The 518,279-nt window shown below is 39.8% G+C and overlaps 27 protein-coding genes and 2 long non-coding RNA genes across 53 annotated transcripts; 15 read left to right on the top strand and 14 right to left on the bottom strand.

Moving 5' to 3' along the window:
* The first annotated feature begins 2,516 nt into the window (after positions 1-2,516).
* On the top strand, positions 2,517-6,736 carry atp5pf (ATP synthase peripheral stalk subunit F6). The gene is made up of 4 exons (XM_017701900.2): positions 2,517-2,655; positions 2,925-3,101; positions 5,351-5,475; positions 6,623-6,736. Exons 2-4 carry the CDS (start codon positions 2,932-2,934, stop codon positions 6,649-6,651), a joined length of 324 nt encoding a protein of 107 aa, XP_017557389.1. The 5' UTR covers positions 2,517-2,655; positions 2,925-2,931; the 3' UTR covers positions 6,652-6,736.
* Positions 6,737-6,991: 255 nt separating this feature from the next.
* jam2a (junctional adhesion molecule 2a) lies at positions 6,992-33,018 on the bottom strand. Of its 2 annotated transcripts, XM_017701898.1 has the most exons (11): positions 32,776-33,018; positions 22,792-22,857; positions 22,168-22,278; positions 21,843-21,992; positions 21,287-21,471; positions 16,312-16,414; positions 14,256-14,363; positions 14,096-14,108; positions 12,434-12,505; positions 11,106-11,139; positions 6,992-9,128 (listed from the first exon to the last, which is right to left on the bottom strand). In XM_017701898.1, the coding sequence occupies exons 1-11, from the start codon at positions 32,810-32,812 to the stop codon at positions 9,090-9,092; spliced, it is 918 nt and encodes a 305-aa protein (XP_017557387.1). In that variant the 5' UTR covers positions 32,813-33,018; the 3' UTR covers positions 6,992-9,089. The 2 variants fall into 2 exon arrangements, with proteins under 2 accessions (XP_017557387.1, XP_017557388.1); XM_017701899.1 differs by lacking the exon at positions 12,434-12,505.
* Positions 33,019-40,040: 7,022 nt separating this feature from the next.
* On the bottom strand, positions 40,041-48,068 carry mrpl39 (mitochondrial ribosomal protein L39). Its single transcript, XM_017701897.2, has 10 exons — positions 47,886-48,068; positions 46,751-46,957; positions 44,780-44,919; positions 44,501-44,600; positions 43,874-43,941; positions 43,444-43,556; positions 42,780-42,845; positions 42,462-42,615; positions 40,318-40,365; positions 40,041-40,201 (listed from the first exon to the last, which is right to left on the bottom strand). Exons 1-10 carry the CDS (start codon positions 47,920-47,922, stop codon positions 40,124-40,126), a joined length of 1,011 nt encoding a protein of 336 aa, XP_017557386.1. The 5' UTR covers positions 47,923-48,068; the 3' UTR covers positions 40,041-40,123.
* A 26,433-nt stretch (positions 48,069-74,501) lies between these two features.
* Positions 74,502-78,372, top strand: LOC108429845 (C3a anaphylatoxin chemotactic receptor). Its single transcript, XM_017701891.2, has 2 exons — positions 74,502-74,608; positions 76,054-78,372. The coding sequence occupies exon 2, from the start codon at positions 76,061-76,063 to the stop codon at positions 77,135-77,137; it is 1,077 nt and encodes a 358-aa protein (XP_017557380.1). The 5' UTR covers positions 74,502-74,608; positions 76,054-76,060; the 3' UTR covers positions 77,138-78,372.
* LOC108429846 (centromere protein Q) lies at positions 78,368-97,904 on the bottom strand. 4 transcript variants are annotated; one of them, XM_017701896.2, is made up of 10 exons: positions 97,849-97,904; positions 91,168-91,252; positions 90,907-91,011; positions 90,368-90,419; positions 89,992-90,112; positions 89,822-89,890; positions 89,539-89,668; positions 89,121-89,240; positions 80,222-80,299; positions 78,368-78,640 (listed from the first exon to the last, which is right to left on the bottom strand). In XM_017701896.2, the coding sequence occupies exons 3-10, from the start codon at positions 90,994-90,996 to the stop codon at positions 78,518-78,520; spliced, it is 783 nt and encodes a 260-aa protein (XP_017557385.1). In that variant the 5' UTR covers positions 90,997-91,011; positions 91,168-91,252; positions 97,849-97,904; the 3' UTR covers positions 78,368-78,517. The 4 variants fall into 4 exon arrangements, with proteins under 4 accessions (XP_017557385.1, XP_017557381.1, XP_017557382.1 ...); XM_017701892.2 differs by having other exon boundaries at positions 89,992-90,115; positions 97,849-97,903; XM_017701893.2 differs by having other exon boundaries at positions 89,992-90,115; positions 91,200-91,252; positions 97,849-97,889.
* A 15,014-nt stretch (positions 97,905-112,918) lies between these two features.
* Positions 112,919-121,236, bottom strand: mrpl16 (mitochondrial ribosomal protein L16). The gene is made up of 6 exons (XM_017701887.2): positions 121,181-121,236; positions 120,043-120,359; positions 119,813-119,884; positions 119,081-119,229; positions 114,041-114,334; positions 112,919-113,529 (listed from the first exon to the last, which is right to left on the bottom strand). Exons 2-6 carry the CDS (start codon positions 120,101-120,103, stop codon positions 113,338-113,340), a joined length of 768 nt encoding a protein of 255 aa, XP_017557376.1. The 5' UTR covers positions 120,104-120,359; positions 121,181-121,236; the 3' UTR covers positions 112,919-113,337.
* Positions 121,237-121,311: 75 nt separating this feature from the next.
* si:ch73-41e3.7 (uncharacterized protein LOC572312 homolog) lies at positions 121,312-124,069 on the top strand. Of its 3 annotated transcripts, none has more exons than XM_017701885.2 (2): positions 121,312-121,392; positions 122,960-124,069. In XM_017701885.2, exon 2 carries the CDS (start codon positions 122,967-122,969, stop codon positions 123,939-123,941), a length of 975 nt encoding a protein of 324 aa, XP_017557374.1. In that variant the 5' UTR covers positions 121,312-121,392; positions 122,960-122,966; the 3' UTR covers positions 123,942-124,069. The 3 variants fall into 3 exon arrangements, with proteins under 3 accessions (XP_017557374.1, XP_017557372.1, XP_017557373.1); XM_017701883.2 differs by lacking the exon at positions 121,312-121,392 and adding an exon at positions 121,405-121,562; XM_017701884.1 differs by lacking the exon at positions 121,312-121,392 and adding an exon at positions 121,615-121,694.
* Positions 124,070-124,377: 308 nt separating this feature from the next.
* txnl4b (thioredoxin-like 4B) lies at positions 124,378-126,309 on the bottom strand. The gene is made up of 3 exons (XM_017701890.2): positions 126,097-126,309; positions 125,033-125,184; positions 124,378-124,843 (listed from the first exon to the last, which is right to left on the bottom strand). Exons 1-3 carry the CDS (start codon positions 126,226-126,228, stop codon positions 124,678-124,680), a joined length of 450 nt encoding a protein of 149 aa, XP_017557379.1. The 5' UTR covers positions 126,229-126,309; the 3' UTR covers positions 124,378-124,677.
* A 486-nt stretch (positions 126,310-126,795) lies between these two features.
* On the top strand, positions 126,796-128,609 carry trmt10c (tRNA methyltransferase 10C, mitochondrial RNase P subunit). Its single transcript, XM_017701800.2, has one exon. The coding sequence runs from the start codon at positions 127,031-127,033 to the stop codon at positions 128,519-128,521; it is 1,491 nt and encodes a 496-aa protein (XP_017557289.1). The 5' UTR covers positions 126,796-127,030; the 3' UTR covers positions 128,522-128,609.
* A 990-nt stretch (positions 128,610-129,599) lies between these two features.
* blzf1 (basic leucine zipper nuclear factor 1) lies at positions 129,600-136,092 on the bottom strand. Its single transcript, XM_017701882.2, has 7 exons — positions 135,958-136,092; positions 134,184-134,285; positions 133,589-134,025; positions 132,033-132,232; positions 131,523-131,651; positions 131,158-131,386; positions 129,600-130,836 (listed from the first exon to the last, which is right to left on the bottom strand). The coding sequence occupies exons 2-7, from the start codon at positions 134,206-134,208 to the stop codon at positions 130,651-130,653; spliced, it is 1,206 nt and encodes a 401-aa protein (XP_017557371.1). The 5' UTR covers positions 134,209-134,285; positions 135,958-136,092; the 3' UTR covers positions 129,600-130,650.
* On the top strand, positions 136,048-149,878 carry ercc5 (excision repair cross-complementation group 5). Its single transcript, XM_017701880.2, has 15 exons — positions 136,048-136,539; positions 137,246-137,421; positions 138,231-138,346; positions 138,440-138,541; positions 138,629-138,689; positions 138,812-138,955; positions 139,886-140,087; positions 140,960-141,943; positions 142,119-142,387; positions 144,795-144,914; positions 146,336-146,549; positions 146,712-146,856; positions 147,209-147,409; positions 147,563-147,647; positions 148,674-149,878. Exons 1-15 carry the CDS (start codon positions 136,452-136,454, stop codon positions 149,163-149,165), a joined length of 3,399 nt encoding a protein of 1,132 aa, XP_017557369.1. The 5' UTR covers positions 136,048-136,451; the 3' UTR covers positions 149,166-149,878.
* A 1,219-nt stretch (positions 149,879-151,097) lies between these two features.
* mettl21e (methyltransferase like 21e) lies at positions 151,098-156,261 on the top strand. Its single transcript, XM_017701879.1, has 4 exons — positions 151,098-151,425; positions 152,454-152,611; positions 154,865-154,982; positions 155,092-156,261. The coding sequence occupies exons 1-4, from the start codon at positions 151,389-151,391 to the stop codon at positions 155,508-155,510; spliced, it is 732 nt and encodes a 243-aa protein (XP_017557368.1). The 5' UTR covers positions 151,098-151,388; the 3' UTR covers positions 155,511-156,261.
* A 4,728-nt stretch (positions 156,262-160,989) lies between these two features.
* On the top strand, positions 160,990-171,349 carry LOC108429838. Of its 2 annotated transcripts, XM_017701876.2 has the most exons (15): positions 160,990-161,063; positions 161,562-161,661; positions 161,773-161,900; positions 164,318-164,435; positions 164,516-165,265; positions 165,398-165,549; positions 165,700-165,823; positions 165,913-166,767; positions 166,852-167,003; positions 167,101-167,224; positions 167,303-167,914; positions 168,000-168,172; positions 168,317-168,440; positions 168,543-168,895; positions 168,981-169,303. In XM_017701876.2, the coding sequence occupies exons 2-15, from the start codon at positions 161,577-161,579 to the stop codon at positions 169,044-169,046; spliced, it is 3,816 nt and encodes a 1,271-aa protein (XP_017557365.1). In that variant the 5' UTR covers positions 160,990-161,063; positions 161,562-161,576; the 3' UTR covers positions 169,047-169,303. The 2 variants fall into 2 exon arrangements, with proteins under 2 accessions (XP_017557365.1, XP_017557367.1); XM_017701878.2 differs by lacking the exons at positions 168,000-168,172; positions 168,317-168,440; positions 168,543-168,895; positions 168,981-169,303 and adding exons at positions 169,443-169,585; positions 169,738-169,855; positions 170,615-171,349.
* Positions 171,350-172,598: 1,249 nt separating this feature from the next.
* tpp2 (tripeptidyl peptidase 2) lies at positions 172,599-200,227 on the bottom strand. Of its 2 annotated transcripts, XM_017701874.2 has the most exons (29): positions 199,996-200,227; positions 198,334-198,462; positions 198,011-198,106; positions 196,471-196,575; positions 194,634-194,758; positions 193,235-193,398; positions 192,549-192,703; positions 192,368-192,444; positions 190,889-191,016; positions 190,097-190,345; positions 189,263-189,378; positions 188,246-188,417; positions 186,788-186,945; positions 186,236-186,312; positions 186,051-186,157; positions 185,774-185,928; positions 185,415-185,531; positions 184,360-184,460; positions 183,930-184,026; positions 183,053-183,190; positions 182,414-182,658; positions 181,292-181,370; positions 180,402-180,440; positions 179,270-179,421; positions 179,061-179,157; positions 178,852-178,982; positions 177,506-177,713; positions 176,928-177,047; positions 172,599-175,164 (listed from the first exon to the last, which is right to left on the bottom strand). In XM_017701874.2, exons 1-29 carry the CDS (start codon positions 200,158-200,160, stop codon positions 175,075-175,077), a joined length of 3,792 nt encoding a protein of 1,263 aa, XP_017557363.1. In that variant the 5' UTR covers positions 200,161-200,227; the 3' UTR covers positions 172,599-175,074. The 2 variants fall into 2 exon arrangements, with proteins under 2 accessions (XP_017557363.1, XP_017557364.1); XM_017701875.2 differs by lacking the exon at positions 180,402-180,440.
* A 6,863-nt stretch (positions 200,228-207,090) lies between these two features.
* Positions 207,091-279,921, top strand: rasa3 (RAS p21 protein activator 3). Of its 4 annotated transcripts, none has more exons than XM_017701865.2 (25): positions 207,091-207,318; positions 231,158-231,275; positions 233,864-233,967; positions 242,830-242,924; positions 245,667-245,743; positions 256,353-256,433; positions 256,745-256,817; positions 261,581-261,654; positions 261,904-262,008; positions 263,071-263,227; positions 263,615-263,763; positions 264,776-264,890; positions 266,221-266,295; positions 266,566-266,689; positions 268,656-268,762; positions 268,948-269,025; positions 269,194-269,271; positions 269,521-269,594; positions 270,636-270,683; positions 272,066-272,184; positions 273,727-273,809; positions 274,819-275,027; positions 275,999-276,102; positions 276,188-276,371; positions 277,493-279,921. In XM_017701865.2, the coding sequence occupies exons 1-25, from the start codon at positions 207,264-207,266 to the stop codon at positions 277,566-277,568; spliced, it is 2,562 nt and encodes an 853-aa protein (XP_017557354.1). In that variant the 5' UTR covers positions 207,091-207,263; the 3' UTR covers positions 277,569-279,921. The 4 variants fall into 4 exon arrangements, with proteins under 4 accessions (XP_017557354.1, XP_017557355.1, XP_017557356.1 ...); XM_017701866.2 differs by having other exon boundaries at positions 272,066-272,172; XM_017701867.2 differs by lacking the exon at positions 270,636-270,683.
* Positions 279,922-280,632: 711 nt separating this feature from the next.
* pros1 (protein S) lies at positions 280,633-307,966 on the top strand. Of its 4 annotated transcripts, none has more exons than XM_017701872.2 (14): positions 280,633-281,052; positions 282,571-282,728; positions 283,817-283,841; positions 286,817-286,900; positions 287,130-287,252; positions 287,404-287,529; positions 290,829-290,957; positions 296,064-296,304; positions 299,844-300,030; positions 300,503-300,667; positions 300,905-301,094; positions 303,549-303,685; positions 304,251-304,479; positions 306,993-307,966. In XM_017701872.2, the coding sequence occupies exons 1-14, from the start codon at positions 280,983-280,985 to the stop codon at positions 307,181-307,183; spliced, it is 2,055 nt and encodes a 684-aa protein (XP_017557361.1). In that variant the 5' UTR covers positions 280,633-280,982; the 3' UTR covers positions 307,184-307,966. The 4 variants fall into 4 exon arrangements, with proteins under 4 accessions (XP_017557361.1, XP_017557362.1, XP_017557358.1 ...); XM_017701873.2 differs by having other exon boundaries at positions 280,639-281,052; positions 300,905-301,073; XM_017701869.1 differs by lacking the exon at positions 280,633-281,052 and adding an exon at positions 281,059-282,464.
* On the bottom strand, positions 304,026-315,646 carry LOC119264772. The gene is made up of 3 exons (XR_005131212.1): positions 315,356-315,646; positions 306,934-307,082; positions 304,026-304,556 (listed from the first exon to the last, which is right to left on the bottom strand). It is a non-coding gene; the product is annotated as an uncharacterized LOC119264772 (long non-coding RNA).
* Positions 311,041-330,683, top strand: gas6 (growth arrest-specific 6). Its single transcript, XM_017701864.2, has 15 exons — positions 311,041-311,343; positions 311,865-312,025; positions 315,234-315,258; positions 315,403-315,459; positions 316,390-316,512; positions 318,982-319,101; positions 320,917-321,042; positions 322,345-322,466; positions 323,425-323,543; positions 324,393-324,582; positions 324,866-325,030; positions 328,278-328,446; positions 328,595-328,737; positions 329,098-329,305; positions 329,472-330,683. Exons 1-15 carry the CDS (start codon positions 311,268-311,270, stop codon positions 329,621-329,623), a joined length of 1,956 nt encoding a protein of 651 aa, XP_017557353.1. The 5' UTR covers positions 311,041-311,267; the 3' UTR covers positions 329,624-330,683.
* Positions 330,684-331,089: 406 nt separating this feature from the next.
* LOC108429782 (transmembrane protein 255B) lies at positions 331,090-353,946 on the bottom strand. The gene is made up of 9 exons (XM_017701794.2): positions 353,743-353,946; positions 349,317-349,459; positions 348,884-348,946; positions 340,211-340,300; positions 334,704-334,784; positions 333,227-333,312; positions 332,940-333,099; positions 332,269-332,418; positions 331,090-332,168 (listed from the first exon to the last, which is right to left on the bottom strand). Exons 1-9 carry the CDS (start codon positions 353,801-353,803, stop codon positions 331,944-331,946), a joined length of 1,059 nt encoding a protein of 352 aa, XP_017557283.1. The 5' UTR covers positions 353,804-353,946; the 3' UTR covers positions 331,090-331,943.
* A 5,177-nt stretch (positions 353,947-359,123) lies between these two features.
* cenpe (centromere protein E) lies at positions 359,124-385,644 on the bottom strand. 2 transcript variants are annotated; one of them, XM_037543150.1, is made up of 60 exons: positions 385,533-385,644; positions 384,956-385,068; positions 384,734-384,823; positions 384,522-384,640; positions 384,281-384,400; positions 384,112-384,193; positions 383,918-383,985; positions 383,734-383,808; positions 383,547-383,598; positions 383,076-383,163; positions 382,504-382,633; positions 382,296-382,415; positions 382,029-382,181; positions 381,778-381,925; positions 381,591-381,681; positions 380,656-380,941; positions 380,270-380,317; positions 379,936-380,145; positions 378,011-378,085; positions 377,804-377,872; positions 377,209-377,340; positions 376,947-377,124; positions 376,690-376,835; positions 375,651-375,944; positions 375,322-375,540; positions 374,833-374,988; positions 374,459-374,668; positions 374,016-374,126; positions 373,863-373,946; positions 373,071-373,364; positions 372,687-372,905; positions 372,524-372,610; positions 372,307-372,390; positions 371,789-371,947; positions 371,369-371,587; positions 371,068-371,286; positions 370,201-370,380; positions 369,876-370,097; positions 369,395-369,607; positions 369,083-369,295; positions 368,754-368,975; positions 368,490-368,639; positions 368,183-368,275; positions 367,319-367,402; positions 367,090-367,206; positions 366,759-366,980; positions 366,477-366,632; positions 365,925-366,005; positions 365,760-365,825; positions 365,327-365,515; positions 364,922-365,137; positions 364,465-364,671; positions 364,154-364,357; positions 363,787-363,933; positions 362,254-362,366; positions 362,002-362,099; positions 361,797-361,908; positions 361,114-361,379; positions 360,954-361,010; positions 359,124-359,342 (listed from the first exon to the last, which is right to left on the bottom strand). In XM_037543150.1, the coding sequence occupies exons 1-60, from the start codon at positions 385,586-385,588 to the stop codon at positions 359,236-359,238; spliced, it is 8,739 nt and encodes a 2,912-aa protein (XP_037399047.1). In that variant the 5' UTR covers positions 385,589-385,644; the 3' UTR covers positions 359,124-359,235. The 2 variants fall into 2 exon arrangements, with proteins under 2 accessions (XP_037399047.1, XP_037399048.1); XM_037543151.1 differs by lacking the exon at positions 360,954-361,010.
* A 1,898-nt stretch (positions 385,645-387,542) lies between these two features.
* Positions 387,543-397,343, bottom strand: grk1a (G protein-coupled receptor kinase 1 a). Its single transcript, XM_017701859.2, has 7 exons — positions 396,076-397,343; positions 394,245-394,372; positions 393,770-393,927; positions 393,413-393,496; positions 392,498-392,622; positions 390,376-390,577; positions 387,543-388,667 (listed from the first exon to the last, which is right to left on the bottom strand). Exons 1-7 carry the CDS (start codon positions 396,775-396,777, stop codon positions 388,378-388,380), a joined length of 1,689 nt encoding a protein of 562 aa, XP_017557348.1. The 5' UTR covers positions 396,778-397,343; the 3' UTR covers positions 387,543-388,377.
* A 379-nt stretch (positions 397,344-397,722) lies between these two features.
* On the top strand, positions 397,723-400,603 carry LOC108429832 (ATPase H+/K+ transporting subunit beta). The gene is made up of 7 exons (XM_017701862.2): positions 397,723-398,051; positions 398,707-398,835; positions 398,921-399,034; positions 399,130-399,335; positions 399,413-399,475; positions 400,176-400,268; positions 400,348-400,603. The coding sequence occupies exons 1-7, from the start codon at positions 397,940-397,942 to the stop codon at positions 400,504-400,506; spliced, it is 876 nt and encodes a 291-aa protein (XP_017557351.1). The 5' UTR covers positions 397,723-397,939; the 3' UTR covers positions 400,507-400,603.
* A 418-nt stretch (positions 400,604-401,021) lies between these two features.
* Positions 401,022-416,918, bottom strand: tfdp1b (transcription factor Dp-1, b). Of its 2 annotated transcripts, none has more exons than XM_017701860.1 (12): positions 416,757-416,918; positions 412,356-412,438; positions 410,735-410,798; positions 409,523-409,632; positions 407,558-407,682; positions 406,189-406,345; positions 405,252-405,398; positions 405,078-405,146; positions 404,303-404,454; positions 403,860-404,026; positions 402,040-402,094; positions 401,022-401,663 (listed from the first exon to the last, which is right to left on the bottom strand). In XM_017701860.1, the coding sequence occupies exons 2-12, from the start codon at positions 412,365-412,367 to the stop codon at positions 401,519-401,521; spliced, it is 1,203 nt and encodes a 400-aa protein (XP_017557349.1). In that variant the 5' UTR covers positions 412,368-412,438; positions 416,757-416,918; the 3' UTR covers positions 401,022-401,518. The 2 variants fall into 2 exon arrangements, with proteins under 2 accessions (XP_017557349.1, XP_017557350.1); XM_017701861.2 differs by having other exon boundaries at positions 401,522-401,663; positions 403,867-404,026.
* Positions 416,919-418,444: 1,526 nt separating this feature from the next.
* Positions 418,445-448,695, bottom strand: tmco3 (transmembrane and coiled-coil domains 3). The gene is made up of 13 exons (XM_017701849.2): positions 448,558-448,695; positions 446,010-446,451; positions 440,167-440,346; positions 437,176-437,370; positions 435,777-435,905; positions 433,697-433,789; positions 430,875-431,061; positions 429,887-430,004; positions 425,115-425,310; positions 423,950-424,100; positions 423,249-423,328; positions 422,649-422,798; positions 418,445-419,411 (listed from the first exon to the last, which is right to left on the bottom strand). Exons 2-13 carry the CDS (start codon positions 446,433-446,435, stop codon positions 419,298-419,300), a joined length of 2,019 nt encoding a protein of 672 aa, XP_017557338.1. The 5' UTR covers positions 446,436-446,451; positions 448,558-448,695; the 3' UTR covers positions 418,445-419,297.
* On the top strand, positions 448,607-456,074 carry dcun1d2b (DCN1, defective in cullin neddylation 1, domain containing 2b). Of its 7 annotated transcripts, none has more exons than XM_017701855.2 (7): positions 448,607-448,745; positions 451,476-451,692; positions 451,974-452,142; positions 452,385-452,515; positions 452,983-453,065; positions 454,074-454,170; positions 454,350-456,074. In XM_017701855.2, the coding sequence occupies exons 2-7, from the start codon at positions 451,518-451,520 to the stop codon at positions 454,427-454,429; spliced, it is 735 nt and encodes a 244-aa protein (XP_017557344.1). In that variant the 5' UTR covers positions 448,607-448,745; positions 451,476-451,517; the 3' UTR covers positions 454,430-456,074. The 7 variants fall into 7 exon arrangements, with proteins under 7 accessions (XP_017557344.1, XP_017557341.1, XP_017557339.1 ...); XM_017701852.2 differs by lacking the exon at positions 448,607-448,745 and adding an exon at positions 449,370-449,473; XM_017701850.2 differs by lacking the exon at positions 448,607-448,745 and adding an exon at positions 450,145-450,243.
* Positions 456,075-461,127: 5,053 nt separating this feature from the next.
* Positions 461,128-470,865, top strand: adprhl1 (ADP-ribosylhydrolase like 1). Of its 3 annotated transcripts, XM_017701848.2 has the most exons (9): positions 461,128-461,296; positions 461,414-461,634; positions 464,218-464,382; positions 464,502-464,627; positions 464,708-464,848; positions 465,283-465,410; positions 465,539-465,671; positions 466,431-466,596; positions 467,727-470,865. In XM_017701848.2, exons 2-9 carry the CDS (start codon positions 461,421-461,423, stop codon positions 470,206-470,208), a joined length of 3,555 nt encoding a protein of 1,184 aa, XP_017557337.1. In that variant the 5' UTR covers positions 461,128-461,296; positions 461,414-461,420; the 3' UTR covers positions 470,209-470,865. The 3 variants fall into 3 exon arrangements, with proteins under 3 accessions (XP_017557337.1, XP_017557336.1, XP_037399102.1); XM_017701847.2 differs by having other exon boundaries at positions 461,128-461,634; XM_037543205.1 differs by lacking the exon at positions 467,727-470,865 and having other exon boundaries at positions 461,142-461,634; positions 466,431-467,031.
* A 9,536-nt stretch (positions 470,866-480,401) lies between these two features.
* Positions 480,402-496,813, top strand: grtp1a (growth hormone regulated TBC protein 1a). Its single transcript, XM_017701846.2, has 8 exons — positions 480,402-481,186; positions 485,372-485,523; positions 487,237-487,395; positions 488,193-488,317; positions 488,780-488,876; positions 493,901-494,073; positions 495,228-495,413; positions 495,688-496,813. Exons 1-8 carry the CDS (start codon positions 481,083-481,085, stop codon positions 495,778-495,780), a joined length of 1,089 nt encoding a protein of 362 aa, XP_017557335.1. The 5' UTR covers positions 480,402-481,082; the 3' UTR covers positions 495,781-496,813.
* Positions 496,814-497,303: 490 nt separating this feature from the next.
* Positions 497,304-515,497, bottom strand: lamp1a (lysosomal associated membrane protein 1a). Its single transcript, XM_017701845.2, has 9 exons — positions 515,211-515,497; positions 509,891-510,006; positions 508,404-508,620; positions 507,171-507,335; positions 504,997-505,193; positions 503,288-503,410; positions 503,141-503,207; positions 502,731-502,898; positions 497,304-501,506 (listed from the first exon to the last, which is right to left on the bottom strand). The coding sequence occupies exons 1-9, from the start codon at positions 515,257-515,259 to the stop codon at positions 501,367-501,369; spliced, it is 1,242 nt and encodes a 413-aa protein (XP_017557334.1). The 5' UTR covers positions 515,260-515,497; the 3' UTR covers positions 497,304-501,366.
* On the top strand, positions 514,682-515,656 carry LOC108429824. The gene is made up of 2 exons (XR_001858039.2): positions 514,682-514,876; positions 515,476-515,656. It is a non-coding gene; the product is annotated as an uncharacterized LOC108429824 (long non-coding RNA).
* Positions 515,657-518,279: the final 2,623 nt, after the last annotated feature.

Consider the following 518,279-nt stretch of genomic DNA (forward strand, 5'->3'; position numbering starts at 1 on the left):
AGCCTATCAAAATATCCCTCCTAGAGGTTTTATTTACGGGTATAAATACTGTAATTATGCACTAAAATAGAACGTTTCGATAAGATAGCACAGCCCGTCTGAGCACCGGCTCAGCCCGCCTTAGTTTTGTGTAGCTTAATGACATCACATTGATGCGCAGTAGCTTTAGCTCGCATGCAGCAATATTAGTATTATAGCTCGGGAGAAAAATATATACAGGACAAAATGTATCGGGTTCTGAACGTTTTTATTGAGCACAGGGTGTGATGGAGGCAACTTCTCGAAAACCATATTCATTCTGGCCATAGAGGAATGGGGCTTAGACCCGGATTTCCTAATATGGGCATTACAGAATGACGCACGACTACAGTGGTCTATGACGTCAGTGAGCGCGAACAGCCAATGAGCTGCTCCGCTCGCCCATCAATTATCGCGATCTAGCAGTAAAGCCCGCCTCCTGCTGCCCAAAACCCGTTTGCTGTAGAAAATATGAAATACATGGGTGACTTTTCTTTGTTTGTTTAGTGAAATACATCCTTCTTTCTAAAATGAAAGAAACGTTCTGGCCCAGTGATTAGAAACTATTTTAACTGCTCGTTTTTAGCCGTTGAGCTCCATTCACTCCCATTCATTGAGGACTCACTCGCGGGCGCCCTCTGCTGTTCAGCAGTCCTGTGTGTGATATAACGGGAGGAATAGGGAGTGGCCAGACTCCTCATCTTCTTCTTCTTCTTCTTCTTCTTTCGGCTGCTCCCTTTAGGGGTCGCCACAGCGGATCATCTGCCTCCATCTTGCCCTATCCACTGCCTCCTCTACTTTTACACCAACCATCTCCATGTCCACCTTCACTACATCCATAAACCTTCTCTGAGGTCTACCTCTTGTCCTTCTGCCCGGCAGCTCCATCTCCAACATTCTTTGACCAATATATCCACTATTCCTCCTCAACACATGTCCAAACCATCTCAACCTGGCCTCGCTGGCTTTATCTCCAAACTGCTCCACCTTCACTGTCCCTCTGATCTGCTCATTTCTAATCTTGTCCATCCTTGTCACTCCCAACGAAAATCTCAGCATCTTCATCTCCGCCATCTCCAGCTCAGCCTCCTGTCTTTTTGACAGAGCCACAGTCTCCAAACCGTACATCATAGCAGGACGAACTACTGTCTTGTAAACCTTCCCTTTCACTCTTGCTGCTATCCTTCTGTCACACATGAGCCCTGACACCCGTCTCCACCCACTCCATCCTGCCTGCACCCTCTTCTTCACCTCTTTTCTACACTGTCCATTGCTCTGGATGGTTGACCCAAGATATTTGAAGTCATCCACCTTTACGACCTCTACTCCTTGCATCTTCACCTTTCCACCTGCCTCCCACTCATTCACACACACACGTATTCCATCTTGTCTCTACTGACCTTCATTCCTCTCCTCTCCAGTGCAAACCTCCACCTCTCCAGATTCTCTTCCACCTGCTCTCTACTCTCACCACAGATTACAATGTCATCTGCAAACATCATGGTCCATGGAGCCTCCTGCCTGACCTCATCTGTCAACCTTTCCATCACCATTGCAAACAAGAAGGGGCTCAAAGCTGATCCCTGATGTAACCGTACCTTCACCTTGAAACCATTTGTCACTCCAACTGCACACCTCACCACTGTCTCACTATCCTCATACATGTCCTGCACCACCCTGACATACTTTTCAGCTACACCTGACTTCCTCATACAGTACCACAGTTCCTCTCTTGGCACCCTATCATATGCCTTCTCTAGATCCACAAAGACACAATGCAGCTCCTTCTGACCTTCTCTGTACTTCTCTACCAACACTCCTCATACACCGGCCAATTGGCATAAAGCCGCTTAAGAAAAGATGCCATGATTGGTGCACTAACAGGAACAGCCCCTCGGCAGCTCTGATTGGCTGAAGTTTTGACACAAACATTCATTTTACAGCGAGCAGTTTGTGAAAGTTGAGCGCGCGCCGTGGAGCTGAGAGCGGTAGTTTTGAAGGTGAAAAGCACGATTCCGCAGGTTTTCCAGTTTTGAGTGAAATCCAGAGTGTTTGAATGAAACCAGCATGTTTTGTTGAGCAAACCCGAAGGCGTTTACCTCCATACTTTTCAGTGACTTGTGTCTACCGCTTTGTGGCTAAGCTGTTGTTGCTCCCAGGTGCTTCCATTACACAATAGTAGCACTGACAGTTGACAGGGGCAGATCTAGCAGGACAGTAATGTCACAGACTGACTTGTGGCAGAGGCGGCCTCCTATGACAGTGCCACGTTTAAGGTCACTGAGCTCACCAGTGCGACCCATTCTACTGCCTGTGTTTGGATATTGAAACTGTAAGGCTTGTGCTTTATGTGTCCTCCTGTTAGCAGTGGGTGTGGCCGTCTGTAAGATGAACGCCATATTTAGGTGTGTCCTCTGTAGAGGATGTTTTATTTTATTTTCACTCAGAAAATCAGCAAAACGTCATTTTTCTGTCAGGGGCTGCTCAGGCTTACGCATGCGCCTGTTGTCCTGTATCTGCGGTTGTCGGCCAGTAGGGGGCGCTGTGGCGCAGCGGTCAGGACTCTCGCAGAAGAAGAGCACTGAGCGGCAGCCATTGCCCGTGTGTGCTGATTGAGGACGGAGCTCAGTGTCGAAGGTGACTGAAGACTTTCTCCTTTTCGGCTTTCGGTTCCACTCGGAGCGAGTCGCGTTTGCTGTTGTGTTGCCGGTTTAGGTCTGAGCGCTCGCGCCGAGGCTCGAGAGCGGCGGCAGGCCGCGGCGAGCGGGTCCCGCGCAGCGCTGCTCTCGGCGTCCGCGGCTCAGCGGCTCAGCGTCTGAGGCGGAGCAGAAACCCGTGTGGAGTCGAGCTCAGCCTCTCGGCTTTGTTTTGTTCAGTAACCGAAGCGTTTGTGTTTCTCCTCGCAGTGACGGAATGGCGCTCCGGCGGCTCTTCCAGCTGTCCTCCCTGCTGGGCTCGGCGGTGAGGGTGACTTTGAGGAGGAACGTGGGCCTCTCCGCGGTGCTCCTCAACCGGGCCAAGGAGCTCGACCCCGTCCAGAAACTCTTCGTGGACAAAATCCGCGAATACAACGTCAAGAGCAAGTCAGTCTAAAAAAATACCGCGTTTTATTGCATTAGGTGCGTTTTCTGACCTCGAGTTGGTGCTTCTTTTTCCCATTTTCCCGTTCCACCTTAAATGGTGCAGCAGTGACATGTATTTGCTGCGCCCCTTAAGGTGGAACGGGAAAGTTGGAGCAAGAAGCTGGCGAGTAGGAAACCAACTGCGTTAGCTGTGTGGGGGAAACACATTGGATGATTTTTATTTATAAGACACTCTCCGGTCATTGGCCAGAATACATCACTTCATCGATGAATACAAATAACAGTAATTATCAACATAATTATCAATTATGCTTTTAGTCCCAGCATCAGTGAGCTGGAATTCACTGCAGGACACACTAAAACTCTTAATATCAAACCACCTTCAGACAGCCTGCACCTGTTTTACTTGGTCATATTTATTCGTAACTTTTATTTTTGTGTTAGTTCTCCTTAGTTCTTTATCTCTTTTTACTTATTTATTTCCTCTCGTTTTATTTTTAATAGTTTTTTATCATTACTTTTTTTTTTATTTGTGATGTTGTATTATTATCTTACTAATCTCTTATCTACTTTTGATCTTAATTTCTTATCATTTAAATCTCAAGTTCTATTTTTTTATCTACTTTTATCTTTTATTCACTGTTATTTTAAATTTTCTTTTAATTTAAAATGATTAAATGTAGTTATTATTTTCTTTTTCATGTCAATCCCTGTTTTTGTAAATGCTCGGCTACATTGAAAATGAGGGTTGCCCTCAATGTACTTCCGAGTCAAAATAAAGGTTGATTGATTGATTGAATAAACACATTCACACCCGCTTCAGCAGCTGAACGAGGTGTAAAAGCACACATTCACTGCAGGGTTTGATCTGGGGCCTCTCATTTTTGTTAATGAGATTATTCTAGGCTTAAAGCAGGAATGACAAAGCTATGAGTTGGTGCCGCTCAGGGCTTCTAGTGTAAACCCTACATGTGGCTTATTGCACTAGGTTACCACAACTCAGATGTTTAGCCACACGAGAGAGAGAGTGCTGAAGCCAGCCGCAGCTGATTATTTCAAACTCTGTGTTGCCTTTAAGAACCAAAGCCTTAAGCAGTAGCCTACAGATGTTTAGTCTGTGTAGTTAGTCAAGTGACCAGAAAAAGCTTAAAATCTGAGAGCGTTTCATTCAGTAAAGCCTAAAGCCTTGTTGATAGGAAACGCTGATGTTTTCATGTCCCTTCGCAGCCGCACTCAGTGACTAGGCGTTTTTTTTCCTTGATGTGCTTTATTCATTTTTGGGCAGGTGTATCAACCTGGGTTCCTTCCAGGCCACAGCGCTACAGAGGTTAGCATTTTACCTCTTCTAACACTGCTCTGGCATACAGGGCTTGTGCCCGTTGGAAGCCCATGCAGGTTGTACCAACACCTTATGGCTTTCATGAGATTGTCATGTTTCAGTCTTGCGTGTAAAGTCATTGTTAGAATTTACATGCCATTTAAACCCTGGCGCTGTGGCATTTTGCAGCTGTTCCTGCCTGTTTTCCAAATGGTTTTGTGCTGTGTGTGACTGACAATCTTGAAAAATATCAGTTCAGTCTTTAGAGATATTGTCAGAAACAAAAGAACCTACAAAACAGGAAATCACTTGTGTAGCACCCTGGAAATGCAGCCTTTCTCAGCTGCACCCCTGGATTTCTGATGTGGCTTTTGAGTTCAACTTGGTTGCAACCCAGTTCGACACCACAGTTCTAGGGGTTGCAGTTTTTAGGAAATGTGTATCCGTGCACTCCTACCAAAATGAGGGCTTTCCAGCTGAAGTGTCCCCTACCTGTTCTTGTATTGGACAGGGTTGATGTTGGGTCTAGGTTGACGGCAAATCTTTCTTTTGCTCAGTATTCTCTGGAGACCCACCTGCACTGCACCTTTTTATGGTTAATAATCTGACATACCTGACTCATTCATACCTTTGCAGTTCAGGTGGGTGTAGAGTTGGGTGATAGAGCAGAAATGTATTGCATCATGATACTTAAAGACGTTTTCACAATACACACTATTCAGCTTTTTGAGGTTTGATGTTGACAGACAAAGAAAAAGGACCTGAGGTGCTTCATTTAAACAGTACTAACAAAAACTAAGTATAAATTAGGGCAAATTATTTTTTTCAACATATTACCTACTGCACTAAATTATTTAAATATAAGTATGTTCTATTTGGAAAATGTTTTCCTTCCTCATCTTTCTTATAACCCATCTCTCTGTCTCTACAGGAGTGCTGGTGGAGTAGTAGATGCTGGACCCAACTATCAGAAGAACATGACGGAAGAGATCGCCAAACTGCAGAGGTTATATGGAGGTGGTGACATGGCAAAGTTCCCAGACTTCAAATTCCCAGGTCAGTGTTTCCAGTCAAATTCTCTCTACAGTTGCCAAAGAATTTAATATTTTTATATGTAAATTAGCAAACCTTGGCCTGGCGGTGCCTAAAGACATCAGTCAGTGCAGCGCAGCTGTTCCCACCGTGTAATGTAATTGATTGAACTCATTATTACGCACATTCTGATGAGTACTAGGATCAGTAACCTTCATTTACAGAACCTATAACCTGATTTCTCAAATGCTGAAACTGACAAGTTCCCTGAATCGCATGGGAATTACGTTAATGCTTTAAGAGGCCGAAGGGTCTTTTAATTATTTTAATCTTGGTCTGAGATTATCCTGTGTATTAACATTTTTGCTGCTTGTTGTGCCGTGGAAAACCAGCCTCATGGTTCTCCATAATATCCGGTCAACTCTAGCCATTCATTTTTGAATAAATTTTTTTTTTTTTTCCCCTCAATTTTCCAGGCCAAATCCCTTGATGGTGCTTGATTATGAAAGAATGCAGTTGCCCTAAACACACAGCAATTTAATTTCTTCATAAGACCAAACACGAGTGATTGCTTGCAAGATACACAATGGATTTACTCATAGGTAGCTAGTTAGCTAACTTCGCATGCAAATGTTTGGAGACACCAAAGCGTCTCACCAGGTGATCTAGCACTGCGTTCCAAACTTCATACTTTTATTCTTACGCTACTATACTAATGAGTGCACTTCTAATGGTGCTGCACCATTTTTTTACGTACTGTTGTGGCAGTTTGAGACGGCAAACTAGTAACGTAGAGTGAAATCTCAGCCGTTAAGATTTTAGCTTTCATTTATCACGACAAAGCAAATGAAATGAAGGTGATGTGTACAATATTTTGTTTAAAAATGAGATTTCACCATGTGTCCCCCAAAAGTGTCTTATGGGTTTTGCTGGATGTGTTATGGCTTCATCTCATTACAAACTAAAGTGCTGCTTAAAATTGCCATCCGAGAACAGTGGCAGTGCGCTTGTGACCGTGGAATATTATCCATTGTTTTAGCTTTTTAAAACTATTGTTTTTAAAACGATTTAACTTTAAACTCTGTGCTTAAACTTTCCTGCATGCTTAATTTTATTTTTGACTGCTTGTTTTTATGTCCGTCCTCTAAAGCTCACCTTTTCCCCTTAACAGAACCCAAACTGGATGAAGTGGCTAAGTGAGCAATCCTCCACTCAAAACTGCATTTATGTCTTGTCACCTTCTGAATGATGAAATATTTAATAAATGACCTTGGTTTAAAAAATGTTTTTGGGTCCATAATTGTGGCTGCTCAGGTCTGTGATTGATCTATACAGTTAAACTCAGTGTAGTCTCAAGTTTAAAAAAAAAAAAAAAAAGCAAACTCCATTAAAATATGCATTAGACCAGATATCTTGGCTCAGAATGGACTTTTTCTGTAAAGTAATTGGCTCATGAAGTCTGCTGTAAAGACTAAAGCACCTCAGACGTGCAATTATTTCACACTTTAATGTAAAAAAAAAAAAAAAAACCACACGAACACACAGTAAATCATTCATTCACTGTTTCACATCCATGCACTCCATTTGGAACACATACTGTACAGCTAAGAAGAAAGGCACAGGTTCAAATAATGTCTTTGTACAAATATCTAATAATACTAAATCATTTCACTCTTGGGTGGTACACTTCAATGCTAGATTAGGTTAGTGAGCTGACTAGCCTCAGTCTTGCATGGAGTTATTACTCTTTGAGCTGTCTGTCAGTTTTGAGGACACAGATTGCCTTCTTTTGATGTTTTCAGAGTAGCGTCTTTTCTCATGTTTATCAAAGGATGTTCTTTGGTATGAAGAGCCGGTTTTGTCTAAATGATTTGATGGCTTTATTCTCCAAACTTTTGTTTAAAAGCACATATTGAAACGCTTTTGGCCCAGATGAGGTTTAAACAGCTGAAAGGTGTCCATGCTGACAGACAAGGGGAAAAAGCGTCAGCTTTGGCCTTACGTTTACATTTACAGCATTTAGCAGATGCTCTTATCCAGAGCGACTTACAAGAAGTGCTTTGTCAATCCTTTGCCTTGCTCACAAATTTGTATTTTTGCCAATTGTTGCAAGTTTTGACATTTTTTCGAAGAACACCACCAAGACCTAAACCGCTTTCAACTGAAAGCAACATTGTTAACAAAAATATGCAAAAGTGTTCTCAGACTTGCAGGCAGCATACATGCTGATCCAGTTAACGTGCTAACCAGTGAATGTAGCATCCTAGTGTAGTTCCCTTATAAGGCACAACTGAATACAGGTAGCTTGTGAACCGGCATCTGGTTCTCCAAAAGCATAGTATTAAGATCATCTTGACCGTTAGCCACAGGCTTCTAACTCTGCTAGAAGATCCAGCGCGTGTTGCGTTTTGGATGATGGTATGCTGGGTGACCAGGTAAACAAGCTTGGAATTAATGCTGGTCTGTGCAGGGGTTCTTCCTCAGCAGAGAAGTCCTATGTACTATTTTAAATGGGTAATTCCACCAGTTTGTTTACAATTTCATAATATTTTCATCATTAAGGTTTTATATAAAATGGTTAACTGTAGAGAAACTTCCTGATTTCTTTACAGTGGTGTTGATGGGAACCAGGAGTAATTCGCTAATCTAGCCATTTTATTTGTTATACAAAACAGTGACACAACCTGTATGTGGCTTTCTGAATGTTTACATGTAATGTTGACTGGTGAAATAGTGAGAAATAAAGTTTTATTTGGGAAATAGTTTGCCCTATAACACCCTGCATGCTTCTGTCTGCCATGAATGCATTTTAAAAATCAGTTTCAGGCCGAAAGCTTTTCACAGAACTATTGTAAAATGTCACCAGGCTGCGTATTTATAACCCTTTCATTTAATGGAGGCATTCATCTCTTGAGACGTCCGGTTTCCATTACCACCACTGTGAACAATTCTGACGCCATAAGTTTCTCTACAATAGAGCTTTTGATATCAGTCCACTCTAAATATCTCTAACAGCTCAATCACGCAGAAATGTAAGTGTAAAAACAATTGGTGGAATTTTCCTTCAGGATGAACTTCATGCTATCAGGGTTTTGGGTCCACCTCAGTTTTGCCCCAGAAAAAATGAATGAACGAATGTAATTTAAAGTCTCTGTACTGTAACACAGATGATCAGCTGTCTAAAGTTTGCTCCACTGCAAAACTTCAAGCAAATTTCAGGCAACAAACCTGTCTTGGCTGACTGATTACATTTGGGTTAAGGGGACAATTGTGTAAATTTGATTCAGTGAACCATCAGCTTTGTGTGGACACAAAGTACCACCAGAGGGCGAAGGTGGACAACGGAAACGTCCACTGCAACGTGCATAGCCATTGGACACCACAAGGGGGCAGTAGTAAAATACATTTTCAACGATTGAGCTCCACATAGCATTGCCACACAAGCAGTCCTTTTTTCTGAAAGTCTGTCTGAAAGGGTGCTCACAGCAGCAGTGAGACGAGATGAAAAAGGCTGTTCCATTTTGCTCTCTATCCACAACGGCAGTGTGAGCTGGCGTCATTTATGGCACAGACCCTTTGGTTCCAGTGTTTCTGTTAATGCTGAACATGTGTTTGTGTTGACTGAGGCTGATGGTTCCTCACAGCATAAAGGACTGAGTGTGCTTGAAGTCCTGAGTCTGGAAAAGCAAGCAAAGTTTGGGATTTAAGTTACTGTCAATGCGAGCTACACATGATGAACTGATATATTCAGAGGGGACATGGATGGTATGTGTCAATATGCATGTCAGTATGAGCTGTCAGAAATAGCCAGTGCGTCAAAGTGTGTGAATTATTCCTGTAAACAATTAATGTGGGTCAATTATGTAACACGCTTTTTACCACTTAAAGAAAGGTTAAGATTTCGTCATTACATGTTTGTGCCAGATAGGAAGCTGCATTAAAAGGTCACATAGCCCTTCACAGTTAATGTGTATTTAATATTATGACGCTAGAGCAATGGCATCATGTGGTATGATAGCCTATCGTTATTAATTATTCCGTTATGTCGTTCCTACACGGTACAAAGTTTGTAAAGAACTGACTGGTGAAAACAGACTCAACAATGTGTGAGAGAAGCAGAAATGAGTCATTCATGATAAAATAAGTAGTACTACTAATATTGCTCCAACTGCGGTTACTACTGCTATTATTGTTAATACTGCTAATAATACTCCTGTTAATACTGCTATTATTAATACTACTACTGCTATTAGCTACTACTACTGATACAATTGCTATTACAGTTAACAGTACTACTACTGTTAACACTGCTATTACTGTGAATAGTATTACTGTCACTACTACTGCTTTTAGTTACTACTACTGTTACTACTACTACTACAACTGTTACTGTTACTGCCTTTTAGTTACTACTACTGTTACTACTGCTTTTAGTTACTACAACTGTTACTACTACTACTGTTACTACTGCTTTTTGTTACTACAACTGTTACTACTGCTACTGTTACTGCTTTTAGTTACTACTACTGTTACTACTGCTTTTAGTTACTACAACTGTTACTACTGCTACTGTTACTACTGCTTTTAGTTACTACAACTGTTACTACTGCTTTTAGTTACTACAACTGTTACTACTGCTACTGTTACTACAACTGTTACTACTGCTACTGTTACTACTGCTTTTAGTTACTACTACTGTTACTACTGCTACTGTTACTACTGCTTTTAGTTACTACAACTGTTACTGCTACTGTTACTGCTGATTTTAGTTACTACTACTGTTACTACTGCTTTTAGTTACTATAACTGTTACTACTGCTACTGTTACTACTACTTTTAGTTACTACTACTTTTAGTTACTACTACTGTTACTACTGCTACTCTTACTGCTTTTAGTTACTACAACTGTTACTGCTACTACTGTTACTACTGTTGCTGCTGTTGTTACTACTGCTACAGTTACTTCTATTACTCTACTATTGGAGTTACTACTATAGTAGTACTATGCATGGAAACGTAGGTAAACCTCCTGGTAAATTAGTAGTGGTGGGCATTGCTACAGGCCTCATGATATCAGCACACTTGAGCTACAGTACCATTTGCATAAAAAAGAATGATATAATGATACTTGGGTCTTTTATGTTTTTAAACTATTTTTAAACCCCAAATATTATGATATTATTGTGTACTGATTTTTCTCCCACCCCGGCAAGTTACTATAGGAAGACAGACTGCTGTTGCAAAGTCTTTACCATTCCATTACATCATTAGCACACTGGTTATACTGGTTATTCCAAAAGATCAAATAAGGTAAAGTATTACCTATTTTTCCTTAAGCACTATAAGTGAATAACTGAACAGGCTGAAGCACATAAGTGCAGTTTTGTTTATAAATAAATGGAAATGTAAGGTTTTAATAATATAATGTTAATATGTTAAGGCCTTTACATTTATTAATATAGTTTGATCAAGGCTACAGTCAGATCAGTTAAATTAGATATAAATGTGGCTCAATAATAAAAAATGGCATTATATTCATACTCTCCACCATTAAAATGTATTTCTAGTACATGTGTATTTTAGCTGCTTTTGAATATTTTTGATCATGTGGCAAAAGAAACAAGCAAACAAAAAAAACAGTAATTTAGACTCACGTCTTGTGGAGGAGAGCCATAGCCAGCATGGGGGCTGAGGAAGTAAAACACATCAGGGTTTTATAACAAAAAAAGATGCAAAATAAATCAGCAAACAGCTGACTTTACTAAATAACACGACTTTTCTACACATTTTCTTCAGAACATTTCCATTTGCTGCAAAACAACTGCTGACCTTTTCCAACAGACCTACACATGTTAATTACTCCACTCACTCACACAAACACACACACACACTTTGATCTCTACCCAGACATCAACCCTGTGACCATGTTAGGCATCAGATGATGCCATTTGCCTGAGTCTCCCAGCTGTCCTTCTCTTTTCCAGCCTGTCTCACATTCTGTCTTCCACCGCTGCTTACGCAGAGCACATTAACGCATGGCTTGTCTTTAGTAGTACAGACTGTTTTATTTACGTTTACTGTCCTGTCATTGAGGTTTGGACACATCATTCACGATCAATATCAACCCTTTGCAATTACATTGCAGCAAAATGCATTTTTACATCATCGTTAATTTACTACGGAGCAGGAGAGGAGAGCGAGAAAAGTCGAGAAGTTCAGAATGTGCGAATGAGAGTCCAATTTTGCTGGCCAGCAGCCAATCAGCTTGTTGGAATGTGGTGTGGTCACTGCATCATTTTGTAAGGATATCTGGGTCAAAGTTGTTTCTCCCTATGGGAAAAATGTATAAAAGTCTCACCGTGTGGTTCATTACATAATACTAATATACCAATATTGTCTAATGCATGATACAAGCAAGTTAACAATACTGCACATTTAACTGATGTCACCAAGTTACGTGGAGGTAAAGCTAAAATCAGCACTATTGTGTAACAACAGCCAGTCAATCTGTAGCTACTTCTGCCAAAACAACTTACCTACTTTTGAGGAAGCTTGCTGGTTTTCATGGGATGTTGTTGTGGTGAGGGTGTGGTCAGTTAAATGAGCAGGATTGTTATTTACCATATGTGTTGCTTTTATACTTAATGTCCTCGTAATTCATATGTATACTTACAAACCGTCACATGGACAGTTTTCAAACAAAGCCTTCATTTTTCCCAACGAGAAAAATGGCTTATACCCAACAAATGTATTGAAAAAGTTTGTCCATGTTTAATTGGTGCTCAGAACTTGCCTCAGAGCTCTGCATACGCGTTGACGCTAGACATCTAACATGCTTGCATTAAAAACAGCCAACAGTTGGCGAGGGAAGCGATTAACTGGAATAAAAACGCAGCCCATCTTGATGTTACTACCCCTCTTGTCATGCACTTAAGCTGCAATAACAATCATGTATTTCCTTCTGTCAGTCTCTCTAACTCACATGTCCTCTGTTCTGTTGAGGTTCTGGCTGCTGATGTGAGCTGCTCCATGACACTGTGGGATCCAGAATGACCTGCAATAGGGCGCCATGGGGGGTCAGGGGTCAAAGGTCACAGTTGGGGGCAATAGCACACACCCTGCGTCATGCTGGGGGTTACAGCCAATAAGCGACTTTAAACGTAACTACAGGGGCGATAAAAACCAGCCGTTGCAAGAGTGGTGGAGATTATCTTGGTTGCATGCAAATGTAGAATGATATTCACCGAGTCATGGCAGGGCCAGTGCATCACACTTCAAAGGCACGGAGTTAGTCGAAAACGTGACGGTTCGGCCAAAAATGTCATTTACAGTTTTCCACTTTCCCCAAATGCAGTAGACGAGTTTACTTCTTTAGTTTTGCACTGAAACTACAAGGTTAATGTAGCTAACAAGTAATGGAAACTTCTAGCCACCAGGTTAGCACTGTGCAAACTGCATGACTGAATCATCACACGTCTGCTTCAGACCACATCAAGTGGTTAAGTTAATAGTTTCTGACATTCTGCCCGTTTCAACACTGCGTTTAATACGCCCTCCTCCACTCGGCCTCATTGTCCCCATCTTAAAGGTCGTTCCATTACTTTACTAGCTCAAGCGAAGGGTGTTAGATGAGCCCTCAAGGTGAGAGGGATCGAGTGAACTTGTGTCAGCAGCAGAACTTGCCCAGAAATCATCGTGACCTGATGTAGGTCCCAGCAAAGCTGTTTTGAACCATAGCAGTAAATTACTTAAACATTTCAAATCTAGAACATTCAATTACGTCGGGCTTTAGGTTGTGATCTACTCCATCTTTTATACATGACTGCTGGTAGAACTTCATCACTTTTCTCTGCTAGCTGACTAGTTAGCATATAAAGGCTACAGGGCTAACAACAAAAAAAAGAAAAGCACTACAACACAGTGTTGCATCAACTAGAAACAGCAGTTACTCAAATGTTTTGCATTGCAAAGTTTGCACGGCTAGCTGATTGGCTCATTTAGACTAACCTGCCAAGGGAGTCTGTGTTAACCTTAAACATGAATAAAGGCCTGGGCGAAATTAAGGATGTCTATAACTATTGCTTTAGCAATGTGAGATACTTTAGTCCATTTTTATAGATTACAGAATATTTAAAAAGAAAAAAAATCAGAAATCACACAGTCTGCACAATGCTAGTTGGCATGGTACAACCTTCCATTACCTAGATTATCCCATTAGCTGTGCAAAGCAAATGTTGAACACTGGAGGGAAAAGAGAAAATTGTGTAAATTACAATTTTTGGCCAAACCAACGAATTAGCAACAGATTTTTAATGCAAAATTTAGCCAGCAGCCGATCCCAATTCACACGTCTCCGTGATACACCCCAGTTTTAAAAAATAACTACATCCTGATGGGAGGATGGGAAATCTGTAGGGTTGATGGTTTGTTGAGAAATGACACATGAGACCACTGCAATAAAGATTACATTCAAATCAGTTTACATGTATAAACTCCCGAATAAATTCCTCTTAGTGGTTAGATGTGGTTTGCAATCTCTAACTTATCAGGCCCTTAATACACAACAAAACCAACACACACGCATACACAGGCACACACGCATACACACACATACTGACTGAATCGAGACAGTTAGTATTCTTACCTTCCTCTGTGTCCTGACATGGAGATATAGAGAGATTAAGACGGGACATAGAAATAAAAACAAAGGACAACTGGTCAAAACATTTTCATCTTGTACTGATAAGCACGTCATGACCTACATACATGGGCGGTGGAAAACGTGACAGTTGTAGTCAACTTACGGCTAAAGTAGCCTTGCCGGTGGGCATACCATGCCCCAAGAGTGCACACTGATATGACCAGGCACAGCACCACTATCCCTGCTATTATTGCTGTAACGTTCAGGTCATCTGGAAAAGAGAGAGAGAGTGAGGAGGGGAAAGAAAGAGAACATTATACTCATGGAAAAACAAGATAAAAAGGACTGGACCTTCAAGAAAACACACCAATTGTCGAGTGATAGTGAAGGAAAATATCAGTATGTGCTGATTAGCCCATTGCTGTTAAACATACTGCCAGTGACACATTCAGAGACTTTCATTCATTAAAATCACAGAGATTGGGCAGTAAAATGTATCAGCATGTGCAGCCGGAGCTTTCTGTGTGCTGCCCTAATTTTCTATAGCTACATAATAGGGATGCACTGGCACAGCATATCGCATTGTATTGTACTGGAGAAAGTTAGCTCGAGGCTAGCGTGTTAGCTCAAGTTCAAATAGTGTACTTTTTACCGCTGAGTGCTCTGATCAACTGAAAATGAGATAATTTGCATATTGGCATAAGGCACATTTTCAGATGCTCCTTATTTTTGAGACATTGCAGTGCAAATTATGTCTGATTTGTTACAGCCTCACTATGTTAGAATGTCATGAAAAAACAGGACTGCTATTAAATCTACTTTTCCCCCATTATTAATGTAATTACTGACTGCTGATGTTCCAGTTATTCTGATATGTAAAGAGCATGAACGTGTCTTTTTTTTTTATTCTGAGTCACAAGCAAATGAAAAGGAATATTAGTCGCACATCGTTGATCAAACCAGTCAATAATATACCGACCCCAAATGCACTCAATGAGCTAGCTCGTTCATTTAGAAAACATCAGAGAGCATCCAGCAATAAAGAAAGCCTCATGCATCTTTTGAGCAGTGATAGGAAACTGAGTAGCACACAAAGCTCAGATTCTACATGCATTTTACTCTGGCCAACTCGGACACACGTCATCATCCTGCTTTCAAATGCTCTTGGCATTATTGTAAAATAGAATAAAATAGTTTTACACCATTCATGCACCGCATGAATGCCCATCGAAGTCGGACGATGAAGTGAACTATATTGAAATTTGCAGCATGAATTTGCCGAGTTATGGCACCTGTGCTATTTTCATCAAAGGACAGAAAAGAACAGTCAAACGACAAAAAGCAAATATGATAAATGGTAATGGTAAATGAATTTTAAACACATAGTCAGTCCACATTTTATTTCTTCATATGTAGGCCTGTTGTATTTCTTACATAACTGTCTGATCGCAGTTAAATAAGCTGACTGTCACTCTTATTTATTACATTTTACAGTCACATTATGCTGCAACAAACAAAATGTGAATTGGGTGCGTTGGGACATCCTGGGACCTAGAACATAGAGTTCTAGCTATGTTTAGAAAGCAGCGCTAAGTAATGTTTTTTTAGGAAGTAGCTTGTTTCTCATTTCTGTGAAGAACATGCAGCTGTGACATTTATGTGAGTGGCTGATTTGACAGTGCAACCAGTGTTAGCTGCTAATAAACACAGTTAGCAAGTAAGGTGGCTAATCAGGCAATTTGGCTGCTTCAGGCTTGTATTTTATTAGACGATTAATTAATCGCAGCTATTTACATGACAATTAATCATCAGCTAGAATTTCATGATTTGTGCTACGCGTCCGAGTTCAAAGCATCAGTAAAAATGGTCAAAAACCAGCCAACTAATAAAATACAGCACATTTTCACAACCTCAGTGCTCTGTTTACCTCTCACATAAATGACATGAATGCCTTGCATGAGTTTCTCCTCGGAGGAAACTACTGCCCTACTTGCACTTGAAAGCAGCACAGCTCCTCTGGAGACAGATTTAATCGATTTGCAGGGGCCGTCTCCAAATTCTCAAAATGGATCACCGGTGAGACGTCCGGTTTGATATGGAATAGATTTAAATTGGAAATAGCCACAGTTTCACCTTGGCTTTATAACCCCATTATAAATGGCTTAATTAATGTTTTCACTACTAGAAATACCAACACTCACTTACATGCATGCACTCACCAATGGTCATGTGATTTCCTACACAGCTCTTTGGCTGTCCTACCCCGTTTCTGGCCTCACAGTGGTACTGTCCTGCATCAGCTCTAGTGACTGTTTGAAATGTCTGTATAAAAGAAAGAAGGGAAATTACACCACAGAAAGAATTAAGAAAGCTGTTTGGGCACTGAGTAAAAAAATCTTTCAGCATCTGTGTCAAATGCTCTTTGTTTGTGTGTGTGTGTGTGTGTGTGTGTGTGTGTGTGTGTGTGTGTGTGTGTGTGTGTGTGTGTGTGTGTGTGTGTGTGTGTGTTAGAAATGTCGGGTCAAGATGTCAGTGTTTATTTAGTGTGATTATTCCTGTCTGTCAATATCAATCCGTCACTCTGGCTCTCTGAGTCTGTTGGTATTTGGTCTGTCTTACTCTGCTTTGTGACAAATGATTCAACTGGACTACACATGCAGGTTTACTGCTCAGTTAAAAATATTACTCAGTAAACAGCATCATTTTGGTAACTATTACAAAACTAACATGTAAGCTGCCTAAATGGGGTGTAAAAATGCATGAACGCATGATTTATCCATCTAAAGGTGAAAATTCAGCCATATCATTGCACAGTCTTGCAGAGTTACAGTCGATCATAATCGATTACAGTAACATCCAATAGTGAATGTTCGTTCTTTGACCTGAACTATATTCAAATGTGCAGCCGTATGCAAAAGTTTGAACGTCAGTCAAATTACATTAGAAGATCACCTCTAAGTGAAAATAAGTGATCACATCCCCTACAGAGAATACACAAATATGCCATTTATGTTCATTTCACTGCACAATTCTTGTTTATTTGCTGAGTTAGACTTATTGAACAAAAATAAAACATAGAATCTGACCACATTTTGTTTTTTATTGTTTTACAATGTTAAATTAAGCAAATAAACAGTACTTGTGAATTAATATTTATAGAAGTCTGTTGTGTTAACAACAAAATGTGTAAATTTACCAGGGGACCCAAATGTTTGCATACAACTGCTTAAAAACAGCTTATACTCCACTACTGAGTAAATAGCTGCTCCAGTCAGATTTTCCAGTATTTTGGGATGATTTAAAAGTACATCCATAAATAGTTACACTTGAGATTTTACACTGTAAATGTTTTTGGTTATATATATGTTTTGCAGTTTCACTTAAATTTAGTTTACAATTTGTGCCTGACATAATATTTTGTGTTAATTGAAAGATAAATAAAGAGTTAACTGAACATTAATCCCTTAGTCTTACATTCTGTTACATAAACATAATATCTGTTCAATGAACTGAACATCTGCTGTCAGACGTATGAGAATTTTTCTTTTCTTTTTTACATAAAAATATTTTAAGGGGCTCCCATTTAGCATAAGTCCTAGCATTTGTCATCAGGGGTTGTTACCAGAATTTGATAGACTGCACCACTCTAGAGCCACACAGTTACCAAAAGAATGAAGAATGAAGTCAGAAAACGTAGAAACTTTACATATTAAAAGCTGTCTGATGACTTCTCAGTGTGGTTTATTTACAGACAATGCTCTCTGTAATGAAATGATTCTTTTTGGACGCCAAAATTTAAATATTGTGAGATCAGAGTGAGAGAACAGTCTAACTCAGAAGGTCATAAGTCAGTCTGCAGGTGGAAATTAGCAACGTTCAAACTAGTAGGAGTGTTGGAAAAACATCCAGCAGGTAATGTCATCAGTTTCACATGATATCTTTGAGTAATCATTAACTGTATTGTTGCCCTGAGATGCTGTGCTAAAAATGTGAGTTAGGAGAACTTTTCACTGAACTAAACTGGAAGAATCCACTCATTATTCAACATTTAACAGTTTTAATTGGTTAAGCGCTCATCATCATATTATCATGTTAAGCGGACTATAACTTCCTCCACAGCTGGCAGCTTTATCACCTTCCGTAAACCTTCCGTAATTAGCAGCTTCTGTCAGCTGTCCATCTAATCCTACCGAGTTAGATATTATGACCAAGTTCTTAGAGGATACTTTTCGATCTACTCCTGATAGTGTGGCTCTATTAAAAAGTAAAATAGTGTGGCAGAGAAAACTCGCCCCTTGGTATAACGATCATACTCGAGCTTTAAAACAGACTGCCAGGCAACTGGAGCGAAAATAGCGTTTGACTAAACTAGAAGTGTTCCAGTCCGCCTGGAGGGAGAGCCTTATAGACTGTAGAAGAGCACTTGCTACAGCACGCTCAGCCCATCTCTCCTCTCTCATAGAAAACAATGAGTAATCCTGCACTACTATTTAGCACAATTTCCAAAATAACAGAGAACAAAACAGTTACTGAAAAATTGAACATTGAAAAAATGAAGCAGAAAATTCAGAATAAACAATTAGACTCTAGAAACCTGCTGCCTTATAATGCCAGTCTAAATCCTGAGAATATTATAATCACTGCAGATAGGCTGGAATCGTTTACCGTGCTTCAAGAAAATGAACCAGTTAAAATAGTTTCTTCCGCAAAATCATCTACTTGTATGTTAGATTCAATTCCTACAGGTTTACTCAAAGACATTTTGCCAGAAATAACCAAGCCTATTCTGCCAATAATAAACTCCTCTCTTAGCCTTGGATACATCCCAAAAACTTTTAAACTAGCAGTAATTAGATCACTGATTAAGAAAGCTAACCGACCACTGCGAACTATCAATTACTATCAACTATCAAATTATAGACCTCTCTCGAATCTCCCCTTTATATCTAAGATCTTGGAAAAAACGGTAGCAAAACAATTAAGGTCCTTTTTGTATAGGGATATTCATATACATGAAAAACTTTCAGTCTGGTTTTAGGCCACATCATAGTACATTTACAATAGTAAAAATTGTAAATGATCTTTTATTATTCTCTGACAAAGGAAATGTGTCTTTGCTGGTCCTCCTTGATCTTTGTATGGCATTTAACACAATAGACCACGCTATCTTACTAGATAGAATAGAAAACCTTTTAGGGGTAACAGGAATAGCTCTTTCCTGGCTCAGGTCCTACTTCATTGATCACTATAAGTTTTTTAATATAAACGGTGATTTCATCTGTCCTCACAAAAGTAAAGTACGGTGTTCCACAAGGCTCTGTTTTAAGACCTATATTATTCACAATATATATGCTACCACTGGGCACCATTATCAGTAAACACGGCACAAATTTCCACTGCAATACCGATGACACTCAGTTATATATATATCAAGTGAACCAGATGATAAAATTAAACTTGGCAAGATTGAGGACAGTATAAAAGACTTAAAAGACTGGATGTCGAGTAACTTTCTTCTACTTAGCTCGAGAGGTCCTGCTTCTTGGTCCAAAAGCACCTAGAAACAAACTGTCAATTTAACACTTAAACTAACTTAACAATTCTCAGTTGCATCAAGCTCATCAGTAAAAAATCTTGGTGTTGTGATAGACCCTGATCTGTCCTTCGATGCACATATAACTACTATTACTACAACAGCCTTCCTGCATCTCCACAATATCGCTAAATTAAGAAATGCATTATCTTTACATGATGCAGAAAAGTTAGTTCATGCATTTTTTACTTCAAGGCTCGATTACTGTAATGCCCTGCTGTCTGGATGTCCCAGCAAAAGCCTCAACAAGCTTCAGCTAGTCCAGAACGCTGCAGCCAGTGTCCTCACAAGAACCAGAAAATTTGACTATATTATGCCCAGTTTTATCAGCCCTGCACTGGTTACCATTTAAATTTCACATTGATTATAAAATGTTATTACTGACTTATAAAGCTCTAAACGGACTCGCCCCTCAGTACCTGAGTGAACCTCTGTCCTACTATGAACCATCACGCCTACTTAGATCACAAGGTGCTGCTCACTACTGGTACATAGAATTAATAAAGTTACATTAGGGGGGAGAGCTTTCTCATACAAAGCCCCCCAGCTCTGGAATAATCTTCCTGTTAATGTTCGGGACTCAGACACAGCCTCAGTTTTTAAGTCTAGGTGATTAGCCTTTGGTGATTAGTCTTCCCTGTCAGATCTAGACCTGACAGAGTCTCTGCTGCTCTGTTAACACTGTAATCTGTGATCAGTCACTCATTACACAACTAACTCTGTGCGTTTTTCCCGCTTTGTACTATAATACTTTATACTGGAAGGGTTCCCCTTCTGAGTCTTGGTTCCTCTCAATGTTTCTTAATCTTGGAGTTTTTCCTTGCCACCATCGCCATTGGCTTGCTTATGGGGCTTGGACCCAGATTTTCTTTTCTTTTTCTTTGTGTAATACTGATTGTTCTGTAAAGCTGCTTTGTGACAACACCTTTTGTAAAAAGCGCTATATAAATAAACTTTGTTTGCTTGCTTGCTAAGATGTAAACAAAGTCAAAAAAGTCATACAGAGCGGTTTGACAGGAAAAGCACTTTTCTAAAGAAACTTACCAAGTTATACATGTTCATAGTGGTGATAGGAACCAGACGGGTTTAATGCTTTTAAAAGCTCCCTCACAGAAAGTTATTATAAGAAAAGGTTATCAATACACTGTCTGATGTCTGAGGCATTGTTTTATGATCATTTATGAGTTTATGAGGAAAATAAGATTATAGACAAAAAAGTATTGTTTAATATATTCTTGGTGCAGAGGTGCATGCAGGGCACTGGACAGAAAAATAGCAACTCCTGGTTCCTGTCAGCACCACTGTAAAGAATTCAGAGTCTGCAAGTTTCTCTAAAACACACCATTCCACATCAAACCACACTGAATGACTTTGTTTACAGGTCAATATGCTGAAAATTTGAAAAGTAACTTTAAAAGTTGAACTGACTTGAACTATTTTACAGTGCATGATACACTAAATCATTCGTTAAAGAATCATAATCAGATCTGATCTTTATGAGGTTTGAACTGTCCTCCCTTGCTATGAAGTCAAGAGTGATGAATTTCATTGTCTTCTCCTTTAGTCACATTTACAGCCTTGCATAAACTGTCTGGACTCACCAGAATGCCGGTGTTTCTGTTGATGGTGTACGTGGCGTTGGCACGTGGAGAGGAAAGTGGTTTCTTGTCTTTGTACCAGGTGTAAACTGCGGGAGGAATGCTGTACTGGTCACTGCAGCGCAGCTCAACCAGTGAGCCAGTCAGCGCAGAGCTGGGAATCTCACAAAACGGAATGTGTGGAGGTACTGAGACAGCAAAGAGAGCAAAAATATAAGCTACACATTATGGAAAAAGGAACAAAAAAGCAGGCATAGATCAGTGACACTGAAACATACGCACCCTTATAGAAAAGTGTGCAAAAACCATGTGTTTATAAGTAATCACATGAATGTATTTTCAAGCGTGATCATACATTTTTCACATGTGAACACATTTCTTTGTGTATTCATGTATTGATCAATATACATGTATATTCAAATGTGGAATTTGAATAAACCAAACATGTCTTTGCTGATCGACCAAGCACAAAGCCACAAATTCCAAAGAGCAAGCTGGAGAATGAGGATTAGCCAAACAGAACAAAGCAAATCCAAAGAACGTCAATGAAGCCCCCTACCCAGTACTTTGAGAGTGACGTTGGTTTCTCCCAGCTGAACAGAGTCAGCTGCGGCGCTGACCTCACATCGATACAGTCCTGCGTCCTTTAGCTGGACCTTGTACAACGTCACTGTTGCCCCTTCAATCTTTGCACGTCCCTTAAAGGGTCCTGTGAAGGACAGGTCAGGGTGAATGCATGTCCATGTGCAGTAAAGGAGGATCTCAGAAAATGTTCAGGCTTGCAGGTCTTGGCCACATTGGTGAAATTTTAGGTGGATTAATCCTTTATTGTAATTAGAACAATGAACAGTAGTTAGTGTCATAATTAGAAACAGGCTAGTCACCTGTGAAGTTGCCCTCAAAGTAAACCATGGAGATTCCGTTATCTTTCTTCTTCCACTCGATGCGAGGATTTTGATCTTTCTCCGTCTTAAACAGACAAGAGAGCACGGCGTCTAACACAGAGAACAGAAAAGCAGAAAGAGAAAAAGAAGGCTGTCACATCTCAAACTCAGTCGCAACTGGACAGACACAGGTGTGGTGCATTACATGGTACACTATATGGACAAAACTATTGGGACAACTACACATTACACCGTCAGGAGCTTTAAGACATTCCCTTCCTAATCCCATAGGCATTAATATGGAGTTGGTCCCCCCTTTGCAGCTACAACAGCTTTCACTCTTCAGGGAAGCTTTCTACAAGACACTGATGTTAGATGAAAGGGCCCGACTCGCGATCCCCATTTTAGTTCATCCCAAAGGTGTTTGATGGGGTTGAGGACAGTGGTCAGTATTGGCCAATCAAGTTCTTCCACACCAAACTCACCTATCCATGATTTTATGCACCTTGTTTTGTGGACTGGGGGCCCTGTGGCAATGGGACTACATTAAACAGTGACTGAGAGGTATGTCCCAATACTTCTGTCCATATAGTGTATCTCTTTTTTTCTTCAAACCTCACTCACCAGAATTCTCCTGCACTTCTACTTTGGATTGGGTGGTGCTGACTGTCACTGGGGCAACAGGGAGACCTGTTGGAGAGATCATCAACAGAGACTTGGTCACATCAATGACCTATCCTAGCCCATTTTGGCTATTCATGATTGATAAATTGATTGATTATCCAAGTCAGATTCTGTCCACACTGTCAAAACCTAATCTACTGTAAGCCTAGTCTATATCCTATACCTGAAACTCAAGCGCAGCTATATAAAGCTCCTATAGTCAATGCAATCTTATAATAAACGCCCAGTAATAAATAATAAAGCCTATAGCGGAGGAGTAAAATGTAACATGGATGTTTTATGTAGTTGAACATGCTTTTAATCGTGTTCATGTATTCCTATTTCAATATCATTTGCATATTTTCACAGCAATCAGTCTCACCCTGAAAACTGTTTTTGTACCATAAAAGTGAAGTGTTTTTATTACAGAGTTGTGAATGTATCACAGAATTCACTCTGATATTGTTTAAATATAGCAGTAATATAGTTCATGTTTTGGATGTTTTTTATGATGAGAGACATCAAAAAGGTCCTACAGATATCATGTGGGGATATGCAATCTGACAAATTTTGATATTTAAGCTATTTGCAGATATTTAACTATCTGTAAGAGTTCGTGGATATACAGTTAACTGCAAGTAGGGGTAAAAGGTGCTTTGGCCAAACTTAATGTGCTCATTTGGATGACATCTGGTGTTGGGTGGCTGAAAACAAGACGCACAAAAATTCTGCAGTAAGCAAAGGAAGACACGGGAAATACTTCCAGCACTTCTGGGCCTAGCTAACATCAGCTAGAGTAGTTAGCCTAGCCTAGTCAAATAATAAAACCAAGCTACATCTGCCTTCTCAATCATGTCATTAAAGGCGCTGTGTGGATTTAGTAGTATGTAAACATGAGCAACTGAACATCCCTCCTTCATCTCTCCCTTTCCAAGCGTGTAGTAGAACATTTGGTGGCTGAATGTTTTTTTTCTTGTGTTAAATAATGAGTATGATCCTCCATTTGTCAAAATTTCGGTTCTCAGACTTCTCACAACACAAAATGGTTAGCTAGCACCAGCAGCAACCACCGATTCTTCTTCTTTCTATATCTTCCGACCAGAGCTATAGCGCCACCTTCCGCTTCAATGTAAAAACATGAAAGGCACTCTCTAGAGCCAGTGTTTGGTTTGTCCTCCAGTGTTTGGTTTGTCCATCACGGGCTACAGTGGAAACATGGTGGCCTCTGTTGGAAGATAACCCGCTCCCTATGTAGGTATAGGGCTCATTCTAAGCCAACAAAAACACAATGATTTGCCGTTACAGGTGATTATACACTAATGAAAATATGGTTTTGTACACTATATTCCATTTCTGCTCAATAACAATACATACATGTAAAAGTAGTCATGTTTTGGAGTGGCACAGTGTAATATATATACGTTCATGTAGAAATGAAAGCAACACAGCATTTTACAGACCTGTTAAAATATAAAAGTGGCGTTTCAATTATTGTTGTTTATATTACCTCTGATTGTCTGGGATGATATAGAACGAATACACAAACTGTGATTTCTGCATTTGAATACTGTCACCTCACACTGATATTATTGTATAAATAACACATATTTCAGTTTAATTATGGAGCTAATTCTTATTTTTTTGGTCAAAAATACATTTGCCAGTGTTTGACAAAGTCTCTTTTCACTAATCCTGTTTATGTTGAATATATTTTCATCTATTTGGGTTGGAAAGCTTATCTGGGTCAAACAAACATAAAATTGTATTGAATAAAGTGAAAAATACACTTTGTAGCAACAACTAGCCCTTCAGTCTGTTATGCCTATGTCATACATTTTTTGCTGAACTATTCAAAAAGTTAGTAGGCAGCATGTTTAAAAAGTGATAAATTTTTTAAAAAACAGTTAAGATTGTGTAGCAAAACCCAAAAAGTTTGTGCCCCACTCTCCCAGGTACTTGCTTAAGTCATCGTCAAATATAATGTGTTGATTTGGAACCACTTTGTTTTGGAATTGTGGACAGACACAAATGAAAAACACAATATGTTATATCTCGAGGGAAAAACCAGAGGACTGCTTTGTATTTAAATCTAACTCCTTTACCCTGAAACAGAGGGGCCAGGTCACTGCCAAGGGACTACTTGTCAGACAATGTTGTTGCTTAGAAAGCGAAGCAACCAAAAATATAAGTACAGTTTGTGTATAAATAGTATCTATTGAAACATGACCTCTATACCGAACAAACAGGGGCGACGTTGGCTTTCCTGAAGAGTGGGGCAGCAACTCACACTGAAGTCCAACTTCCTGTCAGGAACAGGAAACAGGTGCAGCCCTTCCTCTCTGCTGATTGGTTTTTGCATCACACCCATTGTTATACTATCCTGTTTCTATCCAGAGATGATCCATCACATCAACCCACATTATCACATCATCAAGGTATAATCAGTCTCTTTCTGTACTTTAAACTTGTAACATCCTGAGTATAATTGTACAGTAATCTTGAAAAGCATGTTCAACAGACCTTTCATCTTTCACATGCAACTAAAATGAGTCAGAATCAGAAGTCTCCGTCACAAGCTGTGAATAGGAGTCCAAGTCAGATCTTTCACTGGTGCATTTTACCCGTATTACTTCTAGGTAAACAACAGGTCTGACTGCAAAGAACAATAAGAAGAAAATTGGGACCAAACTTTGCACATCATTTTGGAGAATATATACGCCCTAGTGGTTACCAGCTCTGAAACGTGCTAGCTAACAAGTTAACTGTGATCATTTTCAACATTTTAACAGTATTCTTCAGCAGCTCACTGTGCGTACAGTTAAATACACTATATTTCCAAAAGTATTCACTCGTCTGCCTTCACATGCATATGAACTTGAGTGACATCCTATTCTTAATCCATAGGGTTTAATATGATGAGTACCGTTACCCTGGCAACCGCCAATCCCAGACCCACCCAATCGGATTGCCAGACGGAGAAGCGTGATTTGTCACTCCAGAGAACACGTCTCCACTGCTCTAGTCCAGTGGTGGCACTTTACACCACTGCATTTGACGTTTTGCATTGCGCTTGGTGATGTAAGGCTTGGATGCAACTGCTCAGCCAATGAAAACCCATTCCATGAAACTCTCTACGCTGTTCTTGAGCTCATCTGACGGCCACATGAACTTTGGAGGTCTGCAGCATCCTCTGACCCCGCTGTCATTTTACGTGGCTGACCACTTCGTGGCTGAGTTGCTGTCGTTCCCAATCGCTTCCACTTTGTTATAATACCACTGACAGTTGGCTGTGGAATATTTAGTAATGAGGAAATTTCACGACTGGACTTGTTGCACACATGGCGCCCTATCATGGTACCACGCTGAAATTCACTGAGCTCCTGAGAGCGACCCATTCTTTCACTAATGTCTGTAGAAGCAGTCTGCAGGCCTAGGCGCTTGGTTTTATACACCTGTGGCCATGGAAGTGTTTGGAACACCTGAATTCAATGACTTGGATGGGTGAGTGAACACTTTTGACACTGTAGTGTAACTTGTCACGGATTAACAGGTTTATTTTACTATCAAAAACAGTCTGGGAAATGTAGGGAAGGAAAAAAGCTATTTCTACAGAAAAATCACTGTCATGTGCAGCAACACAATCTCCTGTTAACACTACTAACTAACACTATGAAATACTGCTTGACCACGCTAAGCCATGGCTGCTCAAAGCGACCTTGGAGAGCACGACTCCTCGTTTACAAACATTGAAAATCTAATCAAACCAGAGAGATTAGAGATTTAACATAAAATTCTTCAACTCAGTGACTGACGGTTCTTTAGAGTTCAGTCTATTTCAGGAGTTCCCTGTCCCCTGTGTTTTCATGTTTCCTACTAGTGTCTGCTTATGCTTCTCGGTCACACTTCTCAAATCCATCAGCATGCATATCCTGTAGTTCCAGGTAGCGCTTCCTGCTTCTGACCCAGTGGAACTTCCTTCGTGTTTCTATTTAAGAACGCATGATGTCAAACAGGCTTACAGTCATTCAATGACATTTTCACCAGTGAAATACTGAGAGAGTGGATGCTGGATACATTGCACAACTGAAGCCTGCATGGATCCATAGGAAAACACTTGTGGACACAGGATCAAGGTTTCTTCTAATATCAATGGTATTACTAGAGAGTTTCAGTACCAGCAAAGGCTTTACACTAGATGCTGGAACACTGCTGTTAGGGTTTGATTTCATTCAGCCATAAGAGCATGGGGTCAGGTGCTAATGTTCTGGATCACTAATGCCACTCTGATTTAACTCATAGGTAATGGATGGAGCTGCTCCACAGCCCAATGCTGAGAGGCTTTATAAAGCTGTAGTCATTGGGCATGGTGACCTCAGGCTCATATCCGACTGCTCCAGTAGTGTCATATACATATTTGAGTTTCTTTTTAACTTTTAATCTCACTTAGCCATATTTGTAATGCTCTGAACAACATGCCATATTGGGGAATTTCTGTGTGACTCATAAAAGGAAATGGCCTACAATGCACGGCTGGGATTGTTTTCACTTTTGGACATAGCTTTGTCTTTGACTATTCTCCTTCCACTTCCTTTGTTTTCATACTAGAGCTTAATTTTCTCTTACTTTTTTTCAGCTGGATAACAGCAGGGAACAGAAAGTAACTGCAGGATGATATCAGGAGACTGGCACTTTGGGTTCGGTCAAGTAAGGAAGGACTTGTTGGCCAGGCTGAAAAACAGATTTCAGCAGTTGAGAATGTTTTGGTGCCAAGTGTCCAGTGTGTTACTAATCAGAAAGGTGACAATACCTACAACTGTTAACAGGTCATAAAACAATATGGTGAAATTCAGTAAAGCATAGCCATTCTTCATAGGGCTGAACGATCAATTGTTTTTATATTGGTAGGTATTAGCTTCCATTGCTTGTTAGCTAAATTAGCCTTGTGGTGCCTAAATAACTAAACACTAAACATGCCACATGTTTGTACTAATTGTATAGTAGCTTCACTAATCAATGCAGCCCCCAGGAGGACGGGCTCTGCTTTAGAGTCTAGGTTCCTCTCAATGTTTCTTTCTCCTGCTCTTACGATGCTTTTAAGTCTTAGATCCTCTTAGTGGTTCCTCCTCATGCTCCTAGGAAGCCTTTCTGACATCGTCCCCTCAGCTTACTCTTCAGAGGTTTGGTTTGAATGTGCATTTCCATAAAGCTGCTTTATTGCAATGTCTACAAACAGAAATGAACTGAGCTGAAATGTAATTAAACTGAATGGTCTTGGGTCAGAGACTTTCCCCGTTTCTAAAACAGCTGTTCTTATGCAGGATTAAACAGCATTTATATAAAAATAAAGAAACAAAAGCAGCAAAATTGAATATTTTAAAGAATTATACATTAAAACTGTATAATGTGAAAATTCCCCTACGCAGCAGTGTCATAGCTACCTAAACCAGACCTAAACTGCCATTGTAAAGGGAGTCCAACCTCTGCAGCCCTGCTCCATACAACAGATAACTGAAGACAACTGAGAACTGTTCCAAATGCTGTCCTCTATCTGTGGTATCACAGTGTAGTTGCAACCTGAAAGATACGTACATAGCAGCAAGCATAATCTTATCGACTGTTATGTCTTTCTCGAGCTGCTGCCATTCCTGCAACACCACCTGCATTATGGGTAGAGGCATTTTGCACTGAGCTAGGACCTGCTTACTATTCCTAAAGCAATATATTTACCATTACAAGAGAAAGCCCAAAACTGGACTCAGGCCTGAAGAACTCCCATCATTTTTATCAACACAGCTGTGTAACTAGCCTGGCCTTGCAACATGTCACTTTCATTCCAAGAGCTTCTGTGATATCCTGGCTACAGTAAAATAGAGGAAAAAGGGAGATGAGGGAGAGGCAAATGAAGAGAGAGAGTCTGTGCCATTGTGTGAGAGGCTACTTTGACGAATGCCGTCCAAAGGAGTAGCCGCGGTCAGATAAGAAACTGGTGAGGACAAGTCTGACATGCTGCCTGCACTTCCTCCCCGAGTCCCCACTGAAACTGCCACAGTCTGCACACAAACACACACATACACACATGCGCACACACACACACACCTGTCACACCAAGACACTCAAAAACCTGAGTCAGCATGGAAACATGCTCGCTCACTGATTCAGAGCAAGACAGCGACTCACGTGTTACTTACAGTGATGGGTAAGGACACTGAGTTAAAGCTTTTAAAGCACTCTTCTATACGCATGGCTGGGCCCATAAACATAGACGACCTATGAATGCATGACAGTAGAAGGTATAGAGGTTCTACACATATAAATCAATAAGTGGACCTATGTGATCAATGTATATACATATATATGCTACTGTTGGAATAAAACCTCGCATCTCCATTTTTGACATGTTCCAGCTTTTGAAGATTTTTGTAAATTTCAAGATTAACGGACCAAAATATTTAATCTGGCTCCATTGACTTACATTAAAAGTAAAGTAGTTTTTTCCTTCTCCTGTAAAGTTTGTGTATATACATATATACATATATATATATACGATTAATGTCCTACCATGCTCTGTGGCATGTGCGAAATGCTGAACAGGTCCAGTTGACCTCGATAAGATGGCAAGATGACTTTGAAAGAGGCTTTATTATGGCAGGAGCTTCAGTTACAAACACTGCTTAACTAGCTAGCATTTGTGTAGGGATGACCTGTGAATGGACAGTACATATACAGTTGTATGCAGACGTTTGGGTGCCTCTGGTTGACGTTTTGTTGTTCTGAGTGAAAATAAGTGAACACATCCTGTGTAGAGAACACACTTCTGTGCATGTTAATGCAGTTACTGTCTGTTTGCTGAATTTAACACATTAAACCAAAAGATAAAAACATATTACATGGCAAAGTTTTGGCACATTTTATATTGTTTTATTTGAATTGTTTGAATGTTAAACTCGTTCCCTGTGGAAGATGTTCTCTTATTTTGAGTTGGAAAATCAACAAAATGTGTGATAAACATTCTTTATTGCTCATCTTCTTGATCTTTCATTCAAAATATCACATAAAATCTAACCTTTATTTTATGCACAACGACTAAAATAAAACACCTACATTTTTTCATGAAATAAATCTCTTTTTCAGATTAAATCAAATCAAATCAAATTTATTTGAATAGCGCTTTTTACAACGGATGTTGTCACGAAGCAGCTTTACAGAATTTCGGAAAAGACAAAGTTTTAACAGGACGGTAAGAATGTACAAAAACCCCCCCGGGGGGTAAGCCAGGGGCAACAGTGGCAAGGAAAAAAACTCCCTCAGAACTGAGGAAGAAACCTTGGGAGGAACCAGGCTCACCAGGGGGCCCCGTCCTCCTATCTTTTTCAGATCTCTGTGTCCCACAACTGCTGCCCCTTCATTTAATACTTTGTGCAGCCTCCCTTTGCAAAGATAACAGCTCCGAGTTTTGTACTATTATAATGCATTAATAGTGGAATAATTCTTAATAGTAAAAATGGCATTTTCAACTGTTCATTTACTTTCTTGTAGCCATTTCCTGATTTGTGCAGCTCACATCACTGCTGTGTTCTCTGGTCTGTGTTCATAGTGATGGATGACTGAGGCAATTTGGCCTGTTTGTCACCTCATATTTATACCCTATCAATTAAACCAGTCATGGCTGACCACTTAAGTGTTTCTGGTTGCTCAGGTGATCTTTGAAACATAGTATATGAAAGAGAATATTTCACAGATTTCACTCATGAGAATTTCTAGGTTGCTAACAATTGTGATTTTCAGTCACTGGATTTCACAGGTTAGATTTCTCTTGTGAATATTTTTAAGATGCATATGACAATATGCAGTAGTGTCAAAACACTGAAGGAAAGAGATTCATTTCTTAATCTGCACTGTTGATCAAATCTGGATTTTGGTTTGGATCTTAATGGTGGTACTGCACAGAATTCCAGACAAGGAGCATGATTTTGGTGCAGGTGCTGCTGCTGGGTTTCTTGCCACGCAGTGACTTATGGTTCATTTGCTAAATGTACTTTTGTTTTTTAGATGTTTATCCATTTTATCAGTATTGCATTCTGATCTTTGTGGTCAGCTGGGCGGACACTTTCACGGCACGTTAGAAATGTTCACATGATAGCTGGTTGGCAAGGAGGAAGACAACCTGGTCAATTCGCAATGTTGACAAGTGTGGTGTGTGCGCGTGAGAGAGAGAGAGGGAGGGAAAGGGAGAGAGAGAGAAGGGGGGAAAGGGAGAGAGAGAGAGAGAGAGAGAGAGTGAGAGAGAGAGAGAGAGAGAGAGAGAGAGAGAGAGAGAGAGAGAAAACAAAGCTTCTCTGTGCGAGTGTAATTCTGCACTGGTCAGAGGGAACAGCTGGCTCAGCCGGGTGGCACAGAGAGCCCCACCTTCAACCTCTCTTACACACACACACACACACACACACATACACAGGGGCACAACCACCCATTAGTAGCGCCCTCCCACTGCCCCCCCACCACAACCACTACCATCGTCTTACACACACATTAAGACCCATTAGAAACAGAGGCATCAATGACACACCCTTGCATTCATGTTTGGACAAACACATCATTGCACATCATTGCTGGAACGTACAGTAAACACATAACAACCTCTTAGAGCCTTTACCAGACCATCCAGACTCACTGGACACGAAGAGTATTTGTCTGTATTTCTTATAGATCAACAATAAAAGTAAAAAAGAAATGAAAAATTAGCTTCAGCTTCCAAAGAAACACACAAACATAAACATACTGCTACCACTACAGCCTGACCCCTCATGAACCAGTAACAGTGAGTGTGCTGTGCACATCGACCTACACCTAAATAAATAATAAATAAAGCTCTAAACTGAAAAATAAAGTTGTCAAAAATAAAACTTTGTTATATATTAACAATGAAAAAAATGTTCTTGATGATAAAAAAATAAATAAATACAAATAAATTAGTTTAACACAAATCTAGGATTAAAAATGAAAATAAAAGTACTTTATGGTAAAATAAAAATCTTCAAAAATAATAAAAATAAAGTAAGAAAACAAAAACTGACATCAACCTACAAAGTAAACTTGCCATTGTAACTATTACTGCTATATAATTATTAATATGTAAATTACATTTGAACAACAGTAAATAACAAATGGGGATAAATAAACTAATAAAGTTCATTAAAATAAAATTAAGGTCCAACTCATTGTTCCAGCTTTGACTCCATTCCTTGTCTATTATGAATCAGCCGAGTTACATCCTGCCCCCAGACTGACCGCTACTGTCCAACAAAGCTGTTCATTTTTCACACTTTCTCTCTCTTCACTCACTGATCTTTCTTTCCTCTCCCTCAGACTCTTCCTCGAACAGCCTTAAACGCCATTTGGTGTTAGTTTGGTGTTGCTGAGGTCGCAGATGTCTGACCATAAAGAAGTGTTGTATTTGTCTTTCTGAGCTCCAGACTGCTCCATCCACTTCTCTCTCTCCCTCTCTCTCTCTCTCTCTCTCTCTCTCTCTCTCTCTCATCCCGGATGAACAATGCAGAGTTAATCTAAATCCCAAGATCCCTCATCTGTCATGTGTGCAGTCAATTCTTTGGCCATAAAATGATTTCATCCAGATTAATGGGAGCCTAAACTTTTGCTTTTGAAATTAAATGGAAGAATTGAAGTGTGTATTAAAAACTTTTAATGTCCATTTATTAATTTGTTTGTTTGTTTGTTTGTTTGTTTGTTTAAGAAGGCTCAAGTGCTCTACTAAAATATCTGCTTTTACCACAAAAAAAACCCTCACACACACTTTCTCTCCCACTCTCTCACAAACACAAACACACAACCACACAACAATGAACCACTTACTGAGAGTAGCCTAATCCGGGACTCAGAGCATAATCGGGCTGTAAGGCTGTAAGGAGATGAGCGGGCTCAACTACTCACTGTGCAGCAGCAGCAGAGCGGAGATCAGGGCGAGCATTCTCAACACCGCCAACTCTTCAGCGCGGAGGAGAACGGGTCCGGAGAGAGTCAGCGCCCTCCTGATGACTGTGTGTGTGTAAATGTTAGACTGTGTGTGTGTGTGTGTGTGTGTGTGTGTGTGTGGTGGTCTCTTAATGAGAGGTGCAGACTTGCGCTTTCTTGCGTCATGGATCCAAGCAGCGCCTCTCCTTCAACGCTTCCACTCCTCGCGCTGCCGTGTTTTTTTCCCGCCTGCATTCTGACAAGCCCCGCCCACTTCGCTGTGATTGGTTACGTCCCCCACAGCTCGAGCCTTGCAGGGTAGTATACAGTACTGTCAACTCACTAACTCTGCTGGCCTAGAAGGCTCATAAACATCCGAGTCTACTAACTCACTAACTCTGCTGACCTAGAAGGCTCACAAACATCCGAGTCTACTAACTCACTAACTCTGCTGGCCTAGAAGGCTCACAAACATCCGAGTCTACTAACTGACTAACTCTGCTGGCCTAGAAGGCTCATAAACATCCGAGTCTACTAACTCACTAACTCTGCTGGCCTAGAAGGCTCATAAACATCCGAGTCTACTAACTCACTAACTCTGCTGGCCTAGAAGGCTCACAAACATCCGAGTCTACTAACTGACTAACTCTGCTGGCCTAGAAGGCTCACAAACATCCGAGTCTACTAACTCACTAACTCTGCTGGCCTAGAAGGCTCACAAACATCCGAGTCTACTAACTGACTAACTCTGCTGGCCTAGAAGGCTCACAAACATCCGAGTCTACTAACTCACTAACTCTGCTGGCCTAGAAGGCTCACAAACATCCGAGTCTACTAACTGACTAACTCTGCTGGCCTAGAAGGCTCATAAACATCCGAGTCTACTAACTCACTAACTCTGCTGGCCTAGAAGGCTCACAAACATCCGAGTCTACTAACTCACTAACTCTGCTGGCATAGGAGGCTCACAAACATCCGAGTCTACTAACTCACTAACTCTGCTGGCCTAGAAGGCTCACAAACATCCGAGTCTACTAACTCACTAACTCTGCTGGCCTAGAAGGCTCACCAACATCCGAGTCTACTAACTCACTAACTCTGCTGGCCTAGAAGGCTCACAAACATCCGAGTCTACTAACTCACTAACTCTGCTGGCCTAGAAGGCTCATAAACATCCGAGTCTACTAACTGACTAACTGTGCTGGCCTAGAAGGCTCATAAACATCTGAGTCTACTAACTCACTAACTCTGCTGGCCTAGAAGGCTCATAAACATCCGAGTCCACCAACTCACTAACTGTGCTGGCCTAGAAGGCTCATAAACATCCGAGTCTACTAACTGACTAACTCTGCTGGCCTAGAAGGCTCACAAACATCCGAGTCTACTAACTCACTAACTCTGCTGGCCTAGAAGGCTCATAAACATCCGAGTCTACTAACTGACTAACTGTGCTGGCCTAGAAGGCTCATAAACATCCGAGTCTACTAACTGACTAACTCTGCTGGCCTAGAAGGCCCATAAACATCCGAGTCTACTAACTGACTAACTCTGCTGGCCTAGAAGGCTCACAAACATCCGAGACTGCTAACTCACTAACTCTGCTGGCCTAGAAGGCTCACAAACATCCGAGTCTACTAACTGACTAACTCTGCTGGCCTAGAAGGCTCATAAACATCCGAGTCTACTAACTGACTAACTCTGCTGGCCTAGAAGGCTCATAAACATCAGAGTCTACTAACTGACTAACTGTGCTGGCCTAGAAGGCTCATAAACATCTGAGTCTACTAACTGACTAACTGTGCTGGCCTAGAAGGCTCATAAACATCCGAGTCTACTAACTGACTAACTGTGCTGGCCTAGAAGGCTCATAAACATCCGAGTCTACTAACTGACTAACTCTGCTGGCCTAGAAGTCTCATAAACATCCGAGTCTACTAACTGACTAACTCTGCTGGCCTAGAAGGCTCATAAACATCCGAGTCTACTAACTGACTAACTGTGCTGGCCTAGAAGGCTCATAAACATCCGAGTCTACTAACTGACTAACTCTGCTGGCCTAGAAGGTTCATAAACATCCGAGTCTACTAACTGACTAACTCTGCTGGCCTAGAAGGCTCACAAACATCCGAGTCTGCTAACTCACTAACTCTGCTGGCCTAGAAGGCTCACAAACATCCGAGTCTACTAACTGACTAACTGTGCTGGCCTAGAAGGCTCATAAACATCAGAGTCTACTAACTGACTAACTGTGCTGGCCTAGAAGGCTCATAAACATCCGAGTCTACTAACTGCCTAGAAGGCTCACAAACATTCGAGTCTACTAACTCACTAACTCTGCTGGCCTAGAAGGCTCATAAACATCCGAGTCCACCAACTCACTAACTGTGCTGGCCTAGAAGGCTCACCAACATCCGAGTCTACTAACTGACTAACTCTGCTGACCTAGAAGGCTCATAAACATCAGAGTCCACCAACTCACTAACTCTGCTAGCCTGTGAGTCTAACTCAGGAACTAACTCACTAACAGTGTGGTAGTAATCAGTGCTTAAGAATGTTACCTTTAGTGTAATTAGCATTATTTATATTTCAACCACCCAACAACCTTGTAATTTTTGGATACACCATTTATTTCTCCCATTGAGAAAAACTGCTTAGACCTGCATTTATTCACATGGGCATGACTCTGACTACAGAATGATCCTGACTTCAGAGACGTGAATCAGTCACTTAACTTTTGGAAAAGTGCAGTCAGACACAAATGAACAAAACACGGCAAAATAAACAGATTTCTGTTTTATTGTTCTCATGATTACAGTTTGAGCGAATGTTACAGATGGAATATAACCGACATCAACAGTTATTGGCCAGAAGTGATTATTGTTGCGACCTGTAGTGTCTCGCCTCAAGCACCTGATAGCCAATCGCGGCGCAGGAGGCGTGGCTTGTCAGAAAACAAGTGGGAAATAAAATAAACAAGGCGCGCGCTTGTAAATTGCGCTGCTCGCGCTGTCTGTGTTGGGGGTGTGTGACGGGTGAAGGGCAGGGAGGGGATACACCTCCGCTCCCTGGCCGCTTTAGCTTCTCTGAAAGTATAATCAGGCATATGCATGTGGAAAAACGATCTTAAAGACTCCAAGACAGACGATGGGCGCGCGTAAACATATCAAACTTTCATGGGAACTTGAGCAACTGTGCAGCGGATCAAACGAGTTGAGACTCCCGGGAAAGCCTTGAGTGCAGCTGTGCTGAAAAGGGCTGGAAATTGACGCTGTTCCCGGGATAATCCACCTGTGACACTTGTGTATGTTAGATCTCTTCATAGCATCTGATCTCTGCATGCAAGATCAAAAGTTCTTCTAGTGCAGAACAGCCCACACTGAGCCCCCGTTGGGACCAATAGCTGACGCTGAGATTTGCTGAAGAAACTCGCATGAAATGTCTGTAGGTTCAAAGGTATTCAGACGCCCCTTTTAACGAGTGAATGCTGACACAGCTTGAATAGCCTCCATAGAAAAGCAATAGCAATAGGATGGTAACTGTGTTCACTGCCAGGAGTCAGCCAGAGGGGTATAAAGCCCCCAGCAGCGGGATGCAGAGGATTGGAACTGCGCTCTCTGGAGTGATGCAGCTCCAACACCTTTGAGATGAGTTACAGTGGCATTTTGTGATCCAGAACAAATAACCCAACATCAGGACCTGACCTCACGAACGTTCTTGTGGCTGAATGCAATCAAATGCTCACAGTAATGTTCCAACAGTGTGAAGCCATCCCAAAGAATCAAGGCTGTTGGTGCAGCAACGGGGTGCAAAAATGAATGTCCTCGATTACAGAAGAAACGCTGAAGGTGTCTACAAACTTGACAGTCTGCAAAAGTTTGAACACCCCTGGTCAACTTAAACATGTTTGAAAATAACTGAAAAATAAAGACAGCAAACAAAACAAACTTTTGCACACAATTCTATATAACATATTCCTCCAAGTCTAAACTGAGTGCATGTGTTTCCATCAGGATTCATCCCTCCACAAAACTCCAAAATGCATACATGTGATGGTGGATATTCATGTGAGCTGCATTCACGACACACTGAGCTGAGCTGCCTTTGAAGGGAACACTGGAGAAATGCTCCAGATCTGTGAGCGCCCTGCATAACCGCTACAGATGGATCACAGAAGACTGCTAGCTCTGCTGAGATCAGTTTTGGCAGGGAGGTGGACAAACACTGGTGGGCCATGATGGCACCGTCTCAAACATCTCCACTGGCCCGATAAGAAGCAGCAGCAGGCAGTCCATTTGTCCTGAGGAGCGAAAGGGTGGGTCTCTTTACACACAGACAGCAGCTGGGCCCAACCTCAAGAGCAGGCCTGCTTTACACAGGCCAACAAAATGAGACTCGGTGGGGGGCTTTTTTTCTTAATTCCCCTTCCAGGTTTTACAAATATTAATTTATTTATTTTTCACATGCAGTGAAAGGAAAAAGCCAGCATACGACCACCGTGCGCCAGGGTATTTTTACTTTCAAAAACTTCTACAGAGCTGATCGCCGTCTTGCACTTTTTAACTGGCTTGGACTTTAGACTAAAATCCTATTGCTTTGGGTGAGCCTATACAATATGTTTATTTCATTAAAACAAATGCAGAAACTTTCCATTTTGTCACTACTAAAACAATAATAACGCTACCGGAACTTTAACAAATGTTTAGGTAGGGACAATTTTAGCTCATTTTGAGCAGAACCCAAAAACACTAGCCAGTACATGAGTAGCCAATGCAGCTTTGAACAGTTGTACACACATAAAATCATAAAATTGTTCATTAAAACACACAAACGTTTACCTAACTGCAGAAAACGCTTCGGGAGTGACATTTCTTAAATGCTTCACACTGATTTCCAGAATTCGGGACACATTTACTTCCAAACAATGAGATCTATTTGCTCAACATGTGGCCATGTGAAGGACAGGGATGTAGTCTCACTTTCTGCTCTAAAATGCAGGGGCGTGGCTAAAATGTTTTGGGTTTCAGTAGAGACATCAAAACATGGGATACATGCTTTATTTATTTATTTATATTATTTATTTTTAACAAACCTAAATCTATACTTAAAAGTAATCACATCAAACATGCATTATTTTCACAGATAAATTTCAGGGTAAGGGTTTGGGACGTTCACCTCCCAACAGAAAATTGGAAAGTTCAAACCCAGAAATGAGCTAAATATTTACAAAATCATAATTTATGGGGATAAATTATGATTTTGTAAATATTTAGCTCATTTCTGGGTTTGAAAAAGTAAAGTTGAGGCCAAAATCTTATCAAATCTATGGCAAAAGAACCAATGTCTCAGGAATCAGGCAGCAAATAATCATTTAATGTAATAACATTCTGTGATAGGAGTTTTTAGAGGCATTAAAACAGGGGTCTCCAATCTTACCTGCAGGGGGCCAGTGTGGCCGCAGGAGCTCACCTGATTCCACTTGTTGAATCAAATGGTCAATTTTCAAACAACTGATCGTTTGAGCTTGTGCTTTGTTGGAATGAAAACCTACAGCCATACAGATATGCCTTTGCCTTTGCCGATATGATTGGACACCCCTGCAATAAACGCCTCAAACATCTAGTTTCTATCTGCTGGTCTGGTGCCGCTTTGGCTGATTACTCAACGTGGTCATGCTAGCTGACCAGCAGGGCAGCGTCCAAAACACAACAAATGCTTTTTTTCTCTAGAGGGTTTTCCAGGCTTTCCACCTGGCCACAGTTCAGATCTTGATGAAACCCAACAACCACAGCCTTTCAGCCTTTTGGTAATAATCACTTGATATCCAAACACAATACAGCTGCTAAAGGTTTTAAATGTGAGATGGATTTAAGTGATGGTGGAGTCACAGCTTGTCAACCACAGTGGCATTTAAATCCTCAGCCAGTGTTCCTTGCACCTGTCCCCAAAATGACGGACGGGCCAGTTGCCGCGACCCTGGCGGTCACACACACACAACACTGCCTTTGTCTCAGACCAGCCGAAGTGCTGACCGCTTACTTTACTTACACACACACTCTCACTCTCGTTCCCACACACACACCTCCAGCTGACCAGGCAGGGCCAGACATGCAGCACACCAACACACCCCACTGACACGGCCTTACATACACACACACGCACACGCATGCACAGCATGACATTCCTTTAAAGCTTTAACTCCAAACAGATGCAGAGGGGTTTCATAACATGATCGCTGGCCACTTTCAACAAATTAGCTCTGCAACTCTAGACGCTTGGTTGACACAAAACCAAGGTTTCTCGCTGACAGCAGCAGCCGCCAGATTGTCATCAGAACATATTAAAATGTTGACCACCACCCAATGGCTGGTCCTAGTCACATACTGTTACTGTTCTATGAACAGATTTTATATAATGTGTTATTTATTTTTAAACAGCAGCTGCCTGCAGCTGACAGAAATGATCCACATTAATGTAAAGTTGTGTGCAAAAGCTTGAACACCACTGGTTGATGTTTTAAGTGAATGGGTTAACACAACCTCTGCAGAGAACAAACTCAAATACAGCACTTATACACATTTTAGTGCACAGTTCCAGTAGAGGGCACATTTATTCATTTATTTTTAATCCAAGATGCTAAATACAGCAAATAAATAGTAATTGTTCATTAAAATGTGCAGAAGCGTGTTCTCTGTAGAGGATGTGTTCGCTTATTTTCAGTTAGCCAATCAAACTTCATTTGACCAGGAGTGCCCAAACTTTTGCATGCAACTGTATATTGAGAGTAACATTTAGTGTGGTCTAAAAGTTTGAGACCACTATAAAAATCCCAAGTTTTTTGTTCAAACAGTAAGTGACAAAATTTAGAAACATCTCAAAGAAAATATGAAAACAATAGTTCGCTATATAAACCAAAACAAACTGTAAAACTGACCACATTAAAGCTTTTGAATAAAACGGACAGTTTTTTAATCTCATTCCTTGTACTGAAGTTGTGGTGACTCTCAGGTGGATGGCGGTGGAGATTTTTGCACAAACTTGTCATTAAAGCAACACACTATACCAAACACGAAGACTCTCTGAAATTCATGTTAAAATGTTTAAGTTTCTACTTAATTTATTATGCTGATATTTTGTAAAGAACATTTAAAGATGGAAGCATTTTTACGCCTTTTCTCGGCTTTTGGACACCACTGTACGCTTTCTCACAATATCGACTATTTTAAATCAGAACACCAAAACACTAGTTTTGGTTGTATACGGTTTATTCAACAATATAATACACAAATACATGGTTGTTTTTGTATGTATGGGTGGGTGCAGGTCACAGCTAGGAAGAAGAGGGTGTGGCTTCTGGAGGAGTGGGTGTGGTCACGCTTTCACTAGGGGCAGAGGACTGAATCTCAACCTGTAATGGAAAAATAAAGTGAAAGCGCTGCTAAACTCAGTAATATGCACTCAAATTAAGAACTGGGTAATCAGATTAACAGTAGATTAACATGTAATCTAGTCTAATATACTTACTAATTTCTCTGCCCTTTTCCTTAGCTTCCTCCACACTGAATGGTGAGCCTGGGACAAACAAGAATATATTTCTGTGAATGAACATTCTGACAAAGTGAAAGTACAGAGACATGCTATTATGTGTACCTATTAGAGCTGTAATAATTCACTAAATGCATTATTTGATTTAATACAGTGCTGCCTCAATTTGATCACATTGCTAATGATCTAGCAATAAGATAACATTAGCTCCAAGCTACAATCCTAGTTATACAACTATAGTGTGATATGCCGTATAGCTACACCTCTAGGCCCTATTAGAATTAGCAGAATTTTCAATAAAAATGGATTACCAATACTGACCTCGAACACCAAACATAACACCTTTTTAACACTATTACTGTGCTGCTTTTCACTGGTTACATGTAGCTGCATTCCTTTAAATATAACTGGTGAAATTAAATATTAATTGGGACATAACAAGCATGTGAACAGAACTTCAACCTCCCAACAATCCTGGTTTATTTCATACAAAGGCTTATAATTCAGTAATTACAGGGGTTTCAATGCAAATTAATGAAGCTATTCTTAGGTTATAAAACTATGTAATAAAACTTTGCAGTTGAGCTCATAGCTCAGGCAAGGCACTGGAAATACATGAAATATATATTTGCTCATTTGCACATCACTCAGCCCAATATAGAACCAGCAGCTCATGCCAACTGCATTTAAAAGTAATTTCCCCTTTGAGTTTTAAGGAAATTTACTGGTTTATTTATTGCTTAAAATACCAGTTTCTTACATAAATCAAACTGCATCCACAACAGTGGTTTATTAAAGTACAGTAGTAGTGACAGGTTACTTTGATACTGTTTTATATTTATTTGCATTTTAAATGATCTGGTCGATAGCATTTTACTGGCTGTGTTGGTCGGTTGTGTGGGCTGCGAGTCAGGAAAATATGGTCTAGATAACTGCACTGCCTCAACCTCAATACATTTGAAGGCATGGAGCATTAACTATGGTCTTTTATCCAAATGTTGTGATATTAAAATTCCATTAACATCCCAGAATCTAGTGCTATATGTTTAGGGGTAGTGGAGTGAAAACTGCAGTTTGGATTAACATGTGGTGATTCTGCAATCGAAGTTCATGTAACAACATTTTTTTCCTAGTACTTTTGGACTGATTCTGTTGATTCAATCATCGTTAAATGTTAACACAATGCAACTGTAGCTTTGTAACTGGAGCTTTCATATTATGCAAAATGTCAAAAACTGTGACTGTGCACAATTTTAACAACTTTAATATAAAATTTGCACACCACTGCTGTTATATGAAAACCGTTTAACTGAATAGATGAGAGCAGGAATACGTCACTTCCCTGTCATCCATCCATCACGCTCCCTTATGGGTGAAAACAAACCCAGTCAGAGTGCCAGCAGCCAATTTGAAACACCGGTGGCACCGTGCCTGAAAGCTGTACGTCTAACAGTAATAAAGTTTAAGATTTTCTTTATTTCCCCAAACAGCAAAGCACAGCAAAAGGAGAAATCTTTGGCTTCAGGCCTCCACAGAGAGGATGAAAATGGTGACATGTGTATGTCTGTGGCCCAACACTTCCTCACAAGTCAGATTTAATGATGTTAAAGTTACAAAGTTAAAAGTCAAAGTAGTGAAAGTTGATGCTGCATTAAAAGGGCAGCACACAGAACGTTAAAAGCCAAGGAAATCCCAATTTCATGCTAGCCTACAACAAAAGGGTTAACAGCTAGCTCACCAGCACTGACTACACCCAGCTGGCTTTTCCCCTGGTTTGTTAAAACACAATTATCAAGTAAAAAAGCTTCAACTGCCTGTTAACATCTCTACAGAGAACACTTCTGTACAATTGCTGTTTATTTGCTGAATTTAACATACAAAACATGAAATATAAAACATGGCTCGTGCAAATGTTATACTATATTTTATATCTTTTATTTTTAGCTAAACTCAGCAAATAAGTACAAGTTGTGCACTAAAATTAGCAGGAAAATGCCACATTTTAGACTGCTTCCTGTTGAAAGTGTTTTAACTTAAATAAATAAATAAATAAATAAATAAATAAATAATCTAAACATTTCACCAGGGAGCACTCATTCACTGTTTTATGGATATTACCGCACCGTTAGGTTGAAGGGCAGTGACAGTCCCTGGGCACGGCGCTGTAAACCCCACTGTCCTTCTCCCACTGTATGCAGTGCCGTCACCTCATACTGTGAGCACAGGCCTGTTCTGGCCACCAGTGGGCCTCCAGCCAGCAGCACGTGATCCCCACACCTACCACACAACAGAATGTATATCAGAGATGGACGGTATCAGTTTAAATAAGTGTGCTCTGAAAACTGTATATACAGTTTTATGAGGATATGGTGACGCCTTTATGAATACAGAAACACCTGTGCATTATTGTCAGGACAAAGAGTGTTTGTGTGTATGTTGACCTGTATAATGACACAGTGCCGCTGGGACTCTGAGAAGCCTCTTCCTCCACCTCTTTCTGTTTACATCTGTACAGGCACAAAATATATTACATATTATATTATTATATTATGATTAGCATTACATATTAAAACTCACAAAACACACGCAGGTTCACTGGTCATTTTAAATGACATTTTAAATTCATTTTTTAAATATACTGACAATTTTCCCTTTAATGGAATGGATTTGAATGTATTACTAAAACGTGAACCTGACTTTCCCAGTAAAGCAGATAGGAGTATTATAGGAGTATAAGAGTATTCTGCTCTGGGAGAGGTTGATTGTGGAGATTTATCATGTACAGTTATATTATTATAACAGTTATTATTACACACAGGAAAACCTTTTCTGATCAAACATGAAGACAGCATGCAGGACAGTTGGAGGTATGGGTGGAGTTTAAAAACAGGGTATCTAATTTATGACTTTAAGAATTATTTAAGTCTAGAGAATAATGAGAGGTTGGAAAGCAAAATGCATCATGTCTGTTTTTGATGCATAAAAAACTACACCAATATAAGTGCACCACGGTGGAAAAAACAAATCACAAGAAAATAGTACAATATTTAAAGAAACCCCAAAATACGTGAGAACTTTTCCCTTCAGTCAGAGGAAAAGAGTTACCTGCTGTGAGAGAAGATCTCCAGGGCTACAGGGGGCGTCACCTCCAGAGGCTCCCAGGGTAAGTCTTTATGAATGAGCTGGTGAGCTTCACGAGTTAAAGAGCGTAGACTCTCCTGTTGGTCAATCAGTTACAAGTTACAAAAATGCTTGTAAACAATGATGTATTTAATGACTCCTCACTATGTGTACAGCTACAAAAGATGCCATTACCATTTTGCATTCCTACTATCAATATTAATTAACAGTAATGTAAATAAATATGTTACCACCTATTAAGTTGTTAAACTCCTATAATGTAATATTACCTTTGCTGCATTTGACTACTGGGACATTAAACTAGCTTGCTTGGAAAAGCCCAATCATTCCTTAAACGGTACACTGACATTATGATCTCACCCCTGCAGACATTACAAACAACACAGAGACGGACCTCTGAGGGGATCCAGGAATCCAATCGGGGATCCAGCACCAAATCACAACAGAATGCCCCCGCTGTCACTAAACAGAAAGCAAAACACCAACGATACACCACTTCAAAATGAAGCTTTATTGTGTTCATGTGTTACAGTCATATGCAGACACTTCTGATCAAATGACTTGTTTCTCTGCAGATATCGCTGTCATTCACACATGGCTCTATTTTTGACATCACAGATAATTTAGCTGCAGTATGTTCATGGTGTGGCAATGAATTGTGAATGGAGGGCTTATATTTCTATTTAATTACATTTAGACCCATCTACCACTTTAAAACAAGAACCACGATTTTTTAATATGGCAAAGAAGACCTTATAAACTGGCAAAATTAAAACATACCAAGTAAAGATGCAACTTCATTTGGTTATTCTGACAACCTGCAGCACTCTACAGGAAGTTCATGGGGTAATATGGCTTTATTTTGCATAATAAAAAGATAAATCCGAGAAGCACAGAATCCTGCACTGACAGGCAAAGCAAAAGCAGCAGAATGCAGACTTGATTTGTAGTTTAACCAAAAACTGTCAATAGATTACAGTGACTGTCGTTAGTTGTGCATGGTTTGAAGCAAAGTTTATACCTGGCACTTCAGGAATCTGCAGTAGCTCCACACTGTACTCCTCCTTAAAGGCATTGTCGAGAACTTGGCCTAACAAGGCTGCACAGGAGCGCCAATAGGCCTAAAAACACAAAACACCCACACATTCATAATGATGTAACAGGAATGTGCCCATTGTGTCCAAAAATGATGTCTGACCTATATTCTTCATATCACGGCCCATCATGGACTCCGTGATACTCAGCTTCTAATAAACAGTTCCACAATTACATTCCATTTCACAACAATTTCATCACTGACCTGGTTAGCAAGCTGAGGGTTGTTGTCTTTAAAGGTGAGCAGGGTGAGGGAGCAGGAGCGAGTGAGCGGACGATGCAGGTGCCACGGCTCTCCATCTACCAGAGCAAGAGCCGCACTACTGAGGTGCCACTCTGTCAGATCTGAGAAACACAGAGCGAGAACAGGAGTTTATTCTATATAACAAAAAAAAAAAAAAAAAAAAACGCTACATCTAACATCTCGCATCAAACTAGAGTAGTGTTTCCCCAAACCCGGTCCTGAAGATTCCAAATTTTAGTACATTTCCTGCTCTCAACGCACCTGATTCAACTAATCACCTCATAAAACAACGCACTATAGCAATATGTCGACACCCTCTACAACCTGATTAAACAATCGGATTCAGAAAAATCTACCATTTATTGCAAATTTTGACAGACACCACAATCAAATGAAGGTATGCACAATCGGAATCAACCAGGATCTTAACTGGAAAATTTTTGCACAAAACATGAAATAAATCTGTCAATTTATTGTTTTTATTTTGGCTGATCTGTGTTGTAACTTTCTGACGTAAATAACATCGGACGGGTCAGTGCATTTGTGCGTTCATGTGCACTTCAATCCTGCTGCTATATTTACACTAAAATGTCAGTGCATAATCATGCATGGCTCATTGTGCTTAAAAGCCAATTGACTTACTTTCACTGTAGCACTTTTTCATCATTACTGAACATAAGCAACAGATGTAAAATCAAATATATTAAAATGCAAGTTTGGCCCATTAAAGAGCAAATAATGTTGTTTATATTGCAATTTTTGTTAATAAAATGTACTGGAAAGGTGCTAATGAGCTTCATATATTCCACTGACCCATTTAAGGGCCAAAGCAATGGAGACTTCAGTACACTCCCTCATTAAACACACCTGATTTAACTCATCAGCTAATTGGCAAACCCCTTATGAATTCAAGCGTTAGATGAGGGTAATCACTAGTCTCTGCGCTCTTTGGCCCAGAAGGTCACCAGTTTGACATGCTTGCCTTAAAGCGTCAGCTATGTACTCAAAATAAAGCTCACAAAAAGAAGCCAAAAAGCTTCCACACTTATTACTGGAAGCTCTCGTCAGTCAAAGGCAAGCAGTACCAACTCCAAAAGTAAATCATCTTGTATCTTACTGCAATTTTTCCATTCTTTTTTTTTTTAAACCAATGCACAGCTGATCCAAAACCGTAGTTAACTGAATTACTAAAAGTTGACGTGGACTGTAATTCCTGGTGCATTTTTGAGTCAACATGGAATCAGAGAAGTCTTTGAGCTAGCTGAGTATTTTCTCTTAATGGTAGGTGTGGATTTAGGGGGGGAAGGGGGATTTAAAACTTAATATTATTGGCTAATGTTATTTTTCCTGCACACTGGTGCACAATGACTTTTAAAAAGATCAGATGTTCCAGAGGCGTGTAAAAGCAAGTACATTTTTATGGAAGATTGTGGGCAGAATTTGCCTTTTAAAGAATACAGAGTAGTACATTTTATATTCAGGTCAACTCTAACACTAACTCCAAGTGACACACACACACACGCGCGCACACACGCACACACACACACACACACACACACACACACACACACACACACACACACACACATAAGGATCACTATTAAACAATCACATCATTACTGGCTCTATTATCCTGTTTATGGATAGCAGAGATTTTAGCAGGAAGTACATCATTATAACTAAGTCCAAGATGATACACAGCACTGAAATATGTACTTCAGTATGTAACCCATTTAAATCACTATAAACAAGCTCTATAAACCTCTCAACTTGCTTCATAAGAATCAAAGTGATACAGGGGTTTGCAGTGGAGTGTGAAGTGGTTGGTATGCGGATCAGCACCTCCAAGCACCTCCTTAATTGCAATAAATTGGCAAAATATTCTTAGCGCACTGCAGTAAGGCCTGTGGAGTACAGAAGGGGTTTACTTACGTCTTGCACAGCTATGTGGGGTGGACAAGCCTTTGTTCATGACTAAAAGTGTTCCCTGCAGCCCAGGTCCCTGCATGGTCACCTCTATCTTCTCTATGCGTGGATAAAGTGACTGTTGACGGTCCCGCTCTTTGGAGAACAGAGCACTCTGCCAGCTGCGCACCTCCGCTGCTGAAATCCGCTCAGCTGTCGCACCGGATGCCAGACCTGCAGGACATTATCATCTGATCAAAATGCACTTCATTTAACACTCAAACCTAAAAAAACAAACACAGGTTCATTTTCCAGCAATATTACTGTAGCCTGTAGTAAGAAGAAGAGGTGATATTTTATAATAATGTGAATGTGATGAAAAGTGTTGTTTTACAGAAAAGAAAAAGATGGAAACTTACGTTTAAGTAAGTAATGACAATTCTTTAAAAAAATTTCAAAAGACTCACTATGGTCAAATACGGTCTTTATTATATCGATACACACTAATTGAGTAGGTCTTGCAACATATTAAGAACTTGCAATTCACAGAAAAAACCTTGATGTGTTATGATAGGGTTTACTACTTAGAAAATACACAGGACAGGTGCAAAAGTGTCATCATAGCTTTGTTATCTGAATTCTTCACTTCATATAGCCTACTCAGAGTTGGCATCACATGCTGCCTCTTTGCACTACCATAGTATTTCTTTCTGAAATACACACACACACACACACACACACTCACTCTCACACACACTCACTCACACACACACTCACTCACACACACACTCACTCTCACACACACACTCTCACACACACACACACACACACACACACACACTCACTCTCACACACACTCTCACACACTCTCACACACACACACACACACACACTCACTCTCACACACACACACTCTCACTCTCTCTGAATACACGCATATACACTAGTATGGCTCTGTTTCCATGTCCAGTCCTACAGTAATAAGTTATGCAATAAATCTCTCAGTGCTTGTGCGCGTCGTCAAGTCAGACTAGACCGACACCGTGAATGTCGCCACATCCCTGTTTAAGGTGAAGCTCCGTGAACGGAGCGCGGCGCTGCGGTGAAGGTCGGCGGCGGCGGCGGCGGCGGCGGCGGCGCGCAGAGTAAAGGACAAACTTACGGCGCTGGACCATTTGACCAACTCTCCCACAGGCCATGGCGATGTGCTGAGGAGCGGGATGTGAACCTAAACGGGACAAAAACTGCGCTACTTCACTTGCTAAGCAGCTCCACTAACACACACAGAGCCAGAGCGCCATGCTTCCGTTTACCGTCAACGACCGCTGCTGTAAAAACTCCGTGTTCAAACCGAGGTCGACGTTTAGGTTCCGGTTTAGCCCCGCCGCCGTGTTTGTTGGATTGGCGTCTCTGATGTTTAAGATCTCTGATGTGGCGGTGCAGGTTGGGCTGCTCTCACCTGGCTTAAGGATTCGAGTACAATTTCAGTTTTGTGCAAATAAATTAAGCTAATCGGTGCAAAAAGTCAGGCTCACTCGTCATATTAAAAGCTTTTATGATATTAAATAATAAGTTATACAAAAACTTTACACATATATTTACAATGTCTTGAGAATTTTGGGAGAGTCTGTTCAACATAAATGATGAACTAACCTAACTTTGTGTAAATAGAGCACAATATAGAAATATGTCCACATATGCAGTCGAGACTGACGTGTTTCTTTTTTTCTGAATTTCTACAAACACCATTTCATTTTATAATAAATTAGTTTGGGCTGGTTTATGTTTATGAACAGAGGCCTACAGATCAACATAGTAAAGGAGCTCATCTGTGATCCTGAGTTTAAAGCCAGTTTTTATTCAAATTAAACTTGGAACTAAGTTGTAAATAAATCTTAAACTGAAAATTTGCTTGTGTGTAAAAGTGATTTCAGAGCCACTCGGCTCTCCCTGATGGAAACTGTTTACCTTCAGTGTTTTGTGCTTATGATCATTTTAATAGACGTCAGCGTCATGAATTAATGACGTTCTATTAAAAGACTGGTTTACCAAGAGAGACACTGGAGGATTTTCACCTAAAATGAGTTGATAAAGCAAGAGTCCTGTTACAATGATAACAGAGTCAGAATCAATCCTTTAGCATTTTTACTTTCTATACTTTTGAAGGCAAGTACATTTGTATTTTTATTCAAGTGGAGGTCTAAAGGGAGGAACTTCTATTTTTACTGGAGTTGGTACCTCTACAGGTACATGGTTTGTGTACTTCGTCCACCACTGGTTTACAGTAACTTGAGAAACTACACTGAGACATTCATTTTATTTCAGATTTTATTTAAACTCATCTCAATACAGCTTTCTCAATCATTTTAACTTCTGTTCTCAATAAATTAATTTTTAAATAAATTAATATCCAGGGCTTTGAGGGCTCTGTTATCAGAAGTGCTGCCGGTGCTCTGAAATAGTTTACGCTGTCAAAGGTGACGTGCGACTCTCAGAACCGGTCAGCATACAAACGCTCTATAAAGAAATGATTCATGTGGCCCTTTTTGTTTGTCAGCTGACTAAATTCCATCAGTAGAATAACATTTTCATCCCCAGACACAGCCTGTTCAGCCCCTGCACACCAGCCAGCATCAGCAGTTTACATCAGTTTATGTAACCTACGCATCAGCCATATTCGTTAAACATGGATTGTCCATAACGAAAATCAAGTTCAAACACAAGGATGTTCATAAGTGTACAGGGTACCAGAGCTCCTTGGGTCAGAGGTCAATGGTCAATGAATTCATCTGACTTGGGACCAAATGTTCTGGACACTCGGGTGAAGAGAGGTGCTGAAGAGAGGTGAACTGATCACCATCTGGTGGTGAGTTGGATCAGATGGCAGGGAAGACTGATGGTCAGGCCCAAGCAAATAGTGAGGGTGTGCTGGGAACGACTGTCGGAGGCCCCTGTTCGGAACTCCCACCTCTGGGAGAGCTTTTCTCACGTCCCGAAGGAGGTAGGGGACATGGAGTCTGAATGGACCCTGTTCAAAACCTCCAATGTGGAAGCTGCCAGGCATAGCTGTGGCCAAAAGCTTGTGGGTGCCTGTCGGGGCGGTAACCCAAGAACCCCAGTGGACACCAGTGGTGAGGGAGGCTGTCAAGCTGAAGAAAGAGGCCTTTAAGGACTGGATGGCCTGAAGGACTCCTGACTCAGCAGATAGGTACCCACTGACAGAAAAGTTGACAGCCGCAACAGTGGCAGAAGCAAAATCCAGGGCATGGGAGGAGTTTGGTGAAGCCATGGAAAAAGACTTGCAGTTGGCTTCAAGGAGGTTCTGGACAACTGTGCTCAGGGTGGCTGTGTCCAAGCAGTATTTGGCACAAGTGGAGAAACTCTGACTTCAGATGAGGATTTTGTTCGTTGGTGGAAGGAACACTTTGAAGAACTCCTTAATCCGGGAGACATGCCTCCCTCATGGGAGGCTTCTGGCATGTCAAGCTTCATTTCCCTGGTGGAGGTCACTGTGGTAGTTGGCAAGCTCTTCAGTGGCAAGGCACCAGGGGTGGATGAGATTCATCCGGAGATGCTTAAGGCTCTGGATATTGTGGGGCTGTCATGGCTGACACACCTCTGCAATATTGCATGGACCTCAGGAACAGTGGCCTTGGACTGGTAGACCAGGGTTGTGGTCCCTATTTTTAAGAAAGAGGACCGGAGGGTGTGTGCCAACTGCTCAGCCTCCCTGGGAGAGTCTATGCCAAAGTGCTGCCAAGGAGACTTTGCATAGAGCTGTGTATACTTGGCAGTAAGTCAGACCCTTTCAGTGTTAACGTTGGACTCCAGCAGGGTTGTGCCCTGTCTCCACTCCTGTTTGTGATCTTCATGGACAGAGTGTCAGGGCATAGCCGAGGTCAGGAGGGCATTATGTGTGGAGGCTGGGGCGTCTCTGCTATTTGCAGATGATGTTGTTCTTTTGGCAGGATCACCTGGATGCCTACTGCACTCACTGGAGGGGTTTGCAGTGGAGTGTGAAGTGGTTGGTTTGCAGATAAGCACCTCCAAGTCTGAGTCCATGGTTTTAGCTGCTAAAAGGATTGCATGCCCACTCCAGGTAAGGGGAGAGGACCTTCAAGTATCTTGGGGTCTTGTTCAAAAGTGTTGGGAAGAGGGATCGTGAGATTGGCCGCAGGCTGGGACAGGCAGCAGCTGTAATGCGATCACTGTACTGGACTGTAGTGGTGAAGAGGGAGCTGAACCATAAGGCGAAGCTCTCCGCGTTTACCGGTTGGTCTACATCCTGACCCTCACCTATGGTTATGAGCTGTGTGTAATGACCGAAAGAACGAGATCGTGAATACAAGTGGTGGAAATTAGCTTTCTTTGCAGGGTGGGCTACTCTCTATTCAATAGGGTGAGGAGCTCAGCCATCCGGGAGGAGCTCGGAGTAGAGCCGCGACTCCTCCAATTCGGGCATCTGATTCGGATGCCCCCTGGACGCCTCCCGGTGGGGGTGTACCAGGCACGGGCTACCAGGTCGCCCTAGGACCCACTGGAGGGATTACATCTCCAAGTTGGCCTGGGAGCGGCTTGGGGACCCTGAGAATGAGATGGAAGAAGTTGCGGGGGACAGGGTCATCTGGGATTCTGTGCTCTCCCAACTGCTATTGCGACCATATCTGGACTAAGTGGTTAACGACGATGATGATGATGATGATGATGATGATGAATGTTTACCCCTGTTTTTTTATGAGGTGAAATTGGGCTTCTTCTACTATCTTCTTCATTTTTTCTGTTCCATCTTAAATGATGTGGCAGTGACCAACATCATTTAAGGTGGAAAGGAAAACTTTAATTAGAAACCGGCAAAAAAGAAGCCAGCTGTATGTTATTTTCCACAATGTTCTGTTAAAAATATAGTTTACTTTTGTTTCACTTCTTGTGCCATTTTAAGTCTTTGTTTCTTGCAGCCCAAATCATGAAGAAAATGGACAGTCTGGTTGTCTGGCGCAGCAGAGTAAAGGCAAAAGCCTTTTTTATCAGCGGCGGGTGGGCAGCACTGGATTATCATAAAGCTGGTAAACAATCTAGCCCTACACGAACTCGACACACACTTCAGTCTAAATGAATGAAGAGTCGACTCCAAGCATTTCGACGCTCAGAGTCAGTCAGCCAAGAGTCAACTAAAACTCCCAGACTCTTGGAATCGACTCCCCTTTACTATTTAACACTTTCTAACCCTGTTCTAACAAGAAACTAATATAAAAACAGTGTAATTTTTCTATCACAGTGAATCTCTGGCACTTAACTAATCTGGATTTTCTTACCTGTATTTTTTGTATGTAAAGCTTGCAATATATATATATATATAGATATAGATATAGATATAGATATGCAATGTTATTTGCAATGTTTGCATAATAAATTAAATACAGAAATCTAGCTTTTGAGATGTGCTGCAATTAAGAGCAGACGCATTTTTATACGAAACACATCATTTTTTCACATCATTTTATTGAATATAATCTAGTGAATATTAATATTTTTCAGAAAATATCCCTCAGAATATGGTTAAGAATGAACATGTTAAATATTCATGAATGCAGGTATTATAGAAGCTGAGATTTTCAGTTCTGAATGTAAAGAAAAGCTGATTCTGAAAAAGTAGCATGCAGTATTAGTGCTGATGCTGTTATTAATAAAAAAAAATATATATACATGTCCAAGCCCCATATTCACAAAGCTTTAGGATCTTTTAGGATCTGTTCTTGTCTATAAAGTTTGTAGTAAATTAGAGAGGAATCTGAGCATCTGTATGAATATGAGCTCAGGTATTCTAGTTGGATTCTACAGGAAACAAACATTTTAGTGATGTATGACAATGTGTAGTTGTGCCAAGTCTATGTGTATATATATATATATATATATATATATATATATATATATATATATATATATATGTATGTATATATATATATATATATATATATATATATATATATATATATATATATATATATATATATACATACATATATACACACTCAAGTACACTCTATTAGATCCTCCTGCCTTGTTGGTCTGCCTTTTAGATATAATGTCAGAGACAGTAGCTCATCTGTTGCTGCACAGTTTGTGTTGGTCACCCTCTAGCCTACACTGGATATTTTTGGTTGATAGACTATGCTCAGTCCAGCAGTGACATGGATGTGTTTAAAAACTCCAGGAGCACTGCTGTGTCTGATCCACTTGTATCAGCACAACACACACTAACACACCATCACCACACAGTGTCACTGCTTTGCTGAGAATGATCCTCCACTCAAATAATACCTGCTATATGGTGGTCCTGTGGGTAAAAGTACTAACAAAGTATGCAGAGAAACAGATGGACTACAGTCTACATATGGACAGTGAACAGGTGAATATGTAATAATTATAATGTAATAAATAATTATAATTATAAAATAATAAAGTGTGACAGGCATAGTGTAAAAATGCCTGAAAGTGCCTTTACTGTATAGAGACCTAGATTTATTTGCAACAATTAGAAGTGCTGTTGTTGAGAACATGCAGATGTTGAGTCTTTTTTTTTTCTTGCAGCTTTAACGAAAAAGAGAAAGAGAGGAGAGGTGAGAGGAAGACAGGAACAAGAGATCAAGACTCCATGGACAGAAGAGTGAGAGAGAATAGGTAGATGAATAGAGTAGTTGGAGAAAGAGGAAAAATCAGTATGTCGTGATAGAAAATACTTAATACGGTAAAGATTTTTAATGCAGGAAATACATTTAATGTTTTTCAATGGTCTGTGAATATAAAAACATCTGTGATTTTCCAAAAATAAGTTCAGTTCCTTCAGAGAAACCTGCCCGTTAACGGGACTATTAGTCTCATAGTAGCCTGGGAATACATATAATAGAAGAAATAATGAAGGTAGCTTTCTTCATATGAGGCTGCAAGTCCTCTCATGCAGTTTATTCATTCTTAGAGACAATATTATGACATTTATTCTATAAGCATGAAGACATTCTTTGGAAATATGCTTCATTCAGATCACATCAAAGCACTGTTTTAAAGACAACATAATCACAGACAACATACAATTCAAACAGAATGGCTTTGACAGGGGGCTGTGACCATACGACATACACAGTAATGCAACAGTTGACTTACTTCATGACTGTGCAGTCTGTGACTAGTGAATGTGGCTGGCTTCTGAATGTGTGAATGCTACCAAGCTGGAGTGAGTGCTGTTCTCACAACCCCAGTCATGAACAGCATTAACACAACCTTTGTGTTTGTGTTTATGAGTAAGCCTCATTTTACGACAGAATGCACTCAGTTCCACAGGTGTATCTTCATGATGTGACGCAAACTCACCAGCGCAGGGATAATGCTAACAGCATAGGTGTTCACTTAAATACAACCCCTATCACGATTAGCATTAAACCTGAACTGAACAGGTCATCACGTGTGTCCAGTGTCCAACATGAATGCCACCTGCAGGCTAGAGAAAAAAAACAGATCAGAAAAGAGAAAACAGATCAGAAACATTATGGGAGCACTGTGTAATGGTAATGCTAAGAGAGAACTCTCTAGCTCAGACTGAGCTGTTACACTTTTGCATATCATCAGATATGAAGCCTATTCAGGATGAAGGGACTTTTTTCTGTCCTACTGAGAAGAAAGCAAAAGCAGATATACTGTGTATCATATCTTTCTCTCAAAATCTTTCATAGTCAAGGAAATGGACGGTGGTTCAAAGCTGTTTGCTATACGCGAACACGTCAGATTGAATCCAGTGGATCATGAATGCAAATCAAAAGATGTGGTAGGCTGTGGAAAGAAATTTTTTTTAGAGTGAACTCAGTATGCGCATAGTGCGGTTTGTGTTTGCCCCCACCTTCACATTCTTCCTATAATAAGCGTTAACAATCTATGTGTAATGTGACCTTTAAATGTTGGCACCATTGAGTCATTTCTCTCTGACGTAAGACTTTCTGGAGCATTCATCACTCACTGACTAATCTGAGAGATGATGTTAGTGATCACAGGTTTGTCATGATTTTAGCAGCCATGTTTACTTTATGTTTCGAGATATTTGGCTGAAAATCATAGCACAGAAGGCCTATGACAGGTCTAGAGTGCTGAAACAACCAAGAAGATGTTCTTCTGGAGCTGAGAGATCTACATCAATTAAAGCCTTAATTTCTAACAAACACACTTAGGAGCAATAGGTGTTGTAACCCGTTCACTTTAAAGAAAAGCTTAATGTTCTTGGTTAAGTAAATAAAGCCAAAATAAAGGCTTCACTTGAAGTGAATCCATCAACTCCAGAAGACCATTGAACCGGCTAGGCACTCTTTAGCCAAATATCTCAACCTTTCACTATAAATATTAAAGTTCAATGTTCTTGTTTTAGGTAGTTCTGCTAGGAAACCTATATATAAACCTTTATTAATAGTACTCTGTGAGTAAAACTGCTCAGAGCTTGTGAAACTTAAAACTGGCTGAAACGCAGTCCAGGAAATGCTACAAAAACCACAGTTAAGCGGTTGCAGAGAAGCAACACGTGGCCATGTAGGGTTTATTTCAGCTCTAAACTACATTTACCTGCTCAGACTCACTTCCTTCCTCAGGTTTCCCACTAACGGTGCATGTTCTCTATGAACACTGTCCTCCAAGCACTGGTTCGTTCCTCTGTTCTCCAAGTATGTTTCTGTGCATCTTCAGGTGTGTCTTCAGTAGTGGTCCATGTGTTATTCCATTCAGTTTTCTCCACAAAGCAGTTCTCTCCCTCAATTTCACTCTCACTCTCACTCTCACTCTCTCTCTCTCTCTCTCTCTCTCTCTCTCTCTCACTCTCTCTCTCTGTGTCTCTCTCCCCCCACACACAGGCTCTAGGTGAGCAGGTCTAAAGAACACAGCCCTGTATAAAGTCTTTATATATTTGCTGGGATGACTCATCTGAAATTCCCCAGGCTGTTGGTGGTAATTGAAACTAACCCTATGAACTAGTTCACTAGTAACTCAGTTCTTGCTATCATTGAAATTACTAGATGTTTAAAGTGTGTAAGATCCATCAAATAATGTTTTAAAGGGAAAACTGTCAAAATTGGCCTTAAGATCAGAGTAACTTCAATTTAGGTACTTTTTAGGCTTTCATTTGACATTTCTCAAAATTGATGTCACTCAGTAGACTTTACCATGTATTTCTTTGAAAAGTTCCCTCTGTGTGAAAATTGCTGTCCTCATGACAATCTTTTACAATTATTATGTGACTTTAACAGTCAATGAGCAGTCCACTTAATCTGTACATTCTGTAATGTGTAAACTTTCAAACTACTCTTTTATAACAAGTGATGCCATAGCAATCTATGGCATCACTTGTTATAAAAGAATAGTTTGAAAGCTTACACACAGCACACACTGTCATCATGTAGTTTATAGACATATGACACATATTTAAATGTTTTTTTGACTCAATTTGCTGTAACTTTCAAGGAGTTTTCAACAATGCTGTATTGGTTTCAAGCTGATTAGTCCAAACTAAAAACCAACACAATTGAATAAAACAAAACTAGTAACACAATCAAAACTACAAAAATTGTAACTGATCCTCCACAGACTCCTTAATATAAATTGGTCAACCTGCAATAAATCAAACCCACCCCACAGCTATAGTTACACGGCTTCATATGGGTCTGCATATTCCTATGATTTCGCAATAATGAGGCTGTGTTGACTGCAAACATGGCAACATATATAAACATATTTCAACAATGCTGTATTGGTTTCAAGCTGATTAGTCCAAACTAAAAACCAACACAACTGAATAAAACAAAACTAGTAACACAATCAAAACTACAAAAATTGTAACTGATCCTCCACAGACTCCTTAATATAAATTGGTCAACCTGCAATAAATCAAACCCACCCCACAGCTATAGTTACACGGCTTCATATGGGTCTGCATATTCCTATGATTTCGCAATAATGAGGCTGTGTTGACTGCAAACATGGCAACATATATAAACATATTTCAACAATGCTGTATTGGTTTCAAGCTGATTAGTCCAAACTAAAAACCAACACAACTGAATAAAACAAAACTAGTAACACAATCAAAACTACAAAAATTGTAACTGATCCTCCACAGACTCCTTAATATAAATTGGTCAACCTGCAATAAATCAAACCCACCCCACAGCTATAGTTACACGGCTTCATATGGGTCTGCATATTCTTATGATTTCGCAATAGTGAGGCTGTGTTGACTGCAAACATGGCAACTATATAAACATTACAAACAATGCAAACTTTCAAAAAGTTTCATAGGTCAAAATCATGCAGATTGTCTGACATCAACAGAGGGGTGTTATAGGGTTTCAGAAAATGTGTGACACAGTTTTGAGCTCAACTATGTCAAGCCAACTTAATTATTAATGTACCATGTCTCTTGTGAACAGTTTAATTCTAGTGCATATTACCATCAGAGTGGCAATAAAATGAAAATCAAAAAACAAATTTACATTGAAATCGTACTTTCTGGGGAAAAACCTCAGAAAACCTTCAAAGTTTTGTGGTAATCTGTGAAATATGCCTGTTTTGGAGCCAATAGCTGAAACTGACAGATGCAAGTAATTAACACAATGATAGTGTTTAAGGTTGTGAAGGACATCAGTTTTGTTCATTTCTTCATGTTCTCAGCCATTCTATAGTCATAATGGCAATAGGTAAGATTTCAGTTAGCATGAGTCAATCATGGATTTTCACTCTGAGGTGTTTTTCAGATTGTTAAGATCACGCCATGTCTGTTTAACCTCAAGCGTGTATCTTTACCTTAGATGTCCTTAAAAAATGTTAGGTTTTCTTTTATATTGTTCCATTTACCAATGTAATGTAACAAAATAAAAGGATTTGGGAATTCTGATGGTCATTTTTGATGGTAATTGGCTTCTTTATATTTATTTACTTTTGCTTCAACCAATCTTATTCAGATCTCGATCCTGACTTTAATTGCGTCTAACAATGATTTGTTATCTAACAGAATTCTGGGAGAATAAAGTATGGAGAAAAACTAAAAATGCAAACCCGCCCACAAAATTTGAAGGTCCGTCCAAGGCTTTTGACGTTTAAACAATTTTTTAATGTGATCACCCCAAATGTAGCCAAAGATGTGTCTAAAGTTTTTTTTTAGTTTTGCACTGGAGCTGCAAAGCTACTGTAGCTAACACATAATGACAGCATCTACCCAATTAGCATCATATGAAGTGCAGATGTAAATCACCATCCACCAAACACATTATGACATAACCTCAAATAGACTTACTTATGTGGTTCCTGATACTCTACAGCCTCTAAGAAAATAATAGTACAGAAAAATTAAGTACAAACTAAATTTGGACATAAATATGGCTTCCACTATTGTTTTTAGCCATGTGATTTACTCTTTTCCATTTTTAACATATTTAACACATAGCATACATTTATAAAATTTAGCAGATTGAGTAACATGAGTAGTTTGTAGTTTGACCTGGAAGTGTGTGTTTAAGCTAATGCAAATAGGCTAGATACTCTTGAGCCAAGACCCTGGCAGAAACAGGAGTACAATTACAAGTTTTGTGTTTAATTAAAGGCCCTGTATACGATTCTGAAGAATGATTGTTAATATTTGAAACAAACACAACCCTCCCTTCAGTGCTCCTTCAGAAACTCCAACCCCCAAATGGACGTGCTTTGCCAAAGCAAACGACACTGGGCTGGCAAACTTGTTTTTTTTTTTAGATCTCCATAGCCATAAAACACTTTGCAAACAACATTTGACAAATACCATACAACGTTATAACAAACGACAGCACAGCAAATAAGGTAACTAATGTTAGCTAGGACGTGGGGTAGTAAACTACAGTTTAGCTATAGTTGCCACTCTGAAGCTAACCAGTTGCTATCACAAACTTTAGCAAATGGGACAAAACAATACTGGCCTATTAGTTGTATTTCAAATTCTCCCATTCCACCTTAAATGATGTAGCAGCTACATTCAGGTGCCTCAGGCGCCAGAATGGAATTGCTGCACGATTTGAGGTGGAATGAGAAAATGGAAGTAGGCAGCCTTGTCAACTTTCAGACGTCTCTCCACCACTGGATTGTCCTTGCCTGATCTTTGTTCTGCAGATTTTCTCCTCTTTGGCTGTTTCTCAGCCATCTTTCCTTCTTGACAATGTGTGAAGTTCAGTACGTAGCCCCTCCCCTTCGCCTTGTCCTGTGCATGGACTTCCACTGTTGTTTATTGGCTGGAACTACATTGTTTATTTCACATTTACAGAGCCAAGGCTGTGTAGGAACACTGATTTTTCCCCCAATGCACATGCAGAACAAAGCTAGCTGACCATGAGGAGAATTAGACAAAAATGTTTTGGATTGAAATCCTATACTACGCTTTTACATACAAGTTTAGACTTCATAAAGCGATGTTAGAAAAGGTTGGTTTTAGGTAAGTAGATGGTACGGAACTGTGCTGTTGTACTAGTGGCTCAATGGGCTTTAGGTATAGTTTGGGATTTGATCAATGGCCTGAGGTCACTTGATTTTTGTCTACAGTAATACCGTGAAGGGAACACAGTGATGTCGTCATATGGCTGAACTTAGGAAGACCAAACACGCACAGGACTTCCAGCCAGGAGCAAACTGCGGTAGTTCAGTCTTTACATGCCAAGGGACTGAACAGGGACCTGAGTGTCAAATCCTCCATAAGTTGAAAAGTCAGGTTTGAAACATGAGCCAAGACTCATGTCATCCAAGACTGGTCATCCAAAGCTACTTCGAGGCTTTGTGAGTTTTTGGACGGAATGACCAGGAAACCGTCAAAAGAGATGGATGACAGGTTCACAGTGAGGGCAGTCTGGTGTAAGTGTAAGCCAGACATGGTGAGATGTGAGAGGTATGTCATACAATGTCAGACACTACTTAAACAAGCGTATTTAGGATTACTTCAAAACTCAGCTGAGTTTGAGACGTCTGTGATTTAGGCATGTCCACCGTGGCCCAGTTTATGTACAGTTCAGAAGTGCTGTTTTAACCTTTATTAGATCCAATAGCGTATTTTTTTGTGAGTTATTCTATAATTTAACCATAAAAAAAAGCTTTTTAAAGGGAATGTTTGTAGTTGAACCCTAATTGAACTGCAGTGTCAGTCTGGTACTGCTGCTCTTCAAACTGTTTGATGGGTCCACAAGACGATGAACAAAATTCTTTTGAAATGATCAAGTGACCCATTGTTCTTCTTCATTCTGTGGTGAACTGCTTCTCCCTGGACTGAAACGGTCAGTTTAAAGAGTTAATGCAGATTAGCAGTTTCTGTTTCTGTTATAGAGGTGCTAGACTGAAACCTCCAGAGAGGAGTTAGTTGCAAATGAGATGTATTATTGTTTGATCCAAGCTAGCCTGGGAAATGCCGTGTACTTTTTCTGTGTTTGTGAAGCTGACAGTGACCATTCTTGATGATTCAGTTGTCCACTGGTATAGCCATTTGTATTTTGCTGTAAGCTATGTTAATATTCAAACAATGTTTAAGCTACTACATGATGTAAAGTAACATTTGTTCTCAATTTGAATTTATGCTTTACGTGTGACAAATACATTTCAGAGTACTGATAGTTGAAACCTACAAGTAATTGCTTTATTCAATTATTTAGCATGAAAGAATGCAAGTACACATAAAAGTTACACTGTCAGTTTTAATAAAGAATCAGGCACTTCAGTTACTAGGGTCATGTTTGTGTGTAAAAAAAAGGCAATATATCTTCTTTTCCTGTCCCTTTTCTTTGCTATCTCTCCATCTTCTCACCGCTACCAAATATCTAACAAGATCAGTTGCTAATAACATAATGGTGCAGTGACAAACTTATAAAGTATCTTGTCTTATAAAAGTGTAGTGCATACAGTCAGATGTAGAGCCTCATTAAAACTGATTCTAAAATGGTTCTTGGCTCAAACATACCGTTCTAAGAAAAGCTTTCATGTTACATTGAAGGTTTTAACATTAACACTCATCTCGTTTATCAAAGTAATCCATCACATGGCTTCAAAAAATCCCTTTTGGCATTGCTGGTCAACATTATTTGGAGTGTACTGGTTAAGAATGCAACAGTGACAAAATGTAATACACATAACTGATTTCCCGCTTTCGCCAAAGACAAAAATGTTCATTTAAAAGTAGAAGACAAGGACTGTTAATGGTTAACGTGAGATGATGACAAAAAGAGAAAGAAAAAAAAACCCTTCAGACAAAGAAGTGAGGGACTTACGGAGAAACAGGGGGCTCCCCTCCAATAAATGCTGGAAATTTACAGCCTACGCTGCTAGCCATATCGTGAACATGGCTAACCAAATGCTTCCAGTAAGCAGGATCAAAGACCTTTTTAGCTCAACCTTAATACAAAAGAGACATGACGGCTGATGGAAAGAAGACATACATGCTCAGGTCGTGAAGCGTAACAAATCCTCTACCATATCTATACTGAGTACTAGTGCATCCATGCCAAAGGCAATAAGAACACAACGATACTCATATCATCTGATACCAAATCGAAAATGCTTCTCTCAGCACATGTGTAAAATGTAAATTCCAGTCGCATCCTCCCCAGACATGTGTGCGTATAACCAACAGATGATATCACTTCCTATTTTGCAGCCGAAGCTGAGTAGTAACCATGCAAATAACATATGTTTGCATTTGAGCTTTGTACAGAAGGTTGATTTTCTTTTTTCTTCCCCTCCAAATACTCGGGACTTTAACACCAGGGGTCTGACTTAATATGAAACTGTGTCTTTCTTATCTTCTGAAACAAGAGAAAACAAGATGAAATAGCAGGAAGAACGAGAAGACACGTCTAATATGCTAATGAACCACACGGCAAAAGGGAGGCTCAGTAATAATCGGACAAAAATAACAAAGCAGGACGGAGTACATAGAAATGTCCACATGCCTGTAGCTTGGTCTTTCCCCAGAACCACTATATATTCTGGAAATACAACTTGGGGGAGTCCACACACGGGAAAACACCTGCCATGCAACACACTCAACTGTGACCTTATTAGCTCACTTTACCCTCGTGGCCTACACTAACCATAATCCCTACCGTTATAACACCTTCTACAATTTGTGTGGCTACTATTGAAAGTGGCTTTAAATAGTCACTTCACTAGAATGTTCTCTCATTACATGAAAAAATGCAAGTGAGCATAGTAACACATTGTTACCTGCAAAAGGTTTTCAAAATAAAGTGCTTGGGTGAAATTCTCCTTTTTCTTTTATAACCCTGGTGTACACTAAACACTAGCTGCACTCATTAATGGGCTTCTATTTAATACAGAAAGACCGCAATCAGACATTGGCCTATGTGGTTAGAACCTGCATGGGTTCAGTTAGTCACACAAGTGAGAGTCATCCTGTTACTTGGGTATTTTTCCAAAATGTTTTTGACAGTTTTGTCATTCATTAGCTTTTATTTGTCCATGTATTGTGTTGATGTGGAAAAAATATATTGTATTACAAGTCAAGTTAAAACCAAAGTGGCCCTTTTTCACATTGTTAGTTCATGTCACTGGGCATATAAAGCATGATTCGTCATATGTGGAAAATGAATGTAGTGAGTTTTGTATAAGGTTTGTATTTTAATTTTCCCCCAATACCCACTTGCCCTGTCTCTGTGGCTTAAGTACCAAAAACAGTCATCACTGATTTTTACATGAGCATAATTGATTTTTAAGGATTTTTTAAGGAGTTTTATGACTGAAATATTTAGTTTGTCCTATAAAACCTGGCATACACTATGTAATTTTAAGAATCTTGTTCTTTGGTGATTCACACTAAGTTTAAATAGACCATTGTGAACAGACAAAGCTTATGATTTATATACAGACAATATGAAAATACTCCATCCATGCTACTTGAAACACAACCTCTACAGATAACTCTATGAAAAATTGCAAGTAAAGCTGTTTCATTCAAAGTAATATGCTTCGCATCTGACCTGACCTACTGAACTGAACTGACCTATGCTACGTGTCTCCATCCTTACTGGGGAAGCGGTTGTGGTGATGTGTTTAACAGCAGGCTGAAACTGTACAGCATATCTCTGGTGAGAATCTGCCAGCGCAGAATGTTTGACCAGCAGCTTTCTGTCCGAACCCCATGGAGTCAGTAACACTTCTCTGTGTGAGCAGAACCTCCTGCCAGCTTGAGTCATATGTCCATTAGTGCGGCACTGTATGCTCGCACAGTATCAGCAGGTATCAGACTGTTGGTATCTGTGAATTCTTATGAGCACGAGTACAAGCAAATGAGCACTGTATCAGCCCTGTATCAACCCTATCAGTACTGAGGCTGTGATTTCACCGTTGTGCACAGCATCCTCCTTTAACCATGGTAAATCACTGTAACTACGGATTCTAGGGACTTGTCGCTTTAATATTCTAGCACTGCAGTCTTTTCATTAGATGGACAAATCCATGGGCAGCTATTCTGAAGAACAGTCTTTTTTACTTGCTTAGTGCTGGAAGATTGTGGCTGTGTAGTGTAGTACTCTCAAGTAAATGTACAGATTCTTTAACCACAAGGCGACTTTTTTTTTCCACAATTCACAAATCAATCAGGCAACAAAAAGAACCGTTCAGGAACCACCGATAGTTTGCTTTGTCTGTGGGTCTGTTCATTTGACTGTTCATATGCACAGTTAACTATGACTCAACAGAGGCCACTTGAAACGGTCCAAGTGTGAAAACGCCTGAGGGCGTTTTCACACTTGGGTTGTTTCAGCATACTGGTACACATAGTGCAGGGGTGTCCAGGGTTAATATTTGGTGTGGCTGCAGGGTTTCATTCCCTCTAAATATGAGCACAACTGACTGTGCTTGCTTAATTAGGTGGTCTCAGTCTTCAAAGCAGCAAGATGTGCTTTGTTTCTGCAGCCACACCCAAATTAGTGATGGACACTCCTGCTCTAATGTATGCAAGGATGTGGTTTGAAAAAGTAATCCAACAGATTTTTAATGTAACAGATTTTTTAAATGTTTTGATCAAACCCTAATGTTCAAAGTCCTGAAGTTTCCAAATGTAAAAATAAAGGAGGTACAATACATTTCAGAAAAAAACCTGAAAACAGAATAGAACAGAATTTGTTGTCCAACCAAGGCAGAATATTTTTCTTCGGTCTCCTCTGAAGCATTGTGATAAAAACACCGTTTACACACAAACACACAAAAAGAACCTAAAATATGATCATTAAAAAAGACTATTTCACTCTGGCAAACCTTAATCTGAATACATCAGAAATGATATGTGTCCCTGCTCCCTGTAACCTTGCAGGGAGGAGGATATCACTCATTACCAGACGCAATCAGTGGCTTTGAAATCCATCATGCACACAACATGGTCTCCTTTCCTTCATATATTGCAACCAGACACCTTCTGCTGAGAGAAACAGTGAAGCATCGACCAAGAGGAAGAGGGTGTGGAAAGTAGAGTCGAATGCACGGCCTCTGCTAATTTCACTCACGCGGAAAACCAGTGGCTGCTTGCGTCCCCAACGGATTCTGTATCTGCATGAGTCTTAACACCTCATCTTTCGCAATCTAAATTTACTCCCGTGCTTCAGAGAAGTGTGGGCGAATCATTGTAAACCACAGAGACAAAGGAAAAGAGAGAGTTAGAGGAAAAACAGAAGAGTTCAAGGACAGCACTACATGTGACGAATTAAGGCAATGACATTTAAGGATCAAAGTGTGCTTCTTGTAAAGGGCTTCATGACGCCAAACACTGCTACTTGATATTTAAGCTCAGCAAAGGTCACTTTAAATAAATGAATATGGCTTTTGTGGTAAAGATTCTGGATGAGTTCTGGCAAGAAACAACATGGCACATTTTTAAAAAAATGGAATCCACCCAACTGAAAATATTGCTGATGCGCTCCATATTAGAACTGTTCTCTGTTTGAGCTGCAATTCATTTTAACCATGATGACAGTTTTATACAGCCACCACTGTTCTGTTGAAGTTAGGTGTTTTTTCATCCATTTTAATTTGGTTCAGTGTTCTCACTGGAAATTTTTATGCATAGAAACGTGTCATTTGTAATCCGTGCAAATAAAAATGTTTCCAGTAGATGAACAATGATTTAGGAGATACTACTACCACACACTGTTATAAATGTTTGTGATATGAGTGGAATGGAATTTATTCTTATAATCAACGCATCATATTTCTATGAAATTGAAGTGCTCAAAATTTGAATGAGGAGATAAAATAGACCAATGCAAGGTGAGTAAAACTCTAGAAGAAGAAGCAACAGTTACACTTTCACTTTTGTTCTGAATGTGCTGGAGAATTTCTTAGTCAGAATGTGAAATGGCATATTCTCATTCTCGTTCTCATTTCTTGCCTCAAAAACCAAAGTAGCAGGTGGGTTTCTCTGAATATGGTTGATGAGCTCATGCAAAGGACAGGAAATACTACTGAGGTTGTACAGATGAAAAATAAAAAAATATATATTGTGTCTGTTTCGAGCCTCACCCCTTTTTTTTACCTGGGCAACTCAATTCTTCCTTTCAACCTTTATATAAAGTTTTATTTTATATCCATACAAACATGTTCAGTCATTCTGTACAGTTCTATGTACCTATGTCTGCCTTAACCTAACACATAATGGTACCTGATAGTAAGGGTGCATGATGTGGACAACATATTATATTGCGATTATAATGCGCTGCATTGCAATTGCCACACAATTTGCAATATATTAAAAACAAGGATGTTACAAGCTTAAGGATCTTACATTGGCCATGATGCACATAGAACACAATAAAACAATTCTGCAACCCAAACACTAGACGAAACATACACCATATGGCCAAAAATATGTGGGCGCCTTACCATCACATCTATATGAGCCCCATGGAATGGGTCATCCCATTCCAAAACCATGTAGCCTCCGCTCTTCTATGTAGGCTGAATAGCATTTGTAAGGTCAGGCTCGTGAAGGTCTGGCTCACAATCAATGTTCCAATACAGCCCAAAGGTGTACAGTGGATTCAGGACTCTACAGTGCCAATGGAGTCCCTCCACACCAGACTTCTCAAACTATGGAGCTAGCTTTGTGCACAGGGGCACATTCATGCTGGAAAGGTCCTTTCTCAAACTCTTGTCTCCAAAAAGTATATTTTTGTTTAAAATGTCCTTGTATGCTGTAGCATCAACATTACTTTTAACTGGAGGGGGCCCAAACCCTGAAAAACAGCTCCAGACCATTATCCCTCCTCCACAAAATCTTACTGTTGGCACTATGCATTCTGGTAGGCAGGGGCAGATTTATTTGTGTGATTAAGGTGCATGGATGCACATTTTTAAATCAGTTGAGGTTCTGCATGTCACATTAGGCTGGCGAGCCAGTCACTTTTGAAATTAAAATGAATGAGCTTTATTTACAATAGGGCAAAACAAGGGAGCAGTCAGGAATCCAGGCCAGGTTGGAATTGAGAGAAAAAGTGAAAAAATACAGTCTTGGGTAAAAAGCCAGAGAAACAAACACCAAAATCATCAAAGTACAAATGAAAATCCGACAGAGTAAACAAGGGCCAAAACAGGTCAAAAACACCGCATGGAGCAACACCATGGAGCAATGTGATGGACGCATATGCAGAGATGAGCGAGATTTATTAAGGGCAAATCCAGAGTCAGGGTCAAAACAGTCCAGGGTCACAGAGCCAACACGGATTGAACGGGGAACAGACATGGCAAACGAAAACAAATAACAAACATAGACCAAACAGCACGAGAATACAATACAAAGACCAGCAAACTCGCAGGGGAAAACACAAGGCTTAAATACAACAGGGATAATGAGGGTTAACAAGACACAGGTGGAAAACACAGGTGGTAACAATCAGGGGCAGGGTCTGAAAACAAGGGGGCAGGACTGGGAAGAAACAAAGCAAAAGCACATGGACAGGACTGGGAGGTAAACACAAGCACTTGGATAGGACTGGAAGGGGCCAATCGTGACAGCAGGCAAAAACAAACAGAATGCTCAGTATGCAAAAGACAGAGCAATTGGCAATACTTCGCAATAAGGATCTAAGATGAACAGGTATATTTCCACATGGTCTAGAAGTGTGCTTATGGGAATTTTTGACCGTTCTTCCAGAAGTGCATTTGTGAAGTCAGACACTGATGTTGGACAAGAAGGCCTGGCTCACAGTCTCCACTCTAACTCATCCCAAAGGTGTTCTCTTGGGTTGAGGTCAGGACTCTGTGCAGGTCGGTCAAGTTCTTGCTCACCAAACTCGCTCATCCATGTGGACTTTGCTTTGTGCACTGGTGCAAAGTCATGCTGGAACAGGAAGAGGCCATCCCTGAACTGTTCCCACAAAGTTGGGAACATGAAATTTTCTGAAATCTCTTGGTGCTAAAGCATTAAGAGTTCCTTTCACTGGAACTAAGGGGCCGAGCCCAACTCCTGAAAAACAACCCCACACCATAATCCCACCTCCTCCAAACATTACACTTGGCACAATGCAGTCACACAAGTATCGTTCTCCTGGCAACCGCCAAACCCAGACTCGTCCATCAGATTGCCAGACGGAGCTCTCATGAAACTCTCTACGCTGTTCCTGAGCTAAACTGTAGGCCACATGAAGTTTGGAGGTCTGTAGCGATTGACGCGGCAGGAAGTTTGTGACCTCTGTGCGCTATGCGCCTCAGCATCCGCTGACCCCGCTCTGTCAATTTACGTGGCCGACCACTTCGTGACTGAGTTGCTGTCATTCCCAATCACTTCCACTTTTTTATAATACCACTGACAGTTAACTGCGGAATGTTTAGTAGCAAGGAAATTTCACAACTTGTTGCATTGGTGGCATCCTATTGCTGGAATTCACTGAGCTCCTGAGAGTGACCCATTCTTTCACTAATGTTTGCAGAAGCAGTCTGCAGGCCTAGGGGCCATGGAAGTGATTCGAACACCTGAGTTATTTGATTTGGATGGTGAGTGAATACTTTCGGCAATATAGTCAAAAAAAAAAAAATATATATATATATATATAGGTCAGACCCCCTTTTGCCTTCAGAGCTGCCTTAATTCTTTGTGCCATATTTTCAACAAGCTGTTGGAAACATTACTGGTCCATATTGACATGATAGCATCACGCAGTTGCTGCAGATTTGTCGGCTGCACATCTATGATGCGAATCTCCCGTTCCACCACATCCCAAAGGTGCTCTATTGGACTGAGATCTGGTGACCGTGGAGGCCAGTGGAGTACAATGAACATTGTCATGTTCAAGAAACCAGTTTGAGATGATATGAGCTTTGTGACATGGTGCATTATCCTGCTGGAAGTAGCCATCAGAAGATGGTACACTGTGGTCATAAAGGGATGGACATGGTCAGCAACAATACTCTGGTAGGCTGCGGCATTTAAACAATGCTCAGTTGGTACTAAGGGGCCCAAAGTGTGCCAAGAAAATATCCCCCACACCATTAAACCACCACCACCAGCCTGAACTGTTGATACAACACAGGATGGATCCATGCTTTCATGTTGTTTACACCAAATTCTGACCCGACCGAATGTTGCAGCTGAAATCGAGACTCGTCAGACCAGGCAACATTTTTCCAATCTTCTATTGTCCAATTTCGGTGAGCCTGTGCGAATTATAGTCTCAGTTTCCTGTTCTTAGCTGACAGGAGTGGCACTCGGTGTGGTCTTCTGCTGCTGTAGCCCATCTCCTTCAAGGTTCAACATGTTGTGTGCAGATGGTATTCTGCATTCCTTGGTTGTAACAAGTGGTTATTTGAGTTACTGTTGCCTTTCTATCATCTCAAACCAGTCTGCCCATTCTCCTCTGACCTCTCACATCAACAAGGCATTTTCGTCCACACAACTGCCGCTCACTGGATATTTTCTCTTTTTCGGACCGTTCTCTGTAAACCCTAGAGATGGTTGTGTGTGAAAATCCCAGTATATCAGCAGTTTCTGAAATACTGAGACCAGCCCGTCTGGCACCAACAACCACGCCACGTTCAAAGTAACTTAAATCCCCTTTCTTCCCCCATTCTGATGCTCGGTCTGCACTTCAGCAAGTTGTCTTGACCACCTCTACATGCCTAAATGCATTGAGTTACGGCCATGTGATTGGCTGATTAGCCAATCAATAATAATAATCAATAATAAAGTGGCCGTTGAGTGTGTGTGTGTATATATATATATATATATATATATATATATATATATATATATATATAGAGAGAGAGAGAGAGAGAGAGAGAGAGAGAGAGAGGGTTTAAATGATTTGCACATCATTGCATTTTGCTTTTATTAACACTTTGGAAATTGAGTTCATACTGACTATGGACCTACCTTGTTAAGTCAGACACCACAGCTCCTCTGTTGCTGTGCAGTTTGTGTTGGTCATTTTCTAGTGCTTTATCAGTGCTCACAGGATGCTGTTGGTTTAATATTTTTGGTTGGTGGACTATTGTCAGTACAGCGGTGACACTGAGGTGTTTAAAACTCCACGGTTGTGTCTGAGCCACTTGAACCAGTGCAACACACAATTACATGCCACCACCACTAGGTGTCAATAAAGTGCTGAGAATGATGCAGCACCCAAATATCTGCTCTGTGGTGGTCCTGACTATTGAAGAACAGGATAAAAGGGAGATGACAGAGTATGCAGAGAAACAGATATCCAACAGATATACAGTCTGTAATTGTAGAACTACAATTTGGTAAGTGCTGAGCTGATAATAAGGACAATTAGAAGTGTTCTTGATAAAAAGTAAGATAGATAGATACAACACCAATTCCAATGAAGTTGGGATATTGTGTAAAACATAAATAAAAACTGAATACAATGATTTGCAAATCCTTTTCACCCTATATTCTACTGAATACACTACAAAGACAAGATATTTAATGTTCAAACAGCTAAACTTTATTGTTTTTTGCAAATATTCACTCATTTGAATTTGATGCCTGCAACATGTTCCAAAGAAGTTGGGACAGGGGCGTGTTTACCACTGTGTTACATCACCTTTCCTTTTAACAGCACTCAATAAGTGTTTGGGAACTGAGGACACTAATTGTTGAAGCTTTATAGGTGGAATTCTTTCCCATTCTTGTTTGATGTACAACTTCAGTTGCTCAACAGTCCGGGGTCTCCGTTGTCGTGTTTTGTGCTTCATAATGCACCACACATTTTCAATGGGAGACAGGTCTGGACTGCAGGCAGGCCAGTCTAGTACCCGCACTCTTTTACTATGAAGCCACGCTGTTGTAACACGTGCAGAATGTGGCTTGGCATTGTCTTGCTGGACGTCCCTGAAAAAGACGTTGCTTGGATGGCAGCATATGTTGCTCCAAAACCTGTATGTACCTTTCAGCATTAATGGGGCCTTCACAGATGTGCAAGTTACCCATGCCATGGGCACTAACACACCCCCACACCATCAGAGACGCTGGCTTTTGAACTTTGCGCTGATAACAATCCGGACAGTCCTTTTCCTCTTTGGCCCGGAGGACACGACGTCCATGATTTCCAAAACCAATTTGAATGTGGACTCGTCAGACCACAGGACACTTTTCCACTTTGCGTCAGTCCATCTCAGATGAGCTCGGGCCCAGAGAAGCCGGCGGCGTTTCTGGGTGTTGTTGATATCTGGCTTTCACTTTGCATGGCAGAGTTTTAACTTGCACTTGTAGATGGAGCGACGAACTGTGTTCACTGACAGTGGTTTTCTGAAGTGTTCCTGAGCCCATGTGGGAATATCCGTTACAGAATGACGTCGGTTTTTAATGCAGTGCCGCCTGAGGGACTGAAGGTCACGGGTTTTCTGCCTTGCTGCTTACTTGCAGAGATTTCTCCAGATTCTCTGAATCTTTTGATGACCCCTAAATTCCCTACAATTACATATTGAGAAAAGTTGTTTTTAAACTGTTGGACTGTTTGTTCATGCAGTTGTTCACAAACTGGTGAACCTCGCCCCATCCTTGCTTGTCAATGACTGAGCCTTTCACTGATGCTCCCTTTATACCCAATCATGACACCCACCTGTTTCCAATTAACCTGTTCACCTGTGGAATGTTCCAAACAGGTGTTTTTTGAGCATTCCTCAACTTCCCCAGTCTTTTGTTGCTCCTGTCCCAACTTCTTTGGAACGTGTTGCAGGCATCAATTTCAAAATGAGTGAATATTTGCAAAAAAACAATAAAGTTTATCTGTTTGAACATTAAATATCTTGTCTTTGTAGTGTATTCAATTGAATATAGGTTGAAAAGGATTTGCAAATCATCATATTCTGTTTTTATTTATGTTTTACACAGCGTCCCAACTTCATTGGAATTGGGGTTGTAGATAGATAGACAGACAGACAGACAGACAGACAGATGTGTGTGTTTATCTATGTGTTTATATATGGGAGCCTTTGTCTAGTGCAAAGACTGTCCCTACTGTCCCTGTCAGATAGCCAGAAAGTGAAGTGGGATTCGTCACTCCAGAGAACTTAGATGCGCTCTTTTCACAGTAATTGCACTCAGAGGGGCAGAACTAGCAGGCAGAAATTTTAACTGACTTGTGACAGAGGTGGCATCCTCTGATATCGCTACGTTTAAAGTCACTAAGCTCTTCAGTATGACCTATTCTACTGCTGGTGTTTACCATGGAGATGACATCGTGATGTGCTTGATTTCATACACCTGTTACTGTTAGCTGAACTCAATAATTAGGACGGGTGACCACATACTTTTGACCATATAGTCTAGAAGAGTAAAAGTAACATTATGCCCATGTGAATGCTGGGTATAATGCATGTAATAAATTGTGAGGTTTTGCTGTAAGCTACCAGCAGTGATACACAATATGTGATCATTAATCATTATTTTGTAGTGACTTTTTTAAGACAGTTGAGCAAATGGACTTGCATGTCAAAACAAATTTTCATATTCTCACAAAAATAAAATGAATCATAAGTAATTAGGAACATGTTTTTGAAGACAACTTGTGCATTATTTTGACAAATGTATGTCAGCATGTGACTATAATTTCAGCAACAGATGAGCTATTGTATCTAAATGTACTTCTACAAGGTGGACCAGTAAGCTACCATGTCAGTGTCACTGCAGTACTGAGTACTGGCTGCCACCCAAATAATGTGGATCTCTGTGGTCGTTTTGTGGGGATCCGGCTTTTGACATGATAAAAGGGGGCTGGCAAAGTATGCAGAAAAACAGATGAACTGCAGTCTGTAATTGTAGAACTACAAAGTGCACCTATTTGGTAAGTGGAGCTGATAAAATGTAGTGTAGATATTAGGTGGTGAACTTAAGGAACACTTGTCTTGTTAACAGTAATAAACTTCAAGTGGAAAAGCCGACTATGAAGACATTTATGAAGAGAAACATGGCCATCTGTTGGTAACAGACAGCAATGACACGCAGTGATGATCAGTTTGTTAACTAGTAATACACCTTCCAGCTTGGAGCCTTGCGCACTGATATATTTGGAACCTTATATATTTGGAATGCTTTCAAAAATCAAGGTGCCACACGGTTCCTTGTGCAATTCAATAGAAGAACCACGTTTAGTTCCGTAATAAACCTTTCCATTGACGGTTCTTGGGAGAACCACATTTGTAAATGAGACAAGTGCATGTAAAGAACCTCCACATGATGGAAAGGCTGTTGGAAGAACCCTCAACTTATTGAACTTTTACATTACAGTAAGAAAAATCTTCATGAAGTTCATCACAGTCACTGATCACATTTTCAGAAATGCTTCTTTAAGAAGAAACCAAAAGTGGTTTTCTGTAGCATTGCTCAAACAGCTATGTGGCATCTTTAAAGAAAAAAATGTGTGTGTTTCATATGTTACTTTGAACCTTTAAATCTTTGCCAAGCACCAGCTGGAAAGTCTTTATTTAGGTGGCTGTGAATTAGAGGAAGCAGCACATCAGACGAGTAGTATCAATAGCACATGGTTCATTTCAGAGGAAAGAGGAAAAAAATTACACATAGTGGGTGGAGGAAGTGTATGGCAGAGACGGGGCTACTTTTATTAAGCAGTTTCTTTATGCGTGGTTGTGAATGATGCTCAACTGTGCACATAAAATGCACCAGTAACGTGAGAAAGAGACAAATAAGTTTTAACAACATGATAAAATCACAGACAGGATACCACACCTGTGATGGCGTTCTCAGTTTTGTGGTCCCCTTGCACATTAACTGCTAATGATAAACATCCGAGTGAGTATGCAGAATTGATTTGAAAGAAAAGCTTTGCAGAAAGACCTCCGGTACTTTGCAGTGAATCAGAGCTCAGCTAACTGAGCCTTTCTGAGTTTCTGCGTTTTTACGAGAATATATTTTCCTCATGGGGATCAGCAATTTCTCTTATACACACACAAACAATAGGAAATTACCCAAAAAAACAAACAAAAAAAAAAAAGCAAACTGTGCAAAAGTCTTAGCCATTTGAGTAAATATGCAAAGCCTTTTTTAACTGAGCAGTAGTTGTATATTTGTTACAAGTGTTTTAAAGTAATATAATAAATACAAACATACAAATAAACACTTTGCGATCTTATGTCTTTTAACTTAACCAATTCCAAAGCTCTTCTCAAGGAAGCCCACAATTTAAAGTTACCATCCAATACCTAGTTTATCTAATCATCCCTTACATTAAACGCTCATGACATGTGACGAATACATGCAAGGGCACTGAGAGGTCAGGAAGCCTGTGTTCTTCTAACTGCATTCTTATAACCAAGATTTTAATAACCATTTTTGTGTTTAATTACTTCCTACCGTGCTTATGTTAACGTTGTGTAATGTTGTGTAGTGTTTTTACTGGCAAAACGCACACATACCGCAACACATATACCATATATTGCAGAACTGCAAAAACATCTTAAAATAAGGAACTCCTCTGTATTGCCACAACGTCCTCATGCAAAGGAACAAGAAGCGCACGGTACTTGGGCAAACATTTACTGCAATGATGCTGATTTCACAAAATGTAGAAGTTTAAAGTCACAATTTGAAAGACTTAACAGTATCCAATTTTCCAAAAGAAAAAAAAATGATGGTGCTGGGATAGGGAAGGGTGCATAATTCCAGATTTCACCTTTTCCCAATTGCTGCCATCATTCTCCTTTAGCTGTGTTTGAGATAATCTACGTACAGTGGTAAATGGCTGCTAGCCTTGCTTCTACAGAGGCATGTGGTGGTACTGTGGTGGTCCTAAAGATAAATATAATTATTAGAATCTTTGATAGTCTAATGAACACATGGGCCTTTGACAAGCAATCTGTTAATATTCCTAGTACAACACAAAAATGATCTAAATGGAAATATATAGTAAATTCAGCAGCTGTTAGAGTGTGAACAGAAATGACATGACAGCGTGAGATTCACTTTGAAATAGTGGCTAACTCCGTCGTTTGGGCTAGTAGCATGTAAAGAGTTGTGCAGTCTTAGCTCTCTAGAATGAGTAATGGTGCACTCAAGATAGATTTGTGCTTGTAAATGACTAGAAGTGAACCTCCATTCTCCCAGTGAGAACATTGGTTATCAATGTGGCTGCACGAACAATTGACAAATTGCAAAGCACCATATGTTCTTCTATGTTGCAATCAAAATGGGGCAACATTTCAAAAGAGGAAGGAACATAGACACAAGCACACACTTTCTTAAACACGCCCCTACTGAATCCACAGATAGGACTAGAGGAAACACTCCCTCTCTAATTTTTTCAAATACCATCTCTCTGCACCCCCGCACACAAAGCTTAGAGACTTTTCCTTCACCTCATGTCAATGTCAGCAGGCAGACCTCCTCAGCAACAGGTAAGCCTCAAGTAATACTGAAACTATCTCCACTGTGATCAAGCATATTTTGCCAGGCTAGATCTTAGCAAGGCACACTGGTCGTATGTGAGAATAAAAGGGAAAGAGTCTAGGCAGGGTGCTTAGGTGTGTTCTCATACCATGCATGCACCTTGGATAGGTGTGGGCAGGCTCTGAATGGTAGGTCCGTTCTGCTTGTTGCCACAACAGCCTGAAGCAGTAAGGGCTAGCATTCCTTTAACCTGACACCGCTGCTTTAGGAATGATTATTAGTTCTAAGTACTACTTCTAGTTGGAGTTCATCAAAAACAGATGAACTATATAATATCACAATGCCTAATTATGTAACACAGAAGGGAATCAACAGCTGCTAATTGGTGTATATTATTATTATCATCAGAAGTCACAGGACACCGTTTTATTTGATTTTTTATGCTGTCACAAGCCTCCACGATGCGGTGGTGAAGGTGGTGTTTGTTGCGGATTTTCTCAGCCTACACAATTTGTTTGAGATGACCCCAGAGATAAAAGTCGATAATAAAATAAAAAATAAAACCTGTCCTGTGACTTTTGACTCACCCTGTATAGTAATCTTTATCCATTTCAAAGCATCATACTTTTCCATTATACCCAATCCTAGACAGCAGAGGTATACATAGTTGTCAGAACACCACAGCTTGAATGTCATGTCTGTAAAATAGTGTTTTTTGTTTTTTTTTTTAAATACGACTGTTAGCAGGATCAAGCGATCGATGTGTAATATATTTCCTTCATGTACTACTGAAATGGTAGAGTGATTACGTGTCTTGGTTCACTTCACCTCTTTGTGGTTACTGGTTAAATATCACAACTTTAACCACAGTGTTCCACAAAAAGCTGATTCTGCACTGCTGCTTCTCATGTCGCACCAGTCTCCTTCATGCACAGAAGACTGTGCTTCATGAAGGATGCATGAAGGATTATATAACCACCGTAATGAAAAGATCCATAGCATTCTGTACTATCGTATAGAGAACATAAGTGGCAGGGGACAGATAGCTCTGAGACTGGTGTTCACAACCAGAATCAATAACAAGTATGAGAGTAGGGGTGGGCAACTATACTGACCATTAATGAGTTAAATCATGTTTTACATCAGTATTTGAACAACTGTGTTTCTTTACAAAGAAAGCATAATTAGGCCGTTACTTTAGTCATAGTTTTTGGTCTTTTCTAACTCAATACTACTACACTCAGAAAAGTATCGTGATATATTTTTTCCATATTGCCCACCCCTGTTTTGGAGAATCCTCCATCGTGAAACGGTCAGCAAGGCTGGAGTATTTGCAAAGAGAAGAAACTGGGCCGACATGCATTTTACAGAAGAGTAGTGCAGCTTATGACTTATAGGTCGAAATGTATTGAAGAAATTCACCACTGGATATTGATCATTTTACTTCTTACAGTGAATCAATGGCTGGTGAGCAGTCGAGTTCCAACGACTCCTCTTCCTTCCCAAGCGAAGCAGCCCGGGTGAGCCAGATGGTGGCGACTGTGCTGATCTTCTTCGTGGGTGTGACTCTGAACGGCCTGGTGGTTTGGGTGCTGGGATTTCGTCGGGCCCGACACAGCGGTGCCGCAGGGGGCGAAACGCAGGGTGCTGGAAGTTTCCGAGTGTATGTAGTGAATTTAGCCCTGGCTGATCTAGTGCTCCTGTTACGTACACCTCTTATGCTGGGCTACCTGGCGCATCACTTCAGCTGGCCCTTTGGTCAGACTTTGTGCCAGCTGGTCATGTTCCTGCGCTGTCTGGGATTGTATGGAGGAGCCTTTCTGCTGAGCGCCGTAGCGTTGGAGAGGTGCCTGTGCTTGATGCGGCCTGTCTGGGCTCGGCTAAGGCGCCCACGCTGGGTTGTGCCCATAGTCTGCGCTGTGCTGTGGTTAATAGCTGCTGCCCTGTCTGTGCCCTACTTCTCCGTGAGTGGTCTTTACCTCTGGCAGAACCGGACACAGTGTGTGGAGACTGCTGGCGAAGCTACAACCGGCCTTATCGTGCTGGAGACTGCAGTAGGCTTCTGCCTTCCGTTTGTGCTTTTCGTATCCTGCAATCTGGTGGTTCTACTTGGTGCAAGAAGTGCTGAAAGAAGGGCATCCACAACCTCCACGCCCGTTACCTCCCCCACCTCTCCGAGCGCACCTCTGTACCCATCACAGAAGATGACGCGCCTGTACCGGATTCTCTTCTTCACCATGCTCCTCTTCCTCACCTGTTGGGTGCCCTACTTCATTTGTCGTTTTCTGAAGGCTCTGTCATTCGGAAGGGTAGGTTGGGAAAATCTTCAACACGGGGCGGTAAAGGGTGCATACGCAGCGCTGTTCTTAGTTTACATCAAAAGTGCCCTCAACCCAATCCTGTACGCCTTCGCTGCTCGCGGGCTGCGCCGTACAGTCCGGGACTCGCTCTTCTCAACAATTGAGCGAATCTTTAATGAGGATCTGTCAGAGTCTCTGCGCAGGAAGTCCTTGCGACGAAGAGACTCACAGTTCTAAGAAAGTGCTGGAAGTGGACAGCACAGAATGTTCCGCTTGCTCTCTTGCGAATGCTTGGTTCAAATCGAGGGAAGGGTCACTTGCTTCTGGACAGCAAGTGCGTCCAAAGACACAGCACATGGACAGCAATCAAGTTACTGTACTAAGTAATACAGACATTGAGCAGGGAAAGACCACATGGTCAAGTCCTGATAGTGTCACTTTGCATTTCTGTCATTCTTTGAAATTGATTTTCTTTCACCAAAGAGTAAATTATTCATCACTGGTGAAGAAGGGTGTGCAAACTTCTGAACAGTCAAAGCCACCTTGCATATCTATTCAGGGGGAAGCATGTATCTACTACCATACATATTATACTATAACTATACATCAACCAGATTAATAGTGAACATGCTTGTGTAAATACCTAAAAACTTCAAACTGTGTGTAAAATCATATGTATGAAGTGCAACGTCTGAACTATATGACTGCAGAGGAGAGAAAACATACCTAAGTTTTCTTTCATTTGTAGACATGCTGCATTATTTTCCACCACTGTAATTTCATATGTAAGTGAAGTCTGAAGCAGTAAATGAAATCTAAACAGCCCAAAGGGATGGTAGGCATACTTTGTTAGTAAAGGCATTAAATGTTTGGCAACCTAAAAGCTGTTTCAGTATTTAGGTGTCAAATTATTGTTAAAAGTTGAAATGGATACAATAAAGTTACAAGAGGACAACTGTAAAATACTGTGTCAACTGTATTCTCGAAGCTGTGGGCTGAAGCAGACCTGACCAAGGCTGTGCGTAAAACATGTTATGAATGTTATGCCACAGCAACGTTTCCTTCTAACAGGTAGAGAAATTAACAGACCAAAAAAAGTCACTCATTTGCCTCAGCAAAAGCTGAGTATGATTCCATCTCAGTGAATCAATGGATCCAGGTTGTTCATCAGCTTGTGAATTGATGCTATTCAAACTGTCACAGTAATTTAAGGATTAGATGCACAATTTATGGAAGAAAAACACATTTGCACATTTAAAATCTGATTTACATGCAATCATCAGGCTCTGTGCAGGCTGAGTTCAAGGTTTTGTTTCAAATGGTAGGTAGAAATAAAAACAGCAGAAAAAGACAAGTTAAAACGGGATTACAGTAATATTCTGAATAGTGTAATACTGATATTTTATGCTTGGTCAGACCTATGTATTTGCATGCCTTATAATTATGAAATAAAAACAATGATTTTGTTTAAATGTTCAGTACCATTTTATTATCAATTACATATACATACAATTTGTAAAAGCTGATAACAAAACAAAATCTCATTATCTAGTAATGAAATACTTTCACTTTTACAGGAAAAGAAAAATTACAGGACACTGTCCCCAGTGTCTACAGTCAGAGCAGATCTGCCTGCTTATGTGCCACTTCCAAGAAGTCGTTCACATGCCCTGTGACCTTACTGTTCTGAAGAGCCTTCATGACAGCTTTGGGATCAGGCACCACTCTCATCATCTGCTCCTAAAAGACCAACTATATGTTAGTTCAAAGGTGTGCTACTGGCTCAGAGCCGCATAATGAAGTAGACTCAAGCAGCACAAGAAAAAGACTCAAATTTTCAAACTGAAAGCTCAAATATGACTCACTACGTTTTTAACGGTCACCGTTCTTCATCAGACAAGTGAGCAAAATTCAAAATCTCACGCTGCTTTTTTGTTATTCGGATTTTATATCAATCTGATTTTTCTCATTCAGTTCTTCACTATTTGTTTCAACATATCCTCATGTTGAAGGGCAGGTTTGGATGCGTTTGAAGTTTTTTTTTTTTTATTTTTAACCACAATTCTTTTTGTGTTCATATGGAACAGTTTAGCCTGTATTGCTGTAATAGAAGTCAGCAATAAGTGGCACGTGAGAAAAAAGGTTATCCTCCTCAAAAGGATATTTTGCAATATAAGAATTTTGAGCAGCACTGAGCCAAAAGCAGCAGATCCACAGGATCTCAATATTGGACGATGTTATCAGCGAAGGTATGTGGTTACGGCCAGGCATCAGCAACTCTGGTTATATAAAAAATGATCAGATTGCATTATAAAAAGCTGCCTAGATGCTGAATCACAATGCAGTGTGTTGTGCATGCAGTAACAAAATGAGGAAGCATTTTTCATTGAAAGAGTTGCGACAAGACTATCAATTTCCTCAAAAGGACATGGACGGTGATGAAAGTCAAGACGAAAGAAAGACGAAAGACTGCCGCTGCTCAGTAATTCAGTAAACTATGTGAATAGTGCAGAAATTCCTGTCAGAAAAAAAAGACCAATTTAATGCCCTTATCTCCAGACTATGACCTACAGTGCACTGAAAAAAACTTTTTGCTGTGTATTGTGTTTTGCAAGCAGCTGGGACGAAGATTAAAATATAAACATACCTCAACAGTAAAAACATGAAAACGTGTCACATGCTGTGACAACTTAGATCTGAAAACAGGAAACTTCCTTTTTCTCAGTGGTCAACACAATTGGCTTCTAAGATCAAGTCGGTCACATGGTACTCACTTTTGTGGCTTTCACAACATCTGAAAATGCTACGATATCTTTTTTTTTTTTTCCTTGCTGTAAAAACTTACACACATCATTGCAGCCACAAGTGCAAACAAGCCCATCCAACAAGCCCAGCCAAACCAACAACAAACACATTTCAAAATTCAACCTTAACTGCACAAAACAAACATTTACTATTCTTTTAACATTACTTCCCAGCCACATATTCAAGTCTACATTTTTCTACTATTTCAATAGCTCATTTGCATTTTTGTAGTTTTAAGCAGTTTTTACAATTTAAATGTATACTACTAACTTAGAAATGTAAGAGTCATCATCTTATTTTGTACCTCATAGGCAAGTGGGGGATGTTTCATTGACTAAATTCACACTTCATCAGAGAAGGTTTTACTCAGTTAAAAATGATTGCGTGAATGCTGGACCAAAACTGCGCAAAGGGGTTGAGCAAATTTTGGTGATTTTATTGCTCAAACACATCTACTATACCAGGTAACTGACTCAAGCAACCCTTGCCAAACATATGTTAGAAAGTGTACTGTACCTGTAATGTAGGCTCATCATCGCAATGTGCTGGTAAGGCAGGAAGGCGCAGGACAGCTTGCTCAAACAGCTGAGTAAACTAGCAGGAGAAGACAAAGTCAAAAACCCTACAGAACTTGCATTAAGCAAGTACTTAAAGTACTCAAGCAACAAATGTAACAGCAGTACAGAAAAAAAACACTAACAACTGACTGACCCACTACTGATGCTCCATCCAAAAGTGTATGTACCTTGTTTTGATAACTATGAGTACTGAAGGCATTATGCTAAAAGCCATCATACAAGATTTCAAGATTTTAAAACGAGCTACTGAACTTTGTGCAGAGAATCCGATGAAAAAGCTAGTAAAACGGATTTAAAGAGAAATGTTCATTTATGGTAAAGACCATGTAACAACACCAGGTCAAGTCTTACTTTGAGACAATTTATTTCAATAAGCTCCACATGCATTTGGGGAATAAATGTTGCTAACTGTAACATCAACAACAGTTTTTCTCCCATTTTAAAACATGATAATTACTAGTCAATTATCCTTCAGTCAGTGTTTTTTTTGTGGTGCACTGAAATGAAACTTAATGACCGAAACTGAAATTCAGGACATACTCAGATCAAATTCAATAATTTGAAGTCAGGCATAAAGTGTGGGCTTTTTTTATTAGTGTGATAGTGACACTCATTAACATTGTGAAGTCACTTCAGGGGCATTCTTTGCCCTTGTACTTGTGTTTTAAAGGAACATTTTTTTTGTCTGCCTGCTCTAACGGTTCTTGATGATGATTTCTACTGATGCGATATGTGTAGAACCGTACTGTATTTTTTCTTGTTATTATTATTCTTTTTCTCAGCTAAAACAAATCACCCAGAAGTCCTAGAGACAGGAAACTTGGTGAATAGGTAGTTTCCCCCCCCTGCTACTCAAGCACACGATACGAGCCCAATTGCACTATTGCACAGTACAACATATTTGGCCCTGTAACTCTTTAACCTAATTTTTGAAGACAAAATTGCTTTTTTTTCCAGATTCCTTGGGTCAAAACAAACTACTTTGCAATTTGGAACTTCTAGCTATGCCTACTTGGATAGTTGCATAGTAAGCAAAACGTACTTTTGCAAATTAGTCCCAGGGTCTTCACTCAATGCTGGTGTCAAAAAATCCAGAAGAGTCACACACATTTGCAATTACAAGTGTATTAAAAACGCATTTTGTTTTTTCAATCGTTAACTGTTTGAGAACAACACTTTTCGAACTAGACTCTGGGTTTTGATCCTAACTTCTTGAAATTGGTCTAGTATACTCTGTGGCCTCTGTTAGAAATTCAGCTTTCAGGAATCAGAAGTCAGGAGACCTTCAGCGTAGACTTGATTTTATTGACACACAGGAAATGTGGGCACAGCTTAGTGGATCGCAGTCAGTCTATCACAGCCAGTCTGACTAGGGATATTTTAGGAGAACCTTATAAACACTGGAAGTTGTGGGAGGAGGATAAAGGTGCGGAAAAGGAGTTTTAGGGGGGGTAAGCGAGGGGGATGAGGGTGATAAGAAGAGGGGGTTAAACAGGGGGATGATGATTACCCTATCAAAAGGACAGAGGTGCCGACTCCCTGCAAGGACGGCGAACATCAACACTCCTTGATGGTTGCCACCCTGGAGGGTTATATTGCTGACCATATGGTCAGCAATCAAAGGGCCAAACCAACAATGCAGGGAGTTGACCACCTTAGATCAGCAGATAGAAGCTTAATTTCTCTCACCTCCCTACGTAAATAATTAAGAAAATGTTTTACTCATCATGGCCTCGGTCTATCAGTTTATCATTGCAGCCATGAAACTGCAAATTTAAATCACTATAACTCATTCATCTTTGTTTGACTCATTATGCAAATTATAGACCTTTGTATGCATTGAGAATTGGAGGAGGTATGCACAATTTGTTGTGGCACAATTTTAGGGGCACTTCAGCAGTCAAAAACACTTAAAATCGTTAAAAAAGGTATTACAATATTCTTACAAAGTCTACGGATAAATATTTGGTGCCATGTGATTCGGTTCACTGACCTCAATAACTTGTTACGTCATAAATTGGACTCCTTGTCTGCTTTTTGAATCATTCATTCAAAGACAAGAGCTATTATAAAATTATAAAAAGGTCAAAACGTCAGCATGAACAACACTCAGTAAACATCTTTGTTGAAGGTCCCTGATTAATAATCGCAACATACAGAGATGTTTTGACCAATTCTGACCCACTTTCACTTAGCTCCTCTATGCCAAAAGGGCCCCTTATGTGTGCATTGGGCCTCATTATGGCCTGCGCATCGTTAATGGAGATGGAGATCCAAACCACTTTACAAATACATCTGACAGACATTATACTATTGGTCAATTATTTTTGACATCTATGTTGACAAACTTTTGCATGTTCAATAAAGCTCAATAGCACATGGCATACAAAATGAAGCATGTATCATGTTTATAGACCACTGCTCACCAATTATGGCAAATGAAGGGTTTTTGATAAAGAGACTTCACTGCATTTTTCATCCTCTCTCTGTAAATAAGGTACAAACTGCATCAGCCTTGTTGGCTAAAACTGCATAAGGGCTTCTGCCTATACAGCTCAATTAATCAGCATGGGAAAGACCTCTGAGGTTACTTAATTGGGTCTGGGTCAAGATTAGCATGTATTCTGACAGCTGGTAAACAGAGAGTACACAGTCGTTTTTTTCTTTTCTTTTTTTTTTTATAAACGTTCACAACTTCACAGCTATTCGCAGCTCTTGTTCTGTTTCTCACAGTACTGTTTACATTGCATAGGTCACACAGGCTATGGTCCTTATCTTATATCTGCTGGCTACAGTGTTTATACAGTATGCACACTACACAGTAAGTCACTATATAAATAATGTCATTTGTTTTTAAAGTGGCTAAACTTGTATTTTATATTCTTAAACAAAAAAAATCAGCTATTTAACAACACAATGTGCTACACTGAAAGTAAGAGGAAACTGACTAGTCATGTATGGTGGGAGGGTATGGTGACATGCAAGTTGGTTAACACTATTTTTATTTAAAACTCAGAGGATTGTTTAGAGGTCACTAAAGTTTGTATTTTGTATTGTATTGTATTGTATTTTGTATTTTGATAGAAGCTTCGGAGTCATATTTGATAATGAACTATGCACAATACAGCCACTGACATGAACTAACAGGATTTTAGACAAGGCCTGTTTTGAATTCAGGCTTCAACGGCATGAGTGTTCTTCTGAAAACATGACGGACAAATTGAAGCAACATTCATACTTTTTTTTTTTTTTTTACCCTCATCACTTCAGACGGAAGTACATAAATGGAGCATGCCACATGTCTTGCATCTACAAAGGAGAAGTATGAACTTGTCTTCAGATTGTGCCATACTGTCTTGGAATGTTCTAGGCAACAGAGAGCTTCCAGACAACTTCATACTTCAACTTCTTCTCAAATTTCCCTATAATTCAAAGAACTTTTTTACTTCTGATTAAAAATTGTACACACTTAAAAAGGCATGCAAAAGTTTGGGTACCCCAGTCAACTTTTTTCTTATTGTGAACAGCTTAGTAAGTAAAAGTTGACCTGATTTCCAAAAGGCACAATGTTAAAGATAACATTTCTCAAACACTTTAACCAAGACTACCGTTTATTTCTATCTTTTACTATTTCAGTATAATAAAAAGGAAAAGCACTTAAAGCACCCTTTGGCGAGTGTCACAGCTGCCAGCCTGCAAAAGTCTTTCAATTCTTGTTTTCATCCATTCTTAGTAGAACAGTGCACCACCACTCAAGAGTCCGTTAAAGAACTTTTGAAATCAAACAGGGGTCTTGTCTTGCCTTTCTAGCAATCCTGTGACCACTTCAAGTTTTCTTAGATATTCCTGTTAACTGCCATTTTTTAATGACAATACAAAGTGAAAAAACGATTACCTGAAAACACTATCTTCTTACAGTCTTCTCTTGCTTTGTGGGCATCAATTATTTTAATTTTCAGAGCACTAGGCAGGTGCTTAAAGGAGACCATGGCTGATGATTGTTAGACTTGATATTTCTATCACATGACCTTTCCTTATAATGATGGTGAACAAGCTAATTAAGATCGGAAACCTTAGTAAAAGTAATCTGGGAGCTCAAATCCTTTGGGGTGCCAAACTTTTGCATGGTGCTCCTTTTTCTCAATCCAAAATAGTACAAAACAAAAATATTACACTAATCTCCTCATTTACCTATTCTCATAACAGCAATTTTGCATTGAAATATAAATGCTATATCATGATTAATAGCACTTTAATTAGATAAATAAAAATGTGTTTTCCATTATATCAGCCATATATCAGTAATTACTGAAACACTTCAATCGAATAGGTATGCACCGATATACACTGCTCAAAAAAATAAAGGGAACACTCAAATGACACATCCTAGATCTGAATGAATGAAATATTCTCATTGAATACTTTGTTCTGTACAAAGTTGAGTATGCTCACAACAAAATCACACAAAAATCATCAATGAAAATCAAATTTATTAACCAATGGAGGCCTGGATTTGGAGTCACACACAAAATTAAAGTGGAAAAACACACTACAGGCTGATCCAACTTTGATGTGATGTCCTTAAAACAAGTCAAAATGAGGCTCAGTATTGTGTGTGTGGCCTCCACGTGCCTGTATGACCTCCCTACAATGCCTGGGCATGCTCCTGATGAGGTGGCGGATGGTCTCCTGAGGGATCTCCTCCCAGACCTTGTTGGCATCCGCCAACTCCTGGACAGTCTGTGGTGCAACGTGGCGTTGGTGGATGGAGCGAGACGTCCCAGATGTGCTCAATCAGATTCAGGTCTGGGGAACGGGCGGGCCACTCCATAGCTTCAATGCCTTCATCTTGCAGGAACTGCTGACACACTCCAGCCATATGAGGTCTAACACTGTCCTGCATTAGGAGGAACCCAGGGCCAACCGCACCAGCATATGGTCTCACAAGGGATCTGAGGATCTCATCTCGGTACCTAATGGCAGTCAGGCTACCTCTGGTGAGCACATGGAGGGCTGTGCGGCTCTCCAAAGAAATGTTACCCCACACCATTACTGACCCACTGCCAAACCGGTCATGCTGAAGGATGTTGCAGGCAGCAGATCACTCTCCACGGCGTCTCCAGACTCTGTCACATCCGTCACATGTGCTCAGTGTGAACCTGCTTTCATCTGTGAAGAGCACAGGGCGCCAGTGGTGAATTTACCAATCCTGGTGTTCTCTGGCAAATGCCAAGCGTCCTGCACGGTGTTGGGCTATGAGCACAACCCCCATCTGTGGACGTCGGGCCCTCATACCATCCTCATGGAGTCGGTTTCTGACCATTTGTGCAGACACATGCACATTTGTGGCCTGCTGGAGGTCATTCTGCAGGGCTCTGGCAGTGCTCCTCCTTTTCCTCCTTGCACAAAGGCAGAGGTAGCGGTCCTGCTGCTGGGTTGTTGCCTCCTCCACGTCTCCTGGTGTACTGGCCTGTCTCCTGGTAGCGCCTCCAGCCTCTGGACACTACGCTGACAGACACAGCAAACCCTCTTGCCACAGCTCGCCTTGATGTGCCATCCTGGATGAGCTGCACTACCTGAGCCTCTTGTGTGGGTTGTAGAGTCCGTCTCATGCTACCACGAGTGTGAAAGCACCACCAACATTCAAAAGTGACCAAAACATCAGCCAGAAAGCAGAAAGGTACTGAGAAGTGGTCTGTGGTCCCCACCTGCAGAACCACTCCTTTACTGAGTGTGTCTTGCTAATTGCCAATAATTTCCACCTGTTGTCTGTTCCATTTGCACAACAGCTGTGAAATTGATTGTCAATCAGTATTGCTTCCCATTCACAGAAGTTTGATTTACTTGGAGTTATATTGTGTTGTTTAAGTGTTCGCTTTATTTTTTTGAGCAGTGTATATAATACCAATGCATAAACTTCAATTAAACCTAGATTCACTTGGAATAGCACTGAAGAGAAATCCTTCACTTATTTGTGGGTTACATATGCAACAAAATGAATAAAATGTTGCCCAGCATCACCTAAAGCAGGGGTTCTTAACCTTTTCCACCTCATGTCCCACCTGTTTATCGCTGGAAAGCACAAAGGCTCACAGGGAAATTTGCTGGAAATTTTCAACACAGCTTTGTTTGTGTGTCATCTTCCACAGTATGTGTTGTGCAAACAAACATCAACAGAATGGTAGCAAATTCCATCACAATTTCTGCAACTTTATACTAAGTAAACTTCTGCAACTAAAAACAGCATAATTAGTCCTGTTTAATTGGTTTTAGTTCAGTACTGTGTGTAAAATGTTAAATACAAGTAACTGGATTCACAGCTTTTGACAGTATTTTGAAAATGTGGCACTACTTTGGACGTCAGGAAAAAAAATTATACTATGATACATCATCATTACGATATGCATCGTAAAAAATGTTCTGAAGTGTCATGATGTTACATTTTGCCATAACGACCACTTTTATTTGAAAACAATTTTATTTTATATTTTTCTATTATATACTTTTCTATTATTAAGTTAAATATTTTTTCACTCATTTTTATGATAAACTGTGGACTATGGACCACTGACCCATTGTCAATATTGGCCCAAGGACCACCAAAGGGTAACAGTATTTTTTTAAGCATTTAAGCATTATCAACACTTCTACAAAACTCACCAATACTGTAGGTTTTACTGATAATGTGGCCAAACGTCTGTAAATTTTGTGATGAATGGACTAAACAACCTGACCCAAAACGACTTGGAAAAATGTCTGGTTCCATTGACTTACATTAAAAGTAAAGCATGTTTTTTGCTTCTCCTGGACTCCCGGAAACTATTTGCAACGTTTAATACGTTGCTCAATCCGGCCTTACAGCCGAAGCCCTTGCCTCTTTTTTCACTGGAAAAGTGGCGGCCATAAGCAGCCAGTTCACTGATGCAACGTGTAGCGGTCCTACCACATGCTCTGCTCCTCTGTATCCCTCGACCAAAGGTGCCATCTTCTCCTCGTTTACTCCTCTCACTGAGAGCGAGGCACTGACTCTTGTAACATGTAGCCGTCCTACTACATGTCCACTTGATCCGATTCCTACCAACCTTCGACAAACCATTGCACCTGCTATCATCCCAGCTATCACACACACCATCAATGCCTCCATAACTACTGGTGTGTTTCCAACTGTCTTTAAACAAGCCCAAGTCACACAATTGCTTAAAAAGCCTTCCTGCAACCCTGCCCAGGTTGATAACTACAGGCCAGTCTCACTACTACCCTTTCTTTCCAAAACTATAGAAAGAGTCAGGTCTCTGGTTTCCTCTCCCAGAATGACCTCCTGGACCCAAATCAATCAGGTTTTAAAAAAGGGCACTCCACTGAAACGGCTCTTTTATCTGTGATTGAGGCACTAAAACTGCCAGAGCTGCAGGACAGTCCTCAGTACTCATTCTGCTGGACCTCTCAGCCGCTTTTGACACGGTCAATCATGAATTTCTCCTATCAAACATGGGTATCTCAGACAATGCGCTACTATGGTTCAGATCGTACCTCACTGGGCGCTCATTCAAGGTATCGTGGCATGGAGAGCTCTCCTCAGCCCACTCGCTATCCACTGGGGTTCCCCAGGGATCGGTACTGGGACCCCTTCTCTTTTCTATTTACACCACCTCTCTAGGCCGGGTTATCCGCTCACATGGCTTCTCGTACCATTGCTATGCTGATGACACCCAGCTCTATCTGTCATTCCCGCCTGATGACCCGTCGATCTCTGTGCGGATATCGCAGTGCCTCTCGGACATATCCGCATGGATGAAGGAACACCACCTTCAACTAAACCTGTCCAAGTCTGTACTTCTGGTTATACCAGCTAAACAATCCATTCAACACAACTTCACCATAACCATCGACTCACTCTCACTCTCCCCGACAAAGGTTGCTAGGAACCTGGGGGTTATGGTAGATGACCAACTCTCCTTTACGCACCATGTTGCCTCGGTGGCTCGGTCCTGCCGCTTTGCGCTGTACAACATCAGACAGATACGGCCGTTTCTAACACAACGAGCCACCCAACTCTTGGTACAAGCAGTGGTCATCTTACGCCTCGACTACTGCAATGCCATACTGACGGGCCTGTGTTGTAAAACCACTGAAGATGGTTCAGAACGCTGCAGCGCGTCTGGTCTTTAACCAACCAAAACGGGCACATGTCACCCCACTGCTCATTGAGCTCCACTGGTTACCGGTTGCTGCTCGTATCAAATTTAAAACTCTTACGATTGCCTACAAGGTGTTAACAGAGCAGGCTCCTTCCTACCTGCACTCGCTCCTAAGGGCTTACAGCACCGCCCGGCCGCTGCGATCCTCCAATGAACGTCGCTTAGCTTTGCCTAACATTCACACAAAGCAATCGAGACTGTCTCTCATACTTCTCATACAATGGTGGAACAAGCTCCCTTCCGCTGTCAGAGCAGGGGCGTCCCTCGCTATTTTTAAGAAACTCCTGAAGACAGAGCTCTTCAGGGAGCACTTACTCTAATCGCCTCTTGCAAATCTAACCACTACCATCCTTCTTGCCCTCCTTCCCTTCTCTACCCCGCTATTACCCTTTGGCCTCCTTTAAGGCCTGACTATGTTTGTTCTATGTACCACATTATTTGTAAGTCGCTTTGGATAAAAGCGTCTGCTAAATGTAAATGTAAATGTAATGTAATGTAATGTAATGTAATCCTGGAAAGTTGCCATTTTGGAGATGCAAGGTTATCTTAAGGCGATATGTAACTGTATCTGCTCCATCACACTGATGACTAAAAGTGTTTCAAATGTGCTTTTGGTGTACTTTATCGTTTAGTGCGTACCTCCTGTGCATTTTCCTCTTCTGTCTCCAGTTTGCCCCTCATGATCCTGCACTTGTCCTCCAAAATGTCCCTCGTTCCCTGCAGCTGTTCCAGCTTGCTAAGCACTTCTTTACTGCTTTCCTAAAAACACAGGCACACCTAAGCATCAAATTTGTGATAGAGGTATTTTTGGAAAGAGAGAACCATCATTCATTAGTAGGCCTGTCACAGTAACATACAGTAATTACTGCAATTATTTATATGACAATTAATCATCAGCTAAAATGTTATGATTCTGACAGGCTTATTACACAATTACACATTACTCAAAATCACACTGTAATGAAACCACAACTTACAAATCATTTAGTACATCACAGTTTAACTTCTAAATAGGTCTGCAGTGACAAAAAGGGCATTTTACCATACCAGCAATTACCTCGTATGCCTGAAGTTTTTCTTTGCCATGGTTAATCTTCTGGCGCTCTGCCTGGAACTGCTGGGACACTTGCATCATGTTTCCCGATTTCCGTGATGGCACAGGGAGCTGGGCACATTTTGCGAGGAACCTAACAAAAAACAGTTACAACACAAGAGCATATCAGAAACAGGAGACCGTCATAAAAGTTGGTAACATTTCGATAGCAACAAAAGAATAGATCTGCATATAAGATCAGTTTTGAGTATTTAAAGGGCTTTCCCAATTTTTCAACATTTCTTACTGATTCTTTAGTAAGTTGAGGTGTTTCTGTGATTCCTCTTTTTCTTTCCTCCTTAATGTGAGAACAGATCTGACACAACAGCAAGAAAAACACTTTCAGATTTGAAAGTTTAAACAAACTGGCTTGTACATTTTAATGAAGGTAACCATAATTTTCATCACACTGCTTACAGCACTGACAAACCCAGCATGTTGTCAATGGCTGCAATGGAGGATTTGCTCAACGGCTTCCATTTCTCCTGTCCTCGCAACTTTCTGCTTTTTTGGGCTTTTCCAGCCACCGCAGGCACTGCTTCTTGAAGAAGGGAAAGTCAGGACAACTGAACATGAGAGCTGAACTATAACTACATCTTAGGTACTAACATGCCCATGATTAGACTGTGCTTGGTAGCACTTTTGGCACACAATGGGCTCTAGTAAAAGCACACGTCTAGTCATGTAGAGCAAATCATTACAGGTTTAGCCTTTTGCAACACCTAGAAATGACATCATGTTTTTTCTTCATCCTCAACAAGCATGAGCAGCTTTTCTGGTTCCTCAAACTCACCGCTGTTCTTGCTTGACTTATCTTGCATACTCCCATCATTAGGCAATTGTTTCTAAAACACAGAATATTTTAAAAGTTTATGAACCTTTTAGCATCATTTTAAAAACATGGACACAACTTTTTCTCATAAATAACTGGCAAAGCAGTTTGGTTAACAGTGTGATTGTGATCTCAATTTAAATAAATATAAAAATTGAAATATAACACCATCAACAATACATCCTTGGTTGGTGAAGCTATATTAGGGTTTATGAGGCAGTTCAGGTTTTTATTCTATAAGATCACTTTCACACAGAGACACTACTTTGTAATCTTCTGCTTTGAAATATAATTTGTATTTCCTGAGCCACATCAATCAGTGTAGTATATTACCATAGATCTGCAGAATTGAGACATTTTAAACAAATTAAATATCAACAAACAAATCAAATCTTCACCTCAGAAGCCAAAATAGTACTGAACCTTGAAGTATGTGTATTGTTACACCCCTAGCTAACAGTACAAAAGAAGAGGTTTCAATATCAAATATCCAGACGTACTTGACTTTGTTGCTGGAACCCTCTTCCACCCCGACCTCCACCTTTAGGACGCTGTGTGGAGGATCGAGCTGAACCTCGAGTAGGTTTCATCAGGACAGTTAGTCACTGTTGGAGGAGATATGAAAACAGAAATGAAATCTGAGGAAGCAGTTCATCTGCACATACTTTTATTTTCATTGTTTTTTTGGTTGAAAGGATAAAGCAGAAATGAAGTAACAGACAATAAGACAGTTACGTTACCGTAACTGTTACAGTTGGTACCTATTATTGACAGGGTAGAGCGGCTGGCTAACCTCTGTTACTCCATTTTGTGATTCCGTTCACCAGGAATTGGAAATTCAGGCCTCTAAAGTGCAATAAAAAAAAAAAAAAACGCCTTAAACACATTCCCTTAACTATTTTTATACTTCCCTAGAGCTAAAACATCAATATTTCACTTTGTTTTTAGAAACAATGCAGTTTCTTGAGTTGAAAGTGCAGAGGAGGATAAGTTTCTTTTATTCGTGGTCAGGATTTCTTGGTTCCTTTCTATGATTAACAATTCGCTCTCACTTTCATTTAATTCAAGGATATGTTTTATTAATTCCGTCTCATTTTCTTTTAATGGTGCTCGTGTTTTTTTTTTGTTTTTTTTTATTCATGTGCAAACAAAATAAATGTAGTAGATACAGACAGTTTTGTTTGTACAAATAGGCTAACAGCTCCCTGAAAATGTCTCAAGGGTTTTGGTTTGTTATATTGATGTGTCAAAAAGGAGTGTCACACAATTACAGTAAGAAATGTTGATAGTTTCAACGTCCTCAAACTAAACACACACAGATACGTTTGTGTGGCTTGAGGTCAAACGACAAGAGAGTTTAACAGATTTATTGGACTATTAAAATCTTTATCAAATAATTAACTTTAGAACCAAAATAACTCGTAGCATATAGAGAGTAGTATATAGAGAATAAACATCTGTATATTTATAAGCTGTTTTGACATCCTGAGGTTTTAAAGATGAGTATTAAAATCATACATTCCTTCACTATTTACTATTTATCGGTTTGACATTATGATGTCTAATATTGAGTGTTTAACAGATTCTCTCTCTTATATAATTTTTTTTTAATTACAAACAGAAGGAGAGAATAATATATGAATGTATACTTCAAAGGTAATTTGACACCATGAGGTCAAAGTTTAAATGAACACTGTTTATTTAACTACTGAATAGAACTGAATAACTATATTTAATGAAAACTGTGGAGATAGAACCACAAAAATGGCTAAATTTAGTCATGCGAGCCACAGGAATGCTTCTGTGTGTGTTCAATATGAGGATGTTGAAACCCTGAACATTTCCTTCTGTAATTGTGTGTTGGTCTCTAATACTGCAGCTTGGCTCGTGAGCAGAAACCATGCTAAGCAGCTACAATCATTAGAAAGCACAGTTCAGTGAACATACACTAGAGTAACCAAATAATGGAAAACTCTGGGTCTGCATGAATCAGGCAGTACTCAGATTTCTGCTTTGTAACCAGCCAATAAACTCACAGAAGAAAACGGAATGTAAAACTCAAACATTCAATTAAACATCGCGCCACTTTACTTGAAAATGAGCACACATCATTTAGAAGATGAATATTAAAATACTTTTTTTGTTTATTTTGTGTTTTGCTACGTCTCATGGCAACGCTGCTTGCTTATTTTGGGAGCAGTCTCTCAGGTTTCTCAGTTCTTGCGCATGCACAGACTGAGAAATCCAAAAGAAATCAGAGAATGATTATGTATGCACTGAGAAATCTGAGTAGTAACCTAAAATCCAGCTTTTTTTTTTTTAAATCAGATTTCTAGTTCGGAGTATAGTGTTTACTTGACAATTTGAATAATCAGATAACTGCAGAAACCCGATTATGATCGGATGATTGAGTGCATGCCAACCCACTCGGTGTCTGATGTTGAAACATTGTTAGTGAAGTGCAGACTGATTCATTTACCTAGAGAATTCACATCTGTTTTCACGCTGGTCACCTACATTCACCCACAAGCATCAGCACCACTCTGAATAGTCAAACCGCATCTCCGTATTTCTCTACCCAACATACAGACCAGTCTTTAAGCCACCTCCCCCAGTGAGTAAAGCTAAAGAAGCAGATTATACGCTTCAAGGCTGCTTTGCACAGCACAAGCTGGAAGATGTTCAAAGATGCTGCTGTGCAAGAGGATGTTATCATTAATAAGTGTGACGAGATACATCAGCACCTGAAATCATCATCAGTCAAAAAAAAGCGCATCCAGACATACACCAATCAAAACCCCCCTGATAAACATGGAGGTGAGGTCCATGCTCTGTGCCTCCACCACGTGTGTCATACAACTCTACTGACTACAAAAAGACCAGGTATGACTTATGCAGATCCATTAGAAGAGATGAAAATTCAAGAAATGAAGTATGATGATCCACTTTTACTCAGTGATCATGGTTTGGTTCCTCCATCTCACAAGAACAATCAGGCCAGCAGAGAGGATCATTGGATGTAGTCTGTCAAAGCTTCAGGACATCTACAACAGGTGATGAACCTCACTAGCAAAATGACAGGTGACTGCTCTCATCCTGGACATGAACTCTTCCAGCCACTTCCAACTGCTAGAGGATTGAGGGGCATCAAAACCAGCACATTCAGACATGCTCACAGCTTTTCCCCCCGGAGCTATAACTCTCATCAACCTGAGGACAACCTGAGGTCAAACTTCAAACCTAAACTGAACTAACAAACCTTCCTTACAGTATATAGTACAACTCCTCCTGTAGCAAAATGCTTTTGAACTGCTGTACAAGGACATTTTTACAAATGTTCATATTAATCTGTATACAATAGCTTTTATTGTTTATTTTATACTACATGACTACTTGACCTACATACAGAGATTCGTATCTGCATGTGTATACATCTGGTCTCTACATCTCCGGAGTTCCTTTCACACCGATTGTTTTTTATTATTCGTCTTTATTCTGTGTTCTATTTTTGTATTTTTTATTTTTTCCTTAGTTCCGTACTTGTCGCAAGCCCATGTGCTGTCTGGTCAGTATGTTCCATGTGTGCAGGACGAAAGCCTTGCATGTGTAACATACTTGGCAAAATAAAGCAATTCTGATTTCAAAGGAGTTAAGAGATAATCAGATGTAAACTGGAGCGTCATTACAACACCACTGACAGCAGCTGCATGTGGACTAAAAAAGATGATAGATTATCAAAACAAGAATAGAGGGCAAATCAACTGCCCACTGCCCTGCCAGATGAGTTGAAAGCCTTCAACTCAAAACCAGAGAAGAAGGTTCCAGTGAGCGAGGAGATGCAGGAGCCAACTTTTACAGTTTAATCTGCAAAAGTGAGAAAGGTTCTGTGCAGAGTAAATCCAAGACAAGTTGCAGGCACAGATAACATACCTAGTTCTACACTCAGGTCAGGTGCAGCAGAGCTGGCTGAGGTCTTTGCAGACATTTTCAATCTTTCTTTAGCACATGCTCTAATTCCCACCTGCTTTAGGAGAATCACTATTGTGTTGCACCCAAATAAAGGCACGGTGGCTTGTCGTAACAACAAAAGGCCAATTGCACTCCAGTCGCAATGAAGTGCTTTGAAAGACCCGTCTTGACCCGTATACAGAACATTATACTGGACACTCTGGACCCCCTCCAGTTTGCACATGGAGCAAAGAAATCCACTGAAGAAGTCGTCTGCACAGCTCTAAAGCACCCTGAGAGGAAGGACCACTGGGTGAGACTGCTATTCATTGACTGTAGCTCAGAATTCAACACTTATATCTCATTCAGGCTGATTGAAAAGATCCAAGCCCTTAGACTGACAGCCACCTTGTGTACCTGGGTGATAGATTTCCTGACAGGCAGACCTCAGCCTTCCAGGACTAGAAACCACACCTCCGGCATTCAAACAAAAAAGTACACTCAAATAAACACAAGGATCCCCCAGGTCTGCTTGCCGAATCATGTTCTGTATAGGGCTGCTATATTCGATTAAGTCGATGATTCGACTTAGTCAACTAAAATCGTCAACCAAATTAGTTGGCAATTGATTTAATGGTTGATTAGTTGGCAACATCATTATGCGTCTTTCTTGCACTAACTAGGAATGTTTTGAGATTATTGCTCACTGAAGAGTTAAGAGTTAAAAGTGTGATGGCAGCCTCAAGAACAAAATTCTTAAAAGTTTGGGAGCATTTTACGCTAAATTCAGGAAAAAGTTAGTCAGTTGTGCCATTTCTAAAGCCAACCTTAGCTGGCATAAGAGCACTTCCTCCATGTTGGAGCATCTAAAGAAGAAACACGTCAGCTTACTGACTGAAAAGGTTCATAACAATAAGTTAACTGTGCTAGTGCTTAATGTTCAAAGACGTCCTACTTTATGTTATGAGTTGAGGTGTAACATCTAACTCGAAATGCGTGTTCTCTTGAATCATTAATGGAGTTGGAACAGAGAGGCAAGTAAAAATGATTCACAGTGACCCTGTTCACTTTCCAAATAACATCTTAACATCCAGGCCACCGGTGTGTTCAAATTTGGCGAACATAGGAGGTAGTCCTACACAAACATACAGGCCAGCTGGACAATGGGTTACTGTTGAAATGAATTGTTTACACAAAATCAGTCCAATATAACTGTTCATAAAGAACAAGTTTGTTACAAAAGTTTGCCACTTTCCCATCTGCTCCACCAGAGCGCATCTTCTCTGCAGCGGAATATCTGCTCTCAGAGGAGACAGTCTTTCACAGGAGGTTGGAGAGATGCTGACTTTCCTCCATTTCAATAAAGACCTATGACTGTAGAATTTATTTGCAACGTGGTTTGTGTCCACGTCAGAGAAGATCTCATCTGGTCTCGTAGCACAACACACCTGTTTAAGAAAGCTTAATAATGACTGAATTTACTGTAAAAGCTCAAGAAAACTGGCATCTCAGCCAGTAGAAGGAACTTCTACAAGTGCGTCACTGAGATTATTCTCACAGTCTGGTTTGGAAACTGCTCCACCCATGACTGCAACTGTTTGCAGCCAGGTGGTCAGGGCAGCTCAGACTATCTCAGGAATGGCCCTGTCACCACTAGAGAACATCTTCTACTTCAGGTTCCTCAGACGATGCCAAAAGATCATCAAGGACAAAACCCACCCTCAACACATTCTTATCTCACTTCTCCAATGTCAAACATGATACAGGAGTGCGAAATCAAGGACCACCAGATTACGGAAGTTTCTAACCCGACAGCCCAACCTCCAACCACTATATCACCTCATACACCACTGGTACAAGAATTTGTCCATTAATGGGTTTCCAGACATCCACCGACGCTCTATCACGAGATGGCTGCTAGGAAATTACAGACGCACAGTCATGTACCATTTCAACAGTAGCTGCGATGTAATACACTGCAGATATTGCACAATTGCACACATGTATACTGTGACTATTTCAAGGCATCCTTTATTTTTATTATTATTATTATTAGTAGTAGTAGTAGTAGTAGTAGTAGTAGTAGTAGTAGTAGTAGTAGTAGTAGTAGTAGTAGTAGTAGTAGTAGTAGTAGTATTTATAAAGTGTTTGTATAGCAGTAGCAGCCCAGAACATAGTGCAGAGTAAAACTGCTCTGTGCAATGTTAAATGTCTGTTTCTCTGAGCACATAAAATACACTGAATCTTGTTTTTTTGTTCATTATATGCAACTATTAAATTACAGGCATAAAGTGGTCAAATTAACTGATCTTGTTTCTTGGCTACATTTACTCTAAAAAAAAATAATAAAACATCTGCAGTTCATGTAGAATCATGTGTAGAGTCATGCAAAGCTACATTTCTTTTTGAGATTGAAAGAAAAAAGCATCCTGCTGATTAGCATACAGGCTAAAACATAAGGATGAAACATAAAGATGAAACAAATAAAGATTACTCACACTATCCTCTAAACAGGTTAGAACGGCATTTTAGAAATATGTCCCATGATGTCTCAAAGACCGCATTTAGTGCCTTCTGTCATTTACATTTATTCCCTCAACTCAACACACTCAATTCACATTGTGATTGTTGTAGCATAATCTGTCAAATGACTGTGAAAAACAGCTGCAATCATCTTAAACTGTGTTTTTTTTCAAGATTTTAAGGTACTACTTTAAAATACCATTTGTTCATCTTGACTTTTTATATATATATATATATATATATATATATATATATATATATATATATATATATATATATATATATAATATATCTAAATATAATATATTTTCTCAAGATGCTGGCTAAGAAAGTAGGCTAAAATAATGGCTTTTCTAATTTTTTGAAATAATTAATTTCTCAAAGCCTCGACTTGCCTTTAAAATGATTACTCTCTCGAATTTACATCATTCATTAACTTAAGCGCAAAAGCTTCCAATAAAAACTCAAATAAAAAAAAAAAGTAAATCTTTCGACATAAAACTGAGACAATATTATTGTTTGGACACGCTGCTGACGTAATTGTCCCTACAGTCCTTACTGTCCCCAGTAAACAGTGTGGGTTTATCAACATCTGTACACCAGCCGTCTGAATGACTGGAGCAGCTCTGACGTGTCCGAGCACAGAAGCTAAAGGCGTAAAGAGGCGCGGAGGTCTGTCGATAAAACAGACGCTATTTTACTAAAGTAATCAGACCATCTTATCAAAGACAAATCAATAAAACCACGAACACTTTCCAACTTAAATCTGCCGTCCGTTAGTGACGTCGGCCTCAGCACAACGCAGACCTCACAGCTCGGTGCACTGCTTTAAAATGGCTTATTGTTTAGCTTCCAACTGGAAAAAAAGGTTCGGAAACAAGTGTCGACAGTAGAAGCAGCACCGCCAACCAGCTGATCTCCTACACTTAACCCACATTTCTCGACTTTGTTTCGTTGAGCTCACCACTTACCCACTCCGTGTTGCTCAGTTTCGCGGTTCGAGCTTGAAAATGGAAGGGCTGCGCATGCGCTCTGTGAAAGCGGGCGTTAAAGGGCGCCATGATAAGAAGGTCAAACAAAAAAAGTTCATATTAGTTCAAATAGTCGTGTCTGGACGTTTGAGGACATTAAGGGTCGTAGTATTTCAGGACCATCACAATCATATCAATCATAATTCTGGTTAGAGGTGGCCAAATATGACAGTATTTTGTCGTTATCGTGGTAAAGGGTGTTAAATTATGTACTTCTGAGCACATATATAGCAGGGCTCTCAAGTTTTTAAGTTTGGTGGGAGTGAGATTTTTTTTTTTGGGGGTCACCCATCGACCCAACGGCCCATTGACCCTCCAAGTGTGTTCAACTCAAAAGAGAACAAGTTTGATTTGATCAAATTTCACGGTTTATTCTATGGCATATAATGAAAATTACAAACAGGTACAAGTACAAGCAAGAAGAAAAACAAACAAAACAAAAACACAAATTTAGCCCCACTGAACATTGGTGGATATGTTTTGTGTGTGTTCATGAGTGATGCTGAGTGTTGTACGTGTTTGTGGCAGATTTAGATGCCTTGATCACTGGGGGCTCCCATTTAAAGCAATGAGGCTCAATGCCAGCCGTTTTGACGGTCATGATTGCCGAGAGGGTTCCATCCAGAGCCAAGGCATTTCTGGTTTTGTTCTTGTTCAAGCCCAAAATGGAAAAAACCCTCTCTGCATTCGAGTGTGGGAGAGTTAAAACCAATTTGAGCGATCTATATTCTGATTGGCAAACCGAGAGTACTTTATGATATGCAACCGATGGATTGGCTGAATAGGGTGTGGTAACTGGGTAACTTCTCTGAGCACAGAAGCGCCGTGACCAGTGGCTGTGACTCGTTTGTAGACAGGGCGAATCCATTTTTGATTGGAGAGTGAGAAATAGCTTGTGTGGCGTTTGAGCGTGTGAACTCGCTGAGGTGCGTGAGACTTGAGAACAATGCATATAGTGTCACGCAGTTTGTCAGTGTTCTTTATGTTTACATGGTTACAAACAACACTGACCAACTGCATGAGTGTTTTCACCAAGTACAAAATTAGCTGATGGGGCTTTTTGCTTGTTCTGACTTAAAAAATCAAAAACCTAAAATCCTGATATGTATCAAACAAACATTTTCAAGTATTGTGATTATCAAATTTTTGCCAATTCCACTGGTTTACTTTTCACCTATGAGCAGTTTTCTTAACCTCTAAACAGGAATATGCGAAGGTAATGTTATCTGGTGCTACATCTTCTAACATCTGTTTGCTCTTCAGGCAGAGACTGAAGTTACATGACCAACATTTCGGCCCAGCTCATATCAGACACTTTCCCTGAGGAGAGTTCATATCAGGCCTCAAAACTTTTATCTATGACATTTTTGACAAAGTAATAATTAAAGTAAGTGCTAAATCTTCAGAAAATGTTATTTTCCCAACAGGCTGTCAAATCAGATACTATATGAGCGTTTTTTTTACCTGAAATGTACAGCAAAAACACAAAGTTTACAGCATAAAGCAGACGAGGGAGTTGAAAAGCGTATGATGTAGAATAATTTTCATTTGAAAAAAAATAACAGGATTACAAACTTAGCCTAAAATAAGCAGCATTCAGGAGAGGTTAGCTTGACAGTTGTGCACCTGATGCATGCTAACTATTAATAACCATTTAATTTACATAAATTATAAGCCTATAAATATTTATTTCTTTGCTGTAATGGAGATTTTGGCAATAGGGTGGAATGATGAAGCTTTACTCATGCAGCCAAATCCCTTTTTTGTGTGTAAATTGACAGAAGAGAATGAGAACACTGCTCCGTATGAAGGTCATTCTGCCGAGCGCAAATTCTTGTGTCATAATTTGTGGCATTTTTATGCGGGCAAACAGGGAATCTGGGGCAAAGGCTAAAATGACTTTTTTGGTAAAACATGTAAAGAGGTTCAGTATCAGTGAGGTGGGACAGCTCAAGCCCCCATTTTAAAGGTGGATAGAGACACTTTGTGTTTTTGTGATCCTTTAAATGTATTTTAATGATTTATTTTGAGTGAATGTACAGATCCCTTCACTCATCTGAGAAATACACAATCACAGTCATTCTATTGCCTTAAAATTGGTAATGAGACATAAATTGAACTCTATTCATGGAAAGTTCCAAGACATTCTCCTGTAGGAGAAACTGTTTTTTTTTTTTTCATTTTAGAAATAACAAGTGATCTGTAGGAGCTCTGTTCCAAATATTCTTACCTTATGATTTCACATTGGAACCGTTTCCTAGATCATACTGAATGGAAGAAGGTCTGGCATATAATAAAGTTCAAGAAGTGTCATTTAGGTTTATTCACAAAATCTTCCCAGCTAAAATAAAATTAATGTATAAAATAATAAAGAAAATGAATACAAATTTTATAGAAAATACTCAGAGATGTTTTTGGTATTGTCAAAGTGTGACAATTTTTGTTAAAACCTCAGGACCTTTTTTGTTCATAACACTGACGAAAAGCATGGTTTATTAGAGAAGCATAATATTTGGTCTTTGGGAATAATCACAGAGAAAAAGGATCCCACACCTGCATGATAAATCATGTACTTTTGATAGGTACCTTTTACATTCACAAATGTAAATACTGTTGCCCTAAAAAATGAGATCAAACAACATATTGAAGTCATTCAGCCCATTTTAAAACAAAAGCAATTAAAACAAAGCAGGATGTACTTCAATATTTGTATACAGTAAGATCTATGACTCCTATCATATCGGTTTGTGTATGTGTACACTGATGTGTGTACTTTTGAACGTAATGTTTAAATTCATATTTTTCTATTTAAAGAAAACTAAATAAGATTACTTTCCTTCTTTGTATCCAACAAGTAAAAATGAAGAATTTTGCATCTAAAAATGCCATAGTTTCTAATGTAAGTAGAGCAAAACAATTCTTCACTATGTACAAGAAAAATAAAAGCTAAATAAATAAATAATACATGCACATAAAATATATCGTATGTATGCATCATCCTCTTTATTTTTTTAACATTTATTATAGAATTATCACTATAAATATCATATAGTTTATAATACAGGTCCTCCAGTTACAACTATACTGGAAGGATGTACAAAACATTTTCCCTCAGTTAGTGCATTGCTGATGGTGATGGAGAACCCTGCAAAATCCCATTGGGATCGGGTGACTGTGGGCTAGAGTATGATTTCCATCATTTCCACATGTGTTATCTTTTTAAAAAACATATACACTCGTATTGTTTTCTGATTGAACACATTCTGTGTTAAAAGTAACTCGAAGTTTGTCGTCTCCAATTGAATACACTAATGAGTGTAGTAAGAGATAGGAAGTGTTTAACACAACTGCTTTAAGAGTGACTTCTCATGCACTGTGAATGGGGGGCATTACCATCTTTGAAGAGATCACTGTCATCAGAACTTGTGAAGAATATGGTAAGGATGACTCATCTGAGAATTTCACTTTTGTCCACATCTCCGTAGGCCGGTTAGAGTGGTTTTTACAACTCTGAACTCTCAAAAGGTGCATGCGCCTTTGTAATGAGGGGTTTATGCACTGCAATTCGTTTATAAAAACCCCTCTCTCTGTAGTGGTTCACAGACTGTTGCTGACACAGTCTGATCACAACCTGCGTTGACATTTTCAGTCATCTGAAGAAGCTGCTGTTCCATTTCTCCTCATGCTTCGCATTCAAGGTCACTGGACCTTTTTGAAAATGGTCCTATGTAGCACCAAAAAGGGGTAACATCAGCAAAACTCTTTTTGGTGCTATTTAGAAACATATACAACACATTCTCCATCGGTCTTAAGAACCATTTCTAGTATGGTCCTATATACAACTCATGGTTCTAAAAAGAACCAATGTCTTTACTAAAGAACCTTTGAAGAAGCATCTGTTTTAAGGGTGCATATCTAAATGCAGATGTCATTGTTTCTCACTCTACTGAAACACTAGCCAGTCTTTGTGACTGAAGCTCCTACTATCATTGCCCCAATAATGAACCCTCTTTCAAACTCACTAAGATATTTTCTTTTTGCGATCTTGACCCAAAATCAAGCTCAATTGATCACTACATTTATACATATGTATACATGCATATATAAATGTATGTCTATTTACTCATACATGTATATGTTTATAAAGTAGCATGTTTACTACTGAGTTACATCCCCTTTCCTTTTAACAGCACACAATAATCTTTTGGGGACCAAAGACACAGACTGATCCAGTTTTGAAAGCAGAATGTTTCCTATTAATCAGCTCTTCAAAAGTCTTTGACGTCATCTTGCACCACATGTTTTGAAAGGGGAGATTGCAGGCAGGTCAGTCTAGCACCCACATTCTCTGGTCATGCAGACAGACTGTTGTAACACATGCAAAATGTGGCCTGTCTTTGCCATGTTGAAATAGGCATGGACACCCTTGAACAAGATGGTATCTAAAAGGCAACATATGTTGTTCAAATATGTGTAAAAAACTTTCAGCTTTGATGGTGCCTAAAGATCCCTCATACCATGACAGGCTTTTGAAATTTTTTTATGAATGATCCTTGTTAGCAAATATGTTTTGCCTCAATCGAAGTTGTTTTTTCTAGTATAAAAAATTGCCTTATAATTGTATGGGAGTTTATTGGATCTAGTGAATTTTGCAATGTCTTTGCAAGTTTCCTATTTCCAATGAGAGACAGGATAGGTAATTGTTCTACTGTCTTCTCAGTGTCTTTCCACCTTGCACTATAGCTGTCATCACACCATTTAACTAATGGTCCAAGTCCTGAAAATAGTTTTTGAGATTTGGTAATGTCAACCCACCCTTTTCTTTAGTCAACTGTAATGTAGAGTACTCTATTCTTGGCTTCCTACCATTCCATATGAATCTGGAATTCATCTTATCCCAAATTTGAAAACTTTCGTGAGGTATTTTAATAATGAGAGAATGAAATATGTATAAGAGTCTATGAACAACATTCATTTTAATTGTTTAAATTTTGGAGCTAAAATCTAGTGGCAGGGTGGACCAGGTTTCAACGTCTCTTTTAATCTGTAAATAGATATGATTGAAATTTGTTTTGAAAAGTTGAGATAATTGTTTTGTTAAGGTCACACCTAGATATTTTATCATTTTTGCGTCCCATTTCAGTTGGAATAACTTCCTGATTTCTGGAGAGGGAGAATAATTAAAGACCAGGATCTGTGTTTTGTTAATATTCATTTCATATCCTGAGTGTTTGCCATATATGTTCATGATTTTCAACTTTAAACTTTAGGACTTTAGGACTGTCCAAATAAATTATAACATCATCTGCAAATAAACTGATTGACTGTGTTTGTCCCTTTATAGTGATTCCTTTCAGTTCTGTGCCTTGATGTATCGCTTGTGCAAAAGGTTCCATATATAGAGCGAAAAGAAAAGGAGATAAACCAGACCCCTGGTGAGGGCCCCTTTCAAGGATTATCCTATCTGTTAGGCTACTGTTAATTTTTATCCTAGCTGTTGGGTTTTGATATATAGTTTTGATACCCTTAATTAAATCTTTGCTAAAACCAAATCACTCTAACACTAAATATAGAAAATTCCTATGCACACTGTGAAAGGCCTTTTCAGCATCAAGACTTATCAGCATAGCACTCAATCCTTTCTTTTGTATTGAATTTATAACATGCAGAGTTCTTCTGATGTTGTCTTGCATTTGATGGCCTGTGATAAAGCCTGATTAATTAGATCTGGCATAAATGTCCTATATCGTTTAGCAATAATAGAGGTATATATCGTGTAATCTACACTGAGAACTGATATGGGATGAAAATTGCTACACTACTCTGGATCTTTCCCATCTTTGGGAATTAATGATATTATTTATTATTTATCTTTCCATAAAGGTGGCAACTGTCTTCCTTAAAGGGTCCAATGAAAGATGAAGTAAGTAGGGGGGTTCATTCTTCTTTAAAAGTCCTATGCCATTCTAGAACAAGACTCTTTTCTAAGTAACAGTTATCTGCTAGCATGGCATTAGCTTGACTATATGTATCAGCCAGGATTGTGTAAAGAACATCAAAGATTGGCTGTTGAGTAATTTCCTCCTACACAACTCAGAAGAAGAAGAAGAAGAAGCACTTGACGGGAACCACGGGCAGCAAAATAGCCATTTTGAAGCATTCTTGATGGTTATATTCTAATTCTAACCTAAGAACAAAAAGGATTTCCAAACACCGAAAACAGCCCCCTTAAATTAAGCAATACAGTGTGAATGGGACAAATGGAACATAACATAAACAGTGTGAACATAGTTAAAATACATCCAGTCGTAACCCTCAGATGAACACATACAAGAAATCAAATCCTTTATCTAAGATTGTTGAGAAAAACAGAAAATGGGAGGGACTGTCATTAATTATAAGCCAGTCATTAATATTAGACATTACTGGAACAGCATAATTCTGGAAGATATTCTCTCAATTGATGTCATGATGGTGGTGGTAACATGTTGGTCCAAAGTCTTCCATGAGTGTTCAACTAGGAGGAGTTGTGGTGACTGTGAAGGCCGTAGCATATGATTGACATCATTTTCATACTAATCAAACCCCTGTAGACCCCCCCTGCCATTCATTGGGTCAAGCATTCAGGCCTGTACTGTTCTCTTGTTAACATATCTTCCACAGGTCAGTCTAGCACCCACATTCTTTGATTATGCAGCCAGACTGTTGTAACACATGCAGAATGTGGCCTGGCTTTGTCATGTTGAAATAGGCATGGACATCTTTAAATAACATGGCATCTAAAAGGCAGCATACCTATTAATACCCCTCATACAGGATGTTGAATATTTTAATGGATGGTTCTTTTCTTCTTTGACCCAGAAAACACATCATCTATTATTTCCATAAATAATTTGTAAGGTTGATTCATCAGACCACAAAATATGTTTCCACTGTGCATCAGGGCATTTGAGATGACCTTCAGCCCAGAGAAGGTGGCAGTGTTTCTGGGTATTGTTGATACATGGCCTCCTCTGCACAGCTCATCTGCACTTACACTTAATTTGCATTTGTCGATGTAGCAACGAAGCATTTATTAATTGGGTAATTGGGTCAAGCATTCAGGCCTGTACTGTTCTCTAGTTTACAACACACACACTCATCCTCTATTTAAAGACCTGCAGGCACCCTGGTGACATTACTAGAACAGTCTATTTTAATCCTGTCTCAATAAACTAGTGAAGTGGAAATAACATATTTTCCTTCCATACAATATTTTGAAGAGAACACAGTATCACAGGGTTTCTGAGCTATGCCGAGGCTACTGTTGATGATAGACAGATGTGGCAGGAGGAAGAGCTGAAGAATGATGTTATTGGTTATTTTTATTCCTCACACCCTGGTGAACAATGATGTGATCAAAACTCCGAAGAAGGTTTAAAATGTCACCATATCTTGATATGGAATGACTTCATGAATCGTCGTTAATATGAACGGTTAACACGGTTAAAAATGGGTAAGTTTTCATTTCAGGTCGACTAAAGGGATCCCAAAAAGATATGAATAGTGACGAACCAATGCCACTTCCTGATAGATGTTAGAGGTACGGTACATCATGTACCAAGAAGTTCCATAGCAGCGCTAGAGAGAACCCGGTTCTCAGTTTTGGATCTGATTCTTTTGTAACTCCTACTTGTCACTTCAGTCATCATTTCATTTACATAGCAATGCCTTTACCCAACCATGAGGTTAGACTACAAGACTCATCTCAGCCTTTATGACTGCTAAACTCCGCATGAACTCATTTCTTGACATTCTAAATCTGCCCTGTCTTCATGAGCATCTTTATTTTGGGGAACTGGTTGATTTAGTCAATGTATTTTAACTCACTAAGGTTCTTCTAGCTGTCCATCCTCTGACAGTAAAACACTGCTGCATCCGTGAACCATAACAGCTTATCGAGATCTGAATCTATGTCTGTGTTTTACTGTCATTCATTTTAGCTACTTGCCATGAGTAGCTACTTTAGCTACTTGCCATACACATACAGCTTTCCACAAAAATGTCCATCTACAAGGCTACATGCTTATTTTTTTGTAACAGCAGTACCCAAAGGAAAAATATCTTTCTTATGATCACATTTTCTTAGAAGAAATAAAGCATCTTGGATGCCTAGTTTCTGAATCATTTCTCAGAAACTCTCCTCAGCAGAAATGATGAGCTTAACTTCAGTATTTCATGACTAAATGAAAGACTTCCTTCTGTACTGATACTTTCAAAAAGATTTAAGAGATGTAGAAGAGAGCTTTATCTGTAGTTTGTCTGAGAGCAGCTTATCTGTCATTTACCTTACCTGACAGCTTAGCTCTTTTCCAAGGTATAATACCTAAAAAAAAAAAAAAAAGCTAGTAAAACAGACACAAGGAACATTTTAACTGCCGGAAACCTGTTAGCTACGACAAACAGCTAAGACAGTGAGTGTTCACATGCACTTAATCAGAGAACTGTGGAAAATCAGATTTTGTCACGTATCCATTCAAAGTATTTGGGTCATTCCATGGAAATGGCACATTTTGAGTCCTCATCTCCTCTTTAGGTGTATTTTATCTACTGGGTCACAAAAATCTATATTTTAACAGCTTTACACATACATTGAAATATCTCCTTCAATACAGTGTATTTTTTTTTATTTGATCTTTTATGAGAACTTTGTTTATTTATTTATTTTTGCTGACACCACCTATTTTGTCATGTCCCTCATGGCCTTCAACGAAAGTATACTTAGAATATACCAAATACAACTATAAAAAAGTCCATATATTTTGATGTCAACCTAAACAACTGTCTGTGTTTAATTGTTTGTGATATTATTTTTCAAAATTAATTGATAATTATTTATTAAAATCACATTATTTAGTTCTGTACCTAAGTAACCCCTCAACCCCGTAACACAAATGAATCTCCCCCACAAAAACAATGGTATGATCCATATGATCCATATACATCAAGAAGTGACATCACTCAAGTCTTTTGGACAACAGGACAGCAAAGACAGGCAAGTGGCTTCCTTCTTTTATTTAATTTTGGTCATTTATCTTGTGATATTGTGGTCGCCAAACTCAGTGACTCAACACCGTCACATGAAAAAAACTATTATACACACAATACACTATTATACACTTATAAAAAAAGTTTTTTTTATTTCAAAACTATATGCTAATTCTGAATCTCATGCATGCCATGTGCTATATGTAGAGCAGCGGCCATTTTGTGCAAAAATCACAACCCCGTCACACTCAACCCCGTTACATGTTTGACTGTGAGGTTTACATGTCAATGATACATTTAAGCAAAAAATTTGAAAATGTCAAAGTCCAATTTGAACCATTCTAGTGGAATGACCCATTTACATCCACTTGAGTAATCACACACACATCTTCTAAGCTGCTTCTCCTTCTGGGTCGTGGGGGAGGCCTATCCCAGCGGTCATTGGGCGAAATGCAGGATACACCCTGGACAGGTCGCCAGTCCATCGCAGGGCAGATAGACACACTTACACTTAGGGGCAATTTAGCACGTCCAAACAGCCTGACTGCATGTCTTTGGACTGTGGGGGAAACTGGAGAACCCAGAGGAAACATGCGCAGACTCCACACAGAGAGGACCATGGTCACCTAGCTGGGGACTCGAACCTAGGCTCTTCTTGCTGTGAGACAACAGTGCCACCCACCATGCCACCGTGCCACCTCCACTTGAGTAACATGAGTAACTGTGAAAACTCACAATAAGAACATGATCGGACTTCTGCTTTGCAACCAGCCAGTAAACTCACAGATGACGACGTGACTTTACTGGAAACTATGAATATACACCATCTTGAATATGAACATTCAAATTCTTCATTTCATCAAGCAGAAGTTGGTTTCGGCGTCAGTCCAAAAGTGCTGTGTTGCCATGGCACAGGTGCTATAGCTGCTTGCTATTTTCCAGACAGTGGTCTGTTTTCACACATGCACAGACTGAGAAATCCAAAAGAAATCGGAGTAAGAGTACACATGCACTGAAAAAAACAATTATGAGCTAAAATCCAGCTAATTCTTGAGAAATCATATTATTACCAGATCACAACAATCAAATAATGATCACTCTACTGAGCTCTGCAGTGTCAGCAGAACTGTAATGCTTGGGAGAATAATTCAAGGCTTAAAAGCTTTGTACCTGAAATTATGCAGACCTGATAAAGAACTACTATAGCCTTTTAGTACTGGTTAGCATGGAGCTCAGCTGGCTGGTACACTGCGTGGAACATACAGTGTTAGTAATATTTGCATGACTATCTAACAACACAAGGAATTGTTCTCTGATCCTCCAACTCAAATGCCTTTTATTTTCCGGATAGTCTGTTTTGACACATGCGCCAGATTTCCAGAAGAAATCAGAGTAAGAGTAGACATGCGCTGAAAAACCCAATGCTGAGCTAAAATCCAGCTCTTTATCAGATTTCTTAATCAGATTTCTAGGTTCTAATCTGAGAAATCACAGTATAATCAGATAACTGCCGACATTCCAATAATGATCGCTCTACTGGGCATGATCTAACAGTACAAGGGATTATTCTCTGATACTCCAACTCAAATACCTTAGTTTCAGCACATTGATGTTAGTGAACATTCTCCCATCAAGCAGCATGCTTACCAACTAAATTCAACTAAACATGTAAATGTGCAAGCCAAGCTTCGGTATCTGCTCAACAACGCTCTTGCCATATGTAGCTGTAGCCTGCTCCGCTTGTATTATAGTTCTATAACCAGGCAGAACGTTGCAGTTTTGTAGAGATTATCATAAAGTTAAAGCCATTACCAGCTCTGATTCATTCCCATTATTATATGGATGATTGTGTGAACAGTGTAGGTGTGTAAGTAAACCTACTAATTGAAGGTCCTGCTAATGCAATTTGCTTCAGAAATTTACTGTTCACTGTGGGCAGGTCACCAACAGCCACGCTCTTTCACTACGTTAGGCACACAAACTCCACTACCCAACCTCAGAGCCCAACAGAGCATAGCACAAGTAACCTGCCAACACATTTTAAACCCACAAGAACTTATATACAGGTTTAAAGTCTCCCCAGTGCCCATGCATCCGCAGCCAAAGGACCCAATAGCAGGATGGTATAATACCATTAAAGACTATTAGACACCACCAGGAACCAACAGAACGTTTGAATGTTTTCCATGATTTTTTTTCAGCAGGGTTATGAAGTGTTTGTTCTCAGGTGAAAAGATTTGTGAGGAACATTTGGTTGATGTCACAGTGTATGATTCTACTTGGTTTGAACATCTAGGAACTTCTGGCACTGTTTTTAAACTTTTCTAGGAGGAGATGGTACAAGATTATTTCTGAGCCTTTGATGCTAAAGTACGTTACATTTCTAGTACAAAAGGTGAGCTACGGCATTTTCTAGGGACATGCGGTTATTACTGAGGTTACTGAAGAAACTTTGCTACAGTTGTACTGACTTGCTTCATAATTCCGGTTCATTTATTTGGTGTACAGTGTGGAGAGGCTTTTGACAACGTTAAAAGCTTTTGCTTTGCTTGTCATGCCAAAATTTGAAAGACCTTTCAAGCTCACGGTTGATGCTAGCAATACTGGAGCTGGTGCTGTTGCTTTGGAAGAAGGCTTGGGAATTGATCACCCATTTGCTATTTTTTCCAAGGCATTGGCTGAATTATTTAACTACAGACATTACTAAACTTTGGAAGTGTAGGTGAGCAGGGAAAAACCTAACATGGGGCACAATGTAGCACAGACTTTTGATGTTTGTTAAAGGTCAGCCACTGTGTGTTTTTCGCCACATTACCACATTAGCTAGCCACGGCGTCCCACAGTGTGTCAGTGTTTAAAGAGATCTGTGCCAAAGAGCATTTGCAGGGCGTGTAAGTTTTTTCCAATGCATTTTCTCTCGGTTACAGAGCTGTTTATGTAAATCACAAAACACATCCTTATATTACTTTAATCAACATGTTGCCTACAATGCAGCATTTTGAAGCAGCTCAGAAGCTCACAGCAGACGCTTGCTACACTTAAATACAGCCTCTATATTGCAGGGTTAGTTACACAGCATTACATGGCTGTCTGTCTGTCTGTCTTATAGATAATACACACTGCTCAAAAACATAAAGGGAACACTTAAACAACACAATATAACTCCAAGTAAATCAAACTTCTGTGAAATCAAACTGTCCACTTAGGAAGCAACACTGATTGACAATCAATTTCACAGCTGTTGTGCAAATGGAATAGACAACAGGTGGACATTATTGGCAATTAGCAAGACACACTCAATAAAGGAGTGGTTCTGCAGGTGGGGACCACAGACCACTTCTCAGTACCTTTCTGCTTTCTGGCTGATGTTTTGGTCACTTTTGAATGTTGGTGGTGCTTTCACACTCATGGTAGCATGAGACGGACTCTACAACCCACACAAGTGGCTCAGGTAATGCAGCTCATCCAGGATGGCACATCAATGCGAGCTATGGAAAGAAGGTTTGCTGTGTCTGTCAGCGTAGTGTCCAGAGGCTGGAGGCACTACCAGGAGACAGGCCAGTACACCAGGAGACGTGGAGGAGGCCGTAGGAGGGCAACAACCCAGCAGCAGGACCGCTACCTCCACCTTTGTGCAAGGAGGAACAGGAGGAGCACTGCCAGACCCCTGCAAGATGACCTCCAGCAGGCCACAAATGTGCACATGTGACAGACTTGACAGAGTCTGGAGACGCCGTGGAGAGCGATCTGCTGCCTGCAACTGGCCCGCCCGTTCCCCAGACCTGAATCTGATTGAACACATCTGGGACATCATGTCTCGCTCCATCCACCAACACCACGTTGCACCACAGACTGTCCAGGAGTTGGCAGATGCTTTAGTCCAGGTCTGGGAGGAGATCCCTCAGGAGACCATCCGCCACCTCATCAAGAGCATGCCCAGGCGTTGTAGGGAGGCCACACACAATACTGAGCCTCATTTTGACTTGTTTTAAGGACATCACATCAAAGTTGGATCAGCCTGTCGTGTGTTTTTCCACTTTAATTTTGTGTGTGACTCCAAATCCAGGCCTTCATTGGTTAATAAATTTGATTTCCATTGATTATTTTTGTGCGATTTTGTTGTCAGCACATTCAACTTTGTACAGAACAAAGTATTCAATGAGAATATTTCATTCATTCAGATCTAGGATGTTTTATTTGAGTGTTCCCTTTATTGTTTTGAGCAGTGTATAATGCAGTTTGATTGGAAAAAGATTTGTTTCTTACATCATAGAACTCAGTCGCAACATTGAATTAACTTTGCACAAAATTGTTACACTTTTCTAGCAAGTGTTAAAGTAACCCTCTGTCTGTTAGTTACCCCACCCATGGGGAAAACTAACACGTCCCCTCATTTTCAGTGGAACTGTTCGTTTGTAGCAGAGATGTGTATGGGGATTGCAAGGATGGGGGAGTAACGAAGTAGCACACTACTTTTTGTAGTTAGCTACAAATATTAGTAGTTAGTAGCTGTAGCTGCTACAGTTTTTAATGTAGCTATAGTGAAAATTTCTGCTATAATTTCACTACAGGCTTCGGTCAATCCCAGGAAAACCTGAACCACAGAGCGCGGTCGTTAACCCGGCTGCTGGCGACTGTGTAATCCTGACTGAGCCGCGGACAGCTTGAGCAAACGGGCACGCGCTGATCACCCCTTACTAGCAGGCTTAACTCAGGGGTCACAACCCAAATGTTAAGAAGAGCCATTTTGTCCTTGCAGCAATAATGAAACCACATTGGGAGGCACATATCAGTTTTCCCTCTTCGCTGTAAGTATGAGTAAGAGTAAGAGCTGATGTTGTAATACAGGCTGAAAATATAAACCCAAACCCAGACTCACTGCCCTGCTTTAACCTTTAGCTCAGCTGTAGCCGCTTTTCCGCGGGTTTCTTGTAAAATGTCTTTCAGTGTTCGACTTTTCATGAGGTTGAAGTCGCTTCTCATCCTCCAGCTTCTCATTCGAATTGTCCCATTCCGCCTTAAATGTTGCCTGAGGCGCTAGATTACACTGCTGCTCCGTTTAAGGTGGAATGGGAGAATTCGAACAAGAAGCCGGAGAACGAGAAGCGACTTCAGCTTCGCGAGTTGCTGCAGATTAAGTGTAACAGGAAGCTGGTGATTTATAAATGTAAATTCATGTAATGTCCAGTTTTCTGCATTGTTCTGTAATCAACAGTCTGCGCGTCAGTCTTCAGCATTAAAGGTTGCATTAGTTATGCATTAACTCCAAAAATCTAGATCTGCTGTGGATCAGTGTTACTGCAGTGCTGAGAATGATCCACCGCCCAAATCGTACCTGCTCTGTGAGGGTCCATGGAGTCCTGATCACTGAAGAACAGGGTAAAAGGGGGTTAACAAAGTATGCAGAGAAACAAATGGACTACAGTCTGTCACTGTAGAACTACAAAGTGCACCTATATAGTAAGTGGAGCTGATAAAAGTGTAGAAACAAGGAGGTGGTCATCATGTTATGCCTGATCAATGTATATGCCAATGTAAACTTTGTTGTGCTGGTATTTTATGTTATGTTACAGTCCACTTCACCCTAAACTAAGGATTAGTTGAGTTTGCAACAATAAGGATCTTCTTACTTTTTGCATTCTCATATCTGACATCCGGTGTATGTCTAACTCATCATCAGTTCCCTAGATCTCTGACATTTAGCACTGACTTATCTCCAACTTTCTTTTGTATGATAGAAGTGACTGTTTAATTGCACATTTTTATATCCGTCCTCTGTGTAAACCTGTTTATTTTTACTGTGAACACACAGAAATACCCATCTAATACAATGACAATAGTGGCCAGAACAGACAATGGTTTCTGTGTATCGTGACAGGTTTGATGTCTGTTTCCTGGGCGCCACAATCAATTGCCCAATAATCTTCTCTGGTAATATGCATCATCACATTTTCTACATGTCTCAAAGGAACTGCAGTAGAAGTACTTTTATGATTTTATTGATGTATCAGACATAATACAATGTCATGGTAATACAGTACCAACAACCTACAAACTGCCTTCATCCCCCTTTAGTCTTTTCTGACTTCACTGAGTCTCCTACTCAATAAATGCTGACAAGTTACAGGAAAAACCAAACCGATCTTGCGGTCATTAACAATGAAGTAATGTCCTTTGGCTTAAATAACTCGAATAACATTTACTTAAGAAAGAAAATGAAAATAAGAAGCCTGACGTTCTCAAAGAGGGTGCAATTACAGTCCTCCACACTCAAAACCCACATCAACCATGCTTGCTATGACAGCATCCTGTGAGGCAGCATGAGGAAAACAAGCTTCTGCACAATTCTCACACTTTTCGTTAAGGTCTCGATATAGATCATCACACCTGATTGGTATCAGCTCAGACCCTGTTTGAGTTAAAGAACTTTCCAGTGTAGCGGCCGTGGTTGTGAAGGTCAAAGGGGCTGATGGCCTTCCGGATGCCCAGCATGTTGGATCTGGCTATTCTTTGGAAGGTCCAGGGGTTCTGGTTGTTGGCCTCTTTCTCAGCTTGCTCTTGCTGCATGGCAGCCAGACTTTCTCTGCTCATCACCTAAAGGTTAAGAAGAACATACATTGAGTTGGCAGTTCATTATAGCCCACAGTTCAATTCTACCTTTTTGCTACACTAACTGGCCATTTCACTTTGCAGGTTTATATTTACTGACAGTAACTCATGTCTTACTGCACAATTTATTATGCCCCCTTCATAAATGGAAAGAGACCTCGATATGACCTCTGCAAACCAGTTTGAATACTTTAACCACAACAGTGATCGCATCTGTGACACAAAAATAAATAAATAAATAAAAATACTTTATTAGATACACTTGTTAGGTACACAGGTACTTATAGATTAGAGTTCTTAGCATAGCTCTTCTTTTTTTCATGCTTAATTACCGTTCTGTTAAGGTTCTTCGTTTCTGGTATTGGAGGTCAAGAGTGCTAAAGCTACACCCAACATTAGCCTCTGACACCTAATAACGCCTACAGATAGTCATCTGTAGAAGAAGAAAGGCAAGACCACACAAGCTGACAAAGACAAAATCAAGTCAAAGGCAAACCTTTGCTGGGAAGGGCAGTTTCTTTGCCACTTCTTTAAGCACCGATTCCACTTCGGCAAGTTCAATGTGGCCTCCGACCTCCACTATTAATCGGCCGCTTTTTACTGGAGTAACGTAGTAGTCAATGGCGCCTTTGCCTCCGCCCATACGCTGGCCCAACCCCTTACGTGTAATGGGCTTATATGGGGCGTTGATACGCCAACGGGCAAAAGCGGTCCTCGGGTCTAAACGGCGATTAATGGTGAGCCTCATCATCTCCATATGTCCCCACTGAAGATAGCCTCCACCCATGGCCTACAACAGACAGCATCAGCAAGAGTATTAACTAAAGAGAAGACTTTGGAGTGAAAATGCTCAAATTTATTCCCTCCTGCTTTATTTTCATCCAAATATTTTTATTGTAATTGGCCCAGCACCAGCGATCCTGTTGTCTGGATTTAACACGAGTCATTGATACAGTCATTCTTTTGTGTTACACATTTGAATATGTTCGATTTGTCATGCTTAAAAAAAAATTACGTCTCTGAAATGAAGAGATGATTTTACCACAGTGCTCAAGCCTGCTAGGGCATGTGAAAACGAATCTGGCTGACTCAGCTCATGAAACAAGTAGAAAGGGGAGGAGAAAATGCATCATGAACAGTCAACCAGAACACCAAGGGCAGAGGGGTCTTTCCACCCATAAGTGAAATCCACGGCTGCAGTCACTGAAGGTCACTTTTTTGAATGATAAGCAGTTATTTCCACAACAAGTAGCACAAATTGCACATGTTGCCTGTTCTGTTGGAACACGGTGATATGCGACGCGGGAGAGCAAAGGAAACAGGAAACCATCTTCTTAAAAAAAATTTTTTTGGTCAAATCTTGTCAGTGAATGGGGGAGTGACCATACTGTGGAACTTGTTTGTTCTACCAGAGCACTTACTAACCTCTGCAACATCAGTGTTAATGCCCAGGGCAATCTGAATGATATTCTACCCATTTCGGGCTGCCCGCTAGCCAGCGCACTCTCTTTTATTCTCTGAAATATCTTAAAACATGCCAGATAGCTAGCAAATCAGAGCAGACTGCACTAGGTGATAAAAGACCAGTCAAACATCAGTTAAGAACCTAAAGGGCCTATGTGCCGCTGGGAATTGCATACTATTGATGGCAAGATAGCATTTAGTTTGACAAACAAACTATTGCTTCCCCCCAGAACTGTGTATTTTCATAAAAGTGGTAAAAATCTATTTAAGTTATTCAAAAGACTTGACCAATTTTCAATATTTTAAATGATCAAAATGATAGATCGTCATTCAATATTTGTATTACAGCTCTTGTAAAATCATGTTTATAAAGCCAATATTTGTGGCCCTGTTTTCCTTGACTGAACCACCTTCAAAGCCATTGTAAAATACTTTAACCATGTGTTGTGAATGGACTGCTCTTATGGACGATCCACTGACAGGTTAACTAGTCAGTGATGGGCTTTGAATTAAAATTTTTACTGAATTAAATATTTATTGAAAAGGTCATACTCCAAGTGTCCATGTTTTGGTTAGTTTGTCTTAAGCAGTATAGGAGCTACTGGAAACCAATGTTTCCCATTAATTACCTGGATTGTGGCAGGGTGACAGTCTAATTTGTCCCACCAGTTTCATAATGAACTGAAGATATCTTTACACTACAAAACAACCTGAACAATGCTGTGTTTTGCCCAGTTGCCCAGCAACTTTACAGCATCCACTGCAGGTATCCAGTAGTCCAAACACAATCTATGCGTTATCAGTGCAAGACAGCAAGCAGACAATGTCAATACAGAAGTAATTCAGGTTAATCTAACTTTAGCTTAGGTTAGGGAACGTTAACGTCAGCGTGTCTAACACTGAGTCGGAAAAGTTCAATCAGTGCTGCAAACACATTTTTTTTATGATTCTTCAAAATACGACCGGATACTCCAACCAGAGCTACTGTGACACTGAAGCAAGTTCTGAGATGTGATACTTTAAGGTCTTTCCATGGCTGGCATGGCAGCAAGCATAAAGCTTGTGTCATGTACACACTCTGACAACATAACTTTTCAGCCTTTGAGCAGCAAGTTGGCTAAATAATCAAGTAGAAGTATGGTAAATAATAAAGATTAATAAAGAGGTAAATAAAGTTACTACCACCACTGTTTTAAACTTAATGTTCACACTATGTATCCTCTAGTTGTTTTTTGTTGCTTTGACCACTTGCTAACTGTTAAAACGCTTTGACATGCTTTGTGGGACTTATCTTTCCGCTGTCTCGTCACCCTTCACAGCCAGCGTGTTTATGATGAATTTGCTCAAGCACAAAATCGTTTGGCGCATTGTTCTTTATAGATCTCAGAGCAAAGCAGAGAAACTTGTTCAAGCATTTGTTACAAGCCGCGTTGATTACTGTAATGATGTTGGGCTTCCTCAGGAAACAATACATCCTCTACATCAGCACAGACCCTCAGAAAAACAAAAAAAGACCTCCTAGGTTGAAAGAACCACACTGACTGCCTGTATCATTCAGGACTGATTTTAAAGTTCTGCTCCTAGTTTTTAAGGCTCCAAATGACCCACTTACATCAGTGTCTGTGTTCTCTCTGAGATCTTAGATCTGGAGATAGTGGCCTTCCGCAAAAAAAAAAGTCAAAAAAGTTCATAAAATACAGGAAACTTGTTGAGGTCTCTCTCAGCTATTATTCTTCTGAACTGTGGAAGTCAATTCCACCTGTTATTAGACAAGTAAACTTAGTATACACTTTTAAAAAACCTTTAAAAGCATCTCTCTTTAACCTTGTGGTTACTTAAAACTGTCTCTTTGGCATTTAAGAACACTGAACCGGTCATTGTCTTACACCTTTAAAGGAAACTCACAGTTTCTACTATTAACATTCATCTTCTATGAAGCTTTTACTTGTCTGTAAAGCACTCTGAGCTGCCACTGGTATGAAAAGTGCTGTATAAATAAAGACATATACTATTATTATATAACACCAAGGTTGCTCAAACTAGGGCCTGCAGGCCAAAGTTGGCCGAAGAGGACACTTGACTTGACCTGCCTGAATTATCATAACCCCAACTCTCAGAAAACGAGAACAAACACTTCTATACCATACATGACTTACTAATTTCTTTTTTCCTTTTTAAATTTTATTCTTGAAAAATTTTATCATGATTGATTATTATCAATTTTAACTTATTTTTGAACATTTGTGGAATTTATTATTTTTTATCACAGTTATATCAAATCAAAGCAACACAGCCTCTTGAGGCTTACTGCTTTATTACATATTCCTTGACTGTAGCCATTACCATCTAAACAACTAGACTCTGACAAAGACACAGATATTTCCCTCAATTCTGTGTCTAATTTCATAATACGACCCAATTTTATAAAAGGCCTTCAAAACACTTGAAATTGAATTCAATGTTCTAATTCAATCAACAAATAAAATATTTGCTTAAATATTTACTGTGATCTTAACTTTGTACAGACACAAAAAGATGTAAGACAGTTATTTGCTCCCCTTAAATGACACCGCCCTCACCTGGAGTGATCTGGTATCACAATCTGGTTCTTGCTGTGAACGGAGACAGAACACGAAACACCCAATATGTACTACACAGAACGACCATCTGGGTTGTTTTTTTTTTTTTTTTTTTCTCTTCAACATTGGTGCATCAGTAACAGGGCAATTAAGAGAAATGCTGTAAATTGACATAACTGCTGGATCTGTGGAGAGTGTTTGCTGTTTTGGATTCTTTTGCCTTGTTTACAGTATTACAACTACATTCAGTCCAAATCCTAATGAGAAGTAAAATTACTTTCACCACTGACAATACATTTTTAGTATGGATTAAACATTTTCATAAAAAATATCAAAAGGCACATTTAACGTCACCTTGTCTGTGTCTTTTGCAAAAGCTGTGGTGTAATGCAGTAAGCATGGATTGAAATTTAAACAAACAAAAAAGTAAAACAACCGTAACTAACGAGTTAATGTTGCCATGTTACTTTTTGAGCTCAAGCTTAGCGCAGCTCCCGATATCACTGATCACAAGATTCTAGTCCGGAATAACAGGAAAGCCCCTCAGGAACAGTTTTAGAATGACTAAAATCATAATTAATAAACAGACAGTTTCACTGGAAAATCCTTACTCAAAAAATTTTACATTTCTTGTGGAGTCCCACAGGGCTCACTTTTAGAGCCTTTGCTTTTCTGTTTGTTTCTATCTCAGCGCAACACAGAGAAACTTGCTCATGCATTTTTTATAAGCAGAGTTGATTACTGAAGTCACCCGCTTACATCACAGAATGTGTTTGTTCACGTTTCAGCACGTGATCTTAGATTTCTGCACAAACCCATCTGTACATACAGTAAATATGTGGAGGCTTCTTTCAGTTTATTATTCTTCTAAACTGTGGAATTCAATAACACCTTTTGTTAAACAGTCAAGCTCAGTGCAGACAAACTTTTAAAAACATCTCTTTAATTTAGCATTTCATTAAAATTGATTGTCATGTATATTTTTAATTTGATTTGTCAGTCATATGTTTTATTTAGATTTTAAATATTATTATTATTGTTATTATGTTGCTTGAAATGTTATGATAAACGGTTACTGTCACTATACTGACTTCAAAACATTAACAATTCATGTAACACTGAAGCTATCATTTAATTTAACATTTAACACTAACATTTAATTTGAAAACGTAATATAAGAAACAATAACGTTAATCTGAAATCATTGTGAAATCAAAAGCTTTTTGCTTCTATTGTGGTTCATGTTCCTGGTCATATTAAGCACAATTCCTCATCACATATCAATCAGAAGACAAAATTACTGCTTTCCGTAAGGTTTGACCGAAGTGTAGTGGCCTTTGCCTGTTTGTAAAACATCCGAGTTTTAAACACCAGCAGTCATCATCAATCTCAGCGAGCTCAGAGACCCTGTCAAGTCACAGTATGGAGGAAAAATGGATGGAGATTTCAGACTCAAGTATGTAAAGAAAGAACAAACTGAAAGAAGTACTGACCACAACTGCATACTGTCCAGTCGTAAATGTGCTAGCACCTTTAGTTGGCCCCTGGATATCACATAGCCTCTTCATCTCCTTCTTGGCCTTTTTCAAATTAGGAACTTTATTGAGGAATTTGAGCTTTGGCTTATCTGGAAGAACCACATCTGTAAGGGAGGGAAAAAAAATAAACAGTGCAATAATTTATCAGAACTGATACTCTATCACTGCTCTGGGGCTTTAAATCACTTTAAATTAGCTTACATTTAAATAAAAGCATTATTTCATTTTCCTGTGAAGTTAATTTTTTAGAGGATACACGTTTTACACGTTTTGTTCCGACAGCGATAATATCTATTAAAACAATTACTTTAATAAATATAATGCAGTACAAAAATAATACATTATATAACACAATAGTTACTAAAATACTTCTTAAAATCACTTGATAATAAAAAAGCGGTCATTTGTGGGATGTGTTAATACTGATAATAACATTATTGTTAATATTAGCACAGCATTTTGTTCTGACAGCAACGATATTCATCAATAAAATATTTTAATAAATATAATGTTGAACAAAAGTAATCACACTTAAAACTATGAAATACTTCAAATAATTTAAAACCAGGCATATACATACACATTACTAATAATTAGTATTATCTGTATGAATAATAATAATAATAATAATAATAATAATAATAATATAATGATGGTCATTAGCAGCAGCAGCGGGGACGTCATTACCACTGTAGTCTGGCGGCAGCTCGTACGTCTTCAGTCCCGCCGAGGGGACGTTTAAGTGATGCTGCAGGACAGCTGCGGGGACAGAAAGAGGAGTGAGTGACCGGCTGACCGGCGACCGGCGACCGGCTGACCGGCTGACCGGCGCTAAGCGGAGCTGCAGTCGGTTAACAGGTCGGACATGAGAGAAAACCCGAGCTGAGCTGTGCGCCTCTATAAACGCTCCGCTCTACCTGAACAGCCCGCCGACCTGCTGAGCAGACCCGCACACGCGCTCCTCGCCGCCTTCAGCATCGCTTCACCCAGCTACAGAGTCAGGACCAGAGTCAGGACCAGGACCAGGACCAGGACCGGGACCGGGAAAACGCCTGAAGTGCTGCACCCAGCAAGGTCGGAGCCATCACACGGCTTCACCCACATCCGGCGTGTCAGTCAAACAGCGCCGCTGGAAACTGTAGCTGCCGGAGAAGGTTCCTGATCTGATCTCGCTGCCGGTGTATGAGGAGTCTGGCCACTCCCTATTCCTCCCGTTATATCACACACAGGACTGCTGAACAGCAGAGGGCGCCCGCGAGTGAGTCCTCAATGAATGGGAGTGAATGGAGCTCAACGGCTAAAAACGAGCAGTTAAAATAGTTTCTAATCACTGGGCCAGAACGTTTCTTTCATTTTAGAAAGAAGGATGTATTTCACTAAACAAACAAAGAAAAGTCACCCATGTATTTCATATTTTCTACAGCAAACGGGTTTTGGGCAGCAGGAGGCGGGCTTTACTGCTAGATCGCGATAATTGATGGGCGAGCGGAGCAGCTCATTGGCTGTTCGCGCTCCCTGACGTCATGAACATACACGGGGCGCAGTTCTAAACTCTCCTATAGCTCGAGTTTAAAATCTCTTAAAAATATAACAGCGGTGTTCAAATGTTTTATGCTGTCCAGTGTTCAAGAAATGATTGTATTGTTTTACATTAAAATGTTTATTTTATAAACTCTGATTGTGCTCTAATGCTCCATGTCAACCCATTCATTTTGGACTCGCTGGGGAGCGCCCTCTAGCGTTTAAAACCAGAAGACATTGCAGATTCTCTCTCTCTCTCTCTCTCTCTCTCTCTCTCTCTCTCTCTCTCTCTCTCTCTCTGCATGACAAATATGCTACATTTTTTATTGCCAAAGATTTTTAAACAGAACATCAACGATTTAAGAGGTGAACACTTTAGATTCTAGAAATTTAAGAAGGAAAAAATTGATCTTAAAATGTTAAACATTGTAAAAACTGTAGAGCTGTCAATTTAAAAAGACACGATATAATAAAAATAAAACAATGAATACATGTGTACATATTTGTGAGAGTGTATGAGACATGGTCACTCACTGTCCCTCCTCCGGTGGCAGGTCAGGGGGGGTGTGTGTGTGTGTGTGTGTGTGTGTTTCAGACTTGTCTAACGTTTCCTGAGGCTCATCAGAACTTCTATGGGGGGCTTAATAAAGACCCACCTCCCTGCAGCTGGCAGGGTTTTCTCTGCTCCCAGCGCACCTGGTCCAACTTACCCAGCTGGAAAACGAGCGCCGGCTGAGCTGAAGTAGGTGCGTCACAGCAGGAGGTGGTGGTGGTGGTGGTGGTGGGCCTCCAGGATCAGGGCTGAGAAGCAGAGTCAAAATACAGCGTTATTGATCCGCCTGCTGCGCTGCTCTGCTCACCGCGCTCAGCAGGTCCTTTGGTTTCTCCTCGGCTGCGTCCACGTTTCATGACGAACGTGAGAAGATCATTTCTTTCATTCTTTCACAGGGACACTTTGAAAGTTCACCCGAATTCTAGCCTAAAAGTAAAACGTGGAAATCAGTTGTAGGCAAGGAAATCTGGTCAAAATGAGACTTCCTAAAATGAGGTAACACGTTTTATAAGATTCACTCCTGAAAAGTTTAGTTTTTAAACGTTACAATAGGTGCAACAGTGGTTTTAAGGTCCAGCGGTGCGGCTTACAGGAGGTTTTTTCTAGTGGAAAAGTTGGTATTTGTACTTTTTCATAATGAAATGTTTTAAATCAGAACAATAAAATAAAAGCCTGGAGGCGAGACGGGGTGTGGGGAGTCAGTACAGCTTAGAACATGTCATTTCAATGGATTCTGGTTCAGTTATGTTCCATGACTAAAGGTACTGTGACTTACAACTGAGGGTACCACCACAGTAACAAGAAGCATACTGCCCCGGTGTCGTACCTTTTATCTCTGAGAGTGTAGTTTTCTATAGGACACCTTTATGTTTTCCTAATGGAATCTAATTTGCACCTGGAATCAGTCCCAGAACACCAGTTAAACTGTTGAGAGTCCTTTACACTGTGGTACCAACCCATCAGATAAACCCAGAATACTATTACCGACTACAGAAACTTACCAAAAGGGAGGTAAAAAAGGATAGCAGAGAGGAAGAGAAGTTTCATCTAGGCCTTTGGATGCAACCCGAGACTTTCAATTAGAACCAGCTGCTACATGTTTCAGTCATCAGGTCAGAGCAGCCATAACATCTGACCAAGTCTGTCCTTCAGCCTCCATATCAGCTCTTTTCATGGGTATTGGTGAAGAAGTTGCTGTGTCTGAAATTGCGCACTATATACTGCACATTTCTTCAGTTCACACGGCACTAGTTCACCTGCTTACTTGTCCAAGTGATCCAAACAGGTGTCAGGAAAAACCTCATGTCTCCAAAATGCACCTTTACAGGAAAAGGAAAACCCTACTTTTAGTGTAAATCCAGTGGAACCAGACTGTCCATTATTCATGAAATGTACACACAATGTAAAGGGCAACATGTATTTTTTCAAATTGTCAAAAACTGAAAAACAGCAAAAATAGATACAAGGTTTTCTTCAGACCGCAGCATCTAGGTACTTTTTATGTGCTGTTTGCTAAATACTGTGATTTGAGCTGAACCTTTTATTGAGATGTATCTTTGTGGAGTACTGTTTTGGCACACTATCCAAGTAGAAGCATGCAAATCTGCTCTAAACACTTCAATTCCAGTGGCCTGATGACTTTAATTAGGTGTTGGAACATGGAAAATCTGTGCAGGGCATGAGGGAATGTCAGTGAAATGCCTACTGGCACCTACTTTCTGAAATGTTTGATCTGTAGCTGTAAACTGCTTGATCCACAGGTGGTAAATGATGTTGGAGTGCTCTGAACCAAGCAATCAGACTTCATCAGACTTCCCATATTTCTTCACTGAGGATGGACAGCTATGCCACAGAGACACTATGAAGCCCTACCAGTTCTTGTTCAAACTTAATGACGTCCATGGAACCGTGAGGGAACATCTGACCCTTTGCCACTGCATCACACAGCATGTATGTAGCCTCCTTGAGAACAAGCTTAAACTGGTCAAGGTGCACCTGGACAAAAGAACCCAGAGTGATGACTATTCTCTCGGTTTTGTGTACATGAGCCCAGGGGCACTTAATCACAACGGGACCCTGATGGTTTTGATCCAGGACAAGGGCACAGTGAGGTGTGGTGTGTGGAGCTGGAGGGCTGTGGCGCATGAAGGTTTAGACAGAGGCAGTCAGATCCCGTATGTGCGTTGCGCTTTAGAGGAGTCTTGTGCAGTTTTGTTGATGAACCCAAATGAAGGAGGGCTGTCCCCAGAAGAACATGTCTGCTTGGTCTGGGAGCGCTTCGTGTCCAAGAGTGCTGCAGAGCGCATCACTGTGGTAGCCCATGGCTACGGAGGCCTGGCTTTTGTTCATCTGCTGTGCCATCAACTGGAAGAAATCTGCCAAAGAATGTGGGTGGTGGCCCTTATTGACTCCTCCCACAATCTGTGGCACCAGCCCCTTGGAGCAGCAGGTCGTGACTGGCTGAAGGCTCATTCTAGAACGTGGATCCTCAGCACCAAGCCGACAAACCGCCCGGTAGGGTCGCTCAAAGCGGGGTGCCGAACGATGTCAGCTGGGACGCAGTGTCATGAGACGGCACCTGCAGTCTGCATGGAGGCCGTGTTTCGTTTCTTTGCAAAGGTGATGAGGCCTAAAGCTGTACCTGCTGCCTTTGGTATCATTACCAGGAGCAGGAGCTTCAGAAGGAGTAATCTGAGCAGGGAGGCTGGTGGCACAAATGACAGGAACAATAATACATTGTGAATGGGTTTGTTTTCAGTCATGAGTCCAGTGGGATGTGAACGTTGATAGGGTGAACACTGCATTGGGTGGGGCTATAAAAGGTGGTGTACGGTTGGTGGAGGTGAGCTGAATAAATACCTATAAGCTCAGCGTGTGTACTGTTTATTTTACTCATTAGTTTAAAACATTTATTCACTAAGGTCAGAACAGTTTTAACTATCCAACATGTCTGTTTTTATAGACCACAGCATGTCATACAGCGTCAAACCACACAAGCAAGTCTACTGGAGCTTATTTAAGAACTTGATGCAGTTTGAGGTACGAATGTGATAATTTAGACATGCGGTTTTCATGATGCTGCTCGGTATAAGCTTCCGTTGCTTGTTAGCTACATTAGCCTCACAGCTCCAGTGCAAAGACAACGGAGCTTGTTTGATAAAGTACATTTGACATGAGGTGGGAAAAATGTGAATTTATATTTAATAATAACAAAATCACTGCATACAAACATTAGAAGGCATAAGACAAACATGAACCAAGATTATCATCCAAACTTTGCTGCTTTCTGTTTTCAAAAGAAAACAAATGCATTTAACAGTAATTTCCATAGGAAACAAACAGAAACTAAACTTAATCTATTTGTTTTATAGTTACAAACTGTACTCAAACACTTCAGCCTTTCAGAACTACAGCCTTAGATCTGAACTACGTGCATATTCCATCTATCAAAAGCCAAAATTTGTGGTGACACAGGTAGCTAGATATCATGATAGAGGAGGTCATATTTAGGTATGTTCCTTGGATCGATGGGGCTTTGCACAATCAGCTTTCCTCTCATGGCTCCTCGGTAGATCACCTCAACAAGATCAATGAAGTCCTGCTTGGTTTTAAAGCATCCAACAAACTTGGTATGGTCTGGAGACCTGGAGAAAACGGCATTATGAACATCTACATAATCACAGACTGTTTATCCCCACGTACCAGTTAAAACTCAACACTTTCAACTACAAAGCTGATCCATCAGTTCAGTGCCACTCAGAGGACTGACAAGTCTACACACACGTAATTCCATCTGAGCTGCTGTCGAGTGGATTTCATCATTTTATACTTACCCATAATCAACCTTCATGTGCTGTCCATTGAAGAAGAAGACGGTGGAGGGAATATAGCTGATGTCAAAGTATCGAGTGTAAACTGGCACTTTGTCCACGTCCACAAGGTAGATTGAAGTCATATTCTTCAAGCCATGGGAGGTTTTTGACAGCTGCCACAAAGAAGTAAAAGGCTATGATTTGCAACGGCCTTATGATTCAGCAGTTACTTAAAGCTTAAATACTCAGCTCAAGTTTAAAAAGGTCTACATAATTAGATGGTTGAGATGTAAACAGTCAGTCATTCAGAGTGGTTTGGGGTGAAATGCTCTGTTCTAGAGAAAGTGGCCGAGTCAGAATTGTTCACTGGTGAAGGGAACCGGACGTCTGAAGAGTTTAATGCCTCTGAAATCTCCATCACACACAGTTATTACACAAAAAGGTTTTGAACACGCTGCCTGATGTCAGACATTGTTTTACGATGCCTTCATGACAAAGTTTTGGTCTGAAGCGTCGAGTTAATCCATTTATTTGAATCTATTCATGGTGGAGAAGCGCAAAAGGGTAAGCCCCCCTCAGATCTGTGGCTATTTTACCATCATCATCATCATCATCACATATAAACACTGAGGAGACACGTGTAAGTCCTCTGGTGGTTTTGGACAGTAAAGGAAGACGGCTATATTTGTGGTGTGGCCATTGAGACGTTTGGTTTCTATCACCACCACTGTGATCTGAGTCTCTCTGCACGGTGGAATGGCCCTTTGCTGCTTTAAGGGACACATTTGAAGAGGTGCGTCTGCAGTTCATTTTGGAACTGTCAAAAAAACGTGAATCAAAATAAACAGGTGGGTTTTTTCCCACTTTTTGCAAGAGAATTTACTCCAGGCAGTAATTCGGGCTCCTGTCTGCGGCCCTGCAGAGCTCTTGGTGCTCGACTGCTTTACTGTCGCTCCCAGTGTTTACACTTTGTATTTTAATCAAAAACCATCGCAGAAAAAAAGGAGCGAAACCAAACTGCACTGGCCCACGTTACCGGGCCGGGAGCCCGCGGAGCTCCGGCCAAGCAAACCAGAAACACTCACAATCTCGTCCAGCTGCAGGCAGACAGGGTCCTCGTCCCTCCCGAACCGCAGCACCACAACTTTCTCCGCCACGGTCTTGATGGCGTCATCCACCTCCTTCTTACACGACAGTTTAGGGAGGAAGAAGCTCATTTCGACACAAACTGAGAATAACTACTGACTCTCTCTCTCTCTCTCTCTCTCTCTCTCTCTCTCTCTCTCTCTCTCTCGGCTTCTTCGGTTGGGCTGCTGTTGACAGGCTGAAGAGCGCGAGCCGCTTTGCTGCCCCCTTCAGCACGGAAAGCACCCTGAAGGAGAAGTCCACCCATTAATAAAAATTCTGCACAGGTCAGATGTAAGTAAAGTAAACAGAGTAATTTGATTTTAAAAATTGTGATATAATAGTAAAAATATAGTAATATACTAATAGTACACTGAAGTAAAAGTAAACGTTGAATATAGCGTTATTATTATTATTATTATTATTTGAGAACTTTCTATTCAGCAAGTGTGTAGCCGTTACATTTAATATAAGATTATAACATAAGCCTGAAGTGGCAGCTTATATTTGATATAAATTCAAAAGTGTATGCAAATATAGATAACAAAAATAAAAGGGAAAATACGAGTTGTATTGAATAGTTTTGGTTTTTTGAAAACTGGAAAAACAATACACACTCGTTCATGTCGCGGAACGTGTGTTTAGTGCACAGCGGTTGTGTTTCACTACGGCGGAAATAGTGGACGCACTGCTCCACAACGTGACCTCCGAGCGAGCTGCAGGGAAGCGCGGCGAGTTTCCTGAGATGAAGTGACCAAAACAAGCCTGTTACTCTGCCCGGCGCGCCCTCACCGCGGCAGTCGGTCCCTGTTCGGTTCCCTGATCATAAAGCCCTGTGATGTTAGCAGCCTAGCTCACCTGTCTGTCTCTCCTCTGCTCTGAAGCTCCTCTGCCATGATCTTCCTCAGGGTTCGTGTTGTGGGTGTGCTGAGGAGGTGCTGCTGCTGCTCTCCTCAGGCTTCTGCGCTTGTGAAACTTCGTAACCCTAGTTTGCCGACGTCCACTTACCCCTCAGCAGTTACTACAAGCAGAGCCTTGAGTACCAGCTGGACTCTGAGGAAAGATGCCCCTCAGCCTCAGGACGTGGACGCAAGACATGAGCTGGACTTGGATGTGTGGAAGTCGGTGATGCGATCACAAGCTTTGCAAGAGGAGAAACGCAAGGATGGAGAAGACAGAGAAGAAGAATCCACCACTGAAGTGGAGGGAGAGCTCTCTCCGCTGGAGTCAAGCCGCAGGTTGGTGGAGACGTGGCGCCTGGCCGGCAAGCTTGTTCCTGAAAACATTACGGATGAGCAGCTGGAGACGCTGGCTGAGCTGACCACCAAGTCATCCAAGAAGAAGTTCCTCAAGTACCTGGCTATCAAGGAGGGCCACAAGAAGGCCAACAAAGAGAAGAAGGAGAGGAAGAGGGCTGAGAGAATGGCAGAAACGAAAGAGGATCCAGAACTTGCAGAAGGAGAACGTGAGGAGATGGATGGAGAGGAGGAAGGAGAACCCAAACTAAAGAACACCTATCTGATGCAGTTCTGGTCTCGCTCTATGGATAAGCTGTTAGGCTGGAGGGTGGCGCAAGCCATGCAGTTTGGCCAGCCCCTGGTTTACGACATGAGCTATGACCAGCACATGTCGAGGCAAGAGATGGAGAACACCGTCTCCCAGCTTCTGGAGACTGAGGGCTGGAATCGGCGGGCTGTAGATCCCTTCCACTTGCACTTCTGCAACCTGCAGCCTAACGGCGCCTACCACCGAGAACTTCTCAAGCGCTACAGCCAGGAGACCTGGGAGCGTCTCTTGATCACTGCCACCAGCCAGCGTCACATTGACATTTTCCCCCGCGAGAGCCTCGTCTATCTCACTGCGGACTCTCCAAATGTTCTTCGCACTTTCGACTACAGCAAGGTGTACATTGTGGGAGCCTTGGTGGACCGCTCCATCCAGACCGGGGTTTCTTTGGCCAACGCCAAGCGCCTAAAGCTGGCCACTGCCCGTTTGCCACTGGACGAGTACCTGCATTGGGACAGTGGGGCCAAGAACTTGACCCTGGACCAGATGATCCGGATCCTGATGACGGCCAAGGAGACCGGCAGCTGGGAGAAGGCTCTGGAGTTTGTGCCCAAGAGAAAGCACACTGGTTTCCACCAGCAAAGAAAAAAGGACAATGTTCAAAGTGCAGCACCAGTTAGAGCCACAAACAGAGAGCTAGAGGCAGAAATTGGTCAATTGTTTGTAAGCAAACAGAAAAAGAGAAATCAAAGGGCAGAAAAAACGCCTTCTGGATCAGAGCCTGTTTCTGGACAGACCAGGTTATGGACTGCGCTGAAAACCAAAATGGAGGAACGCAGTAAAGTAAGGAGTAAAAGAAACTGGTGGGATGAAGAATAACCTCATGACTCAAAATGTATAATGTCAAAGACTTTCTGTCCTCATCTGTTCATCCAGAACTATAACAAATAAACAGTTACTCAATGAATGTAGTAGTTCAGTCAGTTAATATGTCCGAGTTAAATAACAAAATTTACATTAAAGAATTTTACTGTTTATTTCATCGTTTCCACTTAATTAAATGTTTTAGATGTAAACAAAGTCATTCAGAGTGATTTAATGTAAAGTTACATTATCAAGAGGAACGTACAAAGTCAGGAGTGTTTACTGTGGTGGTGAAAGGAACCAGATATCTGAACTTTTAATATCACTGAGAGTTTCCTCACAGGGTGTTTTGAGGCACAATTGTTGCTGAAGAAAACATTTCTCAGATTTATCACTATTTTACTACCATCATTACCAACATATACAGCTGTATGCAAAAATTTGGGCAGTGAAATGACACTTTGTCGAGTTTTATAAGTAGTAAATAAGAGAGAACACACTTCTGCATGTTTTAATTTCCATTTACTTGCATTTTGAATTTAATACATTAAAAATAAAGCATAAACTGTAGCCTCTGCGGAAGTTATAGCATATATTTCTTTTTTCCCCAGTATGTTAAAGTCCAAAACCAAAATTTGCAAAACAAGCTTTAGTTTGTTCCCTGTGGAGGATGTGAACTTATCTCTTAGAAAATCAAAACATAAATTGGGGTGTTGAAACTTTTGCGTACAAATAAATGTATAAATATTTAGAAGACGTGTAGATTCACGAGCCATTCTGGATAGTGAATAGAATTACCATGCTTACACTGTAGACAGTTTCTATCACCACACGTGTAAAGAAATCAGAGTAACTAATCTGAATGACTATGTCTACGACCCATCTATTGAATTATGCAGAAATCTTTAGTGGAATTTTTCCTTAAAAAGTAAACTTGCGATTGGTGCCTTGGCTTCCCAGTATCAGACGAGCCTTAAAATGGGTAAATATTTCTTTGAAAATGATATTAAACTATATGGTGCACAAATAAGATTTTTAAAATTCAGGATGGTAATTCAAAGCTCTGGTGTGGTTTTATTGCAAGTACACACAATTTCGTATCAAACTTTATTTAGTCACTGCAGAGAATTAAGAATTTTACACAGAAAATGTTTTTGAAATGCCAAGGAAAACATTTCACACAACATCCGTTTCAGTAGAAATGAAACAATTGCATATTGCACCTTACAGTAAGTTCATTAAAGCCTAGACACAACACTAACCAATCCATTTTCAAACTAATGCACACAACAGTGCAAATACATAAATATGACAATGCAGTTTCATTCAGTACCCCAAGTTTTTTTTTTTTTTTAAAGATGGTTTCAGCTTTTTCACGCTATTATGTTCCACTTTCACTAATACTGCATCATCATACAGCGGTTGTCTACACATCATCATATACAAATACACAAGCAAAAGTCCATTTGTCCTCTGCTGCCTCCTTTGAAAATTCACAAAATCGACGTAACACAGACAACTAATATTTTATACAGAAAATGGAATGAAATTCAGACTCTTATAAATTGAAGACTTCCTCTTCAAAAGCAGCTGTTGCACTGCACACTGCATAGTCAAAAAAACTGCAAGAATTTCATCATTCATCTGTTTTAAATTAAGCATCTTTTCTGGGTGACCGGTACAAGTAGCTGTGCAAAGACATGGCAATTCACTCTACCTCAAAACCACTGACATTCAAGGTCTGATAAGTAGGCTAGAAAAAAGACAAGCAGCTTAACGTTGCAAGGAAGCTGCTAACATAAACAAAAAAAAGCAAGACATTTCATTGTATGCTGGTCAGACTTGATGAGTGAGTCCATATGTGTTCTCTCTTTGGCATTCACAAAAATAGACAACATATTGTCATTTATACTGATAAAGACCAGAGTTGTACAAAACAAAATACAGAAAGAAGTCAGCCCTATTGTCACATAACAGTACAGTAGTGGTATCCATCTTCTGATATGACCGTCAACGATCTAGAATGAATAAATACCTGCTCCTATCCAGCTTTCCAAAAATGTAGTTACAAAAGAAAGAAAATATTGAACAAGGTTGCTGTCTACTGGAGGTGAGAGTAGACATTAGTTTAAGATAAGTTTGTCTCAGAGTACAAGAAGCTCCCCAGAGCAGCGCTCACAGCAGTTGAAGGTGATGTTCTCGTATCGAGTGTATGGATGGAAACGTCCGATGCTTTTTTTGTTGGGCAAGAAAGGAGAAGTGGTGGGGTCAGAAGCAACCGGCTCACCTTTGTTGTCTGAGCAGGCGATGGGGTCTAGATTTCTGAGTACCTAAATTGGGACCAATGTCAAGAAGAACATTTCAGTAGACCTGAATATGACCTGCAATATCTTATTACATTAGAAAGAAAATATTGCATCTTCAAAATGGAAACTTGTGAGAAGAAAAAAAAAAAAATCATCATCTGTTATGATCCATTAATCATTGTAAAACTGTAAAAAAAAAACTAGAGAAATTTTAATTACAAAGTTCTTATGACAGCAGTAATATAACTTTACATTACATTCCAGCAGACCTTAAATCTGTCCACAGTCCAACAGAAAATAAACAAAGAGAATCAATTGAAATGTATAAAATGAGGAGTCTCATACCTTCTCTGCCATCTTCTCAGCTGGCGTATTGCAAAGTTCTGAAGCTTGGCTGCTCTTCACAGTAGTGTTGCAGGTGCTGCTGCCCACGTTACCCAGCAGGTGGGAGTTGATGGCATCAGCCAGCTTGCGATTGGCTGCAGCGAGTTCTCCAGTGCTGAGAGGCTGGGCACTGGGGTAGTAGGTTTGCCGTCTACCCCACTGCAGGGAGACTAGCAGCTGCTCCAGAGACCTGCACACAAAAGAACATCAGTGAGCTGTTGTATTTCATCCAAAGACCTGAAGCAAATCCAAGATCTATGATCTATCTACCTAAAATCTATGTTTTCTTTTGTTTCTAATCAAAAATCGTGCCTCTTTAGTCTTACCTATGTGTGTGCATCATATCTTGGGAGAATTCTTCCCTCTCGAGCAGCAGGTCCTGGATGGCGCTCTGGGCCTCTCTGGTCTGCCGCTGGAGAGCAGCTCTGGCGTTTGTCAGCTCCTCAGCCATGACTCTACATTTCAAATGCACAGATGAAAATCAGGCCTGAAATATCACAGAATTTCTTTTGATGCCACATAATGTAAAGTGAAAGGGTGCAGGTCACATTATAGCAAAAGCCACATGTAACATAAAATTAACATAAAAGTAGCTGTATAGATATTATACTAGAATCCCGATTTTTTTTTTTTTTTTTTAACTGTCCAAATTTGCACAAATGTGATATTTCTGCTTTTTGTAAAGAGCTAAACTGAATTTAAAAATTGGGTATTTTATATGACTTCTTAAGCGCATTAAAAAAAGCTCATTTTCAAAGAAAAATATCTGACTGGTATTGGAAAATTGAACGTGACATGCCACCGCTACTTGTAAGGACAAATAAATGAACACTAACCGACTGGCAAGAAATTTGCTCCTCCATACATCACACTGAATACTCATGCGCTCCAGCTGCTCAGCAGTGTGAGCGAGGTTACGCCCCAGTGCCTCGTTCTCCAGTATTAGCTGGTTCTTCTCTCTTGCCAGTCGCTCAAAGTGGTACTGCAAGTCATCCCCTACTGAGGCCACCAGCAGCTTCTTCAGCTCCCTGTTTACCTGCATGTAAAGGTAAAGAAGAGCAACTGATGGCAAGTTGTACAAAACTGGCATAATTTTACATCCTATTTATAGAATTTGACTAACACAATAAGTAATGTTTTCTCACAAAGAAGTTTTACTTAGAACTTTTAGGCAATTTTAGTCACTCAGATTACCTGACACCTAGTTGCTCTACCACATCCTCCCGTATACGAAAATTCTACACTAACATGTGTTCCTTTACAATTTTCCCACTGGCCAAAACTGAACTAATCAGCAGAGACATTTGGTGTCAGAAGTTACTTTTTTTGTTTTGCACTATGAGGTTAATATGGCCAACATGTAAAGGAAGCTTAAATAGTACTGTGCAAAAGTCAGAGACCTCCCAATTCTAGTTAAAACAGCTGTTCTGTACAAGTCATTCATTCAGAAAAAAGAAGAAGAAAAAAATTCACTATTTAGTGTGTCCACCATTGTTATTTTTATTCCATCCAGCTTCCATCCTTTTTGGGAGGATTGCTTTAATTTTTTTCCCCCAAACCTGCAGAAATATTCTGAAGTTCAATCTTAAAAGTTGGCTGCATTTTCTACTTCATGATAAGTAATCCCAATTACAAATATAGAATCATCAAACCTCATAAAACCTTAGTCCACATCTCAGATATCCAGTTTCAATGTTCTAGTGCAAATTTTATTTTGTCATTAATGGCTTCTTGGTAGCTGCTCATCCATTCAGACCCACAGCATCGAGTCGTTTTCACACAGTGCAAGAATTTTTTTTCCAGATCTGAAGTGAGAGTGGAGTGTATAAATTTAATCCCAATGTAGTGCATCACTGTCTGTGCAGTCAGTGTGTGAAGAAAACAGTGTGGTCTTTGTGATCATTGTCTATGTGTAGCAAAAGCACCACTGGCACTCCTCCATCTCTAATAGGCTAAAATATTAAGGAACCAAAAAAAGGTGCATACCGTTTCCCACTGGCAGAGATAAAACACGCATCACACGTACTCTAATCTCTTTAGAAATAGTTCCTGAAAAATTAAGAACTTGTACTGGTCGCTTTGACCATAAATTAAAACAATAAAGAATTGTCTCTGACCTTTGAACAGTACGCTACCTCAGCAATTTGCCTTGTACAAACCGCAGGCCAAAATCACACACTTGCCCCAAACTGCCTTGATTAATTAATCTTTGATGTGTTTGCTTATGTGGTTTCTAAAACTATTATCGATAAAGACGGACAAAAATATGATGCACAGATAAAAACAGTTATACTAGTGTCTATGTTGAAACCTGAACTGTATCAGTACTTCTATCCTTTTTTCGATAAAATTACGACAATTCCTTTCCTTTACCTAAATAGAAATGACTCACCTCTGTCTGAACACGCAACTGGTTGGAGAGGCCCTCTTTGTCCTGCAGCAGCCTGCGCTCAGAGTTCTGGAGCTTCTCCAGGGCGCTCCTGTAATCCTGTGGCTCCGGAGAAGGTGAGGGTGGCTGGTCCTCACCATGCTGCGGAGAGGCTCTGTCATCTCCTTTGTTCTCGTGAGCCCCAACTCGGCCACTTCGGCTGATGGCAGCACGGGGCACCACAATCCTCACAGCCTCCACCTCAGTGCATGCCTCCCTGTTCACTTTCCCCAGGTGGAGCACTCCTGGAGAGTGTGGCGATGCTGGAGCAGTCTTGAGTACTGGGTGCTGCTTTGATGGTACCTTCAAGACTGGGGTTTCCACTGAGATCTCTGGGGCCACCACCGGTTTGTCTGTCTCCATGCCATCTCCAGGGCCACGGACAGACACAATGGCCAAGTCTGAGAGTCGAGAAGATGAACTGTGAGATCAAGTACACAAACTGTGCAATCTGCTGAATCTGCATGCGCGCCTAGTTGGCTGAGCAGATATTTTGTCTAAAAAAGTCACAAAGGTATGAAAACAACATAATATAGAGATTGTATGGAAGATTACTCACTTTTCATGGCTACTTCAACAGACATTGTTGAAGAAGATGCTTAAAATGGCAGCAGAAATCTATCGTGAAAGATCCCAGACAATAATCTGTACAGCTTTCCACCTTGAAAGAAAAAAAGTCTTTAGGTCAATAAATATCCCTTTGTAAATGCTGAAGACTGAGGGCCAATATACATAAAGAGTTTCAGATCCAGATTAAGTCTAACTTGGGCTAGAAAGAAGTTCCACTGGTGATCCACCACTGGCACTGCGATTTAGTCCAAGACCAAGCCCAATCCATGTTCAGGAAACCACCCTAATTTTTTTTATGAACTTTATTATTTGCCACTCTTTTACCACGATCAACATTACATATAAAAACTCATGTAGGATCACTGGTGGTTTTGGATAGTAAATAAAATGGTTATAGTTGTGCTGTAGTTGGCTGGTTCCGATCACCACTATACAAAAATCAGTCAGTAAGTTTCTCTACAGTGAATCATTTTACGTCAAACCACTCTGAATGTTGTTCCTTGTTCCACTAAATTAGGCAGAAATTTTGAAAAATGGGTGGAATTCCCGTTAATGTGATTCAGACGTCTGGTTCCTATTACCATCACTGTTTTATTAAACAGACCACTCGGAAGTTACATCTAAATCATTTCATTATGCAGAATTTAAACAAAGAGGAAAAACACTGTAATTTAACACCTGATAACTCACTCTACATACATACCATACGCAGAGAAGTGTTTCTGTAAGGCATGCTGGCGCTGTACTTTGCTTAAATCTCTAAGCAACCAAAATAGCAACTCAGCTGTATTGTAGATAAGCTAGATAACAAGCTGCTGTATAAAAGCCTTAATCAACAGTAACAGCTACACACTGGTCCTTCAACGGTTCTGTAGTAAACACAACGGTTCTATTTAGAACCATTTCTACAACGATTTCAAGCTTAAATGGTTCTTCGTATAATCAGATTGGTTGGAAATGTTTCTGTGTAGCACCAAAAAGGTTCTTCCATTGTTACAAAGTTTAACATCGTAAATATTCGTTTTTAAAAAGGTTCTATATAGAACCGTATACAACACGTTCTCCGTCAATCTGAAGAACCACTTTGCCAGGCAAAAAAAACACTGAGGAGTAAATTGTTCTATATAGAACAACTGTCTTTACTAAGGAACCCTTGAAGAACCGTGTTTTTAAAGTGTTCACCGACAGTAGTAGAGTTATCAATATAAACTTCAGGTTTAGATTCACAAATAGTAAATATCTTAGTGTTCAGAGTCTAAATGAGTGCAGTTAATCCAGACAAGCCGAAAACTGGAAAATAAGAAAAGGGGAATCATAAAAATGACCGCGGTTAGTTAACGGCCAGTCCGCTGACGACAACCAGCCAACACCGCCAGCGCCGAGAACAGCAGCCAGCAAGCGAACTAACGAGCGTTTCGCTGGGAGTTTAGTAGCTAACTAACCACATCCCTTCACAACATCAGCCACGATGTTTCGCCATTACCCCGTTTTCATCGTAGTTACCGTGTTTTATGGCCTGTTCAGCCAACATTAACAGCTAGCTGCTAACGGCCGGTTAGCTAGGTTAACGCTAGATAACCCGAGCTAGCAGGTTGGCTAGCGGTCAAAACAACCCGCTTTCGGGGGAAAAGCGACATAAGAGAACTACGCCGAAACAAAACACACGGGGCTTTTCATAGGTATTACACAGCCATGCAAATGTCAAGTAACGAAACAGTAGTGTGGCTACAAACATCGGCATTTTAATCAGCCCTGCCACGTACCTCTCTCACCAGCAGCCGGAGTTCCCCATTTTCCCCTCCGACTCGCAGCGGAACTGATCTACACAGCCAGTGTTTCCGCAAGACGCTTCCTGCTAACGTTACGCGAACGCTGCTAGAGACGGATTAGCATTGTGCTAGTTGGTTAAATACGCCGGTAAAAGTTTGTTATCAGTCCATAAAAGTTGCAGTTGCGGCAAAATATATAGCTCCGTACAGTGGCACCGCATAGAGATTTATTTGGCCCATGAAGGCGCTCAATCCAAGAGAGACACAGTAGTAGCTGTGTAGCCTGTCCGGCTGGTTATTGTTGTGTCCCTCAGGGATGTTTACTCCCTAACTAGTGCACTGCACAGGGCACAAAGTAATGCATTCTACACCTAAATAGCGCACTAGGGCGTTCAATAGGGATCTCCTTGAGTTCCAGCCGTAGCTAAGTGCTCCTTTCACGTCGCCTGTCCCTGCTGTAGGTGTCTGAGACCTGTGAGAGGAGTGTAATGGGAGTTCATGGGTTATGGAAACTGCTGGAGAGCACAGGGAAGCCCGTCAACCCTGAAACGCTCGAGGGGAAGATCCTAGCAGTCGGTATCCTTTCTACTGTACACCCCTGATTCTTTCCTCCTGCCTCACAGTGTTCACTGATGAGCCGTTTTAAAACCACCTCGTCGTTTCTGCATTCAGTGTCCATTTCATCAGCTCCACTTACTATATAGAAGCACTTCGTATTTCTACAATGACAAGAATGGCCCACCTGTTTCTCAGCACACTTTGTTAGCCCTTTCACCCTGTTCTTCAGTGGTCAGGACCCCCACAGAACAGTATTTGGGTGGTGGATCATTCTCAGCACTGCAGTGACACTGATGTGGTGGTGGTGTGTTAGTGTATGTTGTGCTGGTACAAGTGGATCAGACCCAGCAGTGCTGCTGGGGTGGTACAGGCCGCCCCTGACCGCTCCTTAGCTACGGCACTGGTTCAGAGTGTGAGGATTGGCGGGTAGGCTTTGTAAGAATAAGATTATTGCGAGCATTTCTAAAATTACTAGCTTGTCTAGTAGGTCACAGCAGGTCTATTGTATTGTTTTTAGTTTGGATACTCTTAACGACAGGAATGCTGTGGCAGTCATTAATAGATTCCAGTAGTCACTTAGTGGTAAAAAACAGGAAAATATGTATGATATCCCATAGGACCTGTGAACCCATACTGCTTAGACGAATCACATCTTTCCTAAAACGTGTGTGGCTTGTGCTGTTCAAAGGTATGTCTTTGCCATCCTTGATATCTGGATTCACAGATATCAGTATCTGGCTCAACCAGGCAGTAAAGGGGGTCCGGGATCGGGATGGTAACAGTGTCCAGAACGCCCACCTTCTCACACTGTTTCACCGCCTATGCAAGTTGCTGTTTTTCCGCATCAAGCCCATCTTTGTGTACGATGGAGATGCACCACTGCTTAAAAAGCAGACCCTGGTGAGTAAAGTCTGCAAGTATGGAAGATATATAGAGACACATTACTGTAGTTGAGAGTAGAGAATGCTACTAAGTGGGGTATTGGGTGGTTAATGAAGATCAATGGGGGTACAATAAGTACAACAATGCTTTTCCTTGGCACTCTTCTAGAAATAAAAAGCCTCAGTTCCAGAATACCCAAACTTTTTGACTTGGTAGGCTTTGTGTTGGGCTGAGGACCAAAAAGAGTATACAAATAAATAAGGTAGGTAGGCTGCAAGTCAAGTGTTTTAATTAACATGAAATCAAAAATAACCTTTTTTATAATTAGTTCATGCTTCTTGTCATGTTAAGCACAAATTCATCATATACAATTTATAAGAGAAAATCCTGGTTTTCATCAAAATTAATGATTTTTGTTTGCTTCTAAAGCATCTTTCTGAAGTTTGACTACAGGACATTGCACCAGCAGATGAGGAAAAGTAATATTAACCAATAATATCACCTGCAGTGGTGGGGGTGGGGTCAAATCAAATGGTTTCGGCCACTTTGGCTTTTTTTTCTGTTGTTTAATGGCAGCGGCCAAGGGGTTAAAAGCCACTTCATCAAATTTTTTTATGCCTTTATCCGTTACACCAACAAATTAAAAATATGCTTATGAAAACAAACATTTGATCAATGTTTACTCTCCCTGGTTGGCTTTTTAACCTTTTGTCTGCAGCCTTGATACTTTTTCATTTAAAGAAGAGTCCCGTGAAAATCCATTTTTGAATGGATTGCAGTACTAAAGGTGTTGTATTGGAGTAGAAATAAAAATGGTTGTACTTCAGGCCATCAGGAGACAGAGGAAGGAGGAGATGGCTCGTGAATCAAAGCAGACCAATGAGAAACTCCTCAGGACCTTCCTGAAGAGGCAGGCCATCAAAGCTGCACTGGGGGACCGCAGGTTAGGGACACAATACAAGTGCCTGTATTACAACTGTTGATAAAGTACAGTAAAAGAGTTCATCATGCAGCTACATGTTTTTGGTTTTTGCAGTCAAGAGACAGTTCCTAGTATCTCCTCTGTTCAAAGAGATGCAGAAGATGACATGTATGTTTTACCAGCACTGCCTCCCATAGAGGAGAAAGAGAGGAGTAGGTAAGAAAGCACAGTCAGTTTTTAAAAAAATAAAAATACTTGGTGCATTTTGAACATAACCATTGCTTTCAACAAACCCCATCTTAGCTCTGATGAAGAAGAGAACAGAGATGGGGATGAGATGCCAGAGGCTTATCTCAGATTTCAGGTGAGATTAAGCAGTGAAACCCAGTCTGAAGGATATACCGCACCAAGTTTAAATATGTTCAGGATTATGTTATCCTGCTTTTTCTCACAATTGTTTATATTTCAATTTAAATGTCTTTGCAGGAGGAGTTCTATGACAATCCCAGTTCCGTAGACATAAACTCCCAGGAGTTTTCCCTCTTATCACCGGAGATCAAACATGAGATCTTGAAAGAGATGAAGGAGTTTACCAAGAGAAGACGTACATTGTACCACACACCTCCAGAGGTACTGCAGACATACATATACAATGACCTGTTGACCGTTGCAGCAGTTATGCTTCCCTTTCACAATCATTCAGATGTTTGAAATATTTGATTATTGATACATCTGTAAAATGATTTAAACATGGTACTAGTTCTCATAGGATTAAGATCATTTGTGTGAGGCTGTAAAAATGAAGAAATGTTTATAAATATAGGTATATATGTTTCAGTGTTTTAAATAAATGTATAAATAATTTAATAAAACATTTAGAATGCCTCAGTTTTGAAAAGCAGTGATGAAATTACTTCACTTAATTGACTATTAATAGATAATTACAGTATGTTATTTATATCTTAGTTCTATTTGTCATGAAAAAATAATTCTGAAAGCTGTACTATGCAAGATGTTTTTGTTAAGATTAAATGAAGTCTCATTATTGAGTCAGGAGAAATAAACATATGGTATATGGTACCAACCCTCTTCCAGGTTGACCAACTTTCCTGCAGAGTTTAGTTCCAACCTGCAACTAACGTGCTGCTCCTCCCATTACCTAACACTAATGCATCTGATCCAACCAATCGAAAACTTCTGAAGAATTGAATTGGTTGTAACAGGTGTTGCAGAGTGTGAACTAGATTCCACAGGAAGGAAGATCTCCAAGACCAGGGTTGGAGACCACTGCTCTAAAGCTTGAAATGGTCAGTGGTGTTGGGTCAGATTTGACGAGAGTTTTTCAGACCACGTCATACGTGTTTATGTATTAATGCTGCATGCACAGGCTCAAAAAGAAGGTCCAGCTTGATGAGGTTTTGATGATAATAGTACATCTTCTGAAGACACGTCCTTCACCAAACACTCACAATCATCAAAGTTCATTTGCTTGGCGAGGGGTATGAAGCTCAACTGACGTGCTTCCAAATGTTGTTTGCTATTACATATCTCTCCTTGCAGAGATCAAGGGACTTCTCTCAATACCAGCTGGCAGGGCTGCTGCAGAGGAATAACCTGAACCAGCGTCTGGAAGGAGTGGAGAAGGAGATGAGCCAGAGGAGCTATGGATCCATGGAGGAGCAGTACAGGCAAGGAGGAGAACACACTATTGAGGCCCACCGAGTCATCTCTGAGGACTCCTCGCACTACATTCTCATCAAAGGTCAGAGCACTGTTTATCCATTAAAGTGATTGGGGAAAAATCCAACTGAAACAATTTTCCTCTTACCTACTCAGTCAGCCAAGACATTTCTAATGTCTGAACTTTGCTTCTTTAGTTTTGCACTGAAGCTTTTCTGAAACTGTTGTAGCGAACAAGAGATCTTTGAGTGCTCATCGCCCCACAGCGACATCTGGTGGCCAATCAGTACAATGTTTCATAGACACAGAAAGCAATGCATTTTCATGATAGCGTTACTAAATGTTCAGACATCAGATATACAGCCTCATTGTTTATATCAGTATGCTCTGATGGTTGTTTTATTGAAACAGATGCAAAATATAATTTAATTAAAGCTCAATTTCTTAACTCAAATAAATACTGTATATACATAAAAATATATCAGTGTGGAAAAAACAGGAAAATAGTTTTTAAACGCTCATATTCATGCCAGCGAGGTAATATTTGAGACATTTATTTACTGTACAGTTATAAGTTGTAAGTTGTAGGAAGAGTTCTTGTGCCTAGGTTTGTATCTCCTTCAAAGTTCGAGAGGGTGCAGCAAATCAGGTGACTGACAACAGTCACAGTTCTGGGATCAAAAATAGGATTTTCTGACTTTCAGTTAGGATTTGGGTAGTCATGTGACTTAGAACAGGAGGTCCAAAGCTCTTACTTCTTTTATTTTTATATTTTAGATTTTTCTCCAAAATGAAAAATGAAACTTAATAAAAATTGTCAGGAATTAATGTACTGAATTATTGTATTTTTACATGAAAATCAGTGTGACAGGTTGCCTATTTCTGTTACAAAGGAATCTTAGTTGGAAATATTCTAAAATATTTAGTAGAAAAAAGTTTGCTGTACTTTTACAGGGCACCAAAAGCCTGTCAAGGCTCCCGAAAGCCAACCAGCTGCCACTCCTTGGTCCAGTGGGCCGTGGTCAAAAAGAGGAAGACCTAAAGGACGGCCTGAGCCCCTTTGGCGCCCAGTATCGGATGATATCCTAGAGGGAAATGACCCTTCTTTTTCATCATCATCATCATCATCTACAACCCCAAAGCCAACTCTTTCTGTGGAGAAACAGTCCTCGGATGGAGCTCCCCCCTCTCCACGAACCCTTCAAGCCATTCAGGCAGCCATGATGGACACCAGCTCTGATGAAGATGAAGGGGTCTCCAAGAAAACAGTCCAAGGAAGCAGAACGACAAGTTCTCAGGATGACAATGGGGGTGTGTCTCCTCGTACTTTAGAAGCCATTCAGAGAGCCATGATGGAGGATGACACAGCATATAAAAAGGCTCCTCAGCCAAAGTATGTCATCATCACCAGCTCTGAAGATGAGGATGGAGAGGAAAGTAAAATGAGTGTCTTGCCTGAAGCTCAGGAAGAACATGGAGGTGGAGTTTCTCCACAAACGTTGCTGGCCATTCAGAGATCCTTGGGAGAAAGTGGCACTAAGCACAAAGAACAGCAGGATCACTCAACCAGTTCTGAGGGGGAGGAAATGGAAAAGGTGGTTGGAATGAGGAGCAAGGCTTTCAGATCTGCTGTGCTGACTGAAGGAGAAGAATGCAGACCAGACGAGAAGAAAAGCAGTGTAGCAGATGCCCGAAGTACAGTTTTTCCCTTCTCAGATGACTCAGATGAGGAGATTAAACCCAAGTCCCACCACCATGCTTCACTCCAAGGTCAAGAAGAAACACTTGAAGAAAGTGACTTACCTGAGAAGGTTTTTCCCCAGAAAGGAAGCTTAGAAACTGGTACTGACCAGGCAGACGTTCACACTGAAAGGCAGAGACAGGAAAGAAAAGGGCAAATTACAGTAAAGAGTGAAGAGGAGGACAGCAGCTCTGAAGGTATGAAAGCCTACACTGTTTACACAACAATAACAGAAGTTACACTTACACTTGCTGGGTAATTGCAATCCATTTATTATATGGACTAAATATTATGTATAGTATTGGTCTGCAATGCCTTTTTGTGTCTATATCTAACTTTTTATTACAACATTTTTGTCTCTTGTACTGACAGAGGATTTCATCGAGGTCTCAGAAGGGGAGGAGATGTCTGAATTAAATGATTCGGTAACCAGAGTCGATGAACTGTTAACAAGTCAGACCACACAGCTAGATGTGAATAAGACAGAAGAGGACATGGAAATAAGTAATGAGGGGGCAGATACAAGTGACATAAGTCTGCACTCATCTCTAAACCAGACTGAAATGGAGAGGCAAGAAACTGAGTCTGCTCAGGAAGCCACAACTGTCCCTGCTTCCAGTGAATGGGACAACATTGATACGGTACATTTACCATTACATTTAAGCCATTTAAAGTAATAGGTTTAACAGTTTTCCCTTACTCCAAATGTTGTTGGTCAGCTTTGCATGTTTGATGTCCAGTGTTGGCTTATTCAGAAGACTTGGACAAAGGTATGGACAAAATTGGACATGTTGCTGTTACTGTTTCTAGCTTTTCAATATATCCCTTGTCATTTTTAGAGGTAGCAATATTCAAACAGGTGTATTTCCATTGGACAGGGCAGTACAGTTACAAATTCATAATCACGCATTTAGTCATCATTCCAACTGCCAAGTGAACGGTCTTGTATTTGGGTACCCATGCTGAATTTGATTGCACTTCTTGTGCTGGGCTGGGTATGTGTGATTAAAATATTAGAAATAGTGCACTAGACACATTCCACACTGATTGTCAGTCAAGCTCCTACTTTGTTGCTATTGTTGCTTGTTTACTGTTAACACTAGCATTGCATGACAATTGAAACTACCTCCTAAAAACCCCTTTGCTCACAAGGTATGGATAGTTCTGGGTTTAGATTAGTAACCATATCATGCCGTATCACAATGGCTGGGTGAAACATTTTTATACAGCACCTAGTCCTAGTCTCAGACGCTCTGCCCACATGTACACAGGGCATCTGATTATACAATTATACAACCCCAATTCCAATGAAGTTGGGAAGTTGTGTAAAACATGAAAACAGAATATGATGATTTGCAAATCCTTTTCAACCTATATTCAATTGAATACACTACAAAGACAAGATATTTAATGTTCAAACGGATAAACTTTATTGTTTTTTGTAAATATTCACTCATTTTGAATTTGATGCCTGCAACACGTTCCAAAGAAGTTGGGACAGGGGCAACAAAAGACTGGGAAAGTTGAGGAATGCTCAAAAACACCTGTTTGGAACATTCCACAGGTGAACAGGTTAATTGGAAACAGGTGAGTGTCATGACTGGGTATAAAGGGAGCATCCCTGAAAGGCTCAGTCATTCACAAGCAAGGATGGAGCGAGGTTCACCACTTTGTGAACAACTGCGTGAGCAAATAGTCCAACAGTTTAAGAACAACGTTTCTCAACGTGCAATTGCAAGGAATTTAGGGATTTCATCATCTACAGTCCATAATATCATCAAAAGATTCAGAGAATCTGGAGAAATCTCTGCAAGTAAGCAGCAAGGCAGAAAACATTGAATGCCTGTGACCTTCGATCCCTCAGGCTGCACTGCATTAAAAACTGACATCATTCTGTAGTGGATATTACCACATGGGCTCAGGAACACTTCAGAAAACCACTGTCAGTGAACACAGTTCGTCGCTCCATCTACAAGTGCAAGTTAAAACTCTGCCATGCAAAGCGAAAGCCAAATATCAACAACACCCAGTAACGCCGCCGGCTTCTCTGGGCCCGAGCTCATCTGAGATGGACTGACGCAAAGTGGAAAAGTGCCCTGTGGTCTGACGAGTCCACATTTCAAACTGATTTTGGAAATCAAGGACGTCATGTGGCCAAAGAGGAAAATGTCCGGATTGGTATCAGTGCAAAGTTCAAATGCCAGCATCTCTGATGGTGTGGGGGTGTGTTAGTGCCCATGGCATGGGTAACTTGCACATCTGTGAAGGCACCATTAATGCTGAAAGGTACATACAGGTTTTGGAGCAACATCTGCTGCCATCCAAGCAACGTCTTTTTCAGGGACATCCTGCTTATTTCAGCAAGACAATGCCAAGCCACATTCTGCACATGTTACAACAGCGTGGCTTCGTAGTAAATGAATGCGGGTATTAGACTGGCCTGCCTGCAGTCCAGACCTGTCTCCCATTGAAAATATGTGGCGCATTATGAAGCGCAAAATACAACAACGGAGACCCCGGACTGTTGAGTAACTGAAGTTGTACATCAAGCAAGAATGGGAAAGAATTCCACCTACAAAGCTCCAATAATTAGTGTCCTCAGTTCCCAAACACGTATTGAGTGTTGTTAAAAGGAAAGGTGATGTAACACAGTGGTAAACATGCCCCTGTAACAACTTCTTTGGAATGTGTTGCAGGCATCAAATTCAAAATGAGTGAATATTTACAAAAAACAATAAAGTTTATCCGTTAGAACATTAAATATCTTGTCTTTGTAGTGTATTCAATTGAATATAAGTTGAAAAGGATTTGCAAATCATCGTATTCTGATTTTATTTATGTTTTACACAACATCCCAACTTCATTGGAATTGGGGTTGTAGTAAGAAAAGCTTCATGATATTGTATTTTTTTTAACCAGCTGCTTTGACGGAACCAATGAAATTATCTCACACGTAGCGCCAAAGTGAAGTTATTAGATTGGCTGGAAAGTATCATTATGGAATTATTAACTGTTAATTCAGTCAGCATTTGTGTATGTGTCCTGTAGGAGGAGCTGGAGCAGTTGGAGAGAGATTTGCAGGTGGAGCAGAGCAGTCTACACGAGCAGCAGCAGCAACAGCAGCGCAGTGCTGCTACAGTTACAGGACAGATGTGTCAGGAGAGCCAGGTGAGCACAGTGAACTCACTGGGTTAGCGAATGTCAGCTATGTCAAGGCAGATGATCTTTGCGTTAAAAACACAATAGAACTGATATGTTTATGCAACTTTGCATAATGAAAAAATGAAACCCTTTTGTATTCACACTTGAAAGTTTTTAAATTTACATAAACGCATCAAATGCGTTTGAAAAATCTCAAAGTTTACCTACATCTCACTGTGTTTACAGTGCATTTTTGTCTTAACTCAGCTTGTCTTTGTTCTAAATTTTGCTTAAAGATCTGAAACAAAAAAATAATGAAAAGAAGAAGGTCAAGAAGTTGCAAATACATTTTCACAGCATTATATGTCATACAACTTGAAGCCGGCTTTAGCAAATTGTCATGGTTGACTGCTGTTGTTTTTTCTGTTCTGGTTTATTCTCTCGGTTACTATTCTCTTATCATTAATTATGTTCCTGTGAATGACCACAGAGCTATTTTGGTTTCTCTTGTGGCTCTCAGTCAAGGTTTTTATTTCCACTGGTGTTGAAGGCTGATATTGGCACTCTGGCATGTGTCTGTGGTTGCTTGTGGTTGGGGTTGGGAGGGGGTCTGATGGCCACAACGGGTGTGACTTTGAAACTCAAAGACTTGTTTGCTGCTCCTGCTTGATATTGTAGGCTCCTGACATTAGCATAGCTGCCAAGTAGAGATAATTTAGAATAGACATAATCATAAACTAATCTAATTTACCACTGCCCACCTGTTTTTCCCGCTTTGTACTGTAATACTTTATACTAACAATGTTTGCTATCCGGTGTCGTCCAGAGGAGGATGGGTTCCCCTTGGTTCCTCTCAAAGTTTCTTCCTCTTGCCCTTAGGAAGTTTTTCCTTGCCACTGCCTTGCTTATGGAGGCTTGGACCTGGATTTTCTTTTCTTCCTCTTTCTGTAATACTGATTGTTCTGTAAAGCTGCTGTGTGATAACACCTGCTGTAAAAAGTGCTATATAAATAAACTTTGCTTGCTTGCTTGCTTAGACATTCCCACCTCATGAGACACAGCTTGAGCTCAGACAAACAATAGTACTGCCTAATGTGATCGCAGCAGTCAGAACTTTTGATTGAAAATGTTAGTGAAAAAGTACTGATTTGTCTGATGTCTGATTTCAATAGAGCAGTATTTTGGATAACCGTGAACCAAGAACGTAGGTGTAGGTCACTGCCTATTACACATTACTTCTGCTGGTTGAATGCGTCTGAAATGGCCGTAACAGGAAATAATATTTTGTAACCTCTATTTCTAATACTTATTACCATAAAAATGATTCATAAAGTAGCTTGACTTTTTTTCCAAAATTTTCATCTGCCAAAACATCGATTCAGGAGGAAGTTTTTATTAGGACTCAGAACAGAGCCAGTGGTGTAACACATCCTGTTTTCTGGGTGTAGGAGCTGTTGCGGTTGTTTGGTGTGCCCTTCCTGGTAGCACCTATGGAGGCTGAAGCTCAGTGTGCAGCTCTGGACCGAACCGATCAGACTCATGGCACAATCACTGATGACAGTGACATCTGGCTGTTCGGAGGACGACACGTCTACAAAAACTTCTTCAGCAATAACAAATATGTGGAGCATTACCAGTATGTGGACATTCAGAACCAGCTGGGTGAGAATTAACTGTTAGACGGTGCCGGCAACTTTATTAAAAAATTGTATTTGTCTGTATTTGTTCTTATGTGATGGGAAAGTGGCAATTATTTTCTTAAAGATGCTGTAATGTAGAGCATAGTAATATAAATTATTTTAAGTATATCATTATCTTCCTTAGGACTAGACAGGACCAAGATGATCAACTTGGCATATCTATTGGGTAGTGATTATACTGAGGGGATTCCAGGGGTTGGATATGTTACAGGCATGGAGTTGCTCAATGAGTTCCCTGGGTCTGGACTGGAACCACTCACAGAGTTCAGGTAGGACACTTGGATTCTCTTTGATGTCATCACGATTGGAACAAAACCTTGTTTCTTTAAAAAGCAGCTTTACAGAAGAAGCAATAATGACTTTGCCTTTCAATGTAAGTTGATGTAACAAGATATTATCATAGACCATTTTGCACTGTTTCTTTTGTAATTGGTGATGCAGTGTAAACAGCAATAGTGTTTTGTTTTTTTTTTTAATTAAGTGATAAATAAATAAATAAATGACAAAAAGGAAATCATGCAAACACAGTTAGAAAACAGTGGTTGAGCTTACATTTTGATTACATAGTAGACAAGGTATTGTGGAGCAGCAGTAACACTCGGTGTCTTCTGCCTGCCACAGTGAATGGTGGAATGAGGCTCAAAAGAACAAGAAGCTGGTCACTAATCAGAAGGACACCAAAGTCAAGAAAAAGCTGAGAAACTTGACAGTACATGCTGGCTTCCCCAACCCTGCTGTCGCCCAGGCCTACCTCCAGCCATCTGTTGATCAATCAGAGGGCTCCTTTAGTTGGGGCTGCCTGCAGCTCCATCTAATCAAAGAATATCCTTCAAATACAACTTTGCTGGTATATGTGGCAGTGATTACATTCTGTCTATAACTAGTCATGGTTCTCAGTATATTAAGTGCATATATATGTGAGGAAATCATTTAATGAGTTTCAAGATTGTAAAAATGTTTCTTAACTAGTATTAAGTTTTGTTTTAGCCGTTTTGGTTGGAACAGCAAGAAGACAGAAGAGACGCTGCAGCCAGTGCTCAAACAGCTCAATACTCAACAGGTAAAGGAGGTTGAAAATATTTCACTACTGTTGTTTCAGGATGAACAGTGGCTGCTTACAAAGTAGCAATGCGCAACTTTAACTCACTATAGAGGATTGGAGAAAAAGTCTGGCATTCACCTAAACACAAACCAGCAATACAGTTTTGTTTGTTTTTTTGTTTGTTTGTTTTTTTACATTTTTATTTATTTATGTATTTGTTACTTACAACTTTTTCAAAGGTGTTTCACATAAAACATTGTATGTAAAGGAACAGGGATATATATATATATATATATGAAATAAACAGTACTGTGCAAAAAAAATCTTAGGTACTGTTTATAACCATGTTTTTGGTAGTAAAACACATAACATTAAAAATATATATGATATATATGTAATATATTAGTCGTTTTTTTGTGTGTAGTTGATAAAGTCCAGATTGCCTTCAATCTTTAGATTTAGATTAGATTTGTCAAATTCAGCAGCAAGGCTGGTTTAACCGAATGATACACTGATTGAGCGAAACCAGGTATGGATGATAATTACAAATAATACCAGGCTGCCATGAGGATAGATTTAAAAAATGTACAAACACAGTAACTTACATAAAAACACATTCTAACATAAAATTTATCAAGAGAATAAGTGCTTACTGTCCAGATCAGTAGCTTAATGAATATTAATTTCCCAACACACTACATCTGTTATACTGCATTCATTATACAAATTTTATTCTATTTTGATAACTAATCATTTTGTATATTATACCAGAATAAGCCCTTTTCTCTCTCATAATACCTTGCAGACTTAAAATTAAGCTTTAGAAAATGCATACAAGCTATTGTGAATGTCTTATGAGCTACAAAATATTGTTATATGCTTTTGTCTGTGTTGCCAAGCCTTTCTTAACATTATCAACAAAGAGAAAAGAGTAAGCTGATCTCGAATCAGCACTGTAAATCTCAATACTTCACAAGTACAAGTGAACAGTAGTGAGCCATTTTGTCTCATTTTGCGATAATTGGGTGGTTTTTTTGTCTGCAGACACAACTGCGCATCGACTCCTTCTTCCGTTTGGAGCAGCAGGAGAAGCAGGCCATCCGTAGCCAGCGCCTGCGCAGAGCTGTCACTTGCCTTAAGAGGAAAGAGCGTGAAGGAGTGAGCAAAGAAGACGAAAGTGATGAAGATGAAAAACAAGTGTCGCCGGTCAAGATGGGAAAGAAGGAGAAAGCCAAAGAGGGAGGCACAGACATTACACCTGCAGGAGTGTTTGGAGGAGGTTTCATTGGGTCAGACGTCTACACCGACATCCTGGAAGACGAGATAAAAGATGAGCAGCCTGTTCAGGAGGAGAAACAGCCTAGCAAACCCTCAAAGGTGGAGCCTGTCAGCAGCAGCTCGAACTCAGAGGATGAAAATGAGAACAGCTATGGAGCTGCCATGGTCACTGCACGCTCTGTGTTTGAGCTGAAGCCGAGAGGGAGAGGGAGAAGAGGAGGACGAGGTGGGAGAGGAAAGGCCAAGAAAAGCTTATAAAGATGAAATTTAAAAATAATATTTATCATGTTTAAGAAGCAAAAGAGGACAGTAACCGTATGATGTGAAATGAATTTCAGCTGTAAGTGATAGTTTGGTGAAAAATCAGAGTGCCAAAAGTGTCATCCAAATTATGTTTGGTGTCTTGGAAGCTTCTGAACACTTGTTTTTTTGATGCTGAATGACATACTCTTATCTATGTAAATGGACAAAATAAAAGATGTCTGTGTCAGAAACCACATTAGCAAGACTTTGGCATTGGTTGGTTGCTAGTTGGCTACATTAGCATCGTAGCTCCAGTGCATAACTAAAGAAGCAAAGTTCAGACACCAACCATGTCTTGGCTGATTATCTCCATATGGACGAAGGGGAAATTAGCTTTTTGCCGAATTTTCACTTTAAATTACAATAAATTACACAAATGATGACCGTTTGTATATCATTTATATACACTACTATATTAGTTGTGTATTATTTGTGTGCATTGTCAAAGCATGTGTATTTTTCTCCATTTTTGTGTAAAAAAACTCTGTAGCTCTTTATGTTTGAAAGAATATTTGTATAGCAGTGAATGGACAAATTCACTCTCACAATTATGGTTAAAAAAGTGGAATTTCTCAAAGTTTCTGTGTGTTATATTAATTTTATATTACTTATGTATAACTTTTTATCAGAGCTGTAATTACTTCTGTCAGTAAACTGTCTATGCTGTTTGCATGTTTTTTAAACAAGTTGGCTTGACAGATTGGGCTAGGAACACCTTCACATCCATCTGGATAACATGGCAGTGGTCTAGAAACAACTTCATACACCTGGGATACCATAGCAATGGCCTGGCAACACCTTTACAACCCTCTGGGTACCATAGCAACCTCTTAACACCTTAGCAAACACCTGGGATTCTATAGAAACAGATTAGCAACCACCTGGTATTACATAGCAAAAGCCGAGCAACACTTTAACAACCACCTGGAATACTATAGCAATGCCCTAGCAACATCTTAGCAACCACCCTAGATAACACAGCAAGTGCCTAGCAGCACCATAGAACTACCTGGGACACCATAGCAACCCTGTGTTTCCATAGCAATAACCTAGAAACAACTTAGCAACCACCCGGGTCACCATAGCAACAGTCTAACAGTACTTTAGTAATCACCTGATACACTGTAGCAACAGCCTAAGATCACCCCTGATAGCTAGAGGATAGGGGGCCACTGTTTGCCTGCTGATGGCAAAGCTGTCGGTCTCCTTCTCTCTTTAGTTATACTTTGTAAATTAGTTGAGTAAATAATTTTAATCTAATGTCAGCAATATTTTTAATTAAATCATTTTATATTATGACATTTTTCTAAGTTTGTAATATTTATCTTTATTTTCTAAAATAAAAAGCTGTATGCATTTAAAATGTGTCTGAGGTGATTAAAACTAGTTGGAGCTTGTATGCAGGGCAGTATGTGGCAAACATACTGTTATGTTAGAATGTTATGTAAACATACAAAATGCTAGATGAGAAAACCATAATAAGATCTGTTACCTGTTGAGTTATCAGTTAATTCAGTTTTCAGCTGCAGCTCTACTTTTTATTGTTGTGGCCCAACAATGTCATGGCTGTGATTCTGCACTGCATAAACACATTTCAATCATGATGTTAACCTTTATCTGAGAATGAATTCAGCACAATTCATCACTGTGGACCTTTCAACATTAGTTTAATGGCTTAGATATATTAAGACAAGTCAGGCACACCTAATTTACAAAGCAGACCACCCCTCTCCACAGTGGGTCCACTGAGCCTGCACAGAGGTCTATTAAAAACCTGCACAGAGCAGGACCATCTAAGGCCATAATATCCCACCCACTCCAGGCCTGAAGATTTAATGTTATCTGTATCTCGCCCCGGGAGCTATTGTTTTCTTTACTCGATCTAGGATTCAGTTCTAAGGTTTCTGTCTGTGGAGATACACTCTAGATCATGTATGTGATACTTTTAACACAGCAGGTGTGTGTATGTGTGTGTGTGTGTGTGCTTGAGATGATTGACATAGCAGTCAGGTTGTATTTCTGGTCTTCAGTATCTACTTGGCCCCGTTTCTCTGGCTGCCTCTAGTCTTCTGAAACGCCATCTTATTGGAAGTCTGTCACTCCAGTCTGGACAGAGAGAGTGGAGACATTTTGAGCCCTGGCTATCTTCATCCCAAAACACATAGGTTGCATCCAGCCATGGAACGGGACCCTGCAGAGGAGAGTGAAGCTAAGGGTGGGTGACAAAAGAACCATTTCTTTCTTTGCCGTGATGTTGACTAAAGAAACACCCAATGCTGTTTGGTGTTAACTCAGATAGGATAATTAGCAGCTCTCTTCTGGCTGAAGATTGAAATGTGATTTGCAGTGTTTAATGCAGTAAACAGACTAAATGTTCTCACCAAAGTTGTGAACATATGCGAAATATGCTTTATTGTTCCTGAGTGTACTCTTTAATTTACTGAAATAACCAATGGGACAATATTGATCATTCAATAATAAAACCACATTCTTAGAGGGAGCCTGGCAAAAAACAACTGCAAACTTCAGGCAAATGTGGATTCAAGGTCTAGAGTCTGCATGGAAAAGCTTTCTCAACCTTTTCAATGGCCTGAATGAAGTCAGTAAAGCTATAATAACAGTACACATATTATAGAGCCTCTGTCTTACTGCTTACATAATCCCACAGCTGTTATTGCTTGAAGAAGCTCAGTCATCACTGGGTAATAATAGAACATAACAACAGTAGCAACAGGCCAAATGTTCTAGTTGTCAGTTAGCTCAGTGTTTGACTACGCTCCTTTATGATTTATGATTGATATCAGCTGAAGGAATGTGATAAATGATTACATTTGTGACAATATTTCTGGAAGTGCTACCTTTTATCTCCCTTTTTCACCTTGCTGTGATCATCAGCACTTAAACCTTTCAAGTCTTTGAACCACATTTAGGCCAAACTGAGTCCAGTCTGTGCTTTTAACAGCACTGCTGTGTCTGATCCACTCGTACCAGCACAACACACACTAACACACCAGCACATCAGTGTTACTGCAGTGCTGAGAAGGAGCCACCACCTAAATAGCACCTGCTCTGTGGTGATTATTGAAGAACAGGGTAAAAGAGGGCAAACAAGGCATGGAGAGAAACAGATGGACTACAGTCTGTAATTGTAATTACAAATGATGTGATCTCTTCGTGAGGCCTGTTTAACTTTCGTTCAAATTCAGACAAAGTCGGTCATATTCTCACTGTTCACTGCTACAGATGAAGCTCCCGATGCTGAGCTGGCCACAGCTATCATGAAGAGGCACTTCCGTCCATCCCTGATCAAGACTGAGGCCTGGGAGGGATACACTTTCGCTGACCTGGAGATTAAAATCAAGGAGTCGACTGACTGTTACGGTGCTGTGCTGTGGCCTTCAGTAAGTCTCGTTTCGGGCACAAGACTATTCAAACGTTTTTTGAAAAGCAGTTCTTTTGCGCCTTTCTCTCGTCTCATTAATGACATTTTCATACTCCTTATTTCTGTGGAAAAGTGTGAAGAAATTCATTGAATGTGCAAACCTTCTCGCTTCTCTATAATAAAGTCCAGAAATGCTTTGTTTCCCCACAATAACTAGAATGACTGCTGTCATTGTCATCACATGATTTTTGAGCAATATGATTTGCTCCAACAACTGAACAGTTTTTATGTGGTTACAATTAAGGCTGGGTGTCAAAATGTGGTACCAACCTGTTGATTGGCTGTCTAAAGTACACTCTGTATGCATGTTGTGGATGTCAGAACATCAGGTGAATGTCAGATGTTCTTGGTTTGTCTTTAATCTCTTACTGTCAGTAAAAAGATCCACTTCTAGCCCCTCAATCACTAATAACGTTATGATTTTTTAGAAAATATTCTTTGCTGTAGTTGGTACAGAAGTTGGTTCATATAATGGGTCTACACAGTTTAAATTAATGTTTAGGAAACATATTTACTTCAACTGTTGTGCTTGCAACACTAGTTTTGACACCCTGCCTCCATCCCCCTCAATGGCATGGCCCCTGAAAGCTTTCCTCTTGTGACCCCCCTAATGGGGGCCATGTGGGTATCGATACTGGAAAATTTTTAACCACACCCAACACTCATTACAGTGGAAAGGAGGGAAGCACACAACGCAGTTTGATGGCTATAAACATGATTTGAATATTTACTCCTCATTTACCGCGTCATCACCAGATGCAACACTATTTGAGAACATTAGCTCAGAAATCACCCACTTAACTTCATTTACATATACATTTTACATTTGAGGTAGCAAGTTCAGTACTTGCCCAGTACTTTCTTCAAGTAGTAAGAAATGTCAGTTGGTTATGACATACACTCAGGTCCGTAAGTATTTGGACAGTGAAAATATGTTTTGTATGCTGCAGTCGTAATTTTGCCTCTGTACACTTTCACACCGGACTTGAAATGAAGCAGTCAAGATGTGATTGATGTGTAGACTGTCAGTTTTAATTCAAGAAGTTTAACATTTTTTACACAGTCCCTCCATTTTCACAGGCTCAAACGTAACTGGACAAACTAACATAATTATAAAGCAGATCTTTTGCAATCATTGACTGCCTGAAGTCTGGAATTCATGGACATAACCAAATGCTGAGTTCCTCCACTGAGATTCTTTGCCAGGTCTTTATTGCAGCTGCCTTCAGTTGCTGCTTGTTTGCGGATCTTTCTGCCTCTAGCATTTGACTGAATTTGAGCATGAAGTATAGCTCTGTACACCTCAGAATTCATCTTCCTATTTTTATCAGCAGCCACATTATCAATAAACACCACTGACCCAGTTCCATTGGCAGCCATACATGCCCATCCCATAACACTGCCTCCACCATGTTTGATAGATGATGTGATATGTTTGGGATCATAAGCTAATCTTGTTCCAGAACTGGGCAGGTTTTTTAGAGGTTTTCTAGCAATGTCTAATCTGGCCTTTCTGTTCCTGAGTGGTTTCATCTTGAGGTAAACCCTTTGTATTTGCATTCATGAAAACATCTCTTGATTGTAGACTTTAACAATGACATGCCAACCTCCTCTAGAATGTCACTGACTTGTGAGGGTTTTTTCTTCATCATGGCAAGAATTCTGCGATCATTGGCTTTAGTTGGCTTTTGTGGTCTTTCAGGCCTTTTGGTGCTGCTGAGCTCACCAGTGCATTCCTTCTTTTTAAGAATGTACCAAATTGTTGATTAGGCCACTCTTAAAGTTTCTGCTATCTCTCTGGTAGGTTTGTTTAGTTTTATTAGCCAAATGATGCCCCCCATCAATTGCATGGACACCTCTTTGGAGCTCAGTTTCAGATTTCCCATAAACAGCTACCAAATGCATATAACACTTAGAGTCAACTCCAGACTCCAGGGTACTGTCCACACCCGGCTATGAAACTGCTCAGCAGTCAACTGTCCAGTTACTATTGAGCCAGTGTAAATTGAGGGACTATGTAAAAGTTGCCTGTAAATGTTTAACAGTTAATGCGATAGCCTATTTTCTATATTCGAATCACATCTTGGCTACTTGATTTCCAATCAATTGTGGTGGTGCAAAGAGGCAAAATTACAAAAATTGTGTCATTGTCAAAATATACAATAACATGTGCCCATAACTGAACAATCCCCCTGATATTTTTCTGAACAAGGCCATGGTTTTGTGTCATTTCCTTGACACTCATCGGGAAAAGTACAACCTTGTGGACAAGAACGTCATCGAGATTGGAGCTGGAACTGGCCTTGTCACTATAGTATGCAGCCTTCTAGGTGAGCATGATCACATCCTGATGTGCTTTGACCATTTGTGCGCTGATCTCATGCTGCATTGATATCATTTGTCATAGAGTCAGTGTGCAATATCCTTCATAACCTACAGGTGCAAAAGTGACGTCCACAGACCTTCCCGATGTTCTGAGTAACCTGCGGTACAACGTTAGCCGTAACACCAGGGGGCACTGTCGCTATGAGACCCAGGTGATGGAGCTCAGCTGGGGGCAGCAGCTGGAAGAGCGCTTCCCCCATGCCTCCTGTCACTACGACTACATTATGGCAGCTGATGTGGTGTATGCTCATCCTTACCTCGATGAACTGATGGAGACGTTTGAACACCTGTGCTCGCAGGACACTGTGATCCTGTGGGCAATGAGGTTCAGGCTGGAGCCTGAGAACAGCTTTGTGGACAGATTTCAAACCCGCTTCCACTTGGAAGAGCTCTATGACCTGCCCAGTCTGCGAATTAAGTTGTACAGAGCGCAAAAGAAAGTCTCACAGAGTCAGTCTGGGGCTGCAGCATAGAACTGAGGGTGAAACTGTCCTGGATTTATTGTGTGTGGACATTTAGCTGTTTTAGTCAGGACTGTATGTCACCAGAATGCTAACAATTTTGACATTGATAGCAGACCAAACTGGTCTCTGTGAGGAAAAATAATTTTTTCTTTTTTTTTTTTTTTTTGGGATAAAAATGCAGCTTTTCTTTTAAAACGTTAAAATACTGGCATGCCAGCTGTTGGATTAAATTAACTGTAGGCATGTTTCTAACTTTGAATTGTAAACTCTCAGTTAGCAGCTAAAGAAACTATGTTTCCGGTGTCAATTCCAGTGATTGTTTCCAGAGTTGTTCATTACAAATATTATTCTCAGTATAACAGTTTGGCTGAAAAGTAGAAGTGTTGAATGGTTACATACCACATTTTCAAGGTCGTCTCAGACTCCACCATATATATGTAAATGTTGCCTTCACAATTATTGACACCCAACAAACGAGCAAAGTGAGCTAGAAAAACATTCGGTATTACTTATCCCTTTGATCTTTTATTCAACATATTTTTAAAAATTAACCTTTGTACAGCATTTGAAACAAAAGACTTAAATCTTATCATGAAGCAAATATTTTTTCTCAAATCTACAGTGGTGCTTAAAAGTTTGCGAACCCTTTAGAACTTTCTATATTCCTGCATAAATGTGACCTAAAACTTCATCAGATTTTCACTCACGTCCTAATAGTAGGTAAAGAAAACCAAATTAAACAAATGAGACAAAAATATGAGACTTGGTCATTCATTTATTGAGAAAAATGTTCCAAATATTACGTATCTGCGAGTAGCAAAAGTATAACATTTAGGATTAGCAGACAATTTGAATATGAAATTAGTGAACCACCATTCTTATTAGTGAAATCTGACTTAAATATATTCCATTCATATTTTATGTATTAAAGTTTACTTAAGCAATCATAAACACTTAAGTGGTCAGTCATGACCATTTAATTTATGGGGAATAAATATGAGGTGACAAACAGGCCAAATTCCCTCAGTCATCCATCACTATGAGAAAGACCAGAACATACAACAGTGATGTGTTGAGCTTGTTGTTGAGCTGCACAGATCAGGAAATGGCTACAAGAAAATGAGTAAACAGTTGAAACGTTGGTGTGTCATGGACTCCATGATGTACAAGCAGGTAACAAGTCAAAACATGACTGCCTCAGCCAGGAAGTTTTCATTTGGCCATGGTTGGATCCTCCAGCAGGACAATGATCCAAAATACACCTCAAAATCAACACAGAATGGTTCACTGAGCACAGAATCAAGGTTTTGCCATGGCCACCTCAGTCTCCTGACCCTGTGGGACGAGCTAAAGAAGGGAGTCCACAGTGTGGACCTCAGAATCTGAAGGATCTGGAGAGGTTCTGTATGGAAGACTGGTCTCAAAACTTTTGTCACGTGTTCTCCAGTCTCATTATATAAACATTATAGGAGAGACTCAGAGCTGTTATATATGCAAAGGAAGGCTGTGGTACACACATCTGAGAAAAATATTTGTTTCTTAGTAAGATTTCAGTTTTTTTTTTTTCAAATTTCAAATAAAGGTTAGATTTTTGTTAATAACGTAATAAAGAATGTTTTTTTTAAAGCATGTTTTGCTCATGTGTACCAGGGATGCCAGTATATGTGGAGAGCACTGTGTGTATAATTTTAATAATTATATTTGTTGCTGTATTTTTATTAAACGCTATGTCTGACCACCAATACACCATCACAGCAAAAATATACATTCAATTAAGAAGTACTTTGTCATTGTGTCATCAACTGTAATTTATTACAAAATGCAAGTGCAAATTTGCAATCATACACACTTTAAATGACAGCTAATTATAAAACTTTTCCCATTCTTTTATATGCCATCAATTGTTTTAACGCTACAGCCAAAACTTTTTTTTTACAAGATTTGTAGTAGTTTTTCTGTAATACAAGACAGAATATTTTGTAATAAAATTGACTTTTTAGATGTGATCATTTCTGCTGTGTATTTATTTTTTTTACTGTCCTCTGAAAGCAATTAAACACACAGCCATTAATGTCTACATAGCTGGCAACACAAGTGAGTTCACCTCACAGTGAACATGTCCAGATTGTGCCCAGTTGTGTGGTTGTCCCTCCTGGTGTCATGTGACTCATAAGAGTTACAAGGTTCCAGGTGTGAATGGGGAGCTGGGCTGTTTAATTTGATGTTTTGTGTACAATTCACTTATAGTGGCCACTGGATATTCAACATGGCACCTCATGTCAAAGAACTCTCTGAGGATGTGAAATAGAATTGTTGCTCTCCACAAAGACGGCCTAGGCTATAAGAAGATTGCTAACACCCTGAAACTGAGTTAAAGCATGGTGGCCAGGGTCATACAGCAGTTTTCCAGGACAGGTTCCACTTTGGAACAGACCTCACCAGGGTTGAGTCCACGTGTTCAGCATCATATCCAGCGGTTGGCTTCAAAAAATAGATGCATGAGTGCTGCCAGCATTGCTGCAGAGGTTGAAGAAGTGGGAGGTCAGCGCTCAGACCATACATTGCACAATGCATCAACTCAGTCTGCATGGCCGTCGTCCCAAAAGGAAGCTTCTTCTGAAGCTGACGCACAAGAAAGCTTGCAGTTTGTTGAAGACAAGCAGTCCAAGAATATGGATTACTGGAACATTGTCCTGTGGTCTGACGAGACCAAGATAAACTTTTTGGCTCAGATAGTGTCCAACTTGATAACGACCCCAAACACACCTCCAAGATGACAACTGCTCCATGATGTCATCATGGAGGAGTGGAAGAGGATCCCAGTAGCAACCTGTGCAGCTCTGCTGAATTCCATGCCCAAGAGGGTTAAGGCAGTACTAGATAATAATGGTGGTCACACAAAATATTGACACTTTGTGCACAATTTGGACATGTTCACTGTGAGGTGGACTCACTTGTGTTGCCAGCTATTTCGACTTTAATGGCTGTGTGTTATTTTCTGAGGACAGTAATATATATATATATATATATATATATATATATATATATATATATATGGGTGTTTCTAAATATGATAGGTGGTAGAAGTTGAAACGTGATATTTCCTGTCAGTATTATTTGTGTGTGTCTGCTTTTTATTGGAGACCTAAAGAGATCAGAAGAAATTTTAGATGTAGGCAAAAGTCATCACATTTTAATGGAACAGGAAAGCAAGAATATTAGCTTTTAAATTATATGATTAATCATGGTTATATAAAATAAAAGGGTCAATTTAAATTTCCGGGTAACTTTCTAGTAGAGCACACTTCTCACAGGTAGCAAAATTAGACAAAACTACAACGGCTCTGTCTCTTTTATGTCTGAACTGTTTGTCTGACTGACACTGAACTAAGGAAACAGCTTTGTGGACATTAGTAATTAATTTTCTAAGCTATCACAGATGTGCTGTATTGCATGCTAAACCAGGGACGTGTTTAACCTACATTCAGGAATAAAAGTCTTATTTAATGTTTATTTATTTTTAACAGCACTGCCTATGGCTGTGACTCATAAAACATCTGGTTAATAGGTTTAAAAACAAGGCCATTGCTGTCAGACTAAATGGATGCATTGAAAGGAATCCTAATGATTTAGTAAGGGGGGGCCATGTGATACATCACGACATTAATGGAGGCAACAGAATCCTGCTGACTGCGCTGCACTCTGCATATATGCATGCGCAGGCATAAACAGAGCACCGCACACAGAGACAAGCAAGAAGGAGAAGAAGACTCTATGAATGCTAAACTCAATGTACACCAATTCACTTCAACATCCAGATTGATCCCATATGGAAAAAAAAAATACATTCCAAATGTGTATTTTTACGAAATACAAAAATGGGCAAAATGTTGCTCACACAAAACGTATTTCAACAAATAAAAAACAAGATAGCAAATCAAAACTACTTTTTCACAGTGTTTCAATGCCTACAACGCTTGCTTTTGCCATAATAAAGGTTTTATTGCTAATACTAAATATGAAGATACTGGAATACAAATCCATTTCAAAAGGCATCCAAAGAGTTAAGTGCATTTGGCGATTTTGATGCATTTATAAAAATGTATTTGATAAATACATTAACATACATTTATGTTTGCATGGTATATTGCTATGTGTAATGTTTCCCCATACTCAAGTATATCAAGTATATAAACTATATATTAAAAAAAATACACGTCCAATGTTATGTTTCCAGATGGGATGTATCCCAACACAAAGAGATTTCGCCAGAATTTTGAGCTTGCCAAAACAGTGGCATGCCAACAGAGTGGCATGCAAGGCTAGAAATGATGTCACCTCTGCAAGGCCCCCCACATACCACCCAGCTCAACAAGACAGGGCAGTTAAATCAGCTGCCAGCTTTGTGGGACGTGTTCACCGTGAGGGAAACAGGAGATGATGAAGAGAAAATTTAGAGTGGGAGGTCAGGGTCAAGGGTCAGGGCTACCCAAGATTTCCAAATGGTCTAAAAGGGAAAGGAATGTCCATCCTATTGGGTTTCCCTTCTGCAGAATCAATTAATCACATAACAATTCTGCAGAGCATAAAAATAAAAGCACTGAAAAGTTTTATTATATGTGGACCAAGTCAACTTCAAAGTTGCCCACCAAAACAATCTTAAATCAAAGGTGCTGACCTCATGAATGACCTTAAGACATGAACAGATGTAACAGAAAACATGTTTACTCATTTCTCCCTCTGAAAGATAAAACTGAAAACATACTTGTTTTGTGTTCCTCTGCTTATCAGTCTGTTCAAAACTAGTGTGCATTTGCTCCCTTGGTTTTTTTAATGATCTGATAAAACATCTGGGAAAACGAAGATTAAAGTTTACATCTAAAACCTTCTTCTTAATGCATATAACATAAAAAAAACACATTGTTGACACATTTCCATGCTACAGAGTATTATAATAGACCTGCTGTGATCTAAACCACATCAAGTCAAGTCAAGAGGCTTTTATTGTCATTCCATCTATGTACAAGTACACAGTGGAGTGAAATTACGTTCCTCCAGGAACATCACGGACCAACAAGGAACAAAAGGGTACAAAGTATAAACGTGCAGACATCATGTGCAACAAAAAATTGAACTACAAACAATAAATACGATAAATTCAACAGACATTAGACACAGTAAACAGGCAGGACAGTGCAGCACCGACACAGCACTCATTTCTGGACACAATCTCTTCATCTATCACTGAGATTTGCCATCATCCTGCTTGAGCCTCGATAATATTTATCATGATAGTCGTACCAGCAGAATCATGACACACTTTCCTGAAATAGAAGCACTCTCCTGTTCTTCTTAATATCTCCTGTCTCTCTTTTTTCCATTTGTGTGGATGTCTTCATGCATGCCTGTTTCATGTGTCCATTTCTAAATATAAGCCAGGCTCGGTGTGATGTTGGGAGTGTCTTGCATGATGCTATTTCTCTATAACCTTGCCTAAAGGAAGCCTGAAGATGCAGTTGGAGCACCATTACCTGGATGTTTCTGGAGAAGCACTGACCAAAGGTGCGTACACTGCTTACACTTGCAGGTGTGGCATGGGTGACCCCTCCTTTGGAGGACAGGAATCAGGTAGACTTAAATATTTCTGAGGGGATTCTTGAAGTAATTTGGAGTTTAGCTGCTGTTGTCATGTCTGGCTGCTTTTGTTGATGAGTTTAAGATCTTTATATTTATAAGTGCAGTCTAATGCGGCATATTACACACTGAGGTTGAATTTAATATTCCTCCTCATATTTTTTTCATACATTTTGGTGTTCTTTATAGATAGATGATTAAACAGAACAATTTGAGCCTACAAATATTTAGAATGTACGTATTGATGATGTTTTTCTTGCATGCATCACGACTTTCATAAATATTACTAACAATTTAGTAGTAAGTATAATAAATAAACTATAAAGTGTGCATAGATCTGATCAAGTAAAAATATATGCAAATTCTAATTTATTGAATACATCAGCTTTCTTATTAATTTATCATTGAAATGTTATACTCTACTAGTGCGAAGATATTGTTATGGACAGAGTGTGCACAGAGATGGGTGTGAAAGAGGACAGCATGGCAACTGAGGATGAAAAAGAAGAAAATGAAAAGCAAGACGGTTGGTATATTCATGGCTAGCAAAACAAGATGAAGAATTTTGGCAAAACAGCTCATATATTTGTGCCAGTGTTAATTAACAGTTCTATTCTTGTCTTGTCTTATGACTCAGAAGTACATCAGAAACTCTGGCAACCAAGTTTCTACATTAAAGTTGACAAGGAGATTCATTACTTTGCCGGTCATGAAATCAGTATCTGGGAGTCTCTTGATTCTTATGGCGGCACCATATGGCCAGCGGTGAGGCATCACATCGAGCATGCATAAAATATAGTGTGTGAAATAATCTGTCAACTCTATTTCTATTCCAGTGTTTCCTAATGACCATCTTGAAAACTTGCACTGCACACTTTAGGATTTGGCAAACCTAGTTCAGCTATTTCACTTCATAAATACCTGATAATTTAAAGTAGTCCAGGCACAAATTTTATCCATGCATTTGCCTTGAAATCATGTCACATTGCATTCATACTAGAGGCCTGGAGTTGATTAAGACAATGCAGATAAACAGAGCTGCTGCCAGAGAAACATACTTTGTAATTATAGTTATTTTCAAACAACACAGACATTGGCTCTCTGTCAGTATCTGGACATGAACCGAGGGACAGTTAATCTTCTGGACAAAGCAGTGTTAGAAATTGGAGCAGGGACTGGCCTAGTGTCCATTGTGGCCAGCCTGCTGGGTGAGTGATATAATTCTCGTTTCAATTCATTTTTGCCATAAATAAATGTGTTCGTATACTTGAGCTACAGATTAAAATGATGTGATGATAAAAAGTGGGCTCTCTACAGGTGCTTGGGTAACAGCTAGTGACCTTCCTGAAGCCCTAGGGAACCTGAGAAGCAATTTGTCCAGAAACACAAGGGGCTGCTGCAGATATAAACCCCAAGTAGCAGAGCTTTCTTGGGGCTACGGACTGGAACAAACCTTTCCTCGTTCTGTTTATCGATATGACTATGTTTTGGCCGCTGACGTGGTCTACCACCATGACTTCTTAGAAGAGCTGCTGGTTACCATGCGGCATTTCTGCCAACCAGGCACGACCCTCATCTGGTGCAATAAGATCCGCTTCGGATCCGATCTGGCATTTTTGGAGAACTTTAAGATGTCTTTCAATACCACATTACTTGCAGACACAGGGGAGGTTAAAATTTACTCAGCCACCACAAAAGAGCCTCAGGTCTCAGTAATGGTGTCAGAAGATGAAGTGCAGCAAAAAGAAGAGGAGAGAGAGAAGGAGGAGGAGGAGGAGAGGAAGGAGGAGGAGGAGTCAGAGACTACTGAAGATGTTAACCTTGGGGGTGTCTCCAATGGCGAGAAACAGGACAAAGATCAAATAATAAGGGAAAATAGAAAAACTGGAGAGACAAATGATAATAACTGTGAAGCTGAGTTAAAGAAAAATGAAGATGAGCAGCCTTCCCTTGAATTAGAAATCGAGGAGAAGTCTGGTCAGTACACAGTTTGTGACAAATTATACTTTTGTGACAGATACTTGTTACATAAATTCTTAACTGTTTAAGAAAATGATCTTTTTTTCAACAGAATCATATGACTCAGAGAACAATGCACAGGCCATCTACCAAAGATCCTGGGCACCCAGTGTCTACTATAGACTAAATAAAGAGATTCACTACTTTATGGGTCACCAAATTACTATTCAAGAATCAATTGATTCCTATGGTGGCATGATATGGCCTGCAGTGAGTTCTTACTTTAAAGAAATAATTAATCAAAAAATGTAATATACACTCACAGGCCACTTTATTAGGTACACCTTGCTAGTAAAAGGTTGGACCCCTTTTTGCCTTCTGAACTGCCTTAATTCTTCGTGACATACTTTCAACAAGGTGTTGGAAACGTTCCTCAGAGATTTTGGTTGGTTATTTGAGTTACTGTTGCCTTTCATCTCGAACCAGTCTGCCCATTCTCCTCTGACCTCTCACATCAACAAGGCATTGTCGTCCACACAACTGCCGCTCACTGGAAATCCCAGTAGATCAGCAGTTTCTGAAATACTCAGACCAGCCCGTCTGGCACCAACAACCACGCCACGTTCAAAGTCACTTAAATCCCCTCTCTTCCCCCATTCTGATCCTCGGTCTGCACTTCAGCAAGTTGTCTTGACCACCTCTACATGCCTAAATGCATTGAGTTGAGGCCCTGTGATTGGCTGATTAGCTATTTGTGTTAACAAGCAATTGAACATTAAAGTGGCCGGTGATTGTATAAAAAGTACTTGATCAGCCAAGGCATAGTGGTGTCTGAAGTTGACTTCTGGAAGTTAATAACATACCAATTACCAGTGTGGTAACTGCATGCCTTGCCTCAAACTGCCAAGTTGATGGCACTGTGTGACTCATTATAATGTATAAAATTGGACAAAAACATACAGTAGAGCTAAAAACAATGGTAGCTACCATCTTGAAACCTGTCTGAAATTTTGCACAATACTAATTAGTTGGATATTTGCTTCCATTACATTAACCTTATATCTCCAGTGCAAAAATGAAGCAAACTTCACCAAGACACCAAACATAGCTCGGATGATCAACTTCATTTGTAGTTATGAGATTTTTCTTGAAACTCTTGTAATGCAGTAACTGATCAAAATGAGCCAAACAATCACAGTAAGTTTGCTTATCTTTCCGTGCAGGCAGTGGCCCTATGCAAATTCCTGGAAACAAGCCAAGAGCAGATCAATCTACTTGACCAAGAAACTCTAGAACTTGGGGCAGGCACTGGTCTGCTGTCTGTAGCTGCAATATTGTTGGGTATGTCTAGTTATGAAGCTGTCTATTTAAAAATTAAATCAAACTGTAAACATTATTAAAATAGTGTTACTGGTTCATAGGTGCCAAATTAACAGCTACAGATCTGCCAGATCTCTTGGGTAACCTGAGATGTAACTTGAATCGGAACACAAGAGGTCATAGGAGGCATGAACCTCGAGTGGCTGCGCTGTCCTGGGGTCATGAACTTGAGCAAAGTTTCCCTCACTCAGAGTACCATTACGACTATGTACTGGCTGCTGACGTGGTATACCATCATGGTTTCCTGGATGAGCTGCTGCTTACCATGCAGTATTTCTGTCAACCGGGCACAACTCTGATCTGGGCCAACAAAGTTCGTTACCCGTCTGATTTGGTCTTCGTTGAGAACTTCAAGAAAGCCTTTAATGTCACACTGCTAACAGAGTTGGATGAGGTAAGGATTTACTTGGCAGCCAACAGACAACTAGATGAGGAAGATGACCATACGGAAAGCATAAACAAAAAAGAAGAGATGGAAAATGGGCACAATTACAGAAATGAAACAAAGAGAAATGAGCAGGAAAAGCTGAGAACACATGAATACAAAGAAGCAAAGGAAGAGACTGAAAGCCAACGAAGCCATGCAAATAAACAGAACCCTGCAGGAGAGGAAAGTCGAAATGAAAAAGACTTCAACAATGGTTCTGTCAAGAACATGGAACTTGACAGAAAAGAGAGACAAAGTGAAGATGCAGCATTTGAACAGAAAGTGGAGGATGAGGATTGTGAGCCTGAAAAGGAGAAGAATGAGCAAGAGAAGTACATAGATGAAAAAGTCAGAGAATCTGCAGGTATGAAGAAAGATGAAGAATCACAAGAATCAACTTCTAATGCTTATACAGGGGAAATATCAGGTCTGTAATATTAGATAAAAAGTGATACTATGTTGCTATATTTTTATACATTTATGGGTCACTTTTCAGATTGTTTGGAGACAAATGGACAGTTGGCTTATCGGAGGGCTTGGGAACCCAACATGTACTACATGCCTGGCAAAGAGATTCATTACTTCTTGGGTCACAAAATAACTATAGAGGAATCTATTGATTCTTATGGTGCCATGATATGGCCAGCGGTGAGTTTTAATTGAGAACAAGGAAACCAGTGATTGAACTGAATTCAATTGCCATTCACTTGCCACTTACATGCCAGTTTCTGATAGCGAGAAAGGGAATTTTTGTAAACATATTGGTGATGACAATCATTAGCATTTGCTTTTTTTCAGGCGGTAGCTCTTTGTAAATTCCTGGAAACACCAGCAGGTCAACAACAAATTAATCTACTGGATAAGTCAGTTCTGGAGATTGGAGCAGGCACTGGTCTACTGTCAGTTGCTGCCACGTTACTTGGTAGGTCAAACAATGCTTAGATAATTACTAAAGCATTCTATGTAAAGCAAAATGCCATACCCTTAACAAATTGTGTAAATTGTCTGCAGGTGCCAGATTAACAGCCACAGATCTGCCTGGAATTTTGAGCAATCTGAGATTCAATCTGAATCGGAACACCAGGAGTGTCCGGAGACATGAACCCAAAGTAATGGAACTATCGTGGGGTCATATGTTAGAAGAAACCTTTCCACAGTGCAGTTATCACTATGACTATGTTTTAGCAGCAGATGTGGTCTATCATCATGGCTTCTTAGATGAACTTCTGGTCACCATGCATCATTTCTGTCAGCCTGGCACAACAATCATCTGGGCCAATAAAATACGCTACCCATCTGATCTGGTCTTTGTTGAAAACTTCAAGAAAACCTTCAATGCTACATTGATAGCAGAGTTGGATGAGGTACGGATTTACTCTGCAACCCACAGAGCACTAGGTGAAAACGATGACCTCATGAAAAGCATGATGAAAGAAGAGATGGACAAAGTACACAATTACAGTAATGAAGGAATGCGAAATGAAGCACAACAAAAAGAGGAAGAGGTAAAAACACAGGAATATGAAGAAGCAAAGCAGGAGAGTGAGAGCAAAGGGAAACTTGCAGATAATCAGAACCCAGCAGGAGAGGAACCACAAAATGAAAAAGACTGCAATAATAGTTGTATCTCCGGGGACAAAGATATTTACATAAGAGAAAGTGAAGATGTAATGCTTCAAAAGAAAGGGGACGATGAGCCCCAGAAACAGGAGGATGAGGTATGTGGGCCTCAGAAAAAGGATGACAAGCAAGAAACGTATGCTGGAAAAAATGACAGGGAATCTGAACATGCTGAGAAAGATGAGGAATCCCAGGGTTATAGTGAATCCAAATCTACTTCTAATGCTCACACAGAGGAAAGATCAGGTCAGTACTTCTAAATTAAACATAGTCACTATGTTGCTTTATGATATATATTTACATGTTGGGGTCTCTTCTTGGCTGATGCAGACTGCTTGGAGACAAGTGGGCAGTCGGCTTATCGGAGGGCTTGGGAACCCAACATGTACTACATGCCTGGCAAAGAGATTCACTACTTCTTGGATCATAAAATCAGTATAGAAGAGTCCATTGATTCCTATGGTGCCGTGATATGGCCAGCGGTGAGTTTTGATTGAGAATAAGGATACAATGCCAAGTCTTAATATAGAGATGTTGTCTGTGTAGCCATAGTAGTGATAATATATATATATTTTTCAGGCAGTAGCTCTTTGTAAATACTTGGAAACTCCAGAAGGACAAGAGCAAATTAATCTATTAGATAAAACAGTCCTGGAGATTGGAGCAGGCACTGGTCTACTGTCAATTGTGGCCACGTTGCTTGGTAGGTCAACCTATGTTCAGATGGCTGTTCTACCCGAGCTTTAATGCTTAAACTTACCATTATGTGATTTGTCTGTAGGTGCGATTTTAACAGCCACAGATCTGCCTGGAATTTTGAGCAATCTGAGATTCAATCTGAATCGGAACACCAGGAGTGTCCGGAGACATGAACCCAAAGTAATGGAACTATCGTGGGGTCATATGTTAGAAGAAACCTTTCCACAGTGCAGTTATCACTATGACTATGTTTTAGCAGCAGATGTGGTCTATCATCATGGCTTCTTAGATGAACTTCTGGTCACCATGCATCATTTCTGTCAGCCTGGCACAACAATCATCTGGGCCAATAAAATACGCTACCCATCTGATCTGGTCTTTGTTGAAAACTTCATGAAAACCTTCAATGCTACATTGATAGCAGAGTTGGATGAGGTACGGATTTACAAGGCCACACATAAGTCTTCAGATGACAATAACATTGTAAACAGGGTCATAAAGGAAGAGGACAGGGAAGACAAGGAGGGAGAGAATTGCGAAGAGGACAACGAGCACAAGGAGAAAGAAGAGAAGAATGAAGCTTTGGAAAAATTTCAAAAAGATGGGATGATGGAGCAGGATGTGGAAGAAGAGAAACATGGACAGCCCCAAGACTATGAGGGTCTCCAACCTACAGCAGGTGCTACAATACATGGTAATCAATGTAAATTCTTCAGTTTTCAGATAAATGACAGCAGGGTGTGGTTTTCCTAGCATTCATGTGACTTGACTCTCCACAGGTGAAAGAGAAAAACTGGAGGAAGACAGAAAACCTGTCATAGACAGCATAGCATGCCATAGATCACATACACAGAGTGTACCTCAGCAGAGCAAAGAGATTCACTACTTTGTGGGTCATGAAATCAGTATTGAGGACTCCACTGATTTCTTTGGGGTTCAGAGAAGGTCAGCGGTAGGTTTTTACATGTACATAACAAACCATTTTAAAAACGTTTCTTTCTGAATATTTATTACTGGGAAAGTAACACACATAACTTTCTTAGCTTTAATCAAAACAACAGTGATGAATCTATATTAGTGATTTTGCTCCTTGCAGGCACTGGCACTTTGTAGGTTTCTGGACTCATCAGCTGGTCGCCAAAAAATCAAGCTTCTTGATAAGTCAGTTCTGGAGCTTGGAGCAGGCACTGGCCTTGTTTCAATTGTAGCAACTTTACTGGGTGAGCTTCTATACAGTATCGCTAAGCTGGAAGTGCCTGTACCATAAAGAGCAAAGACAGTGAATTATAGACTTAATACTAAGTAGTGTAATTGACTTGTAGGTGCCAACGTAACAGCTACAGATCTACCAGAGGTTTTGGGTAGTCTGAGATGTAACCTGAATTGGAACACAAGGCAACATCGGAGGTATGAACCTCAAGTGGCAGCTCTGTTCTGGGGTCATGAACAAGAGCAAAGGTTCCCTCAGTCTGAGTACCATTACGACTATGTAATGGCAGCTGACATCGTCTACCATCATGATTTCCTGGATGAGCTACTGGTTACCATGCGATACTTCTGTCAATGGGGCACAACTCTGATCTGGGCTAACGAGGTCCATTACCCATCTGATCTGGTCTTCACTGAGAACTTCAAGAAAGCCTTCCATGCTACACTGATAGCAGAGTTGGATGAGGTGAAAATTTACTCAGCTACCACCAAAGAATTGGGAACTAGGAAAGATGTTGTAGCTGAAAAAACAAATTTTACTGTGTTTAAAGGCTCCAACGAGGACGTTTCTGAAGAGGAGAACCTTCATTATCATATCTCAGCAGACAATGAGATGACACAAAAACTTAAAGAAAGAAATGGTGTTGTCATAAATCAACATGGAGGTGAAATTAAGGGAGAGGAACTGTCTGAAGAAATTCAAGTGATAATTGATAGAGAAGAGAACAGGGCCAAATGTTTCATGGAATCTCAGAAAAGCATCAGAGAGCATAAGAGGTGTCATATACAGTTTGAAACAGAAATTACAGATAAAGATGAAGGATATGAAAAGGAGACAACAGATTAATCAAGAACTGAAGTGACAGATTATATTAACAGTGAGTCTTTGAGATCCTGCATGCTCACTGATTTCTTCCCATGGAGTAGATGCTTTGGCATGTACTGCTAATTCTAATACAAGTCAAAATTCAATTAGGTTGTGAGGGAAAACCTTTGCTTTTTGCACTTCTCAGGTAACATAGGAAAAAAGAGGTCAGTCTACCAAAAGGTCTCAGAAATGGACAGGAAGCTTTGTGAAGAGAGGTACTACTTTGCTGGACATGAAATAAGAATTGTTGACAGCTTTGAGCCCTATGGACCTACTGTTCGGCCAGCAGTGAGTGTTTTTTACAGGATTAAGAAGAATTACTAAGAATATTGGTCCTAGACTTAGTTTTGCGGATGTCACTCTACAGAGAAAGTTACACAGTTAGTGAAATTAATGAAAGTAATGATGTTCTCTGATTACAACAAAGTGTCTTATTTCAGGCCTTGGCTCTCTGTAAATTCCTGGAGACCAACCCAAAGCAGATAAATCTTAAAAGTAAAGCTGTATTGGAACTTGGGGCAGGTACAGGTTTGGTGTCTATTGTGGCCAGTCTCTTAGGTAAGTGTTTTATTTACAAAAGTATTGCAATATTTTTACAATTTTTGCTTTTACCTGTTATTAACAGAAAAAAACAAATCAAATACACACCGTCTTCCTCTTTAGCCTAAATGTAATAAACCAGCTGAGACAGTTGGTGTCTGATGTTTTCTTTAGTTTTGCACTGGAGCTACAAGGCTAATGTAGCTAACAAGTGACAGAAGTTTATTCCACAGTGATCTGCAATGCAAATTGCACTCACATTATCTTGGAGTTGTCTGGGAATTCCACACCACTAAAAAAATCTTGTTTACTCAATTGTTAAGATGGAAACCGTAATCCAGAGTGGTTTGATGTGAAATGGTTAATTTTAGAGAAACTAAACAACTTTACAGTGGTAGTGATAGGAACCAGTGATAGACAGTGATATCTACAACAAATATTTGCCATTGTATACACTGTTCAAAATGACAAGTGAGCCCACACTAAACTACATGCATTCTGAGTTTTTATACGTAATACTGATGATGGTAGAACAAATTTGAGATGTTTCTTTGGCGACTAATTTTCCTTAAAATCCCCCTCAAGTACCCTTGACCATGAATGGATTTTATAAAATATTTTAATCCAAAATCTTAGCATAAAGCTAAGGTTGAGACTGAGAGTGAATCATAAAAATCCTATTTAAATCTTTGGTAGACTTGCTTACCCCCAATGTCTTGACTCACCGACTGGGAAAACTATGTTTATTTTCTGCCTCAAAAGTAATTTTCCCAACAGGGGCCTGGGTGACAGCAACAGACAAACCAGCTGTCCTTGACAACCTGTCCAGCAACCTGTCTAGCAACACAAGAGGACTCAGTAAGCACGCTCCACAAGTGGAGGCACTGTCCTGGAACAATAACCTATCCCGGTCCTTCCCTCGTGCGACATATCATTATGATGTTGTCCTTGCAGCTGATGTGGTACATCAGCACAACCTCTTGGACGATCTGCTGGCCACCATGCGCCATTTCTGCCAGCCTGGCACAACCTTGATCTGGGCCAACAGAGTGAGGACTCAGACCGAGACCACCTTCACTGAGCGCTTCAAAAGAACCTTCAGCACCAAACTGCTGGCACAGATGGAAGAGGTGGAGATATATATGGCAAAGGCTCATGGACATTGATGGACTTAGTGCACCAACGTTGTACGGTGATACTTTCATTTCAGTGAACAGCTTTCCATCTAAATATGCTAAGTAAAGCAAATTTTTCAGTTAAATGTAGTCAGAAAATATAGAATTTCTGTCAAAACTGGAATATCTTGTGCTTTGTAGGCTGGTCAACCAGTATGACCACGCGTGACCGACCTTAGACCAGCATAGACTAGCATAAAACAGCATGGCATGCATTCCTCGCTGGTCTGTGCTGTTTGTTTCTCAGCAGGAATGGCTTGCCTTTTTTTCCAATTTTTATTTTTGTACATGAGGAAATGTACCAAAAATGGTCTTCACAATAAAATATTGAATTCAACGTGCTTGTTTTTATTTGTGTAATTAATTCTTCAATATGTAGACAAAATTCTTCAGTGTTTTAATGAAAAATGATTCGTTGTCGAGAAATTTACCAACTCTTGTTTCTTGGCATTGGCAGTGACAGTTGCTAGATCACCAACACAAATATTGCCATTTTATTTATTACACAAAACCACCAGAGAACTTCCATGTCTCTTCTGAGCTTTTACATGTGATGTTGATCACAGTAAAATCGTGGTATATCTGAAAAACTATGTTTTCTTTGGGGACTCTAAACTTCGCATGCACCCCTCTACTGTAAAAACCTACTGTAAATGAAAAGCCCTGCTCAGATTGGAATGGTTTACGAGTGAGACGTCTGTAAAGGAAAATTACACGTCTCCTCAGTGATAAAACTGACAAGACAATAATAGGCAATGAAATCACTACAGCAGGAGCTTTAATTTCTACAAACTTGGTCATTGTTTCTATGCATAGTGTACTTTGTCAGCCCCCTTTCATCCTGTTCTTCAGTGGTCAGGATCCCCACAGGACCACTACAGAGCAGGTATTATTTGGGTAGTGGATCACTCTCAGCACTGCAGTGACTGACGTTGTGGCATGTGGTGTGCTGCTACGAGTGGATCAGACACAGCAGTGCTGTTGGGAGTTAATCTGAGGAAAACAGTACAGCAGTAATCATCTCAGGGGAGGAAGTCATGACCGATCTGGATGGAAATAAAATCACAGAGCAGCTGTAAGAGATTTCTCCCAGAACTCTGCGTAAATGTATTACTGTCTGAATAAATCTGATCTCAGTCATGCAGCAATTCATAACTATTTCATGTAAAAACTTTGTGATGTAGCTTATAGAGGCAGTACACTTTTCAGTCTTGCTCCCATCACCACCACTGTGAACGATTCTGTCTCTAGAATGATGCATCTAGCATCAAACCATGTCGAATGACTGCATCTTAATGATGGACATTTTTGCCTTTCGCAAAGTTGTTACCATGTTGTTTTTTGGACAGCGATGATATGAAGTATCCATAAAAGACAAAACATTCTCAAAATTAAACTGCAAGATCTGATTTCACATATCTTTCAAAACTCAATTCATTAAGCCACTGAGATTTGTAAAGTTTTTTTTTTAAACAAAATGTTATGTAAATTATATTTTAAAACACAAAAAAAACCCAGTTACAATCATCCAATAAATCAGTACCTTCTCATTCTTTCATACATACTTGACCTCACCATTAAGGCACTTTTGGTTTTAAATAGTTTTATTCAGAATTTTCTCCATCATAAATCACATAATTCCCAACATTAACCATGATAACAAAATAACTTGTCATGACTTTCCATACATCTCTTGAGGAATAATGGTTATAAAATAACACTAGCACATATCATAGGCTTCAAATTAAAATTATATTTTTAAAATATTGGCATTACCTACTTTTTGCTTTAAACTTTATAAATACAGGACATCCATAAATAGATCCTAATGTCTTTGACACAGCAAGCGAGTGATATGAGACCCCTGACTGTGCTCAGAGGCGGACGGTATTCGCAGATTGTGACATTTTTAAGGCCATTATCGAGGAAACTGTTGTTGGCAAAGTTCTGCCAGCGTAACCCTGAATGTCATTCCAAAGCAAAAGATTAAAAATAAAAGGTGTACACAGACCAAGAGGGACACAAGAAGAAAGAATGCGTTTAGCACATAAGCCAAAGCAAGAATCATCTCAGGAAAATAATAAATTCGTAAGATTCTTAGCGAGGTATAAGATCATGTTGAAACTCTGACCATTGTTGGCTAAAACAAACTTATCAAACACAGTATCAAGGAAAGACTCCTTTTTTAGTGCCGACTCTCTCAAATTCATTCATTTCTTAGCCTCAACTGCGAATCTGACACTTTTCTTTATGGTCATATAAAAGACTGAGGATATATTGCTGGCTTGTGAGCTTAAAACCGTCATTTCCATTGAAACACCACTTTCGTGGGGACGACAATTTGTAAACTTACATACCTTTAAAGAAACAATTCAGCTTAAAGCCCCAATGAGCAATTAACAAACAGCTGCCTTAAAATTCTGCCTTGAGTGTACCAGTACATTTTGGATGCTGTGAAGCTGGATTGGTGGCTTAACAAGATCATTTTGGGCTCAAATTAAGGAAGCGCTGAGGTAAACATGGGATAGTAAACACTAACAAGTTTGTATTACAGTTAAAAAAAAAATAAAAAGTCCCCGCAGAGTTGTACAGAGATCATCACTAGTCCTACACTGCTTTCCTTTTCATTTTGGATCTCCATTCAGAATGCTGCCCTGGAAAACCAACTCTAGGAGATACTAGCACTTCTCCTACAGAGAGATCAAGACCAAGCTAATGCTGCATAAGTACAGATCAGCTGACCTGAGGGGATCTTTATGAAGTTTGATTTGTTGGTTAGAAAGATAGCCGGTTTAAGGTCTAAACTTAACCCCGATGGCAACGTAGTGCAGTTCAATCCAGCATTTCCTTAAACTCAGTTTAAAGACATCCTGTTAACCCTCCAATCCAGCTTTCTAGAACTCAAATGAAGAATCAGAGGTTACTATGGGTTGGAAAGGCAGGTATCTTGTCAGCATGTATGCATTCTAAACTTACAGCGGTGATGGTTCAGACTTTTTAGAAGACTTTTTTATTTTTTTTGCAATACCCTAAACCAGCCCGTCATTTGTACAAATTCCTGATTGGGGCTCCAAGGAAACAAAAGCAAGAGGACTGGTGTGCCACGCAAACGTTATAGGCATATAGAACCAAAAAATAAAATAAAATAAATCTATATTAACCTAAATTAACAGTTTGCACAGAGACACGCTCACTCAGACACTAACAAACACTCCCACACACAACAAACCTCACAAAGACATCTATACTTGGTAATTTCACACTCATTAAAAAGGCATGACATGGACTCTGTTCGATAGTATAAAAGCCCAGTCCAATATACTCGATATACATGACTGAAAGCTGAGCTTTCAAGCCAGAACCAATCTTTTAAGCTTTATAAAAACATGCATACATTGTACATATATTGTATATGAAGAAAAATTGGGTTTACATATTGCCTTGTGCAATGATACCTGTTTCTACATTTCAACACATCAGTTCAGACATTCTACTCTTGCTGTATAATTGACAGAAAGCAACGCAATTGGCACTCCAAACCACAAAAAGGGCTCCGAGGAGCAGTTCTGGAACCGTGCCAAACACTCTCTGTTCGATGGATGAGGTGGGGGAAAAAAGGTCCAATGAGCAGAAGCTCTGTCCCCAAAATATGTCGACATTGGTGATAACGGAGAACACAAAGAAAGGAAATGGCGTCGTCACCTCTTCCACATAAGTGTAACCAAACGAGTGAGGAATCTGAAACTGGGGAGGTGGGGAGTTGTAGAGTTGTGGGGTAGCTGTATTGGACTAAAATGTGAAGCTTTGTGTTCCTTTTAGAACTTGCTGTGAAGGACTGTCCTCGACAGGGTGCAGATGTACAGTGTCACACGAAGTGACACGGCACCAAGGAAGGCATAGTGGGATCCAGTCAGGATCATGTGAAGAGAGGTGGTCACTTCCAAACAAGGCAGCTTTGAAACACGGTACTGCATTCACAGGCGTGCATCCTGTTAGGTGTGTCAGAGTGCACTGGGGTCATGTGGGAAAATGAGGTGTTGGGGGATCCGTGTACTTTTCCTTTTAAAAGGGGGTGAAGTCTGAGGGGTACATGATGGGAAGCCAGTTTTCAGTGTAGGAGGCGCAGTGCATCCAACCAAGAGACTTCATCAACTGCAACATAAAAATGTATGTGTCAAGAAACTTGAAGTTTTAACTCAACTCCTAATATAGTTAGGATATATAGGTTAGTTAGAATATAGATTCTATATATATGTGCAAAATGACAAATCACAAAACAATTATTTGAGAAGGGCCAGTACAATTAAAACAGAAAATAAAAGTTGGTCTGAACATTTCACAGGCATTAAATACTCACTGATGCTTCCAAAATAGCACTGCAGCTAACAAATAATTTCATTTTCAAATATTGTAATAAGAAAAAAAGATGTTTCACTTAAAACAAATTTTAAAAATTTGTATCGCTATTCATTATTTGTAATTACTCCAATGTCTCCAATTCCACCCGCTAGTTAAGACTCCCCAATTCACACGATACTACCAACACTACGAGGCTGAAGGCAAACACAGGCTTCCTCCGAGACCTGTGAAAACAACCACTGCGCTTCTTTTCGAACTGACGCTCACGTAACGTCATTGGAGGAAAGCGCCAAGTGCCAGTTCTGTTACGTACAGCTGTGTTGACTAGCAACACGTTGAGTAATGGGGGAGAAGGGGGGGCCATCCCATCCACCCAGAGAGAGAGCAAGGCCAATTGTGCTCTCTTGGACTTCTGTAGCATCACCAGAGATCGAAGTTGCAATCTCCTGATGATACGACCAACAATTAGACGGTCTACTATTTATTCTTAATTACATTAGTGTTTGCTGGAAATCTGCTCAGCGCTGACCAGGCTGGCTAGCAATCCAAAACAGCAGGAACTGTACCTGATGATCGAAACTGACATTACTGCCTCAAATATGAGCGCTAATACAGACTTAACAGCCCTTTGTACCTTTTAATTTAAAATATATTTATTATCAAATATTTGTTTTTAAAAGGGAATTCCACAAAAACCATCTGCATAATTAAATCTATAAGATGCAACCAATGATATTCAGAGTGGTTTGATGTGAAATACTTCCATTTTGGAGAAACTTGCACAGAGTTGTTCACAGTGGAGGTGATGGGAAGCAGATGAAGAGTTTAATGTCTTTAAAAGCTACATCACAGAAAGTTAACATGAAATGGTTATGAATTTGCAGCCTGATGTCGGACACTGTTTTACGATAGTTTTAAGGCAGACTTTTGGAATAAAATCTATAAATTTTATTAATATTTTTATATAGTCCATTCAGTGCAGAGGTACACGCAGGACAAAATATTGTCCAAAGACAACTCTAAAGACACAGAGGACACATGTAGGTCTCCTGTGGTTTTGGATGATGAGAAAAAAAAGGCTATATTTACGCTGTACACATCTCAACATCTAGTTCCCATCACAACCACTGTAAAGACATCAGAGCTGTTAAGCTTCTTTACAATGAACCATTTCTCATCTCTGAATGACTGTTTACATCTCAATCATTGAATTGTGCAGAAACTGTTGAAAAATCAATGGACTTCCCCTTTCAATGGCCATGTGGAAAGGCGCGTAATCTTGCGTTTGGAGGCGAGGTGATGTAAAAGTGTGGCATGAAGTAAAGTAACAGGGTTCAGTGCTATAACAAAAATTATGCCATCTATTATGCCATCTAACTCAAAAAAACAAAACAAAAAAAAAACAAAAACCAAAACAAAACTTGTCGTCTGAAAATCAAACAAAAAAAAAAATAATACCAACGTAACAAATTACTTGAATTATTCAGGGCAGCTCTATAAAATAATAACAATAACAGTAATAATATATTTAAAGATTGAGAAGATAAATGTCCTACCTGGATACAGTTCTTCCAGTTTTCTTTACTTGGTTTGTCTTCTACTATTTTTGATGTGTATTTCAAGGCTCTTCCATACATTTTATTTGCCAAGGCATGTTTGTAGGAAAATGTCAAAACCTGTAGATAGAAAATGGCAATAAATATAAATACACTGGTGTGCAGCTTTAAGAATACTAAAAAAGACAATAGCATGACATAAGATCCCTTTTCATAAGTTTTAGCAATAAATATTCAAATAATATGATTGTTATTTTTTAGCCATAAATCTATGACAGATTTTACTCGATGTTCCTGATGTAACAGACTATAATAGGATGGAAGCCAAATGTACAGTAAATGTAGTCTATAGTAAAAGTCCTCCGTTTCCATTTAGGAATAAAGATTACTAAATAAAAAATGCTGACAGCACTGGGTTAGTCCTATTCAAGCTTTTAAAGGTACAGTTATACTTATTAACCATACAAGTCACAGGAAACAAAAAACCCTATAAAGGGCTGTATGATTATTAGACAGAACACTGAGTACTGACAAAAGGCAAATATCCTCTATAATCCTACAGAAAATGTTCCCTTTACCTTGGAGTCAGTGAGCTCAGCCCACTTCTGCACCTCCCAGAAAGTGTCATTCAGGGCCTTAGTGACACCCAGAGGGTCTTCATCGGAGCTGCCCACCTCATTCGCACTGGCGCCCTCTTGAGCTGGAGACTGCATAAGTTGGTCAGCCAGAGCGCTGCCCTTCCTGCACAGAGCGTCTAGCAACGACGACTTCTGTTTCTCCATATCGCTGCAAAAGCACAAGAGGATGGAACCGAGTTAGGCTGCATGGCCGGGAGTCTATAACCTCACAGGTTTCTGATAAGCTTTAGTGAGCTGTACATTTTTTAAAATTGTGTCTGATAAGCAGCGCGCTAGAACATTCTAAAATATTGTCAGCCAACACAAAGTGAAAACTGACCCTTTAAAATGAACTTTTTCTACATTGTTCTTGAGAATTTTTGTACTACCATATTACAGACTCCCAAAAATAACCAATGAGACGGCAAAACACAGAACACATGCTCAGATAACATGAACATATAGACACACAGTGCACAAAGCACTGAGTACTAGTCTGTACTACCACATTCTAAAAGATTCTGTCTGTAAAGCTCCAGTAAACAAAGCAAGAACATTTAACTTAAACCTTCATCGCCAGATTTAATAGTCCACGCGTAGTCCAAGAGTATGTTAAAAAATTGATTAGTGCTTGGACATTATGGTTAGCGTTAATATTGCAGAGGAATTCCCTCTGAAAGGCTAATGGAAATTAGCATTAAACTAATGGCAGAAATTTGATGTGACCAAAAAAAAAAAAAAAAAAAAAAAAAAAAAAACACTTAAAAGCAAATTAAGGCCGTTTCTGGATTAAACTGCTATATTTAGGGAGGCTATGGAAAGCTAGCATGTTCATGATTTCATGACTATATTTTATAGATATTAAAAAATTTGTTTTTGCACGAAAATTGTGAAACAGAAGTTAACTGTGCCTGAAGCATCCCTAAACGGTTTAAATATCCATCCATGAACTATTTGTTATCATCGGCTAGATGACAGAACAGTGTTAATCTGAAGCCCTGCTGAGCAAACAGCCAAGGTCCATGAGGTGCTTCACATCTAAAAAGCTGAGAATGAGTTTGAAAAAACTGAGAAATGGAGCTCAGGGGATAACTGCAGTGGATCCCAAAGTGGATCTTAAGGCAGACATCTTGCCCATAGCTTGTATAAAATGTTGTGAAGGGTAGTGTTACTGGTAGTGGGGTAGAGTTACTGACCGGTAAAGTACTTGTTTACTGTGGGGAAAGCTGTATTTTATCGGGTGGTTGTGACACTGTAAGATTATGCCTTACATGCCAGGTTTTTGCGTTTTAAGACCAATTTTATACCTCTTGATGGAGGCCGCATCTGGACGTGGGTCTGTTTTCATGGTGAGGTAGACCGCCAGAGCAGTCTGGTCGATCTGAGAGATTACAGTGTCTGCTGCTGCCACAATATCTCCTAATCGCTTCAGCCGCTCCTGCATGAAGGACATAACCAGGTTAGGCAACTGAATGTCATGTAGGTGCGTATCTAAGAAAGAGAGAGATAATTATACCTTCTCTGAATCAAGCTGATGCAGTCGCTGCACATGGAGAGGGAGATAATTAGAGAAGGTCTCCTTCAGTTCGTCATACAAAGCACCATTGTCCAATCTGAGGGTGAAACATGGAAAGCGTGGAATCAACAAAGGAAGAAAAAAAAGTATATATATACATATATATATATATATATAAAAAAAAGGAGCAAAATAATTTTGGGACTGACTTCGTCATCCACTGGATCTTCAAGTCTCTGAGGGCTTCGGAGAATTCTTCCTTCATGTCCTTTTCCTTCTCTCCATCCTTCTCCTTCTCTTTTCCTCCATTCTTCGTTTTGTTGGGGGCAGAGATCAAGTGGTAAACAATTGGCACAACATCCTAAATGGGGGCACATAACACATTCAACTTAATGGGCCACCTTCTCATTGTAGCTACATTACCCATGAGCTACAGCAGCCTCAGATCCACCACGACTCCCTGGTCACAAATGAACAAAAAATCTGAATGATTTGAACAACCACTGACCTTGTTAATCAAATAATTCACAAAGGGTTTGACAATTACAGTACTGTGCAGAAGTCAGAGAGCACCTTTCAGTTATTTAATTGTTCGTCAAAATGTACAGTACGGTTATTACGTACAAGACAATAAATTTGCAGTGCAAAAAAAAAAAAGAAGCATGTTTAAGAGAAAATTCCACAGAACCCCAACAACTCAATATAATAATTTATGGATTTTTAAAGACCTGAAGCAAAAGTGGAGGTTGATTCTTTCGTCTCTCTCAAAGATGAAAGCTTTAAGGACTGTTTATCTGTTGGAGACTGTGTTGGTGGTCTACCAGGTCTTGCACGGTTGTTATGAGTTCTAGTTTATCATTTAACCATTTTTTGAACTCAACTTGTGAAAACTCCTGTTTTTTTCCCCCTCGTATTTTTCTTCGACTCTCCCCATATGCAAGTGGATTACCTTATACCTAATCTCCTCCGAAACACCGGCTGAAATGTAAACTTAAATAACTGACTAGAAATTAAATAAATGAAGGGTGGTCTCCGATTTTGCACCATACTCTCAGTGTAATATCAGACTAATAGAATACATATCTGAGTGAGGAGTTAACAGCAAGAAGATGAAGAGCTGACGTGACAAATATGGTCAAGATGTGATGTCTGGGTGTGACCTTTGAGCATTACAGTCACATACAGAGCAGAAATGTTTTCACAAAAATACCAGTGTGTTCATACAGCAGCGTATCACCTCACCTGCCATTGAAACAAATGTGATCTTTACACTCCTGTAAAATGTTGAATCATTCTGTACCTTTGAGTATTGTATTTATAGGACTCTAGCCCATCCAGTACCTTTTTAAATTTTCCTTGTCGTTTGGCTGAGGCTTGGCCCTGGTGGTCAGAATAACACACAATGAGGGAGAGAAGAGAAGAGAAAACAGGCACACACTTGGATACTCTCTCTCTTTTCCCTTTGCCTATCCTTCAAGGATCTTTGTGGCAAGCACTGATTTCATCCTTGTACTGCCTGGTTTAAAAGACTTTATATTGCTATATCTACTGGGGCCTATAACAGAGTGGTCTCTTTTTGGATAAAGCAATTTATCCAAAAATAAATGTATTCTCAGCTACATCTAATCTGGCATCACTGAATTAATAACAATTTGCATTGTCTTTACTGTTAAATGATGCCTTTCACCCTAAAATCATTCGCTGACTGTAGCGCCTCTTTAAAACTACCAGCAATGAAGCAACAGCAAGAAAAAAAAAGGAAAAAAAAAAAAGACAGAACTGACAGAGTGGACAGTGTCTCCGAACAGAAACCTAGAAAACCTGTTAAATTTGGCAAGTGTGAATAGCACTGAATAGATACAGAATTTCTAGATCAGAACATAGCCTTTAACGTCGAGATGCGTTTTTGAAAAGTCGACTTTCTAAATGGATGCTACCTCTTTGTATGTGGCTTTGTCAGATCTGTAAATTGCATGTCAACATTCGGACAGAGAGGGGAAAAAAAAAAAAAGAATAAACAAGCAGAGGCAGAATCTACGATGCATTTACCCCAGTCAGAAACACCAGAGTTATGTGAACGTCCACTCTCACATGACAAAGTGAGTGCCAAGCAACATGCAAAACAAGGACCGTGCCAAAGCTCCCGATTGGTCCACATATGTGATGGGTGGAGCTCAGTGGCTGTAAAGCCACTTGAGAAAAGGAGGTTAACGTCAAACAGAGTCACTCACTGCTTTTTTCCCATATTCACTCTTGGGCACGACCAGGGAGCCCGTCATGTAGCAGCCAGGACCTGTACCTTTAGGGATCCTGAAAGAAAAGAGAGGAAGTCATGGAAGAACCGTCATCATTAGATTTAAAAAGAAAATTCTCCCAGAAAAGGAGGACCTCAACTGAGGATTTTCTTGCTCAACCAAAAGGCGCAATTTTCAGTTACATTCCCTTTTTGTGTTACGTTCTGCTCTCTAGATTAGGGTTGCCAGGCTGGGTAGGTTCAGCATTTTTATGCAACTTGCTATGAAATAGTTATTTAACAGTGATTATTTAATAAAACTTAACACATTTTATTAAAAAGATAAGTTAGACTACAATTTATGGAACAGTGCAGAAAATAATAATAATAATAATAATTAATCCTACATTAAAAATAATAATCCTAATCGGTTATTAAAATGAAATGCAATTTCTTATTACCAGAATATTCAAGATAACATTCAATACAATTTTCAAAAATGAAAATATTCAATATGCAGCGCTACATCTGGTATATATCTCTGGTGCAACAAGATGATACTTACACAGGGTCGTTACTAGTTACCCAGTTCAGAATTCCACTTAAAGAAACACCTAAAGTTTTAAAGAGTTATTCTGGTCTAAAACCTGTAGTTTAATGTGTTATGCGTTGTGATATGCAGTATTTTGTAGGGTAGCGCTGAATCCTTTGAGGGGAAAGGGATAGAGTTCATGATTTTATATAATCTCCATGCTTTTGTTCCTCAAGGTTCTCTCACTACATTACCCAGCATGCATTATGAAAATACATCTTACAGCCACTGAGAATCCCTGTAGTGTCAACCAATCCCAACTGCTACCCTTGGCAGTGAGCTATAGGCTAACAAATACTACCTATGCTAGCATGAGCTAACTCGCCTTAGTAGTCAAACTAAATTGTAAAGAAAACAGTGATTCTGTCTTTATTCAGTGCAGAATGGACACATTTTTACCCTTTTAGCTAAATAAGTGAAATAAACAAACTGAGGCAAGGTGTCTGGATAGCCAGGTAGCCACCTTGCTAACTGTAGCTTTTAGCTAGCTGCCCCAATCTAACGAGGAATTTCAGTGAGATGACTCACTTGTCGTCCGGCAGGGAGGTGATGTAAAATGGTTGCAAGGTTCCCGGGACAAGCGTGAGGGAGTTAGCCTTTTTCTTAGACAGCATGGCAGACCGATGCGTCTCATAGATGTCCAGGCTGAGCGTGTTGGAGAGTCGATGGGACACAACAAAGGGCAGGTCCTTCAGCCGCTCCAGTTCACTCTGTTGCTCGTGACGAACCTGCAGGCGGATGGTGTAATCCCCTTTCTCCAGCTTCAGAGAGTACTAGCGGGGGAAGAAGATAGGCAAGTGTTTGTATTATGAGCAGGGCGAGTAAAGACAAAACAAAATATACTAGCTGGGATTTTTCACGTTTATTTTTCGCAAAAACAAACATTTCAATTTCATATATTTTGCCACTAGTACCTCATGTACGTTCGGTTGACACCAAGTGGTCGAAGGAGGAGATATTTTTAATTTGACTTTGATAAAAACTGTGTGCAAAGTCTTGTTCTACATTTTTGCCATGTTTTGTCAGTGAATATTATCCAAAATGCCAAGTCAAACCTGAAGGTACCGAGTCAAATGTAAATGTAATTAACTACCCCAAACCCTACATTGACCATGTTTTATTCACATTAATTACAAAATTAATACAAATAAAACTACAAAGATATACCTGGTGAGGATATGCATCTCCAGAGCCCATGAGTCTCTTGTTCTGGTCAAAGAGGAGCCAGAGCTGACTGTCAAACTCCGACTCATATAATAGCTCACACAGCAGAGGACAGCTAGGGGTCACTTCTCCACTTTTAGGCTATAAAATGAAGAGCAACAATATTCTTGTATTGTTAACACATACAAGGTGTACAAATATACACATTTCCTTTGCAAATAAAGCATGAAACAATACAAATACACACCGAGTTGCCAGTTTATTATATATACACACCGACCTTATGTTTCCACTCACTTGCCATTTTAACAGACTTAGCACAAATCTTATGTGAAGTATACATCCTCTACAGGGAACAAATCTATTTTGTTTAAGAAAACTATTGTGCGTTATATTTTCAACAATGTGTTAAACAAACAAGAATTAAATTGTGCAGAAGTGTTTTCTGTAGAGGATGTTTAACTTATATTCACTTAGAATATCAACAAAACATGTCATTTGATAAGGCTGCACAAACCTTCTGATACAAATGCAGGTGCAGTTCTAAAGGTTCATTGTTTGTTAGGTTTGTATTGCCAGGTTGTGCTGTTAGTAATTAATAAAAATTACTGATAAAACCCAACTGGAGCACATCCACCCTTGCCCAATTTATCTGCGCCCCCTTCCACTATCCATCAGTGGGATTACAGGAGCGGCAATGACAACAGGTAGCGGTCTCTGCCTTTTGCACAGTACTGGGTATGGTAGGCATTTCTGATAAGAGGGCCAATATGTGTAGGTACAAGGTAGGTATGTCTAGTAAACTCAGTAAACTGGCAACTCTGCATTTATGATTTTATATTTTTTATACAGATTTTGTGTAGGAGAATTGTCTTCATACCTGATGAAAGTTATATGTGAGGACAATTTCATAAAGCTGGCGGTTATTGGGCAAGACGTCTCTGAGGCCGAGCGCTTTCATTTTTGAACTTACTGGCCTGTTGGGGGGGGGGGGGGGGGGGGGACAAAAAAAAACACTGAGAACATGCCAATAAATATTTTATGAGGATAAAGTAAGTAGTTGAGTCTCCCCGTTCACAAGTGCTCCCAAGAGTGTCTTTTCTCTGTCCTACTGAGACATTCATTTTTAAAAGCGTGTGAAAGTAAGCATGTTTAACAGCATCGGAGACTTTTTAAAGGGCCTGCTTTCACCCGTCTGTACCTATTAAACAAGTCCTCCAGTCAATTAGAAAGTATTTTTAGCCAGGGTCACTTCTTAAAGACAGTGAGTCTTGTTCAAACAAACTCTTTCTGAGCATGGTTAAAATTACCTGAGAGGCTGTACCCAGTTCTTTAGGGTGATGGTGGGGGAGACGTCCTCATATCTTACAGGAGATGATACTTCAAAACTTGAAATTCCTTCAGAAGCATGCTGGAGGGGACAACAATTGGAGAACGTTAGTCTCGGAAACACAAGTTATTTAAATATTACGCAAAACATACAGATCTTCTTTGGAGGACTTTAAAAGTTACATAGAAGATAATTAGTAGTGATGGACATGTTCACCATTTCTGCTATACAAACACCCTCACAAGTTTGGAATCTCTGTTCAATGTTTGAATAAAACATTAAACAAAAACAATACATTCAACAACTGAAAAATTATTTAGCAATATTAAATATCCAAATCATGTAACAACTTCTTACAGATGTTATTGCATTTACTAAACAAATATAAACAAAATCATCCTTTTCTAGATGTGGCCACTGTCATGAATGTTGACTCTACAATAACTGACAGAGCTGTACAGCATCAGTAGCAAAACTCTATCAAAAGTGGCACTTAAAACTCAATATTTATAAAGTGGTAATTACACTACATTATTAATTGATAAACTTCTTGAAATATATCAGCAAACATAGAAATACCTTTTAGAGTTTCAATCTATACTGTATCACAGATTTAGAATCCTCTGCACATAACGCCTCTAACATTTGTTAATGTGCGCTGTACATATGACTATGGGTTCTCTGTGTTTTAGGCATATGTGATTTAACACAAGTCACAAAACTCAATTTGGCATCATTTTTAAAATAATTTCATGCACAGCACCATTGAGATGTGGCCATTTCATTGAACATCAGATTCAATATCAGCTATTTCCACATTCTCTGCAGTTCTGTCACATTCTCGGTTATAAATTTTAATTACAATAAGATACTCCAGATAATAATCCAATAATCCAGTCTGGTCATGTCTAATGTGAATATCTGATTAAGAGGAGTTCAGACAAATGTATATTTGAACAACCACTCCAATTCCTAATACTCAGTATTCTGTGAAAACCAGGTGACATAGCTACAGTTTTGAGTGTTGATACTTACAATATGAAGAGGACAGGGAGACGTTTGCAGCCCATGGAAAGAAACTGTGTAGTCTATAGTGACGTCACCAAGACTGGCCCACCAACGAGCAATGCATACTTCTACTGTCCGACCAGGCTAAGGAGGATACAGACACACATTTATAAGCACTACAGTTAGTTTCCTGATATGCTAAATCTGCAATGAGAAACTGACAAACACTAAGAAGTTGTGAAGATGTCTGCTTCTCTTTCGAATCTTCCCGCTCCACCTTAAATGGGGCTGAGTTTAGGTTCTGGTGCCTCAAGCAGAATTTAAGGTGGAACGGGAAAATTGAAAAAAAATTGAGACATAAGACCAAACTAGAAATGTTTTTATACCAGCACAGGGAAAGCCTCTGTCAGTGAGCCCTTCTCCAACAGAGAGGAGAACTTGTAAAACTCATTCGCTCGGTAAGCCCTCTGCTTCACGAGGTGCACAGCATGGAGGACAAACTTAGAGGACACATCACTGGAGTGAGATGTTAATGTGATCTCTGAGGAAGAAAGGGGGAAGGGGAGAGAAGCAGAGAGATAGAGTAATTGACAGAACCAATGATGGAAAAGTCATCTCCATCTACCCAATGCCAGATTCTGTGTAAGACATCTCTCTCCCTACCTGCCCAGGAGGCCCCTTGAGGGACGGCGATAAAGTGGCGCCGGATCTGGCCTGGTCTAAAGTGCACCTCTGTATAGGAGATCTCCTGATTCCGGCTCTCCGTAACTCTACACAGGAAACAGACACCAGTTACAAAAAACAACAACAAGACAAGACAAGGCAGAGGATCATTTTAAGGTACTTACTTTGTAGGGATTATAACCGTTATGGGCACTCTGAAGAGAGGACCAGCATTGGGAGCTGAAGTATCATATGCACACACCTAATAAGCCAAAAAGACACACATTATTGGTTTCTTTTAAAGCAGCTACATTACACTTCTTTTCTGGGGGGTTTTGTATGTAAATGCTAATAACACAGAAAAGCAATTTATTTAGAACCGGCTAAGTCCCTACCTTGAGTCTACTTAACTCAAATCATTTAAATTTAATTGAATTTTTATATTATAGAGTTATAAGAGCTGTAATTCGTTCTGTAAAGAAATCCTATAACACTGTTGTAGTTATAATGTGACTATGTTCTAAACATAATCCACATAAGGTGTTGCCATGTCATAAAGAAAAGAGTCCAAATCCTGGCAACACCATAAATAAGTAACTAACTCTGCAGATTATTGGCAGCTGATAAAAACACAAGTCATCAATATCAGCTGATATTATCGATCACCTGGTATACTGGTCAGGCATAAATCTTTGCACTGATGTTGATAACGGATGTCAAAGTTCAGAAAACATTACCTCAGTGTAATGCAGTCCCTCTCGCAGCCCCTGCGGGTCGATGCGGACGTTAACATGCCGACACTGGTTCATGAGCTCCAGGTGCGAAGGGCATTGCACCCAGGATGTGCCGCAGGTGAGCGCCAGGTGCAGCTGCAGTGAAATCCGCAGGGAGTTTTCTTCAGAGGCAGACAGAAAATCAATCACACAGGTGCAGAAAGTAAACAATGAAGTGAACAATGAGAAGACAGGCAGGAGTAACAAAGAACATAGTTTAACTGGTTAACATTTAACGTTTCACAGCTGGTTACATCTTCCATAATATAAATAATGAATACACGTCAGACTTAAGCCATCAAAAAAAAAAAAAAAAAAAACTTGCCTAGTCAAACGAAATCACACTTGATTCAACCGAATTGGTCGTTCAACCATTATTCAAGAGAATTAGAATCTGTTTTTAAGGAATTTTCAGTCTGCCCTAGGATATATAAACCTGTTTCTGTTATCATAAATATTGATAACAAGAGTGGTGCAGAATACAGTAAAGAGAATGCTCCAAAAGAAAAAGCTCATTCCCATCAGGTATATATATCAAGTAGTGATGAGGAAATCACAGATTTCTGCACAGCAATTATGGCTAAGCAGAGATTATTTTTAATAATTTTTTAAATTCACAAAGTTTCTGACAAATATAAATGGTATCTTTATAACTGATGCAAGCATGTTAGTACTGTTTTCAGCCATGCCACATACTTTCACCAATATTGTAAAAAGATAATAAATAGAGCTGGTTATCAACGTCTGTCCTCAATACTTTCATGGTACAGACAGAATAACTTCAGCAAACTGCCTCGTTAAAAAACAGTATTGAAGTCAGTAGTCCTTTGGCTGTTAGGACAGGAGCTTGTGAGCTAGATCCACCTTCAGTGTGAGGTTTGAGTAAAAGGTGTCAAAAAAAGTATAAGAATCATGAATCAGTATGTGGACCATGAATCTTTTGGTCATTTGACTTTCATTTCAAAACCAGTATTGAAAAACAAGGACAATGGGTCGATTCTTGTATCTGGTTCTGATAAATTTAGTCACTTTAAAGCATGTGGCAGGATGCAGTGTTTGTGTGTTTGTGTGGTGAAACACTGCAGACTTCTGTACACTGCCTCATTTAAAAACACCCGATTCAGCTCATCAGCTAATCAGGCCTTCATAGTCTTAATTTCAGAGTGCAGGATGCTTTATATTCATACCAACATCAATACAAATATATTTTCAATAGCTTCTTTTTAATTTTGACCTATACCAAAAAAGTGTGAACTGCAAGAAGTGGGTATATTTACTGACCATAACAGACATAGATGTTAATTACTTCCTTACAGAAAGTAATTTAGAGCAGCAATGAGCAATCTATGTTTAATGACTTAATTCAGTCTGTAAGGCACTTTAATTTCATGGGAAAATGCACAAAAAGGTAGCAAGTCTGACCAGTGTTTTCGGGAAAGACCGGCTCAATGCCCACTCCATGATCGGACGGAGTGGACACTTGAATGGGGTCCCTGAGGTAGATGCCTCTGTGATTCCCAACAGTAACTGTGAAGCCTAGGTTACTGGTAGGGGAAGAGGCATGCTGCATGAGGTAGTCAAACGCCTTATCCACCTACAGAGGAAAGAAAACAGTCAGAGCTTGTGTACACATTAGGGGTTGCACAACTGTTTATTTGTACTAGAAATCATTGGTCTATTTACAGTTTTATAGAAGTCTGGGCAAAGTATTGTATTGGTAGTGAGGGTTTATAGAGGGTGGGGCAGTTTGAGGTACGAGATTGCAAAAGTTTCAGCCTCAGGTTCTCTGTCCACTGAAGTACTCAGCCTGTAAAGTGCACTCTAATGTAAAGTGCACTCTAAAATCATTGCACACATTGAGCTAAAAGATCTGCACGTCAGTCAAATTATTGTTCATGAAACCTACCTGGTCTGGCTGTGTTTCAGCAAAGTTTGCAGTTTAACCGGTTTAATCTCATGTTGTATTTCCCTGATAATAAAACACTTTGGGCTCAGAGTTTAGTAGAAAAGCTGATTTCTGTTCTTTCCTCCTGCCGTTTTCACCATTGCAGCATTTTAGGCACTGTTCTAAACCACCACCCACAGTGCAAACTAGTAAATGTACAACCCCAATTCCAATGAAGTTGGGACGTTGTGTAAAACATAAATAAAAACAGAATACGATGACTTGCAAATCCTTTTCAGCCCATATTCAATTGAATACACTACAAAGACAAGATATTTAATGTTCAACGGGATAAACTTTGTTTTTTGCAAATATTCTCTCATTTTGATTTTATTCAATTGAATATAGAATGAAAAGGATTTGCAAATCATCGTATTCTGTTTTTATTTATATTTTACACAACGTCCCAACTTCATTGGAATTTGGGTTGTATCAGTTGACTCCTCTATGCAACTGCTAGCTTACATAAACACACATACTGAGTTGTAAAGTACCTGAATTATGCCATGGCCCTGCGCAAACACTTCAATGTCGTCCACTTTTAGGGTCGTGTTTTCCAAAGCACGTCTCACAGCCGCAACTGTGGGCCGAACCCCGTTCTGCTTCAGACCTGATAAATGTGCATGAAGAGGCATAAGACCACCCACAAACGATGTTAACAAATTTTTAGCAAACTGTAACTGACATGGTTAGTAAGAAATGAGTTGTACCAATAACAACCAGTTTGAGGATTAAGAACATGGTTGTCCAAAAGTTTGTAGAGACCTGCTCTTTTAATATTTCTTCTGAAATCAAGAGCATTAATAGAGAATCTGTTCCTCCTTTGCTGCAGTAACAGCCTCTACACTTCTGGGAAGGCTTTACGTTGGATGTTGGAACATTAGTGTGAGGATTTGACTACATTCAACCACAAGAGCATTAGTGACGTCAGGTACTGAGGTTGGATAATTAGTTCTGGGTTACAAACACTCCAACTGCTTTCAGAATTACTGGATGGAGCTCCATCACTTCAAAGAACGCAGGGCAGTAACAGCTTCCTGTAGTGACCTATTAGTTTATAGTTTACATTTTCTTGGCAGAAGGAGAATGTACATGTCCACAGGTGACAAACACACCTACAAGCTTGTGGTGGCATTAGTGAGTTGCTGCCTGCTAATATGAATGCATGGTTAGGCTCACATGCAGTTTTCCAGAGCATCACATTCTATTGGCAATGCTTTTTTTATTGAGTGTACAAACAATGAAATAATAAAAAAAAAAATAATAATAATGTAATTGACTCATTAGAAGGTGCGTGTATGTGGGGGGTCCCAGTCCCATCTTTCTACCTGAGAGTATAAGAGCGATGCCGCCACAAGCGTTGGGAGAAGACATGGATGTGCCGTTCATTAACTGAGTGCCGCGAAGCGTCCAGTTAGGCACAGATGCGATGGCACCACCAGGAGCACTGATGCTGACCCCGAGAGCCCCATCTGTGCTGGGACCTCTGGAGGACCAGGTGTACTGATTCGGGGGCAGCTTCTCTCTCAGAGAATACTCGGCTACCATCATGTCAGGGGTGACATACGCTCCAACACCTGAACACATCAAGAGAAGGCAAAAGAAGAGTTCAAGGAATAGCCTGGTGAAAAAAAAAGTCAGGTAGAACTGTTTTTCAGTAGGTGACACACTTCTGTCCATTTTTATTGATAGCAGTATGTCATATATAATACGGTTTGTGGCAAATGTGATGGCAACTGATGGGGAATAAGCTCTCATTACTCTTGCAAAGAGTACAATGCTACAATGTAAAGCCAAAGAAGCAAACTTAAAACTATATACTTATAACTGAAGAAAATATAAATGAAAAAAAATATATATTTCTTTCTTTCTTTCTTTCTTTCTTTCTTTCTTTACATATATATATATAAATATAACAAATGTTCCAGTTGTCTGGTTCCTATCCCCACCACCACTTCTATAGAACAGAGTAGTTCACCTCAAACCTCTCTGAGGAAGTTTGTTTACAAAAGACTGAATTCATTTTGTCTGAAGCTCCTAGAAGCCTACAGACACTAGAACTGCGCTGTGGTATTTAAATATTTCATTGACTGTCCTACCGATTGACAAAGATAACTGACCTACGACGCTGCTTGTGGTTCCTCCAGGGCAGCCCACAGTGGAGAGGCACGGCCCGTTGTTTCCAGCACTCGACACAAAAAGGACGTTGTGTTTCTGCACTACCTCACTGATCACTTCACAGATCCTCCTGCGAAACGCACACATACACACGACATAATGACTCCTTACATTAAGACCTAGTTCCTACATTAAAGACAAGGGTCAAAGCTCATACGGCCATTCTGTAAATTTACTGGCATGATTGTTAAGACTGATAAAACATTCATTTTAAGAAGTCATGGGATGTTTCAGCCCCACGGTACAACGTAGTCATGTTCCAGTACATCTTCAGTATGGTTAGCGTTGATAATAGACAACAGGTAAACAGTATGCATGTATGGCTGTAATGATAAGTGGACAGATTTGATGATTAGTTAACACCAATTATGGACAAATATTGATGTGTTGCTTTATTGTAGATGCTCTAAAACAGGCATGTCAAACTGGGGCCAAAAAGCAGTGGATATTAATGTCTTTTAATGCTCTCAATTCAGTTCATGAAGGCTTTTCTAATTAGCTGAATCAGGTGTGAAGTCTGCACCATTTTGGCCTGCAGGGACTGGATCCTGACACATGCTCTACAATGATGAATTGTATTACTGCCAATGCCTTTTCAAAGATTGCAACAGACTACATAAAGGACCAGGGGTGAGATGGCTTCTAGTGCTTCACTGCAGCATAAACAGGAAAAACCTTATTGCATACAGTAATGTGCAAAAGGCTCAGACCGCAATTAAGTACATGTTATTCAGTGTACAGCATCAAGAAAGCAGCAGAAAACATTTAACAGAAAATTAAACAAATGCCTCAACAACAAAAGTGTTTACTGTGTCTACCCTATGCCTTCATAACAGCTTCCATTCTTTTAAAGAGTCTTGCTTTCAGTTTTTCAAGAAATATGCAGGGATATTTTTCTATCTTTGACGTTTTAGTGTATCTTCTGCTTCTCAGGATTCGAATAATCCCAAACACATTTTATGTGGTTGAGGTCAGGACTCTGGAGTGGTCAGTGCATTGTTCAGAGAAGACCAGCAGCGTTTTTCGTTTGACTTGCCATACTTTTTGTCTATTTTGAGTACTTCCGTCAGTAACGGCTCCTTGGAGCTTTTCAGATCTGTTTATCTGAAGGTGACAGTTTTGGTGGTCTAGTATGTCCTGCACAGTGGTTAGGAGTTTTCTCTCTATCTTTTAATCAAAGAATTAAAAAAAAATAATAATAATAAAATAAAATAAATTCGATGGCTTTTAATTAATGGCTATTTTGACATGATTTAAAAAAACAGAGGCCTCTATGTTTTTGCAGTGTTGTATTGAATGTTCAATGGCAATGGCGCAAACAGTAAAGTAGAACAGTCAGATTAGTCAATAAAACAACGAATAGCTTTACTGAAATAATTGTTGCAGCCCTAGTAAGCAACAGCAGTTCCTCTGTGGCTCACCCTGAATTTGGCCAATGAGTTGCCTCCCCATAACTGTAGTTCACAAGGTCACACTTGTAGTTGATGACCTCAATCATCTGAAAAGAGTAAGATGTGAATGTGTTGCATCTTGCATGAAAAAGTAAAATCATTTCACATTCCATTTCTATTTAACAACACCCCCAGGCCCAAGAGGTCCTACCGCTCTTATGAGGCCTGTGCCTGTCTCCATAGTGCTCAGGCGAGTGTCTCCTATCTTCAGGGCCAGGATCTGAGCACCAGGAGCCACGCCGTTCCTTTCTGGCTCCTCTGGGAAGTGGCCCGCCGCAATGCTGGCAACATGAGTTCCATGAGCACCTACAAGACACAGCATCCACCAGTGAAACAACAGACTTGCTTCTGGTCACATCCACTTTCAGTAATTTTAAAGAAGGTAATGTATATAATGTACATAAAGAAGATAAGATAACTGGTGTTACTTTCGTAATACTGCAAAGCTTTCCCATAGTTCTTCTTGTGGCCTTGCTTGGATCGGGAAATGACAGACCAGGATAACTGCTTTTTTTTTTAGCTACTTTTTCCTTCAGATGGCTATTTACCACTCTTGTACCATGTAAGCCTTTTTCCCCCAATGCCTTCTTACAAAGATTTAATGTGAAATGCTTCAGAAGATGTCAGGCACCATTTTGCACTATAAAAGCTCCATCTTCTTTCAAGAAGTGACTCTGACCAACATTTTCGATACGCCGATTTACTGCCAAGGATCTAATCAATGCTACGAATGACACAGATTAGTTGTTGCAGCCCTTTGGCAATCATGCCACACGAACTGACAACTGTTCCACATTTATCAGGTCCTACATCCCTGATTGCGATTGATCTTCTCACCTCCACTTGTAACGATGCAGAGAGTATTCCCCTCATCATAGATGTTGATGGAGTAATTGAGCATCTCAGCGTCTCCCAGAGTGGCATACTCCTGTCTCTCTCTGTAGGAGCTCAGCACAGTACAGGATGCCAGGTCTCCGCTCTCTGACGTATCCACCACTGCCCTGCAGGACAAAAACAAATTTGCCCAGATGCCTTCAGACTGCTGTTTCATACATTCATGCATTGACAATGTTGCACATAACGCTACATCGTTTTACAGCATTTTCTTTTTTTAATGCATCCCCGAAACATCCCTCCGCCCACTCAAACTGCATTTACATCGTTATGAAGGATGTGCAGACTTGTTGATGTGGTTTAAGACAGTACAACTTACTGTGACAACAACATTGTGTAGCTGAAAGCAGCAGGATATAAACACATCTCAAGCTTGCAAATTCAAGATCAATATGAATTCATATAAAAAAGCAGAAATCATGAACGCTGCATTTCGTCAAGTTTAGTTATTCGACAGGGTAAGCTATCTTAAGTTCATGATTTCAATTTTCCACGTCCACTCCAGCTCGTTTAACTTGGCAGACGGAGTGAGGAGCTGGAACGAGAGGGATAAAACATTTGGTACTGCCTTTTGAAATGACTGACATTATACATTTGTCATCCTGGGAATGAGCTCAGTGCTATGACTGATTGACCTCTTCTTTGTTCAGTGTCACCAGCCTTTTGTGACGTTTAGACTGACAAATCAATAAAACGGCTTTTTATGTATTCGTAGAAAAGATCTGAACGACTATTGACTGTGTTTTAGCAACATTAGATCCCGGGCTAAACTAAAAAATTTGGACCCCGAATCGATCAACTACATCTGGGGTAAAGAGACCACTGTACACAACTGTTTAGTTTTTGCTTGCTGCAACATTCCACCTCAGTTTTAAAAGATCTAGAGTTTGTCTTTTGTAATTATTAATAAACTTTTTAATTAACATTTACTTTACAACATTATGCAAATACAACTATGTAATTAAATAATTGTACAGTTACTTAAGCAAAGAACAACATTTAGATTTGTTCCATGTTCTGTATCAACAGATTTGTGTCCACTTGGTGTTTGTTTCAATATCAAGAAACATCACTAACATCGCAAAGGAGTAAAAGCTTTTCCTTTTGCACCATCAGTAGAATTACTCTCCAAAATAAATGAGCAATGTGTGAGACAAGGAATTTGAAGACTTAACGGCTATTTTAACCCCTTAAAGACGGAAAATTCTTGGGATTATAATTAAAATTTTTGTTGCCTCTAACCACTAATTAACATTAATATGCAAAAAGCAGATATCAACCATTTTTTCCTAATATTCTGGTTGATTATGATTCTATAATCTTGAATAGGTGGGCCCCAGACCTCCAAGTGATGCCATCATGCCACGCTATGCAGTCATAGACTGGACCCGGGTCACTGTACTTCTTCTCCAGAGAGCTCAGCAGCTCCGTGTGGCACTGCAGCTCCTCCTTCTGCAGCTTCTCGGTCTGGCATGCAAAATGGGCCAAATCAAACAACCACAAAATTTATGCAACAACTGTAGAAGTGATTACAGCTAACATTTCTATTACAGTTCTGTTCAGTCCAATAACAAAAACCATGTGACCGCCTGGAAAGACTTGGATCACTGCTGTTGTGTCATACGGTCAGTGACTTGCCTGATATCTCTCGGTCTCTCCTTTTATTTGTCCCACTAAGAAACAAGCAAGCCATGTTGAACAAACTGTTTAAAAGTTCATGTTTGCATCGCTATGCTGTCAAATTATTTGTAGTGTGAAAATGTTAATGCAGGCAGGGAACAGATTTACAGTAATTGCGTTTTTTTTTTTTATTATTCATAAAAACGTCAGCCTGCCATAAAGCAAACCCCTGTAGGCCTCTAGTTACTAAGAATAATTCTAATACTGAACAGTTCTTTGGTGGTCTGGCCATCTTCTTTTCAGGAATACAACTGGCCAACATCAACATTATTATTTAAAAAGAACCACTTACAAAACCGTTTTCCCCCCCATTTAATGAAAGAACATACAATAACCATAACCATATGGGACCTGGCTCCTAAAGCAAATTTAACTAATTCAGGTCTCCTGACTATACAACATTTGCTTGCTTTACAACAGTGGTGAACACTTAACTCAGGTATATACGAAAGTATGACTATCCAGATTGTCAAAATAAGTTAACACACTAACATATTAGAAATGAAATAAAATATAAAGTATAAAATGTGTCATCACTTTTGCACAGTCTACATTTTATGATTTCTCCAAATAGCAAATAAACCATAACTATGGATTAAAACGTACAGAAGTGTTTTCCATATAGACGATGTGTTATCATGTGGGTTAAGACCAGGGGTGCCCAAACTTTAACACACTACTATATACTTTCAAGTGCAGTACAGGTCCAAGGGACTTTTTTCCCCCAATTTTCTTTATAAGGCAATTTTTAGGATGTAAACAAACTCATTCAGAGTGGTCTGATGTGAAATACTGCATTGTAAAGAAACAGAGTAAACATTGTTCACAGTGGTGGTGATAGGAACCAGGCATCTGAAATGCCTCCAGAAGCTACATCACAGAAAGTGATTGTTTTAAGAAAGATTTGAGAGCTTTTGGGCTGCAATGTGTTACTTAAAAGACATTCATGGTGGAGAGATAAATGCAGGGAAGCTGCAGTTTCTCTACAGTGAACCAATTTTCACATCAAACCACTGAATGACTGTTTACATCGCAATGACTGAAATATGCATACATTACACATACATATAACATATATATATATATATATATAAAAAAGCTTCAAGCTAGTATTATTACCTGCGCATGCGCTCATGATATTTAAGACAAAGAGCAATGCTTTTCAGTTTCCTCTAATGAAAAGCTGTATTTCTCATGCGACTGACACCATAAAAGTGAGCCACAAAGGGGTCCACTTCTGTCAGAAAGCTCTCCCTGACTGGTCAGAAGGTCAGCGCCAATTCGTCCACAAAAAAAAGAAAAAAAGAAAAGAATCCTGAACCCGAATTTACCCTGAGCAAGTTAGGTGTGCGTCATAAGTTGCCGTGGCAATGCAGCATGTATAAAATAATCCACCACTGTTAGACAGATTAGGTTACATGGAACTAAGCCTAAAGAAATCTCTCTGCACTGACTGCGCTGGCAATGTCAGTAAAGCCTTCTCTGCTGACCACGCTGACCTGTGAGGGGCTGGGGTGGGCCAGGTCGAACTCCTCCGCTCTGCGGGTGGCCTCCGCTAATGCAGCTCTGTGTGCAGGATCCCACATCTTCTCCTTCCGCTCTTTCTAGATTACACACACATAAAAAAATGTTAAACAGATTCACCCACTTTCCTGCCAGACAATTCAGAGGCATATTTGTTCAACAGAACAGAAAATAACAGACTGAAGTGCTACTTGAGCTGGATTCTGCCTGTTCTAGACGACAGGCCTACACTTTTTAACAAATCCCAACTGATGTTGAAACGACAGATCCCACACATAACGGCAGCCCCCACATCAGGGTTATTATAGTTTTTCAGTTTTGTTGCAGTTAGTTTTAAGATGCATGAGTAATAGTTTTATAAATGGTTTTTATTTTGTTTCAGCTTTAGTTTTTAGCATTAGGGTAGATTAAAATGAACAACGGTAGAATGAACTTGGGACGGCTCCAGCTTTCCTCACAGACAGCTAAACACAGAAGGGATCCACTTCTAAATGCTCATTTACTCGTTTAAAACAGCATGGACTCTAGTTTTACTTTGTTCCGCAGTGGACGATCATATCATTGTGATTTGGTGTTTATGTTTTTGAACACAGATTTTTTTTACACAGGTGTTTAATAATAATTCATCAACTATAATAATCCTGCCCCACACAACAGGATTTAGGCGAAGCAGAACACTGCACACCTTCAGATCTCGCTACCAAACAATGTCAATTATTTAACCCTAATGTTAAGCTGAGCTCTCCATTCAGTTTGGGTCTTACTGATTAGCAGCCTCACACAGAACATAACCAACTAACTTACCGAATAATTCGTTATAAATATTGAACATTCGATATTTTTTTTATTCAGAGTCGGCTACAATTGGTCTGTGAGTAGATTGGAGGAGTAAAATCAGATTATAAGCACATCAAACTGCCGGACAATCTGAAAAGACAATCATTTAAGACCTGCCTGCAATCGGTACAACTTTTGTTGGAGGGGTGAATCTGCCTTAAGAACAGCCCAATTTTCAGGTAGTGTTGGCCAGGAATGAGTTTCACCAGATGAAGTTCTGTAATATATCGGTAATTTCCCCAAATTACTACAAACGGCCTGGATTGAAAGGTTAGAGCCTGGATGTTTACATCACTGGTACACAACAAGACCCATTTACGAACAACACAGATTTCTGCTTTTACATCACAGGTTTTGTTTCTACATTAACTTGGTCATTACAAAAAGAGCTGCTATTATAGTGGGAGATCTGAAATGATCCATCAGGCAGGTCAAAGCTTTTGGAGATTCAACCTGGATTAAAATAGTCAGAAATAAATTAATTCCCCATGTAAAACTAATTCAGCTTGAAAAGGGCTTAAGCCTTACAGTAGCTAACTAAATGACCTTTCATTGAGCAACAGCTTTAAATAAACCTTTTTCTAAACCCTCTTTGGCTCTGAACAGTTTGAACAACATTAATTAACATTATGTGAGACAGACAATCAACTCTGAAAGAAGGCTGTATATTTAACTTACCTGTATTCTCTCTTTGAGAGCCTTGGGGAAAAACTCATAACCATTCTTAACCCCGATGTGATATTTCCCGGATGGATTCACCCAGGCAGGAGGGATCTGCAAAAACACAGAGCGTCTGAAAGCTAAGCTACCTAACCAAGAGCTTGGGAGAATGAAACCAAAGCCTACATGTTAGGCCCAGCGCAAACATGATGTGCGCAACAAGATACTACAGTGACTGAGTTACTGCGGTGCTGCAACACGAGAAGCTGAGGAAGTTTTGAGGAAATCTGTCATATGGATGTGTGTAGTTGAGGATAAAGCGCTGACGGCCAGGCTCCAACCTTGAGTGTGCGTCCAGAGAGTCCAGCCGCTGTTCCATCCTTGGGCTCCACCACCGTAGACATGTTGACATCTCCGCTGCCAGTTGTATCAATGATGTCCACAATCTTCGGCTTCCCCTCTGTTGTGGTCTAGTTGAGACACAATTAATACAAACACAATTACTTCAGCTCTTACGCAACATACACAGACATCTTAGTTAAACTAGGAGGCCAGAAAAACTAAGCGAGCAGACCGATGACCACAGTTTCAGCTTTTATATGCAGGGCATTCCAGCACGACAGGCATTTAACAGTATATATTGTGTTACGTGGCGCTGTTTTGTATCCCTCATCGGTTTTAAGCCATTCATGACTTTTTTTTAATCCTTGCATTTTCACCCATTATTATCCCCACTACAATACCCAGCATGCACACAGACAAGATATTGAGTTTCCCAGGTGTAGTTTCATCCACCAGGCTTCCTTCTTTCTACCTTCAATATACATCATTCAACGGGGGGTTTCCGAGTCTTTAAATGGAAAACCTCACTATTGCAACTATTATAGCACCACTGCACGAAGTGAGTCAGCATATTCACAACAGATGGTAGCAATGGTTATATTTTTCATTCTGGCCGGGTCGCCCCTTTAAATATAACCGTGTTATTCAGCTTTGGTAAGATCTCCTGGTGTTAGTCGCTGCCTCATCTTTTCAAGGGCCAAGGTCTTGAATGTCCATGGCTGTATCAGTGTCTTCAAAACGACATTTCCTATGATTTTGGGAAAGCCTGACTATTCGAGGGAATGAGAAAAGCGTGACTAGAAGTCTTGACAGTTGGGGTGAAATCTGGCAACAGGTGCTTGATCCTCTTTCAGCTGTGTGCGCCAAAGCTGGTAAAGGTCCAGCCTGACAAACACAGAGTGTTTGTGGGGCCTCGCAGTGAGCGGTAATGTCTCACCAAGTCACTTTAGCGCTGTATTTGTGTTTGGCGTGAAGAAAGGAATCAGTGCGGCTCTGTTTCGGGCGAAACGGGCTAAATATTCATTCACAAAAAGGAGAAAGCAGACCGCTGTGGTGGTCAGGAAACAAGCTAGCTAACCTGGCGTCCCTGAGGCTGCATTGCTTTGACAAGACTGAAGTTAAAGCTTCCTAGTCGATTTTTTCCCGTTCCACCTTAAATGGTGCATCAGTTACGGAACGGAGCCTGAGGCGATAGAATGAACCTGCCGCACCACTTAAGGTGGAACGGGAAAATTCGAACAAGAGGCTGACCGGCTTTGTCTTGCTTTGTGTCAGTAAATGTCCAACATGCCTTGGTAACGACAACTAGAATAAAAACGCCCTCTTCAGCAACTAGACAAAGCCTGGCAACTGAGCACAAGCTGAGGCTCAATAGCACCGAGATCCCGATCTTCGGTTAACGTTAGTAGCGCTGTAGCTAAGCAGCTAGCCGACTAGCTCGCATCACTTGGCTGTTGGTGATGACACAGCTTATGGTGTCATGGTGTTAAAACCTCGGACTGCATGCTGTGTGAGGAGAACGAGCGGGGCTGAGCGAAGACGGCTCCTCGTCCCTGAAACATAACCGCCGGTGTGTGTGTGCTGTATGATCGCTGTGTTAACGCAGAGCTGGAATCAGTCATGCGGCCTGCTTCACTCAGCAGCAGCGCTTTCAGTTTAACCTGCATGCCGGGCGCCCCCGGGTCCACTCCCGTGTCCAGGACGGCGATGAGCACGCCCCGGCCATCGTAGTCTGGAAAGCGGGTCAGGAAAGAAGCGGCACCGGTCTCTTTCTTCGGAAGCAGCCCGTGTAAAGGGAACGACTCGTCAGCGGAATTAGTAGCCATGACCCGACCGGGGGGTGAGGGAGGAAAACAATAAGCAGCAGCGGCGGCAGCAGCGCGGGGTGGAGCTGCGGAAAAACTGGAGCGGACAACCCCGACAGTGGGCCGGATTCTTAAGGAGAAGTCCACCCAACTGTCAAAATTGCAGGATGATTGAATTGCTAACATGTCAACAATGTGCTTCAGAGTCGTTTGGTGTGAAGTGCTCCGTTCTATAGAAACATGCCGAATCAGAAGTGTATTGTGGTATGTGGTAAATAAATCGGCTATATTTGTGATGTGGACTTTGCGATCCCTGGTTCCTACCACCACCACTGTAAAGAAATCCGACTCTGTACATTTCTTTACAGTGAACCATTTCACTTCAACCCCCTCTGAATGACTTTGTTTATATCTCAACCGCTGCATTTTTAAAAAAAAAACTTCGTGAAAAAACACCGTCCCCGATGTTTTTTTAAACGATGTTCAGCCGTATTTCAGTGCCGGGAAATTTCGATTCACTTTCGCGAACCGATTCTTTCGAACGGCCCGTTTTAATGAATGGACCGTCCTATTTGACGAGTCGAATGGCCACTTTCTGCTCGGCTGCGTCTGAGTTCAATCAAACTTCGTTTCCTCTCGGCTTTCCTTCATTTTGCCTAATCGTGTAGCCATGTGGCCCACATGCAAGTCAGTTCTGCCGAAACAAGTAGTCGGCTGTGAGTTACAGATCAAGATCAATGAGAGCGAACAAGACAGGAAGTTTCATTCAACTTTTCTGAATCAGCCCTCGTCGCCACCGCGTGCACCGAGACTCGCTTCAGCGAGTGAATCTGAATCATGGGCTCGATCTCAAATGGTTCCCTGCTCTCTTTGTAGTGCACTATGTAGGTCATAAACTAACGGCTTCTACAGGCAGGTTGTGCTTCATATGTTCAAATAGAAAACAATTTGTGCTGAACTATAGGACTTTTCAGCTAACATTTAGTGTACTGTCGTCTGCGGACCTATTCAGTGCGCTATGCAGAGAGTAGGGAGCCATTTCAGCCTTCAGTGGGCTTTAGGAAAGCAGCCCTAGTTTTCAGAGTCAAAGCAAAACACTCCAGAAAGAGGGAGCCGAATACAGAGAAAAATGGACGCGAATTTAAAGAGGCTATTCGTAATATTGGCAGCGCAGAAGGTTTTAATCAAGTTAAGCTGTGAAAGCTTAATAATGTAAATTTATTAATAGTCTTCGGCTTCCTCGGTCTACAAACGCCCTGTAGATGCTATAAAAGCACCAATTCAGTTGGAATCTGTCAAATTGCAAAGAACCGATTCAGAAGAACGATTCGCTAACGAGTCGGGCATCGTTTGTTTGTTTTACTTTGGGCTCTTGAACAGCATCATCAGCCGAGTTTGTTCTGTTATGCTGTGTAATCTGGTAATCAAGTGATTTGTTAAATCGGGCTAACACCAGACGGGGCTGAATAGCCAGGAATTAGCACCCCTGAAGCACATGTTTCAGTATTTTACCCTAATATTAGCGACCAGCAGGTGGTGCAATAACGTCAGCTACGAACAGAGTATAAAAGGGCAACTCCGCCGATTTTTCAAAATTTCTGCACGATCAAATGGTTAACGTGTCAGCAAAACCATTCAGAGCGGTCTGGTGTGCAAAGCTCATTTCCAGAGAAACTTACAGAGTCAGAACTGTTCACAGTGGTGGAGCCAGATGTCTGAAGGGTTTAACGCCTATAAAAGTTCCTTCACAGAAAGTTATGAACACACTGCCTGATGTCTGAGACATTGTTAGTTATAATGCTGTATTTGCATTGTAGACATCAGGTTTCTGTCCCCACTACTGTAGACAAATCTGAGTTTCATTGCAAGTGAACGTTTTCACACCAAACCAATCTGAGTTACTTTCTTTATATCGCAATCATTGAATTATACTGAAATTTTTTAATCTGAAAAAAAAAACATTGAATTCTCCTTTTAGTCTGACAGACACTGTACTGCTCTGGCAGAGTAAACAGTTAAATATGAGTGATCAGTTAATGTGTGTGTTTAAGTGATTCAGATTCATCTGTGTATGTCTTGAGTTTTAAGTGGTTGAGTAAAGCGATGTGCTGTATGCTGTGACTCAGGCCTGGCAGTCCTGTCTAGATGTTGGATCCGGTAACCAGAGGTCTGATCTGAAGTTTGTTGCTTCATTTAGATCGCCGCTCTTTAAAGGACGTCTCTTTGTACACATTGGCCAGTGACATTTGAGAACATGCTTGCTGTGAACTGTTTAGCTCCTTAAGAGTACTCGTATATTTACATACCATGGAACTTGTGCAGACAAAGAGTGCTTAAAAATTTAGTGAGGCTTTAATTGCTGCTGTAAGTTGATCTGTAATAGGCTAGTGAAAAACAAAGAAATTGAAATGTGATCTGTAGTTCGACTGACTAACAAACACTGAAATGGTGTTGGTTTGGGGTCTTTTTGGTAGGACAGCTACAACGCCTCCTCTTTCCAAAGTAACAGAAATCTTGAATCATTGGGGTATGAATGATGTCAGTTACAGTCTTGAGCACTGCACAAAATAGTGGGATGTACCAAAGTGCTGAAATGGAGATGAGCATAATGAAGTTACTCTGGGTTGAGTAAATGCCTGCTCTAAGGGCCCATATAATGGAAAACTGATCATATAAAAAAAGGATTTGATGTAGTATGTTAGTATTGTTAACATTTTAAAATGTGCGGTTCATCTCCCGCTCCATATAACCCATATGTAGTAACAGCTGCAAAAATGGTCCATTTTGAGATAATTACTGTTGAGATGTCACAAATACCAACATTGTCGTACATTGTCATACTAGGCATCTGCTCAGTCTAGAGAGGTTTAGCCTTGTTGAAATTATAAAGACCAGGCTGCTTTTTAAATGAGGCACAATACAACCACTTAAAACAAAGGTTAGTTACATATACCAGTCTTAAAGGTAAAGTAACAAAAACAGCCTGTTTTACTGTATGGGATTAAATTATCATGCAACTCATCCTCTTTTGATACATTAACCTGAGTAAGTGGACCTTAGGGTGAAGAAATGCAAGAAAAAAATCTGAATATGGGCCTCTTGAAGTTTACACTATGTAAGATTTGGGGAATTTGGAGACCTTTCTGGTGGAAATGTGTAATTGCATGCAGCGAGCTGAAGAACTTTTCGTGACACGAGTTGTGCTTCAGTCCCCCCACAAGTGGATGAGTCTGATGAAAGTGGTTGTTTCTGACCACCTATGTTCACTAGTGTTAACATTTTTCTTAGCAGTTGGTCTTTATTTCAAAGTATGGAAGGTAGAAATGCAACAAATGAAGAAATGAGGATAGTTTATTTAGAATAGCTTAAAGAAACAGAAAATTTGATGTCCATTTTTACACGTTGACTCTATGACTGTTTTATTACACATCATCTCTGTGTTTACTAGTTTTGATGAAATGATCTCAAAGAAATACAAGGAAATCTTTATGAATAATGAATTATGGATTTTTTCACTGGGATTTCCTGCTGACAGCTTACACATACTAGAAGGATTAGCTTATTTTACATGGTGTTCTCCATCTGGAATTCTTTCTCCCCCCTCTCGCGCTCTCTCTCTCTCTCTCTCTCTCTCTCTTTCTCTCTGAAATTCATTCATTTTCAGTTGTGTATAATCAGCATGCCTCATAATATTTGTAAACCAGCAATGAAAGTCCAAGGCCTCTGTGTGGATGAGTAAGTGAAAGGGGTTTGGTGCATATAGAACACTGTATGTTATTCTATAGGGATTTTCATTGATGGGTAGCTATTTTTAGCCTATCACCCCCTGCTGCTTCTCCCGCTCTTTGACTTGTGCATTAAAACAGTAGGAGCACCATCCATTAATCAGCTTTAAGGGTGAACATCTGTCCCCCAGTCTTTTACAACAGAGTGCCCCTGACACACACAAAAAAACCCACAAAATCAAACCAGTCTCGAGTGATAAACCCAAAACAATACCAATCACATACTTCATTTGCATTATATGTCCAAACATTTGTGAACACGTGCTCGTCCAATGTTTCTCCTGTAATGAAGGGCATTAAGAAGGAGTGTATTTCCTCTTTGAAACAGTAACAGCCTCTACTCTTCTGGAAAGGCTTTACAGTAGATGTATGAACATTGCTTAAATATTGGATTGCATTCAACCACAAGAGCATTAGTGACAACTCATCCTACTGGATAGAGCTCCATCAGTCCAGAGAACACAGTTCCACTGTTCCACAACCCAGTGCTGGGATGCTAATATAATTGGATGCTTCATTTGTGGATTCACAGCATCCATTCTATTAGCAATGCTTTTCTATGGAGATTATACTATGTGAATAATATGACTAATAAAAAGAGCTGTCTGAATACTTTTGGACACATAGTGTAGCTGTTTGAAGCATTGCTTAGTTGCACATCACAGACTCACAGCAGTAAGTAGGAAAAAGTGCACACGCAGAAGCACACCCTTGGTGGTTTACCACAGGGCGTATCCTCCACAGTTTTGCCTAAAATAACAGCATGAAAGACATGGCTGCCTTGCCCCCATTATAAGTGGGGCCTGTGTGCATCCGTAAAACTGGCTACTATCTACCTCAGCTTTAAATCTTTCCTCTGGATTTGCATGTGGCTTCTGCTTATAGCACCTCTGAGCTCATCAGAGCTTTGATGTCACCATAACTTTGACTATGTACAGCAGATGAACCCAACTAGGAAGCCATAAAGCGTATGAATGAAGGCCTTGTATCTGAGGAGGCTTTTGCAAGTCATTTCAAAGGCAGCCCTGGTCAGAGTGTAAGTGTGCTGACGTGCAAGACTGGAACTATATAATTAGCTTGGGCGCTATTTTAAAGGAGTCAAGTGCTAATCCCTGCTGCTGTGGATAATAGGAGCAGCTCGATTGCCACGGTCAACTGTCAGCACTTCCTTTTGCTGCCGCTGGCACAGACAGGTTGGATGTGGGGGCAAATTGGGGAGCTTAAAGCCAGCTTAAAGTGGAACAATCAAGTTCTTAAAGGCCTGTTCTGTCATGCGATACTCACACAGTGTCTAAGGCCAGAATAAGCTCAGGTTCAGGGTCAACAGAACACTATTTACTGGCCTTCCTTTCCTCAATGTCTCAAAGCTGATCCCTCTTAACTATTAACAAGTGAACTCCTGCAGTCATGAACCAAAATACCACAAGACATCAGTGGGCCTCATACATTACATTAAACATTATCTTGCTCTGGAGAATAATGTCTTGTCCTGTCCAGCGATGTCTCGTCCTGTCCTGTTCAGTATAGTAATTTTTAATGAGATCATGAGATTCCTGCTTTAATGTAAAGTATTCCACCATCAGTTGCACTTCTGAATTTTTTTTTTATGTAGGCACTTATTCCATGACTTTTCCATATATGTTCCATATCTTGTGTTATTTCTGTGGGTTTGTGTACCAAAAAAAGGTAATAGTTAATTTTATATGACCATTTTCCAACCTATCTTTATCCTTTAGAATGAAAGGATGTTTTTCTTCCTATGCCTTCAAGACTAATACATGTAAATGACCTCTGCTCTTATTGGCTGGCCTATATTGTGCCTATTTCTTAAGACACTTTCACAGTGTTTACATATAACATCAAACGTTGATTAAAAAAATCGAGGAAAATATTTTTTTCCTGTGATATGGGCTAAGGCTGCCTTTACGTCTTCAAAGGCTCAAAAAAAGAGAAAGAATCTCCATCTACTCTCCACTAAGTGACTCATGCCCTCTCGTTGCTGCAGCCAGCCAATGTACGTTTGTGACTGACAGAGCTGACGGCACACTGCACTGCATACTGCTCATCTGCAGGGCTGCCTGCTGTGATGGGTTAATATGAATCAAGCAAGCAAATCAGTGAGTTACAGGGATGTTGACATGTTAGCTTTCCTGTGCAGCTCCAAATGAGCGCGGAGTCTCACGGCAATGAAACGTGAGCCTGCGTTCGCTGTGTTTTCTGATCAACGCACTAAAAAAACGGTTTAACTGAAGGAACCAATAGAATCGGACTGCAAAAAAGACGGTAGCCAATCAGAACAAGGACTTTTGCATACCAGCGCACGAGTCGAGCGGCGTCTCAGCAACGCCAATGGGTGACCGTCCACGGCGTGACGTCGACCTGCATTCGTTCAATCAGCAAGGCGCGAGGACTCCACAAAGCCCCGCCCCTCCGAGAGCCGCGCTGTCTGAGTTTGATTCAGTTCAGGAAACCGATTCCTTCGAACCGTCCTTTTCAATGAATCAAAAGTCTGATTCAAAGTTTTACTGATTCCCAAGTGAAACGTTTCATCATCGTCTCCGTTTACAGTGAAATGACTGACGGCACTTGATTCAGCGGTGGAGTCAGAATCGGAAAAGCACAAAGCATAAAAGCAGAAAAGGCATTTTCAATATGTATTTTAGTCTATATGGCGAAATACAGTGTGAACTTGGTTCGTCAGTTACTGCGTAGAAAAACAAACGATTCTTCAAGGGTTCTTTAGTGAGTTCTGTTTAGAACCCCGTGCTCTATATAGAACCATTTGCATGCTTAAATTGTTCTTTACATTGTGAAATTGTCATTCAGATGGATGGCGAATGTGCTGTATATGGTTCTACACAGAACCCTTTAAAATGGTTCTAGATGGCTCAAAAACCGTCTTTTGTTGTTACAACCTCGACATCGTAACAACAGAAGAAACCTTTTTGGTGCTTCACCACGCAAAGAACCATTTAAGCACGAAAGGGTTCTATATAGAACTCGTGGTTCTAGGTAGAATCACAACCCTTATGAAGAACCCTTGAAGAATCTTTTTAACGTGTGCAGGAAAAAAAACACTCAAACGGATTCATTCATACTCCTGAATCGGTTCGACTGATTTATTGAAAAAGAACCGATTGTAAGGATCCGATTCGTTGACGACTCGGACAGCGCTCGTCCTCGAGTGTGAGCGGAGTGATTTGTCGCTGTGGCTTCGGGAGGAGCGAGCGGACCGACTGCCTGGAAGAAACGGGAACGTTGGAGACGGAGACGGAGCGAGCGAGTCCGAGAGACGGCGAAGGAGCCTGAAAGGGAAAAGGACCCCCGGAGGCTGCGAGCATGGCGGTCGAAGAGGAAGGTCTCCGAGTTTTCCAGAGCGTGAAAATAAAGATAGGTGAGTGCTGCTGACGGAGAGGGGGGGATGCAGGCAGAGGGTCCTCTTGAACGTTAGCGCTCGAGCTCATTTTCAAATTCGAATCACATTCCATACGTTGGTGTTTTGAGCCGAATTCCCGCTTCGTATTTGAACGTGCAGCGCGCTTTAATGCGGCTCACACTGGGCACACAGGGCTGCTCCGTTCCCAGCGCGTTCAGCCCCGCGTGTGGATTATGTTTATGGCACATAAAGGCTGAACGTGGTCGTACAGACTGGAGCAAGTCGAGCGACGAGGAGCTTATAGTGGGGCTTTGGTGTCTAAAGCCTTGTCTGGATGTGTGGTCTGTGAAACGCGGTCCGTCCAGATGTTGGAGCCACGTTCCTCTGCATGTTAAGCCGTTTCCAGTCCCGCTGTGACTGTCAGCGGTTAGCCGTGTTCTTTCATGCAAGCGTTGTTGTCCTAAACGACCAACGTGCAGCACATTTTTTGTTGTTTTTGTTGTCCTTTCGTTTTCCAGGGCTCTTCTTTCACACATGGAGTGCGAGGCTGCCTGCAGCCTCCATAGACTTCCATACATTGTCCTACACCAGCACATCAAACGAGACATTTTCACACTCTGAGCTCATAAAAAAGCCACCAGTTCCTATTTTATGCCTTCCAGACAGTTACAGGCCCTAGCAGAGGCTTTTTTCTGTGATCAGATCACTGAGCTGAGAAGGAGGTGAGTGAAAAGATGTGAGGGGTGAGCGTGATGTCAGTGATCTCAGTCCTGTGTGACTGAACTGCATTCTTGCTTCCAGATCTGAGAGGCTCGATCTGCCTTATCAGACTGGAGCCCAGACGTGCCACCCAGCTGTAGCCGTGCTTGAGTTTGATAGATATGTTCTTCGCTAATGTGGTCACATTTCTAGACCGCATGTGCAAAGATGACAGCACAGAGCACAAGCCGCGCACTGGGGGTCTACGAACCATCTAATCCTGGCGTGCAGGTAGGGTACGCAGCTCTGTGTGCTTCAACACACACTGGTGGTGGATGAATGCACCACAAGACCACACATTGCAAAGCCACGTGTTTCGCTCTGTGCATGTCATGGAGCATCAAAACAGCGCCCTTGTTTCTTTGCACTGAAGGCAAAACTGCTCAGACTGCTTCTAGATGCACGGTACATTCAAATAAGTAGAAGTGTCACTGGCAGTGAACATCGCTTGGATGATCAGCTGGGATTTGTATTCATTATGAAATCACGGTGGCCTGCATTTTGCTTGACGTTACCGGATGAATTCTCCATTATACAATTTCGTTTGCCCTATTTTGACTATTCTATAGGAGCACTGGTGAGTGGTGCAGCTGAAAAGAAGCTGCAAACAGTGCTATGGAATTACCCCACAGGTAATATCTGTGCTGTGCAGGTGCCTGATGGTGTGTTAGACTCACTCTGGTGCAAGAAGGTAATACCTGAGTTATAATGAGGTGCAGATGACCTCTCAGGCTCGTTACTTGATTGTGGATTCCACCACTTCCATTTGCGCCGGCCTTCTTGGGTGTTGTTGCAAAATTGTTCTGTGTTGTGTAAAACGGCATTATTTGCATTAGCATGCTTACAGAGGCAGGAAGTAAACAGCATCTGTGACAGAAATCTAGTTGCCTGTGGTTAATGTCATTGCACATTTGGTGAGGCACACCCTTTTCAGGGGAAACTCTCTACTTACAGAACTGGATGTGCACGTATGTTCTCATGCCCATTCTTTCTGCAGCACACTATCTTCAAGGGTTGCATGAGCACGATTTGCAAGAAGTAACCAGCTATTTGTGTATTTGCTGTCTGTCCAGATAAGTAAGAGGAGCACAGTACAGACTGCAGGAGGATTGTTTGCAGTATATGCAGTCACTGTGCATTTTGGTATAGAACCTGTGTGATATGTGTAAAAAGTCAAAGCTATGTTGGGATAACTATGTATTTATTATTATGTTATTACGGCGTTATATGCCATCATTCAAAGCTGGACCAAAGATGTTAAAGGCACACGTCACCATTCTGATTCAGAAGAGCTGAAACGGTACACTCTTGAAATAAAAGATGGTTCTTCAAGGGTTTTTTAGTAAAGAAAATGGTTCTATGTGGAAGTTTGAACAGTCAAGGAACCCTTTGTATGCTTAATGGGTTCTTCAGGTTTTGAGAAGGGTTTTTCTATTGTTGACATCCAAGCCTGTATCAATAGCAAAACCCTTTTTGGTGCCATACAGAATCATACGCAACACATTTTCCATCCATCTGACAAACCCTTTCAGTGTGTAAAGAACCCTTTAAGCATGCATTGATTTCTGTATAGAACCATTTCCTTTACCACGCTTGAAGAACCGTGTTTTTAGGCGTGAGTGAAATATGTAGTCCTAAAATAAAACTGCATACCTTACTAGGCTTGGCTGTTAAAAGGTGTTGATGTACAGTTGATTCATGGAGTTTTATTTGGTGAAGTTTCATGTAGATGTGGAAGACTGTGTTTGGTACACACAGTAAACAAGAAAGCTCTGGGCAAAGTTGTTGAACTTACTTTTCCTCCAGGAAGGAGAGGGTGGCTGATTGTTTTGCTACGTATAAGGAGTTCTTTGCCTTATTTCCTGAGGGCACCCATGTCTGGAGGAAGCGTCTCAGGTTCAGGAGCTTCTAGCAGGGAGGAAACAGGAAAGTGCTCCAAATCACTTCCTGATTGGCTGAATGGACTACAAAGCAGCTCGAAGCAGCTTGTTTTCTATGTTCCTGAGAAGTACTGGGCTAACGCAAACCAGATGGAAGCACAGATTGGCTTTCACACAGAGTCCAGACGTTCTGCCACTATTTCCATGTTTCACTCAGCCCCCAGAACCCAAAAAAATCTTTAGGCCTAAATGTCTTTGCAGACAGTCGAGAGGAACCAAGCCGTGGGGCGTGTGGTTTGTGGAGGAGGAGCATGGTAAGTGTAGGGAACAGAGGAGCTGGGGAGAACAGACAGGAGGAGAGTGGGCATAATGTTGGTTAGTCAGGTCTTGAAATGCAAAGTGCCAGAATTAAGTCACTCACCCCTGATTTAGGAAGAGAAGTGAGGCGTTTCAAGAGGCGGAAGTGTTCTCAGCTTCCACTGGGCCTCCGCTGGCAGCTGGCCAGCAGAGTTTCCCCAAACCTCCAATGGCTGCTGTTAAAATCGCTGAAGAAGGGGGCGAGGAGGAGGGGCCTGACATGACCCGCCATGAAAAAAAGGTCGTTTCCCTTTGACTGGTAATGGTGAGGTCAACCCGGGGGAAATGACAACACTGCCTTTACTTTTGTGACCATATTTGTGGTCAGCAGACGCTGTTTAATAATTATATAGAGAGACAGGCATATCTCTGAACATGTGCAGCCATTGTGTGCAGATATTTGTATAGGTGTCAGCGAACATCCTTGGGCATCATGTAAACATGTACATCAGGGGGCAGTGACCAAACCAGAATATACAGAAAACAAAGAGTCTTGTGTTTTTCCTTTTTTCTTTCTAGAATTAATACTCGCTTCTCTGTCTTTGTAATATTAGGGCATACTGTTTGTAATGTTGCACCTCTTTTTCCAGCACATCCTCAAACTGCTCAGCTTTGTTCTGTGCTAGCTGTGGTTCAGATGGAGTATTGTTTGGGTCTCGTTTCGGCTCCAGCGCTGCCGGATAACCAGTCAGTTTGCTTTACGTACAATTTTGCTGATCTGCACAAGGCACTGAGATTTTGTGCACACATTGTCTGCAAGCGACACTTGCCCATGAATCTCTCCGTCTCAATGCGGATATGTTTACATGCATATTTTCAGAAGTACAAGGGAAAGCTGCGTTTGACCCCAGTAGCGATACAGAGAAGCAATTTCTGGTCTTCCTCAAATTGGTGGTCTGGGATTCGCTTCAAGCAAGCTCTGGCACAGCCAGTGGAGCGCAAAGCCTGTCTTGCTTGTCGCATCGCATGTGGGCCAGCGTGATCGATTAATTTTGTAATGTGATTGCTTCGACTTCTCATGTCACTTCTGGTTTGAAGCTTTGCGGAAGCAGAGAAAGGATTGTTGTGACAGCGGATAAATGGAGCGAAGAAGGCATTTAAATGTAAATGGCCAAAACTCATAAAACAGTTTGTTTTGAACAAACAGCTGATCAGTGTTGAGCTAAAGAAAAAACTCTGTTTTACTAACATGCAGTCTTCTCGTTTGCACATGCCATGTATCCTAAAATTGCTGCTCTTCACTGTTTGCAATAAAAGTAATACATGGCTAAACCTAGTGCCTAACAATTTGTAAACCTGTATGTACAAAAGCAACACATGGCATTGAACAATAAGGTTGTGAAGCTGTTTTTACAGGTTGCTTTCTTTTGCTACAGAAGCTGTACCTGTTCCAGTCAGCGATTGGTTACGACCTTCTCTTGCTTGGCCATATGTCTGTGCACTTACAGATGCTGTCCTGGGATTCCTTGGCACCTTGAAAGAATGGTGTGGTATTCTTGTCCACCGATTCATGGTGTGAACCCTGTGGGATCATCCAACTCTTGTCTGGCCTTGCACAGCCTGTGTTCCTTGTCCCACCTTGAACTCGCACTCAAGTAAGAATAATAATGGGTTCTCAATGGAACAAACTCCATAAATAAGGGCAAATAAGGGCAACAGTAACAAGCAGACACTTTGTCGTTGGAAAGTCTGCTGAGCCTTTCAGATATAGCTTCACAGGCTCATTAAAGTGTTGCCGCTCCTACATGGGTTACGGTGCTGAGGATGAAGTGAACAGGAGCTAAGCTGGGAGCTGACGCTCTAATACTGACTCTCTGCACTTCATGCTTGTGCACAATGGACAGTGACATTGGAGATCAAGAAATTGGTATTGCTTATCATTTAGCAAGATGACTGTGACAAACGTTTGAAATGACTGTACAGCTTACAGTAAAGTCAAAAGAAATCTTGTTGTTGATTGATCTGTGCACTGTGGTCAGGTAAGAGAAGGGGCAGCACCAGGCTGTTGTTTATTGAGCTATTTCTGTCCTTAAACCTCAAGCAGAACTGGAAATCTCTTTTTCCGTGAACCTTGCAGAGATCTTGAAGTCTACACACTTAAACAAAAGGGTGCCCAGAGGTTTAATGCTGTCAAAATGAGGCTCTGGATGCAATTATTTGCACATAAAAAGGATCTTTGCCTTCTAAGTGATTCAAGCAGGTCTCTGTCAGTGTTAAAACGGCCTAAAATGAGTTCTAGAACGTGACATAAAGTGCAAGTGAGGTAAACTGGTGTAGAGATGAACTTTCATTAGTACAAGGTTATCTTTGGATAGTGCAACCAAGAAATACTTCATAGCGGTTTGCATATTTTAGAATATGACTGCCCAACTCTGCTAGTGGAATCAGGCTCCACTCATCTCAGTCCTAAGGAGAAATTGCCCTAGTTTCAATCTTCAACAAAGGTGAAACTGAAACTATGGTTTGCAGAACCCTTTTGCACCGTTCACTGACCTTATGTGTTCCACCTAATTTCAAAAGAGCCAAAGTAGATAAGCTGAAGAACCTTAAAATTGGAGGTCTACATGGAAGTTATTTATAGGCCCAGTGCCGGTTCAAGGAAGGGTGGGCTGGATGCCCGTGCAAGGAACTTTATGAATGGAGAGGGCATCTGGGCGAAGTCCTGCTCTCGCTCTCTTCGCCTCTGTATCCATTTCAGCAGACATACTGCCTGCTACCAGAGCATATTACCTCCCTCATCTCCCCAGCACCCAGTCATTAGGTTTCACCGTCTCAGCTCTGTAAAGAAATGCTATCTGACACACGAGACCCACTTCCTGTTTTGATCCTTTGAGTTGTTGATGGCGATTTGGTGTAGCATGAAATCTTCCTTGGGACTTTTTAACACATGGCCTTTAACCGTATTAATCCCAAGAGGTTAAACCCTTGCAGAGGTCGAACCAACATAGGATTGCAGTGACAGATGATGTTTGTGGCTGGTTGAAACATGGCATTAGTTATCACCGCTATTTTGAGAGATGTCATACTTTACACTGTGTGGAATGTTAGAACTAGACTTGAGTGTTTATGTATATTAAGTGTTAAAGTCAAATGTGTTCGGTTCCTTTTGGTTTTTAATACTGTCTGAATGTCAACAAAAGAAATGCCACAAATCTTTACATAATTCAGCATAAAATTGAGGATTTCAGGATGGAGGGTACATGTTGGGCACTGAAAGGCAAAATAGTTCCCAAAGAAAACAGTTTTTTTAGAATTATCACTCTTTCGCTGTTCTCAACATTACATATAAAAATTTAGAAGACATGCTTAGGCTCCCTGCTCATTCTGGATAGTATATAAAATGGCTGGATTTGTGTAGTAGACCAGTATTTTCAAACCCAGTCATCAGGCTCTCTCCAACATGTTGTTGTAGCAAGAATGTGGGGGCTCTGAGAACTGGTTTGGGAAACACAGCTGTAGACAACTCGACCCCTGGTTCCTATCAACACCACTGTGAAGAAATCTGAGTCAGGTTCTCTACAATGCAGCATTTCATATCAAACCCTCTGAATGGCACTGTTTGTATCTCAACAGTTTCATTTGCACTGTAAAAAAGACTTGGGCTGCATACTAATCTTAACAGTATGGGCTCTGCAAGTTAGTACACAAAATATTAACATACAACAACATTTTTACTGACAGGAAGTGACGAACCTTTGCTATGACAACACACATCACACGCACATCTTACAGAAATGCTAACAAATGAAAACATTAGTAAGTATAGCACATTTGTTTTTTTTACAGAATATTTGGGATGAACTCACGTATATACACAATTTCTGGTCTCACTACCGCCAGAGCTGCTGTTGCGTTGCTGTCCATCGTCACTATGCTCAAAAATCGACTGGTTTTAATTATGCATTGTGGATTTTTGAGTGTACTCAACTTTGACTATACTACATACTATGTACTCAAACACTAGTTACTATTAGTACTAAGTACGCAGTTGTAGATAAAAAAATAGGTAGCAATGCTTCCTTACAGTTTAAAGTTCTGTTGTTAACATAAAAAGCGACGTCTTACATTCTGTTAACTTATAACTGGAGTTCAAATAACTCTGAATTTTACTCCAGTTACTAACAATAAAGTTTTTTTACAGTGTAGTAGACAGATCTCTTTGCCTTTTAGAAGTCATACAAGCAAAACTGAAGTTCACTCTAGTATTTGTTGGGTTATCAGCAGTGCCATGACCTTGACAAAGTTACAGTAGCTAAAAGTGTTTTCTGGCTATATTTGGGCATCGTGTCTCTGCTCTTAAGTTCTCCTCATAGAGTGAATTGGCCTGACAGGATGTCTTACACATTTTCCTTTCCTCAGTGTCTCACAAATCATGCGGAGAATGAATAATTCCAAATGAACAAGTCTCTGTTGACCAGCTGCCACAACTCCCTCCTGAGCTGAAGACACATAGCCACAAGTCATCTCCATGCTCCATGTGGTCTTTAGCCCAAGATGAGAGCAGTTATTATCAGGCAGATTAAAGAGGACCAGGGGACAGTGCCCATAAACGGAGCTGTCGTAATGACGGATGCTCCACCTCCCCAAAACCGCCCCCGGGCAACAGAGCAGAACAAAGCGTCCATGTGTGTCGAGCGCCTGTCCTTGGTGTTGTGGTCTATGGTACTAGCAGGGGTTGCTCACAGTGGTAGCATTAAAGGAATTGTTTGGCAAAAAATCTACAAGTAGTTCTGTCTCTGAAAAGAGAAAAAAGTATGTTCTGTAGTTCAGTGTCAGAATTGTGACTGCAGTTTAAATTGTCATTATTATTAGCAGAGCAGGTCAAGGCCTGTTGTCTTGGCCAAGAAGATGAGAAAATCCACTGTCAGTTATTGCCATTAGTTGTGGCTGTGATGCGTGTTCTGTTGCATCTAATTGGTCTACAGGCACTTTACAAGCTCTATGTTATTAGGTTAAATATAATATAAATTATATTTTAACTCAAGACTGCAGTGTTGATAATGTAGACTGTTATTAAAATTCAAAGAGTCAGCCTTTCTAATAGTGACGTATAAACTCACATTGCTTCAACTTCTTTTCGTGAAGAACTTCTAAACTTTAAAATAAGTTATTTTAGTTGAAGCACTTCACTTAATGTGATTGTCTAAACTTAAGCTGTCATGCTCAAACACTGCTACCCCACAGGAAGAACGTCACATCGTACATTGTGAGTGTGTGTTATTTCAGGTTAGATTTGTTACACGTTTGGATTCAATATCTGATCCAGACATTTCTGCTGAAATCAACCCCAGCCAGATACCCAATATCAGATTGATGCCATCTCTAGAAAAGACCATCTTGAAGTGTGAATTGTTTGTTTTTTTAGCTTCATAGATCTTTATAGATAACAGTGTTTCATACAGTTGCAGAAACCACCAGAAGTGAGCAAGCCAAGGGTGTGGTGGCTTAGGTTTGCAGTGTGTTAATTAGTGACATATATGCTTCCAGTACCTGTTAGCTGCAATAGGCCTGTAGCTCCTCTACAAATGGCTTTAAGCGTTGGGTTGTTTTTTCATGTTTGTTATGAGGCATTGCTGCAATGACTCAGTGCAGTTTGCATTGGGTTACTTTGGCCTTTCTTCTCTCAATTTGCTGTCGCTCGGGTTTTTGTCGATTCGCTGCTTCTTGTCGAAGTTCTACCTCTCTTTGTCCTAGTAACTTTGCTGTTTGGTGCCTTTTAAACTACGTCTTGGATGCTGCCCGAAATTCCTTTCTTACTATCTCATTTCCTGTTACAGCTCTCTTTCTGTTGCTCGCTCTCTCTTGCAGTTTTCTTGGGTCTACTCTCACGCCCCCCCTTCATCATTCCTCCACCCCTCTACTGTCTTTGTGCCCTGCCATCCCTCTTTCTTCTAACGTGGTTGCAGTTGGCTTTGGGTTTGCCAGCCTTAGTGGGGTTGAAGAGGGTTTGCACTGCTGGACTCAAGGTTGTGGTCCAGAAACTATAAAACATCTAAAAGGAAACTGCGATGCGCAGTACCTGTGCATTTCCTTGTGTGTTTATTTACCGTTAGCCTGAAAGCAGAAGGACCATCAGTAAAGTTTATGCTTCCCTGTCCACGTTGGTGGTTTTGTTAGTAAAATTAGGGCAGCCTGTTCTGTGTCTGCACAGATCCTGTGAACTCTGCAATGAAACAAACCTCGCTAGTTAGTTTTCTTTACACATTTCTTTTTTTAGCATGAGAACATCTCATCTTAGCATCTCCTCCCTCCTCCCTTTTTTCTCTCACCTGTCCTCTCCCCTTTGTTACCTCTCTTGTCACCTCCTACACATGTCTCTATTCTGTCTTGAGCATGCTAATAATAATAATAAGAGTAAATTGTTTACTCATACAGCATTTATACAATGTTTATTTCGGAGAACATTGGCAATATATGTGAAAACAGCTTTAAATGAAAATAGCAGCAGAATCACAAACAGAAGAAAATGAGCCACAATACCTTCTGGCATGTTCTGGCCTAAACTAAGGCCCAATCCCATTTCAAGTCCGGCAACCTCACTACAATTAGGGCATCATGTGCTTTCAAAGAGGAGCTTTAAGACAATTATGTATCATCGCCCACCGCTAGTTCTTTGGTGATTCTCCAGCTTCTTGTTTGAATTTTCCCCGTTCCACCTTAAAAAGTTGGCTAGCTAGCTACAGAAACATTTGCATGCTATTGGCTTTTTTTTATGATTCTTACGAAGAAAATGACCATAATACACAACATTAAATGACATTAAATTAAGATAATACAATGATTATCGTAATTATTTAATGGAGAAATTACTAATATTTGTGGGTTTCTTCTCTCGTGCAGCCATCTTGCCGGTTTTTCTTTTTTTTTCTGATAACACTGTTTGGAGTGAGCCTCTGAAAAACCTCAGTTTGGAGGGCCATGTAGCCCTAAGACATCGCCCTACCCCTGTGTGCCAACAAAAAGTGGGACACCCTAACCCTAGACGTGCAACACAGGGCTAAGGGCTGAGCGGTAGGGTCAAATGGGATTGGCCCTAAGAGGTTTTAATCTGGACTGAAACTGAGCTTGTTTTTCTAATATTCTCTGGAACGCTATTCAGGAGTGATATAAGAAAATTGTTTTCCACCAGCTGAGCTTTAGGTGATCCTAGAAGTTTGCAGTAAGCCTGACTAGGCCGAGCTAAGTAGTCTGAAAATTACATCGTGGCACATTAGGATACTTATACATATCTACGTTATTCCTGCACTCCGTGATGCGTCGAGTCACATATGGACACACACATCTGGTGAAGTGCATTAAATGCTAAAAACTTGCTAATGTAATAGAAATGTCAAAATAAATACAAATGTAGTTTTTCTGGGATACTTGAATGCTTGTGTGACGATGTTTGTGCCAGATCTGTTAACAGAAACCTGAACCTGACTGAGAGAAAAGCTTTAGCCAGAGGTCTCTCTGTTTACAGCCCACACGAAACACTCTAATAAAGTTATTTCATATCAACGTTTTAATTTTGTCTTCAGTGTCACAGGCGTGAAACCATAGCACCGTGGCATTACGTAGCAGTGTTGACTGGACACAGATTACTGTAATAACAGCTGGGCTTTTTTCACACAGTGGTTTTGAAGCCACATTTATGTCTTCTCTGAAGCTCAGCGCTTTCTTGTAAGATTGCTGTTCTTGCTGTGTTTTCAGTTTCACTCAGCTGTAGAGACCGGTGCAAACTGCACATTGTCCTAGAAATGCCTGAGAGATGTTTAGCGAGAAATTCAACGATATCATAACAAGCACACATTCTTCGACTTAACATTTCCAACCATGTATTATGGTACAATCTCAAAATACAGTGGTCACATAATTAGGTGAATATATTGGGCAGCATAAACGACTGCTGGTATGGGCTCCAGCTCCCCCTGCAACCCAGAAGGATAAGCGGCTTGGAAGGTGTGTGTGTGTGTGTGTGTGTGTGTGTTGTCCGTTCACACACCTCGCAATAAGGAAATGTCATGATGCACGTCATGCATCATGGAAGGGTTCTCAAGTTTGGCGGCTCCAAATAAAGCACTGTATTTCTGCCTTATTGCCCCCCTCACATCTGCCTGGTTCTGCTTCCACACCAAAACTCTTTGCTTCTGCCGTCATGTCTGCATTTTGTCATTAATTTTAGCAAGATGGCAAGCATGGCTGATGGTCTAAGGTTATCCAGTTCTCTCTCTCTCTCTCTCTCTCTCTCTCTCTCTCTTTCTCTCTCTCTTTCACTCCATCTTGTTGACACTTCCTTTTTTCTCTGTTGCTCACATTACCACACAGGATCTCACTTTCACTCTCTGTCTCTCACCCTCACTCTGTCTCTCTTTCTCTGTCTCTCTCCCTCTCTCTTCCTCTCTCTGGAGTCCTTCTGCCCCAATTTCCTTACTGTAATTACATTTTACCACCTACGCAGGCAAATGTGTGTGCTCTGGTGTGTGTGTGTGTGCATGTATGTGTGTTTGGCATGTGACTTTATGTGTTTGTGTTCTTGTGTGACTCTGTGTGCAGCTATGCAAATTGTTGTTACTTTATACTAAGTATGCATACCTTATAGCGTTTGCATGGTTGAAGCTAAAATATGGTGTGCACCATTTTACTCTGAGATAAACATTAGAATCCTTACTCAGAGTACAGCTGCAGATACACATGAGTGTCATTATCTTGGTTAATCTGAGTTATGAGTGCTCACATTTACCAAGTCTGTTAGGTTTGCACTTTGCACAGTGCGCAATAGTGGGATGTAGCATATGTTGTACGTTAGCTACATTCGCCTCACAGCTCAATAGCACAACTAAAGAAGCAAACTTCAGACCCCAATCACGTCTTTCCCCACCGGGAAGAACAATCAGATCTCTGTAGTTTCTTCTACACAACAAAGAGACAAACCGTGCTTTTTGCTCAAACCTCTTGTTGCTCAAACATTTAAGTGGAGAAAAAGACCATTAAGCTCACACATGTCTCCTCTTGAGTTTTAGTAGAGATCTCAATCAAGTTATACATCATGCTAAGTAGTTATGGGCGGTACAGTGTATGAGTCACTACCGTTGAACCGATAATACAACGTCAAATTTACAACTCAAAATCTGAATTATGGAGAAGTTTGTAAAAATGATGAAACACATTTCCCTTTAACAACTCAACGTGGTATAAAGACAGAAGAAGGAGAAAAACTACTTTTAGTGTAAGTCAGTGGAACCAGACTTTTTTCCAAGTCATTTCGGGCCATTTCTCTTGGTCCATTTATCATGAAATTTACACATAACGTAAAAGGCAACACACAAAAACTGCTGCCTGTTTATAACTGTGTGCGCATGTCTGAATGCAGAATGATCAGCAGTGGCATCTTGCAGTGGCAGTAGTACAGTCCTCATGTTTGAGCCCCGCACAGAAAAATGGACAGTTTTGCTATTCTCAGTCTCTGAATGGTGAGTGAAAACTGTGAAACAAAGGACAAGCTGTAAAATCATTTTAGAGATCTGTTTACATGTTGCAGATAATGTTTGAAAACCCAAGCTTAGGTCACATTTCATGTCTAATATAAGAAAATATCAGAGAAACTGATATTCAAAAATCTGTTAACAGAAGACACTGACTTCATTCTTTTTTTACACGCTCATTGTAAAAACATCACAAAAACTATTGAGGACAGATGAAGATCATAAAAATGAGTAGACAGAGACTTTAAGGCATGTGATGATTCAGGATTGCAGTTTGCGCAATGGTAACCTGGTGGCTCATTCACTTGTTAGTTACATTAGCCCCGTAGCTCCAGTGCAAAAGTAAAGAAACAAACTTCAGACACCAAACATTTTGTGGCTGAGAAAAAAACATAAATTAGATTTGTTACTGATCTGTTCTTTGAACTTACACAAAAACATGCATTGCAGTATATGTAGACACTTGTAACAGGCTGTCGTTTTACACAACCACATTAACCGCGACATGTAATTTCCTGAAAAGGGACTTAATCATGATGAAAGCTCTTTTAATTCATTTTTTTCCCTCTTGATTTGATGAAAGGTGGTTTGAATGAGTCAGACGAACCCTCGGGGGAAAAGGATAGAAAAAGTGCAATTGAAAGGGGAATAGACAGACAACATCTGCAGAGGTTGAAAAAAGGGAGAGAGCGATAAAGAGACATGGAGAGAGAGCGAGAGAGAGAGAGGTGTAAGGACTGAGTCAGATCTAAAGTGATGTGAGAGTGAGAGAGGGAATGAAAAGGGGATGATGAGGATTAGAAGTTGGTTTTATAAGGAGAGATGACAGATTGCAGAGGAAGTGTATATATTCTTTCTTTTTTGCAGTGCGCACACACACACACACACACACACACACACACACACACACACTCACACACACACACACACACACACACACACACACTCACACACTCAGTGTGGTTGCTGAGGCTTTATTTTCAGTGTGCATTCTGCCAGGGCAGTGAGAGAACAGCTCTCATACGCCTGTCAGATCTCTCTTGCACCTCAAGTCAGACATTTTCCTTAGGGCTTGACTGATACGAGCATCTTGCGGGTGATGCTGATACCGATTTTAGGGGCTAAAAATTCTGATAATATATGGCCACTTTATTAAGTACACCTACCTTGTTTCTGCAACGCTGCATATCAAGGTCCAGGATATATTGGACAGCAAGCAAACAATTGGTCCTTGTAGTCAACTTGTTGTATATGAGAGAAATGAGCAGACCTGAATACCTGAGCAACCTTTAGAAGGGCCACATCATTATGCCCAGTCAACAGTGGTAAGTTTCTACTGAGGTCATCCGAGGAGGGACGAGCTATAAACTGGCAACAGAATGTTGGGAGCTCAAGGCTCAAGTCACAGAAGCTTTTACTGATGCTTATGGGTGCCTTGCACTTTGCTCTGTATGCAGCTGTGTAACCAGAGACCCGTCAGCTAACCCCTGTCCACCGCTGAAAGTGCATACAGTGGGCATGCGAGTCTTGGAACTGGACCTTGGAGCAGTGAAAAGGGTTTTCTGGTCTGATGAGTCATGTTTTTTTCCATCACATGGTCAAATATGTCTGTGTTGTTTATCTGGGCAAGTGATGGCACCAGGATGCACTGTGGGAAGAAGACAAACCGGTGGAGGAAATGTGATGCTCTGGGCAATGTTCTGCTGGAAAACTACGGTTCCTCACCAGCCATGTCCTCTATCCTTTTACCACCGCTGCTTTCCACACCGTTCCTGGACTGTATACGTTCTTGTATGCCTACTTGATTCGAATGTATGGACTATTTCCGCACAAATAAAGTATTGTATTCTCACAGTAATTGCCTAAATGAAGTAAACTGAAAGACAGCAGTGCATCGCTGTAACATGCTTTAGTCGTGCAGAATTGCTTGACTCATTTAAATAAAGTAAATTCAGTGCGACACTTTTCCAGTATACATTAAACACACACGCACACACAGCATGATCTTGTCAGGCTTTTGCATTGCAGGTAAATTGGAGGCCAAGCACAGAAAAGAGAAGCTGATAGTGTCTGAATGCACATGAGAAAGTAAACACACTGTAGGAGAACTTACACAGCAGCGCAATATGACCTGCTCACTTTTAGACTGTCCCATCACTACCTCCGTCTCTCTCTCTCTCTCTCTCTCTGTATTTCTCTTATACCCCTCCCGACTTTCTCTTTTTCATTGCAGGTTGTTTCTCTTTCTTCTCTCTCTTTCTCTGTCTCTCCCTCTCTCTGTCTCTCTGTTAGGAAAGAGAAGGGAAACAGATACGAGGGCACAGGGGGTTGTGCTTCCTGTTGTGGTGTTTTCCTGTGGTGTGGAGACTTCAGTTTTCTCAGAATAGTTTGTGTGTGTGTGTGTGTGTGTGTGTGTGTGTGTGTGTGTGTGTGTGTGTGTGTAAATGGACGTGTGTTTAACTAATAGTCATCTTGGTCTCCTTTGTGGCTGAATAGGTCACAATGTATGTGTGTCGTCACTGCTGAGCACACTGTAATTTTCTCAATGTGACACACACACACACACACACACACACACACACACACAGTGCACTCAGGTAATCCCATGATGCTGTGGTCTCTAGGCCGACCTGAAAGGTGTAATCCAATCAGGATCTGTGTGATTACATGCGCGAGTGGGGAGGGTGGACAGGAAATGATGAAGAGGGTTCTAGATCCTCCGCTGGCCTGATGTCACCATTACCTTGATCCGCTTGTGGCACCATCACTGCAGACGGTGCAGTTTCTCCTCAGCTGACACTGATTTTAAAGTGATGGTTCAGCCATAAATCAAATTTGCACAGTTTCCCTGTGTACCCGAAACATAGACGATCAGCCAAGACATCTTTGGTGTCTGAAGTTTGCCTGCTTAATTTTACACTCAAACTTCACGGGTCATGCAAACTGTACAACTAAATCATCACTCACAGCTTGCACTGAATTATGATTTGATCTCAGATGGATTATTCATAAAGTTTCTGACACAGAAAAATAGTCAAACAAAATTTAGGCTTGTATTACAGTTTTGGACACCAGCATGTCTCGGATGATCCACCACATTTGGATCGCAGGGAAAAGTGTTTCTTTTTTGCCATCATGATCATCTGCTGTGGTCGTGTCTGCTGTGCAATAGACTGGCAACCGGTCCAGGGTGTTTCCTGCCTTCCACCCAATGACCAATGGGATAGGCTCCAGCTCCCCCTGCAACCCAGAAGGATAAGTGGTTTAGATAGTGTGTGTGTGTGTGTGTGTGTGTGTGTGTGTGTGTGGTCATCTATCGTCAGAGTGGGCATGATGGGTGAAATGGTTGAATATCATGCTCTATTATGCATCATGGTATTTTGACAGACAGACGCAATGCCTTATTATCACAAACTCTGAGTAGAGCTATTTTTATGGAGCATTTTATGTGCTGGGCTGTGTTGAATACAGTTAAAAGGGACTAATTGTGCTTATCTCACAGGGCAATTTGGATGGCAGGCATGGAACATACACACTTTAAAAACACACTACACCGTATCAAACACAATCACTGATCATTTAATCATTCAGTAGTCCTTCATAATGCATCAGCTCAAGGAAATATCACCCCTGTTTAAGAGGCTTGTCGCAGTTCTGCACCGATGCCCACAGAGGTGCTGTCTTGAAAGAATCCACGGGAATGCACAACGTGACAGGGATTGTTCAGAATGTCATCTGCGTTTTTAGTAGAAAAACAACAGTATATTCTCACTAAATGCATAATAAAAGGTACAGAAAATGTCACCCCTATCTCAGCTTCAGCTTCCATAACAGATACCTCCCTTTAGGGCACATCATGAGATAATTTATTCACCTGTATCAGCAGAGCAGTGTTAATGGTTAACCCTATCAACCCGGCTGTTCAACTGGCAGGACAAAATGAAGGAGATGGATTTTTTTTTTACCATCACCCGCAGTTTGTCAGCCTGTACTGTTTCCTTCTGTCATCAAACTGCAGTGTAAATTTGGACATATATGTGTATATATATATATATATGTATATAGATATAGATATAGATATATACACCATATACATACCATGTTTTGTAGACTAGTGTGAGCAGAATTCAAGCTTTGAACTGTTTTAGCTGTGTGACATACTTATGTGTGTTATCTTTTAGCTGTGTAATGTGCATGATGCTAATTGGTGTAGTGGTGTAGTGTAAACCTCTATCACTTTCTAGCTACATTAGCTTCACAGCTCCAGTGCAAGACTAAAGGGGCAAACTTTAAACACCAGATATGTCTTGCCTGACTACCTTTGGGGTCAGAGGGAAATTGTGTAAATTTGATTATTCACCAAAATGTTCTTTCAAACAATACTGCTACAAAATTTATGAGTACTCTCTCTGCACTGGATCTGTACTGAGCTGTTTATTTGCCGTTGTAGGCCTACAGTGTTTAATTGCTGGCTGCAGTGATTCCAGGCTTTTCAATGTTTTGAAACTAAACTCCATATAAAGCTTTGCGATGCTACAGCTGACTTCAAAAACTGCCCTTGAGCTTTGAGGGGGCTCGTCTGCTTTTGAGAGGAGCCAGCTATCAGAGCCTGGAGATTTCAGGTCATTATGATGAACTAGGCTAAACAGTGCCAGTAAAAAAGGGTTTAATTACCAAAATGTTGAACTACTTCTTTCAATAACTGTAATTTCACTAGAGGCTTTTGCGGGGAGAGTTACTGTGATGGTTATTTTGCTTTAGGGACTGCAGTTAGACAGGCCTGCTGGTGCATTATGGGAACACACATACACAGACAAAACTTATGAATTCCACAAGTACAGTGTATTTCAGTATCTCTAGGATACTTTCAGTTTTAACCAGAGAAGATGACAAAGCCTTGAAGGGGAAATCCGCACCAAAGTATTTGCATAGTTCAATCTTTGATATATAAACAAAGTCACTCAGAGGGGTTTGATTTGAAATGGTACATTGTTGAGAAACATACCAATTCAAGTTTCTTTACAGTGGTTAGGATAGGAACCAGGAGTCCCAATGTCTACAACATAAATATAACCAGTTTGATCCAAAATGGCCAGAGAACCTGCGCGTCTCCTTAGTGTCCATATATAAAGTTGATGATGGGAAAATTATGGTAGATCTGGAAAGCAAAAGTTTCTTGGCTGCTAAATTTCCTTCAGGATCAATAAGGTATCTATCTATCTATCTATCTATCTATCTATCTATCTATCTATCTATCTATCTATCTATCTACCTACCTACCTACCTACCTACCTACCTATCTATCTATCTATCTATCTTTGTGGGACTATTTTGCCTCAGAACATCCTGTACTGCATATACCTCTCGGTCTTGAACCGACAGTAAAGAAATGTACGCTAAAAGCTTATTTCAAATCTATGGTATCATAGTGTCATGGGCTTTGGGTGGCATATTCATGACAGTTTCATATTAAAACTGCATGTGAGGTAGCTTTTAGTGACATTCAAATGCTTTAGACGTTTGCTTCCTCTCGGCACCACTGCAAACAGTTCTGACTTGGTACGTTTCTCCAGAATGGTGGCTTTCACATTAAACCACTCTGAATTACCTTGTATACATCATAATGATTTAATTATGGTGACATTTTCAGTTTCACTGACAAAAAAAACAAACAAAAAAAAAAACCAAAAATGCATATCAGAGCTCGTTGCTCCTGTGGTTTGTTTGCTCATTTTAATCCTCAGAGCTTTGAGCCATGAACTCCAGCTTTGAGTCAGTGAAACTCCTTGTACTGTCTAATGAACTGTTATTAGGAGAATTATTGAGTCTCACTGGCTAAAAGAAAAATGGCAACTTTATCAACATTGATAGCGATTCTTTCACATCCTCCTTCCTCTGCTTCTTCTTCCTGCATTCCTAGTGTTAAATAAATGCAAACCAGACTTGAAGTGAAGATTTGAAGACCTCACAAGGACTAAACATTCAACTCGAATTAAGGATGAACAGTCCTGCGTCTGATTAGGGCTGTGTTCAAATGATTTATATGGACGTGTATGGTAGATAACCTGGTGGTGATGCACGTATTGATACAGTGATGCTGGTATTGATATTCATTCAAGTTTAAGGTCAGGTCTTAACAGATAGAGGGTGTTCAGTGAGGTGTTCACTCTCCCATGTAAGAATTATTTTTTGTGTTAAGATACTTTGAAACCCATAGCTGCATCTGTTCTACATCTGGTTTATTGCATCATCAGATTGTATCATATTGTGACATGTCGTGATGGAAATGAAGTAAAACCAGGACTGGGTTCTGGATAATGGTTCGGAAGGCCCATGAGTTGGTAATAAAAAAAAGATATTGCTAATTGTCACTTAATCGAGGCCCCAGTCACAATTGCCTTGTTATGCATAAAAAAAATAAAATATACAAACACCATGAATACATCAATCATCAGTAGTTACATAAAACGACCCAGTTGCCCAAAGTATTTTGTGTTTTATTCTTTCCCTTATGGGGAAACATTTGTGTGGTTTTATTCATATTTCACTTTTATGGTCATATTTTCCAGCCTCTCTTTATTCCTTAAAATTAAACAATTAAAAAACTGTTTTTGTTACTGTGCCTTTAAGACTGATATAAGATAATTGAGCTTCAATCTGATTGGCTGTCCTGTATTGCGTCTCATTCAAAACGCACTCAGAGCTGAAGCACTGCTTATAACTTAAGCATGAACGGGCAGAACTAACCTGCTGCAGGCGGAACAGGTGGATATATGTAAATAAGTTAGTTTAATTACATCACAGAAACATTCAAAATGGGCTGTTTTTGCAGTATAGCTTCCTTTTATAGACTGGCTAGTGAACGATATCTTTTTCAAGGAAAGAAAACAAAGGAAATTTGTTTTTCCATGATATGGGCCCTTTAATTTTAGCTGGTAGAGAGAACGTCAGTGTGATGCTCGCTCTACCATTTAAGAGTCCGCTTTGTTCTAGATGCTTTCGGGTAACCCAGAGCAGTGCAGTTCAGAGACCTTTAAAGACAAAAAAGTGTCATTTCCTCCAAATGTTCTGTTTTTGAAAACATGGAACAATATTTTACAAGTTGTTTTGCTTTCACTCACACACACACGCACGCGCACACACACACGCACACACGTGCGCACACACACACACACACCACAGTACACTCTTTCTTCCTCCCAAAGTGTTACATTCTTCCTCCTGAACTGTTCTATTTCATTGTGTCCCTGTATGTATGTGTGTGTGTGTGTGTGTGTGTGTGTGTGTGTGTGTGTGTGTGTGACCAGACAGACCACATTCTTCTGCTTAGGAGTGTTGTTGCACATTACTGTGGCTATTGGGTTCGTAAAGGAAATATCCCACACAGATTCTTTCTGTTACCACACACACACACACACACACACACACACACAAACACACACATACAGTGCTGTGCAAAAGTCTGAGAACACTGTTCATGACCTTTGCGTACAGGTTATTCAATAAGGCAAGAAACATATTTAACAGAAAATTACACAGAAGCCTCAAAAATGAAATATATATTTTTTTCATTATATACTGTGTCTACTCTTCTGCATTTATTACAGCCTCTATTCTTTTTGGACTCCCCAGTACATAAAACTTTGCTCAGATTTCATTGTTCTAGTGCATACTTTCTTCTTTTTGTCTGTCTGCTTTTCTCAGAAAGGCTTCTTAACAGCTACACATCCTTTCAGACCCATAGTGTTGAGTTGTCTTCTCATAGTGGAAGGATGGACAGAGACACATGAGTTTTTTCAGACCTGATTCCTGATATCTCAAAGATGAAAGCTGTTCATCTGAGGGTGGCTTTCTGTGATCTACACTATTTAAAAAAATAAAGGGAACACTCAAATAAAACATCCTAGATCTGAATGAATGAAATATTCTCATTGAATACTTTGTTCTGTACAAAGTTGAGTATGCTGACAACAAAATCGCACAAAAATAATCAATGGAAATCAAATTTATTAACCAATGGAGGCCTGGATTTGGAGTCACAAACAAAATTAAAGTGGAAAAACACACGACAGGCTGATCCAACTGTGATGTAATGTTCTTAAAACAAGTCAAAATGAGGCTCAGTATTTTGTGTGGCCTCCACGTGCCTGTATGACCTCCCTACCACGCCTGGGCATGCTCCTAATGAGGTGGCGGATGGTCTCCTGAGGGATCTCCTCCCAGACCTTGACTAAAGCATCCGCCAACTCCTGGATAGTCTGTGGTGCAACATCTGGGACATCATGTCTTGCTCCATCCACCAACGTCACGTTGGTGGATGGAGCAAGACATGATGTCCCAGATGTGCTCAATCGGATTCAGGTCTGGGGAACGGGCAGGCCAGTCCATAGTTTCAAAGCCTTCATCTTGCAGGAACTGCTGACACACTCCAGCCACATGAGGTCTAGCATTTTCCTGCATTAGGAGGAACCCAGGGCCAACCGCACCAGCATATGGTCTCACAAGGGGTCTGAGGATCTCATCTCGGTACCTAATGGCAGTCAGGCTACCTCTGGCGAGCACATGGAGGGCTGTGCGGCCCTCCAAAGAAATGCCACCCTACACCATTACTGACCCACTGCCAAACCGGTCATGCTGAAGGATGTTGCAGGCAGCAGATCGCTCTCCACGGCGTCTCCAGACCCTGTCACGTCTGTCACATGTACTCAGTGTGAACCTGCTTTCATCTGTGAAGAGCACAGGGCGCCAGTGGTGAATTTGCCAATCCTGGTGTTCTCTGGCAAATGCCAAGCGTCCTGCACGGTGTTGGGCTGTGAGCACAACCCCCATCTGTGGACGTCGGGCCCTTATACCATCCTCATGGAGTCGGTTTCTGACCATTTGTGCAGACACATTCACATTTGTGGCCTGCTGGAGGTCATTTTGCAGGGCTCTGGCAGTGCTCCTCCTGTTCCTCCTTGGAGGAGGTAGCGGTCCTGCTGCTGGGTTGTTGCCCTCCTACGGCCTCCTCCACGTCTCCTGGTGTACTGGCCTGTCTCCTGGTAGTGCCTCCAGCCTCTGGACACTACGCTGACAGACACAGCAAACCTTCTTGCCACAGCTCGCATTGATGTGCCCTCCTGGATGAGCGGCACTACCTGAGCCTCTTGTGTTGGTTGTAGAGTCCGTCTCATGCTACCACGAGAGTGAAAGCACCACCAACATTCAAAAGTGACCAAAACATCAGCCAGAAAGCAGAAAGGTACTGAGAAGTGGTCTGTGGTCCCCACCTGCAGAACCACTCCTTTATTGAGTGTGTCTTGCTAATTGGCAATAATTTCCACCTGTTGTCTGTTCCATTTGCACAACAGCTGTGAAATTGATTGTTAATCAGTGTTGCTTCCTAAGTGGACAGTTTGATTTCACAGAAGTTTGATTTACTTGGAGTTATATTGTGTTGTTTAAGTGTTCCCTTTATGTTTTTGAGCAGTGTACTAGGTCTTGCATGGTTGTTAGATGTCCATCTTTTTCTATTTCATTTATCATTTTTTGAAGCCCACTTTTGGAAATTCCTGTTTTTTTCACTTGTTTTCTTACTCTTTCCTTTGGTAAGTTGATGATCTTATCCCTAATCTCCTCAGAAACACCCCCTTTAGCTTTTGTAGATGCTTGTGTAAATGCTACTGTCACTTTGGGGACCTATTTTTGGAGGACTCGGGTGTACCTTGTCACTTTTAAGTGGGATACACAGAAGAGAAGGGGGGGTTAATTAAATACTAATAGATTTGATATCATACTTAGTTTGGGAGCCTTTCAGTGATGTTTAACGTTCTCTGAAGAACATATACCTAACGGCCGTTTTGACTGGAAACCAAATAAAGAGCGGGTGTTCTCTGACTGTTATAGTTATTTATCCTTTGGGGTCAGACTTCAGTACTGACCCTCAGATTCTCTTCTCTGTCTGAGCGTGTGATAGCGGTTATGAATTCCTCTCTGTATAGCAGCGCAGAGAGAAAGAGAAAAACACGTCACAGCTCCCAGACTTTCGCAACATTCATCCGATTATAGTTCCCTTTCAAGTCTAACCACCCCTGTGTTTGGTTGTATGAATCCCATGACTGGGCCGTTAGCGTCTGCTTTGAGTCAGAACGCTGGAGTGGGAAAAGCAGATGATTCATCGATTCCTCACACACTGACTCTCAACGGCCAGTTCCCATCAACTCTTCTCAACTGTTTTGAGGACTTCATAGCGCTGGAAGATTTGCTCGGCAGTCCACGTCTGTTGTAAACACATGCTACGTTGCTGCCTCTGCTGCTGCTCTGCTGTGTATCACAATTCTCAGCAAATTTTCAATATGTTTTACAATGTTGTATTTTTATTAGGTTTGATCATTTGGAAAAAAGAAAGAGCCAGCAGAGCCACAAAACTATTAATACAGTGATTTTTATTCAACATTTCACACACTGGACTTTACTGAATCCAGTTAAACAGGACTACTTGTCCTCTCTTTGAAGAAAACATGCAATTGGTTAATGTACTTTAAGTATTGTTGATATACATGATATGTTCAAAAGACCATTTTGTCAGTAATGGTGAATATTGCCCACACATTTTTGCTGGCACTCAAATACACAAAACAACAGCCTTCTATTTTGTTTCTATTCTATTTTGGCTTTTATTAGAGTTTTTCTTACATATACATTAAACAGTACACAGGTACCTTTACAAATATCCTGCATCCTTTACTCGAATCTGTCATATGTACTGAAGCGATGTACTTTTTTGTATGTTTATTAAATAGCTAATAAATTTTGATGTTAAACTTTGTTGATAATAGAGCTGTCAAAGTCACTGAGTTAATAATGCATTAACGCACTAAATTGCATTTTATTCTCACATAAATCTTTTTACTAGTTTCCTACCAGTGTAGGCTGAAATGTAGGCTGTGTATTTTGATGATAGAATCTGTAATTGTAGCCCTCTCATTAAAATACAGCCTTTACATAGCTTTTAAAACAATAGTTTGAGCAGACTGCGCTGGACAGTGCTTGCAGAACTAGATACATCAGCAAACTAACAAAACAACAGCAAACTCCAGTACCCTCAAGAGCCTCCATCATAACAGGAATCCACTGGCCACATAAAGGAGAGTGAGAGTGAAAGGCCTACAATCAGTAGTTGGAACCATTGACTGCATATTTGACATATATGATGTAAACACTCATTGGTTGAGCTCACACTTGGTGTTGATGATGAACTGTGTTCATGCTGGGGAAATCACATGATGGCCATGCCCAGTCCCATAATGAAAACAGTGTTATTAACTCAAATGATAAATACATTGTGATGAAACCTATTGAAGCTTGAGAGCCACATGTCTGACCAAGCGGATATTTCCCTTACTTCCTCTTCTGTAGGAGAAGCCAAGAATATCCCTCCATACCCAGGGCCCAACAAAATGAGGGACTGCTACTGCACAGTTAACCTGGACCAGGAGGAGGTCTTCAGGACTAAAATCATTGAGAAGTCTTTATGGTGAGAAATCTGCATTCTTTCACATCATCTTCCAAGTTACTCACTCACAAAAAGTCCAGTTTGGCCACTTCTTTTTATTTGTTCAAAAATGTCCAGATTATTGAAGAAAATCAGGAAAAGATGAGGGTAAGGTTAATTAATTTTTACCATATTGTTTGGCCCATAAAATCGACCAGTATTAAAGTCCCACAGATTATAGACATCAGCATAAATCCTGCTGATGAAATACCTTATAATAAATAGTGTTTTTCATTAGGGCCCATCAAATATATATACTTTTGCCAACAAACATATTAATATTACAGTCATATTATGTAATTGTGTAATATTATTCAAATATTAATTTCATGAATGAATCACCATCAGTATCGCCATCACCACCACATTTCTTTTTTTCAAATCTTGTTTAAAAACCATATATAAGAATGCGATGCTATTCTGAACAACAGTCAAACATAATAGTAGGCACTAAGGCTGTTGTTTGTTCAAGTTATTGACCAATTTTAATGTTAAATCTTGTTATTAAGTGTAAATATTATTTTTAAGTGACTTGTTTTATTTTTATATTGTTTAAGATGTTGTTAGTTTCTGCTGTTTATTTGCCTTTTTTGACAATTAGGATCTCTATCATATCAGTTAGCAAAACTTTTGAACTAAATGAAGCAATGAAAACTTTGTATTAAATTAGGAAGCATTGCAGGATAGACCATCAGTGGTCTCAAACTTTTGGACGCCAGTGTATGTAATACATGTGGGGTGTGTGTATTCTTACGAACATGACTGCAAAATATTCACTGACACACGACAAAAGGTGACATTCAGCTATACAGTGTGCTGTACTTAACAGCATCAGCAACACAAAGCATCTTTGCAAGCACATAACCAAAATGCTAATGGATAAGTGGTAATCACAGCAGGCTGCATATGAAAGTTCACTGCTACCACGAACCGAAGAACGTCTGTGAAAGTGGAGTTCGTACATAACCAACAGGGATCATAAATGCCTTAACGAAAGATACTCAGTTCATTCACGCACACAACAGTAGATGATAAACTAATGAATGAACTCTGAACATGCAATGCACAGAAGGGTGGACTGTGGTGACTTTGTGTAGTGATGCCTTGTGGGCATCGATCATGAGAATCCTATTCTGTGTGTGTGTGTGTGTGCGTGCGTGTGTGCGTGTGTGTATGTGTGTATGTGTGTGTGTGTGTGTGTGTGCGTGGTAAGGCGTAGATGGGTGTGTTTACTACACCTCAAAAAGACCTACTCTGTGCTTGTGATCAGTGCTGCCCACGTGAGGGTATCGTGCAAACAGTAATCATGTAGGACAAGTGAGTCAAACAGTGTTTTTTCAAACTCTAATGCCAGAGAAAAGAAAGGAATAAAGTGAAAGAGAGAAAGAATGAGAAAACGGAGAAACACATAGACCAAAGGCGACCAATTCAGCTGCAAAAGACAAAAAGACTCCCTTCCACTGCAACAGATAGCTCATTTCAGCTTTTAGCACCAAGCATCAGATTGGAACCCAAATAAACCTCAATTCTACATTGTGGGGTTTTGTTTTAGAAACTCACTGTTTCTCAACTGTTATTTATGTCAAGAAACTATAGATCTGTAAACTGTAGCTGTATGGGAAAGTTTGAAAACCCCCAGTCAAATCACGTTTTGTTGACACATCCTCTATTTGAGTTTAACATATTGGAAAAAATAAAACATGCTATTATTTCTGTACAGGCCACATTTTATTGGATTTTAAATATAAAAATATTAAATTCAGCAAAGAAACAGTAATTGTGCATGAAAATGTGCAGAAATGTGCTCTCTGTAGAGGATGTGTTACCTTATTTCCACTTAATAAATCAGCAAAACATGTCATTTGACCAGAGGCACTTACACTGTTGCAAATAATTGTACAGGTCCCTGTTTGTCAGACCATTTACTTCAGTCATTAAACTACTTGAAAACTGTTCTCCACTAGATGGTGGAGGAAAGTGAATCATATCCGTAGGTATGTATACATCCCTGACACAGGTGTTCAGTTGCACACCCAGCTTGTATGATCTTCACAACATGGCAAACGTTGGCAGTAGAATGAGACAAGCTGGAGCAGCTGTACATGAACCTAAGGTCACCATACTCAGTGCCAAGCACACGCTGGAGGGCTATAAACGCCTCCAGTATTGGGCTGTGGAGCTGTAGCTCTGTAGTGATTGATCTCCATCCAGTACCCTTGGGATGAATTGAAGTGTTTATTCTGCAAAACTAATCATCCAACATCACTATCTGACCATTAGTGTTCTTGTGGATACTATCAAATCCTCAGTGCTGTTACTACAGCAAATAGAGTCAAACTTTCATTTTATCACTTGCAATTTGCGCAGAAAGTGGATAAAAACATAGCTAACGAAGAGAGAAAGCTTGTTCCTCCACTGGGTCAGCCTGCAGTAATCACTCCTAGATACCCCTGGGCGCTTGTATGCATGCCTGTGCATGTTGAACACGTTCGCTGTTGTAATTACAGCAACCTTGTAATGTCCGTTTTGACCAATGGTGAAAGTTTTACTCTGTTCCCCTCTGACCACAGCCCGTTTTACGGAGAGGACTTCTATTGCGAAATCCCGCGCAACTTCCGCCACCTCTCCTTCTACATCTTCGACAGGGACGTCTTCCGGAGGGACTCCAGCATTGGTGAGTTCTTTTAGCCATCTGTCATTCATTCACCACTGATTGGATGATAACTGAGTTTGGGTCAGTAACAGTTGCTTTTTACCAACTGACAGACCAGTAATAGAGTGAAACCTGTCAGTGGCCCACACACATTTGCTTTCAAGTCAGGCCTGACCGATATAAAAATTTTGTCTCTGATACAGATTCATTATATTTGTTAATAAAGTTTTATATGATCAGGAACGGCAAGGAAAGGCAAGGTCCTGTGTTCACAAAGCAGGTTGCAGCAAAATAAAAAAGTTTGGGACCCTCACCTGGTCAAACTGTCAGACTGGCCTGTGTAAAAGTTATCCAGTGTGTTAAGCTCAGCAAATAAATAGAAGTTCTGCTTTAAAATCTGCTTAAAAATCCAAATTTAAGTTTGTTCCTGTAGAGGACGTATTAACTTATTTTAGAAAATCAACTAGAAAAGCAAACTGCATGCTACTGTATAAGTGCTGAGCCGTATAGGGTTGCACTCATGTGTGCTGCTATCCACTGTTTTGCAGTGAAAATTTCTGCCAATGTAAATACAGATGCTGATACATTAGCATTCATAAAATGTGGAAATGTGTTAAATTTAAACATTTGTTTGATTGTTGATCATTTTTAAGCAAATATCTGTCCACACTGCATTGATTTAATATTGTGCATTCCTTATTAGCATCACATTCTCGAATGGGATTTTCTTACATTGTGATTGCTTTAGGTCAGCATGGTGGAGCAGTGGGTAGAAAAGCCTTTGAATTCTCGGCATGGGAATTCACACCTCTCTTTATCTGCAAGAGTTTCCTCCCACAGTTCAGAGACACACAGTGAGGGCAATAGGAGATACTAAATTGCCCCAGTGGGCAATGACTGGCGACTTGTCCAGGGTCCTGTCTTCTGCCCAATGAGCGCTAGAATAGGATCCAGCGCAAACCCCCCCCAACAATCCAAGTGGATAAGCGGGTTAGATGATGAATGAATATTATTGTTTAATCGGTAGGATTTCCATCAGTGCAAGCCTTATTTTTGGGCAGATTAATTGGCAAATGATGTATCAGTCATCCCTAATTTCAAGTTTCAGATTCTATGCAGCTGCAGCTTTAGACAGTTAACTTATTAAAGACGCTCTCTCTCTCATTGGCCTTCTCGTGTCTCCTCCTGTTGCACTTTACATAATGCCAATTAAGCTCTTGAAATAACAAACCAGATGTTGTGCTGGGTTGCTAACCTTCATAACTGGATAAGTACACTTCCAGTCAAATGTTTAAGCACACATGTTCTTGAAAGTCTTACATTTTTCACATTATAGAATAATACCGAATGTATTAAAAACTATGAAATAGCACATATGGAATCCAGCAGAATTGAAGAAATCACACATATGATGAGCGCTTGTTAATCCAGTGAAAAGTATTTGTAGGGCCATTTTAAAGATTGTTTTTTGTAATTTTAGAGTTTTGTAGTTTGGTTTGTCAGAGCACTGGGATGGAGGGAAACCTAACGTTTACCGACTGTTCTGCTGCTTCAGAATCAAAAACAGCATGTTTTCTTGTCCGGTGGTTGGAAAAGTTATGCTTCTGTGGAAAGCTAAGTCAGACTTGCGTGTGCTGTACTTTATCTTGCCTCTTTTTATTTATCGGTTGTAATTGTTCTTTTTCTTTCACTATCTGCTGTAGGTACGACGCTGTAAATGAATTGCAAGCCTCTCCAAGGCGATAACTCAGTTTAGGCTTGACGTCACTTTGGAAATGTAAATGATAAAATGACAGCAGAAATAAATGTCAATTATAAATTGCTTCAGCTCTCGTTGACTATTTCTGTCCCAGAAACTAATTTTGATCATTTATGCTTTAGATTAAATTGTCTTTAAGATTCTGGGAAGCAAACATAAATCCTTGTCACTGGTACTGTACTGTGTTCTTTTGCCTTGTTCTTTTGTTATGTGGCTTAGTTTGGTAAGAATATGATGTAATATGTGAGATTAAGTGTGAATGTTTGACAGGCAGGTTAACGTTAGCGTAGTTACAGCACTCACAGAACCACAGTGGAAACTCTTACTCTTGCGTTTGCATCATTACATCGACAGTCAAAGCCAACCAGCCGTGTCTGCCCAAAGGCTGACTTTACTGTAAGGCCAGTCTGAGCAGAGCTACGCTCCATTTGGAGCCATAACATGCACACACGTGTGGAGGGACCACCAGGAGGGTGCCGTAGAGCCCCTCTGAGCGTGTGTGTCTGTATGTGTGTGTGAGATGTCTCGCTCTGCTTCGCTCTGCTGGGTGTCTGTGAGGTCTCCTTACTTATCTGCACTCCCCTGGCACTGACATCAGCGCTGAAGCCGGCCCACTGCCCAGACTTGCTCAGACTGAAAAAAGCATCTAGACCAGTTTTGATTAAAGCAAAAGTTCAGCAAAAGATCTAATACACAATACAAGCTAATACAAAACTAATACACAGCCTTCTTGCTTACCCCGTATGTAGACTGTTAGGCAGTTTATTCCTTGAGGTTTTGTGCTGGGGTTCTGAGCCTGATGTGACTAACAAGTCCTGTATTTAAAATGAAAATAAAAGGCCACAAGTAGCACCGCCATCAAAGAACCTACAGACCCTAGGTTCATGCCTTTGTTAGAAACAGTGGATCTAAGTCAGATTTCTTTATGACAGAAATACAGGATTTTCAGAAATCACTGCTGTCTTGCCCAGAAAGATTCCAAACTTGCTGTGTCCTCTGAATTACTGGACCTCTGAATTACGAGAGGTTGAAATGTGAGTAATCTATGAAGCTTCATCACTGTTTATACCACCACCAGCTACTCCTGATGTACTCTACTACCACCAGAGCAACTTATCTAACACACCTGACAAAGCTGGCTGGTTTGCATGGTTTGTTTTTTGTGTAGTTGCCTGTCCATTTATGTCAGTTCAGTGGCTTTAGCTTGCATTTTGCAAAATTTGTGTTAAGAACCTTGTGATTCTGAGGATCCAGTGCCATTCAGAGGAAAAATGTAAGAGTGAAATTTGTGTAAATTTTAAGACGTTCATTCTTAAATGGTAGCTTTCATTAGTGACATACAACAAGTGTTTGCTAAGATGTGGCAAAAAGAGTAGCTGTGTGTGTGTGTGTGTGTGTGTGTGTGTGTGTGTGTGCATGACCTATGATACAGAAATGTTACAGTTCTGACCTTCTTTCTGTTTTTTACACATTGTGGCTTTCACTTTAAAAAGAAATGACTGATCTGATACCAGGTATCATCAGTGTGCTGATGTCAGCAGAAAATTCTGGTTCGGATATCCTGTATGATGCACTGTTATCTATCCTGATAGCTGAAAAACATAAACAGGATGGTTTAAGAAGATATTTACTAGAGATGGCACTGATTTAATACTGGAGATCGGTGTTGTGCCGATATCAGCAGAAATGTCATATCAGAGGGAAAAAAGAATGAATCTAATGGGATTCTTTCACAAATTTGTCCTGAAATAGCACACGCTCACATTGTGAGATGGTGGTAGCGGTGTATTTCTTCCTGTGTGGTACTAGAGGGCCTGAGTAGTTTCAGCATGACAGACTCCTTTTAATGCTAATCTTAAGTAAACTGGGGTTTCATTTTTTAAAGCTTTTGAAGCACAATAGTTTTTAAAGAAAAAAGTGTGGGATAAGTTTTAGGCCTGTAGCCATTAGTATATAATCACTTGATTACAGTCATTTGAGCTGGTGGCAGTTATTTGGTTGAATTATTGTTTTTCACCATCATATATTTACATTGCACAATGGGAACTTTTAACATAATAATATTGTACACAATGAGAGCCGTCAACAGCAACGCTACGTCTCTGATTTCATTGTTTCATCCTGTCCTGATGAAGCAATGTATGGGCTAATATAAATCAGCCTGGCAGGATAATTGAGAGAGAGAGAGAGAGAGAGAACATTGAAGAAAAGAGGAAAGAGGCAGCAGTGAGAAAGGGGAAGGGAGGGCAGACTCATGTGTCAAACATTTGCCACAGCTGTACTCATTAGTGTCAGTATGTGTGTATGTGCCTGTGTTTGTTTTCATATATTTTCAGGACAAAAATCTTCAATAAAAGCAGCAAAATGCTTCTGACTTTATACAGTGTTTGTCCTTTATAAAAGCTATGTTTCTCATTTGTCTCAAACTGAATGGTACTTATGTAGGTGCTTACATATGTGGGCTATAATACATATGGGTCACATTAATGTTACACATAGAAAACATGTGCAGGCTATAATACATATAGTACATGTTATTATTACTTATGGATACTTTATATGACTCTTTATATTGATGTGTAATACTGTTATGTATTATATATATGTGTGTGTGTGTGTGTGTGTGTGTGTGTGTGTGTGTGTGTGTGCACTGCCCATGTGCACACATGATTTTTCATGCACATATGCCAATGACAGAGACTTTTATTTATGTAGAATTATTTGTATATATGTTAAATTCATAATGAGCACATGTGTAATTTTTTTGTCCTGACTTTATATAAAAACAAAGCTGGGGGGGGGGGGGGGGTGCTGGTGGGGGGGGGTGTGTGGGTGTAAGGAAAGTGGTGATAAGAGCACTGTGAATGTTTCCATGTTGGACTTTTTTCAGAGAAGCGGAACCAGCTTTGTTTAACCAATAGGTGCTCAGGATCAACATCACTGTAGAACAGTGTCCAATCACAGCATGTTCTTCAGTAAGCTGAATGGAGTGGTCAACCAGTAAGACAATAGAGATTAACCTGGAGAGAAAACAGCCTGCAGCAATCACTGAGAGAGAGAGTGAGGCTGAGAGGGAGACAAAGACTGGTTGAGAAACAGAAAGAAAATGAGGCAAAAATAGAGAGTAAAATGCAAGAGGATTACAGAAATAGAGAAGGAAATAAAGCTGTGTCACCAAATCATTGTTGATCTCAGAAAGAGAAAAACGAAAGGAGAAGGAAAGAGACTGTGTGAAAAATATCTAGCTTCACCACTTTGACAGCTGTGGTCTTTAATTGAGAGGAATATTTTGAATACGATTACCGTGGAGTTAATTATTGATTACAGTTAAAGCGAATCAGTAGCTTTCAGTTAGTGGCGGAGACTGTTTTCAATACAGTTTCACTCTGTAGAGAAGCAGCTGCTCTCTGTGATTTATCACTCACTCGGTGCTCAATACAGAACAACAGTGAAATCTGCTGGGATTTTTTATCACATCATAACCAGAAGTGCCGTATCATGAGGCTTACCACTCAGTGACACATATTCATTGCAGCATTTCTTGATTTGAAGTGTAATAGGACATTACTGTTCACCCCCACACATGCACGTGCACGGTTGTACAGACTGTGGGTGACCTAAACTGTGCCCATGTTGTGGTTGTGTGCCAGTTTAAGAAGCAGAACCAGGCCAGCAGATGTGGGTTTGGGCACGTGTGAGCGGCACACTCTAACTCTATCTCACTCACTCCCCCCCGTATCTCTGCTGTTTCTGTAGTGTAAACAAACGTGATGATTCCTCATAATGAGGAATTATAGGAATACTTCGGTTTATCAAAGTAACCTCTTTTTGCTGTATCTGTAGCAGCTGCCAGTCCTTTACAGTCTGATGCCGTTGGTTCATCTGTCTTGATCGGGCACCCACTGCTCACCCACCTTCTGGACAAGTTTGACCACCACGAAGCTTCCTCCTGTATAATGCTGTGCAAACCTCACCTGCATGTATTGACCCTCCTCATTCTGGGACAATCAGAGCTAAAAGAGTTTAGAAACAGGTGAAGGGATGCTCATACACACTGTCTGAACAGCAGAGCGAGGAGACAGAGGAGCTGCATGTAAAACACAGGCAGATAAGAGCTGTTGACATGTTTATAATGTGTGGATCAGGACATCAGGTCACTGTCTTTATAATTTCAGCTCAGCTGCCAGTTTGTAGTGAAGCATTTCTCCAGCTCTCACTGTAATATAAGAGTTTCTCAACCTCATTCATTCCCAGTTTGCGGTTTCGCTTCGCATAAAAGCACAAAACAGGTCCAGTCCGGTAAGGTTAGCTCTCTTTGTGTCATGTTATCTCTAAGGAGATCTGGGAGTCTGAGTTCTTATTCGTAGCCCAAACTTGTTATGTGTGTTATACTCTCTCTTTGCCTTGGTGTTTAGTGTGAAAACAATAAGAAGTTCTGTGACAAACGGACGTTACGTTTGTGATGCTCTCCGTTTTAGAAATATAAATATATATATATACTTGTTGTGAAGGCCCATCCTTAGGCAGTTTTTTTCTTGCCATTGTAGCCATTAGCTTGCTCAGGGGACTAAACGTGTAGAGTATGGCCGATTAACATAGACAATCATTTTGACTGGTTTCCCTGAACTTAGTAAAAAAATAACTGAAACCAGTCGACTTAAGACATAATTAATAGAATCAAATGGTCAGTTGCTGAATTTAATCAGTGAATATTTTTTTACAAAGCATGTATTTCTGTTGGGGATGGCACCAGTCCGATACAGAAGATCAATTAAAAAAACGCAGGACTGGATATTAAGGTCAATTTTTCCTCCATCAATCAGTCTGAATTTACATTTTCAACACTCTCCAGCAAACATCAGCAAGCCAAAGGCTAGGATGCTGTGCCTTGTCAGTGAGGGTTTTATGGAACTCTTCACATGTTCTCTTCCATTTCACACTTTTGTGTATTTGGTTTGTCAGTTCTTTTTCAGGAACCTGTGAAGCCAGTTTCCAACATTAGATCGTGTTTGCTATAGTGTTTTTGCTGGGCTTCAGTCCAGATGTATTGAGTTTTCTGTGTGTGTGTGTGTGTGTGTGTGTGTGTGTGTGTGTGAGGTTTCTGGTTGTGTGATAGACAAATGCCATTTCTTTTTTTATATTCTTTATTTAAGGAGAGACAAAAACAGTCCATACCTACAAAGGAAATAATAATAGAAGCAATGTTATGGGGGGGGGGGGGTGCCATTTTTGCTGTATATCTTCAGTAGATGGCTACACTGAAGTATCCATAAAGGTTAAGTAATGGGTGCCTGGTTAACCGAAGGAAAGAAAAAAAGTGACATTTTGCCTGGTATTAATAAATCATAACACAGAAACACAGTTAGCTGGTACACTAATCCCTAAAAATTCAGCAGCAAGACTGAAAATTCAGCAGTTCAGATTAACATACATTTGAGAACATTTATTATTTAAAAAAAATAGAAGCTGTTTTGAAGGAACCATAGATAACTCTAGATAGATAATACTACACTACTACTAGAACTGGTGCAGCAGTAGATATTAATGCTTGTTCTACACTTAGTTTTTTATTGATGTTCCATGTTAGTTCAGTGTCATTAGAAGTGGCTTTTTTCTGGAGGCTTGACATTATTTATCCAGCAAAGATGTTTTGTGTGCTAGGTAGAATAGTAGTATTAATGTAGGATATAATTTCACCCAGTTATATTCACGTGTGGGAATTATATTCTCTTGCTATGGTTTGCATGAAGAACACCAATAAATGAAGGATGTTAAATGCGTTTTTATCATCAATAAGGGCTGATACTGCAGTGACTTGATTAACCATCACCGGGCACTTTGTAGCAAACCCCTTCAATGGCCAGGGCCCACTGGTGGGCCCAAGGTTTTATTGCACACTTCTATAACTTAAGAATAGCTCAGCCAGTTTGAATGGAAGTCTCTGTAGTTACTGAATAATAAGCTTTTGGTTGTAATAAGCCTGAGATGAGGAATTGTAGTTTTTCCCTAGTTTTATGAATACTTTGTTTAAAACAGTAATCACTAAGCCTTTAACTCTGAAACTGTTTGTCAGGAATCAACAAGAGTTTTTAAGAAGTCTGTCTGTTGTCTGGACTTGTGTCTGAATGGCCTGTGTATATTCTCCCTTACTTTACATGATATAGTAAATACCCAAATAGTGATCTCAAAAGACAAATACTGGTACAGTACTCGAGTACCTGTGCACATCTCTAGTGTCTTCATCTGTTGCTGCTGTTAGAAAAACAGTAGTTTTAAAGGGCTGCCCAATCAGTGAAAATCTTGGGACTTACAGTTAACTCAGTAACAGCAAAAGGCCACACTTTCTTCTACCATTACAGCTGCAACATTGTAATCGAGCATTTTACACCACATACAGCGCTGCTGATGAGATAGATAAGTGTGAAGTTGTTCCTGCTGTGTGCTTTCTGAATAGTCACATGCTTTCAGGCATGATAGGCTGTTTCATTCTGTGACGAATCTTCCTTAATGACAATTAATAATCCCGGTCTCAACAGCATTCACAGTAATTGGATGTATTATTTCTGTACATTCATTCCTTCTTCATCTGTTGCAGTGCTGTGACCACAGAGACACTTTCTCCAGCAGAACAAATTGCAGGACTTTCATTTATATACTGTGCAGAGGATCCTTTATCTCTCATTGCTAAACGGTGTCATTTGTTGAAAATGTACATTTTTACAGTTACTTACAAATGTAGTCGATCAGATAAGACATGTTTAGTGTCTGACGTTTGCTTCCTTCGTTTTGCGCTGGAGGCTAATGTGGTTTTGAGCACTGTTTAGCATGGTGCAAACTTGATGCCTAAATCATCACACACTTACCTTAAATCATGTCTGGTTATTAAGTAACCTCACATATGTTACACGGCAAAAAACATGTAGCGGTCTGCAGAAACCAGTTAGATTTCACTGATGCCTATTTTGCAAAATGGTTTTACAAAATGTAGTTTCTGAGCCATTATTCATTATTTGTTGAAATCTTGTTTTTTTATTATTATTATTATTGCTGCAAACTGTTATTTGTGTCCAGTCTGATATGCAGTGGCTGATAAAGCTGTGTTGTGATTGATTGTTTGTCCTTAGGCAAAGTAGCAGTGAAGAAGGAGGATTTGCAGAAGTATCATGGCAAAGACACCTGGTTTCAGCTGCAGCCTGTCAGTGCAGACTCAGAGGTGCAGGTGGGTGCACTTGTTTAATGAATCCTCCCTCCCTCCCCCTCTCCCTCTCTCACACTCTTTCTTCCTTCCTTTCTATATCTAGTACACTCTATCTCTGTTGCATTTGCATTGCCCAAAACAAAAGAAAGCATGCTGTCTCTCTCTGTCGCCCTCGCTCTCTTTCAGCACAACAGCAGTCTGTGTGCATGTGTGCGTGTGTACTGGACTGCGAGCAGAGCGGAACGCCAAACAAACAGAGACCATATTGACCACAAACAGGGAATCAGATTAAAATCAAGTGTCTCTTTTTCTCCACGCCATTCTTTATGCTTTCCACTCCTGTTAGTACTGGTGATGCATTGAATTTACTTGATTCAAATGTGTACATTATATCTGTACAAAAAAACTTATATTACCTCAACACAGTTATTGATAAAAGTAAGTAAACTGTATATACAGTACTGTGCAAAAGTCAGACACCACCCTTATGTGTTTAATTTTCAGTCAAAACAGCCATTAAATACAAGTTATTAATTTTTGAAGATATTTCTGAGGGGATATAAGATGTAAAAGTGAACTAAGTGAGAAAACTGGCTCTGACTCTGGACTTACTGGACCATCTAAACTGTCACCACCAGATAAATAATTCATAAAGTTTTTTTCTTTGAGAGAGAAAGAAACTACACTCTTCCTTCAGCACTGAAAACATCCACAGATGTTTTTGTCCATCCTTCCACTGTGAGACAACTGAAAGGATATGTAGATGTCAAGAAGCCCTTATTTAAAAAAGGAATTGGAAAAAAAACGAAGACAACAAAGAAGCTGCTGGTGTTCTCAGAATGATGGACTGATCACCCGAGAGTCCAGACATCAGCATCACTTGATTTTGTTTGAGAGTACTTGGATTGTGAGAAGCAAAAGGTACAACCAGCTTCTAAGACTGAACTTTGGAGGTGTGGAAAAATATCCCTGCAGATGCATTTGAAAAACTGAAAGCAATGTAATTTAATCTGTAATAAAGGCAAATATTGGCCACACTAAATAAATGAAGTGGCCAAGTACTGAAATTAAATATATGTAAGAGTTTTGTTTTTCTTTAGTAGTTGTGGTACTTTTGTGGTGTAATCTTGTCAAGTAAGAAACTCTTCTGCAGCTCAGGGACCACCAGTACACTTCAAAGAAAAAAAGACATTTCAGAGCCAGTCCAAAAAAAAAAAAAAAAGTTTTTTGAGTCCGAAAGAGTTTGTATAGCTCAGTTTGCTTTGGGACTGCGATAAGTCCAAACATCACATTGTCACTTGTGGTTTCTGCACATTGTAAAGACATCTGTCATCACTTGAATGGCCAGCTGGTGACTGGTTCTGATTTCTTTACAGCCTGGCCAATGGACAATTTTTTTGGGTGTTTCTAGTCTTTTTAAAAACTTTAAACACAACTTTAAACACACATACACATTCCCAGGACTATTTAATAGTGAAACTAGCAACATATTTCACATTATCTGTGAAATAAAGTGCTACACTGACAGTAAGCAGGCTATTGGTGTATTCCAATCGTACAGGCACGATTTATCAACATAAGATTGTGCTGAATTGTCATATTTCATTGATATTGACTACCAAACCTTTGATATTATGACAACTATAGTATAAAATTTCATTATCACTGTAAACCCCCTAACTTGAAAGTGTGCTAACTAGTGATGTGCATGAGTACTCGAGGTGCCAGTATTCAAATTCAAATACTGGCACCACTTCAGAGAGAACGAGTAGGAAGATTCACTGAGCTCTGTCGCTCTGCCACAGCATGAGCACACACCGATTTTCTCTTTCGGCCTGAAGAAACATCTGCATTCAGTCGGATAGTTTTGCCCTAAAGCGGATCTCAAGCAACACAGCCGTATTCATAGGCTGTGAGGGAGGAAGAGAGAGGGATGGGCTGAAATGCAGGGGAGAGATAGAGCATCTCTCTCCCGTCTCATAGAGAACGCATTGTTTTGAGAATGCAAGAGAGAGAGAGTAAGAGAGAGAGAGAGATAGTCCCCAGCCACCTCCCAAGGCTCATTTGCATATTGATGATGTCGGCTGACAGTGCAGCCCTTAAAGCCCAGAAATTCACACGCAAACACACCCTTATACTTATACAGATATATAGATATAACTAACATAATACTGTCTATACAGTTAACAAAATGATTTAGTGACTTTTTACAAATGAACCCAGTTGATCAGCTATGACATTTGGCATGTACGTGTTTTAGATTGGCACTTGAGCTACGAAGCTAACTTTGTTAACAAATCAATAGTCACCCAAATCTTTTCTGTAAATACATCCCCAAAACTTCTCTCAACCCACTCAAACCACATGTGGGCTAATCGGTTATTTTTGGGGAAAGAGGGAGGTTGTGTGAATTAGATTGCTTTTGTCACATTGTTTTCTTTATTTCTCATGCCCTGGATCACAAGATCAGCTGTTATTTGAATGTTCCTTCCATGTAACGTCCATAAATCATATTTCACCTCATTCTGTAATACCATTCCTCCAGTCCTGTCACAAAGAAGCTACTTTAGCTGTTGTGGGAGACAGAATCCACCACAGACCTTGAGGAAACATGCACTCTTCTCTCTCTCTCTCTCTCTCTCTCTCTCTCTCTCTCACACACACACACACACTCACTTTTCTGCTTCTTTTTTGTATTTTTCTTCACTTTTTCATGTTGGGTGGTGTGTGTAACCATGGTAACGCCATCTTGTTTCTCCACAGGGAAAGGTTCACCTGGAACTGCGCCTGAGTGAGGTCATCACAGACAGCGGCGTCGTCTGCCACAAGCTGGCAACCCGGTGAGTCGACACATCATGCTCTCTTTCCTATCACCTGCCAGCCAGTACTGATGGCATCTGATGGCATCTTCCAAAAAGAAAAAGAACAAAAAAGAAAAGAGGAGCTTCCACAGTGGTTTCTGTGTGAAACGGGGCTGTAACTGGTTTGTCTTGGTTTGGCATTTACCATGTTCTTATTGGAAAAAGCATGAAAAAGAACTCTTCTTGTCTTTGGAGCATTGTTGCTTCTCAGTTCTTTGAGTAAGTGAGATAAAAATATTACGTATTGTTCTGTACAAGGAGGTTTATTGATTGACATCTCATGGGCTGAGGTTTTCCTGAATCTAAGGAAATAGCTGTAGTACTTAATGTTACCTTTGACAGCGTGATCATGCAAAACATGCAGGTTTGCAGAAGCGGAAAGCTCCTAATGCAGGTTTAATACCCTTTCATAACCACTGAGTAATTCATTGATTCAGAATTCAGCAGATTTCTCCCCATCTTCAATTCCATGAAGGTCTATTCAGACAGGATTAGTTTTACATGGCGAGGGGGGGTAATGTAATTATTCCCGTGGTTTCTCAGTGATTTTAATCCCGTCCAAATCCGCCATCTCTGTCCTTTTGTTTAGACAACCAGTACAGTTCAAATGTGTTTCCTCCTGCTCTGGATGGCTAACTAGCACACTCTCTGTTGCAGTCATTTGGCAGGAATAAACCACAGTGTGCTGGCTAGTGAGCAGTCTGTTCAAAATGTATCAAATCTGCTCTGGCCACTAATGCAGCTGGGTTTGGCACATGATCAGCTATAGTTTATAGTTACAAGAGATGACCCGAAAAGCTGTTTTCAGTTTTTAAGACAGTCTGGTTAAAAGATGCTGTTTCCTCTGCTCTCCTGTGTCCCTCATCACACTAAACAGTCTCAGCAGCCTGGGCTGGGTTGCCAGGTTGGACAAGATCCATTGGAATAGCATTTTAAACTACTTGCAATGACAGTAAATGTTTATCAGTGATGTATTCCCATTACCTCTTAGTACATTTTGGTAAATAAATAAATAAACAGTACATATTTCATTTAATCACTAATTCTCATAGAATATTCAAGACTATTCGATGGAATATTCAAAAGCAAAACTATTAGATATTTACAGACCTGGCAGCAGTGTAATCATAACACTGGTATTTTGTTCAGTGGTGACCTCATATAAGGACAAAACTGGTTCCTATATGAACTCACTGACACTCATTGTGCCATATAGTGTTTCATTGTGAGCAGCTTCATTAAGCTGGTAATCGGTCTCATTCTTTAGTCATTGTGGTGTCGGACTGGAGCTGAAAGAATGAAGACCCCAGAGACTGGAGCTGTTTTATCAGAGGCTGACAGGCGTGCTTTAGGCCTCTTCAGGCTTATAGACAGGTTAGCCAGCTGCCAGCTGCAGACTAGAAAGAGAGAGAAAAGGGGAAAAAGGGGGAGGAGAGAATGAAAGAGAAGAGCAGGGCACGTTTGGTCTAATCTGTTTTTTCCTGTTTTCTAACTTGCCTTATTTATCTGCCTTTGTGTCGGTTCTGTACAGCTCAGCACAAAATGGCTCCCTAATTCAAACAACACTGTCGGGTGCTCCCCAGGGAGGAGCCTCGTGTTCTTCCATTTTCTCTTATTTCTTTCTTTTTATAGCACGTGTTCTTTGCCTGCTTATATTCCAGCTTCAGTAGAAATGTGTCCTGTATGTTTACAGATACAATATCCAGCAGAGTGTTTTATTTATTTCATTATTTATTTATTGCAAGGAACCTCTCTCTTTTTGCCACATGTGGTGGCCTCCTGAGGGTGCAGGGCTTTACATAGATGCAAATTACAGGAAAATAGGCATGTATGTGTTACATATGCTGCATGGGATGCTCAGGGATATGCTGTAAAATGCTTGTGCGTTTTAATGCTGAACACAGATTTGCAGCGAAATCTGTCCTTAAAATTGAGAATAAAATTGCATTAGAAACGGAGAAAAATGGATGAAAATGAAATGAAATGAAAATTTGCTGTTTTCCAAAACACCTCAGCGTATCAGCCTGTCAGCCCCCTCTGCTGAACAGAGCATCCCAGATAAAAGGTCCTTTTTGCACAAGAGACAGAAAAAGAGAAAGAGAGAGAGAGAAAGAGAGAAAAGCACTGAAGCATTTCCAGCGTCTGAGCACACCAGAGACAAACTAATCGCCATTAAGCAAAGGGAAAGCCTGTCAGGAGCGAGAGGGAGCAACCAGACAACCTTACATTTTCCACACGTCTGCTGCTGGAGGTATACGCAGTGCTTTAGTCTCTGTTCTCTATATTGGGAAATAGGACTGCACAATATATTGTATGTTAATTGTTAACTGCTGATGTAACAGAAGGCTGCAATATGCAAACGAGCCCACTAAACAAGCACAGTGCACTCTGGGCCCTCACGCTTCCAAACAGTCATTGCATATATCATATATATCATATATACAGTCGATGGTTGGAGTCTCTCACATTCATTCTTGTTCATGCATCTTGTCAAGGTTCTTTTGGAGAGCTGTAGCTCTCCACTTTGCTGTTGCTTGTGTTACCTTGTCGCTTACTAGTTTATCCAGAGTGCTCCGGTGTCTGGCATAGCCTGCTGGAGGTGCTAAAGGTACTGCTTTAAAAGCCTTGTACATGTATTTAAATAAGAGAGCTACAGGTGTAGAGACTATCATAGCAACATACAGTGCACAAGCAGCCGGGCTTCAGCCTGTAGCACTACAGATGGTTCAAGGGTACAAACAGGAAAATGTCTTAACAGCATTAAAAAATAATGATGGTACTAATTTATCTCATTTTTAACATGTTAACTTTGTCAGCCCCTAATTTGAATATTTCACACACAAACAATATATTATTAAGAATAAATGATTTTGTAGTGCGCTGTTCAGTGATGAGGGCATCATTTAATTGCTAAACTTTCAGCATACATAAACCAAACTGTCCTGTCTTGTGTTTGTTAGTAACACTTTGATTGGTACAGATTGGCTTGAGGATAGCATGTCCAGGCTTCATTTAGAAGCAGCAATGACTCACCACTCAGACTGAAGTCGCATCTGCAGATATTAAAGAACGTGCGTATGTGTGTATGTGAGTATGTGAGTGAGGGATTTCTGATATCCCTCTGTGCATGCATGTGTAAGCAATGATGTCATTAGGGTGTGAAACAGTGCAGGCAATTGGAGTACTCTCAGAAACGGAATAAATACAGTGCAGTGTGTCAGCAGTTGGATAAGTAGCATGAGTTTTGGTGGTTTGGCTCTGTGCACCAACACTTTGGGCTTTAAAATGAAAAACAGGCCAACCTCATGTTGACTGTGAGGTTAAAGTGCAAAACTTACATATATAGGGCAGGTTTTCCGGGAGCTGGTAGATACTGATATTTCACTGGTAAAAATTCTGCAAGACTGGCAAATTATAATCCTGCAAACAACGGCACAACGTCTGTTAAAGGATTCATACCTGTGCACTTATAAATATGTACAATCACACTCTGCTGTGCTGAGGAGGAGACCGTCTGCTGGACTAACAGTGTTTAATGCAGGAAGGAGCTTTGCTTCAATTTAAGGAACTTGAACTCCTTTCGATTCCAGTGTAGTTCATTAAAATAGGCATGCACTGAAATTTCACCCGCTGAAACATTTCAGCTGAAAATCATCAAGGAACTTTCGGTTTTGGTCCGAAGGAGAAAGAAAGGCAAAAAACTCTTATTTTTACCCCTACCCCTTGTTTTTCGAGTTTCACCTTGCCCATTGGAACTGAGTTACGTGGGTTAATGGTAAAAATCTTCCCCTTCAAAATGGGACCCTCAAATAAAAAGAACATGACTTTATTAACAGGCTACTAGCTGTGCTCTGTAGGCAACCCTGCCAGTCTGCAGTGACAGCAGAGGAGGGTAAAGTTGGGCTTAGTTACATTTAGAAGATCATATGTTTTCAAAGGGGGGAAATGTGACAATTATTTATTATTGCCCACCCCTGTTTCTACAGTGGTGAAGTTTTTGCCACCGTCTTGTTCTAATTTTCCTGTTCCACCGTAAATGTTGCAGCTGCTCTGACACCCAGAATGTAACTGGTGAACCATTTAAGGTGGAACGGGAAAATTAGCTACCTACCGAGACATCAGCATATAGTTCTGTATAGAATCATATATAACACATTCACTGTCGAGCTGAAGAATCATTTCACTGTGCAAAACGTCATTTAATCATGCAAATACTGTAGTTCTTTGAGTGTTTGTTGTTCTATATAGAACCATTGTCTTTACTAAAGAACCATCTTTTTTAAGCGTGTAGCCAACATTCTGCACAGTACCTTTATAGCTGTGGTCTCAGTTGAAGTGTGTTGTGCTGTTGTATAGAGTTCAATAATCTTTTTTATAAATCTTTGAATCTCTGCACACAAATACAAGTGTTTCTTCATGTCCAGGAAGTTCTGTAGCAGCACTGTGTGTCTGTGTTTATAATGTACAATTGCACATCCTGTATGTGCATATCACCCTGTGTATGTCCTGACAGCCTTAGCAGACCCATGGTTGGCCAGTGTCCCACACCAGAGCACTCTGGGTAATGAGCTTAGTGACACAGCAGAGCTTGTAGCAGAGCCATGTCCCATTCATGTTATTTATTCAGCCTCCATTTTAAGACGGAGCTGGATAGTGGCGCCACAAGCTTGTTTAAGTCTACGGCATCATCGCCTCAGAGCGCTAGGAGAACGCTAGTTCAGTCATGCTAGCCTGTGCTCTAAATAGGCCTTCTGCTTCACTAATGCACTTTTGATTTGATTTTGTATTCTTATGCACATTTTGTTTGCTTTGATTTAGTATAACAGTGTCTGTTCTTCTGTCCTCGACCAAACATAAGCAACATTTAACACCCCTAGATCTTTAAAGCCATATATCTCGGACACCTTTTCTTCATTTCGTTTGTTTTTTTGCTGGTAGTTCACAGAACTTTTAACCCCTTAAAATCCAAACTTATTACACACTAAGACTTCAGTGCAAACTGGCTGAGCTTTTCTTAGGGTATAGGTGTATGTAATGAAACTTTGGGTGCACTGCTGGCCATTTAAGGGGTTTCTCGATACCACATATGTGTTTGTTTGCTTAGGTGTCTAAGACTATCACACTGTACTATTGATGTCTAGATGTTTGGCAGCAGCATTGGGCCACCAGCAGGTGAAAAACAGGCCTGCAGTTGGCCAGCGGTGGCCCGATGATGGACGTCAGAGCTGGGTGTATTTATGGGCCGCTGTGGGACCCGGCCAGACGGGCGTTATATAAACAGGCTTAGCACACAGGAAGTGCTCTGGTATTAGTGACGCTTTAAAACCTCTCTGTCATTGTAGACACTAAACTCCTCACCCTCAACCGTAACCTTGCCACACAGTGCCATACTGGCCTGCATTTAACCCTTAGAAATCTAGAGTCTGGAATATTGATGATTTTTCCTTTACATCATCTTAAATTTAATGACATACTTATTTCAATAATTATAGAGTTACAGTAATATGCGAAAGTCAGACACTGTCCCTCTTTTACTTCATTCCTGGTCAAAATACAAGTTATTTATTTTTCAGCATTGGAACAAATGTTGCTTAAGACTTCAGTTTTTCTAAGAATTTGCCAGGGATATTTTTCCACACCACCAAAGTTCAATCTTAATAGTTGGTTACATTTTCTGCTTTTCACAATCCAAGTAACACATTCAGGGATGTTGAGGTTTGATTGATATTTACTTGATTTGTAAATTTTCTTCTTCTTTGTCTGTTAGGCTACTTCTTTTTCTCAGTAAGTGCCTCTTAACAGCATCACATCTTTTCAGACTCATAGTATGCTAAGTTGTCTGCTCACAGTGGGATGGACAGAAGGACGGACAGAAACAATGGATTTTGGATTTTTTCAAACCTGAAACTGAGTCAAGCTTGATTTTCTCTCTCTCAAAGATGAAAGTGCTCTTTATCTGTTGGCGACAGTTTTGGGGGTCTGTCAGGTCTTGCACAGTTGTTTGAAGCCCCATTTTCTCTACATATTTTAATCATGTTTTGAAATTCCTGTTTTTTCCACTTTTTTTCCTTTGACTTTCCCTTTCCTTATTCAAAGTGATTATACATAATATAATCTCTGAAATGTCTCCTGAAACCTGAATAACCTTTACATAATAGCCATTTTGGCTGGAAATTGAATGATGACGGTTTGGTCATGATGGGATGGTCTCTGACTTTCAGTACTGGATGGTCGTAGGCAAAAGCTTGGACTCTGCTGGACCTCTTTCTTTTAAAGTCAGGTTTTATTGAAGATGTAGAGTTTTTAGAATTGCCACTACTGAAATACATATTTTCTGCAATTACATGAGCTTTTTTTGTGTTTTAATGAAAAATATTATGATTTTGCATACAGCTGTGTTTACTAGTCCTGTACTGGCTAGCATTTTTGTATTCTACTCAAAATGAACTAAAATTGTCACCATCAAAACAGTCATGAATGAAGCATTTGGTGAAGTTTTGATAGTGGAACGTTCAATCATTAATTTAATACAATAAACATAATTAAGGTGTAGGGTCACTCAAAAGGATTTTAATCTGAGGTCCAAGTCAGCTAAAAGTCCCAAATGTGTTTTCAGCTCTGACTCAGTAGAATGCTCCCTATCTCTGATTGTCTGAATGAGCCTGAATAACAGAAGTGTGTGAACAGGAGTGTGAGTCACAGACTGCTGTGTGTGTGTGTGTGTGTGTGTGTGTGTGTGTGTGTGTGTGTGTGTGTGTGTGTGTGTGTGTGTGTGTGTGTGAGAGTTGTTGATCCCGGCTGGTGGGACAAGGCTTTACGTAATGTGCCGTAATGATGTCATTCAGCTTCTGTCTGAAACCAACGTGAGCTCTTCCCTCATTGGCTGGATGTGACATCATAAAGGACTCTATTACTGTCTACCAGCTTATTCGCTTCCATTTACTGTTCATTCATGAATCAGCACAAATGCAGTCATATGCAGACGTTTGAACACCCCAGTCAAATTACTTTTTGTTGATTTTCTAAATGAAAAGTTCCACTTTGCACTGTAAAATTGTTATGAACAGTTTCTATTTATTTGCTTAGTTTAAAATATCAGATATTTAAAATGTATCATAACGTTTGCATAGACCACATTTTATGTTTAATTTTCATGCATTTTAAAGTGGCTTTTTTATGATTTAGTTCACTTTCGTGGTAACCAGTTAAGTGAATGCACCATTTTCAAGTGACCATTCAGTAAAGGTCAAACAGTCTAAATGTTAAACAGTGCTGCTTAATATGAGAGAGCAGTTGGTTAGTATTAGCATAGCTAGCATGATGAACAGTTTTGTTCAACACAGAACATTGAATTAGATTCTGGTGTTTCAATGAAACGTGAAATTTAAAGTGTTCTGTGGTGAGTGTAGCTCTTAGTCGTTACTGTGCCACTGTCCTGCTTAGTTTTTCTGAGGTATTTCCTGGCTCTGATCTTCCCCTCTTTCTATTAGAGCCATCTACCAGTGAGTTTCCACACCAGTAGAAATGACCCCTCTAAAATATAAATGGGAGGAATGCATATATTTTGCGGTTCAGACATGCAATAGAAATTTCACACACAGTAATTTAGAAATTCCATCATAATTGTTTATATTAATAGCATTTTTAATGCCACAGTGTGCCTTATTACTGTTGTACTGCCCAAACCTATATTATATCAAACATTTGAAGTAGAAAATGCAACCAACTTCTAAGAGTGAAACCTTCTGTAGGTGTGGAAAAAAAGCCCTGCAGATCTCCTGAAAGAATAGAAGCTGTAATAAAGGCAAAAGGTGACGCACTAAATACTGAAAAAAAATTTTATATCAATGAAATGGGCTGTTTAAAACCTGCATTGAGGTGCAGAAATAAACAGCCATCCATTGAAGCTGTGCAGGTGGCCACTGGCAGGCTTGGCACTGACCAGTGGAGTTTGAGTAGTTTTTTGCTTTTGTCCTCTGGAATACAAGATTCATCTGAGATTTGTTGCAAAGCGCTCTTAGATGTTTCATTTTGAATCTCAGATGCAACTTTTAGCAGTTTGTGGTTTTCCATTTTAAGATCATAGACACCATCACATCCTCCTCTATACAGACACAGCAGCATCTACTTTGAGTACACAAACCAGACAGTGAGACGTGGTCTTGATTTATACCTTTGAATGACATTCGGCTAACATGTTGTAGCATGTTTTTTGCGCAAGGGTTTTAATTGTGGAAACCAGCATCGTGCCAGACGGTTCAGGGCACAGTCACACACCTGCCACAGTGCTCAGATGAGTGTGTGTGTGTGTGTGTGTTAAGTGATGACACAGGAGATCTGAGGACTCCCGGTAGCAGAACAGGGTCATTGGCAAGAACAGAGCGGTCATGGATGTAGATGCTGGTGGCGAAAGACAGCTGCCAGATACTACAACAAAACAGACTATAGACATCAGAAAGACTGTTCCTAGACACATTAAAAGAGAATTTCACTATTTTTTCAAGATGTAAACAAAGGATAGGAGTGTTTTGATGTGTGTGCGCCACTCTAGAGAAACTTAGCAAGTCAGAATTGTTCACAGTGGTGGTGATAGGAACCAGAAAATTGAAGAGTTGAATGGGTTTTAACTGCAGGGACTTCAGTGCAGGTTGGTTGAACGGTTCCTCAGTTTTGGAAATGTGAAATAACTTTGGGCCATTTAAGGAGCTACCTCACAGACAGTTATTACATGATGTGGTTTGACTGGGCTGCCTGATTGTTTTTGATAGTTTGGAGAGAATACCTAAATTCATAGCGAAGAGGTATATGCAGGGTGTTGTGTGGCAAAATAGTCCCCAAAGAGAATGCATTTTTATAGGTTTAGCAGCATTTTAGCATCATCAGCATCACATATGAACCTTAGAAGACACATGTTAGTTCACTTGTCAATTTGGATAGTAAATAAAATGGCTATATGTGTGTGACATCACAACCTCTGGTTCTTGTCACTACCATTTTTTCTCTGCAACCATTTAATACCAAACCATTCCAAATGAATGTTTACATCTCCTTGATTTAATGGAATTCCCTTTTAAAGGAATATTTAAATTTTTTCAAAAAGGCAATAATTTCAACATGTTTAAAAAACAGAACATCTAATGATTCAAAACACTGAAGCAAGAAATTAGGTTGAAAATGCTTGAAAAATTCCATTTATCAGCTCTGAAATGGCACATAATCATGAATGGCTGGCAGCTGAGAGGTCAAAAAATAAAATAAATATCATTCAGCTCAATAACAAAACGGGGGTTGGATGGGAATTCCAACATCTAAAGTCTGAGATTAAGCAGTCACAGATGACAGTGGTATCTTTTGAGGAAACAAGGGATGGTTGAGGTTAAAGAATAACCAAATACACATATCTAGCATCCTTATCTTCTTTGAGATAAGATATGCAGGCCACATACTTGTGAGGATGTCATTTGAGGAAATCTGATACTGAACTTTCCCCACAGTTTGTCTTGCTCTGTATTAGCATCTGAGTCTAAACTAGTGTCGATTCCAGCCATCTTGAGTTCCTCAAAGTCTTCTGGGTCTGGATCTGCTGTACTTTAATTGGGGAACGGAGGGAAGTGAAATCTGATTAGTTCCAGGCTCCGCTGCCCAGGCAACAGGGTCCAAAAATACTTCAGTGACAGAGCTAAGATCTGTGTCTGCCTGGTCAAATTTATCAGTGTATATTTGTCCCTTGGATGTTCCTCCTTAACTAATCAAGCTATTAGAAAAATGTTTGGTGTTGCTGACTGGTTTCTTTGGAAAATGATGTTAGAATCGATGTACATTACAGTACAAAAGTCTTGTGCACCTGAAAAAGTAATACTTAATGCCATTTATCTGGACAATAAACAAACAAATAAACAATAGATTTTAATGTTGTATGTTAGCTTAAACAATTTCAAACGTAGTCCAGTGTTTACAGTTTCCATCCAATATTACATTAAACCAGGTGGTGCTGATGGAAAAATCCATGGTGAATCCATGGTGAATCCATGCAATGGCTGTAGTGCAGTGAAACTTGTGTTTTGCTAACTGTGTTATCCTAAGCAAGAATATCAGTAATATTTTAAACTAAAACAGTGTTTGTTGTATTACATTTTATTTATATGTATTCTAATCTGATTTAGTGTTTTATAGACAAAAACACGTACAGTTTTAAACAGTTTTCTTAGCTTCCTAAATGTGTATTAGGTCATTTTTAAGGGATGTCAGTGGTTGTTGGTAAATTAAAATGTTTTATTCTCATGGGATATCATTCAACGTTTTTAGACTTTGTCACGCTTACAAAAAAGTTACTAAACTGTCCCTGGGTTGTCCACTTTGTCTTTATTAAGAAAACAGAAGCTCAGGAACTTGATGTGGGTAATGTGATTTGTAAGCTGTGCCACACAAAATTGTGACACCTTGTGAAAATAATTGAATGGCGAAGTAGTTCAAAATACCCAGTTCTGTATTTTGTGGCAGAATGTAGTTTTTATTAATTTTATTGTTGTATACAAGTGAAGAATAAGTTGTCAGATTAATTTGACAGCTGTTTTTTTTCTTTGTTCAGAGTGTTGGAGTGCCAAGGCCTACCCATCGTTAATGGACAGTGTGACCCCTATGCTGCAGTCTCCTTATTGGGGCCATCCAGGTAAAAACTGCCAGACCAGGTTATGATGACTTGGATTCAACCAGCTTTACATAAAGGCAATGAATAGGAAAAAGCCATTCAGAATCACATACTACTATGTTATATGTGTTATACTAATAAATGTATTGCTACTGGGGGTGCACTGTTTTGTTAGACTAGTTATTATGCAGTTTTGCTGCTGTAATAATGTCTGATGAGACCCTGAAAATACATGGCAAAGCCTACTTTTGTATTGAAGACAAAGAGCATGGAGGATCATAACTCTGTCCTCTGTTTCTCACCTTTCTTGTTTTTTTTTTCATCATTCATAGGTCAGAAGCCAAAAAGACCAAGGTCAAGCGGAAAACCAACAACCCTCAGTTTGATGAAGTCTTCTATTTTGAGGTAAGAATTTTCACCCAAAAAAGAACACAAGTGTCCTCTGAGACCCCCTTAACTAATTCTCCCTGAACAAACATTAACAACTGGAATCATTATGTGAACCATTACTGTTACACTCAAGTGAATCAGAGCCTGAGATTTTGAGCGCATGCTTTAATTAAAACCTGCATTGAGATACAGATTAGGCACAAGTGAGTACTTAGAGTCCTGTCAATAGGCTAGTGTATTAGTATGGAGATAGACAACTGAGAATTTTAACCACATTGTGGTTAAATGCTTGTGGCATAAATGAAAGCAAAAGCCTTTAATGTTGTTCATATAAACATGTTGATGGAAGAATCCCTCAGCACAGAGTTGGTAGTAGATTAGGTTTTAATTTTTTATTCAAAATATTTAATTCAAATGTTTACATTATTACCACATGAATAAAATACATTGCATCAACACAATTATGCCAAAACAAAGTACTGGAGAACAAAATTATCTTGTGTAATATATTTTATTTATGTGGAAAATGATTTGAATCACATTTGAATGAAGTTCATTCAGTGTATCACCTGTTTTAGTGTGATATGATATTGGGATGTTCAGAGTTTTGTCCCTAGAGCTCTCCTAGATGTTTCGTTTTGAATCACAGCCACAGGTTTTAACAGTTTGTGGTTTTCAGCTCGAAGAGCATCCACACCCTCATATCCTCCGCACAGACACAACAGTGTATATGCGATACATAACCCAGATAGGCTGCTGTTTACAAGCTAGTAAAATTAGTTGAGGTGCAGAGGTAGGCTGGGCAAGAACTGTTATAATCTGACACTAGCAAATCTCAATACCTTCCTACAATTAGACCTACAGATTGTGAGAAGTGATAAGTCGTGGTTTACCGCAGTAAGAAAAGCAGAGCGAACGAAAGGGTATGAACGAGGGGAAAGGAGAAAGAGAACACATTCACGCCCTTGCGCTTGCCCTTGCTTGGTGAACCGTTCCTTTCTGAGAAACCACAGCAGGGCTGTTGATGTTTGAACTCTCGAGGGAGTGCCGCCTGCGGTACATGTACCAGCGAAAGCTTCCAGGCAAACATGATAGCATCTCGTTTCGGGCGAACTGACCATTCTCTCTTGGCTCTCTTTTCCTCCTCGGCTCTCTGCTCCACCCCAGTGTACGTCTGTCCTGAACAAAACCGTCTTAAAGCCCCCATGAGGCCTGCACGCAAACATACATACACAATACACAAGCCAACGAGCAAGAGAAGACAACAGTGTGATTGATTCCGACGATTTGAGACACACAATTCACTCCATTGATCTCTTCCTCCTCACAGTCACAGACTTTCCCACACACAGGCCAGGCTTCAACTCGCCTCACGCTCACATTGGACACGCAGTCTGTCATCCATCACAGTGAGGAGTCTTCTGTAGTTACGACCTTGCCACATACTTCAGAAGCCAGAACTGAAAGTTCATGCAGTTTGATTAAGGACCTCTTGAGTTAGAGAAGAGCCATCCGATGTAGAATTGTGTAATTTGACGTGTTGTTACCCAAGGTGCATACTAAATGCATTCAAGCTAAAGAGCTCAAAAATAAATGTGCTTTGTTGGCTTGTTTTGGTCTCACAGTTTCACAGTTAGTCATTGTATATCAGTAATCAGAATACTTTATTGATTCTTATGAATACAGTACAGTGGCAGTGGCTGCGATGCTAAATATGAAACATACTATATAAAGCAGTTCAAATTATTGCACCTCTGAGTTATTGCACACATAATGAAAAAAACTAATTACATGATTATTATTATTACACATATGAACAAAGAATTGTTGACGAAACAACTTTGCAAACCCCCAACAGTGTCTGTTTTTGTATTTTTCTAATTTCTGATTAAAACAGCCATTAAGTACAAGTTATTTATTTTTCAACAGACATTTCTGAGGAGATTAGAATCCACTGGCTTAAGGAAAGGGAAAGTCAAAGGAAAATAAGTAAAAAACAAAACAAAACATGGAATTCCCAAAACTGGAATTCAAAAAAATAATTAAAAGACACTAAATAAAATAAAACAAAGACTTGATAGACCCCCAACACTGTCACCATCAGATAAACAGCACTTAAAGCTTTCTGAGAGATAGGAAAAAATAAAGCTCCACTCTGTTCCAGACCTCAAAACATCCACAGGTGTTTGTGCCAATCCTTCCACTGTGAGAACACAGAGCTCTGGGCCTGAAAGGATGCTTAGCTGTCAAAAAGCTGTTACTGAGAAAAGGAAAGAGACATAAAAAGAACATTTTTATAAACATTTTATATGTAATTTAGCTATTTAGGCCTCTGTGTAATTTTCTTTTAAATATATGATTTGTTTTCTTCCTGATGCCAAAAATGAAATCTTTTACTTGGCCGTTGTGATTGGAAATTAAATATAGAATGGTGATATCTGACTTTAGCACAGTACAGTGTGAAATGGTGATGCTTGCTGCTTTGCTAAGTGCAGTTACCTGCATCCAGCATAACAGATCCAAGTTTGATGACTGCCTAATTTGGAAATCAAAGCTGATAAAAGCTTTACAAACAGGAGTAGGCATAAGTGTTTACGTACCTTATACAATAAGACTAATATATTTTTGAGTGCAGACCATGCCATGAGTTTATAATTGTGGTTTGAGGAGTGCTAATTTTGTGCTAATGATAATTGGGAGTCTGTTCACCTGCTCCAGACCAGGCTATAAATAGTGCTCGTCCTTATGAATTAAAAAATTCAGTTAACAAGAAATGAACAGCTTCATCTGCACAGTAACTTTGAAAGTGATATTGTTTTTTTAACTGCGGCACTACATTCACTCAGAAACATTCACTCAGAAACCTAGACGTCTCTGTACTTTCCTCCATTGTTAGTCGCTCACTCACCCATGAGTCATTTGTTAAATTTATCCTTCTCCATTGAAAAAAACAACACCTATTAATGACAGCAGCGGCCAGTGGCTCGATTAAGGGAAGTCGAACACTTCTCTCTTCTTGGACCAGCCACAGTCATGCCCTTAAATAGCTGTAGAAACCTTGCTTTTCAACAGTGATTGTGCTGCGTTCTCCAGGGAAAACTGCTCCCAACACTGCCCGTCTAGTAGCCCTGCACTGACATTGTAGTTTTCCCTGCTCTGACTCACCTGACTCAACTCCAGCTCATTGAAGGAACAGTTCCCTTACCCTAAATATAGACAGTCAGCCATGACAAAGTTTGCCTTATTAGTTTTGCACTGGAGCTATGAGGATAATCAATATATGGACCAAGGTCCATGAAGATCTAAAACAAGTGCGTAAAATCAAGCACATAGCCATGCAGTCCACCTAGACAAACACTTGCTGTAGAATGGGTCTTACTGAAGAGCTCAGTGACTTTAAATGTGGCACTGACATAGGACACCACCTAATGTAGATTTGCTGAAGATCTTGTTTTTTTGTTAGGTGAACAGGTGTCTTGCATTCTGCTCCGACAGCTCCGGTGCGGGTTCATTCATCCGCACACTTCCTAAAACGTTCACAGCCAAAACACGCTCTCTTCTTCCTCTAATCCTTTGGCTAAATGTGCCTGTCTGGCTCGACCAGTTTCTCTCGACCTACGATAAGTCTCCTGCCCGGCAAGGACACAGTAGGAGTCACGTGTGGAAAACTTGACCTGGACAGCAAAACAAATACTGGGTCTACATTTAAACAACTAAAGCGCTGGTTGTTATTTTTAGTCAAACATAAAAGCACAAGGAGGAATCTTAGAATGTAGAACAATGAGGTTAACGCATGTTTACTTTGCTGTGCCTGAAAAAAGTGAAATGTTACAATGTTTATCTAAGATAGTACAGTGTGTGTGTGTGTGTGTGTGTGTGTGTGTGTGTGTGTGTGTGTGTGTGTGTGTGTGTGTGTGGGTGTGTGTATTTAATGATATTTAAGCTTGCATTAATAAAATATATTTAAATTAAATAAATTTTAGTACTATGTACTAAAAGACTGTCCTACAAATCTGAGATAGCTTTTTTTGATTGGGCTGTTCTGTTCTACTCCTCTTTAAATTATACTAAAGGAGAACACATGATTGATCACATTAATCAGAAAGAAACCGCATTCAGTAAAGGAAACATATTGTTTTCTTACTTATTATTTACTTTTCATGCATTTTCAGCATTCATGAATTCATGAATCAGCATTTTCATGAATTTCATTAAAATTCCCGAGCACGTAGCGTACTTTGACCAGGGTATATAATTTAACTACATAGTTTTTGTTATGTATTGTTGCTGCTAAAACCAAGCAGTTTTGGGGGCAGTTGTGGGCTGGAGGTTAGGGATCCAGCCTCATGACCGGAAGGTTGCCGGTTCGATCCCCAGAGCCGACAGCACATGACTGAGGTGTCCTTGAGCAAGACACCTAACCCCCAACTGCTCCCCGGGCGCTGCGGATTGGACTGCCCACCGCTCTGGAGAAGTGTGCTCACTGCCCCCTAGTGTGTGTGTGTGTGTGTGCTCACTAGTGTGTATGTGGTGTTTCACTTCACGGACGGGTTAAATGCGGAGTGGAATTTCCCCATTGTGGGACTAATAAGGGTCTCTTAATCTTAATCTTTTTGTTATGGTTTTAAACTGAAACCCACATAATAGTGTAGACAGTATTATTGCTCATTAGGTAGTATTATGTGTTTGTCATTGAAGTATTTCATAAGTATAGAATAATATTATTTTGTATAGTTTTAACTTATTTTGTTTGTATTTGTTATTTTCCCTCCTTGCAGATCACCAGACAACTCAGCTACACCAAACGACAGTTTGATGTGGAGGAGGAGGATGTGGACAAGCTAGCTCTCAGGTACACGTGTGCAAGTGTGCATTACTCTATTGTAGTGTACTTAAACTCATACGTCGAGAGGTCACAGCGTATCTCAACAAAAAGGAAGACACAAATATATCCAGGAGGAAAGATCCTGATAATGTGTGTGTAGTCCTTTCTGTTAGTAACATTATGTACTCATGGATTAAACTGGTTGCAGACTCTTTATTACTAGTGGAGCACGTGTATGTGTGTGTTAAGTCTAACATGTTTATTTTTATTTCTCAGGGTGGACCTCTGGAATGCCAGTAATCTGAAGTTCGGGGACGAGTTTTTAGGAGGTGTACGGGTGCCACTGAAGGTTTTGGGTCAGGCGGGTGTTCATGATGCATGGTAAACATACATATTTATGTATAATACCAATCCTCATTGACATGTTATTGTTTTTTGTTATATAGTTATGTTATATAATGACACTACCAGTCAAAAGCATTGACAGCTCTAATTGATTGTGCGTTTTTCATCATCTGAGCTACGGGCTTAGACTTATAAGCAAATATATTTACATATAGAGTAGGTCATGCCTATATATGAATTTTATATTGAAGCCCCCCCACTAAAGTGTTTTCCAGCAGATAACAAGGTCTCAGTGTATCATCAGGATAGGAACAAAATCTTCAAAGGAGCAAGATTTTTACTAGTAATTTTGGAGCATTACTGTTGGTCCGCTCATCATTAAATTTTAATATATTGTAAAGGGCAGCTGACGATTTCAAATTCAGTAAAAAACAACAAAAACAAAACACTAAACATTCATGATCACACATTTTGCCATCATTTCAACTGCCAGGTGACCCCAAACATTGCTGAATTTGGTTACTCTTCTTTCTGAGGTATTAAGTGTTCTGAACTGGAATGAAGGGTTGGAGCTTGTAATGGTAAAAAAAATTGACTGGACAACCAGTCACAGAATTGTCCTGTGGTGTCACTGGAGTCAGAAAAATAAAACACTGGCTATTCAGAATCACTGTCTTTGACTCTCAAAGAAAACTGAATACAGAGTAAAGGTAAATCAGAGCTACTGTTACTTGGGTTTACTGTTAATGCTACATTTGCATACCGTACGGATAGTTCAGATTTGTAACTGTACTATAACTTACCATAACACAAGGTGGAAAATGGCAATAGTCAGTTTTCACTTTTATTTGAAAATGAGTAAAATAGTTGCCTGAAAAAAGAAAACTCTTCTAAATTAGATCATTGTTCATTATTAGTTTTAAGGCTTACTATTCATTAAATTCTGTGATTGATTAGGTAACTACTGAAAAACTATTATGTAAATTATGTAGCTAGACTACTGTTGTTAGTGATAGATAAGTAATGTCTACAGTATTTAAACTACTGTTCCCTATCTATCTGTCTTTCTCTCTCTCTCTTTTGCACACTCTCTGTCAGGTACTTCCTGCAGCCAAGGGAAAACGGTAATAAGTCAGTGAAGGCTGATGAACTGGGCTCTTTAAGACTCAACATCGTTTACACAGAAGACCACGTCTTCCCCTCAGAGCGCTACAGCCCCCTCACTGACCTGCTACTGCAGTCCGCACAAGTGGAGGTGAGTCTCTGTGTCTGAAGGTGTGTACAAATACTACATGTGTTTGTGTTTGTCATGAGTTCACTGTATGTGATACGTCAACTTGTATTGTAATTAATTTCATTGATGAAAACCACTTAAAGAAACAGTTTGGAAAAAATTTCAATTTACTTGCTCCTATGAGATTAAAGGGACTGCCTCTAAGAGATCAAATAGAACTTTAATGTTCCTTTCTTGAATAAAATTGTAATTATCTGATATTCTTCTGATTATCTGAATATCTTGTGGTGACTTTAAAAGTGTGCACATTTAAACTTCATAAAACTTTGGTAACACATGCATAACTGGCTCCTAAGTTGAGTTGTAAGTCTCATAGAAGATCTTTGTGACAAGTATGTTCTGTTGTAGCCTGTCTCGGCGTCAGCAGCCCACATCCTGGGAGAGGTGTGTCGGGAGAAGCAGGAGGCAGCCGTCCCACTGGTGCGCCTCTTTCTGCACTATGGCAAAATCGTGCCTTTCGTCAGTGCAATCGCCCATGCAGAGATAAACCGCACACAGTGAGTTCCCACACATACATGTACAGTCACGCATTACTGTCTCTATGGGGTTTTCACTGAACTATGTGTTATGGCTAGACCTGGACACAGTTTGTAGCTGATATCTATACTTATGTAAAGGGTTAAACATCCAGAAAACTGAAAATATCAACTGATATAATATCTATCCAAGTTTCTCATTTGTCACAGTTAAATTCAGATAAACAGCAGAAACTTAAATAGTATGAATGCCATAGTACTGGGAGTGGAACTACCCAGTTTTTTTATTTAACTTTTACTGAATAACTGACAACTGCAATAGCCCAAAATCTTTAGACACTTTTTTCTCTTAAAAAAAAAAAAAACATATTGTGAAAGAAATTTTAAATCTTCTTGAGATTTGGCAAAATGTCCCCATAACATTAATTTTATGCTAAATGTCAGACTTCAGTACCACAACACTACTTTTAATGAATATTAAATTAGTCCTAGAAGAAGAGATAGTATGTTTTGATTTCAATTAGTGAAAGGTTTTTGAGCATGGAGTCTTGTTTTCTTGAAAGAAAAACATCCTTTCACATTTTTTGAAATATTTTTGTCATTTCTGGACAAACAAATGAAAAAAAAAAAACTCAGGCATACAGACTCAAGAGTCGATACAGAACGTAAATTGAATGTAATTGAAGGTAATTGTGTAATTTTATTGAAATAGAAGAGGAAGACAACAATATTAAGTCTAGACTAAATCTAGATAACATAGAATGAAAACGGTTAAAACAATGTGCACTCACACTGGGGTCCAGATCCCTTAATCAGCTTTCAGCAGACAGTATTTAATTATCATATCACTCTGTACTCATCTGGTGGCATTTACACACAGTCCAGTTCCTGTAATACTGTCTTTTCAAGGCTAGCTGAAGTGGTGTTAGCGTTCTGTTTGTGAGGATTAATCCTTGAGTTTCAGTGATGCATTATTAACGCTGAAGTTGGCAGACAGCATTGCAAACTCAGTGGGTTTCTCTTTCCCCCTCAGGGACCCCAATACGATATTCCGAGGCAATTCACTAACGTCGAAATGCATCGACGAGACCATGAAGCTAGCAGGAATGCACTATCTACAGGTCACTCTCAAACCTATTATTGATGAGGTGAGTCTCTCCCTTTTTAGATGTATATGTAGAATAGAACCGACTATCTTTAACAGTCTAACGAATATCTTTAATACACTGAGGTAAATATCCTAAAAACTTAACTCTCTCCCTGGCCCTAATCCTAACCCTTACCTTAACCTCAACCTAAAACCTAATCCTAACCACTATATGTTTGACATGTTACTGATTCTGTTGTCCTGTTCTGAGTCTGTTGAGTGTTTGTTTCATCTAAAAGGACCATTCAAAATAAAGTGTCACTAATACATACATTTTTTATCTATACAAATACACTTTGTACAATGCTGTGCAATGTACAAATAAAGTAGTAAAGAGAACAATACAATGAGTAGAAAATAAATAGTTTACTGAACAGTATGAGACAAAGCAATATAAATAGTGGCAACCACATAAGGACAGTAAGTGTTTTTACCTTGTAAAAACATCATGAAATATTAGAATATTAGAGTATTAGAATAAGAAATAAGAGGAATTTCTCATTTTTAAAAAGTTGATATCTTTTGAGCTAGTTAGAAGAACAGGTTTGGTTCCAGTTGTCTCCTCGATGGCTTTAGCTATGACATGGATTTGTCAAATTTTACCACCAGTGCTGATTTAATTTAATGAAGTACTAATTTACCAAAGCAGGTATTGGGTGATAACTATAAGATATCAGACTTCCTCATGGAGAGGTTTGGAAATGGTTGAACAAACACATTGATACACATAAATCAATTCTTTTTCTATTAATGTTGTTTGAAATGTTAGTGTTCTCCAAAATTATGTTCACCAGCCAAATAAAAAGCTTTTTAAATACTTGAGTGGTAACATAGCATAGAGAGGAAAAGTATTCTATGTCATTTTAAGTTATGTGCAATTTTATGTAAGTTGAAAACACTTTATTGAAAGTCATTTTGGAATATTGCTATTGGTCTATTCATCATATAGACTTCAATGTAAAGGGCAGCTGGCATTTTTAAGAAATGTAATAAAAAATGATAAAAAGTGATAGTTTTGTTCTGATAGGAATGATATGTGGGCATATATATATGAACATATGCATATATCATCAATGTCAGAACAAAACCTTCAAAATGGTAACTTTACAGGAGAAGGAAAAAAAGATATTTCCATTTCCAAGTCCATTTCGGACCAGTTCTATGGCTCTATTATGAGATTTTAACACAATCCAAAGGGTAACAGGACCTATTTTCAACTTTTTATTGAAGAGTAATGTGAATGATGAAAAACAAAAAAAATTAAGGTGCAAGTTTTTGAGTGACAGCAATGATACACATGTCTGTCGCTTTCTGTGTGTGTATGTGTGTAGATCTGCACTGAACACAAGTCGTGTGAAATTGACCCAGTTAAACTGAAGGAATCAGAGAATCTGGAAACCAACAGGGTGAGTCACACTGCTGTCTCACTTACAGCCTGTGTGAGTGTGTGTTATGAACCTGCTTGTTTACATAAATAAATGCTGTTATGTGTATGTTAGCGGTACTAGACTTTTCATCTTAGAGGGCATTTCCACATGCAGAATGTTTGCCCATTCGTCTGCGTTAATTTCCGTTGACACAAACAATGCCCTGCAGGAATGTCCCAGCCGCACGTGCCTGTGTGTCTGTGTATGTGTGTGATGTGTGTTTATGTACCTCCCTTCCTGTGTCCTCAGGAAAACTTGCGGCAGTACGTAGATCGCATCTTCAACGTCATCACCACCTCTGGCGTCAGATGCCCCACTGTCATGTGCGACATCTTCTTCTCCCTCCGAGAGTCCGCCGCCAGCCGTTTCCAAGGTAACCACCGCTCACACACGTGCAGACGCACACCGTGACCTTGAGATCGGCAGCTGAATGCGCCAAAGCATAAAATACCATTTGCATTCAGTAGGTGCTGAGTCCAGTTTACATTCCACCTAGTGCTGAGTGATAGATCATCACAGCAATGCTGATCAATATCAATAGATAACAAGACATATTTAACTGTCATGTAGGCAGATAACAACTTTCACTGTTAACCTGGATTTAGATACTCAAGTTAAGATTAACCCCCATGCATGTGGAGGAAGAATAATGTATGATGAATAGCCAGGTGTCTGAAAGATAAGGAGGAGAAATAATATAGAATATGTAGAAACTAAAGCATTTATAATCATTTATAATGATAAAACGCAATCCTGTCACCTCCATGTTGGTCTTACAACAAATGTTGTATATTTCTGACATCTATGTAGTATATTTCCTCTACAGAAAAGGGGTATTTTTCATGCGATCAATGCTGCTAAAATAGAGTGCTTTGTTGTGAGAAACTTGGCAACTCTGATTTCTCTACAGTGGTGGTGATAGGAACCAGGGATCACATTGTCTACAAGACAAATATAACTTTTATTTTTGATGTGTCTCCTGAGTTTTTATATTTAATGTTGATGATGGTCAATTCTAAGTGCCTTTAGGGACTTTTTTGCCTTGCAGCGCCCAGCATGTATCTCTCCGCTGCGAATGGATTTCAAATGAAAGATTTGAGAACAAAATTTTATCATTAAACAATGTTTCAGATATTAGGTACCATATAACCATTTCATTTAACAGCCTTCTGTGACGACACTTTTAGAGGCATTAAATGCTTCGGGTGTCTGATTCCTATCACCACCACTGATATATTCTGACTTGTTGAGTTTCTCTAGAACGCATCATTGCTCCCCAAACCACTCAGAATGGTTGTTTACATCATAACAATTTAATTATGAAGAAATGTTGAAGAATCAGTGGAATTCCCCGACTGATCTGAAGTAAAGTTAGGCTGTTTCTATTGGAAGAGTTACTGTTTAGAAGACTGTTTGGTTCTGGATCATCTTGAAAGTGAAAAGTCTTTCATTTGAACAGCCTATGATCTATTCATAAGAAATTTCTCAGAAGGAGATTTCACATTAAGGGCTTCAGCTGCCACTCCTTCATCTTTTTGTCATTATGCATTTCCCCCGGTGTACTTATTCACTTTTGCCTCTTGTTTACTAGCTGTGGTATTTGGAAGAAATGCACACAGTGTAAACTCACACTGGATTTGTAATGCGCATAACACCACCTGCTGGACGTTGATGCACATTCTAGTGAATTTATACCCTAGCATGGACAGCTTAATGGGATGATTTGTGAAGCGATGTATTGCTTAGATTGTAAGAATGTGGCTAATGATTTATTCACTAATCTGATATGTTTGAAAAATTCTCGATTGAAAGACTACAAAAACCCTTCTGTATCGCATTGGTCACTGTCATATGTTAACTCTTGTAAACAGAATTTGTTAGCACTGGCTACCCTTTACACTGGTAAACGATGATTAGAAATGCTCCAGAATTACTTGAAATAAAATCCATAAACGCACTTTAAAGTCAATTCAAAATGTACCTTTTTTACCATTAATATCGTGTTTCACCTCCACCTCCCAGCTACCGTAGAGACCATTCAAATACATTGATATATGGAAAGAAAATGCATTGTTTCCCATTCATGACCTTAAAGTTAAGAATGTGTTTTCCTACTCCTGCAACATTTCCACATCAGAGGCTGTCATTTTTTACTATGACAGCAACACTACAGCGCATTATAGAGCGCTATTGTTTTAAAGTAACCTCAGCTTTTTAAGTAATTAATGATGTCAGCAACAAATTGGCTTTGTTGACTGATCAGTACAGCTCCCACAAGATTGCAGTGATGATGAGGATGATGATGAAGAGATAATAACAATACCTATGTATGTTCACAGTGGACCAGGACGTGAGGTACACAGCAGTCAGTAGTTTTATTTTTCTGCGTTTCTTCGCCCCAGCGATCCTGTCACCAAACCTTTTTCAGCTTAGACCGCACCATCCGGTGAGTTTGTGCTCAAAATTCTTCATCTTTTCTCAAACAAGCTTGCCTCACAGTGGTAAATGAGACTGAATTGATTGCGCTAAAGCTAGCTTGCAGTTCTTACCAGTGTGTGAAATGGGTGTCTTAGGTGCCTTTGTGTCTTTTGTCATTGTTCATGAACAGTCCTCTCCTCTTTTGTTCAAAAGGATCCTTGCACATCACGGACCCTCACGCTCATCTCCAAAACTATCCAAACGCTCGGAAGTCTTGCCAAGTCCAAATCAGTAAGTGAATTTATGACATTTTTCTCCAGTCAATGCTGGTGTTAATGAAACATCAGTGTGCACAAAATTCTTTGACAATTTTTGACAAATTTTTTGAGGCCAGAAGCTCCTGAGCACATTGGCCACATTGGTGATAACGACCTTAACTTTTTCCTTACTGTTCTCCAGGCCAACTTTAAAGAGTCTTACATGGCTGCGTTTTACGACTACTTCAACGAGCAGAAGTATGCAGATGCTGTGAAAAACGTGAGTTACTCCTACACAACCCTGAATGAGGAAACTTTTATTTGATTCTCACATATAGATTTTACACAATTCCTCTTTTGAAGTCCTTCTCCAGGTCTTTCTCATCTAGTCTTAAAGTTGCTTTCCAGCTTCTGCAGTGTCTGTTGAAAAAGTACAATACAAAGTACAGTTTTTTGCATAAATTAACGAATGATGTCCATGCAGCTGAAACTCTTGTGAGAGTCGTAATGTTTGGATTTGTGCACACAGTTTCTGGACCTGATTTCATCCTCTGGGAGGTGGGACCAGAAGAGCATTGAGACACCGATCATGTTGAAAGAAGGGTAAGCAGTATGTACTAACACAGTGCAGTCTTGATAAGCCTAGAATCAAATTTGCACAATGTTCTCAAAATGTAGTTGATGAGCCTGGACATGTTTGATGTCCAAAGTTTGCTGGTTTAGTTTTGCACTAAAAGGGAATTTTTCTCAATTATTCTCATTTCTGCATTATTCAGTCACAGATGTTATTCAGAGTGGTTTGATATGTGAGTTGCAGAGGAACTCAGATTTTCTTTATAGTAGAGGTGATAGGAACCAGGAGTCGCAACGAAAACAACACAAAATAGCTGTTTTATTTACCAGTACCATTTTAGACTTTCTCAAAATGATAATGAAACTTAGTCTTAGGCATCAGGCAGTGTATTTGAACCGTTTCATGTAAAACCTTTCTGTGAGGAACATTTTAGAGGCAATAAACTCTATGAACATCTGGTTCCTATCACCACCATTTCACACATTTTTTTCTCATCAGCATTTTACAGATTTTGCAAACAACTCAGTAAGAATTATTACAACAGTTTGTTTAGTTATCTTAATCTTAATGAATAAACTGTGGAGAACCTTTTTTTTATTATTGAAGTTCCCCTTTAAGCTACAAGACAATATGTCTGATTTAGGTGCAGTTTGCACAGTGTTACATCATGTGGTAAAAACTTTCATTACTTGTTGGCTACACTAACTTTATAGCTCCAGTGCAAAATTAAAGAAGCAAACTACAGACACCAAATATGTTTTGTTTGATCGATCTAAATTTAGGGTAGAGGTAAATTGAGCACATTTAATTTTTTGAATGATTCCTTTATTGAATATTGTAATCTTGTTTTAAATATTGAGTGCCTAATTCTTTCTTTAAACAGTATTCCTGGTACTGAATATAAATCTTTTTGAAATAATTGTAGACTTTTGAGGCACTACTGACTACTGTAGTAATCTGTGCCATTGAACAGCAGGGCCCTTGGAGGGGTAAATGTGTGTTTCTGTAACCCATGTGCCTAAAAGGACACATTCAGGTGTCTTTTTCTTGTATTTCTCTGCTGGGCGCAGGAGCGTTAAACTCAATATTAAGAGGGTTGATGGAAAGGGTTCCTGCAGGTAAGCCACACCTGACTGGACGGACCTGTGACCTCTTGACCCAGATGTGTCCCATAACATAAACTCCCAGCCCTTTCCACTCCCCTGCTACATGAAAATAATAGAAAACAAAATGCAATACAAGACCAAGCAAATAGCATGCTAGAACTAATGCCTACAAAATTTGCTGGCTTTGTTCTTTCGTATTGTGTTGTGGCTTCTCAGTTTTCCTCAACAGCCCCTCCTCCTTTTGCTTGCCATAGAGACTCTCTCGCACGGCATAGCATGGGCCATTCATAGACACATTCTACAAGCCTCTTAGAATGAAGTCTGTAGCAGTGTTTGGTTGTAATGGTTTAGTCGAAATATCCAGTGCACTCACTGCAGAATGGTGTTCAGTGTGGCTGAATTCTCACACCCATTTACATGAATCTTTGGTATTTTTGTGGTCACTGCATTTGAACCAAAAGACGATGTTGAATAGGGAACTCAGTGTAAGAGTTAAGAAAAGTGATGAATTAGATTTATTGGTAAAACATAAGCCATAAATGATATAAAATTAAGAGTATGTGCTTGTGTAGTGTTGTTGTTTTTTTTGCCAGGTTTGGTGACACCAGCTTTTCAAATGTTTTTAATTTAAAGTCACAACAAAATTGATCTTTTTGAAAGAGAAGGATTGGGACCTGCTGTGAAAACAGTTCACGCACCCCCTTCTCAGACAGCAGAGATAAAACATACAGCACAGCAACTGCAGCTTTCTTCAGATCAAAAAATGGTGTACAGCTGCCACAATGAAAAAGCATTTACACACAATAAATCACTTGAGCTTCCTCACATATGAAGACAAAAATCCAGTTCACTTCTGGTTTCCATCAAAATATATTTGATCAGCAATATTGAAAGGAAAAAGCACATTCCAGTATATATGTGCACTTCAGATTTGCATCTTTTGACTTTATACTTGATATTATGAACAAAAAAGTATGTATTCGTAAGTATAAACCACTAAAAACTCATTGGTAGATCAGTATGTGCTTTTAACAGTAGCTTAAAAAAAGAAAAGTGTGAACTCAGTATTTAGACAGAACCTGCTCTTCATATAAAGGAAGACATATTGAAGAAGATGAAGCTCAGTATCAATAAGCTGTCCAGAGTATTAGTCAACAGCATTTTTATTAAAAACTAAAAAAAATTGTACAGGTATTTTGTCTTGCATATTCAAGTTCAGAAGTTTTTGAAAGCAAGGTGTCCCCAAACTTTTGACAGACTTTGTACTTGTGAAGTCCAGGAGGGCCTTTACAGTGAGATTTCTTAATGTCCTTAAAGTTTTTCACTCCTAACCCATGTTTCTCTCCATCTTTCTCTCCGTCCTACCTCCTCTTCACAACTTTGATCTCCCTTAGATTTATGATCAAAAGAGCGCAAGGGAGGAATCGCTTTGGCATGAAAAACTTTAAGAAGAGGTGGTTCCGTCTCACCAACCATGAGTTCACCTACCACAAAACGAAAGGTAACTCAAAAGGTTTGTCTGGAGCTTTTACTCTGTGTTAGGTAACTCAGTCCTTGTTGTCTGTCTTGTATTTTTATGGTGTTGCCAAATGTTGGAAATGCTGTATATCGCTGCTGTTGGAACAAAACCTTGTATCTCCATTTTGGACATTTTTCAGTTTTTGGCATATTGTTAAAATGCCTGTTGACCATCTCTTTGTCTGTATGTCTCATGATGAATGGACCAAAAGAAACGACCCAGAATAACTTGGAAAAAAGTCTGGTTCCATTGACTTTAAAAATAAAGTAGGTTTTTTCCTTCTCCTGAAAAGTTATGATTTTGGAGATACAAGGTTTTTTTCTGTCAGCAGCAATACGTGGCTGCATGTAGTGAGGTTTGTTTAGTATTGGCCAGTTTGCACATGGTGATGTGTGTGTGTGTGTGTGTGTGTGTGTGTGTATTGATTTCACACTACAGAGCAGCGGTCTGTCTTATGAAGAACATTAAACTTAGACAGGATTCCAGCTTCACAAAACCTAACAAATGCAATCACAGTTAATTCATCCTATGAACTTGATTAACAGCTTTTTTTCTGTTATTTCAGGTTTAGATACTCAAACTAAGATTAATACTTCATACATGCGCATGAAAGTGTGATATGACAAACAACCAGGTGCAACCAAAACATGAGGGAAAAATAACTATGTAAACATAATTAATGAGCATTTATAATGCTAAAAAAATCATTGCTGTCGCCACTGGCACTGTGTTAGTGCTTCCTGGAGTTATAATTGAGTTATATTCTTAATATCTATGCAGCATGATTTGCTTCTCTGCTAAAAAGGGGATATTTCTCACGATTGACTCCAAAAAGGTCATAAAGGAAAAAACATATACCCAGAAAAGGACTGGAGGGGTCTACCTCCATCACAAGGCTGTCCCTGATGGTTGGTAGCTCTTCTCTGATCAATCCAATCACAAACCTAACCTGCCATGCAGCAAGTTAGGAGTACAGCACAGGTTCCCAAGGCAGCCCAATAAAAGCTCATCCTCTGTCATGAGACAGACGATCACTAAGCTTAAAGGCTAAGCCATCAATTCTGCTTTGTGAAACAGAAACAGACCTTTGTAGTGAGGAGTCAACCTACATGACGGAGACTATGTTGTGAAATTTAAAATTTATGTTGTAAAAATTTAATAACAATGCTAAGGCTAATTTGAAATGCAGTTCCCTTGAAATATATAGAAAATCTGAGTTATCTTTGCTGTTCTGAGAAAATATTCAATGTCCAAAATGCTAAAAATGGTTTCCTTCCTTAAGAGTTCATACAATGTAAAGCGACAAGTGGTATTTTCAAATGGAGTATAAATATGAACATTTTATTATTATAGCAACATTATATTCTTCATTTTTGTGAATGCATGCTATTTCATTTTCAAGATTTAGTAGTTCCCATGCTACTATAGATTCCCGAAATCTACCATATTTATCCCATTTGGAGGTATTTACTGTGTTTCTGTAGACTGTCTCTCATTTGAATCGTCTGTAATGTTGTGCTGTGCTTTTGTGTATAGGTGAAGGTGCCCTGTGTAGAATTCCTATTGAGAATATCCTGGCTGTGGAGAGATTAGAGGAGGAGTCTTTCAAGATGAAGAACGTAAGTCCAAATGCCACAAACGTACATTAACTTCAGAAAACTAATTATACCATGCTGCTCTACAAGACACTGCACATTAACATACACTATAAACAGATTAAAGAAAATGAAGCTAGAGAAGCCAGAAGCTTGCATTAGAATCCATAATCAGTGGCTTTTGGTGTGTATTTCTTAATCTATGTTACAAAAAAGTGGTAGGTGGATATATGTGCAAAGTTTGGTAATAGTCTCTCCAGTAATCCCAGTCATCAGGCAGATCTTTCATATACAGGGCTAACTCCATATTAACATAATTACATTCCTGTCATGAAAATTAGACAGAAAAACACAGAGGAAAAAACTAGGAAATAAATATTTACAGAAAAAAACACTAGCACAAAATGAATACACAACCTAGCAAACACTAATACAAACCAGAGTATTGCTTCATCCCAAACCACATGCTACCGTACTGATTAGTATGTCAAAACTAGTACGCCACCATTAGAAGTCCATTCATTAGAATAGTTTGTATAGTCTAGAATCGTGTGGATATGGTTGAAGCCTATGTTTACACAGGTTTAAATAAAGAATATGCAAGTGAAAATCATTAGGTAGGCAGGGTGGAGCATGATGTGGAGGCAGGATGAGGGTTTCCATGACAATCCAAACAAATCAGAAGTTCAGTCGACATCTAATCACATTGCTAACTTCACAGGGAGAATCATTTTTATCATTTATTGTAAGTTCAGAGTTAAGTTTGATTGTAAGTTTGGGTAACAAGGTCATTTTGGTCACCTCTTCTACTAAAATTTGGACACAATATAAGGCAGCTTTCAGATTGTGTAAAAAGAAATACATGTACACTATATATGTTATTGTCTTCTGACAGCGATACCAGTAGTGCCAAAATATCAAGATCAATAGTAATATGTAAATATCAACATTACTAAAACAGGTTATAAAAACAACTAGAATATTGACATTGTGTTTGTAATCTTTTGGCTCCTTGTCCATCTTTGCTCTACAGATGTTTCAGGTCATACAGCCAGAGAGAGCACTCTACATCCAGGCCAACAACTGCGTGGAGGCGCGTGACTGGATTGATATCCTCACCAAGGTCAGCCAGTGCAACCGCAAGCGCCTGAGCACCTACCATCCCTCTGCCTACCTCAACGGCCACTGGTTGTGCTGCAAGCAGTCCATCGACTCGGCCCCCGGCTGTACACCCTGCACTGGGTGAGTCCATGCTACTGACTAACATGCTCTTTGTGTTCACTGGGTTTTGTGTGCTTTTCCTTTCATTAACATGACAAGCCTTGCACTTTTTGTTGTATCCATCCACCATACCGAATCTCTGCTCACCACTGATGGTTGCTTCTATGCCAAGTCTCTATGCCATTTGGTACAAATTGAAAGCCTTTCCACTTGAACTATATACATTTCACCCAATTAAACGTTTCCTTCACATTTCCACTAAAAGTTGGGTATGAAATCAGGAATTTCTACCCTTGACTTTCACTTTCACAGCAAAAGGACCTGCATGTGCATATTTTCCAACTCTGTAAGATCAGGTTAATCATGATGATATCGTAATAATATCGGTACCAATATTTCATAAAGTAATTTTTTACATATGAAGAGCAACATGTTTCAGTGACACTGGTGTACTATGTAAAAATATCTGCATTTTTTTCCATTTTACTTCATTTGTAACCCAGCATAAATTAATATTCTTTTTCTCCATCATGCTAATCCCAGTGAATTCCATTCCAGTGACAGGAATTTTTAAAGGTTGTGTATCAGTACTGGCAGATGAAAAATACCAGATATCATCATCATCGACCCACAATTCGTATATCCCTAATAAAATAAGCATATTTGCAAGGGAAACCATCATTGCAGCAGCAAACTTAGACAATTATTCATTCAAAAGACAATCAAAAAATATCAACAAGAAATATTAGGTATTTACAGTAAGTAGACACATTACTTAGTAGCAAAAACATATGCAGTTTATACTGCAGTGCTAGTGATGTTATTTTATTATACTGTTTTTTTTTATTTGAACAGTGATTGCAAATCATAGCAAAACAGAAGGTGAAAGAAGGAAAGTGGTGCCCACAGTTGCAAATATTCGAGTGAAATAATTTAAGGCAATAAGTGCAAATACCCGAAGACTTTAATGGTTTATCTCTGTGTCTGTGCAGTGGCCTGCCTGCCAACATCCAGCTGGACATAGATGGTGATCGAGAAACAGAGCGAATCTACTCTCTCTTCAGTACCTACATGTCCAAGCTAGTTAAAATGCAAGGTATGTACTGTTTTGTAAGGTATTATCCATACTGTCTGCATTAGTGTGGTGTGTTTTTAGTAACCTTTCTCTTCTTTGACCACAGAGGCATGCGGCAGTAAGTCTGTTTATGACGGACCCGAGCAGGAGGAGTACTCTACCTTCGTCATAGATGACCCTCAAGAGACCTACAAGACCCTGAAGCAGATCGTCTCTGCTGTGCAGACACTGGAGCAGCAGCACGCACAGTACAAGCGCGACAAGTTCAGGAAGACCAAGTATGGTAGCCAGTGAGTATGACTTCAAACTCTTTCCTGGGAAGTTACCCGTGTGTGTGTGTTCTCAGTCTAGAACATGAGGGCCATGTGTTCAGTTCAGTTATGAAGGGTCATAGTACTACACAGCTCAATGATGTCCCTTCTTTAATGAAATATGTTGGCAAAAAATTAATCATTTCCTGAAGTCGATAAGCCAAAACATGTTTAGTGTTCAAAGTGTGCTTCTTTAGTTTTGCACTGGAGCTAAAGGCTAATGCAGCTAACAAGTAGGTAAGCATTGTAAGTACAAATTGTGTGGCTAAAATATTACACACTTGCTTCAAACTGCTTTGAGTTGTTAAGTCAAACATGTTTGCCTAAGTGGATTATCTGTAATGTGTTTGTGGTTTCTAAACGTTATAAAACAGCATTTTAAAATGTAGTTTTCTTCTACAGTTTTGGCACCTCTGAACTAGACTTCCCAGTAGCTCAATGCAGGATGAAGGTTTCTTTCTAATTAAATTCCATAAGAGAGAAGAGCCACTGAGCCAGCTTTAGAATTGTATAGAGATGCACTGAAAACTTCAATAGGCCTAAAACAAAATGTCAAAATCTAAGACTAAGAAGATCTATGATAAACAGTGATTTCAAAATGCTGGTCCCAAATGCTTCCTACACTTGTGTTGCGGTCATTACAGACGCATTCAAAAAGTTTGAGCAGCAGTAGATAAACAGTGAAAACACTGGCTGCGTGTGCCTACTTCACGGTTTTTACAAGCGACATTAGACAAGAGATTTGTGATAACTGTTTATGCCAACTACAGTATAAAGAGGGAGTACAACAACCAAGGACTCCACTAAAAGTTTGATACTACTTGAAAACACAACATCCTACTCAATATAGAATACAGCAAAACAGAAACAGCAGAAAGTTCCTGTTCGCATGCCAACAAAATTCTCTGATGTCAAGGACATTGGTACATTCTGTAGCCTACATACTGTACTAATTTTACATTATATAAACGTTTATTACGTATTTATTTATTGTTTAAACCCTTTTAATATGGTTTTCATCCTGTTGTGACATGAATTTTGGTTTTGGCCAAGGATTTTAAAACATACTAACCTATTAGTTTATTTGTTTGTCTATACAGGGAGCATCCAATCGGTGACAAGAGCTTCCAGTGCTACATCCGCCAACAATCGGAGAGCTCCACCTACTCAATCTGACCACGTTGCCCATTGCCACGATGCCCTTCTCGTGAACACCACGGCAGTGATCGTACATCAGAGGAACAATCAGTCGTGATTGAGGGAATGAAATGGAGAAGCGAGAGTGAGATTACTCGTGGAAGAGTCTCACACAAAGCTATACCTTTTTGTATGATGTACAAACCCAATCAACAGCTTTTCCACTGAACTCTGTGTCAGCGGCCATGCACTTTAATCGTCACACCTACCCTGTCGACGATGTAGCTCTGCCTCATGGCATGTTTTAAAATTTGAAATGCAATTTTTTTTTAAAGAAATGGAAAAAACGAAGGAAAAAAAATACAGATTCACCAATGTGGGACTGTTTTTGGTCTTGCGTATTTTTTTGTCCCTTCTAAATCTTCAGGACCAAACTGTAGGCCTGTGACTCTAGTGCTTTTCTTTTGGCAGCAAGAAACTCATTAGTGCATGCCTATTAATGACAGCCTTGCAGCCCAGTTTGAAAAAATTTAGAAACTGCTGACTAGAAGTTTGAGATTCAGCTGAAGGGTACACATTCTTCATTTTCCAGTGAAGCCGCATCTGTTATTAAAGTTGATGCTTTTTACCTGGGTGATAAAAGTATAGCCAGAGGATATCCCCCTTCAAGAAGTGCCCAAGTCAAAATGTGTAGAGGCTTAATTATTCTGAATTGGGATGTTGACTGGATTGGATTTGTGTTTCAGAGGACCTATGTGAAGCAGATGTTAACGGTAACCATTGTTTTGTTATCCTTATAATGACATTGTCTAAGATGTGCGGTCTCAGATCAATTGTCATTATGAGAGGTTTTTTGCCATTTTGTGGAATCAGAAGTGTTTTCTTTGTTTTTGCCTACCTTTCCCTTGTTTAGACGTGTTGCAGTATTGATCCATCCTTTTGTGAACATTCCTTAACATCCCCCAAGCATGTAACCGGTCAGCCAAAAACAATACCAACTGAAGGAGTATAGCATTGTAGTTAATGTGGGAGAATTGCGCTGTTTTCCCCCAAATATTTGGTTTAATTCATTCTGTTGTCGATTGTGAATCACTCAGAGTTGTTTGCATTGTAAAGAAACTTGCTGATTCAGATTTCTATACAGTGGTGGTGATAGGAGCCAGGAGTCGTGATGTCTGCAATGCAAATAAAACCATTTTATTCACTGTCCAATGTGGCCAGTGAACCTTCACAAGTCTCAGTTTTTACATGTAACGTTGGCATGTGTAAACATCAAGCAATGCAGTCATAACCATTTTATGTTATAGCTTTGTGTTAGGAAGCATTTAAAAATAAACGCTTCAGACGTCTGGTTCCTATCACCACTACTGTGAACAATTCTGACTCTGTAGAACAGAGGATTTCACATCGAACCACTCTGAATGACAATGTACATGTTCTGAAAAAATGCAGAAATTCAAAGCCAAACATTTTGTGCTCCTGAACTGAACGATCTGTAGGGCTTATAAAACCCAAACTGGTGTGCATTAGCGACCCTTTTGAAAACAGATACCAGACTGCCAGTTACACCAATGCCAGACATTTGTGGTGTTTTGTACTTTTTGTTGAATTTTATGTACTGTAAGTAATGCATTTTCTATCTGTGTCTTGTACTGAGAACTATTGCCCTTTGAGATGCAGGTTTCAGAACCTGTTTGTGTGCATTTGTGTGTGTATGACTGAAAACCCAAGCAAGCATGTATGAAGGAGTGACTGTGTTGGTTGAGAGGAATCGATTAAGTGTAAACGACCAATTTCTCTTTTGAAGAATTCTCAACTTTTCAACACGGATGTTCATGTTTCTGTTCTCCATTTTCACAAGTGTTCTCCCGGCATTTCATTTAATATGTTTGTGACATTATGAGTGTTTTTCTTTATGTGAGATTCTGAATTGTATTGATGACCCTGATTCCCTCCCTATAATTCATTCAGTAATGCATGTTTTAGTGTGACTATATGGTTTGAATAGAAACCAGATGACCCTCTGCTATCCACTCCAAAAAGTTCAGTATTTATTTTTGTATCACAATATAACATTTTGTGGATGAAATTATTTGATTACAAAAGTTCAACTGTACGTTCTGCAGACGCGCAGGATAAACAACGCAATAATTTTATGATCAGTTATTTTACCAATATCTGATACAAATTATAATTGATAACTCATAGTCCAGCTTCAAATCAATGTTTTTCTTCAAAGTGAAAACCTTAAAAAGGGAGAACAGTGTATTTTATATAAGTATATAAAGAGTATTATTAAGTCTGTGATGTGTACAGGTCAAATGTGGAACGAGTGATGAAAATATGGATGCACAAGTTTTTTTTTGTCCAAATGAAGGCAATAGCAATGAAACCGTGTGGTGTTTTCATTGTGTTTCTATTTAAAGTTGAATATATGACCGCCTATCACTGACCTTTTGTTTAAACAATGTCCATTTCATCAAGCCCACTTACCACACGGGTGCACGTTCAGTAGTTCTACTGACTGTAGTCCATCTGTTTCTCTGCAGTTTGTTGGCCTTTCCTTACCCTGTTCTTCCATGGTCAGGACCTCCACAGAGCAGCTGTTAATTGTGTGGTGAATTATTCTCAGCACTGTAGTGACACTGATGTGGATCCATTGACAAGTGGATCAGTGTTACGGAGGTTTACTTGCCAACTGTGATTTCTATTAAACACACATACCTTGATGGTCCTTGCAAAGTGCTGGTCATCCTCTAGACCTGCAGTGGGCTCACAGGATGCTGTATATTTTTGCTTGGTGGACTTTTCTCAGTCTATCTGAATCATTTCAGTGCTGAGAATGATTCACCACCTAAATATCTGTGGGGCATTATATTGTAAAACTGTAAGCACGTGATTAAAACCTGATGGTTTTGCTTTCTACAGGCAATGGGCTTAATGGTTACCATTAAAGTCTACTAGTTTTCTGTTTTTAGCTTTAGATCCCATTAGAAAACCATTAGATGTATTTGGAATCAGGCCCAAAGCACCACTAAGCTAAACCAAATCAGGAAAACACAGAATCCAAGGGACACAACTAACTAACTTTTAATGTTTTCAGATTGGTTTTTTATCAGGGGTTATTTTTTTTTACGGTACTGTAAAAATACCACTCACTGTAACATAAAAAGATTGAACAAATGAAGAAATAAAAGTGATCCGACACGTCAAGTCAAACATGTAAATAAACAGTGTTAGCATACAGGCTAACCGGCGCTGCTCTGTTGTGAGGAGCCCACAGCGCCCCCTCCGGCCGCGTCTCCTCTGGTCGCCTTTTTTTGGCGCTCTCCCAGCACCTCCTCGCAGAAGCAGCGAAAAAGCCCTCTGAGGGAGAATAAAAAGTTCTCCCACAGGCCCCAAGTCAGCGGTCAGACACAGAAATACCTCCGAAACGCCCTCACAAGCTTGGCCATGTGGAGAAAGAGAGCGGCGTCGCTGGTCAGCGTCCTGCTAGCCGCGACGCTGTGCGATGCCCACCACTGTAAGTAACGTTAACTACTGCTGTTCGGTCACTTTTACAGACAAACTGCTCGCGGCTTGTCGCCGGTCTAGCACGCGCTCGAGCCGCTTATTCGTTAACTACCACCGAGCTGTCGTCTTACTGCGCGGTGAGGATTTAAACGGGAGCCCTGCGTCAGTTTGAAACTATTCGGCAGGGCTGTGTAGACCAACGGTCAATAACGCGCGCTCTCCTGCTCCCATTATACGAGGCTGGGAGGTCAGGTCACTCAGTTAAAACCGACATGAACGGCCCAAAAACTCGGGTACGTGCTTTACCCGTGTTGTCGCTGTTGGCTGCAGCTCTGCTCGGGCTTTCACCGGACGCCAGCACGTGGTGAAGTAAATCCCTGCGTACAAACCACTGGCACCCACAGTGGACTCCCTTAATCGGGTTAAACCTGGGAGTAAGCTGCGCTTTTTTATCCAGCCCTTTAAAACTGATTCACCGTCTGTCCTGCTGCTGCAGCACTGCAGTGTTTTCCCCGCCTTGGTCCGGCGGTACCCCACATGTTCTGCACTTCTCAGTGTTTTTCCTGCTCCGAGACACCTCACCCCACTAATCAGCTCATTAACAGCCCCTCCCTTAGCTGAAGTGGGCGTGTTAGAGCAGGGAAAGCCCCAACCTGGGGGTGCTCCAGGACCAGGGCTGGGAACCAGGGGCCTCATTTCAGTCTCAGTTTGTTCTTCAGGTAAGTTTGCAGTGTTTGCATGTGACTGATTCATAAACACTCATCTTCCACGGATTGCGTCCACTTAATGCTAAGCACACCCAGATTGCTCTTCATGTGTCAGGCTGGAAACTTGTTCATCTATGCACCTTTTCACGTCACATCCACTCTTTATAAATCACTTGGTGATGAATTATCACATGAGAATTTTACGAACTGGTCTGTGTGTAGGAAGGTTATATGAATGAGGCCACTACTCTACTGGGGCAGGTCTGGAAAAGTATGCCACGCTGGTGACATCATTGCTAATTACTATTAACGCATCGCCACAACTTACTCAACTCCTTTCTAAGGTGTGGGAACTAGATTAGTCATGGCCACAAATTAGTAAGGCCTGGGAACAATTAATCGTTTTTTTCTAGTTAAGTTGTGGCTCTGTAGAAAAGACTGGCATTGCAGAAACATTTTCAGACATGAAGTGTGGAAAAAAACTATGGATATTTTATCATATAATTGAGATACACCTGTGCCACCATAAGCTAGATGGGGTATTTCTGGGGCTTCAGAGTTAAACTCTGCCTGAATGTAGATCGTGAATTGTTAGCTGATGACCGAGTCCTTCTTGAACCAAATGAGGTGTGTTGGAGCAGGAAAAATGTGAAACTGTGCAGTGCAGGTCTCGGACTACGAAACGCAGTTCTACACAATCCTTTAACATACACTGGTATGTTACACTGTACGTGTATCAGCTTTAATTCTATAATTCAGTTTTGTTCTGGCTGTGATGAACACAATATCTACCAAAATAACTTTTTCTGTGATTGTTTGAGTCCTGACAGAGAACAAAGCATCCCAGTTTCTAACACGGCATCGGCGAGCAAACTCCATTTTCGAAGAGAGCAAGAAGGGCAACTTGGAGAGAGAGTGCATTGAAGAGTTGTGCAGTAAGGAGGAAGCAAGGGAGATCTTTGAGAATATCCCTGAGACAGTAAGTGCCTTTCTGAGAAGTCTGTAACTGTTGTTAAGAGACTGATGCTAGTCTTTGGTTGTGATTATTATAAACTCCCACAGTCCAAAGACATGCAGTCAGGAAAATTGGACGTGCTAAATTGCTCCTGGGTGTGAGTGTGAGTGTGAGTGTGAGTGTGGGTGTGTGTGTGTGTGTGTGTGTGTGTGTGTATGCCTGGCCTGTGATGGACTGGTGACCTGTCAAGGGTGTTTCCTGCCTTCTGCCCATTGACCGCCGGAATAGGCTTCAGCTTCCCCCGGGACCCAGAAGGATAAGTGGCTTAGTGGCTTAGTAAATATGCGTGTGTGTTCTTAACTATAGCAGTGTCCCCAGATATCGTTAAGGTACTATAACGTCTGAACCTTTCCCAACATTTTTATGCAGTATTGTTCAGAGATCAGTCTTCACTTATTTAATTTCCAGTCAAATGGCCATTATGTATAAGTTATCACTTTTTCAGCATTGGGGGAAAAGGAAGAAAATATACTGTATGCAGTGCTGTTTTTCACTGCTCTGTGTCAGTGACTGCACATTTGCTGTTGGCACATTGTCAGTCAAGCTCTCTTTATCTTTCTGATCAGATCAGTGGACTTCTATAGTTGCTGACATGCGTCATGCTGTTGATTTTTGGTTAAGTCTCATGACCGGATGTGTGGGCAGTGGATTGTAGAGCATCAGAAATGCCACCATAGCGGACCAAAGGCAGATATGTAGAAGTGTACACAAGTCTGAGACCGCTATTGATTTGTTTAATTTCCCATCAAAAAGAGAACTTATTTTAGTTTTTCAAAGAAATCTGCTTGGATATTTTCCCACATCTCCAAAGTTGAGCCTTGGTTGCATTCTCATCTTCTCATGATCCAAGTACTCCCAATTACACGTACAATGATGTTGAGGTCTGGACTTTGGAGTGGCCAGTCAGTCAGTTCTTCTAAGAACACCAGCAGCCTCTTTAGTGGGGACTGTTATTTTCTGTATGACTGCAAATGATAGAAAATCATTTGCATTATATTACATTACATATGTATATTACATAACATTAATAATATTTGTCTTTTATATTTCAGGAATACTTCTACCCCAAGTATGTTGGTAAGTCATTATCTCCTACTAAAAGAGAAAACCAAGACTGTTGAAGTATTTTGTCCTCACTATGTTTTGCATCACTAGGCATTACTTATCTCCTTTCACTTAAGAATAGTGATATTCATTTGAATTTTGACGATACTGAAGATTTCTTTCTGTATGATCTATACCAAGTACTCTCAGCTACAGTGTGGAAGATCCACTGAACAATTTCAGGTATTACCTGCCCCAACACAAATAATCCAACCCATTAAGAACTTCATAACTGGCTGATTACCTGAAATAGTTGTGTTGGAGCAGGGGATATTTGAAACTGTGAAGAGCTGTAGGCCCTCAGGACTGGTGCTAAGAACCCCTGATCTTTACCCTCAATATGTAAAGCCTCCTACTGATAGTGCAGTGCTGTTGCATCAGATGTGCTCTGGAAACTTCTGTTTACAATTCTTTTTCAGTCTCATCACGCACCACTGTGATTGCAACACCACACAGTGCAAACACCTGCTGCAGCATGTTTTGGCACTCAAGCCTTGCATTTTACTTGGAAACTTGAATATTTTAAATAAGATGCATCACTTGACCTTTGCCAACCTGTATTATATAAAAAATGACCTTTTCTAATTCTGCCATATTTAATTAAATGCAGGTAAACTAAAGTTTATACTAGGCAGACAAGCTTTAAATTTGGTTATTGTGAATACTATGTTGATGAATTTGTCACATAGAATAATGAAAAATAGGTTATTCATCATAGTTATATCATAGTGTGCTTGTCCAGGTGGGGAGTCAAACCGAAGTTTGCCATCTTGAGGTCAGCAGTGTTCCCCACCACACTCTACTTAGCCTGTACTCTCAGCTCTTTTGCATTCACTTCTTGCAAAGGAACTTGACATCACTTCTTATATGGGGCTCTCCACCAGCCGTCAGCATTTTCTTTCTCCGTCAGTATCCATACTGAGTTCTGTCATTGCTGTCCTTGCTGCTCTGGCTAGTGCTGCCTCATCGGGATTCATTTTCATCTACACCACGCTAGGTCCAGCCTAGGATGCAACCTCCCTCAGCTTCCCTAGCTCAGGCATTTCTTTTTGCACTTCTTCCTCCAAGGATCGTCCTCCCTGCATCTCTGACTTGACCATGACCAAGCTTCAGAAAGTTCTGAAGAATAGAGGATTGCTTATGCCTGTTGTTTTACTCTTGGTTCCTTTCAAGGAATGCAGTGCCTGTCCTCTACGGCTTGGCTCAATGAGGGAATCATGCCAGTGTACTTGCTGCCCTTAACCCAGGGATCCCTGGATGATGATGATGATGATGATATCCAAGCCAGTACAGCCCAGAAGGGCATCAGCCTCTCTGCCTGAATCTGCTCCTGCTTCATCCAGTTTAATTCAAAATACTTCTCTATTCATCAGAACCCTTCCCCTGTTCATCCAGTCCACTCCACAATTCACCACAATCCATCCCTAATTTATCCCAGCCCTTCCTTCCTTTCATCGTGTCTTCTTCTGTCACCTTCCTATTACATTCTTTCTATCCTCCTATTCTATTCTGAGTCACTCAGCTTTGCTGGTGCCAGCCCTGCTATGGCCATTCTAGATCAATTTGAGCTGCATCCTCTCCACTGTCCCTCTAGTCATCCTGTCCCAGTGCCCACTTCTTGAATCCTCCTCTGATCACTTCTGGACTGTGACCGCAGTTTCTCCAAGCAGTTCATATCAGTCTCTCTTCTTCACTACTTGTGCTGTGGCCCTTTCCCCCACAATTCCCCCAATCCCTCAGTCTATTGTTTGGTGCATGGGGATAACAAATTCCCTGGCCAAAGCCCTGTGCTGGATCCTCCTAACTAATTGTCAGGTATTCTCTACCTCCTCATTAAAGATGAAATCATCTGCATCAGGGATGTCCAGTCTTATCCTAGTAGTGTCAGTGCCAGTGTGGCTGCAGGTTTTCATTCTAACAAAGCAGGAGGTCACCTGATGAAATGAATCAGTGAATCCCCTGCAACCCTTTGCAGATGAGATTGGACACCCCTCCTCTACATTGACAATACTTTTTCACTTTTCACTCATAGCCTCTCTGTTCTAATCTCAGCCTTCCATTGTCTTGGCATTCACCTCCTTTAAAAAAAAAAAAAGCCAGCTACCCCTGGAATTCTTCAGCATCACTCTAGATATTGGCTCTTTCCACGGGCTAAGCTGATCACTCTTGTGTTATGAAGTTAGCTGTTGGCACTGAACCATTTCTATAGATGATGCCTGCTTTTGGCTTATGCTCCTTTAAACCTGGAATGAAATATCCTCCTTCTGTGAGAATGCTGTCTCCTCTTTGGAGGACCTGCAGCTCTTTAAATACTACTTTGTCCCTCAGTTTTGACCATCTCTGTGGTGGACAGTGGCCATTATTATTACTACCTCTCTCTCAAGGCATGGAGTCATCCTCCCACAAGTTCACAACCTCAGAAAAGCTCACAAACAGCTGTAGTTAATTTAACCTGGCCTACTTGTACAAATCAGAAGCCGTTTAGAACTCTTACCCACCTTTTAGGGTTCCCTCCCTACTACAGTCCCACAATCATTCTACACACTACAGCTGTACATTGAAACCTTGGCTGCACTCTCAGAATGGAGATAGGAAATAGAAAAGGTTTGGGACAAAGACCACACCAAAAAAGTTTTTGCACCCACCTGTCTCCCTGTCTCCTGACTTTTCCTCCTAAGCAGCCCTCAAGTTCTTTTACACTTAGATATTTACTCGTCAAAAACTACATAACTTCTCTATTGCTTTAATTTGTTTGCAGCTAGATCTACTCTCTTTTGCAGTTTGTAACCTGATGCAACATGATGTTGGAAGACTGAAAAGAAGCCAGGGATAAGCCCCATAGCACCTTGATCTGATCCTAATATTTAGGCCATTAATGACAAAATGTCTGATGTTTTTGAGTTGTTTTATATAAACTGTAATGGAAAGAAGTTTTCTTTGTGTTTTAGGGTGCCTAGGGTCCCACCGTGTAGGCATCACTGTCCCACATGCAGAACCTGGAGTCCCTCCGGATCTCCGTACCTGTGTACAAGGTTAAGCAGATCCTATGATTGTGACACTATGTAGAATAATTGGCAAATCAATAGGCATGAATCTCAGGTACAAGCTGAGATCCCCCAAGGAGTCTTCATAAAGTCATGCATTGCTGTATTTTGAATAGATTTTTAAAAAATATTTAGTAACAGTTGCCTAGTAGGTCTTATTATACATGTCATAAGAGGCTATGACTGATTGTTGGGCTGAAAGTGATGTTTTCTGCAGAGATCAGTAACCAGTGCCTGCCACTGCCATGCCATAAGGAGGGATATGAACGCTGCATTGACGGTCAGGGAACTTACACCTGTGTATGCAAACCTGGATGGAATGGACCTCGCTGTGCAGAAGGTGGGTAGAAGTGGTTATTAATCCATTATGGATTCAGAACCTGTAATAAAGATGAAGGGATTGAAATGAACAGTTGCCTTGTCTTTGCAGCTCTTGGATTGAATCATTAATTAAACAAAGGTGTAATATGGCTCATTTTGTAATTTGACAGATATTGATGAATGTGAAGATCCCACATTTCTTGCTGGTTGTAACCAGCAATGCTCTAACTTGCCTGGAAGTTACCGTTGCTCATGTCGGGATGGTTACTATTTGCATGACAAGATCTACTGTACAGGTAAAACATCTCACATTTGTCACTACAGAAAGCTGAGAACTACATTAAGGCTGTTCAGCCTACATGATGGCTGCATACCATAGGTTCTTCAATGTAAAATGGAACTACCACTAATATTAGAATTATAATACATTATTGTAACAATATTGTCTCCCATTCACAGACTGTACAGCAATATTGAAATTAGTTAGTTATTTATGAATTAGTTGTGAGTTTTGAGTCTTATTTGGAGGAGACCTTCTTTTAGATTGGTAGTGCGACCTACTTCTACATCCATTACAGAAAATCAAAGAAGCAGAGCACAGGAAGATAAGTGTGTTGCAAAGCTGGTTCATTGGTATTAATCCCAGGAACACCATTTAACAGTTTTTGCAAATGTGCATTGTGTCTGATTACTTGTTCAGGCTTTTATTACTCCAAACTATATTAATAAAACTAGAGACTTTTAGCCACTGGCCATTAAAATGAATGATTTTAATGTCTAATAGAGGTGTAACAATACACAAATTTCATTTATACATATTGACATTTTTGCATCGCAATACTATACATTTTCAATACTGAATTACATTTATTTATTTTTGGTCATTTCCAAAACCTTTTTTTGTTATTCCCATGGTTGTCAGCTTGTTGAAGGAATAACTGAGACCAGTCATTTTATTAAAAGACATAAAATAAATTGCAAAAGCCAGTTTTATAAGCAAAACTGCAATATCTATATAAATGTTAACAAAACATGTAAACTATAAGGCTACCTTAATATCAAATGAGCATTATAAGTTAATTTGATCTGATCTTGTTTCTGTATAAAGTGTCGCACATTCTGGCTAAAATTAGTTTTTAAGTTCAAACCATGGACTCTGAGAACTTGGGCTGGAGATCTTGGTGTCTTCTCTCTGTAGCCAGAAGATGAAGGATGACTCTTGAGGTCTATGACTAAGTGATCTTCACACAGTGAGGACAGATGTCCATAAATCTCTGTTCTGCAAGAGCTGATTCTATAGTGACAAGAACTGTAGCTGCTTGAGTACAGAACTTGATATAAGTAGATTCAGAATCAGGTGTTGGTCAGATGGTCTAGCATTTGGATATCTAAGTAAGTCTGGTTAAGTAGAAGAAGATAGTTTGGTAAGACTGGGCTAGGCAGAAAAGAGGTCTAGTTACATTGGCCTTTTGAATGGTACTGGGAGTAAGTCATTTATTTGTTTAGGTGAGGTTGTATAATGAAAAGAAAAACGCAGCAGTTTGATTCCTGAATTTGATTCAGTGTGACATAATGGCATGCTGCTTAACAGACATCCATGACTGAACCCCTGATGAGCAAACCGAGGGTGATGGCAGCAAGGAAAAACTCCCAGTGAGGAAGAAACTTGAGAGGAACCAGGACTTAACAGGGAAACCCATCCTCTGATCGACACTGGATTGTGAATATTGTGTTAAACCTGGCAGGCAAAGGGGCTGCATGAGAGTAAAGCAGATTAAATCCTCTTGAATGGCATGAACATGGAACAGGAATGGCTGTTGGTAGGTTGTTGCTGCATATGAGAGTTGATGGGTGTGATGACAGGCAGCTGGATGATGCTCTGGTCACTACAGGAGGTAGCTTGACATGGAAAATCCTGCTGATCTGTCAGGTGTGTCAGGTGGAGATTCGCAAACATTCTGACAATTGTGCTTTGAAAGTAGCTAAAAAGTAATGCACTACTTTTTAAAAAGTAGCTAAAAAGTAGCCACTGCTCTCTCTGGAAAAGTAGATAAAATATGGGGAAGAAGCTACAAAGTAGCTCACTATTAATTTTTTAATAGCTATCCCAACCCTGAATGGACTAAATAGAACTGTAGAAATTTTATAGCAAGAAATCTAAGTGTATTGGATTCACAGTGCTTATCGTCCTCTGAAAAAAAATTATATGAACATGTGTATTGACACCCCTGTCTAATAAGGAGATTTGAACTGAAAAGACTGCCCCTTCAGATGAGTTAATGCAAAAGCTTGCACTGAAACTACACCACAACTAGAACCCCTCAGAGCTATGCTAAGGAGAACTGTTCATACCTGACTTAATCTGACTAATTTATCAAGTTAACTGTTAACAGCTCAGGTAAGAAACGGCAACTGATCCTAACGTTGCTTTGTGACATCATGTTGAAATGTGTGTTAGCTAATATAGTTACATCCTACAATAAGTCTGCCTGTTTCTAATTTTTCCACAAAGCAGTGAGTTAGCTCTTTCATATAGTTTAATCCAAAACCTTTCCATCTTCAGCAGTGAAATAAAAAGAGGGCCTGTGTTACAAGCTGGCAAGTGACACATTTTCATAACTCTTAGCCTGACAATTCTGATTTACTGCCCTCATCATTCTCACTGCAGGTTTTTTTTGAGGGGAGTTATTGTCAGAGTTTTTCCTTCATTTGGCAGACACCTGTGTGAATGGCTGAGAGACATTTCAATTATTATTTTGCAAATGGTCAGTTAAGTATTGTATGTTTAGTTATGTTTGTGCTTCAAAAAATCACCTAGTAAACAGCAATTATTTCTCTAAACAGCTTATGCAAAATGTACTCATGGGACCCTGAATTATTTGGAAAAAAATTCTCGAAGTAGCTGTGGTTCAGGGTTTGGTCCAGATCCAGTTGACTTCTCTGTCTCTCTCTCCATGCTGTCAGCCAACTGGGTCTGAGTCCAAACAGCTGTTCCGGGAATGCTGTGATTTTTTTTTTTTTTTTTTTTCCTGTAATAGCAAAATATGACTCCAACAAAGTTGTGTGGTTACATGTCAAGGGACCAATGGAGATCAAAACATTAACATCTCCATAACTTACATGTGTAAATTTGAACACACACACACACACACACACACACACACACACACACACACACACACACACACATATATACTATGTGAATCTTTTGTTTTCACAGGCTCTAATAAAGGCTGTAGGTTCTGTTTGAAAGTACTTTTTTCTGTATTGTGTAAGAGTGTTTTTAAATTCTTTTAAAGTCCCTGACCTCCATTTGGCTAGGCACATCTTTCATTTTGCAGTAAACAGTCTGTCTTTCTCTGCCACACTAATGTAGTCCGTTTACAGCTCAATTGAGAGATGTGAAGATGTGTTTGTGTGGGAAAGAGCTTGTGCTTACCATATATTTCTGGAGAAGTGTTTGCAGTCAAAGGTTGTGCATTTGAGTGTGTTGCTAGCATTAGAGCAAAGGGGCATGCATTTTGAGTATGAGTGTAAGAGTATATGAGATAAAGGTATATCTGTGTAAGGTGTCAAATCTTTATCTCTTTTTCAGACATTAATGAGTGCCGGCTTTATCCCAGTATCTGTGAGGAGCCAGCCAGATGTGTCAACACACAGGGCACATTTGAGTGCCAGTGCCCCTTCGGATACAAGTACAACTTTACCTCACGCGAGTGCCAGGGTAAGAAATCTCTCATACTGCACATACAACACACACACAGGATAAGCCAGACCTGGATCCAGCACCTCCCAGATCTGACATACATTTCTTCAAACAGCTCAACATATATGTACAATTACACGTAATTAGTTCAAACTGCAGTCTCATGGTAATTAAAGCTGCAGTAAGTAACCCGTATAAAAATAACCTATTGTCATAGTTGTCTGATGGACTGTTAGTCACTGCACATGAACACAATACGGGCAGCTAAAATTGGAAAAGGATTTTAGTCTAAAGTCCAAGTCAGTTGAAAGTCTGAAATGTGTTTTCAAGTTTGATCCAAGTTTGGTCCATATATCAGAACTAAATACATAAGTAGCATGCTGTTTTACATCCATCCAAAGCACCCATGTACTTTTACTTTCGAGTCTTATTTGGCTGAGAGGAAAGAGAAATGGTAACAGAAAAAAAGCAAAAAACCACAGACGCCATTAATCACTCACAAGTGTGCCACTACTGCTGTGATTACTCAGCCTGTAAAAGAACTATTGGCTTGTGAGCTGTAGCTGCACCATGACTGCTGCTTTGGATAGGCATAACAAATTCATGGGTGGGCTAAACCTTGAAATTTACTCCCACAGCTGATGTCTACAGCACAGCAGTAACTTGAAATGAACTATGAGGCGTCTGTTAAGTGTCGCCGTCTGAACAGGAAAACACAGAAACCAAGATGCTCAAAACTCAGAACTGCTAAAAACCCATGCGGTAGAATGTCCAACATAACCTTCTCATGATTTTTTTTTTTTTTCTATTAATTTGGCTTGTGTTGAGGTTTCATAAATCACTTTCAAAGTTGAATAACTATTTGTATTGTTGTAATGTTTATGACGTGCATAGTTTGTTTCATGCTTTAAATAAGATGTCTTCATGCTTCGCATCCATATACAGAGAGGTTAGTCTTGGAAGAGAATTTTTCTCTTTGACGAGCTTTTGTTTTTGCTGAAATGCTTAGTAAAAGTTATACAGTCATGGTTAAAGGTTGATTTGGTACCAAAAATAGAATTTTGAGTATGCCACATATTTTGCAAGTTATTTTTTATTTTGTGGTTTTGGTTGATTTATATTACTTAGTGTTTTGGAACCTCGTAAATGACGAATTAAGACCTGAATACACATGAATGCACTATATACCACTGATGAAGCCTCCATGCGCACACTCTGCGTTCACCACTAGAGGGTTCTGTATACCATCGTACACTACATAAATGTCCATGCAGGTGTAGACAGTTATAAAATTTGCACTGGCCATCTGGGCCACTAAACCAAAGAAGCCTGCGGCCACAAATTTTTAGTTCTTAATAATAGAAACATGTTTGTATTCATTGTATACAATTATCAAGCATGCTTCAGTACCAAAAAACAGTCGAGCTTTGCTATGAAAAAATCATTGCAGGTATGGTAACTGTTGTGGTCCACTCTGCTGATCTGGTCAGCTCTGACATCATCTGATCTTGATTAAGACAGGTTTTATACTTTATCACTTTATATCACTTATTTCATAGAGTGACACTAGCAAACCTCTGCCAGTGGAACCAGACCAAATCTGATTTGTCTAATTAGTTTTGTATCTCACCACAAGGAAAAAGAATGCAGACAATCCCAAGGCAAGTGGCCATTCAGTTCACAGGCTCTGCATTTTTAGAGGCCAAAATGTGAACTGTTATGACCAGGGGCTACAAGCAATGTCTACCCCTAATTCTGTGCCATGTATATTTTAGAGCTGAACTCAACTAGGGGTGCAGAAAGGCATTGTAGTGATTTTATATAGTCATCTACAGATGTGTACAGCAATGTCGAGCAAAATAATATGCCAATTTGGGTTTTATGAAAGTTTTTTTGTATAATTTACGTCTAGCAGAATGTGTCATAAAGTGCTATAATGTGGTGAGAGACAGCAGTACACACATATAAGTAAGAACTAACACACTAAATGACACACTGGTGCACACCCTGCTCACTCTACTTTCTTTCCTTTTGGACGAATGAGCTGAGCTGCTCCCAATCATATTGCTGTGATGTGGCACAGTAACTGATTGCATTGCATTTATACATGTATAATTTATACATTATACATACTCAGTTTCAACACCCAAACGCCGCAAGTAGAACATTAGAAAAAACAAATGTATTCAAAATGTGGAACATTATTACTTTAGATAATGTGAAGTCTAAGAAAACAGTGTTAGGCCACTTGGGTGCTTAGAAAAAGCCTATTCTGCCTATACGTTTATAGTGAACACATATAAGGTTTGTGTTTAGTGGCACGCCTCCAAATCACTAACAGTTGCTGTGGAAAGCAACTGGCTGCAATGAAATCTAGCATTATCTTGAACAGTACACATCTACTACAATAAAACTTCAAATAAAATTACCAACTCAACTCAGCAAGCATCCTGGTCTTTAATACACTCAAACTACTTCATCATTTTATAATTATTTTAGCAGTTCTCAATTCCTGGGGATCCCTGCAATGATGTGCAAATAATTTAAACCCTATATTTCATTGATAATAGTACAAAGACAACATATCAAATGAAACTGAGAAATTTTATAGTTTTTTTGAAAAATATTCAATTCAATTCAACTTTGTCATTATACAATACATTTACATTTACAGCATTTAGCAGACGCTCTTATCCAGAGCGACTTACAAGAAGTGGTAGTACAGGGTAGTACAGTATGACAAAACACTATCGGGCTACATTTCCAGTGCAGTAATATTTGCCCATTTTGAATTTGATGCCAATAACGAGTTCCAAAAAAGTTGGAACAGTGGCAACAAAACACTGGTAAAGTTGTCTAATGCTAAAAAAACAGCTGGTGGTTAATTGACAACTGGTCAGTAACATGATTGGGTATAAAAAAGCATCCCAGAGACGCTGAGTCTTTCAGAAGTAAACATGAGGAGGGGTTCACCACTTGGTGAAAGACTGCATGAGCAAATAGTGCAACAATTCAAGAATAATGTTTGTAAACATAAAATAGCTTTTGCTTTTCATCATGTACAGTGCATAATAACATAATAACAAAGATTCAGAGAATCTGGAGAAATCTGAATAGTAGGGACAAGGCCAGAAACCAGTATTTGCTGGCTGTGATCTTTGCGCTCTCAGGCAGCACTGCATTAAAAACAGACAGGATTCTGTAGTGCAATTCACTGCATGGGCTCAAGAACACTTTTGAATACCACTGCCTATGCAAACAGTTCATTGCTGCATTCACAAATGCAAGTAAAAACTCTAAAACACAAAGAAGAAACCATATATAAACAGGCCCAGGAGTGCTTGGCCCAAGCTTATATAGAAAGGACTGAGGGGAAGTGGAAAAGTGTCCAAAATCAGAATTTGGAATTATTTTTGCAAATCATGGACACTGTGTCCACTGGGCTAAGGACCACTCAGCTGAACATCTGTAAAGATGTACAAATTGTTCATCAATAACATGTTTTGGCAACATATCCTGCCATCCATACGACGTCTTTTTCAGGGAAGGCTTTGCTTATTTCAGCAAGATAACGTCATCCCACATTCTGCATGTATTACAACAGCATGGCTCTGTAGTAAAAGAGTCTGGGTGCTAAACTGACCTGCCTGCAGTCCAGACCTGTCATCCACTGAAAATGTTTGGTGCATTATGAAATAAAAAATATGACAAAGGAGACCCCGAACTGTTGAGCAGCTGAAATCCTATAAAAAGTAAGAATGGGAAAACATTTCAAACCTGCAGCAATTGGTCCCCTCAGTTTCCAAACACTTACAGAGTGCTATTAAAAGGTTTTGAAACACCGTGGTAAACATGTCCCCATACCAACTTTTTTGGGACGTATACAGTGGGGTAAAAAAGTATTTAGTCAGCCACTGATTGTGCAAGTTCTCCTACTTAGAAAGATGAGAGAGGTCTGTAATTTTCATCATAGGTTCACTTCAACTATGAGGGACAATATGAGGAAAAAAATCCAGGAAATCACATTGTAGGATTTTTAAAGAATTTATTTGTAAATTATGGTGGAAAATAAGTATTTGGTCACCCACAAACAAGCAAGATTTCTGGCTCTCACAGACCTGTAACTTCTTCTTTAAGAAGCTCTTCTGTCCTCCACTCGTTACCTGTATTAATGGCACCTGTTTGACCTCTTTATCTGTATAAAAGACACCTGTCCACAGCCTCAAACAGCCAGACTCCAAACTTAACCATGTCCAAGACAAAGTAGATATCTGATAAGTAAAGTAGATATCTGATATCCCAAGAATTTGGAGGAGGGTGAAATTTTACCCATTTTTTCTAAATTTAAGATTTGAGAGAAGGTGTGGAGGATCTGGATTAAACACTAACTAGGTTTTCATTCAAAATTTCACAAATTTCTGAGAAGTTGGAAAAGGAGAATGCAAATAAATCAGTGTTTTCATCAGCTAAGCTTTTGCACAAATCCCTGAAGATGAAATGGAGGGATTTGAATTGTTATGACTTCTCAGTAGAACAGTTGTGACAGCTGTCTGTTAAATGTACATAGATGTAGGCCTAAGAGTTCAGAGGTGCCAAGCAGAACAGACAGTGGCTCATTTAATGAGGGCTGAAGTCACTATTCCACTTCACCCACTGAACCACTGCAAAAGCCAAAGCAGTTCTGAGAAGATGTATTGTTTTGCTAAATCAGTACTTCCACCTCATCCAAGCACGTGCTTTTTTTGCTAAACATACCCATTTCTTTTCTAGCTTGTCCATCCAGTTATTTGTGAACATTTTAAAAATTTCCCCAAGAAAGTGTGGAAACCCACACATGATACACTGCATTACCATTTAACCTATCCATGCCCTGTCCACAAATTAATTCATTCATAACTGTTGTTAGGTTAGACAGGCTTTACAGAATCGTGGCAAAAATCCCTTTCAGCCTAATGACAAGTTATAGTGTGTAAATAATACCTTATATTCGAGTGTTTTATATTTTTTTGTTTTTTAAATATTTTTTCTATTGTATAAGTCTTTATACTAAAAGATGATCTAACTGAAGCATGTTTCATGAGTTACAGCTGACAAGATGCTGCATGTGTACCTTGTGTGTGTTAGATGTGGACGAGTGTGCGCTGAATATGTGCGAGGTCAACTGTGTGAACACAGTGGGCAGCTACTCGTGCCACTGTGATGGGCGAATGGGGCTGAAGCTGGCAGCAGATGGGCAGTCCTGTGAGCAGATTCCTGAGTGTGTGCAGCTCTTTGACCACAAGCATGAGGAGATGCTTTACCTTGGAGAGCAGTTTGCAGGCCTGCCTGTGATCTACCTGCGTTTCCGTCTCCCTGAGAATACCAAGTGAGGGGTTTCTTTGCTTTTAAACAGGCCAGAGACTTTTTTTCAAATCATGCTGATGTAATAGTTGCCAGTTCTTTTTGAATTTCACTGAAATAAGTACGACAGTTTCAGATGCAGCTTATGTTGCTGTGCAAGAACATCAGAGACCACATTTTTCATTAAGTCCACCTTTTTTTGTGAGGAGATTAGATACTTGCATAAGAAAGAGGAAAGTCAAATGATTTTCTACAACCGGTGTTCCACAAATTATCACAAGATATTACGATTTGAACTCCACAGGTGTTTCTGGGTATTCTTACACTGGGAGAAGACAACTTAACACTATGGGTCTGAAAGGATATATAGCGGTCAAGAAGCCATTACTGAGAAAAGGAAATAGATAAACAAGAAACTGAAAAATTGCATATCCTATAGAGAAACTGCTGGTTTTCTCAGAATAGTGGACTGACCACCCCAGAGTAAAAAATACAACCAACCTCTAACACTGAACTTGGGCGATGTGAAATAATATCTCTGCAGAATCCTTTAAAAAACTCAAATCAAGTCCCCTGAAAACATTAGCGCTGTAATAAAGGTGTAAAGTGGACAAACAATTTGGAAATTACATATAGTTAATGAGGCTTCTGTGCCATTATTTGTTAAATGTTTTCTGCTTTTTTCCCGATGCTGAAATAATTCCCTCTTAACTCTAATGTAAATAAATGAAGTGTGTGTCTTTTTCACAGTACTGTACTTCAAGTGACATCCATGAATAATGAAATCAGGAAGTCAGAATAGCAATGTGACTTGAAAGGGATTCTCAAAATTTTTTAACCATTGCTGCATCTGTTGTAAACATCGTCTACTCACCTCTTACATTGGTGATGCAGTCATCTCTAGAGTAACGGTTCCCAACCAAGCCCTCAGGGCCACCTAGACGGTCCACATTTTTCCTCCATCCATATGTGTTGCGAGTTGGTTTGGAGCAAAAATGTGGACCAGTTGGTGGTCCCTGTGGACCAGGTTCAGAGCCACTGCTCTAGATCAAGATTTCCCTGTTTCAGTCCTTAAATTGCTTCATCATGTACTGAATTTCATCTGTTTGAATTCTTTTTGCCAGCTCACTATCTAATAATTAGTTGGCTAAGACAGACAGCTACTGTTATTGCTAAGAAAGCAAATATTGTATTGCAGTCATACCCCTTTCTGTGCGAAAAATGTTGTCTTTTTCCATTACTGAGAAAAGTGCTATAACACTGTTAGTTTGCCACTTTTTTATTAGCCTATATACAGCGGTGCTTGAAAGTTTGTGAACCCTTTAGAATTTTCTATATTTCTGCATAAATATGACCTAAAACATCATCAGATTTTCACACAAGTCCTACAAGTACATGAAGAGAACCCAGTTAAACAAATGACACAAAAATATTATACTTGGTCATTTGTTTATTGCGGAAAATGATCTAATATTACATATTTGTGAGTGGCAAAAGTATGTGAACCTTTGCTTTCAGTATCTGGTGTGACCCCCCTGTGCAGCAATAACTGCAAATAAATGTTTCTAGTAACTGTTGATCAGTCCTGCACATCGACTTGGAGGAATTTTAGCCCATTCCTCCATAAAGAACAGCTTCAACTCTGGGATGTTGGTGGGTTTCCTCACATTAACTGCTCGCTTCAGGTCTTTCCACATCATTTCTATGGGATTAAGGTCAGGACATTAACTTTATTCTTGTTTAACCACTCTTTGGTAGAACGACTTGTGTGCTTATGGTCATTGTCTTGCTGCATGATCCCCCTTCACTTGAGATTCAGTTCATGGACAGATGTCCTGACATTTTCCTTTAGGATTCTGTGATATAATTCAGAATTCATTGGTCCATCAATGATGGCAAGCCGTCCTGGCCCAGATGCAGCAAAACAGGTCCAAACCATGATACTACCACCACCATGTTTCACAGATGGGATAAGGTTATTAAGCAGGAATGCAGTGTTTTCCTTTCTCCAAACATAACGCTTTTCATTTAAACCAAAAAGTTCTATTTTGGTCTCATCCGTCCACAAAACATTCTTCCAATAGCCTTCTGGCTTGTCCACGTGATCGTTAGTATACTGCAGACGAGCAGCAATGTTCTTTTTGGAGAGCAGTGGCTTTCTCCTTGCAACCCTGCCATGCACACCATTGTTGTTCAGTGTTCTCCAGATGGTGGACTCATGAACATTAACATTAGCCGATGTGAGAGAGGCCATTAGTTGCTGGGGTCCTTTGTGACCTCGCCGACTATTACACAACTTGCTCTTGGAGTGATCTTTGTTGGTCGACCACTCCTGGGGAGGGAATCAGTGGTCTAGAATTTCCTCCATTTGTACACAATCTGTCTGACTGTGGATTGGTGGAGTCCAAACTTAGATCTGCCGGAGTCGTTAGCCACACTCTGTAAATGTTTACATCCCCTGTTTACGTACAAAGAGATAGAATAAAACAAATTCCCTTTCCCTGCTTCTTTTCCGAGCATACAGTCGCCCACATGTCCGGCCGGACACTGATGGTCGCAGCTCCCAGCTATTCCTAATACCAATATTACTGCTATTAATATTAGTAGTACTATCATTTGTAGGTAGCTTGACAAGAGGAGGATGGGTCCCCCATGGTGAGCCTGGTTCCTCCCAAGGTTTCTTCCTCAGTTCTGAGGGAGTTTTTCCTTGCCACTGTCGCCCCTGGCTTGCCGCCGGGGTTTTTTTAAAGTTTTTTACATTTTTACACTTTTGTTAAAACTGTCTTTCTGACAACATCTGTTGTAAAAAGCGCTATACAAATAAATTTGATTTGATTTGATTTTCTGAAGTCCTCAGAAATCTCCTTTGTTCGGGCCATGATACACTTCCATAAACATGTCTTGTGAAGAGCAGACTTTGATAGACCCCTATTCTTTAAATAAAACAGGGTGCCCACTCACACCTGATTGTCATCCCATTGATTGAAAATACCTGACTCTAATTTCACCTTCAAATTAACGGCTAATCCTACAGGTTCACGTACTTTTGCCACTAATATTGGATCATTTTCCTCAATAAACAAATGACCAAGTATAATATTTTTGTGTCATCTGTTTAACTGGGTTCTCTTTATCTACTTTTAGGACTTGTGAAAATATGATGATGTTTTAGGTCATATTTATGCAGAAATATAGAAACTTCTGAAGGGTTCACAAACTTTCAAGCACCACTGTATAGCAGTTCAAATTGGCTGATCTCAGTACAGATTCTCAGTGACTGTACAATGTATTTGTGTAATACATGCTGTACATAGCGAATTTTTATTTAAAAAATCACAAATTCTGTAAAAATGATGAGGCTTAGAGATACAGTGCTGCTCTACAGCATACAACATGACATGACAAATAACATTTAATGCTAGCTTAATGCCAGACTGGCCCTTAACTCCAAGGGTTTATTCTGAAATAACAGAATTTATTTCCAATTTTCACAAATTCCACAAAGCTTTAAAAGCACAAATTTAAGAATAATCTTGCTTACGATCTCTTCTTTTGTCACAATAGATTTTCTGCTGAATTTGACTTCCGAACATTCGATCCGGAGGGTGTAGTGTTGTATGCTGAATCATTCTCATACTCCTGGTTCTTGTTGGGACTGAGAGGTGGTCGCATCGAGGTTCAGTTCAAGAACCAGCACTCTGTTAAGGTCACCAGTGGTGGCAAAGCCATTAATGATGGCCAGTGGCATGTGGTGAGTGTTTTTGCGTGTGGGTTGCCAGAATGTAGACAAGCTGTTCTGCGACTGTTCTGTGGTGCAATAGTATGTTTTGCTTTTGTACAAATATCTGATCAGTAAAACTGAAACTTAAGAAAAAGAAACTGAAACTTTGATAAGAAACTTAAACTCAGTCTCAAAGGCTCTTTTGCATTGTTTGGTTTAATGCCCATTATCAATTTGACAGTAGAAGTAAATATATTGCTGGAAGTAATATTCTTCCGGGTAATTGTGGGAGAGTACAGGTTTTATGTTAAGAACAACAAACAAAGAATTATTCCAAATGCTTGTATACTGTTAATTCCCAACCCTGACTTTGGAGTGTAATTAAGCTGTAGAAAATTGAAATGTACTATAATTGTGATATAATACAGCTGATTACAAACCGTAACGTTGAACAATATTTTGTATTTTAGCTTTTTAAATCACAGTTTGTTGTTATCTGCAGATCTCAGTTGAGGAGCTGGAGAGCAGTATAAGTGTGAAGATCAGCAAGGAGGCAGTGATGAGTATAAGTAGTCCTGGGAGCCTTTTTACAGCTGTCAATGGCAAACTGGAGACCAAAGTTTATATCGCTGGTTTGCCCAACCGCGCTGATAGTGTTATTAAACAGGTCTCCGTCCACTCAGCGAACACACATTTGCATGTTATGTTATACTTTGTATTATGTAAACTGTATCTGCCGTTTAAATGAAAACACAAACGATCATGCTTTAGAAGAGTTTAGATAAAGTTTGTATAGACTTATACACTAGCTAGACTTCTGGAATTTAGCAACTCTTAAAGAAAGAATGCACTTTATATAAATTACTAAGCTGCCTAAGCCAGTGTGTGTGTTTGAACAATTCAGATCAACCCCAGGTTAGATGGCTGTATTCGTGGCTGGAACCTGATGAACCAGGGAGCTTCTGGAGTAAAGGAGGTCATCCAGGAGAAAGAAAGCAAGCACTGCTTTGTTTATATAGAGAGAGGAACTTACTTTGTTGGTTTCGGGTTGGCCCTTTTCAACATTGACTACAGTGAGTCCTCAGCATTAACATGTGAGAAGATTACTGCTAGGTTAATGATGACCCTTTAAAAAGTTTAAAAAAAAAAAGTTACCCATAAAAAGGCTTATTGTTGAGTCATTGACCATAAGATGACCTGTTCAATAACTACTATAAAACTATTAAGTAGATTATGTAGACATAATTATGACAGTGGGGAATTGACATGTGGACACATGAAGAATGGGTCCTGTAGACTTCCTAAATTTATCTTGGGTTTTATCTTTTCCCCCTGAGGTCCACTTACAACATTTGTGTGCATTTACATACTAAAAACAGTCAGAATTCACTTTGACATGACTGTTTTGCAACCTCTCTTTAAAATTTAGATTTAAACAGGCTGTTTTTGCTACTGTGCCCTTAAGACTGATGTATGTAAATGAGAACTGTTCTGATTGGTTGAACTGTATTGTGCCTTTTTCAAAAAGCAGCCTGGGCTGAAACACTTACAACTTCAGTGTAAACGGTCAGAGTTAAGCTGCTGTAGGCCAGCTAGTTTGATAAATATAGATGTTTTGGTTTTGTGTAAGTCATCACAACAATAAATCCAAAACAGGCTGCATAGTTTTTATATATAGACTCCATGGAGTGAGGAGAGGAATGAAGGGTATGTTTTGAAAATATAGCAATGTCTATATACACTGCTCAAAAAAATAAAGGGAACACTCAAATAACCCATCCTAGATCTGAATGAATGAAATATTCTCATTGAATACTTTGTTCTGTACAAAGTTGAATGTGCTGACAACAAAATCACACAAATCAATGGAAATCAAATTTATTAACGAATGGAGGCCTGGATTTGGAGTCACACACAAAATTAAAGTGGAAAAACACACTACAGGCTGATCCAACTTTGATGTGATGTCCTTAAAACAAGTCAAAATGAGGCTCAGTATTGTGTGTGTGGCCTCCACGTGCCTGTATGACCTCCCTACAAAGCCTGGGCATGCTCCTGATGAGGTGGCGGATGGTCTCCTGAGGGATCTCCTCCCAGACCTGGACTAAAGCATCCGCCAACTCCTGGACAGTCTGTGGTGCAACGTGGCGTTGGTGGATGGAGCGAGACATGATGTCCCATATGTGCTCAATCTGACTCAGGTATGGGGAACGGGCGGGCCAGTCCATAGCTTCAATGCCTTCATCTTGCAGGAACTGCTGACACACTCCAGCCACATGAGGTCTAGCATGGTCCTGCATTAGGAGGAACCCAGGGCCAACCGCACCAGCATATGGTCTCACAAGGGGTCTGAGGATCTCATCTCGGTACCTAATGGCAGTCAGGCTACCTCTGGTGAGCACATGGAGGGCTGTGCGGCTCTCCAAAGAAATGCCACCCTACACCATTACTGACCCACTGCCAAACCGGTCATGCTGAAGGATGTTGCAGGCAGCAGATCACTCTCCACGGCGTCTCCAGACTCTGTCACATCCGTCACATGTGCTCAGTGTGAACCTGCTTTCATCTGTGAAGAGCACAGTGCGCCGGTGGCGAATTTGCCAATCCTGGTGTTCTCTGGTAAATGCCAAGCGTCCTGCACGGTGTTGGGCTGTGAGCACAACCCCCATCTGTGGACGTCGGGCCCTCATGCCATCCTCATGGAGTCGGTTTCTAACAGTTTCTGCAGACACTTGCACATTTGTGACCTGCTGGAGGTCATTTTGCAGGGCTCTGGCAGTGCTCCTCCTGTTCCTCCTTGCACAAAGGTGGAGGTAGCGGTCCTGCTGCTGGGTTGTTGCCCTCCTACGGCCTCCTCCACATCTCCTGGTGTACTGGCCCATCTCCTGGTAGCACCTCCAGCCTCTGGACACTACGCTGACAGACACAGCAAACCTTCTTGCCACAGCTCGCATTGATGTGCCATCCTGGATGAGCTGCACTACCTGAGCCACTTGTGTGGGTTGTAGAGTCCGTCTCATGCTACCACGAGTGTGAAAGTACCACCAACATTCAAAAGTGACCAAAACATCAGCCAGAAAGCAGAAAGGTACTGAGAAGTGCTCTGTGGTCCCCACCTGCAGAACCACTCCTTTATTGAGTGTGTCTTGCTAATTGGCAATAATTTCCACATGTTGTCTGTTCCATTTGCACAACAGCAGTGAAATTGATTGTCAGTGTTGCTTCCTAAGTGGACAGTTTGATTTCACAGAAGTTTGATTTACTTGGAGTTATATTGTGTTGTTTAAGTGTTCCCTTTATTTTTTTGAGCAGTGTATTATATCAAAAAGATGAAAGTTTGTTTTCCATGATTTTTAGTATCTTAGTATTTTAGTACATCTGCACAAGAACTAGGTTCTATTTTATTATGCATATAGGTTCTGACCTTCTTATATTATCTCCTTGTATAAAATTACATATAACAAAAAAGTAACTGTCAAAGTAGTCATTGATAATTGAGAATTTTATAATTATCACAGTGCATTTATGTTGTGTTTTTGCTTTATTAGGTCTGAAAGGTCACTGGAGAGTAGACGTGGTGATGAGCATTCGTCCATCCAGTAGCACAGGCGTCCTCTTTGCCCTTGTTAGCAATAGCACTGTCCCACTCTCTGTCTCTGTGCTAACACAAGGACCAAATGAAGCAGTAAGAAAACATGTATTTCTGTGCTGCCTAAATGTTTTTTACATGTTTACTGTTTTATAAAGAAATGAAAACATGGAAGTGGTAACACTCCTTTATTGTATACAGCTATCATGAGATAATTCATACTTGATTGTTTGGCTGGTTTGGTTTAGTGATTCATCCTTGTGTTTTGAGCATAGGGTTATGGACTTATGTGATTTTAAATTCTAACAATTGACCTATAGAGCAGTAACTTTTGCAATAACTTGTATAACTTTTTGTTTGTAATATTTCCACATATTACTAATGTGAGACACAATGTTCTATGCTGATATGCATTCCCTACTCAGTCAAAAATAGATGATATCATTTGATTTATTTAACATTTGACATTTGATTTCATTCCTTTATTACAAATTACAGTTTGAATATGCCTTATTTGAATTCCCAGATTAGGAAAGAACTATTAAGATGAGTTTAGATAATGATGAATTTGAATTACCCAAGTCCATCCTTGGGTAGATCAGCACTTCTGTCAGCTTTAAGACTTCCACACGTGTACACTTACATTACATCTCTATGATAGGACCTGCAGGTGTTTCTGGATGGCGTTTCAGTTGCGAAGCTCCAGTCACTGATGCTGTGTTATCCGGAGCATTTGGTGGTGGAGTTGCATGTGTCTGCAGATGGCCTCCAGCTTGCAGCTAATTCCTCCACTGTCTCCTACGCTGACACTGAGGCTCTCAGACAGGCCTTGACCAAACTCAATGGCACCATGCAGCAACCAGTTGACACCTACATCGGGGGACTTCCAGGTACTCCACGCTTCTCTCTGCTTTCCCTCTGTTGTCTTCATACACTCGTCACGTAATACAATTTCTCCTCTGATGAGCTTGTAAACAATCATAAAAGCCACAACGTGACTACACAAGGAGAACTTTTTCTCTGTCAAAAAGGTGAAAACTCATGTCCCACCTACCTTAGAGGATGAAAAAATACATTTTAAGGCACTTTAACAGTGAAGCTTTACAAAGATGGAAACAATTCCTAAACAAATATAACTACACTATCAATAATCAACACAGCAACAAAAAATGTCCCTTTCAACCTAGGAGTGTGGAGTGTCGTGCATCCTGAGAGCCACTTTGCATGACCAAGCTTCCCCCTAAGCTTCCCATGGCAGCGTGGCCCATGGGGGGATGACACAGTATGTTTCAGTATACGTCTTCTGATACTTCTTCTGGGAAATAAATAAGCAATGGCCTTATCAGCTTTTCACACATCAAAACTGAAGCTAAATGCTTAAGACATGCATACGCATGAGGGGCCATTACTGCTCTTAGCCCTACTTAACATGGAATAATTCGACAAGCTGTTTGAAAAGAACTGCTTATGCTGTCTTTAGATGTCCATACATCAGCATTACTGGTGGATGCAGACACCTCTTTTTAAAGAGCAACCACCCGAGCCTTTTCTCCTCAAGACCATAAATCTTGTTAATCTTTTTTTTTTTTTTTTTTTGATACTTAAGTGTTTATTTAGATTTTTTTTTCACAATATGCACGAATAACATAAAGAATTAAAGACACAAATACAAATGATAATTATAGCAACATCCATAGTACTAAAGTTCTCTGTGTCCTTAACGGAAGAAAGAAAAGGAAAAAAAAAAACATAAATAAAATAATATATAAATAATAACAAAAAAAAAAAGATAGCAGTAATAATGTCATAACAAAATAAGAGTATAACAATATTAAATCCACTCAGGTTGCCAAAAGTCGAAAGATTGTGTGTTAAAGATTACAGTATGTTTAACAGTTCTTTTATTCCAGTTTATTCATCCTTGCTTGTTTCTGTGACGTCGTATACTGTCCATTTGCTCCAGTTATTATCAAAAATTATTCCCCTCAGTCGAAGCTGGTAAGTCAGTTTTTCCAATACATAAATTTCTCTAACAATTTCTACCCATTGTTCAAAAGTGGGGGGGTCCGATTTGCCCCAATTTCGCGTTATTGCTTTCTTGCTTGCTATCAGCAAAATCTTTGTTAAATACCTATCACTGTCTAAAACATAGTTATTTATATCACCAAGATACATAACTTTGCATTCTTTGGGGATTGGGTAGCCCAAAATGTCCTTGATGCCATCATTTATTTTCTCCCAGAAAGAATGTAGTTTATCACATTCCCAGAAGACATGAGTGTGATTGGCCACCATATTTGTACAGAGTCTCCAACATGGTTGATGTTGCCCAATTTGTTTACTCTTTATTTCAGGTGTTATAAAATATCGAGTCAGATTTTTCCACCCAAATTCTTTCCATATTCTTGAATTAGTAGTAGTGTGTGGCACCCTGCACATTTTAGCCCACTCTTCCTCTGTAATGTTGATGTTAAGTTCCTTTTCCCATTTAACTTTTATATATACAGTGGAGGAGGCATTGCATTCTCTCAGGCTATGATAGAGATGAGATGTTGCCCTTAGTTTTGTTCCACTATATGTTTTTATACAACAGCATCGATGACTGCATTAAGAGACTTTGAAATTTGCTCACCTTGTAACTCATTTATAAAATAGTTCCTTATTTGTAAGTATCCAAAGAAATCTCTATCCCCCAGGCCATAACTCTTTTTTAATTCCTGGAAGCTAATTAGATGTCCATTAAATCTTGTTAATCTATAGCTTTCCATCCAGCAGGAATAAGTGAATTTAGCATTAGGAAATGTCTCCATATAAATATCCTGACAGTTAAATTGTTAAAGTTTGAAATAATGCAATGTCATCATTACAATTTTGATTATGAATGAAATGCATGAGTTATAAATATATGAATAACACAATTTTTATTAAGTGTCATTTTTATAAACTGTAGTTACTCTACTTTGTTACAGAACAAGTAATCACATAACTGTTATGTTTAGTACTGTGTTCTCCCCAGTTCTGCTTAAAGCTTTCATCATGATTTCTGCTCCTACAGTTCAATCATTTAACCCTAAGAAGTCGTAAGATAACACAAGATTCTGCAACAAGCTGTGTGAAAGTTATCTAAGTAGGAAGAAACTCCAGTGTCTCTTCAAAAAGAAAGAAAGAAGAGAGACCCATCTTCTGCCATGAATCTACACACATGCAGCTATATGTTTTAGAAATATCCATTCATCTTCATTTTTTAAATTCATTTTCATTGAGAGTGTCACTCACTGGGCCTTTAACAACTCTTTTTATTGAACTATGAATCAGAAGAAGATTATAAATTACTGCTCCCTTACCTCAGTGCTCCTTCATTTTTCTCTGTCTCTCTCCTCTTATTTGCTTTCCCTCTGTCTAGATCTTCCTCTGTCCTCCACACCTGTCTCGGCCTACTACCACGGCTGCATGGAGATCCGTGTGAATGAGCAGCTGCTTGACTTTGATGAAGCTGTCAGCAAACATAACAGTATCAAGTCTCACTCCTGTCCGCCTGTGTCTCCACCTGAACATCCGACCAGCGAGCCTCAATCTGAAGTAAATAGGAAATGATATCACAGGCTGGGGCGTTGGGAATCCATCACTATTGCTGTCTGTGCAGTTGTAAATACTTGTAAGAAGATTGTAAGAGAGAAAGAAAAAGGTGAGAGAAACTACAGTGGTCTGTTGCTTGGTGTGGATTGCCCTACAACCATAGTAAACCTTTTTGACAATTATTGACTTTCCTGTGAATAATAACTCCTTAAACTGCAAGGGTCTATATGTACTTGCATATTAGTTATGACACTGACATATCAGCGTTACAGTATTTAACAAATCACTTGTAGAAATTACGAAATAAGTGTTAATCATAATATCTCAATAATAAGCCTGCAGTTTAAGGGGTTTATGGCCAACCCTGTCAGTCAAGAAAGGGCATTGCCTTTTATATATTTCCTCTGTTTCAAGGAAATAGCATATAACGCAATACAGAGCTGAGCTCTGACTGTTTTAGAATATGTATTCGAATCAGATGTAGAGGTTAGGAAGGATCCAGTTTAAGATTATTTACTAGGATCTGATAGATTGATCCTTTTCCTTGTCAGTATGAAGGTCTGTGTCCTGTTTTAAAATGAGATGAACAGTCTGCTTGTGTTTTTTTTTTTTTTTTCTTTCTCCAAAACATATTCATTAATGAGAGAACTTTGACTTTGGGTTTTCTCTTGGTTTTCCAGTAATGGAACAGAGGAGTTTAAGATACTGTGTATAACATTTTTCACTCTGTGTCAAGTTTTTGAGGTTGATTTCAGGGTAGAGTGTGTACTGAGTATTGTAATAAAAATGATCCAACTTACACATGTCATGTCATAAAAATGTTCCCTCAGGTCCGCTACGTGTAAATGCAATTAGTCATTTGTATAAGTCAATCTTATTAGGCCAGACAAAACTTAGTAATGTCTCATGTTTTTAAATGTCATATTTTGTATATTTTCATAATGTTTTGACCATATATAGACCATATCTACCCTAGTTCAGATAAAAGGTGTTGGTGGTGTTTATGGTGGAGGGGAAGGAAGGTGTCAAGAGCTTAGGGGAAAACATCATTTGGAAACAGCTGCAAGGAAGTGGGTTTAAAAATGTCATATTTTGGAAAACTGAAAAAAGTGGCATGCAAGAGATGGAAGATGGAACAAATGAGAGAATGCAATGTGTTGCAGAATGCTTTAGCATTAAATCGATATTATGGCCAAAATGAACATTTTAATCATTGCAACATACACTGTTATCAATCGCTTCCTAGAATGGTGACACAGTAGTAACTCAAGAGTAACGTTTTCTGGTTAAGAGTAAGAACACCCCCTTCTGATGGTGTATCTTGAAGGTGAAAGGTACTATTGAAAAACCACAAGCACTTCGCTGAGGAGACTGTAGGCCATGTGTTGATACATAATTTGTGTTAGCCATCATCTAGCTCCACAACAGTGTTCAGTTTCTGACCACTGTGTTTCTTATAAAGTGACCAGTGAGTATACAACAGACTGTAGCAGCCTGTTTGTCTCACCGTGTGAGATTATTCCTTATGTTTCCTTAATTTATAAGGTAACTTCATTAAATATGCTACATGCATGTCTGATATGTGGACATCCTTATTTCAGTGGCACCCACTGCGAACAGGTACATAAAGTCAGCTATAAACAAACATTGGCAGTAGTATGGATCAGTGTGTCAGCACAATACGGTCATAGGATGCCACCTTTATAAGAAGTCAGAAGTCAGATTTATGCTCCGGTCAATCATAAATGTTGTTACTGTGAAACAGAAACGTCACAGGAGCTCACAGATCAGCATCACAGAAGCATGGAGCGCATAAAAGTCTTCTCTCCTCAGTGGCAACACTTGCAACCAAGTGCTTCACTGCTTCTGGAAGCACAAGAACTGCCTGTCACAAGCTTTATGGATCACATGAATGAGCTGAGATCAAATCTGAGATCACCATGGGCAATGCCAAGTGTCGGCTGGAGTGGCGTAAAGCACGCTGCTATTGAACTCTGGAGTAGTGGACAGACTTACTCTGGGGTGATTAAGTCTCACCAACTTGTAGTCTGATGGATGTCAAGAGAACATTGTCTCCCTAACAGCATAGTTTCAACTGTAGAGTTGAGAGGTGGAGGAGGATGGAGGAGGGCTGTATTTAACCAAGGCCCCTTATTTCCAGTGAAAAGAAAACAAAGTGCTGCAGCATGATGTTCTAGAGAATTGTGTGCTTCCCATCCTGTTTCAACATGAGAATTCAGCATTCACAAAGTAAAGTCAGAAAAGAAACGATTTACCCGATTGGTGTTGAAGAACTTTACTGGCCTTCACTGAGCTCTGACTTCAACCCCACGCAGCACTTGGATAAAACTTGAATGCTGACTGCGAGCCAGGCCTTATCACCAAACATCAGTGCCCAACCTCAGTAATGCCTTTGCCAGTGAATAAAAGCGTATCCCCACAGCCATGAACCACAGTGAAGTGTACAGCCATCCCAGAAGAGTACAGGCAAAAAATGAGAACATGGAAAAACAGCCAGTCTGAATTTACTGATTTTGTAAAGACACACTTTCATATATTCATCTATTCACCCTACAGCAGTCGCCCTGCCCATGCTAAGGCACGTGGCTGCATTTGGAAACTTCTGATACTGCTCCTCGCCTTCCCTAGAACATGGAGGAGTCGAGGGGAGGACTTGAGCGGAAGAAACAATCAACGGTAACTGGGAAAATGAGGACAGCTGTTCTGTTTCAGCATCATCAGATTTGAAGTCACATTATTCATTTAAAAGCCCCAGTGCACCTGTGCGAGACCTTATATTCCTTGCGCTCTATTTTATTTTATATAAAGTAGAAAATAAACAAAACATTGAGATTATATATATATATATATATGAAGGTAACACTTAACACTGTCATAACCATGCCATAAACATGTCATGGCAAATGTCATATGTTATAATGAGTTGTTATGAAAGATTTTGTTTGGTTTTATTACAGGTAATTGTCCTGTCAGATTAATGTGCATTAACAGGTGACGTAAAGGTACATTTAAAAAAAAAAAGATGTTTCTTCTTCGGTTCTTTGGTAAAGGTAGTGGTTCTATGTGAAGCCCTTAACACGCAAAGAACCATCTGCATGTTTAGAGTTCTTTGCATGGTAAAATAGTTATTCAGACTGATGGAGGATGTGCTCTGTACAGCTCTACATAGAAACTTTTTACAAAGGGTACTGTATAGCACCAAAAACGGTTATGCTCATGCTATGTCAACCTTGTAACAAGAGGAGAAGCATTTTGATGCTACAAAGAACCATTTTCAATCGGGTTCTATATAGACACACATCATCATCAATCTGAAGAACCATTTCACCATGCAAAGAACCAATAAAGCACGAAATGGCTCTAAGTAGAACTCATTCTCAATAGACCCCTTGCCTTCACTAAAGAACCCTTCAAGAACCATCTTTTTTTAAGTGTGTGCAGTATAAGATGTGCTATACTGGTGCCCGTTAAATGTATGACCCTGGTGAACTTTTGTCCAATCAACATGGACCCTGCGTTTCTATGGGTGTTAATTAGACTCTATGCTGATTAGGAACAGAGACTAATTAACACCTATAGAAATGCAGGGCTGGGTCATCATAACTTGCAGGCTTTTTTTACAGCGATACTACTGCAGTGAGTAACCAGCGTCAGTCTCTCTCTCTCTCTCTCTCTCTCTCTCTCTCTCTCTCTCTCCCCCTCTCTCTCTTTCTTGCGGAGAAAATTCTGCATTGGGAACTCCCAGTGCTTGCTTGCTAACTTTCCAGCAGCCAAATCGACGAATCTGCTGCTCACGTTTTGGTCGGAGAGAGGGAAAGAGAGAGAGAGAGAGAGAGGGAGAGAGGGGGAGAGGGAGAGGGAGAGAGAGGGGGAGAGGGAGAGGGAGAGAGAGAGAGAGAGAGCACAAGTGAGTGGATGAGAGAGGGAGAGGGAGCTGTGGTATGTGTCTGCCTTTGCAAACCGTGGAGTTGAATGTAGCGGTATAGACTCCCCCGCTGAGAAGTGAAAGCTTTCCCAGCTTACATTTGCACAGAGACGGACGGAGGGGGGAAGTTTTCCCGAGCCTGTCGTCGAACCAAACATGCTCCTTACACCGGGAGAGTTTCTCTCGGGCTGCTGCTTCTTCATCCTCCTGTGCGTCGCCTGCTCCGCGGAGTGTAAGTACACAAACAGTACGAGCCCAGAGACTTTTCTCTCGAGGGGAAACGGCCGTTGTCGCAGAGCCTGCAGAGTCAACTTAGTTAACTGTGGCTGCGTCCAAAACCACAAAGCTCACTAGTATTGGTTACTATACATACTGCACTAGCTTGCTGTTGTCGGAGTACTGTTTGACAGTCTAGTGTGGCAGTACGCGGCTTTGGACGCAGCCGAGGCGAAACGGTTAACAAACCAGGCTAGCAAAAAACCGAAAACTTTTGCACGCGCACCTATGCAGCTTCACCGTGTAGCCGTTAACCGTTAACGTAAGCTGCTGGTGTCCGTTAACGGTACCGCGAGACGTTTTGTTTTGAACGGTCCCTACGGTTAGCTGGCGTACGTTAACCTAGCGCTACACGTAAAGGTTGGCCGGTGTCCGCTAACGTCAAACGTTTTATTTCGGTCTGTTTTAACGGCTTCGACTCTGTGCTTCACCTGGACCAAACTGTGTGTGTGTGTGTGTGTGTGTGTGTGTTCGCAGTGTCCTTGTCGCCTGAGGAAGCGAGCCAGTTTTTGAGAAGACACAAGAGAGCGAACCAGGTTTTTGAGGAAACCAAACAAGGGCATTTGGAAAGGGAATGTGTAGAGGAGAAATGTACCAAAGAAGAGGCTCGAGAAGTGTTTGAAAACGACCCAGAAACGGTAAAAACGTCAACCTTGTTAACTGTCTTTTTTCTAATGTCCTTAGCGCTGAGTCCTGCAGGTTTAGCGTCCTCAGCGGTGCTGTACGTTGGTTACCGCAGAGAGGAGGTAACGTTAACGCTAACGTTAGCCTGTCGAGCTGCGCTGCTGAGATTTGCTCGATAATAGCTCGTTGTGGTGACAGTCGACGACCTTTCGCCCAAAATCTGGACGCTTATCAGAGACTTAGGACGATTCTATACCTCATTTTCATGCCCTAGTAAGCTCGCAGTCCAGCCACGATATAATAAGCCCCCGACTCTCCCTCCACAAACACACTCGGACGCGTTTCTCACGGATTGTATTGTTTTTGTAGCTGAGTGAGTGACATAAGTTCCCGAAAGTCTGAAGGGCTTATCGCTCATGTTTTTCATGCTCGGACGCTTGAGCCTGAGGGCAGTGGCAGGTTTGGCACTGCAGCTTCTGGCTGAATTGGGTCCAGTTGCCTTGTACCTACTGACATATTTGAATCTCCTTTGAGCCCATTTGAAGCTTAATGGTCTTCATAAAGCTCTTTCTGAATCGCTGCTTCACAATGTCCTGCTCAAGAAGCCATTAAGGACTTGCATTAGAGTTGGGCAATTTTGCAGAATTATAATATCGCAGTATTTCTAGATGTTCTTAATGCACAATATGCATTGCTACATTTCATTTGTATGCAGTTTGGTGACATGGAACAGACAAAAAAGAACCAGTGGTATCACTTAAATAAATACCATTAAAACCATAAATGCAATTGTTTGTATTCAGTGTTTCACATCCTACACTGCACTAAATGCATTTAAACATAACTAATTAGGCTCTCTTTGCAATGCAACACGCAGTTGTTCATCATTCTTTAAGGACTGATGATATCCATGACATGCTTTGGAAGTGTATTGTGTAATGATGTGATGTATCACAATAGTGATGAGTATTGTGATCTTGCCCATCCTTAACTTGCACCATTCCATTTCATCCATTTAGTGCCAACCACTAAATGTCTGGCTAACTCTTATTGTCATACATGTGATGCAGGGACGGTGTTTGCAGATTTTTTCCCAACTTTTCTGAATATCATCCTACAGAGAGTCCTTTGAGACACAGTATGATTTATTTCAGTAGCCTGTTAATAATACAACACTGTTGTGAATAGCCTGTGTTCTGTAAAAAGTAAGGGTGATTGTACTATTGAAATGGTCCCAGAGCACTGCTGATTGGTTCTTCGGGGACTACTTACAATGAAGGGTGAAGCAGTGATGACAAAAAGGATTGGAATGTGTTTTTAAATCCCAAATAAATTCCTGCTGGGTTTCCTGTACTGCTTATATCTGCCATTATGTTTTCTCCCACCCACGTGAGCAGCAATATACTCAGTGTTTAGACTGGCGGGAGATCATGTGAATTTACTGTATCTGTTAAAGCAGCTCAGACAAGATTGTGCCTTGAGTTAATAAAGGCTTAGCGTACTTTGAACAGTGAGTGATGTGTCTGCTTTTGGTCCGTCCCGTGAGGTGACTGGCGCTATAATTGGAACACTTATAATGATTCGGACAGATTTTTTTTTTAGGCTTTTGCGTGATCAGCCCCCTCTAGGAACTAAATGAGAATGAGGAGTAGAAGGACACAGGTGAAAGAGAAAGAACATGATGATGTGGAATTAAAACTGCATGATGAGGGACTAAAAATGAAATGAAGAGGAAAGGTTGCAGGAGGTGATGCACGAGGTGAGTTAAGGTGAGGCAGAAAGTGGGGATCATCCCCGTATGTGCGTGACGATCAACAGCTTTGTGTGCTTCTCCCACATTGACGTCGTGACAGGGAGGGAGGGGAGGAAAGGAGTTCTGCTCCCTGTGTGCATTATTCATGTTGCACCGTGTGCTATCTGTATCTGACTCAGCAGAACTCTGACTCTGCAGTTTTTTGGACTGCAGCAACCGGACGAGTGGACTGGTTACCGGGTAACCCATAGTTGCTCCATGGACAAAGTGTGCACAGAATAATGTGTTTTGTAGTGGACACTTCTTTGACCCCTAACCATTTATAAGTGGTGTTGTGGTGCACCAATCTTATTCTGTTCTTAGCTCTTTGATTATAAATCTATGAAGAAGATTGAAGAATGTATAATATTGTAAGAGTGTGTAATACATAGTTCCCTCTTAGCAGCATATTGGTGGATAAAATGTGACCTTCTCAGCCTTTTAGCCCCCTTAAACTATAGGCTTATTATTCAGTTATTAATCTTAAAGCTTGGTATTCAGTAAATGCCATGAATGATTCAGTATTAAAATGAATATGTAATGTGTCTAGTTATAGGAATGAGAAAGGGAAATATAATTTTAGGCGTTATATATAGGTGTGATCAATGGCTAAAGCTAATGCACAGTGTATGAAGAGGATACATCTATGGGTATTAGGTGTCTGCTTGCAGAGAAAATGCAATTGATTCAACTAATTCATGAGTGCATGCTTGAACTTTTAAGGGAAATGTTGTAGAAACTTTCTTTTACATAGCAAAGTCTTATCCCTTTTTTCTGGGGCACATAGTTGATGCAGGGTTCATTTATAACTGTTGTGATGATAAAAGTTAATCTGGAAACCCAGAGAAAGAGCCCAAGAAAGAACCAGGTCAACTGTGTATCTTGGCCACACCCCATAGCACTGCAGCACTGAGTGTGCGGGTTGTGTGGGACGATGAGTGCATACTGTCACAGAGACATAGTAAACTGGTTTCCTAAGCTAGAGTATTAAAAAAAAAGATTCTTAGGCCCAACATGTTGTAACAGGACAGCAAGATTAAAGACAAGCACAAGACAGAATAATTACATGATGTATGCCAAAGCTTCAGTGGCATTCATGAACTAACATTGAATGTTGTGGGTGTTTTTAAAAAAGTGCAATTTTTGAAACTTTTTAATTTTCCCAGTGCAGAATATAGGCTGAACATTTAACAGATTAAACTGCAGACTATTTTCAGCAACTAAGTTTAGTGCTTATTTTTCAGTAACTGCTGTGAATTATTTGACAACTATTATGAAACTACCATATAAGCTATATATTTGTGAGAGTGAGGACATGCAGGCCTCACTTTTGCAGTTTAAAGGTAATAGTTATAGTTAAAATATAGTTATATATGTAGCTGCTTCAATTTGTAGCTCTATCTAACCATTTCTCTTGGTACCTTTTTCAGGAATATTTCTATCCCAGGTATTTGGGTAAGTCCTGAAATAGTATCTCTTAATCTTTTAGCTGCATGTTAGCTTCTCCCAGCTTAGTGGACTTCAATACAGAATACAAAGTGTGTTGATATACCTTATTATGACGGCATCTGATGAAGGACTCTCCTCTTGTCTCTTCAGCATGTGTGGAGCAGTTTGGCGAAAAAAAGAAGGGAGACCTGGTCACCTGTGTCCACAGTAAGTGACCCCAGCTTGGGTTTCTTATTTCTGCCCTCTAACTGTTCATCTCTCTCTCTCTCTCTGGTATATAAATAACTCCATGGGAGTGCAGGGTTCTGCTGCTTCAGCTGCACTGCAGCAGTGCTCTGGAGTGGGAAAATTGCGAGAGGAGAGAGAGAAAGAGAGGCTGCCTGTATTAGTTGTGATGCTGATGATGTACAGAAAGTACTAGCCTATCAGTTTGGTAGTGGATTTGAGGGAGGAGTGTGCACAGAAGACCCCCTGAATGAATGTGGTCGTTTCTGTGCCGCGTGTATTCCTGCAAGCATGTGACCTAAGCTCGTAGCGCTTACGTGAGCTGGAGGCTCGTCCTTCAGCACGCATTTCCGCTGAATCAGAGGCAACAACGTGCCGGCTCAGAATGCTGTGATCTGATTGGTCGGTTTGAGTCCAGTCAGGAACCCTGAGTCAGTAAGCGTGAGAGGATGCTGTGACTCTGCGGTGTTCTTGCTCGCATTCTCTCTCTCTCTCTCCCTCCCTCTCCCTATTTTTTCCTTTCTCATTTTACTCATGCACCCCCTCAGTCTGACCAGACTTGCCTGGACTTGTCTAGGTAGGGAGATGTTGCAGTGTCAGCAGCATCTTGGAGACACTTCAGATATGTGCGAAAGGAAACCCAAGTGATGAAACAGAGCAGCCTTCAAACACTGTGTAAAGTAAGATCCAACTGTGAAGAACAAATGTTGATTGGAATCGTAGGTGGTAGGCAGGATATATGGCTGTTGGGTAACTGCTGAGTGTTGAAAGGAGAGACAGTGTAGAGTAATAGATTTGATGCATGTTAGGTTTGTAGTTTGTTGTTTTGACCTTGAATAATTGACCCTTTAGCCACCATCTTTCTCTGTCTCCCCTCTCTCTCTCTTACTCTCACTCTTTCTGTTTTCTCAGACATTCCAAACCAGTGCTCCCCCAACCCATGTAATCACAAGGGAACAGTACGCTGTGAGGATAAAAAGGGTGACTTTCAATGTCACTGCTTTACAGGCTGGGCTGGTCTCAAGTGTGAGGAAGGTAGGGCTTGTCAGACCTCATCCGTAAGTAAATGGACCATTCTAGTTCTAACTGTGGTCCCTCTGTAAATAACTGTTTAAAAGAATTAAAAAGGATTCTGTTTAAACCTGAGGCATTAATTGAGAGTAGTAAGTTAAATATATACAAAATCAGCTTGTATAGCGTGCTTTCTATCAGGAGGTGGCTGTTCCAGACCTTGACCCCTAAATTTCAAAATTTCTTATTTTTCAAAAGATCTTTTTATTTTTTTAAAAGTGAATTTGACTACTAAAACACAGGTTTAGTCTGTGGGCGGAGACTTAATTTAGCCACACCCCTACATTTTAAAGCAGGAAGTGAGGATGTTTCAATGTCCTTTATAGATAGATCTGAGCAGCTAGATCTCACTGTTTTGAAGTAAATCTGTCCCACAGACTGAAAATCAATTTATAAACTTAAGAATTCTCACTACCACACACATATTTTCTGCAATTATGTAAACCTTTTGTGTTTTAATGAAAAATATTGATTTTATGTGTGTACAAATGTTCAGCGCTTTGTTTGGTTGCCACTGTTAAGAGCTTTGTTTCGTTGGCTAGTGTGTTCTGGTTTCATTCAAAATTAGCTAGAATTGTCACTGCTGAATCAGTCACAACTTAAACCTTTAGTAAGACTTTAGTGTTGTAATTGTTTTAGTAGTGACAAAATGGAATGCTCTGTCATTGGTTTCAATTAAAAAAAATTAAGGTATAGGGTCACACAAAGCAAAAGGAATTTCGTCAGTGGTGCAAATCAGTTACAAGTGTGAAATGTGTTTTCAACTCTGATTTTGGAGCAGTCAGGTAGAATGCTCCATATACAATACACATACAGTCAGATGATAGACAATAGATGGCCGGTGTCTTGTCCGTACTTCTTGCTCTGCAATGCCGTATACATGCAGTGAGACAACAGAAAATAATTGTTCAGTCTAACACTGCCAGTAGACATGACAAATTGTAGCTTATTCCTTATCCAATTTACATGATTAAATAAAATGTAGATAATGTAGATGAACAGGAAAGACATGTTAAATATCCTGTGTTTGCTTCTTTAGTTTGTACTGGAGCTACAAGGGCAATGTAGCGAACAAGTAGTGGAAGATTATACCCCCATTGATTAGCACTGTGCAAACTGCATACCCAAATCATCATATACTGATCTTGGGGTTGTTAAGTAATCATAAAAAGATTTCCTTATATAGTTTCTGGCAAAATATTGGTAAAATAGGTAAAGGGGTACAATTTGAGGAATCCAGTACTTTTTTAAGCTATATTGACATATATCATGCAAGGTTAGAAACCACATAAGCAAATCTTGTGTGATGATTTAGACACACAGTTGCAGGTGTGGAATACAAGCATTTATTACTAGTTAGCTGCCTTGTAGCTGTGGTGCAAAACTGAAGATACAGTTTGGGCATCAAACAGGTCATGGCTGATTGACTGGATTTTGGGGTAAGGGGGAAATTGTGGGATTTTTTTCCAAATCTCTTGACATCTCAGGCTTACTGCTTAGAGAACCTTATTATTCAGTAACTACAGGGACTTTAGTACTTAACTGGTTGAGCTATTCTTAGGTTATAGAAGTGTGTAATAAGACATTGTGCCTGTGGCCTGTTAAGGGTTTAATGTGTCATTGATTAATTTTTCAGTGATTTAATATTCATAGGTATAATATGGATAGGGAGGGCGACTAAGGGATACTTTTACCTTGTCTTGCGTGACTGTGCACATTTGTCCTCTATCTTACCTTGTCCTCTATCAGGAGTGACCTCTCTCCCCACCTTAGTGTCTAGTGTGCTACAACTGTGGCTTTTGTTAAGATGACAGACAATAAACATATTCATATTTGTAGTCTGGGCTGTAACCTATAGTGCATTATATGTCTGTAGAGGGTCTGTATGTTCCTTTATCATGTTCACAACTACCAGTGGTACTGCAGTAGTTACGGTGAGTCAGCTGAAGAGAGGAAATTCTGCAGAAGGATGAGTATCTTCCAGACAGAGAGCTGACGACCTGAATTTGTTCCACTGCAGTGCTTTCACACACATGCACTGTGACTCATTGCATCACCTACCAGTGTGGAATGACAAGCAGATGAAAACAGGAGCAGGGTGGAAAAAAAGTCTGAGGCAAAGAGGCTTTTCCACAGCTGAGCCCCAGCATCACGTCACTCTCTGTAGACTAATTCAAGTCTCAAATGTTTCATTAATACCGCCTTAGAATTTTTTTTCCTATATATGCTTAGTTGACATGGAAAATGTGAAACAGTCTGCAACTGTTGTAAGGTCCCCTCACACTAAGTTACAGCATTAATGCATCTGCTTAAAGCCTGACACATAAATACAGTCTCATTTAACCAGTGTGTCATTTGATTTTGATTTTCTCAGGTAAACTTCACCCCAGTCTGGCATCTGGCTCACTTTGATTCATGTTCTCTGATTGACAGATGTAAATGAGTGCAATAAGGACAACGGAAGATGTGATCATGAGTGCAACAACTCAATAGGAAGTTACCATTGCTCCTGTCGTGATGGTTACTCACTGTCTGGCCACCACTCCTGTCTGGGTAAGTGAAATTTGCTACCTTTGTTACCTGGTTCTCTCTTTTATCTGTGGTCTGCTGCACTACATATGCCAAAAATGTTGGAAAAGGTGCATTTAACCATTTCTCAGTTTAATTTTATTGTACACATTGTGCTCATAATTCACTTATGTTAAGTTTTTTATGTATCTATTTGAGCGTTTTTGTATCCTTGTAAAATGTTTGTAAATACTTTTAACCAAAAAGTCAAGATTTCTTAGATTTTGCATTTTAACTTTTTATGGTTGACACACAGAAGTAATAATAAATAAGTTCAATTTATATAGCGCCTTTCACAAACCCAAGGATGCTTCACATAGTATCCAAAAAAATTAAAATTCTAACGACTACTGAGAAGATTTTTTAGCAGATATTTGAAGGAAGACCGAGAAGAGCAATTATGAAGAGTGGAAGGTAGAGAATTCCAGAGGTTGGGGTAGCAGCACTGAAAGATCTGCCACCCATAATAGAAAGTCTAGTTGTGGGAACTGTGAAGAGTCCAGAATTAGAAGATCGGAGAGCACGAGAGGGACAATATAAAGAAATGATATCAGAAATGTGTGTCGGAGCCACACCATGTAAATCCTTGGTAAGAATAAGGATTTTGTACTTAATGCTAGAACTAATAGAAAGTCAGTGCAACTGTTGAAGAAGCTGTGCATTTGGTGGAGGTAAGATCCCTGGCTGCTGAGTTTTGGATGTACTGAAGACGGTTGGATTAATTTAGCTGGAAGGCCATAGAACAGTTAGTTACAGTAATCGATGCGAGAGAAGATTAAGGCATTGATAAAAATTTTAGTGTCACTGTCACTCAGCATAGGGTGTAAGCGTGCAGTGTTACACAGATGATAAAATGCAATTTTGGTGACTAGCTTAATGTGAGACTCAAAAGTAAGAGATGAATCAAGAAGACAGCTAAAGTTCTTAACAAATTGTGCTGGCTTCATATCGACACCATCAATGTTGACTGAAAAGTTCAATCCCCAGGAAAGAGAGGATTTAGCTCCACCTAACAGAACCTCAGTTTTATCAGTGTTTAGTTTCAGGTAATAGTTTTGCAACCAGATTTTCAAATCTCTTGACACAAGAACTGAAAGCTTGGGCGGAGGCAGAGAGGGAAGTATCCATCCATCCATTTTCTAAGCCGCTTCTCTGTCAGGGTCGCGGGGGGGTGCTGGAGCCTATCCCAGCAGTCTTCAGGCGGAAGGCAGAGAGGGAAGTAGTGCTAATATAAATTTGAATGTTATCAGCGTAACAGTAAAAGTTAAAATCATGGTTGTGGGTGGTATGGCCGAGTAGGGAGATGTAAATGATAAAGAGGAGAGGCCCAAGGACAGATCCTTGGGGTACACCTCGATCTACAGGAGCAATTTTGTGCAGATTTGTGGCTGTTTCAGCTATTTAATCTACTCTTCTCCACTAATAATATGACTTCTCCATGTTTTAAAAGTTAATTGATGTGTAGAGAATGTGAACCAAAAGCCAGTAAATTGTAGATTTTTATTTGCTTCAGAAACTACCTTTTTGGGCAAAAATTGCATTAATATAGATACACGTCACAAATTCGCTGAATGTATCACCAGCAGGTGTGATATGGAAGTTTCATTTAAAATGAGCCTGTAATACTATACTTGGGACAAATCCAGTGCAGTTTTAATAAGTGTGAGAAAGTAAATTATAAATTCGTCACAGAGTCAGATTGAGTTATGTTATCTTGTTAAATTATTTCCTAGTTTTTCAGTTATTCATCAGTTATTCATCAAAATATCCTGACATCAATCTCTCATAACTCTGTTCCAGATGTTAATGAGTGTACTGACGTTCCTAATGTTTGTGGGACTGCACAGTGCAAGAATTTGATAGGGAGTTATGAGTGCCTTTGTGAGGTTGGCTACGTCTACAACAATGAGACCAAAACCTGTGAAGGTGAGTCAGTGTCACCATACTTATTCATCCCATTTGTAAGTACTATGTATAAAGCGTGAAAGGGTTTACAGCCTTCAGAATTGCGCAGGCATACATGTTGACACATTCCTAAAAATGTGAAAGAATATGCTGGATAGGGGAAATCCACGACTAATGCATGTCATAACAGGCACACAATAGCTACTCACATGCACAGGCCTCAAATTCCACACATTATGATCAACAAAAACTCTCTTACACGTTATATAAGATGCTAGTCGTATCAGACACTTTCACCAGCTTTCAGAGAACGCAATGTGATAAGCCTTGATTATCCTCCAAGTGGAAAAGGCTGTACATGTTTTGAAGCCATTAGGAGCCACTTCTTCCTGGCACATGTCTAAAAGAACATATTATATCCACTAATCAGTCTTTCAGCCCCATGGTAAATACAACATGGGCAGTATCTACAAGAGTGGCTAAGTGGCTGTAAAAAATGTTTTATTTTTCTTTGGAGACACAGAGTTCATGAGTTTGCTATCAGTTCAAACCAGAACAAAATGCCAAGATCATTATCTGCTGTTTTTTTTGAGAGTTAGATAAGCCTAAAGTGTGTGATGAAGGACTGTAGACCTGAAACTTTGTCAGCCAAGAATGTGGTTGGTTGTCCCATCACAAAAAAGTAAACATTGATCTCTAGGCAAGAAATACATATTTATACAAGACAAATATAAATCCATTTCTCCTAGCTTTTAAAAGCAAAGGTCTATGAGCAAGAGCCTTGTGAAACCAAAATTACATACTAGGAGCATTGTATGATTGCTGTGTTTTTTTGTTTTCTGTTCCAACCCTAAACATCAGTTTAAACTCTTTAGTTAAACTCTAAGGACATGTCATTCCAAACTTCATTTTTTTTGTAGCTACGTAGTGCACATACTTCTTGGCACTTGAATAGTTTATAGTAGGTACTGGATAATAAGATTAAGCCTTATAACTGAATAATAATCTTAGAAGGGTTAGTGTTAAAGGTTGAGAAGGTCACATTTCTCCTTGTTGTTGAACAGAAAGCTAAGAGACAAAATGATCTGTTATATGATTTTCACATTCTTGCATGTTTTTGTGTAGTGTTACAGCATTTGTAGTCAATGAGCTAAGAATGGAAAAGATTACTTAAAATGAAAGTGCAAGGCATGACCATTTTTTGAGTGTTTTAAGAGAAACAGCACCAGTTTTTAAACTATTTCTGGCTTGTACACAAGTACGCTCGTTGTTATTGTTATCTCAAAAGAGTAATGAATTCTTTTGTCTTACTTTCTACTCTAGATGTGGACGAGTGTGAGTCGCATGTATGTGGGGAGGAGTGTGTCAACACGCCTGGGAGTTTCCGTTGCTTCTGCGACGGCAGACAGGGCAAAAAGCTTGGACAAGACATGAAGAGCTGTGAGGTAGTGAAAGGAATTGATTCATCATCACTTTATGACAGACCTCATTTACTACTGTGTACATTTACTCATACTTAGCATAATAGCTATATAAAACTCACTGAAGAACAGTGGTGCCTTGTCATGTTAAAGCAGTAGTTTGGCCACCAAATTACACATTTTCTCCTTACTCCAGTTTTGGTCCATCAGCCAAGATAAGTTTGGTGTTTAAAGTTTACTTCTTTAGTTTTTCACTGAAGCTATGAGGCGAATCCATTTAGAGGCAAATCCATTTAGTAAGGCAAATAATAGAAGCTTATACCCACCAGTTAACATCTCACAAACAATAAATTTAAATTATCACGTCAGAGTTGTTAAAGGACGTGTCCTACCACTTATAATGTTAGCATGGCTTTATTGTACCAAAAAGAATTGTATATTCAGTAATAAAGCCGTAATTCTTTTTTCTCCAACCTTGATTTATCCTTAGCAATTAAACAGGCTGTTTTTTTGTTATGGTGCCTTTGAGATTTTTATATGTAAGTGAGGCTGTGTTCAGATTTGCAATGAATTGTTTTTCGTGGTTTGGTGGTTTTTACAGTGTCCATTTATAGATTGTATGACTGGGGATGTTTAGCAATGTTGTTTAAGGAATCTCAGATAAGTTTGCCTATGACATGATATATTTATTAGTCTTTTAACTTCTGTCATAGGAGTTCGCCACTTGCCAAATATATTACTCATGTAGCTTCAGTGAAAAAATAAAGAACAAAACTTTGGTCACTGAATATGGTTTATTGACTACATTTGGGCTGAGCATAAAATTGTGTAAAATTATTGTTTAAAAAAGTGATGATGAATTATTTGTAGTTGCAATATCTGTCTCTCCTCTTTCCTGCATGTATAGTGTACTATTATGTTCTCTGCATTGTAGTACTTTTTTGTTGCTTTGTATACTTTCTCTCACACACATTCTCTGTAGCCCATTGAGCCTTGTTTGGCACCGGACATGAAAAGGAACTCTCGTTCACTTTACCTGGGCCGCATGTTCAGTGGGATTCCTGTGGTCAAGCTACGCTTCCGCCGCCGAGTTCACACTGGGTGAGCAAATTTTCTGCTAGATGACATGAACATGAGCTCTGAGGCTTGAAAAACTCAGAAGACTTTTGCAAGACTACTTTTTTTGTGTTTTAGCTTTTGTTTTTTTACAGACACTAAATATTAAAGTGACAATTCAGGGAACTACACTACCACTCAGAAGTTATCCTTAGTTTTTTAGAAGTTTATAAACACCAGTTAGCAGTGTGCAAACTGCATGGCTCAATCACATTTCTCTTTCAAACGGCATCACGTTGTTAAGAAGTTTCAAATAGATTTTGTGCTTTGTGTTCTCTTGTAGTGTATAGTGTATGTATCTGTAGAAATGGACCAGAGTGCAAATAAGATCCAAGTTTTCCTGTGGCTGGTACAACTGTTTTTAGCAATGAGTCATGCTGTTGTTCATTTTTATAGTTAACAGTTAAACTAAGTCTGAGATTTAAAATTATGTGGTTTGTGATGGTTTAAGCAGTTTGCATGATGTCTATCATTTCCTATTTGCTGTGTTTCCATTACCTGTTATCTACTTCAGCCTTGTAACCCTGTAACTCCAGTACAAAATGAAAGACACAAAGTTGCAGGCGCTAAACCTGTCTTGGTTGTGTGACTACATTCAGTATCAGGGAAAAGCGTGAAGGGTTGATTTTTTTTTTTTTGCTGAATGAGTCTCATTAACAACTGGCATGTTAGTTTTTCACACTTCAGTAAACACAGACTTTGAAAGAACTGCTGCAGCCACTATAACAGTAGAGCTTATGTATCTTTACCATGCACTGTAATTAAACTAAGTTAGGGTTTTGCATAAATTCCTTCCTTATTTTCATTTAGTACTGACCTCCTGTTCCCATCCAGCTTCACAGCAGAGTTTGACCTGCGGACCTATGACTCAGAGGGAGTGATCTTCTTTGCTGGTGGACATTTGAACAGTTCCTGGATTGTGCTGGCAATCCACCATGGAAAACTGGAACTGCAGTTAAAATATGGGGCTGTGAGCCGGGTGACTAGCAGTGGCCCATTGGTTAACGATGGACAATGGCACAAGGTGAAGGGGTACTGAGGGGTCATTTAAGCAAACAATTTTTAATAAGAAGAAAATGTAAAATATTGTAATTTGAAATGTTAGCAGTATAGCACTATGGCTGTATTTATGCAATGGACTTAATCCTATGGTATAATATTGAGGTATGATAAAAGCTGTTTTCAGTAAATTTTAACCCCAAATAAATGGTACAATTTTTATATGGAAAAATTACAGCAGCATTAAGCACTCTTCAAATATAAGGCGCCTCTCTAACAATGCTTAACTTTGTTTAACTCACTGCTAGATATCAGTAGAGGAGCAAGGGCGAAGTCTGGTGATAAAGATTGACAAGGAGGCAGTGATGAAGATCGCAGTGAATGGAGATCTATTTACGCTGAAGAAAGGCATGCACGAGCTCAACCTAACTGTGGGCGGGGTTCCATTCAAAGAGGACGGACTGGTTAATAAGGTAAGGACCTATTTGTAAATGTAAGCAAAATAATTTTAACATTGTCTTTACTCATCACCACTCTTCTCCGTTTTTTTAATCTGCCACCACCCCCCTCTTCAGAGGATTATTTAAACTTTGTTTACACATAGTTTACAAATCAATAATGCTGTCTTGTGTAGAGGGAGGACATATATAAGAAAAGGGAGAGAAAAAAACAAACAGAAGATCAACAATGGGGTTTAGTACATTTACACATATAAATAAAGCAAAATGAAATTATTCTTATAGTTTCCTACTCTATGAATTTGTCCTGCTTTGGCTGTTGTTTTTTTCTTGTTAGTTCTATTTCAGTTGCTTATGAACGTATTGGTCATTACGTGAGGTGTCAGTGTGTATTAGTTATTTACAAAGGAGTGGAGTTAACAGTGTGTTTTTCATGGTAGAAATGGTTTGCTCCTTGAACTTAAAGGAGTTGTATAACTTGTGCAAGACTGAGATTATATCTACACTTATTTCCCAGTAAACAAAGCCATTTCCTTTCTTGAATAGACTGTTCAGAATGCAGTCCCATTTTGCTAGCCTGTGCTTAGAATCTGCTTACTAAGCTGAGACAGATGTGTGGCCATTAGTCATGCGCACAGTTAGATGTACTAGCAAGCCACAGAAATGAAAGTAGGCTTCACTGTAGTGTAGAGGAGCCCCACAAACATGAATGATGAAGTTCAGTGTCTGGATCTGTCTCACCCTTGGATCCGGCTATCATGTGACTGCAAGATGCTTACAAAGCACAGTACAGGAAGCAAGCCAGTGGACTAAATCAGAATGTTTGTAAACATAATGGTTGGCTTCTGGGTAGGAATTTGGTGGAAGTCAGCATGGAAGTAGCTCAGTTCATAGCACAATTTACATTAAATTCAAACATAACAGACAAAACATTTGGAACAGTAGTATAATCCTACTGTGTTTGAGGCTGTAATGTCAAATGCATCCAAGTGTGTAAAGGATTTTACTTGCATTTTTCATGTTTTCCAGCTGCTGTCCTGCTGGAGGACCCTTTATCTTTTGTAACACTTGCTGCTGAAGCCAAAAATATAGCAAATCCTTTACTCTTTCAGATGAAGATGAAGTTGCCAGGCAGTATTACCTGACCAATAAGTGCAAGAGAATGTAAACTAGGATGGTATGTTGATGTGGTGATAGTGCAGTGCATCATTTCATGTTAGCTAAAAAGGTTAGCTAACTAGCAAGCTAGGTAGCTGGCTGGTCAAATTAAACATTTTAGAGTTACATAAAATCACCAGAAAGACGGTTAATTGTGATTAATGTATTGCGTCTAGTTGGGTCTCAAGCAGCTAGGAGATGAATTAAAACTAGAACCATAAATTGACTTGGTTCATGTTTGGGTCAGTTAACGTTTTTAAATGTGCGCTGGGTAAACATCCTCATAACAATAACATGCTCAGCAGAAGAGTAAACTATTCAGTGTAATTTTGTAGCCATGTTTTTTCATTTGTTAACCAGTAATCTTTTAAATAATACAAGAGACGTTCTTTATGTTTGATTCTGGTCCTTAGTATAAGAAAGTATTGTGATTTGTTGGTCATTTAACTATGTGTGTGGTGGAATAACATTTCGAATTAAGATCGCATCCAAAATGTTGTCAGGCCTAAAAAAACAAAGGCTTAATCAAAATTTGGCTGCTTCACAGTGCAGGATGAAGTCATTAAATATTATTTATTGAACATACATTCTGTTTTTGGTTTAAATTGTACGTTTAGGGGTACTTTAGGGCTGGCTTTACACCGTGACACACTAAAAGCAAATTTAGTTTCTTGAAACCTATATGAAACTATATTGCACTTGAGTTGCAAATTGTAAAGCGTCCTGTAAATCAATTCTGTAAACTGGTGACATGTTAAAACAGCTGGTTATGCAAGCTTTTATATTCTTCTAGCCTGCTGTTAATGTGATATATGTAGCTAGATTCATTTTCTTCTCTCTTGAAGTCCCCTAATTTCACACAAATTACACATAGTAGATGCATTTATATCAAGAACCATGAAGTGAGAATTATCCCAAACTACAATAATTTGTACTAATTTGTAACTAATTTGATTATCAAGTGCAGTAACTGAATTTGTTTAACTTTTTTGGATTTGCTTTATGGAACTGTCAAAGTTCACGCAAAGCTCACATCACTAGTTTCACCGTGGAGAGCCAATTTTGTGGTGGGTACAAACTCTTAATCGGAGCAGCTTGGTTTTTTGGACCAGCTTGGACCATTTAGGTCGTATCAGCAGTGCCTTAATACAGTAATGTAAAACACAACAGTTCACAGTATGGACAGATTTGCAGGCTGTTTAGGAGCATGTTAAACCAGGATCTTCTGAGAAAAAGATGACTTGAATGCCTGTTTTTGATGTGACCTAAGGTTCACTCATTACAGTGGTGAACTCAACCAGGACTGTTCTACGGCTAAGGTTCTACACAAAGGATTCTGTGGTCTTTGAACAATAATCCCCCTGACATTGAAGGCATGGGTCATACCAGTAAACCACAGGATCTCACAGCCTGTGTGTGTGTTTTATTTTGGACAGTTGACTTTTAGATTCCCAACTGTGAAGATGTGCAAGAAGTAGATATAAAATTTTTGGTTTACCCAGATCCACTGATTGCATGCTAGCTATTGGGTGCTTTTAGATTCCAAACTTGCAAATTGCAAAATGCATTATTAAGAAGCAACCACAGCTATTGAAATGATTGTAATTACTTATTCACTTTCTAAGCACAGCTTGTTCTCTACACACAGCTCCATGACATATGTAAAAAAGTTGGAACTATAATTTTTATTTCTCTTCAGGACTGGATGATACAGTACTAGAAATAGATTTGAGAAGAACGGAAAGGGGAATTGGTCAGATAGGGAAGAAGGTGGGGGTGATTAAAGTGGCCTATTCTTCCAAAGGTGAAACAGTCTTGTTACAAAGTTGTAAGATTTTATCACATGGATGTGAAATTTTCTTTTGGAAACCAGGACGTTTTATATTTTGAGGGGTTAATCCTGGAGTTAAACATGTTTGTGTTGTGTAACACAACTTTCGGTGAGGTTAAAAATATTCCAGTGGAAACAGACGTCAGTAGATTGAATTGCTCCTTTTTGTTTCAAAAATTGTAAGATTTTTAGATAAGAAGTTAATTATTAAAGTTAATATGACATGGCTTTCTATCTGACCGGGACTATTTGTCTATATTTGTTGGACTCCAGGTAAACCCACGTCTAGATGCCTGTATGCGAGATTGGCACTGGCTGACTGGTGAAGATACATCCATCCAGGAGACCATCCGCAACAATGAACGTATGCAGTGCTACTCCAGCGAGAACCACAGCTCATTTTACCCAGGCCATGGGTTTGCCTACTTCAACCATAGCCATGGTACATGTCCATGTTCAGTGGTTGTTGCTACATACTATGCAATATATATATATTTTACATTTGTTTCCATGGCTGAAATGCTACTTTGTCAGTTGTTTTATAGATATGCATTAGACAACTGTTGCTGACCTCTCCTCAACACACACAGGTGACACACAGATGCTTAGTATACAGTTGACCATACGTCCAACGTCTACAATAGGAGTTCTGCTTGCACTCGTTCGTCAGGATCATGTTCCTCTCTCCATCTCTCTTTCTACCTACCATTCTGGCAAGAAGGAATGGGCAGAGGTCAGTTTATTTTACATCACTAATTTTTGTTAGCTGCAAAGTAGCTGGAGTAGCTGCAGGTTTTTAATCGCAGTATCCCTGATTCTGTTTGTTTAATCAGTTGGTCTCAGCCTTTAAACAACTGCTTTCTTATATGTGTTCTGGCTTGGTTGGAATGAAACCCTGCAGCCACATCAGCTCTTTTTGAGCCCACATTATGCACATTTTTATACTTTAAGTAGCACACCTGATTTAAGTCGTTAAGAAATGAACAAGCCCCTCATATGTTAGGTCACTAGGATCCCCTGCCATAGTGTTCATACTGAGATGGTATTTCAAGTTGATCACTGAGTTTTAACTAACATTGTCCTCTCACTCCAGCATATACTGGTGTCTTTCGGTGATGTGATTGTGGCCAGCACTCCAGTTGACCTGTGTGACTCTGAGATTCACACAATCAATGTGACTGTGTCTGGGAACAGCACCATATTGGAGGTGGATGGGCAGCTGGGCCTGACTGAACCAGTTGAGCATTTGGAGTCCCTGGACCTGTCATCCTCATACAGCACCTTTATTGGAGGCATACCAGGTTAGCCTGCTGTCCTCTTTGCTGATAGTGGAAAAGAGTTTGAAAGAAAGCTCTGAATCAGCGATTAAATCTAGATACTGTCAAATTGTTCATTGCCATGTTCACAAGCAAATAAGGTATGGTCATGTAAAATGGAAGCTCAGGATACACCTTTGTTCTGTTGCAGATGTTTCTCTGGTGTCCACTCCAGTCTCTGCCTTCTACACAGGCTGTATGGATGTCATGGTCAACGGCCAGCTGTTGGACCTGGACGAAGCCCAACACAAGCACAATGATATCCGCTCTCATGCCTGCCCTCTAGTGGTTTTGGGCAACTAGAACCCACAGAACTTATAGGGCTAGTTTTTCTGGACCTAGCTTAAGCCTAGCCCTGGAACCAAAATGCCTTTTAAAGGGAATGTTCAGTCAAAGTAAATTTTAGTTCAAGAGTAAGCTTAATCTGGGTCTTTAGGACTGGCATAAAATGGCCTTATCAAGCCACATTCTCTGCATACACTCCATTTGGTTTAACCACCTCTGACATTTCAAACTCGACTTTGACAAATTTGGTATTGCACAGCCAGTTATCCACTCCTGCAACAGTGGTCCATTACATATGACGTTTTCCAACAGTAAGCAATGTATACACGATCACATAGACACTGTAACTTGTATATTTATATTATACTCACTGAGACACAGGGGAGGTGTACACTTACATTAGAGAGGTGAGAAGCACTGCGCCGCAACACAAGCTACTGAGAGAGTGCGCTGTAACATATTGTATATGTAAATATGTGACTGTACAATGCTTTTTAGACGAAACAAAAGAAAAAGAAAAAAAAACATCCAACTACCTTAACTTCTAGATTAAAAGGCCTTAAATCACCAAAGGCTAAGAGTAGGTGCTCAAAGTCATCAGTTTGTTTTGATTTTGAGTTTTGTTCTTCCTTATTTTGTTTAGGTTGTTGTTTTTAATCTTCTGTACTGTATATGAAATCTTTGTTTTTGTATTTTTCTCATGTTGGCCCTTGGTGTGTTCAGTGCTATTGGTCTCTATCATCTAATTGGAGACTGCTATTTGGGAATAAAAAAAATAAAGGTGGTTGTAATAATAATAATAATGTGAACTTTTACCTGTTCTAATATCTAGTTAAAATATTGCTGAAGGGAATGTCCAGCTACTTTTCATTTTGCATGTGGATTTTGTCCTTAAAAGAAAGCTGGGTTAAGAGAAAGAACTGAGACTAAAGAAACTTGGTAACAATGAATTCAGAAGGACCCTCACACAGTTCCATGTTAATGTTCCTGTGCAATAGAAGCCAGATGAGGTAAACTGTACCCATGAATGTAATTAGATTTGTAATTTAATTCTAAGGAGAAAATAATGTTTGGTTAACTGCCCTTTCAGAACAATGAAAAACAACTGTAAAACAGCAGTCACTATTTCAGAGTTCAGATCAGTCTCTGAACTCAGCCAGCAACAGAACCCATCTGAGTAAAGAGTTCCAACAGTGTGGGCTGTAAATACCTGGACAGTGACTTGTTTTTTTTTTTTTTGTCTCTGTACACCAGCACATTGAATTAGACATGAAACAACTACTGACTTCTGGTACACCATCTCAATCTATTAAATGTTGTTTGTATAGCAGCAGCAAATCTGCTGATATGTCAAATGATGGCAGCAGCAAGATGAATGACGAAGTGTACAGAAGCATCTTGACTGCTCACTATCAAACCAGAGGCTTAAAACCCACTTGATGGCCCTTAACCTTGCATCAGGACAGTGACCCAAAACACTGGTTTTTGGAGTTCTTCACCTACAAAAAGTGGAAGATTTTGCCCAAGCAGCATTTTTACTTACTGAAGGCAAAAATTATGTAAGCAGAAACTGAAATGGCTGCATCAGATTTTTAGCAAAGCATCACCAGGGAACATGTCCAGCATCTGGTGATGTCAGTGGGTGGCAAACGTCTGAGTTGTTAAATGGAAAAGATTTGCAACCATGTACTACACGTGGCAATTTAAGATTGGTATTTGCTCTACGGCTCCCTCAAATGTATGACAAATTTAGCCCAATATGCTTCATCGTATAATGCATGTTAAAGTGGCACTCTGGCCAACATGAAAGCCGTAACCATTGCTACATCTGTTTTACACATGGTCTGTCTCAGGAGTGAGATTTTCCAGTTTAAAGACTCATCACTGTGAGGGGACCCTGAATGATTGTTTGCTGTACTGTACTGAGGGAACACTGATGGGCAAAAAATAAATAAATAAATAAAATCAGGCATTCTGCCAAACTAAGGCTCACAAGCAACAAAATGCTACATTAGAGGGCAAATAAGATGAGATTACATGCAAATTTTAAGCCAGAATCCTCAAACTAAACTTCTGTATTTTCACTTTGTCTTACTTAGTTAACTATCATTCCTCTGTAATCAAAAACGCTGTAATAGTGAGTAGAAAGGACAAACAGCATCACTGTCAAAGTATTTACAGAATGCAGTTTTCTCTAGTACATAATTACATTAATTAAAAACCAAAAGCTTAGATTAGACCCCATAATGATAAACTATTAATCTTTTTCTAACATCCTGCCAAAACTTTAGAACTGGAATGTTTTGTGCCATCCATTTCCAAGGCATAAAGTTGTCCTTCAACAGGCATAAGGTGGAGGCTTCTCAAAGGACCCTAACGAGTGCCCATAGAGCGAAGGTGCATTAGGAGTGAGCATGTAGCCAGAGGAGTCTTGTGAAGTGGACTGGGATGGAACTGAGGGGTTGGTGCTGGACTGGGCTTGAGGCTGACTCTCATCTGATGGGGACACAGCCACCTCAGGGCTAGGCTGAGAAGGGCTCGGTCCTGGGTAACCGTTCAGGTGCTGAGGCAAAGAAGCAGAGAACATCAAAAGTGATAGTAAAAGTGGCATCTTACAGTCGGCCAGGTGCAGGCTTGAGAAGAGTCTTTGTAACTATGGTTACCTGCATGGGCATTGGGTAGTTAGGGTAGGCGGGCAAGGCCTGTCCTGAGGGGCAGAAGCTTGCATAGGTGAGCATGTGCTGGGTGGGGTTATAGAGGATGTGAGGTGGTGGAGCAGGACTGGGAGACATCTGAGTTTGAACAGCTGGAGCCTATAGTGCAGGAGGAGAAGCAAGGAGTAAATATGTCTGCAGTAAATCTGCTTTGTATTTATTGTAATGTTTAACGATGATACGTGATCAGAGGAATAAAGGAATTAAATGAACAGTTTTCAATAAATATATAAAAATAAAATGTACAGTTTCTCTTATCTAAAATGTAGTTAATCAGCTAAGACATGCTTGGTGTCTGAAGTTTCCTTCTTTAGTTTTGTACTAAAGCTATGAGGCTATTGTGGCTAACGAGTAATGAAAGCTTATACCAGTTACTAGCATTGTGCAAACTGCATGCCTGAATCGTCACATACTGTAACCATATGAAAGCTGAATCTCAAACACTTCCTAATGTGGTTTCTGACACTGACACACCCCTATCTATAAAAAAATGGACAAGGCCTGTACGATCTGACGCCAAACATGCCCTTGTTGATTGACTATATCTGGTTTAAGATGTGAAAATGGTGTAAAAGTGACTTTTTGTTGCATAGCATGATCTGTGTTAGTGAAGGTCTCACCATGTCCTTGAAGGCTCCTAGTATGGCAGCAGTGACGATGCCCAGGAAGACTCCCAGTACATTGAGCACTACATTTGACCACAGCAGCCTGTGCAGGTGCACCACATCCCAGCAACTACCCACACCCGTAAACTCAAAGTAATGGGCGTGGTAGTCTGTGCTAGTGGAACAAAGACACTCACAAACATTAAACTTCAAATCTTTTCATGACCACATATTCTGAAAAAGGGCATTAGTTATTGTGATAACAGTGTTTATATGCTGCAGTTTGAACTGAGACAGGTTACCTCTCACAACTGTGTAAATCACAGCAGTAGCAGGTGTTGCTCTTCACCTTCAGTTTACACTGCTCATTAAAGGACTGACACGTAACCTAAACGAACAAAATGCAAAAAGACAAGGAGATTGAGGGAGTCAGTGAGATTCTGCACTAATAAGTTCTACAGTACAGACTCACATAAAATGAAAGTACATTGCACTGGCAACTTTACACCAGCAGAGGGCACTTTAAACTAAGAGTCAAGACGAGCAATAATATCCACAATGTCTGCTGCAGGGGTCATCAATTCCTGTCCTGAAAGGCTAAAGTCCAGTGGCTTGTCACACCAGCTATACATAAGCTCTGTTACTGTGAGGGGAAACAAACTGTATGTACACAATGTCTTTTGGCTTTCTTATAAATATGAATAAAAAAGTTATGTATTTATAAGCATAAACGAAGATGCTTAAAAGCTAAAGAGAGAGGAACAAGTGTATAAACGTTGATAGAAATTACACACATAACTGTGCGAAAGTCTTAGGCACCCAAGACACATTTTCAAAATCTATATGTGTAGTATGTGTTTATTTGCTGAGAAAAGTGTTAATATTTGAATCAACAAAATTTATAGATTAATTAATGATTACATATACATATACATATATATATATATACATATATATATATATATATATATATATATATACACACACGTACGTACGTACGTACGTATGTGTGTGTGTGTGTGTGTGTGTGTGTGTGTAATAAATAGTGATTTTATGGATGTAAATTTTCTTGTTTAACCATTTTCATACCTCTCCTCGAGGAAGTCCAGTATTATATGTAGTTAAAAAGCAACTCCTGGTTTGACCAATCAGTGCTTCATTAAATTGTGCTCATGATGTAATTGATGATATTAACAAGTCTCTGTGGCGGCTGTGAAGGTGTCAATGAAAGATATGAACCCAAGAAATTCTTGTTACTTTTTATTGTTTTTCTGTTTATTTGAATTATGAATGACTTTATTCTAATGTATACTGTGATAAACTCACTGCTGCGGTAAATTGTTAAATTTTCTTAGATGCCAAAAGAGTCGTATGACCACCTGAGAGCAGCTGGAAGAACACACAACCAAAATAACTACTTGTTTCTAAAAAAAAGGTGAAGATGCTTGCCCTTCTGACTCGAATCTCACTGAAACTTTACGAGGGGTTTTTAAATCGTGAGTTAATCAGAGGGACCCTTTTAACCTTGGAAAATTGAAGATGGTTTGTTAAGAGTGAGCCAAAACTGAACCTGCAAAAAAGTAATTACTTCTTACTGTAGACATCTGAAAGTTTTACTTGCCAACAACAGCTTTGCAATAATTGAAACTTTCATTAAAAATGAAAAAAGGTAGATTTTAATATGACAGACACAGTTAGTACCACTGAGACTGGCATTTACCTGATTTAAAGGAACAGCCAGAATTAGTGTGTGACCTGCTGTGAGGGGTTCGTACTCACCTCAGTGTAGTAGTTGTCATACGCGTAGCCCGAGCCACTGGCGTAAAACTCACACCTCCCCTCCATTAGAGGTCTCCTGTCCTAGAGTGGGTGGAAAGAAGAGAACAAGGAGGAGAAGAAAGAGTGCAGTGTTTATGGACTGAGCAAATTGACCAACAGTAAACTCAATTTCACAGCCGTATCGATTCCCGTTTCTGCAATTAAACTTTAATGGGGTTTTTGAAATATGGCATGTCTAGTCTTAAAGTGCAAAGCAAGCAATGTGCACTCCAGTGTGCGGTGAATCCAACTGGAGGCCACAGGCTGTAAAATTAAATGTGAAAAAATAACGTGTAAAAGAACGTGTGATCTTCTGATTGTATGAAGTGTGTATATATTTATGAGTATAAGTAAAAACATTTATAGCAGATACCTATAAACATCAATGAATTAAATAATCTGCAAGTTTAGTTGGGCAAATTTCACACCTCTGTGACTTTATTTAAGGACCAGATTCTCCATGAACATTGCGGTTATTGTTTGATGTGACGTCATGTTCGATCTCTGTCATCCAAATAAATTTAGAGAATGTCTGTTATTCATCCTCAAATTAAATTTTGATTTCCACTACTTCACATAAACCTGTTTTATTAATGTACGTAAAATCAGTCGGCCAAAAATCAATGAATGCAAGGTGGCTTATAAATCCTGCTGCCTAGAATACCAAGAAAATGCAAGCACTACAGCTAATAAGGCTTTAAATACCATATACATAATAGAAGGAACCAGTGGTCACCATCTGTGATCCTGGAGATCTTCCTTCCTGCACACCAACTGCAACCAGTCTACTCCAGCTAATTCACCTCTTTGAGTGTTTGTAGCGCAACACTAGATGCAGGTTGGAATAGCAGGAAAGTATATCTCCAGGGGGAGGTGTCCGCCGGGTTTGAGCAAGATCCAGCCTAGTGTAGGAGCACATCAGTTTTCACAGTAAACCCCTACAATGCTCCAGTGCTAACTGACCAATATATTCAACTGGTTAAGCTTGACCTTTGACTGAAAAACTACATCGTATTAAGACATCATCTTCACTCCATCAGCGAGAAAGCTGAATTGGGATCTTGGAGGCAGACAAACCCTACATCGTTGTTCTATGGGTGTCAATTTATTTGGTATTATATTGAGTTCTCAGCACTGATATCTTGAAAACATGATTGCTGGCCTGATAAATACCATGATAAGTCATCTGTTTGTCTTTAGGGATTCATTTATGACAAATTACTTGGATATTTTAATATGTGTTGTTTGCCACTTCTGGCATCAAAATAAATCAAAACAAACATTTTCTGACAAAGAGGAAAGTCACACTAAAAGCTTTAAGCTAGCAAAGTGAATAATAACAACACCACTGACTGCCAGAACCTTTTCAGACCAAACGTCCCTGAACAGGATTCTTAAAGCAGCTACCTCCTGTTTTTAATAGATGATGGTGGAGAAAATACAGCCAGAAAATTTGTACAATGATTCAGCTGTGCTGCATTTTACTGCTGAGTGCCATCTAATCAGATCTGGAAACAAGCTTCTCAAACTACTGCCTTCCTACCAAACGTCACTTACCAGTTTAACTGTGCTGAACCTATGGAGCCGATTATCAAAATTAGTCTACAAACACTGCAATCAGCTGTTCGGCCAGCTGGTAAAACAGGACAGACATAAGTTAAGCAAGGCTGTGAAGAAAGTTGTAAATGTAACATTTTACATAGACCAAGGCTACTGTATGTGGTTGGTTAGTGTAGTGGTTAACTCCTCTGCCTTCTACACTGTAGACTGGGGTTCAATCCCCACCTGGGCGAACACCCTACACTATACCAATAAGAGTCCTTGGGCAAGACTCCTAACACCTCCTTGGCCTACCAATGTAAAATGATCAAATTGTAAGTTGCTCTGGATAAGAGTGTCAGCCAAATGCTGTATATCTAAATGTTTGATTTCGCTTCCTCAGTTATGAGACTATTTGAAACACTTTACATATCCACCAAATTACAGCACCGGAGCTCGGTGTTTGCCATTTACACAAACCAGTGGTGCGAGAGCTCTGCACTCCAGCCCTCAGTTCACCCTTGTATGTAACCATAACCGGCAGCTTTGATGGACTGTCATATACACTGCCTGTCCAAGGTTTGGGGACACTACCATCTCCAGGGTTACTTTTCAATGAAACGTAAAACAGCTATTAAATAATACAGTCGACATGTATTCCACGCAGTGTCTTCCTTAGTATGAATAGCAGGTTTTGTCTGAATAATAGGTTGACAGTTTCATTTACTTGCTTATTTGTTTTATTTACCAAACTATTGTTAAAACAGTGTGGTGAGTGCTGATGTTAACATTGTTTGCAAGTTATTATCGTCACATTCACAGCTGAAAAGTAACTTATGACATGCAGTTTATTACTGTGAACTGTGCTCCACCTGGCTCGATGAGCTACTCAGACGACCAAGCTCAAACATCTGTTCTTGGTTGATCTTAAAAACAAGATCTTTAGAAAATAAGTGATATGGCAACAATGTAAAACTATGAATAAGCACACTGAATGCAACCTGTGAGCTTCAGCCTGTCAAAATGATTCCAAAACACCCCTATAATAAATGCACCACCTCAGGAAAATACTGATACTGCTATTCGTCTATGGGTCATAGAAGGTTTCTAAGATAAGACAATGGCCCACCCAGCACCAAGTGGGCAAACAGAGTGTGAACGAGAGCGATGGAGCCCGTCAGTGAGGAGCTGTGAGGCCACTGCTATAGAGAGTACGACATTAAATGCAGAATGTGACTCTGACCTACTGCACTGCACATCATGCTGCAAAATGCCATTCATTTGATTTGTCCACAACACCATCTGGCACTGATGTCTTCCAATGTGGTGTGTAATGATCAACGCATCTGTAACAACTTCAGCCTTGATATCAGCACAACTGATGTCAGTGAAAGCAGGGTTAGACAAAATAAAGTGGGATGGGACAGGAGTTATAAAGTGACCCTTATTAGTCCCACAACAGGGAAATTTTTCACCTCCGCATTTAACCCACCTGCAAGGCGAAACACCACATGAACACTAGTTAGCGCACATGTGCACGCGCTCACACGCACACAAGGGGGCAGTGAGCACACTTGCCCGGAGCAGTGGGCAGCCCTATCTGCAGCGCCCAGGGAGCAGTTGGGGGGTTAGGTGTCTTGCTCAAGAACACTTCAGTCGCAGACTGTCGACTCAGGGGATCAAACCGACAACCGCTGGGATTCGAAACTCAGGATCTCCTGTTTGCTAGACAGGCGCTAAACCACGGCGGCACAAAAAAATATGAAATTAAATGTAATACAATGAGATCTAGAGCAATTATTCTGCTATACTCTTTCAATATAATAATCACAATTAATTAGGCTGCATTGGTACAGAGATAATTACATTTACATTCTATTTATATTCTGTTTTGACAAGTTTTGTCTTTTTTTATGTTTCAAATGACAAAATGTAAATGTTAATATTTTTTCTCTCTGCAAATCAAGAGTGTGCACACAACAGACTGAATTGACTGATTGACTGAATCTGCTTTTCAAACAGTGCCTGGCCGCTTGTTTCAGTAATAACTATGAGATATAATCACAGAGGAAAACATTACCTTATTTAATAGAATCATCATTCTGTTCCTATTACAATGTTGAGTTCTGGTTGAAGATAAAAAGGTTAATCTTAATTGTCCAATAAGGACTTTTTTCCTGTGTTAGCCATGCACATGTAGCCAAGTGAGCTCTGCTACTGGACATAATTAGGAATTAGGAATCAACCAATCACATTTTCGCTTACAATGGTTTGGATCGATTTTGAGGAAAAAAAATGTTACCCTAGGCCTTCTGGAGGTTCTGGATATGTCACTGACTGAGTACTGCAAGCGATCTGGGGATCTTGACCACCAAACTATATATTTTTAATGGTATTTTAAAAGAATCAGAAATATATGCCAGTGTGGAGATTATCTGTGTCAAGGTTGGGCTCGAGGGAGCCATCAGAGTCAGGCTCTACTCCAACTCTCACACACACACCCACACACACACACGTAAAAACCTAGATTAGAGGGGCGACTCTCACTTCAATTGACGACATATATTAGTTAGATTAGATGTTTTTGTGCCTGGAGGCTATCTTTACCATGTTCAAGACTGTTTTTATCAAGGGAACGGGAAGATTTTATCTAGTTTTTCCTAAAACCTTTCATATTTAGCATGATTTTTCTGTCTTAATATCCATTTTTCATATTTCCTTCATTATCATAAAAACTTTTTTGTCCAGCATTTTTTTTTCCCAATAATTTTTTTTTACAACACAACGGACAATTTTTCCATTTTCACAATCTTAAAGTACGAATGGTAACATAAGCAGGTTTCAGTCAGATTTCAAAGTGGTGGAAGCACCAGGGATCTTTAATGAAAGTCACAGTATATACAAGGATTACATATACTAAAGTGTTATAAGCTTCAAATGAAACAAACATCGCTCTTTTTTTCTGCAAGCTTCAAATGTCCTTGTTCAGTCTAGAACACCATAAAATGCTCAGCACTAACATACTTCTAAAATCCTATAGATGAGCTAGCAGAAATTAGCATTATTATAGAAGTGTTTCTTTCCCCTCATATTAATATTTATGGCCCAGCCTGAAGGACTGGTAGTAACAGTCACAGAAATAACAGTTGCTTGAAAGGTTTAAGCTCAAAACGAAGGTTTATTCACTAAAGAAAGAGGTGCTGTTCTGTTCAATTCTGCATTGTAATGTTTCATTACACTGAATTACATTTACATTTCTCTAATAAATGGGTATTATTCATGAAAGAGCAAAGATATATATTGTGTATATTGTATATTGTTTTGGAACAAAACCCTTTATTCTTTCAAGGGCGCCAGATTATATTTTTTAATAACCAATTTGCATTATGATGCAACAAAAACAAAAAAAATTGTACCGACTTGGTTTCATCTTGTGACTCAAAAAAACATGATCCTCAAAACAGTGTTAAACGTAGCGACCTGCATGGTGAAGTCTGACGGGATGTACTTGAAGAAAGCAGTAGGAGACATGATGAGTGTGAAGCATGATGGCTACCAGTGGCCCTACAGTTGGCACTGGTAACAGTGACTGGGCTGCAGGAAAGATGGATGTGTCTGCTGTGGCCAGTGTGATGAATGAGGCACTGACACTAACAGTCATCCGGCCAGACGAGACAAGGCTTCTGTTTGATTATATCCACAAAGTTTCATTACCCGGGCAGCCACACAGCACGAGGAAGACAATGGCAGACGAGTGCATACGTGTATGAGAGGAGAGAAGCTGCATGTGTGCAAGAAAGAGATAGGGACTAGGAGGTAAATGTGATTTAGTATGTACATATACAAGTCTGTATTTGTGGGGAGGGGTTCCGATTTTGTTCAGATTGTTACAGCCTTCGAGACTTTGGATGGTCTAATATGCTACTTACAATAAACTCAGCTGCAATGATGCCATCCACGATGGCGCAGAAGAAACAGGAGATTACACCCAGGCTGACGAAAATGATGGAGGCCACCAACTAAAAGACAGAACAAAAATAAACAAGAGGTTAAAAAGGGATGGACAAGTAAGAAGCTAAACAGTATAGCAATAACCCTTAGTGATTTGATTTGTCAAATTAAACTACTATCGGTCAAAGACAGTAAACAGTGTTTAATTAATCATTTAATGTTTCTCAGAGACCCACTACTGACATTGTTATATTCATTATCACGATGTAAGTGCTTACCTATCTCTGTTATGCTTCCTAACAACCGCTACAGTTGTGTTTTGTCATCGTCCTTGCATCTCTTTCTTTCCCTCTCCTTTGTTGGGTGATAACTACAGTGTCTGAATCTGGACTGGAGTAATAAAGGAAATGTACAGCCTCTCCCAACTGTGTTCACCAAACCAATGCTTTATGGGTAATTTACTGCTGTACAGACCAAAGGCAGCCTGAAGGGCAACACTACGCACACAGGAAAGGGCAATCTCACTCACACAATTAGATTCCACATCCAGTGCATGGCCGGACACTCACATACAGCCATGTCTCTAATATTCATATATAAATTTTACATTAACTGATAATTTCACAGCTCTTCCAGACATTCTCTCATTAGTGCTAGTCTGCAAAAAAAGTCATATTTTTGTAATAATAGTGACAAAATCCGAATAATATCCTACTTTTCTTTTGCTTATAATGTTGTTCTGGTTTTATGCAACAACAACAGTTCATTTTCTGTAGAATGAGACTGATATATATATATATAAATGAGCTCTATTCTGATTGGCTGCTGTTTTGAACCTCATTCAAAGAAAACAGTCCAGGCTCCTTATAACTCCTGATAAGTTATAAAGTAGGTGGGTAAAAACCATTGTAGGTTGAATAGATCAATATGTAAATATGGTACTTTTTGTGACATCACAAAAACATCAAAATGGACCGTTTAACACAGTTTCCACACAGGGACCCCATGAACTGGGGAGTCGATAGTATGTTTTGAAGCAAAGTTTACATATTACATTAAACTCTTTTCTTTCCAAAAAATAAAAAACAAACAAAAAAAACAACAACTGGGTTTCCATGATCTGGTCCTACTTTAATAAAGCTGAATAACCCATGCTTTCTCAGTATAGTACTCAATGTTAAAAGAATGTCAAATAAGACAGAGCTTTTGGTTTCTTAAAACTAAAAAAGGAATCTTACAGTGTTGTAACTAGACCAAAACTGGATGTTTTGAAAGCAAACTTAATTTTTATTCAGCCTATGTGGTTAGAATTAAAAATCTATATTGTTGTGTGACAGGACTACTGATATAGAATACATTTTGCTCAGCACTATTAGCTATCAGCACTCTCTGCCACAATCCTGAGATGTTTTATTCAAGGAATGTATAAGTACTGGCACATTTCCATGTCTTCGAAAACTTTCTAACCTCCCAATCAAACAAAAACCTTACACTCATCATAAATTCTGCCTCCACTAAAAACGCTGTCCAATTGGGAGTTTTTTAATCAAGGGTGGATCACAGTGGGAGGTCATTAGTGGGTGAAGAACAGCCGACGCTGTAAACGCCACTCATCTGTCCAGCCAAATAAAAGACATTATGCACATGTGAGCTCATATCAGCTGAGCTAAAGACACTGCAGTGGTCACTCTGTGTTCCGTGTCCATCTGGTGTTCTGCCACAAGAGACATTCCGTAATAATTCTACTGATGAAACTGCTGAAGCCAGGGTAAAGAGAGTCCTTGCAAAGATGAAGCACTGACATCAAGCAGAGAGTTTAACAAGTTCATCAAAAGCAGAGATTTAATTTACTTTGGGGAAGCTGACAATTTTTTTTTTAAATGACCAAATTTGTCCAACACTTTTTGAAAGCGTAGTCTGTTTAAAATCTTTCTGCTGTTGTGCTGAGAAAAATACACACTCAGTCCAAAGAAATAACACCAAATAACACTGCTCCAGAGGCCAGTGGTGGCATCCTTTACAGCAGAGGACGGGCACTGCCTTTCAGCACTTGGCGGACCCACTCTGAGTTTGTGGGGTCCCACTTTGTGGCTAAGCTGTTGTTGCTGGACTAAGTGCTTCCATTTCACAATAATAGCACTTACAGTTGACAGATCTAGCAGGACTTGTGGCAGAGGTGGCATCCAATGACAGCGCCATGTTTAAGGTCACTGAGCCCTTCAGTACAACCCATTCTTCTGCCAGTGTTTGTCTATCGAGACTGAGAAGGCCATGTGCTTAAATTTATCCACCTGTTAGCAATGGGTGTGGCTGAAACACTCAACAATTGAACTCAACAATTAGGAGGAGTGTCTCAATACTTTTGTCTATATAGTGTAATTTGCAAGAGTATTTGGACTAATACAATGGAACACCTCACTGTATCTAATGTCCACTGATGAGATCTGCTGCTGAGGTAAGCTATACGATATCCATCTGAAAACAAAGGAAACCACAACTAGTACCCAGAGGCCTGTGTCAAGATTGTAAAATCAAGCCAAATGACACACTTGGATCTTTGACCAGAAGGCAAGCCAAGTTTGAGGCAGTAGTCTCTGATTATATTTCTCACTGATGTAAACTGTAGGGCAAACAGAATTACAGCCAATCTGAAGCAGAGTACATTGGTGATCAAACCTAGTCTCTCTCGTTGCCAGCTGCAAGCCATAATGATTTCGAGCCTAGCTAAAGTCCACCAAGTGACTGCACCCCTGGGCCAACTGAGTTAATTAAGAATTTCAATGGGCGATCTGACACACCTGCAGAGAGAGAGAGACTAGGTCTCGGAGACAATAGGCCCCGACAGCAGTATTAATGGGCATTATCTAACACCCAGCTGCTGTCTCATTAAACATACACACACAAGCTCCTTTCCTCTTCATTGACCTGATCCCACAGCCTAATCCATCTGCAGACCCTCTAGTGGTCCATGCAAGAAGGAAAGGGTATCTGTAATGTTGCATAATCATTTCAAACAGTCCAAGGGCAAACACTGCAGAGTGGTCAAGTGATCAATGACTGTGATGGTCACAGGTATAATGAGAACTGAAGGCAGGAGTGTCCAGAGTTAGAATTATGACCCCTGAAAAAGAACATTGCCTTGACCGCAAGGTGACCAAGAGCAGAGCAAATTACACAATAGAAGACACACAAAAGAAAGGTCTACAGGATACTTGTACGGCCAGTTTTTCATATTTGTGGATTATGTCTGTGGATTAAGTTGCAGCATCAATGGTAAATCACCCTTGAAAATTCTTTGTATTTTAGGCTTAGGCTTAATCTAGGCCCAGAACTCCACCTATTAGGTTTAAAGGTTTCAGCCATACATTAGGAGTAGCCACCAGACAATTCTACATACACTACTGTAAGGTTAGGAATGGCTGCTTCACATTTATTTTCCACTGAATTCTTGAAATACTGAAAAAAATCTTTTGGTAAATAGTTTAAAATATTTAGAATATTTAAATTATACACTTCAACTATCTAGCAGAAAACAAACTACTTCCCTCCTCGACCTGATGCCACAGCCTAGACAACCGGAACATCTGTAGACTCTCTAGTGGACTGACCAAGAAGAAGGAAAGGGTCTCTCTAACATCACATAACTGTATATAGCACACCAAAATTGTGGAAAGTTATTCAGAACTTTTTATGGAAATGTACTTCTACATGTATGTAATGTTTTCTAGAGTAACAAAGGTGGATAAAACAGCACATTTCAAGTAGCTAAACCCAAGAGTTGGTAATGTGTTGATGTTCACAGTGGAGTATAATCATGTTCTACAGTAGAACCCATACTTATACTATATTTTCAATGTCCTGATTTCATGTGATTGAATCAGGTGCCTGGTCTTTAGATATTCATTAAACACTGGCCTTTTCTGAGCCACTGCAATGTCACCCTAATATATTCAACCCATGAATATAATACACAGGTGTAGTAGTTTATATTTTTATTACCTCAGTTATTTCCAATGTTGCATTCTTATTCTTCATTACAGCACAAATGTTACCCTGTTCATACTTAAGACCCACCAGACTGATGTGATGTTAAAATGGTCACAATTGAAAATGACCACATTCTACAGATGTTGTAGATAGATGTTGCACGCAAACTACACTTTCAAGACTCGTCCTGCTTTCAAATCCATGAATCAGATGTCTAGGTGCCAAGGTTTCAGTAAAAAACTGCAACGGACCAACCAAATCCAAAAATATCTTTTTAATAAAAAAGTAATTTTAGCCTTTTTCTACTCGCTGCAATAAACAGCCACCCTGTGTTGACCCCAGAGTGTACAGAAGTGTCTCATCTGTTTCTGACCCCTTTTAACCCGTGGCATCATCTCTTCATTAGTGTGAAGATGCTTACATCTACATCTTCTTGCATCTAACATTTGACTTCCTGCTACTTATAGCGAGGTTCAGAGGTCATTGATTTATGACTTCACTAGAACCCAATCGACAGCAGAGTGATAGGGTTGTTGCATGTTAATGTGTCAATTTGACAGACTGCTGCCAGAGTACTCAGTGTGTCTCACATGTGCGCAGAGAGAACCAAGTGTACTCTTGTGAATGGTTGCATGTATGTAAGTATGAGGTTATATGAGAGCGTACGCACAGTGTACCATGTCTGTATATGTGAGAATGTGTACAGGTAGACGTGGGGTTTAGTTACGGACACTGCACCTCTGTGTGTGTGTGTGTGTGTGTGTGTGTGTGTGTGTGTGTCAATGAGAGTGTGCATGTGCCAGCATCTCCGTCATTAAATTTTAAAGGGTGTTCTGGGATCAGAGCCGAGGAGGGAGGCAGAGAGTAGAAGGCCTTAAATCAAACACACACCCACACACCTCAACAAACCACCCTGGTTACTCCCTACAGCCCTCTTGCCTATAACCTAGTAGCTGTACAATTTCAATTTTCTAAGCAATCACAAATTTGTGTGCTGTGAGCATCTTCATCAACCACAAACGTTCCTTGGAAGGTGTTCAGTGAGTGTTTTGAGATTCATGTTATCCATAACTAAACACTTTTGGCCAAAACTAGCCCAATCTTAACATCATAATTGTGTTTCTAATAGTGCCCAGTTAACAAAATTACAAAATTTTAGCGCCGTCTTAGTTTGACCCTTTAAACAAAATGTAGTCTTGCAAGCTGAAGTCCAGCTGCCTACTGTGCATGTCTGTAGCCCTCTAATTCAATAACATTTAAATCAAGAGAACCATCAAAGTAAATTCCAGCTACTGCAATGGCATAAATTTGTGCCATTTGCCAGATGTTCAGTCTTTAGTTTGCAGTTGAGAAAAGAGAACGAAACAGTGATCTGGCAAGTCAGGTTACACCAAAGCCCCTCATCTTTAATTAATAAACAACAACTCTGTTACTGTGGTGACTAAGGAAGGACGCTGACGCTGGCCTGCATTTGGAAGTGTGTTCTCTCGTGGTGTGTGTGTCACCTAGTAGATTCCTTTGAACACAGTCCTTGTAATGTGCTCTAGTTTTGCCGTCCAACAGTGAGGAAGCCAGACTAAAGAAAAGGAAAAGCAACTTTTTCTTATTTCAGCCTTGTGGCCGGAAGGTCGCCAGTTCAATCCCCTGACCCGACAGTGTGTAACTGAAGTGCCCTTGGGCAAGGCACCTAACCCCTAACTGCTCCCCGGGCGCTGCCCACCGCTCCAGGCAAGTGTGCTCACTGCTCCCTAGTCTGTGTGTTCACTAGTGTGTATGTGGTGTTTCACTGCATGAATGGGTTAAAAGCAATTTCCCCACTGTGGGACTAATAAGGGTCACTTAATCTAATGTAATCTAATCTCTGTTCACTTTGCAGGACAATGATAATGAACAACTGTGCCATAGTGAGAGAGTGCCGCATCAGAATTATCCAGGGCAAAGGGCTAAAAGGCCTCCATTTTCAAGATTACATTAAACATGAGTAAAGTTCTTCAATTTGTATATGAAATGCCTTTAAACTAAAAATAAAAATAAAAAACTCCCCCTTAAAAATGACTTTTTGTTAACTTGAGAGGATTACATGTGAATTACATGTGTCAGAGCTGAGGGGTTATATCAGCCTGTGTTGAGAAATGTTCGCTGGAAAGGCTATTTAGAGTCACCCCACTCAGAGGGGACATGGCTGCTGCAACTTGAGCATTAAGAGTTTTCTGGGAAATCCTCAATGCTAACACAATTTTCCTTCATCCTCCTCTTAAGCCGTCAGCCAATCATAGTGAGCACTACTGACCGCACCTCGGATCGGACACCTGACCGATGCACATCCAGTCAGTAATTTTATTTGTCATGTACTTCCAGGTAAAATTGACATTTGTTTGCAGTAATATCCCTTCTCATCCCTTCATGTGTAACACAATCATTGCACTTATGGTTCTGAACCAAAAATAAACACTAAAATCAAGTTATGATTATTTGTGTGATGTTGCTTCAGACTTGATGTATAATAAAAATTAGAAAGAGAGAAAACAAAGCTAAAGAAGTCAACTAACACAATTCCACTCAGTCAGCAACATGAATTTAAAGACATTAACACACTTCTCATTAACACACTGATCAGATACGCATGTGCAACAACAAATCCTTCATTGCTCTGCTTGTGTAATTGACAAGCACATTTACATAAATAAACACTTCAAAAAAAGCCATAAATGTTAAACAACTAAAACAAAGTCCCAAGTTGCCTGACAAAAAAAAAACTGAACTCCTAAAAGTATAACAATGTAAAAATAGTTATCACATGTGAAAGTACAATTTTCAATTCTAATGTATGCTTTTGAGATTTTACAAATGAATGTTCACTTACAAGAATTTTATTTGAACATGCAAAAGGACTTTGTACATGCTAGAACATAATTATTAGTTAGTAAAATTATAAAATGTTAGAAAACTTTACATTTCAAATTTACTTCAACCATTATTAAAAATGCTCATATTTCAAAATGAATCTGACACAAGAAACTGTGGCTAAAATGCGAAACATGCTCCTAGCACAACTCACATGTGCCAAAGCTTCAAGCATAGCATGTTCAGCCGCTGTCTACAATCCGTTTTTACATGTGCCTTTATGATTTTACTCTGAACCTAAATCAGCTGTCACCCGTTTGCACCTCATGTATACACTGTAAAATGTGGAAGAAGGTGATTTAAACTACTTGTGAGATTTAGAATGGTCTTTATTAATGGTCTTATTGCTTTTATGGGAGTTATCTGTGTCTCTTTCAGTTAACCTGGGAATAACCACTAACCACTTTTCCACTAGTTGGGTTTCTACACACGCATAGAGAGAAGTAGTTCTAAATATCCACACATTCTCACACATATGAAAAAACGATGAATCAAGTTCTATGCATAACAATGTGTGTACACATGGTTTAAGTTTGATCTGCAAAAAATAATTACTTTGATAGTGAATTATTCATGTGAATTAATCAGATAATAGTCGATTAATCTCCTTAAATGAAGCCTGTAAATAAAATGCTGGGAATACTGAGATACTGTTCAACATCTACATTTACACACCTGCCTCTAATCTTCAGATGACACTGAAGGCCTTGATTTCCTGGATCAGATGTGTTTGATTAGGGCTGGAGCTAAACTATCAGGACCACGACTGACAATATATGACAATGTTTATTGTTATTGTGAGAAAACACATCACAATATGTCACAGTAGGCTTTTCTGAGCACACTGCAGATTTCATCAGTACACCAACTGTATGTTTGATTACAAACAGGGTCTAATTAGTCCTGTTTAACTGGATTTAGTGCACCACAGCATAAAATATTGAATATGAAGAATTTAATTTAATTACAGCTTTATGGTAAATTCACATTTTTTGAGGTACTTTTTGAAATATAGTCTTACTTTCTCTGTCGTAATTTATCAGATGTCAGAAAAATAAATACTGTGACTTTGTGTATCGTGTTTTATTGAGCAGTAGAAACAGTAGAAAATAACATTTAAATCCATAGAGCTGTTCTTAACTCCAGACCTAGGGACCCCCTGCCTGCACAGTTTGAAGGTTTCCATCCCTCAGCACACCTGATCCAACTGAAGAGCTAATTATTAGGCCCCTAACAAGTGGAAGGTTTGTTCATTATAGAGGGAATTTACTTCAATAAAACATTTAATTTGACAAGGGATGTTTAAATATAAGACTGTAGCATGTTAAGTGCTCCTTTTTGGTTTAAGCCACATCCATCTTCGGTTTGTAATTTGAAAGTTATTGAAAAGTGCATTGTTCAGGAATGTGCATTAAAAGTGTTTTGTACTGATACTGATATCAAAACCTTTTTAAAAGAGATCTACCCCTAATTATCTCCAGGCCAAACGTCGTACTACTTTGTGGTGAGTAAAATATAAAACTAAGAAGAAATGCTTCCAGCTCATATGTAAAATAAACACATGCAATGTGTTTTTATCAAATACATTAAAAATATGAATATGGAAGTGCACAGAGAATGTTTTATTGTTGAATAAATTTACATGTTTGGAACACATTTTGAAAGGAAACAATATATTTAAACTATATCTCACAAATAAAATATATATCCTCATTTTTTTTTTCTAAGGAAAGGTGGAGAAGAAAAGAGCCGTTACTCACCATAGGCCTGCGATTCTCCACCACATTTAGCCCGACAATGCCCAGAAACGTTCCAAAGCTCAGCTAGGACAAAACAGAAGAGGAGTTTCTGAGCTCATCTAAATTCCTCATTTGTTACCGTATAACATGCATATTAGTATAGAGTAGTTATTAGATAATAAGTCTTCAGATTCATAACTTTGCAAAAAGTCTACAGTTCAAAGGGCTAAGCCCCAAATTTCTACACCAAGTCCCTTTCATTAAGCCAACAGCAGAACTGAATCCCTGCTCACACAATGCCAGCCACATTTTGACACTGACCGTAGCCAGAAACCTGTCACAATTTATGTAAACAAAAGATGGATAACAGTTTAGTCCATTACACTGATGAAACTGCATGTCAAGAGATTCACTTAAACTTTTCTTTGGAACAAACTTGGACGATGTTACTCACTATAATGCCAGGGTAGTACCCAGCCACTGCTACGTTGCCAGTGCGGGTGGCAGAGAGGAGCCCGATCACCAGCACGACGATGGACAGCATGAGCAGAACCACAGTGCACCACAGCGCTGTGCGACGTCGCTTTGAGTACTGCTCTGTGGGCACATCCAGAACAATACACACACATAGTAAAACAATACACACTGCACAGCACTGTCTTCAACAGTCTGGGAGAATAACTTAAATACATTTATCTGGGGTATAAGGAGAGCCAGCCAATATTTACTTTTTCTGACATTTGATAAGTTAGAACAGACAAAAAAAAGCCTTTTAAAACTACGAATACAATTATTTGTGTTCAACATTTCACACATTGTGCTGCACTAAATTCCATTTACTACTTGTCTTGTAAAAGCACTGGATAACATTTAACAGAATAAACACAAATAAAATTAATAAAATCTTCTTGGTTACAAAACATTTAAACTTACTTAAAGTATCGATGAGCTGAACTTGCTAGAGGATGGTAACTCTATACACTGCATTTCTTGAGGACAGGTTTGGAAACAGTTCAGCTAACACACTGACACTTAAAATCACAATGTTTATTTGTATTTACTCCAAGTGTTTTTCCAAAGGAAACTAGCTTTAAATAATCACTTTCTCAGGTCACTTAAGACTTTCACAATACCATAGCTGTACAAGGAACATACAACCCCAATTCCAATGAAGTTGGGACGTTGTGTAAAACATAGATAAAAACAGAATACAATGATTTGCAAATCCTTTTCAACCTATATTCAATTGAATACACTACAAAGACTCACTCATTTTGAATTTGATGCCTGCAACAGGTTCCAAAGAAGTTGGGACAGGGGCGTGTTTACCACTGTGTTACATCACCTTTCCTTTTAACAACACTCAATAAGCGTTTGGGAACTGAGGACACTAATTGTTGAAGCTCTGTAGGTGGAATTCTTTCCCATTCTTGTTTGATGTACAACTTCAGTTGCTCAACAGTCCGGGGTCTCCATTGTCGTATTTTGCGCTTCATAATGTGCCACACATTTTCAATGGGAGACGGTCTGGACTGCAGGCAGGCCAGTCTAGTACCCGCACTCTCTTACTACGAAGCCACGCTGTTGTAACACGTGCAGAATGTGGCTTGGCATCGTCTTGCTGAAATAAGCAGGGATGTCCCTGAAAAAGACGTTGCTTGGATGGCAGCATATGTTCCTCCAAAACCTGTATGTACCTTTCAGCATTAAAATGGCGCCTTCACAGATGTGCAAGTTACCCATGCCATGGGCACTAACACACCCCCATACCATCAGAGACGCTGGCTTTTGAACTTTGCCCTGATAACAATCCAGACAGTCCTTTTCCTCTTTGGCCCGGAGGACTCGACTTCCATGATTTCCAAAAACAATTTGAAATGTGGACTCGTCAGACCACAGGACACTTTTCCACTTTGCGTCAGTCCATCTCAGATGAGCTCAGGCCCAGAGAAGCCGGCGGCGTTTCTGGGTGTTGTTGATATACGGCTTTCGCTTTGCATGGCAGAGTTTTAACTTGCACTTGTAGATGGAGCGACGAACTGTGTTCACTGACAGTGGTTTTCTGAAGTGTTCCTGAGCCCATGTGGTAATATCCGTTACAGAATGATGTCGGTTTTTAATGCAGTGCCACCTGAGGGATCGAAGGTCACAGGCATTCAATGTTGGTTTTCTGCCTTGCCACTTACTTGCAGAGATTTCTCCAGATTCTCTGAATCTTTTGATGATATTATGGACTGTAGATGATGAAATCCCTAAATTCTTTGCAATTGCACGTTGAGAAACATTGTTCTCAACAATGTTGTTCACAAAGTGGTGAACCTCGCCTATCCTTGCTTGTGAACGACTGAGCCTTTCAGAGGTGCCCCCTTTATACTCAATCATGAGACTCACCCGTTTCCAATTAACCTGTTCACATGTGGAATATTCCAAACAGGTGTTTTTTGAGCATTCCTCAACTTTCCCAGTCTTTTGTTGCCCCTGTCCCAACTTCTTTGGAACGTGTTGCAGGCATCAAATTCAAAATGAATGAATATTTACAAAAAACAATAAAGTTTATCAGCTTGAACATTAAATATCTTGTCTTTGTAGTGTATTCATTTGAATATAGGTTGAAAAGGATTTGCAAATCATCATATTGTTTTTATTTATGTTTTACACAGCGTCCCAACTTCATTGGAATTGGGGTTGTAAGAACTAACACCATGATGCAGCTTTTAGGATTCGTGGACGGACACTTCTTCAGATTAAAGTCATGAAACTTGCTTGTGTGCCTTTAATCAAGATGTCATGAGCAAAATCAATAATCACGTATGAGTCAATCATATTTTGTGATGTACATAAATAAAGCTTACTGTCACAAACTCAACTTTGAACAATAAAGTATACAAACGCCTACACCGAAATGTCCATCATACCCCTACATAAAGAAGCCATAACAAAGCAGTGAACAGTTTGAATGTGAATGTAAAACTACTAGAGAAAAGGTTTATCACACAGTGTAACAAGACTATTGTATTTCTTACACATGAGATCTGCTCCTAACACAGTAACACAGTCTTCACTTTGCATGAGAGACATTAATTCACCATGCTGTGGGACTACAAGTTGATGTTATGTAAAGTGGCTCCAAAAAGTATTTGGACATTTTTATCATACTTATATGCTGTCATACAAGTCATGTTAAATACAAATGGGACTCAAAGTATCTTTAAAATGTGGCACTTTGTGTCTACTGCGACTTTCCAGATGTCATAAAAAATAAATAGTGACATTTTGTGATATTACTTTTTTGCCATGTAGCCCAACTTTAGGCCACATGCTTGAAAGAGAAAAGAGTCACAATAAATATAAAGCCAGTGAAGTACAGTGCAGACAAGTCCCAACACCAGCCTGCACAAGTGAAGCAGTGAGATCTAGTGATGACCAAATATTAAGATGCAGATATTAAACTGATTCATTTGACTGCCGAAAAAAGCCTTATTGGACTATTCAGTGTACGGACTGTCTACTTAACCTCTTTCTCTTTAGGGTTTATTTTGGTTTGTCCATCTGAATTTGCAGGACCAAATCGTAAGGTAAATCATCAAAAATTCACATTTTGATTTTTTTTTTTTTTAAAAGCTCCCCTCAAATGAACAGAAAATGTGTTTTATGAGGACACATTTCACTATATGCATACAATTTACTGCTGAAAGCCACATATCTTAGATGCTCTTTGTTTAAAATAATTTTTACAGAGTAGATCACTGAAGAGACATCATCTGTTTAACAGTTTATGGTCCGAATTTGTGGAAAAATGGGTCGACTTCCAGTAGACAAAAAAAAAACTGCAAGTTCAGCTTCTTTTATTATAAGGGTATAAAATGACATCACCCATCTATTTGACCGGACAGAAGAGTCAGAATTGTTCATGGTGGTGGTGATAGGAACCAGACGTCTAAAGAGTTTACTGTCTCTAAAAGCTACATCACAAAGTTTCATTACACGAAATGCTTATGAATGTGGTCTGATATCTCAGACATTATTTAACGATGGTATTTTTCAAAATTCATTCAGACTGGAGGGTCCATGCAGGGCATGCGGGGCAAAATGGTTCCCAAAGAAAGAAAAAAAAGTTGTTGTTTTTTTCAGATTGTCCACTATTTACCACCATCACCATTACATATAGCACCTCAGAAGACATGTGTGCACCCTTACAAAAGATGGTGCTTCAAGAGTTCTTCAGTAAAGTCAACCATGAACAGATGGAAGAGCTACGCGCCCGTTTAATTAGCTTTCTGCATGGTGAAATGGTTCTGGGGACTGGTGGAGAACGTGTTTATATGGCTTTGTATAGAACCTCTTCGAAAAGGGACAAACTTGACATCATAACAACTACAGAAGCCTTTCTGCGCTAAATAGAACACGTTCTCCATCAGTCTGAAGAACCATTTCATTGGGCAAAGAATTAATTAAGCAAGCACATGGTTCTTTGAATGTTCTAGCTACACAGAACCATTCCACTTACTAAAGAACCATTTTTGAGACTGTAGGTTCCTCGGGGTCAGAAATAGTCCAATTGTGTACCTTAGACAAGTTTTCCCCGGTGTAAATGTACATATTTGTATTTCATGATCTAATCTGACGCACCCTTGGGGGTCCCACCCCAGTGGCATGAGGGGTACTGCCCCAGTGACCGTTTCATACCTTTATTTCTAAGAGTGAAGAACTGAATTGTTCAGAAATTTCAGAAACTGGTGGAGTTCCCCTTCAAGTCAAACGCTGGACTGAGAGCTACAGTAGAGAGTGAGTGAGTTCTATATGAACAGCAGGGAGCACAGCAGGGAGCTGAACGACTGAGCTGTATGCGCATCTCTCTCTCTCTCTCTGTTTGTACTGACCTGCAGGGTCCCCGCTGTCCGCCGCTGCCTGAACCGCCTGCTGCTGCTGCGGCTGCTGCATCTCTGACTCCGCCGCTCTGGTGGACTAACGAGGACAAACTCCTGAGAAGAGCCGCGGCTGAAAGAGCAACTCCTTCCCCTTCAACGCCGCTCTGTCCGCCCCTCTCAGCTCGCCACGCTGGAGCGCGCAGACCCACGGACGCGCTCGAGACCGCGCCGTTTCCCAGGAGAACAGCCGAGCCGCGTTCTTTTGCTGTTGGCGGGAACGTAGCGGCTTCATTACGCCTCAGGGGCCAATCAGGAGCCGAGATCCATCACAGAGAAGGACCAATGAGGAGGCGGGAGCGACACTCAGACACGCGAGCCGCAGCGCGAGGATCGGGTTATTACTCTACTTTCAATTATTTACACCCGGGTCTGAGACTCTGAGTCTCTGAGGAGCTGAAGACGAGCTCAGTGAACGGTCAGGCCGGTTTGTCCTTAAATTACTGACCCTTACTTCTGCTCATGTCCAGTCCTGAAGAACGAATCTACTTTCCGTCCCCAGTTTCAGTCATAAACAGATCCAGCTCCGTCTTTTGTCTTTAACACTAGAAGTCCCAGAGAGGGGTCATTTAACATTTCTACCTCTGGAACCCAGAGACGGGTCGAGTGACCTGAAGGATTTTAGCTAACATCCTATAATCACCGTCTTTTGTTCTGTAAATAAGGCCATTACTGGCGCACCACAGGAGGTTTGCCATTGAGTTTAGCTATTTAGTTTCTAGTTAGTTCTATTCAGTTTATTGTATTTGATAATATAAAGATTATACATTTTGTATTTAGTTTAGTTTTATTTGAGCAAAAAAAGCAAACAATGAATGATTTATTTTTTTAATTTTAAATAGAGAATTAGAAATTTTACAGCAAGGTACAGCTGTGAGTAATGACATTTGTGTCAAGAGGACTGAAATTTCAGCGTGAAAAATTTAAGAACAACTCTTATTTGTTTCCATGCTTTTTATTTTTGTTATAAAAATAATACAAAAAATACAAGGAATAAAACAATTCCACACATATTTACAATAGTCTGCAGTGGGGGGCTGCGCGTGTGTGTGAGTGGCATTTCTTTGTGTGGCTAGCATTTCAGCACTCACTCAGCAGTCTGTCGGCACTGCCAGGGTCTGTCCCTGGTACATTTGCCACACGTGTATTTGTAGCAGTCGACACATCTCACAGTTGCACAATTGTTCGTGCATCGATGGTTGACCTGACACTTCGCCCTTTTGCCAGGGATGGGTGTGGAAGGTTGTTGCCGAAGCAGTTTCTCCTTGCGTGTCTTCTTCTCACTCACATGAGAGTCACCCAACTCTTTTGCAAGTTCAACCAAGTCCACCCGTCTCTCCTGCACCCCAGAGCATGCCTGATAAAGCACATGTGCATTTAGTGCTGCCATGTCAATCATGTTGTAGAACACGGCGACTGGCCATCTCCGTGTTCCTGCACGCACGCTGTACTCCCGCATTTGGTCCATTACATCCACCCCGCACTTTGTGTTGTTGTATTGTGTGACCGTGTTTGGCTTCCTTTTGGTGGTATCCTCAGTCTCAACCACACTGTGCATGCTGCTGAGAATGTAGACGACGTTCTTCCGTTTGGGTGCATACACTGTCAGTGTTGAAAACACCTGAGTGGTGAATTCAGTGCGGTCCATCTGTCTAGCGGATTGAGGAATTTCCCAGCGACTCTTGTTGACTGTGCCGAGGATAGTGGTTTTCCGGCTAAGCAGTCGTTGTGCAAGTGAGAGTGATGTAAAGAAATTGTCCGTGGTTAGAGTTCTGCCCTTGTCCATGAATGGTTCCATCAGCCTCATCACTACAGTCTCGGACAGTCTCTCCCCGTTGGGACGACTGGGGTCCTTGCCAAGATATGGGAGGACATTACAGATGTACTTTGATTTCAAGTCGCAAGCCACCCAAAACTTAATACCTAACTTGTCTGGTTTTGTTGCACTGTATTGCAGAAAACAGCAGCGAGTCAGAGATTGCAGCAAACTTATCGGTCTCTGCTCGCTCACTGCGTGTGAACATGTCATCAAAGCGTAGGTGTGCATGATGTCTTGGAAGCGGTTTCGGGCCGTAGTTGCAATGATCCTTGGGTTTGCAAGGTTTGCTGACCAGCTGTCACGTAGTGATGGAACCTTGGTCACCCCCCTCAAGATAATGACTGAAATAAATGCCATTAGTTCTGGGAGATCCATGAACCAATCCACCTGCTCCGTGTGACGTGCATGTTGTGTCGTCCATTCTTGAATGCTACGAAGCATGTCAAGAGTGATTAAACAGAGGAAGCTCTGAAGGCGACTCCGGACACTAGCTCTTGGCTCTCCATCTGTAGGGTACGGTTCTATTGGGGTGAAATGGAGACGTTTCCCCACTTGTTCTTCACGCCACACTGTACCATCTTTTGCGGTCTCTGTCGGCTCACTCGCCAACCGAGCTCTCTTTTTTAGTAGAGGAGGAGTTTCCTCATCTGCAAGATAAATAATTAAAAATTTAACATTTTGTTTTGGTTCTAAATAAAAAAGATAGTCAGAAAATGGAAATAGGTAATTTGAGAAATCTAACCTGAACACAGCTCAGAGTCTGAATCCGGTTGAAGGACTATGTCTTCTCCATCTGTGTCACAAGGGTTGGTGTTACTCAGGATCCGTTCCAATGCCTGTTGAGTGGTGAACCTTCTCTGCATTTTGTTTCTGCTTCTTTGTTCCTATTTATCCCCCACAGCACAAAAGGCTGCATGCAAATTTGCTAAGGTGTTAGCAACCTTATGCATGTCCCCTGCAAACAATGCAGCTGGGGGGTGGACAGACATTCAGGAGCAACTTACATTCTTTTGCTTACACCCTGCAAGGTTTGCAAGAGGTTGAGGTGGATCAACACAATTAATTTGTTTTCTTTTTCTAAACTGTCATTTTGAACCCACTTCTTCCACATCTTTTTTAAAAACTTTTGCATATTTCTTGAAACAGATTGTATGTTTTGCAAACTATATGTACTTTTGGCAAAATGACCTGTATAATGCAGCACAACATCACAGATCAGCAGCGAAAGGTCACATCTCCCCCATACACTTTATGTATGCTTCAAAACAAAATGAGTGTTTTATACAAATTGTCAGTTCCCTCAAAATGCCCCAAAAAAGTGTCTTGAGCTGTGTTTCACATGGTGTTTTGAGAATGTCACCTCGGTTTCAAGAAATGAGCCAAACCAATTGAAAAAAAAAGATCAACTTTAATTTAAATCAACTTTAATTTGTTCAAAATGTGCACCACCATGCCACCATGCTCAGGACATGCCCCCTCCTTCTACCTAACCATTAGAGCACTATCAGTCCTCTTTTGGCATGCATAGGCTTGCAGGTAACACACTATTCAACCTACCCCCAGCTAATCTATGTTTCTGTATTTTGCTAGCCAGCATGGTCAAACAGTTTTCATCCTTATCCTTCTTTTCTTCAAAAAAAAATAAATAAAAGGTTTTGTCTATTTATTCTTTTAAATTTTTATTTTTAACTTTTTCTTCACCTGCTTTTTTTTATTAGTCAGCATAAATTATTATTGGCCAGCTTATTTTGCTAGCCAGCATGGTCAAACAGTTTTCAAATAATATTCATATATACATACATACATACATACATGTAACAATGTAGAGAAAAGAAAGAAGGAAATGGAAGGGAAGACCAGGAGAAGAAAAAGCAGGTGAAGAAAAAGGTAAAATTAAAAAATTAAAAGAATGAATAGACAAAACCTTGTATTTTTTGTGAAGAAAAGAAAAAGAAAAGAAAAGAACAAAAAGGGAAAGAATATGTGAGCATAAAATATGTTGAGTAATAAAAAAAAAACGTATTGGACGACAAAAAGAAAAAAAGAAAGGAATGAGAACGAGATATATTTTTCATGTTTTTGACTAAGGACTAAGATATGAAGTAAATAGAATTAAAGGATATAAAGTAAGAAATGCATATAAGTAAACTGCAATGTGTCTATTGATGTTGTGAGATTTTTTTTCCTGTGAATAATCTTGCTGCCAATTCCTGTGTTTCTTGAAACAAGCTCACTCAGGCCTGTCTGTAGAATTTGGGCAGAGGGGGATGAGAGGTGTTTGTGTGTAGGCAGTCTGTGGGTCCCCTTGCAGATTCCTCAGGTAATGGCCACATTTACAAATGAAAGGATGCTAATTGGAGCCATCAGAGTCATCAGTTTGGACTAAGGGTCTTTTGACCCACTTTCAGGACTTCAGGGGGTAGGTTGAAATCTCTGGGACTTCTAGTGTTAAAGAGGTTATTCAGGCGCGCTAATGATTGTAGTACCGCGCATGCGCATTAGTAAAGTACTAAAGTATAACTTTATTTTTTAATGTAAGTCAATGCAACCAGACCCCCCCCCCCCTATGTAATTTCTTCCTGTCCTTTCAAATTTACACATCAAAGGTTACACATTAAAGGCCAACTGGCATTTTTGATGAGGACAAAAACAAATATGACAAAAATGGAGATGTGAGATTTTGTTCCAAGGGGCAGCGATAATAACCTAGTTATTCTAGTGTTTTACTGAGTTTTACTGTTATTTCTGCCTATGAGTGTGTATTACAGACTCTTCTTTCGGCTGCTCCATTTAGGGGTCGCCACAGCGGCTGGACTGAGAACTACAGTAGAGTTCTACATGACCACCAGGGACCACCAGTCTGTGTATTACACAGACTACACTTCATAATACCACTTACCCCTGATAAACTGATTACTGCCAGAATATTCTACCTATTAGTAGTACTTTAGACTATCAAAACATTCTACCTATAATTTTTATGGGAGATAACTTTATGCTATAACAATTTGGACTACTGACGTTATTCTACATGTAACTTAATGCTGGTAGCACTCTCTTACAGTGATCTAGTTTATCAAAACATTCTACTTAGTTTTATGCCAAGATCTTCATTTTGTTTTCACTTCCGTTCCTGTGATCATAGATGCTGGATTTACCCAGAAGTTCTCCTGTAGTTCATTTTAATTTGTACCTAAAGTACCAGTACTTTCGGCCTTCACCTTAAGTTGTAAATATACTTTTCACTTCATTATTTCACAGAGTACTAAAAAGTAAAAAGTTTACTTTATCTACTCTGCCCTCCTCTGCAAGCTTGCTGATCCAAGACTTACTTTTATTACCTAATAATTATAAACTGAACCCAAAGACTGTTTCCACTGCAAATCTGCTGACCGTGCCCAACTTGATAAGATTATTAGTAGTAGACCTATAATAAACGGTACTCATTAAATAAATATCATTAAATAGATTTTACATTATCATCAGTTTACTGACACACCATTCTATCAAATTTTAAGAGCAGTAACAGTTTATTCCACAATAAAAGTCAAACAAACAAAAGAGAGAACTTACTATGTACAGACATTACAGTTAAAAATAATTACAACATAAAAACCAAGAAAGATTGATCACTGTGTTGGACATCCGTTGGTATCCATGTTAGCGTTTGCTTTGCGTGGTGAGGAGTTTGAAAGATGCCACCAATTGTCTGAGTTTGCCGCGCTAGAGCTGGCATCTGAGAAAACACAAAACAAGCAAATTAGATTAGTAACATTATTTTAACAAAAGAACTACTGGGCAGGAAAAGGGAAATTATGATGGGCTTCATAACCAGCTGAAGAACTGAAATCATGAGTAAAAGCACCAGTTACACTTAAGGTTTTGAGTAATAACAACTACAGTAATTCAGTGGCACACACACACACACACACACACACACACACACACACACACACACACACACACTGGGCTCGAGGGAGCCATCAGAGTCAGGCTCTACTCCAACTCTCACACACACAGAGAAGTCTACTAATTTTTCAAAATGTCTGTATAAACTTAGTCATTCAGAGCAGCATGCTGCAAACTGCATCATACAAAAGAAATGTACCTGCCAAAATGTTCACATCAATGTGATAGTAACAAGATGTCAAGTATTTAATGTTTCAAGGCTCCCTCACAGAAATATAATTGCCCAAAATGATTATGAATACCGTTTCATGCCTCAGACATTGTTTCATGATAGTTTTGACTTTGGCCTAAATGTATATACTACTTTTCAGATGTACGGCCATTTTATCATCAACATTACACACAAACTCCGAAGATGCGTGTAGGTTCATTGGTCTTTTGGGATAGTAAATAAAGTCACAATTTCATTTTTTTGTTGACATCACAACCCCTAGGTTCTTATTACTGCCACTGTAAAGAAATGCAAGTTTCTCCACTGCTTACAATTTTATATGAACACATTCTGAATGAAGGCTGACCATTTAAATCCCAACAATTAAAATATGCAGAAAATCTGACTTAGCAAAAAATTCCCCATTTAAAGGAGAAGTGTGTCATTTAGTGGCATCTAGTGCTGAGGTTGCAGATTGCAACCAACTAAATACATCGCAGGAACTGCATTCGAGAAGCCCAGGTTTTACTTTTCAGAATAAAAGGTCAGCATATATTGACTTTAGTACTGCAAATGTCAACTTTTTTGGCTTGTTCTATTAACCTAACCTATGTGTGTCCACCCATATTGGGAAAGTGGATGAGATTGATTTTAGCCCATTTTAAGAACAGTTTATTCCTGACAGAAATATGTTTAAAGTGACCAATGACTTTGCACGTGACTACCACGGTGTCAGCAACTCCTGTGGGTGCAGACCCTCGTACACTGTCAGCTTGAGTCATTTGTTCATTAGCAATGCAATGTACACTAGGCTATGTCACATGGTATCAGATGTTGATACTGATGCATTTTTATGAGTACGAGTTAAAAAAAAAAAAAAAAAAAAAAAATTATATATATATATATATATATATATATATATATATGAGAAAAATAAAACAAACTTCATGGCATAATGTTTTTGAAAATTGAAGGCCAAGGCAAGTTGGACAATGAACTTTAACACCTGAGGTAACAAATCAGCAAGTGATTAAGCCCTTCATGTGCTGGATTTAAACCAGAGGGGACAGTGGCTATCACATTTCAGTTTAGGAGTTTGACACATTGTAACCCAACTTGTAATTCATGTTCAGACAAAAGATAGTGCCCCACATGTCCCAGTCCCAAGTGCGAAAAGCAGGCTTTAGTGCAAAATCACCACAACCATCATACAGCACGGTGTATTACCCTCATCATTGCTTTCTGAAGAATCCACAGATGCATCAGTTGGTACACATGAGATTTCTAATGAGAAAAATGCACATTGACTAATCTGCAAAACAGCTCCAGTCCCCAATTTCAGGGCCATAAAAACAGAGAACCACACCAATCTCATGCAGCTACGTACCAGGCATGGTCCCAAGGCCAGAGTTATCGAAGAACTGCTTAGGGCACTTGAGAGACAAGGGCTCTGCCCCTGAGCGGACATCGAAGAACTTGCTTTTTGGAGAGTCAATGAATGCTCTCTTCGGGGAGTTCACTTCACTTTCAGTCAGTGGGGGCTGCCGCTTGGATGGAGTGCGTGGTGACTGTGGAGCTTCTTTCTTGCTTTCCCTCAGCTTGTAAGCCCTGTTCTTCCATTTAGTGATTTCCTCTTGTTGCTTGGTCACAAGGCTAGACAGAGAGATTTCATTATTTCAGGGAACTCCTGGGCTATATACAGCACAATGAGTGAAGCTTTCAACTCTTAACGCTCAACTTTGATCATCAGCATTCATCTGATTAAGTCTACAAAAATATTTACTGACATTTTCAAGTATGTGCTTTATGTGCTCTGTATACATAGACAAATATCGACCTTTGTTTTTCTACAGTACAGTTTTCCTTGCTGGCCTTAGTCAGCTTGTTGAAATTGTTTTCCTCTTGTCTGTATTTCATTACATGGCCATATGAAAAAAGTAATCCAAAAGTAATGGAAAGTAATACAATTCCATTACTTTACTACAGGTTAACATATTTTAACAGGTAATCAGTAATCTGCACCAGAACATTTTTGAAATGACCCTCCCACCACTGTTGACCAAATGTTACCTTTCAAAGTGTGCAGTTTTCTTCTCCAGCTCCTCAATTTTTGTTTCTTTAAGACATGCCAGAGTTTTGGACTGAGAGCCTGCCTTAGGATGAGACTGCTCACCCTCCACAACTGTGCAAAAAAAAAAAAGAATAAAGTTTACAATTAGGTGATTAAAAAGGGGACTGCCACATTAATCACTTGAAGTCAGTGAAACATCCTTACATGAATGCTCTTCCTCCTGTTGGGTTTTCCTGAGGTTTTCTTTCAGCTTCCGAATGACCTCTTCTCTGTGCTCCAACACTGAGGATAACTGTGCTAGTCTAGAAAACAAGCCAAAAAAAGTTAGCTGCCTGTCCACTTCACTACAGTGATGAACCCTGACACCCAAGCTTCTATTATTTATTTCTGCATAGGCAGTCCATCAGATCTCTAACCGCTTCAGTGCTTGTACTGCTGGAGACAAAGGGCTCTTACTCTTTTTCATGACAAGTAGTAACAGCAATGTGGTCCAGTTCCATCTTCACCAGTTTGTCCTTCAAGGCCTCCATTTCAGCAGCGCTAGGTGGCATTTTTATCTTTGCAAGGGCCTGGACGGAGGAAGAAAAATAAAAGTAAGCTTTAATAAAACTGAAAAACTAAATCTATGAAGAAAAGGCATCTCATATCTGTGACCTAAAAAGTAGGAATACATAATATTAGAATTACCAGTATTAGAAGATAACTAGCATTTGACATGTGATTTACTGTACTGAGAAAGAGCAAAATATTTAGGTGATGTTTGGCCAGTTATAATTTTTACTGCATTTTTAACTCTACAAACAATTTTTCACTACAAAACATTTCTCTTTAATGGTAATCTGGGATGATGAAATCCCAATTTCTAGATTATGCATGTTCATGCATTGACAAAATATCAGACATCAGCATCACTGAGGGGCACTGCTTGGTAGGGGTAGGAATCTCCAAGTACCTCACAATTCCATTTTACTGCGAATCAGAGGGCTGTGATGCGATTATAAAAACGGTTATCGTTAATGTATCTATACAAATAATTTGCTTTAAAAGTGCAAAGAAATCTTGTAAAGATCCATAATGAATTTAATTCCGATATCTTTCTTTAATGAAACAAACAAGCAATGTCTCATTCGCTGCTCTTGTTTGGAGCACATGAAACACTGACTGCCACTGACCTTAGTCAAATAAGATTCTGTGGCAATGGATGTCCACGCAGCACTTATTACAGCTATGTTATGTGTTTATATATATATATATATATATATATATATATATATATATATATATATATATATATATATATATATATATATATATATATATATATATATATATATATAAATATATATAAATATATATAAGTGGACCCTGTCCAGGTCCTTTTGCCTTCAACTTCATAGAAGCCACTTCTGTACGCTAGCTCAGGGGACAGGTAAATGCCGCATTTACATTCTGACACCACAGACAGAATTTAAGGTGGACCTGGAAAATTTGAACAAGAAGCTGGCAAATGAGAAGCTGACTTCAGCCTAGCAAAACAGTCGAACATTAAGAGACATTTTACAAGAAACCATTCAACACTTGAGTAAACGTTTCTTGTCGGAAATGAGAGGAAAGCGGCTACAGCTAAAGCTTAAAGGAAAGCAAAGCAAGTACATTTTCGTTTAGATTTATTAGGACATTAGCACATACTGAAACAAAGTGGACATTAAATGTTGTGGCTTGTAATGTGGTTAGATTTTTGTTAAAAGGACAAATTGGCTCTTAACATTTGGGTTGTCAACTCTTGACCTAACCTAACAGATCGGATTTCTTGCTCATCCAGTTGTGTTTTTGTTATGTGCCTCCACAGACTGTCCCGGTGCTTTTGGCATTTGTGAATCAATTCAGAATCGCCCACATCTGTATCACAGTACATCTAAGAATCAAGTTCCCCCCCCCCCACGCCTACTGTTTGGTCAGTGCCAATTTCTAGTGTTGAACCTTGCGTACCTCTGTCTCTTTCAGGTTTGCTTGAAGGTTCTGGATGAGGTCCTCTTTTGCTTTTAAATCTGAACTTAGCTCCTGAAGCATGGCAAGATGTTTTTGGTTGGATGCATCTGCCTGGACCTTCAACTCCTCCATTCTCCTTTGAATCACCTGAAGAGGCACAATTAATGCTTAAACAAATAAAAGTTTACTGATGCAAACCAAACAATGTCTTGTAGAAGCAATGCATTTTTTCCTTTTTTATAAAAAAACCTTAATGGAAGCTGGACCAAATATTTTAACTTGAGTAATAGTTCTGGAATAACCACAGAAAGGCAAATTTTTTGCTGAAGTTAGACAAACTAATTTAAAACACTCAAAGTGGCATTACCTCCACCTGTCTCTGAGCCTGTTGCAACTGAAGGGAGAGGTGCTGTTTGTCTTGCAGTAGTTCAGCCTCAGTCTTGGGTCTGTCATTGTTCTGAGCTGGAAGCAGTGCCAGGTTCTCTCGCTGCTCCTCCCTCAGCCTTTCCTCTGACTCAGACTCCAAGGGCTTTAGGACAGTGACTGCAGAGTCATACATGTCCAACAGGCGCTACAAGGCAAGATGTTCCTTTATCAGCATGTATGATAACTCAGATGAACATTCCAATGACTTTCAATTTGTCTGCCAAACAAAGAGAATCATGAGCTGGGGCTTACTTTGCGGAGTAATCTCTGACGCTCAGTCAAAGTCGTACGGCGTACAAGTTCTCGCTCGAAGAACCGCAAAATAGATGCAGCGTCTGAAGTTCTGGCCAACGCTCTGGTCTCCTCAAAGGAGCAAGCCCGTGCCTGACGTTCCTCTGAGAGAGTGACTGCATGCTTGGCTACACCATCTTCAAGGACCTCCAGAATGCTGTTCATTTTCTAACAACGGTAGGATAAAAGGTTATTGAGCAATGTATACCATTTGAAGCACAAACATTTTCCCCCAAAAGGTCCAGCAGTTTGCAGCAGAGACTCATTTGTACTGGTTTTAACTTTTCACCTCATGGACATCATGTTTTATGAGTAGCAGCAAGATGTGTTGGGTTCTTTTCAAAATGTGTTAAGATTGCTCACTCAATCCATCCTGCTTTAAAAAAATGTAAAAATTATAATAACTTGGTACACTGACCTGCAGGTATTGCTTGCGTTTTTCCAACAACTCCAGAAGTCGCTGGTCCCAAATCTCCTGCAAGTCCTCCTGGACTACATGGAGGGCTTGCGAAGGAGCCTGAGCTCGCCGAATAAGCAAATCCTGCAGCCTTCTCTCCTCAAAGGATGCCACATCACGCTGGACTTGAGTCGCAAAGTGAGCCTTGTGGCGCTGTGCTAGTCTCTTTATGGTTTCCTACAGAAACGAAATGTTGCTGTCAAATCCTCGGTCATGGGAACAAAGATATGCATTTTCTAAACTCTTTGCTATGGTAAATAAAAATCTTCCTAACTTGACATTTTGTTCTGTGTATTACTCCCTAACCCCCCCACCCCCTCCCCATAAGAGACAAGGTGTGAAAAGTGACGCACTAAAGCAACTTACCCCAGTTTTCCCTAGAATGTCGCTAAGCTGATATGTCTTCGCGGCAAGATTTCCATATACAGCTCTATGAGACTTCGGAACAAATGCCAGCAGTTCATAGAACAAGGCGCATTCTTTGCTATTGTCATCTGCCAGAGGATCTATGGGTGTTGGACAGTCAATGATTCTCTGGAGCTTCAAGAAGGCAGCCTTTTGTTGGGGAGGGATTTTAAAAAAAAAAAAAAAAAAAAAAAAAAAAAAAAAAAAAAAACACAACATTATTATCCAATGCTGTAGCATTACTAGAAAAAAGCCATATTGCAACCTCAAAACAGTGTTTCACATGTTGATACATCAAGTGAGTAAAACCAGGATCTCAGAAGGGGAAAAAAAAACAAAAACAAAAAACACACATGCTTAAGATTTTACTCAAGGTAAAAGCATAACTGCTTACCTTAAGCATCTCATTAGAGGCTTCAGTCTCAGAAACAAACTTCAGTGTTCTCTGTGCAATTTTGACCTGTTAATTCACATTAGAGATGATAATTTCACATTTACCTAAAAGAGACCCCCCTTCAAAAATTAAATTAAATAAAAATAAAAATGTGACCACACCTACCTGGCTCAAAGAACTGACATCAGATTCAAGCACCATTTTCTGCTTCTCTAGTCCTTGAACTTTCTCTTCTGTGTGTGTTAGCTGCAGGAACAAGGGGGGAAAAAAAAAGGAAAAAGTGCATTTATTTACAAAAATGTTCCTTTTGAACCAAATACTAAATGATATTACAAACATTCAATCTATTGCTAATGGCTAGACTAAAATTATCTGATTTTTTTTTATAATAGTGAATTTCTTGATTAAACAATAGAATGACATTCCATTCTATTGGATTAGATAGGAGAGCACTTATTTTTCCAAGACTTATAATTAAATGGTTAAAAATGTAAAAGTCATTCAGAGTGGGTTGATAAAAATGCTCCAGTCTAGAAAAACGTACTGACTCAACTGTTCAGAGTGGTGGAAATAGTAACCAGACGTCTGAAGCACTAAATGCCTCTAAAAGCTACTGGTTACAAATATTCTGCCTGATTCAGTATACTATGAGGCTTTGCTTGTAAAACAGCTACTGCACCTAACTAACCAATGTCCGGAAATAATTAATTAATTCACCTCTTCCATTTTTTCCTCCACTTCTCTCCTGAGTTGGTCACGTTCTTCTCTGACCCCATTGAGAACCTCCTGGAGCTGGTCTGCATGTGTCTTTTCATTCAGGAGCTGGTCTTTTATGCCAGCAAAACATTCTAGCTCTTGAGTCAACTGGTGTATCTACAAAACAAGCCCCAGGTAGGAGACAGGAAAGTTGTGTAGGTAAGCTTTTGCACAAGTTGTAAACTAAAATTTTGCCCATCACTTACATATGTAAAAGCGATTCATCTACAGAATCACACACACCTTTTCCTCACTCTCCTTAAGAACATCATTCAGTTTAATGCTCTCTTCTCTGGCATGCTCAAGCATTTCATCAAGCTTCTCTTTATCTTCCTCAAGAGAGGTAATGTGCGTTCGAAGATTCTGCAACTCCGTGTTGAGATTCTGAGTTTCAGAGGTTTTCTCTGCCAGAAGTTGGTCTTTCGAGCCTCTCAAAGACAAAAGATCTTCACTCAACTGGGACAGCTAAAGAGGAAGCAAAAGCAAACCAAATAAAAAACAAACATAGATGAAAGCGGGAGCGTTAGTTATTATAATCTATGATTCAATGGCACAAAAAGCCAACAGCACTTGCCTGCTGATTAAGCAGAGACTCCTTTTCAGCACTTTGGGTCTTAAAGTCAACATTCTCTTTCTGCTGCCGCTTCAGCTCCTCTTTGGTGGAATGGAGCATTTCCTGATAGGCTTTGGACTGGGTTGGGGGGGGGGGGATGGGAGGTTTATTCAATTGTTACTATCCTTGAGGCTACAAACTATTAGCTTGTAATTAAAATCACTGAACCAACGCTTTCAAAAGATCTTACCATTTCAGCAGCTTCCTGAAGATCTTTTCTGAGCACTGTTCTCTCATTCCTCAAAGACTCAACTTCCTCCTTGAGGACCAGCATCTATACAATATTAGAACATTTAAGCAAATTTCATCAAAACAGATTGATCAAGAACGTTAGCAACACACAAGATAGTTAACTCTCATGCTACAGTTCTGTTTAAAATATAAATAAATAAAATTCCATTCCACAAGGAAATTGAGATATTTTTCCACACTTTCTAAAAGTTCTCAGCTTTTTCCCTTCCAAACCCATTTGATTTCAACAGTCCATTGATCAGATCTGAAATGTCCTTTTTTTTGGTTGTCCATTTCCTTTTCCTAATAACACCTTTCTTGGCCATGCAAACAGAGCCAAAGGGTCAAGTTCTCTTAAAGATGAAAGAGCCATGTTTATTTAAAAAAACAAAATCCCCCCCACACAAATCCATGGGTCAGAGAACGCCTATGTTATTTAATTTTTTAATAATATCTTGCTTTACCCCAAAATGGCCATTGTTTATTCAAAATATGGCAAAACATCAACAGCAAAATAGAGGTACTTGTAGGAGAGTTAAAATATTGCATTAAACTTGAAGTATCTAAAAAAATTTAAGTCTGGGAGGTAGGTCTTCTAAACATACCTATTTTCTTGAACTAGACACCTGCCACTTTTTTCTTCGTTTGCAAGTTCGTTCATTCTTGGGATCATTAAACAAATTGGCAGACTTTGCTCAATGTATTCTACTTTTAAAATGGCTTCCTTTTAAACATTAACCAGTGATTACTTCGTTACAGTTGAATAAAGTGCACAAATTCACCAATTAAATCAGCAGCAATTTAAAGATTAAATTTCACTGACCTGTTGAAGCTCAGCTTCTCGTGTCTCTGCAGGGGTCAGCTGTTCTGAACTGTGGCGTTTCTGTTGCTTTAACTCACCTTGGACTTGGATGAGCTACACAGTAGAAAATTAGTTTTTTAGTAAAACAGTGCAACGATGTCACCTCTCCACAATATGCCACCATTATTCAGAACCACAAAACATTTAATGGCCTGAATAGTTTCAGAGACAACCAACATTAGAGCGGCTTCTGAAATTTGTGTTAGGAAACAGAGTTTGCTTTATTTTACTATTGAATACTGCTCAGATGTTTGATGCAATGCTCTACCTCTCTAACTCCTTGCAGGAGCTCCTGGAGGCGATCTCCATCCTCATTAATATTAGTGGATAAACCAGAGCTGTCAGAGATACTGCATGAAGCATCCTTCATCAGTAATTGGTCTCTCTCAGTAGCCTGATTTTGCTTCAACTGCTGTATCTAAAAGCAAGACAAGAAAACATTTGTTTTGTGAAACAACTACAGTGCTTGGCTTATTTAACAGGCTAAGAACCAAGCAGAAACTCCTTACTAACAGTGTTCAAAATCCCTTACCATCTCATCCTTCCTCTCCAGGTCTACCCTAAGCTGGTTCTTCTCCTCCCTTATGCCCTGTATTACTTCTAGGAGCTGGTCTCTCTCTTCAGTTAGAGAGATGATGCTTGTCTGAAGTCTCTCGTTCTCCTGCATGTTATCCAGGTCGATTTTAGCACTTTCAGCCAAAAGATGATCCTTCTCAACAGAAGCACGGCGGACGTCCTCTTTCAACTGCATCATCTGCAGTAGGAAGAGTGCAACAATTTAGAGTTAGGGTTTGCTTCTGTACTTCCATCACATCTGTGTGAAAGTGAGAGATGCTGGGTTATATTGTGAACTAATCTTACCATGTCAGTCTTCTCCTCAAGATCTTTCCTCAACTGGTTATTGTCCTCCCTTAGTCCCTGCATTACTTCCAGAAGCTGATCTCTCTCTTCAGTCAAAGACAGAACACTTGTTTGAAGTCTCCCCAGCTCCTGCATTGTGCTTTCAGCGTTCTCAGCCAAGAGACTATTCTTTTCAGCAGCTGCACTCTGGACTTCTTCTTTCAGCCGCAGCACCTGCAGTAACAGGATTTTTTGGACAATTTCTTCACTTTTACAGATACACGAATCAAGTAAGGGGGGAGGGGGGATAAAATGAAACATTAATGGTCTTACCATCTCATCCTTCTTTCGCAGGTCTGTACTGAGCTGGTTCTTCTCCTCGCTCAGCACCTGCAATGCATCCATGAGCTGGTCTCTCCCTTCAGTTAAAGACAAAATGCTTACTTGAAGTCTCTCCATCTCCTGCATGTTGCTTTTAGCATTTTCAGCCAAAAGACAATCTTTTTCAGCAGTAATACTCTGGACTTCTTCCTTCAGCTGCAGCATCTGCAATAAGCAGATTAAAAGTTCAAAATTACAGTGTCCATTAAGTGCAATCACGAATTATTTGTGTATGAAGTAACAGGTCCAAACCCATAGTAAACACATCCTACATAATAACCTGTAAAAATATATTCCCTGAAAGTCTCAACACATGATTCAAATGTAGACTAGTACTGTACTACTAAACTGTTAGATTGAAGCTAATTCGACACAAGATTTTCCATTAGGATGTTAATCTGTTTACTAACTACTACTAACAGAACTATCTTACCATGTCATTTTTTCCCTCAAATTCAGCCCTCAGCTGGATCTTCTCCTCTCTCAGGCTGTGCACTATTTCCAAAAGCTGATCTCTCTCCTCAGTGATGGAAGCAATTTCTGCTTGAACCTGCTCGATCTCACACAGACTTGGAAGACCGTCTTTGGATCTTTCTAAGAGAAGATGGTCTTTCTCAGCAGTCAAAGACTGAAGTTCCTCTCTTAAATGCATCATCTGCAATGGGAAAAAGAAGAGATAAAACATTTAGGCAGATGTATATACACAAAACAGGCAAGAAAATGACAGTCACAACACAATTACAGTATTCTGGTTTTACCATCTCATTCTTGTCCTCTAGCTCCATCTTCAGCTGTTTATTCTCATCTCTGATATGGTCTCTCTCTTCAGTCAGAGAAAGGATGCTTACTTGACATGCCTCCAACTCTGCCTTGTTATCTGCCAGTAAATTGTCCTTCTCAGCACTAGTAAAGTGGAGCTCCTCTCTCAATTGCATTAACTGCAACAAAGATTTTAGAATTACTTATAAATATGTAATATTACATTCATAAAACATGCATTGTGCTTCATCCTGCCAGATGGGTGGCACTGTTGTGTAATATGTTTCTCTCCTTAAATATTCAACGTGAAATGGTGTTAACTAAAGAAGCATATACTTGGCCTCTTCATGTGTATCAAAACTGTTAGACCCTCTATATCCATTTCATCAAGTCAAATACATAATCTTTATTCTATCTTTATATGGGACTATATTGTTAGCCTCAATACAATTCAGTACAGAACATGTTAGCTTGTGGCAAGAAAGTTAATTTAAGACATTGAAACAAGTTTTTTTGTTTAAACATTGTAATGTTATAATGCCGAATGCTCTAATAAACTGAAAAAGGAAACCAGTCCTTACTTTTGCCGTTTCAAAAAATGAGTCTAGTCAAGATCCCACAGTATTGTAATGAATTAAAATCAATTAATTACTTGAATTAAATGAGGAATTTTGTGAATTACTGCATCACTAATAAATGCAATAAAGCAGCATCAGTGCAGTAGATTCCAAAAGAGAGAGTCTCTGATTTGGATGTAATAGAGGTAAAGCAATACTAACACAAAATCCATTTTTAGCTGTCTGACACACTCAGCATGACAAGTGTATACAGGCTCAAGAAGAGACAAAAAACTCCATCAGTCTTACCATTCCATCTTTCTCTTCCAGGTCAGTCTTCATCTGGTTCTTCTCTTCTCTCAGACCTTGCAGTATCTCCAGGAGCTGGTCTCTCTCTTCAGTGAGAGCAGCAACATTGGCTTCAATCATCTTCAGTGCAGTGTCCTCCATATCATCTTTGGTTCTCAGACACAGAAATTGGTCTCTCTCTGCGCTGGCTGACTGAAGTTCCTCTCGCAACTGCATTATCTGAGAATACAATGTCACCATTAAGCATGCACGCGGGTTGTAGATTAAAGAAAGCTTTGAAAAATGATCCGCTGGTTCTCACCATCCCGTCCTTCTCTTCAAGGTCATTCTTTAGTTGACTCTTCTCTTCTCGCAGTTCCTGGAGTACATTCAGGAGCTGATCTCTTTCCTCAGTAATAGAAGTGATGCTGGTCTGTACCCTCTCAAACTCTGCAGCGTCTATCTTAATTTCTGCATTCTCAGATTGAAGACTGTCTTTTTCATCATAAACAGCTCTGAGTTCTTCACTCAGCTGCTTAATCTGGGAGTAAAAGAAGAGAAAAGGTGCTAAATCTCCAGATGTGTCCAAACAAATTTTTTTTTTTTTTTTTAAATGTACAAAGTTAACATTAGTTAAGATCAAATGAACAAAAAAATGGTTGTGTTAAATATTTTTGTGCCTTTTCTATTTAACACAATACGATGACTTATTTCCACTCATTACATCGCAATATGTAAATACCTGCATTTTCAGATCCTCAGGTTTAGATTCCTCACAGCAATCGGAACTGGAGAGTCTGGACTCAAGTTGATCCCTCTGTGATTCTAGGTCAAGTACTTTGTCTTGCAGGTCTTTCACATTATCCAGCGCTGCCCTCAACTCTCCTTGATTTTCAATCATCTGCATCAATTTAAAAATATGAATAAGGTCACAGTTATACATGTGAAGCACCGCTCTTACAACAGCATTGCTGGTGCTTGCTCAGTCTCAACAGCCTAGTTCAAAGACAGATTTAGAGTGAACACTGAACATTTCTATAGCATATCTAGCATTAAGTTTACATTTGTCCTTCATTAAGGGTCAAATATGTATTTGTGTTAAAGTAGCATTGGTGCATGGGAATATTTTATTTTCGCTGTATTTGAAAATTAATGCCTGTTAAAATATGTTTCTATTGCAGTTTTTCAGTGATAAAGGTTCTGTTAAGATCTGAGTTTAAGGACTGGCTCTGAATATTCAAACACTCTCATAAGTATTACCATCTCCACGTTCTCCTGAAGATCCAGTTTCATTTGCTGGTTCTCCTCAGTCAGTGCATGCAGTCGTGCTTGCAGCTGCTGTGTCTGTGGATTAATAAGAGATAAGCGAACAGTAACATTAGCCTGGGTTTTAAAAATGCACACCTCCACAAACACAATGAATTCATCTTAACTTCATCACTCAAAATTATTATGGAGCTCGGTAATTCATACATACTTGCTGAAGAAGTTCATCTTGTACACAAGAAGTTGTTTGGTCTGACGCAAGTTCACTGTGCTTCACTTTATCCTGGGCCTGGATAAGCTGAGGAAAAGCTGTGTCATTCTCAGGTTTCACTAAATAGCAAACAATGTTTTCAGCAATTACATCTTTTATATACCATGTCATTGCTCTCTTCCAGTTCCTTCTTTAGCTGTTTATGCTCTTCTCTCAGACTCTGCAAAATCTCCTGAAGCTGGTTTCTTTCCTCAGTTATTGAGATAACAGTTTCATGAAGGCCCTCAACTTCCTCTGGGTTACAAGCTTCCTTCATCTTCTCAGAAAGAAGCTGTTCTCTTTCACAACGAAGAGAGCCGAGTTCCTCACCAAACTGTGCCGACTGCAGAAGAAACACATATGCATCGGCTTCAACCAGAAGTCATTGTTTTTAACAAATGGCTTTACTGTGTATGCAGTACATTTAAGAATTATTTTGCTACTGTGGCATGCAGTTTATGCATACGTGGACCCACACATATGGGCTCTTGCAATTTAAGAAACTTACTTTAAGGTTGGCCTCCTCCAAAGAAGCAAGCAATTTGTTATTTTCCATGGAAAACTGTTCCAATTCTCTCTGGACCTTTGCAAGCTGCTCAGTGTTTTCTGTGAGCTGCTGGCTTAGCTGAGCTTCCTTCAGCTGGGAGTCAACAAGCTCAGTCTCCATTTTGAGAAGCTCCTCTCGGGTCTTTTCAATCTCTTCCTTAAGGCTTTTATTTTCTTCATTCAAGGTGGTCTGAGCTGCGAGAACACTACCCCGCTCCTCTTGCACAGTATGAAGTGCTTCAGTGAGCTCACTCACCTATGAATTAACAAGTGATGTGAAGCTAATTACAAAAGAAACATATCACCTTCATAGATACATGTATAATTTGTTAAAATGTCAGAGTAATATCCCATTAACATATGTTCCTGGTTTAACCCTTCTATCCATCTGTTAACAGTTCAGGATGAAGCTCAGCAGCTTGTGCCCTCTATATTCCTGTGAGAGTATCCATGACTGTAGCCCTCTTGTTCAAATACATTTTTCAAGCAAGTGCTCACAGAAGACATGGACAAAACCAACAAGCAGCAAACTAACAAAAGTTATAGCAAATTGGAAGGTTATAGTTCCTGTAGAGATTCTGCATAAGTCTGTACAAACCTGCCCTTAAACATTCAACTTTTTTCTAACTTTCACAAATTTCACAATACTACGGTCATAGGTCTTTACAGAGACACTCAATTAGCAGGTAGAATGCAAAATGTTGATTCTAGAAGATTCTCCCCCATCCCCTATTCCTGTGCACAAGCTCCTCACCTTCTCAGACAAATCTTGAAGTTCTCTTCTAAGCTGAGTGTTCTCCTGTGCCAGTTCTTCACACTCCTTCTTGAGATCCTGCATCTACAGGGCATCTGCAGGTTAGTTCCAAATTAGGACACAAAATTCATAACAATAATAAACTTCACACACCTGCTGAAGTTGAGCCTCTTTCTCTTCAGTAACATTGTAGGACAAGTTGGAGTGTTGATCCTCAGAAATGGCAAGCTGCTCCTTATTTACCTCCGCCTGGAGGCAGAGGATCTGAAAAAGAATCCCAATTTGTGACTACTCTTGTAAACACTGATAGTAGCCCAATACAAACAAAAAATATGTTAAAATATCCTGCTTTGCCAAACCAACTGGATACTTTGATGTAAATAAAATAACCACTACTTCAACACAAGCTCACAAAAACTGCAAGGGCTAAACTAGACTTTAAAGTTCCATATGGCTCACAAACATGATCCATTTCTTTGAAACATTTAACACCATTTGGTAACTTAAAGGTAAATAACATCTGTAAGCCAACAGAATCCACCACAAGCTATCCACCACCAATGCAGCATTTTGTAAAAGTTCCTCCAATTCCTTACCATCTCATCTTTTTCTTCCATTTCTCTCTTTAGCTGGGTCTTCTCCTCTCTTAGTCCTTGCAATATCTCTTGAAGCTGGTCTCTCTCTTCTATTAGAGAGGCGATATTAGCCTGCATCCTCTGCAACTCCGAGTTATTAAGATGCTTCTCAGCCAAAATATTGTCCTTCTCTGCACAGGCACACTGGAGTTCCTCCTTTAACTGCTTCACCTGGTAAACAGAAACAGTTATGGTTTCAGGACATTCACGTGCATTAAGATCACCAGCAGGCGATCCAAAAAAGGACAAACATTTCACTATCCATCTTGTTACAGTAGATATTTTAGATTTGCGCAATTTTAACTACAATTCAGTAATGAAATTACAAATAACACCTGATTTTGCAGATCCTCAAGACTGCCCTGAGTACCATGTGAATTTGAGAGCTTCGATTCAAGCAGAGCAGTCTGTGCTTCCAGCTGAACTATCTGGTCTTGCTGCACTTTTATCTTCTCCAGAGCAGTTCTTAATTCTTCTTGATTTTCAATCATCTGCATTTGCAAAATATTAAAAAAAAAATAATAATTACTGAAATAAAAATAATGGATGAAATCCCCTTTCCACAAATAAAACTCCTCCCCACCTTTTAATAATTGGAAGTAATCATGCATTTTAAGGATCATTCATTACACAATTTAAATTCATAATCTTACATTCTGTAAAAAGTATGTGAAGCATTTTAATCAATCACTCATAATAGAAAACCTTGTGTTCTTCAGTGTATCTGACCATGGCTGAATGCCAAGTCTTAATGTCTTGCACAGGAATATCTGAAAAATTATGTTGAAAGTGAAATACAACCTACATATCATGAAAATACATACCATCTCCACATTTTCTTCCATATCCTTCTTAAGCTGATCTCTCTCCTCCTTCAGACCCTGGATCATCTCCTGAAGTTGGTCTCTCTCTTCAGTTGTGGAGATGACAACCAAGCGAAGATTCTGCAGCTCCTGATGGCAAATCTGAACATCTTTAGCTTCCTCAGACAGATGATCTCTTTCACAACGAAGAGATTCAAGTTCTTCAGCCAGCTGCACAGACTATAGAAGAAAAAAAAAAAAAAATGTTTGAGGCCCCATTTGAGCAGGAAAAGCAATATACATATAGGACTTAAAATAAAATGAACAATAACGAATCAATCCAAACTAACCTTCTGTTTAGCTTCCTCCACGGCACGGAGAAGACAGACATTTTCCTCGGATGTGTGTTCCAGATCTGTTTGGACCACTGCAAGCTGCTCTGCAGTCTCCTTGTGCTGTTGGCTCAGTTGAGCTTCCTTTATTTCTGCATCAGCCAAAACACTCCTTATTTTCACAATATCTTCCTGTGCTTTTTCTGCCTCTTCTTTAAGTTTGTGATATTCTTCAGTGGAGGACGCCTGAGTAGAGAGGAGATTGTCCCTCTCTTCTTGCGCAGAGTAGAGTTCTCTGTTGAGCTCACATACCTAGTGGACAATTCACAAAAACTGAGCAATGTAGAACATTTGAAAAGTAATCTGACGGCCCCCTTTGTTTTGCACCAATACAGTAACACACTAGCTAGACATGTGTTGGAGGTGACCGTACAAAATGACACGTTACAGTAATGTGATTAATGTTTTTCTGTGAAAAAGGAGTGCAACATTACAGTTTAAATTTCTGTAATCACATTTTTTTACTTATATCTGAGAGAACAATTGCGCCTGATGCATTCAAAATATAAATGACAACTTGACAAGCGATGTGTCAAAGCATCTTGTCATGCTAATATGAAACTAATGGATAAAGATTTCCATGCTGAACGAAAGGCCCAAGCTCATCTAAACAGGCTCACCTGATTTTTATTCAGAAACAGTTCTGTTAGCTTTACACATTCATTCTCCTGGTAGGCCTGACTCGACCAGCTAGTCTCAGCTTTCAAAACAGCATCAGCTATTTGTCATTTTTAAGTCACCATAACTGTCTCTTTCAAAAGCAGGGATAGTGAGATGCCTTTTAAACAATGTTTTTGATTTTTTTCCCCCTGAATAAATGACTGAAAAGTAAAATATTAACTACACTAATGAGCACTGAGATGAAATAATAAGTAAAGTATTCCCATTACACTCTGAGAAGCAATTAGCAATTTATAAAAGGATTGGTTTTTGAGCGACTACCCCTACTCTGGTTTCTGTACTCTGCATCCCTTTTATCTAAATGCATGGTTCTCACCTGACTTAACAAATCATCCACTTTAGCAGGAAGAGCCTTCATCGCCTCCATTTCACTTTGCAGAGCTCTCTCTTTCTCCTGGCTCTTCTCAAGCTCCTTCTTTAACTCGACAACTGTCTTCTCCAACGTCAAGTTATCCAAAACATCTAAGTAAATAAAAAAGCAAAACATACGCATCGATAAAGATTTTATCCCATCATACAGCAAATAATGTGGAGTTGGAGTATGATGTACAGTGAAGAAGTATTAAGACTTACTTTTGGGAACCTTTCCATCCAGAAGAGCAGTCAGCTTTGTGTTCTCATCGAAAGCCCCAAGCAGCTCCTTCTGTAGATCAGCCTGCATTTTCTTGAAACGAGATTTCTCCTTTTCAAGCTGGCTTTGCAAAGTTTTTACTTCATTTTCCATATGGTCATATTGTGCAGTCAAAGTTGCCTGAAGTGTGGGAAATGTAACTAAATTAATATAAAACATATCTGCCCATGAACAATCTTACCAAAGAGAGTAGAAGACACTTACATCTCTCTCTTTGAGGGACAGATTTTCAGTGCGTAGGAAAGCCCATTCCTTTTTGGTCTCCAAACTGAGAACTTCTGCATCATCTAATGAACGTCGCAGTTGAGTTACCTCTTGAACAAGATCCTTGCCACTCTGCAGGACAAGTTTATGTAATCCATGTTACATAAAATCCCAATACAAATAATTAAGGTTTCATGCAACACATTTTCTATTAAGGCAAAATGATATGTAAATTTGTCCTGGCTTCAGACACTGTTACAAAACCTCCACATTAGTGTAGTCACTCATTTTTTAGTAATTCAAATTGATGCTCCTACTGAACCAGTTTAGTGAAATGATAAACAGAGAATCCACACGTCACTACAAAGCTGAGTTCAACAGCTTTAGAGTGACATCCCCACAAGGGGAATACACAAGCACTCAATCACTTTTGTGGGCATGACTGAAAAAGAGGAAACCCACACCAGCAGGATCTCACAAATACATGTTTGTAGCTACAAACTGCATGCATATGAAGTGACATGCATATAAAATGAAACGCCTAATTACTACAAAACCATTTAGCGACTAGTTTTTAACAAGCATTTATACATACCATAGTCTGCAACTCAGTAACCAAGTCTTCTTTCTTTTTCAGCTTCACTGACATTTTCTCTAGATCAGCCTATGAAGAAGAAGAAAGCAAAACAATTCTATGAAATATATACTGTACATTCCAATTATACAATGTACAGCTACACAATCAAGTGTTGAGAACGTATATGTTCCATCAACCTAAATGTAAACATAAGCATGAGCATACGTTAAGCTTCTGGACCAGATCTTCAGCATTTGTTGAGGACTTTTTCAGTGCAGAGATTTCAGCCTCCAACTCTCTCTGAAACATAAAAAAAAATTGAGTTTTAATTACATAAAATGTAATTAGATAATGCATTAGATTTGAATCATTATCTCTCTTTTAATCAAGTCAAAGAAAGACTGAACTTAGGTATAGACAATTGTTCAAAAGTTTGAAATCAACTGGCAAACAGCATTTGTTATTCAGTAATAATTTATCATTTAAATATAACGTAGAAAGCTAAATGTAAACCAATAGGTAGTTTCCTGCAGATTTTCATTTAGTGATTTGATCCATATAATTTCTCAGACCGTTTTATTAAGGACTTATTATTATTATTATTATTATTATTAATTAATAATAATAATAATAATAATAATAATAATAATAGATTTTAAATTATAGATAATAATAATAAGTTCAATTTAAAAATTATTTAATTTTTACTCATTTTAAAAAATCCAAAATTCTCATTTTTTCCTTAATACCGTCCTACAAATTTAAGAACTGATATATATGCCATAGAAGTTAACGCTGCTCTAATGCGGATTCGGTTTGGCCCTGCGAGTCTTCCGTAGTTCATGTTGAGACTTGACCGTGCGCGGCGTCTCTCATTAAGAGTAGAGGACTGAGTTTCTGTGTTTACACACAAACATTTTTGACAATCCGATTTAATTCAACACCGATCCGACAGATTCAGACTGGGGTGTTTATTCTCACTCTGTTCGACAATCTGATGAAAATCCTCGTTTACAGCTCGCTGCAAGTAACCCGATGCAGAATGACGCGCATGCGTGGAGCAGCGCTGAGTAACCGTTACCATGACAGCGAACATCCCGTGACGTCCAGTCGGCGTGAGACGAGTTTCCAGCTGACGCGCTTGTGGTTTTAACTGCTTTAAACTGACGTCAGACTCAGAAGAACGTCCTTCACCTGTACTTAAAGGAAGACGTCGTGCTCTGAGACACAGAAGCTGGTCGTCCGTCCCGCCGCCGTCTTTTAAAGCTCAGAGTATAAACCTCGTCTCCTCTGCAGACCAGCTTCGCTATGACGCGCCGCGCATGCGCAGAACGTTCTTAGACGATCCGATTGGAGTGTAATCGGATTCAGGCGTTTACACGGATATTATTCTTCTATTTAACGGATTATTTAGAGGTTTACCCTCCTCGATCAATCGGATAGAAATTGCATTCCTATTGGCCTCAACCGGACTAGACTATTCCGATTGAGGCGTTTACATGGACATATTCTATTCTGATTGAGCTATTATTGGATTATTAGGCTGCGTGTAAACGTGGCTACTGTGGCATGATGCTACACGTCTTTAATAAAGTCCAACTTTGTGTAATTTGATTTTGTTTGCGCAGGACTGAAGTCCAGTAGGCTGTGACTGAATACAATTCAGCACAGTTGAAGTTTTATTTTCTTTAGTTACACAGATCTGAGCTGAGACACAGTAGTGTGACTATATGTCTTATATTTGAGACTACAGCTCCCTAATCCATTACAAGTCCAGTGTTGTGTTTTGTAGGGTCAGTATTACTGCCTAGTATGTGAGTGAATAAAACTCCCTTAGTATCTCTTGTCCCAGCAGTTTTAACATAAGTACATTTAGCATAAAATGTGTTCACCATTTTAATTGTAAGATTTCACTTAAAAATCCGTAATTTCTAACATTTACACAGATAAAAAAAAAGGGATAATCGCAATTAATTATATGAAAGATTAATCGCAATTCAATTTTGCTATCGTTTGACAGCCCTACATACACATGGTTTGCCTTGTCATTAGTATGCCATCCATTATATATATATATATATATATATATATATATATATATATATATATATATATATATATAAAAATGGTCTTAAAAAGAGAAAAAGAACCTCATAATCTTTTTTGCTCTCCTCCTCCAGTTTCTCAAACTCTTCAGCATCCTTCCTCTCTTCCATGTCTCTCAATAGAGTCTCTTTGTCTTTCAGCAGTGCCTCTTTGTCTTTGAGAAGTGCTTCATTGTCTTGTTTTAATCTCTCAGCATCCTCAGTTATTAGCTCAATGGTCTGTTTTAGAATGTCCCGCTCTGCAGCTATGGTTTCCTGTAAAAACAACAAAAAAATAAAAGCATATATAAATATATACATAACAAAATGGAAATGTAACAAATTGCAAATCAAGGTTTGAAATGATTCTGGACCAAGCCACTGAAAATGGTGCACTCACCCTCTCAAAGCTGAGAGTCTCACACAGCTGGATGGTTTCCCCAATGTACTGGTAATGTTTAGAAAGAAAATGCAACGATGAACTACAGTCAGTCATGCAAAAGCAATTTCTTTTCATTTGATCCGTTTGGGATAAGATTAAATAAATAAATAAATAAATAAATAAAAATATCAATATCAATATCAAACTGCTACACTCAGTAAATGGTTCCATAGTAACACCTTTACACTTCCATTTTTATAACTAAAGAACAAGACAAATCAGATACATATTTGAGTTACAACATGGAATACTGTCTAAAACATACGAAGTTGTTTAGTTCATAAAACATATGAAGTTGTGAAGCAAGCTGCACAACAAAACAGAGGAAAATAAGCCTCCCCTACCTTGCAATTTTCACAAGCATTGTGTGTCTTCTCCTGGTCTGAAGGCTTCTCCAGGTCTACAACCTTTAGCTCCAGTGCAGAACACTTCTCCTCAGCTTTTTGTTTCTGTTGAACTTCATTCTCTAACTGTTGTTCCAGGGTTTGTAGTTGTTTCTCAATCTCTTCCATCTTCTGCTCCAGAGCCAAACTCTTTTCTTCAGCTTTTTGTTTTTCTTGAGCCTCAGTCTCCAACTGACGCTCCAAACACTCCACTCTAAACATTAGCTGGGGTGAGTCAGGGCAAATGCTGAGGAGAGGTGACAGAGAGGGACAGAAAAAAAAAAAATGCAAAGCAAAGGTTACTTTTCTTTTGGTGAGCCAGTATACACCACAACCACCAACCACAACATTACATAATCAAAAGCTGGGATAACGGATCCAAGAGGCAAAAATAGTAAATTGGCATTGAAAGAGTTACTGAAAACACACAGTGAACAAAAAGTAAATAAATAACTAATCTACCAATATAAGCCATGGTCTCCTCAGAGCATCTCATTTACTGTCTTTCATAGGCAATTGTGTGAGAGCGACGACTCTACTGATAATGGTCAAAGCAAGACATCTGGATGAATCCCATCAGAGTACAAATGGGCAAGGAGGGGACGAGACAGGACTTGGACTTATGCTTAATAACGGAGTTTTTCATAACATATACACTAAAAGTTGTAACTTTTGTAGATAATTGTTGGCATCAGTCATTTTATTAGCCAACTTACGTGCATAGTATTTAATAAAAGCACTGTAAAATTAAAATGTAACAAATAAATAAAAACAAACCAACCAAACAACTAAACAACCAAACAACCAGGTATAAAAAGGTGTCTTCAGGAAATTAACTTTCAAACTGTTGTAGCAGGAGACTAACTCGCAGTATTTAAAAACCATAATGTTCTCACCCCTCTGCAGAGCTACGCATTGTAACGTTGCTCTGGTTCATCTCAGTATCAATGGAGGTATCTTCTGCGATACTGTAAAAGTCATCCAAGTCTTCAAGGCACAAGAAGAGCATCAAATTAAATTACAGTGGTGAAAATAAACGAATAAATCATTTAATTGTTTAACAACTGCTCCTTTTTTTCCTACCTTCTCCTTCTTCATTCACGGTAATATCAGCTCTCCTCTTTTTCAAAAAGGGCTCAGCAAAGCTCAAGTCAGCAGATCCATGATCTTCAGCCACAGACTGGGCAGATCTTAGGAGCTTCCCACCCCATGTCATCCTTCTCTTAGGAATCTTCAGATACAAAGAACCCAAAATATGACAGATCAAGGTCATTGAGAAAATAAATAAATAAATAAATAAATAAAAACGCAGAGAAATTATCTAAAGCTGTTACCTTCTGAACCTGGACCACATTTGATGCCGTTACCAATAACTTTGTCAAGTTCCTTATTCTATCCGATTGCTCCCTCTGGAGTTGATCTTTCTCTTGTAGGAGTTGGCACAGTGTTTCCTTCTCAGTTACAGTTGTCTGGGTGACAGAGGAAACCTAAAAAGGGAAGATAAACAAAACGTCTAAAGCAATACGGATATATAAGTAAAGATGAAGCTAAAAATAATACATGTGATTTAGTGGCAAAAATCTAGGGTTCATTTTACTTACCTCCTGAAGACGTCGCTTGAGGTCCACAATCTCGTTGCGATATCTTCTCAAAAGTGCACCGTCATCAGAGACCTCTGTAACATGGGGGTCGTTCTTCATACGCTTTGCTGCACTAGCAAACTGTTTGAGAAAACAGGCAAGAACCAAAATACTAAAATAACATCTACAAAAGACTATAAATAATAAGTGAGTAGGCATCATCATCTACCTGCAAAGTGCTCAGGGTTTCATCTACAGTGGCAGGGGTGATGGTGCAGATGATGACCGTTTTGGCATTGCCACCCAGAGAATTTTGGAGGATTCGGGTTAGTTTACTGTCCCTGTAGTTTGTGAAACCCCTGTGTGAGAAAACGGAAAACGCAAAATCATACAGTCTTGGTCAGTCACAGACTTTATTTGGACACCTGTATCTCAACTCTCATTGCCCTTGCTACCTAATGAATACAGACTAGAGGATGCTAAAAGCTACTCTTTACTCCAAAAACTAGACAATTTCAAACAGTCATACTTTCTCAAGTGTCCGCAGATTCAGGGAAGCCATTAATAAATTATGACACTGAAGTCCCAAATCTACCCTTAGGTCTCCCATGGGTACATGTGTTGTCAAACTGGTTACAGGTGCCTTATGCAACTTTGACTTAAAATACGATCAGCTAGTTACAGCTTAAAACATTTAAATTAATGCACTAGCATGTCTTTGAATGGCATCCCATTTGAGGTGTGAGAAGAATAGAAAGGCAAAGAGATCGAGTGTGAGAAAACAGTGCTTCTGATTCGTACTTCTGGCTCTCATCAGACAGTTTCTTGATGACTTGTCCCAAGGTGAACAGACTGCGGTTGATATTGCATCCCTCTTTAAAACGGGCTCCTGTAATACACAATTAAAAAAAAAAAAAAAAAAAAAAAAAAAAAAAAAAAGGGGGGGTGGGGGGGGTGGCATTTAAATAAAATATTTTAAGCTAATCATTCGATATGTTTGTATACTAAAAGCTTTGACTAAAATGCATTTGAATAATGAAATCACCATAGGCATAGGTGATTAAGGGAAATTTAATTTTACTAAATTTGAGCTTTTCTATGTAAACATTGAAAATGATAACTGAAGTTTTCAGCCATCTCAGATGATTTTAGCTTATCCTTAAACTATTATAAAACAATGTCTCTGGCACCAGGCAATGTATCTGAAACCATTTCATGTAATACATTTCTGTGATAAAGCCTTCAGGGGCATTTTAAAGGCATAGGACTTACCCTCAGCTCCTGTCTGACTGGCTCGTTCAGCACCAGCAAGATCCACCAAGTTCTAATAATAGATACATAAACAGTAATATTAAGTAAACTGAAAAATTGGAGATGAACTGGATACAAGTGTTTATATGATATGCTTTCAACATATACATAGCATGTCAATAGGAGGTTATTTGGGGTACTAACGCACCAAATGTGACACAATGATAGCTCCATCGGCATTTTCCCCAGACATGGGGTCACTTCTCTCTCTGCTCTCCAATATCTGAAGAAAAAAAATTATGTATATTAAAAAAAAATAAAATAAAAACTTTCATGAGCTCACACCAGAACAGTGAGGACCAAAGTTGTTCGCATAAAATCAGACCACTCACCATGCGGAAAATCGTGTGGGAGCGACTGCTCCGCTGGTTCATTTTGGTCTTCCCATAATGCCGGTTTTCTAAAACAATAAAATATGAAAAATTATTGTAAGGGTGGACCATAAGAGCAACATACCAGTCTGTTCTGCAATGAAAAATGACAATCACAGCACAGAGTCAAGTGGGATGGCAAGTGTGCGCATTACTTTCTCCTTTGCGGATCCAGCCCAGGGCTTGCTCCGGAGACGTCACCAGCTCCTCCGTCAAGTCGGCCACATAGACATTTTTCTGCGGGCATGCACAACAATGAATTAAAAAGCCATGAAAGATCTTCCCACATAGACATTGTACAATTATAGAGATTACAATACTCACATAGTTTCCTTCACGGATTTCCAGCGGTTTTCTTTTCCAACTATCACAAAGCAGATCGGTTACCGTTTCATTATAAATCTCCATGTAGCTCACTCGCAGGAGGAACTCTTTCTTTGGACACTAGACAGATTGACAAAAAGTGACTACAGTCAATTTTGAGGACCTTGTTAGAGGCACAGATTAACCTTAGCGCTGGTTTAAATTTACACTTGTATTGACCCACACCAACTTTATATCTCACATTTTTGATGGTTTGAAAGACATCGGACATGGCAAGTGGTATAACCCCAGGGGTGTGGTCACTGCCCATCATTGTAAAAGTCTTTCCAGAAGACGTCTGACCATAGGCAAATATGGTTCCTAGTTGGAAGAGAAGGACAAAACACTGCTAAAGACGCAAAGCATGCTCTAACGTTTCACAGTATTGCTCGTGATCTTGCTTTAATCTTTTACCATTGTATCCTTCAACGGTCGACACGACGAGAGGTTTGGCTATGTCTTGATAGAGTTGACTGGTGGACTCCTCTGCGCTAAAAACGCGGTCTAAATATTTTTGAAAGGAAAGAAAACATAGTATTTTACTCCCTGCTGAGCTCATGAATACAGCCAGGCTTACTGAAACACGGTAACATTTGCCAGAGTGTTAGCCAGCTTAGTTAAGTTAACGCTACTTACCAAAGCCAAAACTCTTGGTGAGGTTGCCATCATCGTCAGTCTGATGTATGGCTTGTTTGTCAGCTTTCCAGTACAACTGTACAGGCTCTGCACTCTCTGCCGCCGCCTCTTCCCTACAATAACATGCCCACAACACTTCATACTGTGACTCAGAGAGGAAATGCACAATGGTCTGACTTTGACACGTAGCGTAAGTTTTATTTCTCTAGCCAGCTAAATGAACCCACCTAGTTAACGCTACCTAACGTTAACTTACTCTACTGCACTACGAGTTATCTAAGCTAGGTTAGGTTAGCCAGCTAAGCAGCGCAGTCCTGAACTTTGTATGTTAAAACGTGGTCATATCGACACAGTAACATTAGCTTACAGCAGACATAACGATAATTAACTGTAAGATATAACCATAACACTGATCTATTCTCCGATCCGTACTGAACGAACCGTGACGGAACGCTAACCGAGCTACATTATCGTTTATAAGCTGGCTAGCAGTTAGTGGTCACAGGAAAAGCTAAAAAACGGACTTAAAACACAGCTAAGCTATACATGTTCTCTACAGTCCAGACACTTTTCTTACCGTTTAATAAGGGGTCGAACCCTAACGCAAACTTTAACTGCAGACTCCTCGCTCATTTTCCCCTCATTCCCGTTCACGACTAAAGGACTAGGCGCCGTTACTGCTGGTGCAGTCAGACGGATGCGGGCTGTTGGGTTTAAACTGTGGATTGTTAAGGTTTAAAATTTGAGGCGAAATCTGATTGGCGGACGTCATGAAGCGGCCGTCCAATCCTAATCCAAGCCCCAATTCTGCCACACGCCCGTCAGGGACGGTTTAACTGAATAAAAGTCCTGCACTTTTATCTAATTTGCATGAATATAGATAAATATCACAAATTCAACATTATGAACGGACACGAATAATACAATAAAAATATAGTGAGTGTTATTAGAGCGCTCTAATGTTATCTCTCTCATTCTTCTTATTCGATTAATACAGCCCGAACCGCTTAACGTACAGACTCCGTTCAAACTGCGTTTCGAAGGTCTCGGCGCTGTGACTTGTGCTATGTATTTTTGGAGTCGGATTGGGAGTTTTTAATCAAATTAAGGTTTAAAAATTAAAAACCTCCCATAAGAATGAACGGCGGAATGTTCAGAACTTAAAATCCTAACTGATGACGTCACAGCAGGCCACTCAGTCTCACAGACACAGCTGATCACGCAGGGAATCCGCTTTAAAATCTTTAAACTTTCACCCAGAAACTTTTCAGTTTTAAATGGTAGAGAAACTTGTCCTTTCTGGAACCTCAAAATATCTCATCATTTTATCAATTAGTTAAAAGTTATGAGTTATGAGCATTTGTTTGGCACTAGGCACAGAAAACTGCCCCAATTCACTCCTATGTAAATTTCTCAAAATCAGAATCGGCTTATTTCAAGATTTTCTGTGTTTAACTCGTCATAACTCAGATATTTTCTTCTCAGTACACACAACATTACACCAAAATAATCCTCAAGGGGTATTATCTCACACCATCTATCCGAGAAGCGATAGAGTAAACATTTCCCGAGTTATGACTGTTTGTTCAGAGGGTGCAAATCGGACTCAAACAAGGCTTCTCCACTAAGAGCTGCATAATAACAGTGTGACAGTTCATTTGAATGACCCCCCAAACACATACATCTCTCCCTCTCACAAACACCACACACACAGACACATACCTAAGGAGGTGTTGTTCACCCACACACACACACACACACACACACACACACACACACACACACTTGCAGCTCTTTTCAAGCACTCTTGCAGTTACTTCAGGGAATGCACATCTAGTTACTATTAAAATTAACTTTAACAAAAATCTATCTTTATAACATTACACTATACCCTTAGTATTTAGCAAATTTAGTAAAATATCTAACAGTTTAATAAATTCAAATATGAAAATATTCAAACATGTTTTTTATCTCACGGAGTGGGGCCACGGTAGCTTTCTGGCATGGCACAAAAAAAAAAACAGCTTCATGGGCCAAGACTGACCCCAATTTGGGCATCCTTGTAATAAACTAACAGTGATAAATTCAAATACTTTTGAGATCCTTAAATTCACAAGACCAAAGCATTTCTAGCAAAATATTTATTTGAAATCATGATCATGACACCTATTACACAATTTAAAAAGATGTTTCATATGTTAATATTATTTGCACAATCAATACACATTTATAGCTTTTTACAGAATGGTCTTTTAAAGGAATAGGCAGCTTTTACCCAAAAAAAACGTTTTCAGAGTTTTCTCTTTTTTATCGTTTGGTGGGGTTGTGTTGATTCTAAATAAGTCACAACAAAAAATACCTCTTCTGTTTCAACAAGTAGATAAATAAATAGACAGATCATTCCATTAAAAAGAATAAGGATGGTCTAGCTAGGCTTGTATAAGCTTATCTGATCATGGCCACTCAGCATACCAAAATGTAACTCTATGAGAAAGCACAAGCATTTCCTCTGTACTCTCAACATTCACTGTCAATCTCACCACAACCATCCAGAACCTTAAAAAATGATTATTTTCGTTTTCTTGTCTGCTTAAAAAAAAAAAACATACCACTGGAGATCCATATGGTGCATTATAACAGAACAAGAATTGAATTCACTACAGGTAAGTTATAGTTTCAGGCCTACTCAGTTTTGATACAACTTATAAATGAGAAATGGCATCCAATGAACTCAAGTCACAACTTAACACACAGGACATACAGCAATGCAACGACAGTCTGCATGAAATCATAAAGTTACTTGTTTAATTCTGGTACCTTTGAACCAAGAGATCAAGCAAGATAAGCATCTAATTCTTCGAGTAACAGAAATGCATAAGATTAATACTGTAAACATATAAACATACAGACAAAAAGACAGACATTTCCTTTTAGTCAGCAATACAGTATTTGATATCACTATTTAAACCAAAAAGCTGATCAAGCATTACTCATCAACACAAACCAGGTTTAGCTTTAAATTAACAATAGATGATAACGAGAAAATTCGTAAGTATATCCCTTCTTTTATCCGTTTTCATCCATGGATGTTCAGAATAATGAAGAGCAAAGACGTTTCGCACCAAACAGAGTTCCGTTAAAAAGCTTCAGAAGAATTTACAGAATTGATTTCAAAGCAGAGGACAGGCAAGCTCACTGGTTCAGCACTGCAGAACTTGCTTTGAAGGTCATTAAAAGAAAAGATACATGATTTTTAACACAAACATTGGCCGGCCTTAATATTCCCATTAATACTTTTGAAAAAGCTTTTTAGAAGTCTTTTTTTAGTGATGATGATGTAATATAACTAAATCACTGCATGACCTCAACACAGTCAGAGAACACTGAGGGAAGGGGAAAAAGTTCTTTTTGAATGGAAGTGTTTATGATACGCTACAGGTGGAAGACTTTGGCTGCTCCAGGATGGACTCACGCCGGAGATCATTGGGCACCGTGCCACCAGGACCCCACACGTTCAGCTCGCCATAGATGCCTGTCTCAATCATCTCTTCCTGCCAAGGTATGGAGATATTTCCTGAGGCAAACTCATCAAAAAACTCTTTATCTGGGTCTTCCAGGGCGACCCCTTTCACAGTGGAGAAGGCACCCACGTCGTCAAGATCCTTGGCATAAACGGTCTTCGAATCAGGGACAAAAGGGGGTGGCAGAATTCCTATGAGAGACAGGAGAAAAGTTAGAGAAGAAAAGTCATTGGGCCACTGACATTTAATTGCCAAATTAATAATTCGAATGTCTTTTTTTGTTTATTGCATGCATCTATTAAAGGTGCAGTGTGCAAGATTTAGGATCTGTGAGTAAATGGAATATAGTGCACAAAACCATGTTTTTATTAGTGCATAATCACCTGTAACTACTGAACGTTGAGTTTTCATTAGCTTTGAATGAGCCCTATGTATACATGGGGAGTGAGGCCTCTTCCAACAGAGGTCACCATGTTTCTAGAGTAGCCCAAAACACACAAACCAAATTGAGAGTACTAGAGAGTACCTGTTGCATTTTTACATTGCAGCGGAAGCTTGAATTAGATGGCACTATAGCTCCAGTTGGAAGATGTAGAAAGTAGAAGAATCAGTGGTTACTGCTGGTGCTGGTGTTGTTTTCTGAGAAATTTGAGAACCTACATTTTGACAAATGGATACTTCTTACTTCATACTTCTTTGTCACAAGACAGAGAGTGAATCCTCAATGTGAAAGAAGTGAACTCATGATGGCCACTGTAGGTTCTGCTACATGCTTGGAAAGGGAGAGGTATTCAGTTGGCTTTGCAGGCTGCAACCTCACCACTAGATGCCACTAAATCTTACACACAGCACCTCTGAAGTTTAAGCAACTGATGAATTCAAATGAACCAAGGAAAATTAAACATCACTGCCTTCTAAAGGTGTAAGAGCTTAATTTTTTTGTATGACAAATGTTTCTGCTTTTTTTTATTTGTGTATTGTCTCACCAAATCTCATGTACTGTTTTATGAATTAAACATACTATAAGGAAAATAAATACAATCAGCCTTAATGCGATCAGGCTACTTTTAACAAAGGGAATAGGCCTAATTCTCCTGATTGTATTTTGTTGAGTGGATAGATTAGGATATTGGATAGGAAAGGGAAATGGAATGGAATCAGTGTTTTAAATTACACAAAGACAATTTTGTTGCAGATATAAAATGCAGGTATTATAATATAGTATATTATATATTATACAGGTATAATATTATGATACATTAATAATATAATAATAATTACATAATTAATGAAGTAAGACATAAAATGAATAACTTTAAAATTGTATATCTATAAAAAGTATTTGTAGTGAACAAATCTCAAGGCAGATAAACCTACAAGCAATTACTATAAACACATAATCAATGAATGTTTTTTTTTTTAGCATTTAATAGCTTCTAGTCGTTCCTAAACTTCATACAAATGATTAATGACAAGTAATGCCAAACTTTTGAACAGTACTGTAAAGGGCTTGGTATTGTACAATCTTTTAAAATAACACTACTAAAATCAATGGCTGGAATTCAATAGTGATTCCTGAAAATTACTTTTATTTATACCTTCTTTTCAATTTCAAACCAAACATTGGTGTGGCTCAAACAATAAGTGTGTATGGTGGTAATTACATGCATATGAATGTACTTTAAACAGTAAATCAGTATCTAGGTTTTGTAAAAAGCATACTCAGCTCATGTGTGCTGATAAGAGCTTGCTTACTGAAATTTGGTATTGAACGATATGAAAATTTTCTCAATAATAGTCTCAAGGCTCAACTTCATAAGACAATTCAGCCTGAACAACAGAAACTCCAAGACAGAGCTGGGCTATACCCAGAGTGTTAGAGAGTCATGACATTCATACCTGCATCAAGCTTCCTCCAGTTGATGCTGCTGAAAAAAGGGTGGGCACGTAGCTCATCACAAGTCCCGTTCTTAAAGCCCAGTCTTTTGTCCACTTCCTTGGCTAGCAAGGCCTCACATATGGACTTGGCATTCTCACAGAACTTCTCTGTGTAGGTTACTGGGTCATTCAGGATGCGTTTCTTCACCTCTTTGTTCTCCACCTGTGCATGAGAGAGGGCATGCTTTGGTTTTTGCCAGAAATGAATTGGTTCAAACTTGAATGTAAAAGATGCCTTTACAGTAAAAGGCTTTGAGAAAAAGTTAAAAGGTAAATTTAAAGGTCAGCAACAAATTGATAAAGCTATAGCTTCTTACAGTTTGTCTTACTGGTCATATTAATAAATGTATTCATCTTTTTTAGTTAGTTGACTATTCTGACAAAATTCAAATCTTCATGGACTGCTACAGCGGCATTTTTGAAATGATGGTACCGCTTAAGGTGTCATGTTTTTTAGTGCCTATTTGCGGGCATCTTTCTACTAGGTGAAACAAACACTGTTAAAAATAAAGGTTCTGTGCATTTTCCGTTCATCAAGGTACAAACAATGTTTATGTACCCACAAAGGTACAACAGTTGGTTTTAGCGTCCAATTGTGTACCTTAAATAAGTTTTTTCAGATCAAAAGTACATAGATGCACTTTTCATAACTGAAAAAAAAACAGAAAAACAAAAGTAACTGTAGAAAAAAACAGATCAATAAAATAAAAAGCCTGGAGACGAGACGGGATGTGTGGAGTCATACATTTTAATTACATAATTTCATTGGATTATGGTACAATTACGTTTCCTGAATAAAGGTACTGAGATGTACCCCTGGGAGTACCACCCCAGTGACAAGAGGTGTACTGCCCCACTGAGAGTTTGCTACCTTTACTTCTGAGAGTGTAGGGAAAATCAGAGACATTACAAAAAAAGGGGGGGGGGTGACAATTTACTGATTGAAAAAGAAATTGGATATCTTGAAATGCCTAACATGACCCTTCAATTAAAAGAGCCAATCAGCTTGTTGATAAAAGCGTAAGGGGGGGTGAGAGCAGTAGGATTTTACCAGTGATTTCAAATTTCTGGCTTTCACTTTTGGTCATCATAAGAGATAGGAAATTATAATTATACTGGAAATGACGCCTGTTGCCAAGATGAGTGAACAGACTTCCTGTAAAGACTTGGAGGAGAATACATTACTAACACTAGAAGCAAAGTGGCGAACGAAAATAAAACGGTGAGACTAGCACTACACACTAAAAAGGACGGTTCTTCAAGGGTTCTATAGTAAATTAACTTAGTTCAATTCTATTTAGAACCATTTCACACTTAAAGGTTTCTTTGGATGGTGACCTGGTTCTTTAGATTGATGGAGAATGTGTTGTATATGAAAAAATAGTTCTATACAGCATCAGAAAAGGTTCTTATTGTTACAAGCTTGAGATCTTAACAACAGAAGAACCATTTTGGGTGCTACAAAGAACTGTTCAAAAAGGTTTTATATAGAACCATACACAGTCTCCATCATTCTGAAGAAAAAATTTACCATGCTAAACTCATGCTTCTACAGAGAACGTTTGGCTTTACAAAAGAACATTAAAAAAGAACATTTTTAAGTGTATAGATTGAGAACAGTCTACTACTACAGGTTCTATAACATTTTATTATCACAATATCTGTGCGTTTGATTTGACACAACTGTTGTATTTGGCTAGTCAGTTCACTTTGGCCAAAAAGCATGCTGTCCATCAGCCAAGACATCATTAGTGTCCAGATTGTGCTTTTTTTAATTGGAAGTTAGTAGCACTGGAGCAATGAGGCTAACTTTGCTAACACTACACATCAACAGTCACTTAAAACTTTTTTATACATGCCTAAAACTTGTGTGTAATTGTGTAGGTTAGATTTTTTTCCCAAACTATTCCTTTAAAACCAAACTATTTCATAAAACTATTCCTTCCAGGTCCTGGTCTTGAACCTGATGCTACTGTCAGTGTGGATTCTGCATTTGAAACAATCTTAAAGCTAAAAAGTTTTGACTGAACAGTCTTAAACAGTCTTTTTGTCTGATAAACAGGACCAAAGCATGGCTCGTTACCTTCTCCCCTCGAGTCCTGAAGGGACCTTTGGCAGCAATGAATTCATAGAGAGTGACCCCAAGAGTGAAGTAATCTACAGAGTAGTCATATTCCTCCCCTCTCAGCAGCTCCGGGGCCATGAACCCTGAATTCAACAAAGATCAAAAGTCAGCTGTGTTCTCATCCTCTAACTTAAAGGGCTTTATAACACTTGGTGTTAATGCTTAAGGGAAAAGCTTAAAATTAAAATCCCAAAAAAGCATCGCATTCACTAGAATCACTGCTTTGGCCATCCATTAATGCTCAGTCATAACCCTAAACTATAGGTGACTTTAATAGGACTGTAGAACAATTTTTGTGCTATGTAGGCAAATACATCACCACTGTTGGAACAAAGCTCTTTATCTCTAAAAAATAACTTTAAAGCAGATTGGGAAAAAAAATTCCTAACCGTCAGCGTATTTCAGGTAAAGTAATTATATGCCATTTCTATTGGACGGTATAACATGAAGTTTTAACACCTTATAAGTGGTCACTGGCATTTTCAAATTATGTAGAAAAAAATATATACAAGGTTTTGTTCTGCGCGACCCTGATGGAGAAGCGGCTTGGAAAATGGATGGATGGATGGGTTTTGTTCTGACAGCGGTCATATGTAAATGCTTTGTTTTCTTTTATAATTTGTTTATTCTACATTCTATTGTATTACTTAAAATAGTGAGGAAATTTTGCTTTTCCATTATATGGGACATTAAAAGCGCTGGTTGTTGAGTATAAAATGTATTTTTTTCAGCTTGGTCTCTAAAGCCATGCAATATGAACAGCAAACAAGGAGTTGAGCCATGAACAATCAAAGAATACCAAAGAGGAATTAGCATTCATAGTACAAAAAGAAGAGGCTGCAAGAGTACAACAACTAACACTCCACAACACACCTGGAGTGCCAGCATAGCCCTTTGTCTTCTCCTGGCCTTCTGCTAACTCCACAGCCAAGCCAAGGTCAGAAATACGCACGTGACCTAAGAACAAACATCAGCAAACATCAGCACAATGTCAAACAAACGTCAGAGATTGTACTCATACTTAACAGAACAATCATTGCTGCGTTTGTGATACCATGAGTGCAAGACTCTGAGTACTGTACCTGTCATTTTTGTGTATCTTTGGGAAAAACATGCATAAATGTCACATTTCCCAAACCTACCAGGTAATATAATGTCAATAATGTCTTCTTGACATTATATATCTAACATTATATATCTAACAATCACTGTTCTAACAGTGATTTTTACCTTCATTGTCAAGAAGAACATTCTCTGGCTTCAGGTCCCTGTAGATGATTCTCTTCTGATGGAGGTGCTCTAAGCCTTGAATGATCTGAGCAGCATAATAACACGCCCTGGGCTCATCAAAGCCTGGATTATTCTCATCTACGTTATAGATGTGGTACCTGAATGGAGAGTAAGCAGTGGAGAGTGAAGAAAGTGTAATTTCACATTTATTAAAGGTACATAAGTGACTGAATATAAGAGTGATATGATCTAATGCAGCGTTTGAGGGCCCCCATAGAACATTCTAGTTCTTTTTTTGCCCTATACCTAAAGGCTCTGCTAATTAGCAGTATTAAAAAATGACAATGCACAAAATGTGCAACAGAGGTTCTTGAAGACTGGGATACAAAAGCCCTAGTCTAATGATAACATGGTAATAGTGATAATAATGACAATGTGGGAAGTAGCCAAAGGCCACATGCGAGGTGATCCTAACCTCAAGTCGCCCCCATTCATGATGGTCATAACCAGGCAAAGTTCTGTCTTGGTCTGGAAGGCATAGGCCAGGGAAACAATGAATCTGCTGTGAACACGAGCCAGAATTCTTTTCTCCACCATGGCGCCCTAGGAAAGACCAACAAGAGCTATCAAGGGATGTTTTTTCCACAGCATGCAAAAAATGGTAGAGCATCAGTGAACAGTTACATTTACTCAGTTTCATGTGCTCAAGTAACATTTTGATATTCCTTCCTGGGTATTTCCACATGAAAATAATTTTTCTTCTTCTCAAGTATATTTGAGGAAAGGACTTTTTTTTTTTACATTTTTAATCATTTACATGTAGTAAATCATTTTTTGTGCTCAATTCAATTGCTTTGTGATTGTTTACACCTTAGTCTTTTGAGGTTTGTCATTTGATGTTTGGACCAAGAGTGCATCAGAAAAACAGAGGTTAACAAAGTGCAGTGCCTATGCTGACAGATGCTCTGACAGACACCACTGTAGGAATGTGTACATGTAAATAGAGAAACTAGGGCCGTTGCACTAGAAGACTAAATTAAAAAGTCTAAGATAGTAGTGATTCTGCTTTTTGCCATGGAAGCTAGACTTGAGGTCATTTCCCACATATTTCACAATACTGCATATCACAGGATCAAGCCCATTGCTACATAACTAGTCCGAAATAAAGCCATGCAAAATTGTTTTTCATTCGTTGGTAATTTACACAATGTTTCTGGCACATGGCCTGTAGACATGTTCATTACGTCATAAGTGTCTGTTCCATGTGCCAACTATATCCTCCTTCCTTGTGTACAGGACTTCTTGAATAAATCTGTTCCATATTTAAATGTGTTGGAGTTGGCATTTCATAATGAGCTCAGTTGCTAATGCTGTAGCATGTCTAATACCATGCGCTAACTCCTTCCTAGCAAAGCGCCCAACAAAGCTAACCACTAGCATATTGTATATGCTAGTACTTGGTGTTATTTTAAGATGTTTTATTTCATGTAACATTGCAGCTAGAAGCTAACTAGCCAGTCCTAATACCTTACAAGGTAAAACAGTTTAATACATATATCATTTTTGTTTGATCATCCTTTTGATCTTATACACTGAGAGTTGGAATCCATACTGTTGTCTAAAAAAGCTCAAAATGATCAAAATTCTTACTATGGGTTTGAATGTGGATGACATCTGCAATGTGTTGATCCCAGTGGTTTGATTGCAAAAATATATTTCATTAATACAAGAGTGATATACCATGAAGGGGCTTAATTAATGACACTTAGATAACAGCATATCAGGCCACATTCAAATCCATAGGAGTGTGTCTTACGTAACTAAGCAGCTCTTGTAATCTGGGCAACTTTGACATTCAGCTGAAGGTGAAAGACTTTGGTAGTACAAGACTATTTGGCTTTTGGTCTATGAGCCATTTTGTAAATTAAACTGTGTGATTTAAACATAAAGAATCAGAGGAAACATCTGATCATTTTGTGATTATGCATAAAGGTGTCTTTGAGGTGAAGCTATGCCATCTTCTTTGATGAATGCTCTAAAATACAAATTTACCCAACAAAAGGTACTGCACTGCCACCACACCATGGAAAGGTCAGTGTGTGAGAATGAGTAGCCCTCAAAGTACTGGCATGAGCAATTTGCTTCTCCAACAACTTAGTAGACGTGGTTTAGAGGCAATGTTTGATGTAACATAAACAACTGACTTCAGCCTCACACAGAATTTGTTGGATATGACAAATTTAATAGTACTGCAAAGACTATGCAGTCTTTGGTCAACATAAAGCACTGTGAATCATGATTCTTACCTCATAGCCTTTCCTCTTCTTCAGCCTTTTCTTGTTTAGCTTCTTGCAGGCATACAGCTTTCCTGTGGCCCTCATCTGACAGGCAGACACCTCTCCGAAACCCCCTTTGCCAAGCACACGGAAGTCCAAGAACCACTCCTCAGTTACAGGCTGCATCTCCAGCCACTTCCACTGCAAGAACCTCTTGAAGTACATGGTCTCCAGATAGAAGGTGAAGGGAACTTCCTTGAGGAAGTCAAGAACACAGGCCAGGATGTCAACAAACAAGTCATCTGAAGCTTCCTCATGTCGCTCCTTCACCTTGGTGATGTCATTTTCGGGCAGGAAGGGGCAAAAGTATTTGGCTGAAGGTTCCATGTAGCGCTGGAGAATCTTGGCGGCCTTGCTGGCACGATCCTTATCCTCAGCTGTGTCATACCCCTCCACATCCTTCCACAGACGGCAGGGACCCTTGTATTCATTAGCTGTCTCTAGGTATTCTTGGAACAGGCGTTTGCCAATGGGCTGTTCAACACAGATGCTCTTGAACTGGAGGTCTAGGGTCTCCCTAAGGCCCTCACATACTGTAATGTGGGGCAGCTTAAGCCTGGAGTGGAACTTCTTGTCCCGGTTAGCTGCTGGGTTGGCAGTGCCATCAAAGCTGCCACGAGCTGAAATGTATGCTGAGTTTGCAACCACTGTGGTGAGGCCACCAATATCCATGGCGCCAAAGCAAAAGAGTAGACCTGAGTAGCTGAACTGGGGGAAAAGGGAATGAGTTGACCAAAAAAAAAAAGTCTGCGTCAAACTTTACTGGGTCAGAGCGAGAGCATTGGAGCTCACCGCTCCTCTCCAAGTAGACAGGGTACCTGTGAAGGAGATGCACTAAAGAAGTCCAGATGAACAGACATCAAAATCCTAACAAGAAATTCCAGGTGGGATTAGAGTCCAAAGGATGCAAGATCCTGGAGAAAGTGAGAAGTCCAGATGTGCCTTTGAAAGATCTAGACAAATGCTGCTCAGGGGATAGTGACCACTGAATCCGGTTGGACAGTATGGACAGACAGTAGTATGAGAGACTTAGCCCTGTGCCACACAGTGCACACAGATCTGCCTGACTCAACACCTTTCACAAAGCCTTTATCCTCTAACTCCATAATACCTTCCCTATGTTAACCCTTCAGAACTTTTCAAGTAAAGAGGAGTGATACTATAATCACCATTGTACTCCACACTAGACAACTGCAGGACATTTTGTTGGTCATGTGTTTATTTTAGCAAGCTTTGTGACATTATTTCCTAAAAGCATGACTGTTTTATGAAGTAAATTTGACCATTCATGTAGATTATCTTGAGAGACCTCTTAGAAAGGGGTTATGAACTCGTATGTGACTAAGCTTCTTCTACCTTGTCCTAAGCCAAATACTTTAAAACGTTTAAGCGAGCAGACCTTGCAACTAGAAAAACGTGGCCTCTGATTCTGGCATCTGCTTCTAGTGGTCAATGTTAAATCTAAAACAAAGTTTATCTCGGAGTTGTATTCGGTTTCACTCTGTGATAAGGTAATAAGTTCTTACTCAAACTCAAACCAAGAGGTAAGTTTATGGCCTTGTTCACTGCTTCAAGGTTACCATAACAAATCTCTGCATACTTCCACGAACAAATGAACGAAAGTACTTGTTATTGGTTTGTCCAGCCCAGAAAAATGCATGTGAATTCAGTTCTTATCACTGGGTATAAAAAGGTGCACAAGCCAGGTACACGCGTAACATAGAGAACTCAGAAGATAAGGACCAAAGGAGAGGAAGAAAGGATATATGAAAGAGAGCTTTTAGGTTTGGTAAGGCTTCTTCCAATCTAGTAACTCCGAGTCAAGACTTTCAACATGGCTACCTTGAAGGAAAAGAGAACTTGTGGACAACGATGTCAAGACTTTGGTCACTTTGTCTGGAATTCTGATGATGGAACTTTCATGGGTAGAACACCAGAAAAATGGGGTATGTCTGCATGAAGAAAACAAAGCAAATTTAATTTGATCTAACTTTGAAATGAATGCAGTAATTGCAAAAATTGTTAAGTAATATGAACATAATTCACATTCAAAACATGTATAACATATTAATTATAACATTAATTTGACTTTTTTTTTTTAATCAAATTTGTAGTTTTAAATTTCTTAATAGAAATAAACCATTCCGTAACGGAACTCCTCAACTAAATATTTGTATTTTTTAATAACTCATTGACACCAGGAACAACATGCATAGGGTGTGCTTCTATGTCCCTCAAGACATGTACCTTCAGTTTAATTTTGAACAATTTCTCAAGCCTGCCTTTAATTGCAATCAAGTGTTATGAGTTTGTCATATCCTTTTTGTGCAGAGCTCCATTTGTTGCTTTAAAAGGTGGTTATGGGTTTCTAGATATCAACTCACAGATTACCCAGTGATCAGCAAGTATTTACAAAAAAGGATATTGTGAGCTTGTCCTTTCAACACTGCTGACTTACCAATTAAAAGCAGCAGTTAGGTACAAAGGGGACTAAATGAACAACAGAAACTGGCCATAACTGTCACAATAAAAAACAAATGACACATAACTGATTTTGTTTGGTTTTGTGTTCATAAACACGTCTTCAACTCTTTATTACAGTGTACATCAGCTCATACTATGTGGCTTTCTACGTGGTGATGACAGGCTTGTTTGCCTTGTCCATCTATGTACTCATGTACACAGTGGATCCATATTATCCAGTTTACCAGGATCGATTAAAATCTCCAGGTTAGCAAACTAAGAATATATCCTATTCAAGAAGAGAGTAATTTGAAGTTTTGTTTCATGGTGATGAAGTTTCTTCTTTTTGTAGGAGTGATGGTTTGGCCAGACATGTATAATGATGAGGTGTTAGAGATCACCTATAATATGTCAGACAAGCACAGCTGGATGAAGATGTCTAGCTGTCTTCAGCACTTCCTCGAACGTATGTATCTCCTCTTCAAAAAGACAAAATGACTTTTAAAGTAAAATTAAGATGAATATGGAAGCTAAAGTCCATCCTTTTGTTCTTTCCTTCAGCCTACAATGACACCAAACAGTCGCACTGTAATTATTACAACTGTACTTCTGGCAAGTACTTCTTTCAGCCCAAATTTGATGCTCCCAAACATACAAAGTGGTCCTGCCCTTTCTACCAAAGCACACTGGGTAACTGCTCTGGCATCGAAGACTCCACGTTCGGTTACACGACTGCCCAACCATGTGTAATCATCAAGATGAACAGGGTATGGTGTTTCAAGCAGAAACATTCCAATAGGGTGCCTTTAAGGACTTGCAAGTAATTGCTCGTTGTTCTTCCCAGATCATCAATTTCCTACCAAACAACGGAACAGGAATGGCCCCATATGTTAACTGCACTGTGCTGGTGAGTTTGGAATATAACAGATGAATGGTAGAATAATAGTATAAAATAAAATTCAATATCGGAAGACATTGAAGTTAGCATTGATAACCCCATGCTTGTTAGCAGTCTTACAAACAGCCTTTAATTGAACTGCTTTGTTCTGTTATGCTTCTCTTAAAATTACACCAAAAGGAACCTGTACTGTAAACTGTACTGTACACTGTTAGAAATAAAGGCTCTGTGCAGGTACATTTATTGATCATCAAGGTACAAACTGTAAATGTTCCCTCAAAAGTACAACAGTGGTTTTAAGGTCCAATTGTGCACCTTAAGTTTATTCATGTGAAAATTCCATATTTGCACTTTTCATAAAAAAACAGAACAATAAAATAAAATAGCTGCAGACGAGACAGGGTGCGTGGAGTCAAGACAATTTAGAAAATTTCAATGGATTATGGTGCAGTTATGTTCCCTGACTAAAAGGTACTGAGATGTACCTTTGAGGGCACCACCTCAGTAGCAAGAGGGGTACTACCCCAGTGGCAGTTTCATACTTTTTTAATACAAAGCAGACACCAGTATTTGTGGTTTCATTTTAACTTTCTAAATGTATTAAAAAAAAAAAAAAAAAAAAACACCAACACAGGGTGTAGAAGTCTTATCACCCAGCACTGTATACTAGTTCTGATAAGACTAATGATGAATGTTCTTGCATCTACAGGAAGGTCAAGAGAACGTCCGGGGGCATGTGTATTACCCGGAAAATGGGACAATGGACCTATCGTACTTTCCGTACTATGGCAACCTGGCACAGGTAATGCACCTTCCAGCTAGTTTTATCATATTCATATACATGAGCAGCACTGATTTATTTATGTGGTATTCCTTCAAAGCCAACCTATGTGAATCCCTTGGTGGCAGTGAAATTTGACCTTATCAACCAGAGGCATGCAAAGATCCAGTGCAGGGTGATGGCCAACAACATTGCTTATCAGAACATCTATGAACCTTATGAGGGGAAAGTGGACTTTCATTTGACAGCTTTGAGTTAGCTGCAAAGACTGCACTTGTGGCTTTTATTGATTGTGTCTTCATAACATGATTAATCAAAATTCTTAATCTTTTGTTTTGGAAACTTTATGGAGACGGTATTACCTACCTTTTCTGTCAATAATGACCTTGAACAATGAAAACCAAATCTGTTTGTATTCACTGCTCACAAATGTTCATTGTTAATTTAAAATGTATTTAGTTAAAAAAAAGCAGTTTAGAAGTTAGTTCATGATAAACACTTGTAATAAAGACATACAACGTTGACCTGACTCTTTCTTCTGAGCAGAAGCTTACTTTTTAAGCAGCAACACATCCAAAAGACAACTTTGTTTTTTAGTAGTTCATCTTGATAAAAACTTCAGACATAAGAATTTTAGAATAAACCCGCTGCTGCATAAACATGACTGTTTAATTTCTAAACCCATATAAGAAAAGTATAGTTTTTCCAGCATCGGCTGTAGAAAAACAAATGTAAAAAAAAAAAAACAAAATCAAAATAAAACAAACAACAAACTAGGAATTTCAAGATTCATTCCTTATCTGTCTTTTAGAATACAAAATGTTGTTAAAGCTTGACAATGAATTTGGTGTGCTCAAGTTAAAGCTTTCTAGAAAAAATAACACCCAGGGTATCAAAAATAGTTGTCTGTACTGTTACAAAACAATGGATAAATCACTAATAAGTGATTAGCATCAAGTCACCATCTTTAAAACAGAATATGATCTGACAGAATCCAAGACAATACTGGAACGTGGTAAGAAAAGAAAAACAGGGTGGCCAAAGTAAAAAGTTCTATTTCACACAAGCACCACTGGGGGGTTCTGTAGAAAGCAGCTGCACATTGCTCTAGAGATTGTGAAAGGCATTACTCACTGAGCTTGCATATACATCCAAATTCAAATGTCAAAACATAAGCCTCTCTTTAAACAATGAGAGAAGATTGGTTTCACCCTACCCTCACACTAACATCGAAGGCAGTGCTGACTGGGAAGAAAAACATGGCACAGAGGTTAGTCTTCATCATCGTTCTCATCAAAGTCATCTTCCTCCTCCTCCTCGTCCTCATCCTCCAGGAAAGATGCTGGAGTATCACGACAGCTGCTGTGATACGAGCTGTTTGAACTGGAGGCCGCAGTAGGAAGAGCTCCGTTATCACTATCAAAACACAATGAGACAAAGATCAACACCAACAGTTCAAGGCCCCGTACTATTCAGAGTTTCAATATTTGAATAGACATGAATAAACTGAATATAGCTAGCTAGCCCATGCTTCTGAAACAAAAGCCACAGGCATTATAACAGCATAATACCAAGCTAACCCTATATTAGTAGTCTTGCTACTGCTTTTTTCAGTTTGCTAGCACTAGTGCATGTGTTTTTTTTTTGTGCATTACGAGTAAGAGCCACAATGTGCGATAATATCAGACAGATTTTTGAAGAAGAAGCTTTTTTTTTTTTTAACATTTATTTAATGACCACCCCAAAAAAAACCCAAACACTTTACTACACACAACACAATATGAAAGTATACCTGGCTGAACGAGAATAGCCTCCATTGGGCTGTCTCATGGGTCCCTGTGCCATATCTAAAAGAAAAAAAAAGTGCAATTTTATTAAGAGTATTTTATTCCACTTATGACATCTATGTGGTTATAAAAAATAAAAAAAAAAGACTAAATTCAATGGACCATTTTCTAACAGGATGTTTGTTGCTGTGCCTTTATGATGGGTGTACTCTGATCTGACTGGATTCCCCTTAATTATGCCTCATTCAAAAAGCAGCCCAGGCTGAAACACTCCTCCTCAGAGTGAAAGGGTGGGGATAAAGTGCTTAAGGCGAAAAGAGGTGGATTTGAATCAATCTGTTGGTTTTCTTGATATAACAGTAGCAGTGAGCTCACAGCAAGAAATGTTTTGCAGCTTAGTTTCCATACACAGACTGTATGGACTGTATGGACTTTCTCTTATGTAGAGAAAAAAAAATTTATATTGCAATAATTATATAAAAAAAAATTGCATTTGATGCATTACAAATAGAGATGCATCAATACCACTTTTTAACATTAACCTGTCTCTTTTTAACGTTCACTCCCTCAATTACAACTTGAACTAACATCAACTCAGACTGTAACTCACTACATAGCAGCTGAAAGAAGCCTGACTCAGGCACTGAGGTAAGGGGCTCACAGTTTTTTTTTTACACCGTTTGTATGTTGTGTTATCCAGTGTATTTGTGACATACTGGTGAAACCAACAGCTTAGGACAAGGATCGACACCATACGGTTCTGGAGTTGCATGCAGCTCTTTTACCGCCCTGTTGAGGCTCCACAGCAGAACTAGATTTATAGGCAAGAATCTCCTTTGCAGTAAAATAAAGCTCTGCTGACTTTTCTAACACAGTGTTAACAATAAATGGTCTTAAAAGCTGGAGTTAATGTATCTTGTATTTGCTGATTCTCCAACTTTTGATCCTGAAGATGACTATTGCTCAAACAAACTAGTTTCCCATTTGCCATCTCAAATTTTCCCATTCCACCTTAAATGATGCAGCAGGTACATTCTGGCACCTCAGGCACAGTTTAAGGTAGAACGGGAAAAACAAGGAGGTGGTGAATGAGAAGCAACTTCAGCCTCGTAAAAAGTCAAACACTGAAAGACATTTACCAGATATTCTACTTTTATGGAAAAGTTTCCAGCCAAGGATGTGAGAAAAGCAGCTATCGCTGAACTAAAGCTTAAAGCAGAGCAAAGCAAGTCTGTGTTTTTGTTTATATACTATACCATACCTATGTTGTGGATCCCAAGGTGCTTTGACAAAATGACTCTGCTTAACACTTGGGGGTTGCTGACATCTGGCTTGTCAGAGGTCAGTTCTAACTGGTATGTCACCCACTGCTACTGCCTTTCCACAAAATACTGTGGTTACAGATTTTGCCATAAGCATTTTTGCTGCTACTTGTCAACCCACACTGCTGACATGTTTTTAACTTCCATCTATCAGTGGTCACACACGCACAACATTGCTTCTTGATTTTGTTCATAGGTATCCGTATCCCCATCGCCAATACTGGTCCTGCATTTTAGGGTTATAATGCATCATTTGAAACATCCAACTGTGCAACATTATTATTTTAACGTTTAAAATTTAAACACGCGCGCGCGCACACACACGTGCACTGTTGTGTGGTGAAGGAACCACAGTGGGGTTGGAGGCATTTTCTAGTTAAACCATTTAATTCTGTACAGTTGTAAAACCACTGTATTGTGGACATCTTTAATTGCCTGCCAAATAAATGAACTGAATCATGACATCTTTGCATGCTTTATAAAAAGAGTGACTATGTTCTGACCAATTACATAGGGTTCCAGCGCTTTGGGGACCAGTGCCCGGGCTATCTTCAGCTGTTCTGCAGAACATCTGCCAGACTCCAGCCCTAACGCCATTCCCATGCGCTTCAGCACCTCAATATCGTCATGGATCTCAAACATGTTGTCAAAGTTAAAGAGGTACTCAAACCTAAAGAGAACAAGTACAGAAACAATGCTATTCATCTGGACAGTATTTGTTCACATGCTCAGAAAACAATAAGATTAGAATAAACGAGAGAGGGAGAGAGAAGGAGAGAGAAGGAGAGAGAGAGAGAGAGAGAGAGAGAGAGAGAGAGAGAGAGAGAGAGAGAGAGAGAGAGAGAGAGAGAGAGAGAGAGAGAGAGAGAGAGAGAGAGAGAGAGAGAGAGAGAGAGAGAGAGAGAGAGAGGGAGAGGGAGAGGGAGAGGGAGAGAATGTGTCTGACTTGTCATTTGAGATGCTGCAGTCAATGACTGTCCTCTTGCTGGTGTTGACAATGATGAAGGGGAGGTTGATGACTGTGTTCTGTGGAGGTGATCGGTGGTTCTTTTGCTCTGCTTCTCTATTTCTCTGCACCAGATTCTTGAAGGCTATTTGCTGAAGAAAAAGAAATTCATGAAATAAATAAAAGGGGCCATACTCTAAATTTTTTTCTTGCATAGCCCCATAAAGTCCATTTGTGACATTGTGTAGATTTATTAATGAAAAACAGTAATAATATATTTTAATTTTTACAAGATCCTTTTCTGATCTCTTCTGATCCCTTAGAAGTAAACAGGCTTATTTTTTTTTACTGTACATTTAAGAATAATATACGTAATGGCCTTTGTTCTGAATGGTTGCCATTATGTATCATTCAAAAAGGCACAAATGTACTGCCTGGATTCTTTGAAAGGCTGCAACAATACTTTTGCTCTCCAGCAGCTAGGAGATGCACAAATGTTTAATTACATGTTACGAACTTATTCCGCATCCATATCTGGTACCAACAGTAAGAGCACCCCTTAACATGTATTGTATGTAAACATGAACATGGTTATGAAAACCATAGCCATGACAAATTCAAAAGGGGTTGTTTCTGCTTCTGCAACGTTAAACATAGTACATTCAAATCTCGATTAAAAAAAATGTACGAGGGAAAAAAAAAAAAAAAAAACAATCCATGATATACAGCTTTTAAATAAACACATTTCCACTCAATTTAGTTTGCGTCTACATACCTGTAATATGAGCTCTTGAAGCTGAGACTGTTTCTGCTTTATTCTTTCAAGTCGTCTCTGGCGCTCAGCCTTAACGAAGAAAACAAGACATATCAACATCTAAATACATTAAAAATTCTTTGTTCTTAACATGTTTGCTTGTACATGTGTGCATGCTGTTTAAAAAAATCTAACCTCCAAGTCTTTGCACTCCTGAGCAGAATTGGTTGGGAAGCCAATCCATTTGATCTCCTTCTTGTCTTTGGAAATGATGTTCATGGCCATCAGGACATTCAGTGCATCGTATACCCGTCTCCGAATGTTCTTCTGATCAAAAACATGCTATGGCAAAGAAAAGACATGTAAAAACAAGGAACCGACCAATATAAAATGTGTCACCAATACCCAAGTAATTAAAACCTTTACCTGTTAATACTGGCTAATATCTTATACGACCAAAAATGAAACAGAATTCAATGGATGTTCGCTACACAGTGCTTTACTGATTGATATGTTAGATACTGGTTACAAACTGTGAACTGTCAAACATGATCAGTTCTCAACTGACATTTTTAAGCAGTGGAAATGATGAAAATCTTTAATAATATAAATAATGTACTTTGAGGTAGGAGTTCTTTTGTTGGCTTCTGTTAATAAGGTCTTATTATTTTTAGCAGTTCTCTTCACATAAATGTTTGTCATCCTCTTTTGAAAGGTCAGACTGAATTAGAGCCGTCAAACCATTTAAATAAGGAAAGCATTAAATCACACTTATCCGCTAAAATTTGGCCCCCAAAGGAAGATAAAATAAGCCAATACATCTGAATACATACAACATACATAACGCAACCTAAAGCTTAATACATTAACATGTAGGTTGCATTGTATATGTTGTATGTATTTCTGAGCTGAAGGAAAGCAGCAGGTTAACTGGTGTGTTCTCATTACAATATCAAGAGTCATTTATAAACGTAATGTCCTGGTGGTATTTCCATTAATACTGATGTACCGTAAATACATGTTTAATCAACCAATCTTCAAGGCATGAGTATAGTTAAGTGACATCTTCAAACAAAATCAATAACCCCCCACTCAGAGTTGCATAATGTACATGGCCATGGCAAGAACTCACAGCTTCAGCAGGGGAGATGTTGTCTCCAGGAGTCAACTCTGCCACCAGCTCGTCTGCTACCTCATTGTAGGAGGTGACGCCTTTCTTCTGAACCTTCTCGCACACCTTCATGGAGAAATGCCTCAAGCCTTTCCCATTCTTGTCTTTCCTACTGCGTCTAAGGGTGAAGATTAAAAAGGGGTGAGCTGTTATCCTGACTGTAAATACCATACAAATCATAATTGCTATATTTTATGGCTCTGTGCTGCAACACACTGGATTCCCTGAAAGGGTAGAAAATCTATACTGGACGAACCTCACAGGAATCACAGCTCTTTTTATACACTGTGCCTTCATTTCAGCATGAGCATTAGTAAATAAGCAATTGACTTGGTGGTTATTTTGGAGAATGTAGACGCTGCTGCCAAATAATACACAAAAAAGTCAGACAGTTAAGCAGGCCCATCATGTAGCTTTAAAACGTAAATACCGTAAATTTCACACCTGAATATAAGCTGAATTTTTATAAGAATATATAAAAAAAATAAAATCAATCTGATTCAATCCTGTAACAAAACCATCATGAAATAGCAAATATTTGGAAAAAACAAAGGGTTACTGTTAGGTGTGCATTTCTTTATTTTGAGTAGTCTGAGCACGCTGGTCTACTTTTGGATGCCAACCTTAAGTAAGAGGCTTAAATGAAAAGATAAATGAAAAGTAATGTAAATGTATAACTGCAATTGTGTAGATTCGTGTACATTTCCTGTGCTCATTAAAAGATTTAATTGAAACTTCCTGGTTCACTCAAGTAATGTGACTGATTGTAACCATCATGGCTTTATATATAGACATTGAGATCCCCTGATGTTGCCTTTAATTTTGCCCTGTTGAAGGTCAATTAGGCTGAAATATTGGCATTCTGACTCAATGACATGGCTGAATAAATTTAAGCGTATTTACAGGAATACTCCATCCTTAACCATGCAGTGATTTGAGTGTACCTGCATCCATTTCAGATGTCCTAGTTGTCAATATATAAAATATATAAAATATCAACCGCTACTTTTAGCAGAGGCAGTGCTTATTAATTATAATCACTGATTTTTACATCTAAAATAGCAGGATTAGCTTCTAAGAGCAAAGAATAAAGATGATAAAGTTGATGTCTACTGTATCATTTTCTCTTTATTGTCCTTTCACTGGTGACCAAAACAAAATGTGGAGGTAGCAAAAAATATAATTAATACAGACACATCCAGACAGATGTGTCTATCTGAGACACCGAGACAGCCTCTGCTTGAGATCCAAGATAAGGCTGACACTGTGAGTCAGTGCTGGTGTGTGTTGAGAACCCTGCTGAGAGACAGAGAGAGAGGCCATGACTCACCCACTCGACCAGGGGGAAGACTCTTGCGCCTGTGTCTGTGGAGTGAGAAACTGAGCACTTGGAGTTCTGGGGCTTGTGAGGAGGACACTGCCAGGAGCACTGGGCCTCTGAGGAGTGCCAATCGCCTACAGACAGAGAACGTGACATTTACTACATCCATTTTAAACTGCAGTTTGTCAGAGTAACATAAAAAAAAAAATTATATATATACACACATACACACATACACACACACACACACACACACACACACACACACACAGCACTGCTGCAATCAAAGCCATTCAAAATATGCTACAGCTTTAGTCAGGTGAAAAATTTGCACAAAATTTTTCAGATTATCCATTAAAACAGACAAATATTTGCTAAATTCAGGCTTCAAGAATACTACTACTACTGCTTTCCTAGTTTATTATATGAATGAAATTGTCATACAGTTTCAAAAACAACTCTAACACTTAATGTAATATTACTCAACAACGTGACAACTGAGGGTGTGTGATGATTTAGGCATGCAGTTTGTACAATGAAAATGGGTGTGGTATAAACTTTACTCGTCAACCACAATAGCCTCATAACTCCAGTGCTAAACTGGAGAAGACTTGGATGACCAAACACATCTGTGGTAAGGGGGGAAAAATACTTCTGCTAAACTAAGAACACGAACAATAACTTGGCTCAGGTTTTGTGTCTGTGTGCAGTGTAACATCTCTTTCTATCTCTCTGCTCAACTACACTGTCAAAAAGGGCAAAGTTAGAGATCTACAGATCAAGCTATAAAACCACTCTTAGCTCACGGAAAGCCAGAGTGGCCTTTCTATCCAATTTCTCCAAAATGGTAATTTAAGGACTAATTAAGTGCCAGTTTTGACAGTTTCAAAATGCTGCAAATCTTCGGCACTTATACTGTCACTGTGATTTCATGATCATCATCATGATGATGATGATGACCGTTTGAAAAGGTCAACCGCCCTTTATATTGTCTGGATTTCATGAGGAATAGACTGAATTCTGTGAAATTAGCATACAATAAAAGTTATTAATGTCCCCCTATGTCCTGTCAAGTTAAAACAGAACATTATATAGATTATACAAAAATAACCAAATTCTTATATTTTATATTTATAAAAGTAGCCTGCTGTTGCCTTGATATCAAATTCACTCTTGCTGTCCTCTCAAGCACCTTTACAAAGAACAGACAGCATATTTTACATATACTGAAACTTTTCTGCTAAAATAATAAAAATAATAATAAAAAAAATGCAAGTTTGGCATGACCGACTCCATTTCTAATTGTTTGTGTCAATTGTTTGCAAAAAACAGTCAATCAGTCTGAACAATTGACTTGTAGTGAACATAAACATTCACACATGCGCACACCCCCTCGTCCACTAAAAGCACCACCATTTTCAGTGCCCATCCCCTGCCTGCTTGCCTCTAACTGAGGGCTTGTGTTATTAATAGGATGATAACCATGATGTGGGCCCTAATCCTGCTGACTCCAAACTTCTGTGATCAGCTTAGATGCAACTCTCCCAGGTCACCTCACTCAATGTTAATGGAGGACTTTATCTCCATGGAGACCCTCAACACTTGCACCCTGCATCATACGAAAAAGGAAGGGGAGGAAGTCCTCATTGGAGGACAGGAGCGGTATGACCTGTGTTGTAATGTGGCTCAGCATCGTGTCAGGTAGTCCCTGATGACAAGGGCAAGGAGCTCTCGAACCGGACAGATTAGCCTTATTTGGAAACGGAAACTGCTACCACATCGTTGGAGGTATTGTTAGACCAAACGGTGTGCTGCACTGTTCCTCCACAGGGATCACTGTGCATGATCTCCTTGTAATGTACTGGTCCTAAATGTGTATCACAGAACACATTTCTACCCTTCTTTACGATGCGCATAAAATGCCTGATTTCCACAGTGCTGAAACATATGTAGTTGCCATGAGTGATCTCTTACCATATGTTGCACTACGTTAACATTGGGAGCACACTGTGTTCTGGGCACGATCTGTTTGACTCCAGTAACTGCAGAAGGGTGGACAGTCACAAGAGACAGGACAGCAGCACCTGACAAAGAGGAAGCACATTTATCAATCATCAACAGATTTGGTTATGGCATACTGATCCTTACACATGTCCCATGCAAAGTAACTCAGAAAACAGAGCCTAACACTTCTCAAAATGTGCTGAATGACTGCCCTCTGCTGGAGAACAAAAGAAATTCAAGTGTATAACAACAATCATTGCAGAGGGAAGGGCCTGATCAATAAATACCTAAATAAACTAAGTAATTAAGGCTTAAGTTATTTATCCTGTAAATGGCAAGTTACCTCCAGAGGTCAGTTGTCCTATTATTGGCTTCTAAAACACCAGAATAACAGTTTTTACATTATTTTACATTATTATATTGCAGTTACTTAAGCAAAAGAACACAGTCTTAGGTGTTCTATTGCTTTTATACAACAGTTAAATAAATAAAGTAAGAAATTAATAAACGAGACCATGAATGTGGCATTTAATATGTTTTAATGTTTTATCTTTATAAAAAAGTTTATCTTTAGATTGCATACTCTTTTGCTGTATATGTCAAGACAAAATTTCTACCATAACCTGTTTAATTTCATGCAGTGACAGAAAATCTTGAGTCAAATTAAACAGGAATTCCATCATTTTTTTTACATTTCTTCTGAATCCTTTTAGTTAAGATGTAAACATATTCAATCAAGAGTGATATCACGAGAAATGTGCCATTCTAGAGAAACTTGCAGAGTCAGAACTTTTTGATTGACCATGATGAACCAGATCGATCTCACAGAAAGTTATTAAATGAAATGGTTACTAATGATTTGTCTGTTGCCCAATACATTGTTTCACAATAGTTTGCAATAAGGATTTGACTAAAACGAGAAGCGGCTTAGAAAATGGATGGATGGATGGATGGATGGATGGATGGATGGATGGATGGATGGATGGATGGATGGATGGATGGATTTCAATGTGGAGCGGAGGTACATACAGACCGAGGGAAGGTAAAAATAATGACAACAGCATGCACAACAAAAACAACTAAAAATGCCCAAAGTCATAACAACAAATGACAAGCTGGTGATAACTGATGGTTTCTGTCTGCTTCTACATACAGCAAAATGATCTTCAGAGCCACACTCACCTCTTCCAGGACTCAGGTTCTGAGTGGTGAAAACCTTCAGCTCTCCAGTTTCTTTTAATCCACCCTTCAGAAGGAAAAGAATGTTAATCAATCAATGCTGCAACTATATCAGCAACCAGGCTAAAGTAGCTAACAAGTTATCCAAGTTTATACACCAGCGATTATCCAAAGACATGCTTAAATAATCATACAACCTGCCTCAACTAAAGTTGTTTAGTAGTCTCAAATAGACTCGCTTAAGTAGCTTCTGGAAAAAGTGAGGAAAAAGGACTTTGGTCTAAATTAATGTAGGACACAGAATCTTATTGTAAGTGTTAAGAAGCTACAAAATGTAGTAGCACAAAAAGAGGCTGCCTCTTCAGATGAGATGATGAGCTGATGCGAGAGCTAATCACTATAATGATCAATGTTGATGACAACTTATTTTTTCCCCAATTGTTATTGTTCCCCAATATGTTAAATTCAGTAAATAAACAGTTATTATGCATTAAAATGTGCAGAAGTGTGTTCTCTGTAGAGGATGTATAATTATTTGCACTTGATCAGGGGTGCTCAAACCTTTGCATACACTTGCAAATATGACTAAGATGTACATTTTACAGTCCTGTTAAAACATAAAACCAGTGTTTGATTGAATTGTTATCCTGTCTACTTTCTTTATCTTCCTATAATGAAACGAATACCAGAACAATGATTTCAGCATCTAATACTGGCACCTTGAAAGGTTAACCAAGAACAAGCACCTAGGCTTCTCATGTGAATATCTGAAGCCAGAATTCTGGCAAAGATGTAGGCATGTAGATTGCACTGGGCCAACTGGGGGGAGGGGGGGGGGGGGTTAGCTAGAAGTACTTGAGGGTGGTGAGTTTATGAGCTACACTATGTGGAAAACATTTCAACTGTGCACATCAAAGTTTTCACCAAAATATTCCTTTAATAACCCAAATGTGGACCTTCCTTAATACTTTGTAATTGTTAAAAGAAGAGCGAGATGTCATGGTATTAGTAATATATGATGTCCAATCTCATGTTCCTGCATTTAAATCATTCTGGTGTTAATGGTCTGAAACCTAGTTTGCACAGAAGAAAGAGGGGAAAGACATTTTTATTGCAATATCACAGAACACTGTAAGCAAACTGGCAAGACCAAATACCTCAACAGCTGCCACTGCTGGACCTTTCTGAGCTAATAACATTCAAATATGCCAGTCCATTTGTGTCCAGACTGACCATGCATTACAGCACAACGACCTCAGATGTTGTGATGTGTTTTGCTAGCAACTGTGTAACCATGGGAACCATGGCTGGCTTCAAAAAGAGACCCAAGACAAATATGGAACACTATCAAGTCCAAGCGAGAGCCATATGTGCAAGACTTGCACAATTTGCTTTTAGAGCTGCTCACAGTCAAACACAAACACTCTGCACTTATTCTACAATAGTTCTGTGTAATTATACAGTAGTACACAATGCAGAGAAAGCGAATACTATAGGCATCACACAGTCAGAAAGATCCATCAAATAAACAACTGCATATTACTTGGTATGGAATAGTACTGTAATGTACTGAATCATTTGATGCACTTTTTAGGTGCTAAATCAACTGTCCCATTATACTTACATCTTTTGACATGTTGTCAGTCTCTTGCAGAAGCTGCAAGAGGGTCTTTTAGGCTGCAAGTCTTCGTTCCTTGTAGGTCTTCCCTGTGAGAAAGAGACACTTCACATTCTTCACATTCACTTAATTAGAGAACTGTAACAATTGGATTAAACAGAAGCTGGAAAATGTTCCAAAATCGATGGATCGATGTCCATGAGTTCAATTACAATGCTCATTCTGAAAACAATACCTTCGGCACGTTCCGAAACAGTTGGGACTGGGACAATCTAGGACCAGGAATGTTGTTAAATGTTCAAAAAACAGTTTTAAAAGAGATTAGAATCATGCTCAAGCATCGCAGGCATCCAGAAAAGGTGGCCTTGATGAACGGCGACGCGTCAAGGCTCGCCACTTTGACAAAAATGCATCAGCAAAAAATTTAAAAATTGAAGAAGATTCCTTAATGAGCATTTGCAAGGATTTTAGACACATCACTCTCTAAAGTGCATATTATCAAAAGATTCAGGGAATCTGGAGAAATGTGCATAAGAAGCAAGGTCAAAAACCACAACTGCATGCCTGTGATCTTCCATCCCTCAGAAGGATTCAAAAACCAAAACGGTTGTATATCGCCACATGAGCTGAAGAATACTTTGACAAACCATAAACAATCACTGCTCGTTTCTGCATCCACAAGTGCAAGTTAAGACTGTACTATGCACAGTGAAAATCATATGTCAATGACTTCCAGACACGCTGCTGACTGCTCTGCACTCAAGCTCATCTGGCTTGATCTGATACACAGTGGAAATGTGTACTGCGGTCTGACGAGTCCACTTTTCAGATAGACACTGATCTCTGAGTCCAGAAATAAAAAGATCATCCAGATTAATATGAGCACAAAGTTCAAAAGCCATGGTTTGTCATGGTACGGGTGTATTAGTGGGTAAACTGCACTGAAAGGTGATGATGATTAAAAAAAAAATAATAATAATAATAATATATATATGCTGCCACTTCCAGGGACATCACGTTCATTTGAACATCACAATGGCACAAAAACATCACAGCAGTGTTACAGCAGCATAATGGCACAATCAGAGTGTGTGGGTGCTAAACTGACCTGCCCGTCTACTTCCGAAAAATATGTGGCACATTATAAAGTGCAAAATATGAAATCAAAGGCCTACAGTTGTGCTGCTGAAGCCTTGAATGACTGAAACATGGAAAAACAAAATTCTGCTGTCAAAACTGGATTTGTTGGTGTCTTCAGTCCACAAACTAAGTGTTGCTAAAAGGAAATGTGGTGTACACACAGTGGTAAACATGCTACTGTCATAACATGTTGCAGACATCATATCTGGAATGAGCATATATTTACAAAATATAGAGTTCAAATATTAAAAACATCACTGTGTTTGTTCTCAATTTATTACAAGTCCCACAGAACAACCACTGCTGACTGTTTGTACTGGCACAACAGATACTGCCTCAACTTTTTTTGGAATTAGGTTTGCAGAAAGAAAAAGCTTTATACGTTCCACGTCTTACTTCTTTATTCAATCCTTTCTCGAGTTCATGTAACGTTTGTGTGGGTTTGCGTATCAAATACTGTAGGGATACATTGATATTGGATATTTTCTCATGTACATTACTGCTAAAGCTGATAGAAAAATGTATAAGCTGATGAAACTGGTACTAAATCATACTGTGACACTGCTAACATGTAGCATTGCAGAGAAATAAGCTTTAGCTCTAAAGAGTAATGAATTCAATAACATTTATAAAATGCATATCATTTAGCGCAGCGTCACCTAAATGTCCTGTTCTGCTTTTTTTTCCCTAAATAAAAGAGTAAAAACTGTCAAAGTTTCAAAACATACCATTCATTTCCCAGCCCATGAATTAAAACTGTTCTGCAAAAAGTGATTTCACTGTCTCTGTGACGTCACAAAAATCAACACACACACACACACACACACACACACACCAATTGAGTTTACAGTAGACAAGCCATGTCTATTCACATTTAAGTTCTAAGCAGTGTTTCACCTTTGAGTTCTTTCTGAATGAAGCAAAGTACAAGGTGACCAATCAGAAGAGAGCTCATTTATCTTGCATCAGTTTTAAAGGCAGAGACAAAAACAACCTGTTCTAGGGGTGAACGAAGGTTGTGTACAAATGAATGGAAAATGCTGTAAGTGGAAGAGACAGAGGAAAAAAAAAAAAAAGCATATGGGCCCTTTAAAAAGGCTGTTTTTAGGACTGTGCCTTAAGACTGACTGACGTAACGGACCTCTGTTCTAACCAGCTGTCCTGTACCGCGTGCGCCTCGCCCGAGAAGCAGTCCAAGCTGAAACACTCTTTATAACTTCGACATGAATGGTCGTGGTAAACTGCTGTAAAATAGGCAGACGGACAGAAATAAATGTCTCTCTCTCTGTGACCCTACCTATTCCAAACCGGCTGTTTCTGCAGCTTAGATTTCACTAAATGACTGTATGGTCGGGAACTTGAAGAGTACTTTCTGAAACATTAACAATACTATACCAGACTCCTGGCTTAAAAAGGGAGAAAATTCTGATTTGAAGTCATGTGCCCTTTAACCTTCACACTCCACAAAGTGAAACTTAGGACAGGAAAGAAGAACTAAAAGAGCACACTTTGCCAACACCAGTGGGTGCTTACAGACTCGTTCTCAGTTTTTTTTTCCCTTTGAGTGGCCTCGGAAATGCTGACTGTTCCAGCTGTATCTGACAGAGGAGAGTGACCCACATTTCCGAGCTGTTGCTTACTATCGCTCTACTCCTCCCTAGTGCAAACAAGGCTGAGTGTGTACGATATTCAAACCCTTTATTAGTGCACCAACAAGCCATGCTGCTCTACATCAAAGCACAGGGGAGGGAAATGTAATTTTTCTTAGGAAGGAAAGCATAAAAACTGAACATGTCAGGACGTTGCATTAAGTGGAAGGAAGAGGAGCCTAAATCTGGACTCCAAACAGGAAATATAAGCCATACAAAAACTCTAAACACAATAAAGTCACACTTTACTTTAACCCTTTACGCTGAGGAGATGACACAGGGCCTCGTTCATGAGCCAAAACAAGAGTTTTTGGTTAGCTAACTACATGCCTGACCTACAGTGCCATGATCCAGCTCATTTTCCACATGACGCGGGAATTCAAACTGGGGCAATTTGATTAAGGGTGCCAATAGTTTTAAGACTTTTGGTGCCAATTCAAAGAATCTCAAGCAACAAACTGTTCGCCTGCTTGGCTACAGGTATAGCGTCAGTGTACAGCTTCACCCGTCCTTTCACAGCAAGCTTAGCCGAGCGCAGGACAGCCAGGTTCCCTCGGCGAGCTCTAACTAGTAAACAAACACTTTTCGTGTCTAACGTCAGTTTGAACGAAGCTTTGTAACGTAAACTCTGGGCTATGGACTATCTGGTGGAATAAAGCTCGTCCTCCAGCAGTAGCAAACGCCAGCAGGCTGTCTGAGACCGCAGGGAGTAGCCGACCGGCTAGTTAGTTGAAAGCTTTAACAGTCGTAGCTCGAGTTAGGCTAATGTAAGCTAGCAGAGAGTGATGGGAAGTTCAAATCACTCCACCGAATCGACACGATCCAGGCGTCCGTTTCAATGAATCGAGCGACCCACTCGAAGATTCACTCGTTCCTAAACCGGTTCAGGTCCTCCACTGCAAAAAATACTAACGCTGCCTCGGCGAAATTAATGTATAAACGTAGTTAACATATCTAATACTTCTCATCCTGTGATTGTTGTTACCTCATTACGAGAATTTTAAAGTTACTTCTAGACAGTTTTTTTTTGTTTTATGTGATCCAGTGAAATTCTCTCACTACACTGGCAGATAATTCGGCTTGTTCCAAACATTTCTTACAGGTTAATATAGTGAGATAATCTGACTTACTAAAATCACCCAAATGCATGGATATAACTTCATCATACTACAACAGTCTCAAGATGATCAGAAATAGCGACTAGACTTTAGATCATTTACCAAGGTACCATTTTCCTGCGGTGTCCTAATCTCCTTCTACTATGAGGTCCAGACCTCAGAAAGCTTATTCCTTCTGTTATAATGTGGCAGAGAGGCAGCGGTTTTATATGCTTAATTCATTACTCTAACGCAATAATATGAGCTTTAAGCCTATTACAGAGGCGTAGACGCCACAACAAGAGCCAAACGCTCAATTCACCTGGACCTGGAAGTCGCCTCCACTTTTTATTGACATGACCGGGAAGAGTCGACTCTAGTAAACGACTCATTCCTCTGAATCGCTTTAATCCCAGCTGACTAAAGGTTAACGCTAGCTGCTTCAGAGCTGACGGGCTAGCCAGCCGCTTAAACACAAAACACACACGGTTTGGCAGAGGTTCATTGTTTGTGTCGCCTACCTTAGCCTGGTTTCCACGGTTCATGCCCTTATCATAAACTCGAGAGGTTGAAAAGAGGCAGTTTACGCCAAATTTCGTGCTGTTTTTTGCAGATAAGGGGAGCTAGGCTAGCTAGCTACGCGCTGCACTGTTCAGAGCCATCAAACTGATCTTGGCGGTGTCCTACGTTGCCGTGTTTTGATTGGACAGAGGAAGCCGTGACGTCGGCACGCTGTCAACCTTAAGTCCCCTCCCCCAGCTTGGGTTCATCTGTTTTTGGCGCGTTTCTGTTTTTAATTTTTAACATTTTTAATTCATTTTTTTGACATCAGAAACTCCATTTGAACGAGTAAAATGTTTACTATTGTTATTATTTAATATTATTAGTAGTAAAAAATAAAACATTGAACTTACTTGAAGGGATAGTATTTTTGCATGTTTAATTTTGTTAATGTTTATGCTAATTTTGTAAAAATACCTATTGACATGAAATTCTAATTAGTACGTTTATATTGATTTCCTGCCCTGACAAACTGAACCGTTACGTGTGCAAATGCAGTGTTTATGTAAGAATATAACTTTTTTTTTTTTTTTTTTACATGTAAGAACTGATTTAGTACATGTAACAGTTGTGAATGTGTCTCAGCAAGTCAGGAGACTTTCATGTAACTTATTCACTATGTACAGAGATGTTGACTAATCAGGTCTCTCACTTCTTTATTCTGACCTTTTCCCTCTTCTAGTGTAGACACTGTACATGTGGATGCGTATGAGCTGCTTATTAGAGCTGAAATGGAGAAATTTACAAATACAGCACTGTACAAAAATCAAAGACCACTCCTCATTTATTTCACCTCCAGTTAAAACAGCAATTAAATAGAAGTTAATCATTAGATGATAAGTTCTACTTAATGATTAGAAAAAACATAATCCACTTGCATAAGAAGGGGAAAGTGAAAGTGACTGATGCTGGATTAGAAGATGGAGAGGATGGAACTCCTAACAACTGTGCAACACCTGGTAAACCTAAACTGTCCCTGTGAGACAAACAGTACTTAAAGCTTTCATCTTTGAGAGACAGAAGAAAATCAAGCTCCACTCTTGATTCAGATCTTTAAACAAATCCACAGGTGTTTCTGTCCATCCTTCCTCTGAGAGAAGACGACTCACCACTGAGAGGACGTGTAAAGACCAAGAAGCTGTTACTGAGAAAAGGAAATGGACAAAAAGCAGAAAGAATATGGTATGCTCAGAACAATGGACTGACCACAACAGAGTCCAGACCTCAACATCCTTAGGTGGATTAATTTAGTTGTTGAGGATTCTGTGGAATTTTCTAATGAACTGCTGGAAAACATCTAAAGAGAATTCACTTCACGATTCCCAAAAGTTTGTTGTTTAGTGTCACAAATCCGAGATTTTTCATTTTCAAACGTAGAGAGTAAAAGCCAAACGTCTTAAGTGAAAGAAAATGCACTCCCAAAGCTAAAGAACTTTGTTCCCTAAGTGGACAATTGGCAAAATATAACATCACTATGAAAATAAGTTTAATAATTCTCTCATTGCATTATGGAAACATGCAGTTGCCCAGTGTTCAAAGAACAATATCCACAATATGCTATACATTACCACAACCATCGTCTATTGACCCACACATACTTTCCACCTTAGCATGGATATTAGTTTTGTAGCCAAAGAACACAACACTCTGCAGTTTCATTGATTTCGTTTAATATGATAAGACACCATATTGTATCTCCCAACAATTATTTAACTGCTTCACCCATTTCTGGCTCTCAAAGACAACACAATGCTGTGGGCTGTTTTCATAAATCAACATCAACATGAGTTCCTTACTCTGGAAAGCATTAGCCAGATTATTACCAGCCACATACATTAAATAACTTCAGATTTCCAAAAATAATTTATTTGACAGCAATAAAAATAAAATATTGCCACAGCTAAATGTGTAAAAAAAACTCTAATCACCATGAAATGATTGGAATGCAGTTGCAGTTACCACCAAACTCTTTTAAGTTAACTTTTTCCAGTTAAGCTGATCTTTATAACAGTCTTCAAGAATATGCAAACACCTACACATGGGAAAAAAAAACAAAGATTACAAAGGCTGGACAAACTAGGCCAACAGGTATGTAATTCATCACTGATGTTAATGTACACACTTTGCATGATTTCTGCCCGGTTATTTGGTAAATCTGTTGACATCAGCTGATTTCAAGGCACGTTTAGGTGCTTCCTCATATGAGCAGAACAGGCTGTAAATCTACAGGAATAAATAGAGATCTTTGTACAGTATTGGCAATGATTCATAAAGAAGCATTGTGTAAAAAAAAAAATCCTCCCTTTCCTCTGCGCACTGTTTGAAACTCTATGGTCACTGTGGTCACCATCAGAGTAGCTTTATTCCAGAGGAGCAGCACTACATTTTGTGCAATCGCTTTCTGTGCGTCAAAAACAAAAGGCCTCCTCGCTTTCAGCCCTTTTTGTAGTGTGCCGTTTCACCGCTGAGAAGAGAGTGATCTCCTTCGTATCCAGCGTGGGTCAGGTGGACGTTTTTCTGTCAATCCGAGGAACGTATCTGAGAGTGGCAGCTCTCCATAATACCGGCGCCAGCAGCAGACTTAATGTGGTGACACTGAGAACCAACAGATAAACCTGAAGAGGAAAGACACACAGAAATCACCATTAAATTTCATCCATGCAGTGTACCTTTGTCCAGTTTTAGATAACTGTATATCATACAATATCATAAGGTTATCATTAGATTACAGAAATGTTTAGTTAAACTTTTTTTAATTTTTTTTTTAATAATAACGATTAAACTACACTCACTAAAGGCCAGAGCACAACAGTTTTACAAGACAGACTTCTACTTATTGTCAGAGAGACTGGTGTATTGTCACTCATCATGCCCTACTTGGACAGGAAAGGTGCATCTGAGAGACATGCAAAATAACCAACCACAGTGAGACGTGCAAAGATTTTTAAAAAAGAACTACCACAACAGGGAACAAAGTGGCATGAATCAGAAAACATGTAAGGACATCTATTTATTCACTTCTAAATTATTTGAAGAGGCCTAGTGGCTCTGTGGTCCTGTGAATGGAGCATCTGAGGCTGAGACTAAGAACACAGTAACTAGTGTTGTAGTACTTGAGTCTTGTCTCAAGAGTGTAAATTAACAATCTTGAGGTCACTGGACTCGGTGAAGCCTTGTAAACTTTGCTATGATGACAACATTACTTATGTTACAGCCCGTGTTAACCACCATTTTATCCTAAAAGTATAGCTGCGCGAAAATTTTATATCACAACACTTCAATTTCAAGTTTGCATGATACACGATACGGCTGAATTTTTTTGTTGCTGCATCAGTAAAAACAGTAGACTAGCTGTTTTGCAGTTGTCCATCTACCACAAACAAACACAACACTAGAATTAAACAGGCTGTTTTTGTTACTGTGTCTTTAAGACGGATATATGTAGATGAGATCTGTTCTGACTGGCTGACTTGTTTTGAGCCTCATTTTAAAAAAAATAGGCAGATAGACAGTGTACAAATATTGAAAATAAAAAAAAATTAATTGAAATCAGATCTGTCACAATTATTGCCCCCTATAAATTCTTGAGAATGAAATTTAAGCAAAGTATATTCCCATTCTATTCATATAGTATGCTTTAATGCATTTAGAAACACTTAAATGGTCAGCCCTCACCTCCTGATTCACTAGATTCACAAATATGTATGAGATCATAAATCATGAGATGAAACAGGCCAAATTCCCTCAGTCAGACATAGTTATGAGACAGACCAGCAGAAACAATATTGATGTATGCCAGAAGAAAGTTTCTGCTGTCATGGGCCAGCAAACTCAAGCAGTTTGCCAAACATTACAGGAACTTTCAGTGTGACTGTGTTCTACAGTCAGATAAGATAAGGCAATAAACACCAGAGGTGAGTTTGGCGTACACACAAATGTAGCCAAGCAGAAAAGTACCCCATCCCCACTGTGATGCGTGGTGGTGGTTCTGTGATACTGTGGGGCCCTGGACAATTTGCTCATATACGTGGTATCACAGACTCCATCAAGTACCAGCAGAAATAAAATCAATACCTGACCTCTTCAGTCAAGAGGATTAAACTGGGCCATAGTTTGGATCTTGCAGCTGTGAATCAACACAGAAATGGTTCACTGATCATAGAATTATGGCTTTGCCATGGACACCCTGTCACCTGACCTAACCCCCACAGAAAATCTGTGGGATGAGATGAAGAGGAAAGTCCACAGTGTGAACCTCAGAATCTGAAAGGTCTAGAGAGGTTCTGTGTGAAGGAATGGTCGCAGATCCCTTCCCATGTGTTCTCCCGTTTCTTGAAACATTGAGGGCGAGACTCAGAGTTGTTATTTTTGCAAAGGGAACCTGCACAAACAACTAATCATTTTTCTCAATCATTGTACCTCAAAGAGGTTTGATTTTGCTAATCTTTTGAATGAAAGATCAAGCATGCAAACATGCAAACTGTGCTGCCGGCAAGGAACCTCAAACTAGTACAAGTGACAAAAGTGCTTTGCTAAAATCTTGGTATACAGTGATTCTTCACATGACGATTACAAGAAAGGTCGCCAATGGGATACCTGCAGCTGTTCCAAGTAGCAGTAGCAGCCAATTTTGACTTTTTCTCCATCTTCACTATTCGTTTTCAGCCAACTTTCCTACAGTCATGTCATATGCAGCTAACAGGCCTCACAAGGCTTCACACAGTTTGACAGCAGAAATGAATAAACATTCTTTAATCAGGTTCTGAGCCGAATTGTTCAAGTGCTTGAATCCATAGGTTCCACTCCACACGCAGAGACATTCCACCTCGGTTGGCATCACCTGGCACTTGCCACAAATAAACCGAATTTCTGTCTTACAAGGAGTCGCGGGTATGCCCAGCAAGTCACTGGTGGGTTCAACATCCAGCTGAAGCATTTCTTTATGTGTTTACTCAAGTTCAAACATATATGGCTGAAGCTCATTTGTGCTGAAAGTGTGGTTGTCAAAGTCGTAATCGGACACTGTTTTGATTCTCCAAGTGCACTAGCTTAGCTTTTCTGCCAAGTTACCTTGCCAGAGAAGCTCACTGCGTATTGTGGTACAAGTTGCTGGCTGCCCCACTATTCACAGATGCAGAGACACTTATTTTTGTTTTTATAGACTAAAGTATGACATGGCGTGTTCTAAACCACATCGATGGGGGGGTGAAACCAAAGTGGATATGAATGTGTTTTTAGCAGGTTCAGAGATGATTTTGGGCATATATTCATGAAGATGAGTCTGGTGACAGTCCAGAAAGTCCAGTGTTTGTTTGCAACAGTAGCAACGTTAGCAATGTTAGCATAGCATAGTGTTTCCCACTGTACATTAATACAAGCACAAGTCAGATATTAAACATGTCTTGACTAGTCAACTTATCTGTGATAAATCACTTTAATTACATTTTTTTCACCAAGCTATTCCTTTAATGTAATGCAAAATATCAGGTTTTCCCCTTACCTAAAATGGTACGTTTGCTGTCCAAAACTTGCTTCCCATGTTTAGCACTGGAGCTACAAGGCTAACGCAGCCTAATAATTGAAGCATATTAGCAACCTGCATGCCTACTTCATCTTATACTTGCTTAAAACCATGTTGAATTGTTAAGTAATGTCATGTAGACTTACAGATAAAATTAAGATTTTTTTAAATATATAAAATTATGTTATAGTGTCCAAAAACATACAAGCAAGACTATTCCAGATGACTTAAAATCTCTATATCATGGAAAACCAAATTCTCTTTTTTTAAGTTTAACTACTTAATTATCATGTTGAAATTTAGAAACGTGATTTAAGATCACAGAGCTCACCTCTCTGGAGATGATGCCAGCCCGGCGGGCGCGGCTGCCCAGGACAAAGGAGAACTCGCTGACTTGCGCCAATCCAGCCGATACCAGCCAGCGGATGTGGCGGGAGCCGAGGGGAAGGATGGCAGACAGCACCAGCACTGCCATAACAAACTTAGAGGGAGAATGTGGAATGACAGCAGAGAGAAGAAAAACTGTTTGGAACTCGTCTTTGAAGAGATGGAGGATAAAGTGTGAGTGAGCAGCTGAATTATTATTATTAAATAATATCTACAGTCACATGAAAAAGATTGAATACCCCTTTCAAATGGGATAATAAGTTAAATACGGTTAAATATGGCATCTGTCTGCACATTTTTGTGCACAATTTCTGTGAGTGAGGAACAAAATAAAACAAGCATTATATGTGCAATAAATTTTGCACAGGCCACATTTAGATTTTAGTTTTTTATCTGACATGTTAAATTCAGCAAATAAATAGTAACTGTGCATTAAAATGTAATTCGAATAAGACGTATCAATTATTTTCGTAAATCAAAAGAACATGTGATTTGGCTAAGTTACCCCTGAATGTTCGCATGCATACGATTTGCAAGCAATTACCTTCATGATCACCAGTGATAAGGTGAGAACCAGAAGGATAGTCAGCTCATACAGGACAAACGTTGGGAACACATGGAGCCCTGTGAGAAATAATACAAAAAACCCAATCACTTTTGCGTATGTTAAAATGATCTCTACTGCCCTGAAAGCCAATTTAAAATTGAAATGTGTCATTTTTACTTTGATAGTTCTTATTACACAAGAAAATAAATCGATAAATTGATCTGTTATGTTCCATCCAAATGTAATGAATTTCATCCACTTCTAAAACGTCTTCTGATTTTTGATTACATCAATGTGCACCAGCATACAAGGAAAAATAATAGTAGCCAATAATATCATGTTTAACATCCCCACCCACGACTCTCCACCCATCATCAAGCAAAAACAAGTTCCATTCAGAAATACACCACAGCACGAAAGGAAGACGCACTGTGATTTGCGATTTACATTGCCTTTAAAAGCAGTGTGCACTCAAGGTTTTCTTCAAGTTGACGCAGCAAGTAACGTGATTAAATGCAGTGGTTCTCAACCTCATGTAATGCAGATCGTTAGATTTTCTCTGCTATAACACATCTGATTGACCAAATCGCCTACTGAACTGAGGGATGTTAGAGCATGGAAAAGACATGGTGAAGAGCAGGGATAAAGATCCACTCGGAAAGAAGCAGAAAAGCCATTCGGCCTATCAGCCTACTCACCAATAGACGCAAAGAAGATAATAGCTAAGAAGTCCCTAATTGGCTCAACACAGCTCATGATCTCTCCGGTGACCATGTGACCCTGTGAGGAGAGGAGGGCTCCAGCAAGGAAACAGCCGAGTTCCATGGAAACATGCAGGAAATCTGTCACCTGCACAGTTTGGGCATGTTATGTCATGTTCAAGCATCACAAGATAACCTTACAAATGTGAATATTAGTTAGGCAAAAAGTCTAATGCTAAAGTAGCTAACAAGTACTAGAAGCTAACAGCTCACAGGCTGGCATCATTCAAACAGCATGCCTAAATCATCACACACTCACTTCAAACCACGCTGAGTTGTTAAGTAATCTCAATTAAACTTGCTTGTGTGTTTCTGACACTATATAACATCATCTTCAATCATAAACTGGACAAATCATTCCACCACCTTGTCTTCTTTCCACAGTGCACCCTGGTGCCATCACTTCCACAGGTCAATGACACATACATGAAGATGCGGTAAAAAAAAAAAAAAGAGACTCATCGAACCAGGCAACCTCATTGCTCTACGGTCCTGTTACTTGATACTCTGACTCAGTCATCTAGCCATAACAATTTGGTCCTTGTCAGAGTCACTCAGGTCTCCTCGCCAGCCTATTTCTCTCGCATTCAACACGTCGACTACAAGATCCAACTGTTCACTTACCATCTAATTCCAAGACCTTGAAATGCACTGTTGATATGAGATAATCAACATTACTCTCTTCATCTGTATTCAGAATCACAGTCATTGTCTTTTGGCACATAGCTGTATGTTGTATAGCAACAACAAAAACCAGTAGCATCCACCCTAAATTTATCTGTGATTTTAGAAACCACTTAAGCAAGTCTTTTTGAGTCTAACTCACAACTCATTGTGGTTTGGGGTATGCATGTATTGAGTGTCATGATGCTAAAAGGTAAGGTACAGACTTAGATTACTTGCTAGCTACACATAGCTCCAGTTCAAACTTCAGTCATCAAATATGTCAAAATTTTGTATATTTAAGGTAAGGGGACAATCTATCAAACTATCACTTTCAGTCAGCTCAGTCAGTGTCACATATCAATTCAGCCACTTTGGCCATCTCTAGGACTTAGTGAAAACATTGAGTTGGTTGCAAGGACATGACAACAACACTCACTGTCAGCATTAAGAACACAAATGCTGTGGTCCCCAGCACAAGTATCTCTTTGTTTCCTTTGCTCTCGGTATGTAGCTTCCTGTAGAATGGACCAATCAGATGAGACCTCAGGAGCCAGCAGAGCAGCAGCACGACAGCAAAGGAGACTAAAACCTGAGCCAGAAGCACCAGAGCACGCAAGCCTCCAATTAGTGCACTGCAACAGAGGAGAGCAACCAATCAGATGCAGCTATGGGGAAAGGCAACCAATCGGAATATTCAAATAGTCAAATAAACAAATAATACACTGACATATTTAACAAAACGATGTTAGGTCATGTGTCTTCTGAGTAGAGCTCACTGTTTGGATTATGTACAAAGAGTAGTTACAACACATTTCAACATATTTGGACACATCCGGTTGTCATTTAAACAATGTTAGATAAAAGGCGATAAAATTTAACAAGTGGCATTTAATCCCTTATAATCCCAGGTTTCTAACATATTCTTCTTCTTCTTTCGGCTGCTCCCTTTAGGGGTCGCCACAGCGGATCATCTGCCTCCATCTTGGCCTATCCACTGCCTCCTCTACTTTTACACCAACCATCTCCATGTTCACCTTCACTACATCCATAAACCTTCTCTGAGGTCTACCTCTTCTCCTTCTGCCCGGCAGCTCCATCTCCAGCATTCTTTGACCAATATATCCACTATTCCTCCTCAACACATGTCCAAACCATCTCAACCTGGCCTCTCTGGCTTTATCTCCAAACTGCTCCACCTTCACCTGCCCTCTGATCTGCTCATTTCTAATCTTGTCCATCCTTGTCACTCCCAACGAAAATCTCAGCATCTTCATTTCCGCCACCTCTAGCTCAGCCTCCTGTCTTTTAGACAGAGCCACAGTCTCCAAACCGTACACCATAGCAGGATGCACTACTGTCTTGTAAACCTTCCCTTTCACTCTTGCTGCTATCCTTCTGTCACACATCAGCCCTGACACCCGTCTCCACCCACTCCATCCTGCCTGCACCCTCTTCTTCACCTCTTTTCTACACTGTCCATTGCTCTGGATGGTTGACCCAAGATATTTGAAGTCATCCACCTTTATGACCTCTACTCCTTGCATCTTTACCTTCATTCACACACATGTATTCCGTCTTGTCTCTACTGACCTTCATTCCTCTCCTCTCCAGTGCAAACCTCCACCTCTCCAGATTCTCTTCCACCTGCTCTCTACTCTCACCACAGATTTCAATGTCATCTGCAAACATCATGGTCCATGGAGCCTCCTGCCTGACCTCATCTGTCAACCTTTCCATCACCATTGCAAACAAGAAGGGGCTCAAAGCTGATCCCTGATGTAACCCTACCTTCACCTTGAAACCATTTGTCACTCCAACTGCACACCTCACCACTGTCTCACTATCCTCATACATGTCCTGCACACTTTTCAGCTACACCTGACTTCCTCATACAGTACCACAGTTCCTCTCTTGGCACCCTATCATATGCCTTCTCTAGATCCACAAAGACACAATGTAGCTCCTTCTGACCTTCTCTGTACTTCTCTACCAACACTCTCAACACAAAAATTGCATCTGTGGTTCTCTTTCTGGGCATGAAACCAAACTGCTGCTCACTGATCTGAACCTCTCGCCTTAGCCTTGCTTCAACAACTCTTTCCCATACCTTCATGGTGTGGCTCATCAACTTTATACCTGTACCAGTACACTGCTTCTCCACTCATCAGGCATCCTCTCACTCTCCAGGATTTTGTTCAACAACCTGGTTAAAAAGTCCACTGCCTTCTCTCCTAAACATCTCCATACTTCCACAGGTATGTCACCTGGACCAACTGCCTTTCCATTCTTCATCCTTTTTAAAGCTGCCCTCACTTCCACCTTACTAATTCTCTGCACTTCCTGATCCACTATCTCTTCCCCGTTGTCCTCCTCTCTCTGTTTTCCTCATTCATTAGTTCTTCAAAGTACTCCTTCCATCTACTCAACACTCTCTGTTCACTCACTAGTACATTTCTCTCTCTATCCTTTATCAGCCTAACCTGCTGTACATCCTTTCCAGCTCTATCTCTCTGTTTAGCCAAACGATACAAGTCCTTTACTCCTTCTTTACTGTCCAGCCTCTCATACAGCTCATCATAGGCCTGAGCCTTTGCCACCATTCTTTTTGCTATGCGACTAGCCTCACAGTACTCCTGCCTACTTCCTTCATCTCTCTGGTTATCCCACTTTTTCTTAGCTGCCTTCTTCTTCTGAATACTCTCCTGGACTTCCTCATTCCACCACCAACTTTCCTTGTCTTCTTTCCTCTGCCAGACGAAACACCCAACACATTCTTGCCAGTTTCTCTCACCACCTTAGCTGTATTTTCCCAGTCCTCAGGTAGCTCCTCACTGCCCCCAAGGGCCTGTTGCATTTTTTCCCTGAACTGCCTGCAACCATCCTCCTCCTTCAGCTTCCACCATCTAATCTTTGGCTCTGTCTTCACTCTCTTCCTCTTCTTTGTTTCTAATCTCATTCTACAGACAACCACCCTATGCTGCCTTGCTACACTTTCCCCTGGTACCACTTTACAATCTCCAATCTCCTTCAGGTGGCATCTCCTGCTAAGGATATAATCCACCTGTGTGCACCTCCCTCCACTCTTGTATGTCACCCTGTGTTCTTCCCTCTTCTGAAAATACGTGTTCACCACAGCCATTTCCATTCTCTTTGCAAAATCTACGACCATCTGACCTTCCGCATTTCTGTCTTTCACACCATACGTACCCAGCACCTCTTCATCCACTCTGTTCCCTTCACCAACATGTCCACTGAAGTCTGCACCAATCACTAATCTCTCCTCTCTAGGGATACCATCTACCACTTCATCCATCTTACTCCAAAATTCCTCTTTCTCCTCTAACTGACAACCAACCTGTGGTGCATATGAACTGACCATATTCAAAATCACACCATCAACCTCCAACTTCAGGCTCATGATCCTGTCTGACACTCTCTTTACATCCAGAACACTTTTCCTAAGCTGCTCCTTTAGGATTATCCCTACTCCATTTCTCTTCCTCTCTACACCATGATAGAACAGTTTGAATCCACCTCCAATGTTCCTGGCCTTGCTTCCTTACCATCTGCTCTCCTGGACACACAGAATATCTACCTTCCTTCTCTCCATCATGTCTGCAAGCTCTCTGCCTTTACCAGTCATTGTCCCTATGTTCAGAGTCCCTACTCTAACCTCCACACTCCTGCCTTTCCTTCTCTCTCGCTGCCTTCTAACCCACCTTCCTCCTCTCCTCCTTGATGGTCTTCGACCTACAGTAGTCCAATTTCCACCGGCACCATGTTGGTCAACAGCACCGGACAACGGCGGTCGTTGTTAACCTGGGCCTTGACCGATCCGGTATGGCAATCATATTTGTGATCCGCATGATAGTTTTGGCACAAGTTTTACGCCGGATGCCCTTCCTGACGCAAGCCTCACCATTTATCTGGGCTTGGGACCGGCACCAGTACACAAAGTACACCCCTAATGGCTGGTTTCCCAGGCTTATAACATACTAGGGTTTATTGTTCACTACAGGGACTTCAGTGCAAACTGGCTGAGCTATTCTTGGGTAAAGAAGTGTGTAATGAAACTTTTGGACAGCCAGTGCATCCTGGCCATTTTTGCCATTCTTTATATAACTGTAATAAACAGAAATGCAATTTTCCGACACAGAAACAGTAAGCAGTACACTTTACATGCATCACTTATCACACACATATCACTACTTCAAATGTATTAAACTGAAATTAGGTGCACCCGATAAGGTATTTTTAATTAGAAAACAATTAACAAATACCTTGGAGCATTCTGTTTTATTTCAATCTTAGAAATCTGATCTAATCTGCTCTTTTTTATTTAAGTATACAGTATCATCTTGATTACATCAAAATAACTCTCTCATGCCTTCATGAAGAAGTTTGTAGATGCTTAAGGTTTAAGGAGATTTCCAAAATATTGATCATCTATCATTTCACTGTCTAGAAGATCATCTATAACTGGGGAATATTTAATACCACTGCCAATTTGTCCAGGCCAGACTGCCTCAGCTAACTTAACCCCAGAGCAGAGAATAAAACGCTTAAAAAAGTCTCTAAGAATCCCAAAATACAAATCACAAGATCTGCAGGTAGATCTTGCCATTGTTGTCATCAAAGTACATGAATCAATAAGAAAAGGCAGGGCAACACTAATTCATGTGAAAATGAATATCTTCTGGAACAATAAGCAATAGACAGATGAGAAAACGAATCAGTTGCTGGATTAAAACCCAATTTTGATCAGAAGAAACTCTTTACTAACTGTAAAGCACGGTGGTGGAAATGTTATGATCTGGGGCTGCTTTGCTGCCTCAGGGCCTAGACTTGCAGTCATTGAACTGACATACCAGAGAGTGACTGAGGCAAACTTGAGGCCATCTGTCCTGAAGTTGAAGCTGAAGAAGTGCACCTTCTAACAGGTGATTCCAAAAATACAAGCAAATCCATCACAAGCAAGTTGTGCAAAAGGAAGGAGTAGCCTAGATCTGAATCCCATTGAAATGCCCCCCCCCCTACAGGAGAAGCCAGAGGTTTGTAGATAAAGTTAGTACTACCAAAAGAGGGGATACCAGTAACTTTTCTTTTTTTTTTTTTTTTTAAAGAAAAAGTAAAAGTTACAATTATGGTCAAAAATATCCCCTTTGCATGTGTGTGCAGATGAAGCTGGTATGTTTGTGTAATATTTACCTGTCCACGTCTCCATTCCCAACTTGGATGAGGGTTGGCATGATGGCGATAAACAGACCCAGCTGAACATCCTGCATTACCAGCATTCCCAAAAGAACACTGCTGTAGTCCAGTTCACCTACACACATACGTCAGCAAACCACAAAAACAGTGCTGGAGTAATTTGAACATTATAGCCTACTTTATATGCTTAAGTGCTTGAATCAAGATTTTTGAAACAGTAGTTCTCACAGAAAAGTACTGGATCTACTTTTCTAAGTGAAAATACGCTTACACATCCACAGACCACACTTAAATATGGCATTTTCATTTCAACATACTCTAAAAAATAAAACTTAAAACATAATTTGTTAAATAACTTTTGCATTTTTGGTCACCTTTCATGTTTTTTTGCCCAATATGTTAAATTCAATAATCAGTAATCATGCATTAAAATGTGCAGGGTGTTCTCTGTCGAGCAGTGGTCCCAAAGCCTCCTCCTGGAGATCTTCTTTCTTGCCAAGTTTAGTTCCAACCTGCATATAACATGCTGTCCCACCCCTCAGGTAACAAAAAGGCATCTGATCCAGCCAGTCAAGAATTTCTGAAGAAGTTAAATGGCTGGAGCAGGTGTGGCAAACTGCATTTGAAACCAGACTTCACAGAAATGTAGACGTTCAGGACTAGACACATTTTTGGTGAGCGGATCATGTTCAAAACACTCAAACCACATTTGCAGGGGGCAAGAGGCAGACCTTGCCCACATTTAACACAAGTGTAAATGGAAGAGTTTCCTGCACATGTATAAGGTTATGTGAGTGTAAAATGTAATAGGAAAAGATAAAAAGGTAAACAGGACTGACACACGTTGATGTGCTTTTTATGTAAGAAAGTAACATCTGATCTTATCAGTTTGTACTGGGCACACAATTTAGTGAGAAGTGAATCTGGTTTATTCAGATATAACCCGGATTCAAAACACTTCTTTATAGAAGGTGTAAACACTTACCGTCCTTGTCCCCCCTGTTCCCAACTGAGAGGAATCGCGACACCAGAGGAGTGCTGGACAGCGACAAGCAGCTGGAAATGAAGACTGTCTGAATGGGGTGGAGCCTAAACATCTGTCCCCACACAAGCCCTGCCCCCACCATCAGGAGGCTAAGGCAGCTGGAGCCTTGAACAGAGATCTTCCAGACCTGCAGAAAGGACAACAACAAAAAAATTCTTCAGCTGTTCATGGATGTCAGTTTGTAATAGTGATGTACATATCGCTGCTGTCGGAACAAAGCCTCGCATCTCCAAAATGGTAACTTTACAGGAGAAGGAAAAAACCTACTTTACTTTTAATGTAAGACAATGGAACCAGATTTTTCTCCAGGCCAATTTGGGCCATTACTTTTGGTCCGTTCATCATGAAATTTACACACAATGTAAAGGACAACAGGTATTTTCAAATTGGGTCAAAAACTGAAAAACGACCAACCGGAGATACGAGGTGTTGTTCTGACAGCAGCGATATATTTGTTAACGGTTATGATGACACTGGCATTTGTAACATTGTTATTGCTGAATGCTACACTTTGCAAATAAGCCTTCTAACCAATCACAATGTCTTTACGATGTGTTGTGAGCACCCTGACATTAACATTTCCAGATGGGTGTTTTGATGAAACGATGTAGTCATATATTCAAACATATGTAAATCATTTTGGACCAAATAGAGCACCCTATCTTTTAATATGTCACATTATTGTCTTGCTAAAACTGGAGGAAAGGAATATTGCACTAGTAAAATCTGCCCATATAATCACAATACTAGTATTTCATCCATATCACACAGCCTCATTTTGTAACTGATCTAATGTTACCTCTGAAGTACTTTTTCAGCCACACAAGATTGTTTTTTTTGTCTTCTGAGCCTTCCAGCATAAGGGTGTCTTTACCTCTAAGCTTTGGCTTTTGGTTGTAGTCATAATGACACAAATTTCTAGACCCAGTACACAAAACTGCCCCATCTACATAAGCCACATCTTTAATCATGACACCATGTTTTTACATGCAAATCAACCATAGTGACACATCTTTTTTTTTAACAGCACAGTTTGAGCTCATCAATATCATATCATTTGTTTATATGCAAAGATATGAACTAGTGATGTATTACATTTGAACCCAGCTTGAGTTTTCAAAATGAACCACCCACTGAAAACAGACAGCCTAGTAGCTGAATGTCAGATGAAATATGACCTCCTTGTGTTTTATCATGAAATATGTTCACTGCTGTGCACTACTACTCATTTAATTTTATTGGAAAGCATAAAATATTCAGTGCCTTCTGGGCATTGTGGCTTAGGTGCATGAAATATGAAAAATTTTGAATAATGACCACATTTATCACCAATATAAGCTCAGAATATTTCCTATGTTTATTGTATGTACAGTTCCACTCTTGGAACCACCTGTACGTCTGCATGAATGGCTCCTACACTATTAAAGAACCTTCCCTCATAATAATACACAGATGTTTTTAACACATAGACAGTGATGTACATTACTATATTATAAAAGGAAATTCCACCTATTTTACTAGTGTCTCTATAATTCAATCATTGAGATGTAAATAGTCATTCAGAGTTGTGTAATGTGAAATGGTTCATTGTAGAGAAACTTGATCAGATTTTCTTTACAGTGGTGGTGATAGGTACCAGGGGTCTCATTGTCCAAAACACAAAGCTTTTTTATTTACTATCCAAAATGACTTCTTTTTTTATGTAATGCTGATGATGGTAAAATGATGGTGATGGACTATTTTACCTCACAACCCCCTGTATGTACAGCTTCACCATGAATGGACTGAAAAATTGCATTAGACCAAAACCTCAGAATAAGCATAAAACCAAGTCATCTGAAAGGCAGTATATTCACAACCATTTCATATAATAACTTTTTGTGGTGTAGCTTTTAGAACCATTAAACTCTTCAGAACTCTGATTCCTATCACCACCACTGTGAACAATTCTGATACTTAGGCTTCTTAAGAACTGCATTAAATCACTATGGATGACTCCGTTTACACTTCAACCATTTACTTATTGAGAAATTTAAAAAATAATGGTGAAATCCCCCTTTAAAAGTAAACATTTGTACATTTTTACTTCATTAAAATCGCATTTGCATGTTCTTAATTATATGACAAAGTATATGTCCATGAAAACACGCCGTCTCTCACAATTTGGTGGGTTATCAGAGCATCTTGTGCATTTATACTCTTAATGTCTTATATGTTCACTACATGTCACTCTGCACAGGATGTTGCAAATAAAATCTTGATCAAACTCCATGCCAGACTGTATGTAAGCTGCATGCCAATGTCCTGTTTACAATATAAAGCTATATTATAATAACAGACTCAATCTGATATAGCTGCAGAACAATCCTGTGCTTTTCCGGTTCTAACAGTGGCCTGACAGCATTAAACACTGCAGCTTAGCACGATCTACAAATAGTACTGGCCTTGATATTTGACAACTCTGAATGACTAATCTAAATACTCTCCCACACTCATAAGCAGAATAAAGTGGGTACATAAGCATTTTATTAATTCACCACTTTGGAGACAGTCAACACCCACTCTAGCATTCCAAAAAAATCCACAGAGCAATTAGGGAAGTGTGAATGATTGAGAAGGACCCAGAGAACAGCACTGCAGTCAGGAAAATGAGCAAATGCATATAAGAGAACAGTGAGAACTCCAAAGCTGTTCTGATCAAGTGATTAACTATGCGAATCATGAAAACCACAGAAAGTAGTTCAAAGTGTGCTTTTCTTTACCTTGTGGAGTCGTTCAGGAGAGAACTCAAGACCAACCACAAAAAGAGTGAAGAACACACCCAGCTCCCCCAGCGTCTCTACCTGAACCATGGACTACGGAGAGAGAAAGACATATCATGCTTAAAACTTGCTCAAAAAATGCTCAAAACTTACATTACCCATACAGTAAAAATAAAAAAGTTATTAAAAGTCATTAAAGTGAAAGCTGTGGCAAGAAACCAACTTTACATTTATATTTTCCTGTTACCCCAGAAAAAAAAAATCCACCAGCCAAGATGTGTTTGGTTCTTTAATGTTGCACTAGAGCTACAAGACAAATATAGCTAACAAGAATGGAGGCCTTTACACTATGCAAACTCCAAGCAATTCCTGCGTAGGCTCAGGAAGGAGGCTCAGGAAGTTTGGTCTGCCTCCTCAGATCCTCAACAACTACTACAGGTGCACCATGGAGAGCATCCTCACAGGCTGCATCACTGTCTGGTACAGCAGCTGCACTGCCTGTGACCGCAAGGCCATTAGAGGAGTGGTGAGGACGGCAGAAGCCATCATAGGCAACAAACTACCAGCCTTACAGGACGTCTACCAGTCCGGTCAGACAGCGTCACCCAGCACACAGCCTGTTCTCCATCTTACCATCAGGCAGGAGATTCCGCAGCATCCAGACTAGAACAACCCAGTCAATTAACAGTTTTTACCCACAGGCTGTCAGGCTTCTGAATAAGCTGTGAAGCTGTTCCCAACTACCATTTCAGTCAGTCACTGTCAGTATTATTATCATATCATCTCTGCTATGGACAATAACCCTTTAACACTAAGACACTTTAAATAACAATAACACAGAGTCACTTTAAATAACAATAACACAGAGTCACTTAAGCCACTTTAAAATGTATATTGTCTCTATATTTTGCCCATATTTTCTCTAGATTTTGTGTATATTTAATATATTTCAATTTGTTTTTTTATATTTTACTTTTACTTATGTGCTTTCTGTAGAGTGATTACCTGAGCCTCACCACAAGCATTTTAATGCATAAATGTCATAAGATGTTGTGCAAATGACAAATAAACTTGAAACTTGAAGCCTCAACCTTGACACACTTGCCTGAAACCACAGAGTTAAGTAATATAAAATAGTTTTCTATAGTTTCTTATGCTGTGTAACAAAGTTATCTACAAAATTGATAAATTGTCAAATATTTAAAATGACAGTCTGCGTTTCCCACATCTGGGCTATTGCACGGTGCCCCACTAAGGTATAATGACTGTCAACCAAGTATATGTTGTCCCATTTTAACAGTGTCCAATTTCCATTCGGCTCCATTTTACCAATTTTATATTTTTAGGAATAAACTATGCAAAGCATCACTAAGCCAGCAAGTCCAATCTTATCCACAAAGGGCCAGTGTGGCTACAGGTTTTCACTCCAGCCATAACAAAGCACACCTCCACTTGTTTAATCAGTTTGTCATAGTCTGCAAACATTTCATCAGGTGACCTCCTGCTTTGTTGGAGTGAAAACCTGCGGTTAAGCCAAGTCTATGAGCTGCTTCACATCCTAAAAAAAAAAACACTTATTTTATTAGTAATTTTATTAGTTTTTTGAATACTCAACTAAGTAAACAAAATGTTATTAGTTTAGATTATCCATATATTCAAATAACCCCCAGTGGTGTCCCCCAAGTTTTATTTAATACTGTATGGTAGAAGATTAAAGCCACCTTTATGCTGCACTTTTACAGATGACAGACATAATACTTCAAAACTTGTTAGCTAGATTAACTTCATAGCTCTAACACGCTCTAAAACTAAAGGAGCATACTAAAGACATTAAACTTGACCTTGCTAATCAATTACACTTGTGGCGAGGTGCAAATTTTGTAAATTTGATTTTTCCCTAGACTAAACCACAGGTCCAAACTGTAGATGGGACTTATATTTACTACCACGTCTGAAAATTAAGAATGGATAATTGGAAGTAGGTAGTGAGATCTCACACATAGTGTGAACAGCCGTAGTAGCTTTCATCCAGCATCAACATTTGTATTTTATGGTGAAAGACAATTTAACTGACTCTTACCTGAATGCTATTAAGCCCTGAAGGGCCTAGCAGAACCCCACAAACTATGTATCCAAACATAGGAGGCAGTCCTATTAAAGTGCACAGCCAGCCACAGGGCAGAGAGAGCATGACCACTGACACCAGGTCCTGTGGGAGAAAACACAGTCATAATCCTGTGCCAGTGGGCAATATAACCCCGAAATCTGCTTAAATACATGTTTAATACAGTAATTATGTAATATACAAATTAATCTATAATTAAAAGTGTTATTCATCTGAAACTCTTAAGCATAAAACTGTGAAAATCCAAGACCTACATGATCCACACATCATCTCCACAGAAACTAATTTTTACCCTGTTTAATCATGTCTAATTCTCCCCTGTAAGCTAAGCCCCCCAATCACACAATGCTACAAAGTCTGGTATGTGACATGAGAAACCAGTCATCAAATCTCTTCAGACTGTGACTAATGTGACAGTGTTGGGGGAAACAGAGTACAAAGTTACGCATTAAAGCAATGTGATCACTTTTTTCTGTAAAATATATGTAACGGATTACAGTATAAATTCTAGTAATCACATTACAGTTAATGACTTCATAAGAATTGTGTTACTAGCTTCACTCGTACGTCTTGAAATCATAAATGTCTTTTATACACAATGTGCGTGTGTGCACACCAACTGCATCAGCTGACTGCATGGGTTTGAGTGTGAATATTACAAGAGCAGTGTGAGTGCGGAAAGCACTGTAAACACATGCTAATAATAAACTGATTGACAGATTCCATGATAAAGTAGAAAGAGACCGAACCTCACCTGAACAGCCCAATCTCGATTTTCATTCAGGAACAGATCTGTAAGCTTTGCACTTTTCACAAATATTGTATATTCAGGCTTGAGCGTTGTTAGAACTGCTTCTAGTGTAGCTAGTGGGTAGCTAGTCTCTCTTCCAAACAGCATCAGTTGTTCATCATTTTAATCAGCCTATCTGGCTGTGTTTTGTTAAAAGGAAGGGATACGGATATGTTCACTGTGATTGGACATTTCTTTCTAAATAAACTGCTGAAAAGGACTATTGGGCTTTCTTTGGTACAGTTGATAAAAGTGGGCTTAGAGAGCATCGCAGAAGTAATTAATCATGAGCTTGTATTTTGCCAGAATTAATAAGTCATCTCAATCAATTGACGGCTGCACAGTTTAGCATTGTGATGAGGTAATGAGATGACCCTCATACCCACCCAGAGATAGCGAGACCACTTATGCTCTCTTGGACTTACAGCCACAGATGGCTCACCCAAGTACTTCTTTTAAGTGCTCAGACTGGAAGCAGATTTCTAATCTAACCTCTACCCTGTGGTCAACCACTGGATGGTTTACACATGAAAGGTTAGGCTAAGGATTCAGAGGGTCACTGACCTTGATAAAGTGATGGTCAGCACGAGGAATAGTTGAGTCTCGGGGTTTAGTCAGTACATACTGGTTGTTCTGTGAGTCAATGAGCATGCTCAGTCCCAGGTCACTCTCTGCCACTTGCCGCGATACATTCTTCCTCTTATTGTCCTCCTCATCCTCCTCTACCCTCAGGACAGCCTCAACATTAACACCCTTCATCTGACAGATGGGAAGAAAGAAATGAACTAATGAAGAGGACATAAAAATAATGTAGGAGTCTATATTTCTGAACAGATAAAACATGACTGGGATGAAACTGGCTTAATTTATTTGTAGATATCTTGTTACAAGCCTGTTCAAAGTAGTAGCATTTAGTGGAAGTTTTACAGACGTTAAAACACACACACACACACACACACACACACACACACACACACACACACACACACACACACACTTCATAATCGGTTCAAATCACCAGTCATTGGATGTTGTTAGAAGAACTAAAGAACATAAACCAACCAAAAACAGCTCAACATTGCACTGAAGAACGATGTTCTACTCAAACACCTACACATAGTATTCTATGAAGAACGCCTCACTTTAAACAAAGCTGAATGTGCATAATGAGGCATCAGCAGCCATAATAACCTATTTAACACAGTTTAAAATGGCCACAAATAAGCTTCATGGAAATTCAGTTTAAAAAAAAAAAACTAACACAATTTAGCAGGAAAAACAAGTGTAATCAAAGTTTGTGTAATCAAACATCTTTTGGGCAAACGACTACCTCTAAGGATGCTGAAACCTGAGTCCATGTCGTTTCCGTTTAAAAGGTGTGTCCTTTCACTAGCCCTCATTGTTTTAGAGTATGACATTCAAGGTGCAGCTCAACCTGTTCGTCCCTGTGAGTTTGCTTGGTTCGAGTGCACACACAGATCTGGTCAAACAAGTAGGCCCAAAGAATAGATATCACAGTCTGTATTAAAAGGCATGGCACTCACGGTTTGCTTAAAAGAGATGTATTAAAAGTCTTTAACATTCTAAGGAGTTTACATCCAGTATATACTGTGGATCTAGACAAGTTTGAGTAGTTTGAATTCAATTCAAATAAATTTCATTTGTACAGCAGACACGGTCATAAGAAATGAGGGTCGATGGGTTGTTTAAATAAAATGTTTTAAATACTTTCTATAGGACATCTTAAAGTTCCTGTTTACTTATTTTAGCATTTCCTTTTCACCATTATCTATATTTTGTGGTGTTTGTAATATGAACTGGCAGAAGAAGAATGCTGTTGGTCCTTCCTGTTAAAACATTTTTTACTTTTTTCAGCTATTTTCTTCAGTTCAGTTTGAGTTGGGTGGGTGTTGAGCTGAGCTACTTGTGTTGCTTTCCCTTACATAAAGTGACTGCTCCCTACCGCTCTCAGTCTCAGCCAAAAATCCCAGCAAGTAGGTTTTCAAGCTTTTCTAAATTAGTTAACAGTGCTTGTTAAGAAGGTTTATTATGCAGTTATTTGTAGAGTAGCAAGATGCCGCTTCTTACTTGCACTGGCCACCTCTTGCTGGATCCTACCATAAGTGATTAACTTAAATTATGCAAGTGTGAACGGTCCAGCTTAACTGTAGGAATGAAATGAAAGAGTTAGCTTGGTATTACATTAGCTACCCTTCCCTGTACAGGTGTGGCAGACAATACGGCACCTGATAAATGTCTTTACCATGTCCTCAAATATGTCCATGCGAATTCATAATGACAGCTTGCATGACCTCACGTTTTAACATGGCCAAAACCAGCAGTCGTCTAGCCATAGATCACTGATAAATAATACAGCGCTGCTGAACAGATAGGATACGTCTGTGATCTACAGATAGGATACGTCTGTGATCTACCCGTCATATGATGAAAGTTCTCATTAGCTAACTTTAGCTGTAAAATATAATTAGATCTCTGAATTGAGCATTAGGCTTTTTACTCACCATTCACAGACTGCCTGAATTGTTGGATCACTTATCTGCTAGCAATTGTTTTAATTCATATTTATTTCTTGAACATAACACTAGTAAAAGCCTTTTCCATAGCATATCTTTACTATTAAAAGAAAAAAAATGTTTAAAACCATGTTGACAGCAGCTTTAAAGGAAGAGCAGAGTAATTCAATACGTAAAAACCCACTGCACTTAGGACTTCTGTGAAAATGTTCTGTGCACTAAGCATCAGTTTATTTTTCTATGTCACAAATACATTTGAACCAGTGACAGTTCAAAATATTAAAATATGGTAATGAGAGGATTATGACATAATTCATGTTTTACATCTACCTAACAAACTGTCAAACATGGTGTATAAGTCAGATCTGTTTGCATCCAGGCTGGCTGCAACGCAGAAATCTGATTACTGCCTGGCTCATGTAGGCCTGGAGTATTCTCATGATCTGATTACCCAAGTGCATGTAAATGTGTTGATCGGATTACTGACAAAATCTGTTTTTCTGCAGTTATCAGATTATTAAGTGCATGTAAACACACTAACTGAAACATGAACCAAAACAAATTGACCTGCAACCAATACATCTATAATATGTATGGTATATAACATATACCATTACAACAAAGGCCATTTATCATGTTTGCTGTTACTAAATTGTCATTGCGATTAAAGAAAAGGCAGATTATTCTTCATTAGAACAACATAGTATGAAGATTGTGTCAAAGATTAAGATGATCAATGTCAAATGAAATACACTACATATGATCTCATTGCATGATAAATAAAGAAATCACTTGCCACACAAACAGAACTTTGAATGATGCCATTTGCTGTGACGAGCAAAAAAAAAGGAAGAAATTCCAGAAGACATAACAGTTTTACCGGATTCAAACTGAAGATGGCAGAGATTGTCATATGTTGTAATTTTGACATCATATTTAAATCATGACATGACATTATCAAACTTGGGTCTAAAAATAAACCTTCATGTCAGGTCCCACCAATCACACCCTGACGTCTGACCTGTTTGTTGTTGTCAAAGACGTGGTCTTCAATCTCCTCCTCCAGGCGGTCAGCAGCCTTCCTTACGTCCTCCAGAATCTCGTCCAGCATTGAGAGGGTCTTGTTGCGGTCCTGCGCCACCTTCAGAGCCTCCTGCTGGTGTTTCTCAGCCGCAACCAGCTCCACATACTCCTCCTCCTCCTATCAGGGGGTAAACATTTGCTCCATATGAGAAAGAGCTACGACTCAACGTAGGTCCGAGTGATAAAACGATAAATGCAGACATCATGATCTTTTCAAATCAACAATATTATTTTAATCAACTATAGCCCAACAGAAAAAAATGTTCGTTTGAACTATTATTGATTAAAATATTTATGCCGTTCAGTTCCTCAATCTGGTATTAGCAGAAAAGGCTTGAGCTTTGAACAAATGCACTTACTTGTCCTGGGCATTATGTGGTGATATGCAAATTACAGACTAGACAGGGAGGAAGAAAAAGTCTAGCTATTTATTATTAACAGCACAAACCAGTGGGACAGAGTAGTTAGCTTGTGATAACAGAAACAAAGCTTTCTGTAGCTTTGAGCTGTTTAATTGAAGCATAAAAACCCAAACAAAACTGCAAATCCAACAGTTTGCAAATCCAAAACACATGTTCATTGTTCATTTTCATTTAACAGCAGTCTGTAATATGTTGAAATAAGCAAGCCTTTATATGGTTGTATTTTAATGATGTTCATTATACAGTCATATGCAAAAGTCTGGATAAGCTGGTAAAATTACATGGATTGTTGATATACTGAAAATGCACATGCGCTACAGAGAACACATTTAAACACTGAATTTTTCTGCAAATTTCAGAGCAAATTTTGTTTCTTTAATTTAAAATATCAGAAAAAAACATCACATTAAATGTACCATTACTTTTGCACAGGCCACATTGTGTGTTTTATTTTTTACAATATTTTAAATTCAGTAAATAAACAGTATTTGGGTAACACTTTATTTGAAGGCTACCTACATAAGGACCTCATGACGCATTCATAAGCGCTGAATAATGTGTTTATAAAGCACTACTTGAACATTTATTAAGTGCTTATGTCGGTTCTCGCAACCTGACATAAGACGTTTTATGAAATAAATGACATTGTACTGACATAATATGAATAAACCTTGAACATATTTACAGCACTAAACATATTTAAAACAGTATACATAACTATATGTCAGCATTCTTAAGACGAAATATGCCTGGAAACCACCCCCTCTTCCCTCCATGGCATAGATAAGATGATTGATGCAAATATGTATAGTGTTTTAAATGTGTTTAGTGCTGTAAATATGTTCAGTGCTTATGAATGTGTTATGAAGCCCTTATGTAGGTAGCCTTCAAATAAAGTGTTACCAGTATTTGTGACCTGAAATGTAGAGGATTGTGCTTACTTATTTTCAATTTATTTTTATCTATTCAATATTTACATAGAAATTAATCATAATTCCTCTAAATTCTCAATTTCTTTCTTACCACTCAATTTGACAGAAACACCTTGATTTGTGTTTCTGCACAAAGGATATTTACAGAAAGTGTTTAATACTTCAGAACGTTGATGTATATTGTTAGTAATATTTGATGAGTGGTGACAAAACTTTTTTCTGTTTGTAGTGTCATGTGACAGATTTCCTTCACAGACATCTAGAAAACTACAGCCTTTCTACATGGAAAATGTCCAGACAGATCTATATGGCAGAGACACAGATCTTTGGTGTAGCAGCTTGTTTTTTAATCGATTAAACAGTTTTTAGCTGGAAATTACATCATTACTTAAAGCAATTTTATTGCTAAAAGTCAGTGTGATGGAAACAAACTGCTGGGCAGCATTTTCATTTGATTGCTTTTGCACTGAAAGTGAATGGACACTACCCCAGACCTTTTGTAAAAAAGTCATTTAGCATAAAACTTAAGACAGCTTTGTGAAGTTATGACAACTGATTTCAGAATGGGAGCTTCTGCACATTTGAAATGGGTCCCCTAGTGGCAAACCACCAAAATTTCAAAACATTAAAAAAAAAATGTATCTTTGTAACTGCACAATGTAAAGAAGCCTTGTCTGTTGAACTGGTGTGACTTGGCCATCCATATGCATCCATCTCTAAGCACTGTTTCTATACAGCAATGCTGCTAACGTTTTGAAGCATTTCAAGTTTCTGCTGTCTTGATTATGACCATCAGTAGTTAGCTCTCAAGCCCTGAAATCATGTAGAGTTAACAAGGTTGTGGGCTTGAGAAAAAGCTACACATCATTTAAAAACAAAAACAAAACACTTAGTTTCTGCATAGCTCAGAATACTATCCCGATTTCAAATTTAATCAGTAGTAAATGCATAAATATTGAATATTATGGGCAACATTGTAAGAAGATGTTTGGCCATTTCAACCAGCCCTATCTCCTGGATATTATATTAAGCACTAAAGGGCTCAGGCAAGTGCATTCTAACCTCTACAAAAGCATCTGACTTTGCCCACTAAAGCAAACAACTGTGTCGTTTTCTCATGATGCAGGGACCTGTCACTCAAAAACACACTTTCTCCTCCGCACAGACACACTCTACTTGTGTCTGGCAATCACAGATAGCAGTGTGTAATGCCGAGTAATGCTGTCTCCAGTCACCTCGGGTGCTGGCCTTCAGTGAAAGAGATAAGAGGCCTTCCCTCAGCGAAAAAACCTCCAGCACTTCAGCAAAACCCCAGAAAAGCGCTGTTACTAGGGAAACAACAGTATATCAGCCTTGCCTGCCAATTACAGTCACTTCGTGCTCACGTCTAACTCAAGGGCCACTACCTAGAGGCCATCAATCACTTACAACAGAATAGAAGGCCTCTAAAATAACACTAAGGAATAAATTAGTCATAATTCTTTTTTTTTTTACTAAATCATTTCCCAATCTCTCTTCTTTCTCTATAATCAAGAGTCTGTGTTTGTGACTGTGGCTTTAAGACTGATACATGTAAAGGAAGCTGTATGTACTGATGCCCTGTATTGTGCAGCCAAGGCTGAAACGTACGGAACTTCACTCCCTTGTGCCGATGTCTGGATTCTTTGGAAAGCTGCAATCATTTGTTTGCTTAATTGTTTTTCCCATATTTTCCACTCCAGTAATTCTGATACAGATAGTAATAACATCCCTTATCACTACAACATGATTATGAACAGCCATGGCTAAACTTGCATTGCATTCATGTTTGTGACATCACAACTATATAACATCACAACCTTCCTTGCATTAAAACATTCACTGCTTGCATTTTACCCTTTACTTTTGCCCTTTATGGTTCATGTTGACAAGCTCATCAGAGACCAGGGCTGTCTAATCTTATCCACTGTAGCTGCAGGTTTTCACTCCAACAAAGCAAGAGGTCACCTGATGAAACATCTGAGGACTTAAGACCAACTGATTAAACAAGTGGAGTGGGGTGTGCTCCAGATTATTTGGAGAAAAACACTGCAGCTACACCGGCCCTTTGCAGATGAGATTTGGACACCGTTGTCTTAGATGGTTTCAGCAGACTAGAGTGCACTAAGGCTAAATTCAGCCTTGCGTTTCATTGCAATGAAAATGCATTCTGTTTACACTTTTGTTTATGCATTCTTTGTTAAAAGCAGACAAGATCCATCTCTGACCACCACCTCCAAAAGTGGTTTACAGGCATGTGATCTGCTCACAGTGCAAACCGGGAGAGTCCACATCTAGGTTTCCATGCAGTGAAGTGAAATCTGAGTGTGAGCCGATCAACGAAAACATATGTTAATGCAAGATGTAAACACGCCCTCTGTCATTTCTCTGTGAGGTAATGCTGAGAACTCTATACTGAATTTGGTGCCTTCTTCTTGGAGTATCAACCATGCTGAGCTGAGACATGGATGGATCTAGACACGGTGCAGACTAAGGATGAGATTTTGGCAAATTCTTTTGACTGAAACTGTTTGTAATTAATCGCTGATTAATCGTTAACTGACAAGCCTAAAATCATGAACACAACCTTTAAAAATGTCAAATACAGCACTGCATTTTATACACACAAGGCATCAGTGAATAAAAAACAAAAAAAACAAAACAAAAAAAAAAACACAGTAACATAATGTAGTTTAGTAACATACGTTAAGCACATATCCTTCCCACATACTGTTAATGAACATATCGTTACTGTCGGAAGAAAACCTTGTATCTCCATTTTTGGCATTTTTCAGTTTTTGACATAATTTGAAAGTATCTATTACTCTTTACATTATTTGTAAATTTTATGATGAGTGGCCTAAAAGAAATGACCCAAAAAGACATGGGAATAATTCTGGTTCCATAGACTTGCATTGAAAGTGAAGTATGTTTTTTCCTTCTCCTGTAAAGTTACTATTTTGGAGATACAAGGTTTTCTTCCGACAGCAGCGATATATGGCTCGAAGTTCACATGCATAGTTTGAACAGTCTATACCTCAAAGTTTTCAAGCTTTTTTGTCATAAGACTAATAACGTTTAGCCTGTGTAATAACATAAGGCTACACTTAACAGAAGCCACTGCGTTTGATAAACAGTAAAACGCCAGCTCAAGCCTAACTTCACACTGTCTCATGCGGATAAATATCCTAGTTGCAACAGTGCTGTTAACAACGCTTTGGTTTAATCTCTGCTGTATCCCAAGATGGTCATGCATGTAATTCAAAAACGGTCCTCAAGTTGAATGAAAAACAGCCCTGTTCAAATGCCTGCATAATTCACCAGAAATGAAACTTACTTTTTAAATAAAGGAAATAATCAAACATTTATATACTTGTCATTTAGCAGTTAATCATTAACCTCTCTTGCAGACCCACGAGTGAAGCGGCAGACATTTCTGCTCCTCAGTCAGTGTTTCTACAATAACTCCGCTCCAGGTTTTCTATTTTCCTCTCACTGCTTACATGAGAAATCACACTCTGTGTCTGCTCCACATGATCCATTCTTACATTTACTTTTCGTCTTTAAAGCATGAACAAGTCACTACACACTGTATTTCATAAATTACATAATTTATGGTTGCTATTAATCAAAAATCTAAACACATTCTGTGATACAGATTTTTTTTTTCCAAAAGATCTTAAAAAGACGCCCCAATCACAAGCTAGAAAATTAGTTAACAAACACGCAAGCTTTAAATACCATCTTCATCACTTATGCAGCAAAATGAGACGGACTGTGTGTCTGTAGAATTTTGTTTTTGCAATCGGTAAAATTACCAGTATGAAATTTTCAGTATATAAGACTGCTGAACAGCTCCGCAGGGCAGACGCTGTGCGTGAACAGCCATCATGTGTAATTTGTAGACCCTGCTTCATCAGCCATGTCAAGCAGTGGTAGTCAGCGTGGGAAACAGGGACTGTCTGGCTATTGTGGGATGGAGCGATACTTGAGCAGGTCCTGAGCAAAAGAGAAAACTGAAGCAGAGCAAAAATCACATCACTTCACTCCTACTTCACACCACTCTCATGTTCTTGATTCCTAGTGCAGTACAACGCCAGCTCATTTGAGTCAGTCAGCCGCTATAATGCTTCTGAATGAATTGCCTCCAATCTTGCTATTGTATTTGGTAATACCAGCACGGCATGACACATCATGTGTTCCAAAGAACCCCATTCACTCTTATGGTTCTGTTGTGCAAAGTGGACACAGGTACTCAGAGCGCGGATTAGTAACTGTACCGTGCCGTGACGTACTGCCCAGGTTGATGTCAGTAAGAGTCAGTCAACGCCAAGTCATTCTGCACATATAGTGAGTCGAACTAACTCCTGTGCCATCTTAGCTACATTTTTACAACTTTCTGGCCTCACCTTGATGGCGGCCTCTCTGAGTGCTTCCAATCTCTGGCGGCTGCTTTCCTTCATGTTCACCACGTCCCTGGAGTCACCCTTCAGCACCCGCTGAAGGCCCAGTACGGCCTGGAAGACTGACCGCTCACTCTCATTCAGCTCTTTCTGGAACACCTCCAGCGTGTGCACCTGGAAAAGCCTCTCAGCATCTGACAGTGACCTGTCCCGCCTCACCGCCACTGCCGCTGACTCCAGCTTCCTCACAGCAGTGCTCTTCTGCCGCAGGAGGCCCGAGAGGCGTCGGCAGTTCTCCGCCACCCATTGGTGGCCATAGGCAGCAGCTGCCCCCCGGCCGCGGTGCAGCTTGATGACATGCTGGGCCACCTGGTCGCCGGGCTGCAGCGCCCCCACCAGCGTGAGGCACAGCAGCGCACACAGGGCCCGCATTCAGCTGACGCTTCACCTGGAGAAGAATAAGAACAAGTCAATAAACAAGGCAGCACAAGGCATCAACGGCAAATACATGTACTGACCCACTGGTACAGGGACAGATAAGGGGGACATGTCCTACCTGTTTTTTTCCATGCAAGAATATTTTCACAAAATTGTTGTCATAGAAAGAAAAAAGGCTGAGATGTGCTAGAGCTGCTGATCAAGAATTACATAGCAATCAATTACAGTTTAGAACTCAAACCACAAAGACTGCTGTTTTGTTTAGTTATAGTCAGTAATGACAAGAAGAAACAAGCACTAACCCAGCCTGGAATCACTTACAACACCTCTTTACTCTATGATGAACTTTTGCTGATTAATGTCAGAACAGTTAATAACACTCCCTCCTTTTTATTCCTAATTAATAATATTTATCATCATTATAAATTTAGCTACATGCAAATAGGAAAATGTCATTGTAATAGTCAACCAAACAGTCTCTCTACTGAATGTGTGCTTTTATTCCTAGTAATAATAATAATAATAATAATAATAATATTTGAAGAGTTTCATTTCTAAATTCTGTTCCTGAATATGTAACAATTTTGGGTGTTAAGAGTTTAAAGGTTTAATTATCATTTTTTAGTAACCGTGCCAGGCAGGACACTTACGGGCTACTGTTATCGGCCCAGAAATTGGTTAATGGTTGATCCCTATCAGCGAGAAAAAAAAAAGAGGAGAGAGAATAAAAAGAAAAGGGAGACGAGGGCTAAAGTGAAGACAGCAACTGAAACACTGCACAAACTGTGTCACGCGACTTGGGACAACACAGGTTTGGTAAGCTGAGCTCACACAGGTGGGGCTCAGGTATCCAGGCCAGTCAAACAAACACTAAAGGCACCTGCCACACCTGTCACATAATACACGACTTAACCTAGGGAAAGTGACGATAACCATGTTCCACGTATGAATAGAACTGAAATATGCATGAGACAAATCTAGTGACATCATATAAAGATATAAAACAAGAACTTTTCAAATTGTCTACATAATTCAGTTGTTGAAATGTAAGTGGTTTGATGTGAAATAGTGCCTTGCAGAGAAACTTACAAACTGTGCGTTTATTACAGTGGCAGTAATAGGAACCAGGGCATGTGACGTCTACAGTGCAAATACAACTAAACATATTCTCTAGAAAAACCACCAAGAGGCCTTTATATGTAATGTTGATAATGGTAACCAGTGGTAAACATACGTTTACTTGGGGTACTGTTTTGCCTTGCAGCGCCCGGCGTGTATCTCTCTGCCATCATTGTATTTAAAGAAATATACGTTTTGGCTAAAATCTTGACTGAAAACTATCACACAATGTCTCAGGCACCAGGCAACATACCCAAAAGCATATGTAAGAACTTTGTGAGCTTTTAGAGGCTTTAAACTCTTCAGACATCTGGTTCCCATCACCACCACTGTGAACAATTCTGGCTGTCTAGAGCGGATCATCTCAAACCAAACGACCCGCAATGACATTCGTTACATGTTAATTGTTGAATTATGTAGAAACCTTGATGAATCGGTGGAGGTCCCCCTTTAATCCAAAGAGGACGCAATGCTGTTCGGCAGTTTGCCACTTTTTTTTTAAGTGAGGACAGCATCACCCCTCAAATCAAGCCCTTCGAGAGCTGATCTCAGAACAGACTCCTCCCTATTTATGATGGAAGGTGTCCCAAAAGCTGACTCTAGATCAGCTCTCCTGCTCCTGAGGTGGTGTGGGAGACCCTGGTGCCTCGGCAAGAAAAAGGAGCTTGTAAACAAAACACAAAACCTCTCTGAATAAACTGTGGACACGTTAAGAGCCCCAGCATGCTCGGTATGTCCACAGTGTATCTCCACTCACTGAAGAAGACAGGCGAGTCTTATTTCTCACCCAACCGCCCCGTATGCTCGAGATGTTTGCTCCAGCTTTTACAAGCATTCCGAACATGAAGCAGTAAAAATGAATGAATTGCCAGACACGAACACGGCTGATCAGATCACACGGACACGTTACATTAGCGAGCCTAACCGGCACCGCTGGCCTGAGTCAGGCAAGACGAAATGGCGACGAGAATGAAAACAGACGACATAGCTAACCTACCTTGAAGAAGTGTGAGTGAGTGGTCTGTCTGCGCAGCCCTGCGCTCCTCAGAAAATGAAGCGAACAAACGGGCCCTTGTATCGCCGGCCCCTCAACACAAGCCACATACTACCGTTATAGCGGCGGCGCTGTGAGGGGCAGGCGCTGTGTTGACGGAGTGCTGAGCTTCAGTTTGTCCGCTCGCACAGGTAAGTCGACGCTTTAACAACCTGAACTCCGCGTCGAGTCGGTTTTCGACGGTCCCGGACTGGCGGACTGGGCTTGAGCATTGCTAGGACGATATTCAATCGAGATACAGACGAGCCGAGCCGACCTGCCGCTGTTGTTACACAACTGAAGTTAGCTTCCTAATCGAATCTTCCGTTCCACCTTAACGGGGCAGCGGTTACCTTCTGCCGCCCGCTCGGGAGCTACAGCTAGAGCGTAACTGTTGCGCCATTTAAGGTGGAACGGAAGATTGAATTCGGAAGCCAACTTCAGCCCCGTGATTGTACCGTCAACTGACAAGTAGTCGGCTCATGTCAGGGACGGCTAGCCGTGTTCAACATTCAACCGCCCTGAACTTTATTTCAAGTTTTCAGGCATTTTTTGAAAAACTCGGGACTCGGTGAGTCCGGCAGGCGACGACAGCCATCGGCGCTGTTTGTTGTGACTTAGCTCAGTTATTTAGCCTGTTAGCCAATTAAGTCAGAATGCTGTTTCACTTCCGAAACAAATGCAGGCGATTGGCCGAGCGCAGTGCATTGTGGGTTGTGTAGTTTTATGTCCAGAGCGAGCTGCCTACACTGTCTGCACCTGTTTGTAGTTCGTTCACGTGAACATCTTTAATATTCCTTCCTTCTTCGCACTTAATTCAGCTCATGCTGGTTTAAGGTATTTTGACGAGGAAAGTCTCTAAGTCTGACGAAACAAAACGGTGAGTGTTAAGCTCACTTATCTTAAAAGGGGGTTATTTTGTAAGGGTCTTTAGTAAGGTGGTTCATTTAATGCTTAATTGGTTCTTTGCATGGTGAAATGATTCTTCTTACTGGTGGATTATGAGTTGTACATGTCATTGTTCTAGTATTGTAACAATAGCAGAACACGTTTTGGTGTTATGTAGAACCATTTTTAAGAGGTTCTAAGTAGAACTGTATAACTTGCAACACATTCTCCATCAGTCTGAAGAACCGATTCACCATGTAAGCGTGCTAATGGTTCTGTGGAAGTCACAGTTCTGAATGGAAACATTCCCTTTACTAAAGAACCCCTGATATCCCATCTTTTTAAGAGTGAACCCTCCAGTTATAGTTTAACACTGTTGTGAATTAGGGGGTGAAAAGACAAAATGTCCTGCTTGTTGTTTTTTAAATGAAACCGTGTGATGTAACTTAGTATGTAAACATTCTAAAATTTTTGAGGCGTGCTATTTGCTGTTGAACATAAATTTAAGACGTAAAAAAATGTCTTGCTAGTCCGTTACATTTATGTACCAGCTGTATTTATTAATTATCTTTTTATTATCCAGTAAATCCGGTAATAATTATTGTAAAGCAACGCGTTTGGCTGTCATTCTCGGACCGTTGGGGGCTTGTCACGTTAAATGACTACAAGTCCCAGCGTCAAGGAAGGACTTGCGCAGTCCCGCGCATGCGCAGAAGGGGGCTGTCGCCTATCAAGTTGGTCCAACAGCGGGGTGATAAAATGGTAGGTGAAGACACGAATGGCAAAAACCCGAACTTGAAGACAGAACGGGGACGCAGAGAGGTGCAGAGCGGGAAAGGGGCCTGTTGTGTGTCCCGGGGTAGGGCTCGGACGTGTGGTGGTTGTGTTTTGGTGGAGTTTTCCTCCGGCTGTGTCGCATTATCACGGTGGAGCAATTTATGAGGGAATATGGAAGGTCAGTTGTTGGTGTTTTGAGAGCTGACAGACACTTTGCTCAACACGGCACATTCACCTTTTTTGGTAACTGGCCTGTGCAGAGGGTTTGTCCACTGTTGCTGGGGAAGAGGTGGAAGCCGGGCGGGTCGGTGGTCCGGACGGACCGAGAGAAATTCTCCCACAGACCCCGTTAACAGCGAGGAGGCGTTGGAGCTGCATTTTTTGTTTACAACCGCCTAAAGAGGGTCGAACACCATGTCCCTTTTTGTTGTGGTCAGTTAAGGAGGCGAGTAGCATATGCTGTCAGATGAACTCGGCTTTCCTAATTCGCCTGGCCTGACCACCCAGGACCCCGACAGGTTTCTCCAAAATGAACATGAATGTTTTGGATCAGCGAACCTTCTAGTTTCAATACGAAGTGGGTGACCGTTCAACACCTTTCTCATTAAGCTTGTTTCTGTTGGTCATTACCTGCCTGGTGAATGATCGATGCCATCAGACTGTAGGTGAATCCAAGTTGAGCACTGTGTTTAACCGAGCTGTGCTGGGGTGCTGTACTGAAGTCTGTTTGCTGGTTTGTTGTTTTATCAGCACTGCCTTGCAAAGATTCTTTACTCCTTATGGTTCGCAATCGGGTCTCCGTTTTACCCTCCATTTGTATATGGAAGGAAAATCAGCCCTTAGTGTTTTATTTCTGTTATGTCTAGTTCATTGGAAACTTGTTAATGTGTGTTGCTGCCTTACTTTTACTCATAAGTACATTGCTCATGTTATATAAGGAAAGAGAAGCAGCCTTTTTTGTTTCTGTTCCATCAAGCAACATGTCATTGTCAGTTTATACTTCTGTCTTGTCATGATACTTGTCTTTGACAGTTCTGAATACTGTGTAGCACCTGAGGCCTCATATTTATCAAGTTTCTGATATGAGGTCTGTAGAGTTCAGCCCCCGCTCAGGATAAGCAGGCCAGTTGCATTCATTAGCCTATAGAAATGGCAATGTCCTGAGAAGTTTGAGTAATCAGGTCTCTCTGTCTTATGTGTGCATTTCCCCCCCACAGCATAAGCTGAAGTCATCACAGAAAGACAAGGTCCGCCAGTTCATGTCTTTCACCCAAGCCGGGGAGAGGACGGCTGTCTATTGCCTCACGCAGAATGACTGGAAACTAGAGGTGGCCACAGACAACTACTTCCAAAACCCGGATCTCTACTATAAAGAATCCATGAAAACCACAGTGGACCGCAAGAAGCTGGAACAGCTGTACAACAGATACAAAGGTAAATGGGTAGATGTTAGGGTTGGACAATATAACCCTATTTATCCCCACCATGATAAATTATGTCATCGTTTGCTTGTCGCGAATATTGTCAGTACACTAACTGAACACTAAGAAGACCAACCAATTATGTTTCATTATAAAGAGAGTTCTCCTGGTGAATGGTTTTAGTCTATGTCCATGTCTACAGGATAACATGGACATAGACTAAACCTACTTCTAAATGTAATTGAATAAAACATGCATATATTCCTGTATATGTTAATGACTTGTCTTCCACAGACCCTCAGGATGAGAATAAAATTGGTATTGATGGGATCCAGCAGTTCTGTGATGACCTGACCCTGGACCCGGCCAGCATGAGTGTTCTAGTGGTGGCCTGGAAGTTTCGGGCAGCTACACAGTGCGAGTTCAGCCGGAAGGAATTTCTAGATGGAATGTCTGAGCTGGGGTCAGCAAAGTTATTTTTCTATTTATTTATTTGGAATAAAAGTAAAAAAAAAAAAAAAAAAACTGTATACAAACAGTTGATTGTATGCATTTCCCAATACATATTTCATACATATTCAAATTGAATTCAAAACCTAAAAAAGCTCTGATGAACCTCTCACTCTGTGAGGGTTTGATTTGCTCAAATATTTCATGATCATTACTAATGATAGTTCACATTTTCACTGCATTTGTTCTCCATAGGTGCGACAGCCCAGAGAAACTAAAGGCCATTTTACCCAGACTAGAACAGGAACTCAAAGACTCTGGAAAGTTCAAGGACTTTTACCAGTTTACCTTCAACTTTGCCAAGAACCCAGGCCAGAAAGGCTTAGGTAAGTGTCACACCAAAAGCAAAAAGCAGCACATTTGCCATCATCTCAGTGGTGGCATGTAAAGGACACTGTTAATTTATCTGCACTGTACAGTAACTTTGTTAGAAAATTATCATTTTGAATGTGTTGTAGTAAACAACAAACTACATAGAGTTAATCAGTATTAAAAGGTCGTAAGTGATAATTGTTAGTCAGAAGCCTGTGTTTCTGATCTCAGATTTCGTGTTTCCCCTGAGACGGGTATTCCCTGACTTGGGATTCTGTATCGTGCTGGTTAATGCTGGCATACAAACAAGGGTGCTGTTTGTCGGTTTGCAGTGACCCCTCCTTGTTAGTCCTGCACAGTGGGCCATTGTCTGACCCATTGGACATGGATCACTCCCTGTACCCCAGCCTGCTCTCTTTTCCTCCCCTGTATTTCCCTCTCGTCCTTTCACTTTCATCTCTCAATGCTATCTGTTGCTCAGATTTAGAAATGGCTGTAGCCTATTGGAACCTGGTGCTGACAGGCCGGTTTAAGTTTCTGGACCTCTGGAACAGGTTTCTGTTGGTAAGTGTCCTTCAGTCCAGATTAATTGGTTGCTTCTGGTTTTGGTCCTCATAGTAAAATTCTGAATGTGTGCAATTGGTTAAAAAAAAAAAGTCTGAACAAACTTTTATATAAACTAACTACGTATGTTTTCAAAATGAGGATTAAAGACTTTGTTGGGAGCATTATGGCTTGGCTACCAAGTGGCACATACGAAGTGTTGGTTCCTATTGTAGAGAGATTGTGAGCTTGATACCTAGTGATCCTAAAGAGGATATTTCATAGGATGGCCCTCCCTTTCCCCCAATCACTCCGTGCAATGCCAGTGAGTGCACCTGAGCAAGTTGAGCTGCAACCATGCTGCCTTATGCAAAAGTTTGACAAGATGTGGCGTCTGGCGTCGCATGTCTTGGAGGAAGCATTGCCTTCAACCTCCAAGTTTTGAAGCATCATGGGTGATGGGGTATATCTAACTAGTGGAATTTACCTCTGTTAAACATAGAGGGGGGAAATCTGGTAAAAATCAAGTGGAGAGGAAATTCTGTAAAAAAACAACAAAAAAAAAAACATTGTGGCTTCTCCTGACCTCTTAAACTCTTTAATATACATGTGTTACCCAACCCTGGTCCTGGAGGCCTACTGCTGTTCACATTTTAGTGACTTCTTTGCTCCCAGCACATCCGATTTCATCATCTCATCAGCTCATTAACAACCCCTTACTGGGTTGTAGTGGTTGTGTTAAAGCAGGGAAAACACTAAAATGTGCGTAACAGTGGTGGGCCTCAAGGACCAGAACTGGGAAAACACTGATCTACATGACAAATGGCACCCACAAACATTTACCCTAACCAGTAATATCCCAACTGTATAGAAATATACATATTGTATATATGGAATAGATATAGATATCTGACCTAATACTAAATATTCAGTTCAACAATTGTGTTGTAATGCTGCATACAAGGAATCTATTACATGCTGTCATAGGCTTCACTACTTATTCTTATTTATTTTGTCTATCCTCTTAAGGAACACCATAAACGGTCCATCCCAAAAGACACATGGAATCTCCTTCTAGACTTTGGAAACATGATTGCAGATGATATGTCAAACTATGATGAGGAAGGTGAGGTGATGCTTTAGTACTGATGGAAAGTAAACTTGAAAATTGGTGAGCTGCACAATGTTGACTATAATCTATATAAAAGAAGTGAAGAGGACAGAGTATGTATACTCACTAAAATGGATATATGATATGACAAGGTGTCTTGCAGAAATATTAACTATATTTTTGTCTTTCTTCAGGAGCGTGGCCGGTACTCATAGACGACTTTGTGGAATTTGCCCGGCCAATCGTTACAGCGGGCAAGCGCAAAAACGTATAATCACCACCTACCTCTTGGAGAGGGAAGTGGCACCTTATCTCTCTGTTCAGACTTTTTTTGATAGTAAAAAAGATTTAAAAGAAACAAAAAATGCAAGAGACTTTTAAGTTATAAGTCTGTGCTACCAAACTTGGGTTGAGCAATGTAGAGCTGACCAGGCCTTATCAGGAATGAGTGAGATTGTTTGGAGCACATCACCACCAGAGGGCGACAGTGAACCAGCCCCCAATGGCATCAAGTTGGAGGAGCCCCTATCATCCATCTTGAGTTGCCCTAGCCTCAATGCCACTGTGTTAATGGACATTATGACCTTGTCCTGCACTGTCCACCAAGCTGCAGTTCAGGAGTGGTGCTTGAGGCACGTAAGCATGTCAAGTCCCAAGGCTGGAGCCCATAAAGGGGTGTAATATAGGATAATAGATTGTGCATGTTATTTGTGATTGATGCACAGTGTTGAGCTGTGCAAAGTACAAGAAAGAAAAACTGAAGATCAGTTTTCATTGAGCAATGTCATGTACAGCCCCCACTGTGTCATTGCGCATTGTTACAAATTTGCAGGAAGTGTAAACTTCCAGGTCTGTTGTCCTGCAGTGTAAAGCCTCCTTTCTTATATTTGAAATGTGTAAAGACAAGATCCAGTTTCGTAAACAAGTCAGAAAAACAACATGCAGCAATGCTCAGAACACCAGCAGAAGTAAGATTGCTACAGTTGTAAAATACTGTATCTAATAGAGATATGTACAGACATATTGCCACAAATGCGTATGAACATAGATACATGATGTTTATTAATGTAACGAGAAAGTATTTGGAATAATCTATCTTGAAATCTTGGATGTCCTCAATGTGCTTTTCCACATTTAAACATGTATCATTGGTTTTAACTTTGTTTTAATTTTTGTTCTTTAAATAGAATGCTGGGTTTTTTTTAGGTTTCCATTTGAGTTACAATTTTCTTAATTATTGATTTACACATCATATTTCTAACTTGCCTTGCAATATATGCACATTTCAAGCTGCGTAACATTTAAACTGGCGAAAATCTGACAAAACTGAATATAATTAAATTAAGAAATAGTTCCCTTTTGACTTTTATTTAACACTTTTACTTAAAACACTAACATAGAGATTGTGAGAGTGGATTTTATTTACAGCCAATAATGATGTCAAATGTTTTTTTTTTTTGTTTGTTTTTTTTTTTTAATTATTATTATTATTATGCAAACACTTGCACACACTACAGTAAGTTGACTAGAAGGCTCATATTGTATTTCTTTGGATTTTATTTATTGTTTTTGTAGAATTCTGGACAAGGTGCTATGGTGTTCTGGATCTCCTCATTTAACTGTTACAGATTGCCATTTTTGTCCAGTTTTGTTTGTTGGACATGTACTTCCATCATGACGGAGACGAGCCTCCTCATAATGTTGTCCTCATGTGGTACGCCTTGCAGAGTGTTCAGTGTTTGGACTGTTGAGTCCTGGGTAGTCAATCTCATCAAATCAGTATTATTGCATATGTAAATAAAGATTATTTAAAGAAGAAAAAAAGCTGTTATCTCCATTATCAAATCTGAACCCATTTGTTTGATTGTGGAGTAAGGAAGGTGTTCAATAAAGCATGTTTTTTAAAAAAAATTGAAAAATGACCAAGTAGACTAGATTTTTTTTTTGTCATACAACCAGAGTCTTAATACTGTTTTCCCATCTCACGCTTTGCCAGATAATATTCACAATTCATAAGTTTGACATCACTGTCCGAAGGTATACAATAAAAATCTAAAACTAATTTTTGTTTGCCAGTCCATCGCAGGGCAAGTTATACGTTTTTAAAGCTTTCAAAAGCTTGAAATATTAAATAAACATCTAAAAATACCTCTTAGTGTCTAGTGAGGAGGTCAGTAGTAGGCGGACCACAGTCCGGACCCAGATGCTGTCCTGTGCAGACCTGGACCTATAACTGATAAACTATGGAGAATTATTTAATTTCGACTAGGTGGTCCTGTTTTATTCGGCATAACATTTCTAGCCTTTACAGTACAGCTTTAGCGGGCATCAATGTTGTTAAAATATGACTGAATTGTACTTTATTTGATTCGTCATTCAGTTGTTGACTATATAAGATATTCATATAACTACTGCTTCAGTAAACAGTATATGGCACTGAATCATAATGCAAGTTAGACCTGATGTTCCTGACCTTTGCTTCAGGAAATTTTCTTTAACTGGATCTTTTAATTTTAATGAAAGACTTCTGGTCTAGTGTATAATAGTGTACACTATATAAGTTATTACAGAATAAAATAATTGGGAGTCTTCTAAAGTTTTAAATGTTATGTAGCAGGTTTTGAATTATGAAGTCTTTATATGTGGTTTTCTTGAACAGAAAGAGATCATCCATCCATCCATTTTCTAAGCCGCTCCTCCGTTGGGAGGGGGATGCTGGAGCCTATCCCAGCAGTCTTCGGGCGGAAGGCAGGATACACCCTGGACAGGTCGCCAGTCCATCCCAGGAAACAGATCATAACATCAATAAAAAAGGGAGCCTGTATCAGCTGTATGACAGGAGCATCATCTCTCACCCAGTTGCATTATGCACTAGTGGTGAAAGTCACCTCTCAGAACTAGTAGTCTACCTCCTGCCTTTATGAATGTGTTCTCAGTAAAACCATTCGTTTCCAGGGGCAAAAGTAACTCTAGCACTTTGGAGTCACCATTTTAGTCATTCTGAAGTGGATCTTTGATAGATAGTTGAAGAAAAGCAGTGTACAGAGCCAAATGCATGAATTGGCAGTACAGAGCCACCCAAATGTATCTGCATTATTATAGTTTCTCCTCCTTTAAAAGAGTTCTCCATGGTGTCACAAGACACTGGAAAATTTCCATTACTCAGCAAACTTTTAACAAGCAATAGGAACGTTTCCCTTCATCAGAACAAACAGCTCCTTGTCATCAGGTCATGTACCATCTGCCGTCATTACTGCCAGTGTGATGCATAAGATCATTCTTGATCATTCTGTCTACAATCAGTTGTCTCACTCACTCAAAACCAGCTCATGGATCCTAACCTGTCAGGCTTCAAATCAGTGTGCTCTACTGAAATGCTTCTCATAATAACCACTGAGATGCTCCATGCAGGCAGATTAGGCAATCCTGATTCTTCTCAGCCTCTTAACCTTACATTTGCTCCATGCAGAGTCTCCTTTGGTGTCCCACAAGGCTCAGTGCTCGGTACTTTTCTCTTTTCCCCCTCTTTTGGTAATGTAACATCTTCCCATGGCTTCTCCTGCCACAGCTATGCTGATGAAACGTTCATACTTTCCTGTTGTTTATACTCGCATCTTGACATGTTGGGCTGCCACCTCTTCACAGACAGCAGCCCACCACCTGAACCTGAACCACCAGCACAACCAAGCTGCTATTCCTGTAACTACTGGCATAGAAACTGGAGGGGCTGGAAACAGTACTGGACAGTTTGCATTTGTCCCACCTAAAAATTATACAAAACGATAAAACCATACCTTGAGCCCTTTGAACATCAAATTTTTGACTCACAGCTGCAAGGCTCGAATCATAATCCCTGAAGATGCAGGGAAGACATGCTTTGAAACTCTTCTCTGCACTGGCTCCCAAGTTGTGGATTGAAAACTGTGTTCTCCAAATGTCTACTGAAGAGCCATCTCTTTGAAATTTAAATGAACTATAATCCTGCACTTTCTTAAAGGATTTTGACAACCTTTAAGTGGAAATTTACAAGGAAAGGCCTATAGAGGTAGGAACACTATTTATCAGACCTAAAACATAATAAATACACAAGTAATAAATTAGAATAATTAAAGTAATTGCAAATACATTATAGGTATTTTGTGTAAATCACTTGATTAACATTTAATTTTGATTATTACAGTATTTCAATATTTTAATCTCTATTTTTCCAAACCACTAATTATGTGATGATCTACAGTATTTTGATTATTCAAGTGGCCATGTAATCAGCATACTCTGATTTCCTAGTAATCCGATCAGGAAATCTGGTAAAGTGATCACTCTACCACACCATTTGCTTTAAGAAAGCAGCGTTCGTTGATAACACCTGCACAAGATTTCATAGATAGCATAGCTTTAGCAGTCTTTGGAGGGCATGCTGAGGGAGAGATGTCATCAGCTTCTTTACCTGAACTACAGTCAAGTCTGTAGGTATTTGGACGGTGACACAATTTTTTCTCATTTTGCCTCTCTACACCACCAACAGGGGATTTACAATGAAGCAGTCAAGATTTTCAGGTTTAATTCAAGAGGTTTAACAAAAATAGGATATTGCATTAACTGTTACATTTAGGAATTACAGCCATTTTTTACATAGTCCCTCAATTTTCAAGTGCTCAAAAGTAACTGGACAAACTATCATAATTTTAAATGCAAGGATTATTTTTAATACTTGAATGCAATTCCTTTGCAGTCAGTGACTGCCTGAAGTCTGGAACATCACCAAATGCTGTTTCTTCTCTTAAGATGCTTTGCTAGGCCTTTACTGCAGCTGCCTTCAGTTGCTGCTTGTTTGTAGGTCTTTCTGCCTTCAGTTTTGCCTTCAGTGAGTGACAACTGTGCTTAATTGTGTTGAGATCAGGTGACTGTCATTTAAGAACATTCCAACTCTTTGCCTTAAGAAACTCTTGGGTTGCTTTCCCCGTATATTTTGGGGCATTATCCATTTGCAGCATTTGACTGAATCTGAGCAGAAAGTATAGCTCTGTACACTTCAGAATTCATCCTGCTGTTTCTATCAGCAGCCACATCATCAAAAAAACACCACTGACCTAGTTCCATTGGCAGCCTTACATGCCCATCCCATAACACTGCCTTCACGATGTTTGATAGATGATGTGGTATGCTTCGGATCATTCAGATCAAGCCCTTCTTTTCTTCCTCCATGCTCCTCTCTTCCCATCATTCTGGTACAAGTTATTCTTGGTTTCATCTGTCCAAAGAAACTTGTTCCAGAACTGGACAGGCTTTTTAGATGTTTTCTAGCAAGGTCTAATCTGGCCTTTCTGTTATTGAGTGGTTTCAGCTCGAGGTAAACCCTCTGTGTTTACATATTCAAATGCATTTCAAATTTACAAATGTATAGTCAACACTTGGAAGAAACTCTAGACTTTTATCTCCTTAATTTGTCATGAAATAATGAGGGTACAGGTCACCCTTGGCCTAGAAACGGCTTCCGTTTGTCAACCGTTCGGTTATTTTTGAGGCTGTGAAAATGGAGAGAAAAAAATGGTGGTAATTCCTAAATGGTTGATGTATATATTTAGCCCCTTGAATTAAAGCTGAAAGTCTAACCTTCAATCACATCTTGACTGCTTAATTTAAAATTTATTGGTGTACAGAGGCAAAATTACAGAGACACAAAAATTGAACTTAGAATCGACTTGATGCCAAAACCTTAGATTGCTGAGGTGAGATGCTTAAAGAAGACTCCTGGCCTCGATTTTAGCAGTGGTGGACGAAGTACATAAATTGGGTACTTGAGTTAAAGTAGAGATACCCAAGGTAAAATATTACTCCAGTAAAAGCAGAAGTTCCTCCCTTTAGACCTCAACTTGAGTAAAAGTACAAAAGTATTTGTCTTCAAATGTACTTAAGTATTGAAAGTAAAAGTGCTAAAAGATTAATTATGATATCAATTATGATATTAATTATGATATTATATTGATCTGTAGGTCTCTGTTCATAAACATAAACCAGCCCAAACTAATTTACTATAAAATGAAATGGTGTATATATTTCTATATTGTGGTCTATTTACGCAAAGTTAGGTTAGTTCATCATTTATGAACCACATGCCTGTACTGGATCTGCATGTCCAACAGGTCAAAACAAGCTCAAAGCAAAGTGACCGCTGTGCCCATGTTATGTTTTTATACACACATACACCAAAAGGAATGACAGATTTCGCAAAATGTAGTGGAGTAAAAAGTAAGATATTTGATTCTGAAATGTAGTGGAGTGAAAGTAAAGAAAGTTGCCCAAAATGGAAAAACTTCAGTAAAGTACAGATACACAATTACATTTACTTAGTTACTGTCCACCATTGGATTTTAGAGAGGCAGCATTGAGCCTTGTTGGACTACATGGTGAGTAACATGGTATGGAAGAACACATATGTCAGGGGAAACAAGCAAGAACGATGTAAAAATCTGCAGGAATAAAGGCAGAGCTGAAACAATCACAACAAGCCAAGAACAATTAACCGAGAAGAGCAGATTCAATGACAGAAATGGCCATGTTTTTGCATCAGCCTAGTTCTACAACAAGCCAGTATAAGGTACTTATGATACTTCATCTGAACCTGATCTTGAGGTACAGATAGTTCTAAGAAAATGCCAACTATGAAAGAGTAGAGGGCTAAATGAATGTGTTATTTCTCTGTCTTCCAATACACTCTGTGATAATTACCAGGAACCGAGTAGAGTCAGGGTTGTTGCTCTTCGGTAATACTCCATTCTTGTCCTAGGCCTTTGGGGCGGTGGGGTGGGGGGCTGGTGTGGGAGAGTTAGTGCTGATCCTGGATCAGCTCTTGCAATGGTGCCATGGGGATTGCCTTTTTAGGAGACACCTGATCGCAGCCACACAAAGAGGGTTTGTTGATAAGGTTCTGCTTGTGGGTGTGTGCATGTGTGGAGTGAGAGAGCGATGAATAGTGGTGATTAGGATGAGTGACTTGGAAGGGAGAGAGAAGGGGGAGTTTAGGGGGTTATGGTCAAGCCGTAGTCTAATGCTTTGGGAGGGTGAAATAGTGGAGCCCTTCAGAAGCGAAGAAGCAAGAAGAAGATGATGACTGACTTTGAGGCACAAGACCTTCTTTAAGGTCCTGGCAAATATCAATTTGAGAGAAACTGTTTTTCGCTTGAGTCTGAAAACATTTTGAGTGTAAGTTGTAATAGCATCTTTAAGACGTTTTCCTATATGCTCTGGAATTAAAAAGGCCCCTAATGGAGAAATTTCAGGCTGGAATGATACTGGGCGCAGTCGGAGATGCCCTTGGATATCGCAAAGGCAACTGGGAGTGGTGCTTTTCAGGAGCTCAGATCCAGAAGGAGCTCTCGGCTCTCGGTGGGCTGGAGGCCCTTAAACTGGACCCAGATAACTGGCCCTTGAGTGATGGGGCAATAATGCACATGACCACAGCGGAGGCCCTTGTCACAGGTAAGGACACACCCAGGTGAGACGAAAGGAAGTTCAAAATGACAGTGCCAAAGGGCTGGTTAGAATTAATCTTATAATAGTGGTTTATGTATAAGAAAGCAACAAGTAGTACTTCTAACACCATACAAGAAAGTACATTTACATAATAATCATGTAGTCATCAAATGTGGTCTGTTCTTCTGCACAGTAACTTAATAATAAACGTTTTCCAATTAAGCATTAGAGCCAACTTGTTCTATGTCTGTACACTATGGTGAAAATGGATTAGGGACTCGGTTAGCTGTAAACTCCTGTAGTCTTAATGATTTTCCCTAATGTTTCATTAAGTTTGAATGGGAAATTGCACATTGCTCCTGTAGCAAAAGTGGAGGGTCTCTATTTCTCAAAACATGATTTACAAAGCATGTATCACTTTTAGTGAATAGATTAACCTTCAGAGTTGTTTAGCTTGTCAGAGGTTGTAGGTGGAACATGTGCCAATATTTTCTGCAAAGAGAAAAGTCTCTCATCACATTCTTTCCAAGTCACACACTCTTCATTGTTCCTCTATAAAAAAAACACGCACACATACACCACTCAGCAATCTGCCTTTTTACAGATCTGTTCAATCTCTCGCATGAACGGTTGATGACATTTTCACCCAGCAAAACATTCTACTGCCTGTCATCTCTCAGTGCCACACAATACTAGAATAGGGCTCGGTTCAAATTCCCAGTCATCCTCTTGTCCCATCCACTGGCATCCTGTTGCCCACTGACTCCAGGTTATCTTCATCATGACAATAAATAACTCCAGCACTGATGGCATTCTTTAATCCTTTGGACCCTCAATGGAAATGTCAATCCCCATCCTGATCTGTCTCGGCAATATACCACCGGTACGTACCACGCAACATACAAACCCTAGTCAAGCTCTGAAGTTGCCATTTGAGCCTAAAATAGAACTTGAGTGAACGTGATCTTCCACCAGAGTCGGACAATGATGGGGGAGAGTTGTTGGATAGCTATCATCTTCCCTGGTGGGATGTGTTCAAAGCTTATTGCGGTTCTCCTAAAAGGCACAATGACAGCCTCTGGGATTTGGACACTGCTTATCCGAATTCCAGTGCCTCTTGACTGCTGAGAATAAAAATGCCACATATAAGCTCAACAGAAGTCAATAGGACTCCCCTTAATCCTGAACAGGGACCAACCGACCACAGATTTTTTTGCTGGAACTAGAGACTGGGGTCTCTTCTTTGAACTAAGCCTGAAGAAAACAATAGTTTGGCCAAGAATCAGACATACACCACTTTCCCCTTTCCTGAAACATAGTCCATCAGCCAAGACATCTGATGTTCAAAACTGCTTCAGCACTGTTGTAAATAACAAGTAATTTAAACTTTTAGCCACCAGTTAGTATCATACAAACTGCATTCTTATAGCACTGGACACTTGCCTCAAACCATGTCAAGGTGTTCTCAAATAGTAATCTTAAATAGACTTATGTGGTTTCTTGACAATATTCAGGATTCAGGCTGGCAGCTACTACAGTTTATAGCTATGTGATGTACTTTTGCCCATTTTTGTAAATCACTATGTTGTACACTTTGACAGTAGAGGCTGATTTGTAGTGTTTTTGAGATCTGAATTGATGTAAAAATGACTTTTGTTATTATTATATTATTATTATATTATAAATATTGTCTTATTTATTTTGCAGTGCTTTATTTCATTCAAACACTTCTTTAAGTAGAATAAATTCAGTTAGGTTGCTTGTTGCCACATGAAGTAATTTTGTTAGGCTAAACTGATATAACATTTATAGTTTACAGGAACCACAAAGAACACAAGGAAGTCAGTTTGCAATAATTCAAAAACATTGTGCAACTTCAAAGAAGTGTGCTCTGATTAAGGCCTCAATTTTGTACCAAGCTTATTAGGGGGTTTCCATTACTTGTCTTGTAACTCCATTGTAAAACTAGACTGCAACGGAGGAACCAGGCAGAGATTTATCTGACATGTTTTTGTGTTTCGAATGAATATGAGAGCATTTGTTGATTTGGAAAAAACATTGCTTTCCAATGCAGGAGGTTAACTGAGTAATAAGCACCCTAACAACAATTCATAATTAGAGCCCCCTCATCGCATCTGTAGTTTCCCACCCTTTAGATTCACACCCACGCCTAATGTGGAACTCTTAAGCCTGCCTCTGCTATATATGAGCAAAGCTGTCTGTTTAAGGGATATGAGGGAATTAAGGGTGTGGGTGCTGTTGGGCCACACGGAGCCCGCTAATATCCCGAAAGTATCCCACCACACACACACATACAGATACACACACACAAGTCAAGCTGCACTTCTAATCATGGCTAAACTTAGCCTGATACACTCTTGCTCAGCTGGCTGGAATGCCAAGCATGTTAATACCACATGAAGGCATCAAAATGCGTCTGTGGCTGGACAGATAGCGAAAGTGTCCACTTTGTGCTTGTGCCACATCCTGCTCCATGAACCTTATCACTGAGAAATGTGCTTATGTCATATACAATAAATGTGTACAACACAGTTAACTAGCTGTCCTGCAATGTGTTGCTTTGCTAAGACTACTGGTGTCTGGAGGATCTGTACAGAGAGTTGGTGCGGCTGTATGTGGAGGCCATGGTGTCCTTGAAGGGCCGAATTTCTGACCCAGGCACAATCGAAGGCTGTGCCTCCCTCAAACCACACAATTTCCTGCTTGCCTGGCACACACCTTTCAATCAGAGAGGTACGCCTTCATCTGTAAGACTGATGCAGCTAACAGTGTGACAATCAACTGAGTAATTAGCCTTTTGTATGTGCCAATATTTCCATTGCTACAAAATATGATTTTGCTCATACCTCAAGGCTCAGGTTTTGGAGCGGCCACAAAGGCTATGTGTGTGGGGATGCGCTACTGGCAGCCTGAAAGACTGGACACCCTAGTGGAAGTGAGCATTGAAACAGGCCGGATGACCCATAACCACCCTCTTGGTACCATATCATCCTTCTGACTCTGGTTCCACCTCTTACTCTTAATGTGAGCAAGACTAAGGCTGTGGTTTTGTGTGCAGGGTTTCTCGGCTCGTTGTGCACTGCCCTCTTTGCTTCATATGCTTTACAAGGCAAGCCAGTGGTGAACTGGGGCCGTGATTTCATGAAGGTGATCCCAATGGCAGCAGATTACTGCAGGAAAACGATACGCCACATGGCAGGTAAGGCCTATGATATATGCTTGATATTATAATACTTGTAATGACATCACATACAATACACTTACAATTTTACAAAATATGGTGATCATTTTGAGAAATACAAAGATTTGCTTTGATTCACAACACCACAAAGAAACAGCTAATAGGGAATAACCAAAATGGTTTCCTTCAAGATGAGAAAATAAAAGAAATTCACAAAAATGACAGGAATATTTTCATGTGTGAGCTGCACTGTTCAACAAATGATCATTACATGTATTGTTTTGGTAGAACTGGAAAATATCAGAATTATTTCAAATCCATTTAGTGTATAATCCTTTAGGTTACTACACTACATAGGTTCAATCAGGTAGTCAAGTACCACCTTGCAGCAACAGCTTAGTGTAAGTATTTGATACCTTGGAGTAAATGCCATGTCTCTCTCTCCTCCTCAGAATACCAGGAGCACTGGTTTTACTTTGAGGCCAAGTGGCAGTTTTATTTGGAAGAGAGAGGCATAGAGGAGGAAGGCCAGAACAAGCCCCTTTTTCCCAATAGCTATGATGCAGAGGAAATTGATAAGGTTATTTTATTTCATCAGTCATTACCCACTACCCACTATTCATGCTCCAAACTGTGATTGATTAGACCAGTAAAATCCAGGACCAACTGTAATGCAACTAAAATCGTATTATGCTGCTTGCTGCTCAGGTGTATAAGCGCTGGAGCTCAGAAGGACGAGGTGGGCGAAGGGGCCATGATGCTCCTATGATTGCCTATGATGCTCTGATGGCTGCAGGCTCGAACTGGGGCGAGCTGTGCAAACGGGCCATGTTTCATGGAGGTGAAGCAACAACATCGAACAAAACCAACATGCACATACATGGACCAGCCACTTCATTAAGTACACCTCCTTGTATCTATGCTTATTGTCCATTATATCAGCTCTTTGTAGTTCTACACCTACAGACTGTAGTCCATCTGTTTTTCTGCATACTTTGTTAGCCCCTTTTACCCTGTTATTGGTCAGGACTCTCACAGGACCACCACAAAGCAGGTGGTGGATCATTTACAGCTCTGCAGTGTCACTAACTTTGTGGTAGTGTGTTTTTGCGTATTGTGCTGGTATGAATAGATCAGACACAGCAGTGCTGCTGAAGTTTTTAAACACATCTGTGTCACTGCTGGACTGAAAATAGTCCATAAGCCTGGCAAAAATAGTGCTAAATGGTAAACTTCTACAAGGCTGGAGCTAGTCAGCCTTATTTGCCAGCCTTTTTTTCACTTTTCCATTCCACCTCAAATAGAGCAGTTACATTCTGCTGGAATGGGAAATTTTATGTCATACGTGTGTCCCGCATACTCATGCCCCCTGAAAAAAACCCCAAAGAAAACAGATTTTCCAAAATTTTAGTGTTTAGAAGGTATATGGGTTCTTTGGTCAAACAAAATGACTATCTTCACACTGCGAATGACATCTAGTTCCAATCAGATTGTAAACAAATCTGATTCAGTAAATGTCTCTAGAATGGACCATTTTTTGGTCAAAATTTGCTAAACTGTGAGTGGATTCCCCTTTAAGCTCAGGATCTCACTTTTCCAGGAGAGAGCAGCGCTACAGGTCTGATTGCTGGCTGTCTTTATGGGCTGCTCTATGGGCTGAGCCAGGTGCCTACTGGACTGTACCAAGACCTCGATACAAGAGAGAAACTGGAGGAGCTGGGAACCAAACTATACCGGGCCGCAGCTGCAGAAAAGTACCCAGAGAAGTAACTGCCCTCACATTCTGGCTCAAACTGGAACACGGTTCTTAGGCTGCTCACCCTCCCTTACCTGTACCCAGCATCCTTCTCTCTCTGACACCCCATCCTTTGCCCACTAACAAAGCTGTATTTTTTGGTTTTAACCTGAGCTCTGCATTGTAACAAGCTAAGAACCACTAACTGAGTTTTAATTCATTTTAAGAATTGTAATTGAATATAAAAAATGTGATTCAGTATTCAAATAACTGAGATAGTGTGATAATTCAGCGATGCAGAACCTGTAATTTGACTCATCTGACATCTGGGCACCTACAGATGGTGTCAAAGCAACTTACTATGGTTTGACTGGAAAGTCTGTGATTGTCTTGTCAAGTTATAGTAATTGATCTGGTGCATGTATATTATGTAAATTAATTAAAACATCTTGTTAAGAGACTATAATTTGTAGCAATTTCATTTCTTAGCAAAATTGTTTTTCTATACTTTATATTTAACTCCTTAAGCTCTAAGCACCCATCAGCAGCTGCAGACTTCATTTCTTCAATCTCATAACTGCATTACTTGCATAGCAGTTTTATAGTAGTTAATGAATAAATTGGTGTTTACTTAATTTACAGGATAATAACCTTAAAATGAATAACTGAATTGTAACACTGGAGGTTAAGGGGTTAAATTCAAATGCCCTAACTTGTGACTCCTTTCACACTACATGACTACCTGCAGTGTTCTATAGCACTAGCATGACTTTGAATCTCTGTTATTCCATGAGCTCTCATTTCCCAGAAAGAACCTTAGGCTCTCCTTGCAACAAGGAACTTATGTCTGAAATTGTGCAGTGTGAAAGGGGTTTAAGTAACCCCCACTACCCAAATACATCTAAACCTGTTGCAGTCTTATATTCCTGCTATAAACCCCCCAGCCCTTATTCAACTCAAACGCACAAAGCAACTTTACAGCAGTGACCCCAATTCTTACAGCATAACCAACACTGAATCCTCATTCCTGGCCCTGCCCTTGCCACTTGACAAAATACAGTTCATATATAATTGCACAAAGGAGTGTCTATTATAAACATTCCATTGAGGATGCTGCTGCTCCATTCTGAGTACAAAGAAGGGCCCTTTTATTTCATGCAGACCAGAGCGGGAGGGGTATCAAGGAGCTGTTGCCACAGAGACCAACACAACAGTGAATGTCAGGACACTTAAACGGCTGGTCTTGGATCGTTCCACCCATTCGGTGGTAAGAGAGATTCTGGAAACTCTACTGCAGTACTTTACCCAGGAGCTCTCAAATCGGAACCCACAGAGCCAGGATAAGACATTGAAAAGGGGCAACATGTGTAGGAATCGCAAGAAATCATCAGGAAATATTGTTAATCGACGCCTTACCACCTTTCACCTTTTGCAGTCGAAGTTTCTCATGGCCACCCCAAAGCCGGCAGTAACCCATAGGAGGGAAGTGGGTTCACTGAATTTAAAAGGGCTCGAAGGAAGCAAGGAAGTGGACAAACCCAGTGATACAGGGCGAGTGGTTAAGGGAGGGAAGTCAAAGGTACAGGATATGATTGCCAAGTTTGCGGCAGTCGAGCAGAAAGAGAGAGGGCTTGAGGCCAGGAACATGCAAGAGCCACAGAGACTAGTCAGACAGATCAGTAAGGGTCCCCTTTTGTCTGGCATCATGAAGAAGTTCGAAGCCTTGGCAAAAGTGCAAAGTAGAAATGATTTATTTGAGAGCAAAAAGCAAAAATGTACAGATGTACTGCGTAAACAAAAGAAAGCTCAAGATTTAGAGATTCTTGACAAACAACGGTGTTTTCTAAATCAAGAAACAGATGAATATCCTAGCTCAAAGGTGAGCAACAATAATGTTGTGGAGTACCAAGGTACTCTGCCAGCAATAGAGGGAACACAGTGTAGTTCAGCTGATGAAGAACAAACTGCTTCTGAAAAACTGAACGATGATGGAGGCATATTGAGCCAGGTAAACAATGATTTAGATATCTCCAGCCAGGTCAAAAGTGATGTAGAAATCTCAAACCAGGTGAACAATGATGTCATTGTTTTGGGCCAGAAAAACAGCACTGTAGGGATCTCAGGCCAGGGGAAAAATGATGTTGATATGTCTGGCCAGGTGAACAATGATGTATTCATCTCTTGCCAGATGAACAAAAATACAGATATTTTGGGCCAGGTAAATGATGTTGCACATATCTTAGGCCAGCTGAACAATGATATAGATAGCTTGGACCAGATGAACAATCATGCAGATACTGCAGGCCAGTTAAACAATATTGTAGACATCTCTGGTAAGTTTCTGGGTCACCAGGTAAAGGATCATGCAGATATCCTGGGACAGCTGAACAATGATGTAGAAACCTTGAACATGGTGAACAATCATGAAGATACATCAGGCCAGTTGAACAATAATGTAAACATTTCAGGCCAGTTAATGACTCAACAGAAAAAAGACCTGATAGTGCTGCATCAGAAACTGAGGTATGCAAAGGTTGACGTACTTTCCTTCACTGCTGTAGTGGAAAACTCGCAATATGAGCTTCACCATGGACTTTTAGTGATGGAGATCCCACAGAGGAGGTATCTAGCCACTGTTGTAATACACCCTGATGTTTGGGTATTGGCCTACTCATCAACACCTCTAATGGAGGGTTTGGAACATGATGAGCACAAGTGGTTGGCATCAATCTCGTGCCTGGACCAACCATATGAAAAATGGCAAACGCCTGAACGTACAACCTCAAAGAGCTTAAAAAAACAAATACAGGACAAAAGGCCTCTAACCATGGAACTTTCACTACAGTTACACAGAAAATCGACAGATATGCCCTGCCCTGTACAAAGACTGCTACAATCTGAAAGTCCAAAAGGGCCTCAACAAGATGTGCCAGTTGACAGTCACAAAAATCCTATACCTCTATATAAAGATGAAAATTCCACAGCCGAATCTCAGCAAGAAGTCCTTATCAAGTGTCACAAAAGTCCTCTACATGAGGCAAATAATAAAGTTCAGACTGCTGTGGAACTGAAACTGGAGGAGGGCCAAGGCGTGTCACTGAAGCCACAGACAGACCTTTCTGCTTCTCTGGTCCTACAAAGAGACCACAGATCACATTCACTGGAACAGAACATTATTTCCAGCAACCATCTTTCATCAGAAATAGCTAAACCTACAGGCACTGATAGTGAAAGTCCTGCACAACTAGATGAGTCCAAGACCTTTGCTGCTTCTGTCCATCTGATCAAACAATCAGACAGTACAACATTTGAGTGTTATGACAGTGACATGCCTCAAGACACGTCTCTTAGGAAAAACCCATGTGCTGCAAATGTCTGCTTTGATTCAGTGAATCAAGACAGTAATGACAATGAGCCAGATGTCCCTCTCGTTGACCCTAAAAGTGTGGGGAAAGAAAGGACACCAGAAAGCAATTCATGCAGTCCAAAGACACTGAAGAGTCAGCATAGTCAGGTTCCACAAACAAAAGAGGGCGAAAAGTCTCCACAACCAAAATACAGGACAGTTAATTACAGTGATCCCTCTGCAAAGGCAGTATATGTACCTAAGGTTATTAGGTTCACCGATACATTCAACTTCTGATACCGTCTGTTAAGATCCCCCTCAACCTCTTCAGCAATTCTGGACTCAAAACTTCTGATCACAATCGGATAACTCTTCTCTTTTTTGTGTTATTAATATAAGATTATTAATTTAAGATAAAACTATTAATATAAGATCAAAAATGTATACATGTTGTATTGTAACACCAAGTTCATGGTGTACATTCCAGCCTAAGAGTCTTTGGGACAACAAACAGAAACAGAACTGCTAAATTCAACATTCACATATCAGCATCCAACCAATAAACATATAAAGGACTAATCTGTTTTGTACAGTGTGACAATACTGTAGCAGTCTTACAAGAATTTTAGATACAGAAACCTTATCTAGACCTAAACCGTATCTAGGTTCTGGCTCAATATGACACAGTCATATTTCATAGTATTCTGAAGCTGGATTAAATATGATGGATAAAGATTACCTTTAACCTCTGGGTATTTTTGGGAAATCATATTTTGGGGAAAAATGTACATTCATACAAGCATCTGAATATAAGTATTGGATCAAATAAACACAAAGGTATATGTGTAGATATACAAATTGTGACTTGTGCACTGTACTACTGTTTGTCAAAGGTATTGTATCTTTCAGAAATGCTTATCTAGCAATAAAAAACACTTTAGAGGACTGACCTCAGTTATTGTCTCTTATGTAGTAATTTAAATGAGATGAGATTCCAGTCTGAAAGTTTAGTTATAATTGATTTGCCTTGTTCACAAGGGTGTGTAATATTCATGTAAAAGAAATGGAAAAAACAAGCAAGGCAACCCACAATCTTCATATTATATTATAGTCTGCAATGGATAGAACTAATATTATAATGGAGAAATCTGCGTCATGTTGAAGGTAGACTTTGTGGTTTAATGGTAATATGAAAGTGGAACTTCAAAGTCAAACTTTCATGGTTTACATACATTCTCAGGCTGTTTGCTCTGTGAGAGATTACACAGAAAACCATATATCAGTTGAATTTCCACAAGAGATAAGACTTGACCCTGAACTTCTCAATGAATTACAGAGTGGCTTAGCCCACTCACATGGAACTATCACCATGCCACTGGGTTTGGATTCTGTAGTTATTGTCTATAATGAGGAATTCCTGTCCCTGCCAAGAGGACCCAGCTCATGGAGGCTTTGGGCCAACAGACTGGGACAAGGGGTAGAGCATTGTGCATGTAAAATCAATGCAAAATCAAAATATGCACCACATCACCACATTTTTTATTATTTTGCCATATCTGGTCCATCTATAATACAATTTGCCTATGTTTACAGAAAAAATACACAGTCCCAGTTCAGTGAAATCAAAAGTGGATCACATCTGTTGCTCAGTCTGACCCCACTTGCTATTCTGGACAACACTCAGTACCAGAAAGAGCAGACTACTGAAAAACATGCTCAAGTATAAGTGGCCTGTTAGTACTTTAGTGACACATCACCTGAAGTAAAGGACAAAGAGAAAAAGAGAGCTTTTTTTTAATGGTCAAGATAAAATATGGCTCCAACAAGATGACAAAAGATGTAAACTAGAGAATGCATTATGTTGGATTACAAAGCTGTTTTGAACATGCGGCAAACATCAGAAAACATTATTTTTGAAAAAAGAGACAAAATGAAAAACCCATAAGCAATTTGTTCTGATTGGGCCTTTCACAGAAGACCACAGCAGTTAATTACAGAAACACTTTTAGAGCTGTGAAGAAAAACCCAAAAATTACAACCAACAAACCAACCAACCAAATCAAAAGATAGTCAACAGAACACAGGAGTCAGATTACGATTTTCAGAAGACTTTAGGAGAAGGAATACAGAAGCTACACTACAAGATGCAAACCTCTCTTCTGTACCAAAAACACACGGGCCAAGCTGGAATTCCTGAAGTACAAGGATGAGGTAAAGACTACTGGTGCAAGAGAGCAGCAGCAAATGATTCTAAGTAAACTTCATCTGATAAGCATGAAGGAGGCAGTGTCATAGTTTGAGGAAGCATGCTTTCTTCTGGAACTGGTCTTTCTGGTCTTGGTGATTAGGGCTGTCATGATCTAGGGCTGTCATGATGAAGTTTCAGCTGACGATTTACTGTCATATTACTGTTATTACTCATCACATTACTTAGCGCTGCCTTCTAAACACATTAGAGCACTAGGTTAGAAGTTAGAACTTTTCGTTCATTTGCATCAACCCAACACAGCAATTTCACAGCATTTTGTATGTTTGCAGCATAATGTGTCTGAAATCTTAACGACTGTGGAAGATGACTGCAATCAACTTAGAATTGTGATCATCTCAAATAATTGCGCTTATGTGATTATGAAATGATTGTGACAGGTCTACTGGTGATGGCAGCAGCGGAATGAATTCTGAAGTGTACATTAACACCTTGTCTTTCCATGTCCAAGCAAATGTCTCAAAACTCAGTGGGCAGAAGTTCATAAAGCAGCAATCAGTGTCCTGAAGCGTACTGCACACTTAACCCCAGTGAGCAAGCATGTCACAAACCGAAAGAGGCTGAACTGAAGGCTCGTCAGTAGGGCAAAATATATACCTACAACCATTTTGGCTTGAGGTTTGAACTCTGATCACAGTGTGCCAGTTAGATGCTGTCATGTACCAATACATGGGTATTTGGTTGATTCTGATTGGTTCAACTATACTTATGACTAAACTCTGTGTGATTAAGTAAATTTCCCCACTTAAAGACTTCTTTTTTAAAAAAGATATTTACATACGAGTAAACTGCAGCTTGTGAGTTGAAAAAGCCTCTTTCAAATTGTGATTTTGATTTTAAAAAATCTTTCATTCCATTCAGGCCAATTGGACGTGCTAAATTGCCCCTAGGTGTGAATGTGTGTGTCCTGCGATGAACTGGCAACCTGTCCAGTGTGTATCCTGCCTTCCACCCAATGACTGCTGGGATAGGCTCCAGCACCCCCCTGCGGAAGGATAAGCGGTTTAGAAAATGTGTAGTTGACGTATAAATTCATCATTACATGAAGCAAAGTAAACAATGCAAAATACTGTTTTTTGTTCTTTTTTTTTTTTCAATCTTTACTTTGTTAAAAACTGGTTTTCCAGTGCTCTCAGTGGGGTCTCTCTAATAACAGTCATGCATACAGTGTGTCAGACTGCAGAAACTCAGGGTCACTGAACAGGTCATTTATTACTGGCTAAATGTTGTACATACATTTTAGTAATTTTACAGCTATAGGGTGAAACATCCTTCTGACACCTGAAGTTCATCTTATTTTGGTTCTACATACTCAAAGCAAATACAGTACCAGTTTCAGCCTCTGAAAGGCAAAGGCAACAGACCGATAGTTGTGAAAATGAGCTTAACTCCTTAAAATAAAAAATATATATGGTATGTCCAGAAATATTCCAATGCAATACCTTATTGACTCCCTTTTCCTTATTAGAAATCCTTTCATAGGTTTTGGGTGTTTTTTTGCCAAAGTATTGTAACGTTGGTCAGCATTAAAATTTAAATCTTTCCAACAGGCAATTCATTCCCTGTAATCCAAAGAAAGGAGCTGCTAGGACAGTGACTCAGACTGACTAATTCTGATAAGAGAATGAGGGACAATAACACCTGCAGCACTGAGCAAACAGCGACCTTGTGTTGGATCAAATTTCCTTTACTGTTGAATATTTACTGTAAACTACAGCAGGCACTCAACACACATCATCGTTGTTGTACCTACCATGATGGTACCGTGATGAAATAAGCCTTCAGTCTGAAATACACCCTTTACATTCTTCACTATTAATTACTGAAAGTAAAATTATATGGGAAAAGAGTATTCAGTGACCAAGTGTTGCAGTGAGGTACTGATGAGTATGAGAATAATCCACTTTCCGTCTCTGTTCTGCTGTGCAGACAGGGATAAAAGCAGGAGGATTTAGCATGACTGGCACAGCAGATGGCACTGTATTTACCAAACAACTAATGAGAGAGAAAACGACGCAGAAGCGCACCCCCTGCCAAAAAACATATGGGCTACCAAAATAGAGAAGGCACATTCATCATGATTCAGAGCTAATCCATAAATGAACAAATACAGATGCTTTCGCAAATTCTCTGAGATGAAGTAGCCTGACTGTGGTAGAGTGAATAATTTGACCTGGTCTAGTCATGAACTTTGGCTATAAGAAGATCCACACCTGTTTAAGGCCATAGTGTAGTAACCACATGAAGAGCGGACACCTCATAACGCTTACACTGTTAGAAATAAAGGTACCATGCAGGTACATGATTCGCTCATCAAGGTACAAACAACATAAGTGTACCCTCAAAGGTGCTACAGCGGTTTTAAGGTTCAACTGTGTACCTTAAGTAAGTTTTTCCTAGTGGAAAAGTAGACACTTGTATCTGTTTATAAAGTGATATTTTAAAACAGAACAATAAAATAAAAAGCCTGGAGGTGAGACGGGGTGTGTGGAGTCAATACAACTTAGAAAATATCATTTCAATGGATTATGGTAGTTATGTTCCCTGACGTACCCCTGAGGGTACCACCACAGGGATGAAAAGGGTACTGCCCCAGTGACAGTGTCGTACCTTTATTTCTGAGAGTGTATAGAGATCATTATGTGGTCTGGAGAGCTAATTAAGGCCTAACTAATATATTGGCTATTTTAAGGAGCTAATTCAGATAATTCAAAAAATTCAGATAACCAAAATATACTGATCAACATTTAGGACCCACATACTTAATGGTATTTACAAAAATGTTAAGAATAAAGCAGTAATACACTGAACATGTATTTACATGATTCAAATGTGTGCAAAGAAATATGTTACATCAACTTAAATTAAGTGAAAACTAATACTAAAGTACTTACACATGTTAATACAGCTGATATTGCATATTTCAATCATGTTGTGCCGATGTATACATTTGAATTACATAAATTGTTCTGCAGTGTATTAAACCTCTGATATCAGGGAAATGTTAGTTTTGAGGATTTTAGCTATAACTGCAGCCACACAACACTGCAAAGAGACTCATAAACTGACCTACCACCTCCTTACTTCAATCACAGCAATACAATCTTAACTGGTAACCTTTAGCATGAGAACAACTTATCACAACACAGAAAACTGACTGAAATTCTGAAAATTTTCCCACAAAACAAAACCTCCACAGAATTCTGGGAAGCTCTGTGTTCCCAGTGTTACAATCTTTATATTACTTATTAGTTTAACTTTGTTGTTTATTTGAGTGGAAGTCAGGTCAGTAAACCACTGGTTAACTGAAACTACTGGAATTTATTTCATTTTTTGCCCTATTATGTATCATAAATTGCACAAAACATCTGTAGTGATGGTGTAGCAGCTCTATGGAAAAACACTAGCCTTCTAAATGCTACATAAATCTGTAGTAAATGGCCATGTTTTTTCATACCATACTATCATTGTACAACCCCAATTCCAATGAAGTTGGGACGTTGTGTAAAACATAAATAAAAACAGAATACAATGATTAGCAAATCCTTTTCAACCTATATTCAATTGAATACACTACAAAGACAAGATATTTAATGTTCAAACAGATAAACTTTATTGTTTTTTGCAAATATTCACTCATTTTGAATTTGATGCCTGTAACACGTTCCAAAGAAGTTGGGACAGGGGCAACAAAAGATTGGGAAAGTTGAGGAATGCTCAAAAAACACCTGTTTGGAACATTCCACAGGTGAACAGGTTAATTGGAAACAGGTGAGTGTCGTGATTGGGTATAAAGGGAGCATCCCTGAAAGGCTCAGTCGTTCACAAGCAAGGATGGAGCGAGGTTCACCACTTTGTGAACAACTGCGTGACCAAATAGTCCAACAGTTTAAGAATGTTTCTCAACATGTAATTGCAAGGAATTTAGGGATTTAATCATCTACAGTCCATAATATCATCAAAAGATTCAGAGAATCTGGAGAAATATTTGCAAGTAAGCTGCAAGGCAGGAAACAACATTGAATGCCCGTGACCTTCGATCCCTCAGGCGGCACTGCATTAAAAACCGACATCATTCTGTAATGGATATTACCACATGGGCTCAGGAACACTTCAGAAAACCACTGTCAGTGAACACAGTTCGTCGCTCCATCTACAAGTGCAAGTTAAAACTCTGCCATGCAAAGCGAAAGCCACATATCAACACCACCCAGAAACGCCGCCGGCTTCTCTGGGCCGAGCTCATCTGAGATGGACTGATGCAAAGTGGAAAAGTGTCCTGTGGTCTGACGAGTTCACATTTCAAATTGTTTTTGGAAATCATGGACGTCGCATCCTCCGGGCCAAAGAGGAAAAGGACTGTCCAGATTGTTATCAGTGCAAAGTTTAAAAGCCAGCATCTCTGATGGTATGGGGGTGTGTTAGTGCCCATGGCATGGGTAACTTGCACATCTGTGAAGGCGCCATTAATGCTGAAAGGTACATACAGGTTTTGGAGCAACATCTGCTGCCATCCAAGTAACGTCTTTTTCAGGGACGTCCACTACTGTGGATGTCTTATTGCCACCCTGAGAGAGCAGGCATAGCCATGCACAGGTAGGAATGGCCTCCAGCACAACTTCAGACCGATATCTGAAGTAATAAAAGAAACTACTCGTAAAAACACTTCAGTGAACTACAGTGAATTTTATCACTGTAGTATCTTATATCTCCAAAATAGTAACATTACAGGAAATGGACAAAACTTTCAATGTGAGATAAAGTAAGGTTTTATTCTTTTTATTCTATTCTAGTATTTTTAGACTATTTCTATTTGGTGTAAACTGCAGCTGCTGTTTTCAGTCAAATAATCAATTTAATAATAAATAATTAATTCATTAATTTGCTCTGACTTGCGTACTGTGTAATCAGCTGACAACTCCGAAGTAGGTGCACTTGACTCTAACACACTTTGGCTTTATTCATTTTTTAAGGATTTCAGCAAAATTAACACTTTGTGTACATGCAAACTACACATCTCTGCTGTAAATGAACTGAAAAAATTTACATTTTGTTTCCAGCACCTACCATTTCTGAACACTCCAGAGAAAAAAAATATGCGATCACAAAGTAGAAAAGTAAATAACAGCACAATAAAACTAATACATTTTATTGATACAGTATCTATAGCATGTTTTGGTAAAGCTGAGCATGAAACACTTTTTTAAAAATGGGCTTTTTGGAATTTTTGGGTGTACAGAAACCTTTACTGTTGAAAACACTGTTATAACTAACCCTGCTGTGCGGCCTGGCTACCTCTCTGAGTGATTCACGTGCTTCAAAACTGTTGTATTACAGCCACCGACAACATAACTGAAATAAAACAGGTGTGAATTCTGTGACTTATACACAGAATTCACCAATCAATGATGGCCTATGATGAAAAGTTAGTTTTATGGTATAAAAACAGCCTTTAAGGTGAATCCTGAGAAATATCCATCAGGCCAGCGTGACAATTCACAGATGACTTTGCTATGAGAAAACAAGCAGATGATTAAAAGCACATTCATCTTTAACCTGTTTAACTACATAAAATATCCATGTGACATTTATCCTACCCTCCTCCACACCACCTTCTTCACACTTTCAGTAGAATATACTTGACAACTAAAACTAATGCAGCGATTACTGAGAGTCAGCAATGGGCGGACTGATACTGAAGTATCATTCTTGACTTTACTAGTTGAAAATAATTTTCACGTAAAAATAATGTTACAAACAAAAGCAAACATTAAGAGTTTTTTTTTCGTTTAACACTTATTTTAATCCTTTCATTTAAAATGGTGTAAAAAGTATTTTTCATATGGCTGAAAAGGTTTGCAGCAAATAACAGCGTTGTAATAATAATAATAATCATTCATTAAATAATTATGATAATACAAGTACTACTTGTCCTTTTCCTCTCTCCTCGCCTCTGGCCTGAAAATAGCGAAACGTTGTTGGTGCCCATGTCACCTATTTTGACCTTGTCTACGAATGAGGGACTGAGACAGCTCGGTTACTCTGTCTGCTCTGCTAACATTCAAAGTCCGTTTATGTACCAAACACACTGCTTTCACGCGTTAAAATGACTTTATATCAGAATAAATTTCTGCAAGCTAGCTTAGCTATGCAGCTAAACTGCAGGAGAAATGGCGCCAAACTGGCTTAAAGGTCCGGCAGAGACCAACGGCTGAATAAGTTTACCAGCTAACCTTAGCAGAGGCTATATCAGCTTCACATGTTCCAACAGCACTTTAACGTAACCTACATTGCATAAATCAATTGGTAGGACTCACGGGACACTTATCATTCTTCCATTTAGTCCAGAGAACCTCTCCAGCTAGTTCGGTTCTAGATAGGTTTCCTCTTCTTTGCAGCGAACGTGAATGTAACTGCCGTCGGTTATGAATGGTACGGCCCGCTGTAGGGGTGTCCGCTTCGGTCTGGAGGAACATTTCAGCGTTTAATAGTCACAGCCATATTATTTTGAGTTTAGAAACCTCTTATTCTTGGTAATTCTTGGTATAAATCCTGATTTAGATATAAAGTCCTTATTTTGGGTATAAAGTCCTGATTAGGAAGGACCAGACCCCCCAACCGCCAACGAGAGCTGACTGGCAAGGCAAGTTTGTTTATATAGCACCTTTCGTACACTGCGGTAAATCAAAATGCTTCGCAATGAAAAAACACAAAAATAATTCAAATTCAAATGATAAAGATACAGGAGAATATGCATGTAAGATGTGGTTAAAACAAAATATTTGAAAATGTAGAAATGAAACATTGAAATAAAAATCTAATTAAAAATGTAATCGGGATAATGGAGCGCCGCACCAGGGCAGAGCTAACAGTGGTGGAGAAGGGACGTTTTCAGCCCGGGTTTGAGGCTCTCCTCTCATGCTCTCCGTCAGCTGACTCAACGCTGCTTCTCCATTTTCAGTCTTTACCTTTGGCAGGACTGGCCGACTCGAAGGGGCATTCCAGCCGAAATGAGAACTTTAACCTGTGCGCGGTCAATCTGCCTACGTGCCCACTCAGCCCTACCCGCGACAGCAGTCTCTGGAGTGAGATTTTCTGGTTTAAAGACAGGAAAACCCCCTTAAGCCCCTTCTGATGATGTATTTTGAAAACTACAGGAACTTTTTAAAAGCCACAACTGCTCTGGGCGGATATTTGAGAGATATTATATTTCCCCTCTGCAAACCGGCTAACGCAGAAGACAGCTAGGTGGCTAATGTCACTACTAAAAGCCAAAGACCGCATCCTGGCAATCAGGATTTTTTTCTTTCTTTTTTTCCTTCTTTCTGTCTTTCTTTCTTTCTTGCTGTCTTTTTTTCTTTCTTTCTTTTTTTTTCTGTTGGGGGGGGGGGGGGGGGGGCAACAGAATGTGCTACTACAGAATACTACATAATATAACAATCTAGAAAAATTAAGTTAAAGCAGTTGATAGGTGGTTGCTAAGGTATTGCCACACAATTGCTATTAGGTGGTTGCTGTGGTTTCCCAGATGGTTGCTAGGCAGTTGCTATGGTATCGCAGATGGTTGCTAGGACGTTCCTATGCATGTCAAGTTGCTATGTGCTTGCTATAGTGTCCCAGGTGGTTACTAGTCTTGCTAGGTGGTTGCTGGTGAAATCCTGCATGGTTAATAAGGTGTTACTATCACAGTGTAAAGGACTCTAATGGTTTAACTGTTCCAGAACTGAATTCAGATGCATCTAATATTTTCCTAATGGGATCTAAAGGTGTCCTACATGAAACTAGTGGTCTCTAATGATAAGCCATTAGGTCCATTACATTTGCAGCATTTGGCTGACGCTCTTATTCAGAGCAACTTACAATTTGATCATTTTACACAGGCAGGCCAAGGTGGTGTTAGGAGTCTTGCCCAAGGACTCTTATTGGTATAGTGTAGGGTGCTTGAACCCCAGTCTACAGTGTAGAGGTGTTACCCGCTACACTACACCAACCACCCTGAAAGCAAACTCATCAGGTTTTAATCTTGATCTTATCCAGCAGGGAGAATGTGGCAGTGCTGTTCCTCCACAGAGCCACAGGGTCTGTGAGGGTCTGACGGATATAATCTTATCCTTATATCCTTTCACATTTGACAAACACACCGCTGAACTCCTTATAACAGCACTGACACCCATGTAGTGGAGGAGCCGCTGAGTGGGGGCGCTGTGTGGCCGTGAGGGCCGCGGGGGGCGTGTCTAAGCTTTGATTGACGTCTGTCCTTGAGCTCCCGAGAGAAATTAACCGAGCGTGTGTGTTGCTGTGGAAAGAGTGGAAACGGCGGAGAGGAGCGCGGCAGATGTGAGAGGGGAAACCGGTCCTGCTGGACGCGGTCTTCAGGGAGAAGTTAGGCGCTTCGAGGTGTGTAGAGGAGGAGACCCGACAGGAGTGAACGCACCTCCTCCGGCGGGCGAAGTGTTCTAGCTAACCCGGCGGTGTGAGCAGCGCACAGACCGATGTAGGAAAGCTGGCTAAAGTTACCCCGCGGGCATAAACGCGCACACACGGCTTCCTGACATATTCCGAGCAGCTCGTGTTCAGCCTGTCCGCCGCGAGGTGTGTGTTCGGCGGCGAATTCACACTTCAGTGAAGTCCGCCTGTTTTCTAACAGCGCTGGAGCTCCGTTCACCTCTCTCTGTGGATTTCTGTCTGTCTGTCTGTCTGCCTGCCTGCCTGCCTGTCTGTCTGTCTGTCTCACTTCATGGCTCTGAACGCGGACGGATTACTGCAGATCGGCTCCTCCAGCGACAGCTTAACCCCACACACTGATGGACTCTAGAGCTGACAGTGAGTGAGTGAGTGAGTGAGTGAGGGGTGAGTATGAAGTGTGGAGAGTGTGTGAGGACCTGAGCCTAAACTTGACCTCACCATGGACCAGAGGAAGAAGAGGAAGGAGGAGAACGGGACAGGCTCACCAGCACAGCCACAGCTCCGCATCAACATGCCGAGCACAGCAAAGGAAAGAGTTCCCAGGTACTGTAGGAAAACTGCCATTTCCATTATTATTGCAATTTAAATACGCCACTGTTGTGGGTGTAGTAGGATATAGATAGATGTACTTTATTGTGTGCGCAACAGCAGTGTAAAAAACACGAGTGATAGAAGTCCTGCGAGGTCCTGCTGAATAGTGTCCAGCTACAGCTCTACTACAAAACACCCACCACTGAAGGTGTCGAATCATACACCAATAAGACTAACCAAAACAGTCGTACGCCACTAAAACCAGCTACTACAGTCGTACGCCACTAAAACCAGCTGCTACAGTCATACGCCACTAAAACCAGCTGCTACAGTCGTACGCCACTAAAACCAGCTGCTACAGTCATGCGCCACTCAAACCAGCTACTACAGTCGTACGCCACTAAAACCAGCTGCTACAGTCGTACGCCACTAAAACCAGCTGCTACAGTCGTACGCCACTCAAACCAGCTGCTACAGTCGTACGCCACTAAAACCAGCTGCTACAGTCATACGCCACTAAAACCAGCTGCTACAGTCATGCGCCACTCAAACCAGCTACTACAGTCGTACGCCACTCAAACCAGCTGCTACAGTCGTACGCCACTCAAACCAGCTGCTACAGTCGTACGCCACACAAACCAGCTGCTACAGTCGTACGCCACTCAAACCAGCTACTACAAACAACACTAAAACCAGCTACTACAGTCATACAACATTAAGACCAGCTACTACAGCTATACACCATTAAAACTAACCACTGCAATCATGCAACATTAAAGCAACATTTATACTACAATCGTACACAGTTAAAACAATCCACTACAGTTGTACATGGTTAAAACTAACCACTACAGTCCTACACCACAAGAATTAACCACTACAGTCGAACATCACTAAAACTAACCAATATAGTCGTACACTGCTAAAACTACCACTACAGTCATACACCAGTAAAACTAACCACTACAATTGTACACCACTGGTCACACACAGCTAAAACTAACCCCAACATTGATGCACCATTAAAGCAACCACGACAGTTGTACACCTTTAAAACTAACCCCTACACTCATGCACCATTAAAGCAGCCACTACAGTCATACACCATTTTGTCACAGTACACTTTTCTGAGCATATCAAACATATTTGCAGTACTTTTATGATGTATTCACAGGCCAATTGCTGGTAGAACTAAAAAAGCACATAATTCGTCTTGTTTTATTAGTTTTGTGCAGCATAGAGTGTGGGATCTTGACTAAAAGGTGTTAATGTGGCACTACCTCATTAAAATGAAATATTATGATACATATCTAGTAAAATGTTTTATTGTCATTAATTTTGCTGTATTGACCTCACCCTCTCTCAGCAACTGTGCACTGAAATAATCAAAAATAAAGCTCAGACCTGTAACTCTTACACCACTAAAACTCACAACTGAGTTAGACTGACACAGTCTTTCACAAAACATATATAAAACCAGCAACTACAAACCCAACACCACTAAAACTCGCAGCTACAACCGAAACCACAAAAACATCAAAATGACTTGCTGCCTTACACCTATACATTACCACACAAGCTAACTTCTGTCCCTAACCCACTAAATCTTCAGCCCTTTTGCACACTTATACTGATGTGTGTCTCTTTTTCCTGGATTGCCCAAGGCAGCCCTGTGTCACGGGGTCTTCATTATTAAACACAGGCCCTTTTTGGTCCCAGCACAGTCACCAGCTCGTGTGTTTTCTCAGTGCCCTTAAGCCACTTTATCTTGTTACTTGTGTTGAATGGAATGCTTTTAACTCTTTAACTCGGCACTCAGTCTTTTTCCATTCGATCTCTTAGAAGGCTCAGGCTGGCTACTGATCCTGTTACGTAACAACCATTTACAGTAGGCCACCTGTAACTGTGCACGAAGCAGGTGTGTTAGACAAAAAAGCCAAAGACTGTGTGTTTATTATTGAAGTAATATAAGAATTCTGCCTGCTTCCCTCTGTTGCTTGTCATAAAAAACAAAACATTATATAAGATTTGGTAGTAAATTTTAGGGCCAACCTAAAATGCAGTTTGAGCTGAAATGGCGCATGTGGGACAGATTTCTTAAGAGATGAAGTTGCACCACTTTGAAGGTCGAACACATGAAAAACAAACCCAGACTAACCACTTCTGTTTTAGTCTTGACACTTTTGAAAGATCTTAAATTAATCTTAAACAGTCAGACACTGACATTTCAAAATATAAGCCTGAGCAATTAGGATATAAAAATATGAGTTCTATTTCAAATGGAACTACTCAGGATACTTTTTGTGCTAACAGGACTGCACAAAAACATATATTGAGAGAGTTTCTTAACAACACAATTTTCTAAAATAATATATATATTATTTTAGACACACACACACACACACACACACACACACACTCACCAGCCACTTTATTAGGTAATGTTCAATTGCTTGTTAACACAATTAGCTAATCAGCCAATCACATGGCTGCAACTCACTGCATTTAGGCATGTAGAGGTGGTCAAGACAACTTGCTGAGGTGCAGAACGAGCATCAGAATGGGGGAAGAAAGGGGATTTAAGTGATTTGAACGTGGCGTGGTTGATGGTGCCAGATGGGCTGGTCTAATTATTTCAGAAACTGCTGATCTACTGGGATTTTCACACACGACCATCTCTAGGGTTTACAGAGAATGATCTGAAAAAGAGAAAATATCCAGTGAGCGGCAGTTGTGTGGACGAAAATGCCTTGTTGATGTGAGAGGTCAGAGGAGAATGGGCAGACTGGTTCGAGATGATAGAAAGGCAACAGGAACTCAAATAACCAACCAAAATCTCTGAGGAACGTTTCCAACACCTTGTTGAAAGTATGCCACGAAGGATTAAGGCAGTTCTGAAGGCAAAAAGGGGGTCCAACCTTTTACTAGCAACATGTACCTAATAAAGTGCCTGGTGTGTGTGTGTGTGTGTGTGTGTGTGTGTGTGTGTGTGTGCGTCCGTACCCAAGGGTGAAGTAAGAAACGGACACTGCTTCTTACAACCAGCCAGCCATTTTCTTCCATTTATGTTCATTATTTTGTCTGTTTTTCTTTAGTTGGTTTCTCCGTGTTCCCAAGTGTCCTTGAAGCAGCTTTTCCCGCCAATCTACCTGATTCATTACAGGCCCCATATCGGTGTTCATTCTTTAGCACTAATGGAGGTGGATTAGTTTACACAGAGAGCCACTTTAAATGATTACTGACAGGGTCCATGATCTGCAACGTCTGTCATTTTACAAGTAATAATTCTGGAGTGAATTACATTTAAATTGACCATGCAAAAATGTAAAAAATTGCAGAATATACTATTAGTATTAATCACCATTAGCCTTAGCGGTGTTGTTATTGAGGGTGGCACCTGTTGCACAAAGGCTTATTTCTACTCCTGCAAAAATGCATGTAAATGTGATTTTGATATAAAGGGATTATTCTTTCAGCCCTGTGACTATGTAATTTCCTCAAATGATCACGCTCCAGACTGAATTATTGCTGCTGACGTCAATATTAAGGCTGAATTTAATTTATACAAACATATAACACAGGTATCCACCAGCACACCAAGTGTAAGTGTGCACGAGAGGTCAGTGTCCAAGCTAGAACGTGCAGAAAATAAAGAGGAACGTCTTAACATTTGTCGTATTTCTCACCAATATTTAACTCTCTTCACTGTTTTTGTAATAATTTGTTGTATAATTCCTGGTACTTCTTAGTCTGTCTTAGAGCTGCCCCACTTTGATTTTAGCTCTGGTCATTTATAGCCTGGGTTTTGTCTCACCCCTAATGCTACAGGATAGCCAGTCAATGTTTGTTTTACTCACAGTTTTGCAGATTCACACATACTTGAGATTTTGGAGGAGTATATGTCACAGCATCTGCAAATCACACTTCCCTATGAACACGTTCTGTGCGCTTCAGTCCGATGTATCGGATGAACAGTAATTGTGCATTAAATGTTTAGAGGTGTGATCTCTGTAGAGGAGGTGTAGTAATTTATAATGAACAAAGGTAATTTGACCAGGGGTACCAAGACTTTTGCATATGACTGGAGATGCTTTTGTTTTTTTGACCAGTTACATCCCTTACACACTAGTGACAATAACCCTCCAAATGTGCTCCATTCTTCTATACATTCTCTTACTGGCGTCCTTGTCTCCGTAGTGTGGACCCATATGGATTTGAGAGATCTGCTGACTTTGACTACAATACCTATGAGGAGCTCATGTCGGAGTACTTGGCCATACTCACTAGAAGGTCCATCAAATGGTCAAAAATGCTGCAGGGGAGGAGCCGAGTCGAAAGGAATCTAAAGGGTGAGCGTGAGCTACACCCACTAACACGTGCGCAAACATACTCATGCGTTCTGCTGTACGCAGATTACACACACACGTCAGGTCACACGGAGCCGTGTGTAATCTCAAATGCACCACTTCATTAAAAACACCTGCTTGTATCTACACTCGTTCATTTTATCAGTGCCGTTTACCATACAGGTGCACTTTGTAATACAATTACAAACAAGTGTCCATCTGTTTCTCTGCATAATTTGTGAGCTCCCTTTCACTCAGATTTAATAAAGAGGAGAGACTAACAACAGTGGGTGAGAAAAGAGAATAGCAAGCATGTATTATTGCAATGAAATGGAGAAAAAGACAAAATATACAAATTGCACCTTTTGTCCTTTAACTGTGTGCAGTGTGAGACGCTGTCCTCCAGATTTGATGTGGTCAATTAACCCCTTGTAAAATTGTCTTGGAATTGTTGTTCTCAGTTCCAGTCTAATACATTTGCTTTGATTGCTTGCATACCTAACACAGCTTACAAAAACGTTCGTAATGAGTTCATGAGTCAGACGTGAAAGAATTAAACAAGACGCTGCCTGTGTGCAGAAACCTGTGTGTGGAAGTTGAACGTCTGTTCAGCTGTCTAATCATGCAAGGGATCATGTGTTATTTGGACCAGTAACAGACAGAAGTCTAAGAACCATACATGTGGTGTTGGGGAGCCTCTGCACACATCCACGTCATACTTCACTAACTACTTCAGCTTTCTGACTCAGAAGACATCTTTTGTAATCCAGTTTGAAACACCTCCGTCCTGTACGTTTCAACTCAGGAAGGGCTTGTTAGCTGATTAGTTGGTCAGCAGGGAGATGTTGGTTCATGCAGCATGAATTTCTTAAGACCAAAGTTGAGAACTACTCTCTAATGGTGTTTTTCAGCTGAGCAGTGCAAATCCATGCAGTATATAATCACTATGTAATGCTGGCACAGTACAAATCCATGCAATATATAATCACACTTTTTGTCATACTTTTTCTACTGCCAAGTGAACCATAATCACACCACAATGGTTGTCATTTTCTTTGCTAGTGCAAATCATTCAATGGTCAAACACAGTCGTCACAGACTCCACAGATGACCGCTATATTAAAAAAAAAAACCAACAAAAAGTCTGACTTTTTATATAAAATCTATTGCAGTGTAAAAAGTAAATCAGAGTTTGAAGCTCCTCTGTTGTTGCTAGTGGTGTTTGTGTTTACTGTTAACGCTGGCTTCACATTAGAAATCATGTAACCACACAAACTAAAGAGAGGCTCCGTTATATGATGGGAAACGGACACTGGAGCTTGGCCAGGGTACTGACGGTTCTGGGTTTGGGTTTGAACTGTACTGGCTGAGAAAGAGCCATTAGAGGAGTCAGTTATGACCCTTTGGTCTATCATGATCATAAAACTTTAGCTGATGATTAATTGCCGTAAGAATAGTTGTGATTAACTGCTAAATATGCATTACTTTGTTCATCATATGCATTTATTAAAGTTCAAGCCTGACTTCACTCAAAGGATAAAAAAAGCACACAATTCACGTTCTGTGGGAAGTGATGTAAACATGATTGCAAAGACTAACAGCTGTGGCAAATAATTATAGTCAGCTTAATTAATTGTAGCCAGCTCAAACACAGTAATCAAGCAATAAATATTAACTGTGGCAGTTCAAATGACCCTGTTTGTTTCTGTCTTACAGTAAAACGTTATGTACGGAAGGGAGTCCCGAATGAGCACCGGGCTTTGATCTGGTTGGCAGCGAGTGGCTCTCAGGAGCAGATGGAGAAGAACGCAGGCTACTACCAGTCACTGCTTCAAGCCCAACATGACCCTAAACTGGTGGAAGCCATTCGCACAGGTTAGCGTGGTGCACACCTTGCTATGAAACTTGGACCTTCACGGTTACATGATTAAGCCTAAGCACATCATCATTAATAACATTCACAATTAATCAAGAATGATTCCTCGAAAGATTGCATGATATTAATGTAATTTCACAGTAAAGAAAACCAATTTTACTTTGGTTTTACTTTGGCCTGCTAACATTACAGCTCCAAACACAACAAAACAGGATGTCAGCATTCTGTGACTCCCAACACCAGTCATTCGGCTTTGCTGTGATCGGTTTGAGACATTAGCATCTAAACTTGTCAGTGTAGCTTGAGTTAGCCAGAATCAAACCTGTCCTGTGGCGAGCAGAGCTGTTATAATGTTAGCTAAGTTAAAGCTAACCAGCATCTCTCTGCTAATTAATGTTAACCACTTGTAATAAAATTTGGGTTCTCAAACTTCTCAACACAAAATGGTTTGCCAGCACTGGCAGCAACCACTGTTTTCTTCCTTCGACTTCCGCCAAATTCAGTGGAAGCTGCTACTTCATTGTAAAAACGCAAAAGGCACTCTATAGAGCCAGTGTTTGGTTTGTCCATTCTGGGCTACTTCATAAGTATGGTGGCACAACTTAGCGGCCACTGTTGGAAGAGGACCTGCTCCTAAGCTAACAAAAACATGATTTGTAGTTACAGGTGATTATAGACTAATAAAAACATGCTTTTCTACACCATATTCCATTTCTGCTAATAGATCCCTCTACATAGATCACACACTGAACATTTGCATAGCATGTATCCCAACTCAGAGCTCATTTGTCTACAGATTTGCACAGGACCTTTCCAGACAATGTACAGTTCCAGAAGACAGCCAACCCGTGCCTGCAGAAGACCTTGTATAACGTACTGGTAGCTTATGGACACCACAACAAGGCAGTGGGGTACTGTCAGGTAGACTTTCCTCTCTAAACTTTGATCTGGATACTTCTGTATTGCTGACTTAGAGGAAAAACGGCTGACTGCAGGGTGGCCTGCTCTTAAGAGTGGTAATGAAGGGCTGAATGCAAGTTAATGTTTTGAAGCTCTAGAATTGGTAATACAGAGATCAAAGTCTACCACACCTGGCTTTCTGGCTTCCTTTTAGTCATAATACGGTGTTTACAGTGGCCCTGGTGTGGTTTCAGGGTGTGCCGGCATCCTCCTGTGCAAGGTGAAACAATATTTTCCATTCTGACAATGTAAACCTTTCAGGAGCTCCTAACAACTGATTTCAAATGCAAATATTTCCGCAAATTTATTGCGCCACCTGGTCTGTTTCTGTTTGCTGTGGTAACCACCAGTTTTACCTACATTTTTGCATTTAACTTTTATCTGATGCACTCTGGTGGTAGTTAACAGGTGATACTTTTGCAGGGGATGAACTTCATCGCTGGGTACCTCATCATCATCACCAAAGATGAAGAGAAGTCCTTCTGGTTGATGGAGGCCCTTATAGGCAGGATACTTCCAGGTTTGTGTAGCTTATGTGATTTCTCTCCTTGTGTGGTTAATTTATTGTTGTTAATGGCAGTAATACAGGATATGAGGTGTATGGATACTCAGTGGCCGAAACTGCTTTATAGCAGTAATAAATAGGTTAGCATACCTTTTAAATTCAACTGTATATTGCTATCCATGCCTTTTTAGCAGCACTGCTGTGTTTGTCATTTGACTATCTAAAACAACATTTTGTATACTGTATAAAGTCCTAATTGGCCTTATTCATGAATAAGCTATTGTATGGTTGTCTTTAGATTAGATAGATTAGATGAAGAGACCCTTATTAGTACCACAACAGGGAAATTTCACCTCCGCATTTAACCCGTCCGTGCAGTGAAGCACCACATACACACAGTGAGCACACATAATTCTGTACAGCTGTAAGTAAAATATGTTTCATAGTTTTGATCCTCATCTGTCTCTTTCAACAACAGTCACTGCAGCACAGTCAGAGCAGGAATCAAATCCAAGGCTAACGCATCCGAGGAGCTCAAATGTGGAGTTTTGCATCTTGTTTTAGTGTTTTGTTTTGCTGGTTGAGCTATAGTTGAATGTCATCTAAAGCCAGGCATACACATGCAATTTTAGGAATCTTGTTCTACGGTGAATCACACTGTATGTTTAAATAGACCATTGTGACAGACAAAATGTACAATTTATATACTGACACTGTACACCTGATCCAATTGTCATGCTACATTTGATTGACACCAGTTCTCCTCCTGTAGAGTTTAGTTCTAACCTGCATGTAACATGCCTCCCTGCCATTGCTTAACACTAATGCATCTGATCCAGCAATTCAAGGACTTCTAAAGAAGCTGATGGAACCAGAGCAGGTGTGGCAGATTGTGGTGGGAACTAGACTTCGCAGCTAATTTGTAGCTATTAGATAACTTTTGCCTTAATAGTAATAAATGTGGAGGAACTCGGATTGAGAACTGAGAAAACCTTATGAGCAAATTGAAAAAGAAGGGAGTAAACATATGTACCTAAACCTGTTGAACTGAGCCAGACCCTGTATGCAGCTTTTCTCTGGGCAGTCTGACATCCATGCTTGTAGATCAGCTAGGGTTACAAAAGGTTGGTAGCCCCTGATCTAGATCAGATATTACTAATTAACCCCCCCTATGTATCTAATTAATTCCCACTCTGTTCTAAAGTAGGTGTACCCAATAAAACTGTGTCAAAATTGAGTTGCATCTTGCAACACGATATTTCCAAAAGTACTCACCCATCCAAATATCTGAATTCAGGTATTCCAAACACTTCCATGGCCACAGGTGTATAAAACCAAGCCCCTAGGCCTCCAGACAGCTTCTACAAACATTTGTGAAAGAATGGGTCACTCTCAGGAACTCAGTGAATTTCACGTGGTGCCATGATAGGACGCCACCAGTGCAAGAAGTCCAGTTGTGATATTTCCTCGCTACTAAATATTCCACAGTCAACCGTCAGTGGTATTATAACAAAGTGGAAGCGATTGGGAACGACAGCAACTCAGTCACGAAGTGATGGGCCATGTAAAATGACAGCGCGGGGTCAGCGGATACTGAGGAGCATAGTGCATAGGTTGCCAGCTTTCTGCAGAGTCAATCACTACAAACCTCCAAACTTCATGTGGCCTTCAGATTAGCTCAAGAACAGCGTAGAGAGCTTCATGGAGTGAGTTTCCAAGGCCAAGCAGCTACATCCAAGCCTTAGATCACCAAGCGCAATGCAAAGCATCAATTGCAGTGGTGTAAAGCGCCGCCACTGGACTCTAGAACAGTAGAGATGTGTTCTCTGGAGTGATGAATCATGCTTCTCCGTCTAGCAATCTGATAGATAAGTCGGTTTGGCGCTTGTCAGGAGAACAGTACTTGTCTGACTGCATTGTGCCAAGTGTAAAGTTTGGCGGAGGGGGGATTATGGTGTGGTGTTGTTTTTCAGGAGTTGGGCTCAGCCCCTTAGTTTCAGTGAAAGGAACTCTTAATGCTTCAGCAGACCAAGAGATTTCAGAAAATTTCATGCTCCCAACTTTGTGGGAACAGTTTAGGGATGGCCCCTTCTTGTTCCAGCATGACCGCATGTGATGGTGCAGTGTATGCCCATCACTGAAATTAATAGGAATATTGTATGTACCTACCTTGATGTCCTGTGTAGAAGGGGATGAGGGCAAATGGGAGGTAAAGTGGACCGAGGCTTCTTGTCCCTGTTGGGCGGATCCACCTTCAGGGAAGGAAAGGGGCCTCAGTGTCCTAAAGTGAAAAACCTGCAAAGGAATGAATTAGTTAACTAAGGAATACTTACCGGTAATATGTATATATTAGTCACGACTAGTCAGTAGATGTGTATATATGGGTGTGTATATATGTTTGTGTGTGAATGTAGATTAGAGCCCTGGGACATCGTCCCTTAAAGCAAATTATTAGTTTAGTCGGGGCGGGGCTTCGACAATAAGAACGCTCGATGTTCTTTCAACAGGGGTTTTTTTCAGCTACCTGTGGGAGGAGAGGTTTAATCCCGGTACGAGGCTGTTAGCTGCTTGTAACAGTTTGGGAATAACCTGTGGAGGATTAGCCTTGCGGCGAAATCTCAAGTTTATCTTTTGTTTTATTTCTGTTTAATTCAGTTTTTCTTTTGTTTTGAGTCTAATAAAATAAGTACGAGTGCACTTGGACTTGGAGTCTCGCCTCCTCGTATCCACACCCACGCCCATAGCGCCAATTTGGCCGTGCGTAAATCCCGGTGCCTCTTCTTTTGGAGGTTGCACCGTTACACCGCACCATTGCACAAAGCAAGGTCAGCATAAAGTCCTGACCTCAACCTGATCGAACACTTTTGGGATGAATTAGAGCAGAGACTGCGAGCCAGGCCTTCTCGTCCAACATCAGTGTCTGACCTCACAAATGTGCTTCTGGAAGAATGGTCAGAAATTCCCATAAACACACTCCTGACCCCTGTGGAAAGCCTTCCCAGAAGAGCTGAAGCTGTTATAGCTGCAAAGGGTGGGCCGACATCATATTAAACCATATGGATTAAGAATGGGATGTCACTCAATTTCATATGTGTGTGAAGGCAGACGAGCTAATATTTGTATACACAAATAGTCCCACAGCGGGGAAATTCGCAGTATTACAGCAGCAGCAGAGTAACAGGAGTAAGGCACTCATTAATAGAAATGGGAAACAGTATAAACCTTATCAACAATATAGTGTATAAATAGGAAAATATGCCAATCACAGTGAACACAACAAATGCACAATTGAAATGAACTCTGCTGTTGAAAGCCTATCAGGCTTTCAGTGTGTGTTACACCACTCTCCCAGATAAAGGTTGAGCTAACCGGTATTAAGACATTTACATTGGTTGCCTGTACTCAATCAGTCAGGGTCTCAACTTACTGTACATTCATGGTATTTTTGACGAGTTGCAGCTATAAATATAAATGAGAGTCGACTGGCTTGTGTTTAGGTGACTTGTCCAGAGCTATTCTGAGAATCTTGCTGCTCCTCCTGAGCTATGAATAAGCTGCTCTCAGGTCACATGATTCTGATCTGCTGCAAGTCTGTTAAACTCCGGTCACACCCAGGAGAGGGAGACACACTGCTCGCACAGGATATTAGCCTCACAACCACACTGACTTCCGGTCCTGTGTTACCTGCTTTCTGGGCTTGTGGCACTGCAGTGTTGTTGAGGGCCTTAGAGAATCATGGCTGCGTCGATTGGTGATTTTTTTTTTTTTTTTTTTTTTTAATTTATTTTATTTTTTATCCTAACCTTTCGTTTTATTATGATACTATTATTTTTTTTAAATAACGCTATATCTAATGTGACTTCTGTTTAGTTACTCATAATTTCTTCATATATTATAGTTTAGCATAAATCTAACATCTTGTTAGATTTGAACCTTCCTAGACTTTTGTTTTGCCGTTAATAACAGGACTATGGTTAAATTAACGAGAGATCTAGAAGCTAAAAGAAAATGTTTGGCCAAAAACCCAATGTGTGTAATTGTCCACTTAAACCAAGCATCATTGATCAACCCAGATGTTGTTTCTTTAGTTTTGTCCTGGGGATGTCAGGCTGATGGAAGCTTAGCCACCAGATTCATAAAACCACTTTGCTAAGTCATCTCAAAAAGCTTTTTGTGGTTTCTGACATGGTGTGACACACAGTTATCTATAAAAACTTACTAAAATACATAACAGTAGTAGCAGCCACTGTGAAGCTTGAAATTTGTCTGTCCTTCTGTCCATTTATACACAGTGGGGTCCAAAAGTCTGAAACCGCTGGTCAAAATTCTTCTATTTTGCAAATTATACATTATAAATTAGATTGTTGGCATAACAGTTTATGTGAAAAGTAGAGTCTATGAAATTTTTAATTTGAATTTTAGATTTTTTTTTTCATAGTGTTTGGTATTTGGTCACCCTTTTCTTTTTTGGGGTAAGACAAAAAATTTCTAAGAATTCTGACCTTTTTGTACAAAGGCTTTAACATGGTCAGTGTCACAAATTTGCTTAAATTTGAATAGAGACCTAAAATAGTGCTGAATACTGAATGTTTCTTCATTTAACTTGTCATAATATTTATTTTATTCTATTTTTTCTTTTTCAAAATTCTAAATTGTTCTGTTTATTGTTAAGTTTAAATATGATTCCTGACTTTTGGACCCCACTGCAGACAACAATATCTCATACGGTATTAGAAACCATAAAAGCAAGTCTATTGAGAATACTGCTAAACTTTGTTATACACTACAATGAAAATGATGTATAAGCAAATAATTTTACAAGCTATTTTTGTTACTGGTAATTTTGCTGATTACTTTTAATAAGTTAAAGGTGTATAGAAAAGTTATTATGTATAATATATAATATTATGATCCGTAATATTCTGATTACAGTTTCATAATGAGTAATATTAGATGTGAGATGTTTTCACTTGCTTAGATGAAATTGTTTAAACCTGATCACTTGAATGCAGTGCCCATAAACTCTCTCCATCTTCTAGATTACTACACACCAGCCATGTTGGGCCTGAAGACAGACCAGGAGGTGCTGGGCGAGCTGGTGAAGGTTAAAGTGCCGGCTGTGTGGCAGGCCATGACACAGCACAATGTCATGTGGACGCTGGTGGTGTCGCGCTGGTTCATCTGCCTCTTCATTGACATCCTGCCTGTAGAGGTAAGAACATGCACACAAGCCCTGGGTGAGAACTGAACATGATGTGGAAACAGAATTGTGACTAAAGGTAAAGCTTGGCTTTCTTTAGGGAAGATGCCATGGAAGAGCTAGGAAGAGCTCACACAGAGTCACCAACAAGGCAGGATTGCTGATTGTCATGTACACAGTCAAATAAATGATGACTTTATGCTGGACATTTAACTCACCCACTTTTTTCACTCACGAGGGCTTAAATGTCTCATGAGTTCATCAGTGCTAGAGCTAATAATTAGATGAGTCGCCTTCTATGTGTAATGTTTTCTGATCAGTGAATAGTGTTGTGGAAATGTTTCGGTTTGTCCAGGTAACATTAGAGAAATCTCTGCATATCTTAGATGGTTAGTCTAGCTGCACTTCAGTTACTTCAGACCTCTGAGTCATGTCTGTAGCGCGTAAAAGCACCCATCATTTGTAGTTATTGTTCTTCACTGAGTAAGAAGGATGAGCTTCCAGTTTAAGTACACCGCTCATAAACACAGACGTAACTATAAGGCATTAACTTTTTTCCACCATCAGGTTTTAACGTTTACAATTCTACATGAGAGAAGTTGACACTGAGAGTTTTGCATCAACTTTTTACAGTGTCGAACATTTTGTTAGAGGGAAGTAAATGAGATTTGGCAGCTTTGTTGATGAAAAGATGAGCTATTGGATTTACGTTCAAGCTAAACGATTGTTCTCCGGACGCCAAGGAATGTGTGGGTTTAGAGGCAGGTTTCAGAGGCAGGTTTACCCTTGTTAGCAGTGGATTTAGCTGCAGTCCAGCATCAAACATTTAAAAGGTTAACTGATTATGAGATCACGTCTGGCCCCACAAGACTAGCAGTGAATTTCCAAAGATATTTCACTTCGCTAATGGGATTGTGCTTGTTGGATTACTTCCATAATATATCTGACTTTGAGCACCTCATGACACTTTGTGAGTGCCAAATTACTTTGCAGATTAGCAGAAACTAGAAAAGGTGGGAGTTGGTGCTGGATTTAAGCTGATTTAAGCTTCAGTGAGCCCCAAAGAACTTCTGTATGTTTAAGACTTTTGTCAAATTTAGCCCTCCCCCAAAAGTTAAGCTGAACGTTCTAGCATAGGACTTGTTGTTTCTCTGCGTTTATTTAAGACCGTTCTGCGGATCTGGGACTGCTTGTTCTACGAGGGATCTAAGATTCTGTTCCGTGTGGCGTTGACTCTGATCCACCACAACCAGGACCTCATCCTGCAGGCGCGGAACCTTCCAGACATCTGCGACCGCTTCAAACAGATCACCAAGGGCGCCTTTGTGGAGGACTGCCACACTTTTATGCAGGTAGGTTTTGCTTATATGCACATACAGAGCTGATTCAGATGCAGGGTAATGCCAGCCTTTCAGTGGTCGCCCAGTATTATGCATTATTAATATTCCAAGCAATAACATTTGGTCATGTGTGTTTCTTTTCTCAAGGCCAAGAAAAGAAACTACGTAATTTGTATGTGCTCTCAAATCCATTAGATGGTCTTATCTTTCAGAATATGCAAATTCTGACATCCGTATTCTCTGGACCTCTTGATTTCCTAATCCTATTCTGAATTTTTTTCTTCAGAAAATTTTCAAAGAACCTGGCAGCCTCTCCAAGGCAACCATCACCAAGCTGCGGGAGGCCTGTCGAGCGAAGATTATGGCTGAAGAATCCTGACCCTGTCCCAAACCCCCCACCCCTCCTCCCCAACGCACCAAGCATTCCAGACTCATTTGCACTGTCCTACTAAACTGAGACTGTTTAGAGCCTGTTAGAGTTCCTGCATGGCGTAATGAAGATACAGGGGGCTGTTTTTCTTACATTGTTAGATGTAGCCTGTACCGTAACTCTACAATGAGCAGCTAGGGCCACATTGACTAGGACTGTATGTTGTTCAGATTGTACAGAGCAAACTTGCTCATTTATTATTGAACCACTGTAATGAATTGTATCTCTGCGCAATATTCAGCTTTTAAACATGCTATAGATTTGCTTAAACTGACTTGCTGTCAGTTCTGTGAGTCTTATCGCAGAGACCTGCTCTAATATAGTATATCGCTGTTGTTGGAAGAATACCTTGTAGCTCCAAAACAAGAACTTTACAGGAAATGGGGAAAAAAAACCTTCTTTACTTTTAGTTCAAGTCAATAGAAACAGACTCCAAGTCCATTTGGGTCATTTCTTTTAGTCCATTCATCATGAAATGTACATACACTGTATGGGGGTACAGGCATTTTCAATTTATATCAAAAACATTCAAAAATGGAGGTTTTCTTCTAACAGCAACGATGTGGTGGTGGTGGTGGCACAAGTCTTAAAGGTTTCAGCCTGATGTAGATTTTTTCCCTCAAAGGCTTATAAACTTGTCATATAAACTTTGCACATTTCTCCAGATAGACTCCAAAAAGTGTCTATGTGGGTTTGTTGACTGTTAGTTAAACTACTGTGAAATGGAGAGTCCGGTACTACTGTGTATGAAACACGACATGGGATGTTTTTTCCCCCAAGGGCTTCCGTCAGAGACTTTTCTCCATGTTCGAGTCTTGATACTTTGAAATTGTTCAGCATTTGACATGACACATGTGGCGTGTGACAAGATCATGTAAAATGTGTGTGATGTCGGGAATTCTCACCTGTGGAATGTGTAAAATCTTTTTTCTGACCCCTGTAATGTCAGTCTTTTATAGAATTAAAAGCTCTGATTCTGATACTTCAGGGTCATTCTTGTAGTTTTTAATGCCTGCAAAATGTTGTTTTTTATCCTCCAAGCATTTCTAAGATCATCCCTGTAGGCCTTCAAATTCCTGAAAACACGCAGATGGCACCAATTTAGGTTCTGGGTTTGATTGTGTGGAGTTTGCATGTTCTCCCCGTGTCTGCGTGGGTTTCCTCCGGGTTCTCCGGTTTCCTCCCACAGTCCAAAGACATGCAGTCAGGCCAATTGGACATGCTAAATTACCCCTAGGTGTGAGTGTGTGAGTGACTGCCTGTGTCTGTCTGTCTGCCCTGCGATGGACTGGCGACCTGTCCAGGGTGTATCCTGCCTTCAGCCCAAAGACTGCTGGGATAGGCAAACAGATCTTACGTTAACATGCTTATTCTGTGCTTAATGTGTATTTCTAGGATGAATCTAGGTTAAACAGATGTAGTTTCAGTGTTAGATGTGCAAATCAACACTAATTACAGAACAGGTGGACCACTGAAATGTTCAACCCATTTATTGACCTCACCAAGATGCTTTTAAAAAACACTACAAAAATAAAAAGGTCAAATCACTGCAACGTATAACCACTCCAAAGCAGATCGGGTGAGATGCAACAGCACGTTTCCAACAATTCTTGTTTCATACCTACGCATCATCTGCTGTACATAAAACAGAAGGAAATTAACTGCTCTGCAAGCACATACAATCATATTTTACAGTTATCTTCTGCGCTATAATTTCACCAAGGAAGGTTTCATTATAGAGGGGGGGGTCCAAGGGTCTGAGACCACAATGAAAATGAGATTTTTCTTACCATTTATACATGTAGACTAACAGGACGCTTTAGAATTTTGAAAGACTTCAAAGTAAGAAACGTTATGACAAGTAAAATAAAGAACATTTAAGACTCACTGGGTCAGTTTGTTTTAGGTCAGTTTTCAAATTCAAGCAAATTTAAGACATTCTGACAAAAAGATCAGATTTTTTTTTTTTAGCTTCATCTCTTCCATCTAGACTGTCTGTGTCTGTCTGTCTGCCCTGCGATGGACTGGCGACCTGCCCAGGGTGTATCCTGCCTTCCCCCCGAAGACTGCTGGGATAGGCGACCCTGACGGAGAAGCGGCTTAGAAAATGGATGGATGGATGATCTCTTCCATCTAGTTCTTTGATCTACACAGAGGCTTTTCAGCAAAGTCGATGCAAATTCAAAGCAAATATTTCAAAGATTCTTCTTTTCACTCAAATTGTTATGCTGATTATATAATTTGTAACCCTCTGTTCATTAAGAAAACAATGCAAAATGGAGGCATTTTCACTAGTGGTCTCAGACTTTTGAAACGTACTGTGCAATCATATGCAAAAGTTTGCACCCCCCTGGTCAAATGGCAAGTTTTGTTGATTTTCTAAGTAAGTTACACATCCCCAACAACGAAGACACTTTCAGATTTTAATACACAATTACTGAGTTTAACATCTTCGAAAGAACTTTATATTACAGCAAGTGTGCGCTAAAATCTGCAGAAATGCTATATTTAAATTTGTTTCATGTAGAAAATGAGTTATTTTCACAAACATAAAATACAAAACGTGGAATTTGACAAAGGTTCTTCAAACTTTTGCATGCAACTGTATGCACTATAGCAAACTATTAAATCCTGAAAGAATTCTTTAGACAACCAACCTAAATGTGACATTTTTCTGCACAATTTCTGAGTTAAACACATTGGAAAAAAAATAAAACATGAAATATTAAATGTGCCGTAACTTTGGGACAGGCCGCAATTTATGTTTGAATTTTTTCCAGCAAATAAAATTCAGCAAAAAAACAGCAACTGCGCATTAAAGTATGTTCTCTGTACAGGATGCGTTCACATATTTTCGCTTAGTAAGTCATTTAACCAAAAGAGCCCAAGCTTTTGCATACAGCCGTGCATCTGTCATACTGTGTCTGTTTATTAACCTCGTTAAACTGCAGCTAAAACCTTGGCAGTAAATATTTTACATCATCATCTAGTCAGACTTGAATGTTTAAATCCTCTACATTTCTGTAGTGCTGAATTCACATCCTGGAGGAGGATGCACAGACTGACGAGCGGGTAAATCCTGTGAAAGTGGGCTGGGATATAACAACACAGGTGTCATAATCTGCTCATAATCTTCCCTTTTCGCTGTAATTTCCAGAAAAGTCAAGGTGACCATCATTAAGCAACAAAAGGCAAAGAAGGAAAACAAAGCAGAAAAAAATATTTGGATAATGTTTTTAACCCAGCAGGCTTGTCCACAAGTTATTTGTCCCCTCCTGATCCATTAAAGGCCTGAATACGTTGAGGAGCGCTGGACAAACTGCCATGTAAAAACAAAGGTGCTGACAGAGGCTGAACAGAATGTTTGTTTGAGTATTTGATAAAACGCACCACTCCATACTGTCCATTTATGGAAGCTATGCTGAAAAAAACAGCCTGCTTCCACCATCCACCTATTCAGCCTACAAAAGTTTAGCCTCACCCATCCACACTGAGGTAATAAGGAGCATTTCAGCCTGGACTGTTTCTTGAATGACTGAACGGCACAATACAAAGCAGCCAATCAGAACCTAGTTCATTTGCATATAAGAGTCTTGAAGGCACAATAACAGCCTGTTTAATTGTTAGGGATAAAGTACTGACACATGGAACTATGGGGTCAATGTAGACCGTAAGCAGAATGAATGAAGACTTTAGATTCAATAGTTTTCCCGACTTCAGGTGACTCCTCAATGTATCCAGGCCCTTACATCAACCTGAGAAAGTCCAGTTGTAAAGTTTTCTGCGAGAGAAGAGGGACACAGAGCGAGAATAAGATCCGAGACCTAAAGCAGCAGGTTCCCTAACGCATGATAATACTAGAAGAGCACATCAATTATTTATCTGGGGCTTGTTCGCCCTCGTCATTTGATCCCGCTCTCGGTCTCACTAGCTTGGGTTTCTCCTTCAAAGATGTGCTCACCCAGACACACCTACAGACCGCTTTTCCTAAACCCTGGGCTTCATTCACACAGTTTACTTACTGGTGGAGCAGATCAAAGCAATATGTTTGCTGCAAATTTAGATCATTTTGCTTCTGTAACGTGTAGCTGAGCAGCCAAGTTCTATTTGGTGTCTTTAGAATTGCATTGGAGATACGAGGCTAATGTAGTTAAAGTACTAGAAGCTTATTAGCATTGTACAAACGATGTCTAACTCATCACACACACTTGCATGGAAGCTCATCAATTATTTTTGCCCGATACTGACTTACTAATTCAAAACAATGACATTTTATTAAAACGTACACTTGCGTCAAAATAATGATATGCACTCAAATTTTACTGTCAAGACAATTTGCTTCATCAAAATAATCGTTTAGTATCTTAAAATTCAACTTTTTTCCCCAAAATTTTGACTTGCTACATCAAATTATTAACTTATTTTCTCCGAATTGTGACTAAATGTGTCCAAATATGGATCCCTGAATAATATTCATCTTGTCCTCTTTGGATTCATCTCCACATTACTTACTTTCTACAGAGAACAGAGTTCTTAAAAAAAAAAAAAAAGACTGGATTGGAAAAGCCACCACATCCCTCTCTGGTTAAACAAAAACAAAAACCAAAGTCATTTTATAACTTCAAAAGGTAGAATGCCTATTTCAATATATCAATTTCTTTAAATTAACACATGCTCCTTCTTAATTTCTTAATATTCAATAACTCCTTATTTCAACACTGCATATCAGAATGTCAAAATCCTAAGAAAATAAGCCATTATCTTGAGATAAAGTTACAATTTTGCCATATACAGAGAAGGAGACATCCATGTGTAGTTTCTGACTTTTTCTGTACTGTGCATTTTTGTTTAAACTTCAGACACCAAATAGCTGCACGACTACCTTTGGGGTAAGAGGCAAAGCTACAACTTTAAGAATGCTACTAGATTAAAATTGCTCTTCCAGCCCAGTCTTCTAAACACACTTGAGCCTGGTGGTTCAAGGCTGTATAATGCCAGTTAAGAGGGAGTTTATGGCTGAAATAGAAGACTGGATGGGAAAGGACTTGCGCAAAGCCACCCTGTCCCTCTCTGGTAAAAAGAAAAAAATCTTAGTAATTTTATAACTTAAAAAAGGTAGAATGCGTATTTACACAAATATTAATTTCTTTAAAAAAACAGACAGACATTGGTACAATGCTAATCAGCCAGGACCGATAGACAAGATTAAACAATACGAGAAATCGAACGAGAGGAAATTCCAGGTTAATTCCTGGGATCTAATCTGAGATACAAAAGGTTTGTGTTGACAGGACTAAAAACAGTGGTTAGTAACAATTAGGTGACTTTGCTTCTTTTTCTCCTTGAGTAATCAAAGAGCATTAGGGGGGATCAGATAGAGAAAAAGTGGAAGAACAATGTACACACACTCATTCATGCCCACATACACACACACACACACAGACAGGCCAGTCTTTTGTCAGCAGAGTCCCAGTCAGTCCATAGTAGCAATGGTTTTCCTCCCTTAAGGACTGGCGGCGGTGGTCTTGGTGGAGTTCAAATGGTCTGGTAGCCTGCATGACTCCTCTTTCTGCCAATCAGATATGCTATAAGAACGATAAGGACCAGGCCAGCCAGGGCAGCACCCACAACGATGGGGATCAGCATGTTGTCCTTGTCCATCTGACACTCCTCAGCTATAAAGGGAGATCATGAGAACATGTGAGCTATACAAACAACCAAAGCTGTGTTAGATTACCGAGTACAGCCATTCATATCAGGATATTGTATTACACTCTGGACTCTGCAGTGTGAAATCCTCATCATTCAAAAGTAACCTGGATGAAAAATGCATCTTGGTTTACGATTCATGTTACTTTTTTCCACAACAGTTTACAGCTTGTCTTATAGGGGTTTTATTGGCACACAGTGTTATTTCAGATCGTTGCCTGAAAGGGGGATGGAATCCCATTCTTCTCTTTTGCAAGGCAAACATGTTATCCACTACACTATACAACTAATCGGTGTCTGACAGAAGCCTTGAACACCAGAATGGATTCTATTTGGTATCGTTTTAGTCTAACAAGAGGTTTAATAGATGTTACGATTCTGGATGTCATTGACAAACCAATTAACTGTTAACTGACAAATACATAAAATGTTCAACTAATGCTTTTTTCAGTTAAAAAGTTCAATTGATTTCCAATAAACAATTGAAAAAAAAATGAAAAGGCGAGAACTTAAGACAGTTTATGGATTGTATGTATGAGGGCACAGAAGCATAACCTGGTCTGAAGGTCCCAATTAGTGACACACAACTCCAGGCTTTCTGAAGTCTCAAAGCCGTCGATAAAGGGATACAACAGATAAAGACATCCTAAGTGTAGTTTACAGCACTAGCACAACAGGATATTTACTTCTGTTGAGTGTGGCTTTAAGGCTTGGCCTTCAAATGTGTTTGTTCGCTAACAGTTAGCCTATGAAGTTAACTGTGTGATGGCAAAACATACATCATATATGTTGAGGCCATATATGTTCATTAACTTAGGTTAAAACTTGTGGTAAATGTAAGTAAGTAGACTACATAAAGTTTATATCATATCTGTTACATTAGGCTGCATTTTTTCTTTCAATAAAGCCTAAAGCCTTTTTTACATAAATCTTGTTCTGTATTTGATGTTTACATAGGTTGTGTGCATCATTTTGGGTTAGTCTGTTAATGATAAATAACCATGACTAATAACGGTTGAAAACTGCTAAAATTCACATCACTAAGAATATTAGTAATTAAATGATAAAATATCAAAAATTGGGCCCCCAAAATGTGACATTATACTATGTTAATTTTTTTCCCCACTGTCAGGTGCTTCTGTGCTCGGGTTCCTGTCAGTGATCTGAGGGTTACAAAGGGTCCACTTTACCTGTTCCAAACTTGTTGCCACTCATCTTAAAAGGCTGCACCTGCAGTTTGAAGGTGTTGAGGGAAAAGGTGTTTGTCACAGGAAGAGTCTGCTCAGCTGTGCACATGTAGGAGCGGCCCTGCGTGCCCTGCAGGTAGTTCAGAGAGCTGTTGCTCACAGTAAATGGAGCTGGAAAGAACAAACACACACACCTTGTTTGATCTTTGAAATCATTCCTCACTTCACAAACATTCATGAAACAAACAAATCAATGAAACCTGGGCTGAAATGAGAAGTGGCTGCAAATCAACAATCAAGGCCAAGCTGATTGTTCAAGATCAAGTGCGATAAAAAAGTAGCAAAAACATGGTGCTGCAATATTTCATGGGGTTCTAGGAGATGGATGCAAATGCTGTGGCGCTCTTCCTCACCCATCATATCTGACCAGGCAGCAGACACGTTCACAGCACTGAGGTGGTATTTATTGGAGGTGTCATTCTGTGGACATAAAGAAGACAAATTAGGAGGTGTAGAAGGATGTGAGTGGAAGAGAAGGAAAATGTGTTTAAGCCCCTCACCAGCGTGAATGTGAAGCTGAGGTTGGTGAGGTCATACATCAGCACCAGAGTGACAGTTGCAGCCTCACATGACCCTGTGAAAGACGTCCTATTGGGCTGCAGGTTCACTATTCCCTTAACAGTCTGATTTGAAAAATACAGATAGAAAATGTTTAGACATACAGGCAAATCTAACTGTGAAATGAGCATACATAATTTATACAGAGCTTCAGTATTTTTCAATTTTGTTTTAAGCACATCTGTACGATCAGGTTGGGAGTGTGTAGAAATATCACCGTAATGGAGTTGAAATCAGCCTTAAGTTGAAATGGAGCTTTTTTGGCTTTTTTTTTTTTTTTTAACCTCGCATTTTTTTTACCTCGTCATATCAAGCATGATTATTCATGTTATATTTAGTCATCATATTATACACAGAAGTAAGATTTCTTTGTTAAAACTGCAAGTAGCAGCATTACTGGAAGGAAAACAATATGCAAAAATATGGTGCGCTTGCGCTGCTGTGAGTGGCCCTGTAAAGCATTAACTTATCATTTCCAAGTCAGAGGTATCGGGAAGGTTCTCGCAGGAGTTTTCAGACTGCATCATGCATCTTTTTGCATAAACATCACACAAGGCAGTGAAAAACAAGGTCCGACTTAGTGTTTAGGTCTCAAATACAAAGTGTACTTCATACTCATGACGATAGCAGATAATTCACTCACGTCTGAAGCAAAACCAACGTTACAAGAGGTGGAAGAACATTTTATGTGCAATTACATATTCTTACAAGACGGGTTTCCAACACCCCAACATCTCAAATGTAATTACTTTGGCCTGCCTCTAAAACATCTGTTGAGTTTTAATTACATCACTGTGCACCAGTGGGAGGAGAAAAATAATATCGCCCAAAAATACCATGTTTTGCCCACCCTCATCTATCATCAAGCAAAACTGCTAAGCTAGCGTAGAAATCGTCGAAATAGTGATACCTTTTCCACTTAGAAATGCATCACGGTATGAAAGGAAAGGATGCTTTATGATTTCTCATTCACATTAACTCAGTCATCAAAGTCAATATCAATAACATCAATATCAACAATACAAACAGAAAATATTATAGGCAACAATAATAATTGAGCACACAAGGACTCTCGTAATAAAATGGCAGGTAATTCAGTTTAAATATTGTCATGTAATTAGTAAACATGAAGTGGAATTTGCACTAGGCCTTCATTAGCTCATTAGTCCTTCAACTGGGCAATAACCATAAATAGAAAAAAACACTTGTGCAGAAAACACAGGGCAGAATTCGCAGTGCTGGAAGACCTCAGCGCTGCATTTGCACATGAAAGCATATTGCCTTACCGAGCTTGTTTTAATGGAAGACAGCTATTGACAGATGAGCCTGCTGAATAAATGTTCTTTTACTGGCTGTAATGTTAAAGCTGATAAGTTGGGGTATTTTTTCCAGATGACATAATTATGGGAGCAGTGTGGCACAGCCATACAGCTGAAAATGATTCATCAGCTAAATCTCTCATCTTGATATGATGGTTTCAGAACCAGAGGTACAGCAGTTTACCTGTCACTCTGATCTGCGCTTATCTCTACACAATTGTGCTAATTGAGGACCAATATGACCATATTAAAAGACCAAACTTGCTTCACCATTACTAAGAGCCTGAATGTGGTTGAATGACTCCCTGAGGAGCATGCAGGCATGTGTTTACCTTGTTCTGAGACTTTGAGAAATAGGTAACGTTAAGCTGCAACCCCATATTCGCCAGAAGACACAAACTGCCGTTCACATTGGTGATGTTGTAGCTTCCGACCTCTGGGTTGCCGGGTGCAGGAGGGGTCGGCGCGGTTGTGGGTGACTGTGTGGGTGCTGCAGTTGTGGCAGGAAAATCAGCTGAACATACAGTCTCTGAAGAACACATACAACATAACATGCTTATTATCCAGTACTTTGTACAGACTCTGTTATTAAATTAGATTACATTAGATGACATTAAGTCTGGATAACTTCACAGAGAAACACATAAAATAGTCAGGTTAGAATGATCTGCAATCTAAAGGTTAAAGAACCCACTGAATACCCTTTCATAGAGTGGAGGGTCTATTCACTCCATTCTCCATTAAATACTGCGGCAGCAACACTTTCTCACTTCGTTCTGATTCAGATTTTTGGCTCCACGCATATATGTTATGACTTTTTTGTGAGGTTTAGCCCTGTGGGTATTGCTTGGTCATTAAACTTCATATCTGCATCACTGTGAACAAGATTGTATACTTAAATACGCTAGTGTGAATGTTAGCCACTTGCTTATAGCATGCCTGCTAATACCATTGACTGTCTGTGTTCATTGTTATTGACAAAATTAAAATATCAAAAGTTTCTCCGAAGTTTGAGATGCACCAGAGCTTTAAGCTTCTTCATTTTTAAACCAGCAAGATGTGGCTCAGAGACCTAGACTGTATAGTTACATTATGCATTAGGGCTGGGTAGGCTACAGTTTATCCAGGAGGAATCTAATGTTGAACACATTAAAACATTAAAAAGAAGGTTGCCTCATGTGAGGGCATGCATTCTGTCAGGAGATCCAAACTTATCCAAAGAACTAACATGGGACCCCCGTCAAGTTCAATTTTGTCTCTCTTATGGGGGTCTCTTTCCTCTTATGGACCCCTAAATTCAAGCCTGGGCGGTTTTCAGACCTAGTTCATTTACTCAGGTCCGAACCAGAGTTTGAGTTTTTGTGACACTGCATATTTGCCCATTTGGTTTGGTTGGTTTCATACTGCAGTGGCTAAAGTGGACCAAATTCATAGCACATGTTTATAAATTATACTTATGCACTGGTCAGAAATTCAGCAGAGATTCAAGTGCTCTGTTACTCTCATATTTTCCCCCACCGTAGCCAACAAAACTCCTACTGCATGAAAATAGGGACACTTTACGTCTATGTGCATCACAGTTAAAGCAATAATAATAAACCCTACTTGATATCTGCTTCTGGTCTCTGCTGATTGGTTTGTCAGTTTGAATGTAATGAATCACTGATATACATTCCACAATCCATCCATCCAGCCAAAATCAAACGCATTGCTTTGGCATTCTTTGACTGCTCATCTACCATTAATAGCAGCATCTTCAGCTGCAAGTGTGTGTCAAGAGTGAGATATTGAAGACCTGTTTTTGCCAGTTCAGTTGTTTAGAGCACACTCCTGTACTCAAGTATAGGTGGAGCGTTCACACCTGTCAAAATGGGCCAAGAAAGTTCAAGAGGTCTGCACCAACAAAGGAAGGTGTGAAAGCCCCTTAGAGTGGAACAAGAACCACTACCTTTTAATGATAACAGAACTGACATCGAGGTACCATCTTTATGCTACTAATTCCCTTCCAATACTAATACCTGATCCTTACAGAATATTTATACAGGAACTCCATCTAACCTAACTTAATATGTGCCTGTATATCCTGGTAAAAGCAAGTTCAAAAAACATAAGCTTGAATAAAGGGCATTTAATGTTTGGGAAATTTAACATTTGAAATGTTTCAGAACTAAGAAAAGTCACTGTGCTGTTTCGCATGGTTTATCTTTAAATGATAAATTAGATTCAACATATTGAAACACTTGCTGTTTGTGCCAGCTTTCAAAATATTGGCACTGTAGATTTTGCAATGAGCATTTTTATAACTGCATGTAAAATAATACCAACATTTTGCTTCAATCAAGGTCCATCTATTGCCGTGCATGCATGTGTCACTCATTAGCATGGCTGCCCATAATAAAGTTTGAGCAATAAAATTGCTCAAAGAAATCAGCACCCATAAGGACACAGTAACAGTGCCGCATTAATAACAACAATGCCTAATAGTAAGAACAACTATACTTTGCACCTTTGGAGCTGAGGTTGGCGCTGGGCATGTAGGCTTCCATCCGGACGTCTGAGAAGGTGACGGTGACCTCGGAGCCAAGACGGATGGAGCTGGAGCTCAGACATCTGTAGGTGGTGTTAAGCTGTGCCGAGATTCCTGTAGCCTTCGTTTCCAAGGTAACAATTTCTGAAATGGTAAGACAGACTGGCATGTAACTTCAGTTTCAGCCACTGACAAGACTGCATGCAAATCTTTGACCTAAGCTTTTACAGAGCCTTCCTGTTTTGTTATATTCGAGTAATGATAATTACAGATAGTAAAACACCACTTTCTCTTTTTCAACACAGTTGATACCAGTCGGATATGTTAATAAATTACTTAAAAGATATCAAATTAAATCTATGTATAATATTTACTTACATGCATACCATGATCATTAATATGAGATTTACCCTGCTACAAGAAACAATTCTTGAGCTCAGTTTGTGACAGAATCGGATTGTGCGATTTGATATTCGTTCCAGCATTTTCTACTGATATCAGAATATGACTGCAGATAAACTGATGGTCAGTATGCAACCAGTGTCATCAATAACTTAACTTTTCAGCCTGTTCTGTGGTACCTGGATCTGTAGCTTGGCCAACTTAACATTAGCTGACTAATGTCTGAGAAAAAGCAACGGTCAGGTGATTGGTTTCAAGCTGAAACTGAACCTGTTCTTGGGTGTTTGGGCCTGTAGAGTTTTGGCTAAGCTCATAATAGTTTATTTGACAGTCCAAAACTACCACAAACCACTGACTCTAAAATGATACCCGTTTAGAAGATATCTGAGAGCGCAAGGTCGAGTGACTAGTGTTTGAATGAAAGGCAAAATTGTTCTCTGGTGAGTGTAGCTTTCAGTTGTTACTCTGCTGTAATGCTTAATTTTTTCCTGGCTCTGATTTTTCCCCTCTTTCCATCACCAGCACCTATCAGTGGGCTCCCACTCCACCCATCTAAAATAATCATATCATAATTAAAAAAAAACAAACAAACAAACGAAACAAAGCAAAAAAAAACAAAAACAAACCATGGCATACTTTTTTACCATTATACCGACCAAACCTACCGATGACTATAACTGCCTACTGTTCCCACAGGAGTGATCACAGAGGCTCCCTGATTTTTGACCATCTTGCCTGAACAGGCCTTACTCCAGTCAACACGATAGTAAAGCAGAACGCAGAGGAAGGACAGAACGAAGCGTTTCTTACCCTTTTTGGAGGACAGGGGGAAAATAGTGCTGTCGCTCAGGTTGTATGTCAGGCTTAGGTTTAAAACTCTGTACAGACGGTCATCCTTGGAGAAGACCAGGCCCAGAGAGTGACCATCCCCAAAGGATGCCAGCAGCTCTGGAGAGACCCCAGAGCCTCCACAGGAACTACCACTGCCCACTACTGCTGAGTCTGTCAGCGGCACAATCACCGTTTTCTACAGGCAACACACAGATGAACATGAGCATGTTAGGACACATATGTGAACTAAAGCACTGCTTATAGAAAGTCTGGAATCACTCTTTAAATAATAAGAACTAGGCACATGTTAAAAAAATAACAATAAACATGGGATGACTGCACTCAACAACTTCATTGATTTCAAATCATTTGTAGGAAGTTGAAAAAAAGTTTAATATTTTAATTCTTACCCAAAAAATAAAAAAGAAGCATATAGTTAAAACATTTTTGTAAATCCAGCTCCATCATATCATCGTTTCATATACTAGTTAATAACTTCTTAATGTTTCCCAAAACACCCAAATAATATTGAAAAGAAAAAAAAAACAACATCTAAAATATTTTCGGTGTGTGATTTATAACATTTCAGTTTAGTAACAGTAAATAAAATAACAAATATTAATATGACTATGATTAAGTGATTTTAAACGTTCTAATGCTGGTGCACACCAACAGGAAGTAACTGGCCATAATACAATGTGCCTTAATTACTGCATGAGAAAAATAAGTAACACTTTAGTTGGTCTCCACCTTCACAGCACATACAGAACTTCCTTTTTAAGCAATATTTATAAATGCTTATGTTGAGAACAGTAGGCAAGACTGTCCAACACAGAGAAGTTTGGTTCAAATAAATGAAATGTGTGAAATGTAACTGTGAGAAAGAGCAATAAACACGGATCATGTAGCTGCCTCGTGATTAACAGTGACATGTAATATTCTGGTATCAAGCAGCTTTACATTCTTACACCTTAGTGCGCAACTAATTAGACATTGTGAATCGCTGATCGAATCTTAATGAAATATTAGTTTTAAATGTCCTGTTCAAATACACCACCAGTCAGGCTGCTGTGTTAGTAAGTTGTGTTAGTTTTCAAACTTAACTTACATAATGTAGATTTACAGCTTTTATATGACACCTGATCCTGAGTTATCACATACTGTATTCACTTATTTCTAGAACATATATTTTTTAGTTAGCTTGATTGCTTTGGGAAGCTTGATTAATTGTCACTGCTACCTTTCTCACTCACTTTAGAGTCAACTAAAGCCCTAACTAAAGTTTATCATTTCAACACTTCTTAATTTTTATAGCTTCCTAGTAATTATCTAAAGGCCATAACATTGCACACGTGCGTACTGAATTCATTTTATACATTCATCTGAAACCAAACTGGTTTTATATTACTAAAAACATTGATTCCAATCTTCTGAACAGTAGCGTCTATGGGGTTTGAAGGCCATACCGTTCCACTGGCTGTGGTATACGTGATGGAGAAGTTGGCAGAGAGCTCTGCTTTAATGCATGTTGAATTCCCATCCTTCACCTCGAATGACACAGCGTGTGCCACAGCCAACCAACCTGCAACAGAGAGCAGCAGAATGTCTTATTTATCTGGGAAAAACTCAAACGCTCAGGTCCGTAAAGGTTTCGCTGTAAAGCTGTGCTACCATCGATTATACTAGTAATCAATACGAAGGCATGGATCTGGCAGATTGTTGCTCTCAACATGAAACTGTGAATCAGACCATTATTGTGCACTCAGTACTCAGCAGCTTCTACACCTGTACTAAAACATGCTTACTGTGCTAAATATCCATGTGACTCAAAATATAACACGATTTCATTCTTGTCATTTTAACAGACTTAAAATCAAAAACTCTGGATCATTAAAAAGCAAATAATGTTTGTATTGCAAGTTTGGCTAATAGTTTGCCTCACACAGTGCGAGTTTGGATTTTAAAAGAAGGCCAATAAAAATCAGCCAAATGTTGAGCAAGCATGTAATCATGTTTTATTTTAATAATCTAGTCTTTTGTAAAACCTCTACTTAACTAAACATTGATTGCATTTAATAAACTAATGGAATTATTCATTCATTTTCCATTCCATAAGAAACTATGAGAAATTCTCATTGTTAGTGTCAAATTAATGCAGCCTTTGATCAGAAAATTAGCACTTCATGACAGAAGCAGCCTGAGAACTACAGAACTGACCACCAGAGGGCGCTACAAGCATTAATTAAAACTAAACAAGCAGACATTCATCTCCTTCTACACAAGGGCTTCTGTGGGTGAACACAGGCAACCAAACATCATGTCTCTCTTTAATGGATTATGAATGTTTTTTATGACATTAAACATATATAAAAAGTGGCCTGTGCAAAAGTAATGGCACATTTTATGTTGTTTTCCAATAGATAAACTAACATCAATGTTTTGCTTTCAACTGTGTGTGACAAATGGAGATAAAAGGCTTTGTATATATGCTATATAACATCGCCTGCTCTATGATTGGCCAAGCTGTGATTTTACATTCATGAAATGAAAAATCAGTTGCTTATTTTAAACACCATGAATAAAACAAAGAGCTACATCGAAAGTAAGAGGCGACTGGCTATTCAGCACAATGAGTCATGCGTAATTAGGCTATTCTGTAGGTGTAGCTGTATGGTGTTATTTACACCATAAAACTGCAACACAGCTCCGCCAAAATAAAACGAATATCCTGGCTGACTGCGTCGGAAACAGAAATCTGCCGATTCCAATAAGAGCTGAACCTGATTCTGCATCCTGTTTATGTGAAGTAGCACCATAACAAAACTCACTAATGGAGCCAAAAAGAAACACTGCTCCTGTTCACTCGAGACACCTGCTGCACAGATCAACATGAATTAAAGACTTCAGCACCTTCAATCTAAAGCCTATCTGCTGCTTCTGTATTGCACAGTCAGCTAAGACCGACAGTACTCTCTCTTTTTAATGTAGGCATTTGCTTCAGCACAAAAGATCATCTATGGTAACTGACACTATGCTACAGATGCTGCCAGCAGAGTCTAGGCTGAAAAACATGTGTTTTTGGTGCATGTTTGAAACCTTCACTGTTATAAGGCACTTTTCAGACAGAAATCCCAACGGCTACTGGGATGGAATCCCAGACAAATGCATATTCCTTTTGCTCCATACTGGAGATTTTAGGAGTTTGGCTTCTAAGGGAAGAGAACGTAGAGAAGCCACATGGGCTGGGCAAAGTTGAAAGCAGGCCTGGGATTGTGATGACCAGGGATTGAGGAAATTATAGTGCCATCTGACAGAACACGTCTGCAGTCACACTCACTCACATGCTATCCGGCGCTGACATTACACAGCAGTTTAACTAAAAAAAAACAAACAAAAAAAACAGAACAGTATTTGCTTTGCAACACATGTTCACCTCGGCCAAAAGCTTCAGGCCACAATGCCGGTGGCTTTAATAAGAACCAAGACCACAATGAAAAACAGCGTTACAAACACAGTGTGGGAAAACAGAAACATCTAGAGGGGCTTTCTGCTCTAGTACAGAAGTCAACAATTTTAAAAAGACTCTCATCATCAACAGCAGTGCTGGCTGATATACTGTCTGTACTGGCAGACTTTGACCGCGATACTGTGATGTATTTGAGGTCAAAGGTACTCACAGAATCAAAACTACTGCCATAGCAGCGTTCAGTTCCAGTACGAGGCCAAGCTGATTTAACTCTGCAGCTTTAAACAGGGATAACTAAACTAGAATCTGATGATTAAATGCAATGCATCTCCCACGCTGGGCGCTTGAGATTGTTCTGAAAGAATGGTTTAAAATAGTCTACACAAACAAACAGTAAATAAGCTGGACGTTTTCTGGTGCTTTCTGTCTGGTTATCACAGCACAAAGGAAAGGGAACTAGATGAGAACAAGCTGTGTCATGCTGGTGAGGCATTTCGTTCAGCATACAGTACCATTAGTAAGAGTTCACTGACTTTATTAATGCAGTCAAATTTCATCTGATACTTTTTTTTTTTTTGCCCACCACCAACCCCCCCTCAATTTTTCTTTATTACTGGCATTACAAATTTCTTTTAGTATATGCTGCCATCGTGTAAAGGGAACTGCAAACATGCAAGCAAATGAAAATGACAAGGGGGAATTAAGGATAAAGAAGAAAAGGTAGAAATTGGGAGAAAAAAAAAACAGAACATGTAAAATATATATAAAAAAAAAGAAAACGAGAAGGAAAAACAATTAATCTGACACTGGGATATTCAGTTATATCAATATTGCTGGCGCTACATAATAAACTTGTTCCTAACTTCTAGCATAATCGGACATTAGCCACTCATTTAGGCCCTAAACAAGTGTTTAATGTGTTCTTTGCTGTGTTATGTAGTTTCCTGCTGCGCTGCATCGTATCCTTCTGCCTTGTCGGCTTCACAGAATTCACGACTTGTCATTATTTTATATATTTTCACTTGATTACTGTTCTCTCAGTGCAATACCCAGCATGCTTTATTTAAATACAGCTTCCAGTCACTGGGAATTCCTCCTGAGGCGTCAATCCTGACCGCTAACCTAGCCACTGAGCTATGGGCTAAGCGGTACAACAGAGATTAGTGTAACTCCATCCATCCATTTTCTAAGCCGCTCCTCCGTCAGGGTCCATCGCAGGGCAGACAGACAGACACAGACAGTCACTCACACCCAGGGGCAATTTAGCACGTCCAATTGGCCTGACTGCATGTCTTTGGACTGTGGGAGGAAACCGGAGAACCCGGAGGAAACCCACACAGACACGGGGAGAACATGCAAACTCCACACAGAGAGGACCCCGGTCACCCGGCAGGGGAATCGAATCCAGGCCCTCCTCGCTGTGAGGCGACAGCAATTCTCTCTTTACCCAACACAATAGTGGACGACAGAGACGAGTGTTTTTACCCTTTCAGTCAGAGAACAGAAGCCAAACTTGAGGTAAGACAAGTTCTCTTATACTACTAACTTTATCTTTGAGCTTGTCCTCGACGTCTGGGGAGTCATTTCTGTCGTTTGAGTATGAACTTGTAATGATAATGACTTGAAGACTGTTACCAGAGTTACACACCTACCACAAGATATTACACCTCTTAGCAGCACCACTAGCTCTATCTGCCTTCCTTCTGTCTTCACCAGCTAATAAAATCCACTGTGATGAAGCCCCTCCCACCTTCAAGACACATCATCAGAAGGGTTCTCCTACTCTTTAAACCACAAAATCTAGCTCTAGATGCTCCTACAGCACGACAGTAGGAGATGAGTAAGCATGTTTCACACAGATGTAAAGACGGTTAAATTTTGTATTTTGGATGGAGTGTTCCTTTATATTAGTGGAAACACCGCTTCTAAAATACAACTAACTGTTCTGCAGGTACAAGTGTAAGAATCCAGCCCAAAGCAGAACAGCAGCCTTCATAAAGCCCGTAGGTCGCATAAAACCACTTGCCCCGTGGTCTGAAAGGGAAATGCTAAGCGTTAATTCACAAAGAGAGCCCCCTTTACAGAGGGGTCAGTGTCCCTCGCACACTCACAGAGAGGCCGCTGTCAGCACACAGAGCGCTGCTGGCGTCACGTGACGCGCGCGCGCGCGCACAAGCACAATAGTGAGTGTGTGTGAGAGAGTGTGAGATAGAAAGAGAAACAGAGATATGCGCTTTACATGCGACATCATGGCTTATTTGAAAACGTCGGTGAGCCTCAGGTCTGAACAGGCCCGTAACACCGTCAGCGCGAGGTGAACGAGTCGCTCTTTTCAGACGGTTCTTTTCAACGAACCGATCGAGCCGACTCACACGTCCAACTGAATCGAACGATTTCGTGGAGCTGCTGCTCACTGTTTACGTCTGCAGGCCTATAACAGACCCAGAGTGACGACGTTACACGGCTTAACGCTGGAAAACACCGCACTCTCCCCTTTCAGCGGGACTCCGTATTAGTTACTTCTTTTTTAGTTTTTAACAACGCCTTATTTATTCAAAACGTGGACTTAATATCACAAAAATGATAACTTTTTCCCATCAGCATTTCGAAATAAGTTATTATTACTTCAACGAAGTGTTATTTTGTGGCTAAAGCCATTATTACGACAGAGTAAATCAGTGTTACGATATAGCAAGTCGTTATTTTGACGCATCAAGTCGAATTTTGAGAACCTAAATCATAATTTCGACATCGCGTGCCAATGTTAAGACAAACCATAGCCATTGTTTCGAAATACTAGTTCTGAGTGTTGACATGTTAATCCCAGAAACTCCGGAAAAGGCGGAAATGGGTTGTTGAGCTGAAAGCGCGACTGAGCGAGCAGGAGCAGAGGAAACAGCTGAACACGAGCCTGGAGCTCAAGGACTCGCTGAAACGGTCAGGCGGGAAGAGTCGGTTCGCGCAACGGAATCGAACGGGACCGTCAGTGAGTCACTTTATGGCGTAGTTAGTTTGAGAAGAGAGCCGATCAGCCGGGCTGACAGTCCAGCCGCCTCAGCTCTGCCGAGGAGACGGACAGGAGCTGAACGGGGAGCTGGCACTGCGTTATGAAGAAAGACGCGCTATTTTTGCGTGTGCAGCAAGAAACGAGCACAATGTGGTCGCTACCGCAACTCTAAACACGGGGGTGTGAGGCAGAGCAGTGAACGAGCTGCACAGCACCGAACGGAGCCGCTCGGTCCTGCACGCAGGTGGCGCTGTGGGGCACTCGGCTCTCCTTACATGATGAAATAATAACACTCTGTAACCGCTGGACTCACCCAGCAGAGCTGCGGCGGCGAGAGCAGCTGCCCGCAGAGCGCGGCTCATGTTTCCACTGTAGACGATGAAGCCCCAGTCCAGTCCAGTCCAGTCCTGCTGTGGAGCTGCTGAGAGGAGGCTCCTCTGTCGGCGGCCTCGCCCGCTGATCTCCGGCTCGCTACTCGCTTAAATCCTCAGCCTCGCTCTCCGGCCTGTTTTCAGCAGCGACAGTGACAGCGGCGCTCTCTCTCTCTCTCTCTCTCTCTCACTCTCTCTCACTCTCAGCAGCAGGAATGTTCCAGTCATGTGAGGAGGACAAGAGAACCACCCAGCACGGTCACGTGACACCCCTCCTCCTCCTCCTCCTCGCGCGCTCCGGTGTTCTACAGAGCACGCGCACATCACTACCAAAGCGTAATTTTTAAAGGGGAGTTCCACCAAAATGAATAAACCTTTCTGAAAAATTCAGTGCTTGATATGTAAACAGAGTCATGCAGAGAGGTTTGATGTGAAATGGGTTATTTGCAGAGAACAGAGACTCTTGACTTCTTTACAGTGGTGCTGATAGGAACCCGGAGTCACAATGTCTACAACACAAATGTCCACTTTGTTTACAATCCAAAACAAACGGTGAAGCCGCAGGTGTCTGCTGAGGGTTTGTGTGTAATATTGAGAGTGGTAAACGGTCATCAATCTGGAAAAATACTTCTTTAGGGACTCTTTTTGCCTTGCAGGACCCTGCATGTGTCCCTCCGCCAGGAATAGATCAACATTGAAGGAATTGCACTGTTTTAGATCACAACTTCATCACAGACATCCTAAAACAATGTCTCAGACACCAGACGGCGTATATTTAACCACTCTACGTAATAACTTTCTGTGAGGGAGCGTCCCTAGAACAGAGCATTTCACACCACACCACAGTCCCCTTTTCAGGAAAATATGCTACCTATACATTTCAGTACTGATAACATTCTCACCTACAATATCTCACCTACAGTTTTATGTATTAATTTGTCCATAAATAAGCGATATGGTAGGACACTTTGACCAGCAGTTTGTCTGAACAGCCTGTGTTTAATATGTTACTTAAATTAAACCTACAGCTTTCTGATTGGCCCATACAACCCAAGTTTAAACCAATACTTTACATTTTATTTACAACCGTTTTATATATCCATTTCTCAGTACACTGACTTATTTAAGCCCAGACTGAGAAGTGCCCAACGGCCTATACCTCTCGGCCCAGGTAATGTGGTTAACAGAGAAATCTTGCTTTTATTGCCCTTCACAATGAAGCTGTACATGCTGTATATAGTGTTAAAATAAGTTATGGCTGAAATCAGTTTACTAATTGGATAAAATGCGTAACTTCAGCAACAAACTAAAACTTGGCTCAAGTTATCTGGTTAATAAAGAAATCTACCCCTGGTGCTGAACCTGGTCTGATTAAGCTGTAATACATTGTTAAAATGGGTCGGGCCTAAAATTAAATTGATAACTAGATGAACCAAACACCCTAAAGGGGAGTCCCACCGATTTTTCAAATTTCTGCACATCAGTTGTTAAAATGTAAACAAAGTCCTTCAGAGCGGGTTCTCTGTAATACAGTGGTGGTGATAGGAACCAGAAGAGTTTAATACCTCTAAAAGCCACATAGCACAAAGTTTTTACATTAGATTTTTACAGATTTGCTGCCCGAGACATTGTTTTACGGTAGTTTTGAGAGAAGGATTTGGTCTAAAATGTGTTTAAAAATGTAAATATATATATATATATATATATATAGACTATATATATATATATATATATATATATAGACTTGGCCGCGCACGGTCAAGTCTCAACATGAACTACGGAAGACTCTCAGGGCCAAACAGAATCCTATATATATGTTATATATATGTTATAAACATATATATATATATGTTAGGGCTGTCGAAGTTAACGCGATAATAACGCGATTTAAAAAAAATCGTGCAGTTAACGCGGATTCGGTTTGGCCCTGCGAGTCTTCCGTAGTTCATGTTGAGACTTGACCGTGCGCGGCGTCTCTCATTAAGAGTAGAGGACTGAGTTTCTGTGTTTACACACAAACATTTTTGCCAATCCGATTTAATTCAACACCGATCCGACAGATTCAGACTGGGGTGTTTATTCTCACTCTGTTCGACAATCTGATGAAAATCCTCGTTTACAGCTCGCTGCAAGTAACCCGATGCAGAATGACGCGCATGCGTGGAGCAGCGCTGAGAGTAACCGTTACCATGACAGCGAACATCCCGTGACGTCCAGTCGGCGTGAGACGAGTTTCCAGCTGACGCGCTTGTGTTTTTAACTGCTTTAAACTGACGTCAGACTCAGAAGAACGTCCTTCACCTGTACTTAAAGGAAGACGTCGTGCTCTGAGACACAGAAGCTGGTCGTCCGTCCCGCCGCCGTCTTTTAAAGCTCAGAGTATAAACCTCGTCGCCTCTGCAGACCAGCTTCTGCTCCGCCATGATGAACGGTGTAGACCTCTCGCTGCTGAAGTCCTGTAGGCTGTGACTGAATACAACTTCAGCACAGTTGAAGTTTTATTTTCTTTAGTTACACAGATCTGAGCTGAGACACAGTAGTGTGTGACTACATGTCTTATATTTGAGACTACAGCTCCCTAATCCAGTCCAGTGTTGTGTTTTGTAGGGTCAGTATTACTGCCTAGTATGTGAGTGAATAAAACTCCCTTAGTATCTCTTGTCCCAGCAGTTTTAACATAAGTACATTTAGCATAAAATGTGTTCACCTTTTTAATTGTAAGATCTCACTTAAAAATCCTTAATTTCTAACATTTACACAGATAAAAAAGGTGATTAATTGCGATTAACTATATGAAATTGAGATTAATCGCAATGATTTTTTAATCGTTTGACAGCCCTAATATATATAGTTAGGGCGAAGAGTAACCTTTAGAATGTCGAGAGGCAAAATAGTTCCCAAACACACACACACACACACACACACACACACCCTAAACCACATCTTTTTGGGTCACAGGGTGGGCTGGAGCCTATTCCAGCAGTCATTGGGCAGAAGGCAGGATACGGCCT

Source organism: Pygocentrus nattereri, chromosome 12, assembly GCF_015220715.1.
Source record: "Pygocentrus nattereri isolate fPygNat1 chromosome 12, fPygNat1.pri, whole genome shotgun sequence".
Taxonomy (NCBI): Eukaryota; Metazoa; Chordata; class Actinopteri; order Characiformes; family Serrasalmidae; genus Pygocentrus; species Pygocentrus nattereri.

Excerpts from the sequence above, each read along its gene's own strand:
- jam2a (XM_017701898.1), bottom strand. The coding sequence starts at position 32,812 with ATGCTCGCCCTGATCTCCGCTCTGCTGCTGCTGCACA. Across the intron at positions 21,993-22,167 it reads CTTTGAGGGCAACTTCACAG|GACCCTTTAAGGGACGTGCA; the intron begins GTGACTAGCCTG and ends TGTCCTTCACAG. Across the intron at positions 9,129-11,105 it reads ATGGCTCTCCTCCACAAGAC|ACTCAGGACTTCAAGCACAC; the intron begins GTGAGTCTAAAT and ends TTGCTTTTCCAG.
- trmt10c (XM_017701800.2), top strand. The coding sequence starts at position 127,031 with ATGATCTTCCTCAGGGTTCGTGTTGTGGGTGTGCTGAGGAGGTGCTGC.
- dcun1d2b (XM_017701850.2), top strand. The coding sequence starts at position 450,187 with ATGCGCAGAAGGGGGCTGTCGCCTATCAAGTTGGTCCAACAGCGGGGT. Across the intron at positions 451,693-451,973 it reads GCTGTACAACAGATACAAAG|ACCCTCAGGATGAGAATAAA; the intron begins GTAAATGGGTAG and ends TGTCTTCCACAG. Across the intron at positions 454,171-454,349 it reads GTCAAACTATGATGAGGAAG|GAGCGTGGCCGGTACTCATA; the intron begins GTGAGGTGATGC and ends GTCTTTCTTCAG.
- cenpe (XM_037543150.1), bottom strand. The coding sequence starts at position 385,588 with ATGAGCGAGGAGTCTGCAGTTAAAGTTTGCGTTAGGGTTCGACCCCTT. Across the intron at positions 372,391-372,523 it reads AAGATGAACTTCTTCAGCAA|ACACAGCAGCTGCAAGCACG; the intron begins GTATGTATGAAT and ends ATTAATCCACAG. Across the intron at positions 368,276-368,489 it reads TCCTGCAAGGAGTTAGAGAG|CTCATCCAAGTCCAAGGTGA; the intron begins GTAGAGCATTGC and ends TCTACTGTGTAG.
- tpp2 (XM_017701874.2), bottom strand. The coding sequence starts at position 200,160 with ATGGCTACTAATTCCGCTGACGAGTCGTTCCCTTTACACGGGCTGCTT. Across the intron at positions 193,399-194,633 it reads CATGATGGCATCACTTGGAG|GGCAGTGGTGGATACGTCAG; the intron begins GTCTGGGGCCCA and ends TTTGTCCTGCAG. Across the intron at positions 179,422-180,401 it reads GACAAGGAAAATTTAAAAAG|GATGTTGTGCCAATTGTTTA; the intron begins GTACTGGATGGG and ends GCCCCCATTTAG.
- ercc5 (XM_017701880.2), top strand. The coding sequence starts at position 136,452 with ATGGGAGTTCATGGGTTATGGAAACTGCTGGAGAGCACAGGGAAGCCC. Across the intron at positions 136,540-137,245 it reads GGGGAAGATCCTAGCAGTCG|ATATCAGTATCTGGCTCAAC; the intron begins GTATCCTTTCTA and ends CTGGATTCACAG. Across the intron at positions 141,944-142,118 it reads GGAGGACAGCAGCTCTGAAG|AGGATTTCATCGAGGTCTCA; the intron begins GTATGAAAGCCT and ends TTGTACTGACAG.
- mettl21e (XM_017701879.1), top strand. The coding sequence starts at position 151,389 with ATGGAACGGGACCCTGCAGAGGAGAGTGAAGCTAAGG. Across the intron at positions 152,612-154,864 it reads GTGCTGTGCTGTGGCCTTCA|GCCATGGTTTTGTGTCATTT; the intron begins GTAAGTCTCGTT and ends TTTCTGAACAAG. Across the intron at positions 154,983-155,091 it reads TATAGTATGCAGCCTTCTAG|GTGCAAAAGTGACGTCCACA; the intron begins GTGAGCATGATC and ends CATAACCTACAG.
- tfdp1b (XM_017701860.1), bottom strand. Across the intron at positions 407,683-409,522 it reads TTAACGTAGTGCAACATATG|GCGATTGGCACTCCTCAGAG; the intron begins GTAAGAGATCAC and ends CTCTGTCTGTAG. Across the intron at positions 406,346-407,557 it reads TCTTCCCCCTGGTCGAGTGG|ACGCAGTAGGAAAGACAAGA; the intron begins GTGAGTCATGGC and ends CTTCACCCTTAG.
- LOC108429782 (XM_017701794.2), bottom strand. The coding sequence starts at position 353,803 with ATGCAGCAGCCGCAGCAGCAGCAGGCGGTTCAGGCAGCGGCGGACAGC. Across the intron at positions 334,785-340,210 it reads TCATTGCAGCTGAGTTTATT|GACAGGAGACCTCTAATGGA; the intron begins GTAAGTAGCATA and ends CACCCACTCTAG. Across the intron at positions 333,100-333,226 it reads GATTTACACAGTTGTGAGAG|CACAGACTACCACGCCCATT; the intron begins GTAACCTGTCTC and ends TTGTTCCACTAG.
- gas6 (XM_017701864.2), top strand. The coding sequence starts at position 311,268 with ATGCTCCTTACACCGGGAGAGTTTCTCTCGGGCTGCTGCTTCTTCATC. Across the intron at positions 325,031-328,277 it reads AGGACGGACTGGTTAATAAG|GTAAACCCACGTCTAGATGC; the intron begins GTAAGGACCTAT and ends GTTGGACTCCAG. Across the intron at positions 328,447-328,594 it reads CTACTTCAACCATAGCCATG|GTGACACACAGATGCTTAGT; the intron begins GTACATGTCCAT and ends CAACACACACAG.
- grk1a (XM_017701859.2), bottom strand. The coding sequence starts at position 396,777 with ATGGATATTGGTGGCCTCACCACAGTGGTTGCAAACTCAGCATACATT. Across the intron at positions 393,928-394,244 it reads ATGAATGGGGGCGACTTGAG|GTACCACATCTATAACGTAG; the intron begins GTTAGGATCACC and ends CTCTCCATTCAG. Across the intron at positions 393,497-393,769 it reads TGTTCTTCTTGACAATGAAG|GTCACGTGCGTATTTCTGAC; the intron begins GTAAAAATCACT and ends GTTTGTTCTTAG.
- LOC108429838 (XM_017701876.2), top strand. The coding sequence starts at position 161,577 with ATGGACAGAGTGTGCACAGAGATGGGTGTGAAAGAGGACAGCATGGCA. Across the intron at positions 165,824-165,912 it reads AGTTGCTGCCACGTTACTTG|GTGCCAGATTAACAGCCACA; the intron begins GTAGGTCAAACA and ends AATTGTCTGCAG. Across the intron at positions 168,441-168,542 it reads AATTGTAGCAACTTTACTGG|GTGCCAACGTAACAGCTACA; the intron begins GTGAGCTTCTAT and ends ATTGACTTGTAG.
- adprhl1 (XM_017701847.2), top strand. The coding sequence starts at position 461,421 with ATGGAGAAATTTCAGGCTGGAATGATACTGGGCGCAGTCGGAGATGCC. Across the intron at positions 461,635-464,217 it reads AGCGGAGGCCCTTGTCACAG|ACTACTGGTGTCTGGAGGAT; the intron begins GTAAGGACACAC and ends TGCTTTGCTAAG. Across the intron at positions 466,597-467,726 it reads GCAGAAAAGTACCCAGAGAA|ACCAGAGCGGGAGGGGTATC; the intron begins GTAACTGCCCTC and ends TATTTCATGCAG.
- pros1 (XM_017701869.1), top strand. The coding sequence starts at position 282,284 with ATGGGGTATTTCTGGGGCTTCAGAGTTAAACTCTGCCTGAATGTAGAT. Across the intron at positions 290,958-296,063 it reads TACCTCACGCGAGTGCCAGG|ATGTGGACGAGTGTGCGCTG; the intron begins GTAAGAAATCTC and ends TGTGTGTGTTAG. Across the intron at positions 304,480-306,992 it reads CTACATCGGGGGACTTCCAG|ATCTTCCTCTGTCCTCCACA; the intron begins GTACTCCACGCT and ends CCCTCTGTCTAG.
- mrpl39 (XM_017701897.2), bottom strand. The coding sequence starts at position 47,922 with ATGGCCTGTGGGAGAGTTGGTCAAATGGTCCAGCGCC. Across the intron at positions 46,958-47,885 it reads TGGTCAAATGGTCCAGCGCC|GTCTGGCATCCGGTGCGACA; the intron begins GTAAGTTTGTCC and ends AATGTCCTGCAG. Across the intron at positions 40,202-40,317 it reads GGAAAAGGGCAGAGAAATTA|GTTGAGATTCAGTCCTCTGC; the intron begins GTAAGTATATTA and ends TTTCCATTACAG.
- LOC108429832 (XM_017701862.2), top strand. The coding sequence starts at position 397,940 with ATGGCTACCTTGAAGGAAAAGAGAACTTGTGGACAACGATGTCAAGAC. Across the intron at positions 398,836-398,920 it reads GGATCGATTAAAATCTCCAG|GAGTGATGGTTTGGCCAGAC; the intron begins GTTAGCAAACTA and ends TTCTTTTTGTAG. Across the intron at positions 399,035-399,129 it reads TCTTCAGCACTTCCTCGAAC|CCTACAATGACACCAAACAG; the intron begins GTATGTATCTCC and ends TCTTTCCTTCAG.
- si:ch73-41e3.7 (XM_017701885.2), top strand. The coding sequence starts at position 122,967 with ATGATGTTGGAGTGCTCTGAACCAAGCAATCAGACTTCATCAGACTTC.
- blzf1 (XM_017701882.2), bottom strand. The coding sequence starts at position 134,208 with ATGTCTGTTGAAGTAGCCATGAAAA. Across the intron at positions 132,233-133,588 it reads AGTTGCGTGTTCAGACAGAG|GTAAACAGGGAGCTGAAGAA; the intron begins GTGAGTCATTTC and ends CTTTACATGCAG. Across the intron at positions 131,652-132,032 it reads AGCAAATTTCTTGCCAGTCG|AGTCATGGCTGAGGAGCTGA; the intron begins GTTAGTGTTCAT and ends TTTGAAATGTAG.
- mrpl16 (XM_017701887.2), bottom strand. The coding sequence starts at position 120,103 with ATGCTGAAGGCGGCGAGGAGCGCGTGTGCGGGTCTGCTCAGCAGGTCG. Across the intron at positions 119,885-120,042 it reads CAGGTCGGCGGGCTGTTCAG|CTGTCCTGCAGCATCACTTA; the intron begins GTAGAGCGGAGC and ends CTGTCCCCGCAG. Across the intron at positions 113,530-114,040 it reads AACTGCCCTTCCCAGCAAAG|GTGATGAGCAGAGAAAGTCT; the intron begins GTTTGCCTTTGA and ends CTTAACCTTTAG.
- lamp1a (XM_017701845.2), bottom strand. The coding sequence starts at position 515,259 with ATGAGCCGCGCTCTGCGGGCAGCTGCTCTCGCCGCCGCAGCTCTGCTG. Across the intron at positions 508,621-509,890 it reads ATACCACAGCCAGTGGAACG|AAAACGGTGATTGTGCCGCT; the intron begins GTATGGCCTTCA and ends TGTTGCCTGTAG. Across the intron at positions 501,507-502,730 it reads TGGCAACAAGTTTGGAACAG|CTGAGGAGTGTCAGATGGAC; the intron begins GTAAAGTGGACC and ends CTCCCTTTATAG.
- LOC108429846 (XM_017701892.2), bottom strand. The coding sequence starts at position 90,996 with ATGAAACCTACTCGAGGTTCAGCTCGATCCTCCACACAGCGTCCTAAA. Across the intron at positions 90,420-90,906 it reads GGTTCCAGCAACAAAGTCAA|AAACAATTGCCTAATGATGG; the intron begins GTACGTCTGGAT and ends TCTGTGTTTTAG. Across the intron at positions 78,641-80,221 it reads ATGATGAGCCTACATTACAG|GAGCAGATGATGAGAGTGGT; the intron begins GTACAGTACACT and ends TTGGTCTTTTAG.
- grtp1a (XM_017701846.2), top strand. The coding sequence starts at position 481,083 with ATGGACCAGAGGAAGAAGAGGAAGGAGGAGAACGGGACAGGCTCACCA. Across the intron at positions 487,396-488,192 it reads GGTGGAAGCCATTCGCACAG|ATTTGCACAGGACCTTTCCA; the intron begins GTTAGCGTGGTG and ends ATTTGTCTACAG. Across the intron at positions 495,414-495,687 it reads ACTGCCACACTTTTATGCAG|AAAATTTTCAAAGAACCTGG; the intron begins GTAGGTTTTGCT and ends TTTTTTCTTCAG.
- rasa3 (XM_017701865.2), top strand. The coding sequence starts at position 207,264 with ATGGCGGTCGAAGAGGAAGGTCTCCGAGTTTTCCAGAGCGTGAAAATA. Across the intron at positions 245,744-256,352 it reads TGCCACAAGCTGGCAACCCG|AGTGTTGGAGTGCCAAGGCC; the intron begins GTGAGTCGACAC and ends TTCTTTGTTCAG. Across the intron at positions 266,690-268,655 it reads CGCCGCCAGCCGTTTCCAAG|TGGACCAGGACGTGAGGTAC; the intron begins GTAACCACCGCT and ends GTATGTTCACAG.
- atp5pf (XM_017701900.2), top strand. The coding sequence starts at position 2,932 with ATGGCGCTCCGGCGGCTCTTCCAGCTGTCCTCCCTGCTGGGCTCGGCG. Across the intron at positions 3,102-5,350 it reads GAATACAACGTCAAGAGCAA|GAGTGCTGGTGGAGTAGTAG; the intron begins GTCAGTCTAAAA and ends CTGTCTCTACAG. Across the intron at positions 5,476-6,622 it reads CCCAGACTTCAAATTCCCAG|AACCCAAACTGGATGAAGTG; the intron begins GTCAGTGTTTCC and ends TCCCCTTAACAG.
- LOC108429845 (XM_017701891.2), top strand. The coding sequence starts at position 76,061 with ATGGCTGGTGAGCAGTCGAGTTCCAACGACTCCTCTTCCTTCCCAAGC.
- tmco3 (XM_017701849.2), bottom strand. The coding sequence starts at position 446,435 with ATGCGGGCCCTGTGTGCGCTGCTGTGCCTCACGCTGGTGGGGGCGCTG. Across the intron at positions 437,371-440,166 it reads TCTTTGACAACAACAAACAG|ATGAAGGGTGTTAATGTTGA; the intron begins GTCAGACGTCAG and ends CCCATCTGTCAG. Across the intron at positions 433,790-435,776 it reads CAGGGCTTAATAGCATTCAG|TCCATGGTTCAGGTAGAGAC; the intron begins GTAAGAGTCAGT and ends CTCTCTCCGTAG.
- txnl4b (XM_017701890.2), bottom strand. The coding sequence starts at position 126,228 with ATGAGCTTCTTCCTCCCTAAACTGTCGTGTAAGAAGGAGGTGGATGAC. Across the intron at positions 125,185-126,096 it reads GCCTGCAGCTGGACGAGATT|CTGTCAAAAACCTCCCATGG; the intron begins GTGAGTGTTTCT and ends TCTTTGTGGCAG. Across the intron at positions 124,844-125,032 it reads CACATGAAGGTTGATTATGG|GTCTCCAGACCATACCAAGT; the intron begins GTAAGTATAAAA and ends CGTTTTCTCCAG.